Consider the following 504,682-nt stretch of genomic DNA (forward strand, 5'->3'; position numbering starts at 1 on the left):
AATTACTGAAATGTGTGCCCTAGAGCCCATGCTCTGCAACAAGAGAAGCCCCTGAAATGAGATGCCTGCTTACCTCAACTAGAGAGTAGCCTGCACAGCAACAAAGACACAATACAGCCAAAAATAAATACTTAAATAAATAAAATTATTAAAAAGAAACATGAGCTGTTATTATAGCGCCACAGTCCTTTTCAGAGTCTCATCCTCAGGGCACTCTTCTTCCCTTTACATTCAAATATTCAGCCTCTGGGCCCATTTAGGGACTCAGTCTGCCAGGGCCAACCACCACACATAGAGAGCTTCCAGCAGAAGCCCTAGATATGGCAGAGCAGAGATAAGCCATCTACTCTGTACCCTGTCTGAATTTCTGACCTGGGAAATCCATGAGCATATTAAATTATTACTTCACTGAATTTTGGGGTAATTTGTTACATGGTCGGAGAAGGCAATGGCACCCCACTCCAGTACTCTTGCCTGGAAAATCCCATGGACAGAGGAGCCTGGTAGGCTGCAGTCCATGGGGTCGCTAAGAGTTGGACACGACTGAGCGACTTCCCTTTCACTTTTCACTGTCCTGCACTGGAGAAGGAATGGCAACCCACTCCAGTGTTCTTGCCTGGTGAATCCCAGGGACAGGGGAGCCTGGTGGGCTGCCGTCAATGGGATCGCACAGAGTCGGACACGACTGAACTGACTTAGCAGTAGCAGCAGCAGTTGTTACCTGGTTACAGTAACTTTAAACACTCCTTCATTAGGATGTGAGCTCTATGAGGGCTGGAGCTTTATCTCCTTTACATCTTGGTGCCCAGTATTGATAGCATAGGAGCTAGCACAAAATAGCTGCTCCATGAACACTTGTTGAAATAGAGAAGGTATCTTTCTCAGAAATAGAGAAGGTATCTTTCTCATTATTCTCTATAAAATAACTCATACAATTTGTCCTAAGGAGTTAAGGGCTGAAGTGTCCCTTTGCAAGGGTTGTTTATATTTTAGAAGGGAAATTTTGATTCCCTGGTGTAAACCTCAAGGTGGAGATTCTGGGGCTGGGGGAGGGTGTGGCTTACCAAGAAGACCCCACACACATACATACATGCATGACTTCCAGTCTGGCTTTGGTGTTGGCAGCTGGACATGCTGATCTTACTCAGGCCACACTCACATGAGTGTGACAGGTCATCCATTCCCAGGGGCTGGGCAGTATTTGGAGTAACCCCTTATTCTCAAAGGGTAGTTTGGTTGCAGGGTCTGGTCTACAAGATGACAAAGGGGCCTTGGGGAGAAACAGGCAGAGCTGGCAGGGGACAGATGCTTGTCCTGGGAATTCTGGAACTGGATGCTGGTTCAGGGGAGAGAATGGCCACAATAGCTCCCCCAATTCACAAGCCCCTGTGCCTGCTTTTCCTATGCCTAGAAAGGCAGCACTTCTTCAACAAGGCCTGGTACCACCTACGTGTAACTCAGTTTTCAAATGAGAGGTTGTCCCCTCCAAAACTCCTTCCCTGAACCCCACAGTCTAAATGAAGACCCCTCCTTTGTGCTACACAACTGTCTGTGCTTATCTTTACCAAAGCCTTGGCTTCCTGGTCTGGAAATTGTTTACTCATCTTAAAAGTAGTATCTGCCTCATAGGGTGGTTTGGAAGATTAAATGAGAATAAAGTTCAGAGTCAGGGTTCAGTAAAAATGATGACTGTTGTTGTTGTTACTGTTGCTATCGGATTTACCCCAGGGCTTCCCTGATAGCTCAGTTGGTAAAGAATCTGCCTGCAATGCAGGAGACCCTGGTTCTATTCCTGGGTCGGGAAGATCTGCTGGAGAAGAGATAGGCTACCCACTCCAGTATTCTTGGGCTTCCCCTGTGGCTCAGCTGGTAAAGAATCTGACTGTAGTCCGGGAGACTTTGGTTCGATCCCTGGGTTGGGAAGATCCCCTGGAGAAGGGAAAGGCTATCCACTCCAGTGTTCTGGCCTGGAGAATTCTATGGACTGTATAGTCCATGGGGTTGCAGAGTTGGACACGACTGAGTGACTTTTACTTTCATAGGGTTTATCCCACAGGATTAAAACCACCTATATTTTTGTCTTGGGATTATTAATATGGTCCCAAATAAAAACCAAAATGAGCTTCCATTTCATACCTACTAGGATGGCTATTTAAAAAAAAAAGACAAACATTGGTCAGAATGTGGAGAAGTCAGAATCCTCTTACACTTCTGGTGAGAATGTAAAATGATGCAGATCTTTTGGAAAACAGTTTGTCAGTTATCCAAAACGTTCAACAGAATTTTCATATGACACATCAATTCTACTCCTAGGTATCTACCCAGAGAAATGACAACACAGGCCCACACAAAGACTTGCATGTGAATATTCATAGCAGCCTTACTTACAATAGCCAAAAAGTGGAAACAGCATTATGGTTGTCAATTAACTGATGAATGCATAAACAAAATATGGCATATCCACATAATAGGATACTATTCAGCAATAACAAGGAACAAAATATTGACACACAGTACAGCATGGATGAACTTTAAAGGCATGCTAAGTGGAACATACATTGTATATAATTTCACTTTCATGAAATGTCCAAAAAAGGCAAATCTATAGAGATAAGTAGATTACTGTTCATATAGGGCTGGGAGTAGAACTAAGGGTTGACAGTAAATGGACACTAAGTTTCTTTATGGGGTGATAAAAATATTCTAAAATTAATTTGTGGAGATGGTTGCCCAACTATAACCTATAGAGTGATGGTTGCATAACTTATAGAGTTATGGTTGTATAACTATAACTAATGTACTAAAGATCATTGACTTGTACTCTTGAAATGAGTGAATTTGATGGTATAAAAGTTATATGGCAATAAAGCTTTTTTTATAAGAAAGGAAAGGATTGCTAGTGACCAATATTTTATTGTAAGTGTGGGAAAATAAGTAAGTGCAAGAATTTTCCTGGAAAACAATCTCTCCATGTATATAAAAATCTAAAACATTCACATCATTTGACCTAACACTTTTACTTCTAGAAATTTATTCTAAGGAAATAGCTAGTTGGGCAGTTCGGTTCAGTTTAGTCACTCAGTCATGTCCGACTCTTTGCGATCCCATGGACTGCAGCAAGCCAGGCCTCTCTGTCCATCACCAACTCCTGCAGTTTACTCAAACTCATGTCCACTGAGTCGGTGATGCCATCCAACCATCTCATCCTCTGTTGTCCCCTTCTCCTCCAGCCTTCAATCTTTCCAAGCATCAGGGTCTTTTCAAATGAGTCAGTTCTTCGCATCAGGTAGCCAAAGTATTGGAGTTTCAGCTTCAGCATCAGTCCTTCCAATGAATATTCAGGACTGATTTCCTTTAGGATGAGCAGAGACAAAGATATTTCCTACAGCATTGTTTAGAATATTAAATATTTTGAAAGCAATCCAGATATCCTCTAATAGGGAATTGTTTATATAAGTATGGAAGTTTATATAGCTCTTAAAAAGCATGAAATACAGAAACCTTTTTTCATGAAGATGGTGGCGAAGGCGAAGAAGGAAGCCCCTTCTGCTTCTAAAGCCGAAGCCAAACAAAAGGCTTTGAAGGCCGAGAAAGCAGTATTCAAAGGCATCCACATCCACCAAAAGAGAAGATCCAGATGTCACCCACCTTCCTGGCATCAGCCAAACACTGTGGCTCAGGAGGCAGCCCAAATATCTTCGGAAGAGTGCCCCCGCTGCTGCTGCTGCTGCTAAGTCGCTTCAGTTGTGTCCGACTACTTGACCACTAGGCCACCATCAGATTCCCCCTCACCACCGAGTCAGCCATGAGGAAAATAGAAGACTACAACACACTGGTATTCATTGTGGATGTCAAGGCTGACAAGCACCAAATTACACAGGCTGTGAAGAAGTTCTATGACATCCATGTGGCTAAGGTCAACTCCTGATCAGGCCTGATGGAGAAAAGAAGGCATATGTTCAACTGGCTCCTGACTATGATGCTTTGAATCTTGCCAACAAAATCAGGATCATGTAAACTGAGTCCATCTGGCTAATTCCAAATATAAAAGTTTTCACTATTAAAAAAAAAAGAAAGCATGAAGTACATCTCCATATATTGACATGGAAATATGTTCATTAATACATATTTTTATGGAAAATTTTCAACATACACAAAGGTGGACAGACTAGATTACAATAAGTTCTCATATCTCCATTCAGTTCAGTTCAGCCGCTCAGTTATGTCCTTTAGGATTGACTGGTTTGATCTCCTTGCCATCCTAGGGACTCTCAAGAGTCTTCTCCGAACCACAGTTCAAAAGCATCAATTCTTCAGTGCTCAGCTTTCTTTATGGTCTAATTCTCATATCAGCTCAGTTGGTAAAGAATCCACCTGCAATGCAGGAGACCCCGTTCGATTCCTGGGTCGGGAAGATCTGCTGGAGAAGGGATAGGCTACCTATTCCAGTATTCTTGGATTTCCCTTGTGGCTCAGCTGGTAAAGAATCTACCTGCAATGTGGGACATCTGGGTTCAATCCCTGGGTTGGGAAGATCCCCTGGAGAAGTGAAAGACTTCCCACTCCAGTATTCTGGCCTGGAGAATTCCATGGACTGTATAGTCCATGGGATTGCAAAGAGTTGGACACGACTGAACAACTTTCGCTTTCACTTTCTCACATCCATACATGATTATTGGAAAATCCATAGCTTTGACTAGATGGACCTTTATCGCAAAGTAATGTCTCTGCTTTTTAATATGCTGTCTAGGTTGGTCATAGCTTTCCTTCCAAGGAGCAAGTGTCTTTTACTTTCATGGCTGCAGTCACCATCTGCAGTGATTTTGGAGCCCAAGAAAATGAGTCTGTCACTGTTTCCATTGTTTCCCCATCTATTTGCCATGAAGTGATGGGACTGGATGCCATGATCTTTGTTTTTTGAATGTTGAGTATTCAACCAGCTTTTTCACTCTCCTCTCTTTCATCAAGAGGCTCTTCAGTTCCTCTTCGCTTTCTGCCATAAAGGTGGTGTCATCTGCATATCTGAGGTTATTGATATTTCTCCCGGCAATCTTGATTCCAGCTTGTGTTTCATCCAGCCTGGCATAGCTCCATTACCCAACTTCAATAATTATTATGTCATGGGAAATCATGTTTCATTTGTACCTTCACTTGTTTATTTCCTGACTCGAGATGCCAGTCCAGGTTTGATGCACGATACTGGATGCTTGGGGCTAGTGCACTGGAACGACTAAGAGGGATGGTATGGGGAGGGAGGAGGGAGGAGGGTTCAGGATGAGGAACACATGTATACCTATGGCGGATTTGTTTTGATATTTGGCAAAACTAATACAATTATGTAAAGTTTAAAAATAAAATAAAATTAAAAAAAAAGAAAATAATAACAATCGGAAACAAAACAAAAAAATAAAACAAATCCCAGACATTATTTCATCTATAAAAATATTTCAGTATGTATCTCTGAAAGTAAAAGGCCCTATTAAAAACCATAACTATCATCCCATTGTGTGATAACCATACTGTCATCCCACTTTTAAAAATAGTAATAAATTGAAAAGCAGAGACATTACTTTGTCAACAAAGGTCCATTTAGTCAAGGCTATGGTTTTTCCAGTGGTCATGTATGGATGCAAGAGTTGGACTGTGAAGAGAGCTGAGCGCCGAGGAATTGATGCTTTTGAACTGTGGTGTTGGAGAAGACTCTTGAGAGTCCCTTGGACTGCAAGGAGATCCAACCAGTCCATTCTAAAGGAGATCAGCTCTGGGTGTTCTTTGGGAGGAATGATGCTAAAGCTGAAACTCCAGTACTTTGGCCACCTCATGCAAAGAGTTGACTCATTGGAAAGACTCTGATGCTAGGAGGGATTGGGGGCAGGAGGAGAAGGGGACGACAGAGGATGAGATGGCTGGATGGCATCACCGACTCGATGGACTTGAGTTTGAGTGAATTCCGGGGGTTGGTGATGGACAGGGAGGCCTGGCATGCTGCGATTCACTGGGTCGCAAAGAGTCGGACATGACTGAGCAACTGAACTGAACTGAACTGAATAAATTTTTTAATATCCTCAAGTATCTAGTTAGTGTTCAATTTTCCAATTGTGTCATAAATTTTATTTTTAATAATTTGAATCAGAATATAAATAGGATCCACATGTTGTGATTGATTCATATGCTTCTTAAATACTTTTTAATAGTTTTATTGATATATAATCACATACCATATAATTCATTTATTTAAAGAGTAAAATTTAACACATTTCGCTCCTTAGCCATTACCTCCCAAATTCCCCATCACCCCATATATGCTTTCTGTCTCTATGAATCTGCCTATTCTGGACATTTCACACAAGCAGAATCATACAATCTGTGGTCTTTCATGACTGGTGTATTTTGTTGAGCATATTTTCAAGTTTCATCCATGTTGTAGCATGTTTTTATTGCTGAATAATATTCTACTGCATGGGCATACCACTTCATCTGTTCATCAGCTGATAAATATTTAGGTTTTTCCATTTTTTTACTATTATGAATAATGTTGCTATGAACATTTGCACAAGTTTTTGGTGGGGATTCTTAAATATCTTTCAATTCATAAGTTTTCTCTCTGTGTGTGTGTGTCCTTACTTGCAACTTCTTGCTAAAGAAACTGTGTTGTTACTGTTCTCACAATCTGAATTTTGTGGTTGCATTTCTGAGGCAGTTTTGACCGGCTTTTCTGTCCTTTGTATTTCCTGTTACTACATAGTTGGATGTAGAGATTTGATGGCAACACTGCTTCATAGTTGGTATGGTGTACTTCTACCAGAAGGCAAATAGTGTCTGATTGTCTCTTACTAAAAAATTAGCAGCCATTTACGCTCCATGCCTAGTTCAGTTAATTCATTAGAGGTCACAAAATGCTGATACTTTCTCATTACTCCTTAAAATATTAGCTAGACTACTTTTATAAAGAAAAATTTCCCTTCATGTACTATTTTGTTAATAGGTGGCATGATCCAGTTTTAACAAATAAAAGTACATTATAGAACATCCATATTCATAGCAGCATTTTTCACAATAGCCAAAGGTAGAATCAACCCAAATGTCCATCGACAGATGAATGGATTTACATACAATGGGATTTTATTCAGCCTTAAAAAGGAAGGAAATTCTGACATGCTATATCATGGTCGACTGTTGAGGACATTATGTGAAGGGAAATAAGCCAGTCACAAAAGGATAACTACTGTATGTTCTACTTATTTGTGCTATCTAGAGTAGTCAAATTCATAGAGATAGAAAGTAGAATGGTGGTTGCCAGGGGATGGGAGAAGGAGAAATGGGAGTTATTTTTTAATGGGTACAGAGTTTTAGTTTTGCAAGATGGAGAAGATTTCTATGGATGGGTGGTAGTAGTGGCTGTATGTAAGTACATTAAGTATAATGTAAGTATACTTAGTGCCACTGAACTGTACACTTAGAATGATTACAATGGCAATTTTTGTCATGTGCACGTATTTTACTACAATTTTAAAAAAAGTTTTAAGTACATTACAGAATGGAATACTACACAGCAATAAAAAACAATGAATGTTGAGACACGTAAATGGATCTCAAGGATATTTTGCTGAGTGAAAAAAGCCAGTCTCAAAAGGTATCTCAGAACTCATACATACATACAGTATGAGTTCATTTATATATCGTTCTCGAAATGACAAAATTACAGAAACGGAAAGTAAATTAGTAACTGTCAAGGGTTAGAGATGTTGAGGTTGATGGTCGGTGGACATGGCTGTAACAGGTACTGTGAAGGAGTTTTGTAGTTTTGGAATAGTTCTGCATCTTGATTCCAGTGGTAGTCACAGAAATCTGCATATGTGATATGCATATGTGACATCACAGAAATGTGATAAAATGACATTAAACTGTATATACACACTGTGCCAACATGAGTTTCCTGGTTTTGATATTGTACTATCATTATGTGAGATGTAACTATTGGGGGAAACTGAATGAAGGGCACTGGAACTTTCTATACTATTTTGCTACTCCCTGTGAATCTGTAAGAATTTTAAAAATTCATTTGAAATTACATTTATAGAACCACAAAGGTAGTATGAATCTATGTCTACAAAATTTTTTTTTGAAATTTTAAAAAGGAGCTATTATTTATTATTATCTTCAGTTTACATTTGAGAAAACTGATGTCTGGGATAAGGCTGAATTGTCAAAGTTAGTCTGTATCTAACAGGCTAACTTTTTAGTCGTTAACCACTACATCATAGCATATGTATATTTATATATACAATATTTGCATTAAAAGATTTGGACAGACACACAGTATTTGTTATGGTAGTTATTTCTAGGAAGGTAGAATTAGGGAAGGTGGCTTTAACTTTCAGCTCTATAAGTTTCTGTATTGTTTGACAATAAATAAAACTTTAAAAATCAGACAAAATATTAAAAGGTAAAGCAGTAAAGCTACTGAGGCAGACCCTCTTCCATGCCTCACGATGGATCTGGGTTGCCCTACTAATGTCAAAATATTATTCTGAAAGCTAAAGCTTGGCAGGTGAGCCCCCAGCCTATTAGAACGTTCCCTTTCCTCGCCCTGTTCTGTGTCCATCTCTTTGATCATTCTGCTTTCTTTGAGCCCAATCATCCCTCTAAATCTGTGTGGATCCTGGATTGTAGGTAGGGCTGGATGCAGAGGAAAGACTAACCATTCGGGTTCATCCCCCGCCCCACTTGGCGGGAGGGCTGCAGCTACCCGCAGCAGAGACACTGGGACCAGGACAGAGCTGCAAGCTGTGAGGAGGCGACTGGCTGTAGATGCAGCTTTCTCACTCACGGCTGAAGATTGTTGAAACCAGTCTCGCCTCTCAGGTCTCTAGTTCCTGTTTCCCATTGGCTAAATTTTATGGGACCAAGAACCTCTCCAAAAGAATGCTTCTAGGGCATCGTCAAAAATAAGACATTTAAAAAGTGATAACGTTCACGCGGAGCTTTGCCGCCAAATCCCAGTTTTTTCCTGAGAGACGTGTTAATGTTAAAAGGTCATGAGACGGTGCCTAGCATTAAAGTTTGTCTGCTTTCTCCTTGAAACAAAAGTGACTTCAACCAAAAGTTCAGTTTCTTCAATGCAAATTAAAGGGGAAATCAGTAATACTGTCATGTGGACTGGACACAGTTTGCCTGAAGGCTTTGGACTGTTCTTACTTCATTTTCTTTATCCACTGAGAGGGAGGGAAGGCAGCAAAAATGTCCTTGAAATCAATGGAGTGATTTAGGGGACCCCATAGAAGACAAGGAATTTTATTTTTCTATTTGGTTTTAAAAACAAAAGAAAATCATCTTGTTATCTTGCCCATCCCTGAGTCTTGGGGGACCTAAGTTCCCCAGACCAGGGATGGAACCTGTGGCCTATGCAGTGAAAGCTCCAAGTCCTAACCACTGGACTGCCAGGGAATTTCCATGTTCATTATTTTAAAATGTAAATAATATAGAGCAGTATGTAAAGCAAAAAGTGCAAGTGCCTTCCCTCACTTTCTTCAAGTAATTCCCCAGGAATAATTAAGTTAAAAATTTGGTCTTCATCTGTTCAGATATTTTCCCATGCACATTCTAACACATATACAGATGTAACCAGAATTTCATAAAGATGAAAAAAAACTTCTATTCAGATATTCGTCAGGCACGTGCCTGGTGGTTCAGTGGCTAAGACTCCAGGCTTCCAGTGCAGGGGATCCAGGTTTGATCCCTGGCCAGGGAACTAGATCCCACATGCTGAAACCAAGAAAGACTCTGCATGTCACAACTAAAGACCCTACAGCTTAGACCTGGTGCAGTCAAATAAATATTTAAGGGGAAAAAAAAAGATATTCATTAGAATAAATTGTGAAAATCTCCAGTGTAAGCAGCTCCATGAGTTTTTATTGGACATTTTTAACCCACAAAAATGGAATTATATAAACTACATTTTGCTGCAGTTTTTGTTTTATACCTCAACAATATTATGATAGTTCCTCCACAGTGGGACATATGGATTTAATCATTCTTTTCATGATAGTATAGTATCCTGTAGCATTAATTTAGTACTCTAATTAACCTTTTTAAATTGGTGAATGGTTAGACTGTATCCAATTTTTGCTATTTCATGTTATAGATTTTAAAACTTCTTTTCTTTATATAAGAATAATACATGCTCAGTATAAAACTTTAAACATTTCAGAAATGTTTGACTTAGAAAGCAAAAGTCCCTCATAATCCTATCTCAGAAACCACCAAACACAGATGTTATTTTCTTCCTATAGCACATCCATTATCTATATTGTGTGATCTCTACACACTATTGGAAAAAGAAATAAGTAACAAATACTATGTAACTGTTAGGACTTCCCAGATTGCACTAGCGATAAAGATTTTGCATGCCAATGCAGGAGACACAAAAGACAAGATTCGATTCCTGGGTCAGGAAGATCCCCTGGAGTAGGAAATTTTTCTTCTACAGGTAGTAGAGGAAAAATTACATACTATGAGTAAATTTATTCTAATTAATTGGACAACTTAAATGAAATGAACAAATTCCTTGAAAAATGGACACAAGAAGAAAAAAAATCTAAATAACCCCATACATATTAAAGAAATTAACTTATTATCAAACTCCTCCTGCAAAGAAAACTCTAGGACTAGATGGCTTCACTGGTGAATTCTATCAAATATTTATTTAAGGAAGAACAAAATAACAATCCTACACAAACTCTTTCAAAACACAGAGGAAGGAACACTTTCCAACTTATTTTATGAGGCCAGGATAACCTTGATATGAAAAGTTGACAAAGATATAACAAGAAAAGAAAATTATAAATTCTTATCCCTCATGAACTTAGATGTAAAAATCTGATTAGTCTTTGACAGAGCAATTTCATTTCTAGGAATTTATACCCAAAAGCCCTCAGAGTTTTACAAAAATTAACTACAGAATATCCACTATACCAATATTTTTGTTGCTATTTAGTCACTAAGTTGTGTCTGACTCTTTTCCACCCCATGGACTGCAGCATGCCAGGCTTCCCTGTCCTTCACCATTTCCCAGAGTTTGCTCAAACTCATGTCCATTGATTCAGTGATGCCATCCCACATCTCATCCTCTGTCATCCCCTTCTCCTCTTGCCCTTGATCTTTCCCAGCATCAGAGTCAATTTTTTGGTGCTCAGCCTTCTTCCTGGTCCAACTGTGACATTCGTACATGACTCCTGGAAAAACCACAGCTTACTAAACAGACCTTTGCTGCCAAAGCGGTCTCTGCTTTTAAAAAATATATATTTTTATGTTTCAGTTCAGTCGCTCAGTTCAGTTCAGTTGCTCAGTTGTGTCCGACTCTTTGCGACCCCATGAATCACAGCACGCCAGGCCTCCCTGTCCATCACCAACTCCCGGAGTTCACCCAGACTCACGTCCATTGAGTCAGTGGTGCCATCCAGCCATCTCATCCTCTGTCGTCCCCTTCTCCTCCTGCCCCCAATTCCTCCCAGCATCAGAGTCTTTTCCAATGAGTAAACTCTTCACATGAGGTGGCCAAAGTACTGGAGTTTCAGCTTTAGCATCATTCCTTCCAAAGAAATCCCAGGGCTGATCTCCTTCAGAATGGACTGGTTGGATGTCCTTGCAGTCCAAGGGACTCTCAAGAGTCTTCTCCAACACCACAGTTCAAAAGCATCAATTCTTCGGCGCTCAGCTTTCTTCACAGTCCAACTCTCACATCCATACATGACCACAGGAAAAACCATAGCCTTGACTAGACAGACCTTTGTTGGCAAAGTAATATCTTGGTTTTGAATATGCTATCTAGGTTGGTCATAGCTTTCCTTCCAAGGAGTAAGCGTCTTTTAATTTCATGGCTGCAGTCACCATCTGCAGTGATTTTGGAGCCCCCCCAAAATAAAGTCTGACACTGTTTCCACTGTTTCCCCATCTATTTCCCATGAAGTGATGGGACCGGATGCCATGATCTTCATTTTCTGAATGTTGAGCTTTAAGCAACTTTTTCACTCTCCTCTTTCACTTTCATCAAGAGGCTTTTGAGTTCCTCTTCACTTTCTGCCATAAGGGTGGTGTCATCTGCATATCTGAGGTTATTGATATTTCTCCTGGCAATTCCAGCTTGCGCTTCTTCCAGTCCAGCGTTTCTCATGATGTACTCTGCATATAAGTTAAATAAGCAGGGTGACAATATACAGCCTTGACGTACTCCTTTTCCTATTTGGAACCAGTCTGCTGTTCCATGTCCAGTTCTAACTGTTGCTTCCTGACCTGCATACAAATTTCTCAAGAGGCAGATCAGGTGGTCTGGTATTCCCATCTCTTTCAGAATTTTCCACAGTTTATTGTGATCCATACAGTCAAAGGCTTTGGCATAGTCAATAAAGCAGAAATAGATGTTTTTCTGGAACTCTCTTGCTTTTTCCATGATCCAGCAGATGTTGGCAATTTGATCTCTGGTTCCTCTGCCTTTTCTAAAACCAGCTTGAACATCAGGAAGTTCATGGTTCACGTATTGCTGAAGCCTGGCTTGGAGAATTTTGAGCATTACTTTACTAGTGTGTGAGATGAGTGCATTGTGCGGTAGTTTGAGCATTCTTTGGCATTGCCTTTCTTTGGGATTGGAATGAAAACTGACCTTTTCCAGTCCTGTGGCCACTGCTGAGTTTTCCAAATTTGCTGGCATATTGAGTGCAGCACTTTCACAACATCATCTTTCAGGATTTGAAATAGCTCCACTGGAATTCCATCACCTCCACTAGCTTTGTTTGTAGTGATGCTTTCTAAGGCCCACTTGACTTCACATTCCAGCATGTCTGGCTCTAGGTGAGTGATCACACCATCGTGATTATCTGGGTCATGAAGATCTTTTTTGTACAGTTCTTCTGTGTATTCTTGCCACCTCTTCTTAATATCTTCTGTTTCTGTTAGGTCCATACCATTTCTGTCCTTTATCGAGCTCATCTTTGCATGAAATGTTCCCTTGGTATCTCTAATTTTCTTGAAGAGATCTCTAGTCTTTCCCATTCTGTTGTTTCCCTCTATTTCTTTGCATTGATCGCTGAGGAAGGCTTTCTTATCTCTTCTTGCTATTCTTTGGAACTCTGCATTCAGATGCTTATATCTTTCCTTTTCTCCTTTGCTTTTTGCCTCTCTTCTTTTCACAGCTATTTGTAAGGCCTCCCCAGACAGCCATTTTGCTTTTTTGCATTTCTTTTCCATGGGGATGGTCTTGATCCCTATCTCCTGTACAATGTCACGACCCCATGGACTGCAGCATGCCAGGCCTCCCTGTCCCTCAGCAACTCCCAGAGTTTACTCAAACTCATGTCCATTGAGTCCGTGATATCATCCAACCATCTCATCCTCTGTCATCCCCTTCTCCTCCTGCCTTCAATCTTTCCCAGCATCAGGGTCTTTTCTAATGAGTCAACTCTTCGCATCAGGTGGCCAAAGTATTGGAGTTTCAGCTTCAGCATCAGTCCTTCCAATGAATATTCGGGACTCATTTCCTTTAGGATGGACTGGTAGGATCTCCTTGCTGTCCAAGGGACTCTCAAGCATCTTCTCCAACACCACAGTTCAAAGGCATCAATCCTTCAGTGCTCAGCTTTCTTTATGGTCCAACTTTCACATCCATACATGACTACGGGGAAAACCATAGCCTTAACTAGATAGACCTTGATGATGCTGTGAAAGTGCTGCACTCAATATGCCCCGAAAATAAAAGCCCCCCAAAATAAAAGTCTCTGTTTCTACTGTTTCCCCATCTATTTGTCATGAAGTGATGAGACCAGATGCCATGATCTTAGTTTTCTAAATGTTGAGTTTTAAGCCAACTTTTTCACTCTCCTCTTTCACTTTCATCAACAGGCTCTTTAGTTCTTTGCTTTCTACCATAAGGGTGGTGTCATCTGCATCTGAGGTTATTGATGTCATCTGATAACAATAACAAATGGTGGTGTCATCTGAGGTTATTGCTATTTCTCCCAGCAATCTTGATTCCAGCTTGGGCTTCATCCAGCCCAGCATTTCTCATGATGTAGTCTGCATATAAATTAAATACACAGGGTGACAATATACAGCCTTGACATGCTCCTTTTCCTATTTGGAACCAGTCTGTTGTTCCATGTCCAGTTTTAAATGTTTCTTCTTAACCTGCATACAGATTTCTTAGGAGGCAGGTCAGGTGGTGTGGTTCTCCCATTTTTTAAAGAATTTTCCACAATTTGTTATGATCCACACAGTCAAAGGTTTTGGCATAGTTAATGAAGCAGATGTGTTTCTGGATCTCTCTTGCTTTTTTGATGATCCAACAGATGCTGGCAATCTGATCTCTGGTTCCTCTGCCTTTTCTAAAACCAACTTGAACATCTGGAAGTTCATGGTTCACATACTGTTGAAGCCTCGCTTGGAGAATTTTGAGCATTGCTTTACTAGCATGTGAGATGAGTGCAATTGTGCAGTAGTTTGAGCATTCTTTGGCATTGCCTTTCTTTGTGATTGGAATGAAAACTGACCTTTTCCAGTTCTGTGGCCACTGATGAGTTTTCCAAATTTGCTGGCATATTGAGTGCAGCACTTTCACAGCATCATCTTTTAGGATTTGAAATAGCTCAGCTGGAATTCCATTACCTCCACTAGCTTTGTTCGTAGTGATGCTTCCTAAGGCCCACTCGACTTCACCTTCCAGGATGTCTGGCTCTAAGTGAGTGATCACACCATCATGGTTATCTGGGTCATGAAGATCTTTTTTGTATAGTTCTATGTATTCTTGCCACCTCTTCTTAATATCTTCTGCTTGTGTTATTATTTATGGCTGTTCTGAGTCTTCATTGCTGTGTGAAGGGTTTCTCCTGTTGCTGAGAGCAGGGACTACTCTCCAGTTATGGTACATGGACTCTAGGGCATGCAGGTCATGCGGGCCCAGCTGCCTTGCAGCATACGCGACCTTCCTGGACCAGGGATCGAACCTGAGTCCCCTGCACTGGCAGATAGATCTTAACCACTGGACCACCAGGGAAGCCCTAATGCCTCTGCTTTTTAATAAGCTGTCTAGGTTTGTCATACCTTTTCTTCCAAGGAGCAAGTATTTTTTAATTTCATGGCTGCAGTCACTGTCCACAGTGATTTGGGAGCCCAAGAAAATAACATCTGTCACTGTTTCCATTTTTTCCCCATCTGTTTGCCATGAAGTGATGGGACCAGATACCATGATCTTAGGTTTTTGAGTGTTGAGTTTTAAGCCAGCTTTTTCATTCTCCTCTTTCATCTTTATTAAGACGCTCTTCAGTTCCTCTTTGGTTTCTGCCATTAGGGTGCTATCATCTGCATATCTGAAGTTGTTGATATTTCTCCCAGCAATCTCGATTTCAGCTTGTGATTCATCCACCTTGGCATTTTGCATGATGTACTCTGTATATAAGTTAAATAAGCAGGGTGACAGTATAATACAATACAACCTTGATGTACTCCTTTCCTGGTTTTGAACCAGTTAATTGTTCCATTGTTAATATTTATTTATTTATTTGATTGCATCAGTTGTTAGTTGCAGCATATGAACTCTTAGTTGTAGCATGGAAGAATCTAGTTCCTTGACCAGAAATCGAACCAGGGCCCCCCACTCTGGGATCATGGAGTCTTAGGCACTGGATCACCAGGGAAGTTCCATATAGTAATATTTTTAATAGTAAAAATATTAAAACAACTTAAATGTCCCCCAAAATGTGACAATTAAATATGGTACATTTATGATGGAATATACAACCATTAAAATATAAGAAAAATATGTCTTGACACAGGAAGATTCGCCATATATTTTTTATTTTAAAAGTAAGTTACCTGACAACCTAGAGTGGGATGGGGCAGGGGATGGGAGGGAGGTTCAGGAGGGAGGGGACATATACATACCTATGGATGATATCATGTCGATAAGTGGCAGAAACTAGCACAATATTGTATAGCAATTATCCTCCAATTAAAACAAATATTTTTTAAAAGTAAATTACCAAAATTTCAGGTGTTTTCACTACACACACACAAAATGAATAGAGAAGTTAACTGTCGTGACTGAAATCATGCCATTATGTTTACCTATATCAAATCAACATGTTGTACACCTTAAGTCCATATTTTTTTTTAAACAGGTATATGACGAAATAGTATAATGGTATGATCCTACATTTTCAAAGAAAAATATATATTTATATATAATGGGAAAACACAGAAAGGACAAAAACCAAATGTCACAAATGGTTAATTGTTGGATGATGGGAGTATAGTAGACTTTTATTTCCTTCCTTTTGCTTATCTGTATTATCTGTATTGCTTATTTCCTTATCTGTATTTCTTGCAATGAAAAATGTAAATTATTTTTTAATGCAAAGTATTGTTGAAAAAAAGTTTTAAAAATGTGACCAATGAGCATTTTTGTACCTCCCCCATTACAGTTCTTAGGAAGAAAAGATTTAGGACTTTGGAATCTTCCTCTCTACCTCCAACCTAAAACCTATCCATCCTGGGCTATTGGACATAGCTTTGCCCTTCTTTGACACTGGATCCATGGTGGCCCTGCCTTATGGGTCCAACCTGTATTTAGTAGGTTAGGCGTTAAAAGTTTTGCGGCTGACTTATGGCATGACTTTTAGAAAAATCCTTTTCCTTAGGGGCTCCAGTTTCTCCTCTCTTAATCAGTGATCTTTAAGGTGCCTTCCAGACAGAGGAAAGAACAGATTTAGAATCAGGAACCTCTGGGGGAGACTTGGGAATGTAGTCATCACTGCCCAGAAGAATATTACTTATTATTCTTTGTGTCTTCAGGGTCCTCAACCAGGTAAAAAGCATCTCCCAGACCAGGCCTTATAAAACCAGTCAGCCTTATATTTCTCTGGTCCTGGTTGCAGGGCTCCACACAGAGTAGTTGCTCAGTGAACTCACTTTTTGCCTCTATCTTTTAAAAGTAATCCCAGAATAAGTTTTCTTTTTTAAAAATTTATTTATTTTAATTGGAGGCTAATTACTTTACAATATTGTAGTGGGTTTTGCTATACATTGACATGAATCAGTCATGGGTGAACATGTGTTCCCCATTCTGAACCCCCCTCCCACCTCCCTCTCCATCCCATCCCTCAGGGTCATCCCAATGCACCAGCCCTGAGCACCCTGTCTCATGCATTGAACTTGCACTTGTGATCAGTTTCACATATGATAATTTACATGTTTCAGTGCTATCCAGAATAGGTTTTCTAAGCTTGCTTTTGATGGTGAGCTGAACGTAAAGTTGGTTTTAATTATTGGGGCACACATTGTGCAAGTTTTTTGCTGAGGTATTGAAAAAGCAAGAGAGTTCCAGAGAAACATCTATTTCTGCTTTATTGACTATGCCAAGCCTTTGACTGTGTGGATCACAATAAACTGTGGAAAATTCTGAAAGAGATAGGAATACCAGACCACCTGACCTGCCTCTTGAGAAACCTATATGCAGGTCAGGAAGCAACAATTCAAACTGGACATGGAACAACAGACTGGTTCCAAATAGGAAAAGGAGTACGTCAAGGCTGTATATTGTCACCCTGCTTATTTGACTTATATGCAGAGTACATCATGAGAAACGCTGGGCTGGATGAAGCACAAGCTGGAATCAAGATTGCCGGGAGAAATATCTATCACCTCAGATATGCAGATGACACCACCCTTATGGCAGAAAGTGAAGAGGAACTCAAAAGCCTCTTGATGAAAGTGAAAGAGGAGAGTGAAAGTTGGCTTAAAGCTCAACATTTAGAAAACAAAGATCATGGCATCTGGTCCCATCACTTCATGTCAAATAGATGGGGAAACAGTGGAAACAGTGTCAGACTATTTTTCTGGGCTCCAAAATCACTGCAGATGGTGACTGCAGCCATGAAATTAAAAGACGCTTACTCCTTGGAAGGAAAGTTATGACCAACCTAGATAGCATATTCAAAAGCAAAGATATTACTTTGCCAACAAAGGTCCGTCTAGTCAGGGCTATGGTTTTTCCAGTGGTCATGTAAGGATGTGAGAGTTGGACTGTGAAGAAGGCTGAGCGCCGAAGAATTGATGCTTTTGAACTGTGGTGTTGGAGAAGACTCTTGAGAGTCCCTTGGACTGCAAGGAGATCCAACCAGTCCATCCTAAAGGAGATCAGTCCTGGGTGTTCATTGAAGGACTGATGCTAAAGCTGAAACTTCAATACTTTGGCCACCTCATGCGAACAACTGACTCATTGGAAAAGACCCTGATGCTGGGAGGGATTGGGGGCAGGAGGAGAAGGGGACGACAGAGGATGAGATGGCTGGATGGCATCACCGACTCGATGGACTTGAGTTTGAGTGAACTCCGGGAGTTGGTGATGGACAGGGAGGCCTGGCGTGCTGCGATTCATGGGGTCGCAGAGTTGGGACACGACTGAGCGACTGAACTGAACTGAACAGCTTTATTGCTTATTTGTAACAATTCAAGTGGAGCACCTCTCCTGACAAGCCAGAGACTGGGAGACATTAAAATTGTCACTTACTTGGGGCCTTCCTGGGGAAAACCATCTCAGGGCTGCCGGCGGTGTGCATGTAGAACCATAGTCCCGCAGGTGCCCAGGCTGTTATCACGCGGCTTCCCAAGAGAGATTTGACCAGACTCTAGACTTGAGGGAAGTCCCAAGCTATGCCACTGTGGAGCTGTGTGACCTTGGACAAGTCCTTTCCTCCTATGGCCCTACGTGCTCTTCCCCGGTAGGTTTATGCTATGGGGACGGTCGAGTGATCTGGAAAACATTCGCTTTTAAACGTTTATTCATCTCATGTATCACGCGAATGAGAGCCGAGAGCCCACAGGCAAGGCGATCAAGGACCACTACTGGCAAGCCTCTGCGACCCGCGCCACAGGTCTCGCGAGATTTCTCCTCTGCGCTTCGCGGCGTCATCCTCTCGCCGTCCGCGGCAGCGACAGCGACGGCGCGTGAGGTACACAGGGGCGGCCCGTATCCCTCCGCCGCCGGCGCGGCCCGGCCCTCCCTTCCCCCGGCCCGCCAATCCCCGCTCTCCCGACCTGCCCCTCGTCCTGGGCCCACCCCGCGCTCCGGCTGCCCCACCCCGGCGGCGCCGCCCGCCCGCGCGTCTCTCGGTCCACCTGCAGCAGGCAGTCCCTCCGGCTGTCCTACCCAGAGCCGCCGGCCGAGCCCGAGGCCTGAGCTCTTGGTCCCCGGCGGAGGGATCCGCGGCGGCTGAGGAGGCGGCGCTGAGCCTAGAAGGAAGAGGCAGCTACCGCGGTGGCGGCGGCAGCGGCGGCGGCGGCGGCTCGGGCGGCAGCGCATAAAGGGGCCGCCGCCGGGTGATGCGGTGACCGCTGCGGCAGGCTCAGGAGCCGAGTTGGCCCCGGCCCTAAGTCCGTCCCGCCGGACCCGCGCTCCGGAACTCCCCATCTTCTCCGGCCCTCCCCATCTTCTCCGGCCGATCCGCAATCACCGAGGAGGCCTCGCGCCCCCTCGCCCCTTCCCCGTCCCTCCCCTGCCCCCGTCCCCGCCCCGGGGCCGCCGCCACCCACCTCCCACGATGGCTCTGAAGAGAATCCATAAGGTAAGCGGCCAGGGATCGGCTGTGTGTTCGGGCAGCTAGGCGGGTCCGCCGAGCTGGCTGCGGCCTGCACTTCCCGCCGTCTTCTCCGCCGGACTCCCGGCTTCTTCGGACCGGGCTGTTGGCGATGGCCCGGCCGGGCGGCCTTCACACCCCACTCCCAGTGATGGCGCCCGTAGAGGCCCCGGCGCGCTGCCCGCACTTAGGCCGGAGGTATGCTCGCCGGTTCAACGTTCCTTCCCGGCCTCCTTTCTAGGCCCCGCGTGGTATGGAGTCCCAGGGCCTCTCCCCGGCCTGGGACTGCTGTGCCAGAGGGCCATTGTCCGGCTGTGCCAGGAGGGGGTGCTGGAACTGGGGCGTTGGAAGGCCCCATCGACGGAGGTCGAAAGGGCTCTGTGCCCCATCTCCGCCTGTGCACCCCCTATCCCCACCTGCCTAGGTTCACTCCGCAGAACCCCTTGAGCTTGGGACCCGTATGAGGAAACCTTTTTGTCCGATCCAGAAATATTTCTTGAGTTCGCTTGCCGTTTAGCGGCCGCACGCTTCCGTCCACTCTGCTCGTCCAGAAACTAAGTAGGAAGTTGAGGAAATAAGCATGACTTTTATAAGGAAGGAGGGAGGTGGAGGGAGAAGCATTTTATTCCGTGAGGTTGCCAAATGTAGTCAGAAACATACTTCAGTTTGCAGGAGTGGATTTAATAGAAAGGGTATTGTCAAGGGTAGAGGTAGAAACCTGAACATTTGAAAACCACTGGAGAGAATTTCACAAAGTTTCCTTTTACATTCTCTTCGCAAAATGGGTTTTAACGCTTAAATTAGGTGATGTTTTCTGGGAGATCCTTTTAATGTAAAAGGGATTTTGCTAGATTTTTCCATTAGAAAAGATTTCTTTGCCCTTTAAAATGAAGGGTTATCTGTAGTTGTCTCTACGGAAGCTTTTGTAATATTGCTTCTAGATTATGGACTTCGCTTAAAATTTAGGGTTTTTTCGCTTCCTTCTAATATTATAACCTCCTATTATCTCTCACTATCTTTTTTACTTAGAGGGGGGAAGCGGCACTGATGATTTGTTTCGTGTTTGACTTGGCTACTTGGAGAGGCTGTACTAAACCTCTAGCCAGTAAGTAGTAGATCCTGGGATACATTATCTAGGATGGGATGGAGATGCAAGGGGGAAGAGAACTAATTTTCACCTTGCATTTAACTCAGTAAAAATGGAGATCTGGTCAGTTTAAACACTTGAGTTCAGCAGTTGGTCCTGGTTTTATTCTTGATCAAAGACCTTTCCTGTGGAATTAATCCCAGTGGTTATTGTAAATTAGGTTAGATCCTCACCAACTTCTTTTGACTTTGATTTCTATCAAATGAAAAAGGGCAGACTTTAGACAGTAAATCTTGTACTAAAGTGAAGCAGGTTGTTTGTTAAAAGAAGCTCATCCCTAAGTAGAGCTCTTTTGAAACTTTTTAAGGGGCAGGAGCACACTGAGGACAAGTTATGCAAGTAAATAATAGCATTTTTAAGGCTTGAAGGAGTTAATAGATTCTTGAGGACTAATTGAGAAGTTATCAACTTGAGATTATACTTGTAGAAGATTGTGCACTTTTAAAACCTGAAGAAGAATAAATATAATGTGTGATCACTTACAGATCAAGAGATATAGCCCTTAATCTCTACTCTGAGTGATATGTGTGCTGTGGAGGTTTTTTTAGAGAAGGAAATAGCACTCAAAACATGCATTTTAATCGTCTTCCTTGCCTTCTTTTGAGATAATGCATGTTTGCTAGATTTTTCTCTAAAAGATACCTTTATTAAAATTTTAGTAAGAAAAATCAAGTGTATACCATGATTATTTGAACTTTTAAAACTCAAGTTTTTTTATTAACCTTTTTTCACCTGGTTTATAATCTAGAACTGTCCTCGAAGTATGGCTCAACTTAGACTGCCAGGGATTTGAAAAATAAACTTAATTTTTGGTATACATACTAGTCAATAATATTGTGAAAATAAAATGAAGATTTTTTTCCCCCAAGCATTTTGTATAACACTAATTTTAAATTGAATACAGACTTAACCTAGCTATGGATAAGACCAGTCCTATCTCACCCTCAGCACTAGTAATGTATCTGCGGTGCAGTCCCCCAAAGACAGACTTGCCTTACATAATTGGTCTTAGTCTTGAATCTTCCCAGTTACTACTCTCTGAGAAAGTAGTTCTGTTTAAATACCTCACAACTTCGGATAGCATGAACTACTGCATCTGGGTTCTAATAAAATTTTATTAAGAACAAATACTTTTGACCAAGGCAGCTTCAGGAATTCTTTGTCTTGTGTTTCATTGACAAAGGGTAATAGTGTTGTGTGAATCTCACAGTCCTTTAAATGCCATGACTTTTTTGGAAAAAGCTCTTGATGGACTTTATTTTGATAGAAACTTTAAGGTCGTATATGCTTTAACAGAGTTTACCAAAGAGTTTTCATTTTGAACATCCATTATGGTTCCATGAAGGGTTTGGGACCCTTTGGTATGGTTTGTATCTACACCAAATGGCCCCAGCCTGCTACATTTTGAGGTTTTCTGCTGACATTATGGGTCTTCAGCTTTGATTTTGATGCTTTGAGTGTCTGCCTCTAGCAGCACCACCCCCAGCCTTTTTCCAGTTGGCTGCGTCTCATCTGTTGTGGGCTGGGAAACCAGATCACTGAGCTTATTAAAATTATGTCTAAAATAAGATCCAGTAGGCTCTGAGTGAAGAGGGCTTCATGTGTTTTGTGAACTGTGTGGTCTGTTTGACTGATCAGAGACCTTTTTTTTAAACTTGCTTCCTGTTTTTCTTCTTTACTTTTGTTATACAGTGCAGGAGGCTTTTTTGTGCTCTTACAGTGCCACAATATTGAAATACAGGGTAAATTTCTTTATTTTGAGGAGGAGTAAAAGGCTAAATATCATGAGGAATTGAAGACAGACCAAAGTTAGGATACTAAAAGCTCTTAACAATAATAGTGACTTGTACATTTTAATGATGTCCTGCTAGATATAATTAACATTTGGTATACATAGCTTTAATGCCAGGACTACCGCTTGATTTACTGTATTTCTATGATTAAAGCGTCTTAAATTTCCTGAAAACCCCAGTCAGTTAGTTAATATTCCAGTAAAATAAAATTTCAAACTCTGATGACTAGGCAGGTAACCAAAGTGAGCAAAGGGAATTGGAGGGAACTAGAAATTGCACGTGCTTTTAGAAGAGGGCAGCTGCTATTCAGCTCCCTCCAAATGTTGCTATTGCCAGGATCTGTGCCCAAAGTTACCAGATTTTTTTTTTTTTTTTTTTTTTTTTTTTTGAGGTAAGCCACAAAACCAGAGTTCTGGCAACCAATTCAAATTAAAAACAAGGACAGCAAAACCAAAAGACACCTCCACACTTTTTTTGGTAGATTGGTAGGTACCAGTTTAATGTATGAATTAAAATTAACAAAAGATTGAGGTTCAGCAAGTAACCAGGAACGTAAGGATTAAATCATTTGAACCATACTTTCTGTCTTTTTCAAAGTTTGGAAGTACTGCTTTATGTAAATAGGCACAATTAAGTAATTTTTGGGGTAAACTTTTAGTTAACTTCTTCAGTGAAGTTTTGTATGGTTATGGTTGTAGGAAAAACCAGTTTAGTAGACACATTGATCCCAGGCAGATGCTTACAACTTACTCTTCATTGTAATCTGTTTCATGTTATGAATCATCTTTCTGTAGACTACATACTTTCAAAATATCTACGATTGCCAGTTACCAAAGGATGAATTTTAAGGATATGGGAAGGGAGTTGTAATATCATAATAGTACTAGTTTCAAGATTATTTTAAAATAGAAGTGTGATATGATACATTACATTAATCTTATCAGAGGTAAGGATTCAGTTTATTCCAGTCAAAATGATGAAACAAATTAGCAAATAGTCTTGTGGAGTATTTGGAACTTTAATATAATAAGTGGTTGACAGAAGATGACTGTATTAGTTATATATTGGAAAACAGACATCCCTTCTTATTCCACAAGATAAGCTTCTTGAAATCTCTGGGAAGATTTTTTTTTTCCTTTAGAAACGATTCGTTGCTTCACAAAGGTTTGTTGAGTTGAGAAACTTTCTTTGGCTCGTTTGGGGTTGCTATTTAAATATAATTTAAACAGCCTTCATTAACTTCATAAATCTAGGGGTGTGTGGGGGTGGGGGGGTTGTGTATGTGTGTGTGTAAGTCTCCCAAAGTGGGGTGGGTGTGTGGGTGTTTAAAATCTCCCAAAGTGTATTACTGTACTGCTGACTGACAAGGAGGAAGTTTTGACAAAGTCCAATTCTGGATATTTTAGTCCAGAGAGAGAAGGCTGCTAAAATATCCTAGGCAGTTCTCAGGATAGGAATACCTGACTCATGCTTGATGCTGCCAGCAACCTTTGCAGCCTCATCCCAAAATTGAAGGCGCACACTTGTTTTTTCTGTAGAAATAAAGTTTCGGTGGTGAGGTTCCCAGGCTAACCTTCAAAACCATGTTAAAAATATTACATAGAAAAATAAAGTACCGTTTCTTCTTCAGTATACACAATCAAGTGAGATTTCAAGTAATAGAATCATAAAATTTTAGCTCTGCATCACATCTCAGAGCTACGGCCTAAAAAGGCCATGTGACTTAGTAGGGCCGGATTAAGAACCTGGATTTCTTGACTGCTCAGTGTCTTTTCTGGCAGGCACTGTACCCTTACACAGTCATTAGGGGTGTAATCCCAGGGAATGCAATTTTTTCTTTTGTTCAAACAATTGAGTATTTATGCTCTGGAACCAGAAGATTTTACCTTTGGCATCTCTTTTTATTGTTGGAGAGGTGTCTATGAATTCCCTTAAAACAATGCCATTTTTGTTTTGTTTTTCAGTGTTTTAATTCCCATAAAGCAGAAAAATAAGAAACTATGCAAATTTTGGGTGTTCTATCCTCCGTATATCTTTCATCATAGTCAAATGGGTTTTTTAATCTCTCCAAAAGACTAAGAATCACTGTCCTACCTCCTTAAACACTCTGTTTTAATCTCAGTAGGTGACCCAATTACCTATTCTGTAGAGAAAATAGAAATCTGCATGAATCCTTTCAAAATTTCCTTTGAAGACTTTAAAAAGAAAAAAGAAAAACCAGACCTCACAGCTACAATCTTCAGAGTACTCAGTGTGCATCATTCAGAATGACTGAATCTTCTGAACAACCCTGTGAGAATTCTGTTCTCAGGTTAGAAGAGAAAATGGAGGCTTGGAGAAGTAAACAAACTTGCCTGTGATTATATGGCTATGATATGAGGAGCCAGGATTCAGATGCATTCAGTCTTGACCAGGGAGCCAACCATTGCTCCAAATATATCTTGGCCATCACTCTTCTTCCCTGTTGTCTCTGGAGAAGCTCTGCTTTTCCCATTGCAAGCTAACTTTTGCTATTCATCCTATTCTTTTGCCAGGTCCTTGCTCTCTAGTAATTGTCCCTGTTCTCCTAGTTCTCTCTTCTTTGACTCCTCTCAGTATCCAAACTTATTTAAGACTTTCCTCCTTAAAAAAAAAAAAAAAGCTTTTAACCTCCTCTCCCCAACTAGAGCTGATTCCTTTCCTTCCTCTTCTTTAACGCTTCCATCTCTGACATTTCAGTGCCAAAATTCTTGACAGAATAGTGTCTATTCACTGTTTTGGAACTGTTCAGTAAGGTCACTGATGATTACTTTATTGCCAGATGCAATGGATACCTCAGTTTTTATTTAATTTCTGTAACAGTTGATGTGATTATTACTCATTTCCCTCGGCTTCTGATAAACTGTTTCCTCCTTCTGCATATCTAGTGTTCTAATAAAGTTAGTGTTTCCTAACTTTTTTAGAATAATTTTAAATTAATATTATTGATGGATACAAATAAGAGTTCATGAAATAATGTATACTTGGATTAAAATTGACAGCACACATGACCCCAGATAAATTAATATATAATATTACAAGCACAAAAATAGGGAAATTATTTACAAACAAAATACATTAAGAGGAAGTATTGTTCACTGTCATTTTGCTGTAAAGTAACAACTAAGAAGAGTATTTTAAGAAAATAAAAGGGATCATCATCAGATGCTGCATTAAATGTGTTACTCTTGAGAATTCCCTGTGGTCCAGTAATTAGGACCCCTCAATTTCACTGCTCATTTCACACCCACTTTCACCTGGGTTCAATCACTGGATAGGGACCTAAGATCCCACAAGCCACTTAGTGTGGCCAAAAAAAGATGTGTTACTCTGTGTTGTTTTCATTACAGTATACTGCGACATTTGTTTTAAACAGGTGCACTGCAGCGAAAGAAAGAATTAAAGTTGCATATTTTGCAATATTCATGCAGTTAGACTACTACCAACATTATTGTCTCATGGACAGACAGGTCACTTAATTAAAAAAAAAAGTATTTGCTTTACTTATCTTTATTTTAAAATAATCTGTTATTTTTGGGTTTAAGAAAGGACTCTGCTTTTCCTTTAAAACTTCCATATTCTAGCTATAGGCCCATAGGGAATGAATTGGTATAGTAGAAATATTAGTGTTCAATATGCTTTGATTAAATAACTTTTCAAATGTGTATTATAATCAGAATAAATCACTGAAGTTAAATAGATAATACCCATGGTTAAATGCTGTTTGTGCATCAGAGCATAGATATAATTTGCTTTGTAGTGTGCAAATTTCTTGAGGCATATTACTGCTTTATATTAGTGTAAATATGTAGTATTTCTTAAAAACATGTATTAAAGATAGGTAAAATTTAGGACAAAAATATTGCCATCTTTATCCCTGTAATACATGTTAGCATCTCATAAGAAATACTACTGTAATTGAAACAGTTCTCAGAATTATTTTCCTTTAGTCTTTGTGCTTTTCTGTATGCCTTCTCAACCCACCCCCTCCTCCTTCTGAATTCTTATTCATCCTTGGATATCCAACAGACCACTTCTCTGTGAAGCATGCCCCAGGCATGCAGGCAATAGGGTTCTACTATAGAACTGTTTCTTAGTATATAGACATGATTGATTATTACCCCCTCTAGACTGAATTCTTCTGGGCAAAGTCCCTGTCTTATTCATTATATTCCCAGTACCTGACACATAGTAGGCATTCAGTTTTTGCCAGCAGCATTTAGTGAATGTCAACAGCAAGTAGTATGGTGGAAAAACTAGTAGAATTTTGGAGCTCCATGTCTACTCAGTCATGTTCTAACCCTGTGTGTGTGGCCTTAGGCAAGTTACTTCACTGATTTTCTTTGGTCTCAGCTTTCTTGCCTATAGAATGAGGATAATGTCATATACTTTGCAAGCCTGTAAGGGATGAGTAGAAAGGAAATATGGACCACATAAAAGATAGTTGTTAATATTAATTACCACTGGCTTAATTGCCCAGTAATGTTGACCCGTGAAATTGGCAGAATCTTGAAATCTTAGATGGTGTCAGTGGTAAGTGTTTTCCATTTTACTTTGTTGCCACCCCAGTCAAAAAAGAAGGAAAAAAATGTACACCCTGATGTTGTAAAAATTATGTTTTATAATACTTCTAATCGGAAAAAGGGATTGAATTCCAAATTTTTTCTTCAATAAACTATCTATTGTAATCTTAATATATTTCCAGTACATGTGATGTTTTTGTAAGCTTAGATGTAAGAACAATTTTCTTAACAGTATCTTGTGATAGAAGTATCTGCTTCTGTCCTTTGAGCACATACCCCTCCCCGCCCCCGCCACTTGCAGAACGTCAGTACCTGTTTAAATCATAACACTCCTTCGTCAACTTTTTAAGGGCCTATATCAGATAAAAAAATTTGAAATCAAAGCTGAATTTTACAGAAGCCACAGTGATAATAGTTTAGAAATAGATTTCTTAAAATAATAGTATACTATTGGGAGTGAGTGATTTTCTTTAGATTAAATGTCCTCATGTACACCAGCTGTATCAGCTTCGTAGGGCTGCTGTAATAAATGACACAATAAATTACTGAGTAGCTTAAAACAGCAGAAATCTATTCTCTCACAGTTTTGGAGGCCAAAAATCCAAAATCAGCATACCAGCAGAGCCACACACCCTCTGGAAGCTATGTGGGAGAATCCTTCCTTCCTTCTTCCAGCTTCTGGTGACTGTAAGCATTCCTTGGTTTGTGGCCACATCACTTCAGTCTCTGCCTTGTCTTCACACTACTTTCTCTGTGTGTGGTTTCTCTTTTGTCTTTTAAAAGGATACTTAGGGCCCATCCAGGTAATCTAGGATGATCTTATCTCAAGATCCTTAATTTTAAGTATGTTTACAAAGACCCTTTTTCTAACTAAAGTAACATTTATAGGTGATAGGAATTAAGATGTGTCACATGTCATTTTGAGGAGCATTCAATGCAGTGTACCATCTAATCCCCAAATTCTAATAAATGACTGTTTTAGATTGTAGTTGCCTTTAGGCTTTTCTGTTTTTAACTTTCTAAAATTCTGAAACAGTCTCAGACCTACAGGGAGTTGCAAATACAATACCTAGAACATCTTTTTCTTTGACTATTTCAGAGTAAGGTACCAACATGATGACTCATCAACCCTGAATACTTTAATGTATGTTTCTTACAAACATGGACATCAAAATTAGGAAATTTCCATTGAAATATTACTGCAATCTAATCCTCAGACCCCGTTTAAGTTTTTCCAGTTGTTCCAATAATGTGCTTTGTAGAAAAGGATCCAGTCCATAGTTACTCGTTTAGTTTCCTTTGGTTCCTTAGTCTTTCCTTTGCTTCATGGCCTTGACACTTTTAAAGATTAGAATCCAGTTATTTTGTAGAATGTCCCTCAGTTTGTGTTTTTCTGCTATTTCCTCAAGATTAGGTTTAGGTCACGCATCTTTGATAGGAATGTCACAGAAGCATTACTCTTTCCCTCTCTGCATCCTATCTAGTGATGTGTGATTTTGGTTCATTTTTTTCATTCCATCCTGTCAGGTACTATTCAATTTTAGTTTGACCCATTATGGAGAATTTTCACTTCTGCCACTTGATTAAGGGGGTATCTACCAGGGTTTCATACTATGAAGTTACTTTTTTTCCCCTTTATAATGAGTAAATAATTTGTTCAGAGACACTTTGAATATATGTACTTCTTCTGTGTTTTTTTTTTTTTTTTAATTTATCTATTGCTGCATAAGAAAATACCCTAAAACTTAGCTGCTTAGAGCTGGGTGGTTCTGGCTCAGGGTCCCGTGGTTATTGGCAGATCTCAGTTCTTTATGGGTTGCTGGACTTAAAGATTCATCTCCTCCCCACATACATTTCTCCCCACTGAGGGCTGCCTGAGTGTACTTGAGACATAGCGCTGGGTTCCCTCAGAGTGATCTGCCAGAGATGGAGCAGCCAAGTGAAAGCTGGAGTATCTTTTATTAACTTAATCTCAGAAGCAACATACCATGACTTCTACTGTGTTCTGTTGACCTCACAGATTCCCCCCCAGGGCGGTGTGGCAGAGGAGTGAATATGGGAGTGAATACCAGGAGTTAAAGATCACTGGGAGCCAATTTGGGTACCATGCGCTTACTCAGAAGTTTTAATTTATTCATTTTAAAATTTATATTTGTGTGAACTCGTGCTTTCTTGTTTTTAATTCATGTGAGTTATACTAGATTACTATCATTTACTTTAATGCTCAACTTGTCCCCAGTTTGCTTTTTTCCCCATCAGTTGAGCACTTCTTTAAGTTCTGGCACAAAAGATGTTTCCTCCTTTTTCTTACACTTTCCCTGCTCCAGCTCTGTAATCATCTAGGTATGCTGATTGCTTTTGGAATCTCACTGTTTCCACACTTTCTCAGTGTAATTAGTGGATGTAGCTAGGGAATATGTGAATGTGTAGATTTGCTTTTCTCTCTGTGTATCAGAGACCATGAATTTACACTGATGAATCTTAATTCCAGTCCAGTACCATAGGATTCATCCTGTATTTTTTCTTTTCGATATTGACATTCCTTTTCTTACAGTGAAAAACTTGGCTTTCATTAATGTAATTACTCATTTGATCAGTTCCTCTGTGTATAATCAACTTCCCATTGCTGTGGCCCTCCTGCATAGATACTGTTCTTTGCTCCCCTCTCTCCTAGGGGTGCCCTTCTTAACTCCGTCCTTCCTGACTTGGACATCCTGCCCTGAGTTAGGCCTATCCCAGTGTGGATAGCCTCCCTATTTTTAAAAAACAAAATACAGGACTTATTTGACATAAATATTTAGATTAAAAACTTTAAAATAGTAGTGCTAATTGTTTTTTAAAACAGATATGGAAAAATCAAGTCTAGTGACTGTGACCACATAGCACTTTTCCCAGTTAGAGAATATGGCATTTTCTGTAGTCCTTTTTTTGAAAAGACTAAAACCATAATTTTAGTTTAGTGTTATTATTATGAAACAATTTTGGTAATTCCAGAAGCCTGTGTAAACTCATCTCCATTCTTAGAAATAATTGGAAACAATCATAATTTAAAATCCTGAAGCTTAATCTTTTATTATGTAAGTTTTAGATACTGGTAATGACCAACACCTAGGCGCTTACTATCCAGCTTAAGATTCAGACCTACCTAATTTAGCTTCAGTGTTAAAGTTTAGTCAGCAACCATGGGTTCTCTTGATAATTTATGAGCTTGGGGTCTTTGCATATATTTAGAAATAATCATGTTTCGATAAAAGTACATTGTTGTTAGTGATGGTTGTGCAACCTCCTCTACTTTACCCATTATATCAAGGCAGTAATATATCATCACTGAGGTTATAGTAGGTCAGTTTCCTGAGGTTACATACAACATTAATAACAAGGTTAAGAAAATTGTTCAAACTTTGAGGAACAAGTAACAATGTATTGGCATTTGAATCATGAACATGACTTGAATCTCAGAGTCTGAGGCACTCTTTTTACTTTTATAATCAGTATTTTCATTATCTTCTAGCTTCTGTTAAGTCCAAAACTATTCTGATTCGTGATCCTATATATGTTACTACTTGCCTTTCTGGAAGCTTACAGATTTTCTCTGTCCCCAGTATTGTGAAATTTCCTGATGTTTGGTGTGTAGGTCAATTTTCATTTGTTTTGCTTGACATTCAGTTGGTCTTTTTGGGTCTGTCTATATGGATTTGCTTATTATGGACATTTCATATAAATAGAATCGTACAACATATGACCTTTTGTATCTGGCTTCTTTCATTGAGGCAGTGTTTTCAACGTTATCCAAGTTGTAGCGTGTATCGGTACTTAATTCCTTTTTCTGACTAAATAATATTCCATTGTATGAATATACCATGTTTTCTTTTTCCGTTTATCAGTTGATGGGCATTTGGTTTGTTTTAATTTTTTAACTATTAAGAATAATACTGCTATGAACATTTATCTTCAGATTTTTGTGTGAACATATTTTCATTCCTCTTGGATATATACCTAGGAGTGGAATTGCTGGATCATATGGTAATTTTATTTAAAATTTTTAAAATTATTTCCTTCTAAGAGTTTTTTAGCTATAACTCTTATATTTAGATCTTTGATCTGTGTTTTCCAATTTTTAATTTTTGTAAAATACATATAAAATTTACCATTTTCACTGTTTTTAAATATACAGTTCATTGCTAGTAAATATATTTGTATTGTTGTACAACCATTGCTATCTCCCGAATTCATTTTTCAAAAGTTACCTTTCTCCCTAGCCTTTAAGAACCCACCATTGTACTTTATCTCTCTATGATTTTGACTTGGTTACTCATGGAAGTAGTATTTCTCTTTTTGTGACTGATTTTTTTCACTTAGCACAGTGTCCTCAAGATTCTTCTATAGTGTCAGAATTTCCTTCCTTTTTAAGGCTATTTAGTACTCTGTTGTGTGTTTATACCGTGTTTGCCTATCCATTTATTTGCTGTTGGACACTTGGGTTATTTACACATTTTAGCTCTTCTGAGTAATTCTGCAGTCAGCATGGGTGTATGTTTAAAAGATCCTCCTTTCAGTTATTTTGGGTATATACCAAGAAGTGGAATTGCAGGATCATATGGTGATTATTTTTTAATTTTTGAGAAACTACTGTATTGTTTTCTACAGTGGCTCTACTGTTTTACATTTAGCCCTTGCTCCCCCTCCCTGCTTGTGATACACAAGGGTTTCAATTTCTCCACATCCTCACCAGCACTTATATTTTCTGTTTTTGGTTGGTTTGTTGGCCCCCCCCCCTTTTTTTTTTTAATAGTAACCATCCTGATGGAATGGGATGGTGGTCTTTGATCCATTTTAAGTTAATGTTTATATCTAGTGTTCAGTAGGCATCTGAGTTCATTTTTGCATGTAAATATCCAGTTGTCTTAGCACCATTTGTTGAAAAGATCATTCTTTCCCGCATTGAATTGTTTTGGCAGCTGTGTCAAAAACCAATTGGCCATAAATATATGGGTTTATTTCTGGACTCTCAATTCTGTTTCATTGATCTGTATGTCTTTTTTCTTATGCCAGTACCATACTGTCTTGAATACTGTAGCTTTGTATTAGGTTTTGGAATTTGAAAGTGTGACTCCTCCAACTTTGTTCTTTTCCAAGACTGTTTTGGTTTTTTAGATCCCATGCATTCCCTATGAATTTTAGGTTCTGCTAGGTTTTTTTTAATGGCAGTTGGAATTTTGATGGAGATTGTATGGAATCTACAGGTAAATTTGGGGAGTGTTTGAGCTAGTTTTCCTATATTTTCTGTTTTCCATGTTTATCTTTTATCTGTTTTTTGGAAAGACTTTCTCAGAATGTTTGCTTGCTTGCTTGTTTTAAGGATTTTCCTCTTATTTCATAGAAGCAGTAGCTTCTCTTAGCTTTAAAGATATTCATGATAGTTTTTAACTTTTTTCTTCTCCCTGCATGGTCTTTGCTTTTTCCTGCTTTTTTTTTCTTCCCGTTGTTTTGGTCTTTATATGTTGAGTGATGTTGAAGATGGCCAGTTTCTTTCACTGTTGTTGTTTATCCTTATTTTAGAATAGGGCATTAAAAAGCTGATTAAAGGGTCTGAGCATAGGGGAGTGAGGTTTGGCAACTGATACTCTATGGTTTGCTGGCAGGGCTATTCTCCAGATGAATCACTGATGTCAGTGAGTCATATAGCTCTTTATCTTGTGCTGGTCAGTTTTTCTTGAGAAGGGTCTTTTCATCTCCTGCCTGGAATGTACAGGTCAAACTTCCCATGTTTTCAGGACATTGTGTGTATGTTTTCAGGACATTGTGTGTATGTTTTCAGGACAAAGTGTGTATGTAAACATTCACTTAACCTTCTGATTTCCATACATCATTCATGCCATTAACTATGCTCCATGTCTCTGAGTTCTGAGATCTTATGTTTTATCTTCTCTGGAGAACAAACCTTTGGTTTGCTTGGATGGGAAGGACAATCACTGGTAGAATCAGGGAAGTGATCTAGATGTCATTTTTAGTTTTTATTTTCAGCTTTTTACCCATAAACAACATATAATACTGCTTTGGATGTTGTCAATTTACATAGATGTTATGGAAATGTATACATTTTAAATAGCATGCATTTTCAATGAATATAAATATTCCAACAATATATTTAAAATTTATTCCTCCTATAATAGACATTTTGTTTCCAAGTTTTTATTAGTAAAGACGCTGAAGCTCAGTGTTGCCTTGATGCACATAGGTGAGAGTTTCTCTTTATAGTCAGTAGGAGTGTTTGGTTGTAGAAAGAGGCTCTTTATTTTTGTAAGATAATGCCAAATTAACTTTTTTCTTTAAAATTTTTCATTATTTTGACCATAACAGGCTATATAAAGGTACACAAAAATGTGAAGTCGCTCAGTCATGTCTGACTCTGTGACCCCATGAACTGTAGCCCCCCAGGCTCCTCCGTCCATAGGATTTTCCAGGCAAGAATACTGGAGTGGGTTGCCATTTCCTTCTCCAGGTATCTTCCAGACGCAGGGATCCAACCCCGGTCTCCCACATTGCAGGCATACTCTTTACCATCTGAGACACCAGGTGTCTAATAAATTTTAGTGAAAATTTCAGATATATCCAGACATTCAGTAGTCTACAACATATCACCATGTGTCCCATCACCCGTCATTTTGTGTTTATTCTTGATTACCTCTTCCACCTTTGTGGATTATTTCAAACTCAACCCCAAATGTCATATCATTTTATCTGTAAAGAATTCAGAATGTGTTACTTAGAGATAATGCATTGGTTCTCAGTAGGGATAGTTTTGCCTACCAGGTGACGTTTGGCGTTGTAGACATTTTTAACTGTCACAGATGGGAGGCTACTGGGTGCTACTGACATGTAGTAGATAGAGACCAGGGAGCTACTGAACATCCTACAGTGTGTAGGACAGGCCCCACAACAGAGATTTATCCTGCCCCAAATGTCAGTCATTTCCCAGATTGAGAAATCCTGAGATAAGGAAGTCTGAGGTACATTCAGTGGTTCTTCCTGTATATATTTCTAAACACATGCTGTTGTATTACACAAAAATTTAATTTCTGGGAATTATAACTCTAAAAGAATAAACACTTTAAAAGTCATACAAAACTCCTGTGAATCTTACTCTGTTTATGTGGCTGATAAAAGTATTGGACATTTACATATTTTTAAAATAGTTCATGAATATTATTTGGTGTTATAAAGAACCCTGGGCAATATATTGAAATGTCAATTCTGAAGGAATGTGGATCACTTGAAATAAACTACTTTTGTCATGACTTTCCACCTTTCTTGGGCCAGTAACTTTCAGTAGCAGGGTAGTTTGGGGTGGGGGTTGTGTGTGTGTTTGTTTTCCAGTATGTTGCAGAATTAGAAATTGGTATTGTTTTGCTGAGAAGTTGCTATGGTAATAATTGTTGGAAGGATCTATCATTGAGTCTTATTATTTTTAGAGGCTGCCTAGGGATATTTATCAGTTAGTTTTGCTGTATAACAAATGATTCCAAAACATAAAACAGCAGTGATTTATTTCTTAGGATTCTGGATTGACTTGAAGGTTTTGTTTCATGTGTTATCAGCCACGGTTATTCTTGGTGGCTGTGTTCAAGGTTAGAGGGTCCAAGAAGATCTCTCTCATGTGTCTGGGGCCTTGATGCTGACTTGGCTGCAGTGTGCACCACTGTCCCCCAAATGGCCTTTCCAGCAAGAAAGCCTGGACTTTCTGTGTGGTGGCTTAGAGCTGCTGTGGTGGAAAGAGCAGAAAAAAAAGCTGTCAAGTCTCAACACTAGACTTGTAACTGATGCAGTGTCATATTTGCTTAATTTTTTTTTGGTTGAACAAGATCCAAGGCCAGCTGGGATTCAGGAGGAAAGGAAATAGACTACTTCCTAATAAGAGAAGTGGTATATTCTTACAGGGAAGGAAAAATTGTTGGGATCTTTGGAGATTATTTACTGCAAGAGAAGTTGTAGTAAGCGTTGTCTTATACTGGCATATTTACTTCTTGGATAAGGTCCCTTGTTATAAATTTAATTCTGTAGTAGTAGAATTTTGCTTCTTTGGATTCATTAAAAACAGTTCTGAATGGTTGAGTAATATTAAGTTATTAATAACATTTTTTCCAGTTTTAATTCAGAGAAGTTTTTTATGAAGATTTGTTTGGCCAATCAATAGGAGGGAGGAAGGGAAGAGTAGAGGGGAAGGGAAAGGCTTGTTGGATGTGAAATGTAAAAATGTGGTTGTTTTGAGAAGAGGTATATAACCGTTTACTTGGGGGTTTGTCTTTTCCTGTCAAAATAACCTAAGTTTCTTTGTTTACCTGCTTTATTTTTAATAAAATATATAATTGATATATAACATTGTGTAAGTTTCTTATACAGTGTGAATTTGATATTTACATAGTGTAAAAAGATTACCACCATAGTGTTAGCTAACACTGCCATCATGTCCTATAATTATTTCTTTTTTTTTTGTGGTTGGGACCATTTTAAGATCTACTCTCTTAGCAAGTTTCAAATATATAATACAGTATTGTTAACTATAATTGCCGTGTGCATTAGATCCCCAGAACTTATTTATCTAATAACTAGAAGTTTGTACTCTTGTTGTAGGAACAAATAATTTTATACTACCAGTCTTATTCTTTCCAAGACTGTCACATAACTCATGATCTTGATAACATAAGGGTGACTGCTTCTGCTGCTGCTGCTAAGTCACTTCAGTCGTGTCCAACTCTGCTCGACCCCATAGACGGCAGCCCACCAGGCTCCCTGGTCCCTGGGATTCTCCAGGCAAGAAGACTGGAGTGGGTTGCCTTTTCCTTCTCCAATGCATGAAAGTGAAAAGTGAAAGTGAAGTCGCTCAGTCGTGTCTGACTCTTCATGACCCCATGGACTGCAGCCTACCAGGCTCCTCCATCATGGGATTTTCCAGGCAAGAGTACTGGAGTGGGGTGCCATTGCCTTCTTCGAAGGCTGACTAGGATATGCTGGGTTTTTTTTCTTTTCTACTTGATTCATAATGTTTTCATACTTTTCCTGTTACCATAACAAAGAACAACTTCTGCCTGTCACCTCCTCTTTGTTAAAAAGTGCTCTCAGAATCCTCAAGTAGCACCACTATAATGCCTATATAGGTTAAACATTCTCTGTAGGTTAATTGGTCAGATCTGCCATATCAAAAACTGCTTAGGAGAACTAAGCTTTGTTGTTAACATCAGGAATTTAAAATGTTTTTGAAGCAGGTAATAGTACCAAACCTTTCTCCAGCCTAACTATCGACTTGAATTTTCTATCTGGCCCTCCCCTAATCTTTGCTGCAGACAAAATGGAAATCCTTTTATACTGAGAATTTCATCATAGCAAAAAGGAAACCGTTGTTTTCTCTTACTGTCGTGATACTATAGTACCTTCCCCAAGATAGTAGTACATGTTTCTATTATTGTGTAGCATATAGTTGATTAAATGGCATATCAAGTGATTTTAATGTGGACAGAGAACTCTCCTGTCTCTAGGCTAACTTAAAATGTAACTTTGAAAAGACATTTCTTCAGATGTACCTATTCATGCTTTGGTTAATACTGTTTAGTGTCATGTTTTAGAGGTTGGACTGTTCCTGAGGGATGGACAAGTCATTTTTTTATCTGTCTTTATAGTTGTTCTAAAGTACAATCCCAAGCAAGTATGTAGCAAGTCATCTAGCAGAGTACAATTTAAGTTTACTTGAGTGTTGGTCACATCTTATAGAGATTTCAACCTGTAGGAAGACTGATTTAACTGTGGATAGATTCATCATCTTGAACAGGTGGTGCAGTGGTAAAGAATCCACCTGCCAGTGCAGTAGATACAGCAGACTTGGGTTCAGTCCCTGGGTCGGGAAGATCACCTGGAGAAGGAAATGGCAACCCACTCCAGTATTCTTGCCTGGAAAATTCTATGGACAGAGGAGATTGGTGGGCTACAGTCCATGGGATCACAAAGACTTGGACATGACTGAGCAACTGAGCACATGCTGATTCATCGTCGTGAACTCCTTGAGTTGGTGTTAGAGAACTCATGAAACAGAAGCTGTGCTTTGGAATAGTGAAGAGTAAAGTCCATGGAAAGTGTTATTTTTAAGTTTTGAGGATTTACAGTCTTATAGTGGTTTACTCACTAAGTTATGTCCAACTCTTACGACTCCATGGACTTAGGACTCCATGCAGGACTTAGGACTCCATGCAGGACTTACAACTCCTGCCAGGCTCCTCTGTCCATGGGATTCTTCAGGCAAGAATGTTGGAGTGGGTTGCCATTTCCTTCTCCAGGGGATTTTCCTGACCCAGGGATTGAACCCGGGTCTTCTGCATTGCAGGCAGACTCTTAACCAACTGAACTACAAGGGAAGCCCTAGTTAAATAGTATTTATATATTTCAAAGCATCTGAGTACCAGAACTTAACCATATGCTACTACTAAAAATAGTACACGTGAATTATTTTAGGGGCGAGTAGGGTCTCATGGTTTTATGGAGTATAATGAGAAAAAGGATGTCGTTTTTAACTCTTTTTAAGGTCCTCATTGTCCTGCCACTTTTAAGTAGCCTAGAAGCACACCAACATAGTGATAATGTCATTTGTTTATTTCCCCATTTTCTCAGACTTTGGACTGTGGTACATGGTGATTAGTGCCATAAAAGAGTTCTTTAGGTTTCTAGTTTGTTGTGTAGTTGTTAACTGAGGTGGAATCAACTGGTGTAGATTCTGGTTATTCGAATGCCAAGAACAGAGCTCTTTTCTTAGTTATTTCAGTGTTTTCTTCTGAGCTTAGTACTGAAATCTTTTGGCATATGTAATAAGCGCATAGACTCTTCCTATCTACTTGGCTATATGCCAGGCTCATTTTGGAAATAGAGTGTGGAAGAACACTGACCACTGCCTCAGTAATTAAAGGAGAGGTAATTTCAGATCCTGACAGAGACCCTGTGTGGAGTCTGACCTAACCTTACAATTTAGCTACCAGCCATCATCAGCTCCAAGAGCAAGAAGCCGCTACTTGCCTGTTTTGCTTCTGGTACCATTTGTACCTCCTTAATATTTTTGTCCCCTTAATTATTACAGAATTAGTCTTCTGGAAGACTTGTGATTTTCCTATCATAACTGTCATTTACTCAGGCACTTTCTACTTTGTCCTTGATTGCCAAAATTCTAAACTTGTTCTTTGTTAGGTATTCATAGGATCCTTTGGCTGCAGTATCAGACTATTACTGCCTTCTCAAGTGCCTTACTTCATTAAATCTAAGATGCTATCCATTGAAAGATGTAGAAGTGAAGTCACTCAATCATGTCCAACTTTTTTGTGACCCCATGGACTGTAGCCTACCAGGCTCCTCTGTCCATGGGATTTTCCAGGCAAGGATACTGGAGTGGGTTGCCATTTCCTTCTCCAGGGGATCTTCCCAACCCAGGGATCAAACCCAGGTCTACCCGCATTGTGGGCAGACGCTTTACCGTCTGAGCCACTAGGGAAGCCTTGAAGGTTGTACTACTAAGAAAAAAAGATATTGCCAATGAAGCTGACATACCATTGATTATAGTAGGCAGTTTGATGTCAGGTATATTAAAAAAAATCATACAATCAATGAAAGATAGTATTATCCTTCTCTAGGTACTTAAAGGAGAAGGAAATGGCAACCCACTCCAGTACTCTTGCCTAGAGAATTCCATGGACAGAGGAGCCTGGTGGACTGCTGTCCATGGGGTTGCACAGAGTTGGACACGACTAAAGCGATTTTGCATGCATGCATGCATTGGAGAGGGAAATGGCAATCCACTCCAGTATTCTTGCCTGGAGAATCCCAGTGACAGAGGAGCCTAGTGGGCTGCTGTCCATGGGGTTGCACAGAGTTGGACACGACTAAAGCGATTTTGCATGCATGCATGCATTGGAGAGGGAAATGGCAATCCACTCCAGTATTCTTGCCTGGAGAATCCCAGTGACAGAGGAGCCTAGTGGGCTGCCATCTATGGGGTTGCACAGAGTTGGACACGACTGAAGCGACTTAGCAGCAGCAGCAGCAGCATACGTAAAATTACTGTGTGTAATTGTAACAATCTGTTCTTCAACAGGTATTTACTGGGACTCCCTCTGTATCAGGAACTGTGCTGGATATCAAATTCCTATTTGTCATTGGGTCGAGAGACATTAAATAATCATACATATAAACTATCTTGAGTTGCTAAGGCAACTTGCACTTTTTCATCATAGTATTTAACAGAAAATGGGGGAAAGGGGCTTCTAGGAAACCTCTCAGCACATTTAAGTGAAGGCTAAAGGTGCTTGTGGTAGGAGGGTGCCTAGAGTATTCCAAGAACCCTGTTCTGGAGTCTTGAACTAGTTGAAATTTAAAAGCTAATTGACGAAGAAAAAGCTTTGAAATGAGTAAATGGTAGTTCATATAGGTAAAATAAGGTCTTGAAAAGGTTCTTGATCCTCAGTAATGAACAAAGAATATTATCTTTAATTAGAACATTTTCATCTAAGTGGTTATTGCTAAAGTGCTCAAAGAAATGAACTCCTTATTCTCTAGTGTTACCCAGTCTCACTCAAAACACCTATTCCATTCATGTTCAGTAATTAAATCTGAATATATTTTTGTCACTATAGACTTTCTATTTTCTGGCACTGTAGGTGATTAGGCTGAATTGGACTGGACTTCCTCCTGGAAGTTGTTAATGTACTTTTGTTTATCATCTCATTTGCCAGTGTTTAAACATCAGTTCGGCTTGATATTGTGCTAGACATTCATTCATCTACTCATTCAGAGATTTGAGTGTCTCTTAAGTTCCACTCTGGAAAATGCGGTAAAGATTGTATTATACCTTGTCTCTAACTCAGGGAATTTAGAATTAAGTATTCCAGGGGTAGCGTTAAGGGTACACATAAATTTTGATAGTTGTGAATAAAAAATTGATCATAAGGTATTACTATACCATATAATGCTAGATTTGTATAGTATAGTTAATAATAAGCTGCTTGGAAAAAGAAGGAAGTCTCTGGGAAATAAGATTTTTTTTTCATCCTAAAAAAAAGCAGTATATGGACAGTAATCTTTTAAAGTGAAAATATTTAGTGTTGATGTGTTTTAAAATCATAACTGTGCTATTGTGAAGATAGATGAAAGTGAACTGGGCCTAGCTTTTTTAAAACAATTTTTTAACCTCAGATTCATAATTAGGTTAATCACATGCATTGTCAGAATTTCATATTGGTTTCTCCTTTGTGTGCCAGAACAAATATGAATCCTTATGACTCAGCTGTAATTTGTTTTATAGAAATTTCAGGGAATTCACTGGTTGTATAAGCTTTCAGTATTTGCAAACTTTTAGTTTGCAACAGATAAGATTATATAAATGACTAATTTTGCTAATATCTTTATATAGCATATCATTTCCCCTTTAAAAGATATGTGCTCCCCCCCCACCCCTTTCTATACAGAAAAAGTATTTTAAGCCAGAAACACATCCGCTATATATTTGATCACTACTGGAAGCTATCAACATTGTCACACAAATAGCACTTGTAAGGATTTCCTGGAATTTGACAAAAGTAACTTCATAAACAAACAAAAAAAAACTGTCTTTAAAAATTAATAAAAACATGTGATTGCCTTAGAAAGGAAATTTATATTGTATTAACTATATCTGAAAAGCTATTCATAATGTGCTTTCTCTTACTATAAACATTTTCTTAAAACATTTTGATCACAGTGTTATTAATGTACTTTATACCACTGAACTGTATACTTAAAATGGAAAAAAAATGGATAAGATGGTAAATTTTATGTTTGTGTATTTTACCACAGACAGAAAACCACACTGAAGTAATTTATAGTCCAGATTGGGGGTGGAGGGGACAAGGTATAGATAACTTTAGGACAGTATTAGCCATGTTGGGTAGATTTCTTTATGTCATGTTTAAAAGTCTTTTATTCTACAACAAAAAAATTTCTTTAGGATAAAAAGTGTTCCTGGTTCCTTCAGACTTATTTCTGACTTTGCTGCAGACATTAGGCATTTGTGAGAATAAAATCTTGGGTGGGGAACATGGCATTGGAAGAATGGGCCACAGAAAGAAGCAAAGCCTGGTTCTGTGCCCAAACAATAGTGTTGCCTTTATTCAGAACTTGCTTAGAATCTTGAATATTCTTATAAGGATGTGGATTATAACATTTCCCAAATTGATTTAACCCTTAAACCTATAACCAAACCATGTTTTTTTAGTTTAACTTCATTGTTTTATAGATATGGGAGTTCTGATCTGGAGAAGTCGAATGACTTGCTTAAAGTTACCTAAGAGCAGAATAATAAAACATCAAGGGATGTTAAGACTTCGGAAAAACTGACTTCTGCCTGTTGCCCCTGTTGATATCAGCAGGAACATAGTTGTAGAATAACCATTATAATCCTTATGAAGCTAATTTTCATTTAACATAATTACACGATATGGTTAGTTTCCAGTATTTACAGAAGGCTTGTCAGATAGTGGTGAATGACGATTCAGATGGCAGATAGTTTCTATCATGTTCATCTCTGTGTTCTTAAATTGTTGGCAGGTGAATTAACCTCTTGGTTAAGCATGCTCTAGGAATAATTTTCCCATCTCTAGGCAATGATTGGGTTTGCAAGTTCCAGTGTGTTGAACAGTACAGTTATTTCTGCCTGGGTGTATAGGTTGAGGAAATAATTTTTTTAAACCCATATATAATCAAAGGCTTTGATACACAGTTAAAAAAGAGGAGGGGTACTTATTATTTATAGGGCTTCCCTGATGGCTCAGCGGTTAAGAATCCACCTGTAATGCAGGAGACGCCTGCTGGAGACATGGGTTCAATCCCTGTGTTGGAAAGATCCCCTGAAGAAGGAAATGGCGACCCATTCCAATATTCTTGCCTGGAAAATCCCATGGACGGAGGAGCCTGGTAGGCTACAGTCCATGGGGTCATGAAGAGTCGGACACGACTGAATGACTTCACTTTCACTTTTATGCATTGGAGAAGGAAATGGCAACCCAGTCCAGTGTTCTTGCCTGGAGAATCCCAGGGACGGGGGAGCCTGGTGGGCTGCCGTCTATGGGGTCGCACAAAGTCGGACACAACTGAAGCGACTTAGCAGCAGCAGCAGCGTTTAGATTGGGCTAAACTGAGTAAAGGTCAGTTTTCATTCCAATCCCAACGAAAGGCAATGCAAAAGAATGTTCAAACAACCGCACAACTGCAGTCATCTCACACACTAGCAAAGTAATGCTCAGAATTTGCCAAGCCAGGCTTCAACAGTACATGAACTGTGAACTTCCAGATGTTCAAGCTGGATTTAGAAAAGGCAGAGGAACTGGAGATCAAATTGCCAACATCCGCTGGATCATGGAAAAAGCAAGAGAGTTCCAGAAAAACATCTACTTTTGCTTTATTGACTATGCCAAAGCCTTTGACTGTTTAGATCACAACAAACTGTGGAAAATTCTTAAAGAGATGGGAATACCAGACCCGCTGACCTGCCTCCTGAGAAATTCGTATGCAGGTCAAGAAGCAACAGTTAGAACTGGACATGGAACAACAGACTGGTTCCAGATTGGGAAAGGAGTACGTCAAGGCTGTATATTGTCATCCTGCTTATTTAACTTATATGCAGAGTACATCATGAGAAACGCTGGGCTGGATGAAGCCCAAGCTGGAATCAGGATTGCCAGGAGAAACATCAATAACCTCAGATATGCAGATGACACCACCCTTATGGCAGAAAGTGAAGAAGAACTCAAAAGCCTCTTGATGAAAGTGAAAGAGGAGAGTGAAAAAGTTGGCTTAAAACTCAGCATTCAGAAAACTAATATCATGGCATCTGGTCCCATCACTTCATGGCAAATAGATGGGGAAACAGTGGCTGACTTTATTTTTCTGGGCTCCAAATTCACTGCAAATGGTGACTGCAGCCATGAAATTAAAAGATGCTTGCTCCTTGGAAGAAAAACTATGACCAACCTAGACAGCATATTAAAAAGCAGAGACATTACTTTACCAACAAAGGTCCGTCTAGACAAAGCTATGGTTTTTCCAGTAGTCATGTATGGATGTGAGAATTGGTCTATAAAGAAAGCTGAGCACTGAAGAATTGATGCTTTTGAACTGTGGTGTTGGAGAAAACTCTTGAGAGTCCCTGGACTGCAAGGAGATCCAACCAGTCCATCCTAAAGGAAATCAGTCCTGAATATTCATTGGAAGGACTGATGCTGAAGCTGAAACTCCAATACTTTGGCCACCTGATGCGAAGACCCTGATGCTGGGAAAGATGGAAGGCGGGAAGAGAAGGGGATGACACAGGATGAGATGGTTGGATGGAATCTCCGACTCAATGGACATGCTGCTGCTGCTGCTAAGTTGCTTCAGTTGTTTCCGACTCTGTGCGACCACATAGATGGCAGCCCACCAGGCTACCCGGTCCCTGGGATTTTCCAGGCAAGAACACTGGAGTGGGTTGCCATTTCCTTCTCCAATGCACGAAAGTGAAAAGTGAAAGTGAAGTCACTCAGTCGTGTCCAACTCCTAGTGACACCATGGACTGCAGCCTACCGGGCTCCTCCATCCATGGGATTTTCTAGGCAAGAGTCCTGGAGTGGGGTGCCATTGCCTTCTCCCAATGGACATGAGTTTGAGTAAACTCCAAGAGCTGATGATGGACAGGGAGGCCTGGTGTGCTGCAGTCCATGGGGTCACAAAGAGTTGGATACGACTGAGCGACTGAATTGAAGCTGAGTAATAGGTTTTTGCTGGGTATTTTCTATAGTCTTAGTTGACTTGAATTTTTTAAAAAGAGTACAGACATTAATCTCAAATAAAGTTACTACTTCTGCTTATACTAAGTTCAGGGAAAGATTGCTGTTGATAGATTTTTTATCAATTTGTCTTTAAAATAGAAGGTAGCATTATTAAGAGGGAAATAGAAAATATTTCAGAGTGCCAAGGGATTAAGTCTATCAGTACCAGATATAAAAGATTCTGTAATTTGCTATTTTCAGAAATCATAATTTTTTTTCAAACTGATCTAGGATAACTGAGTTACTAATATTTCCAGAGTTTTAAAAATTTGTAATTTTAAATACTCTAGCAGTTAATTTTTAAATACTAACTTCAGATATTATGCTGGACACATGAGTTAGCGTTTCTGTTGCAACCCAGGTGAGATAGGGTATGGCAGGGAGAATGCAGTACTATGGTAATGACAGACTGCTTGCCTTCACTGTGTCTTGAAAATGTGGAAAACACCCCTTTCTTGAGTTCTTCATTCTGTGCTGCCATGTTTTCCTTCAGCTTCCCTTCATTTTGAGTCTTGCTGGTAATGAGTTTTCTAGCCTTGTCTTTTGTCTTTGATTCTTAATTCGTCAAACATAAAGGCAGTCAGGATTTAGTGTACATCACAATTTCCTGGGGGACTTGTTAAAATGCATCTTGTTAGGCTTTGAAACAGCAAGAGTTTCTGATTCGGTAGGTCTGGTTGGAGCCTGAGAATTTGCATTTCTAATAAGTTTTCTTGTGATAATGATGCTGCTGTGCCAGGGTCTCATTTTTGAGAACTACTACTTATCTAGCTGTTCTTTTTTTGCTGTTCATTCATCTTAAAGGAGGTTCAGTTATAGATTCTCAGATATTCTAACTTGGACATTTCTACTATTTTAGATTCAGACTAAAGAAGCATGATATAATAGAACATATATAGTAAACCATATCCTTACTCTAATTATAAGTTTTCCTTGGATTAGCTACTTTGTATCTTTTTATATATATAAAATGGGCGATTAGTCTAGATATCTCTTCTGATGTTGAATCACAATTTCTGCTTAAATCGTCTCATATCCTGATTTTCCACCAAAGACCTTTGATTTGTACAGGAAATTTTAGAACTATTAACGCTTGACTTTGAAGCCAATTTTCTATGAAAGTAACTACAATCTCTCATTTTCCCATCTTGTTCCTTTTACCATTTGCCATAGGGTAAGACCAAAATGGTGAAACAAATCTGTGTTCCATACTATGTATATTTTGCTTCATAATTGTTAAGACTGGGGAAACAGGGTTTTTTTAAATAGCTAATATCATTAAGTTTTAGCAATTAATGACCTATTTGAGTATTTGAGGATACAAGGAAAGTCAAGTCAGCATAGCCCTTGTAGGACCCCCTCCCCACAGTTAGGAAGTCCTCTTTCTTCTTGCTATAGTGCTGTGATACAGAAATATCCCAGGCTTAGAGGCTTTAATGTTTTGTTTTCTTTAACAGTGGTCCCTTTTAAAGAAGGGTTAATCCTTTGGAAAATAGGTATTCTTAAGATAATAATATACAAGGCATTATAATCATTCCTGTGTGTCTTTATTGGAAAACATATTCCTGAGCCAAAAAAGATAGTAGTAGGAAATGTATTTAAAAGTTTGAGGACTTCCCTGGTGGTCCAGTGGTTAAGACTCCACGATCCACTGCAGAGGGCAGGAGTTCAGTTCCGGTCAAGAAACTTAAGATCCTGCATGCCACGCAACATGGACAAAAAAGTTTGTAGTGAATTAAACTTTACTTGAAAATAATTAATTGGTATAAGGTTTGAGGGCTGTTTGAACTAAATTAAACACTTGGGAAAGTTTCAGATAATCAAAATTGTCTATAACCCTTAATCTTTAAAAATAATGGTTCTGTATACCTAGAAACAAGGGGAGTGTACAGTGTCAAAGAAGAAAATCTTAATTGAGAACTCTATTAAAATCCACAGTTTATTTTTTTTTCACAGTTTATTTTGAAAATAAGACCTTTATTGTAATATTTTTTTAGATTTCAAAGGTAAGACCATAAAGTCTCTTTAGAAATTGAGGATTCTTTACCTTAACTGTCAAGCTTCCCTCCTCCCTTTTTTTCCCTAAATTTAATTATATGTACTTTGTCTATAATGGCTTCCCACGTGGCTCAAATGGTAAAAAGTCCACCTGCAATGCAGGAAACCTGGGTTCAGTCCTTGGGTTGGGAAGATCCCCTGGAGGAGGAAATGGTAATCCACTTTACTATTCTTGTCTGGAGAATTCCATGGGCAGAGAATCCTGGTGGGGTACAGTCCTTGGGGTCACAAGGAGTCAGATATGACTGAGTGACTGACATTTTCACTTTCTCTCTATTGCTCTTTCTACAGAAAAGTTTTCCAATAAACAGAAAAATTGCTTGGTTTTGGGTTTTGTCCTAGCTCTACTCTGAATCCCAGTAATGTATGATTTGCTATATGATATACAAGACAAATCTGAATACTATTTGGGGGGAAATAAAAAGTCAAGAAAATTAATGTATAGGTATAAAGCCATATGATAAAGCCAACAGCCTGATGTAATAGGGTATTTTTTTCTGCCCAGTGATTTAGATAGATGTGCCTTTAATTTCAAGATTTATCTTTATTTTGTTTTCTTTTTGCCACACCACTCGGGTTGCAAGATCTCAGTTCCCCAAGTCCATGGTAGTGAAAGCCCAAAATCCTAACCACTATACCAGTAGGGAACTCCCTTCAGTTTTTTTTCCCCCTTCAGTTTTAATCATAACGCAGGGACATCAGATTTTGTGGTTGTGGTTGTATAGTCGCTAAATTATGTGCAACTCTTGTGACCCAGTGGACTGTAGCCTACCAGGCTCCTCTGTTCCTGGGATTTCTCATGCAAGAATACTAGAGTGGGTTGCCATTTCCTTCTCCAGAGGATCTTTCCAACCCAGGGATCAAACTTGTGTCTCCTGCATTGTAGGTGGTCTTCTTCATTGCAGGTGAATTCTTTACCACTGAGCCACCAGGGAAACTTCAAATTTTGTAGCTTCTGTGTTTATTTAGTCTAACTGGGTTTTCACTATTCTGATTACTGTTCAGATAGTCACAGCTTTTTCAGAATTATTTTTCTTTTATCCAAATGTATAGTCAGAACTGGTACGTTATTTTTTAAATAGACAATAAATATACTTGTTAAAGGTATAAAAGAAATACATGTAGTTCCTATTCTTACCCCCAAAGCAAAGTTTCCTTCTGAAGGCAAATACTTTGAACTAGTTTTGTATCTATTCTTCAGAGATACTGTATGCATAATATGAAGATGAATGAATATATGCCCTTTTAGTAAACAACTTTATGGTATATACAATAAAATCAACAATTTTAAGTATACAGTTTGAGTTTTAATGAGTATAATTCACAGTTTTGCAGTCCCTACCAAAGTCATAATATAGAATATATCCATAGCCCCCCAGATTTTCCTCATGTTCCTTTGTAATCAGTCCCCTCCAACTCCCTCTAGCACCTAAAACTATTAATCTGGTTTCTATTGTTATAAATTTGCCTTTCCTAGAATGTGTATCAATGGAATCATACAGAATAATAGTCTTTTTATGTCTCATTTCACTTAGCATACTTAAGTGAGTGCCTTCAACCAAGGAAGTGTTGGAATGAGTATGTTAATTGTGAATTAGCACAAATTTGAGTTAAGGTTTTCTTTTTTTTTTTTTAATTATATAATACTGACTTATGAAGAGGACAAGGATTTTTTTTTCCTTTTAGCTTTTTGAGATGTAATTGGCATAAGTTTAAGATGTTCAGTATAATGATTTGACTTACATATATCATGAAATTATTATCATGATAATAAGTTTAGTGAACATCCATTATCTCACAGGTACAAAATAAAAGATAAAGAGAAAATTTTTTTTCCTTGGGGTGAGAACTCTTAGGATTTACTCTGTTAAACTTTTATGTATAGCGTACAGCAGTGTTAATTAACCTCTTCTTGCCTGGAAAATTCCATGGACAGAGGAGCCAGGTGGGCTACAGTCCATGTGGTTGCAAAGAGTAGGACACAACTGAGTGCATGCGTGTGTGCACACACGTGCACGCACGTGCACACACATACATATTACAGCCCTACCACTTACTTAAAAGTGTTAGTAAGTATAATTGACCTACCACACTATGTTACTGTCTCGTATACAACATAGTGGTTTGATATGTTAAAAAGTGATCACCACCTGATGAATCCTTATATTCAACTTAGATGAAGTTAGTCAAAAGAAGTGGCTTAACTTTTGTGTTTCACATCAAGCAAGCTCTCTAGTTATAGTGACCTGTATTAGAAACATTTAGGAATGTGAACTGTACAGTAGGTTTTTTGTTTTTCTCCTTGAGATGGGCAAGGAATCTCTGTTGTAGAGAAATACAAAATCCTCAAATTGAGATGTGAAAGAAAGTAAATATTATTAAATCTTTATCTCAATCCCAGCACTTAAAAAAAACTTAACAGAACTTTATTTCTATACTTTATGCTTTATGCTTTATCCTCCAAGCTTACAAATAGGATAAAACAAAATAATTGATGTAATGACTGGTTGAATAAGTTAACTCAGAAGAAGGAACTTACACAAGTATCTGTGTTGCAATTTAAAATATTTATATAACTCAATAAGGTTTGAAATACTTCTTAAATGGTAGGTTTTACCGTTGTAGTTTTAAAAGATAATTAAAACTAGTCCTTCCTCAGAGTTTGTTTTTATCTCACATACCAAGCCAAAGGGAAAGGGAATATAGTATGATTTCCTGCTTTGTGGTTTTTAAGGCATCCCCACCCAGTAACAAATCTCAAGTTTGTGGGTTCTTGTGTTAAAATAGCTAAGAAGCTGACATCTTGTAGAGCATGACTACATGTAATTCCATCTCTGATTTCAAGACTTTATGATGGGTTATATCCAACCAGCCTTTGTAATATATCCCTTTTAAAGTTTTTCCTACTACCTCTGGAAGCTTTGTAGTGGATATGAGCTGAAAAAATACCAGTATCTTGTCAGATGGTTCTGTATAATTTGGAACATTTATGACTCCTATCTGAAGTGTAACTTAATGGTTTTGAGGGACAAAAACCAGCTGTTGATCTTTATTGGAAAATAATAAGTAAAGTGTTTACTTAAAAACAGTTTTTGTGAGACTTCCCTGGCAGTCCACACTCCCAGTGTAGGTGCATGGGTTCAATACCTGGTCTGGGGACTAAGATCCTGCCACATGGTGCGGCCCAAGAAAACCCAAAGAAACAGTTTTTGTGGCTCTTTAGTATATGATCCATGTTTACTTTCCTTATATTTAATACCCATTAAACTTCAAACAAAGCAAAAATGATCTACTTTTAAAAACATACATTTATATTCAGGAATCCCAAATATTTTAAAGAATTAATCTACCTTTCTCTTCTCTGACTTTGAAGGAGTGCTGCTAAAAGCTTTACTGGTGAGACAGAGATTATTGGTAACAGTGATGGTTTTATTAATGGATAATAGTTACATTTATGTTAAATACATTTCTTTTTCTCTCCTTCTTGAAGGAATTGAATGACCTGGCACGGGACCCCCCAGCACAGTGTTCAGCAGGTCCCGTTGGAGATGATAGTAAGTATCTAAAAGGAATACTAAAACATAAAACAGCATAACAGTCTGCCTTTGGTGAACTCTGTTACTAATAAATATATATCTGCCAAGATTATTTGTATGAAGAGTTAATTATGCAATTTACCTTTATTTGCCCATAAAAGGTGCAGTTTTATGTGTATCCCATCATCTTTTGTACTGTATTTCATTTTGAATTCTTCTGCCAGATGTTGTCTGTGTAGTTGTTCTGGCTCTTCCTTCCTATCCTTTGTCCCTTCTGGGTATTTACCTAAGACAAAATATTCAAGCTTTTGTCTACAGCAAGCTATTGTTCTTTAGTTAGATAATAGTAAGTATGATTGGGGGGGGCAGTGTGTATGTGGGTCTGTGTCTTTCTTTGTATTGACTCATATTTGTGAAGACAGCTACAACTTACCTTTAATGTCCAGTTTATCTTCTTAATCCTGTTTGAAATAATTTATTGTATCTTACCATACATGTTGGATAATAATTTTGCTTTTGTTCCACTTTGTCTCAAGACAGCTTTTCCCCCTGATGCCATCTTTCAGCCTTTTAAAAATGGAGGATATTTGAGCAGGCTGTGTAACTAATTCTCACACACAAAAATGCAATATTTAGCAAATAGGGGAAAAGTGGAATATACTTGGGAGTATATTTAGAAGCATTTGTGTAAGGGAAGTGTATAGGTTAAGAAAATAAATGAGGTTATATGGACTTGTGTGTAAGATTAATTTTTTCCTCATTTTTCTTAAGATTGTTGTCTTGGTTTGCTAAATCCTTAGGAATCAAAGCAGAATCCTTGTACAAGGATTGCTTTATAGATGAAACAGATGTTATAAATTATAAGACTTAAGTACTTGTTATGAAAAAATCCCATTTATGTTATGTTTAGATCTGTCCAGTATTATTGAGTATATATAGTATTTGATATCAAACAGGACAGGCCAAGTATTTAAACACATTATCTCATTTGCCTCACAATTCTTTAAGTGATTGGAAGAGAAATTGTTAACTGTTTTAGAGAAGAATCCAGTGAGAGACTTGTGGTGGTTCTTGAAGTAGACTTATTCTCAGATTTTCTGATTCTAGTTTTGTCATTCCATGGTATCATATCCATCTGCATCAGTGTGGTCGTTCAGTTTTGAAAGAGTGTTTTTATTTCAGGTAAATTGCTCAGAGTTGAGAGAGGCTGATTTTTTTTTTTTTTTTTTTTTGAGAGACTGATTTTTAATTAAAAGTGTTTGAAGTCTGGGAATTAGATTTCACTTTTGAAGTTCAGTACTGTAGTGTGCTAAAGTAATTTGCCTTTGCTTCTACCATAGTTGGTACTACTACATTCCTTTCTCAGATTGAAAAGTGGTTACCCTGGAGAGTTAAACTGCCCTAAAGCATAAGCAATAAAAGAAAAAGAAAGATAAAGTAGACTTCATCAAAATTTAAAAATTAGGTACAGCAAATGATACTGTTAAGAAAGTGATTTTAAAGTCTTTATATTTCAACATTATTAAGATAAATAACCCAATTTTAAAGTGAACAGACGATCTGAGTAGCTTTTTCTCTAAGATATTCAAATGCAGTAAGAACATGGAAAGATGTTCAGCATCATTAATTATCAGGGAAATGCATATCAAAACCATAATGAGGTGTCATTTTACACCCACTAGGATGGGTAGAATCAAAAGGTCAAATAGTAAGTGTTGATGAAGATTTGGAGAAATTTGAACCATCATACTTTGCTGGTAGAATGCAAAATGGTACAGCCAGCTTGGAAGACAGTCTGACAGTTCCTCAAAAAGCAAAACACAGAGTTTACCGTATGAACCAGTGAGTTCATTCCTAGGTAGGTGTCCAAGAGAAATAAAAACATATATCCCTATAAAAACTCACACATGCTTGTTCATAGAAATTTTATTTATAATAACCAAAAAGTGAAACAACCCAAATGCCCACCAACTGATGAAGGGATAAATAAAATATGGTGTATCCATACAGTAGAATATTATTTGATGATTAACAGGAATGAAATATTGATACATACTACAACATGAATGAGCATAAAAACATTGTGCTGAAAAGACCTATACTCTGAACACCATAAGATGCTGGTGAAAGAAATTGAAGATGACATAAATAGATATTGTTAAAATGACCATATTGCCCCAGGCAATTTACAGATTCAGTTCAATCTCTTTTGAATAACCAATGGCATTTTTCATGGAACTAGAACAAAACAAATTTAAAATTTTGGAAACACAAAAGATCTCAAATAGCAAAAACAATCTTGAGAAAGAAGACTTCCTGACTTCAGACTGTACTACAAAGCTACAGTAATAAAAAATAGTATGGTGGTTGCACACACAGAAAAAAGCATATGGATCAGTGTAACAGGGTAGCAAGCCCAGAGGTAAACCTATGCATTTATGATCAATTAATCTACTGCAAAGGGAGCAAGAATATACAGTGGAGAAAAGTAAGTGATACTGGGAAAACTGAACAGGTGCATGTAAATGAATGAAATTAGAACATTTTTTCACACCATTTATAAAAATAAACTCAGAGATCTAAATGTAAGACCAAATACTCTAAAATTCCTAGAAGAAAACGTAGAACACTCTGGCACAAATTGCAGCAATATTTTTTGGATCCATCACCTAGTGATGGACAGACAAATGGGTCATAATTACTTAAAAGCTTTTGCATAGCAAAGGAAACTAAACAAAACAGACAACCTGTGGAATAGAATGTATTTGCAAAACGATGCAACTAACAAGGAATTAATTTCCAAAATATACAAACAGCTCATACAGCTAGTTATTAAAGAAATGCAAATCAGAACTACAATGTGGTATTATCTTACATTGGTGAGAATGGCCATCATTAAAAAGTCTAAACATAATAAATGCTGGAGAGGGTATGGAGAAAAAGGAACCCTCCTACACTGTTGGTGGAAATCTAATTGGTGCAGCCACTGTGGAGAATAGTATGGAGGCTTCTTAAAAAACTAAAAATAGAGTTGCCATATGATTAGCAGTCCCACTCCTGGCATTTATCTAGAGAAAACTCTAATTTGAAAAGATACATGCAGCCCAGTGTTCATAGCAGCACTGCTTAACAATAGCCAAGACATGGAAGCAACTTAAATGCATTCCAGAGAGAGACCTAAGTCAGTGACTCTTAAGTAGGTTTTCTTATATATAACCAGTGTGGCAGAATATGCAATTAAGATTTAAAATGGTAGGTCTCCAAATGGTTTTTGTTAATTAATATGGGGCCTTTAATAGAACCTTTGTTGAAGATACTAGGACTGATCTTAGTGACTCAAAGTAACTTTCTCCTTAGCTACTTAATCCATAAAAAAATTAGTTGGCAGAAGTTAAGAGGAATTTTTCTCAGTACTAATGGTGAGTAATCTAAAAAGGAGAGCCTCAGCAATACCTACCCTTTATTTTTAATCCCTAGTAAACAGACTGCTCTTTGTAGCTTCAGGCCCCAGTGAGGGGCAAGCCAACCATAGGGGCAGTTCTCATACAGATGATCAGAAGGAATTTAAGGGTTTGGGCTGACATCCGAGTGGATTTTTGTGTGGCTTTCTAGTCTTCACATTACCTCCTTGCATCAAGAGTTAGCTGGTTTGAGTTGCTCGTGTATAATCCCATTGACAGCTTCCTTTAGTGTGCTCAGATCCTAGTGTGAATGTTAAGTGCTTAGTAGCTTGCTTAGAAGTGAAGACTGGGTTTTTGATTTTTGTGTTGTACTTAGTGGCATCACCTTTGAAACAGAACATGCACCGTTTTTTGCTGTTTGAAGAGAAAATTTCCTTACTAAACAAGTTTATGATTTATTGGGATTATCCCTAGAGTTTGTAATCAAGCTTGGGACTTCCAGCATATGTTTTCTTTATTTATTGAGATACCAGTAATTCTAAAGATCTACACATGAGAACTGGACATTTTTTTCTCACTGGGAAAAACTAGCATTTCCTAATTTGAGTATTATCTACTTTAAGTTTACTGTTCTGCTCTATACCAGTACTATAAAAGAAGTATATTATAGATATTAGTGTTGGGGAAATGATACAATCAAAGAATTGAATCTTGTGGTTCTTTTTTACCCTTTGCGGTAAGGAAGTGCCTGTTTAAAAGTGAAACTTTCGGCCTTGTCAAGAATTTTGTCTCCCTGTCATGAATTTTTAAGACGTTTTAGCCCAAATAACTTTCTTGTTGAGCACCTTATCAGTGTTCTACACCATGCTAGTCATTTTTGTTTTCTCAGACTCCAAGTTAATTTAGATGACTCACCATGTTTCTTATGAATGAACTGAGATTACATGGGGAATAATATGTTGTTATGGTGTAGGTATACTGTTGATATTACTTCATGGTGACTTTTTGTTGTTCTTTTTTCAGTGTTCCATTGGCAAGCTACAATAATGGGGCCAGTAAGTATTCAGATTAATTTCAGAATAAATAGTTTAGGTAATTCACTCATTTTAACCCAACTTTTTTTGTTATCAACAGAATGACAGTCCCTATCAGGGTGGAGTATTTTTCTTGACAATTCATTTCCCAACAGATTACCCCTTCAAACCACCTAAGGTAACTGGAATATGCAAACTATGTTTTTTATCTACTTTCTACAATGCTAATGAAACTGTTTATAAGAAGTTTTCCTTGTTTTGATAGGTTGCATTTACAACAAGAATTTATCATCCAAATATTAACAGTAATGGCAGCATTTGTCTTGATATTCTACGGTCACAGTGGTCTCCAGCACTAACTATTTCAAAAGGTAATGGAATGGATATTTGATATCAACATAAAGCCTACTATTTTTTTGTGTGTGTTTGTGTCTTTTTTAGGTTACTTATTCTTGAAAGGGTTAGTCAAATTCTTTTTTAAGAGAATGTAGTGGTCCCCCTTATTCTTGATCTGGGGTATAGACCCACTAGAGAGAGTTGGATTTTTAAGCATACGTGTTCCTTGGTGCTGTGATTGCTCTCTGTCCATTGTTCTTGCTCTTCAGGCATAGATTAGAATATGGCCCTTGTGAATCCGTTTTTTTAAGAGCATGGTTAATGTAGAAGACAAGTAATGTCTTTCCAGCCTTGAGATCCATGAATGGAAAGGATAGATAGTGTTCAGGAATAGGAAAAAAACAGCCCTTGTAGAGGAATATTTGTACTATAATTAAAATATTAGTTTCTTGAAGGACAAAGTATAGATGAATTCATATTCACATTATTTAAAGTTTTACCTGTTCTTGTCTTTAGGTTTCTATCAAGAACAGAATCATCATCTAAGATAATCAATTTAATGTATATGTTTATGTGAGCATCTTAGTCTGTGGTATATTGGTGCATGCGTGTGTGTGTGTGTGTGTGTTTGAAAATGTGTAGAGAAAGTTAGTTACTAACTTTGTGATGAAAGATCCAGTAGTTCTTTTAAATACGACCTAATTATATGAGTAGATTGGAGATTTTTTTATATCCCTGAACTGAATATTATCTTACTTGTTGATTTGAAATTGTACAACCTTTCAACATGAAATCACGAGGATTCAGATCAGATCAGTCGCTCAGTCATGTCTGACTCTTTGCGACCCCATGAATCGCAGCACGCCAGGGCTCCCTGTCCATCACCAACTCCTGGAGTTCACTCAGACTCACGTCCATCATTAAATGTTGTCAAAATACAGTACAAGAAATAGGCTACAAGTATGATAATGGGCTGATTGGATTGGGAAGATCCCTTGAAGAGAATGGCAACCTATTCCAGTGTTGTTCTTGCCTGGAGAATTCCATGGATAAAGGAGCTTGGTGGACTACAGTCCCTGGAGTTGTGAAGAGTCCGACATGACTGAGCAACTAACACATACACACACGCACACACCTATGATAATGGGCTAGTATGTTTAACAGATATGAAGAACATATATAAATCAGTAAGAGGAAAAACCTAGATCCCAGTAGATGAATGGATAGAAAGGAACAGAATAGTCAAGGAGATAAAAATTAAAATAAGTACCCATTCTTCACCTTTTGGGGCTTCACTGGTGGCTCAGACGATAAAGAATCTGCCTACAATGTGGGAGACCTGGGTTCAGTTCCTGGGTCAGGAAGATCCCCTGGAGAAGGGAATGGCTACACACTCCAGTATTCTTGCCTGGAAAATCCCACAGACAGAGGAGCCTGGTGAACTACATACAGTCCATGGGATCACAAAGAGTCAGACATGACTGAACAACTAACATTTTCACTTCACCTTTTTAATTAACAAAGATCTTTTAAAAAGGAAACTAAACATTTTTTCTTTTCAAAAGAAAAAGTACATTGAAGTACTTCATGAAGTACATTGGAATGATTGCTTATATATGCTACAGATAGATTTGTTTAGTCTGCCTGTATGTATTAAGAGATAGGAGATTTAATCATTAATATTAACATCCTTTGACGCAGTAATTCTAGGTTCATTTGTTTGTACTAAGAAAACAAACCCAACTGCTAAAATCTACATCTGCAACAATGTTATTTCTGAAAATTAGAAATGACATATAGGTTCAACAGCAGAAAAAACACATTCGGTTCTGGCACATGCATTCAAAAGAATATTGATCCTTACAAATACTGTGGAAAATGGGAAAATACAGTGTTTGATAAAAGCAGGAAAGAGAGAAAATGTTATACACTGTAACTTGCATTGTATAGAAGGTATATTAAATAGCTAGAAAGAAATAGTTTGGGTATTTGAGGCTGAAATTTGGTACATGAAATTTTTTTTTTTCCTCTCTACTTAAATTTTATCATTTCTTTAATGCATACATTTAGACAGGAGGCAACATAGTTTCATGGTAAAGAACGTAGATTCTGGATGCAACTGCCTGTGTTAGGATCTCCGCTCCACATCTTATTGGTTGAGATTTGAGACGGATTAGCTTCTGTATTCCACAGTGTTTTCATCTATAGAGTAGGGGTGATAAAAACTATTCACTATTATTCTGGAGATTAAAAAGCAGCAAAAATGCATAGTTAACTGATTCCTTGTAAGCACCCAAATAACTGGGATAAAGGCACTATTGTAAAAAGTATTGGATATTTGTCATGTTATAATTACGGTAACACTTGTATACCCTTCCACATTAATTTTTTAAAGGCACAAAAACTCTGAGGCATTAAATTAAGATTTCTGGGGTCCTAGGCAAAAATGTGAACAAAAAAAATCAAAGGACCACATTTTAAAAAGTTGTGACTGAAACAGTTTTACAGATAAGTGGCCCCTATTGTTTTTGTAGGCCTCCATGCCATTCAGTGGTTGCTTGTGAAAGTATTCATATGCCTGTTCTTGTGATTTCCTGACCTGTTTGTTCTTATTTTACCAAGTAACTGGAGATATAAATCTAGCTATAAACGGGGCCAAGAGAGGTGGGACTCTGTGTGTGGGTGAGTTGGGTGGGTGGATGGTGGTGGGGGGAGTCTGTCTGGATAGCTGAAATTGTCATCATAGCTTTTTTTTCTTCCCTTCTGTGCCTAGTGGTGGTGTTTTTTGTTTTGTTTTGTTTTTCAGTTATTCTAAGTCATAAGGGTTGTTAATTTATTTGACTTGGTATGTTCTGTCTGGATAGCTATCTTTTAAAATAACTACAGTACCATTTTGTTGAATTTGGATTTATCAGGGTACCTAGGTTTAGTGTTATAAAGACTCTTTTGTAAATTGAAGTATGGGCAAGCATTTCTGTGAAAGACCCAAATTCTGTGTATGATATAATTATTCTTTAACATATTCTGTTTTAAAGGGCAATAATCTAGACCCAAAATGCCCTCCTCTTTGAGTATATAGGTAAGGGACCTAAATATACAGAAAACTTGAAGCAGGTTAACTCTATCGTAAAGCTACTTGGTTATATGGTTTTAGAATTGGAAGTGATTGAGTTATGACACTAATGAAATTGGTTATTTACTGAAGAAGAATATATATATATAAGTGAAAATTTAGTTACTTCAGTAAAGAGTCTCTACAAGCTGTAGAAATAGAAGTTACTCTCTTTATAGAAAAAGAAAGTATAGTATATTATAAGCCAAAATTAATTTTCTACCAATAAAGGAACTAAGTAGTGTACTAAAAATCCTTTCACTAGATCCAGATAGCCACCATCCTACCTTCCTTTCCTGGAAAGAAAGTGAAGAAGGTTATTTACTTAAAGCTTATCTTTTTAAAATGATGCAAATGAACTTATTTACAAAACAAACAGATTCACAGACAGAGAAAACAGATTTATGGTTGACATGGAAAGGGGGATGGGGAGTGATAAATCAGTAGGAGTTTGGGATTAATAGTTATACACACTACTATATATATAAAATAAACAAGGACCTACTGTATAGCACAGGAAACTATATTCAGTATCTTGTAATAACCTATAATACGAAAGGATCTGAAAATGAATGTATATGTATAAACTGAATCACTGTGCTGTATACCTGAAACTAACACAACACTGTAAATCAACTATAATTAAAAAAATATCTCTTTAAAGTTGCCTGTTTTAAATAGTTGGACAATAAGTAAAGGGAACTTATACTAATTTGGTAGTGTATCTAATTTTAGGTGAAGAGTCAGTTGTATTCTTGCCAGCTTGATAGGTCAGACAAGTTTCTTCTGTAGTCAATAATTTCATGAACAATCAAAAATCTATAACTCCCTGTTGTCATTTCCAGGAAATACATGAAATCTTTCCTAATTGCTGTTAGAATGTTCTGTGCTTGAAGAGGGCATCAGGTGATACACCTGACAATGGGAAGAGAAGATGTTTTGGGAATGCCATCTACCAGAATTGTGGGCAACAGGAATGAAGAGTCAAAAAACATCTTTCCTGATGTTTTTTATTTTCCATATACTCTTAAGGCAAGGAAATAGCTTTTTTGTTAACAACTGAATGATAAAGGGCATGTAAACTTTCTTCATCTCTCAGAAGCCCTTGATCTCTGTAGGATAGATTTGATGGGAAAATGAATAAATTCCTTTTCCTGCTGAATTGATGTTTTGGGAGTACAGTGGGCTCTGAATTATTGTCTCTTGCTACAGAACATTAGAGAGAAACAAGATAGCTGAGTTCTGTTAACATCAGAATAGGAGGATTGGAATTTATTTTGGTATGTCAGAGGCCACTGGATTTAATATAATTAGTGGCTTGGGCTTCCTCTTTGCCTTCAATAAAGGAATATGTAAGTTAACAAATTTAAACAGAGGAAATTGTACTATTGAGATTTGTCTGCCACATTTCAGGTTGTCGTTGAGGAAATGACTGAGATGAGATTTGAAATCGTTGCTGAAGATAATTTGAGACTTTTGTTTGAGATACGTCATATCATCTGTAATAAGTGTGGCCAGCTCCATTTGGGGACAAGTACTGGCCTCTGTGTTCTTAAACTAAATTGTTTTCAACTAAAAATGAAACAAATCCATTGCATCTAAATATGGTACCTGCCATCAAGAAAGCAATAATTGTTGGATTTCATAGTTGTCATTTCTTACTAAGAGCATTCAGTAGTGTGGTTGTCTTTAGAATTTTGGAAGCCATTTATCCCTGAACATGGGCTTCCAAAAATGGAAATTTATAAGCTGGGGAAAGTCTTATTGGTCTAGGATTTGAAAGACCTGTATTCTATTAATAATTCCACTCTGATTACTCACTAACCAGGGAAATGGGGCAAGACAGTTCACCAGCTTGGGCCAGCTTTCTTACTGGTTCAAGCTTAGAGAAGTCTTAGAATCTTTGTTAATTGCTATTACTGTAAACTTAGGTAGAGCTTACAAACCTGCTAACACTACAGTAAATAGGGTCTTAGAATTTTCTCGTGTGTTGGCATCTCATATTTCTTTCAGTCTTTTTGCTTTTATCCTCTACTAATTTATATGTTTTTTTCATTCTAGTACTTTTGTCCATCTGTTCTCTGTTGTGTGATCCCAATCCAGATGATCCTTTAGTGCCTGAGATTGCTCGGATCTACAAAACAGATAGAGAAAAGTAAGTATGGTCTCCAGACAGAAGAGTGTCTGATAGGGTGGAGATGTTTGTGTCTAAGGTCTGAGCATGAATCAGACACTTAAAACGAAGTCGTAATATACTCAGTTGGGGACAGGAAACAGCAGTATTTGCATCAAGTATTATAAGTAGATGATTTTATCTCCGTTTTGTATAATTCCTACTGTCTAGAAGAACTTTTCTACAATATATTTTCCAACAGCTTTATGTCTTCTTCTTGGTTTTTGACGTGCAAAGATTTTGCATCAAGAGCCCAGTTGTCTTAGGTAGGTATTTATAAATTAATGGGAAAGAGAATTGATGTTCTACCATTTGGAATAATCTAAAAAAGTAAATAAATGCTACAAGACCCCAAAACCCCAAATTTCCTTTAAAATAAAACTTGGAGAATTTGCACGTTTTAGAATTGTATTATGAATTATTGAAAAGTGGTCAGGGTATCAAAAGATATAGTAAATGAAATGTTGTAATCTTTTGTTTGTTTTGCATATTATTCAATAAGATTGTGAAGGAGATAGATGGGGAGAAAATGATTCATTTTCAAAAGTTAAAATATAAAAGATTAAATAGTTAATTGAATTATTGATAGAGAGGCATATAGATAAGATATTTTAAAAAGGAGCTGCAATGAGAATGGGGTATTCTAACAGCAGTTGGTCTTAGTTTTTTTTTTTTAATCTGAATCTACATAGTATCTATAAAAATTAAAGATCCTTTGCCCTGCTTATTTTATTACTGGAATGTTCTTCTGAAGCAATAAACCCATTCATTTTAGCAACCAAATTGTTAAAATAAGTTCTGCCAAAAAAAAAAATAAAATAAGTTCTGCCAGAACTGGTTGGTTTATTGATGCAGGAAAAGTATTATGTCAATTTGATCATTTTTATGTGATTTCAAGAACCATATAATATAGAATTATATTGAACTCCAAATAAGTAAAACAAGGGTTGAAAATCACCTCAGAAATAGGTCAGTGAAGTAGAGACTGAAGATACGCCAGCAAGTGCTGAAATTTAATTAGAATCCTATATAGCGTTTATCGGATATTTCTAACATTTATTAGAAATTTGGAGTAGGAAGATGGCTTCACTTGAAGTTCTATAAGTTCTTCCCCTCGAGTTACTAGATGGGATAATGAATGAACTCTGTTGCTTTCTGACTGACTCCTCACCTATGTTAAGCCAAGCTTCTCTTTGTGTGTACAGGTACAACAGAATAGCTCGGGAATGGACTCAGAAGTATGCGATGTAATTAAAGAAATTATTGGATAACCTCTACAAATAAAGATAGGGGAACTCTGAAAGAGAAAGTCCTTTTGATTTCCATTTGACTGCTTTCTATGAGCCCACGCCTCATCTTCCCCTGTGCACATGTTTACCTGATACAGCAGTGCTGCGTGTTGTACATACTTGGAACAACAAACTAGAAATACTGTACTTCTGTACCAACATTGCCTCCTAGCAGAGAAGTGTGTGTGTGACAAGCCAGTTCTCCAGGCATAACCTAGGTGTGAGACTAAAAGCTTTCCTTATTGACTTAAATTTGGATAACGGCAAGGTGAGGGGTGGTGGGTATGGTGTGTTCTTGGATGGGGAAGAAAAGCTCCACTGACCTGTAGGAGATTGTTTTTTAAGTGAAATACTATTAAACTCAAAACAGTTATGAAAAGCAAGGTGAAAAACGTGAAGCTGTTTCTGTATTCCTTTTATTCCGAAGGACTTACGTCTTAGGTGAAAGTTATGACCAACCAGATTAAACTCTACCCACATCCTGTATTTTAAGGTCTAAGTTTAACTGGTCAACATTTAAATGGATTGGAGCTATTAGTAAGTAACATGTGATGGGCTTTGCTCCCAACTCTTTTACATCTCCCCACCCTTCAACCTTCATCTTTCAGCCCCTCTTTCTCTCTTCCATATTCTTTGGTTTGTATGTGGTTTCTCAGTTAATACATAGCTAATAGCTCTTATTTTTCTTATGTTTTTAACTGCTTAGGTCTATCTGGATGTAAGGGTGACAATTCATTTGATGGAAATACTTGTGTATATTTAAAGACCCAGTTGCTCCTCTGGAGCTTGTACGTTCAAGAATGATTAATCTGTGTAATAAACTGATTACTACAGTCATTACATATAATTTGTGTGAATAGGCTTTTTGATTTTAAGAACTTTGTCTAGCTGAGATTAGTGGTGGATTTTCTCCCACCCCTGATATGTTTTCACTTATATTGGTTGCACTTCAAAATCATGAAACAATTCCAGTTTACACAGTAAAAAGTATATCTTGAAAGTAATTTTATTGAACAAGATAAACACATAAGCTTAAAAGAATTTCCATGAAACATATGTGCAGTATTCTAGGAACATGACTGTTACATAAGAAATTTGCTTTATTATTGAAATTAAGCTGCATCTCACCAAAACCTTGTGACATTCCTCTGATACATAGGGCATCAAACAAAGGCCTTGCTGTTTGGTAAGTTAAGCTTCTGTGATTGTGATTGTAAAAGAGCAACATTGACCAAACCTGGGAAACATGAGCACAATCTTGTATTGGAGAGTCTACATAACTACTTTGCACTAACGTCGCAGGATGTTCATCCAGTTTTAAATTGTACTGTATGTGGCTTTTTGAAGTCTTCCCTTGACGCTAGTAAAATGTAGTTTGAAACTTGTAAACAACTGTGTTTGCCAGAAACATCGTTCGTGTGAACTAGGCAAGTTACCGTTTTCCCCCCTACTTCTCCTAATCTAATTGTAAATCAGGCTAGCCTGAAAGCCATGGCTGATGCTCTTTAGCCATCAGGTTCTTTCAAATGCATCTTTACACTCTTGCACAAAAATTGAGGAATAAATGTCCACTGCTTTTGGTTTTAAACTTGTTTAAGTTGTCTTATCTCTCAGTGTCACTATATCTCAGAACTGAAGTGTGATACACCAAACCTTTTAAAATGCTGCATTTTAGCTGCTGGCTACTTATTAGTATTTCTAGTATCCTTGACTTTGCAAAGAAGGTTTGACTGTTAATAGTTGTGGGTAAAGGAGTTAGAATTGAGCTCTAACCTAGAATTACCCTCATTCTCAGTATCGTGGGTAAGTGGGAATTCAATTTTTGACTGTTGACCGTGGATTAGTTGCACAGATCCTGAAAGCCTCATTCTGTGGTCATCTTAGAGACCAGCCAGCTTATTACCATTTATTAGGCCATAACATAGATATTTTTACAAGAGTGCTTTTAAGTCAAGTGCTAAAGTAAAAGTCATTGTCCTGATGTTCAGGTGCTGAATGAACTTAAGGCCTTTGAATGCAATTGGTCTTGCTCATTTGAGGTTGGAACATATATTGTCAAGTTTGGTTGTATATTCCTTGGCCAGAATGAAGGCTCAGTGAGGGAGACCATCTTCCCTACTCACAAAAAAGGTGTGTCATTTGGAATGGGTCTCATCTGGGATCACGTTGGTTTTTATAGAACTGTCTCTAGTTTTATCACAAAAGCTTGTTTGCAGTAGATTTGATTATCTTGGTGAGGCATTGGTTACAAGGGAATGTCAAGTGTATGGGTTGCTTTGCTTATTTTTTTTTTTTTAATTGAAATATAGTTGGTTTACAATGTTGTGTTAGTTTCAGGTATACAGCAAAGTGATTCAATTGTACATATATATTTATTTTTTCAGATTGTTTTCCCTTACAGGTTATTATAAAATATTGAGTATAGTTCCCAGCGCTATATAATAGGTCCTTGTTGGTTATCTTTTTTTTAATATAGTGGTGTGTATATGTTGCTTTGCTTCTCAACAACATGGAACGCTTGATCAAGTTATGGTTGAAGCAGTCTCTTTCAGTAAAACTACATGATTTCAGATACTCACATACTCTGTTACTGGCCAGTGGCCATTGTCCGCTAGTTTCTACATTTTCGGTAATGTAAAGATTTGGAAAGAGGACTGTTGGGTAGGGGAGTGGCAGGGAGGTCTATAAGAGAGACGGATATGGTGGTCAGAGAGGAGTCCATGTTCTCTGCACTAACTTAGCAAATGAAGCACTCTTTTTCTGCTTCCAGAAACTATAGTATTCCACTTTTCCAATCATTCGTCTTTGCCTCAACAAGTTATTTTGAGCCCTATTGTGAGGAGAAATGAATTATTTCTAAACTATAGTTGGAAAGCCTATAAACTGCCCCTTGACTGCAATTAAAGTGAAACTGGCCTTGTCTCATATGCTGTACCATACCCCTTAACAAATCCAGGGGGTAGGTTTTAGTGGAAGAACTTTCTTCAGTTCCTAGGTCTTCTGAATTATGAACACATCTTTCCTTCCTTCCTACTTAGGAACAGCATCTTTGTTACCCCTGCAGAAAATTGTCAGTCATGTTAGGAACCTGTCTCCTTTTGATTCCATTTGTGAAACAGTCATTAAGTGATGTGTTATTCCAGTGAGTGTGGTGTTATATAAGAGAAAGCAGATTTTTTTTTAATGATGCAAAACACGATGCTGATTTGACATAATATTCACATTAAGCTTTTTCTCTTATATTAATAATAGATTTGTAAATCCAGGGGAACTGTTACAATCACGATATAAAACATACTATATTCACATTTAAAAAGTTTTTTCCAACCCATTTCTTCTTTATAATCTAAAACATCTTCATTATATGTAATAAGATAGAGCCACAAGAAGTTGGAGGTACCCAAGACCATTCCAACTTTCAGCCAGTCAGAGTTTGTCATGTGGTAGCTCCCAAACATAGAACTTTGAACTTGCTAAAAAGCCACTCAGGATCCTGGCTGGGCCAACAGCCTGGAGAAGTGTGGAGAAAGCAGATTTTTAATATGAGAATAACTATGAAGGTAACAGTCTATCAGAACATACATCCATATTCACCCAAGAAGAGAAATAGACTTCCTTTGGGACACTCCTAGAGCCTGTTCCCTATTTCCTTATTACTTTTGTGTGTGCTTAGATGAAAAGTGGCTCTGAGTTCTCAGTACCAAACAAAAGCCTTCCTTAAAAACTTTTTCTTAACCTTCAGTTCAGTCTCTCAGTCATGTCCGACTCTTTGCGATGCCATGAATCGCAGCACACAGGGCCTCCCTGTCCATCACCAACTCCCGGAGTTCACTCAAACTCATGTCCATCGAGTCGGTGATGCCATCCAGCCATCTCATCCTCTGTCGTCCCCTTCTCCTCCTGCCCCCAATCCCTTCCAGCATCAGGGTCTTTCCCAATGAGTCAACTCTTTGTATGAGGTGGCCAAAGTATTGGAGTTTCAGCTTTAGCATCAGTCCTTCCAGTGAACACCCAGGACTGATCTTCTTTAGGATGGACTGGTTGGATCTCCTTGCAGTCCTAACCTTAGCCCCAGCTTTTCCTAACCTAACCCCCAGCCTTCTTGATCTTCCCAACCCAGGGATTGAACCCAGGTCTCCCTCATTGCAGGTGGATTCTTTACTAGCTGAGCCACAGGGAAGCCCCCAGCTAATGTAAGTGGTTGCTGTTGAGGCCCCTCTGAGTATTTCCAGGCCAGTTCCTGGGATGGGCCTAGAAATAATGAAAAGTGGCTATGGGCTCACTTTGTTAGAGTGATCCCAAAACAAATACATTTCCCCATTGTTGCCATATTTTACCCTAATCAATATAAGCGGAAAAACTCAAAGATTGAGACTGACTATACAACTTTTAAGGCCTTTGGCTTCAGTGTAACACAGTCACCAGCCAGCTTTGCCCTTTCTCAGTGCCTGTTCCTGGGCTGGTTAAAGAAGAGGTAGAGTCGGACATTTCTGTGACAAGTGATTACTTTTCATCTTTGAATTTTTTGTGGAGCTGCATCTGAACCAGAGCAAACTTCAGATGCCTGTCTTCAAACTGCCTCTCATCAGATGAAGAATGGTATGAAGGTCTTATCACCAGAATAGCAGTTTAATAGTTTTCCGCTGCATGGGGGTTTGTTTATAACCTCCAGTGTGAGTCGTTAGTAGAATGGCCTTTTCCAGGGCTGGGGTTCCTGATAACCTGATGGTGCACACTGAAAACAAATGGTTGATCACTTTGGGAAAAGTAAAGAAAAAAGTTACTAAGTGCCCAGGTCAGGCCTCCGGTGACTGATGTCCAAAGAAGAGCAGTGCCCGCCTTAGTCAGTGTGCTGTGTTCCTTTTCAGACTTCTCCAAGGATATGAGTGGAGACAGCCGCCATTTTCCCAGGCACCTCACTTCTTGCCCTGAGCCACTTGTTCTCCTATTTGAATTTCTTCCTAAATACTTGCAAATCTTGACTCTTAAAGGATACTCCCCTACCATAAATTGTAGGGTCTATTAGAGAACAAGAGTTAATGAGTAGGGAGGGTTTGGCTAGCTCTTTCACCCTTGATTTTCCATAGGAAATGAAGGTAGCTTTGGAAGCTCCACAGCTGCTGCTGCTTAGACCATCTGACTTGGAGGTTTCTAGAAACAGTACACAAATACAACCTGACAATTGGGCTCCAGAGCCAGCTCAGGGGTGAGAGAGGTTCCATGCTTGAGTTAGCAAGTCTAGGTTAACTCCCTTGACAGCAGGGGCATGGGATCTTCCTCCAGCTAATTGAGGGGCAGTACTGGTTCTTCTGGGCAGTGTCCCCTCTACCTACATTCTACATCTCTGCCATCTTCGAATGGTGTGGCTGCTTGCAGGGTGTTGAAGTAAAAGTTGGGAGCCGGCATTTCAGAGGTGCCCAGGGACTTTCAGTCACCTGCTGCAGTGTAACAGAAGGAACCAGGGGAACAAAGGCTTTCTGAGACCTGCCAGAGAAGTTGAGCTTTCTCAAAGAATGGCTCTGGGTCATCTAAGCCTGGCCCTTCTTTGGAGGGGACAAAGAGCATAAGGCAAAGAGTAAGGGGGAGGTTCTAGTGCATTGTAAAAGGTTATGGGGTGGGTGCTGTTTTTAACTTCTAAGCTGGATAGAAAGGATACTTCAAGTTTTGGGTGTAAATTTTGGGAAGATTTGACAGAATTCCTTTGTGATTTCTCCTCTTAACACCGTCCCTGGGTTCTTCCCTGCTTATCCTGACCCCTGCCACCCTCTGACTTTAACTAATAGTTGGGTAGGTTTAAGTTTCTGTGCCCTCAGATGGAGGAGGTGACTGAAAGGGGCTTTTTGCTTGGGTAGAGAGCGAGCTGTGTCTGAGTGGATGCTAGTACCTGAGTTGCCAGCAGAGGGCAGTGGTGACCTATGTAACAATCATGAAGTGGGTGGTCAGTAAATCTGCTTGGACAGAATCTGGGAGGGGCTTTTTGTTGGGCTGGGGAGGCCTGTTTGGGCTTGGCTTTGTTTACAGATTATCCAAAACTGGGTGGCCTGGTGCCTAGCTCAGTTACGCTCCATCATAGCCTTAATCACAGGAAACAGGTTAGTATTCTAACCCAAGGTCTGCCAGAAGTATCAAGCCACCTTTTCCCCTCAGCACTAGTATAGTAGCCATGTGCATGTGTGTGGACAGGTTCGTAGGGACCAGGCCAGGGCCTTTGCCACCTAGCTTTAGGTTGCATGGGCACAAAGACCTGTCTGTTACTTCATGTGAACAAAGGGACCCCATATTTCTAGTACTTCTCTGCCTGGTGCCTACCACTAACCTTTCCCCAAAGATTAGGCAGTCCCTGTGACTAGCCAACTAGTCTTGGCTGCCTACCTACTCTGGGCAACCAGGACATGACTTCATACCTGAGGGATGGAGGCTGAGGACAGGAGGAACAGAGCTGGGAGTGGTAATAAGACCTGGGAAATGTTATTCCCTTGTCCTTTTCAATCTTATCTTGTGTTTAGGGGCCCCAGACTCCCCAGTCTTCCAGCCCAACAGCTGTGAGCCTCCAGGGCCACTACCCGGAAGCCAGCTGCCTCTTCTTGGGGAATTCTTTGAAATTCCAGGCTTGGCCATCTGGGTATGCAAATAACTCCAGATTTGCTGAGCCCGCCAAGTGGTTGCTCCCCAGGCAGAGCTGTGAGAATTTAACTGCTACTACCCCCAGATGGGGAAAACTGCTTAGGGGCTCTTGGTGCATGGAACCTATGCTTTTACCTATTGTGAGACTCTTAGAGTGGTAGAGAGAGGAGTCCTGGGGGCTCCCTAGGTCCTGCTTTAGTTACTAACTGTATAAGGGATTTTGCATCCAAAGGGTGAGTTGGGAGACCCCTGGAGTCGTCCTGGAGTGTGAAGCTCTGAGCTTCACAGCTTCCAGCTCTCAGCCCTGGAATAAGGAGGGAAGCCTTGGGTCTGATGTGGCTGAGAAGATGGGGACTATCTGCAGGGAAAGCTTCTGACTTCCTACCATGCTAGACCCAGGGAATAGAACTGGCTTAAGCAGCCCAGAGTAGGGCCAGCAGTCCGGCCCCCAGAATGCCTTGCTTTCTCCCAGGCCTCCCCCTGGGGCTGGTTATCTGGCTGTAGCAGGAGGAATGTGTGCTCTGAGTAGGGAAGGGGGGGGTGGCAGGGTCAGGGCAGAAACCTGGGAATGTGGACTTGCTGCCTGCCACTGTCCCTGTTGGAGGGAGGGAGCCATGGAGAATGTGGCTGACAGGCCCCAGGCGTGGGAGAGTGTAGGCCTGCTTGTGTCTGTTTGTGCGGGAGGGGGCTGCCCATGTGTGTAGGAACTTGTGAGAGTGTGAGAGAATTGTGAGCATGGACATTCCTTAGTGTTTATGCATATGGGTGTGAGCCTAAACTGTGTAGCCTTTGAGAAACAGAAGTCAAATCCGGATTTGAATCACAGGCCCATGACTTTTCAGTTGTATATTCTTGGGCAACAAATTTCTCTCTTGTTTGGTTTTCTCATCTAGAAAATAGGCACTTGACCTAACCTGGCCTATAGCAATGCTTGGTGGAAAATGACCTTAACATATTAAAGGGTTGGGGCTACCTGTGAATGCTCCTGGATTCAGGGAAGTTGGCCTAGGTAGTTGCACATCTTTGCTGGACTCCTATACAGGCCAGAGGATTTTGAGCAGCAGCATCTCCCAGGAAACCCAGGGACTTGGGGCATGTTTTCTGGGCCCCTTTGAGGCCTATGCCTTACTCATTTGGGCAAGGCCTGAAAAAATTTACCCAAAAAACAGATAAGCATTTAGATGGACATGCCTAGCCAGCCCGTGTGTCCCTGTACAGGGTCTGTGTCTGTTTCTTTTGGGGAACAAACAAGGGGTCCAGCTACCCTTTCTAGTGAGTAAAAGCCTGGAATGGAATGCTGGGAAGAGCAGCCTCCAGCCACCTGGGAGTGGGGATGATGTGGAAGGAGGCCAGACCTCCCCTGCAACTCTTTCTCCATCCTACCTGGAGGATGAGAATAAGGGATGAGAGGTAATTGTAGCACTGCCCACAGCCCAGGATCCTTGCTTTCCCCCATCCTAGGTCACAGGCTACCTAGTGGTTCTGCAGCTCTCTTAAAGAGTGCCTGTGTGTGTATGTGCACGCGTGCAGGAGGAAGGGAAATAGCTGTTCTGGAAGGGGAGCAGGTATTGGAATCTTGGATCAACTGGCAAGATTTGGGATCCAGGCACAGAGGTTGAGGGATTAGTCAGCTACACAGCCAGACAAGAGAATGTTTGAAGTCTTTACTGGTGGAACATTTAGGGGGCGCTCCCTGGCTGCAAGGGATTTCTGGAAGCCCCTGGGAGGGCCGAGGCCTTAACTGGAGGAAATGAGGGCTCCAGCCCAGCTAGCCCTACAACTGGAACCACAGGAGTGGCTTCTAAGGGTGTGTTGAAGGATCTTGGCCTTGTTCCTACACACATGTACCATTAGGAAATGGTGTCTCGGGGTTGAGGGGTGGATTTTTTGATCTGGGGCCAGTACTCTTTCCTGATTTAGATTTGTAATAGGGCTCTGGACCTGATGCCTCCATTTCTATATGAGAAATGAAGCAATGGAGAGACTTGATTTGCCATGGTGTTTAAGGAGTTTGTGTGGGGACCCTGTTGTAACTGAGTGTATCACTGTTAGGTGGGAGGCCCTCTGTGTTCTCAACCTTGTGAGAGAGGCAGGAAATGGGGCCAGTAACTATGTACTAGTTGAGGTGTACCTGATGAGAGATTGGAGGTGGTTTCCCCACCAAAGTCCCAGAGTGTGTGTGGCCAGTGTGGCAGTATACTAAGGGAACTGATACGTGTGACCACTATGTGAATGAGTACAGCAGTTTGTGATGCTTGGATTGTGTTTCCCAGGTGCGTGTAATGGCTGAACTAGTTTAGTTGCTGAGATGAATCAGATTTCTGGAGAGGGATGGACCTATCTGGAGAGAGTGATGTTATTAAGTAGTAATAATCATTATATTGATATGACTTAATTAGTATACAGACATTAAAAATAATCCCAGTACCCACTGTGTTTTGAATGCTTACCAGGTACTTGGCCCAGCACTAAGTGCCTAACCTGCAGTAAGTAGCTCATTGGTTCTGTAAGAGCCCTCAGAGTTAATGCTGGTTTGCCTGTGCCATAATGTTTATTTTCCCATGTTATATTCATATTGGGGGATGGGGTTCAGCTGCATCTGTTGTCTTAGTTGCTGAAATGCAACTTGTGGCAGTGTGGGGCCCTGTTGTATACCTGGGCTCTCTATCCTTTTGGGTTGCCAATATGGGGCACTGTTGTTTCTTAGTTTTAAGACCCAATTTGACACTGTTCTTTGAGGTGATGGTGTATAATTCGGCTGTGTGACTTTTTTGCTTTATTGTGTGACTTTGTTGTGCAGCCAGAGTATGTGACTCCCTTCTGTCATGTAGTTAAGACCAGCTAGTGGAATGTATGACTTTTGTGTCTTGGTGATAATTGTGGGTGTGTAGTGTAGGATCACCGGTTGTGGTGGTAGTGTGAACTGGTTGTGTGATACTGTGGCTGTATTGTTATTTTTGTGTGTCCGTGGGAACCATTTGTTTGACCCCTTGACCTCCTGCCTTAACTTGTGTCAGACACTATAGTAGTGTGCAGTAACTCCATGTGGTGAGTGTGCTTCCTTGGTGGGGGCTGTGGCCCATAGTAACCCATCCCTGTACAGATTGTGTGTCCATGTGACCCCATGTGCCGCTGAGCCGCTTTTGGGGTCTGCGTGTTATGTGACCTCAGCCGCAGATGCCCCCACCTCCGCCAGCCCCGCTGCCCCTCCCCCGCGCTGCCCGCCCGCGCCGTGCAGCGATCGATCGCCATTGATTGTCCCTGACGAGCTGCTCCACTTTCCAGCCAATGTCAGGAGGGGGGATCTCCGCCGCCCTGGCGGTGTCATTTCCACACACTCCCTGGGCTGCCGCCACTGCGGGCGCCAGTAAGAGCCGGCCTGGATCGCCCGGAGTGCGGACCGCGCCGCCCACACCACTCCAGGACGCCCGACGGCGAGGCCTGACCAGCGCCAGCGCCCCCCCACCCCCACCTCCGCCTGCCTGGCCTGCGGCCCTGCACCCAGACCCTCCTCCCTGGGTGGGTGGATGTCGATACACCAGTTTGAGCTGGCCCCGGGGAGGGTGGGGGCACGCTCCTTTAGCCAGTACGCTCGGGTTGGGGCGTGAGTGGCCGTTTCCGGCGGGCGGAGGCGCCTGCGGGCCAACTTTGCCGCGGCCCAAACAGATGCTAATGATTTTCCGGGAGGCGCCGGTTATCTCTGGCCCCAGCCAGCCAGTGCTCGGGCCTGGGCCGGGTGTAGTTCCCCACCCTCCCCTTCACCCTTCTGACCCTCGCCAAATGAACACCTGGCCCCAAGTGGACAGTGGGGGTCGCAGGCTGCCCAGGGCGCCCCCAGAGCTCTGGCTACAAGGGGATATTTACTCCTGTTCACCAAAAATGCTGCTGCATCCTCCCCTGACCCCCTTCTCAACTCGGGCCTCTGCCCCTCAGCGCCCAATCTGAACAGGGGAAACTGAGGCTCGGGAAAGCCCGATGCAAAGTCATGCTGACACAGCGCTTGCCGGGCTGAGTGGGTCATGCTCTTTCGAGGCCACCCTATCGGGGTCGGGGACTCACAGCCTTCCTGGTCCCCCTTTGCTCAGGGGCCAGAGCCAGTTTCCAGGCTCCCCCGTGGAAGTGCTGACGTGGCTTTGGGCAGCTGTCTGGGGCCTGGAAGCGGGGCAGATGTCACAGCCCAGGGGAGGAGGCGGCTCCAAGGGGAGGGCGGGCAGGGCCTCTTGCCTGGCGAGACACGCCTCCTCCCCTAGCCTGGCGTTGTCTGGGGCTGGGGCACAGCCACTGGCCAGGCTGACCCGCCTCCAAGTGTAGTTCCAGCACCTCTGTGTGGCAGCTGACAAGCGCTGTAACTTCTCTGGTCTTCTTCCTTCCCCCTGGAGGAACAGAACAGCACCTGCTTTGGATGAGTGTGAACCTCAGATGAAAGCAGAGGTGTGCAAAGCCCCCAGTCCAGTGCTCGACACACTGTTCCCGCTCAACATGTGTTATTTATTATTACTATTGTCATTATAAGTGGGACTTTGGTGCGTCCAGAAGCAAAACCGAGTCCTGAGAGTGCCAGCTGGCTTCAGAGGTCATTCCAGCGAGCCTCCTGCCTTGGTGCCCCTGGCCTTCTGCATTTCTCATGCCTGTCTAGCTTTGTTTCTTCTCATTGAAGTGTCAGCCCCCTTCAGCTCTGCCTGCTGCCAAGCTGCCCCCACCCCCTCTTATCGGTGTGGTTCCCGCCTATCTGGCCGCCACATTGGGTCCCTCGAGCAGCACAGCCCCCCTGGGAACAGCAATCGATGGGGCGGAACAGCCTCCCTGACAGATGGACCCACGGAGGCTGGGCTGCTTCAGCAGAGCTCCCTAGGAAACCAGAGACAGGAGCGGAGCCACCGTGGCTGCCTCCTAAATAGAAGTGGGAGGGGGCGGAGAGATGAGGAGGAGGCCAAAGCTTGCAGCCAGCCCCAGGCTGAGCCAGCCCCCTGGGGATGGGCCTGGAGGGGTAGGGCAACCCCTATGCTTTTCTATAGGCCCAGATCCTCTTGAGGGGAGGACTCTGTAGAGCTCCCTTGGTAGGTAGGATATGTCCAGAGTCCTGCTCTTAGGCAGGTGAAGTTTTGCCACGCACCGCGCCACCCCCCCACCCCCCCCACCCCCGCCACGGGCACTTTTACTGACAAGCCCAGAGGCTGGTGGGAAGGTGGGTAGGCAGGCAGCTTACCACATTCCTCAGGCCACAAGGAGTCTGTTGCTCTGCCTGTGGGCAGTAAGAGATGATGAAGTGTGTGTGTGTGTCTGTGTATGTGTGGAGAATGCCTCCTGTCTCCTACCAGACTCCTAGATTAGTCAGGGACTTCTTCCCAGGGTTTCTCAACCTCAGCACTAGTGACATTTTGGGCCATTTGATTCTTTGTCTTCTGCATTGTATGATGCTTAGCGGCAGGTGAGATGACCAAAAATGTCTCCAGGTATTCCCCAGTGTCTCCTGGGAGGCAAAATCAGCTCAAGTTGAGAACTGCTGGTCTAACCTGAAGACCAACCCCCTGGGTTGGAAGGTGTGGCTAGGACCTCACGGGTATGCCATATAGCCTCTTAAATATTGAGTGTAAAGGGAGGTTTCCAGAAAGGCTCTGTCCCCAGCTGCCTCAGGCCCAGGAGGGTGGGAGACACCCTCCCCGCCTCCCCATGGCCCCAACTGCTAGGTTGGAGGGAGCCGAGCTTGCCTGAGACGGCAGGGCATTTGGCGTCACTGCTCAGCTGCACCAGGCTTGGTGCCAACACCTTACTGCTGAGACTACATAGCATGGCGGTGGGGGAGTTGGGGCGTTCATGGGGATACTCAGGCTGCCTGGGAGACCTTCTGTCCAGCCAGCTTGAGATGAAGGGAGCCAACATGGATGATCAGCCTCCTCCCTTCCCCTGGTGCCCTGGCAATGTCTCTGCTGCCTCCCCTAGGCCTGTGTTGGTTTGGGAGTAGGTCTAGCAGGCCTAAGAGCCAGTGGGGGCTACTGCCTGGAGTAGGAGGATTGTGGACACAAGTCCAGCGGGCCCAGCCAGCTGGGCCACCTGAGTGCTGAGCTCTCCCCTTTAGGAAAGGGAGAGAAGAATACATTGTGGGCTGGCTAAATGGTACCTGAGTCCCCTCAACCCAAAAACCCTTGGGCCAGGGGATTGGGGAGGGGACTCCCTCTGGAGTCATTTACCTTTTCCTGCCCAAGCAGACAGGCAGACATTGAGGAAAGGGAAAATCTTCTAGAACACAGTCTCACTGCTCAGAAGTCTCTACTTATATCGAACCTACTTCCTTTCTTCCTGCAGTATCTGCCCTATCCTAGCTTGCGTGATCTAACCCCAGCAGAGTCGGGGTGCAAGATTACAGGTTCTCTGGCCAGGGTGTGCCCTTATTCCTTAGGATAAGCACCCCACAGGAGAATTTTCAGTCGGAATAAAGGTCAGTGGGTCCTGGTGTGGGTAGAGGGATGAGGGTACCTAAGTGGGCTCAGCCAAGGGATGGAGAGAGGCATCAGTGCTAGTTGACAGACCAGGGCCTACAGAGAGTAGGGGTGCCCCAAGACACATTGAACCCTAGAGCCTAGGGGGTTCTAGGGTGGGGAGGGGGAAGTGGCAGGGAGATGGGCAGTGGCTTTGTAACCAGAGATGGCAAGCCAAGCGGTCTGAGGCGGCAGCTTGGAGCTGGAGTTTAAAATAGCGCCTCGGCCTGGCCGGGATCGGATTCGGGTCACCCACAAGGCAGTGTGGCCACCACCATCCGGCTCAGGTTTCTTGCCTTCCCTGATGATTTAATGGAGGAGGTGACTACCCAGGCAGGTAGGCCTAAGAAAAGGGGTCTAGGCACTGCCACTTCAGTCCCCTAAGCAGGTTCTCGCCTGTCCTTTCTCCTCCACACCCACCCCCATGGGACAGATTGCCTTCATGCCCTCTCTCCTCTTCAGTAAATATTTGACACCAACTGGGAACCAGGTACTGGACAGAGCGTGGAGGTGAGTTAGGCCTTGCCTTTTCTAAAGCCCACAAGTTTTGGTCCCCAGGAGGGGGAAGGTGATGAGTATTCCAGAGACTCTCCATGATGTCCTAGCCTCAATCCTGAAAGTCCTAGGCATGAGGAAGCAAGGGGCAGAAGGACCCCCACAGGCTGCAAGAGAGGAGAGTTGGACCTCGAAGAAGTCTTCTGTTTCTTCCTAAGAAATGGCTGTGGCTGCGACAGAGAGGGGAGAATGTCTTCTCCAAAGCCAGTGATCATCCTTGAAAACTCCCCAGGGTGGTCTACTCCCCCAGTGTTCCCTGACCTGCCCCCTCCCCCAAGGCAGAGCCCTCAGACATAGATCTGAGAGCACATTCTGGTCCTTCTCTGTCCATATAGAGTGACCACTTCCTCAGGCCACCCCAAGGAATAGGGCAAGGGGTCAGGGGATATGAAGCAGTGAGTCCCCTCTTTAGTTTTTCGAATAAAGTAGTTCTAGCCCTGCCACATCCCATTATGCTTTTGGAAAGTGGGGAAAAGCTACTTCAGTCAATAAAAAGTTCCAACCAGGGACTTCCCTGGAGGTCCAGTGACTAAGACTCTGCTCCCAATGGAGGGAACCCAGGTTGGGAGGGAACCTGGTCAGGAAACTAGATTCCATATACTGCAACTAAGAGTTCGCATGCCGCAACTAAGACTCAGCACAGCCAAATAAATATTTTAAAAGTTCTGACCATTATCCCTCTGCTCCACTCTCCCTGCCAGAGTCTTTGGGCCCCTAGGGGCAGTGGCAACCTCTGAGCAGCAGCTCTTGGAGCCCAGCAGGTATGGTTCCTCATCACTTTGCCCTTCTTCCTCATCTATGAGTCTGAGGAGATGACACAACAGGCCCAGAGAGCTCCAGGCCAGATCTCTCTAAGTGGAGCACTAGCCAGCTGTCCTGACAGAAATCACATATATCTAAAAAAGCATCTTGTATATCTTAATGATTTCTCAACAGCCCCTGATTGAAGCATGCTCAATTTAGCCGTGCCGTAAGTAACTTTTTATATTTCCTTGGGGAATCATTTCACTTATGAATCTTTTCTGAATCTGCAATCTCGATTAAAAGTTGATTTTTTTTTCTTGTCTCTGTCTCCTCAGCTTCTGAGATGTTTCCCTAGCGAAAAGGGTGGTAGCACCATCAATCCTCTCTTGTTAGCCTGTCTGGGTCAGGAGAATTCTTCCTGAAGGGTCCTGGAAGCAGCAGTCAAGCCTCTTCTGTGATAGCACCTGGGGCTTTGTGACCTGAGGGGGAGCTGCCCTGGCCAAGGGGCTTATAGAGAGGTTGGGCGCATTGCCAGTCTCCTACCCATATACACTCCCCTACCAGCCCCCCCTACACACAGCGTTACACTGGGGGGACTGTCTAGCCCATTCTGCCTTTAGAATGTCTCCTCACTAGTAGTTTAAGAATTTAAAAAGGAGACAGAGAACCCTTTAAGGGTTCAGCTTGAGAGTACACAACAGGTTCAAATCCTGGCCCCGTTCCTGAACAACTGTCACAGCCTGGTAAGTCACGTCTCTGGGAGCCTCAGTTTCCCTATTTGCAAAATGAGAATGTGATGACTAAATAAATTGCCAAGGAGATAAAGAGTTTAGCATAATATCTTCAGAAAGGCAGCCTTTATTTCTCTTGAGGGAACCCCAGCACCAGGGAGCAGGGTTGGAACAATGCCGAGGGTCCTATCCCAGTTCTGAACAGTATCTAATTCTTTTCCCCAACCACTCATTATCTAGTCCTAGTGACACCCCTTGGGCTGAAGTGGTGGGACTGGCATAGTTATCTCCCTGAGATTAAGGGTCTGGTGGGGTTGGGACTTGCCCAGGGGCTGCCCCATGAGGCCCACCCAGAGTTTCTGACTCTCCTGAGAGACAAAGGTCAGGGCTACAGTGGGAAGGCTAGAGGGCAAACTAGGGTGAGAAGCTCTGAAGTTAGAAGGGCCTTTGCCATAGACAATGTCCCCATATACTCCCCGCCCCCCACCTCCCTCCAATCAGGGGAAGGATTTGTCCAGGTGCTGGGACCTCTGGCTGTGACCTCTAACCTCCTACTCTGGCCTCCAGTGGGCTTTCTGAGTCACAACTGGGGGTGGGGCTGGGGGACACGGCAGCACAGGCTGCTCTGGGAGTTAACAATTTACGAGGGGCCCCTTCCTGAGGCCTCCCTCCTCACAGGCCAGGCAAGGCAAGCAAGCAACCCCGTGACAGCCCAGGCGACTAGACACAGAACCAGTCCCGCCAGTTCAAAGAGCAGTTCATCCGGGGCTTACCCCCAGGCAATTGCCTGAGCACCCCATTCTCTGGAAAAACAAAGTAGGGCTTGGTAGATGAGGTCTGGTCTGGGGAAAGAGGCTGGGTCCTGTTTTAAAGTCTCAATGCTCTGCCTTCTGGGGCTAGATCTGTGAGGGGAGGCTGAGCCCCACCTCTTCCACCTCCAGTTTTCTCCCTATCATCCACCAGAGCCAGTAGATCTTGGGTAGAGCACTTTCTGGCCAGGCTGGCTTCTGGATGCCCAGGGCACACACACCCTCACCCTTTGTTCTGGTCTACAGTCTCCAGATTTGAGATGCTGTGTCCTCCCATCCCCCAAGGCCCCATTCTGTTACTTCAGGATCCCTCCCTCCCCATGATTCTGAGGGCCATGGAGCCACACAGCTTTGGCCTCTGAGTGCACCCAGTCCCTTCCCACTTCCCATAGGAGAGACAGCTGAACCAGGATTGTGCCTAGAGAAGTCGAGAGTTACTGTCACAGGCATGACACCCCCAACTGTCCCTGCCCCTCTCCCCTCGTCACATTTGGCTGAGTTCCCTATTTCCCTGGGTCTGGCAGAGTATCGGGCTACTTCTGGTTGTGTGTGGCACACGTGTAGCTGTGCTTGGGCAAGCAGAACTACAAAGTGTGTGAGGTGCATGTATTGGCCTGGTCTCTGCTCCCTCCCAGCCTCACCCCAGAGTCATTTTGTTCTGGGACTGAAGGAGTAACCCTTCTACTAGTCTTTTCCACTCTGTTTGCACAGCTCAGGGCCGGGCTGGGCCACCAAACTGACTTCTTAGGGATGGACTGGACCCTGACCTCCTAAGAAACAGACCTAGCTTTTCTGAAATTTCCTTCTAGTTTCACACTTCTCTTGTCCCTTCAGAGGTCATGGGGACAGCAGTGGTACCTAAGGGCCAATGGTCAGTATGTGAGTCCTGAGACCCCAGAGGCCTGGGCCTATGCCTAGGCAGTCAGGCATCTCTCTTCCCCTGCCATGTTTGCACCCCCAGCCCTGCTCTGGGTGAAGTGTAACCACCAGTGTGACCCCACTGAAGACTATCCTGCACCCTGCCCTGAAGCAAGACTCCAAATGCCCTGGCCCTCATTTTCTGTGGTAACAGATGAGGGAACTGGTGCTTCAGTAGAAGGGTATGCCAGGCTCTGCACTGACCATCTAAATTGGAAACCCTAACTCCCACACTCCTCTCCACACAGCCATTCCAAGCCATTGGATGTTTAATCGGTGACTGGTGGCTCAGACGGTAAAGCGTCTGCCTACAATGTGGGAGACCCAGGTTCAATCCCTGGGTTGGGAAGATCCCCTGAAGGAAATGGCAACCCACTCCAGTAGTCTTGCCTGGAAAATCCCATGCATGGAGAAGCGTGGTAGGCTACAGTCCGTGGGGTTGCAAAGAGTTGGACACGCCTGAGCCACTTCACTTAATGGAAAAGGTAGATCCCTCCTACAAGGCAGTGGTTTAAATCCTGGTTTTGCTACTCTGTAACATTAAACAGCTGTGTGAGTCCTAGGATTAAGCATATTCACTGAAAGCAATTAGTATGGTACAAGACACATAGTAAGTACTCAGAAAAATGTTGGCTACAATCCTTGTTACTGGTACCTACTTAGTGCCAGGCTTCAGGCCCAAAGCAGGAAGGGGACTCTCCCTTACTCTCAACAAATGTTTGTGGATGGTAGTAGTGAGGGGACAGGAGACAAATGAGCAAATAAAAGCTATTTCTGTGCAGTGTGGTCACTGTGGCCATAGGAGGGGACAGATGCAGGGCCCCAAAGCCAGGCCACAGACTACAATTGCTCAGTACATGCACTACAAAAAAGCCAGCTGGCAAAGGGAGCAAGGAAGACTGGAAGACAGTTCATGACCTGCTGCCAAATGGGGGTACCTATACCTGCCAAAAAGTGGTAGCTTTTTCTGATTTGCACAAAGGCTAGTGCTGGCTCTGTAGAGAGAAGCCAAACTGAGGCAGGGAATAGAAGTCAGAGAAGATTCCCAGTAGAGTGATAACATGCTCTTGGTCTTCAATGAGGACTTCAGGAGGTGAGCTTGAGTAAGACCCTTCTGGGCAGAGGGAACAATTTGTACAAAGTCATGCAAACTTGAAGGGAAGTTTTGAGGTATCTGAAAGAACCACCAGTGTTGAATGGTGTTGGTCAGCAGGGCTTAGGAACTGCAGGGAAGAACAGGACCAGTTAAGGAAGCCAGACCAAGCTGGGGCAGGAGCTTGAGCTGAGCCTGATGGGCTCTGAGGAGTCACTATAGGATGATGACCAAGGTGAATCCCAGACAGAGAAGCTTCACTAGGCCAACAAATCTCAGGGGTTAGGAAAACAACTTTGGTGCCTGTCTCATGTCAGTTTCCTCATCTGAAAATTGGGAATGCTACCACTACTGGGGATGATGTAAGGATTAAATGAGATAAGGTGCCTTAACTGTTTAGTTTAATGCCCTGTTCAAGGTGAAGGCTTTGTAAATGCCAGCTATGGATATTCTAACCAGAACCAGGAGAGCAGGATCCTACCCAGAAGACAGGGCAGGTGGCTGCATGCCTCTTCTCTCCCCAACAGGTACTGGAGACTTATGGAAATTGCTTCCTAAATCCTTAGATTGATTGAATAGCAATGTGAAATTCAAATACTTTTTGGGAGGAATAGTGAACCAGGATCCCTTTACTTCTTGTGGAAGGGGCATAGAGTGGGGATAGTCACCCCCAAGGCCAGAGACCTCCTGCCCAATCCTTCCTGGGTGTCTCCCTCTTGTTTCACTCGTTACGGTTACAGTTCTATGCAGATGGCTTGCACATGGCATTTCCTGTTCATGTTGCATTTTCCATGTGGACAGTTCTGCCAGTCTCCTCTCTGGTTCCTATCTGGGGTGGAGAGGTGAGGATCTGGGTCTCCCTCTACTTAATTTCCAGGAGAAGGGGAAGACTCCAAGATTGACTCTAAACTGGGCCAGACATATGCAAACACCCATCCCTGAAAAAGTCACCATTGGGATTACTTGACTCATCTCCATTGCAGCCTGCAGCCCCTTGGCCTTTGCCAAGTTGGGGAGGGTGGGCAGACGTCCTTGGGGAAAAAGTGGATATTTAGTAGTAATTCCCTAAGGTGGAGGTACTGTCCCCCACACCCCATGAATTTCAGCATGAAGCTTTTTTCAGGTGTGCAGGGCCTGATTCCACATTCTCCCCAGCTAGGCTGCAGTTCCCTGAGGACGAAGTTTCATTTCTTGGGTCCTAATCCTCTGAGGCCTGCTGCTGACTCCTGGGGAACAAGTCCCTCCTCACAGTCTGGGCCTGAGCTTCCTCAGAAAAGGTAGATCGTGGTGGGCTAAGTGTTTGGAGATCTCTGGTCATCTTGGCATGGGACGCTGCCTCCTTTTTCCTCATATAGTCAAGTGAGTGTCCAACACAGTACCTGACACTCAGGGTCAGCCAGAATGTCTGTCTTTAAGCAGTTTAGGGGTGATAATCTAGAGGTGTTCATTTGTCTTAAAACTATGTTCTCAGATCAAGTACCTTGCTTTCCTCATGTGGTATGTTTGGGGTGGCTTTGAGGAACATTGCTGGAGAGGAGAGGCTAAAGCCTCCCCCCCTACTTAGGAGCCATTCCTTGACACACAGTTGAGAGAACACTTCTCAGCATTTGAGGAAGGGAGGGGGTGTCCACGAGAGAGTCACTCCCTGTGGCCTTGGAGGTCAGGGCAGGTAGACAGGCAACACATTCCAGATGAACTCTGTCCTCTGACACCTCCCTCACACCCCTATCCCCTGGCTGGGTCAAAGTCCCAAAGCCAAATTTAGAAAGCTTGGACGGTGGGCATCCACAGGCTGCTCCTGTGAGACCCAGGCCCCAGGCGCTGCAACACCCAGGCAAGCAACACCAAGGAGGAGAAGAGACAGTGAGGTGGGAACTGCTTCCACTTCTTCCACTAAGACTGCTCCTGTGACTGGAGGCACCCGGGCTGCCACAGTTAACTCCCACTTATCTAGGCCCCAGGCTGTAACATTTAACCCTAGGTAGACTTCCCCAACCGCCCTGCCCCTTTCCTGCTAGGGTCTCTCCTTTGGGGGCTGTGTTTTCTCTGGCGCAGGAAGCACAAAGCCACCCCCACGAATTCCACAGAACTGAAGAAACTTTCCACTTGGGGAAAGACCCGGGGCTTGCGCTATGGGTCTCTGAAGTGGTGAGAGGTCGACATATGCAGCTTTAGGATTAGCCCAAGCTGGGCAGATGGAGGGGCCAGTGAATGACGGTGAGGATGTGCGGGTCCAAATCTGAATCCACTGGGTTTTTATTCTTTCAGCCAGTGTCTGTTGAGCATGGCGCTGTGCTAGGCACTGTTTCAGGCTCAGAGTTCACAGGCCACCGTCTCAGAACACCACTATGTGGTCTCTTTAGCTTCAGGACTCAAGTGTTCTGGTTGGGGGCGGCGTAGCAAACAAAATGTCCTTTCACGAATCAGTTTCCTCATCTGTGTAATGGGAACAGGGACGTCTGCCCCCCCTTTCTCCCTGGGAACTAGAGCCCACTGAGTATGGGAAAGCGCTCTGGGAAGAGTGAAATCTTTGAACATGCGTCTAGTTCCAAGAGTGCTCGGCTAGGAGTACCCGGCCCCACGTGCACCTGAGCTGAGGGGCGCGGCCAAACCCTCCCTACTGGTCCTTGAAGCATCGCGGCCGGCTGGCGAGAAAAGGCAGAGGGATGGCGGATTTCCCTGTAAGGTGCGTCTTCAAGCCCATGCACTCCTTACAGAACGGGTGAGGTCCTCTTATTTTTTTGTAAAGTTGCGGGAAAAGAGGTGAAGACCTGGCGCGCTGGAGAGCTGAGCCTTGGCCGACCTCGTCAGAGCGCGGGGAGCTAGAGGCGCAGTGGCTGCGGCTCCGGCCTCAGAGCCTGCGGCGTCCAAGTGGCCAGAGCTGCGTCGGGAGGGAGGCGGAGGGAGTAGGGAGGGGAGCCGAGGTGGCGCGGGGGGGGGGCGTGCAGTCCGGTCCGGGTTTTGCCGGCAGCCCCCGGGCAGCGTTCAGAGCTCCTGCCCGGGCGGGCGCGCGGCGGCGGAGCCTGAGCGGGGATGTAGAGGCGGCAGCAGAGGCGGCGGCGAGAGCAGGCGCCCGAGCCGAGAGAGAAGAGCAGCCCAACCTTGTTCCCCGAAGCCGGGCCCCGCGTCCCAGCCCTGCCCAGCCCTGCGCCCAGCCATGCGCGCCGCCTGCTGAGTCCGGGCGCCTCACGCTGCGCCCTCAGCCAGTCGCTCCGCGCTACGCTCGGGGGTGATTAGTTGCTTTTTGTTGTTTTTTAATTTGGGCCGCGGGGAGGGGGAGGAGGGGCAGGTGCTGCAGGCTCCCCCCCCCTCCCCGCCTCCGGCCAGCCGCGGCGGCGTGACTCCGGCTCCGGACCCGGGCACGGCGGGCGGCGCGACTGGAGCGGAGCGCACCGCGGTGGCGGTGCCCAGAGCGGAGCGCAGTTCCCCGCCCCGCCCCTCCCCCTCGGCCTCGCGGCGGCGGCGGCAGTGGCGGCTTGGACGACTCTGAGAGCCGGTAGGTGTCGGGCCACGGCCCTCCCCCGACCCCCCCGGAGGCCGGCCCCCTCCCCTTCCCCGCCTACCTCCCTCTCCTCCCCCGGGGCCCGGTGCGCGGCCGGGGCCGGAGTTCGCTGCAAGTCTGCGGAAAGTTTGGCGGCGCGGGCTCCCCCGAAGTTCAGGTGCGGAGAGCCAGGGACGGGAAAAGAGGGGTCCGTGTTTGGGTGTGGCGGGGGGCGCCCGTAATCTGAGCCTCGGAGCCCCGGGGGCTAGGAGCCCTAGCTCCAGTGATCGCTCAGTGGCCTCTTCTATACTCAAGCCTCCCCAAGCCGCAGTCAGCTCGGTCGCAGATCACTGAGTTCAGACAAAAAGAGGGGTTTTAGGGTCGGGGACGGCGGCTTGGGCGCCTTGGATTGGGGCCGGGGCTCTCCCTGAGGGGTACTGTCCCCTCCCCAAGTACTCGAGCTTGAGGGCACAGGGGCGGCGGGAGCCCGTGTCTTTACCTCTCGGCGCTGGGCTCGCGCTCCGTCTGCGGGGGCGGCTGATTGGAGATCTCCGGCGCGCACTCCCCCCAACAGACCCCATTCGTAGTCCTGTCTTTTGGGGGCATCACTCACTGCTCTTAATGCCCTAGACGACGCGCGGCTGAGTCTCCCCCTCCTTTTGGAGGGGGCGGTGGCCACTTCTACACTTCCCCTCAGGCTCCTCGCCCCCGCTGCCCGCGGGGTGTCTGGCGGGCAGATCAAGTTTGACCTTTTTTTTTTTTTTTTTTCGTCAAAGTATCACCCCTGACCACCACTGCTCCCCGCGGCCTCTCTCTCCCTTCCTCCCTAGCCTTAGGGAGTCTTTCAGCCTGTCTCCCGAGCCCCGCGTGGCCAAGCAGCATGCAAAGCCAGGGAGGGAAAATGGGGGTGTTCTTCTAGCTGCGGAGCTGTGGGAGGTGGGTGTCCCAGCCGCCTGCTTCGCTGCTCTGGCCCCAAATTTACCCATGAAGTTTGGCCCCGAGCCCCCCTCCCTCTTTGCTTCCCCAGAGCGAGGGGCCGAACCGCCGCGAGAAGAATGTGTTAATTTTCTTGCTGGGGGAAGTTGTCCTCGCCCGTAATGGGCTGCTTTCCGGCGGGGAGCGCGGGGTGCGCCTGGCTTTGTTTATTTGTAGGATCCACAGAAAGTGAGTGACCCCGGTTTTTAAACGGGGGGCCGCCTCCCGGGACCTGTCAGAAGAGCTGAAGCGCCCAATGAGGGAGCAAAATCGCTTTTTGGTGCCCCCCCTCAGGAATCGGAAGGGGTGCGCGGAGTTGGGCTGGTGCCACGGGCTGCAAGGAGGAACCAGCAGATTTGGGGGTTCTGTAGGGACTCTTCCGGGAAGACCTGCTCCCTGTTGTCTCCTGCGATGGCAGTCTGAAGGGTTGGCAGCCGCGCCCTACTTTGCCCCCTGGACCCTGGGTGGTCTGAGAGTCGCGTCTTCGGATAGAAGGGGCTGAAGCGGGGCGCGGGGTTCTGGCGAGCCAGCCTCTTGACCTCCGCCTTTCCCTGCGCCGCAGCCGCTGTTCCGAGCCGAGGTTTTGTGGTGGGCCGGCTGCCCCCCACCCACCCCCGCCTCCCCGCGTTTGCGCAGGAAGCGCTGGGGAGGGGGCGTGTGCGTTCGTTCGGCCCTCGCCCCCGCCGGAGCCGCCCCAGGGCGGCCGGCAAACAGAGTCCCTTTCAAGTTTTCCGCTGGGGCCGCCTGGCGGGGGCTGCGTGCGCGGTCGCTGCGGACTTGTTTGGAGCGCTATTTGAACGCCCGGCGCCACCTCAGCTGCCCCGGCCCGCGGGGGCGGGAGGCGGGGGCCGGGGGAAGGCTCTTCATGCAAGTGAGAGCATTTCAATTAGACGGTTTTAGGTGGCGTGCTGGCCGAAGCTTGCCCTAATCCCCCTCCCGAAAGACCCCCCCCCCAATCCCGTACCCTAGGTGCCTACCGTCTTAGGAAACCAGGGACTGAGACCCGAAGCCGCCTCCCAAACGCCTTTTTGAGAGCGATGCGGGGAGACTGAGGCCAGCGCTACCTACTACTGCGTAGTGTTGATTTAGCAGTTTCCCTGGATGAGACTCAAGCAAGAGCTGGCGGGGTCGGGCGGGGAGGGGCGGATAGTGGCCCGCTCTGCAGCTGTCACCCCATTCCCAGAACGGAAATTGTCCTCTCTCCTTGGGGAGGAGGGAGAGGGGGTGATTTTTGCCCTGGGAAGGGGTGGGAACAGCTGAGGGAGGTTGGCCTCGTGAGTTCTCAGTTAGGCCTGGGGCCGTTGGTAGAAGCCCACCCCTCCCCACCCCCCACCTCCAATCTTGGCAGGAACCTGGGGCTCTCCCAGGGAAGCAAGAGCTAGACTTGAGCCTCCCTCTCCCATGCCACCTCCCTTTCCAAGGTGGGGGGCAGAGTTTCCTCTGCAGAAGACAGACCCTTGGCTGACTGGCTGTCCATTGGCGCCTTATTTATGTGTGTATTTGGGCCCGGCTGTTTTCCCGGCTCAGCAGGTGACCCTGGCCGGGGCCTCCTATCTCTCCCCCGACACAGCCTGTTGACTTACCCGTGGGCCAGCGGCCTCGTCTTTATCACGTGAGGCCTGGAATGTCCACCCGGCAGGGCTGGGCTGGGTGGGGAAGGGAAGGATTCTGCATCCAGGGCCCAGGCCAGATTAAGCCTGTGTTCCATGGGTTCCTACTGTGACCCCCAACTCTTGCCTCTTTTCAGCTTCTACCCATTTGGCAAATGAGAAGCTGAGGCTCATAGGGTTGGGGGCGGGGTGCAGGTTCCATCTGGATAAAGAAACAAGTCTATGGGAATTAAATACCCTGCTTTCTTTAGGACCTCACCTACTTATTCATGGGACAGTAGAATGGAGATTGGGGGGGTCTCTCTGGGAGGGAGGGGTGTAGGCTGGGCCGGGGTCAGCTGACTTTCCAGGGTAAAGGATAGGGTGGAGGGATGCTGGGATGCTGATGAGCCAGACTCTGGCCTACTTTCTTAGATCCCATGTCTTTTGGGGTGACCATGAAGTCAAAGCCAGTTCCCCAGCTTGGTGTTCTGAAGCATGTCTCAATTGGCCAAGGATGAGGCGGGGCTCACTTATCATTACTGTTGTTATTATTGCCACCCTTTATATGTGGTTCAGTTCTTCATTCATTGGCCCACTGTATATTTATTGAGCACCTACTATGTGTCAATCCCCACCCTCTGGGCTTGCAGAAATGAATCATTGACTTCACCCTCACCCCCCTGGGCCCCTGAATGGAGCTTTCCCCTTTTTTATCTGAGGCTCTCTCTGTCTTACCCCCCCACCACCTGGTCCCATCCTAGCCTCTGTATATGGTTGTAGGGTGTGCATGTGTGTGTGTGTGTGTGTGTGTGAAGTGCCCTTGATTAAGTGTATTAATAGTTAAACTCTCACTCATAGCTGAAACTCACCAGACCACAAAAAGCCTCCCCAGTTACTCACGCGCTACTGCCCAACAAGAATATCCCACTCAAGTTTTTCTTTTTTTCTTTCTCTTACTTCCCCCTTTATTCCCCCCAACTTTGAGCCCACCTCCCAGGCTGCAGGCAATGAGAAAGGACTGCCCCCTCAAGGACCCAGGAATCTCCAACCATTCTACCTACCCCCTAAAGCCAAAGGCAGTGTCAGCTGTTCAGTGAGGCTGTGTAGGTCTAGTCTGTTGGTATGGGATGTGGGAATCTGGGCAGTGTGTGTGCTAATGACTCAAGATGGATATATCTGTGACTATGTGTGTTGAATGTGTGTCTGTTTATCTTGGGGTGTTGGGAGTTTGAGCCTGTGTATATTTGAATCAGGACATGTGTTTATGGATCTAAGAGTTGTGTTTGCATCGCATATATATATACCTGTGTGTTGTGAGCCTGAGAATCTATATCTGAAAGTTGGGTCTGTCTCTGTAAATCTAGGAATGTGTATATTCTGAGTTGTGTGGGCCTAGAATTTTGGAGAGGGTGTGTTCAGGATTTGTGTATATCTGTGTGTTTTGTATACGCTTGTAAATTTGGGACTGTATCACTCCTTGAGTGGTACTGAATTGGGAAAGAGAGTGTAACTCTGGGAGTGGGCATATCTGAGCTATGCTGACAGTGGTCTGTGTCTTTGGTAGCTGGTGTCTGTGTTCTTGCTCTTTCTGTATCTCTGTCTGCCCATCTGTTTTTCTGAGTCTCTCCCTCCCTAGTTGAGGCCCTGAGTCTGTGAACGTGTGTGGTGTTGAACCTCTCCCACCCGGTCCTTCTCCTCCCCTGCCCTCCCCAGCAGTAACTGGGCAGCCTCCCCGTCTGCCTGCCTGCTGGGAGTTTGGAAGCCATGGAGGGAGACAGGCTGGGGCCGGGGTGACAGCGCGTATCCACGGCAATGGCAGCCTGTGATTACGGGAATAAAAGGATTTTAAGGTCATGGGTGTATTTTTTTGTTTTGTTTTGTGTTCTTCCCCTCTTTGGTGGAGCCACTGGCAACAAAGGGCCATTGCTGTGTGTCTGCAGGTTGGGAGCCTGTCCCCATGCAAGTGGACATGGATCTGTGGGTCTTTCCTGGGAGCATGAACACATGTGTGTGTATATGCATGAGTGGAGCCTGTGAGAACGTGTGTTCCTCTCTGCCTGCTCCCCGTGAGAGAGTGCATAGGGCTGTTCCCTGGGGAAGAATTCTCAGGAAAACTTGATTTGGGTATTTCATGGAGCTGGAACCCTGCAATCCTGTGTGTGCTGAAGAGTGCTCTGGCCCCAGTCTTTGCCTACCTGTCTCCCTCTCCCCACCCCACTCCCCAAAGGGTGTCTCTGGCCAGAGACTGGCTCGGCCCAGTCACCTGGGCCAGGCCACATCTCAGGGTGTCAGTGCCCCTGGCCCTGCTCCAGCCCCTGTAATTGCATTCTGCCGCCTAATCCCCCGCCAGCTCAATTAGATCGCAAATTCTTCTTCATTTCCTGCCTCTGATGCTGGCCTCCCTCTGGGCTCACAGGGCCTGGGAGGGAGGGAGGGGATCTTGCCCCCTCTTCCGCCTGCACTGGGGGCTCTGGAGGTGGAGTGTGATTAGTTCCTGGCACACCGGCCCTCAGGTGCTGGTTGCAGCCCTGGGGGCTTTGCTGACTGTTTATAGACCGGCCTCAGTAGCCCTATGCTAGGGGCAGGGGCTTGTGCTATCTGGTGCCTGGGCTCTGAGTAGACCAGGATCATTCTGGCCAAGCCCCTAAACAGTGTCCCCACAGGCTCTGCCCATCTCCTTATTCCCAGAGGAGTTGCCGACCACCCCTTGGTGGTCTAGCAGTTGTGACTTTGTTTTTGACCTTTTCCTGGTGGCTGTTCCAGGTACCAATAGGATCACTGAGCTCCCCCGCTACTGGCCCCTTATAACTCCCAGCCTTGACCTCACCCAAACAGGTATATTTGACCACTGGCTCAGGAGTCAGACCTGGCTTCAAATCCTGGCCATGTCACTGCCAAGCTGGATATATGTATGACCTTTGGTCCATGTATGTTCTGTGATCCTCAGTTTCCTTATCCCTGAAATGGGAGTGTAAGAATGCCTGCCTCACAAGGCTGCTTTCACACGGACACAGGGATGGCTGTGCAGTGCCCACCATCAGTGGCTAGCCCATAGTCAGCATTCAATCAAAGTTGGCTTTTATGGTGATGAGGACTTCCTGTCCCCCACATGGCTCATGGTTAGCGTTTCTGTCTTTATTCTGCTAGTTGCCAGGTGTGTGACCTTGGGTACGTCACTCTGGCTGTCTGGGTTTCTCTTCCCCATCTGTGAGATGGGACCCACGATGGGCCTGACCTCACAGGATTACTTGCATCCTTGGCCCTAGCCCCCCTGCAGGTTTTCAAGGTGTTACTTGTACTCTTATTTCTTTTCCTCACACCAAACCTGTGGTGGGGTGGGGCTGGTGAAGGCACAGGCTCGGGGACAGGGGGACTGGCCAAGGTCATGAAGTTGATGGTGGAGCCTGGGGAGGGGGCGGCGGTGGGAGGGCTGGGGGATGACCTGCTGGCTTGCTCGACCGTTGACTGGCTGGCTCAGCTGAGCTGTGAGGCATGGCCTTCTCTCCCGCTGGTCTCTGTGGAAAGTGGTGGTGCTGTTTTTTTTTTTTTTTTTTCTGTGAAGGGGAAGCTGGATGTCTACCCCCTCCTTCCCCAGGAGGTGCCTGTGGCAGTGGCTGTGCTGACAGGCCTCCTGGCCTTCTGACTAGGGTGGCTGGCAGCTCTGGAGGGCCGGCTGTGCACAGATCAGCCGGAGGGAAGAGAGAACGGCAAAGGTCCCCTGCCCTCACTAATCCCCCGGGCCCCTCCCACCCTCAGTCCATCCTCCGTCTGGATGGAAAGACAGAAAGCAGCCATGGCGGAGGAGAGCTGGGGGAGGCTGGCTGGGCTCAGGAGGTGGTGGAGGGGGACTGGGTCCGGGGCTGGGGGGGTGGTCTGCTCCAGGGTTCCTGTATCTCCCTGGCTAGTCTCCTTATTTCTATGACCTCTGTCACTCATTGGCCTAAGGTCTTTAATATTTCATGGCCTTTGGAGCCAGCCCCCTGCCCCAGCCCACAGGCCCCCTTTGTCTGCCTGCTGCCCCCCCGGGGTATCCCTGTCACTGAATTGCTGAATTACTGACCTCAGGGCTGCCTGTGCCTCCTCCCCAGCCCTGATACCATCCATATCACTCTTAACCTGCCCCCCCACACACCTCTGTCTGTCAAAACTTGGTCTCTCCTGCGTGTCCTCTCCCCCTCTCTCACATCTCTGGCTGTCCCTCTGCCCTTTCCCTCCATTTTTCTCTTTTTGTTGGCCTCCTCCTCCCCAGCAGGACAGAAACAGCGGCAACTGGTACGCCTGGCTGCCCCCCCAACCCTGTCCACCCCTTCCTGCCCCCATCCCCCAAGCTGTGCTGGCCGTGAGAGCTGGTTTTATTTATTTTTCTGTTTGTTTGGGAAGAGGGCAGGGGCAGTTCTGGGCCCTGGCTGCTGCACTCTGCCTAGAGCAGCGGGCAGGCGGGCCGCACTGGCCTCCCAGGAATGTGGCCGGGACGCCCCGCGCTATATTTACTTCCCTCCAGCTGCTGGCCCCAGCAGGGCAGAGCCAGGCCTGCCCGGTGGCCCAGGGGGAGCCCTGTGCCCACCCTCCCCTGTCCGGCAGACCCCACATGGCCCTTGGGCCCACTGTTCCCTCCCTTCACCGTGACTTCCCCTGACCTCCTCGGACTTGGCCGGTCTGCCAGCAAGAATGCTCATGCGCCATGCCGGGACAGGCATAAAGTGCAGGCGCAGTGGCCTGACCCATGTGGGACTGCAGGCACCTGGCAGCCCCCATACCCCCACCTAGGGGCCTAGCCTAGGCCTGTAATCTGGTGGCCAGAACTATGCAAAGCATCTTTTCGGGCCTCTCCTCACTGGCCTGGTCCTTGCTCTTGCCACGGTTCCCTCAGCTCTGCTGTGATCACTGGCCAGGGTGGAGTGGGTTAGGATGGGAGGCCTGAGCCAGCGTCAGCAGTTGTGTTCCCTTCACTGCTGTTTTGCTTCCCACCTCACCTGCCGGCCCTCCCAGCTTTCCTGTGGACATGTATTCATGTGCATGGTTAAAAGCTTGCATATACATGTGCGGCACCCATAAACACATGTTGGAGTAGACCTTCCGTGGAGGCAGGGCCATGCTTCTAACCATCGAGTCCCTTGATCATCAGATGCTAATGGGAGGTTACTGGGCTTGCTCCTTGCTAGCCTTGCAACGGGATGTGGCAGTGATTCCTTCCTGTCCTCTCAGTGTCTGGCACCAGCTAAGTGTTTGAAGAGCTTTAGCTGCTCTAATCACTCGCTGTCTCCCAGTTATTACTATAATAATCATAGTAGGTCTTAACAATGGTGATGACAACGGCTAAACCGTCCCAGCCCCTGACTGAGGGCAGGTACTGTGTGGACAGCTTTCTAGCCTTCACTTTGTTCATTCCTCACAGTAGGCCAATGATGTGGGTGCCATTAGCTTCCCCATATACAGATGAGGAAACTGAGGGTGGAGCATTTGGGACTTGCCACTCCTGCAAGTGGGATTGGGTCCTGGCAGAGCCCTTGATGGGCTATGAACACCACAAGGACAGGCAGGGTTGGGCTGTGCATGGCAGTCCATACTGCCTAGCACACAGCAGGCACTCCATCAATGCCTGCAGGGTACAGGCCTTGCTCTCTTTGCTTCTTGAGTCCCCCAGACCCCTGGCAAGGGACCTGGCATTTGTGGGAAGATGGGCTGATTGGCTAGTTGGGTGAATGAAAGAATGAATTAATGAATGAGCAGGTGATTGGCTGTGGAATTGAGTGTTGTCAAGGGATACCAGGATGGGGGAGATGTACTTATGTTGGTGAGGAGACTGTTCAGGGGAGACCCACTGGCCCTGCAGAGGATTCTAGGAAGCAAGGTTGAGGGGCAGGACTGAGAGATGCATCCAGAGACCAGTAGGCTGCCAAGGCTGAGCCCTTGGGGCAGGTCATGTCGTCTTCTCCCCCGCCACCTCAGTTTTTCCATCTATCAAATGGGCTTGGGAACCTTGCCCCGGCTGGCTGGCTGCCAGCTGGCCTGGGCTGGGGCTGGCCTGGGAGCCTGAGAGGTGAGGGACTGTGGTGGGAAGGAGGAAGCAGTGGGTGGTGAAGACTGGAAGATGAAGCATGGAGCTTGGCTTGGAACCTGAGAAGCAGGGAGACCAGCCCTGACCTGACACCCCTCTTCCCTCTGAGCTCCAGGGTGGGGGCACAAGCTGACAAAGCCCCACCTACCTGCTTGCATTCTGGCGAGGTCTGGGCCTCCTGACGGCTGCAGCGTCCGTGGCTGTGTTTGCCACAAGGTGGTGGCCTGTCCTCCAGGACTAGACCAGCTTGATCCCCATAACCCCCTGCCCTGCCCCACAGCCTCACGTCCAGTTCCTGGTGACCCCGATGGGAGAGCCCAGCTCCTTTCCTGCCTGACCCACCTCCCCCAAAGCTCGATAGAAAATTGCTTAGCTGGGCCCCCAGCAGCAGGTAGGAGTGGACTTGGCCCCTCTTTCTTCTGGCGGTGTCCAGTCTCAGTGGCCTGGAATCTTAAGTCACAGGAGTCTAGAATCATAGAATGCTTGGAGCTGAGGGATTCTTGTCAGGATTCTTGTCGCATTGAGAGTCTAGAATCACAGAACCGTGGGCTTTACTGCTGGAAGGAAGCGTGAATGGTCATGTTTCAACCTTGTTCGATGCTAGGAACATTGAGAATCTGAGAGGAGGGGCTTCCCTGTGGTGCCCGCCAGTGACATGAAACCCAGTTCTGCCTCTGGTCTGCCCCTCTCTGGAAATAAATCACGCCAGCACGGGGAGTGGACTGTGTGGGCCCAGGCAGGCAGTGAGGGGACGAAGCTAGCCTACAGGCACGGGAGGGGTCCTCACGGCAGTGCCCGCCCGCCCACTGCCCACGCTTCCCCAGGCACCAGTGTGAGGAGGAAATGCAGGCTGTTGCTTCCAGCGACAGCCGGCAGGGCCGGGCGGCTTCCCAGCTCCCCCTCTGATTCACGGCCGCCTGCAGCTCCCCCCTCCCCTGGGGGCCTCTGCAGCCCCATCTGTGCAATGGGGAGAGGAGGCTTCACCCCACAGTCTAGTCACAAAGACAGTACAGTTGCAATTCTTTTAAAGCCCACCCTAACGCTTTGGGAGAGTTGGGTCAGTGGTCCTGAATAGTCAGCTGGGCATTTGGCCCCAGAGCACTGAGAAGTTCTGTTTGGAGTCACCCTGATGCCTGAGAAGCTTGGGAGGGCTGCATTGGTTCCTGGGGTAGAAAGTGTACCAGGTGGGAAACAATAGAGAAGGGCCCTTCCGCCAGGGCTGTTCTTGCCATTCAGGAAGAGCCTGGATGGGAGCTGGGCTCGCTCCTGATCTCAGTATACCCATCTGCAAAATGGAGCATGTCATTCCATGTGGCCGGCCATTCATTCATTGTCTACTCAGTGCCTGGACATGTGCTGGGTACTGGGGACGCTGAGGCAAGTGGGAGGATGGTAGGGAGAGGAGGGGTGTCCTTGGCGGTTGGGTGGGAGTATGATTTGGCTGAAGGGGTGACTCTAGGAGAAGGAATGAGGTTGGGGGGTGCAGATAAGGGTCTGACCGGCAAGGCCAGTGTCCAGCGGAAAATCCCAGCTGTTCTCAGGAAGTGTTTCGTCCACTGGTCCCCGGGGAGGGAGGTGAGGCAAGCAGGAAGGAGGAGAGTTGGGGGCAAACAAGGCCCCCAGCCAGTCCAATGGAGACGTCCCAGGCCTGGCAGCTGGGCGAGTGTACCCCTCACACTGCAGGAGGGCTGGAACGCAGCCGCCCCACGCTCCAGGGCTGGGCCTGTGGTGGGGGGCCGAGGCTCTCAGGAGGGGCTGGGCCATAGTCCAGATTTCAAAGCCTTCCCCAGGGGCCTTGCGGTGCCCTCCGCCCTGTCCTGAGCTGCCGCCGCGGGGGTGGCAGATGCTGTTTCATCGGCTGAGACGAGTGGGAGGCCTCCGGAAGGTCCTCCTGGGAGGTTCCGGGGGGCAGCGGGGGTGTCAGCAGCTGCCGCCCAGTTAGGGTTGGTTCACGGTGGCCTCCCAAATCCCTTAGTTCCCCCAGGCCTGGGGATGGGCGCTGAGACTGATTCCTCCTGCCTTCACTCCCCCTACTGCCCACCAAGCTTCTTGCTCTGGCCCCCCTCCCGTCCCTGGCTGTGTCTGCAGAGCCCCCCGGGGAAGGCAGGGGAGGAGGCGCAGCGGGCTCAGAACAGCGGGTGCCCGCGCAGCCAAGTATTTGCGCGAGCTGTCAGAGACAGACAGGCATGTAGGGAATTCGGTGCGTGTGGGGCTGGGGGAAGCAGCCGGGTGGGCAGGCAGGCAGGAGGGGGGAAGCTGGGGCTGCCTCCCCCGCCTGTTGAACCCTGCAGAGACCACCGTTCTCCCAGCCCAGGCCAGAAGGTGCATCCGGCACCTCCTTCCTGTCTGTACCAGTGCAGGGGACAAGAGGGACTGGGTGGGACCCTGGCTGATGACGGGGCTGACACTGGGGAAGGGGTGCCCTGCTGAAGGCCAGAGCCTGGGAGAGGCTGTCCGGTGGAGTGTGGAGCCGGGCAGGAATCCGGGTTGTGCCCAACTGTGGCCTCCAGGAAATAGCAGCTGTCATGCTCCCGCGTCTCCCCCCTCCCCAAGCCTGGCACAACTTGTTTCCTGGCCAGGGTCCGGCTGGGGCAGATTGGAGGAGCCTGGTATTGCCCAGCCTGGGCAAAGAACAAGCAGGATGAAGGGGACCATGTTTATAAGCCTAAAGGTACTTGGGGATGCTGGCGAGAGCTTCCCCTGGTATTCTTTTGCTGAAGCAGGCTGGAGTCATTTTGAAGGAGGGGACTTCAGCCCTTACCTCCCTGGACAAAGACCCCAATTTAGTCACTTGCATCTTCTCTCCGATAAGGCCTATTTGGCAGGTCAGGGCCTAGAGCTGAGTAATACTTAATGTTTCATAGCTGAGAGCCCAGAGAGAGGGATGCACTGGCCTAGGCTCACACAGCAGGTTCTCCAGCCTTCCCCCTACCCTCATGTGGGTGGGGTCAATGGGAAGAGGTGAACATTGGGGGTTTGCTGAGGTGGGGGGCTATATTTAGTTCAGTCCTGCAGAGCCAGGGGGCCCCTGGGAGCAGCTGTTGGGGGGGTTGCAGACAGAGGCCTCGAGCTCCATTTAGTCTGGACAGAAATATCCTCCCCCCACCCACCCACCCACTGGCTGGGCGGCCAGGCTGCGGGCTTGTCCCCTGAGGGGCAGCTTGCCTGGGCCTGGCGGCCGGCGGGACAGGCAAGATGACCCGATAGGCTTTTCCCAGCTCAGGTTTCGATGAAACAGGAACCGGAGTCGTAGCCTGGGCTGTGGGGGCCAGGGTCGCCGGAGCTTGGGGGCCAGGACTGCCTCCCTCCTGCTCCCCACTGCTCCCCACCATGCAGCCTCCCCTTCTCAGAGGCCTGGGGAAGCAGCAGGTTATTTATCAAGCGGCCTCCCTGCCGCGTCTGCCCGCGCCTGCCTCCCTCCCACCCCCCAGCCCCCAGCGCTGGCGGCCATGAGCCCAGCAGAGCAGGGTGAGCTGGGCGGGCTGGCGGCGGGATGAGCTCAGGAGATGTGAGTCACCCCATCCCCAGCAGCCCCACGAGGCCCTGCGGCCTGGCAGGCAGCGCGTACTCACGCACATCCCACGCGGCACACCCAGGGGCACACGCTTGGGACAAACAGTCACTCAGCACACATTGCTGACACTCACGGGCAGGGCCCAGTCACAGTCGTTGTGGACACTCGCTGTCACACTCACAGCCCCAGCCTCTGGCACACACACACGACACATGCTGACACAAACACACAGACGGATGGACAAACACAGTCACACATGGACCCCATACACGACTCCAGTAAGGCGCTGGTATATGTGCTCCATCCTGTCACAGGCTCAGGCCGTTGTTCTCCGGCCACAGCTCTCACCCAGATGGTGCGAAGAGCTGGGCACAGGGCACTGACCCCATGGAGCCTGGTGTGCACAGGCTCGCTCCCAACAAGGTTGGGGCTCCATTCACTGAAAGGCCCGTGTAGGCTCACACAAAGGAGACCCACCCTTGGCCGTGTAGAGTCAGCTGAATTCTGCAGGGTGGGCACGGGAGGGGAGATGTTTCCCCACCCCTGGGGAAGGAGGCCCCAGTCACAGGCATGGAAGTGTTAAACTCACTTGCCCTCCAGTATGGGGAACTCTAGCCCAGGCAGAGCCAGTTGCGGGTTGATGGGGAAGGGATGGGGCGGGGGGGGCGGGTAGCTCAGTAGAGGAGAGGCTGAAGAAGGAAAGCCACGGAGAATCGATTTTCCTGGGAGCGCCAAGTGGCCAGCTGCTCCCCCCACTCGGGGAGCAGGGTCCTTGAGAGATTGCGGGGTGCCAGAGACTGGGAAGGAATGAGACTCCCTTGATCTAGTGGGCTGAGTGCCCTCAGGAGTCTGTTAGTCCACCCTCCCTGGTCACCCTGGCCTCCTGCCTTGCAGCCAGCACCCTAAGACTCAGAATTCAGACTTAGCCCCTGATTTTTAGTCCGTGGCCTGAATACAAGGAAGGGCTGGGCTGCTGGGTTAGGGGGATGCCCTCGGGGAGCCTCTGTGCTTCTGCTGCCCATTGGGGCTGGCGCTTGCCTTCCCTGAGTGAGCAGAACTGGGGGCATAACCTATATTTCACACACAAAAAAGGTATCCTTTTTCAGATGAGAGAATTGAGTCCAATGAGGATGACTTCATTGCTCATGAAGGACTTTGGATACAGTCTCCTAACGCTCAGAGGGCAGCTCGTTCTGGTCCCACAGGATTGAGACAGCAGAAGTCAAGGGGCAGGTGAACTCTGGCCCATGTTGGCTCCCACCTCCTGGCCACATAGGTCTCCCCCATAACGGCCTGGACAGTGGCTGGGGAGAAGAGAGGACCAGGCAACCTGAAGAAAACAAACAGCAGTGGCCAGTCAGGAGAACTGGCTGTCCCTGAGCCATCAGCTCTAGAATTGCACAGGCCTGGGCTCCACACCAGGTTTGGTCACTGCCTGCTGTGTAATCATGACCTGGTTTGCCGACCTCTCTGACTTCACTTTAGCCACCTGTAAAATGGGTATGACCCTTATCTCTGTCTTAAAACTGCAAGACCTAAAGTAGATGGTGGGGTGTGGTTCGCACCATGCCTCATTTGGATCTCCAGGTGAGTCCAGCCCTCCTCTCCACCTCTTGGCTCCACCAAAGCTGGCATTTTTCTGGGAGTGGTACCCCACACCAAAGACTCCTTAATTAGAATGTCGTGGATTTAGCCTTCTCTAGGGCTGTTCTTAGATGGGAATGATGGAGTGTGGGATTGAGGAAGCTGAGCTTGGGATCACTGGGAGGGGAATGGTTGGGAATGGATGGGACCCAGGACAGAGGAACCTGGAATCCTTGGGTGCACACTCCTGGGGTTAGATACACAGAGAGCCAACCATGGTTCCCAGATTTTTTTTCTATCCCCTAACCCCCAACAGATAGCAAAGCCACAAGTTAGACTCAGGGATTTCCAGGTGGCTAATGTGGCCTTTGCAGGGTAGTGAGGGGCTTGGAATACACCTATGGAAGGGCTGTTGGGACTGTGGGAGCTTGAAGAAGCGTGGACATGGAGCAGGCCAGGCTAGGGTGGGAAGGGGACAAGGAAATAGGAAAGGTTGGTAAGAAGTAGAAGTGGGCTCTTCCTGTGGCCAGAAAAGCATGGCAGAGTACTGCCCTCGCTGTAGCCCTCAGACCCCTTTCGTATGTGTACCTCCCCGGGTTCCTGCAGGTAAGAGGGCAGGACAGGGGATGCTCTACTTGAGCCTGGGGAAACTTGAGACATAAGAGATTGGCTCAGACTCAAACAGTGGCGGAACTGGGGCCACAGCCTGGGTTACCCAACATTCTTGGCTCAAGCAGTGCTTTCACTCATTCTGGTGTTGCCTGAGGATGACCGTAAAAATAACCACACAGCGCTCATTTATTGAGCACCTATGCATGTTGGCCCTGCACTGAGAACCTCACATTCATCCTGTCTAGGACCCTGGTCGGGGTGGGGCTATCATGGTGGGCATTTCACAGATCAGAGAGTGGGCTCAGCAAGGTCAAGCCATTTGTCTGAGGTCTCCTAGCTTGAGGCTGCAGAGTGGGAGGGGAACCCTGGCTCCAAACCCCATGTAGACCTGTGCCTCAGGGGGGCTTCTACCCATGTCCCATAATTAACACAACGAAGAATATTCCTAGTTGGGCCAGCCCCCTCCCCACCTAGGCACCACCCCATGACTCTTCTAGGGCCGTCTGTTATCTTGGACCCAAGAACCTTGGGACTGCTGATCCCGTAAGCCTGGGGAGGGTAAGCCCTGTTGCCCTTGGCTTCTGCGGAGACATGATTCACTGGGTGTCGGGTAGGAGTCAAGGCGTGGCCCAGGGAGCGGATTGAGTCTCCCTAGGGTTGCAAGGATCTTCTTGCAGACAAGTTCTGGGAAGGTCAATTGCTAGGCTTGTGAGAACTGCTTAGGGGCCTGATCAGCATCATACACCTCTCCCATCCCTACCCTCCCACCTCCCTGGGGACGCCTTTCTCCTCTCTGGGGAGCCCTGCAGGGAGAAGTTAAGAAAGTGCCCTTGAGCTGGAGCTAGCCTCCTCTTCTGTACACAAGGGTGACAGTGACCACCCCACCCTGATCAGTGTACTGGTTAGCTAAAGAGAGCACCAGGCACAGCGTGGCCCTGGGGCAGGTCTCACTACAGGTCACCGAGTTGGGTTTGTTTTGCTGGAAGTTGGTGCTGGCCTGAAATGGAGGGGCAGAAAGTCTGGGTTTGGGGCCTTGTGCCATGTGGCAAGTTACTTCCCCTTTCTGGTCTCAGTTTCTGCATCTCTAAAATGACTGAGAGTCTGCCGAGCACATGCTCTGAGACAGAGGTAAGCCACAGTCAGACAGCCACACTCACAAACTCTGCAGCTGGTCTCCGGGTCCCCCAGGCCCAGGGCTCCTGCAGACCTCGTGTCAGCACGGAATTAACCGTCCACAACTTGCATGAGTTTTAACTCAGTTCTAAGCCTCAGTGTTTTCATCTGTGAAATGGGAAGGCCATGGTGCCTACCTCTTTGGGCTGCTGGGAGAATAAAAGAAGAGGGTGTGGACAGAGCACCTGGCACGGACTTCATCAGTGTGGCCCCCGCCCCCACCTCCACCAGCTGTCCTGGTTGCTGCCCCTCCCAGTCTTGGTCTCCGGGCTTCTGGGAAGACGACAGTGCCAGTCTGCTGGCTCAGCCGGCTTGGCCACTGACCTTCAGAGCACCCAGGCTGTCAAGGCCGCCTGACTGCCTGCCGGGCGGGTGGGGGGAGTGCCAGCCAGCTCCTCGCCTGACGCTACCCGCCCCTGCTCCCACTCTCCCTCTCTGCGCCTGTGTGTGAGCTAATTAATCTCAGCCCCTTTGGGAAATTAGAACGCCGCAGTCGTGGCCTCCTCAGCCTCGCAGTGCCTGTGCTGCTACTGGGCCCTGCCAAGACCCACTGTGGTTTGGGGGCACAGAGTCGGGGGTTGGGGCAGCAGGATGAGCTGGGTAGGCATAGGTGTCTCTGAGCCCTCCACCGCCTGGCTTGCAGGGGTGCAGGGCTCTGGTTTCTTGGCCCCCTCCCCTTCCATTCAGCATCCATAAGGATACCAGACCATTGTCCTGCTGGGGTTAAACCCAACCTCCAGTGTCTCTGACCTCTTCCTGGGGCCAGTATGGTCACCCCCTGGTATGGTCATATTCCATCTCATTGCGGGGTCGTCTTGCCTGCCCAGCTCAGGCTGATGGAGACAGATGTAATTATGGAATTTTGCTTGGGAAATTAATTTGAAAAAGTTAATTAATTGGCGGTTCCAGAGGTGGCGGGCTCCACGCCCAGCTGGTCCTGCTGACGTCAGTGCTGACCCACCTGAGATGGTCAGGCCGGGGAGAGGGACCCCAGAGACCTGGCTGGGCAGACCAATGTCCTGGCTCAGGGGGGACACCTGGGAAGTGGGTGTCGCCTGGACCTGCTTAGAGGCACTCTGAAGTCTGAGAACTCAGCCACTTGTTTGTATGTTTATCAAGCAGTTGTCAAGCTTCTACTATACAAGTGCCCCCAGCCAACATAGACCACCGAGTGTTTCATCCAGTTCTTCTGAATCCCTTTTCTCAAGGAAAACCTCTAAACCTGTTCCCAAAGCTTTTCCATAGAGTTTGGATCCACTGTACAGATGAAACAACTGAAGACTCAGAGGGTATGACTTGCCCAAGCCATTCAGCTATATTCTCCAGCAGAATGGAGTAGCGGATGTATAAAGGTTAGGCTTCTTCCTTTTTTCCACAGGCAGCCCCCTCCCTAGTGTGTGATAGGAGCCTTAAAGTTGACTGTACCCGAGAGAGGGCCAAAGAACATGGCCAACCCCCTCCACCCTGACATCATTGTGCTTCCTCCACACCCCTCCCCAGACATTTGTGGTACTCTGTATCTTGGGACTTTTCCCACCCAACCTTTGGGATGACCCAACTGGGCTGAGGCAGGAGGCCCCATACCCTAGGGCTCTCGGAGTATGTAGGGACCCCTGCTACCTCCTGGGCCCCCTGCAGGGCCCTTGACCACAACGGTCTGACCAAGATCTTGTGTCTGGAGGAATGCGGATTCAGTATAGTTTTTGTCTAGACAGAAGATGGGTCGGGGCTCGGGCAAGAAGTAGCTAGTCCTGGTTCAGGTCAGGGATGTGACCTCTAGGAGGCCAGCAAGGTGAGCAACGTGGTCTTTCAAGAGATTTGGGCCTGGGTTTCCTTAAGCTGTGTGGTCTTGGATGAGTCCCTTTAGCTTCTGCTCAGAGCCTCATTTTCCTCACTGGGACACAGGGACGATCACGTACGCCACTCAGAGGGCTGTGAGGAGGCACAGGGAGGAAGGAGACAGTGGGAGGTATAACCACTTGAGGCCTCGGTTTCGCTGCCTGGTGGAGGCCGGCTGGGTGGGAGAGCAGGGAGACAATGGAACTGAGCAAGTGCCAGGGCCTGAGAAGGCAGAGTTTGTGGAGGGAAATCTGGTGCAAGTGGTTGGGACAGGAGCTGGAGGACACACGAGGAGGTGGTATCTATGAGGTACCCAAGAGCCGCCAGCTAGCGGCCCAGAGCCCTGGGGCCTCTAGGGGGAGTTAGTCCATACAGCATTTACTCTGTCACTTCATTTGTGTCTGACTCTTTGCAACCCTACGGACTGTAGCTTCGCAGGCTCCTCTGTCCATGAGATTCTCCTGGGGTTGTGGGTTGCCAGGCCCTCCTGCAAGGGATCTTACCGACCCATGGATTGGACCCATGTCTTCTGCGTCTAATGCATCAAAGATGGATTCTTGACCCACTGAGCCACCAGAAAGCCCCATATAGCATCTGCTCCTGAATTTGTTGAGTGCATTTCCTTACCTCCAGGAGGTCCCTAGGGACCAAGTGGGCCTTGCAGATAATTGTGTAGACCTCACCTCTCATAGTTGTTCAGAATAAAAGTGACTGTCCTGGACAGACTAAGCTGGGCATTTTTCATCAAATATCCCTTTGATGTAGTCTGTAGTTCTGGGTTTCCTCAAGGTCTGACCTCTAGCCTAGGGTTTAAGTGGGCCACACCCATTCCTTGAGCATTCTGTGTGGGTTGTGTTAGTAGCTCAGTTGTGGCCGACTATTAGCGACCCCATGGACTTTAGCCCACCAGGGCTTCTCTGTCCATGGAATTCTCCAGGCAATTGGGTGGAGGCAATGGGTGGATTGCCATTTTCTTCTCCAGAGGATCTTCCTGACCCAGGGATCGAACCCTGGTCTCCTACATTGCTGGCGGATTCTTTACTATCTGAGCCACTGGGGAATGTGCTTAAAAGGGAGACACTTCCTCTGTCCACCTCACCCCCAAGAAGCCCTCAGCAGGTGACTGGCTGAGTGCTTGGAGTTCTCTGCACAGACTCTACTAAGCCCCTCTCTCTGTGTACATCCACATTCTTTTAGACTGGGAGCTCCCTGAGCATGGGGTCCATGACATCTCTCTGATCCCATGCCCAGCACAAGTGAGCGCTGGTGGGGGTCATAGGGCCGCTGTTTCCTATTTGACAGATGGGCCAGTTAAGGGTGTGTGAAGACATTGTTCAGTCAAGGTCACACAGCTTTGTGAGGGACGGAGCTAACCTGGCCCAGGTGGATATGGCATCACTCGACCTTTCTGGGGTCTTCTGCAGGCTTCCTTAGGACTTGGAGCTCCTAACTCACTGGCAGTGTTCCAGAAGTCCAGCCCTAAGCCCCAAGCTACTGAGACCTTGGGGAGTGAGGAGTTTGAGCATCGGAGGGGCAGAGGAGTGACCTTAAGCTCTCCAAGCCTCAGTTTCTTTAACTGCAAAATGGGGATTCTGGTACCTCTTCCTGATAATGTTTGGGGATTTAGGGTTGGTGGTTAAAAGAGATGTTGTTAACTGCGTGTCCGAAAGTTAAGTGAGAACTTTAAGTGTTCACCATCTTTATTATTACTATTGACACTTTTATTTTGTTATCATTATATTATTATTCACCCTCCCAGGGCCGCAGCAGCTGCGGTGGCTCTGGGCCTGGCTGCAGAACTGGTCTGCAGAGAAGTCACGGTTGCTAATTAGTTAGTGCCCTGAGGAGAGGGCCGGGGTTTTTTATTTTTGCTGGAGGATCCCACCTGCCTGAGGCTTCCCCAAGCCCTTCTTCAACTGGGCAAAGGTTGCAGGCCCCTCTCCAGCCTCAGGTAGGGGGCCTGGCTCCCAAATTCCCCCTGCCACTCCCTCCCCTTCCCAGACCTCCAGGGCCATGAATCATTTATGAGGCAAAAATGAAACCAATTAAGGACAAACTTTGAAAGCTTCTAATTGCTGCGCCTGGTGGCACCGAGGAATGAGGGAAGGCAGGCCTGTTCGGGGCCGGCATCTCCTCAGCCCGGGCCTTCCCAGGCCGCCCGCCCGTCCTACCGCGTCCCAGGGCGCGCGGCCTCCCGGCTCCCCGCCGCCTCCCGGCCGGGCGCAGACGTGCCTGCGCGGCTCCGGCGGCCGCGTCTGCCGCCCCGGCGCCCGCCCGGGTCCCAGGCAGACTAATTAGGCCCGGCTGCCCTCCCCGCGCCGCCGCCTCCCGCTCCAGGCCCGAGGTGATGGCGGCTGTTCCTGCCGTTCTGGGGCCTGTGCCCCAGAGCTGGCCGCCGTTCTCGGGGTGGGAGCCAGCTCTGCTGGCCTAGCTTAACCCAGCCGAGCCCAGGACGCCCTGTCCCCAAACGGGGAGCCTGGGGTTCCCCGCGCCCCCTCACCCTAGGATCCTGGCGTAGTTAGGGGCTGGGCGGTGCTGGAGTAGCTGACTTGAACAGTCCAGTTTCAACTCGGGCAGAGAGCTGCTCGTGTGTCCTCTCCCACCGCCCCCCAGCCAAGAGCGGATGGGGCCGGGGGATGACCGATGAGATAGGGAAGCTGGAGGACTACAGGGGACGGGAGGGGATTGAGTTCCTGGGGTGGCCCATTGGTGCTGTAGCTTTGCCACAAACACCATAACCTTACACGGATTCCTTAGCCTCAGTTTCCCCATTTGTCAACTATCAGGACGGGCCAGTTTTCTGTTGGATTTGGAATTTGAGGAGCTGGGCTTTACATGTCCCCCACACACCTCCACCCCTGCTCTTGGGGGCCGCTGAGGCGATAGAGGTGGGGGTCTGGACCCAGCTTACTGCTGGGAGCCTTGGGCACAGTGACCAGCCAGCCCACTGTGCTGAGGGCCAGGTAGGCCCTGGGCACTCAGGCATGTTGTTTGCTGAAACAGAATTTCTGTGCTTGTGTTTTTCCATAATTATATTAGCAGGTGGGATTTTTCCTCCGGGAAGCGGTGGGAGGGGGAGTGCCATGGCCATGTCCCCACCCGCTCTGAGCGTGAGCTCACATGGCTCTGCCCGCCCGCCTGCCGTAATGATTTTTTAATTATGTAGCCAGTGCTCAGAATTGCTAATCTGCCTCCAGCCCAACATCCCCTCCTGCAGCTTGTACCCCAGCCCCGCACTGGTGTCCCCAGAGTGGTGGCGTCCAGCCCCACGCCCATCTCTGTGCCTGGAGCACTCCTGCGGGTGAGAAAGGGGAGGCCAGGATGACCACAGGGCCACCTCTCCTCCGTCTTCTAGTGACGGAACTTGGTGGTAGCCGGGGATCAGGGTGCCTTTGGCTCTCTTTGCACCCCGCCACACCTGACCCCAGCATGGGTTGCTCCTGCCAGGACAGGTGTGGCTCTGGAAGAGGGCAGGGGAGTGATCGGTGACCCCAAGGACACACACACACATACGATCTTTGTCATACCCACACTCACAACTTGCTTCTCTTAACCACACACTCTCAGCCTCATAGCTACACAAGCACAATAGTACGCTCTACGTGTTTCTCCTACACACACAGCCACGCCTGAGGGCCAGGGTGCCCTCCGGAGACCCCACTGCTGCCTCCCATTCCCTGCAGTGGTCCTGCCCCCACTCACTCTCTTTGCCTCCATCTCCTCCCTCTATCCCCTGCCTGACTGGGTTACACTCTGAGGTCCTCCAGCTCCCACCTGGTGGGGTGGCTGCCTGCGGCTGGGGCCTGCCTGAACCTCCATCGACCCGGTCTGGGGGAGGTGGCGGGTTGTGGGGGTGCTGTTCTGCAGCACTGTGGCGGCGGCTCCTCTCCAGGCGCCCAGCTGTGGCATCTGTCAAGGTCAGATAGCGACTCCGGAACCAGCCGGCTCGGCCCCACAGCCCCTCTCGCCTCATTATTTTTGTGTTCCGGGGCTGCGGCGACACCTCCCTCCCTCCTCCTGAGCCTCCCGCCTCTTGCCTGCCTCCCCCACGCCTCTGCAGGGAGGGCCTGCGGTCTGGGGGCTTTTGTTTTCCAGTTTTCTCCTCGCTCAGGCCAGGCTCACGGTTTAGATGCTGGCCAGAGCTGTTGGATCTTGAACGGCAGACGAGGCAGGTGCCTCCCTCGAGGCTGGGACAGCTTTTTGGCTAGGGGAGCCTTGGGTTGATTTCTCAGGGGTACAGACTGAACCTGGGTGGAGCCCAATCTCCACCACAGCCCAGGTGTTCCGGTGGGCAGCTTCCTGTTTCCATAGGGGCCCCAGCACCTGGCATGAGTTCCTGTCTGTGCCATCCCCATGCCAGTTGAGCCCCAGACCCGTATCTCAGAAGCCCTCAGAGGTCCTGATAGAACTCACAGTGAGTGCATGCACACACACACACACACACACACACACATACATATGACAGGCCAGGAGAACCCACAGATATCCAGCCACCATGTAAACCACTCTACTTGGACACATGCACACTCAGTCATACACATACATCCACAGATGCAGATAGCCACACTCCACTCCTACACACAGGAGGTCACACAGAGACCTCCACCTCCACTGGTATCTAAGCCCCATTTGTATGTCAGTACTCAAAACCACAGAGTAATAACTGAGACTGTACACACACACCTGGGCATAGCCCCAGACACATTCTCATGCATGCAATGTGCACAGGTTTCTGACACACCTCCCAGGTGGACACACGCAGATATACTTGGCCCTCGTGCTGCTCCTCACCATATACACTCCAACTCGAGCATGCTCCTTGGGGTCCGGTGTTCTTGAGCAGTTGCAACACCCAAGGAGCTTTGGACCCCCGAAATGCTGAAATGAGCTTGAGGCCTTCGCTTGGATGCACGTTGTGTGTCCAGGGAGTTCCTGGAAAATAGGAAATGGTGATTGACAGATGGGTCACCCTACCCACCTGGCCAGCCTCCATGGATGTCCACCAGCCTGGGCACAAGTGCACTGAGATGGAATGGGATGGGAGAGTCCTGGATGGGTCAGGATGGGCTTGGTGACAGCTGGCAGGGAGGGCAGGCTCAGGGGGGTGGCCTCTCAGGCTCTGTCTCTGGGTCCTTTGCCCACCTCCAGCCCCTGATTAGGGTGTGTTGGGGGAATGAGATGTGGATGCACGTCAGGCCCCGGGGTCTCTGGGGTAGCCCTGGTCATCACTCACTTCCTCCTCCAGCTGCGGGCTGCTGTGACAGCCTCTAAGAGGGGGAGGTAGCTGGAGGTTTAGCAGTGGTGGGGCCCCCACCCCCCAGGAAACTCAAAACCCTGGGCCAGCCGCGGGTGGCGGGTTGGGGCAGGCACAAAGAGGGCCTCTGTGCAGGCCGGCTAGGCTGCCCACAGGATTCTGGGGGAGGAGGCAGGAGCCGGTTTCCGTCCCATTCTGCTTCCTGCGGAGGCCGCCGGAATGCCCGGAGCTCTGGCCCAGCCTGGCCCGTCCGGCCCACCCGCAGCCCCTTCCCCTGTCTTCCTGGGCCTTAGGGTACAGCTGCAGACTTCTCTGTGACAGCGTCCCAAAGTGTTTTGCTCAGAGCCTGAGAACTACCCACCTCCCCCCCAGGACCGATGAGAAACCAAGAGAGTTCCCCTAGGCAGATGGTGCCCCTGGACCTCACCCTCTAGCCAAAATGTGCCTCAGAGCTTTTGGGCAGTGCTGGAGAGCCAGGCCCTGGAGTCACAGAGATCTGGTTTCAAATCCTGACTCTTGCGCTGATTGACCTAGTGACCTTAGGCAGGTGAGTTTCATATGTAAAAGGGGTTAATAGTAGTTAAAGAGTTAGAGATTTCAGTGAGAAAATACATGTGAAATGCTTAGCACAATATGTAGCAGAGAGTAAGTGCTCATTATTGAGGTCTGCTATTATCATGTCCTCTGGGGAAGATAGGAAAGGGAGAGGGCTGGATGCTCCTAACCCCAATCAGCCTCACATCCTCTGGAGCTCGGTCCCAACCCTATGGCCTGCTCAGAACCCTTTTCTCCAAGCCTCAATTTCCCAATCTGAAAAATCTCCCTTCCTCCTGGGATTTGGAGGGTGGGTTGCTATCTGGAGTCTTTTTTCTGTATCTCTCCACCTCCTTCCCCACAGGCCCTTCTGGGCTCATGGGTTCTGCAGCTTGGGGTGAGGAGCAAGAACCAGTGATCTCTATTTTACAGATGGAAGCTGAGGCTAAAGTGGGGAAAGGTGTCAAAGTCAGTAAGAAGGGACAGGATGGAGCCACGAACCTGGACCTGCCGACTCCATGCCCTGGCCAGTCCTGTGAATACATGCCCTCTCCCATTGGGGACCAAATATCTCTGAGTTGACTTTCCCTGGCTTGTCCCATGGTGAGGCCCACCGGGAGGGAGGTCCTAAGAAAGTGTGGGCTCTGATCCCAGGCTAGTGTCAGCTCAGACATCTCCACTTTGGGAAACCTTAGTCTATGATCCAGGAGCTCCCAAACAGGGAGGCAATCATTTTCTCACAATTGCTTATCAAACTGTCTGTTCTAAATGGGGCAATCATAGTACTTCCTTCAGAAAGTGGATAGGAGGATTCTATGAGACAAGGAATGTCCACTGTCTAGCACATAGAAAGGTCCCCATACGTGTAGCTGTTATCCTCGTGGTGCCATGTTACGGATGGGGAAACTGGCTCAGAGGCCATATGCCACGGTCACACAGTAAGGAGAGTCCTCCAGCTCCTATGACCTTTCTAAAGAAGGAACCTGGCCCAAAGGAGGTGCCTGTTGAGGAAGGCCTTGTCTTTATCAGAGGTGTCCCAGGATCCTTACCTCATTCCTTAGAGCCCCATGTCAGAGCATACCTCCTGCCTGGGGCCTCAGTGTTTTTGTCCATGAAATGGGTTGATCTCCTCCAGCTCCTTTTGGGCGCTCTGTAAGGGCAGGCAGAACCCCGTATACTCCTGGGTTTTCTCAGCAGCATGTTTCAGTCCTTAGGGAAGGGGGTTGAGCCTGCCTGAGAAAAGGGGCATAAAAGGCCAGGGAGTGTGGAGTCAAGGAAATAGGACTGTAGCCTCCACCCCCATTCTGTCCTTGGCAGTTGGTCTTGGGGTGTTAGTCTTAGGGAGACCCTAGTGGCATTGAGGGTGTGGCCCGCTCCAGACCATCCGCTGGGTGCCAACAGTGGTCAGTGTGTCCTTGTATGTGTGTCCATCCACAGTTGGCTGTGTGCCCTGGTTTCTCCAGGAAGGCCTGCATTTCTCCTGGCCTCCAAGACTGGTGTCACCGTGTGTATCTCCTTAGGCCTGAGTAGGGCTTTTTTTTCCCCTCTGGAAACTCCCCAGGCTGAATCATGGAAATCAGAGATGGAAACCCCCACACATACCAGTTGCTCAGCTTAGTTCAACCACCATAGCCTGTGGTCTGGCCTGCCCACCATCAGTCTGTCTGTCCAACGCCCCCTCTCCATTGGAGACCAAGGATACCAGCCCATCAAGGTGGGTTGGAGGGATGTGAGGGGGTGTAGCATGCATGTCAGGAGTACACACCAAGTGTGGGGAAGGGTGCAATGAGCCAGGGTCTGCAAGTCTGCAACGCTGGTGGGCTCTGCCGGGCCATGCCTGGGATCCTGAAGGCCCTGATAATGCTGCCTCTTCCAGGAAGCCCTCCTTCAGCAGGCGGGACGGCTGTTCCAAGCAGCAGAGGAGTAGGAGGATAGTTGCACAACTCCATAAATTCACTAATAATGATTAAATTACATACTTTGGAATGGGTGAATTTTGTAGTATGTCAACTATACCTCAGTAAATCTGTTTAAAAAAAAATCCTGTTCTTGACTTCAAGGCCCCGCCCAGTTGAAACCCTGCCAACCTCATAGCCACACCTCGCCCCCGCTTCCCCATTTCTTGGGAACCCTTTCAAGCTTGTGTCCACGTTGGTAACCTCTCCTTATCCTTAACTCACAGGCTAAGCAGCCCCTTCCTCCAGAAAGGTCCCGGTGTCCTGCTCAATCCTTTTCCCTCCCTCCCGTTTCACGTTGGTTCATGTGCCCATCAGCCCAGCTCCTTTGTAACCCCCCAGAGCAGTGCCAGTCTGGTCTGTATCTTCCCAGGACCACAGGGCATGGGGCTGCTACTGCTACTGTGTGCAAGGTCCAGAACATCTCACCGTGGCCACCTGTGTGCAGGTCTACATGCAGACAGCTCCAGCCCACCCCACATGCCCTCCTGCCCCACCCCTGCCCATTGCTGTGTAGCCTGGAGGACCCGGGACAGAGCCCTGCTGAGGTCAGTTTGGGCTCCCCTGGCACAGAGGGTGGAGTGAGCGCTCTGCCACCACCTCTGGTGACCTCATTGCCAGCTGGCATTATGATGTCACCAGTCCAGCATTCCCTGTTCCTGCTTGGATATCTCCAAGCTCCCGGGTGGGGACACTCCCCTGGGGCCTGTGACAGCTCGTGCCCCCGACCACGTAAAGGTGACAAGCATGGTAACAACCCACAGGGAGGGGGTGAGGGCAGCCTCAGGGTGGCTGGGTCACCTTTCCCTGGTAAAGCAAAAGCAGTCACAAAGCAGGGTGACTAACACTTGGGCTCTGGGTTCAAGTTCTCCCCCTACGGGGAACCACTCTTTGACTTTGGCCCAACAGCTTGAACCTCTGTGAACCTCAATTTCTTCATCTCTGGAATTGGTTCATAGTTCCGGTTCATTGAGTTCTGGGGAGGAATCAGAAGGGAGAGAGAACATGTAGAACATGGGAGTACAGGGCCGGGGATGCAGTAGGTGCTCACTAAATGCTAGCAGATAGGGTCCCTTAGATAAGGGAGCCTGAGTGTCACTTGGCTAGAGCTGGTTAGGGAGGGGCCGTGTCCCATATTTTCTGGGGCTGGCCCGGGTCTGGGAGTAGAGGGAGGAGTGGCCCCAGCTTTGACTGTCTCTCACGTCCCAGGACAGCCAGTGAGCTCCAGCCCGTAGGAGGTGGGGCCCCACAGCTCAGCCCTGAGAGTGGGAAGCCCTGACCCCCAGCCCTCCTTCCTGTCTTTTCCTCCCAGGCCTTAGACCAGAACGGGCCAGGGCTCATCTGGTCTCCCCGACATCTGCCTCCACTTCCCTCTCCCAGGGGCATGTCCAACTGCCTTCTCTTGGTCCCCAGGCCCTCAAATATGGGATTCCCTTCAGGGTTCTGTCTCCATGTCTCTCAGATCCTCTCATCCCTGGGCTGGGCCAGGTAGCCTGTGTCTCTGAACCCAGTTGCCTTGGTCTCTGCTCCCCACGATGCTCTAACCTTGACCCTTTACTCTGTCCTCTCTCAGCCCCTTTCTCTGACCCACCCCTTGAGTTCTGTGTCTTGGATTCTCTGTCCCCACCACCTGTCTCTATTCTTCTGGCCTCGCGTCCCCCTCTGCCCCCCAGTGCTCCATGACTGGTTCCCCCCCACCCCCGCCCCCTGGGCTCTGTCCCCGCCCGTCAGCCCCTGGTCCCCGCTCCCGGCCGGCCCGGCTCCTGCATGGACAAAGGGGTCCTTTGTGGGCTGACCGCGGCTGGCGGGGCGGCGGGGCGCTGGCTCCGCATTGCTGATGAAACGGAGCCCTTTGTTGTCCCTCCTCAGGCGCAGTATTTCTTTTTGGGGGCTGGATGCGTTCCTGGCAGGGCTGATGATGGATGCGCCCGCCGCCGCCCGCCTGCCCGCCAGCTTTCCCTCCCGCTCATTCCCGCTCCGCTTCAACGCAGCCCCAGCTCCTCCCCTGCCGCCTGGGCACTGCCAGGCCCTTTCTGGCCTGGGAGAGGGTTGCTGTGTGTCTTGAAGTGGAAGCTGGGGCCTGGGAGAAGGTCTCCTCTTATGTCTTTCCCTTTCATGAGTAGAGCCCGTGAGCCCTGTGGTCAGTGGTCTGCTGGGACAAGGATGTCAGCTTTTCCCAGGGTCTGAAGGAGATGGGCCAGGTATGGGGCAGATCTGGGACAGCCTTGGTTGGGGACTAGGCCATGGGGACTAGAGGTTGGCATCTGCCCACCCTGGGGTTTCAGGACAGAGTTACCCTGTGTGTCAGTCCTCGTGTACCCCCAACTTCACTTTCTGAGGCTGACAAACCAGCATTTACTGCCTGCAGCACCTGTTCCATGACATATCACGTCCTCTGGGCCTGAGCTTAGCATGTCCCAGGACCTAGTTGGGGGGGGGGAGCTAGGCGAGGGGAGTCCCTGAGGAAGGACAGAAAATGAAAGATTGGAGAGATTCAAAGAGGGGGCCAGAGACGAACAGAACATGAGATTAGATCCCCACCAAGAGAGACTTGGTATGGAGACAAAAGCAGAGAGAGACTTAGCTTGAGCACAGGCCCGGCTGTGTGGCTGTGTCTGTGTCAGAGGGAGCTGACTTCTAATTGACCTGCCCGCCCCACACGCAGAGCCAGATCGTGGAGCTGGGAGGAGGGAGGGAGTGGAGCAAAAGCAGCGTTAATGCAGCTATCGATTTCTGCCACCAGCCTGCAGGCCTCAGAGGCGGGGGACGCACAGAGGGGCTGGGGCACAGACTGTTCCCCTCCCCACCTCTCTAGCCCGCGGTCGTCTGCCTCCTCCTATCTTTTCCCTCACCCTGCATCTGGGGCTGTGGTCCAGGGCAGGGTAGTTGAGCTCAGATGGGCAGGGGCTGGGTGACCTGGCATGATAGTCACTGGCCCTGGTCTCAGTGGTCATGGTCCCCCACACCTAGCCAGGGTCCCTGATGCCTGGAGGGGCCCTGATCTCTGATGACAAGGGCCCAACAGCCAGCCTGGGCTGGAGTCTTGGTGGGTAGAATAGAGCATAGCTATCCTGGGATGCATATGCACTCACCCTCCTTTCCTCTTACTATGACTCTGACCCCAGTGACACCCCCCGGCCCAGTCTGGACACCTTGCCAGGCCATCCTGGGTTTGTCCTAGTGGAATCTGCCAGCTTGCCCAGCTCTTCCTCACCACTCATCCGCCTTCACTACGAAGGAGCTTAGATGGGCCAGTACCTGCTGGGGAGGCAGAGTGGCTGGCTGGCTGCTGATGCCTGCCTTCTCCTCACCCTGGAGAACGGAGCTTTTCCCTTGCCAGCACTCGCTTCTCCTCGTGGCCACTCCTTAGCAGTCCTGCGCCAGGGGCCCTGCCTGCCCAGGGCCTCGATTTCCCGTTCTGTCAGTTCACAGGCTTGGGCTGGATGACCTCCCAGGACAGGCTGAGTTCTGTGACGGGGATGGTGGGGTTGCCTGGGGACAGAGATGAAGTGTGCACCACCCCCAAGCCCAGGGCGGGACAGGCCCGGCCAGATGTGCGCCTCCCCCTTGAGTCGCCAGCTGCTCGTGGCGGGGCCCCGTCCTCCCACCCCTCTCTTGGGGGTTGCTGGGCCACGGCAGGCAGATGCTAGGGAGCCAGGGCTGATGAGGAAACTACCACTCCGCTCCATCTGGAACAGTTTCTTCCAGAGCTCCAGCCAAGGAGCCTGGCTGCTCACATGCCTTAGTCTTGGGGCCTGAGCAGAACAGGCTCTGTCTTGGGAAGGGGCACCCCCACACATGGACATGGCCAAGGAACAGACTCCATTCCTGAGAGGGTCACACCTCCTCTTGGGAAAAGACTCCATTCCTGAGAGGGTCACGCCTCTGGGTCCCTTTGGCCCAGAGTCCACTCTGTGCTCTCTGCTCCCACTGGGAGCTCTCTCCAGACCCATCTGGGAGCCAGGCTGGGGCACAGCAGTGAGGCCTATCTAGAGACAAGAGTGGGTCCTGGGGTTGAGAGGGAGTGGGGAGTATGTGCTGATGGGTGCACAAGGGTGGCCCCCTACTCTTACAGGAGGAGGCTTGTCCTCTGGCACAGGGCTGCCTGCCCTCTAGCAGGAGGGTACGTGCTCCTTCAAATAAGGGCTCTGTGCTCTATTTGGCAAATTCTGTGAAGCAAAGTCACTTACCTTTACCTGCAGGACTTGACAGAGCCTTGAGATAATTAATGTGTATTAGGCATCTTGGGCTTCCCTGGTGGCTCAGATGGTATCTGCCTGCAATGCAGGAGACCTAGGTTCAATACCTGAGTTGGGAAGATCACTTGGAGAAGGAAATGGCAACCCAATCTAGTATTCTTGTCTGAAGAATCCTGTGGACAGGGGAGCCTGGCGGGCTACAGTCCACAGGGTTGCAAAGAGTCGAACACAACTGAAGGCTTAACACAAAATTAGGAATCTCTAATGAGCATCCAGAAGCAGCTTCCATACTTTGGTCTGTATTGCCAAGCTCTGTGTCCACCCCTCTTCTACATAATTGGGTCAGTGAAAGATTAGGAAGCAGAGGGTAACCTCTGAGGTTAATGGAGCTCTCCTGCTCTCTCCACCCCCACTCCCCCTACAGGAAGGACCACCTGCCTCGGTGAAGTCTTCCCAGACCCTAGCAGGGGGACCTGGCTGAGCCTCCACTGCACTGCTGAGTGGCCATGTATCTATGGGACAGTCAGTTCTTCTCCCAAACCTTGTCTTCCTCACCTTATCAGATAGGATATTCCTAGCCACTATTTGTAGGTTTTTTATGAGTCTTAACTGAGATAGTACAAATGAGAAATTCCTAACTTTGGCTGGCACTTGATGAATGCCCTGGTGAGGCTGTGGTGGTTGCCGTGGCGATGCACTTGGTGGCTGGAAGGTGTTTACCACTGCCCTGACCCTGTATCCTCTCATCCTGACAGAGTGAAAGCACTTCCACGTGGACACCCGACCATGTACCTGCGCTGAGGGGCAACTCCCACCAGGTCTCTCTGTCCTGGGCGGCAGGACCCCGGTGCTTGTCTGTGGACCCCCCGCAGTTGGCAGGCTCCCCCGGCAGCGGGGTCAGGGCCTCGGGCCCACCATGTCGAGCCTCAGCAGTGGCCCCCAGGACACCGGCGGCAGCAGCAGCAGCAGCAGCAATGGCAGCAGTGGCAGTGGCCCAAAGGCAGGAGTGGCAGACAAGAGTGCGGCGGTGGCCGCTGCTGCGCCAACCTCGGTGGCGGATGACGCCCCACCCCCCGAGCGGCGGAACAAGAGCGGCATCATCAGTGAACCCCTCAACAAGAGCCTGCGCCGCTCCCGCCCCCTCTCCCACTACTCTTCGTTTGGGGGCAGCGGCGGCAGTGGCGGTGGCAGCATGATGGGCGGGGAGTCAGCTGAAAAGGCGGCCGCAGCCGCCGCCTCCCTGTTGGCCAACGGGCACGACCTGGCGGCGGCCATGGCTGTGGACAAAAGCAACTCTACCTCAAAGCACAAAAGCAGTGCTGTGGCCAGCCTGCTGAGCAAGGCGGAGCGCGCCACGGAGCTGGCGGCCGAGGGACAGCTGACGCTGCAGCAGTTTGCGCAGTCCACGGAGATGCTGAAGCGCGTGGTGCAGGAGCACCTACCGCTGATGAGCGAAGCGGGCGCCGGCCTGCCCGACATGGAGGCTGTGGCGGGTGCGGAAGCCCTCAACGGCCAGTCCGACTTCCCCTACCTGGGCGCCTTTCCCATCAACCCGGGCCTCTTCATCATGACCCCCGCGGGCGTGTTCCTGGCTGAGAGCGCGCTGCACATGGCCGGCCTGGCTGAGTACCCCATGCAGGGAGAGCTGGCCTCCGCCATCAGCTCAGGCAAGAAGAAGCGGAAACGCTGCGGCATGTGTGCGCCCTGCCGGCGGCGCATCAACTGTGAGCAGTGCAGCAGTTGTAGGAACCGAAAGACTGGCCATCAGATTTGCAAATTCAGAAAATGTGAGGAACTCAAAAAGAAGCCTTCCGCTGCTCTGGAGGTAACGGCGCCTTAGAGGGAGGTGTGTGGGCTCTTGTGTCTGTCTGGCAGTCCAAACCCACCCCCGTCCCCATCCCCACCTTTCCTGCTTGGGCCTGTGTCAGTGATGCCCGGCTGTCCCTGGGCTCTGCAGTTTTAGGCCAGGCTCCAAGACACCAGTTCATTGCCCCGAGAGTCAGAGCCACATCCCAAGATGCCCTTAGGTTGTAGTCTGCAACCTAGGCAAGCACGTAATTCCACATGGGGGCCTAACATTCCCTCCAGACCCCAGGACTCTGAATCCCAACCCCCTACCCCCTGCCCCGCACCACCCAGAGTTCTGGGTCAGGTATTGAGATTCCCACACAGGTCCTAAGTCTCTGACTTTCAGACATGTCCTAAAGTTTCCAGTTTGTGACCCAAGATTCTGGGACTTTCCCCTGCCCCATTTGAGGGGTTCTGTCCTGTAGATCCTCTGGGTTTGAGGGATAAGCCCTCCGTTTGCCCCTTCAGAGCCTTTCCCAAGAATAGAGCAGCTCCAGTGCCAACTGCTCTGCCCTGAGTCCTGGAAGACCCTAGCTCTGGACATCTAAGTGACAGACTTGGGGTGCCTGGAGGCCCCAAGTTCAGTCTGGCTGCATAGTTAATGGCCAGGGTTCCTATGGGCTTGGGAGGTGGCTTGAGCCTGGGATGTGGGCAAAGTTTGTCCACTGTGGATTAGTTTTGAGAAGGCAGAAAGGTTCCCGTGATGCTTTCTCTCCATCCTTGTGGCAGGGCCTGTCCTCATGTCCCCAGCCATGACAGCTTCACTGTGATGCCAGGCCTGGGTATAAAAGCATCTTTTCAGCCAGCTGTCCCTGCCCTGCCTTGCCCCTCTGCAAATAGGCTTGACGCAAATGTCCAAAATGGTTGCAAAATGATAATGGCACCCCGGCGTGGCTATCCCCTTCACCTCACCCAGCTCTAAATCTCATATGTCTGCTCTCCTGCCCAGAGAACATACCTGGATGCACACAAAGGCACCCACTCTCCTCTTATGTAGAGACAGACAGATACACACACACATCCTGCCTTGTACACGGTCTTATTATAGACGCAGTGTCTTAATAAACACAGCAAGCATCCTTCCACCTCACCACAGCTCCAGACACACTACACACTGTAGCATAGCTCAAGGCACACATCCTTGTGTGCGTCCAGCGCACCTGCGTACACGCTCATTGAACAGAAACGTGAACACAGCTCCTAGAGGCACCGTGGCCACCTGGCGCTTGTGGCCTCTGGACCGGGGAAAGGGGTCTTCCTGGCCGGAAGGAGCGTTCCTGGGCACAGTGGCTCAGCTGGCCTCAGGGTGCTCCAGGCCCTCCAGTGGCCAGCGGGCCAGGCTCCTCTGGCCTGGCCAGGATGGCAGGAACTCCACGGGGTGGCTGCTTTTCCTCCATGCCCATCCCTCCGCCAGGAGGCCATCCACGGGGGAACGTCTTTGCACCAGGCCCAGCCGGACCCTGACTGAACTCTCTCCTTGTTTTTGTCTCCCGCCCCCGCCAGAAGGTGATGCTTCCGACGGGAGCCGCCTTCCGGTGGTTTCAGTGACGGCGGCGGGAACCCAAAGCTGCCCTCTCCGTGCAATGTCACTGCTCGTGTGGTCTCCGGCAAGGGATTCGGGCGAAGACAAACGGATGCACCCGTCTTTAGAACCAAAAATATTCTCTCACAGATTTCATTCCTGTTTTTATATATATATTTTTTGTTGTCGTTTTAACATCTCCACGTCCCTAGTATAAAAAAGAAAAAGAAAAGAAAAAAAATTTAACTGCTTTTTTTGGAAGAACAACAACAACAAAAAAGAGGTAAAGACGAATCTATAAAGTACCGAGACTTCCTGGGCAAAGAATGGACAATCAGTTTCCTTCCTGTGTCGATGTCGATGTTGTCTGTGCAGGAGATGCAGTTTTTGTGTAGAGAATGTAAATTTTCTGTAACCTTTTGAAATCTAGTTACTAATAAGCACTACTGTAATTTAGCACAGTTTAACTCCACCCTCATTTAAACTTCCTTTGATTCTTTCCGACCATGAAATAGTGCATAGTTTGCCTGGAGAATCCACTCATGTTTATAAAGAGAATGTTGATGGCGCCGTGTCGAAGCCCCTCTGTATCCATTCATGCGTGTGGAGCTGCCGCTAGGTGCTCACAGCGCGGGAGGGGGCAGCCCACCTACCCCCGGGGCACCCAGGGGCCCCAGAATGGGAGCCCCCCCGCAACCCTAACAGTGATGTTTTTGCAAAAATGAAAGTTCTGTTCATTTATCCATTGAGATCTGGGGAGCCCATGTCTCTATTTCTGATCCTGGCTACTTACCTTAGAGAAAATAAGTCCTTTTTTCTGGCCTCACTGATGGCAACAGAAGAAAGGACTTCTCTGCGTGGCCCCCTGCCGGTGGGGGTGGGTGCCCAGGGCCCCCCTGTGGCCTGGGCCCCCTTGCCCATGGCCAGCTTCCTGCTGATGAACATGCTGTTTGTATTGTTTTAGGAAACCAGGCTGTTTTGTGAATAAAATGAATGCATGTTTGTGTCACGAAACACCACTGGCTTCTTGCTGTCCAGGTTTGGGGCCTTGCTTGGGACTGTTGCCGGGCAGGGGTTGTCTGGGACGACCTTGGGAAGGAGGAAGGACGGCCTGGGGACACTGAGAGTGGGATTTCTCGGGAAATGAGGTCTTCACTGGATCCAGAAATGGGGCAAGCCAGAGCAGCCAGCCTGGTGGACAGGATGGAAATGCCCTTAAATCTAGAAGTGGCTGGTATTGGAGCACCTCACTGCCTGATTGTGCCCCCCGCCCCCTACTGAAACCTGGATCGCCAGGGACCATCACTTACCTGGGGCCACCTTCCCTGTTCACCTCAAGTCACCAGGTCCGATCAGTGTAGGGTAGCCAGCAGTTCTGGCTGGGGGTGGGGCTTCAGCTGCCTGTTCAGGTTCTCACTTCTTCATCCTTGCAGGGATCTAAAAAAGTGAAGCTACAGGGAGCAGTTTCAGCCCAGGTTCACAGGGACCTGGCTGTGCCCAGCACGCACACACGCACACAGACAACCCCCCCTCCACTACCCCTACACACCCCCCTTCAGAGCTGCTGGAGTAGGGCCTGGAGGTGTCCTAGGCTTTGGGCTCTTGTCCCCACCCCACCCTCCCCGCTCCCCCTAGAAAGACTTGGCACAAGGTTGTCCGGGGTCTCTGAGGCCAGGTGTCTGGGGCAGTCACCACAGCCACATGGTCTAGGCCAGGGCAGCCTGAACAGGAAGGGGTGGCAGCTGCACACCCCAGCCCTGAACGTCACAGAGGCTGGATGTGTGCAGGACGCAGCCATCATCCACTCGACCAGGAGGGCCTCTTCCCACCCAGCAGCTTTGAGTCTGGCTGACATGGAGCCAGACTCAAGGAAGAACTTCCTGACAACATTGGAGCCTGGCTTCAGGTGGGTGAGGGCTTTTCAGATGATGGAAGGGACAACTTCTGAAGCTAAGTGGGCGGTCAGCTGGGGGGAATGTCTCTGCTATTGTTCCTGGGAGGAGAGAAAGCAGCCAAGTTGGGTGGGGGCTCTGAACCCCCGACCCCTCCCCGGGTGTCACAAGCTCCCTCCGAGCACCCGGAGCTCGGCAGCCTGGCCTGGCACAGCAGGGGCAGGCGGGGTAGTGGGAGGCAGCTTTCAACTTCATCTCTGCCTGGGAAAAATTCCCTTTCATGTGGCTGCCTGTGATCTCTCCAGGCGGCTCTGCCGAAGGGGGGCGTCCAGCGGGGAGCAGGGGGAGGTGTTACAGCCCAGGGCACCCTCACCCCCTGCACAAGGCAAACGGCAGCACCTACAGAAGCTTCTGGGGACAGGGAGGGTCCTCCTCAGGGGAGTGGGGATGGGAAGCCTGGCCAGCAGGGGGCACCCAGGCAGGAGGCCCCAGCCTGCCCCCGCCTGGCTGCTGGCAGTGCATGGGCCGCAGATGGCCTCGGCCAGCCCTCGTTGGCATGCCTACAGGTGTGGGGTGGATGGCTCTGGTGCCAGCCCCAAGGGGGGTATGCCGTGACTCAGCCAGCCTGTCCCCTTTTCGCGTGCCAGCCCACAGCCCAGCTCCTGGGCTCACTCTCCATCACAGAGAAGCCTGGAGTCTGAGGCCCTGCACCTCTGCCAACTTCGTCCTCTTGAGCTGTGCTTTGTGGAGAGGGCAGGCCTAGGCAGGGGTGGGGATGACTTGTGAGGTTGAACACATGATGAGACCTCAGTTACCTCATCTGGGAAATGGGGATAATCATAGTCTCTCCCCCACCAAGTTGCCTGAGAATGAAATGATATCACTCTAGGGAAGGGCCTGGCTCCTTGTAAGCACTCTGTCAATAGTAGCTGGTGCTGTTATTTTAAAACTATTACGCACCTAAATCTAACCAAGATGTCCCCCACCTCAGGGGGTGCATCCTCCCTAAAGCCCAGCCACCCTACCTCTCATCTCTCCACAGAGTGGCCTAGCTGCTGCCCCAGCCCTGGACCCTGCTCCCGCATGTCTGCCTCTTTCTCTTTTTAATATTATCTTTGGTCGCACTGTGCAGCTTGTGGAGGTTATAGCTCCCCAACCAGGGACTGAACCCCAGCCCCAGTGGTGGAAGCACTGAGGGACCCCCAGTCCACCAGGGGATTCCCTGTCTGCCTGTTTCTATCTGGCTCTGTGTCTTGGTGGTCCTTGCCTGCTTCTGACTCCCTTTTCTGTGTTTCGTCACCTCCCCATGCACCTCAGTCTCCAAGTGTCTCTTGTGTCTCTCTCCCTGTATCTCTCACTTCTGTCTCTCTGTTGTGGGCTCACCCCTGCTGCTCTCCCATCTGACAGAGAAGTTCTTAGAGGCGGGCTCCCCTGTGGAGCTGAATGTCCAATTCCCCTCCCTGGGGGTGCCCTCAGCTCCCTTATGCGACAGTTGGGAGCCTGACCTCCTGGTAACCTGGGAGCTTTACCTCAAGTACCCTGTACCCCCGCTTGGATGGTAGGGGGTGGTTGGAGAGGCTGGAAGTGAGCGCACCTGGGGCTGGAGATAAAACCAGCCTCCATGTAGCTCTGCATGTGTATGTGTGTGTGAGAGAGAGAGAGAGAGAGAGAGAGATGCTTCAAGGCCCTGACAACCACATGAGGTCTTGCACAGCATTGTGGCTATACGTGACACTGAGACATTATGAAAATGGGTCTGTGCAGTGTGTGGTAGACTGATGTGAGACCTCGTGTGGCCATGGATTAGAATGTGATGTCCGTGGCCCCACACTTTGGGATGTCCTGTGACACTGCATGTATGATCCTGTGACATTGTTCAGTCCTGTAACAGACCCAGTGTGATACCAGGTTGTATAGCTGAACGTGTGGCACTGGATGTGCAACACATACTGTATGGTACGCGTGACCCTGAGACAATATCCTGGGTGGTTCTCTGCGGTTTGCGATGTTGTGTCTGTGTGGCCATCATGGGTGTGGCCCTGAGACTGGTACCAGGATTCTGTATGAGTGTGTGCTGCCGGCCTGTGATCGTGCTGTGACCTTGTGACACTGCCTGGGTGTGTGCTCATGGCATTGTGTGTCGGTGTGCACCTGTGCTCCCCTCGGTGATGCTCACGTTATGCACCATGTGTCTTTGTCTACAGCATTTCCTGGGTCTCTGCCCTGACAGCCGTGCCACTCTGGGGACAGAGTGAGGGCCCTGGCAGCCCCTCTTACCCCAGCCTGGCCCTGAGGCCCAGTCTGGGTGGGGGAGCTGGCGTGGGGGCAGCAGGCACGGTTCCCACGGCCACCACAGCCCCTCTCCCAGCCCCACCACCGCCGGCTTTAGCTCTGCAGAATATCCTGGCAACCCCAGCCTCTTTGTTCTCTGTGGCCGCCAAAGGCCTCTCCCCTCACCAGCCTACCCAGAGCCTGCCAGGCGCCCCCTCCCCCCCACAGCAGTGGGGTTTGGCCTGACCTAGTCCCTTGCTGCCCTTATCCCCCACTCAAACGGGGGCCCCTGTATCGTGCCCTGAACCTGACTCAGCATGCCAGATTGGGCCTCTGACCCCCTGCTGTGAGCCTACTGTCCTTGTGCAGGAAGAAGGAAGCAGGACAGCCCCTGTAATATACTGGATGACTGTGGGCCAAGAACTAGGCTCTCTGTGTGGGTACTTCTCCTTGGCCCAAGGCTAGTTGGAGGCTGTCTTCAATCTGGGATGGTTTCAATTTGTTCAATAAATTTGCTTCTTTGGCTCCAGAAAATCATCAGGATAGAGATTATCTATTTTACAGATGAGCAACTGAAGTCCAGAGAGAGTTGCGGACACACCCAAGTCACAGAGCAAGATGGTAAAGGGACCTGATTAGAACTTGGACTCCTGGCTGTCAGATGCCTGCGCCAGGCCTCTGAGAGGATCACTCGCTGCCATGGATGGGAAAGAAGGCAGGGCCTGGGAGTCTGAGTCTAGACACATTAGTTCTCCCCTCTTCTTGGTCACTATGTGTCAAAGCCACGTTCTGGGTGTGTATGTGTGTGTGTGTGTGTGCGCCCTTGTAGATGACCTTGGCTGAATGCCCTTGCCTCTCTGTTCCCAGGAAAAAAAGGGCAACATAACCAGAGACCATAGGGTGAGGCACTCGGTGGGGTGCTTTGCAGAGCAACAAGGTCACCTCATGGTTCCAAAACCCATAGCACCTCCAACAGGGACATGGGGCTTACTGGGCCTGGAGGCAGATTCTGCTGTGGGGCCCCAGCCTCTACTCCCAGAGCCAGCCCAGCTCTGCTGTTACAGAGGCGGTGGTGGTGGCCCCATGGCTCTGCTGCATTCAAGGCCACTTCGGCCTGACACGATTGCAGCCCCAGCTCCCACTCCCTCCCAGGTGCCGGAGATGGACGGATGGAGGTCACTGTTCACTTGGCCCTGGCCCCGGCCCCCCACCACCCACCCACCCGCCACCCTGTACTGACGACAGCCAAGGTGGGGGAGGAGCAGGCAGTCACCAGCATGTTATTAATACAGACCTTAACCTAGGCACCCTGCAGGCAGTTAAGCGACACAGAGAGGCCCAGCTGCCCCCCAAGCTCACACAGCCCTGCAGGGAATCCTGTCCCCCAAGGTCTACATCTCCCCCGAGGGCCCCTTGAGGGCTCTTCCTGCCACACCGAGTGGAGAACGGCTGGGGAAGACAGAGGGGGTATGGGAGGGTCCCCCGAGGGCACCGACCCAGCTGCCAGAGCGGACACTTTCATCTCTCTTCGCCTGTCGACCTGCCATCCCTCAGCGGCATTAAATTCCCCTCCTGCCAGAGAACAAGGGCTGCCTCGGATTCCAGGCAGCAGGGCATGAAGCTGGGGTGGGCCCAGGGGAGGGGCGCCAGGCCCTCCAGGGCCCCGGCCTGGGCTGGGGGCTCTGGCGGCCAGCGGCTGGTCTCCGTCCAGATGTAGTCTGTTTCTGGCAACCTTCTCCCTGACTGATGCCTTCCTCCTCTTTCAGGTGCTACCTCCTCAGGAGCTTTCTTAACCCCTGCAGGCCATGTCTAGTGTCCCAGTGCCAACCCCATCACTGCTGACCACTCTGGGTGGCATGGCCTGGCTTCAGGGCTGTGGTCTGCAGCTCAGTGAGGCATCCCTGGCACCAGAACCCTTCCGTAGACTGAATACACGCATTATCTCCTCTTTCTGGGCATGTTTTCCCTCTTGTGTGTTTCCAGCTCTAGTTGAAGTACCAGTCACAGGTGAGGGGAAATGTACCAGAAAGAGCCCCCTTTTCCCAGCCCGCTGGAAACTGCATATTCTGCATCTCTGCCCTCGGTCAGAGGTGCTGATGACATCGCCGCCTCACAAGAGGCAGAGCTTGTTGCCTGTGTGCCAGGCATTGGGCTAGTCCATTGCATTTACCAGCTCACTCAATCCTCACAACCCTGTGAGGACAGCAGTGACCAGTTATCCCATTTTCTAGATCAGAAAGTTGAGCTTCAGAGAGGTAGAAGTAGAGAGACATACACAATGTCACAAAGCCAAGTTCCTCTGCTTTCAGAAGCTGGCCTGTAAATACCTGGTGATGTCTCAGGCTTTGGCTGGAAGAACCCCCCACCCCCACCCCACATGCTGCCTGTGATCCTGCCCAGATGCAGGATTAGGGTCAGGCATTACTTACTTAAACTTTTCTGCACTTTTTGACTATTTTCTTTTTTTTTTTTTTTTTTTCCAGTAAATATGTATTGCTTTTCACATCAAAAAGCCCAATAAAGTTCTCTAACCAAACCTTCTTAGGCCCAGGAAGGTTTGGAAACAAAGAGCACAGTGTGGAGTGAGGGTAGGGGATGAGAAGGGAACCCAGGATCACAGACCCCTCCCCTGGAATGACAGGATCAGGTATAGGGGGGCCCGAAGTGGCTGCAGCCTGAATCTACAGAAGCCTCTGCCCTTCCACACACCCCCGCCCCTCCCTGACCTGTCCCCATCACCCGCCCAGCCGCTCACCCAGCTCTGAGGCTGCCCAGGAAGGGGCACCGCCTGTGACTGAGTTGGCTCGGCTGCAGTGGGATCCACAGGCAGCTGCTAGGGTCCGGGGGGAGTGACTGCGAGGGTGAGGGCAAGGGCAGTGCCCGCTGCCGTTGTTGATAAGGCGACGGAGCCCTGGGGAGCCAGGACGCAGTGAAGCCATGGAAACGAAGCTGAGGTGTGAGGCTGAGGCTGGCTCAACCACTTCCTCCAGGTGGCCACCTCCCAGGCCTGGCGGGACACGTCCACTGGCTCCCTGACCCTGGGGGCTGGGTTCTGGCAGGCTACTGGGTAGAGTTGATGTCACCTCAGCCCTCTTGCCCCAGGCCAGGCTGGGTTCAAGCCTTGGGCCTGAGTGGGGAGGGTTGGGGACAGGGGCAAGGATGCTCTGAGCCCTTGGCTCCAAATCCCCCTAACCCCTTCAGTCCCTCCCACTTTCCACCGCCCCCTCCTCCCCTATGAATCTGTGTGCATTATTTACCTTAAGCATTTTGATAAATCATAATAGGAGAGACATCTGCCGTCAAAACTGCAAACTGCATTTGGGGCTCAGCTGGCGGCTGAGGGCTAGAGGCTAGGGGGTGCACCGGCTCTGGTGGTCTGAGGGGGGTAATACGGACGCCCCTCCCCTCCCCTCATCTAGGGCTGAGCCTTGAAGGGGACACAGGCCCCATTATTTGGGACCCCTCCTCACCAGCTGCTGACCACGAAACCTTCCCAAGGAGTCTATCCACTCCCCCCGCCACCCCTGCCTGCCTCCCTCTGCCTCAGAATTAATGCAGCCGTGACAGCGGCTGAGAAGTCCCCCGAGCGGAGATTAACTCCCGGGGCAGCGCGGGCGGGGTTGACCATGGGAGGCTGAGGAGTGGGGGGCTGACGCACAGGCCTCACAAGATTAATCGCCCTGCAGCCGGCCTCATCACGAGGGTGCCCAGTTCTCCAACCCCCACCCCCAGGAGGGCGCTGGGTCCTGTGTCGGGAGCCTGCCCTGCCTCCTGCAGCCCCCGTGGCTCTGACGAGTGGGAGGATTTGAGAAGCCAAGACTGAGTTCTTTCTCATTTTCTCTTCCCTTCCTTGTGGCCTTTGGGGATCCTGAGGACCAAGCAGCAATCCTGGGGCCTCTTTCCCTCCTCTGTTCCCAGCTTGGCTCAGCAGCTGGGGGAGGCGGGGCTCTGACCCTTGCCTGTCTACCTACCACCCGCTAGACCCCACTGATCCCCAAAGCAGAGCTGAGGGGTGGGGGGGCTCAAAGAGGGGTGTAATGGATCTGTTGGTCCTAGGCCTGCTGGGCCTGTGGTCCAGCCAGCCCCTTTGACCATCTTGGTGGGTCTGTGGAGACAATGGAGGGAGGGGATCTCCAGCAGAAACAGTGAGATTGCTGGTTGATACAGTGCTCGGGGCAGGGACCTGGGTTTTGGCCTTTCTCGGCCAGTTTTCTTTCAGGGGTTGCTGCCAGTGGGACTGAGGTTAGATACGGGAGTACAGTTTCCTAAGCAGGCAGAACCTAAGGGATGCTGAGCTGTGGTTGGCATCCACCTTGACTCCGTAGGTCCAGCTGGAGAACTCTCTTCTCTGCACCCCCTGCCCTGGGTGCCCCCATCACAGCCCTGCTGAGATCAGACTGAGTGAACCCTCCTCTGTTCACTTGCTGGCTAGAAAGTGAGCTCCAAAGGGGATGGGCTTGTCTACCTGGAACATGTTAGGTACTCAATAATGTGCAATAAATAGCTGAAGTGGAGGTAGAGAACATGGGGTGCGTGCGTACGTGCGTGCCTGCTCAGTCATTTAGTCATGTCCAACTCTTTGCAAACCCTATGGACTGTAGCCCACCAGGCTCCTCTGTCCATGGGAATTTCCCAGGGAAGAATACTGGAGTGGGTTGCCATTTCCTCCTCCAAAGGATCTTCCCGACCCAGGATCAAACCTGAGTCTCCTGTGTCTCCTGCATTGGCAGGCAGATTCTTTACCACTGCACCACCCGGAAAGACCAGAGAACATGGGGTGGCCCTCTATATACAAAGAGTTGGAGAAAGGCCTGAATCTCAGCTGGAGGATCCCAACTGCAAGGTCACAGGTTGGTGACTGCCAAGATGGGGCCCCAAGAGAAAAAGGGACTTGCAGCGGAGCTGACACTCTCAGGCTGCATACCCTTCTACAAGAAGCTTCTCTTTCTTGGCTTTGCTTCCCAGAGATACTCTGAGAATCGAATGAGACATCTTGGGTGATGTCCTTGTTATCTCTCAAGCCTTGTACCCCTCAGTGAACAAGAGATCTATGTGGATGGGAAAAGACAAGAAGGCTTCTTAGAGGAGGGGTAAGTAGAACTGAGCCTTGAATGACTGTATTGCTTACCTAGGAGACTTAGAGATTCAAGCAGTGAGGAGACCACACTGCACAGAGCCCACAGGACTGTGGTGTCAACCTCAAGCTCCAGGATGAGTGAACTGTGTTTTGTCTCGAGCACAGTGGGAGCCAATGATGGTTCTGGAACCTGGATAGTCTTTGAAGGAACTTAAGTCTGCAGTGAGGTATTCAGTCAACCAGGGTTTGTAAGGCAAATTCCCAACCCCATTCTGGGCCCCCGGGGCTAGGCTGGGGAGTCAGCAAGAGAACATGATCATGCTACCTACCATGCCCCCTTCCAAAGGAAACGTGCTCTTAATTAGAAACTAGGGGGCTGCTCTTGCCAGAAGTGACCTATCTGTTCTGGGGCCTTGACCACTCATTATAGGATGGGGAACCCAGAATGGCCAGGTTGGAGAGCTTCAGGACCTGTTCACATCCTGGGGACACTGGGTCCCAACTCCTATCCCCCAAACCTTAGCCTTGAGGCAGCAGAGTCCTAGGCTGAGAGGCAGAGGGCTAGGACTTCCATCCAAGCTGTAACCTGGTAGCTGGCTTTGTGATCCCACAACCAAAGGTATAACCAGTCCCCCTGTCTAGCCTTCCCAATCGATGCAAAGGAGTCCTTTCCAGCATCAATCAGCCAAAGTTCTAGGCCTTTCCTAGGGTTTAGACATCACGAAGGAGCTATAATTTGGGGGTGCTTCAATACAGCCCCCTCTCCCACCTCCGTGCTGGGCTTCCTCCTTTGCTCTGCTCTGACATCCACACCTCCTTACCCCTGACCCTGTGGCCAGCAGCCTCAGCAGCTGTCATCCGTTGTCATGGGAATCTTGTAGCTCTGACCTGGCTGCACAGGAAGGAGCTGGCCTGGAGCTCCTAGCAGGGGAAGCTAAGGGTAGCAGGTGATGACATGGGGGTGCCTGTCCTTGCCAGCGTGGCTGGGTGGTGATGCACCCCACAGGAAGGGTGCATTGGAAGGATGACCTGGATGGGGGTGGGCTGGGGTGCAGGGTTTCAGGGCCTGATTGCTCCCAGCCCCTGGGTTCTGCTCCTTCCTAGGCTGCCCCCACTACCTAAACCTGGCTCCACACTGTGATGGTAGGGAGGGGTGGCGGGGACCTTCCCATTTCCCTCACTGCTGGTGGTTGCTCAGAGCCCTGAGCTCAGCTCATTCTCAAGGCTAAAAATACCAGGGAGGCGGCAGCGCCAGCTCCCCTGACACCCTGTCCGTCGCACCCCGCCCCCCCCACAGCCAGCAACACACATACGCCCAGCCTGGACCAGGTGCCAAGGTGCAGCTTAACTCACTATGATCCATGGAGTTTCCTAAAGTCCCACCCTTGTGCAAGACTCAAATCTGGATTCCGCTTTCCAATCTGCTATGAGATCTACAGTAGCCCTCTGGCTTTTCTGGGCCTTTCTTTCCCTTTCCATATAATGAAGGTGCTATAAGGAAGAGGAGCAACTTGAGAATGGAGTAGATGGTCAAACCCTGGCTGCCCTAACTCATTTCATTGCCATGGAGGTCCTGGCAGCACCCCAAACTAAGCACTGGGTCAGTATCTCCCTTTTCTGGATAAGCACACTGAGGCTGGAAGGTAAGTGTGGCTCAAGGGTGCTAATCAGGCCTTTGAGTTCTAGGGTGGCCCTTTCTTGTCCTGCAGTAGTAAGTGGAGCTTCTGGGACCCCAGACATCTGCTGAAAAAGAGGTATGTGCCTGTGTAGTAGGGGAGGGGCTAGCTCCCTCAAATCTCAGAGGAGTCCCTGGTTCTGTGAGCATGACTGGGATTGAGGAGGAGTCCACATGGCTCTCCACCTGCAGTCTGGCCACGCTGCCCATCTGCAGTTCTGGCCCAGGCCCAGGGGTCACACTGCCCACAAGGAGCTGAGGTCAAAGTGAGTACCCACCCCAGCCTTCTGCCCTGAGCCTATGTCTTCTCTCCACCAGCCCTGGACTCAGGCTTCGTTTTAGGTTTCATACTCTCCCTTCTCTCCTAGACACCAGATTTTTTTTTTTTTGGCCACAGCACGTGTCATGTGGTAGTTCCCTTACCAGGGATTGAACCCGTGCCCTCTAAAGTGGAATCTTAACCACTGAACCAGCAGGGAAGTTCTGGAAACCAGAATTTTTGCTCATCCACCCTGCTTTATTTATTAATGTATTCATTTTTATTTATTTATTTGGCTGCGCTGGGTCTCAGTTGCAGCCTGCAGGATCTTTGATCTTTGTTGTGGCACGCAGGATCTTTAGTTGTGGCATTCAAACTCTTAGTTGCATCATGTGGGATCTAGTTCCCTGACCAGGGCTGGAACTCGGGGTCCCTGCAATGAGAATGTGGAGCCTTAGCCACTGGACCACCAGGGAAGTCCCTACTTTGCCTTACAGAAAGCCTGGTTTCTTTCATACGGGGAGCAAAGGGGAAAAGAAAGATGGGTGCCCCTGCTAATTCCAGCACCCTACATGGAAGTCACAACCATTCGGTGCTGAGAGGCCGGGAAAGCTATACCCAGATCTCAGCAAGCCCTGGGGGTCCACGCTGTGAGACCTGTGTTATTGAGTCCTACTCTTCCCTACTCCATCCTGGCACCCAATTTCACTGACATCCTGAGAACCACAGGGCACACTTCCCCTAAGGTCTCAAAGGTTGGAGCTGGTATCTGTAGGACCAGCGCATGGGTTTTCTGAGGGGGGTCACTCAATCCTGCAGTGCAGAGAGTAGGCTTCAAGTCATAGCCCCTAAGTTTGCCATGCTGGTCCTTCCTGAGTGACCTTGGGTAGGATACTTCCTCTTCCTGGGTTTGTCCATCTGTAGAACAGGTGTTTAACAGCACCAGTCTGTAAGGGTTGGTGAAAGAATTAAATGAGATATTCCCATAAAGTGCCTGGCAGAGTAAACACTCGATAATCATCATTTCATTCTGAAGCCTGGAAAGGAAGGGGCATTTTCTGAGAGGGTTCTGGGACACCTATTTGTTAATTATTCCAGTGTCAAGAACTATGTTGGTTGCTGGGTCATAGGACCTAAGGCTCCAGCTGGAGTCCCTGGGTCTGAACTAGGGGACTCCAAAAGAGAAGTGTTGCCCATTAGTTTTGTAAACGTATTTTTAGCCCATAAATAGATGCTCTTAGGTAAAACATTAATAAACTGCATCATGTTGGTGGGGAAAATTAAATGTAAATTAGATAATTAAAAATGAAGCCTATGCCCGTTGCTTGGTGCTATTACTTCTTATTAAAAGTTATGAGAGGTAGATCTGGGTGAGGTGGGAGGCTGGTTGTGAGGTTTCAATGAGGGTACGGTCTGCAAGGGATTACCAACTGGAGCCCAGTCGGGTCCCTGAGTCAGTACCTTCCCCTCACCAAACCTTAATGTTCCCTGATTTATAAAAGAAGAACAACGGGACCTACCCTCACAGGACTGAGGCAGGGCTGATGTGAGATAACTTCTAGAAAGTAACCAGCACGTAGTAGGTGTTCATTAAATAACTGTGGTTACTAGTAATGACATCACTACCATCATGGCAATTAGGTTTCTCTCAAGCAGCAGACAGACCCCAAGCTGAGGACCTTACAGACCAAAGTTTCTGCACAGGCCACCCTGGCTAGCAAGCGGGGTGGGTACTATAATCTTACTGTATTAGATGAAGTAAGGCTCAGACAAGGGGAATAAGGGATCCAGGGTTGCATAGCCTAGGAAGTAGGTGGCATTGTTTACTATTCCAAGGTCACTGGAGGGGAAGGTTGGAGCAAGACCACTCCAGTCTCATTGCCCTGCTTCCCAAAGGTAACAGGTTACATCGACTCCTTTCTCTTTTCTGCACCTGCCCTGTGTTTCAGGCTCTTTGACAGTGGGGACCCAGAGGTGAGTGAGTCATCCCAGAGTGAGGAAAACAGCCTGAGGGGCTATGTCTCTAAGAAGCTAGTCTCTAGAGCAAGACTGGAAAGAAGAGAAAGGCCAGGGGAGGGGGTCTGAGGTCTGCCCAGGAGGTGTGATCTGGCCCAGCAATATGAGGCTGGTGGAGCCTGGAAGGCAGGCAAGGCAGGTAGCAAGACCAGCTGGAGCAAAGGCAGGGAGGCTGGGAAGCCTGCGGCCGGGCCGGCGGTGGGCTGTGGAGGGTGCACGATGAGGGGGTGGGAACACGAACACGGAGCGGGTGAGTCACCGTTTCTGGGCCAGGCAGGCGGCGGCTGCGGAGCGGGGGGCGCATTCCTGGCTGGCAGGGCGGCCGGCACTAATGTCTTTCCCACATGGCCCCGAATTCCCGGCTCCGCACGATCACACGGGCAAGACGCTCCCGCGGCCACCCCCGCCCCAGCTGCCTCCTTCCCACGGAGAGGGGAGGGGAGGGGGGGAGTGTGGTGAAGGCAGGCTGAATGGCGCCCCCGGGGCAGTGGAGGAGGGGGGTCTTCAGCTTGGCTTCCCAGAGGGCGGCGCCCAGCGCGCCTTGTGCACCTTGACAGGAGAAACACTGCGGTGTTGGTCAAAGAGCAAGGTCCAGCCTGGGAAGCAAGCGAGGGAAGGAAGGAGGTCCTAAAGGGCCATAGGTCCTTTTGGACGCATCCCTGCTTCTCTGGTCCCATTCATTCAGCCCGCCCGGTGTAAGGCCCTGGCGGAGGGGGAGCTTTATTTACTTATTTATTTTTCTTGAGCATTTGGCCTGATCCAGAGCCACCTGCCCCCACCTCTCCTTCCTGCTCCTCAGGCTCCGCAGTCTGGGGTCAGAGATTATCTGAGGCTGTGGGGCATCCAGCAAGGGACTGGAGCTGGGGTTCCTGGAAGAGGCCACACCCAGTCCCCCATTCCATAGGTTGAAGGACAGGCCCATTTCAGACTAAGGAGACTGTGAGCCACTGCTCTCCCACACAGCCCCTGTCGCTGGGCCAGGCCCTTGAGGGGAAACTAAGGCTGCAGGGGTGGCCCACGCAGAGCTCCCTGTCTGCTGGGGGAAGATGGTGGTTGTCCCTCCCATCTGGGCTCAGAGGCGCTAATGAGAGTTAAATGTGGGGCGTGAGTCACTTCAGAGAGGGGGCTGGACCCACCTCCAGATGTGGATCCTGGGTGGAATGGAGTTCTGTCCAGACGGCTCGGCCTTTCCCCCAGTCCTCTGTGCTTTGGCAAGGGGGATGGATTTCTGCCCTAGCAGATCAGGCCCTGTCACCTGAGCCAACCTCTTCCAGATGGCTGGCTCCTTAAGGGCAAGGGGCCTATGGAACCACAGGGGGATAGAGATGGGGCTCAGTTCCTCAGGACTTGGGGACAGACCAACACCTGGGGTTGTCTAGTGATTATGAACCCTGAGGTATGGTGATGTGTTTGGGATGGGGGTGGGCAAAGGACCCAGGCCACCCAGAAGGATTCCCTCACCCGGTACAGCCCATCTGGCCTCATTCAGACCACCAGGCTTTGACCACACAGGGTGACTGTCCTCCCACCCCCCAGACCTGACCTCAGGCCAGCACAGGGACTTCAGTCTGCAGTTCCGTCAGGACAGATTCTGTGTGTGTGTGTGTGTGTGTGTGCCCGCGTGCATGCTCCTGTGATTGGGTCTATTTGTGTGTATTTGTGACTGAAAGTACTTTTGTGAATATTTATGTGTGATTGGCTGTCTGTGTGGGTCACAGTATTGCAGGGAACTTGAGAGGGGATGGTGGGTTTCTGCATGTCTCTATCTGTTGTGTCCCATGTATGTCTTCATGGGTCTTTCCATGTGACTGAGTGTCTGTGTCAGGCTAGCCCCATTCACAAGTTCCCTGGCTTCTCCTTGAGCATCCTATCACCACCAGCAGGAGCCACAGGGTTAGGGGAGTAGATCAGGAAGGGAGCTCTGGCGGGGGATGCAGTGCCCACTGTTCCCAGAATGTAATGGCCTGGTTGGGTGGGCAGCACCAGGGGGTGGGCAGGGGCGTGGGCAGCCCCAGGAGAGAGAGGAAGGGGGACAGGGGAGGGCCCCTGCTCAGCAGTCCCCTCCCTTCTCCCTCTGCTCCCAGCCCAGAGCCTCCTGGCAAGAGCTTATTTGCATGGTATTTACATTTCATTTGCATCGCGTTCAATTAAAAACCTGACCAGCTCCCGCCTGCCTGGCGCTGCCTGCCCAGCCTGGTGAAATCGTTGGTTGGGCATTGCCTGCTGCCTTCCCTCCTGGCCCCCACAACCCACATGGATTGACTGATGTGGGAGGGGTCCTCTTCTCAGTGAGATCATCCAAGTCACCCATCCTAGAAGTCAGAGGGCTGGAGGTCCAAATGAAGAAACTGAGGCTCAGAAAGAGTTGGTGGGCCACCCCAGGCTAAGGTCCAGACTTGGACAGAGCTAGAAGAATATTAGCTGCCCCTTTATGGCAGAATCTGTATGAGGAGGGGTGGTAGCACCTGGATGCAATATCTCATTTGAATGAGGGCAGGCCTTCCATTATCCCCATTTTACAGATGAGAAAACCAAGACTGGAGAACGCAAGCCCAAAGTCATTCAGCTGACCCAGAATTCAGATCTTTGTTGGTATGACTTACAAGTCTGTGCTCCAAACCCCAAGCGTGAGCATGCCTGCCAAAAGTACGGTGCCTCCCTCTCTCTTCCTGGTGAAAGGAGCTCGTTACCTCCAGAGTCATTAGCTCTAAGATGAGCTATTACAGCTATCACTCTAACCTGGGGGGCTGACCCAGCTGTTCCCTGTTCTCTGGCTTCCTAACTCTGACAGTCATGTCTATCCCTTGCTACAGGGTGGAACACTCTCCCTCTAGAAGTCCTTCCTGGAACCTGGCCATAGTCTTTTCTGTTGCAAGACTGCTCTTCTTGGCAGTCAGAGCTGGTGACTTTGTGAAAGGCAATTAAAGACCGTGCTAATGAAATAAACTCTAGTGGAAACAGCCAGGCTAAGGGTGAAGGATGGATGGAGAGATCAGGCAGGCCCATGGAGAGACATCCAAGAGACATCCAGGAGCAAGCTTGGACAGGGGGAAGTCTCAAGGCCCCTCCAGCCCTAGATCAAGAGGCTTCCTGGAGCTCCTTCTTACCTGGCCAGAGCTGGATTGGTGGATGTCATCTACCCAGGTAGGACTTGGGAACAGTGGAGGTCCTCAGGCTGCCCATGGAGGAGTCATTCAGGACCCAGAATCTAGCCCTAGAAATGGGGAACCTTGGTGTTGACTGGCCCCAAATGCCTCCCCACTCTGGGACCTCCTTTACCTTCCCCCTCCACCCTTAGGGCTTTAGAGGGACTCCACCTATCCCTGGATTAGTTCAGGGTCTGGCCAATCAGATTAAATCCCAGGGCTTTGGTTGGAATTATGGGGTGGGGGTTGTCTAGTATGTTGTGGAATTTGAGGCTGCTACCCCTTGGGGACAGTTATCCATGAGTGAAGCAAGAAATGGGAAAATGATCCTTGCTCTTGAAGCCAAACACTCTTATACTTGATCCTCAAAATGAACCAATAGGTTCTAATTTTGTTTAAACCAGTGTGTGTTGGGCTTCTGTCCTGACCAGTTAATGCATGCCTTACCCAGTTCTGCCTTAAGCCTTTGCCTGTGCAGTGGTCTTCCTGGAACACCTTCCTCTTGTCCTTTCCTGACTAATCATGCCTGTGTTAGAGGTCCTCTAAAAAACTCACTTTTTTTTTCCTCTAAAAAACTCACTTTTTTTTCCCTCTAAAAAACTCACTTCCATTCTGTACCCATCTCTCCTGGCTCCACTCTTTTGGGAACATTATCTGGAACTTGTGTCCCCAGCCTGGCACTCAGCATCTATACCCAGAACTGCTGTGTTAATTCCCTTTCCCAGGGCTTGTGTCTCATTGCCCCAAAGTGGATTGTAAATTCCTAAGTGGCAGGAGCTGAGTCTCCTCCTAGGGAGAGAAGTGATATACTACAGTGGTTAGACACTAGCTTTGGCATCAGGCAGCCTCAGTGCAAATCTTAGGCCATCTGTGTGATCCAGTCCTTCCACCGCTGAGCCTCGTTTCCTATTCGTTAAAATGGGGATGCCCTGAGGATTGAATGAGTCTGCATAAAAAAAAAAATGTACTTAGCATAGTCAGTGATTAAATGTTTACTGGGCACCCACTCTGTGCCCAGAACTGAGTGCTCAGCTGTTGAAGCCCCCACAGGCATGGCAAGGTCCCTGCCCTCAGAGCGCTAAAGGTGGAGGTTGGGGCAGCAGGCCCCAGCTAGAGCAGCCAATCAGCAGACTGGGGCAGTCCTCCCCAGCTTGCTAAGGCTCTTCTCTGAAAGCTGGGGCCCTCTCCAGCCCCCTTCCTTCCAAGGCACAGGGGGCTCTTGGTGGGGGGGAGGCTTGGTCATCCCCTCCCCCTCCCTGTTGTTGTCCCTGGGAGCCGGTGCCGCTCAGAGTTAATCTCCTCGCCCGTCAGGGGGTGACAGGAGGTGTCTGTCATTCGGAGCCGAGGCCGTCAGCCTCGCTGGCTAATTGGGGCGCAGGCGCCGGGAGCACGGGAAATGGCCGGAGGGAAGGAGCAGGAATGAGGGGAGGGAGGCTGCCCTCCCCTCCTTCCCGCCAGGCTCCGGGGCTGATCCACAGGGCTCCCTAGGGGAGGAGGAAGGCCAATCAAAGGGAGAAGGGGTTGTGGGATGGGGACTCTGTGACCTTGGGCATATTGCTATTCCTCTCTGGGCTTTATATTATTATTATTATTCACAATGACAACAGCCAGCCTTTATTGAGCAATTACTGTGTAAATCAATTCCTAGTGCATGCCTGCTGAAAACCTCCAGTGATTTGCTAAGGCCCTTGGAATTCAAGACAGACTCCTTCCAAGGTCTTCGAGGACCCCCAATGCCCATGTCTCTGCCCTACCTGTTCCCCGTGCTCTAGTCATACCAGCCTCCCCACAGGGCAAGCTTTTCCTGCCTCAGGGCCTTTGCACTTGCTGTTTCTGCTCCTTGGAACACCCGTGCTCTGCCTTTTAGCATGACTGACTCCTCATTATTCAGGTCTCAGCTCAGATGACACCTCAGAGACAAAGTCCCTGACCATCTTATCGAAAACCACCCACTGCTACATCCAGTGGTCCTGTTATGTCCCCTATTACATTATCCTATTTATACTTTCACAGCATTTGTCATAATGTGAAACATATATTTGTGGTTTATATTACTCTCCCTCTCTAGAATGGAAACCCCTGAGAACTGGGGACCTTATCTCTGTGATTTACTGCTGAAATCCCAGTATGTAAAACAATGCCTGGCACATGGAAGTCACTCAAAGAGAAAATGATTAAATAAATGAAATTTAGGTCTTCTGTTAAGGACTTCACCCAACTTAATTTTTATAAGAATCTTTGAAAGTTGGCATGAGATGAGAAAACTGAGGCCCAAGGAGATTGTGTGACTGCAAGTTATGGTAGCGGAAGTTACGCCCAGGGTTGTGTGATACCAGAAGTGTAAGGGCTGTGGGGATGACTGTGAAGGTCTCAGCTGAGCATAGGCTAGTGACAGGCACATGCACAGTGAGAGGCCAGGGCTCGGGAGAGGCCACACGGGGTGGAAGCATCCTCTGGGAACTCAGCTGGAGCCTCTCCTGGGAATGGGGGCTGAGTCCACTTGGGCTGCTGTAACAAAAATACCATAGACTGGGTGGCTTAAACAATAAACATCTATTACAATTCCGGAGACTGGAAAGTTCCAGACCAAGGTGCTGGCAAATTGGGTGTTCAGTGAAGACATGCTTCCTAGTTCAAAGACATCATCTTCTCACTGTGTCATCACATGGTGGAAGGGGCAAGGGATCTCTCTGGGCTCCCTTTCATAAGGACACTAATCCCATTGATGAAAATTCCACCCTTGTGACCTAATTGCCCCCAAAGCTTCTACCTCCTTATACTACTATATTGGGGGTTAGGTTTTCAACATATGAATTTGAGGGGGACACATTCAGTCCATCACAGAGGCAGATCCCAACATACTGTGCTGGGAGGTGAGTGTATGGAAATGATGGTGCACTGGGGGCCTTACAGGCCTAGCACTTTGTGTATCCCAGGGCAGGTTAAGATGTGAACTGTAAGCCAGGGTGGCAGCCTCTTCCTTCAGTGTGCACCCACCTTTCACGTCTTCTATGGCCTGTCAAGGTGCCTGTGTCACCCCTCAGTCAGTATCCGTCTCCCAGCCCTCCAAGGACCTCATGTGAGCCCACCATTCTGAGTTCCTGTCTCTCTGGTTCCTGTTGAGCTTCCGTGTGCCTCCAACCCTAAAATCTCAACCCAGAGTAGGGGAAGGGGCATGTGTGGACTGCCAAGATGACTCTGCAAATCACAGTTCTCAACTGTTGACACCTCATGGCCCTTCAGACCCCTAGACACTCATTACAGTTATGTCTGAGTCCAATCAGGACAGGTTATCGTCCTCTGTTAACTCATGTGGGTCACACCTCATCGGCCAATCACAGCAGCTCTCCTCCTATGCCCCCGCACCGGGTCTCTTAAGAGTTCCTGATGTGTTAAGAGCCCAGGCTGAAGCCAGGCTGGGCACAGACTCTCCCTCTCTTTTCCCAGGATCGCAGAGCCACAGTTTCCTTCTTTCCATTCCTTGCTACCATCCCATCACTGGTGTCTCTATTTCTTCCTGTCCATCTCCCCATGTCCCTCCAGCCCAGGCAGCCAGAGTAGAGGGGTTTGTAGGTGTGAGGCTGGCTGTGGGGGAGGCAGACTGGCCCTGTGAGAAGAGAGGTGGGGGCGTGAGGATGCCCAGCCGTCGCCACAGCAGCAGGACCCCCTCTTTTCCCTTCTCCTCATCCTCTGTCACAGGGTGCTGAGCACCTAGACCCCAGATGTTTCCTGCCGCACTGCCTTGTGAGTGTGTCTGTGTGCGCGTGTCGCTTCTGCACAAACATTGCCTTCTGCCCCTGGTTCCCCTGCCCTGACCCAGAATTCCGCCAGGAAGGGATGTAGGGGAGGGAAGGATGAGGGTAGACAGAACTCTTCCCATCTCTGTCCACTCAGTGTTGCAAATAGATACGGTTAGGTGGACCCTAAATGAGTACTCCCCAAAACCCTCACCCCCTTGTTCTGGTCAGCAGGTTGTGATGGGGGAGTATTTCAAGAACAGGGGGGACAGGGGGACAGGGTACCAGGACCAGGCTTTTGTGTATTTTGATGTTATAAGAATAGCATGCAAAGCAGATGCAAATATTATGCAAACTAGAACTTTTCTTTTTCCAGTCAGCAGCACTGACAGGCTCTGAAATGGGATATAGGGGCCCAAGAACCCAAGGGGAGTGGTGGTAAGGGCAGGCATCAACACTGCTTTGTCAAGAGGAAGTGGCACCAGGCTGGGTTCCTGAGGGTTTAGATAAAGACTCGGGCACAGGGAAGTTGAGTGAAGTAAGGGCAAAAGCCATGACCACAGGAATTTGACTGAAGGCCTTTCAGAGATATCCTTGCATTTAATAGAATCTGAGACCAGACAGTAGAATGTTTAAATTCTCCTGTTCTGACCTCAGCCAGACCTGAGTTTGATTCTCAGCTCCACGACTTAATTGCTGTGTAATCTTGGGCAAGGCACTTCACCTCTGGAAGTTTCTGTTTATTTGCTCATAAATTAAGGCTAGTAATAGTATGGACCTCATTGGGTGGTTGTAAGGACTCAATGACATGCCTGCATGTACAGTGACTAGCTCTGGGTAAAGGCTCCATAAATGGGAGTTCTGACTGTACTAACTGCTTTCCCAACAGAGCCCCCTCCACCACCCTCTCTGGTCCTGCTCTAAGCTTCTAGAGCACAACATTCCCTAACTAACCACAGTGGAGTCAGCCCAGCATCTGCCTGAGGGCAGGGCCTGGGTTTGCTTTTCTCTGTCCCCAACTCAGCCTTGCCCAGAGGGGCACTCATCTGATTGAATGAATGATAACTGAATGCTCTCAACTCTACTGGCAGGCATGGAGGGCAGGCCCATATGGAGACCACCGAGGGGCTTGTAGGGTTACCTGGATTAGTAAACTGGGGTCCTAGATGAGGGATCCCAGCAGTCAGTTTAGTGAACAACGACTGGGTTAGTCCTTTTCCAATTAATTCCCCACCCAACTTCCTTCTAAATAAAGGTAGGGTGGGGGGAATAAGAGCAGGAGTTTCTACTCTCAACAAAAGAAAGCAAGGCCAGAGATGGGGTAGGAATGCCAGGGGATGGTCCTGATACAAAGAGGCAGGTGGTAGTGGTGGTGGTGTGGGGTGTGGGTGTGGGGGAAGTAAAGGCTCATAAAAATAGCCCAAATTTATTGAGCACCTATTTATCAGGCTTTGTGATAAACACTTTTCAGATGTTATCATATTCAAACCTTACAATGACAATCTGCTATTCTTTTTTAAATGCTTGGTGATATTGATAGAGACACTGCTCAAGGTCACTCAGCTGGAAAATATCTGTACCAGCATTTGAACCCTGGCATTCTTGCTCCATAGCTTTACCCTTCACCTCTGGGCAGCCCCTCCATGCTCCCTCCCAAAGGCTGATGTAGGTTCAAGGCCTGCCTCTTTCTCACCAGGCTTCTGTTGTTGCTTCACCTCAATCCACTTCATCAGTCAAAATATATCACTACAGCAGAGAGCCATCCCCCCTCCCCATTCCTCCCCTCCAGCCCCATCCTCCCTGCTCCTCTCTGGTCTCTCTTATCCCTCTGCCTTCCTCTGATCTATACAGTAGCCAGAGGGATCTTTAAAAATGTAAGTCAGACCATGTCACTCCCAGCTTAGAACCCACCAAAGGCTCCCACTGCACTTTTCATAAACCCTGATGCCACACCTGGTCTGCAAAGCCCTGTCCTGTCTGCTTCCCCTTTGAACCAAAAGTCACGTCCACAGTGGCATGCTCCACACCCTCTCCTTTGCTTGACTGGTTCCTTCTGGTCTTTCAGGCTTCAGTTCAGATGTCACCTCCTCAGAGAGGCCCTCCTGACTACCATAACACGTCACCTCCCTGAAATCCAGTCTCACATGGCCTGTTTTAGTATCTTATGGCTCTTTAGAATCTCCGAAATGATTCTTTTCAACTATTTGTTTACTTGATTATGGTCTGTCTCCCTGAATGAGAATGTAAGCTCTAAGAGGCTGATGTCCCCATGGTCTAAACTGCGCCTGGTACTTAGTACGCACTAGATAAACATCTGAAAGAATGTTGTGGTTGGTGTGATCTGGATCAAGAAGTCCAGCCCTTCTCTACCTCAGGTTCCTTTCTCTGTTGGGCTCTTGTCTCCTCTCTGCCTCCCAGGGAGAGCTCCGGATGAGATCAGAGATGGCAAAAGCGTTCCTCCGGGGGTGGGAGGGCTCGATGCCCGCCTGGAGATGAGGTCAGCGTGGCAGGCACCTCTCCGCTGTGCAGGAGGCAAGGAGAGTTGCAAGGATCGTTTTGACTAGACCCCAGCCCCGAATGAGAGCCTAGACGGGCTGGGGAGGGTGCGCAACCCCTTCCTCCGTTGGGAAGCTCCTCTCGGCGGGGCCTCCAGTTCCCCCCTCCCCGGGGAGGCAGGTGGAGCTGCGTCCCCATCTTTGTTCCCATCTGGAGCGCGTTTGGCGCGGCGTGGCGGGGGCGGGGCTGCGCCCCCGCGGTGCCCGGAGAGACGGGCCCGCCCGCTTATCTGATCTGCGGCTAATTGAAACTCCCTGCTTGCGAAGGTCAGCTCGGTCCCCTGACAGCTGCCGAGCCGAGCCGGGCCGGATGGAAAACCCGGGCTGTGCAGGGCCCGGCCGGGCGCGTAGGGGAGGGGTTGTGGGGGGCTGCTTCTGCGGCAAAGTAGACAAAGGCTGCCCCTCCCTCCTAGTGCGCGCTGCTGGGGGTCGCCAGAGGTAGCGGCCTTCGCCCTCACTCAGCGGGGCGCTCCGGCCGGGATCACGTGGTCTAAGGCTACAGAGGCGGGGGTGGGGGCGCGCCCTTAATCCCTACGCGCCCGCCCATCCCGCTCCCACGCCGGGGCCTGTCTAGGGTCTCTGGGAGAGTCACCCCCAACTTCCTGCCCCTACCCCGCCTCCACGCCCCGGCTCTGAGACTTCCTGCCTCCTCGGCTCCGGGTTGCTCGGGCTGTGGGAAGCTGGCTGGGCGGGGGCGGCCGGGTCCCCTCCTCCCTGCGTGCTCAGCGGGGCGCTGGGGGTCCGGGAGGAAGTGTGCGCGGTGGGGGGCACGGCCTGGCCCCGGGGCGGCCATCCGGTGGGGCAGGTGCGGCCTCAGCCCTGGGAGGGAGGGAGGGCAGGCAGGCCCGTTGCTAATAGTGCTGGGGCAGGAGGGGGGTGGGGCGCGCACTGCGGGGAGTCCCGTCTCCAGGGTTCCGGGTGCGGATGTGGCTGGCTAGGAGGTCCCGCCCGTCGCGCCCCAGGCAGGCCCAGGCTCAGCAAAGCAGGCACATGTCCCCTCAACCTCCGGCCTGAGACTAGGCTAAGATGCTGGGAAGCTCCCAAGGTGTAACTCGGCCTTTGGGCTGACCGCGCCCTTGAGCCACGCTTTTTGGGCCTCGGCTTTTGCAGTCTGTAAAAAATAACCCTAGTGACAGCTACCATTTTTCAGAACCACGTGCCAAACATAGTGTTAAACGTTTAACGTACTTTTTCTCAAGCCACGCGACAATTCCATTTTGCTGATGAGCAAGGTGAGACGCAGAGAGGTTGCGACTTGCCCGAAGTCACACAGCTAGCAAGATACCTAGGCGGGACTCCAGGTTCTTTACGGGTGGTCTTGTTTTAGCAAGAGGTCTGGAGTGGTGCACCTATATAGGTCGATCGCACAGGGCATTCACTAGTTCCGTGAGCCCCTTGGTGGCGTCTCGCTGCACGTGTTCTAGTCTTGGAGCTGGGCACGTGTATCTTGGCGCACTCCCTCGTGCCAAAGCCTGGGGACAGAGGCATAGCCTAGCGCACTGGTGCCCAGGTGCGCCCTTCCCGGTTAGGACCCGGCAGAGTCATATGGTCTGAGCCGCGGGCTGAGTGGAGCGGGGGCGGGGAACTCAGAGTAGAGTCCACGCGGGCCGAGGCGCCTGGGAGGCCGCAATCCCGGCGCCTGCAGCCGGCGAGGCTCGGGGTGACGCGAGGGGGCCCAGCTACCGTGACCTCCTCCGCGGTTTCCATGGAGACGGTGCACTATAAATAAAAAAAAAAAAAAGAGAGGAGGAATTTCAAACCCGTTTTCTACCGCGCTAGGCGAGGGGGGGGGCGGGGGGAAGCTCTCTTTGAATCGAGTTTCCCATTTCACCTTCCCAGGCGGTGGGAGCGCTTCCCCCGCAGCCTAGCCGGGAAATTGCCGCCCCTCATGCCGCGTGGCGCCCCCCGAGGAAGCTAATTAGTGCAGCCCGGGGAGCTGGGGACTGGGGACCTGGCCCCGGGGGGCCGGAGCTTGCCTCTTGAGGGGGGACAGCCTACAAATTGCCGCCCCCCCGAATCTCTCCAGGCGCGCACGCAGCCCGGCGCGGGCCGGGGCACAGGGCGCAGGCGGGAGGTCGCATCTGCAGCTTTGGCGCAATGAATCAGGCGCGGCCGCCGCCGCCGCTGCGGAGCGCGTCTGGCATCCGGAGTCTCCCGGGATCGAAAATAATTTGGGCAAAGCGGTGGGAGGTGTGTGCGCGCGCTCCGAGAGGAGGGCGGGGGAGCCGGCCGGGCCGGGTGCGCGGGGCGGGGGGAGGTGCCATCCGACAGCCCCGCTGTGGTGAGAACAGAGTTGACACTTCTTTCCTTTCCACTTACTGCGGCAAGTAACGCGAGGAAGCTTAACCCTCTCATTGCTTGGAGGATTAAAGATGCCGCGAGCGCCCTCATGAGGGCGCGCTAGTGTTGGGGGCCCAGGTGTGTGGGCTCTTTTGAGGCTGGTCATTGGGGCCTGCTGGCTTCAGCCCTTTGGCTCCTCAGACTGGTGCTCCCACCTGAACATTCTTTAAGGCATTCTTCTCGGGGCTTTTCTCCATCCCTCCTTTTACCTTTTCCAGAACAGCTAGCGTCAGTATTACGGCCTCAGTTTCCCCAGTTTTACAAGAGGGTCAGAGTCCTGTAGCAGCTTCCTAGTCTGTCTGGAGACCCAAGTTTTATGACCTGGCTGGAGCACTGGGCAGAGGCAAGAGTGGGTGGTTAGGACGGTGGATGCAGGAGTTGAAACCCCACCCTCTTTCATCTCCCGCCTGCACTGTGGGCGCCCTTCAAGAAAATGGCCGAGTTCCTGTTTTTGCCTCTGACGGCAGAAATGTCACTGCCGCTGCATTAAGCACGCTCGGTGGGAACTCGGGTTTGGATGGAGAAGCTGGCGCTCAGCTCTGCCAAGCTGCCTGCCGCAGGGGGGTGGGGATGAGCTGGCTGGCCAGTAGGCCTGGCTGGGGTCAGCTTTTGTATGTGCGGCTTCCCACCTTACTGCCTGCCACTCCAGTACCCCCAGGCTCCCCCTCCCTCAGCTATGCTGGTTGGTCCCAGCTCGCTCAAGTTTTTTTTCTTTTTTGGGGAGGAGGCATCTATTCAGACCCTTGTGCCTGTCCATCTCAGGGATGGCAAGGAGAGCTGATTAAGGGGTAGAACCCACTTCTTCCTTCTCCCCACCCCCATAATAGGTAACACCTCTAGAATTTACTGATCTCCCCATTAGATGAGGAATTGTCCTTTGGATGAGGAAGGAATGGTAAGCCAGACCCCAGAGCATCCTCAGCCTTGTGACTTGAAGTCCTTCTAGCAGGGCTTGAGTTGGCGGAGCTTTCCACTACTTTCCTTCCTGTCAAAGGATCCCACCACCCCAGAAATTCTCAAACCTTGGTGCATGATTTGGCCTTGTAAGCTTGCAGATGTGGGAAGGGAGGGGTTGCAGTATGTTGAGAGTCTGATTCAGTGGGTTTTGGTTGTCCTGTCATCTGCATGCTTCACAAGACCCTAGGGGGAGGCCCTGGCTCCCACTCTGAGGCATGATCCCCTCACCCAAGGAGTCAGAGCTGGGAGTCCCACAGAGCTAGGTGGCCATGGCCATTAGCAGCCCCACTGCATAGACTGGGAGATGGAGAGAGGAGAAGGGACCGTCTAGGGTCATTCTGTGAAGTAAGGGTTCTATGGTTAAAGTGTAACTCTTGACTCAAGCTCTCTTGACTTTGCTGTGAATCAGCTGCATGTTGAGCTAAACTGTGCCACGTTTTCCTCTATTGTAAAATGGGGATAACAGTAATAGTCCCTAACCTCACTGAAACAGTGTGTGACCTCAGTGAGACAGTGCATTGAAAGTGTGAGCATAGGTCCAGGTGTGATAAATGTGAGCCTTTATTATCATTGTTATCACTATTAGAACTAGAACTCAAGTCTGAGGTTCAGATACTAGTTTTGGGGGGCAGAGACTCTGGCTGAGCTGTTGCTGATTCCCCGAGTCTGGTCCTTCAGGACTTCACCAAGTCTTAAACAGGGAAGAGTGTGTATGGGTTAGGAGTCAGTCCACCCAGGGGGTGGTTTCATCTGTGAGTCTCCCCACCACAAGCCCTACACTTTGGTCCTTTTTCACCCTTGGAAAGTATTGGTCCTGTCACAGTTCCAACAGTTCCAGATGCCCAGTGGGCACTGGCTTAGTTAGTGCTTGAGGGCTTACCCCCACCCTAGGCCCATGTCCAGCCATGGTTCTTTGTCGTACATCAGATCCTGTGATGGTGGGAAATAGGCCAGGTAACTTAGTACCTCCTCCCTACCCAGGGAGTGTTGGTGTGGGGCCTTCTGGGGACAGGAATAGGATAGGAATAGGATACTCAAATTGGAGAGATCTTTGAGGGTGGGGAAGCCCACCTTCCTCTTTGGAAAGGCAGATCGGACCTGAATGAGGACATAGGACCAACATGTGCTTGGAACACAGGACTGATGGCTGTTTCATTTGGGAGCTTTTGGACTACTGGTTTCTGAAGTGTCACCCAGGGATTGTGGTTAGAATGCTGGAAGGACTTCCTGAAAACCAGGGGAGGGTTCTAGGGGATCGTCCCTGGGCACAAGAGCATTGAAGTCTGATGTGGGGAAGGGGTGCATCTATTCGAGACCAGCTGGCAGATGGCCGAGATGGCCTCTCAGACCTCCTTATTAGACTGTAAGTAGTGGAGCACCAGCTTTGGGCCCTAAAGTTCTCACACACGCTTGCCTAAACATCTGCCTTTGCTCACTCATCCAGACTCACACTGTGCCCATATGTTGTCATCCCCACATGTATGTACCCAAGAAGATGTGTGTATGCACATGTTAAAGCATCACACACGTGTGCAACACACACATATACTTCTGTATGAATTCACACTGGTATGCAGTTGAGTTCCCAGATGCACAGATACTAACATGCATGTGCACACAGTATCCTAATGCACTCAATGCACACATTAACACCTATGCACGCACATATGCACACATCAACACTCATGGATGCACACATGGGGACTTCCCTGGTGGTTCAGTGGTAAAGAATCGGCCTGCCGATGCAGGAGACTTGGGTTCAATCCCTGGGTCAGGAAGATCCCCTGGAGAAGGAAATGGCTACCTACTCCAGTATTCTTGCCTGGGAAATCCCACTGACAGAGGAGCCTGGTGGGCTACAGTCCACAGGGTTGCAAAAGAGTCAGATGTTGTTTAGAGCCTAAACAACAACAACAAATGCACACATGGGCAAACCCCTGACCGTTTGCTCTCCCATCAGCTAACTTGTGTGTATGTGGATTGTCTGTTTTCCATGAGGATAGTTCTATTTTCAGTCTTCTCCGTGTTTCTTGTATCATCTTCCCTCTATATGTGACTGTGTCCGAATTTCCCCTTCTTGTAAAGACATCAGTCATATTGGATTAGGGCCCACCCTAATGACCACATTTTAACCTGATTATCTCTGTAAAGGCCCTATCTCCAAGTAAGTTCACATTCTCACATACTGGGGTTAAAGACAGCAACATACGCATTTTGGGTGGAAAGTAATTCAACCCATAGTGCTACCCAAGGTCACACATCTGGGAAATAGGGGAAGCAGGGTTTGATCCTGGGTCTGGAGTGTCAGAGCCCATAGTGCCATCCTGCTGTGTGGTGCAGAGTGTGAGCACGTGTGTATGTCCTAGCAGTCACTCTCCGTGGCTCCCCTCTCCCATCAGCACGTGGGCGTCCAGTGCCTGCTTGCATGAAGGTGTTGGCCTTTTGCAGCCCGGACTCACTGGCATGCTGGTAGCTTTAATGCTCCTTTGGCTGTGATACGGGCACCTAGAACCATCCCCTGGGACCCTGGTGGCCAATGCTGCCCGACAAGTCAACATTGACAGGAGTGCCTGGAGATACACACAGGGGGCCGGGGGGCTGCCTGACTCCCTCCACCAGCTGCCAGTTTGGATTATGCAGCCTCATTTCAGAGGCTGCTGGCTTTGAAGCGCTCAGCCCAGTCAGGCGGGAAGCTGGAGCCCGAGTCAGGGAAGAAGGGGCAGTCACGAGGCTTCTCTACATCAGCTGGGGCAGCTAGGACCAGGCAGGCCCTGGGCCAACTTCTGTCCACAGCCTGAACCTCTGCTTCTGCTGCGAGGAGACAGCGGGGCTGGACCTCTCCCCTTCTTGCTCCTCTGACCTTGGCTTGGGGTGGGTCTAAAAAAGAGACCTGGCCCCCAGGCCAGTGAGGGAGACAAAGTTTGAAGAGAGAGGCATGGCCTCAATTCTATGGGGAGCCCAGACTTTGGAGACATGGCCTCTGCCTTCAGAGAGTTTTCAGTCTGGAAAGTCCTAGGTTTTCTGAGGCCCAGGAAGTGGGGATGACATTGTTGTGAAGGTTCTGGAAGTTACTATGGTAGAGGATGGGCTTCCCTGGTGGCTCAGGTGGTAAAGCATGAACCAAGCATCTGCCTCCACACTTTTGAATTTGGTCTTCACAGCAGCCCTGTGAGGTCAGCAGGGTGGGAATTATTCTTCTTTTACAGATGAGGATACTGAGGCTCAAGAGTGTTGGGGTCAGTCTTCTAAGCAAGTCAGAAGGTGGTGAGTTGTCACTCAGATTTCCTGACTCCATGTGAATATTCCTTCTGTTAGACGCAGGTAAGCATCTTCAGGTTATTTCAGAACAGAAGCCCTCCCGGTTCTCTTCCCCACCTCTGCATTGCTGGCGCTGTGATTGAGGGCAGGGACAGGTGAGGAAAGGGTGCCGATTCCCAAGAATCAACTCCCAGTAGCCACAGCAGCGTGAACAGTTGACCTGTCCTGGCCCCTCACTTTGTGATGTGCATAGTACTTCTTGTGTGGCCAGTGCGTCGGGCAGCCCTGCCAGCCGACATGAGTAGGCACAGGAATTCAGTTCCAATGAGCCTGCGTCAATGAGCACCTGCCAGACACCGAGCACTTGGCTGAGACAGAGGGTTGCAGGTGAGAAAAGGGCAATGACTAAGAGGCGGATATGAGACACCGGTGATAACTGTTAATGTTTGGGAACAGCTAGACTGTGAGGACACAGGCGCAGGTCTACCCGAGGGTCTACCTGAGGTGCTAGGAAAGGCTTCTCAGAGGAAGTAATGTCTAAGCTGAGGACTTAAGGGTTCAGGACTTAGCCAGACAAAGAAGAAAGAGTGGTAGGGAAGAGTTTTAGGCTGAGTACAGCCTAGAACCATGAGGCCTGAAAGGTGGAAGGAGAATAACGTATCCCAGGAAATTAAGGATGCTAAAGGTGCTGGAGCGGGAAGGGGTAGAGGAAGGGTGGGCCATTGACTCAGGACATGTCATGCCAGGATAAGAGGTCTGGTATTGTCTCTGTGGCATGGGGGTCCACTTATCCTGCTTCCTGTCCCCTCTTCCACTTAGATAAGTACTTTCCTATCTTCAAGACCCTCTTTCATCAAGCGGATTCGCCCAATACCTCCTAGCAGTAGGTGGAGCCAGGGTCACCATATCCACTTTACAGATGAATAAACTGAATCTCAGAGGTTATTGACTTGGTCCATTTTACCTGGCTGGTATGAGGGGCATTGGGCCTGGGCCCTAGACCTCTTCAGGCCAGTACTCAGCCTGGGCTATCTGCAGGACATCAGTGTAGATTCTGGGATGGTGGTATGCCGTGGGGTAGGGGCATAGCCCGGTGTGGGGAAGCCCTGGGGATGGAGAGAGGGTGGGGATCCCCCTCCCCAAAGCTCCAAGTTGGTGAGGACTGCTGCCGCCTCCCTCCTGCAGTCCCCAGAGGCTGGCTAAGGGTGAGTCAGCCTGGATGAAGTCACCGGCTTCCGCGCAGCCTGTGCCCCCTGACCTGGGAGGCGCCTGCCAGGGGCACCCGCCGAGCGGGAGGACAGGCCGGGCAGCTCTCCAGGTCTCTCCGTCACAGCTGATTTAGGGGGGCTGGAGGTGTCCGGAGCCATCAGAAGCAGCTGGGCGTCTGGGGCTGCGAGGCCCATAAGTCATGCTGCCACCCGCCGTTCCCTGCAGTGCTCCCCGAGAGGTCTGTGATGAATCGCCCGGGACTGGGCTCATCAAAATCAGTTTATGCCAAAGAGAAATTAATTTCTGTCTCTCTGAGATGGGGAAGGGAAGGGCAGCTCCAGAGGCAGGCCAGTGACAGCAGTGCAGGAATGGGAGGGGTCCTCGTGTGGCCATGGTAGTCCCTGGATTAAGACCCTAACCCTGTGCCTTCTACAGAAGGAGTGACTGAGGCTTGCAGGAGCCTCCTAATCTTGGGGACAAGAACCCAGATTTTGTTCTGTGTTAATTCTTTTTCCCCTCCCTCCCGGCTTTTATTTACTGAGTACCCGCTATGGGCCAGGCTCTGTCGTATGGTGGGAACACAGCGAGCAAGACAGAAATCCTGCTTTCATGGGACAGACATTCTGCCTGGGTGAGACAGACACGCTGGTAATAGGTAAATAAGAAAATACTAGACAGGCAAGCATTAAAGTCAGGTGATGTGGCCAACTTCCCCAGCATGGTCAGGCAAGACCTCTCTGAGGATACAGTTAAGCTGACACTTGAGTTTCAGAAGGGGGTAACCCTTCCGTTGTGAAGCAGATTTTCTGAAAATCTAGTGTTGTTGGGGGCTGGGGTAGGAAGAGTGCATTTTAGGGGAAGGAACCAGCAGATGTTAAGGCAGGCAACCCCCAGACAAGCATTCCCCTCATGATCCTGGGCCGCTGACTGCCATCACCTGAGCAGCTGTGCCTGGGCCTGGCTGTTTGGGTGGCTGGGGGCAGGCTAGTGAACGGCTCTGCTTCCTGTATCTTTTACTGTATATTTTACTAGGGGGGAGATCAATAATTTAATATTACGATTTAATACAGTAGAAACAAGCCTGAATTGCTTATAGGGGAATTCACAAGACTCTTCTTTAAAGATAAAACAGGAGATGTCAAAGAAACGTTGGGTGGGGCAACTCACCCTGAGTCAGTGATCTTAAAGCCGAGGGAGGGCTCCTTTGTGGTTCAGCATGAGCGGCTGGGTCAGTCCCTTCACAGCCGGGCTTGAATCCCTCTCTCAGGAGTTCCTCTGTGGCTCCCCAGTGCCTGTAACAAGAACCTTAGGTTGGGCGTGGCGCCTGTCTGAATGCTCAAGATGATGCTGTTAAACAACTATTGTTACTCCCATGTTACAGATAAGGAAACTGAGACTTGGGCAGGAAAGAGACTTTTCGAAAGTCTCAGGCTTAATTAGTGGCAAAACCAGGATTTAAACTCACAACTTGGGTCATTCCTCATCACTGCCTTCCCGGTAGCCACATCCTCACTCTTACTTTCTCTTGATCCATTTTCCATTATCCTGTGTTCCACAGATAGTGTACCTCACAGGTTCCTACCCCAGCACCTTTGTATGCGTGGTTCTCTCCGCCTGCAGCCTCCTCCCTCCTTATATCTATTTGTTGAGACTCTAACCATTCTTCTGCCTGCAATTCGGGGGACTTGGGTTTGATCCCTGGGTTGGGAAGATCACTTGGAGAAGGGAATGGCAATCCACTCTGGTATTCTTGCCTGGAGAGTTCCAAGGACAGAGGATCCTGGCAGGTTACAGTTCATGGAGTCGCCAAGAGCTGGACATGACTGACTGACTTTCACTAACCAGTCCTCATGGTTTTATTCAGCTTCTTCCTCTTCTGATATGCTTTTTCCCACAAGCAAGGGGCTGCCCTTTGTCTCTTATGCCTCATACTTCTATTTGCCCTACTCTCTGAGCCATTATCACACGTACTTTGTGTGCCCAGGGATTGCAGTGTGACAGACCAGGATTTAGGTTCACGTCTCATTTCTTTCTTTCTTTTTGTGTGTGGCTATGCTGCTGGGCCTGCAGCATCTTAGTTCCCTAACCAGTGATCGAACCCTGTCCCTCGGCAGTGAGAGCGCTGAGTCTTAACCACTGGACTGCCAGGGAAGTCCCCATGTCTGTCACATATATTGGCTCTGTGATCTTGGGAGGGCAACAACTTTTATGAACCTCAGTTTCTTCATTTGTTAAAGTGAGCCTACAGTGTGGAGCCAAGAGATGATGAATAGAAACACTCAGCATAGGGTCTGGATGTCTCTGAAAAAATGGCAACAGTTGTTACAGAGCCTTTCCTAGCCTCAGTTTCTTCATCTGTAAAATGGGATTCAATGTTCCCTTGTAGGTGGTCACAAAAGATGGCAAAGGGTGTCCGATGTGCCTGGCACACAGTGAGTCGATACTCAGCCAGAGAGGGTAAATCTAGGGCTTCCTCACATCTCTGTCCCTCACGGATCCAGCCCAGGGCTTTCTGGCTCGGAGCATATTTTTTCGGTTGAAATTGAGGTAGATTTACATTTCCAAGCAGTGTGGGTTCATTCAGTCCAGGCAGCCCTCATGGTCAGCCTGGTACAAGAGGGGGAATTGACTTGGCACCCGCAAAGTCTCCGTCATGATCATCGTAACAGTAATTAATTTTTTGGTATGGGCAATTGGCATTTTCATTTTATGTAAAGCACTTTTGGAGAATTTTGCTGTTTTTATTGATCTGTAATGTATTGTCTAAGTACAAACAGCAGCTGCACAGGCAGTTTTAAGCAAAGCCCTCAGCTCCCTTGCAAACAGACTGCTGCCTGAAGAGAAATTTGGGAGCTCCCTCTGTCCAACCATGCCCCCACTGCCACCCTCTTTTGGTTATGAAACAAATTCTCTGGAAACTGCCCTTTAGTGTCTGGGGTTAGGAGGGTCGGGGTAGGTGAGGACCCCCAGCTCCTTTCACAGAGGGAGGGCTTGTCTTCAGTCACTTTCTCAGGGGGAAGAGGTCTGAACAGCAATAACAGAAAGATGGCCTGATCCAGGGGCCGGCAGGGAACTCTGCTTTGCGGTGACGGAGGGACTGCCCCCAGAGGTCCAAAGGTGCCTCTGTCCATAAACACATGTAGCTTTTCCCACCGTCTCTTCAGGCTGATTTCAGAGTTGGGAAGACTGAGATTGACGTTCCAGTGGCTCCCATCTTGGGGCTACTTCTCTGGGCAGTGAAGTTGACTACACTTTATAAGTAAAGACACAGCCAATGCAAGGCAGGTGCTTTGTTGTGTGTCCTTTTGGGGCTGCAGCTGATGGAAACGGGGCTTCTCAGAGGAAGAGGCTCTGTCCATAGGGCAACCCTGAAGCATGCGGTGCCTGCGGTCTCGTGTGTCCCTCTCCACTGGTTGGGGTCTGAGCTTTATTTTGGCCACACTGAATGGGAGCTGGAGAAATGACCCAACAGTTTGGCAAACTGGATATAGGAAGAGAGAAATGGGGCAGCGGACCATAAGAAGGCTCTGTCTCTTTAGTTCATGGTGCCTGAGGATTTCAGGAGAACTTTGCCTGGAGGGGTGCAGAGCCCTTGGAGCAGATGGGCCTCCAGGTGTCCTGAGGGGCCTGACAGCCCCTCTACCCTCCCCAGTTTTCCACAGCCCCATATACTCAGGGACCACAGAGGTCTTACTGTGAGTGACAAAGTAGATGGTGTGTGACCTCGAGAGGGGAGAGAACTCCTTGGCCTGTCTGGACAGCCCCTACCTCCTCTCCCCTTGGGTGTTGGGAGTCCAGCCGTCCTTACTGAGCTTAAGATTATTTAGTCAACAGTGTTTCTTGAGAGTCCCCAAGGCCCAGGTTTGTGTTAGGAGCTGGACCACCAAGTCCCCTCCAGGGACTCACTGTCAAGAGAGGGGAGCCAAACTCATGGCCAGCTCATTCCATCTCAGACATTTTAACGTGGGGATGCTCATAGCAAAGGCCTTAATCTGGTCTGGTCTGAGAGGCCAGGGAAGGCTTCATGGAAATAACTTGCTGGGTTCCAGTCACAGCTCCACCACTTACTAGCTGTGTGACCTTGGAAGAGTTTTTTTTTTTAATGTTGCTGAGGATTCAGTGAATTAATACATCTAAATATGCCTGAAGACAGTGCCTGCCACACAGTACGTATTCTGTAAATGTTAAGTAAAAACTAAAAACCCCAACAATCCAGTGATTAGGACACTGTGCTTTCACTTCAGGGGTACGGGTTCAATCCCTGGTCAGGGAACTAAGATCCCACAAGTCATGCAGCCAAAAAAAAAAAACACCAAGTACCACTTGGGTGAGTAGGACTTGACAAGCATACAGGTAAGAAACAGTGTCCTCAGCAAAGAGAACAGGGATATGGATGTGGGAAAGCAGGTTCCTCCAAGGATCTCCCTTCTGTGTTACCTGGTGGGGGTGATGGTGGCTGTCCTGATCTATGATTTCGGCTGGTAACTCCTCCCTCCACCACCACAGAGTGGTCTTGGGGCATGAGATGCGACTGAGTCCCTGCTGTGCCCACTTACCTAGTCCTCTGATGGTCCTGCCAGTGTCTATGAGCCCAGTCATGGATGGGCAGTGCTGGGCATTCTCCTATGGGCATCTGGAACTCCTCATTTGGTTGGTGGGAAGCCTGGGGGTCAGGAGGGCTTCTTGAAGGAGGTGCTCTCTGAATAGTGTCCTAAAAGAAAATGAACCCTTTCCTAGACAGGGGAGGGGGGCGTTCCAGGCCCAAGGGCACAACCTATGCAAAGGTTGGAGAGATCCCAACTCTGGGAAAACAAAAAGACCTTGGGTGGAGTTTAGGCGCAGGGCCTGGGGAGCCCCACTTTGGATGGCTTTTATCAGGAGGTCTGGATTGTCCTCCCTTTGCCCTCCAGCCCCAACAGGCCTGGTGGCCTAAGAGGTTAAAGTCCAGTCTTGCTCCAGGGCCAGCCCAGGAGCTGGGGGTAGGGGCGCCAGTTGCCCCGTGCCTCCCTCCCACTCCAGAGCCGGGAGGGTTTGGCAAAGCAACAACGCAGCCTTTGTGCGTCTCTGCGGGTCTAGGCACGTCTGGCCCAGCCTAGGCGGCTGCCGGTTTCAGTGCCCTGTGATCCCAGCCAGGCGGGGCAGGGCAGGGCAGGGCGTCCTCAGTCTACACAGTGTGGCTCCTGGGGTCCCCCCGCCCCCCGGCCAGGGCTCCCCAGGTGAGGACGCCCCATGGTCTCGGTTGGAGTACCTGGACATAGGTGGGGCTGGCAGTGAAGCTATAGAGCAGGTAGACGGTGGGCGGAGGTGGGCGGGAAGGTGGGGGATGGGAGCCGGGTACATCCCAAGGCTCCCGAGTGCTGCAGCATGCGGCCTGATGGGTACCCCGGGTGAGTCTGAGTGTGCACTGGGGTGAGGACATGCTTCAGGGTGTGAGGGTCTGGGGTGGAGCACATGAGCAGCCCCCAGCCTGCTCAGAACAGAGCGCTGCTGTCTCTCCCCGTAGCGCCAACAACGAGGCCTCTCTCTCGGCACATAATGTCCCCTCTGTATTGTCTGCTGCTCAGTGGTGACGATAATTTTAAGGCTCAGATCCTTTTCGCGGGTGCTGGGGGAAGGATGGAGGCTGTCTGGGGGAGGGCCAGGGCTCCCGGGCTGAGTTTCAGCTTCGGGGGAGGTCTGTTGTATGTTTGGGGTCTCCCCCTAAATACCCACCACCCTCCCAGGGGCAGCAGAGCAAAGTCAGCCTCTGCGGGGACCCCCTACCCTCCAGTCATGTGGCCCCGCCCAGCTCCAAGCCCTCCCCCACTTAGACGTCTCACTGGGGGCCGAGACCTCTTCAAAAGAACCTGCTCTGGTAACCCCTTTTGGTCACTGCCTGTGTCTGCTGAGCTAGATGTTTCTTCATGTCTGCCTCTAGTCTTTCTTGCTGTGGAAGCGCTAGACCACCAGTTGTCAAACTTTTTGTTCTCAGGACTCCTTTTCGTTGTTCACGGCTAAGTCGTGTCTGACTCTTTGCGACCCTGTGGACTGCGGCTCGCCAGGCTCCCCTGTCCTTCACTGTCTCTGCAAGTTTGCTCAAATTCATGTCCATTGAGTAGGTGATGCTATCTAACCATCTCATCCTCTGCTGCCCCCTCTCCTTTTCCTTTAGAGGCTTGATAATTACTAAGGACCCCAAAGAGCTTTTGTTTATGTGAGTTATATTCATCAAGACTTACCATATTAGAAATTAAAACAAAATTTAAAAACATGTATTTAATCAGTCATTTAAAAAATAATAATACTAACTCTATTACAGGTTAACATAGACAATGTACTTTTATGAAAAATAACTTATTTTCTGGAACAAAGCAAAATTAGCAAGAGGAGTGGTGTTATCTATACATTTTTGCAAATCCCACTCATATCTGGCTTAATAGAGCAAAAGGCCCCCTTGGGGTTGGATTCTCACGTCTGTTTTTGCTTTCAATCTGTTGTGGTATGTTTCTGTTGTTTTGTTGAAGTGTATGAGGAAAACTTGGCCTCACACAGATTTCTGTTTGGAAAGTGATGAGTATTTCCCTCGCCTTTGCAGATAATTTGATACTACACCAAAACTTGACAAGTGATAGTTTCTTAAAGGTTAGCCGCTATGAAGAATCTGAAATCCTGTCAATGAGCCCTTTATATTCTGTTTCATTGAAGTCCATTTGTCTGTCTTGTCCTTTGAATGGCTCTTTTGCCCATGCATAATTTTATAACATTATGCATTGGTCATTTAAAAAATTTTAGTTCACTGAGTTATGCAGATCTCTCAAATGTTAATATATTTCATTATGTAATATTAAATAGTCACATTGATATCACCATCAGTTTCATCAGAAATGTACCAGCAAGATCTCAAGCTCATGGTGACCTATACAAGTATTTCCCGATTCAGATTTTCACTTAAAAAAAATAGAATTTTATCATTGGCGATAAATGCTATAGTTGTTTTTGTTGAAGTGATAGGCTCACTTGGTTATTTTTGAGAGTATATCTGCCAGATAGCCAAGTCTAAAGTTTGTCTGTCAGTCTTTATTGTCTTTTTTTCTTTCTGTCTTTCCTTCTTTCTTCCCAACCCAGGAGTTGATCTGGGGTCTTCTGCATTGCAGACTGATTCTTTACCAACTGAGCTATGAGGGAAGCCCTTAAAGTGAAGTGGTATTCCATAAAAAAGCAGCTAGTTCAGGTCATAACTCAAACAACTGCAGAACTGCTTCCCTTTGAGGTAGAAATCATACTTTGGTATGTAACAGACTGTTTTATGTGAATTTCCCAAATCATCACACACAATGTTTACTAGATGTGTATGCAAGGTTGAGATTTAATAAAATCGCTAATTTTTTACTGCTTCACTTCAACAAGGACATTCTTAAGGGAAACTAGCTGCTGCTTTTTTTTTAATGGAAGCTCCTGACAGTGATATATACAATGACTTCTAGCACAGTTTGGTGTCACTGCCTTGATTTGTGCTAAGGCACGAACAATTTTACCCACTATTATTTTTGTACCATCATTGCAAATCTCAGCACAGTAAAAAGCCTTAGTATTATTGGTAAAATAATTTTGACCTTCAGTTCAGTTCAGTTCAGTCTCTGAGTCGTGTCCGACTCTTTGCGACGCCATGAATCACAGCACGCCAGGCCTCCCTGTCCATCACCAACTCCCAGGGTTCACTCAAACTCACGTCCATCGAGTCAGTGATGCCATCCAGCCATCTCATCCTCTGTCGTCCCCTTCTCCTCCTGCCCCCAATCCCTCCCAGCATCAGAGTCTTTCCCAATGAGTCAACTCTCTGCATGAGGTAGCCAAAGTACTGGAGTTTCATTCCTTCCAAAGAACACCCAGGACTGATCTCCTTCAGAATGGACTGGTTGGATCTCCTTGCAGTCCAAGGGACTCTCAAGAGTCTTCTCCAACACCACAGTTCAAAAGCATCAATTCTTCCGTGCTCAGCTTTCTTCACAGTCCAACTCTCACATCCATACATGACTACTGAAAAAACTATAGCCTTGACTAGACGGACCTTTGTTGGCAAAGTAATGTCTCTGCTTTTGAATATGCCATCTAGGTTGGTCATAACTTTCCTTCCAAGGAGTAAGCATCTTTTAATTTCATGGCTGCAGTCACCATCTGCAGTAAGAAGGTCTTAGATACTCCCAGGTTCTATGAACCCTGCTTTGAGAACCACTGTACTAAGTTATGGACTAAGTTATAGGCTTCCCAGGTGGCTCAGTGTTAGTAAAGATTCCACCTGCCAATGCAGGAGACACAGGAGATGCAGGTTTGATCCCTGGGTTGAGAAGATCCCCTGGAGGAGGAAATGGTAACCCACTCTAGTATTCTTGCCTGGATAATCTCATGGACAGAGGAGCCTAGTGGGCTACAGTCTGTGGGGTCGCAAAGAGTTGGACACAACTGGGCAAAACTGATCACACTCATGTGTACTGAGTTATTCTGCCTCGTTCTGTTCTTGGTGGTGGTGGGCCATGTTTTACATATTTCACCGATTAGGACACTGAGCCCCAGTGGAGCCTCATATGGGTCCTCATGTCTCATTCCAGCACCAAAATGAGAATTTTTTTCCTGGCAGGAATTGGGGAGACTTCTTAGGGGAGGTGGTGTTGATTTGATGGTTGGCCAGAATGCAAAAGGTGGGGGTGGGAGCCAGGGAGTACATTCTTAGTGGAAGGAACAGCACTGGCAAAGGCCTAGGGAAAAGAACACATAATGAGGCAAGATAACTAAGGATCTTGAATGCCAGCCTCAAGGCACTAGGCACCACAGAACGATGTTGACAGGGGAAGCAATGGCTGTTGTTTAGTCACTCAGTTGTGTCCAACTCTTGTGACCCCATGGACTGTAACCCACCAGGCTTCTCTGTCCATGGGATTCTCCAGGCAAGAATACTGAAGTGGGTTGCCTTTTCCTTCTCCAGGGGGGATCTTCCCAACCCAGGAGTTGAACCTGCGTCTCCTGCGTTGGCAGGCAGATTTTTTACTGCTAAGCCACTGGGGAAGCCCAGTGATGGATGAGATGAACCCAAAGACAGACAGGGCCAGAGATGGGGCCCTGGGCCTTCACCAGGAGGCCTTTCCATGCCAGCTGGCCTCAGGACTGTGCCCTTAGAGTGGGGTGACATGTGGCTACTTAGATGGACTCATCTTTCATGACCATGACTGGCAGAGTGTGGTCTGCTGCCCAGAATCCCCTGGTGAAAAGTGTCTCCCAGGTTTCTGCACTGACAGCTTCTCTCTTCCTTTGTATCAGCTGTCGTGGTGACAGTGACCAGCCTCGCCCGGTTTCTTGTGTCATGCGTGCATGGGAGGGTGACCTGAGCAGAGGTGACAGCTGCAGAGAGAGGTTGGTCGTGGTGGCCTGTCAGTGGGTGATAAGGGCCTGAGCCCAGGAGCTGTGAAAGTGGGGGCTGCAGCACTGACCCTGAACAGGGATCGCCTCCCACCTCCACCCTGGGCCAGGCGTGCCCTTCTTCTCCTCCAGGGGCTCTGTGTTCCTGCTCCGGCGTGTCCCCCTGTGCTGCTGGGCCTCAACTGGCCAGGACTGAGATGGGGAGACAGACCTCAGTTTCTGCGTAAGATACGCCTCTCTACCCTGCTGTGCTCCTGGGTGCTGTGCACACCATATGGGTGTGCGCGGCTGTGCTGTGTGACTGTGTGGGAGTGTCCTATGCCACGTGTGTTTGTGACTGTGGCATGTGATGTGCCCTGTAGTGCAGATGCTTGTGAGCGTGTGTACCCTACCATGTTGAGTCGTGTGTGTGTGTTGTGCCTTTAGTTGGGTGGCGTGTATTTTAGTATATAGTTTTGTATATCTTTTGGGGGTGTGAGTGTCACTGTGGTGGGAGTGTGTTTTTGTGTGGTGGTTTGTCAGTGTATATCTTGGCCCAGTCCCAGAAGGCCTGCTGAGGCATTGGGGGTTGGGGGTGGGGCCGGTGCTGGGCTAGGGAGCCCACAGCCGGGAGGTCTGACTGGGAATGGACAAGTCTTCACTGGCTCAGTGAGCGTGTGTGCTCAGTCAAGTCTGACCCTATGGACTGTAGCCCACCAGGCTCCTCTGTCTATGGGATTTCCCAGGCAAAAATACTGGAGTGGGTTGCCATTTCCTCCCCCAGGGGATCTTCCCAGGGATCGAATCCGTGTCTCCTGCATCTCCTGCATTGCAGGCAGATTCTTTACAACTGAGCGATCAGGGAAGCCCCACTGGCCCACAGAGCATTACAAACCATCAAAGAACCCCTGTCCAGCTTTGACACCCCTGGCTAGTCAGGGTGGCTGGGTGGAAAGGCGCCATGAGGGAATCAAAACAGACTTGGCCCGCCGCCAGCACCTTGCTGCCACTTGAGCCTAGAGGTGGTAGCCCAGTGCCTTGGGCCTGTCTTCCTAAGGCTCCAAGCACTTTTTGTTGTGGGAATTGGGAAGGGCCAAAGGCATGGCTCAGTTTGGCTCTTGTGGTCAACTTCAGCTCGTGGTGGACCATGGAGGCAGAGCTGGGCCCACACTGTGTTGGGCTGGGGCTGCAGGTAGGACTAGCTTCACTGAGTCAGGCCTGATGCTAAGTTCATTACATGTGTCATTCACTCAACAAATGTTTATTGAGCGTGTTCGAGGCCCTGCTTTAGTTGCTGGCAGTATAGCATTTAGCCTCACTGAATCGGTGAGAGGAGAGAGGGCCTACTGCTGTGCGTGTTACAGAAGAAGAACCAGATCTTAATGGGTTAAGTGATTTGCCCAAAGTCACGACAAAGCTGAGATTGGAAACCAGGCCTGTCTTGTGCCAGAGACGCCCTCCTCCTGCCCTTGATGTTCACAATTGCAGCCTACATGCTCACTGAGCTAGGACCAGCAGGGTGAGGGGATGGGCAGACAACGCTTGGGTCCTTGTGCCCTGGGCTGTTGGCTGATGCTGGAGAGTGGGTACAGCAGCTAAATAATGAGCTCCTAGTTGCTCTGCAGGGAAGGTGAGGTGATTGGAGTGGTCCCCAGAGGCTGTGCGTAGAGGTGGTCAGGTAGAGATTCAGGTGTGCGGAGGGACTGGAGGGTGTACCTTGTGTTTCCAGGGTTCAGTAACCCAAGGGAACACTTCCTCTCTGGCTATGTGAACTGGGATGGGGCTCTGCTGAGATGAGGTTCAACTGAGATGAGGCTCACTGTGAGCCTCAGCTTCTGCATCTGTAAAGTGGGCACAGTAATTGTCCCCTCCAGCCCCAGTGGGTACAATGCTCAGGGCTTGGTGGCTGGTGCACAGTAGGGCAGCTAGGGTCTAGGGCAGAACTGGAAGTAGGTAGGGTCTCCCCCAGGGCTCTCTGCTCAGCCCCAGGAAATGGGTAGGGGGTAGGGAGGAGGAGGAGCAGATGTGCCCGCGTCTCACAAGAGCAGCCGCATTTAGCCACCGAGTTGGGATTGAAATATTCCTGAGGGAGAAGAACCCTGAGGCTTCAGGGCGGCAACAGCTCGTCAGTGGGGAGCGGGGAAGGGATGTTGTCACCATCTGCCTCGTGTCTGTCTGCGACTAAAATAATACTGGGGTGAGACTCGCCGCAGGCACGGGCCCAGCCACAAGGTTCCCCGGAAGAGGGAGGGGCCAGGGGGTGCTGCGAGGCTGGTGGGGGGATCAGTCTCATGAGTGCAGGGCCATGGGACCCCCAGACCTGCCTGGGGTCTGCTTCAGAGGGGAGACCAAGCGTGTGCTGAGATCTCAGTAAAGCAGGGGCAACAATAGAAACAAAAGCAAGAGGGACAGACAAATTGCCTGATTCAGCTTCCATGAGCAGATCCAGAATATTGAAACCAGAAAACGTAGCAAGAAGCTATTTTAATTTCAGCCAACGTATAAGTTTCGAGTCTATGGTTTACTGTGGTTTTTATTTTGAATCAAATATGGAGGATGCTCCATAATCTGCTCATAGCTCAGGGCTCTGGGGATAGAGCACCCACCTTTCTCACTGGGCACAGCAGTCACGTCCCAACTGCCTCTAAGGGTTGGTACCCCGGGATGTGGGCAGACACCCCTTCAGATGGGGACCTGGCTGGGAGCCTGATGCTTGGCCTCTGGGCAGTGAAGCAGTCATGCCTGGTCGTCTTCTGTGCGTCTCACCAGACACGAGCTGTTGGGTATTTTTGTTTTTGCAGAGAAAACAGACCCATGACCTCAGCAGTTTATTTTAACTGCAGAAGCACCCTAACTGCTGGTTGCTATGTGCTGACACGGTGCAGTGTTGTCCATTCATCAGGCAACACATGAGCACCTACTGTGTACGGGCCATGGGCGGGGCAGGCTGGACCCACTCTCAGCATACAAGGCCAGCCACCTGGGTACCAGGGAGGGTGCTGGAGAGGTCAGTGAGGGGTGCTGGATATGGCAGGAGACCATGACTGTTGTCTTGAAGGAGGTGGCAGATGCACTCAGCCTTGAAGAGGAGACATGGAAGACATTTGGCATCAGCAAGGCAGAGCAGAGAGGATGCCCCAGGCAGTGGGAACTGTGCGTACACAGACCACGACTTTGTGGCTGCCTCTTTATGGGAAATGCGTCTGCATCACAATCTAAGCTGAGAAGCAGAGCCCTTCCAGTAGGCCAGACCTTGTGTTTACTGCTTTACATGGGTTTTCCTGGTCATTCCTTACCAAGCCCCCAAGAGTTGGTACACTTTATGTCCATCTTACAGATGAGGAAACTGAAACTCAGAGATGTCTAGTAACTTGTCCTGTGTGCTACCCCGGCACAATGCCCTCATTTGGGAGGCAGCAGTTAAGCACCTACTATGTGCAGGCCCTGAGCCAGGGGGCCTCCTGGAATCAGACCCAGCAGCACACTCCAGAGTTTTGTTCTCAGATGGCTGGGGTCTCTCATCTCTATCTGGGCACAGTGACCATAGGAACCTCTTTTCAGCATGTGTGCATGTGTGCACATGGGAGAGAGATGCAGGTGCCTGCATGCAAGAGCCTTGGGAACCCCACTCTACAGTCTTGAGCAAATTTCTCTGAGTCTCAGCTTCCTTATCTGTATAATGGGACTATAGGACCTATGTGCAGGCTTCTAGTAAGGATTAAAAGTGAAAGCAGGTATGAGAAGCCCTCTGTAAATTCAGTGAGTCCCCAATCAGGACTGATTCTCCTCATCTTCACAGAACAATCCAGTCAGCAAGCTTCCCTTCAGCTGACAGCACCCCTGGCCACTGCATCAGCCACCACCCTGAATTATTCAGGACTCTCACTCCAGGCCTCTGTGGCCACTCTTCCCCTCCTCTGCAAGCCTGGCTGTCAGCACCCACTCTGAGCCTCTGTTGGGGCTCTGCTGACCTTGGTTCCCGCAAACTTCAGTCTGTTCAGGTGGGGTGGTGAGTGTGATAGGGTGAGTGTATGTGTCAGAGAGTGACCGGAAGTGTGTGAGAGCACAAGAGTGTGTGACAGTGTGTACAAGCATGTGAATGTGGGAGGGTTACCGAGTGTTTGAAGTGTGACTGTTAAAGTGTATGTGACCGTGGCAGTGTGTGTGTGTGGACACATAAGGGTGAGGATGAGTTTTTGTGTGAATGTATGTAAGTGTGAGGATGAGTGTGTGAGTGGTTGAATGTGTGTGTGAGTGTATGTGCAGGGAAGCCAGGCTCAAGAGTACAGGATGACCTGGAGTCAGATTCCAGCCTGGAGAAGGAGGGGTAGGCTCACCTCTATTTTCAGGGTCTCTTCATAACTGCATGCAGTGGGGAGAGATGGGAAGAGGCAAATGTTTGGGAAGAAGGGTATGTAGTGGTTAGTTCATGGACAGGACCTGAATCCCATGCTCTGTGGGGGCTTTAGCCCACTGCCAGACTGTTCCTGGTCTGCCTCATTTCTGGACAAACTGAGACCCTCACAGGAAAGCAATTCCCTCTCACTGGTCATTTTCCTCTCCCTGAACCGGGGTGAGCTGAGAACCCCAGTGGCTGTGACTGGGGGACTGTTCTCTTGCTTCCATAGCTAGATGGCAGCCCCCAGAGGTCTTAAGGGGGAGCTGTGGAGGGGGCAGGAATCTACTGGTACTCTTGCTGGAGGGCCTCCACCCATAGGCTGGAAGGACATAGCAGACCTCCCTCTGCTTGACCCCCACCCCAACCTGCATGCTGGTCCTGCCTGGAGCCTCACTGCCTAATGTACACAAATTTGGTGTACTGGGGTGGCCATGGGGGTAGGATTTAGGAACTGGGAGCCTGCAGTGTATGGAGGTTGGGGATGGACTGTGTGAGAGAGGCCTTTAGTATGGGAGAGGTCTCTGTACCGGTGTGAGTCTATGGGTGACCGAGTGTACATTTGTATCTGTGAATTTTTCTATGTGTATGAGCAATGTATGTGTGATTGTACTTGTGTTTATCTGCAAGTTTGTGTGTGAGTACCTGTTTGTGTGATTGGATGAGCATGTACTATCTATATTGGAGCGTGTGTTTGCAGAAGTATCTATTTGTATGAGGGGGTGAGAGATGACTGACAGAAAGGGAGTGGATGGGGGGGCCACCCTAAGCTCCATGGCTTCAGTCTTCCTTAGGCCTTGCTTGGCATGGCCTGAATCTGAGTGCAGTGGGGCCACGCTGCTGGCAGTGTGACTGCCTAGCTTTGTGGCAGAATCTCACAGCCCCATGGCAGGGGGAGCTATAGGTTGGGGTGGCAAGGCAGGGTGAAAGATTTGATTTTTGTGGGGGACAGAAAGAACTGGGGACAGAGACAGAGTTCCCAGAACCTGATGCCTTGGGTCCAAGTCCCAGTTCCTTCACTCACTTGAGTGAGCTGAATGAGTCGCTTCTCTCTGAGCCTCAGTTTCCTCATCAGAACAGTGGGGATTCTGATGGTCATGAGACCTTGGGGTACAGGACCTGCACATTAAGTATTACCCACCAAATATCCTGAGACTGGGTTTTCCTCCAGACACTGGGAAGTTGGCCATTTGAAGGCTTGGACACTGGCCTCCAGAGGCTGGGGAGATGGTACCTTTTCTCCTTTTCTGGGCCCAAAAGGCCTGATTTGTCCCTACTGTACCTCTCCCATCAGCGAATATGTGTGTACGTACATGTGGAGGGTGCAGAGGAGTATAAGTCAGCTGGTCATCCGGTCCGTCCCCCTCCATTCTGGGAGGGTCAGTCCCCAGATCAGCGAGCATTTTCCATTCTGCTCCTCCTTCCCATGGTCAGAAGCAGGAATGGAGCAAGTCCTGCCCATTTCCTCTCTGGCCTCACTTTCTCCCTCTGTTAGAGTCAGGCGGGTGGGAGGCCTGAGTGTCCCTGTTGCTAGGTCCTCAGAGCTGGCTAGCTCCCCCAGTGCCCCACACCCACTAGCCTGCAGAGCTGTGGCCCAGGCAGCTGTCCGGCTGAGCGGGTTAGCAACACAAGACAGATGGCGAGGGATTATCTCAGCTTCTCAGAGTGCAATGGCGGCAGCGGTTGGGGGGAGGGGGAGGGCCTCTCACACCCTCCCCATGTGTGTATCCACACACACAAGTACACATGCAGTTCCCCACTCCTGCCCCAGACCCAGCCCAGCCTCCTGATACTTATGAGGTAGGCAGGAAGGCAGGAGGAGAGAGGAGATTCTGAGAACTGGTGAGAACCGTGGAACTTGGCAATCTTGCTCCTGTCCCCCTGGACTCCTGGACCACAGGCTGAACCAGCTGGGCTTCTGAGAAGGCCCTCCCAGGCCCCTCTTGGACTGTGCCTCTGCTTCTAGGGTTTCTCTGCAGCTGCCCCCACTGGGAATGGTGTGTTCAGAACATGGACTTAAAGAGAAGCCTGAGGCTCAGAAATGTGTAAGCTGAGCCCAAAGTCACACAGCAAGTCTGGCGCATCAGCAGGCTGAGCCCTGGGGATTGGTAAGTGGTGGAGGGCACCAGACTATGAGGTTCCTGAGTCTTCTGCAAACAAAATGTGGTTGCCTCAGCACTTGACGCCACTGCCCAAGATCTCACAGGGATGTGTGTATGACCTGTCCTGGGAGAAGCTACATAGACACAAGAACTCAGGCACAGCCTCTTTCACATAGACTTCAGCCTGCATGCAGGCTGTTTGGAGTTGAATGACAGAGCTATGTCTCCAGGCTGTGTCACTGGGAAGGAATTGGGATGAGGTTAGAGCCCCACTAGAGTGAATTCTCCCACCTGTCCCCTAATTTGCCACAGGTGGACGGTAGAGACACTTCAGCTAGAGACTCAGCATTAGTCCCCCAACCTTGCCTTTGGACACCCTTCCCTACCCCCAGGCCTGAGTCATCAGTGCTGGGCCCCAGGGAGGGGTGTGGGCCAGGAAGTTGGGCCAGATTTGCAAATGACATCCCCAGGGGACCCTTTTCCCAGCATGGGGAGGGGGGAGGGGGCAGGCCAATGTGGAGACCTCAAGACAGAAACTTGGTCTCTAGTCATAGCCACCAAAGTCCAGACCTCTCCTCCCTCCCCTACAGTGACTCGGGGCCTGCTGGATCCAGTGATGTGGACTAGAGGCAGTGCTAGGCTGCGCAGGTGGCCTGGTTCATCTCTGCACGGAGCAAACCCACTCCTCTAAGCCCCTGAGGCTTCAGCTCCTCACTCTGCTCCTAGGGGCTCATGTGTGATTGTCTAGGACCCAAGATCAGGTTGACTGGAGAGTCAGTTGGGAAGCCAGTTGGGCCTACCCGTGAAGCTGCATTATTTGCTGGCTTGCAGAACTTGGCCAAGCATGCCGTGTCCGAGGGCATTAAGGCTGTCACCAAGTATACCAGCTCCAAGTAAATATAATATGCCTAGCCGCTGTTAACAGAGAAGGCAATGGCACCCCACTCCAGTACTCTTGCCTGGAAAATCCCATGGACTGAGGGCCTGGTGGGCTGTAGTCCATGGGGTCGCTAAGAGTCGGGCACGACTGAGCGACTTCACTTTCACTTTTCACTTTCATGCACTGGAGAAGGAAATGGCAACCCACTCCAGTGTTCTTGCCTGGAGAATCCCAGGAACGGGGGAGCCTCGTGGGCTGCCGTCTATGGGGTCGCACTGAGTCAGACATGACTCAAGCGACTTAGCAGCAGCAGCGGAACTTGGAGATACCACCCAGACTGTTCCTGACATTTTGTGCACCACAAGCTCCTCACTTGCAAGCCACATTAGCCCCTCTGTCTCCAGTCTGAAATGACCTGACTACACTTCTGGCTCTCTGGGGCAGGGTCCTGGCCAGTCTCTCTCTCTGACCCTTTGGGCTCAAGTTGCTCGTCTGCATCCTCTGTCCTGAGGGTTGGGTGAGCCCATATTTAAGCTCCCCACGTCCCCTCAGAGATGGGCCTGGGGAGGTCCTACTTGAACTTCAGGGGCCTGAGCTTTCCCCTTCTCATAAGTGAGACTTTTCTCGTTCTTTCCTTAAGGTTTCAAAGTAACATTCTAAAGAGGGACCGTGAGAGCCAATCAGAGAGCCTATGTAAATAAGGTCTCGCTGATTGGCTGTCTCCTTCACGCCCTTTACGAAACTTCAACTTCATCAACTCAGCGAAGATTTTTCCCTTTGGCCTCTTGCGCCCTAGAGGAGACGGGGCTGAGGGTCACCAGGGCCATTCCCCTGCTGTACGGTGCCTGATCCACCGAGTCGGGCCACTTTGGGTCAGGCAGGGGCGAGTGCGCCGGACCCTGGGGGTTTATTCTGGCTCAGAATCCCGGCAGGGGCGGCCGAGGGAGTGTGCCCCCTCCTCTCCTTTGTAGGACAGCTGCAGAGAGGGCTGCAGGCCGCGGGTATCGAGCTTGGCTGGGCCGGATCGATATCTGCCCACTGGACTGATGCGCCGGGGAGTCGGCTCGACAGGGGCTCCGCGGCAGAGTGATTGCCGTGCAGCTCCCCTCCCACCCGCACCCCGCCTTCCCAGGCACTCCCCGGGAAACCGAGGCGGGGGAGTGGTGTTGGGCTCGAGGGCGCGGCGTGGGGCAGGCGACAATCTCTCGTTCCGGGCTGCTGCCCTTGTGGTGGGGGCGGGGGCAGCCGGGGGCCGCACCCTGCTCCCCAACCTACGCTTGTCCCCACCCCCAACTATTGCCCGCAGGTCGAGGCTGTCCCTGCCTGTATCTCGTCCCCTCGTCCTATCCTTCGCCTTCCTCCCCACTCTCTTTGTGTGTCTCTTCCCTGGCTCTGAGGTCCTTCCCTCACTTCTGTCTCTGTGGTGTCTATCTCTACATCAGCGTCTCCATTTCTTTCTCTGCCTGTCTCTCTCTAGCTGCCCCTCGGTCTCTGCTTAGGCCTCTCATCTCCTCTTGCTCATTTTCACTTCCTCTCTTTGTCTGGCTCTCTCTTCTCTCCCTCCCTTCAGGCCCCCCCCCACCCGCACACCTCACAGCCCTGTTTACGACATCCCCAGGGCTGGCAGGTGGGCGGGGCTGCAGCAGAGAGGGGGTGAGTGAGGGAGACGCAGCCTCCCCCCCAGCTGTTAACCTTCACGCTTCAGGCCTCTGCGGATGGCAGAGGAGGGGGAAAGCCCAGCTGCCAGCTTGGCGGAGGTGACCAGGCGGAGACTGGGGGCTGCCCCTCCCTTTGGGCTTGTCTCTGGGGAGATTTGGGGCCGGAAGGAATGTGATGGAGGGCGCCTCCGGCCGAGAGAGGCTATTAGCCCCCAAAAGCTTTTGCTGGCCAGGCGGGTACCCAAAGGGGGCTCTGAGCGGCGCCGACTCTGCCCGCGGCCGGGCCGGACGTGGGGGCCGGCGTGAGAATCCCGCCCATCTGTGAGCCGGCCTCACGCCGTCAGACCCAATTTATCTCGCCGCCAAAGTTTCACAGCCATCTGCTCGAGTGGAACGGCTTCCAGCGCTGGCCCCACCGGGCCCCCCAGCCAGCGCGGGGATGTTTTCCAATACGGCAGTATCGCAGCCCCCCCACCCCAAAGCAAGGAGGGAGTGTGGTGGGGGGGAGGCGGCAGAGCGCGGTGCGTGGGGCTGGCAGGCAGCCCTCTCCCGCGAGCGAGCCGACCCTGAATTTTAAGCGATTGATCAGGAAGCGCAGGCCGTTCCCATCACTTAGAGCAGCCAAATGCGACGGCGCAGGGATTTCAAGGGGCCTTTGCGGAGGCAGTAATGAGGTCACCGTCACCGCGCCAGCAGGCGGGCAAGAGGGGGCGAAGGCCTGCGGGTACACGTGTGTGTGCACACGCTCGTGTGCAGCCATACCTGTGTCCACGTGATCCCCGGGGCCCCAGCACTGACCAGGAGAACTCGGCATTTGGGTGTGAGCCAATCACTGTTCCCCAACCCCCATCCCCCACCCCCTAGCTCTGTCTTCGTGACCTCGCTAGAACTCAGCCCCTGTCCCAACAATGATCACCTTAGCTTCAGCACAGGAACCCCAAGCTTCCTCCCCCCACCTCCATGTGCCTAAAATACAAATGTTTGGGCACCTGCCCATTGCACTTCTGAACAAGCCTGCAGGGACACATGTACCCTGGGCCTGGGTGATCACACAGGTGTGCACATTCGATTACTCACTTGACCTCAGTGCTCATGCATCCTACACTCCCACCGCACCGCCCCCCCACCACCACCGCCACAACCCCACCACAAACATGCACGCAGAAGCTCCACCGTTCTCAGCCCAGCACCAAGGAACAGAGAACCAAACAGAGACCCTCCACACCCCCTTCCCCAGGAAGCACACACATGTGCACACCGCTTCCCAAGACTCTGAGCTTGGCGCTGTGTCCGCGGGGTGGGCGCCTCCACTGCCCTCCAGCAGCGCGGGTGCAGACCTCAAAGAGAACAAAGGCCGAGCGGATGCAGGGAGGGGGGCGCTGAGCCCCCGGCCTCATCCTCCTTGGCGATGCTAGTCTGTCTCGGCTCCACGGCCACCGCATCGAGCGGCTCTGATTGCCGAGTAAATCACAGCGATGATCTGAATAATTATCGTCTCCTGAAAAGCGGAAAAAAAAAAAAAAAAAAAAAAAACCAGGGGAATAAATAAACAGAGGAGAGAGCAGCCACCTGATTTCTCGCAGCCCTGGGCTGGGGGGAATAGGTTGGGGTGGATGTCAGTGGTCTCCTGAAGATCCTAAGGCCTTCTTTTGGATGCTATGCAGGTGGGGGTGGGGTAGGCCTCAGGGCATAAAGTCCTTCCAAAGAGGGTATAATGATCTGATTCCCTTTCTTCATTCATCTCCCCAGGTTAAGTCATGCCAGTTCCCATACCCATTCCACCCCAGCAGGCCTGTCTCTGCCTCTCACACAATCAAGCCCACCTGTCCTGTAGAACTCCCTGCTGTCTCCAGTCCCATTTCGTTGTTCAAGCCCATCTGCCCCCAAGGATGCAGTCTCCTTTCTGCTCCAGCTTTGACTGACTCTCCCATCTCTGAAGGATGAACCCCAGGCTACTTCCTCTGGGAAATTCTTCCCGATTGTCCAGCCTTCCAGGATCCTCCCCTCCCAAGGGTTCAGTGTCTGATTCTACATAGCCTGACTGATTTGGGGATGTTTACCTGGTCTCCTCAGCTGGATGGAGAGCTTTGGTGGGAAAGCTATGTTCTAAACAAAATAATGATTATTACAATAATAGCAGCTCTTACCCCATCCTGAGCATTACTGATGTACAGGCCTCATGCTAAAACATCCTTTCACGTGGATCCTCCCCAGAATCCTGTGTGGGAAGTAACAGTCCAATTTTACTAATGGGGAAACTGAAGCTTAGCAAAAGTGAAGCTTGGCTCTGGCCTTTCCTCCAGGATTGAAATGCTGATCTTCTGGATCCTTTCTGGAGTCATCCCTCCCCACCCCATCCTACAGGTTGGAGGAGCTGCTGTTCCTCTCCAGGTCTCAGCCCATTCCTGCTCTTTCCACCTCCCCCACCTTCGTTTTCCTATCCTCAGGAGGGGTGCCATCCATGCTTTTTGACCCTCAGCCCCCTAAAGGGCACGACCCTTCCCCACTGCCCCAGCATCAAAGGAGGGGCAGCTCAGTCCCTTGCTTCTGCTGCCTGAAATGGTTCCAGATGTGGGGCCTGCACGAGCCTGCACAAGCTAGGGTGATGTGCAGCACATGATGAATTTCCTCCTGGAGGCTGCCCTGAGGGAGACCCATCTACCTTCCACTCCTGGCACCTGGTCAGTAAATGGGAGCAGAGCATGGTTCATGGAGGGGGGTCTCCCCGGAGGCTGAGGGAGGAGGACCCCTTATGAAGCCTGGTTGTCCAGGAAGATTCCACATACCTGTCTTGGAGCAACTAAGCCCATGAGCCACAACTACTGAGCCCTCTGGATCCTAGTTGTCTGGGGCAGGAGAGAAGCCGAACCCATTGTGGGTTTGCATTCTACCCTCCATGGAGGGTAGGGTGTTGGATCTGGGGCCTAGGTTCTCCAGGCCAGGGAGGCTCAGGACTTAGCATTTCAGATCCTCTTGCCACTTCCACAGAGAAATGCTACTGTGGGTGGGGCAAACTGAGTCAGGGGTCCCAAACTGACTCCTGGGTAGTGGTACTTGTGAAGAGCTCTCCCATGGGGGTTCTGATTCAAGGCCTCAAGTGTTCCTGGGGTCATGGGTTTTGACTCAAAGATTTGGGATAATTTGACCTCAAAGATTTTGTCTGTGGCTTGGGTAAAAAAGGGAAACGTGGTTTTGGTCTAGAGACACATGGAGGTAGTCCCGCCTGAGCATGTGGAGGAAGATAAGGTTGGGCCAGCCTGGCTCTGGGAAACCCTCACTCCCTTCTCGTCAGGCCTATGCCTGGAACAGTCATAAACATTCACACCGGGGTACACACGGGCAAGAAGACATTCACACTAACATCCACACACAGGGGGACACACAGCACCTCTCAGTACAAACAAGTACGTACAGACACACTCCATGACAAACACACAGGATATGCAAGCATGTTGCACACACAAGAATCCCCAGGCCCCTGTGCTTATCTCCACACACATGCATATGGAGAACAGACAGGCACAGACAGGTACATACAGACACGTGCACAAAGACACACAAGCACGTTTGCACAGCGATGCACAGGCACACACATAGGCACACACCAGATCACTCGCCCCCACCCCCCGCAGGGAGCTGGCTGCCCGCCAAGTGCAGTGCTTTCTGCTGGGTGTGCACAACCTTTCACAGGCTCTAATTGAGTCGAGGGTGATTTATAACTCGGCAGCGCCCCTGCCTGAGTGGGCTGCCCCCTCCTATTGCAGCCCTGTCCAGAGCCTTCCCCCACTTCTGCCCCAGCGTCCTCACAGCGGGGTCACACACACACAGGTCCCTAAGATGAAGAAGAAAGGACCTTCCCCCTTGCCACCAGCTCCTCTCTTCATTCTTGCCTTTCTCCGGGGCCAGACTTTCGGTACTGAGAGTTTTTGCCTCAACCCACTCACCACCAGCAAACCCAGCACTGCACAGTTCAGCCTCCCAGAGACTAGTCACAGCCTTTCTGACCTGCCCTGCCTAGGGACAGACAGGACTTGGATTGCACATCTCATGTGCCTCCTTTCTCTGCAGCGAGAAAAACTGAATTTAGACATGAGAAGGGACATTCTCAGTGTGTTCGGGCTGGGGGGTGGGTTCTGGTCAACAGGGACTGGGAGAACCTGGGTTTCGGGTGGTGGGAGAAGGGGAGGTCACTGGGAATCTTGTTTCCTGCCCCTCCACCCTTTGGAGTAACTGAGCTAACTGTGACCCTCCTTCCCAGCTGTCCCCATGGCCTGTGTGCCTGGGTCTGTGATTAATCGCGTTAATTAGGCTGAAGGTTTGGCTAATAAAGTCCCCTTGTCCACGTAAGACAGAGCTGCAGTAAGGGCCTTTGTCCTGGTGTGTGCACGGGGAGTATGCACCCTGACCCCTCACCTCTGATCTCAACGTGGACTAACAGCCTCAGCCATGGTCTATGAGCTCAGCCTGAGAGCAATTTCATCCTCCCAGTGGCCTCCTGTGTTAGACGCTGATGCTGTTAACCCATTGGACAGTGAAGGCAAGCCAGGTTCAAAGAGGCCAAGTCATTGACCAAGTTATATACTTGGTTCGTGGTGGGAGCTGGCATTTGAAACCAGACAGCAGAGCAAAGCAGGCCTAACCCAGACTCTGACCTCACCATGGAGTCCCATCTGGCCCCCAGATCCCCTGGTGTTCAGGGTGCTATGTTTTTTTTTTTTTTTTTTTGGAGCAGGAGAGGCTCCTTGGAGGGGCTAGCCCTCTCCATTCCCAGGACTGGGCTTAGTTTAAAGCATGAGGGACTCAGATAAGAGGGATCTTCCTGGCAGAAGGTATGTGTGTGTGTGTGTTGGAGAGAGGCCCTGTAGTCTCTGGGCTGCCCCTAAGGGAGTCCACATGGTAATGGCAGCCAACATTTAGTACCTGCTTATTGCCGATTGACTCACATAATCCCCCAGGAGAGAAGTTGAACCCTATTTCAGAGATAAAAACAACTGATACTCTGACATTTTAAAACCCATCTGCCCCAGCTTCATGGACTCAATGCAGCTGCACCCCAAGTCCTTCCCCCACTGCCGTGTTCTTTGGCCTCCGTGACCTGGTGACCCCACTTCATCTCTGCTGTGGCCTTGACCCTCCAGAATTTGCTTGAATACACTTGAGCCCATGTGAGTGAGGGTGTCAAGTGGGTGGCCTTGAGGGCATGGGGTGTGTCTCAGAGACTGCCGAGGTGTGGATTTGTGTGTGGATGCATGTGTCAGTGTGTGTGCTTTTGTGACCCAGGTCTGTTTATGTGTGGGGTATCTCTGGGAGTTGGTGTGCGTTTGTCTATAGATCTCAGCATGTATTAATTTACCTGTCTCTCTGCATGGCCTGTGCGTTTGTCAGTATCTGTGTTTTCTCCGCATTGGTCTCAGTTTGTGTGTGTGTGTGTCTTTCCTGGCTTCTGGGTGTGTCTCTAGGTGAGCATTTTTTATGCCCTGCTGCGCGCGTGCGTGAGTGCGTGCGCGCGCGCGCGTGTGTGTGTGCTCCAATGTAGCCCTGTGTCTGTTTCTGCAAGTGACTTTAGGTGTGAGAGTGTGTGCGATGGTGTGTCCATCTGCGTGTCAGGGTCTGTGTGTGTGTGATCGTGAGTGAGGCTGTCTGGAGTGTATCCGCGTGCCTGTGAGACGCCGTGTGTGTGTGTGTGTGTGTGTGTGACTGAATGGTGCTGTCTGTGACCCTGTTTCAGGGCTGCGACTACGGTGGGCACCACATTTCTCAGTAATGAGGAAAATTCTTTCCGTGTAGTCTTTTTTCAAAAATCGCAATTAATGCAAAAATGGCACGGTGGAAAAATATAAAAATAGTAAAGGCAGGATGAGGTTGTGTGCGCGTCTGCGTGACTGTGTGTGTCCCCCCTCCCGCGCCGCCAGGTGAGCCCACCCCCTCCAGTCACGCTGCGCTGGGCTGAGCCGCGGTAATTTCCGAGTCGGCGGCGGCTTTGTGTGCACCGGCCGCTGTCTTGGGGGCGGGGATGGAAGGGAGGGTTATTTCTCCCCCCTCTTCCTTTTTATTGGGTCATTAACAACGGCCCGGACTGCCGCTGCGCCCCCGCCCCCCCTCCCCTTTCATGTCTGCCGCGCCTCCCGCCATTATCTCCCTCCGCCGCGCGGCGTAATTCGATGCCAATCAGGTTTGGGGCGCTGAGGCAGCCGGATCAAAGACGGGGCTGTGGCGCTGGAGGGAGTTGGGTGGGGGAACCGGCTTGTGTCCCCCGCAAGCCCCGAGGTCGGGGCACCCACCGTGTGTCCGGCGCAAGTGCCCAGGGTCAGACTGGGAAGCCCCGCCGGACCCGGGAGGGGGCGTTCAGAAAACCACTTGCGGGGGACGACGTGGTCCGCGGCACCGGGGCGCCTCGTGAGCTAGAGCTCAGGGGTGGTTCCTTGAGGTGGGTGGTTGCGGGGGGTGCTGGCCTTCAGGCGGAACCTTGAAAGATTTTGGTAACAAAAGTGGAGCTAGCTGAGAGATGGCGTTCTAGGTAGAGGGACTGAAGCTGGGAGACAGGGATCAGCGTGTTCGGGGAACGGAGAAGAAGCTGCAGATTGTTCTCAATGGATGAATGTTTGTGCGGAATTCCGCGGCACGGAGCAGTGGAGGGTTCTTGGAGGAGCAGAGTCTCAGTTGGCCTTCAGGACAATTTATCTGATGGTGTCCTCTGCCTGCTGGAAGCCCTGCTGACTCAGTTTCCTCCTCTGGGAACTGGGGACCCTATCCCTCAATCTCCTCCGCAAGACGTTGGTAAGAGAGTGAACATTGATAAAACAAGCAAAGACAGCATAGGTCACATTTATTGAGCCCTTACTCTTTCCCAGGCTAGGTCCCTGTCTTGTTTCATCCTCACAACAGCCCTACACGGTTGAAACTCATTTTATAGATGAGCAAATAGAGGCACAGAGAGGTAAAGTGACCTGCCCAAGAATCCACAGCTGGTGAGGGCTGTGGTTGGGATTTAAACCGGGTTTCCAGACCCAGAGCACACAGAAAGAGGCTCCTCCCCTGGGAGAGTCCCTGCCCCAGCTCTCCCAGGCCACCTGGGCCTTGGGGAAGGACGGGGTAAAGGTTGGAAGCTCCTTGAGTAGGGTGGTGATTCCACAGAGCAGGCTGAGTGGGGAGTGGGACCAGTATCATCCTCCCCAGACTCACAGCTGCCTCTGTTGCTTACAACACTTGGCCTTAGATACCTCAAGGCTACCTCCACCCAGTCTGCTTCTGTAAAATGGGGTTAACATGTTTCTTTGGCTTGTCTCTGAGGAGTCAGTGAGTGAATGCAGCAAAGGGTATTGAAAGTAAGATGTAATAGAAATGGTAGTTTTTATTATTTTTGCCATCAGCCAAAGATTGGTTGAGGCGGGGTGGAGTTGTCTGCAGGACAGTCCCAGCAGGAGATGAAAAGCCCCTTTCTCCCCAGAGAAAATGCCAGCGTTTAGTCCCAATGTTTGAGGCGAGCTGTTCCCCTACCCCCGCTCCTGAGAAGGAGAGAAATAGATTTTCTCTCCCAGATAGTACTGGGTCTTCACAACTCTAAATATCTCAGACCAGAGACTGTTCTGAGCAAATCACGGTATACATAATACATATTTCTGTCCTCAACTACAAACAGGCCTCTGGACCTTGAGGGCGCCAGCCTGCAAGGGTCCCTGCCTCTGTTCTCTACCCCTAACCCTCAGGTCTGGGTTCTAGTAAGCACTGGTTGGGGAGAGTGGGGGGTAGAAGCCTCTGAGCCCTTGGCGCCTTCCAGATGGTTTCCTGAGTACCTCCTTGGGCTGGGTCTGTGTTGGCACTGAGGAGATAGGTACACAGAGAGTGCCCATCCTGGTGGGGGTGGCCAGTGAGAGCACAGTCCTGCACAAGGGGCTCTGTGCTCACATGGGCCAGGCTCCTAGTGGGCCTGGGGGACACCATCTGTGCTTGGAGGGACAAATAATTTGGATTGAGAAGAATGAAGTTTACCAGATGAGGGCTGGGGGCAGGAAACACACTTCAGAAACATGCAAAGCCTGGAGGCCTGAAAGAGTAGTGCACAGTGAATGTTTCTGGAGATGGGGGGGATGAGTGGGGTGCTGAACTGGAGAGGGCTGCTGGACTCGGGAAGGGGGGAACCTGAAGGAGGAGAGGGTGCTAGGGACCCAGGGCAGCAATGCAGCTGCAAGTCACGTACTTCAGCCTTCTCATCTGTACTATGGGCACAAGACAACCCCCCCACACCCTGCCACAGCCAGGCGGGCCTAGATGGAAGGCAAACAGAGGAGGGAAGGCGCTTGTGCTTTATAGCCCCTTCCACTCAGGGAACTAAGTCATGAGCAGAGGCTGGGGTGAGGAGGCAGGGATGCGGGACTCTGTGCACACTGTTCTCCATGCACAGGGAGACAGCTCCTGAGCCCCTCCTCCCAGATCCAGTGGCCAGGGTTTGCAGCCCCAGGTGATGTGAGCCTGTGGTTCTGGCAGTGGCTGCCGCTGGGGAAATGGGATCTTGGTTCTAGCTTTCAGCTCAGGAAAGCTCCTCTCCGCTGGGGGGCTCTGTAGGGCCTGACCTCAGGCCTGACCAGGTTCTCTTTTGCCATCTGTTGGTTCTACATCCCTTTCTTTCCCACAGAGGGTCCGTCGCCCACCCCCCACCAGCCCCCATCCCTTCCCGGGAGTCCCTGCCTGACCTGAGCTGGGTGCCCGTGTGTGTTGGGGAAGGGGGTGCCTGCGCCGCACACCGCAGATCCCAGCCGCCTTTGGACGCTGAAAAATCCAATTTTCTTCCTAATTGCCACCGCCCGCGCTCTCTCTCCCCTCACAGCCTACTTCTGCTCGGCGGCGCCCGTTCCCCCCACACTCCCCCTACTCCTGCCTCCTGCTGCCCACCCCACGGCGGACGCTGCCCCCCTTCGCGGTCACCCGTGTCGGGACGCACCATATATCATGTCCGCAGTCGGGAGGGGCTCAGGGAGAGGACAGCCCCCGCCCTGGGCTCCCTGACGAAATCGTCCTTTTCTGCGGCGGATGACAGGTTGTGGGAACAACAGCTTGAATTACGGAAAGAAGTTTCCCCACTGAGTTAATCTGCAGTGGCTGGAGGTGACCTTCTGGAGACGGCGATTAATCACGGGCCGTGGCGGGCGCCGCCACGCCGGGCCCTTTGGGGGAATACTAATTCCACTACAAGATAAATCATAATTTGACAATAATCATCTGCCCTAATCACTCCAATTCTTCCGTTTAATTATTTGTATACACTGTGTTTCTTCATCAAGCACCCTGTGTGCCCATGGGTGGGGAAGAGATGGCCACCTGGGCACAGACCCCAGTCTGGGCCCCTCAGCCTCTGGGTGCTGTGGGTGTGCCTGGGGAGGCCTGACTTAGAACTGCTTGGCGGTACACTGGGGCTCAGAGTCTTGAGATGGCATGACTGGGGAAACTGAGAGAGGCCAGGCCTGGCCCAAGGTTCCACATCAAGCGTGGGGTGAGTCAGGCTGAAAAGACTTAAGCCTGTGATGGTCAGTCCCAGGGGGCACCCACTGCACCACTTTGCTGAAGAACTGGTCTGGAGAGCCTCCCCTCCACTGACCAGTGACCGCTGCCCCAAGTCTCCTGGGTGCCCGGCCCCACTCCCCATCTGCAGGCATGCACAGGGTTGCTGGCTGCTTCCACTCTCCTCACCTGAGCCCTGGGCCTGGCTGTCCACTCAGGACGTGAGGATCAGGTTTTGTGGGCCTCTGAGCAGACATGGCCTGCCCTTGCCTACCAGGTGCTGTGTGACTGCTGGAAGATGACAAGACCTCTCCGAGCCTGTTGCCTTTACCTATAAATTGGGTGAGGCTCCCTCCCTTCCAGGGTAATAGAGACCCGGCCTGGAGCCAGATACAGGGTGCTCCCACTGCTACTTCTTGTTCTGCAGGGCCCAACTACTAGGGCGCTGCATTTTCTACCTTTACCCTCCCTCAAATCTGGCCTCTGGTGCCCCAAAGCTCAGCCCCTGGTGGGGCTGCTAGGAGAGTTCCAGAGGTTTGCCTCCTCCCCAGTCGTGTCTCCCTTGGAGGAACTGGCTAGTCTGCGCCAGTGCTATTCCCTGAAGCGGGAATCAGAATGATGCAGGGTATTTCTTCTTCCAGGCCAGCTCCTGGCACCCCATGGTGGAGGAGGGGTGGTAAAGAAGGGGTCCAGTGGGGGTTGTTGGACCCAGCAAGTCCCCCTAGATGAGCCTTGTGTGGGAACCTTGGTGTGCCTTTGTGGCAAGTGAGAGGATGCCTTCCCTAGACAACAGCCAAACGCATTGGTGAATGCTGATGGGGCTACCGCTCTAGAGAATGATATAGAATGACCATGAAAATGATGATAACAACATGAATGTTCGTTCCCAATAATGGCCTGCCTGGGGATCTCCTGGTCCCAGGGATGACCTATGGTAGGCTGATGGTAGAAACACAGTGCCTGTCCTCAGGCTGGCCTAGGCTCAGGGAAGAGATGTGGCTCCTTTGCTCAGATCTGAGAGAGGAGAAGGAAGCTGGGGAAAATACAAACCACAGTATTACTTGCCTAGCATTTGTGGAGCTCCTGCCATGTGCTGGGCCCCCTGCTTAATACTCTGTTTTTTTAACATCTCTGAGTCCTCACGATCATGAGTGAGGTATGATGTCAGCCCATTTTATAGATGGGGAAAGTAAATCGCAAAGAGGCCCAGTCACTTGCTCAGTGTCACCAAACTTGTGAGTACGAGGTTGGGATATGATCTCAGCCTCCACCTTTATTTCCTCCTGTCTCCCAGAAATCTTGACAAAGCCACTTCATCAGTGTTGTGGAATTTCTGGTCAGAAGATCTGGGGAAAGCTGAGTCAGTCTCTCCACCTCTCATGGCCTCAGTCTTCCCACCTATGAAAAGGGGTTTGGGGCAGTTGTGAGAATAGGGGTGTGAAAGGGCAGCTGGTCCATGTTTCTATCTTGTAAGTCCCTTATGGGGTCTGAATTCCCTCCCTTCTGCTGTAGTTTCCCTTCACTCATCTTCGGTGGACAGAGGGCTCCCTCCTTGGTCTTTGGCTAGACCTGTGCTCTTGCACTGCAGTTTCTCAGTGACCCCTGCCTAGAGGAGGAGATACATGTGGGACTGGCCATGTCTTGTAGTCTAGTGGCCTCCATCTGATGCCATTCCCTGACAGCTCTTGGAAGAGCAGCCAAGACTTGTGACCTGTAGGGCCTGATGCTGGCTCTGTGAGATGCGTTTTGTTCAGGCACCCTCTCTAAACATCCTGCGGTCCTCACTCTACCCATCTGACCTTTTGGGGCCAGTATTTCCACACACCAGGAGGGGCTCTTGAGGGTGGCCATGCAGGAGTTCCCCAACTGTAAAGAACCAAGGAGCGGGGGGTCATTTTGTCTTTCTGAGCCTCAGTGTCCTTATCTGCAGACCAGAGGTAATAATAATAGGCACTTAATAATTGTTATCTATTGTTAGTATAAGGATCAGACTGCATGATGAGATCACAGGAGAGTTGGCCACTTGTCACCCTCTCCTGGCCTGACCCCTGAGTTACCTATTTGGAGTGTTCAAGAGGGGAGGGGCAACCGCCTGCAGACAGCACTGGAGTCAGAAACGCCAGGCTGCGGGGGTCAGGCCCTTCCCACCTGAGCTACCTCTCTTCCAGGGAGGCGGGGTGGTGGGGGCTGGTTTGGGAAGCTGGCAGGGAGGTGGTGGAGCGGTGGCAGGAGAGACACGAGCAAAGGTTGGGAGAGATGGCCTGGGGGGAGAGCGGCTGAGTCGCTGGGGAGGAAGGGAGGGAGGCCGTCGCGCTATAAATACCTCCCAGGTAACAGGACCTGTAAATGAAGGGAGGGAATTAGTCACATTCCGCGGCGCCTCGGAGAGAGGACAGGGAGCAATGACCTGAATCCATGGAAGGGAAAAAATTAGGCTAACCTTGGCAGGGGGTGGTTAGGGCTGGATACTGTGCCTTGTCGGAGAGGTGCCCCAACGGGATCTGCTGGACGGGCCACGGAGTACCAGCTGTGGAGGAGGGGTAGCTTGTCCGCTCCGTGCCCCGGTGTGTGAGGGGCTCTTTTCTTCTCAAGGATTCCCTGGCTTCTCTCAGAAACTCAAACCCATTCCTCTGGGAAGTCCTTCCAGGGCTCTAGCCCTGGTCTTTCCTCATGTCACTCTGAAACATGTTCTCACTTGCTGCCTCCTGAAGCGCTCGCTTTCCCTGAAGCCTCCACATTATCATGCATTTCGCTCTGCGGGGTCACTCCCCGGATTCAGGCAGAAAGATTCTTCAGGCAGAAAGACTCTTGCGTGGGAAGGCAAGAAGGAGGTGTCCTGCTTCCTAACTGGACCCCACTGCCAGGGGGCTGGATCCTTGTCCCTTGTTGGGTGATGACCATAGCCTGCTCCCCAGTCTTTCAGCTTCACCCCACTCTGGACTAGCCTCCCCCCCCCACCCATGGTTGCCAGAGCAACAGTCAGTGACCCGCCCTCCCTTGCTCACACCTTGCTCCTCCTCTAGGAATGGAGTCCAGGCCCCTTGGCTTGGCATACCCAAGCCTCTCAGAGCAGCCTCCCAGCAGCTTTCTAACCACATACTCGGCCTGTGCTCTCCCTCCCACGCAGCCTGCCACTCTAAATTCACCAGGTGTTTGCTCTGGTTGTCATTTTGGCCAAGGATGCCTCCTCTTGCTCTGCCTGGTATAGATCTGCGTTTTCTCCTGGGCCTCCTAGTCTAAAATTCTCCCTGCCACCTCCACAGTTGAGTGGGGAAACACTTCTGGCAGGGGTCCTGTGGGGAAGTGGTTAGGATCCATACTATGTGGCCTTGGGTGAATAAATAAGTTCTCCTTGCCTCGGTTTCCTTATCTGTAAAAAAGGGTTCTCACAGTGCTTTCCAAGGGTCCTACAGTTTGGGTGAGATGCTGCATGAGGAGGGCTTAGCGCAGGCAGCGGGTGGCTGTTGTTGGGGTCACAGTATCGATCGCGGTGTTTCTGTGTCTGCTTCCTCTGTGGGCTGTGAGATGGGAAGGGAGGAGTGGCGGCGCTGCGTCCCCGTGTGACTCGTCGCAGCAGCCGCAGTGGCCATCTCGCGCCTGGCACTGAGACGGTCGGCAAATGTTTGCTGAATTAATGAGTAGGGGCTGCAGGGCGGGCTTGGGCTGCAGTTCCGCCTGGGCTGCTGCAGCTGGGGCGCCTGGGTACATGTGTGAGCCGTGGGAGGACGAGTGAGGGGTATCTGTGGGTGGGGGATTCGTATCCGTGTCCCAGGGGTCTGGCGGCGCCGTGGGCAGCCTGGCGCGCCCGCTCCCTGGGGTCCCCGCCGAGCGCCTGCCTGGCTGCGGGACCCCGTTGCCAGGAGCAGTCAGGATGCGGCAGCGTCTCCATGGCAACGCGGCATCTCGAGCCGCGCGCCGCCCTCCCCCGGCGCCCCGCAGTGGGCAGGAGGCCGAGCCTGGCAGCCCCTCCCGGCCCAGCAGCCAGCAAGCTGGGCCAGGAGGCCGAAGCCTGGTGGGAGGGATTGAGGAGGGGGTTCCTTATTTTTCTAGAGATGAGGGGCTGACCTGTCTTTACTTCCTTCTCCATCTGGGGGAGGTAGACAACAGGAGGGTTCTGTCCTGCGTCCATGTGCAGTATTCCCTCACCTTCCCTACTCTAGCCAGGAAATCAGGAACAGGTTCTGGTCAGAATAGGAGACACTCACGGGCCAAGGGACATCTCTGATCGAAGTCCATGCTGTGAAAATGGTACAATGATCCAGGCTCTAGAGGCTGTTTAAAGGGGGCACTGAGATACTGCTGGGGAAGTGCCATCCTGTCCAGGGTATGAGTACAAGCCCAGTGACTTCCAGTACTCACCCAGTGTCCACCAGTATCCCCAGTTCTCACCAGCAATGCACATATCCCCAGTACCCTGAAGAAACAAACTCAGTGCTTCCCACTGTGGGCTCTGGTCCCACCCAGTGTCTTTGGTACTCACCTGGTATCTTCCCAGGGTGAGTATTTCCTAGGATCCTGGCAGTAAATCCTTCCAGTATTTCCAAGTACCCACTTGACACTTCCAGTTGGTATCCATTAGCCCCCTATGTTTACTTAGTATTTTCAAATATCCATTCAGCTCCCCCTCATTGCTACCCAGTAACTATGTGGTGCCTTCCTTTCAGTTTAGTCTTGGTGCCCCTCAATATCCCCCAGGGACGACCCACTGTTCCAGGTACCTGCCTAGTGGCCCCTAGTGCCCTCCTTGTATCCAGCCAGTACCCTACAATCAGTACCTTAACAGTACTCCTATTCACCCAGTGCTAACCACCACAACCCAGTAAACTCCCACTGTGCACCACCTGCACCACTGTCTTCTTACTGCTAAATCTCCCTTTCCTCCTTATCTGCGCCCCCTCCCCACTCTATCCTCCCAGCCAAGCTCCGTCAGACTGCAGTGCTGTCGGTGGCCAGGAGGGGGCGCGCGATTGGTCAGCCAAAGACCGAAGCGCGGGGCGCGGCCCGGGTGGAGGTCGAGAGGCTGCATCCCAGGCCTTTGTCTTCCGAGCCTCAGTCCGCGCCCAGCATGGGGCTGCATTTCAGGGAATTCTTCCGGGAGTGACCGCACCCCTACCCTTATCCTCTGTTAGCTGGGTCCGCCGCCGCCGCCGTCGTGCTTATGGCTCTGGGAGGGGGCGCGTGCCCTCTGGTGGCCATGGCGCAGCACTGCTCCCTGGGCTGCTGTACGGGGACAAGGCGGTGCGTTCCTTCTCTTCATCCTTCCAATATCTTAAGTTTATTGGGTCTCTCCGGGTGCTGGCACGAGGAGGGTTGGTGGTTGGAGGGTTGGGGTTGTTGTTAATCCAGGCGCCTCTCTGGTGGCAAGGCAGAGGGATTGGAGCCTGGGATAAGGGAGAGAATTGGCTAGGGAGCTTGGGACTGGTGGTGGTGGGAGAAGTGCTGAATTGGCTAAGAAATGGATCTCTACTCAAGGATTCAGCAGTTTGGGGTTTTATCCAGGGTGCACTGTCTGCAGAAGGACTGGGGAGTGGGTGTGCTCGCGGTAGGGTGGTAGGGTGAGGCAGCTTTATTCCAGGCCTGGCAGCTCCTGCCTGGCCCTAAACCCTTAGCCATGGGATCCCCATCGACCCACCTACTTCTGAATGAAGCCATTACTGCGTCTGTCCACCTGCCAGCCCTCAGTCCCCTGCCCACCAGCCTAGACTAGTTCCCCAGTCTTTGGCAGAACCGGGGTGCCCTTTCCTTCTCCCATTTTGTGAGGTTTTCTCTCTGCTGTGTATTAGGGAAATAGATGGAGTTATAGCAGGTAGGACCCAAGTTAGATTCCTACAGTCTGTCCTTGATTTGGGTGACCTTGGTCTGTAGGACCATCTGGGATCAGATCTGTCATCTTGTAGTCTACTCTGATCTGGCATCAGGACAGCACTCAGTTAGCTACTGCTCATCTGGTGTGGGAAATGGCACCCTACTCCTGTATTTTTGCTGGGGAAATCCCATGGACAGAGGAACCTGGCAGGCTCCATGGGGTCACAAAAAGTCGGACATGACAGAGCACACATGCACACACAGGGCAGAAGAAGGAAGGATTCCCAGTGGAGGAGCTATCTAGACTGGGTGCCGAAGGATGTAAAGAGCCCCCATCAGTGTGGTTGCTAGAACCCTATAGACATGCTGGAAGGGAAGGAAGTTGGTGAGAAGCACAGTGCCAACCTCATTTTTTTTTTTTTTTTTTTTTTTTTAAACATCTTGTATCTTCCAATGGGGGCTTCCCAGGTGGCCAGTGGTAAAGAATCCGCCTGCCAAGTAGGAGATGTGGGTTCGATTCCCTGCATCAGAAAGATTCCCTGGAGGAGGAAATGACAGTGCCCTCCAGCATTCTTGCCTGAGAAATCCCGTGGACAGAGGAGCCTGGAGGGCTACAGTCTGTGGGGTCACAAAGAGTCAGACACGCAAAGCATGCACACACACAGCCTCTGCTCAATGGATTAGTGAGTGAGTTCCCTTAGATTTATAGGTCCTTAGAGACACCTTCTCCATTTTCTTCCTCCTTGTGTGGATGGGGAGACTGAGGCACCCAGCAGGTAAAGAATTATTCCAGAATCACCAAGAATGGATGGGTGGGAGGGCGGGTCCCAAGATGGCAGAGGAACAGGATGGAGAGACCACTTTCTCCTCCACAAATCCATGGAAAGATCATCTGCATGTGGAACAACTTCCACAGGAATGGAGGAGTGGGTGGCTGAGCAGTGAAGTGATGAAGACCACTGGTCTAGTCTGGGCTTAGGCTCAGTTTTGAGACTTTCTGAAGGTGCTTGGACAAGTCATTTCTTTCTTCCTAAGCCTCAGTTTCCTCACTTATAAAATGAAGATTTAAAACCTCTCTCTACTTCCCAGGATAGTTATAAGGATTAAATAGGATGATGATGATGTTGGGGAGATAATGATCAGAGGTGCTGTCAGCTGAGTGCTTTCTTTGAGCCCAATGCTGTGTCAAGTGACTCAGCACGTGAGATCCTAGAGGTTGATACACTCGGTTGACAAGGCTCTGGGCCTTCCTGAAGAGGAGCTCAGTAATGAGCAACTCACAGGCAGAGTGACGAAGCCCCTTCCAGGCCTGGCGCTCTGACTTCAGGCCTCCAGGATGCGCTTCAGGGCTCCTCTGGCTGTGCTCTGGCTGGAGGCAGAGGGAGGGACAAGATGACCTTGGGCTGTCCCCCGTGCAGAGCTCCCGTGTTCCCTAGGCCTGGATCAGATTTCCGGCCCCCGGGGAGGGCAGAGGGGGCTAGTTGATGGAGGAAGCATGTGTCCTGGCCTGGGCAGCTGGACCTGGGGGCCTTGCCCTGAGTCCTGGGGCCTTTCCTGCAAAGGGAATATCCAAGAGCAGGAAGGAAGGAAGTGGGGAGGGGGAGGAAGGGGGGGTGGAGGGAGAGAAAGGATGGGACAGGCCACAGCTGGGAGTGAGTTTTCTCTGGGGCTGGCTGAGCAAAGACATCTGGACTCGCCTGGCTGAGAGGCCGTGGGTCTGGTCACCCTGGCTGGGGCTTGGATGTGGGTGAGGAGGTGGCGGGGCAGGGGGAGGCCAGAAAGAGGATGAGTCCCACCCTGTGTCTCCTCATCTGTGTCACAGGAATGAGAATACCCTCTTCCTGGGCAGGATGGGGAGTAGAGCATGAAGTCTAAAATGCAGAGCGCCACAGGGGCCTGATAGGTGCGTTGTGCCTGTTTGGTCCTTCCTGCCTGGCCTGGCAGCCTGACCTGTGAGACTGCATAGACCAGACTGGGGCCTGGGAACTCAGCATTCATTCAATAACCATTATGAAGCACCTACTGTCTGAGGAGCACAGGGCCTGTGATGGTCCAGGGGAGGTGCCTCACTCAGGCCAGGAGGCAAGGGAAGGCTTCTTGGCAGAGGTGATATTCATGCCAAGACTCAAAGGATGAGTGTGAGTTTGCCAGAAGAAGGATACTAGGTGGAGGGAAAGAAGAGCAGGTCCTGAGCCCAGGGTTCAGGGCGAGCAGTGCTATGGCGGCAGCAGAATGCGTGGCCAGGAGCAGAGGGAGGAGGGGAGGTGGGGCCCTGGGGCTCAGCAGTAGCACTGTGGATTTTATCCTGAGGGCACTGGGGAGCCACAGAAGGTTATAGGCAAGGGTGGCACAGTCAGAGTGGAGTAAGGCCCAGTGGAGGGCACTCGGCGCCCATCCCTGTGCCCTCATCTCTCACAGGCCCTCAGAGCAACCAGGCTGGAGCCTCAGATCCCCTGAGTAACTCCTCAGGTTTTCCCACCCCATGTCTTTGTCAGGGCTTCTTCCCCACCTGGAAATTATTTCCCTGGAGAAGCTGACACCCTCCCCTGACCATGAAGATGCAGCACGGGGAGGCAGAGCAGCCCTCAGTCCCATTTCCTTTCCGGGCCTCCTTATCAGTGAGCCAACAGGAGAGAGGGTTGGTAGAATGTGTGCCAACTGAGCGAAAGAAAGACAGTTGACTTAGTTTGTGCAGTGTTCCTGCCCCTCAGGTAAGAATAAAATACACGTGCATGCACAAGCTACAAAATGCAAACTGTGTGATTCTACATCTGAGTGAAATGTCCTTATATTTGCATTTAAAACTGGCCTTGGACAAGGTAAAGGTGAATGGTAAAAGTCATGCTAGTCATTAACATTTTTAATTTTTCTTTACTTAGAATGACATTAAATAGCCAATAAAAATGATCATAACAAGTTGAGAGACCACACAGGAAAGGAAAAAGCTTTATGTATATTAATATTAGGCACTTTCTGCTTCCTTTTTGGACAAGGAAGGGGCTCTACATTTCCATTTTTTGATGGGTCCTGCTCTGGGTGAAAGACCCCCTCCATGTCTGCTTTAGGGCAAGAGCTATGAGGTGGGGCCCCGGGGCTGCCTCAGCCCTGGGCAGTCCTTCTGTGGTGCAGTCAGTGTGGTGAGTGAGGCTGTTAATTCCCTGAACCCAGGGGTGCAGGCAGGAGATGGAACCGCCTCCTTTTCCATCACGTCCCTCCCAGCTAGGGAAGACTTAGCTCTTCCTGGGGGTCCTGCTGTCTCCCTGTCAAGGGTTTGGGGCCGGGCATCAGAGGAGGCCAGCCCCCTCAGGCCTGAAGATGATGCTGTCCTTGGCCTGGGAGGACCTCTTCACTGATTATCATGCTACCATCCAGTCTGCAAGCCCCAGAGGACTCCTGGCTCCTTCCCCCTAAGACAGGGCTCCCCAAGGTCAGGACTTGCAGAGGGACCTTCGAAGCAGGCTGTTGTGAAGCTGTAGGGGCTTCTGTCTCCCCTCTCCCAGTGCCACCCCAACTGGGTGAACAAGAGAGGTGGGTTCTTTCTCCTTGGCTTGCTTTTGAGGGGCAGTGAGTGAACTCCGGGTGTTGGTGATGGACAGGGAGGCCTGGTGTGCTGCAATTCATGGGGTCGCAAAGAGTCGGACACTACGGAGCGACTGAACTGAACTGAACTGAAGGGAGGAGGAGAAGCCCTGTGGCAGGGATCAGCCAGCAACCTGGCTCCTACAGAGGCAGTGGGGGGTGGGAGTGCAGCGGGGTGGGGAGGAAGGAGCCTCCCCCGACTGGGCCTCTGAGAGCAGGTTGTCTGGGGTACTTAAGACTCCCTTGCCACTGTTTGCCTCCTGTTATAGTCTCACCAACTCACCCAAGCTCTCTGACCTTACTTCCTCCTTGATATCTCAGGATAATGACTGCACTTGCCCCAAAGACTGCTGTGAACATTCTCTGAGCTAACACACAAAGAGCATTTAGTGTGGAGCTTGGCACTTAGAAGCCAGCACTCACAGAAGCTCATGTGTTGTGGAAAAGGAGGTTGGTGACTTGGTGAGACCTCCCTCCTCTGCCTCCAAGAATGCCCTCCATCCCCTTTCCCTCCTGGGTCCGCCTCCTTTCCCCTTTCCCCTGCCTCCCCTCCTCCTCTCCCTGCTGTTCCTCTAGCATACCAGGCTCACCTCAGGGCCTTTGCACTTGCCGCTCCCTCTCTCTGCAGCTCTGGTCTCTCAAATGCTTGGAGACTGACTCTCATTTCTTGGGTCCCACATAAATGTCCCCTCCTCCGGATGGTATGCCTGGCTGTGCTAGCTACTGTCTTCCTGGTGAAGCTGCTCTTACATTTCACTTGATAGGTGATAATTTTGTTTACTTGGTTATTCAGCGTCTTTCTTTCTCCCTCTGCCAGGCGCTGAGCCTCGGGTAGGTGGGCGCCTCGTGTCACACGTTCCCCAGCCTTCAGTGACTGGCAGCACGTAACAGATGCACTACCAAGACAGAGCCCTGCTTTCCCGGAGCTCACAATTCAGTGAGTAAGGTAGGATTAAACAAGCAAATGTTTCAATGCATATTTTTATTTATTATTTTTCATAGTGGTAAGATATATATATAAATATATATAAAATGTTTGTGACCATTTTTAAGTATACAGTTCAGTGACATTGAATCTTTTCACATTGTTGTGTAACCATCACCACCATCTATCTCCAGAACTCTTTTCATTCTTCAAAACTGAACCTCTGTATCCATTAAACAGCTCCCCATTCCTTGCACCCTCTCCAGCCCTGGCAACCACCATTTTCCTTTTTATCCCCAAGAATTTGCCTACGCTATGTAGCTCAAATAAGTGGAATCATGCACTCTTTGTCTTCTTGTGACTGGGTTAGTTTGCTTAGCATAATGTCCTCAAGATTCATCCATTTTGTAGCGTGTATCAGAATTCCGTCCATTTTTATGGCTGAATAATACTCCACTGTATGTATATATTGCCCTTTGTTTATCCATTCTTGTGTCGATGAACACTTGGGTTGCTTCCACCGCTTGGCCGTTGTAAATAATGGTTCTGTGAATGTGGGTGTACACATATCTTCCCAAGACCCTGCTTTTGATTCTTTTGTGTATATACTCAGAGGTGGAATGATAGGATCATATGTTACTTCTAATTTTTTGAGGAATCATCATATTATTTATTACCTCGGTGGCTGCACCCTTTTCCATTCCCGTTAACAGTGCAAAAGGGTTCCAAATTTCTCCACATCTTCACCAACACTTGTTATATTCTGCTTAATTTTTTTAGTAGTCATCCTAATGAGTGTGAGGTGGTATCTCACTGTGGCTTTGATTTGCATTTCTCTAATGATTGGGGTACACATTTTGAAAGAATGTTTGGAGAGAATGGAGGGTAGGGAGCCTTTTAGCTTTGGTGGTCTGGATGAAGGTGGTATTTCAATTGAGGCAGAAGGGAAGGAGGCAGCCAGTGGAGGATCTGGGGGAAAAATATTTTGGGGAGAGAAAATAGTAAGTGAATGGGCTTGATGTGTGAGTGAGTGCTGTATGTTTTTGCTGGAGAAATAGTGAGTAATGGGCAGGCGGGTGGAGGTGGGAGATGTGGTCTGAAGGGTAGACTAGGTTACCCAGGACTTTAGGCCAGGGAAAGGAGTTTGTATTTGCAATTTACAGCAAGCACTGGTTTCCTTAGAGTGTGGGCAAGAGGGGGGCCAAGGGGAAACACAGGGAACAGAGGGATGGATGGATGAAAAAGGGGGCTAATTGGGGGGTGATGTCATTGTATGTGAGTGGGACAGTGTGTGCACACAGGGCTGGTGTGTGCCTGTGTGTGTATGCATGTGGCAGCTTGAGCCATGTGGGTGTTTATGTCCACGTGTGTGTATATTTGTGTGTGTGTGTGTGTGTGTGTCTGTGTGTCTGTGTACATCTCCAGAGGCCCTGAATCATTACTGATCTTTCTCAAGAAGGTGCTATGTTCCCCTACCTCCTGCCCACAATGACCGCCCCAGTCAGCAGGGTGCAGTGTTGCTTCCTGGGCTCCTCCCACCGGCCTGGAACCAGCAAGAAGGATCCAGAGCCATAGCTAGGGGTCGAGACTGACCTCTGTGCATGATGATTAGGCTTTGAAGGTTGGGAGACAAGAGGCTTGTCTGCCTGAGACCAGCAAGGCGGCTAGAGACCCCCGGCCGTACACTGGGTTAGCCGGGCAGGCTGCTGCAGTACCGAGAATGGCCACACGAGGGAAGCCGAGGACGCGGAGCGGAGGCGAGGAGGCGACGGGAGTGAGGGGTGGCCCTGGAACTGTGTGTGCTGAGGGTACAGAGACGCGCTCAGGGCTGGGGAGAACCTCCGTGGGGCTCTGTGGCTTGTTTCTGCTTCCAAGTGACTGTGTCAGTAATTAAAGGCAGCCATGAGCTCCTCGCCATGCCAGTGGCTTTCATTTCATCCTCAGCAACAAACTCTCAGGCCCAGAGAAGTGGAGCCACTTGCCCAAGGTCACTCAGACCAGGCTGGCCTGACCTCACAGCCAGTGCTCTAACCACTGCATACCCTGCATACGTTCATCTGCACATGAGTGCTGGTTTGTTGGTATCTCTTGGCCTTACCTGACCCCGACATTCCCTGTCTCAGTGAGCACGCTCCCTCTTGGTCAGGGCCTGGACAGCCTGGGGAGGGAGACTTGGACTTGAGGCTCCTCCTAGAGGCATCTGGGGAGGAGGGGTTCAGGGGCTCTGGGATGAGCTCAGGTGTATGCCCCCATCACCATGGGAAAAACAACTTATAATAACATCAGTTCCCTTTCTGACCTTTTCCTTGGCTGAGGGCTGGGGGAGCAGTGGGGATGGGAGGCAGTAATGAGAGGCTGAGCCCCTAGCCTGCCTCTGAAGCCCCTGCCCCCTTGGTTGAATCTCACCCAAGCATCAGGCCCAAGTCCCAAGGGCTGTAGGCTGGCAAACAACCAGGGTCTTCAAGAAAACCCGCCAGTGACCTCTCCCTGCATCTAAGTGTGTGACTGAAACCGTTTGGCCATCCTTGGAGAAAAAAATATGGATGGTTTTAACTGAGACCATTGAACAGAGGGGCAGACTGAGGCCCAGAGAAAAACAGGGAGTCATTGAGGGTCATGCAGTAATGCAGCAGCTGAGGCCCTGTGTGTTTTTATCTGGAAAGGGCTAGAGGACCCTAGACAGGGGAATCAGTAAGATATATACCCTCAAAGTGGAGATTGAGGGGCCAGAATGACAGTGATCTGGCCTTCTCCTCCAGAAAGTCCTCCCTGACCATCTCCTCTGCTACCAGTGTTAGAAATGGCCTCAGAGCTCTCCTGACGCTTTGTTTGGACAGGGAAGCTAAAAATGCCCTCTGAGTTACTTTAAGGGATCTCAGATTCCCTTAGTCCATTCTCTTAGTCAGCCTAGAAATCTCTCTAACTCTCCTGACAGGTGCCCATCTTGCTTGCACACCTCATGTGACAGGAAGCTCACTGCCTTAATAGGCAGCCTGTCCTATTGTAGGATAGCTCCTTCTACTGAATCCAAACTGGCCTTACTGTGCTGTCTCCTGGTTGGAACTAGCTCACCCTGTGGAGCATGGAACAGGTGCCCAACTGGCAGCAGAGAGTTCTGTGTCCTCCCACCCTAAGCCAGCCTTCTCTCCAGCTTAGGTGGTCCCGCCTCCCCATAAAAACCTTTCCAGCCCTTCATCTTCTGAGCAGATCTCTACTGGGTTACTCTGGGTGGGAGTGGCTCCTTCTGTGGTGACTACTTCTTTCTCAGTTCACAAGAAAATATGTGTTTGTTGTAGGGAAATTAGAAAATACACAAAAAGAAAAACACCCTCAATCCTGTCACCCAGAGACAACCCCTTTTAGCTCCTTAGGAATTTCCTTCTGGACTGATGCCAGTCCATGTTCATGAAGTTGGAGGTCAAATCTGGTGGTAGGAGGCCTTTTAGGGCAGAAACACAGGTTTGTTCAACTTAACACCTTGATGGGTCATTTGATTGTGAAGACAGTTCTGCTCTGGAAGATTGAGGGAAGGAACAAAGAGAAGGAAAAGATCCTGATAATAAAGAAAGAAGAATTTCCAGTTTCCAGGGGCCATGCTTGAGACGTAGGAGAGTGTTTCTGGAGCTCTGTCCCCAACCACCATTTGCTCCATCACCTTACTCCTCCCCGAGCCTGGGGCGGGCAGCATGGGAGCGGGGAAAACTGGGGTTCCACTGGCAGTAGCCCCCTTTAAAGTGGGGGAGGGAATGAAGGCTGCAATCGTGCACCTCTGGGGAAAGCCTCCCATAAAATCCAGTGAACACTCCCTTTGCCCAAGTCAGGTTGTGAGTCCAGCAGATGGCGCTGGAGTGTGACGGAATTAGGGAGTTCCCAAGCGGAGAAGGCAATGGCACCCCACTCCAGTGCTCTTGCCTGGAAAATCCCATGGACAGAGGAGCCTGATGGGCTGCAGTCCATGGGGTCTCTAGGAGTCAAACACGACTGAGCAACTTCCCTTTCACTTTTCACTTTCATGCATTGGAGAAGGAGATGGCAACCCACTCCAGTGTTCTTGCCTGGAGAATCCCAGGGACGGGGGAGCCTGGTGGGCTGCAGTCTATGGAGTCGCACAGAGTCGGACACGACTGAAGCAGCTTAGCAGCAGCAGCAAGTGGTAGGGCAGGGGAGAGAGGACCGTGCTTGCAGGAGGCAAGACGCAGATGGAAATGGAGAATTTCCTGGAAATAGGGAAACGGAACCAGCTGTGATGAGAAATTAAAACTCCCCAAGGACTCCAGGGCGGAGAAGGCAATGGCACCCCACTCCAGTACTGTTGCCTGGAAAATCCCATGGGCAGAGGAGCCTGGTAGGCTGCAGTCCATGGGGTTGCAAAGAGTTGGACACAACTGAGCGACTTCACTTTCACTTTTCACTTTCATGCACTGGAGAAGGAAATGGAAACCCACTGCAGTGTTCTTGCCTGGAGAATCCCAGGGACGGGGGAGCCTGGTAGGCTGCTGTCTATGGGGTTGCACAGAGTCAGACACGACAGAAGCAACTTAGCAGCAGCAGCAGCAAGGACTCCAGGGATTGGGATGACGTGTGGAGTATCCTGTGTCATGGGCTGGAAACTTAGTGAGGGGAAGGGTAACCCCAGAGAACTGCTTTTCCTTCTCAACTAGTATATACATAGAGAGCATGCCTTCCCACTTCACCAAATGTTTGTGATGCCCCATTTTCATTGCTGCACAATACTCCAGTGCTTAAAGATGCCATGATTTCTCTAACCCCTGCCCTGTTTTAGGATATTTAGGACTTTTTGCCATCATAATTAACGTTGCAGTGAACAATCTTGTAGCTACATCTTTGTCCCCGTCCATCTTTATTTTTTTAAGATAAATTCCTATCAGTGGAACTACAGGTTGAAGAGCAGGAACATCTTTAAGGCTTTTGATGCCACTACTGCTGCTCTTTAGTCACTAAGTCGTGTCCAAGTCTTTGGGGCACCACGGACTGTGGCCCGCCAGGCCCTTCTGTCCATGCGATTTCCCTGACAAGAACACTGGAGTGGGTTGCCATTTCCCTTTCCAGGGGATCTTCCCAACCCAGGGATCGAACCTGAGTCTCCTGCACTGCAAGTGGATGCTTTACCACTGAGCCACCTGAGAAACATTTTGATGCATGTTGACAAATTGGTTTCCAGAAGGTGGCAGCACTTTTGGCTCCTAGTGGGTAACAGCCTTGTGAATGTGTCCATTTCTCTAGACTTTGACCATCAGTTATCTTTTACCCCCAAATTTTATTATTCAGATTTTAAACATACAGAATAGTTGAAAACTTTTTTACAGCAGACACCCGTGTGGCCACCACTCAGACTTGACAATGGGCAGTAGACTGTATTTGGTCTCATCATCTATGCCTCTCTCCTCCCTCCATCAGTTCATTTGCATTTTGGGGGCGTATTTCAAAGTAAGTTGCAGGTACCAGTACATTTCACCCTCCAACCTTCAACATGCATGTCACTAATAGAGTTCAATATTTGTGTATGGTTCTATGCTTCTTTGAGATGAAACACAGATATATTATTGGTTGAGTTTTGACAAATGCATAGACTTATATGCCCTGATTCCTCCAAGATATAGAATATTCCCATCCCTCCAGAAAGTTTCCTAGCCTAGTTCTGCCCATTCTGGACCTTCTTAACAATGGAATCATATGGCTTATTTAATTCACCATGTTGTGGAGATTTGTCCATGTTATGGCATCTAGCAATAGTTTGTTCTTTTTGTTGCTGAGTAGAATTCCACTGTGGATATATAGCAATTGGTTAATCCATTTGCCTCTTGATGGACATCTGGGCTGTTTCCAGTTTGAGGCCATTATAAATAAAGCTGCTATTCTTTGCCCAGAATGAAGCAGGGCAAAGGCTAACAGAGTTTTGCCAAGAGAACACACTGGCCATAGCAAAGTTGTTGAACCCACTTTCAACAACACAAGAGAAGACTACACATGGACATCACCAGATTGTCAATGTCGAAATCAGATTGATTATATTCTTTGCAGCCAAAGATGGAGAAGCTCTATACAGTCAGCAAAAGTAAGACTGGGAGCTGACTGTGGCTCAGATCATGAACTCCTTATTGCCAAATTCAGACTTAAATTGAAGAAAGTAGGGGAAATTGTTAGACCATTCAGATATGACCTAAATCAAATCCCTTACGACTATACAGTGGAAGTAACACACAGATTCAAGGGACTAGATCTGATAGAGTGCCTGAAGAACTATGGACAGAGGTTCATGACATTGTATAGGAGTCAGTGATCAAGACCATCCCCAGGAGAAAGAAATGCAAAAAGGCAAAATGGTTGTCTGAGGTGGCCTTACAAACATCTGTGAAAAGAAGAGAAGTGAAAGGCAAAGGAGAAAAGGAAAGATATACTCATTTGAATGCAGAGTTCCAAAGAATAGCAAGGGGAGATAAGAAAGCCTTCCTCAGTGACCAATGCAAGGAAACAGAGGAAAACAATAGAAGGGGAAAGATGAGAGTCCTTTTCAAGAAAATTAGAGATACCAAGGGAACTTTTCATGAAAAGATGGGCATAATAAAGGACAGAAATGGCATGGACCTAATAGAAGCAGAAGACATTAAGAAGAGGTGGCAAGAATACACAGAAGAACTATACAAAAAAGATCTTCATGACCCAGATAAGCACGATGGTGTGATCATTCACCTAGAGCCAGACATCCTGGAATGTGAAGTCAAGTGGGTCTTAGGAAGCATCACTGCAAACAAAGCTGGTGGAGGTGATGGAATTTTGGTTGAGCTATTTCAAATCCCACAAGATGATGCTGTGAAAGTGCTGCACTCAGTATGCCAGCAAATTTGGAAAACTCAGCAGTGGCCCCAGGACTGGAAAAGGTCAGTTTTCATTCCAATCCCAAAGAAAGTCAATGCCAAACAATGCTCAAACTGTCGCACAATTGCACTCATCTCACACACTGGCAAAGTAATGCTCAAAATTCTCCAAGCCAGGGTTCAACGGTATGTGAACTATGAACTTTCAGATGTTCAAGCTGGATTTAGAAAAGGCAGAGGAGCCAGAGATCAAATTGCCAACATCCATTGGCTCATCGAAAAAGCAAGAGAGTTCCAGAAAAACATCTGCTTTATTGACTATGCCAAAGCCTTTGTGTGGATCACAACAAACTGGAAAATTCTTCAAGAGATGGGAATACCAGATCACCTGACCTGCCTCCTGAGAAATCTGTATGCAGGTCAAGAAGCAACACTTAGAACTGGACACGGAACAACAGACTGGTTCCAAATTGGGAAAGGAGCACATCAAGGCTGTATATTGTCACCCTGCTTATTTAACTTATATGCAGAGTACATCATGAGAAATACTGAATTGGATGAAGCACAGGCTAGAATCAAGACTACCGGGAGAAATATCAATAACCTCAGATATGCAGATGAAACCACCCTTATGTCAGAAAGCAAAGAAGAACTGGAGAGCCTCTTGATCAAAGTGAGAGAGGAGAGTGAAAAAGTTGGCTTAAAACTCAACATTCAGAAAACTAATATTGTGGCATCTGGTCCCATCACTTCATGGCAAATATTTGGGGAAACAGTGAGAAACTTTATTTTTTTTGGCTCCAAAATCACTGCAGATGGTGACTTGCAGCCATGAAATTAAAAGACACTTGCTCCTTGGAAGAAAAGTTATGACCAACCTAGACAGCATATTAAAAAACAGAGACATTATTTTGCCCACAAAGGTCTGTCTAGTCAAAGCTATGGTTTTTCCAGTAGTCATGTATGGATGTGAGAATTGGATTATAAAGAAAGCTGTGTGCCAAGGAATTGATGCTTTTGAACTGTGGTGTTGGAGAAGACTCTTAAGAGTCCCTTGGACAGCAAGGAGATCCAACCAGTCCATCCTAAAGGAAATCAGTCCTGACTATTCATTGGAAGGACTGATGCTGAAGCTGAAGCTCCAATATTTTGGCCACCTGATGTGAAGAACTGACTCATTGGAAAAGACCCTGATGCTGGGAAAGATTGAAGGCAGGAGGAGAAGGGGACGACAGAGGATGAGATGGCTGGATGGCATCACCGACTCAATGGACATGAGTTTGAGTAAACTCCAGGAGCTGGTGATGGACAGGGAGGCCTGGCATGCTGCAGTCCATGGGGTCGCAAAGAGTTGGACACGACTGAGTGACTCAACTGAACTGACTCTTGTATAAGTCTTTGTGTGAACATATGTTTTCATTTTTCTTGAGTACCTAGGAGTGGAATTGCTGGGTCATAGGGTAGGTGTGTATTTAGTTTTATAAGAAACCACGCAACCTTTTTACAAAGTGGTTATACCATTTTACACTCCATCCAACAAAGAATGATCTTCACCACTGAGTTCGATGCTTCAAACACAATGGGCTTGTTATCTCCTTGGTTTTGGATGCTATACCTCAGTGAATTCCACTGAAGGTCATAAGGACAGGCTTGGCTGCCATTGCCCGGGCAATCAGCTGGACACTTGGGGCTGTTTCTCATGGACAGGTGAATGGATGGGTGCCCAGCTAGGTCTTCCTGACCTTGAACTTGTACAATTGCTTTGTTGGAATTTGAACGTTGGCTTTTCCATTTGTCCTCATTAAATTTCATTTTGTTGGTTTTCACTTAACCATCCAGCTAGTCCTGATAAGGATGACGGTGGCAAACTCACACACACAATGTGCCAAAAAAAAAGTGAAAAGGGGGGATCATTCAGTCATGCTTGACTCTTTGTGACCCTATGGACTGTAGCATGTCAGCCTCCTCTGTCCATGGAATTCTCCAGGCAAGGATACTGGAGTGGGTAGCCATTCCCTTGTCTAGGGAGTCTCTCTGACCCAGGGATGGAGTCCATGTCTCCTGCTTTGCAGGCAGATTCTTTACCATTTGAGCCAGCAGGAAAGCCCCCACCACATGCCAGATGCTGAGCTAACTCATTCAGGCCTGCAAACAATCCTACTGAGGAGCTGCTGTTATCCTCATTTTGTTGTTGTAGTTTTAGTTGCTAAGTTATGTCTGACTCTTTCGACCCCATGGACTGTAGCCTGCCAGGTTCCTTTGTCCATGGGATTTCCCAGGCAAAATTACTGGAATAGGTTACCATTTCTTTCTCCAGGGGATCTTCCTGACCCAGGGATTGAACCTGTGTCTCCTGCACTGCAGGAAGATTCTTTACTGATGAGCTACCAGGGAAGCCCTATTCCCATTTTAGGCATCATGACATTGAAGCACAGGTTAAGTAACTTGTCCAAGATGACCCAGTCATAAATGCGGGGAACAGAACCACGTAGTTTGGATCCAGACATTGTGGTCTTAACCAGTCACTTTTTTGCCTCTTTTTGGCTTCAGATATCATTTCCCCCCATCTTCCACTTTCTCTTAGCACACTAATCATGCTTCTAGGTCTTCCAGATTATTGGTTAAAAAGCAAAATCAGGGAGTTCCCTGTTGGTCCAGTGTTGGTTAGGATTCTGTGCTTTCACTGCTGAGGGGCTGAGTTCGCTCTCTGGTTAGGAAACGGAGATCCCACAACCCATACAATGTGCCCAAAAAAGAAAAAAGCAAAGCCCCAAATTCTATGGACGAGATAAACCCAGGGCCCTGGACAGACCTCAGCAGCAGGCTCTAGGTCTCCTCTGCTACGCTGTGTTTCCCTTCATCTGTTGGGTTCTCAAGCTGTCTCCACCTTTCGGCTCTTATGAATAATGCTGCTGTCAAGCTTGTTAATTCTTATTTCATAATACCTTTCTCATCAGGTTCCCCTCAAGCATCCTCACTATGATGGCTCCCATCAAGGTCCTTAGTTAGGGACATCTGTTTTGCTAAATCCAGTGGTCTTTCCCATCTCATGTGATCCATCAGGAGCACCTGGCTTGGTCCATCTCCTCCTTCCTTGATATGGTTTCTTCATTTGGTGATGGGATCCCACATTCTCCTGCTTTTCCTCTGCCTCTTGGGGTGTTCCTTCCCCCCTCTTTTGGTGCTCTCCTTTCCCCCATCCACCTCTGTGTATGGAAAGCCCTCTGACATGCCCCACCTGACTCCTTGGCGGCCTTCATGACTTTTCCCGAATGCCCGTCTCTAGCCCGGACCTTTCTGACGTATCTGCCTGTCTATCTGACATCTCCACTTGGGTGGCCAACTGATGCCGCAACTCTCACCTGTCCTCCTCAAACCTTTACTTCCCCACCTTAGTTTCCGGCGACTCGATCCTTCCTGTCGTTCAGATCCTCACATTTTGTTCACTCTTGATTCCTTTTTCCTCTGATGCCCCACACCCAATCCCTCAACTCATCTTATTGGCTTTAACTTCAAAATATATCCAGAGTCTGCCCACTTTTTACCAGCTCCACTGCTATCACTCTGGTCTGGGTTCCCACCAACTCTACCGTGGAATTCTGCAGTGGCCTCACTGGTCTCCAGGCTCAGCCCTGATCCCTCCTATCTATCTCCAACATAGTGGCCAGAGGGGTCCTTTAAACATATACATCAAATCAGGTTAGTTCTTTGTCCTAAATTTTGGGCGGCTTCCTATGTCACTCAGGTTCAAAGTCCTTACAGTGGCCTCCAAGGCCCGGTGTCCCCTGGACCCTTCTCTGCCTCATCTCTACTCTCCCCTTGCTGCCTTTGCTCCTAGCTGTTCCAGAAGCATGCCCAGCACTCTAACCTCAGGGCCTTTGCACTGGCTCTTCTTGTTCCTTGGGACTCTCCTCCCCTAGATAGCTACATGACAAATTCTTTTTACCTCTTTCTTGTTTGTGCTCGAATTCACCTTCTCAGGGTGTCTAACAGCAGTTCTCCATTTAAAGTTTCAACACCCCTCACCCTGTCCACCCTCCTGACTCCTCCTGCGGTGCCCTATTTCTCCTGTAGTTCTCGTCATTGTCTATACCATTATAAATTTCACTTATTTGTTGTGTCCATTGTCTCCCCCACATTAGCAGTGCTTTTAGGGGGCAAGGGTTTCCTCCTCTTTTGTTTACTGATATCATTTGCCAGAAGTGAATATGTAATGCCCCAACAACAGTTTGTTGAATGAAGGAAGGAAGAAAGAAAGTAGGATAATTTAGGAAGGGGTCTGCAATTTAAAAATGAGTTGGAGTCAAGAAAAGGTGGGCTTTCGCCAGGGCCAGGTGTTGTGGACATCAGGGCTGTTTACTGTGTAGCAGCAGGGATCCTGTGACTCCTAACCCCTGTTACCCTTTGGAACCTTCCCCTTCCCACCATCAGTCCCTAGAGACTGCCTGGGGCTGATCCCACTCCTCACTCCAAGGCAGGCAGTGGCTCCTTAGGCTACAGTGACTAGCTCAGGGCTGGGCATATTTTGTTGGCCAGGGCAATGAGACTGAACCCTAAGACTTTTGCTTACATTCTTGGCATTGGGCAGGCTTCTTCCCTCAAAGCTAGATGGGTGCTCAGAGCTGCCTGAGCCACACTGGGCTGCAGATGTGGAAAAAGGTCACTGTTAGGGCCTGGATTTGATACTTGCTGCAGCTGGATCTACACCTGGACTTTTCATTTGAGCCCCATTTCACTGAGGCCAGTTTCTGTCACTTGCAGCCACTGACACTGTGCCTGCCTGAGCTCCTGAACTAGGAGGTGAGGAAGGGGCTGGGTAGGGTCAGCAGGGGTCCATCCCAGATGAGAAGGGTTTAGCGCATGGAGGGCACCCAATGATCAGTGCTGAAAAGGGGGAAATGGGAACAGATTTGCCTTGATCCAGCCAGAGAGGAGCTCTCAAACTGTCAGGAGAGAAGGACATGGGCACTCATGAGGTGAGAAAGACTGAGGAATCCCTTCACACAAGCTGCAAGCTAAGCTGAGATGGATTGCACCTAAGGTTGGGGAGGGAAGTGGGAAGCAGGATGTCTTCCCTAATAGAGCTCATTCCAGAGCTGCCAGTTCCCCATCACCTCCAGTGCAGGAGGAAGAGCCCAATTAAAATACACCAGGGACAAAGTGCGTACCAGGGGGTGGAGTGTGGGCTCTTTTCCATTAGAGGTATATTTTGCCCTGCTGCTGCTGCTGCTGCTGCTGCTAAGTCGCTTCAGTCGTGTCCGACTCTGTGCGACCCCATAGACAGCAGCCCACCAGGCTCCCTATCCCTGGGATTCTCCAGGCAAGAACACTGGAGTGGGTCGCCATTTCCTTCTCCAATGCATGAAAGTGAAAAGTGAAAGTGAAGTCGCTCAGTTGTGTCCGATTCTTCACGACCCCATGGACTGCAGCCTACCAGGCTCCTCCGTCCATGGGATTTTCCTAGGTCACTTATTTTTCCTAGCTTCAGTGCCTTTCTGGGTAAAATGGGCTGAATCATGTCCACCTCATAGGGTTTCCGTGTGGGTGAAATGAGATAATGTGTGAAATGAGATAATGCGAAGAACTTAGCATGAACCTGGCTCACATAACAGTCTTAATAAAAGTCATCTGCTGTAATTGTTACCCGAGGTCTCAGCCCATGGTTGTGCATGGTGGTGCAGGCGCAATCCTTATAAGCACCAGCAGATGGCGCCCCGACCTCAAAAGAACCCATTCCTGAACTGTTTTCTGAAGGGCTGCGAGAGGGGATGGGCGGGGCGGCCTCTCGTTTCTCAATCAGTTAGACTCCTGCCTTCCCGAGTGCGCTGGGGAGAAGTGACTGGCACGCCCCTCAGTTCCAAGAAAGAGGGGCCTGGATCACCATAGGATAATCAGTAGAGCCTCAGTTTTCCATCTGTATTGCGGAAGAGCATGGATTTTGGAGACGGCCTGAACCAAGTTAAGGAAATACTTAGGTTGGTGCAGGTAAAGGACTTTCAGAATGAGCAAGCATCCCAGGACCGAGGTTGGTTACAGAGGTCCTGCGACTGGACCTTGGGGGCGCAGCTGAGCCTGGTGCTGAGGCAGAGCGATGGCCCATATGACCTCTATTCGCTTCCTTTCTGGATGAGTGAGAGAGAGAGGAAACCGGCTGCCCGGCACGGAGGACCCAGAACGGTGCGTGGCCCTATGACGCGAGACGCTCTGGTAATTCTGAGTCGGGCCAGCAGAGGGAGACCGAGACCCCTTGTGGACCCCGCTCTGCTCCCCTTCTAGCCCGGAGCTCGCCCTCCCTGGACCATCCCCGTTGGCCGTGCCTCCCCGGGCAGGAGTTGACATGTCCCTTTGCTTTGAAAAAGCCTTTTCCTCTTCTTTCTGGCTGGGCTTCCTGGGGCAACGTGTGGGGTGAGGGGAAGGGTCAGATTCAACCCTAACTCTGAGTCCCAGCTGAGCCCCATCCCCTGGACCTCAGTGACTTGGATGGGATCTACTGGCCATTCTCATCCTAGCAGCCCCCACTTCCTAAGATGGGGTGTTGTGAGCTCCCCAGAGGGTAAGGATTTGGGGGAGCAGGAGATCCTTTTCCTAAGCCCCCATTAATCCAGGCCTGGATGGCCAGCTGGACCTCCGGAAGCAGGGGGCGCACCCCATCCCACCCTGGCCAGTTCCCGGCATTCTCCTTGGACTGGCTCCCAGAGGCCCACAATGGCCCTCAGACAAAGTTCTGGGCCGGGCTTTGCCTGTGCCCGGGGCCTGGGGCCGGCTGTCTCTAGGCACTGAGAGTCCCTGGCACTCCTTGTGGGGCTTTGTCCACCGGCCCTGGACCAGTACTGGCAGGGCCACATGTGCTGGGGGAGGGAGGGGGCCAGGCAGCTCTCAGAGCCTGAGTGGCCTCCCTTCCCTCCTGCACGTGGCCTTGCTGTCCTCCAGGGGACCTTCTCTCTACTTCATCTTGCTCACCCTGCCTTCTCCTCTTGGCTGTAAGCCTCCCCTTCTTCGGGGCATGCTCCTATTCTACTACTCATTTATTCATTCTACTCATTTATTCATTCATTTGTTCCCATCATTCAATACCTGTTGAGCTCCAGCTATACTCCAGGCCCCTACTAGATGCTGGGGATCCAGTAATAACAAGATACACAGTTTCTGCCCTTTTTGGAGTTCACAGTCTGGGTGAGACTGAAGGCAGGAGACTAGTAACATCCATACCTAAAATTTGTTTTCATCTTGTGATAAATGGAGAGAAGCAGATAAGTTGCCTGCCCCAGGAAGCTCCACCTACAGAGACATTTCCCCTGGGAAATCACTGCTAGGCTGTGAGCTGTGGAGGGAAGATCTTCATTCAGGCCCTGTACCCCACTCTCCCGGGCCTGGCATACAGGCACACAGTAGGTGCCCAGTAAATGTTGAATGAATGGATGAATCATTAGCTTCATAGTGGGGGGGGGTGCTGCCAAAGAGAATGGTCTTTTCACATTCCACTTCCTCCCAGTTAACCCAGGAATTGCAGGTAATGTTGGGGCTCTACAGACAAGAACCTGGGGCTCCCAGGAGTCCACCTCTGGCCACTCTGATTCCTTGCCTCTCCTCACTGCACAGCATTCCTACCTTGGGCCCTGTCAGAGTCCCATGGGCCATGCGTGTGTTTGTCCATTACCTCTCATGAATCCATTCTTGGGCTTTATCACCTTTTTGGTGGCTATCACGTGCTGGCCCTGGGCTCAGGAGGAGCTGGGGATCCAAAGAGGTGGGAGAAGCGTCCATGCCCCCCTGGACCATCCAGTCCAGACAGTAATGGCACAGTGTAGCATGTGCCATGATGAGGGAAGAGGATGGCACGGTTACAGAAGTGACAGAACAAATTTCCTGCCCTCCTGGAGCTTATGGTCCAGTGATGGTAGTGGAGGGAGACAGACAGTAACCAGAATAAGCGAGGGAACACACATGTGTGTTATGGAAGAAAGGGAAGCAGCTGAAGGGGAAGGGAGGGAGTAGGATTTTAGATAGGGTGGCTGGAGAAGGTGACATTTGAGCAGAGAGCTGAAGGGGGTCAGGGGTGAGTCATGCAGCTACCTGGGGGAGGATGTCTCAGGCACCAGGAATAGCACATGCAAATGCCCTGAGGTGAGAGTGTGCCTGGTATGTTAGAGGAACAATCAGGAGGCCAGGGTGGCTGGACAGGTATGAGATTAGAGAGGTGACTGGGGGCAGATTGTAGTAGGACCTTGCAGCAAGACTTGGCTTGAGTCTTAGTGACAAGGGAGCCATTTGAAGATTTTGAGCAGAGGAATAACATGAGCTGACTTACACTGAACACGATCCCTTCAGCTGCAGTGTTGGGAATGTTGATAGTGGGGCTGTGTGGAAGAAGGAAGGGACCAGGTAGGAGGTTACAGTAATAATCCTGGTGAGAGAGGATCGAGCCAGGCAGTGGCATTAGAGCTGATAACAAGTGGCTGCTCTGACACTGCTTTGAAAATAAATCCCATGGGATTTTTTGAGGGCTTGGATGTGGGGGCTGAGAGAAGGAGAGGCAAAGATAACTCCCAGGTCTTCTGCCTGAGCTGAGGGGGGGCTCAGCTGACATGGGCTGCGATGAGGAAGGTTTGGTTGGGTTAAGTTGGAGCTGCTCTTTGGACATCCTAGTGGACCCTTCAGACCAGCAGTTGAGTGTGTGGGTCTGACTTCAGGGGGAAAAGGTTGGAGCTTAAGAATCATGCAGTGAGAATCATCAAGGTTTAGATGGGCCTTGAAGCCAAGGTGGGCTCAGCATGGTAGTGCAAGGGGGAGAAGACAGAGGCCTGAGCCCTGGGGCACATTGGCATTTGGAGGTGGTGGGGGATGAGGAATCACCAAAGGAAAAGAAGAAGGCATAGCTGGAAAGAGGAGGAGAACCAGGGCAGTGTGGGTCCTAAAAGACAAGAGGAGAACATATTTCTGGGAGAAGGGGGTGATCAACTATGTCAAATGCTGCCAATAACCTAAGACAAGGTTTGAGAATTGACTTCTGGATTTGCATTGTACTGGTCACATAGGACCACTATCGAGTCCCTTTGGACAAATACTGGGAAGAAGGTGGCCCTTCCTGGAGACCCGGCTATGCAGGCATACAAAGGGAGACCCCTCAGTGTAAAGGGAAAGGTGTCTCTCTCTCGGTCACAGGTAACTTTGCAGCAGGCACACAGCATGGTGAGAGGGCAGCAGGCTGGATTTCAGCTCTCTCCACCGCTTTGCACCATGGGGGCCTTGTGCAGTGCCCAACCTGGACATCTGTCCCCAGCAGCTGTGCTGGTGTTGGTGGAGTGAGTGTGGATGAGAGGATGAGAGTTGGCTTGGAGTGTGCTCATGAGGGATTGGTAGAGGAATTGGAGAGTGTGCACAGCTTTTTAAGGAGCTTTGTTGTAGCAGGCTGAAGAAAAGGGGACAGTGACTGGAAGGGGCTACAGGGATGAGCGGAATCCACCAAGTGAGAGTGGGTGAAGGGGAAGACATCCAAGCCAGGGGACCCACGTATGCAAAGTGAGGTCATTAGGAGTGGTTGGGATGTAGCAGGATCCTAAATGTCACATTTGAGGTGGGAGGTATCAGGAGAGGATGCTGGACTGGTGGGCTTAAGCCTCTGTCTTGGGGGTGGGGTTGGAGCACAGCTAGGCATACAGTAGGTACTCATTGAGTGCACTGGGATTTCTCAGGGAATCCCTTCCCAGTCTCTCCTCCAGGCCTCAGTCTCCTGGCTGGCAGATGGGAGAATTGGATGTTTCAAGTGTTCTCTGAGCCAGGGCTAGACCTGAATGCCTTCCCCTAGTTAGTAGGTCTCAGGTCCTGGCCTCTTCTCCTCCCTGGATGCCACACCTTGTCCAGGCTGAGGAAGAGTAGAGGCCTCGCAGTGGCAGAGGCTGTGGTGGGCTGGGTGGGCTGGGAACTGCGTCTCCTGCCCCATCCAGCCTTTAGGAGCACCTTCCTGAGACTCCTCCTCAGGAGGAGAGGGAGAAGTTGCTGATTCTCCCTTCCTAGAGGGATGTCAGGGAATACAGAGCATTTTGGCTGCTGGTTGGGGGGACGCTGACCTTGTTCTCTTTCAAGGTAAAAGTGGCTACAAGGAATAGTAACGGTAACCCTCTGCCCATGTGCACGGCACCCAAAGCGCTCTCTCACTCAGAGCTCACCTGGGGCCTTGTGACTGTCCCTTGTAGCCCTTTGAGCTAGTCCCACTGGACATGGGAAAATGAGGCTCAGGGAGGGGATACAGCTGCCCGTGGCCACGCAGCCAGGAAGCAGCCGTGGCCAGACTAGAACCTGGGTTTCCTGTCTCTGGCCAGCTCGTGCCCCCTGCAGCAGGCCCCCAGAGTTTGGAAGGTTGGGGAGCAGATCCCGCCCAGGGACTAGGTTCTGGTACCAATCTGGCCCAGATCAAGTGCAGAGAGAGCAGGACCTTCCCTCTGTTTTCTCTTTCCACATGTAGTTATTAAGCCGTACTGCGTATGAGGTGCTGAGGGTGCACTGTGAACAAGGCAGACCTGTGTTCAAGGGGTCAGAGTCTGTTCAGGTAGAGATGAAATAATCCAATCCATGAGTTGTTGTTGTTCAGTCTCTCAGTTGTGTCTGACTCTTTGCAACCCCATGGACTGCAGCATGCCGGGCTCCCTGTCCTTCACTATCTCCTGAAAGTTTCTCACTTTCTCTTAACATCTGTTTCTTTGCATGAGAAATAGAGATAGTGATGTCTGTACTGCAAAACCACTGGGAGGGTTAGATGGGGAGTCACATAGGAAGCACCCAGCATCACAGTGCAGTGTTCCACAGACAGAGGCCAATGATACTATTGACACGCTGCTGTTCAGTCTCGAAGTCATGTCCAGCTCTTTGTGACTCCAGGAACTGCAGCATGCCAGGCTTCCCTCTTAACTGCTCAGCTGTGTCTATAGGATCAGACCTCCTGGCTTATGCTTTTGGAGTCTTAAGTTTCCTCATCTGTAAAATAGGTTGTAGGACTGTTTTGAGGGTGAACTCTAACACGTGGAAAGCATTTAGTATGGACTCTGGAACATGGGAGATGCACTGTTAATAGCAGAAGTGTCACCAGGGTGGATGAAACCCCAGCTCCAGCTGTACCCCAGATGAAGCAGGAGGAGACTGATCGCAGCTCAGACCCTGTGCCTCTAGTTGCTGGAAGCAGGGATTTGAGCATTGGGTAGGAGTTCGTTGAGCACAGCGGGATCAAGGCCTGATGGAGCAGAGGGTGGAATACTTGCAAAGACGTGGAGGTGGGAAGGAGTTGGGTGTAATGAACAGTCCTTGGGGGCTGGAGTGGAAGGAGACGGGTAGAGAGTGGCTTCCTTGTGGTAGGCTGGACTATAATCTGATCTCCCTTCTCTGTGGCACGGGGTCTGCTCACCCTCCCTGGCTTCTCACAGCTCCTGTCTCCCCAGATCCCTGTGCGGGGCGGGGGGAGGGGGCCTTTATCACCCCCCTGAGAAGTGGAATCTTGCTCTGTAGGAGGCTCACAGCCAGCATGTTCTTTTTAGTGTGTAGCCCAAGCACAATTCTGTCAACCACCTCCTCAGAGCTAGGGTCCTGGGCTGGGGGAGGGCTCCCCAGTGGTGACTAGCAGCGTCTGTGGGGCAGCACTGGGCTCCTGATTGGCACTGAGACTCTGCACTCCTCGCCCCCCCCCATCTGTCCCCCTCCTCCCTCTCTCCTGCACCCCTCCTCACTGCATTCCTTGCAGCTCTGTCTGGAGACCCCTTCTCTTCTTACCCCTATAGCCCAGGTCTGTCCGTCCCTCTGTCTGTCCCAGTAGGTCTGGAGGTAGGGAGGGAGGGCTCAGCCTCCCTGTCTCTGGGATCTTCCACCATGGTTCCTGCACTCCTCCTTCCTCTCTGTCCTTTGGGTCTCCCTGGGCATGTGTGTGTGTGTGTGTGTGTGTGTGTTGTGTGTGTGTTGGGGGATGTGGAGGGCAAGGAGTCAGACCACAGACCAGGGGGAGGGCAAGAACCCGCTCTCTCCTTCACCTCGAGGAGGGTGGATCCCGAGGGCTCAGGGTCTGGGGCCCTAGGGTCCGGCTGAGCGGGCCGGTTGGGTCTGGCCGCCTGGCCGGGGGTTGGAGGACCGCCGGAGCTGCCTGGGCTCGGAGGGGGGGCGGAACCTCGCAGCGCTCCCCTCCCCCACTTTCTTAAAGGGCCGGCGCGGGCTGGTGCGGGACGGGTCTGGCCGCCTCTTCTCAGCGGCGGGTCGGGTTGCGCGATCCGGCCCTCAGTGCAGAGAGGCGGGCAGGCGGGCGGGCGGCCTCGGTGGCCGCTGTCGCCTCGCGGATCCGTTCCTCCCGCCCCCGCCCGCAGTGCCCCCGCCCTTCCCCGCCCTTCCCGCTCCTCCCTCCCTCCTTCTCCCCTTCCTTCCCTCCCTCCTGCCTTCCGTCCCCCCCATCTCTGCTCTGCTTCTCCACAGCCGCGGCTCCGACACCTGAACGGGTAGCAGTGAGCGCGGGAGCCCCGACAGGCGGTGGCGGAGCGGGACGGCCGGTCCACGGTAGCCTCTTCATGGCCCCGCCGTGAGAGGCTGGACCCAGCGACCGGGAGCAGGAGCGGTGAGTGGGGCCGCGCGGGGCCACCTTGTCCCCAGGGCCGGCGTGTTCCCGGACCCCGCCCCTCCCGAAGCCGGGCTGGGGGCCGGGGGGGGGGCTGCTGGGGTTGGGGGGCTGCATGCTGGGTGGCGGCGCGGCCCTCCGCCCTCCGTGCCCGCCTGGGTCTGCTAACAAAGCTACATTGCGAGATCAATTCCGTGGCGGCTGGAGCATCCGAAGGATACGGTTGTCATGGAGATGGGGCCGAAAGAGGAAGCCCGGGATGGCAGAGTCTGGGCCAGGGAGAGAGGGCACCGCTAGAGAGCCCCAGGCCAGCCTGCAGGGAGGATTAGGGCTGGCAGCCCAATTGTCCCCTGATGCCCCCTCCCCATTTGTCTAATCCGAGTGTATATGTGTACCTTGATGGGGTGCCAGTGGGAGCTTGGTGGCCAGGGACCTGGGGTGTTCAGTGCCAGGCCTGCTGGCAGCCACCTTTACCACGGAGCAGCTTTGAGGATTTATTTCTCTTTCCAGTTTCCCAACTTTGACAGCCTGGCTTGGCGGCCAGGCCTCAGCGCTCCCAGCTCTGCCGCTGAGCAAGGCTTGTATGGGGGCGTGGCAGGCAGCAGCGGGTAAAGCACATAATGGCTATGGCAGCTGCAGGGAAGGAGGGGTCCTCGGAGTCGCTGGTGGGGCTGGGGTGGGGCAGGGAGTCCAGATGTGGGGACCCTCTGCCTGATACAACCCCCCACACCCAGAAGGATGTATTCTAACTCTTGCTGTCCCTGGAGGACCTGGGGGCTCCCTGAGTCAGAACTGGGGGCATTGTCTCTGCACCGGTCCAGGGGGCTGCTGCCTCAGCCCATCCCTTCATCTTAGGGCCATCGTGGGGGGCCCTGGGAGAGAACTGGGGACATCAGCCACAATGGAAGTGGGTCTGAGAATTCTTGACAAGCTCAGGATAAACCAGGCTGAACTCGATGAGCGGGTGAATGAGGAGCAAGTAGAGGGTTCAGGGCTCAGCCAGGGTCAGTGGGCAGCCTGGGCTCGGGGAGAGGCATTTGGACTTTCCTGGGTTCTCCAGCTCCTTCTTTCAGACCTTAGAAACAAGAGCTGCTTAATGGAGGATACTCAGCTCGAAGTAGAGTGGGGAAGGGGCATTGGGATCACCTCCAAGCCTAGTCTGTTGCCCTGGGCAGATATAGTCATTTTCCACCTCTTCCTTGAGAGGTTAGAAATACCGCCTCCCAACGACACTGCAAATTCTATGACCTGTGATCTCTCAATCAGCAAAATGGGCCAGAAGCCCTCTTTACTCACCTCACATCTCTCACGTCACACCCACTTTCCCTCTCAAAAGCCCCCTATCCCCAGCCTATGGTGAGAGACAGTGCCTTTTGAATGGGGCTACTGCAGAGTTTGGTCCTGGTGGAAACAGGGCAGGTCCCCAGGTCATGGCTGAACCAGAGGGTTCCACACAGTAGGATGAGTGGGTGGGTGGTGGCCCAGCTCAAGAGAGGAGGGTGACTGGAAAGCCCTTGGAAGGCCTCCCTTGCTGGTGCCTTTGAAGGGAGGGACTAAAGCCACAGTGCTTGGGTGGCTTGTGCCTTGTAGTCCCAGAAGTGCCAGGAGCCTGAGGGGCTTCTGACAAATGGAGGTCTCTAGGCAAAAGGTATGTATATATGGGTGTATATATATATATTCATACAGTGAGTGTCCACTGTATGATTAGGTGTGACAAGACAAAAAGTTACAGGGGAGGAAGGGAGTGGAGGGGGACACTCTAAAGAAGGGAGCTCAGGGCTGGGTGTGGAGGCACAGGGGGTCACAGGAAAGGGCAGTTCTCACGCAGCAGCCCGAGGGGCTTCCCTCCTGCTTGTCCTGGTCTGACAGCTACGGGTATGTGCTCCCCAGCTGATCTGACCCTGAGTGTTTCCTGAAGTGGGGGGTGGAGCAATTAGCTGGAAAGAAGGACTTGCTGCTGCTCTTGGAAGGACTGAGAGGGCTGGGGGGACATGATGTCACCCAGCTTCCATACTCATGCATGGCCACGGTGCTCAATACTCTTCTACACAGGGAAGTACGCCCATTGTTTCTGTTTAGTGGATACTTAGGCTCAGGAGGGCTTCCCAGATGGCTCAGATGGTAAAAATCTGCCTGCAGTTCAGGAGACCTGGGTTTGATCCCTGGGTTGGGAAGATCCCCTGGAGAAGGGAAAAGCCACCCACTCCAATATTCTTGCCTAGAGAATTCCATGGACAGAGTCACCTGGTGAGCTATAGTCCATGGGGTCGCAAAGAGTCAGTTCAGGAAAACTTGCTTGTTCCAAGTCACCTAGTTAGTAAGTGACAGAATCAGGATCTGCACTTGGGAGGAACTGATGGCTCAGTGGGTAGGGATTCTGCCTGCAATGCAGGAGACACATGAGACCTGGTTCGATCCCTGGATGGGGAAGTGGTACCCTACTCCAGTATTCTTACCTGGAAAATCCCATGGACAGAGGAGCCTGGCAGGCTACAGTCCATTGGGTTGTACAGAGTCAAAAATGGCTGAGCACAAGGCACACAGAACTGTTTGAAGCTGGGACTTCTGTCCCCAGTCTTCCTCTTCTTCCTTGGAGATGCAAGTTAGGAGGGTGATGGGACTGAACACCTTCTCTTCTGGAGCGAGGAGATGAATTTGGAGAAAACTGAGGCGCTCAGCTGGGGTCTTCTAGAGAGCCAGGATCGAGGCATTCCCATCCCAGACGACGTTGGCTTGCAGGAGAACGACACTGCCTCTCGCGACAGACGATGCTGTAGACATTCTGTGCCAGATGGTCTTTTCCAGGAAAATCTGTTTTGAGCGGCATCTTATGTCTGGGCTCCATATTTAGCCTGGCTCCTCACACAGGAGGATATACTCAGACTGTTGCCCCTTGGGGTTTTTTGTGGGGGGGTGGGCCTTGGCCAGACCCAGCTCCTTCCTATGGCTCAGGCAGAGGTGGGTTAGGGCCCCTGCTCCGGATAGCCTTGCCCCAGCTGAGGGCTGCCCTGCTGGTCTCCCTGGGCCCTGGTTGTTTCCCACAGGGCCTGTCCTTCTAAGCTGATGTGCCCATATGTTAGCTTGACCTCGTTTAGGGGGTGAGTCGCTCCAGGACTGTGTCTGCTTGGCCTGGGTGACTCCAGTGTCCGGGCCGGGCCCACGCCCAGTGTGCGGGCTGCTGCGTGAGAACTGCCCTTGCCTGTGACCCCTGTGCCTCCTCACCCAGCCCTGAGCTCCCCTCTTTAGAGTGTCCCCCTCCACTCCCTTCCTCCCCCTAACTTTTTGTCTTGTCACACCTAATCATACAGTGGACACTCACTGTATGAATATATATATATACACCCATGTATACATACCTTTTGCCTAGAGACCTCCATTTGTCAGTTATTGACATTTTGCCCACATTTGTTTCTCTCTCTCTGAAACTTCTGAAAGTAAGTTGCAGATATCGTAGCACTTCAGCTTGAAGTACTCAGTATAAATTTCCTGAAACGAGAACATTTTTCTACAATACATAATATTGTTGTTTAGTTGCTAAGTGGTGTCCAACTCTTGTGCAGCCCCGTTGACTGTAGTCCCCCACGATCCTCTGTCCATGGGATTTCCCAGGCAAGCATACTGGAGTGGGTTGCCATTTCCTTCTCCAGGGGATCTTTGCAACCCAGAGACTGAAGCTATGTCTCCTGCATTGGCAGGCGGATTCTTTACCTCTGAGCCACCAGGGAAGCCCAATATATAATGACTATAGTGTTAATCATATCCAAGAAATTTTAATGATGCAATCTAAACTCATATAATTCCATATTCAAATCTCTGTAGTTGTCCCTGTAATGTCCTTTATAGGTTAAAAAAAATTTTTTAATAAAGAATGGCACATTGCATTTAGTTATGTCTCTTTAGTCTCTCTTAACCTAGAACAATTGTCTGCTTTTTTTTTTCTTTTGAAGTCTCTTATGACAATGTCAGTTTTAAAGAGCCCTGGTCAGTGTTCATGTAGAATGCCCCACATTCTGGATCTGTCTTACTGCTTCCTCATGAGTAGATTCAGGTTAAGCATTTTGGGGTAAGAATATCCCATAGGTGATGTCGTGTCCTTCTCATTGCCTCTCATCAGGAGGCACTTGTCATTAGCTGCACTGTAATAGTGGTGCTAAGTTAGGTCACTCAGCTAAGGAGTCCCTTTGTTTCAATCCCTTTGCTCCCTCTTCCTTAGCTCCAGAAGCTTCATCCACCTGGTTGTCTGCATTCAGACCATACACTGGAGAAGGGTGCTTAGGCAGATGCTGATGGGGCCTTCAAGGAGTTCACAGCCTCAGGGGTGTGGATGGGATGAGCTGCAACTCAGGGCAGGTGTTGCCAGAGTGGGGAAGACGCCCCGAAAAAGCAGCAAGGGGCACAGGCTGGGGGGACAGCAGAGAGCCTGAGGGGCAAGACAGGAAGAAAGAGGGTGGGGCCTGGACCAGCGCTGGCCTAGAATGTGGGCTGACAGCTGGCCCTTTCCCCAGGGCACCACGAGCTACTGAAGGGTTTTAAAGAGTGGAACAAGGAGGCAGATGTGAGTGCTTGGAGAGGCACTTTGCAGAGGGTGGTGTGGATGGCAGGGCTGGCATGGTGATAAAGATGGGCAGGAGGCCCTGCCGTGGTCCAACACAAGATGTTGAGGCACTGATTTGAGGCTGCAGCGTGCATGGGGGGCTGTGGGGTGGGCTAGGGATTCATGTGATGGCCCTGCTGAAATGGGGACGGGGTGGAAAAGGGATGGAGTAAGGAGAGATTAAGAGGCAGAGTGATGAGCACTGGTGTTGGTCGGGGAGCAGTCACAGGATGGCTGGGGGAGGCTGTGGAGAATGCTGTTTTCAGTGTGTGGGGTCTAGGGTATTTTCCAGGTCAAAGGAACAGTGTGTGGAGAGCTCCCCAGGTCTTGGTGGCCACCTGTGACCCCCTCTTAGGAGCTTGCTTGGGATGAGGGCGGAGGGAAGGCCTCACACAGCCTGCAGCAGGGGGCGGACAGTGGGGCTCTCAGGCACCAGCAGGGGCGGGCCTTTGAGGGGAGACAGGGCCGGCTCAGAGGCAGCTGCCACTATGAAAGTCAGGATGAACACTGCCTTGCAGGCCCCCCAAGTCCCTTACTTCATTTTGCTTCTTCATACTTGTTGGCAGAGTCCCCACCCTGGTTAAATCCAGTGCCTGGTCTGCCCTCCGCCCTCTGCGCTGCTGAACGGGGCTAAGAAAATCCACTGCCCAACTGGTCTCACTTGTAGTTCAAATCCATGAACTTCAAGTGGGTCTTTAGCACTGCCGTGCAGTCCCACATGGGTCCAGGCCCACCCCCTCACTCCCTACCGTAGCTATTTCACTCTTTCTGTTCTGCCTTCAGCCCTAGCTTCTCTCCTGCAGTCCACTCTCAAAGCATAGGACTTTGCCTCCTACTTCTTTGAGAATGCAACAGCAGTCTTCGGACTGCCAGTGCTGTGTTCATCCATCCATGGGCCTCTGCACCATGGGTCTGCCTTTCCCCATCCCTGTGGGTGTAGGATCCCTGCTCCTGGTTTAGGACACCCTCTATTGTGCAAGAGATCCCATCCCCTTGTGGAATAGAGGGGGGCCTATAATGTGGGGGGCCTACACTGCTCCAGCAAATGTCCCCTCCTGCTTTACAGGTCCTCCTAGACTGGATCATTCCATCAGCAGATATCTTGTTATTGTTTCTCCTGTCTTAAAAGATGACTCCCATTTTCTTCAGCCAGCTATCCCTGCATCTCTGTGCTCCCCTTTACAGCAAAATGCCCCAGAAAGGTTGTCCATTGACTGCTGTTCTTGGGGTGACCAGTGACCTCCGTGTTGCTGTATGCAATGGCCTCAGTCCTCATCTGTATCATCTGACAACTTCAGTCTCTCTCTCTTCCCTGAAATGCATTCCTTGACCTCCAGGACGTCCATTGTCCTGTTTCCCGCTGACCTCACGGCTGCTCCTCCTCAGTCTCCTTCTCTCCCACTACCACCTTATAACATTGGCGTGCCAGGGACTCAGCCCTTGAGTGGCTGCTCTTCCTCATTTGCATTCACTCTTGAGTTGACATCAACCAGTCCTGTGGCTTTACACACTACCTATGTGCTCTCAGCTCCCAAATTTGTATCCCAAATCTTGATTTCTGTCCTGAGCTCCAATACCTCACTCAGCATCTTGGCCGCCATGTCTGCTGGACACCTCAAACTCAACTTGTCCAAAACTGAGCTCCTTTCTTCCTGATCTTCCTTCCCAAACTTGCTCCATCCAGTCTTCTCCATCTCAGGAATGGTGCCTCCATCCTTCCAGGTGCTCAGGCTCTAAACTCTGGTGTCATTCCTGACTTCTCTTTTTCTCTCCTACCCTGTGGACTGTCCATCAAGAGGTGAGGCTTATACCAGCCTCTAGGTCTCCCATCAGTGGGCTATGGCTGAATAGGAGGGTCAGTTTTAGAGATGAGGACAAGAAGGCAATTGTGCAATGGCCCAGCACAGACCCTGTGCTGAAGCCTGAAGCAGAGACAGGAGAGGGCAGGGGAAGAGCAGGGGGAGGGGAAGAGGGGACTCCACAAGGGAGGGGTTAAGTAGCGTGACATAATCAGGAGGTTGGGAGAGGGTGAGGAGGAAGGTCTCAGGACAGAAGGCAGAGAAGAGGCAGGGTAGACAGAGAACAACACGAGGTGTTGTTCTGGAGGGTGTGGGGTAAGTGCAAATTGGGCAGGGAGAAGGGAGTTTGACGTTTCTTGGTTATCTCTTCTGGCTGTTGAATCAGACTGAGGGGAAGCTGCTCAGGGTTTGAGCCCCTGGAGTCTGCCCCGACCCAGGCTTTTTAGCCAAGGCAGGACTTGTTGGGAGGACTTGCCCTTGGTCAGTTCACTGTAGCTTTTGGGGCAACTCTCAGTCTGTAGGCTCATGGCTCAAATGTGACTCAAGAAGCAGAGTGAGTCCCAGGTGCCAACTGAAGTTCCAGGAAGACAGGCAGCAGCCAACTTAACCAGAGCAACCTTGTCCTCTGTTGCTCCTCATAACTGAGGGCTCACCCTGCAGGGAAAGTTGGCTGAGGGCGGAGTCACCACCTATAAACCTGATTCAGGGTTTGACAGCAGGCGCTGTGAAGTTCATCAGTGTTGAGGGCTCTCCAGCCAGCATGCAGATGTATGCAAATACTAAACAAATGAAGGTGCCAAGTGGCTGGAGGGTACAGAGTGAAGTAAGCTGGGGGATGTCAAAGAATGACCTTTGCAGAGCTGGGCCCAGGGGCTCCTAAAGTCCCAGCAGGCTGTGGGGCACATGCAAATAAGATGCAAATGCACACCAGCCCTAGGAACCTCTGCTTGCTGACCATGGGAAAGGAGGCCTTTTAGACCCCCACGACCAAAGGCAAAGCTGGTTCCCCAGGGGCCAGGCTGAGAGGCGGAAAGCCAGGTGGTGCTGGGCTCCTGGTTAATCCCAGATTGACATTACCCGTAGGGGATGGGCACCTTTTAAGGGAGGTTCAGGCCTCTGGCCCTTGCCCAGTACCCCATGTGGCTTTTGTGCCTTGAGATGGAAAGATTGGAGGGAGCTTGGCCTGGGGACCAGGCAGGTGGGTCTTCACCTGCCTCAGGAAAGGGAGGGGCACCCTCTCTGTCCCACCCTTCTGATCCCCACAGGAGCCATTCCCCTGCTTTCACCCTCCGGCTGAGTCTCTGATGCCGCTGCCTCAGTACCTGCTCTGATAGGCTGCCCGGGGCGGATGTCTGCTGGGACCCCTGGGTGTCCTGGACTGCTCTCCTGTGCATTCCGCCCCCAGCATGGGCAGCCAGCTTGCTTCCCTGCAGACCTGAGAGATGGTTCTGCAAGAGCAGTAGCTGCTGCCCGTCACTGAGCACTTGTGCCCGACTCTGAGCTGAGCCTTGCACCCACAGCATCTCCTCTGTTTTCCCTACAACCTTGAGAGATGGATGCTGTTAGCACCCCACCACCCATGTTGCTGAGGAGGGGTCTGAGGCCCAGAGAGGTGGGCAACTGTCCCGAGGTCACACAGCTTGTGGGATTTGAAGCTAGGTCTGTCTGACTGCAGGGTTAGGGCGCTGACCCACCCTCCTGGACTGTTCCATCTGAGGCACTTGCTGCACAAGGTGGTCCAAGCTAAGAAGACCAGGTGAGTAGAGGGATTAGGGTCACTTTGGGGAGTAGAAGCAGGGCAGTTCTCAAGGCTCCTGGCTAGACATGCCTATCCTGGACGCCTATCCTGCCCTGGGCAGGCAGATCATGGAGGAAGCACACGCCCAGCTGACCTGTGCCTAGAAGTGTGCTTATAGCTTTGGGGCGACAGCAAGGTCCAGGCCTCCAGACTCATCAGCTGGCAGAAGTTATGGGGCAGCATGGTGAGCTGTGTGATCCAGGGGCCCCACCTCCCTGGTGCCTGTGCTGTCAGCGGCTCAGCAGGTTCTCTTGGAGGCCTGGAGTGTGCAGGGCTGGGCCGGCCCAGGCCCTGTGAGTGGTATGGGGTGCAGCTGGCCAAGGTCTGTTCTGAGCACTTACAACACACCTGCCCTTTTCGCTGATTACCTTACTTAACAATCCTTGTGTGTTTGTGTATGTGTGAATATTCCAGCTTATGTGCTGAAATCTGGGTGAGCTGGGTAATCAGTTAGTGTTGCACAAATTTGGGGGAAGGGCAGTGGAACCACTGGGGGTGTTCAGCTTGGGTTCCCAGGAGGCAGAGAATAGAGCTGAGAATGAAAGTTTTCCAGCTTTTTTTCCTTTTCTTGCAAGCAGCCTTCATGAAACTCTGAGTGGATGGTGTCAGAGGTGGAAGGTCCTTGGGGATTGTCCAGGTTGGGGTTCATGCCCAGTTTCTATGGATGGGCTGTAGGGGTCCATAAGACTCTCAACACACACACACAAATGTTGTGCACTGTGTGAGTCTGTCTGGAGCAAGATCCAGAGCTCCATCAGATGCTCAAGGAGGTCTCAGGGTTAGAAATGGTTGGGAATCTCTGATGCACACAGGGAAATGAGGCCAGAAAAGGGTTTCCGTTGCCCAAGCTCCCCTAGCACCCTGAAGGGCAACACCTGAGTGCCTGGCTCCCAGCCCTGCTCTCTGGGACACTGTGATCTTACTGTTGCCTCTACACTGACATTCCAGAATGATTTTCTCTGCTCCTGGTCCCTGTATATACCCTGCCTTGGACATCCCACCCACTCTTAGATTTGGCTTGTCCTGGGTAGTACTCAGCACCACAGGTCCCCTACCCCAGTTCTGCCTCATGTTCTTCCGTTTCTATTAAGTGCGCCTGTACTCCCCCATCTCCTCCCAAATCCACTCAGCTACCTGACTCCACCAGTGTGGCTGTGGTCGCTGTGGGTGCCTGTCTCCCCCACCCCCTGCTCTAGCCTGAAGCACTGGGTTGTCCCTTCCCTGCCCTGGCTTCTCCTAGAGCAGAATGGTTTCAACGCCAGCTGCCCAGTGATGTAGGTCTAACTGCCCTAGACCTTGCCCCAGGCCTGAGGACTCCTCATCCCACCTCACGTCCCACTGGGGGACCACCTTCTGAGTGGCTGCTGCCTCCCTCCGTGTGTGTTTTTGTGTCTCAGTGTGTGTGTGCATGTGTGTTTGTGCCCACCAATGCTGTACTGTATGCTTGCTCACAGACATGTGCACAGGCGCCTGCACCTTCGCATCTGCCCTCTGTCTTATAGAACATGTTGGGCCCTCCAGCCCTTTTCTTGAGCTTCCCACACTCCCTGGCTTGGGTCCCGGCATGGAAGGCACTTTATGAAGTTATCCCTTTGACAGTCCCGTGTCATTCTAAGCAGACACCAGCCTTGTCACTTTCCACCTTTGGGACCCTGAGCATGGTCCTCAACCTCTCTCAGCCTCTGCCTACAGTGGGGATGGTGGTAATCTCTAGGTTTTCATTTGCCAAATATTTAAAAAGTGACCACTGTTTCCCAGGCCCTGTTCTAGGCTCTGGGGGAGACAGCAGTGAACGTGACCTAGTCCCCACCCTCACTGAACTCACCAGCTAGTGAGGGAGACGGGCAGAAAATAAGGAAACAAATGGAAAATGGAGTTTCAGGTCTGCTAAGTGGTGCTTAGCAGACACAGTGCTCTGTGAAGAAATGTGAAAGAGTGCTGGGTAATCAGGGAGGACCTCTCTGAAGAGACAGCATTGGAGTTAGGCCCTGAGTGACAGAAGAGGCAGTCATTTAAAGATCTAGGAAAGGAGCATTCTAGGCCAAGGGTACAGCTGGTGCAAAGGCCCTGAGGTGGGAATGAGCTCAGGGAGCAGAAAGAAGGCCAGTGTGGCTGCTGGGGTGGGGGATGGGCCGAGGGCCGTGAACCAGCTCAGGCAGAGCCTTTTTAGGCCATGCTGAGGAGGCCAGATTGGCGATGGGAGCCGATGGGGTTACCAGTGAGGGAGGGGGTGTGATGTAATTTGTGTTTTCACAACTCCAGCTGCCATGGGAGAAGTGGGAAGGGGGCTGAGGTTGTTATAGGAACACCTGAGACCTGGCCCAACCACAGTTCTGTTAACCATCCTGGGTCCCATCTTGGTTGGTGCTGAAAAAGAGGCTGCTCAGCCCAAGGTTATCCCAAGGGCAGTCCATGGAGCCACCGCCTGGAGTGGGGCCTGGTTCTGGCTGAGGGAGGAGGCAGGAGATGTAGCCACTGCCAGCCTGTCATTTGCAGGCATCTCCTTGGCATGGGTGCCCTGTGGCCCAGCTGTCCCCCTGTCCCCTGCTCTTGCTGGCAGGGCTGGAAGTGGGCAGGGCCACTGCTTTGGGTAGATGCTTCTGGTGGAGGATTTGAGCCCATGATCCCATGGGAGGGTCTGGGAAATGGGGGCTCATCCTGTACTCCCAGCCCATCCCGGTGCAGAGAGAGCCTGCTCTTGAGTCTCGAGGCAGCTACTCACCCTGTGACCTCAGGCAAACCTTTTCCTGGTTCTGTGCCTCAGTCTCCCCATATGTCAAATGCGTTAGTAGAGAGAGTGGGCTGTAGCTGCCTCTCTCCTTGACCTCTGTAGTGTGTTTGTTCTTCCTTGGATCTCAACCCTCTCAGCACTCATGACCTTAAGTTCTGCCACCAGCCCTGGGGAAGGAGAGTGGAGGTGATGCCCCCCGTCTTGCAGATGGGTTCATAAAGATCATAAAGGTCAGACGGGACAGTGATGAGTCCCAGGGCACATGGTGATTCAGAGCAAGGATTTGGGGCATCATTTAACATTCTGCTTGGAAGATCCCCCTGTATGCACCCCTCCTTGGGTCTAGCAAGAGAGGGAGGGGTCCTGGCTCAGCTTTTTCTGGGCTCAGTTGGCCTTTAGCCCAGGCAGGGACTCTGGGCCCCTGCCCAAAGTGGAGCTCAATGTGCCCCTTGTCTGTCCACCCCAGAAGCTGAGGACACGGCCCCGTGCCCGGTGTTGGCAGAACCTCCATCACGCTGTCAGCTGCAGGAGGACGTGGCAGGGCAGGTAGGGCTGGAGCCAGCCTGAGGCAGCTGCTGGGCATCGGGGATGACCTGGGGCCTCCCAAGAGGTCCTTGATTTGTTCACAACCCTGGCTTTGGGGCTGGTGTAGACTGAGCACCAGGGGAAGCCACTTATGCTCTCAAATGTCAGGCTTCCCTGGGAGCTCAGGCAGAGTCCTGGCCAAAGGGGAGGCACTGTGCCCTGCTGGGCTCAGCCTCCCTGTGTGGCTATGGGAGCCTGAGGGATCCTGGTGGAATTGGGTTGATGCTCTGTGCCCCAGATCCAGTGCTCCCCCATGCCTGTGGGCTAGAAAGCAGACCAGAGGACCAGAACTCAGGCAGCAGGCCCATAGACCTCCTCGTCCCTCCTCTTTCCTTTCTAAATGCTTCCCTCCCTGCAAGGAGTCTCAGCTGAGGCGATGACCTCCTGTTCTCCCTCCTCTGAGCACACAACCTGAGGGAATGGACTGAAATAGCAACTGCAGCAAGGGATTTAGGGCAGACCAGAAAGAATCCCTCACTCAGTGCCAAGCCCCTTGGGGTCCCCAGCGTCCTAGGATCAGGGCCCAGATAGTCTGGAGCCTGGCTCGGCACTTTTTTTTAAAGTCTGTGGAAGTTTTCTTTTTTTTAGAGTAAAAATCTTCTGCTCACACAGTCTTCAGAACTCTAGGAGGCAACACTCAGGGGTGGGGGTGCTGAGGCCCCAGATCCCCCATCAGTCCTGCTCTCTTCTGCTCCATGTTTGAAAACCAAGGAGCACGTGAACCTTAAGTGGTCCTCTGGTGACAGACCTCCCTCCAATTGCTCAGGAGCCCCCAGAGTAGACTCACCTTCCTCTCCGGGCTCATCTCTATGTGGGAAGTTTCTCCTGGAGTCCAACACAGTGTCTCCCAAACTTGCCGTATGATAAGAGTAACAGGTCACTAGACCCATTCTCCGGAGACTCTGATTCAGGAGGCCTGGGGGAGGGCCTGTATTTAACAAGTTCCTCCAGGTGATGACCAGGTGAGTGTAGGAAGTGTGGGCCTCCCTTAAATCCCTGTTGCTGTACCCACAGCTTGTTCTGCTGCAGCTCAGAAGGCTGACCAGTCATTTTCCTCCTCCAGCCTTTCCTGAACCCCCAGCACCTCTTCTCCAGAGGAGAGTGGGGATGCTGGGGGAAGCTGAAGCCTGAAGAGAGGAGGAAGGGAGTTCTTGGGAGGGACTGGTCTGTGTCCTTGCTGGCAGAGGTCACTGGGGTGGTGTAGGGCAGAAATGGCCACAGACAGAGAGGGCTAAGGCTCACAGCCCATCACTCCGCCCTCCCACCTGAGATTGGGCAGGAAGCCTCTGGGAAACTGAGCTGGTTCTGATGTGTTTAAAAAGGGATGGGGTGGAGGTGGCAGGTAAAATGGGTCTCCTCATTTTACAGAGGAGAAACAGACCCGGAGCAGGCAGAGGGAAGGGGGTGTTGGCCTGGGGGGAGCAGTGAGGAGTCCCAACCTGGACCCTCACGAGGTCACACAGTGAGTTGGGCTCCCCTGGAGTGCCCCATGGCAGCCTCCTCACGAGCCCCTCTTCAAGGCTGGGTGAGCTCTGGGGGCCAAGTGTCAAAGGGAACCCCAGCTCCCCCGCCCCCTCTCCAGTTCCCTCTCGCACCGCCAGAGCGTTGGGCGCTGCTGGTGGAGGAAGCCCCGATCTCCGTTGAGTCTCCCGGGTGGCGCCGCCCCCGCTCAGCACCCTGGACAGCACCTCATTCTGCGCCTCAGGATAGCCTCCACCGGGCCTCGCTTTGGCTTCTCTGGGGTGGCCTCTGTTCTGATTGACATCCTTGCCTCCTCTCTTAACTCTCCCTGTAAAGGCAGACCCTAATCCAGAGCTCTCCATGCACACTTCTCTGGCTCCTGGAGCCAGGACGAGGGAACATGGAAAGAGGCAAAGTGGCTGCCTGCTGTCGGCCTGGGGTTTTGTTCCTTCACTCACCAGCAGGAAAGGAAGTGGTCTTGGAGGAGTCTTGGACCTTTCCCTAGTCCTGCCCAGCCCAGATCTTCCTTAAAGGTTTTGGTGACTTATGAAGGACACAGCAGAGATACATAAGAGGTCAGAGAAGGTAGGACTAGGGCACAGTGGTGGCTAGGGGTCAGGAGAGAGGTGAGTGGGGCTGGCCTGAGCAAGGCAGTGAGACTCAGACTCCTCCAAGACCCTAGCTAAGACGTCCTTGGAAGATCATCTGGGCCTACCTCTTCGTCCTCAGGCAGGCTGCCTGGTGCTGGTTCTACTGGGCATTGAACTCCCAGCACCTGTTCTTTCTGATCCACCCCGTTCTCTCTCCATCTGCTGCCAGGTCTAAAGGAGTCCCTAGAGCGGCCAGCAGGGGGAGAAGCATGGATGAGGATACGCTTCTGTCCACACTGCCTGGGGAAGATGGTGCCACCTGGGACCCCAGCCTGGAACCTGAGGAGGAACCTGGGGTCCAGAATGGAATGGCCTCCAATGAGGACCTAAACAGTAGCCACACCAGCCCAGGGCATGCAATGAGGGGCCCCCTGGCAGGCACCGAGGGGCATACAAAAGGCCTGGACATGGCCCTCCATGGCCTCAGCCTTGGCCTCTCCCTCACCAATGGCCTAGCCCTCAGGCCAGACTCAAACGTTCTGGAACATTCTACAGACCCCAGGCCCTGGAGGGCTGGTGGGCTGGCTGAGGGGGACGATGCCTCCAGGAGCCTCTGTCCAGACACTGAGGATCCTCCACTGGGGTGAGTGGGAGTCTCGGAATGGGGGTCACCACATTTGCTCCAGTGCTGCATGGCCTGGGCCTTGCCACTTAGCCTTTCTGGTTCTTCTTTTCCTCATACTTGAAATGGGAATTTGATGTCCCTGTTTTGGGAGGACAGAGCTATAAGAGAGATTTCAAAGGCCAACATGCCTGTTGTGTCCCCACTCTCAGTGCCCCTAATCACCAGCGGCTGTTTCTTTTTAAAAGTTTTAAAACTTATTTCTTTTCTTTTTCTTTTCCATTATTGCTTATTACAGATATTGACTATAGTTCTCTGTGCTATACAGTAGGATATTGTTGTTTGTCCATTCTATATATAATGATTTGCATCTGTCATCCCAAACTCCCAGCCCATCCCTTCCTCACCTCCCCTTCCACCATGGGCTGTTTCTATGTAGAGCTTGAGGGCCACACTCCCTCCATCCCAGGCTGGGCATCAGAGTTCCAAAATGCCTTGATGTGGGAGGTCATCTGGCCCATCCTTCTGCTTCCTGGAGATGAGAACTGACCTAAAGAGAGTAGGTTTTGTAGATTAATCTCTGTCAGCTATTCCTCCTTGAGTGCCATCTGGGAATTCGACAAGGAACTCCTACTTATTGGAGTAAGTCCTACTTCCTGGAGTTACAGCCCCATTTCTATTATCTCCAGCTGCAGGTGGAGAGGCTTGGCATCTTAGAGGTCCCAGTTGGACAAGGAGGGTAGGGATGGTTCAGGGGAATGTTTAGAAGCCCCCAAGGTGAGCTGAGAAAAGAAAGCATATAGAAGGTTTAGTGTGCCCTGCTGCAGGGGCTTCCCTGGTGGCACTGGTGGTAAAGAACCAGCTTGCCAGTGCAGGAGACATAAGAGACACAGGTTCGATCGCTGGGTGGGGAAGATCCCTTGGAGTAGAAGATGGCAACCCACTCCAGTATCCTTGCCTTGAGAATTCCATAGACAGAGGAGCCTGGCAGGCTATGGTCCATAGGGTTGCAAAGAGTCAGACATGACTGAATGACTGAGCAGGCATACACGCACGCATGCACCCCATGTGTACTGTGTACTGATGCATGCATGACAGTGTGTGAGCCTGTCGGTGTTCCTGGCCTGTGCATTAGGGGCACATTTGGGTGTGCACGTGGATGCATGTGTCACATGCATCCTAGCTGGAGTCACACACTCCTAGCTGGAGTGTGTCTAGGTCTCCAAGACAGAGTCAGATGCCTGCATGTACTGGGTGTGCCATATGAGTGTTTCCACCTGGGCAGGACCTAGTGTGGTGTGGGGCCTCGTGAGGTGCAGGCAGGGGGCTGCGGCTTCTTGGAGCTGCTGTTAGTGTTTAGGTGGTATAGTTTTGGAGGCTGGCTGAAGGTTGGGCAGTGGGAGTCTGCAGACTGGGCTAATGGTCTTCAAGCCCCTATCAAAACTGCCCTACAAGTGTGAAAGGGCATGAAAGGGTGGGATATGTGGGAGAACCATTCATGGTTCTGACATGGGATGAGCACCCAAGGGCAGGACTCTGTCTTATTGTTCTAGGCCCTGTACGGGCTTGGCAGAGAGAGCTGCTGGGCAGATTTGGGGTGTCTTCTCTGGCGGCCAGGGCAGTGGCCCTTCTCTTCCCTCCTGTCCTCCCAGAGGTCAGTAGAGGCAGCTTCCACCCCAGCCCCCTGCTGGGCAGCCTACTTGTGACCCAGTGTGACACTTTCCCCTACTTCCTTTTCTAAATGAGACCGCCCTCTCAACTCCTGTGGGACTGGAGTGGGTGATGGCTGTGGTCTCAGCTTTTCACTCTCAGGTCAGTATTTCTCTAGGAAGCATGCAGGAATCAAATCTCAGGCATGGTGGTGGGGGTGGTGCGGTGTCCAAGGAGTGCCTTGAGGGAGTGGAGCACTGCCTCATTCTCCAAATCCGACTCAGTCTCTGTGAGACCCCAGGGGTTGGGGGATAAGCAGGACATCCTCCAGGGGACCAGGGTGTGCTTCTTTGCAAATGGTGGGCCCTAATTTATCTGAAATGGGCCGGGCTCAGCCTGCTTCTTTCTTTTGCTGTTTCTGTTTCTCTCTCTCTGTCTCTCTTTATCTGTTACTCTCTGCCTCCCTTATTCTGTCTCTGTTTTCTGTGCTCTCTGTATTTCTTTTCTGCCTCATTCTTGTCTCTCTTATTTCTCTTCTTTTTTCTCTCTCTCTCCTTGTCTCTATTTTGATCTCTTTTAGTCCCCTTCCTCGCCTGACTTCCCTGCTCACTTGTGCGTCTCCCCAGTGGGTAAGAGGCCTCGCTTCATCTGTGTGTGTTGCTCTATTTTAGGTTCTGGGGATACATCAGTGAACAGAATATACAAAAACTCCTACTCTCATGGAGCTTATGGTCTAGTGAGGAGACATAATAAATCATAAAAATAATAGATAATTACATAGTATGTTGGAAGGGGGCAAGTACCTTGGAAAAACTGAAGTAAGAAAGAGGGATTGGGGAAGAGAGTAGGTCCCAGTTATAAGTAGGGCAGTCAGAGTGAGAAAGGGATGTGGAAGGGAGGCTCCAGTTTGAGGGAAGTGCACTCTGGGCAGAGGAAACCATTGGTGCCAGGGCCTCTCTGGGGGGCAGCACAAGGCAGGGCTTAGGCAGCAGAGTGGGCCTCCAGGCTGACAGGCATCTGCTCATTCACCCAGCGCACCATTCGGCAAGACTTAGAGGATCTCCTGTGTGCTGGGTGCTCCCTGGCCTTGTGTGTGGCGGGGGAAACAGGTGTAAATAGGGGAATAAACAGAAGGCGACAGGCTGGGAGGGGCTAGGAGGAGATAAAGGGGCACCCTGAGGATAGACACTAATGAGGGGCCACTGTGGTGGGTGGTCTGGGCCTGCCTCCCTCAGTCTCTCCAAAGAGGTGACATTAAGGCAAGGCCTGGGCAGCCAAGCTAAGAACCACCCAGTTTGTGGGGACAGCAAAACTGTGACCCAGTGAGACACTAGCTGTGATGGGGAGCCTGGAAAGAGGAGCCCCCTCCCCCTCTCCTGGGCCAGGCAGGAGCGAGAGTCACGCTCATTCATTTAGATGAATGATACCGACTGGGGGCCAAGCCTGGTGGGCACTGCGGGGGGCAGGACCATGCCTGTCCTTTCAAACTGTACCCCAGTACCCAGCCTGGCATCTGGCACCTGTGCTCAGTAAGGGTTGGCTGAGAGAATAAACAGGACACGATCCCTGCCAGGTCCCCACACCCAGGGAGCTCCCAGACATGGACTGGTGCCATCCTAGCACCTGTAAGGGGCCATCTGGCAGGACGGTGACTGGTCCGCGCATCCCACAGGCCGGGTGGCCCTGGAGAGCCAGATGTGCGAGACGGCTTCAGCGCCACGTTTGAGAAGATTGTGGAGTCGGAGCTGCTGCGGGGCACCCAGTACAGCAGCCTGGACTCCCTGGACGTGCTGAGCCTCACGGACGAGAGCGACAGCTGTGTCAGCTTCGAGGCCCCTCTCACGCCCCTCATCCAGCAGCGGGCCCGGGACAGCCCTGAGCTGGGTGCGGGCTTGGGCACTGGGGACATGGGGTCTGAGGGGGACATGGGAGCAGCCGGTGGTGGTGGGGTGCTCGGCAGCCCCCTGCGGCGCTCCATCTCCGGCAGCCGCTCCGAAAATGTCCTGAGCCGCCTGTCTCTCACGGCGGTGCCCAACGGCTTCCATGAAGACGGACCCCTGGGCCCACGTGGGGATGAGGAGGACGATGAGGAGGAGGAGGAGGAGGAGGAGGACACGGACAAGCTGCTGAACTCGGCCAGGTGAGGCAGGGCCCGGGCTGGGAGCCGAGAGAACCCAGAGGAGGCAAAACGAGTCAGGATAAGCCAGAGCCCAGAGTGAACGGCCCTCTGCACCCAGACCTCCCACCCCCTGCCTGAGGTTCCATCCTGCCCTTCCAGGTCTTTCCAGCCTGGGTGGGGTCAGGGGGCTGATTATCTAATGGTTTCCTCTGAAGGTTTTTCTGGAGGTCTAACTTGATTCTGTCCTGATGCAGTGGAGCTTCTTTCCCTGGTCTTGGGAGACCTTCCAGCCCCTGCCCAAGGGTCTCTGACCCCCTCATCCCCACCCCGCCTTCCCTCTTCAGCGACCCCAGCCTGAAGGATGGCCTGTCGGACTCGGACTCAGAGCTGAGCAGCTCAGAGGGGCTGGAGTCTGGCAGCACAGACCCACTGGCCAATGGGGGCCAGGGCGTCAGTGAGGCTGCCCGCCGGCTGGCACGCCGGCTCTACCACCTGGAGGGCTTTCAGCGCTGCGACGTGGCCCGGCAGCTGGGCAAGAAGTGAGTTGCATCTCCATCCCCCACCCCAAGCAAACCTCGTGTCAGCCCAGGGTGATGTGGTGACTTCCCTCAGGGGTGCCTAGTGCTGGGGGCTCCCAACAGTCTCCAAGAACTGCCTCTGTCCTCATTCTGGGCCTTGCCCTAAATCCATTTCCTTTCTGGGCTGCCTGGGCGAGGGCCTCTGCTCCTAGGGAGGGGAAGTAGGGTTGGGGGGCCCCTCGGGGCTGGGAGAGTGGCATGTGGCAGCAAGGACGGAGCAGCCAGGCAGGGTCTCGTGGGTGAACTAATGAGGCCAGGAACAGAGGAGCGCCTGGTCTGAACAGGGACTGCCTGGGACCCTGGAGCTGGGCAAGGGGACCCTGACCCTCACTGAGCCCCACTCACTGTCTGTTGGGACCAGCTGAAGAGGGGGACTGCCTACATACAAGCCCGGGTCTTTGGACTCAGGGAACTAGCCAGGTTGAAGTCCCGGGGGTGGGGGACATCAGCTGTGAAGTCAGTCGGTGTGTCATGAGCAGGTCTGGCCGCCAGCACGCCCGCCTCCCTTGTCTGTCTGCCTTGTCCTTCAGAGGGGCCCCCACACCCACATAAGCCTTCAGGTTGCACAGAGGCAGGCCTGGCCTCCAGCGAGGGCTGCTCCCAGGCTAAGAGAGGCAGCCCAGGCTCTAGACCCCAAGTTAGAGTTGACGGGGCCTCAGGCCACAGGAGGTCCTGAGGGCACCCCTCTTCTCCCCACTCCCACCTCTTCCACCCTCCTTAGCCCCCACAGTGCTCCTGCCTGGGCCTCCCCCCAAATCATGTTGCCCGCACCCTCGCCTCTCCCGCTGGACTACAGACCCCCAACCTAATGACATCCTCCTTCATTAAAGTTGATCCCCACCCTCCCCTGTCTTTTCAACCATTCTGTCTTCATGAGTTTTCTCATCAGCATTTAATTGTGCTTAACCGTCTCCCATCTGAAACAAAAATCCTTCCTCAAATGTACTTCCTCCCCCTGCCTCTTCACAGCCAAAATTCTGTCTTCTGCTCTGGGTGGCCTCTGTCCTCTCCCCTTCTGCACACTCAGCATCTCCAGGTTGGCTTCTTCCTGGTCCCCACTGCCCTACACAAGCCCCTCTTGCTAGAGTCAGTAGCAGCCTGGTCTCTTTGAATATGGTGGCCTCAACTCTCTCCCCTTCAACAGCCCCGACACACCTGCCACTCCTTTCTTCTTCAATTAAACTTTCAATGATGAAAATTTCAAGCACACACGAAAGCAGAGAAAGTAATACCTTAAACCTCCTTGTACCCATTATTCAGCTTCACAGTTATCAACATTTTTCTATTCTTGTTTGATCTCTTCCCACCACAGCTTCCCCTCACATTTGCTGGAATATTTTAAACCATATTTCAGACTCTATCATATGATCCATAAATGTTTAGTATGTGTCTCTAACTGACTAGGATTTTTTTTTAGATAGTCATAATTTCTGACAAAATTCCTTAGTATCTCTAACATTCAGTCAATGTTTAATTTACTCTGGTTGTCTGAAAAATGTTTGTTCAAATCAGCACACAAATAAGGTCTTTGATTACATTTGGCCAGTATGTTTCTTAGGTCCCTTGTAGCCAACAGCAGTTGCCAGGCCCCCCCCTTTTGGTAATGCCATGTATTTGTTGAGGAAACAGGAGGGAGAGCTTGGGGCTTGATTGGACTGAGGTAGAATTATGTTCTCTCTCTTGGCGAGAATGCATCACCCGGTCTTGACATTCTCTTCCTTGGCTTCCAGGACACCACACCCTACGGCTGTGGCTCCTGTCTGTCTCCTGCACGAGGTTTCTGTCTCTTCAGCTCACCCTGAGAGGGGCTCTCCTCAGGTCTCTGAACTGGGTCTGCTGGCCTGTCTGAGCCCTTCCTACAGGCTTGTCCCCCTTCCTACTCTTACCAGTTAGGGTCAGACAACTCTCATGTAGGTGCTTCTAGACCCACTTGTTGTCCTGGGCTCTGGGCACCACCCTAGGGGCTACTTGGTCATGTCCCACACCCACTCCATCCCTCCCCGTGTCTTGTTGGATTCTGCCTCAGAAACATCCCTCCTCCCACCCTTTCCGTCTCTCTCGTGGACAGCTCCTGCCAGCTCTCAGTAGGTCTCCACTCTGCAGGCAGTGTTCCAAATACAGATCTGACCCTCTCATTCACCTCCTGCTTCAAACTCTTCCAAATCAAGTCTCAATCCTTGCCTTGGCCCAGGCCCAGATCCCTGCCTCATCTCCTGCTGCCCCCATTCCTGCTTTCCAGCTCCTGCCACATGGCCCTGCTGCTATCTTTCTGGATAGTGTGCTCTACTGGGGACACTGTATATCATCCCACACCCTACTCCCTTCACCTGGCTGGCTCTTACTTTCCTGAAGGTATTTGATGAGACATCAGCTCCTCCAGGAAGCCTTATTGACCCTCTCACACCCTGGCCCGCTGGAGAAGGAAATGGAAACCTAATCTAGCGTTCTTACCTGGAAAACCCCATGGACAGAGGAACCTGGCGGGCTATAGTCCATGCAGTTGCAAAGAGTTGGATGCGATTGAGGGACTGAGCACACCCTGGCCCAAGGTTGAACTGTCAGAGTCCAGTTGGCCAGCAAGGGAGGCAGCAGAGGGATGGATGGACAGGTCTGAGTGGGTGGGTCAGGGTCCCCAGGGGCCCACTGCCCACGTGCCCCCACTGTTTGCTGTGCCCTGCTTCTAATGGACACCCCCTGCTCTCCTGGCAGCAACGAGTTCAGCAGGCTGGTGGCTGGGGAGTACCTCAGCTTTTTTGACTTCTCGGGCCTGACTCTGGATCGAGCGCTCAGGTCAGTGCGGCTGGGCTGGGTGGTGCCCACAGGCGATACATCTGGATCCTCCTGCCAGCTCTAGTGTGGACTTGCCGTGCAGCCTTGGGCAAGCCCTCTTGAGCCCTCTGGGGAGGCTGTGGGGAAGGGCCCAAGAGAGCAGCACAGTGCAGAGACTCGCTGAGTGCTGGCTCATGGGGGGCACTGCCAAGGTGAAGGAGTGCAGAGGTGACCCTTCAGGAGGCATAGCCTCGACACACCCTGCTGACGGCACCTTAGTGACACCCCTGTGAGGTGGGTGGTACTCTCCCATTTATAAACGGAGAAAGTATGGGCCAGTTCCCGAAATCACTGAGGGAGATATGGTCAAAATGACATTGGACATGGTCAGTTTGATCTCATGTCCTGTTGATGTTTGGACCCGGAGAGTAGCCCTCAGGAAGGGCAAGTGCAGGCCTAGGGAGCAGAGGGCAGGCAATGGGAAGATGAAGCCTGGTGCCAGGGACCTGAGCCCAGGCCAGAGCCCTCGCAGGTAGGGATGGCGGACTCTGAGCCGAGCGAGGGGTGGTCCATGTGTGTTATACCTGTTTACCTCCCGTGTGTCTTTCATATTTTTAGAAACTGTATTTTCCCTTTATTTTCTCTGTTTCCATTGGGATATTTTCTACTGACCTGCTTCCAATTCACTTATTCTTCCTCTGTGTCTCATATACTGCTAAACCCATTTATTGAGTTTTTACTTTCTTTTTTTTAAATTTAAATTTATTTATTTTAATTGGAGGCTAATTACTTTACAATATTGTATTGGTTTTGCCATACATCAACATGAATCCGCCACGGGTGTACATGTGTTCCCAATCCTGAACCCCCCTCCCACCTCCCTCCCCAGAGTTTTTACTTTCTATTGTTTTATTTTTTCAGATCTAGAGCTTATATTTTGTTAAAAAACTTTTTTGGTAGGTTCTAAATCACTGCCTTATCGTTGGTGAAGGGACTTGCATAACTCGATGAAGCTATGAGCCATGCCTTGCAGGGCCACCCAAGAAGGACGGGTCATAGTGGAGAGTTCTGACAAAACGTGATCCATTGGAGGAAGGAATGGCAAGCCATTCCAGTGTTCTTGCCTCGAGAACCCTCGAGAACTGTATAAAAAGGCAAAAAGATATGACACCATCACCGATTCAATGGACATGAAGTTGGGCAAACTCCAGGAGTTGGTGAGGGACAGAGACCTGGCATGCTGCGGTCCATGGGGTCACAAAGAATCGGACACCGCTTAGTGACTGAACAACTGCAACAATTCTCTGGGGGGAGAAGTCCTCATCTTTTCATTTATTTTTACTTACTTTCTCCATCTTTCCCTCTCTTTTTGGGAACGTATTAGTCACAGTTATTATTTGAAAGTCCTTGTCTGCTTATCACAGTATCTGTGTCATCTGATTCATCTGTATCTGGTTCGATTGTTTTTCTCTTGGTTTTCCATCATCCATCCTATTTCTCTGTGTGCTTAGTAATTTTTTATTAGATCCTGTACATTGTACATAAAATTACAGTAGCTCTAGATCATTATGTGTTCCTCCGGGGGGTGTACCTTCTGCTTGTCCAGGCAGCTAGAGGAGAACAGGGCGGGTACAGTCCCAGTCTATCCAGGGCTGAGCTGGGGAGCAGCCGCTCTGAAGTGTGGTAAGGCTCAGAGTTCAACCCGATCACAGGGCAAGGGCTGCAGGGCTTTCCACTGGGATCCTGGTGTGTTCACTGGGGCCTCTCCCTTTGGTGGGTCCTAAATTACAATTTTGTCTCCTCAATGCGGCAAGCCTGTGCAAAAACCAAATCCATATGCTTCTCAGAGAGGCAGAAAGCTTAGCTTTTCAGCGTACGGCCCCTTCCATCTTTAGACTCTGGCAAATATCTCACAGGGAAAACTGGCCACATGTTTATAGCCCCTGAAGTCTCTCCAGCTCCGTGAAGCCACCGAATGTTCTGCCTCAGCCCTGTGTCCGTAATCGGCAGTGTCCCCGGGGAGAACTGCAGATCGGCCTACCTCCCTGAGGTCTCTACCCCCTGGGATCTTGGTCCCATTGGTGTCTGTTGCATCAGCGGTTTTCTGATAGCTTAAGAGAGATGTATTCTGTCTGGCATTTTTCACTGTTCTCAGTGGAAGTGTCTGTCAGCTCGAAAGCTGCTCTATCCTGAGCTGAGTCAGGTTCACACTGGATGATCCAGCAGGGAAGGTGTTTGGTGGGTCAGCTTGCGATCAGAGGCCTGGGTGCTGGGCTGGAGGACCTTGAATATACAGCCCAATAGATTGAGACTCAACTGCACAGGCCCTGGGGAGCCACAGCAGGTGCTGGGTGTAAAGCAGGGTTTGGGGAGGCAGTGGTGGCAACACTGTGTTGGTGGCCTTTGATCCAGAGTCTCCTGAGGAGGATCAAGTAGGAGAGGATGAGGCCTGAAGTTGGGCCACAGGGCTCGAGGAATGATTGGTGTGAGAAGTGCAGAGGATAGAGCAGAAGGGCTGGTGATGCCAAGATACAGAGAGAGAAGGGGGTGGCCATCTGTGAGGCTGATCCTGGGGATAGCCTGAGAGTTTGGTTGGAGCTTGGTGAAGACCCCCAAGGAAGGGGTGTTTGGGCTGGCGAGCCCCACCTGGGATGCATGGCTCATAGGTAGGACAGGCTATGGTTGGGATGGGGGATGGTGTTAGTGGAGTGTGAGGAGAAGAGGGAGGGGCCGGATGCAAGGAAGAGAACAGGAAACAGGAGAGACAGAGAAAGGAGGACCAGAAGGTGGATGGAATGTTTTTGTATAGCTGTTGACTGACTGGGATTGAATCGGAGAGTGGTCTGCAGTTTTCCATGCTTTGGGAAACCTCCGAAGGTAAAGACTGGCCAAAATGGGGTTCATGGGTCCCAGGGTGTCTTAGAAGTAGTTTGAGGGAGGATAGTGGGCATAACAGAAGCCAAGGGAACCACAGCAAAATTGGGAACAAGCTAGTTTTATGAACCCAGGACAGATAGAGGACCAAACTGTCTCAGCCTCCTGTTTCCCCTCCCAAGGAGGGGTGTGCCTAGGCGCCAGGTGATGGACCCCAGGCCCATCTCCCGGCCCCTCTGGTTTTGGTATTCTCTGCTAGGGACCCCTGAGTGCTGGTGACCTTTGACTTTTGGCCTTGAGGGGAACTCAGAGCTCTCCAGCAGAGGAGGCTCAGACTTGAGGTGGGGGAGTAGAAGGGGCCCAGGTGGTTGGGCCTGGGGCCATCACGTGAGGGGTATCGCATCTGGGAGGGGTGGGAAGGGCTGAGGGAGAGCGCTCCGGGGGAGCGGTGTGGGTGGCCTGGGCCCAGCCGCGGAGGAGGGAGTGAGGAGTGGGGCGGAGGCTGGCACTGGGCTGTTGGTCAGCCTCTGTTCTTCACAATCTGCCCCCGTCTCCTTCCAAAAGGGCCCTGAAGGGTGATGAGGGTTGAAACTCCACACTCCAGAGGCTGTCAGGGGGCTCAGGGTTTCCTCCTGGGTCCAGATGCTGGGGCTCTGGGGCCTCAGCCTCCTCAGGCAGGCTTGGGTGGTATGTGTGTGGGGTGGGGGCTCCTACCTAGAGTGAGGATTCGGACGACTCAGGGGTCTGGGAGGCCCTCAGCACCCTTGCATCGCCCTCCAGAACTTTCCTGAAGGCATTCCCGCTGATGGGGGAGACGCAGGAGCGTGAGCGGGTCCTGACGCACTTCTCCCGCCGGTACTGCCAGTGTAACCCTGATGACAGTACTTCGGAAGGTACGCCTCACCTTGCGCCCCTTACACCTCACCCTGCACCCCTGACGCCTCACCCCGCGCCCCTGATGCCTCACCTCACGCCCCTGATGCCTCACCCTGTGCCCCTGATGCCTCACCTCGCGCCCCTGACACCTCACCTGGTGCCCCTCACACCTCACCCTGTGCCCCTAATGCCTCACCCCACACCCCTGACGCCTCACACCACACCCCTCACACCTCACCCCGTGCCCCTTACGCCTCACCCCACACCCCTGATGCTTCACCCCGCACCCCTGATGCCTCACCCCGTGCCCCTGACGCCTCACCCTGTGCTCCTGACGCCTCACCCCACGCCCCTGCCCCCCAGTTGGGCCCTGGCTTCCTCCTACCCTTGATCCACCTGCCACTTCTGTCCTGCTTGAGAAACATCGGTGAAGGCACGATGGCGTGTGGCAGGGGGCCTGTCTGCTGGAAAAGGCACCTCCCACTGTCGGGCCTGTTGCCACTCCCTGTGCCTGAAAGTCCTCTGGGTCCTCTGTGCCCTGGAGTCAGTCCTCTGTGCCCTCCTTCTCTGTGGTTCCCTGTCACAGTGCTGATCGATAGTGTGGCAGGAGTCCTGGGTCCAGCACCCTCTTGTCCCATGGGTGGACCTGAGTCCCAGGAACTGGGGGGCTAGGCTGGTTATTAGAGGAGACATGGGCCTTGGAAGGGGTATAGCCTGGGACCCAGAGCCTTTCCTGGGTATGAGATTCAAGGTGAGTTTGGCCATAGGAGGCAGGAATCTGGGCTAGAACAGGCCCAGGGTGGTCGGGTCCCCCACTAAGGGAAGAGAGTTTCCTGACCTGGGTCAGGGGAGTGGCTCTGATGCTGTAGAGGGGTGGGGCAGGGAGCATCATGCAGGCCCTGGGCCCTGACATGCAGTTGGCAGGTGGCTGGCCTCTTCTAAGGCCTGAAGGCTGGCTCTGGCAGGAGATGAGTGGGTGGCTGCAGTTGAGAAAGAGCTGGATGCTTACACTGAGGGTGCCTCTATCTCTGATTTAGATGGGATCCACACGCTTACCTGTGCCCTGATGCTGCTCAACACGGACCTGCACGGACATGTGAGTTGGGGAGGCCGAACCGGGGTATGTTCTCTCACTGACTTATCCCAGGTTGTCCAAGGGCCAGCCCTTTCTCCAGCCTCCTTCCTGAGACCTCTCGCTTGCTGGCCTATGTTTATTTAGCAGACCTGGGAGTCAGGCCACTTGGCTTCTAGACTTGGCCTTACTCTAGTTGTATCCACTTGAGACCTGCCTGGGTCCTCACCCCCAAGCAGGGCCATAAGAACAACTGAAGTACAGGAATTTAGGATGTGCTAAATAAGATATGTGCCCCTAGCCGTGTCCACGCCAGACGCTGCTAAAAGATCACCTGCTCTTCCTACCCCTCGTGCTATAAGCCTGACTGCAGCCCTGCTGAAGGGCCATGCCCCAGGCACCCCCTTCCCCTCAAACGGTAGGTTGCCATCAAGAGGCATTTTCATCATCTCCATCCTCCACTAGGCAAACAGAGAAGTGATGGGGGGTACCCTAGGCTGTGAGCCTGTGCCTCTTCTGGGCCCTGGGCATCTCAGTGCTGCTTGTGGCTCAATAACTCCTTCTTCTTTCCTCTGTCTGCTCCGGGGACCCCCTCTCTGGGCTCTCTTGCCCTCCCTCAGGTGGTAAGTGTAGCTGGTGGTCTGCATGTCCTGTGAGCTTAGACCCCCCCATCTCCATCCTCCCCTTCTGTGTCCCCCATCACCCCGTCTGGCCTCACTGATCACTGTGCCATCATTGCTCACCCTGGGATGGTCAGAGCACCTCTGCTGGATTGGGGATATTTCAGTGACTCATGGGAGTAATAGGCCCATGTGAACGGTTCCAGAGGTAACCAGGTTCCGGTTCCATCTCTTCTGGAGGTAACCAGGAAAGTCTAGGACACTCAGGGTGGAAGAAGGAGCTGGGAGAGACCCAACTTCCGATTCCACTCTTGCCTCCAGGTGGCACCTCTGTGACCCAGGGCAAGACTCCAGCACTCTGAGTCTCGGGTTCTACACCTGTGAGGTGTGAATGGTGATTTCCCCATAGTGTCCTGGGGAGACCTGGGAGAGGTACCACCAAGTGTCAGGGTCTGGCACTTAGTAAAGTATTTATTATGAATAATATTATTACATAATCATCACCATCATATTCATCATTAATATTAAAATTTAAATGATGGAGAGTCTGAAGGCCGAGCCTGCAGATCCCTGGAGGATCAAGAATATGAAGGACCTGCCCTGATGGCAGCCTGAGCAGGCGTGGGCACGCTGGGTGCCTGGCCTGGGGTGAGTGAGAGCTTCGATGGCCTTGACACGAAAATTAGTTGTGTGACAGCTTTGGTTTTGTCTGCCAGGGCTGTCAGCCTGAGTGTGGAACAGGAGAGATGTGTGGATTCCATGGGAATGTCACCAGAGTTAATGCTCACTAATGGGCTGATGCTCCCCCAAGACTGCTTACTGTTTGCAGAGAGCAGGTGTTGCTGGCGTACCCTAAAAGGAGCTTTAAGCACACATTCCTCTTCCTATCCCTATGCTCAGCAGGGCCAAGGGCCATCTCAGGACCCAGTCACTGCTGTGTTAAGCCCTGGGTGCCTCTTCCCCTGGTTGAGAGCTGCTAACAAGGGCAGCAGTCAGTAAAGCCCAGGTCGAGAATATTCTTGAGCTTGGTGGGCCTTAGCTGCCCATGGCACCACCTTCTGCCTAAAGTTGAAGAGAAACATTACTACCTTCATACGTTAGACGTGGGTGCAGTAGGATTGTTCATACTCACAGCCAACAGACATTGAAGATCCGTTTCTTTCTTAAGGCAGTATTGCAAAACACCAAAAGCAGGAGGTCTGAGTTGTAATCCTCTTTATTTTTCACACGATAGTGTGTGACCTGAGGTGAGTTACTGACTTCCCTGAACCTCAGTTTCTCCATCAGAAAGTCCCTGTGAGATTTAAGGAGACAGCAGTTGTAGAGCGTTTAGCCCAGAATCGGGCCATTGGCATCACTGGGAGCTTTCCTGAAAGTGGCAATGCCTGCTTTGTGCTCACCCCATCCCTCCCTCTTCTCATGCTGCCGTTGTTCCACAGAGACTCAGTGCCTGGGGGAAGATGGGGATCTCAGGAATGTGGGGCCTGCTAGGGCCCCCAGAAGTGGCTCTGGTCAGAGCGGGAGCCAGTATGGGGACTGGCAGAGGGAGTTGGTGCACACTCCCAGATGGGCACAGCCTAGTGGAGGAATTGGGGAGGCTTCCTGTAGGAGGGGCATTTGGACTGTAGGGGCCGACACCTTCTGCGTTCCATAAATGAAAAGGAAAGAGAACCCCTGCCTCAGGGTGCCTACCTTCTAGTTAAAGGAGATGAAAATAAACAAGTCAACAGGTGATTGCAAATAGTGATAGGTCTCTGAAGGGAATCAACAGGCGGGTGTGATGGTGGCTGGACTGGGGGTCAGGGAATGCCTTTCAGAGGAGGCACAATTGGGGCAGAGACCTGCAGGAGCCAGTCACGGAAGGACCAGGGACAAAGTCTTCTAGGCAGAGGGGCCAGTGGACTGGTTTTCATCTTTTGGCTATTGTGAACAGCGCTATGAACACTGGTATAAAGGTTTTTAAAATTTTTTTAATTATTTTTAAACTGAATGAAAGATTGTTTAAATTCATATAGTGCTTACAATTTCCAGAAGTTTCCCATGCATGACTTCATGTAATCCCATAATAACCCTTTTGTCTTCCTACCCCTCTATTGCCCTCCCCCTTCTTGGTAACCACTAGTTTGTTCTGTGAGTCTGCTTCTTTTTCTGTTTTATTCACTGGCTTGTTATATTTTTTAGGTTCCACATCTAAGTGATATCATATAGCATTTGTCTTTCTCTTTCTGACTTGTTTTACTTCGCATAAGTTCTTGTTTGAGAAGCTGCTCTCAATTCTTTTGAGTGTATACCTAGGAATGGATTGCTGGGTCCAGTGGTATTTTTGCATTTAACTTTTGGAGGACGGGAAAACTGTTTCATAGTGGCTGTTGAGTCCAGGAGGGAGGTGATGGTAGCTTGGGCTGACAGGGCAGTGAACAAGGGTAGAAGGGACAGATGAGCGAGATCAGTAGAGGATGAGCCTGACGGGACTTGCTGATGGGCTGATCAGGGAGAGGAGGAAGAATGGCTTCAACATCTGGCTCGATGGGGGTGCTTTTTCCTGAGATGAGAAGGGAAATTCTGTGGGTGGGTGGAAGGTGTGGTGAGTGGGAGAGCTGGGGCTCCAGTCCCATTTTTGACATATTGTGTTTGAGATGCCTATTGGACATGAACATGGGTGTTGCCAAGGAGGTGGTGGGATAAATGAATCTGGGATGCCAGAGAGTGATGGGGTGACGAGGTCGCTGTCATCTTGATGGAATGAAAGCCATGGGACTGGCTGAGTGCCTCAGGGAGAGCGGCAGGTTGGTGACCTTGTTGTGGGTCATGGCATTATTTAGAGGTCAAGAACTTTTCACTTTCATGCATTGGAGAAGGGAATGGCAACCCACTCCAGTGTTCTTGCCTGGAGAATCCCAGGGATGGTGGAGCCTGGTGCATTGCCGTCTATGGGGGTCACACAGAGTCGAACACGACTGAAGTGACTTAGGAGTAACAGCAGCAACAAGCAGAGCAGAAGGAGACATTTTGAAGCAGCCATGGAGATGGGAGGAAAACCAGGAGTGTGTGGTGTCTCAGAAGCCAAGAGAAGAAAGTGTTTCAAGGAGAAAGAAGTGGCCAACTATATAAAAGGCTGTCATGAGGTCAAGAAAGACAATAACAGAAAAACAGCCTTTGGGATTGGAATGGCCATTGGTGGGTCATTGTCATTGGATGGTCAAGGTCATTGGAGCCCTTTACAAAAGTACTTTAGGTGGAGGGGCCAAATGCCAGGATGGAGTAGGTGGAGGTGAGGATAGGAGGTGAGGAAGTAGAGGCTGTGGAGAATTCTTTTGCAGTATTTGGCTTTGAATGGGATCCTGAAGTGAGCCACTGGCTGGAGGGGTCTAGCAGGGACTTTTTTTTTTTAAGTTGGAGTATAATTTCTTTACAATGTTGTGTTAGTTTCTGCTGTATAATGAAGTGAATCAGCCATATGTATATATATATATCCTTTCCCTCTTGGTCCTCCCTCCAACCTCCCATCGCCATCCTACCCATCAAGGTCATCACAGAATACTGAGCTGAGCTCCCTGTGTTCTATAGCAGATTCCCAGCAGCTATCTGTTTTACACATAGTAGTGTGTGTTAATACACTAGTTCAGTTCAGTTCAGTCGCTCAGTCGTGTCCGACTCTTTGCAACCCCATGAACTGCAGCACGCCAGGCCTCCCTGTCCATCACCAACTCCTGGAGTTTACTCAAACTCACGTCCATCGAGTCAGTGATGCCATCCAGCCATCTCATCCTCTGTCGTCCCCTTCTCCTCCTGTCCCCAATCCCTCCCAGCATCAGAGTCTTTTCCAATGAGTCAACTCTTTGCATGAGGTGGCCAAAGTACTGGAGTTTCAGCTTCAGCATCAGTCCTTCCAATGAACACCCAGGACTGATCTCCCTTAGGATGGACTGGTTGGATCTCCTTGCAGTCCAAGGGACTCTCAAGAGTCTTCTCCAACACCACAGTTCAAAAGCATCAATTCTTCGGTGCTCAGTTTTCTTTATAGTCCAACTCTCACATCCATACACGACCACTGGAAAAACCATAGCCTTGACTAGATGGACCTTTGTTGGCAAAGTAATATCTCTGCTTTTCAATATGCTATCTAGGTTGGTCATAATATGTCAATCCTAATCTCCCAACTCATCCCAACCTTTCCTTCCCTCTCTGTGTACACATTTTGTTCTCTGTGTCTCTGTTCCTGCCCTGCAAACAGGTTCATCTGTACCATTTTTTTAGATGCCACATAATATGCGTTAAAATACAATATTTGTTTTTAGGAGAGACTGTTTTAAATCTGACTAGGGTGTTGTGTATATGCCACTAGGATCTACTAGGCAGGCAAGGAGAAACTGATGATGCAGGAGAGAGAAGGGAAAATTGAAGCTTTCCTTGAGATGAACAGCAGGGCATAGATGGAGAATGGACTTAGCTGGGAGTAGGGAATGCTCATTCCTCATGACAGGGTGAATTGGAAGGGAAGGATGTCAGAGGAGGGTGAGCTTAGCCTCCAGACAAGAGAGAATGGGGGCTTGGGTTAGACTTGGAGATGGAGACAAGGAGAGAGATTATAAATGTACTGTGGATGTGCAGTCACTAGCACTGGTTGATGGAGTCAATGTTGAGGTGAGAGCAGAAGTCTCTAGGATGAGACCAGGAGAGGCGGGAGGAGATGGTGGGAGAAGCTGCGCTATGAACCTCCAAGCTGAAACAAAGATAAGTTGTTTTGCAAGAAAAGCTTAATTTCTCTCACACTTGGGCTGCTTGAGGTTTAGCAGTGGGAGTGCTGGGGAGGTGTGTTGGGGCCAGATGGTGGAGGACTTGAGGGACAAATGCACGGGTCAGCATACTATTCTGAAGACTGGCAGTGGCAGGGAGGCCCTGCCCATTCTTAGATGGTGAACAAGCCTCATATATTAGAACTTGGAAGGAGCACCAAGTGCAACTCAGGTTTAGTCTAGATTTGCAAATAGTGATGAGGGTTTTCCTGTCCAAAAGACTTTTGACTGGTCCCTTCCCTTGCTCTGAAGGATGACATCTACTTTCTTTCTGCTTGGCCTGTTTCATTCTGCTTTGAGAAGGGGAAGACTTAAAGACAGGCTGGGATTGTTCTGACCTCAGGTAGGTCACACTAGACCTGCAGAGAAGGCCTTGGAATGGGGCTGTGGCCCGCCCAATCATAATTCTTTTCTGATTGGAGACAGAGGCTGTGGGAACAGATTTTTGGGTCAAGGGCAGGCTTGGAGGCCCTTTTGATCCAAATGTTGGTGGGAGGAAGGGAGGAACTGAGAACTTGGAGGTCCCAAATAACTCCAAAGCCAAAACAGCTTGGCTTTGGAGTGTTCTGGGCATGTCTCTCTTTCTCTCCATCTTTCTTCCTGTCCTCCCTCCTTCCCTCCTTTCCTCCCTTTCTTTCCCTCTCCCCTCCCATTCCCTTCCCTTCTCTTCCGTCTCTCTTTTCCTTTTCTGGTATATATCTTTTGGCCTGGTGGCTGTTGTTCATTTACCCAGTATGATTTGACTTCTTTGCAACTGACCGTCTTACTTTCTCATCCAGAGAGAGATTGATCTTAGTAGCTGTTTTGCATGGACTTGAAAGTGTATTCTGCAGTTGTTTGTTGTAATGTTCTATATGTGTTGAGAAGGTCAAGCTTTTTAACTATGCTGTAAAACTCTTTTATATCCTTAATGATTTTTTTTATTGTGGTAAAATGTATAAGACATAAATTTACCATTTTAACCAGTTTAAGTTGTGCACTTCAGTGGAGTTAAGTACATTCACACAGTGTGCAACCATCACCGTTCTCTGGTTTCAGAACTTTTCATCACCCCAAAAGGAGACCTTGTACCCATTAGCAGTCACTTCCCATTCTCTCCTTCTGCCAGCCCCTGCCTCTTCTGGATATTTAATGTGAGTGGAATCATACAGTACATAGCCTTTCATATCTGGCTTCTTTCACTTAGTGTAATGTTTACAAGGCTCATCCATATTATAGCATGTGCCATAATTTCATTTGTTTTTATGGCCAAATAATATTCCATTGAATTGATATGCCACATTTCGTGTATCCATTTGTCCTTTAACGAATATGTGTATTATTTCCACCTTTTGGATACTGTGAATAGTGTTACTCTGAACATTTGTGTACAAGTTTTTGTTTGAGCACTGTTTTCAATTCCTCGGAGAAGACCAGCTGCATCATATGGTAATTCTGTGTTTAACTTTTGGACAAACTGTGACACTTCCTTAGTGGCTGAACCATTTAGAAATCCCACTAGTCATGTATAAGGGTTTCAATTTCTTCACCTCCTTGCCAACACCTCTTTTCATCCTTTTCTTTTTTAGTGACAGCTGTTCTAGTCAGTATGAAGTGGTAACTCATTTTGGTTTTAATCTGCATCTCCCTAATGACTAATGACATTGAGCATATTTTCATGTGCTTATGGCCATTTGTATATCTTCTCTGGTGAAATATCTATGCAAGTACTTTGCCCACTTTGAGGGGGATATATAATTATTATTTAAAATTGGGGTAAAAATATTAAAAATCATGGTAAAATATGCATAATATGAAATTTACCATCACTGCCATTTTTATGTATAGTTTACTAGTATTAAATCTATTTACATTGTTGTGCAATGAATCTCTAGAACTTTTTCATTTTCTTAAAAAGATTTAACTCTTTTCTTTTTAATTTATTTTTTTATTGACGGATAATTGCTTTACAGAATTTTGTTGTTTTCTGTCAAACCTCAACATGAATAAGCCATAGGTATACATATATCCCCTCCCTTTTGAACCTCCCTCCCATCTCCCGCTCATTCCCATCCCTCTAGGTTGATACAGAGCACCTGTTTGAGTTTCCTGAGCCCTACAGCAAATTCCCATTGGCTATCTATTTTACATATGGTAATATGAGTTTCCATGTTACTCTTTCCATACATCTCACCCTCTCCTCTCCTCTCCCTGTGTCCATAAGTCTATTCTCTACGTCTGTTTCTCCATTGCTACCCTGTAAATAAGTTCTTCAGAACCATTTTTCTAGATTCTGTATATAAATACAATATTTATCTTTCTCTTTCTGACTCACTTCACTCTGTATAATAGATTCTAGGTTCATCCACCTCATCAGAACTGACTCACATATGTTCCTTCTTACGGCTGAGTAATATTCCATTGTGTATATGTACCACAACTTCTTTATCCTTTCATCTGTCGATGGACATCTAGGTTGCTTCCATGTTCTAGCTGTTGTAAATAGTGCTGCAGTGAGCAATGGGGTACATGTGTCTTTTTCAATTTTGGTTTCCTCAGGGTATATGCCTAGGAGGGGGATTTCTGGTCATATGGTGGTTTTATTCCTAGGTTTTTTTTAAGGAATCTCCAAATTGTCTTCCATAGTGGCTGTATCAATTTACATTCCCACCAGCAGTGCAAGAGCATCCCCTTTTCTCCACACCCTCTCCAGCATTTATTGTTTGTAGACTTTTTGATGATGGCCATTCTGACCGGTGTCTTTTGCTTTTCTTTAATTGGTCTGTTTGTGTTTTTGTTGTTGAGTTGTAAAGGTTCTCTATTCTAGATACTATACTCTTATCAGATATATGGTTAGAAAAAGTTTTCCCTTTTTGCAGGGATCATGTGTTTTCTTCCTGTCTTCCTTCTATTAATGTGGTGTATTATGTTAATAGATTTTTATATGTTGAACTACTCTTGTTCTTCTGGGATACATTCCACTTGATCATGGTATATAATCCTTTTACTATGCTGCTATTTTGCTAGTATTTCATTGAGAGTTTTTATATTTATATTTATAGGGGATACTGTTCTATAGTTTTATTTTCTTGTGAATTGTTTGTCTGGTTTTTGTATCAGAGTAATGCTGGCTTTATAGAATGAGTGAGGAAGTATTCTCTCTTTTTCAGTTTTTGGATAAAGCTTAAGAAGTATTGTGTGCTCAGTTGCTCAGTCGTGTCTGACTCTCTGCGATCCCATGGACTGTAGCCTGCCAGGCTCCTCTGTTCATGGAGTCCTTCAGGCAAGAATATGGGAGTGGGTCACCATTTCTTCCTCCAGGGAATCTTCCTGACTCAGGCACTGAACTTGCATCTCTTGTGTCTCCTGCATTGGCAGGTGGAATCTTTACCACTGTACCACCTGGGAAGCCCCAAGAAGTATTAATGTTAAACACAAGTTGCTCAGTCATGTCTGACTCTATGACTCCATGAACTGTAACCCGCCAGGCTCCTATGTCCATGGAGTTCTCCAGACAAGAATACTGCAGTGAGTTGCCATTCCCTTTTCTAGGGAATCTTCCCAACTCAGGGATCAAACCTGGGTCTCCTGGATTGCAGACAGATTCTTTACCATCTGAGCCACCAGGGAAGTCCCAAGTATTAGTGTTAATTTTTTTTTAATGTTTGGTAAGCTTCACTAGTGAAGCCATCTGGTCTTGGGCTTTTCTTTTGTGAGGTTTTTGATTGCTGAGTGAATGTCTACTTCTTTTTAGGTTTATTTAGGTTTCCTGTTTATACTTGAGCCAGTTTTAGTAGTTTGTGTGTTTTTAGGAATTTGCTTATTTTATCTAGGTTATATAATTGGTTAGCATTAATTGATTGATATTAGCAAATTAATTCGGAGAAGGCAATGGCACCCCATTCCAGTACTCTTGCCTGGAAAATCCCATGGATGGAGGAGCCTGGGAGGCTGCAGTCCATGTGGTCGCTGAGGGTCGGACATGACTGAATAACTTCACTTTCACTTTTCACTTTCATGCATTGGAGACGGAAATGGCAACCCACTCCGGTGTTCTTGCCTGGAGAACCCCGGGGACGGGGGAGCCTGGTGAGCTGCCGTCCGTTGGGTCGCACAGAGTCGGACACGACTGGGGCAACTTAGCAGCAGCAGCAGCAGCAGCAAATTAATTGCTTAGGATTCTTGTTCTTCTTGTTACCAAGAAAGCAGTGTTAAAATCTCTAACCAAGACTGTGAGTGTCTTTCTCTTTTTAGTTCAATTTTTGTCTTTTACTTTTTGAAACTATGTTATTAGGTACATACAAATTTAGAATGTTTATATCTTCTGGTAGATTGACCCTTTCATTATTATGAAATGTCTCTGTAGTAATGCTGCTTGCCTTCAAGTCTATTTTGTCAGTTATTAGTGTAGTTATACTGGAGTTCTTTTGCTAGTATTTGCATGCGTATCTTTTCTGTCCTTTTCCCAAGATTTCTGCCTCCTTATATTTAAGAGATGTCTATTAATCTTTGCCTTTTAATTTGACCATTTAATAAATTACTAATATATTTGAATTCAAACATATCAGGTTACTCTTCATTTTCTCTTTGACTCATCTGGTCTATATTGCTTATTATTTTTTCTCCTTTCTTGCCTGCTTTTGGATTATTTAAGTATTTCTTTAGAATACCGTTTTCCCCTGTTAGCTTGTTAGTTGTGAATTCTTTTAGAATTCTTTTTGTAGTTTGCAATATATATCTCTCACTTATTAAAGTACTTTAACCATGTCCTAGCAAATGAAATAACCTTAAAAGGCCTTAATTTATTTGTCTTCTCAACTTACATACTACTGTTATCATCCTTTTAACTGTTTGTATCTCTTTCTATATTTTATTCCCCAGAAAACTTTATTATTTTTTATTTTTCACAGTCAGCAATCATTTAGATTTAGCTATCCTTTTTGTTGCTCTTCATTCCTTTCTGCTTTGCCATCTGGGATAACTTTCCTTGTGTCTGAAGAATTTCCTTCCTTTCTTAATTTCAAGTTTTGAAGTGTGACTGGCGTGTTTCCCAGTGCCTCTTGTCCTCGGTGGGCCCTGAGTTCCAATTTTCGTTTTCTAGTCCTTTTGACCACTCAGTTGCTCACTCTTTTGTCCACTGCTTGAGAACTGACAGATGCTTTGAAGAGGAAGACTGCTCCTTGTCGGCCTCCCCTCTCCATGTTTCTCTTCTTTGTAAGACCTTTGCCCTTGAAGTCTTCATTGCTCTTATAGTTCTCCAATGTTTTATCAATATTTTGACCAGCAGCTGTTTCTGATGGGAAGGTTGATTTGCAACAAGAGAGTCTGTCATTACTAGGATTATAACTCTTGCCTGGTAATTTTTTGATTTTGCACCCACCCCTTACTGATGGCTTGGGAATGTTCAGTGTGTATGTGTGAAACTCAGACAGTATGATCAACATTGCCCTCATGTTCCTCAATTATGACTGTACACATAAATGACTATATACATACATACATACATACATGGATGTACATGTAAAATATATACATAGACATATGAAACACATATTAAGGCATTTGTAGGATCATTTCTCCTTAGTCCTTTGGAAAAGGTGTAGAAAATTCTTGTTTTTCAGCTACTTATAAAACTTTATATCATTGTTTTCTGAATTATTTCCTGTGGTGTGTGAATGTCCCACATGGTGTTAATAGAATCGTTGTTAAAATGGAGCAATTGAGAAACTGCATCGAATCCTCTCCTTGGAGACCCTCACTACCACAGAAGCACACTGAAAGCTCTGAAACATATAAACTTATTTGATTATGAAATCCTTCAGGGGGAATTCCTATTCTCATTTGTAGGTGAATTTTGGGAAACACTGCCTTATAGCAAACCTAAATCCACCAAATCCTACACCAATAAATATCTAGTGTTCAAGGGACTTTGTCTTCTCAATGGTGAAGTGCCATCAGTGTTTCCTCAAGCATGGACACTGCAGAGAGTCTGAAAGTATGCACATCAGATATTGGGTTTGGGGGGCTGGAGCCCCCCTTCTAATCATTGGTAAAAAAGGCAGAAATATGGGGTACAGTCATTCCAGCCCTTTGTCTGTTTGTGCCTCCTGGAGTGAAACCATCTGCTCAGGTTCCCTTGGTCCCAGAGCAGCTTGGCATGGGGTACCCATGTGTGTTGGTGGAAATTGATTTTTGATTCTCTTAAGACCAAACTCTCCCTCACTTCACCTACCTCTTGGAGGTCTTGCCGCCCCTCTGTACAGGTGAGAGGGTGAGACAGTTGTGACGGAATACACAGAGCTTCTGCTCAGGAGTCAAGAGGCCTGGGTTCAAGTCCTGGTGCTGTGACCTTGGGAGAGTTAACCATGGAGTAGCGGGTGAGAGCACGGGCTTTGGTGTCAGACACACTCAGCCCTTCTACTTCCTTGCTGTGTGATCATGCGCACGTCACTTCACCTTCCTGCACCTCAATTTCCTTACCTTCAAATGGGGATAATAATAACACCCACCTGACCTTCTCTTTGTTGTGAGAAGGAAATAAATAATGCATGTCAAGTACAATACCTGGAACGTGCTGGGCACCTGGCAAATGTCAGCTGTTATTTCATCTAACCTGACTCCTTCATCTGGGTTTGAGGAGAACCCCAACCTCTTGTGATGCTTGAGGATCAAATAGAATCTTGAATGTGAAAGAGTTTTGTAAACTCTTGGAGTGACAAAGGGAAATTCAGGCAGTCTTTTCTCATTACTGCCCTTGATGCTGCCTCATCCCCTCTGGCCGGGCAGGGCAGGGTGTGGAGACCATACCAGGCTCCATCCCTACTCTCAGGCAGAACCATTCCTCCATTACAGAACATTGGCAAGAAGATGTCCTGCCAGCAATTCATTGCCAACTTGGACCAGCTGAATGATGGCCAAGACTTTGCCAAAGACCTGCTGAAGGTATAACTTGCTAAGGGTCCCCATGCTCCCAGCTGTGTTCAGGGTGGGTGGGGAGGAGAGAGGTTTCTGCTCCACTAAATTCTGATGGTCCAAGTTCTTCATTCTGGGGTCAGGGTAATGATGGCTTTGGGACAGAGGTAGAGACCATCCAGCTCAACACATGACTAGTATGTGTTCCCTGAGTTAGGCAGAGGGTAGGCTTTGTGAGGTTTGTTTTTAGTGCTCCACTATCATTATTTCTGTCAAGATAGTGCTCAACACTGCCACCCATTGTCACAGCTGTCACCACCATCACCCTCACCTGATCACCCTTATCACCACCACCACCTTCACCACAACCATCAGTATCATCACCACAGGAAAAAGCCCACTCATTCCTTAAACATCACAAGGAATCTAGTTTTCTTTTGAATACTTTTGAAAAGTTTCTTTTGAAAAACTCTGGCTTTTCAAGTTTGGTCAGCTCTCCACCTTGGAGGAATAGGAGCATGTTTTGGGGGATAGGTGATGAGTTCAGTTTTAGAGGATGAGTTAGAGGGAACTAATGATATCAGGTGGGCAATTGGATAGTGAGTCTGGAGGACAGAACATGAACATTGCTTTCATCACTCTTCTTACCATAATTATGTTCTTCACTGTCAGGAAGAACTAGTTAAAAGTGTATTTGTAAGTACAATAAAATGATCCCAGTCCCTTCACCCACCCACTCCCCATCTACTCATCCACCCAAATGCCCATCCTCCCATATATCCATCCTTCCATCCACATACCCACCCTGCAACTCAATCATTCACCTGTCCCTACACCTATCCATTCATCCATCACCCACACATACTCTCCTACACAGCCCTCTATACACACTCACCCACCTATTTCTTGGCCCATTGACATAGTTAGCAGCTCATCTACCTACTCATCCTCAGTCTATCCAGTCATCTAAACAATACTCACCTACCCCATTCATTCACCTGTCCAATAAATAAGTGTGAAGCAAACACCTACTTTGCTCCACTGACTGAAAAGGTACTCCCTCACTGCATCCACATCGCTAGAGGTAGATGGACTCTGACTCTTCTTTGAACTCCTCTCTTTCCCCCTCTCCTAGACCCTTTACAACTCCATCAAGAATGAAAAACTGGAATGGGCCATGTGAGTAGTGCCCATGAGCACAAATATGGGGAGAGAATTACCGGGAACGGGGCGAGGGAGTGGCTGATGGTACAGGGAAGTCATGCTGGTTACTCTCCATGGTGCTGATTTCTCCTACCCAGGGCCCTGGTGACCCCTGACCAGCTGGCCAGCTCCTGCTGTTGAGTTCCCCTTTGGATTCATTTTGTCTTGATAAATAGTGTGCAGTTTTACAGCTATGGAATAGATTAAACTGACAGTTTCATGATGTTCACAACAGTTTTTCTGTTCAGGGGATATTGCCACTATTTTCAATGATGATATTATCTCTTTCCCCTTGGGGAGGTAGGCATGAGCTCTGAGTCCCTTTACAACGCTAGTAATATGACCAAAGTGAAGTGGTGACTGCTCTTGGCAATGGGGAGATGTGACTGCCCCCTAACTTATTCCCCTGAGAGGGCAGTGAGACCTGGAGGTACCCAGCCATCTGGAAAGAGGTGTGGTGACCTTGCTGATTGGGAAGACTATATATAAGAGGCTTCTGGGGAAAGTTTCCACCCCACTCTGCTGTACTCCCCAGGGCAGCCTGGGTCTTGGGGTCCATGTGAAGGTCCCAGGCAGGGATCGTTAGGAAACCCAACCAAACTGGGGAGAACTGGCATTTTTCTACCAGGGCTCCAGTGGGGAACCTAGACTTTAGGGGCCTAACCTACTGATCTTCTGTCCCTCACCATGTCCCTGGGACTTGGGCAGTCTGCCCATGGGTTACTTCTCCCTGGGGCTTGGCTTTCAGAGAGGTGAGAGAAGACCAGGGGGTAAGTCCGAAGGTGGTAAGGTCTCCAACTTTGTGATCAAAGGTGAAGATTGGAGCTTGGAGGCCAAAAATCAAATTTCAGAGGACAAAGGTCAGAATTGGAGACTCAGGTCAAAGGTCTGGATCTATGGTTGGAATTGAAACCCCCTTATCTCTGTTCCTCACCTCTAACTGGCTTCCAGAGGAGTGTTTGGTGGGGAGAGGGCATGTTGGCATGGGGATGAGGGCTCTGTGGAGGTGGTACTCAAGCCTAGTACTTTCCTAGTGATGAAGATGAGCTGAGGAAATCACTGTCTGAGCTGGTGGATGACAAGTTTGGGACAGGCACAAAGAAGGTGACACGGATCCTGGATGGTAGCAACCCCTTCCTGGATGTCCCGCAAGCTCTCAGCGCTACCACCTACAAGCATGGTGTGCTGACCCGGAAGACTCACGCCGACATGGATGGCAAGAGGAGTGGGTGTCAGGCGGGGAAGGGGCATAGGGAGGGATGCTAGTCCAGAGAGGGTATGCACCCCCTTGGCTGCTCCTCTGGGAATGCACATGCCAGCAGACATGTAGGGGGACACGGGGAAGGAGATACTGGGATGGGTGTTATGGCCACACTACCCATGGCCCCCTCTCCCTAGCGCCCCGTGGGAGGCGTGGCTGGAAGAAATTCTACGCGGTGCTCAAAGGGACCATTCTGTACCTGCAGAAGGTGAGAGATTCCCCCAGAATCTTTACCCAGGAAGGGCCAACTCAGCCCCTGCCTTCTGGTGCCTAGAGGGTCCTGGGAAGGGCCTAGGCCTTAGGCAGATCTTGGATCCTCCCACATCAAGGACCTGACTTTGGCTCACCGAGGGCTTTGATGGTTTCAGAGAAGGGCCTTTTAAAGGGGGTTTCAGAGGAGTAAGGCCTGTTCAAGCTTCTGGGGCCAACTGGGTGCTGGGAGTGTGTGGTGATTCTTGTTGGGGCAGCTGAAAGATGGTGGGATGTGTAGGGACAGAGAGAAGGAGAATGACCGGGAGGGACAGTGAGGGTGGAGGTACGGGTCAGCAGACCAGAGCCTGGTGATGACAGAGGCTTGCCCACCCCTGACCTGGCCTGTCCAGGATGAGTACAGGCCTGACAAAGCCCTGTCCGAGGGTGACTTGAAGAATGCCATCCGTGTGCACCACGCTCTGGCCACCAGGGCCTCTGACTACAGCAAGAAGTCCAACGTGCTCAAGCTAAAGACAGCTGACTGGAGGGTCTTCCTCTTCCAGGCACCGTAAGTAGGAGTGGGCACCCCCTCGCTCCCACACTGGGCTCAGTACCTGCCCCACACCCTTGCCTCATCTACCTCAGGGGAGGTGCCCTTAGCTTCCCTGGCACAGCAGCCATGAGAGCAAGTGTAATTGCTTGGCACAAAGAAACAGCTCAGGTCCCTCCTGACAGCAGTGTTTCTCAAGCGTGATCCCTCAGTATCTCCTGGAAAACTTGTTAGAGGGACTTCCCTGGTGGTCAAATGGTTAAGACTCTGCTCCCAATGCAGGGGGCACAGGTTCAATCCCTTGTTGGGGAACTAAGATCCTGCATGCTGCCCAGTGTGGTCAAAAATAACCCTCAAACTCATTAGAAATGCAGTTTCTGTGGTCCCACATTAGACCTCCTGAATCAGAAACACTGGAGGTAGGCCAGCAGTTGTGTTTTAATAAGACCTCAGGGTGATTCTTATGTGCACTGAAGTCTTTAAATACAAGGCAGATGGACTCTTTCTAAATCATCCTGCACTTAAAGTTGGGGTGATGGGCACGGAAAACTCACCCTGTGGTTTCTCCATAAGGCCTTCTTTCTATGCTCCTGTACCTCATCCTTCTGTGACTTGAAATTCAGGTTTCATGTGTCAGATGAACTTAAAAGGGGGGAGACTGGCAGGTGAACTCTGAGGATAGGAGTGGAGGTGCCGAACCAGGCAGCAGGGCAGGACCGAGAGGGCGGAGTCAGGGTGACCAGTTGCCCAGCTGCCTCTGACCTCCCCTGCTGGTCTTAAGACTCACTAGCTCCAAGCCGTTAGCTCTGGACCTGGCTGGGCAGCTTCATGTTCACATGGAAATCCAGGTCTTGTCTGGGAGCTGGAACAGAAGGGAGCTCCCTACGCAGACATGACCAGGCTCATCAGCTCCCATCCTGCCACCCTCCCTCACCCCTTTGCCTGCCTACATGGAGGTCTTTGTGGCCTCTCTGTGCCTGGCTGTGCTGGGTGCTGGGTGGGGGATAGGGAGTCCTGCTGTGAGAAGCCAGTGCGCCCTCCCCTCCCCTCCGGTCCCCAGGAGCAAAGAGGAAATGCTGTCCTGGATCCTGAGGATCAACCTGGTGGCTGCCATCTTCTCAGCGCCCTCCTTCCCTGCTGCCGTTAGCTCCATGAAGAAGTTCTGTCGGCCTCTGCTGCCCTCCTGCACTACTCGCCTCTGCCAGGTACAAGCTCCTGGGCTCACGACATCACCTCCCCCAGCCCCTCATTCAGCAGTGCTTACCCGGTGCTTGGTCCTAGGGTGAGAGACAAGCCGAAGGAGCAGACATTCTCCATCCCCCCGCCCACACCCCCACTTACACACGGAGGGACTGAGGTCATACCCCGCACAGTGGTGTGGGTGTGCCGATGGCGGTGTGTTCAGTGGATGTGGTGTGGTCTGTGGGTGTCCTGTGTGTCTGGGCATGAATGGTTGTGAGTGTGTGTGTCCTGAGGAGCGAGTGACAGGCAAGACTTGGAGAACCCTTCATCCAGCTGCTTCCCTCATCTACCCTTACATGTTTCTTTGTAATCCTTAAAAATCTCCTGGGCTTCCCAGGTGGCTCAGTGGTAAAGAATCTGCCTGCCTGTGCAGGAGCCACAGGAGACATGGTTTTGATCCCTGGGTTGGGAAGATCCCCTGGAGAAGGGAATGGCAACCGACTCCAGTAGTCTTGCCTGGAAAATCCCATGGGCAGAGGAACCTGGTGGGCTACAGTCCATGGGGTTACATAGAGCTGGACACAACTGAGTGCACATGTGCACACACACACATCAATACTCCATTTTTCAGGGGTTTTTTTTGAGAGGAGAGGATAAATGCTGGGCTACTACTTGCATGGTGGAGAGTGGGTTAACACCATGTTTTCCATCCTGTCAGGGCCCTTTCCTGATGAGCCAGTGTCCTGGGTCTTCTCTGTGGAGCCCCTGGGGCTGCTGTCCACAGCTGTGCCAGCACTCTCGGTGCTCCCACACAGGCACACTTACCATTCAAGTACACGCACGTTTGTGTGTATATACACATACACACACACATACACATATGCAGCCCAGTGCCCATAAGGCACAAAGGGGTCTGGCTGGCCTGTGGCGGGTGGGGTGTACTGTTCACTTGTCTGGTAGTGACAGTGTCTCTGTCTTTGGGTGTGATCCTGGATCTGTGGCCTTCAGATGTGTCTGGACATGAGTATGAGAGGCTGTGTGCTTCGTATGAAGCCTGGGGCGCCGGGCTGAGTCTCGGTGATTGTGTGTCTATGTCAAGGAGTGTGCATACACGAGAGTGAGGGCCTCGCATCTCCTGAGCCTGCTGCGGAGGCTCCGGGGGGAGCTGATGCCGATGGTGGGAGGGGACGAAGGAAGGTGGCGGAGGTACACTCGTTCAGGCACAGACCTGGCTCTGCCCCTGCGTGTTGGATGGCCCTGGCAAGGCCTCGGTTTCCCCTTGGGGAAGCAGCTGTCCTTTGGATGAGACCCACCCATACGACCCCCTGAGGGTGGGACCTCACTGTCCACGACTGATCTTTGCAGGAGGAGCAGCTGCGCTCTCATGAGAATAAGCTGAGGCAGGTGACTGCAGAGCTGGCTGAACACAAGTGTCACCCGGTCGAGCGGGGCATCAAGTCCAAGGAGGCTGAGGAGAACCGGCTGAAGGAGCATTATCTCACATTTGAGGTGGGCCAATCACAGGAGGATTTGGAAGGACAGGGCTGGGGCAGGAGGAAGAGGCCAGCTTCTCCTTCCACATCTTTCCACAGCCAGGGACTCCTTCTTTGGGAGCACTCCACTTTGGGGGCTCCCCTGAGGTCATGAACTGCAGTCACCTGTGAGCCAGTCTCTGCACAGCCCAGCTGCACAGACAACTCACTTGTGTATCTACCAGAGACCTCCCTGACCTTCTGCAGCCTTCTTCAAGCCCCTGCCTCACGTCCAATTTCTGCATAGGCCCAGCTTTTCGGGAAGCTTCTACAACCAAACCACAGAGTTCACAAGCCCTCTCCATGTGACTTTCCCCCCCTCACATCTCAGTGCCCCTCTCAGTGGGTTTATCAAGCAGAGCACCTTGGTCTCTCCTTCTGAGCTCTCCCTTTCTTCTGTTTTGTCTCTGCCCCTACCCTGCTTCTGTCCTGCAGTGCTCTGCCTTCACTGTATGAAGGATGAGGGTAGACTGAGGGGAGGAAGGCAGGAACCACTTGTCCATTTTGGACTGACCTGCACATGGGGGTGGACAGATACAAGAGAGCCCGAAACCAAGCCAGGAAGTCCCTGGAGCAGAGGGGCAGGGAATCGCCCATCTCAGTCTCTAGATTTCCATGCTGACTTTCTGTTGTGGTGTAGAGGAGAGAGGATAGATAAATCCTGCCTTTTGGAAAAACATGATGTTTTATAACTTTTGGAAGCCTCCTCAGATCCACTCTCTCTGCAAGGTAAAAAATAACCATGCTGATTGCCAGGCATGATTCTCTTCACTTCGCTTATGTTGACTGATTTAATCCTCATATCAACTGTATGATGTGGGTTTGTTATCCCCATTTTACAGATGGGGAAATTGAGGCTTGGAAAGGTTGGACCATGTGCCTGAGGCAACACAGTTAAGTCCAGGAGCCAGGATCCTAACCAGGCAACTGACTGTGCCTCCAAAACCCTGGTCTTTCTCACCCTCAGCCTGACTTAACTGGGGGGTGAAGAGGCAGGGCAGATGGACAGTAGGGGAGGTAGAGCCCAGAATGAAGAGCTTTTCAGTTTCTGTGGCAGAGCTGGGTGAGAACAGAATCTTATGACCCTTAGTCCCTGCCTCTCCCGCGACAGTGGTGAGGGCCTGAAGCTCTGAGTCAAGACCTCAGACACTGCCAAACCTCCCTTCTAATTGTTTACCAATTTACATCCCCTTTAATAGCTCATGAACACACCTGTCTCTCCATACTCTCACCAACACTGGACGTAGTCTTCGTTAATCTGATAGGTTTAGCAAGTGGTATCTTATTGATGTTTTAACTTGGTTTAAATTTTTTATTTATTTATTTATTTTTATTTTATTTTATTGGCTGCACTGCAGGGCATGTGAGACTTTAGTTCCCCTACCAAGGATGGAACCCATGCCCCTCGCACTGGAAATGCAGAGTGTTAACCATTGGACCACCAGAGAAGTCCCTCACCATTTTGATTTTTAAAAAGATTAGCTGTGAACCCAGAGAAGGCAATGGCACCCCACTCCAGTATTCTTGTCTGGAAAATCCCATGAACGGAGGAGCCTCGTAGGCTGCAGTCCATGGGGTCGTTAAGAGTCAGACACGACTGAGCGACTTCACTTTCACTTTTCACTTTCATGCATTGGAGAAGGAAATGGCAACCCACTCCAGTGTTCTTGCCTGGAGAATCCCAGGGATGGGGGAGCCTGGTGGGCTGCCGTCTATGGGGTCGCACAGAGTCGAACACGACTGAAGTGACTTAGCAGCAGCAGCAGCAACAGCAGCTGTGAACCACCCATATTTGGTTCAGATATTTTTTCTTAAATGAATAGAATATTCTATTATGATTGAAGTCCTTCTTTGTGCCTCTTTTAACATTTTCTTCTCTCCTCCTCAGAAATAATTATGATTCTGAAGTTGTTTTGGGCCCTTCTCATCTATATCTTTATACTTTTATTGCAATTATAGCTGTCCACAAACAATAGTTAGCATTGTTGTGTGTTTCATTTGCATGTTTTTAACATTTGTGTAAATGGTTAAAACAATTGTGATTTAAAAAGCATAGCGTAAGATTGATCATGGTTAAGGTTAAGGAATCAATGGTTAAGGAACCATTTTAAGTATTATAGTTCAGTAATGTTAAGTCAGAGAAGGCAATGGCATCCCACTCCAGTACTCTTGCTCGGAAAATCCCATGGACGGAGGAGCCTGGTAGGCTGCAGTCCATGGGGTCGCTAAGAGTTGGACACGACTGAGTGACTTCACTTTCACTTTTCACTTTCATGCACTGGAGAAGGAAATGGCAACCCACTCCAGTGTTCTTGCCTGGAGAATCCCAGGGACGAGGGAGCCTGGTGGGCTGCCGTCTATGGGGTCGCACAGAGTCAGACACGACTGAAGCAACTTAGCAGCAGCAGCAGCAGCAATGTTAAGTCTTTTCATATTCTTGGGCAACTAATCTCCAGAACTTTTTCATCTTCCAAACTGAAACTCTATAACTATTAAACAACATACTCCTAAGCACCTTCCTCCTGGCCCTAGTCCTTAACTACCACAGTTCTACTATCTGTCTCTATGAACGTGACTACTACTCTTAAGTGCTTCATACAAGTGGAACCACAGAATTTATACTTTTGTGACTGGCCTGTGTCACATGACATAAGGCTTTCAGGCTTCATCCCTACTGTAGCGTGTATCAGAATTCCTTTCTTTTTGCTTTTCTGTTGTATTTGGACACCACGTTTTGTCTGTCCTTTCATCAGCTGATGCACATTTGGGTTGGCTGCTGTTAATAATGCTGCCATGAACATGGGTGTGCAAATGTTTCTTTGAGATCCTACTTTCACTCCTGCTTTTATGTCCAGAAGTGGAATTGCTAAACTGTATGGTAATGTTATTTTCACTTTTCGAGGAATAACCACACTGTTTTCCATAGTAGCTGTATCAATTTACATTCCCACCAATAGTGTACTTGGATTCTAATTCTTCCACATCTTTGTCAACACGCTTGTTACTTTATGTTTTTTTTTTTGTTTGGGTAGTGGTTATCTTAATGCATGTGAGGTGATAATCTCATTGTGGTTTCAATCTGTATTTTCCTGATGGATAATGGTGTTGATGGAGAAGCTCTATATAGTCAGCAATAACAAACCCTGGTGCTGACAGAGGCTCAGATCATGAGCTCCTTATTGCAAAGTTCAGGCTTAAACTGAAGAAAGTAGGGAAAACTACCAGGACATTCAGGTATGATCTAAATCAAATCCCTTATGATTATACAGTGGAGGTGACAAATAGATTCAAGGGATAAGATCTGGTACACAGAGTGCTTGAAGAACTATTGACAGAGGTGCATAACACTGTACAGGAGGTGGTGACCAAAGCCATCCCCGCAAAAAAGAAATGTGAGAAGGCAAAGTGATTGTCTGAGGAGGCCTTACAAAGAGCTGAGGAAAGATAAGTGAAAGGCAAGGGAGAAAAGGAAAGATACACCCAACTGAGTGCAGAGTTCCAGAGAGTAGCAAGGAGAGATAAGAAGGCCCTCTTAAGTGAACAATGCAAAGAAATAGAGGAGAATAATAGAATGGGATAGACTAGGGATCTCTTCAAGAAAATTAGAGATACCAAGGGAACATTTCATGCATGTTGTGACATGACATTTCATGCAAAGATGGGCATAATAAAGGACAGAAATTGTAAGGACCTAACAGAAACAGAAGAGATTAAGAAGAGGTGGCAAGAATACACAGAAGAACTATACAAGAAAGGTCTTAATGAGCTGGATAACCATGGTGGTATGATCACTCACCTAGAGCCAGACATCCTGGAGTGTGAAGTCAAGTGTGCCTTAGGAAGCATTACTGTGAAAAAAGCTAGTGGAGATGACAGAATTCCAGCTGAGCTATTTCAAATCCTAAAAGATGATGTTGTTAAGGTGCTGCACTCAATATGTCAGCATATTTGGAAAACTCAGCAGTAACCACAAGACTGGAAAATGTCATTTTTCATTCCAGTTCCAAAGAAGGGTAATGCCAAAAGATGTTCAAACTGCCATACAGTTGCACTCATTTCACATGCTAGCAAGGTTATCCTCTAAATCCTGTAGGCTAGGCTTCAACAGTATGTGAACTGAGAATTTCCAGATTTACAAGCTGGGTTTTGAAGAGGCAGAGGAACCAGAGATCAAATTGCCAACATTTGCTGGATCATGGAGAAAGCAAGGGAGTTCCAGAAAAACATCTACTTCTGCTTCATTGACCATGCTAAAGCCTTAGACTGTGTTCAGTTCACTTCAGTCACTCAGTCGTGTCTGACTCTTTGCAACCCTATGAACTGCAGGACGCCAGGCCTCCCTGTCCATCACCAACTCCTGGAGTTTACCCAAACTTATGTCCACTGAGTTGGTGATGCCATCTAACCATCTCATCCTCTGTCGTCCCCTTCTCCTCCTTTCTTCAATCTTCCCCAACATCAGGGTCTTTTCAAATGAGTCAGCTCTTTGCATCAGGTGGCCAAAATATTGGAGTTTCAGCTTCAACATCAGTCCTTCCAATGAACACCCAGGACTGATTTCCTTTAGGATGGACTGGTTGGATTTCCTTGCAGGCCAAGGGACTCTCAAGAGTCTTCTCCATCACCACAGTTCAAAAGTATCAATTCTTCGGTGCTCAGCTTTCTTTATAGTCCAACTCTCACATCCATACATGACTACTGGAAAAACCATAGCCTTGACTAGATGGACCTTTGTTAAACTGTGTGGATCACAACAAACTGTGGAAAATTCTTAAAGAGAAAATTCTTACCTATCTCCTTAGAAACTGTATTCCAGTCAAGAAGATACAGTTAGAACCAGGGAAAGGAGTATGTCAAGGCTGTATATTGTCACCCTGCTTATTTAACTTATATGCAGAGTACATCATGTAAAATGCCAGGCTGGGTGAATCACAAGGTGGAATCAAGAATTCCAGGAGAAATATCAACCACCTCAGATATTGGCATATATACATATACCTCAGATATTCTACCACTCTAATGGCAGAAAATGAAGAGGAACTAAAGAGCTTCTTGAGGAGAATGAAAGGGGAGAGTCAAAAAGCTGGCTTGAAACTCAACATTTAAAACACTAAGGTCATGGCATTCAATTGCATCACTTCATGGCAAATAGAAGGGGAAAAAGTGGAAGCAGTGACAGATTTTATTTTCTTGGGTTCTAAAGTCACTGAAGATGTTGGCTACAGCCATGAGAAACCTAGACAGCATATTAAAAAGCAGAGACATCACTCTGCTGACAAAAGTCCATATAATCAAAGCTATGGTTTTTCCGATAGTCATGTATGGACGTGAGAGTTGGACCATAAAGAAAGCTGAGTGCTGAAGAATTGATGCTTTTGACTTGTAGTGCTGGAGAAGACTCTTGGAAATCCCTCGAACTGCAAGATTGAACTGCAAGTCAATCTTAAAGGAAATCAACCCCAGATATTCACTGGAAGGACTGTTGCTGAAGCTGAAGCTCCAATACTTTGGCCACCAGATATGAAGGGCTGACTCATTGAAAAAGACTCTGATGCTGGGAAAGATGGAAGGCTAAAGGAGAAGGGGGTGGCAGAGGATGAGATGGTTAGATAGCATCATTGATTCAGTGAACATGAATTTGGCTAAACTCCAGGAGTTAGTAGAGGACAGAAGAGCCTGGTGTGCTGCAGTCCATGGGTTACAAAAATTGGACATTACTTAGCAACTGAACAACAGCAGCAAAATGATGCTGAGCATCCTTTTTTGTGCTTATTGGTCATTAGTGTATCTTCTGTAGTGAAATGTCTATTCAAGTTCTTTATACATCTTGAAATTGGGCTGTGTTTTGTTGTTGAGTTCTAGGAGTTTTTCCCCCCTTTTAATATTCTGGATACTAGACCCTTACTAGATTAATGATTTGCAAGTATTTTTCCCGTTCTGTATATTGCATTTTCATTCTGTTGATTGTGTTCTTTGATACAGAGGTGTTTTAAATTTTGATAAAATCCCATTTGTCTGTTTTCACTCTCATGCCTATGCTTTTGCTATCATATCCAATAAGTCATTGCCAATTAACTTTGATTTTTAAAATTATGAGTTAAATTTCTGTGTGTGCCCTTTGCCTATTTTAAAAATTGTTTATCTCCTTTTATTGGTTGGTGAGAACTCTCTAAATATCAAGGAGAGAGTCTTTTGTCATATAAGGTATAAATGTTTTTTTTGCAGTTTGTTATCTTTTGACTTTGTTTTTGGCCCTTCTCTGCTCTTTTCCCAGAAAAGCCGTTATGAGACCTATATCCACCTCCTGGCTGTGAAGATCAAAGTGGGCTCTGATGACCTGGAGCGGATTGAGGCCCGATTGGCCACCCTGGAGGGGGATGACCCTTCACTCCGCAAGACACACTCGAGCCCTGCCCTCAGCCAGGGCCATGGAACTGTGACTGGCAGCAAAGCCATGAGGGATACCACTGGGCCTGATACTTAGCTGGCAAGGATGGGCAGGCCTCAGAGGCAGGCAGTGCCCCTGGAGGGGCCAGTGAGCACAATTCCAGCTAGGGGCCACTCAGACAAGCTGCAGACAGTTGTTAGGCAGCCAGAGGGGTGTGGAGAGCCTTGCGGGCTGAGGAGATGGAGATGCTATTCATGGTGTCGATCTTGCATCCTAGGGCTGCTCTGGGCCTTAGAGTCTGTCGCCAGCCCTCACCTCCCTCTCCACTCTGGAGCCTCAGTTTGTAGGCCAGTTGTGTGCATGCTCTAGACACCATCTCACTGGAGGAGCAGGAAGGGTGGTTGGCTTCCCAGGCTCTCCTCTTCTCACAGTTCCTCCCCTCATCTCCCTTGTTTCTGAGGGCAGGTCTCAACCCCAGGTCTCAGTTTGGACTCCCACCCCTTCTCCTCCTCCTTCCTCTGAGTTGACCAGCAGCAGGTCTGCAGACCACCAGCACTGTCCAATTCTCCCTCCACTCAGCAGCGCTGGGAACTGCACCCTGTTCTCCTGCCTTGCCCAGCAATAACCCAGCTCTCAGGCCTGTCCCTCAGTGCCAAGCTCACCTTCCATCCATCAAGACCACTCCTGCTTTCTTTTATAATGACATAAATGTATATATATAAGAATTATATACATATATAAACTACCCCTTTAGAGATGGTTTTGGAACTGATATCAGAGGATGAAATGAGGTATGGAAAAACCTATCTCAGATACACTTGTTAGTGAGGAGGGCTGCTCTTTGGCCCCTGGAGGCTCTGACTCTCTGGAAGAGAAGATAGAGATAGTGTGTCCTCCTCGCTCCCTGTTTCCCCTCTTCCGGCTGACCTGTGATTTAAACTGCTCTTACAGTTAATGCTTTGGAATAAATAGTGTGTGTGCGTGCTGCCCCGTCTGTCCCACAGGTGTCCTGGGGTGTGAGTGGGATGGGACTGCGGCCCTGCTTATATTTTGGTCTTTGTGTTGGTGCTGCCAGGTCTCTTGGGCCCAGAGGTGACCTCTTGTACAGATCTACTGCTACAGGAATAAAAGACACTCTGCCTTGCAAATAGCCACTTGTCAACAAACCCAAAGATGTTTGGTGGGAGAAGCCTATGGAAGCCATTAATTCTTGGTCTTGGGGAAATGTGGAATGACAAGTTGTTGATTGTTAGGCTGGTATTTCTTACACTCTTTGAGTGACTCAGAAATGCTAGTTAAGGACATGTCTGGAAAGGACAATTTGCCACATGATGGTTGCAGACTAGCATCTTTTAAACCCTGCATTCCTCAGACTGACAAGTGGTGGGGGTGATGGCACCCTCAATGCAACTGTGATGAGTAAATCCTTTCTATTTTTTAAACAGATTACTGTAGTTTGGCCAGCAGTTTGACCTCAGTGGTAATATATTTAGATAATAAGATAAGCCAACCTTGCAACTAAGTACCCGACATTTACAAGCCCACTCACATTTGATGCAAGGGACCTGTGAATCTGTGGAGAGATGTAGTGATTTAAATACAGATTATTTAATTTGGATCAGCTGAGTGTATTTTATAACCAAACCATCTGGCACCTTCATTTTGCTGAGGGGAAGTTAATGTTCATTTAAGTGAAATTGAAAGAGCAATGTGGCAACATAAAAAGCTCTGTGTACTTTTTCTCTGTGCTGTCTCAAAGATCCTTTGAGTTTGGGGTCTGCTTCCCACCCTCTACCTCTTGAGGGTGGGTGAGTGAAAGCAGAGGAGCAGGCTCCATCCGCTGCAGACAGGTGTGCTTCCCTGAACACTAGTTGTGCCTCCCATCAGTTAAAAAAAACTTTTAGTTCACTTTCTTAATTGTATAATTATTTATTGTAAATTATATACATGTACTACTGTACTAAAATATTATGTACATTATAAAACATACACAAAATAGAAATTTTAAAAAGATGAGATGAAAATAAATCTAAAGCAAAGTTCTAATATTTTTTTTCTGCATTCCAATGGACCACATGTTCCCTCTGCCCCTAATATGTCCATTTTCCAGGACTGTCCAAATCCAGAGCCTTGGAGGACAGCAGGTGAGATGCAATAAGTGGTTTGCGCCACCTGGTGGTCCTGGGAAGTGGCTGCAGGCTCAGGGACCCCTGGGGGCTGACCCTTGAGGACAGCCTCTCTGGAGCCTCCATACACTCATTCATTGAGATGAACAGCGCTGCACATTGTGCTGGGTGCTGGGGATACTATTGTGAGAAAAGGATTGACCAGATCCCTGTCCACACGGGGCTCACAGTCTAATGGGGAGGGAGATGGTCAGTCACCATTCCCATCTGGGACTCTGGAAAGGCTGGGGAGACAAGACAAAAATGACCTGGCCGAGAAAAATTGGAGTGGGGAAGACTGACTCAGGAAGCCGCCTGAATGTCCTAAGTGCTCCTGGGGGACAGGATAGTAGTAGTAAGGCCCTTCTTAGGGCTATACTTCTTCCTGGTAGGCAATACTAAAGATGCCCCAGAGCGAAACTGGAGAGGCAGAGTGAAAATGGGGCCTCTCTGGCCACCCCAGCTCCTAGGTTCCATTCACACCTGTGAATGAACAGGTGGCTGATGAAGAGTCAAGGAAACTGATTAGATTCTGGCCTTAGACTCTCAGCAGGTATCTTAGAATTCAGATAATAAAGGTACCTAGTGGGATCATGTGAGGGTCAATGAGTTTATCAAGAGGTTATTCAGAATTAATTGGGGTGACATAGAGATAGATGGATTTACTGCAATCATGGAGGTGGTTTCTGACTAAAAATTTACAAGGTAAAAACTTAGGGCCCTCAGAAGGGTCAAGCGAGTGTACTAAGCTGGGTCATGGAAAGGGCAATGGGTTCACTGAGGGGTCAGTCACAATTAGTTGAGGTCACAGAGAGGTCAGTGGGTTCACCAAGAGGTCGTTCACAATTACTTGGGGTCATAGGTCAGTGTGCTCAGAGTTCTGAGTCAAAATTTAGAAGGGAGGTAACTTGGGCCCTCAGAAAGGTCAAATGAGGACAAGAAGCTGGGTCATGAACAGGGCAATGGGTTCACTGAGGGGTCAGTCACAATTAGTTGGGTCATAGAGAGGTCAATGGGTTCACTGAGAGGGCATTCATAATTACTTGGGGTCATAAAGAGGTCAGTGGGCTAATTTGAGTCAGGAAAGTGGTTTCTGAGTCAAAATTTAGAAGGGAGGTAACTTGGGCCCTCAGAAAGGTCAAATGAGGACATGAAGCTGGGTCATGAACAGGGCAATGGGTTCACTGAGAGGTCAGTCACAATTAGTTGGGGTCATAGAGAGGTCATTCATAATTACTTGGGGTCATTAAGAGGTCAGTGTGCCCACTGGAGTCAGGAAAGTGGTTTCTGGGTGAAATTTTAGAAGGTAGGTAACTCAGGCCCTCAGAAGGGTCAAATAAGGACATAAAACTGGGTCATGAAAAGGGCAATGGGCTCACCAAGAGGTTCATTCAGAATTAATTCTGGGTTTTCATATAGATCATAAATCACACAGAGGTATTACTGGCTCTCAGAAAATTTTAAAGCCAACAGCAAACTCAGAGCTAGCACAATGATCTGGATGAGATCATCAGATAGGGGCTGGAGAAGTCAATGATTTGCAGCTTTGTGTAGCACTTAGTTCATTAATTTTCTTTGTTTCTTTGTAACAGGTTCTCCCCCCACCCCCGCCCCATGTCCCCACATAAATACATGTCTAGTTGTTTACTTTTCTATATCATCTCCCCTTCATCCAGTTTTTGCCACTCTCTGTGTGACTCAAGAATGCAAAGCACAGGATATGGTCATCACCATCATCAAATTTGCCACTAACAGGCATTTATCACATGCCAGAAGCAATCCTGGGTGCTTTAGATAATCTCTACAGCAATGCTTTGAGGTAGGTATTAGCATCACCATTTCCCAGCTGGGGAAAGTGCAGCCTAGAGAAGTCACACAGCAGAGCTGGAATTTGTGAATTCAGGCCCTCTTGATACCCAAGCCGTTTCAACCCTAGGCCTCTTCATCCTTCTTATCGGTAGGTCTCTGAACTGACCACACAAGTTCTGGGCTCATTGTGTGTACCCTCACACACAAAAAGCTGACTCCTTTGTGTCTGGCTTGAATCTAATGGTTCCTAGTGCTGGGTACTGACTTAGTAGCATTAATCAATGAGGAAAAAGGCTCACCCTGGACCTCCATCTGCCTTCTCCATGCCTGAGATCATGTACTCTCCATCAGAGACTGCAAGTTTAGACAGGCCCTGGCTTTGAGGGGGTATAAAAAACCCCAGCACCTCCTGGCAGCTGAGGGTACCCATTATGCCATTTTCATGTCCAGACTTTGCCTGTGACATGCCTGAGGCCCCAAGGGTCATCTTGCCTCAGCTGCTCCAGTGCCAACCTTACAACCCTTCCCTTCTCACCCACCTAGGCCCGGAAACTCTTGCCTCATTCTGCCCCCTGGAGCTCCAAGGCAGGAACTGGGCCAGCGTTCTTAGGCTGAGCTCAAAGCAGAGTAATCTGCATCAGCCCCTTGGCCAGGTTCCCCAGCAGCTATGGGGTGGTAGGGGAGAGGTGCTGGGGGACACGTGCTGGGGGACACCTGGTGAATGTTCTCAGAACAGGGAGGAGGGTTGGATCCCATTCTGGGAGTTGGAGCCAGGGAGGGTCTCTTTCCCGCTAACTGCTTCAGACAGTAAAGAATCTGCCTGCAATGCTGGACACCAGGGTTCAATCCCTGGGTCTGGAAGATCCCCTGGAGAAGAGAATGGCTACCCACTCCAGTATTCTTGCCTAGAGAATCCCATGCACAGAGGAGCCTGGCAGGCTACAGTCCATGGGGTTGCAAAGAGACACGACTGAGTGACTAACACACTTCCTCCCAGGAACTGGTCTTGCTCTCTCCAACCTCCACACCAACATCCATCCATCTCTATCACAGGTATTCATCCTCTGTCTTCCCTCCTCACCTAGGGGCTAGGCACACACAGTCAAACATGAGTTATTTCTGATTTTATTTATAATATAAAAATGTTCAAGTGTCAACAGTCAGGTGTTTGGACATTTCAAGGGGCAGGGTTCCCATTTGTTTAGGGTTTTTTGTTGTTGTTTTTTTAAACAATTACCTTTTTGACAAATTAGCAGTGGACCCAGTTTTGTGGGGTGGGGAGGTCAGGGCTGGAGAGGAAGTGGAAGTCATAGGTGGGGTGGGGGATGGGAGTCCGGCTGTGAGAAGGAAATGGTGTTACTTTATTGCTAAAAGGGGAATCAAATACACTGTTGAGTGGCTCTTCTCGGTCCCAGTGTGACCATGCATCCAATCTAAAGAATCTGAAATGCAAAGGACATGCAGGCGTAAAATAGAAAAGACGACCTGTAAACGAAGGTGCTGCAGAGGACGGAGGGGCGTCCTGGAGGCCACAGGGGAGGAGCCGCGAACACTGGGGCCCTGGCAGAGCTGCTCCCTCCCCCGCAGAGGCTGTTGCGAAGACCTCTTTCTCAGAGCCCCCTTCCTTAGCAGCTGTGAGGAGCGGGGAGGCCCCCTCCCCATTCTGGTTGCTGTCGCTGGGCCTTAGTCTCCCCCTGGACTTTACCTGACCCCAACTCTAGTTCCAAGCCTAGGATCCCCACCCACAGCTAAGGGGGACCAGAACTCCAGATCTTACGAGGGGGCAAAAGCTACTCCGGACCTCACTTTCTTTCTTGCGACCCTCCTACCCACGCCCCCACCGGAACCCAAACAACATGGCCTCTTTTCTCTGGTTCCTCTTCACCGCCCCCCACCCCTGCCCTCCGCCAGCTTGGGATCCTACATTCCCCCAACCCCACAACCCACACTTCTCTCCAGGAGCTCCAGATTAGCGTACAGCAAAAGGCACCACAATATAGGTTTCTATTAAAGAGTCAAAAAATTGGCCCATCTCTTTTTTTTGTTGTTTCTTTTTTTTTTCCGAAGCTGTAAATCAGGATGTTACATATAAATAGTTTCCCTATAAAAACGTCTTTGCCGTTAGCTAGTATTATAAGACAATTTTTGCTAAAATGAAAATAAAACATTTTGTTATACCTTTTTCCTTTTATAGAAAATAAAAATATTTTTATTTCTTTTTTTCCTCCTTTCTCTCTCCAGTCGGCGGTCTCTGTTCTCCTTAAAGACAGTGGGGCAGGCGAGGCGGAGGGGGCGGCGGGGGCCCTAGAGGGGCCCCGAGTCCTGCTTGCCCCGTGGGAGCGGCCCGCGGCTGTGTCTGCTGCTGGCCCGCGTGCTGTGACTGTCCAGGGAGTAGTAAGTCCTGCTGTCGGCCGCCGGGCACAGCGGCGGCGAGTCCGAGCGCAGCGCGTCCTGCGCCGCGCGCAGGCCGAGGAAAGGCGTGCTCTCGGCAGCCAGCGCCCCGTCCGCGTCGTCAGCGTCGTCGTCCGAGGCCGAGGCCGAACCGCCTCCCGAGCCGCTGCTCAGCGACAGCGAGTCCCGCGCCGCGCGTGCGCGTTGAGCCGCCAGCCCGTTGAGGCGCGAGCGGCGCCAGCGCCGAGGCCCCGCCGATGTCCTTCGGGACGCGCCGCGGGCGCGCGGCCGCGGCGGTGGCGGGGGCGCGCACTCCTGCGTGGTCTCGTACTCGTCGTCCTCCGGGATGCGGAAGGGGCTGGCGGGCAGGCTTCCCAGGCTGCCGCCCAGCGCGCAGGCCCCTCGCCGCGGCCCCGGCCCTGCTGCGGGGTAGTAGTAGCTGTCGTAGCTGCGCTGCATGTCCGCGCTGGGCCCAGGCCCCGGTCCCGGGCCAGGGGGCGCCGGTTGCCGCAGGAGCGGCTGTTGCTCCGCCAGGCGATAATTGATGGGCGCGGCGGGAGGCAGCGACACGGCGTGCGCCGAGTTGGGGGACGTGATCTCAAAAGTCGGCACCTGCGTAGCCAGCGAGTAATGGAAGTCCACGGGAGAGAGGCGCGCAGGCGTAGTTAGGGCAGACACGTACCTGCGGGGAGAGGCAGAGACATGGGCTGGTGGCCAGGGGATGGGGAAGACCTGATGCAAAGCAGTAGTCTAGCCTAGGATCCCTCCCGCAGGAGCCATGCTGGTATTCCTGTGACCCTAAGCAATTTCCTGTTTCTCTGAGCCTCGGTTTACTTATCTGTGAATCAGGAATAAACACAGTGGTCATTCCATAGCATTGTTGGGTGATTCCATACACATATCAGTGGTCCTTGGTTGTGGGGATGTTCACAGTCACCAGTGTTCCTGAATGGTTACTTTGGATCAGGCTTAGGCTGGGGCATTTTACGTGTACCAGTTCATCTAATACAGTAAATCTGTAAGAGGCGTCTGTTAATGCCATACAGACTCAAAAGATTTAAGTGACTTACTCAAGGTTCACACAGCCAGGAAGTGGTCAAGCTGGGATGTGAACCCAGGCCATTCAGGTATGACCTAAATCAAACCCCTTATGATTGTACAGTGGAAGTAACAAACAGATTCAAGGGATTAGATCTGATAGAGTGCCAAAGAATATGGACAGAGGTTCGTAACACTGTACAAGAAGTGGTGACCATAACCATCCTCAAGAAAAAGAAATGCAAGAAGGCAAACTGGTTGTCTGAGGAGGCCTTACAAATAGCTGAGAAAAGAAGTGAAAAGGAAACAAGAAAGGGAAAGATACACCTAACTGAAGGCAGAGTTCCAAAGAATCAGTTCAGTTGAGTCGCTCAGTCATGTCCGACTCTTTGCGACCCCATGAATCGCAGCATGCCAGGCCTCCCTGTCCATCACCAACTCCCGGAGTCCACCCAGACTCACATCCATCGAGTCAGTGATGCCATCCAGCCATCTCATCCTCTGTCGTCCCCTTCTCCTCCTGCCCCCAATCCCTCCCAGCATCAGAGTCTTTTCCAATGAGTCAACTCTTCGCATGAGGTGGCCAAAGTACTGGAGTTTCAGCTTTATCATCATTCCTTCCAAAGAAATCCCAGGGCTGATCTCCTTCAGAATGGACTGGTTGGATCTCCTTGCAGTCCAAAGAATAGCAAGGAGATACAAGAAAGCCTTCTTAAGTGAACAATGCAAAGAAATAGAGAAGAATGGGTAAGACTAGAGATCTCTTCAAGAAAATTAGAGGTATCAAGGGAACAATTTCACACAAAGATGGGCACAATAAAGAACAGAAATGGTAAGGACCTAACAGAAGTAGAAGAGATTAAGAAGAGGTGGCAAGAATACACAGAAGAACTGTATAAAAAAGGTTTCAGTGACCTGGATAACCATAATGGTGTGATCACTCACCATCACTCAGCCAGACATCCTGGAATGTGAAGTCAAGTGGGCCTTAGGAAGTATTACTATGAACAAAGCTAGCTGAGGTGATGGAATTCCAGCTGAGCTATTTCAAATCCTAAAAGATGATGCTATTAAAGTGCTGCACTCATTATGCCAGCAAATTTGGGAAACTCAGCAGTGGCCACAGGACTGGAAAAGATCAGTTTTCATTCTAATCTCAAAGAAGGGCAAAAGCCAGAGTATTCAAACTACTGCACAGTTGTGCTCATTTCATGTGCTAGCAAAGTAATGCTCAAAATCCTTCAAGCTAGGCTCCAACAGTAGGTGAACCGAGAACTTCCAGATACACAAGCTGGATTTAGAAAAGGCAGAGGAGCCAGAGATCAAATTGCCAACATTTGTTGGATCACAGAAAAAGCAAGAGAATTCCAGAAAAACTCTAGTCCTGTTTTATTGACTTGACTGGGGATGGCAACAAACTGTGGAAAATTCTTCAAGAGATGGGAATACCAGACCATCTGACTTGCCTCCTGAGAAACCTGTATGCAGGACAAGAAGCAACAGTTAGAACCAGACATGGAACAATGGACTGGTTCCAAATTGGGAAAGCAGTACATCATGGCTGTATATTGTCACCCTGCTTATTCAACTTATATGCAGAGTACATCATGCAAAATGCTGGGCTGGATGAATCACAAGCTGGAATCGAAATTTCTGGGAGAAATATCAGTAACCTCAGATATGCAGATGATACCACCCTAATGGCAGAAAAGTGAAGAGGAACTAAAGAATCTCTTGATGAAAGTGAAAGAGGAGAATGAAAAAGCTGGCTTAAAAGTCAACATTTAAAAAACTAAGATCGTGTGATCTGGTCCCATCACTTCATGGCAAATAGATGGGAAAACAATGGAAACAGTGACAGACTTTATTTTCTTAGGATCCAAAATCACTGCAGGCGGTGACTGCAGCCATGAAAAATAAAAGATGCTTGCTCCTTGGGAGAACAGCTATGACAAACCTAGACAGAGAATTAAAAAGCAGAGACATTATTTTGCTAACAAAGGTCCATCTAGTCAAAGCTATGATTTTTCCAGTAGTCATGTATGGATGTGAGAATTGAATCATAAAGAAGGCTGGGCACCAAAGAATTGATGCTTTCAAACTGTGGTGCTGGAGAAGACTCTCTAGAGTCCCTTGGACAGCAAGGAGATCAAACCAGGCAATTGTAAAGGAAATCAGTCCTGAATATTCATTGGAAGGACTGATCCTGAAGCTCCAGTTTACTTCAGCCATCTGATTCGAAGAGCAGACTCTGAAAAAGACCCTGATGCTGGGAAAGAGTGAGGGCAGGAAGAGAAGGGGGAGACAGAAGATGAGTTGGTTGCAGGGCATCATCGACTCAATGGAAATGAGTTTGCAGAAACTTCGGGAGATAGTGAAGGACAGGGAAGCCTGGTGTGTTGCAGTTCATAGGATTGCAGAGTTGGACACAGTTGAGTGACTGAACAACAACAGGCAGAAACCAGGACTCATACTGCCCAATTACTCATTCTAGTCCCTGCATTCAGCCACCCCTGTGACTTGGTCTCCCCTTCCCTCAGGGACAGTTATCCCTTGGCTGATGGCTACAGTGGGGAACTATTCCCTTTTAAGGTGAAGCTAAAATCTGCCTCAGGGAAGTGACTGCTCCCACCTCAAGTAGGAGCTCAGCCCAGAGCACAGATACCAAGACCACACTTAAGCATCTCTGCTTGGAGCTAAAGAGCACCAGTTCCTTCAAAAGTTTGCCCTTCCAAGTATCTCCCAGTGTGGGTCCCAGGCACCAGTCCCTGTTCTTTCTCCACATTTCCCTTTCTGGGTAAACCAGCCTCTTGCCCAGCCATTGTCTATCTCAGGACAGGGACTCCCATCTCCTTGCCTCTCTTTCAAATGGTAGAGCTGGGCACCTCACTGCTTGCTCAAGTCCCTATACTGTCTTTCTGAATCATCTGACTCCCCTGTCTTCCCTCTTACACATTTTCCACATGTACATCCATCAAGTCTTACCCATTCATTCCCTTTCTCCTGGATCATACCTTCCACCCTGCTCTACTCCATCCTGGGACTGGATGTTCACTCTGGTCATGCCCCACCCCAGGATCTTTCCTTCTTCGGCCTATGCACTTCCCAGAACAATCTTTTGAAGTCACATCTCTGCTTTAGGAGGCCCTTCCTGCTTACCCACCCAGGGCTGTCTATCTAGCCCCAGCTTGCCTGCTTACGCCCAGCTCCCCTCTCCCCATACCTCGAGGCACCTCACTCACCAGCTCTGTCCTCAGTGCCTCTGCTGGAACTGCTCATGGTGTTCCCCTCGCCCAGAAGTCCCTCCCAACCTTTCTACCTCCACCCATCAAGGAGTTCTATTGCTCTTGTTACTGTTGATAACCACAGCTCCACCTAGTAAGCACCAGCTCCATGTCAGGTATCAGACAAAGAGCTTTGCGCTTGATCTTAGGTAGCCTTCATAAAAGCCACAAGACAGGTATAATGTTCACTGTTCTACAGCCGAGGAAACCAAAGCACAGAGGTGATCAACGTGCCCCAAGTCACACAGGTGGTGGAACTGGGCTTGGAAAGGTTAGTATTAGAAAAACCTAGTCGCTTCTCAGAGCCTGTGGTCAGACTGGCTTTCTCTGATCTAGTGGGGTGTTCTATGTTTAGCACTTTTCATGGGCAGCTGGGAGCTTCAGTGGTTTGTGCCCGTGGCTGGCATGGAATAGGCTGAGTTGAGCCTTCTCCACCCTAGCCTGGAGTTCCTTGTGAAAATGGAAGTGTTAGTCACTCAGTTGTATCTGACTCTTTGCAACCCCATGGACTGTAGCCCTCCAGGTTTCTCTATCCATGGAATTCTCCAGGCAAGAATATAGCGCAGGTAGCCATTCCCTTCTCCAGGGGATCTCTCCTACCCAGGGATCACACCCAGGTTGTCTGCATTGCAGGCAGACTCTCTACCATCTAAGGAGTTCCTAGTCCATTCCCCTTTTTCTGCTCTCCTCCCAGAGATCCTACTTGCCAAGGGGCCATGTAAGGGCTGAGCAAGAGGCAGCCTGGCCCCTGTGACTCCTGCCTGTGAGTCAGGGAAGAAGGGGATTTCCTGGTTCTCACTGCATTCATTGCTTGGGAACCCAATGGCATCTTGATCCATGGGGGCCTAGTCGCTGATGCTTCCAGGGCCTCAGGAATTCTTGGCTCATTCCCATCCTGCACTGATCAGTTTCCTCACAGACAGCCTCTCTTCCCACTCTCTCATCTGTTTGATCTTGGTGTCTGTTTCTCCTGGGACATGGGGCCTCTAGGTGACACCAGCGTAGGGCAACCATATGTTCTGGTTTGTCCAGGACAGCCCCTGTTTGTTCCTGATGTTCCAGTGTGATTATTACTAACATTCTCTTCTACTCTGAAAAGTGTCCTAGTAGGACAATTAAATTAAATAGTCATAACACATAACACTCTAGTCTACTGGCTAGAGTCCCAGCCTGTCATTAACATGTTAATGACCCTGAGCAGAACATTGAACTTTTCAGGGACCTTGCTTGCCCATCTGAAAAACAGGGATGAGGCTCTTTGGAGTGTTTCTGAAGTGACCACAGGATCGGCCCCAGGTCAGTGGTGCCAGCTCTCTGGCTGAGGTGGGCGCAGGTCACGGAGACTGACCTCTCACTGTGTGGGGAGTCACGCAGGGAGTCTATGGAGTCGTGGTAAGGTGGCACGGCAGCCCTGCGCCGCTCCTCCAGGCTGTAGGCTGCCGCCCGCCGTGCCCGGGCCTCCACACACGCTGGGCTGTTGCACTTGCTGGTGCCCACTGATGACAGCACGATGCCCGACTGGGAGTCAGAGGTCAGGCTCTCAGAACGGTCCAGGCTCCATGTGTGGCTCTCATGCCTGGAGAAGTCAGGTGGGAGTGACATGAGGGGACAGGAAGGGGTAGGGCAGCCCAGCACGTGTGGTCCCAGGCCCACCCCTGCCCTGGTTCTTCACTCCTTCTCAGTCTCCCTCAGCTCACTGCCCTCCACTCTGGGCTGATGTGTAATGTCGTAAATGCTAAATCCCAATCTGGGGAGGAGGCGAGCTGACAGCCTGTGGGTGAGTGGGCTGCAGTGCATACAGCCCTCTTCCTTTCCTCCCTGCAGCAACCTCCCCTTGGTCTCCTCGGCTGTGACCCCTCCACTCCCGTGGTCCCGGGATACCTGCCGCAACCACCCAGACCCAGTGGCCAATATACAGGGACCCTACTCCCCAGGGAAGAAAGGGGTCAACCATGTTCTCTTTAGAGCTGTATGACTTTGTGCTTGTGTAGACAGGCTTCCCTACCTCTGGAGAGGCTAAGGTGGATTAGGTTCACGTGGAAACCTCAGGAGAGGACACTGAATAGCTGTGGGTACTTGAGGTACCAGGCACTTTTTGCCAGAGGAAGTGGTGCTAATGACGTCCAAACAGAACTAAATGTTAGGTGGGAGCACAGTGACGCTGTTGCTCCTCTGGGGCTGGTTTAGACTAGAAACGGGAATCCTGTTTCTTGACCTGGATGGACGTTTGGTGATGGGTTCTGGTTTGAAGCCTCCCCACCTCCATCCTCTGGCTCACTAGGACCCTTAATACAGAGCCCAGCCTGGCCAGGGAGTTTTGTGTGTGTCCCCAGGCAGGTGTGTGATGCGCATGTGCACGCCCTGTGGGTGTGCACACAGGAGTCTGCCAGGATCTGTGGGCCTGGGTGGTGCCCACCTGTGGCTGGAGGTGGGCGTGGCTGTGGAGCAGTGGTGAGAAGGAGAACAGGAGTGGCTCCCGGAGAAGGTGGTCTCCGTTTCCCTCCGGATGACATGGTCTGTGGCGGGTACATTCTTGGAGATATACTGCAACAGAGAGTTTGAGGGGGCAGTTAGTGACAGATGACCAAGTTGGCCCTCCTTCCTGGTGGGCTCGGGGAAATGAGACAGTAAGCTTCACGCGGTGGGGAGGATGGTCCACTGGATATGTAACTCGGTGTTAGGGCAGGAGTGGCCCCTGGAAGTCCAGCCCCTGACCTCCCTTGAGGAAGTGGGCCAAGTGAGGCTGAGTCATCCTGGGGAGGCGAGGCCAGGCTAGTAGGCAAGGCTGAGCCCAGGATGGGTCGCTGCCTCCCTGGCGCATTCTTGCAGGGGGCATGAGAAGGCCGTCTCTACTGCGAGGGGTCAGAGTCCAGGGATCACCACTCACATCTGCCATCTGGATCTCCTCAGGGTCCAGTCGGGGGTGGCTGGGCCCGTTGGCCAAGCTCCGGTTCTGGTGGGCAGGGCACATGTTCTGTCGGAGGTGGTTATGCATCTGCTTCCGCTGTTTCCTGCAGGAGAAGGTGCATTAGCCTGGCACCCCCATACCCCACGACACACACAAAGCATGAACTCCCCTAGCTGTCACTCCAGGGAACTGGGCTACCTGTGCCCTGGACTGCCATGGCATCTCCTGCTACTGCTCTTGCTGGGCTCAGGCTGCCCTCAGCCAGGACCCCTTCAATCGACCCCTACATCATCACTACCAGCCTGCATTCAGCAGTACCTGAGTGTAGTGGTAATGAGCTTTGGCTCTGCTGAGACAGTAGAACTCTACTTTCTAGCTGTGTAACTCTGGGCAAGTTACTTAAACTCTCCATGCTCCACTTTCCTTATCTGTAAAATGGACTGATCATCTATCCATTTCCAAGACCACTGAGTATGAAGAGTAGATAAGATATTCAATACAGTGCTGACCCACTTGCTCATTCATTCATTTATTTGGTATTGATTGGGTTTTTACTATGTGCCAGAACTTGCCTGCCAATTCAGTAGACGCAGGTTTGATCCCTGGGTCGGGAAGATCCCCTGGAGGAGGAAATGGCATTCCACTCCAGTATTCTTGCCTGGGAAATCCCAAGGACAGAGGAGCCTGGCAGGCTGCAGTCCATGGGGTCGCAAGGAGTCAGATGTGATTTAGTGACTGAACAAAGCAAAGATGCAGTTTTGGAGCAGAGGAGACAGATATAGTTTCTGCCCTCATGGAGCTTGCAGGCCAGTAGGAGAGGCAGATGATAAACACATCATCTGCCTCTCCTAATAATAATAAAATAAATAAAAAATAATAAAAATAAATAAACAAGTACTTTCAGCAAAGTGCTATGAAGAAAATAAAACAGGATGCTGTGGTCAGGGAAACAAGACCTGTGGGGCCTCTTTCCTTTGGCACATGTTAAGAGCTCAGTACATCTGTTTTGTAATCGACAAGTCTAATCATGTCACTCCCCTGCTACAAACCCTTCATGGGTCTTCAGCATCCTGTCCCTCTCCCTAGCACTCTCTCTCCACACCCCCACTCACTTCATCCTTGGAGGGCGTGTTTCTGATCCGACACTGTGCCTCTCTGGCCTCTGGGCCTTTGCATCTAATTGCAGCACATTCCGTGCCCCTTCACCTGCTAACTTCTGCTCGACTCAGGCCCAGCTACAATGCACCTTTTTTCAGGGAAATCCTTCCTGCCCTCCAGCTGAAGTTAGGCACCCCCGAAATACATCCCATGATCCCACACCTCTTGCTTAGAGCCCTGGCCATTTGCCTGGTGCAGGGCCTGGTGTCTGTTCAGCAGGTGTTGAATGAAAATTTGTTGAAATGAGTAAATGTATTATAGGTTAGAACATGGTGCTTGCTTCCCCGCCCCAGTTTTGGGCCTCAGTTTTCCTATGTGGGCTCAGTCTCCTCTCTGGGCTCCCTGGGCCCTAAATCTCAAGGTTGGCAAGGCCTTTGATCTCATATATGGGGGCAGCAGTAACCAAGACCCCAGGGCTCAGCCCCCAAATGGTGGTCATGCCCAGATTCCTGCTTTCTAGATAAGAACAGATGTGACAATCCTCTCTCTGCACTACATCACTTTACAACCTGCAATGGCTTCCTACCATCTGTAGGATAAACCCAGTCTCCCTAGCTTGACATTCAAGTCCCTATGGTGCCATGCAGGCTCCAGCTGTTCTTTTAGACTCATGCACCTTGTTTTCTTGACCCCCATCCTTTGCTCCAACTAGCCTGGGCTGCTCAAACTCCATGAACACAGTCAATACTCCCTGGCATTTGTCTTTTAGCTTGCTTTGTTTTGCTGGAATTGTCCAGCCCCGTTTCTGCCCCTTGCTCCAAGGTTCTGATGTCACCTTTCCTCTACTCAGGGGGGCCCCAACTCCACCTTCTCTGTGTTGGAAGGTGTCTTGCCTGGACTGCTCCTGGGTGGGGCCAGGCAACTCCCTTTGAGCTCTCTTTTTTCCCTGAGAAGGGGCCTCCCTCTCTGTGCTTCCCCACCTCCGACACTGCCCCAGTGTCTGCCTACTTGACAGGGCAGATGCTCCCTGCAGGATGCTCTGAGGTACAATACTAGGATCATGCCCATTTTACAGATGAGGACTCAGAGAGGTTCATCAATTTCCTTAGGGTTACAGGAAATGGCAGAGTTGGATTTGAACCCAGATCTGTCTTCTTTCGATGCCTGTGCTTATGACCAGTCTTGTTCAGTCCTCTGGGGTCTGTCTCTCCCCACTCTGTTCCTGCTTCTTGGCCTGGCCCTTTGGCCCGACACCAGCTGCCCCTAAGGGGCAGAGGAGAAGAGCAAGGGGGGCGCCAGGCCAGGCATGGTGGACTGGAGAGGAGAGCCTGTCCCCACAGAAGCAGCCCCTGGTTGGCCTGAGTGCCGACAACTCACTTGGTCTTGCAGTAGGCGACCACGCAGACGATGCCCACCACCAGCAGAGCCACACAAATCCCAGTGATGGTCAGGACCCTCTTCTGGTACAGTTCCTCAGCTTCTGCAGGGGTAGAGGGTGTGAGGGGGCAGGCAGGGGGCAGATCCACAGAGGCAGGGGTGCAGACCCTCCCCTACCCCTCGTACCTTGGGCTCCCATCCATCTCTTCCCTCCCTAGGCAGTTCTCTCCCTCCTGCTCTCCCAAATGCCACCCACCCATGGATCTGGTCACAAGTGACTACACCTGAGTTCACTTTCCCAAACCCTGTGCTCTACCTGATGAGTGGAAAATGCAGGGGGATGGAGGAGGTGGGATGAAGGTGAAGGTCCCGAGGTCATAGGGGAGGGTAACCCACTATGGCCTAGTGGCTGCCAAGAGCCTTGATAGGCTGGGGAAAACTAGTCTTCACAGCGGTGGTCATGCAGGCCCTGGGCAGAGACCTGGCCACTTTGGCTTCCTGAGGAAGGTGGAACGTGGCTTGTTCAGGGCTAGAGAACAAGCTTGTTCTTGGGCTTGTTCTTGTTCTAGACACCAGGTCCAGAGCCTAGCCTTAGGAGGGGTGCCAGGATCAGGGACAGAGTGGGCCAGGCCTGCAGAGGTGGGCATGGGGAAAAAGGCTTTGGTTTATCCCTACAGCCTGGTCAGAGTGTGGCCCTGGCCCACTCTGGCCCCCCGTCTCTGCCTGTGGGGAGCCCACAAGTGACAGCACAGCTCCCTAGGACAGCCGTGTGCTCAGGAGTGACCTCTACTCTTCTGAAGGAGCTGAGCTAGGCTGGGCCTCAGAGCCTTAAGAAAGACTTGACCATCCCCTCTACCCCCGCTTTTTGTTGGGGCAGCCTTCTAGAACAGAGAAAGCCTAGAGGAAGAGAAGGAAAAAGGGGATAGCACACAACATGGTCACCCTCACTCCCACTTGCACCTGCTGGCCGGCCCTTCCACATTGCTCCCTCCCAGCAGACTGGGATAAGTGGGCACCAGATCCAACACTTTGGTGGAACCCTGGGCAATGTGCCTAGGCCCCCAGGCTTGCAGTGCCTCCTGTGGCAAAGGTACACCCAGCAGCACAGACAGGGTACAGACGCCCAGACACACATACCTGGAGGACTACGCCTGGCTGACACACAGATCCTTGACAGGGATACAGGGATACACTCACGCACATCCGCCGTGCACGTGATCAGGTCAAAGGACACACAGTCGTGCAGAGCCGTAAAACAAACAGCCCTTTACCCAAGATCCCCACCTCTGGGCTCTGTGGTCCTCGTTTGGCCTGTGGTTCTCCTCCCTGGCCACCACTCAGTCCTCCAGTCAGGCCTCTGTCTCCGTCACTCCTTTGAGACCACTCTGGTCATGGTCACCAACAACCCCCTGCTGCCAAGCCTCTGGTCCATTCACGTCCCGCTCAGCAGACTCCCCCAGCTGGGCTCACTTCCCCGGCTGGCCTTCTCTCCTGGATTTCCTCCTCCTGCACTGGCTCATCTCTGTCTCAGTTGCTGCTCCCCGCTCTTCCATGTGGGCTTCAGGGTAGAAAGGCCCAGAGCTCTCAGGTGTCTTCCTCTCCCTACCTGCCCTCTCTCCCTCCATCATCTCACTCAGACTCAGACTGGAAATACCATCTGTATGCCGCTGAATCTCACATTTCTCTCTTGTAGCAACTTCTCCCCTAGCTCCAGATTCCTACAGCCAAGGGCCACAGCCAGGCAGATGCACTGACCCCCTCTGCCCACCCTGCCACCTGCCCTCTTCCCTTCCCATCTCCACGGCAGCAGCATCACTTTTCCTGCTGCACAGGCTCCAAGCCTCAGCATCGTTCGTTCCTGATTTCCCCACCCACTCTGGTACCTGATCCATCAGCAGGTCCTCTCAGCTCTACCTCCCAAATAGATCCCAGATCTGACCACTTCTTACCTCTTCCGGGGCTTCCAGCTTTGTCCAAGATGATGTCATCTTTCCCTGGACAGCTGTCCACCTTCTGACTGGATTCTCTGCTTCTATTCCTCCACATCCTGTCCCCTCACCCAGTCTATTCTCTGCCCCAAAGCCACATTGATTTCCAGTCATAAAGCAGATCATTTTACTCCTCATAAAGATCATAAAGCAGATCATTTTAAGAATGCTTAACAACCCACACTGGCATCCCCCTGCAATTCAAATACAACCTAAAAGCCTTACCGTGGCCCACAAGACCCAGAGTCACGCGGTCCCTTCCTTTAGATCCCATCTGTGGTCCTCTCCCCCATATCTGCTGTGTTTCAGAGTCACTGGCAGTCCTGCCCACCGAACAAGGCGGGCCCATCCACGTCATCCCTAACTTGCTGTATCCCCACCATAAACACTCTACCCCCACCTACTGTTTGCAGGGCTGGCTACTTTCTGTCAAGTTTTAGCCCAAACGTCACCTCACTGGACAAGCCTTCTCTGATCACTTAGTTAGAGTCAGTCCTCACCCTGGCTAGGTACTGTCCCATTCCCTTATATTGGGCTGGCCAAAAAGTTCATTTGGGTTTTTCTATTACATCTTATGGAAAAATCTGAACAACCTTTTTGGCCAACCCAGTATTTTATGTATAATGCTTACCACCACCTGATATCTTTCTTGTTTGCTTGTTCTGCCAGGAGCGCAGCAACTCTGAGTGCTAGATCCCCAGGGTCTGGCCAACTCTGGGGCTCAGGAGATGTTTTTGAGTCGGTGAGTGAATGAATATACAGACCACCTTTACAGACAGTCACATTACAGATGCTCACACTTGCCTCCACACCCACTGCTCATGCTCAGCTCTTAACAACAAAGATTGCACCCACTGCACCCCTCCGTGTGCTCACACCCTGCACTGAGAGATCCAACAAGGTGTAAACACATCAGCACCCCCATGACAACACAGACACACACACCTACAGATTCACCCCTGTGTCCCCTGGCAGGATCACACGGACACCACAGACTTGACCCCTCTCCTCCCCACCCCATCACAGCAGATAGACAGACAGACATACTCTTACACATAGACTCTCAGCTCCATCTTCTGAGAACAGCTGACGGTGGTTAGGTGGCAGGGGAACTAGGGCCTCCCCCAACCTGCCACATGAACAGCTTTTTCATAACTGCCAGCTCCACACACATCTGAGGTCTGACTGCATCGAAGCCTCAACCCCTCTTGAGCTCCTGCTTCTCTTCAGCTATATAACATGCATGGACCAGGGTGGACGCTCCCAGCACAAGGCCAGAGAGCTGGAAAGATGGACTTCAGAGTCCCTTCCTGCCCAGGGCATCTTCCAGGGGCCAGAGGGCAGTCACAGGAGGGAGGTAAGGTTCTGAGCTGGGAGGCAGGAGGTACCAGCCCACCCTAGACCCTCGCTGGTGCTGCCCATAGACAAACACATGTGCCCTCATGGAGAGAGATCATGATAGGAGTAACAGCCTCAAGCAGATGGCAAAGCCTGGCAGACAAACATGAGGCAGGGGGCAGAGACAAATAGGTGTTATCAGCTGCCAGCCTGGTGCAGAATGAAAAGCAATGGAAATGGAAATGGGAAAAGGAAGGAGGATTAAAGTCAAATGGAAAGGGCTGCCTCTCTGCACAGTTCTCCGAAGCAAGATTCCGTGGCTTCTGGACACCAACTCTTCGAGGGACCTGGCTTTTTGGCCAACCCACTGGGCTGCATACAGCTCACAGGGCCTGTTCCCCTGAGTACCATGGTGATCAGCCCCAGGCAAGGGGGCACTGCTGTACACTGGGCACAGTCTGAACCCCAGGGCACCCTGCCGTGCATAAGCTTTTCTCGTCTCCCCCACATCCACGTAGTTTACTACAGAACATCCTGGCAGGGACAGGGGGATTTCTGAAATCCTCCCTTTTCCATTTTGGGGAAAAGGAAACTCAACATCCAGCACACATGGTGTCAGAGGCTGAGGAGAGGGGCTGTGTGGATGGTGCTGACCCATACATAGAGGCTCCGTACCCTTTAGTTCAAATCCAAGGTGCTCTGGCAGTGCAGGAGAGAGGAGGGTCAGAGGGGGAAAGGATGGAGGGAGAGATACAGACAGAGATGGGGGAAGGGCAGGAGAGAGAGAGAGAGAAACGTTGGTCAGGACTCTTCAGACACCAGCAGCAGCCTGTGAGGTGAAGGCAGGTTAGTAGGGTCCCCTCCCGGCCTCCTGAGCCCCTTCCCTGGCACCCAGCCCCCAAGAGCCCTTGCTGGGGGGTAGGGAGAAGAAGGGTTAGGCTCAGCAGGCAGGGCGGGTTCTTTAGAGATGAGCTGTGGGGTTAGTACCTGGTGGGGAGGGGCAGAAGTCAGTTGGCAGATGTCCCCGGGGAGGAAAGTGAGTGGGGGGCAGGGGTCAGAGGCATCCCCGTACTCCCCTTCCCAGCTCCAGAGCCAGCCCCTCCTGGAGACAGCCTGCTCTGCTTGAGCTCATTCACGGGGCCCTTTTTTCTGTTCAGAACGAGCGCAGAGGGTACTCACACTGGCCCCTTGTCCCTGTCCTGTCCCCTCGGGCCTCACTGGCCTGCCTACCTACTAGGAGCCTGGCATAGAGGCTCAGAGTCTGTGGGGAGCAGGAGTGGGGAGGGGAGCAGGTCACTTCTCCACCTGACACCCCCAACATCCTAGAAACTTGCAGGGGTGAGGCCTTGGGGTGTCAGCCTACTTTCACTAGTTAGGAAAGCAAACTTCAACTTGGAGAAAGAGACAGGCGTGCCACCTGTAGAACACCTGTGCCCCCTGCATGGCAGCCAGTTGTGCTCTTTGAAGTGGGATCATGTTGTGAGTGTGCAATCTCATGGCCCTTCGAGGTAGATGCCCAGGATATCGAAGGCTCGGATAAGAGGGCCCACCCAGGAATCAGCTCTGGCACTGACCTGCTGTGCGACCCCAGAGTTCCCTGCCTGTCTGGCTCTCAGTCTCTCATCTGCTGAGTGGGGATCAGGCCTGGCTACGGGATCCCTGAAAGGTCTGCAACCCCTCTGTGCTTCAGAATCATCCAGGCCAACGGAACTGGGCTCTGGGGTGGGAGCCCAGAAATCTCTCCAATGCTTTTGAAAAGTACACCTAGCGTTCTAAGGTAGCAGCCAGCATCTGAGTGTGGGCTTCAAGTCTCTGTTTTGTCCCGTTTGCTGTGTGCATGTGGGCGAGTCACAGTCTCTGTTTCCTCATGTGTCAAAGGTGCCCGGAGCCAGGGAGAAGAAGAGGGCAAGGTGGTGGGCCAGGCCCTCTCCATGGCCTCCCCATGTGCAGAGCAAGCTCCCCCAGAGCACAGGAGGAGGTGGAGTTGTGTTCTGAGGTTCTCATCTCCTGTGGAGGGAGGCGAGCATGGGCATGTGTGTCCAGCCCTGGATTTCTCCTTTGCTCCATGACAGGGAGTCCAGAGGGCTCTGCCATTGGAAAAGGGCAGGCGAGCAGGACAGCTTTGACTGAAAGAGCCTTGAGGAAGATTCTGGGGCTCTGATCCCCCGATTCCATGCAGCAACCACACCCCTGAAGCATGATCCCCAGCTCTTCCAAACATGAACACTCCTGGGAACTCCTGTTAAATTTGACTTTGAGGGTGATCTCTTTGTGGTCTTACATGTACTGCTGGGAGGTAGGAATTCTTAACAAAGCGAGTCCTCTCCCCTCCTGGGACCTCCCTGGGCTGGCCAGCTGTGCTAAGCAAGCAGCACAAACTTGACAGACTCAAGGGATCCTCAGGGGCAGCTCTCACTGAGCAGCTAATCCTGTAGCCCCGGGGACCCTCCAGGCAGCTCGAGAGAGCTCACAGCATTTGGATATGCACCCAGGCTCCCAGGAGAGAAGAGCCCACTTGGCCACGGCACCCCAGAGGCTGACAGAACTACTTGTGGTGGTGTTTGTATTAGATGAGGCAGCTGAGGGCCAGTGGTGCCCCAAGGTCACACAGCAAATTTGGAGGCAGAAAGGAGGCTAGAGGCCAGGTCTGTGATCTCTTGGGCCTAAGCCATGGCTATTCCTGCCCAATGAGTCCCTGGGCAGGCCTGACTGGCTAGTCCTCAGGACAACGACCACCTGGAGAAGTGAGCAGGGCTCCCAAAGTCATTTAAGAGTTTTCTCCTGTATCACTCCTCTGGGAACCAAGCAGTATAGCAGCAGCTTTGGGGGCTCCTGACTGGCCTTCCCTTTGAGCCAAAGGCCAGTGCTGGTTATGTGACTGAGGGCTCGGCCAGCCCCTAGAAGGCAGCCCTGCTTCCCTTGCCCCATGGGTGGATTCTGAGGGGCCTGCAGCTATGTCAGCCCCAGCAAAACAAAAACCAAACAAAAAACCAAACAGTCTTCTGCTCATCATATTCACTGATTGCCACTCAGCCAGCATAGAGTGACACCACCAAGTCACAGACAGGTCCTACTGGACAGAAATTTGCATACTGACCAGTAACCATGGTCACCTGCTGCTGAACTCCCAGCAGGGCTGGCTGATCAGACAACAGGCAAAGTCTCCATCCTGGACAGGCCCTGAGACACACAGTCTCAGGCTCCTGGATGAGGAGGTCCTGATGTGGACCCTAGAGCATGTGCTCGTGTGTGTGTGCCTGTGTGAGCAGGTGTCAGCACACGTGTGTGTTGGCGTGTGAGTGCAGGCATGTGCTCGTGTGTTTGTGAGTGTGTGTGCAGATTTGTGCTCTTGTATGTGAGGGGTATCCAGGTGCACAGGTTTTGATTCTTGGGAAGTGGAGGGGCTGTCAGGGGAAGAAGGGGAAGTTACTGTGGCTGCAGGTCTAGAGGCTGTCTGGACAGAGCGGGAAGGTCAGACACTTTGCTCAGGATGTGCTGAGAGTCAGCCTCTGGGGGGCCCTCACCCCCAGGCCAGCAGTAGCTGGGAGAAGAGCTTGGCTTTGTTCAAGCAACAACTGCAGGTCCTCGACTAAGCCTGTCATGTGTCTCCCTTCGTTTCATCCTCACAGCAAGCCTAAGGGCATAGATGCCATTATCCCCATTTTACAGATGAGAAAATCAGAGAGGTTAAACGAGGCCCCCAGAACAGTAAGCTTAGCTGCTGGCAATATTATTCAGGTCCCTCTGAATCCAAGCCTGAACACTTAAGTTAGCATTTTACACTCCCTTCTCAATAATTATCTGATAGAGCAGTGCATGAAGTACTCCGGGCGAAGTGCTTGAAGACTATAAATCCTTTACCAAAAGGTGCCAGCAAGAATCTCAATAACACTAGGCAGAAAGGCTGCATTTCCAGAGTCTTTCCTGGGCTCCTGGAGCCCGGCTGACCCTCCCGGGAGATCTGAGCTGAAAGCTGAAGACGCCCAGCTGGCAGGAAAGCTTGGACGGCGGCCGAGTTCTGGAGGCTCCACTGCTCTGATTCAGGATGCACTGGGACTCCCTGTCCAGAACAGTCCCGTAAGCTAGGGAGGCTCTGGGCCGAAGGGGGAGAAGGAAAAGGCCCTCCACTGTCTCTCTCCTGGTCCTCAGCCCTGACTGGCTGCTCTACCCTCCTGACTTGCAGTCCTCCAATAGGGCTGATCTGACTCTGCAGTTGGTCCTGGAGCCTGGGCTCAGGAGAATTCTGTTGGGCCGCATGCCCACAGGTTCAGTTCCTATCCCCACGGCCTTCCTCCCTGGCCTTGAATGGGAGGGGACTGGGGAGAGAGCTGCCCCCAACACTCTATTAAGATAGTTGATCATCTGGGCTGACCAGCCCCCACCTCCCTGGCGCCTCCACTCTCCTCTTCAAATCTTGGCTTCCAGGTTCCTGTCAGGGGGAACATCTAGCCTTTCACGCTACGGTCTGAGAAGGGTGGGGAGGCTCCTTTCTCTATCCTGAGCCCCAAATCTCTTTTTTCCAAGGGCTGCCTAAGCGACCCCCTGGGTCCTGCCCTCAGCCCCTTCATGCCAGGCACCATCAATCCAGTTCGAATTCCTCAGGGGATCCATCTGTCCTCCCTGGAGAGGAGGAGGTGGGTGGTAGGTTGATCAGGGGCCTAGGGTGCTCTGGAGGATGGGGGCCATGGACCATTGGGCCCCAGATGGAGTCCACGGCCAGTCCGTGGCTTTCTGCTCTGCTCCACCGCCACTTGACAGTGCTCGGAGGAACTGCTCCCAGCCCCAGATAAAACCCGCCACAGTCATGGCCTCATCCCCCAGCTCCAGGGCTCACACTAGTCTCAACACACTGCAAACCAGAAAGTTCCACTTTCAGAAGCGGAAGAGAGGAAGGGAATGAAGTCCTGGATGGGGACTCAGACCAGAGATGACCTGGAGAGAGTCGCCAGTTACCCCTCTGTTTCTTATTCCCTCTGAGTTTTAACAATCTTTGTTGTTTAGTTGCTACGTCATGTCCAGCTCTTTGCGACCCCATGGACTGTAGCCCGCCAGGCTCCTCTGTCCTTGAGATTTCCCAGGCAAGAATACTGGAGTGGGTTGCCATTTCCTTCTCCAGTGGATCTTCCCGACCCAGGGATCGAACCCAAGGCTCCTGCATTACAGGTGGATTCTTTACTGCTGAGCCACTAGGGAAGTCCATGTTGAGCAACAAATAATAACCTCCTCCTCCACCAACATTTAGCCACATAGATGTCTCTAGTCTCCATGGAAACCCCTGCCCTGGGGCCTGTATTCCCTCAATCCTCCTTTCCAATTCTCCCCATCTCCCCAAATCAAACCAAAACAAACTCTGGCCAGATCCCAGATCCAAAGGCAGGCTTTCTGAGAACTTGTTTCTCTCTCAAACACACAGGCACACACTCACTGCCTAGCCCTGCGCCCCACAGCCCCCCAACAGCCTGACATCTTCAAACAGGCTCTCAGAGGCAGGTGAGGGCTCTGCAAATGCTTCTTCCCATCCTGGCCAGGCTGCCTGACCCCTGGTGAGGAAGAGACCTGAGCCTGGCTCTGCCCAGCTGCAAAGAGAATCCAGTGTGACTGTGCCCAAGCAGAGGAGGCAGGCGCTGTATCAGTCTCCTCTGCATGAAACTGAGCAGGGCCCTGTAGGTCCTTCCCCAGGAATGACTCCCCAGTCACCCCTGCCTCTTGTTTGTAGAAAGGCTTTAGCCTCCTAGGGCTTTCTCATCGAGTTCCAAAGAGCACATTTAATCAGAGAAGTGAGAAAGTGCAGAAACCAAGGAAAACAATCAAACAAGACAAAATAATACGAGTTTAGCCATAAAACAAAGTCTGGGACCTCTGGTATACCCTTGAGTTGTTTTTCAGATACTAAAACCCCCAGCAGGTGATGACCACCCCTACGCAGGCCCAGGCTGAGTGGAGCCAGAAGGTTGATGACTGAGATTCCTGAAGCATCACCCTGTTCCCTTGCCACCAGCCAGTCAGAGACTGAGCACGAGCTGAACACATACCTCATGACCCCATCCGCCCACAGTCTTTCAAATCCCTTCCCTGGAGTCCTCTGCTTGTCGCCCTTGCAACAGGCGCTATTCTTTCTTTCCCCTCAACCTGGTTTGGTAGGTTAGCTTTGCTGCATGTTGGGCAAGCAGACCCAAGTTTGGTTCGGTAAGACGCACAGGTGTCTGATGAGGACTGAGAGGACACCCCCGCATTCCCCTCCCCCAGTCTCTGAAAGCAAGGCCCCCATCCTTCCCACGGGGTGGGGGGTGGGGGTGGGGAAGAACTGTCAGTTAGCAGGGAAGGAAAGAAATAGAAGAAAGAGACATACTGGAGAAGTTGACCATTGCGAACTGCTGACACCTGTCCCCGGTGTATCCCACAGGACACCTACCAAAAGAAAGAAAACCAGAAAGAGAGAGCCAGGATAGCAAGACACAGGCATTGCAACACCCCGGCACAGGCTCCTGCCAATGCCAGTTGGGTTCCTTGCCACTGTTAACCATTTGTACCGGCCTCACCACTCTGCCCCTTACCTGCAGCCCTGAACTTTAAACCCAAGGATTAGGCCAAAAATGAAAAAGCAAAACAAAAGAACTAACAAACCAAAAATACAAAAAGGAAACCAAAAACAGCCAAAGATCAAAACAACCAGCACCCCTGGCCCTATGTCCTACAATGAGGGGGGAGTGGGGGGGACTGCACCCAGAAGCTTTCTAAGGAGCAGGGACTTGTGTTTGTATCTTCAAACATACTTTGCTTAGGATCTGGCATGTACAATCGCAAAGGCAGTTTCTCCAAACATCTCTGTCCGAAGAATCCGTTTGGACATCTGGAGAAGGAAAAGGGGAAAAATCACAGAACAAACTGGCATCATCCGCGAGGCTTAGGTTAGAAATCAAAGTGCACAGTGATGAATGAGAAAACCAAGTCGAGCGCTGGGGCACACTCGTTGCTGGAGGGGCTGGAGTCGGGGCTGGGTGGAGGGCTCAGAAGTCTCCTTCAAAATCTTTCTAATAGATGCAGCTCCAGGTGGTGGGGAAGCAGGGGTGGGGGTAGGGAAAAGATGGTTTGGGGAAGCTGGGTGGGGGAAATTGGGAACTTACTGCCTAAAGGTCCTAATGGTCCTTGAGACTTCCCTTCTGAAGTCTCATGCCTGGGGCCCCATGAAGCCAGACTTGTAGCCCCTTGGTGCCAGACAGTCAGCAGGTGGGGTGTGGGGTGGGGAGGGTTGGGAGGCTGGGAGCTTTCTGGAATACCAAGTTCTGGGGAGCCATTCCTTCCAGGCCCTACCAAAGGGTTCTCGCCAGGGCCCTGGGTGGGATTTCTCATCCATGCAGCAGCCTCCAGAAAGCTCAAAGGAGAATGGGAATGCTGTTCCTAGACTGTGTGCCCACAACAAAAGGGGCCTTGGAGATGTCTCATCTGTTCTCTCGAAGAGGGGTTCTGTGGCCAAACAAGTTGAGGAATCCATTGCCTGGTTTCCTGGTAGAATTGCGGTGCACGTTAGTATATGAAAGGCCGTAAGGAATTATTTAGGAGGAAAGAGCTGAACTTTCCAGTTTGTTCAAAACTTATCTGACCTTGGAAGTCATTTTTCTGAGGAATCATTGTGAACATGCAGTTTGGGGAAGGCTTCTCTGGAGCAGTATATATGGGGAAAGCTTAGTGGGGGACAAGTGAGGGTGGAGAGAAGCCTGAATTACCAGCATCCCAAAGCTGGTGGGCCCAGGGTTGGTGTGGGGCATCTGGTCTCGGATGGCCAGAATCATGATGCTGGGGGACTAAAGCAGGCTCCCTGGAGACCCCAAAGCCTCTTCCACATCAGGGGGCCAACTGGCTGCGTGGGACGCCTGCCCTCTCCCCATGACCTGCTCCTCTGTCACTGCCTGGCTCTGGGGGGAGTTCATTCTCCCTGGTTGCCTCCTACATAGAACCACCCACTCCCATCTCCCTGACCTTGTCCTTACCCCCAAGGTCCACTTCCTTCTGCTCCCTAGCTGCCTTTCTCCCTCCAAGTGATTTCCTGTCTTGCAGATTTCTGGGAGACATGCCCAGCCCTGTATGCTCTTCTGAACCCCAGCAAGGCCAGGTACTTAAGGGAAGCTTACAGACAGGGCCAGACTGACCCCCCCGCCCCTAGCCCCCTACTCAAAGATGGCTCTATGCTCTTCTGCCTCTTTAATTTAGGAAATTAGGTAAGCCCATCACCAGTGTCCCCTTAGTAACAGGTCAATACGGTTCATCAGTAAACTTCCCCAAGAGGTGAATGTACTATATACCTCTTAGCATTTTAGTGTATACCAACCATCAGTAGCCCCTTGAACTTACAGGGGGTGATGGCCATTGGCTGTAAAGTCCCTTACAAAAACCCTGTGGCCTCCAATCTAGCCTGGAGGATGGGAAGCGGTTGATGAGCAGACAGCTGGAGTCTCTGTGGGCCTTAGGGTATCTCCCTCAGGTGAGGCAGGAGGCTGGTCCTTGTAGTAGGGCAGTGTGTATGTAGGTATGTCTGGCCAAAGAGCGGTAGTAGAGGAGGGGGTGTCTGGAGAAGGGAGGAGGGGAGCCTACCAGGGAAGCTGATGCATCCTCATCCTGTTGAACAGGGTGCTTTGGAAGAGGAAGCTACAACTTTGTCAGTATATCCTTTTCTGACCCCCTTGCCCTCGTTCCCAATCATCCCAACCCAGGAGAATGGAGGCAGTGGCTAAGGCTTTCCATTCAGCTTGCTTCAGGCTCAGCTTTCCTTTCTCAACTCTCAGAAACTGATTCCACTTGGGAATGGGAGGAGAGGTGTAGAAGTGATTTTTTCCCAAAGTGGAAGCACCTTTGGGGGTGGAAGATATAGACCCAGGAAGCTGCCAAAATGACTCTTGGAATCCTTAAAGGAATAAGAGAGAGGCTTGACTGTGTCCAACGTCTGAGATTAGCCCGGCTCTGGAGACAGGGGAAACCTGTATATGTGTGTGTGTGTGTGTGCACATCTGTGTAAGAGAGAGAATGGGGAGTGCAGGAGCAGGAGGGGACAGAGGGGAATTTATTCCCATTGCGGAGAGCCAGGATGCTTTCCTGTGGCTCTTGGACATGGAGGATAATTTGGTACATCCCTGTGTTCCTGGCCCCATACCCAGCCTGGACTACCCCGACCGTATCCTATTTTTCATGGCCACAGAGTTGCACAACTCCAGGTGGTACCGTGGACACTGTCTACAACACAGAAAAGCCCTCTGTAGTTGTGCAATGTAGTCCTACCCTTCCTGCCCTGGGAGTGTGTTCCCTGCTGGCTGAACAAAGGAGAAGGCGGTGGGAGGTGGGCACCTCACGGGGTAGTGCCCTGGCTCCTTTCATTAGCCTTATTTGTTGAGGATGAGCCACATCCGGGAGGCTGGGGGCATCCCTGGAGAAGGCTCTGGGGGTGGCCAACAGCCTTGCCACCCTGCTCCCAGGACCTGGTAACAGGGAACAGGCTACATTAGCCTGTCAACCAGGAGCAGGGGCTGAACTTGGCATGGCTGGCTGGTAGTGGGTAAGTTCCCACTCAGACAGGGATCGACTCCCTGAATTTCAGGGACATGGGGTACAGGCTTCCCGGCCCTTAGCCCCACGCCATTATCCTTGACTACGGGAAGGTTTGTGCTCAGGGCTGGAGAAGAGCAGGGGTGAGAGAGGGGCAGAGAGGAGAGCCCACGGGCTGCGCCTGGGATGGGTGCAGAGAGGTTGGGACTCTGCCTCCCTGGTTCCCACCCCACCTCCCGGGCCTCAGTTTCTCCTTTTGGTAGCCTGGGGATAATGCCATGTGTGCTGCCCTCACCCAGGGGAAGGGGAGGATGAGGGATGAGGGTGTGCCCTGGGCACTGGAGGGAGTGAAGCGTCTCTGGCCTCATGGGGGCGGGGCAGGGGGGTGGAGGTGGAGAGGATGAGCAGGCAGATGGGGGTGGGATGAGGGATCACCTGGACGCGGGTGTGGGGGATGGGGGGATGGGTGGATGGCGAGGGGAGGCATGCCACTGGTATGTGCACAGGGCTGGAAAGAGAGTCTTGTTCTGTCATCATCCCCTGAACCAGTCCCCAAGAGTCACGCACCAACCGTGCTCTATAAAAACACGGAGAGAAGAGGAGAAAGCAGCAAGAGGAAGTGCGGAGGCCCCTGTCTGGCCCAGACAGGAGGCAGTCACCGTGATTTGGACCCCCATTTTCAAATCCCCCTAAGTTTTCCTTTTTAAAACAAAATTCAGTATCAGTGACACTGTTTCTTTTGGCTCTGAATTCTAGAAAAACAGGAGGGATGGAGTGTGCCCGCTTTTCAACACTCCCCGCGGGGCTTGGAACCAATACACAACAACAAGTGTCAGAAAACCAGGAAGGAAAACTGATTTTTGTCGAAACTGGAATGAAACTGACCAGTTTAGTTTCATTATCCAAGCTAAGCGGAAATGCAAAAAAATCAAAATAAAAAAGTAAACAAACAGCACAAATGGTACGACGTGAGTTCCGTTTCCTAAGTTCTCTCCTTTTTATTCCATCCATTCCATTCAGGGTGTCATCAGGAACCCCAGAAGGCCTGCCCCCATTCCCTCCCGGCTCACCCACCCTCAGAATGGCCTCTGGGTTCTGCCCTGCCCCCCTCCCCCCTGCCCTTCTCCAGCACAGCTCTGAGGACCTGCCCTCCTGATTGCCATCCCCACCAGTGGTTCCCCTCTCCTGGGGGTCCAGGGAGTCAGGGAAATTGGTTCCAAGAGCCCTGGCTGGGGTTAAGGTGGGGAGGTGGCAGTTCTGGGTACCGAGCTCAGGTTCTAAGCAGTGAACCCCAGCTGTCCTGGTTGAGGGGTGATAGGACAGCATCTTCACAATGGCTCAGGCTCCTGCACTCTGCTCCTCTCAGATTCAGCTGGGTGGGACCCAGAGGGTCCTACAGCCTTGCTGGCAGGGGTCCCCAGGAACCCTATAGCTCGCTGTTCTCTTTTCCACACTAAGCTCTGGCACTGCAGTCCTGGGTTCCACAGCCCTCCCCAGCCCCAGCACCTGCCCTGGTTGGCTGCAACCTTTCCTGTCAGGAGCCAGGGCTGATCAGTGACAATGCTGGGTCCTTTCAAGGGTCTGGGGATCCAAGGGGCTAGAGAAGATGAGAGGCCTGGCGTGTGTGTGTTGTAGGGGATAAGAGGAGGGGGTCCAGGGCTGGGCCATCTCTGTAAGGTATTCCAGAACTCTTACACATTTCTTTAGATCTATTCCTAAGTGCTCAGAGCATTTTCAAGGCTAGAATGTTCCCAGGGTCTGTGACACTGTCCTAGAGGCAGAAAGAGAGGATGAGGGGCTGAGTCTGGACCAAGAACTTCCCAGGGGACCTGCTGTTTCTTTGGGGACTGTCCCTTGAGATCCAGGATGGGGGATGCTGGAAGGCAGATGGCAGCAGGTAGAAGGTGGACCAAGACGAATGCCGGCAGAGGAGGCCAGCTGGAGCCCAGGGAGTGCATGGCTGTCCACTGAGGGGAGAGCGTGAAGGAGGCGTGGCCCCCGTTATCACGCTGTGAGGTGGGGGCACCTTTGGCCAAGGTCATAACCAGGAGGGAGCTGGAGGCCAGAGGCAGGAGAGCTGGGAGCACTGACTGGACCTTGTCTGTGGGGCTGGTAAACGCCTCCCCCTGAATTTTCATCAATGCCCTGCTGGCCTGTGCCCAGATGCCATGGGGAACGGGGCATTGATGAAAATTCACCTCACTAGAGCCCAAGGCTGCTTTGAAACCCGGAGTTGCTAACTAGGCCTCCCTCCCTCTGCTCCTCTGGCTCGGAAGGTAAAGAATCTGCCTGCAATGCAGGAGACCTGGGTTCAGTCCCTGGGTTGGAAAGATCCCCTGGAGGAGGGCATGGCAACCCACTCCAGTTCTCTTCTTGTCTGGAGAATCCTCACGGATAGAGGAGCCCGGAGGGCTACAGTCCATGCAGTCGCAAAGAGTCGGACATGACTGAGCGACTAAGCACAGCACCCTCTGCTCCTCAGATCAGGCCAGAACCTGTGCTGCCCTCACAAGCTCTCCTACCTGTTCCTGGCTTGCCCACCAGAGGATCTGTCAAGGGGCAGCAGGCACCAGCTCCCAGAAGACCTGGCTGGGCCCCAACAAGCCCTCCCTGATCACTGTGCTCCCACCAGCCCTACTGGCTAAGGGTGGGAGCAGGGGTCCTCAGCTCCTGGGAGGTCCTACAAGGCAGCCCTTGGGGAGGCAGAGTCCCAACATGAGGTTTATCCTCAACCCTGACCTCGCCCACTTGGCTACACCCAAGTGATGTCCTTGCTGGTGGCCCTTCACACCCCAGAGAGGGACTAGGGACTTAAGTGGCATGGACAGCAGCCAGGGCGTATTTGGGCACTGGCTTCCTGCTGGCAGGGAGAACAGAGCAGAGCTCAGCTAGCATGGGCTCTGGGACGTGTACCCCGCCTGACCCTGCCAGGAGAGGAAAGGCTTCTCACTGCTGGGAAGATGCGACCCGGGCAGTGTTCATCAGAATAAAGTTTGGAAAGTTGCTGAGAGATGGGAAGGGAAAAAAGAGAGAGAGAGAGAATCCAGTGCCCACTGCCCAGGGCAGAGACTGGTCTCTCCATCTCCCTAGAAGGTGTCGGTGAAAGCGGGGACACTGGAAAATTGGGTGGGTAGGGGCCTGGTATACTGGGACTGCAGAAGCCCTGAGCCCTTTGGAGTTTACATCTCCCTGTATTCCAGGAAAGGGCTAGGAAGTGGGGCAAACCTCCCTGACTATACCCGCCTTGGAGACCCCTTATCAGTGGCTTGAAGCCCACTTTTTCCTAGAGCCCTCCACTTCCGCCCCGGCCTCTCTCCCCCTGCTCCTGCCCCCACGCCCACCTCCACTGGTCACTTACTTGCAGGAGAGCTGATTGATGCCCTCGATGTAGTAGCAGACACCTCCGTTGACACAGTAGGACTTGGCTGTCTCGTTGCACTTCCGAGCGTGCCCCGACCAGGATGATAGAGTGGTGCTCACTGGAGGTATGAGAGACATGTGCTGGTGACCCAAGGAGACCACTGCTGGGCCCCAGGAATCACCTTCTTCATGGTCCTTCATGGCCCATCTCAGAGCTGGATGATTGGAGACTTTAGGAATGGCTGGGAGTCTCCTTCAAGTCACCAAACAAGGCCAAGGGGAGGCCACTGTTAGCTCTGATCATCTATCCAGCACCACAGTGCACTCACGCTCCGGGCAAACCTCCAAAGGCTGGGAAGATTTTCTTTTTTGAAGGGGAGGAGAGGCTGGCAGAAACTACTCTGTTTTCTGAAATAAGGGTCCACCTCCACTGCTTCCTTGCATGCCTGCCTTTCTGGGGGCGCCCCTGCAGGTGGGATGAGGCACCATGTCTTATGTGGGGGGCAAGTCACAGGGTGCAGAGAGGAGACAGGTACATCCATCTGTACCACTGGGGCTCTCATGGACCAGGATGTGAATGGAGGAAACTGGGCTTTGCAGAGAGTGGCACCTTTTTGGACACTAATTTTCTAAGATCTTGGGAGATGTGAGGAGATCCCTAGCTCCCCTCTCTTCTTCCTTTGTCCCAGGGTGGGGACAAGCCTCCCAGAAATGCTACAAAGGCCACTATATCTCTAGAAGCATCCAGGGCCTTCATGTACACTCTTGCCAGGCAGCTCCCCCACTTCTGCCCCCTGGGGGAGCCCCCAGGCCTTGGATAGCCTGGGCTATAAATCAGGGCTTTACGTCGTTGGGAATAGGGCTAGGGGACAGCTGGGATGTGGAAACTAGGTGAGAACAAGCCTGGGTTCAAAGCTGCTAACCCAGACTGCACATCTCTGATGGATCAGATTTATCTGATAAATGAAAATCCCAAAAGCAGGGCTCCTCAGTGGGATGGCACCCAGAAGCCTGGTTTCAAGTGGAAATTCTTGCCCCCAATTTCAGTCTTTATCTGCTAGCTAACCCCTCAGACTGTGTATCCATACTGGCCATCAATGGATTCCTGCTCCCCCCACAGTCTCTGGGGCTGGGAGGGCCTCTCCTGCCCGCCCAGCAGCAGCCTCCTGACAGGTGGCCCATTCTACCTTGGCCAGTTCTGTCTCCTCAGGGGTACTGAGTCTCCACCATCCCCCGCAGTAAGTGGGGGGACAAGAGGAGGAGGAGGAGGCAAGCACTTGGCGCCCTGAGTGTTTAGACGTGTCGAGAGACAGATGGAGCGCGGGAACGGGAGTGTATACACAGCTCTGCCTCTGTATATGTCTGAGGAGTTCGCTGATAAAACCCAGCGGGCAGGGCCAACTCCCACCTTCCCAGCACACCGTGCCTGCTGCTGGTCTGGCATTCTTGAGCCCCACCCCTGCTGACGTCTCCCACCTCTGTACAACCCCACACCCGTCTGGGACCCACATGCTTCTGGGTCAGTGAGACCCAGGGAATAGAGAAAGGGACAGAGAAGAGAAACAGCTGAGATGACCACGCCTGTGAGCTGTAAAATCTCATTGCTGGGAGGACCCTAAAGGTTGTCCTGCCCTTTGATTGCATTGCCAAGGGAAGAATGAGGAAAGAGAGCAGAGAAGAGCCTTCCAGAGTCCAGGGTGTGTTGTAACAAAGCCTCAGGGCTCCTAATATCTGGCTGCATATTCTCACCAGGCACCTGGTCCATCCTGGAAGAACATGTCAGCACCAAGGCTTGACAGATGGATGCAAACACGATGTGGACCACAGGCCCAGGTCCTTTACAGGGTCCTGCCCAAGCCAGGGAAACCTCAGGCCATCTTGATGCCCTCTGCGGTCAGGGGTGGCAGAACCTGCCTGATGCTGGGCAAGAGCGCACATGGTGGTGGGACCACAGCCGTACACTTGGGTCTGCCCCTATGCACGTCTGCACACACCCAGGACTTGAAAGGCAGTGGGTGACTCCTGAAAGAAGGAAGATGGGGCCCTGGCTGGGATCTATGGCTTGGGGCTTCCAGAACTGTGTCACAGTGGGGACTAGGCTGGGGCCCTGGAAAGGCAAAAAGGGAGGGCAGTGGGGGAGCTGGTTGAAGAAGGTGCAGGGGAAAGGCCTTTGCACCTCAGAAAGTAGTACCTGGAGGCCAGCCCTATAACGGCAGGGTCCTCCCAAGTCACCAACTGTGTTGGTGGTGGAGGTTCATGCCAGGAAGATTTCCACACGGAAGATGTGCAGTCATGCTCTTCCAGCATACTTGGGCTCCGAGGGCAATGTCTCACACTCCCTTCATATTTCTTCACTGTGTTCTCCCATGTTTGGGGAGGTGAAGATGACCAATGACCTCCAAGTGAGAGAATCTGGCCGCTCTTTAGACACCACCCTGGGGATGGTGCTAGGCTACCCCAAACGCAGCTCCCATTCCTGTGCCCTGCCATTTGCTCCTCTACCCTTGCTCACCTCTGTGACTAAACAGCATGAACCAAAGGCTTGGAGGGAGTCTCTGATTTTTGGTCCCCCAGCTGTCTCTTGCTGAGGCCTGCCTCCATACCTCCTGGGGCTCTGCCACGTCTTACTACTGCCTCCCTTCCACCCCTCAGGTCTCTGTGGTCTCTTTCTTGGATGGCCACAGTCTCCTCCTCATAGGTCTTCCTGTCCTCACTCTTGCCTTCATCTCTAATCTTTCTGCTTTGTAGCTGCTGCCAGAGAGGTCTTTAAAATATGTAAATTGATCAGTTACTTCCAGTATCAAAACCCTCCAATGGTTTTGTACTCAGCCCTCCCCAAGTCTAATCTGGGCCTCACCACCTGTCCCGCTTCTTGTCTTGTCCCCGTCTTGCAGTATATTCAGACTCCACTGGCTTCGTTCAGCTCCTCTAAGAGGCCAAGTGACTCCTGGTCCAGGACTTTCAAAATATCAGTGTCTCAGAGAAGCTGCTCAGGTCTCCTCCCTTACTCTTTTTCTTAGTTTTGTAACTTAAACTTATAGTATTTATTCTAACAATTAAAAGACTAGTTGTGCAATTACTAGCTGTCTAAAGCCTGAAAGTGAAAGTTGCTCAGTCGTGTCTGACTCTTTGTAACCCCATGGCCTATATAGTCCATGGAATTCTCCAGGCCAGAATACTGTAGTGGATTCCCATCCCATCCCTTTTCCAGGGGATCTTCCCATCCCAGGGACCGAATCCAGGTCTTCTGCATAGCAGGCGGATTCTTTACCAGCTGAGCCAAAAGGGAAGCCCAAGAATACTGGAGTGGGTAACCTATCCCTTCTCCAGCAGATCTTCCTGACCCAGGAATCACCAGGGTCTCCTGCACTGCAGGTGGATTCTTTACCAACTGAGTTACCTCCAACAGAAGGTAAGCTCCATCTGGGCAGAGGCTGTCTGCTTCACTGGTGAACGAACTCCAGGGTCTAGCACAGCACTTGGCATGTAATAGCTGCTTAACAAATACTGACAAATATCTCTACCAAGCAATTAAAGACATCCGATTCTTTAGAGAAAGGTACATTCCACTACCATCCCAGGGTCTAGTCTGGTCTCCTTGGCTGCTGCTGATATCAGCATTAAAGCATTAATTCAAGCATTGTCTCTTAGAAAATACAAATACTCATGAAAAATCATTAAGGAAATGAAAATAAAAACCACAGAGGTACCACTTCACACCCCCTCAGATGGCTGTACTAAAAAAGGATGGATAATAACAAGTGGTGGTGAAGATGTGGGGAAATGGGAACCCCCCTACTTTGCTGGTGGAAATGCTAAATGGTGCAGCCACTTTGAAACACAGCTGGTAGTCCCTCAAAAAATTAAACATAGTTACCATATGACCAAGCAAGTCAACTCCTAGGCATATACCCAAGAGAACTGAAATATAAGTTCACACAAAAACTTGGACACAAATGTTATAGCAGCATTGTTCCTAACAGCCCAAATGTGGAAACGACTAGAATGACACAACAACCCCAGTTGATATATATATAATGTGTATATAATGCATATATAAATGCATATATAAACAAAATGCAATGGAATCTGATTCAGCCATGAAAATGAAAGAAGCACTGATACATGCTACAACATGGATGAACCTTGAAAACATTATTTTAAGTGGAAAAGCCAGTCTTGAAAGGCCACGTATTCTATGATTTCACATATTTCTGTGAAATGTCCAGAATAGGTGAATCCACAGAAACAGAAAGTAAATTCTGGTTGCCAGGGGCTGGGGGGATTTAAAGAAAACACCTGGGAAGGTAAACCCAGGAGATCTCTATTAGGGCTCAGTGTCTTGGGGTCAGTGAGTTACTGGGGTCCTGAGGAGGCAAGGGCCAGGAGGGAGCTCATGCTGTGGAGATCTTTTCCCCACCGCCAGCTACTGTAACTGCTGCCCTCCTATCCCTTGCCATGGACAAAACTTCTCATCTTTCAAGGCTGTGTCAATGCCCCTTGAGCAGCCGCTGCTCCCTGACGGCCTTCCCATGCCCTCTTCTGGCGGCCCCACCCCTGTAGCCCTGGCTTCCCTGGGGCCCAGGCGGGCCCAGTCAACCCTGGAATGAGTCAGAGGTGGGCAGGCACAGTTGCCTGCTACCCGCCCTCCACCCCCTCCTCAGGGTGGGGCTGCTCCAAGTCTTCCGGGCTCCACGGGTAAACAAGAGCTGAGCATCTCTACCCGGGTTAACGTTCCCCACAGGACCTCCTGGCCCCCTCCAGTGGCTCTGTCCACCTCCCCACATGAAGGGTAGCCTCTTGCCTGCCTGGACTGAAGGGCAGCTGAAGAGACGTGGTATGAGGGTGTACATGTGTGGTGGTGGCGGTGGCTAGGTGCACAGGATGTCAGCCTCAACACAAAAAGCCCTGAGAATCCCAGAGTTTTAGGGAGAAGGGGCTTAGAGATCACCTGGCTCAAACTCAGATGGGAAAACTGAAGACTCGGGAGGTGAAGCGACTCACTCAAGGTTGTACGACAGAACTGGAATGAGACCAAAACTCGGGACTCTGTCCATAGCTCAGCTGCCCCACCGTCCTGCCTGCTGGAGGGATAAGAGGCACAGAGCCCTAAGGGCCCAGCCCACAGCTCCACTGTCTGATCCTTGACTGACCAGAACCCAGGCTACTGGGGGCTCACAGAAGCCCACAGGCGGGGTGGGGCTGCATCTTATCTGAAGGATCTTACAACAGAACCCCGCCCGAGGCCCCAAGCCCTGTGCAGGAGAGAGGACATTACTGCGGTTTCCTTCATGGCATGGCAGCCTTTCTTCTTCCTCCACACCCCACACCCCACCTCCGATATAGTTCTAGCAGGGATGTCACTCATGGGACTGTGCCCCTCAGGACCCCTTTGCACACACACGTGGGCCTGCCAGGATGGCATCGCACCCCGAGTGCATGACTGGGCCGAGCGGGGCACAGAACAAGAATCCATCCCTGTGACAACGTAAATGGAGACAGACAGACCAAGCTATCTCTTTTCCCTGGGTGGTGCTGCGATGATGTAAACCTGGAGCTGTCTGAGGCCATGGCCTCCTCTTCTCAATCCTTTCCCTAAACATGGGGGAAGCCCATTTTACAGGAGGAGAAAAAGAGGCCAACACATTGTGGGAGGGAGCACCCCGACCCCTGCTCTGAGGTCCAGGACTCTGTTGGGTCTAAGGTCAGTCCTACCTCTGGACTTCTCAGTTTTAAAAACCAATAAATTCCTCAACATAGTTTCATGTTGGGTTCTTATCAGTTCTAACCAAGAAAGTCTTAAAATGTAAAACAGGAAACCTCAAATCCCCAGTGAATCTGAGAATGCCTGCCCACTCTGGCTGCAGGGGACGATGCCAGGCCCCAGCGTGGTCCACTTTCCCAGGCTTGAGACAGGCTGGGAGTGGCAGGAGGGCGCGGGTGCCCCCACTGCCATCATGCCCAGGCTGGGCCACGGGGAGTCAGGAGAGGCCCTGAAGCAGGTCTGTGGTCCTTCTGTGTTTACCAGGTGCTGACCCAAGCCTGGTGCTATGGTGGGCCCCAGGGCTGGAGGGGTAAACAGGCTAGACATGGCCCCATGAAGCATGGGGGGCTCTGTGTTTGCCAACATCTTTCACATCATGTAGGTCTACCTGCTTGACTCTGGGGAGAATATGTAACCTCTCTCAGCTTCAATCTCCTAATCCATGAACTACACCATGGGGTTGAGTCAGGGCTCCAGAGGGAATATGGAGAGACCATTTGGGTCAGATTTGTGTAAGCTGGGCTGTGGGGCCAAGTTCTTGTTCTGTGGCTCCAAGGGTGGGGGCATGATGGAGTTAAAGCGCCTTCAGGGGCCATTGCTCTGGCCCAGGTGAGCAGGGCTGAAACCTGGGCCAGAGGTGCCCTCGAGGTGGGGTTGGAATGAAAAGAAAAGATGTGAGCGAGACATCCAGAAAGAAGACTGACAGGGACTTGAAGACTCAGATCTATGAGATCCACTGGCAAGTGGAGGAGCAGAGAGGCTGGCAAGAGAGGGGGATCCCTCAGAACACAGGGCAGACCGGGTCTGAGCCAGGTTCTCCTCTGAAGGTGCAAGGCCAGGGTTGTTGTTAGACTGTACCGGGTGTGGGGAGTACCAGAAGGCTGTGTGGTAGAAACACAGGTGATGCACACAGATGGAGGATTGGACTCTGTGACGGGCAGGACTGGAAGCAAACCCAGCAACCAGGTAACAAGTGGTACCTACAGGCCGGGTGTCAGGAGGAGGAATGAGAGCTGTGGGGCTCAGAGGAGGGGTGAGAGTGGAGGGGGCGCGACCTGAGGACAGATAGGCATGGTGACTTCCCAGTCAAGGGCAACAACCAGAGGATGGCCCAGCAGGGGGGCTGCCTCTGTGGCAAGAGGCAGCTAAGGGTGCCATGGGCTCCTGACCTTGTACATTTCCCAGGGAGGGGATGACCAGTGGGAGAGGGGCCGGCCACCCCTGAGCAGAGGCTGCCCCCAGGGGTCCAGGGCACTCAGGCCTCCCCACTGTGGCACCGCAGAGCGGGCTGCCTCCACTCGGGCACCCAGCAAAGCCGTGGGCAGGCGGCTCACACACACCCTGGGTCTGCCTCTCTCTGGAGCCCCACTCCTGGCAGCCCAGCCTCCCATAATTGCCTTCTAAAAATATCCTTCTCCCACCCCCTACCTCTTGATTTCAAAATATTTAGTTTTCAGGGTATTTAAAATGAGAGCTGGCGGCTCTTCCAGGTCCAGATAACAAAGCTAAACATTTATGCTTCGACTGCGTTTCCCTGAATCGGCTCAGATCTCGGGCCTTGATATGGCAGCAGAGGGAGGGAGGGGAGTCAAGTGCAAGATGAATCATGTGTGGGCCTCTTCTCCAGGGCTGCGGGCAGGGTGACAGGCTCCCCCCATAGGACCCCTCTAGGACCCTTCCCTTGGTTGGGGGACCACCTACCGCTGTTGACAAAGAGCCGGCCCCTGACAGTGTCCTTCCCGAGGATGTTCTCAGCCTCACAGACGTACTCCCCAGCGTCCTCCAACTTCACCTTGTTGAACTGGAGTCGTGAGTTCTTTCTGGTTAGGGAGGGGATAAGAGGGGGTTAGCATGAGCTCCCCAGCTGTCACCCAGCGGTCACCTCTCCCTGCATGGTCACAGTGTCTGCGCAGGTGGATGGGAAGTAGACTTCTGCAGACCAGCCAGTGCTGGGGTCTGGGTGGAATGCACAGAGTCCGGAGCTGGAGGGAGACCTGCACGCTCAGGAGAAACACAAGTTCTAAGTCTATGGATCCTCACATCCATCCCTTTTCCAGAAGTGGACCTTCTTTGTAACCGCTTTTCCAGGGCAGGAAACTGGCATCCTTTGGGAGTCACAAGGACTTTAGCGCCCTTCTCCCAAGCCCACCGTGTCTCCCCCACCCCCTTCCAGCAGAGCAGCCACTATCTCACAGCCACCTCAGCCTTCCCTTAGAAGCAGCAGCCCCACCACTCTGGATAGATAAGGCCTGTCCCAGGAACCCAGGAAGGCCAATGAGCTATCAGGTTTCCATGGCAACTGCACCAGCCTCCCAGTCCTCACCTGTGGCTCTTCCCTGCCTTGATATTAGCCCTGCCACTAAGGGGCACTCTGTGGCCTCTTCAAAAAGTTTCCCTTCATTTACTCAACAGATGTTTATTGAGTGCCCTCTGTGTGCTGGGGGCTTGCATATCTCAGGGAACAAAAAAATCTTATCTTCAAAGCCTGACTTGACTCTCATGGCTAATCTGGAGGAGGACCAGGCAGGACTGATGGGAAAACTGAGTCCTCGAGGGGTTTCTGGACTTGTCTAAGAATGCCTGCCAACAAAGCAAAGGCAGAGGTGAACGAGGAGCTACAGCTGGTGAGGACATGAGCCCCAGGCAGCTCATGGGCTGTCTCCTGGAGCTTGATGCTTAGGCTAACACCTCTGTGGAGGGCTTCACACCCAGCCTTGCATGCCCAGAGCCGTGGGGCCAGGCCTGGGCAGGGATTCCAGTGCTGTGTGTGACTCCAGGGCACCTAGCCTGGCCTGTCCTCTTCTTTCTGAAGACCATGCCAAACCTTCCTTCCTTCCATCGGCTTCCCTGCACTTGCCCGCAGGAGCCTGGGCTCTGCAGGATCTGTTCATACCTCTCACCCCTCCCTCTGCCCCAGTGCTCTTTGGGGCCAGTCTAAGCTCTGGATAAAACCCCAGGGGACCCCAGGGGGGAACAAGAAGTAGCATGAAAATTTCTTAACATGATGTAACTTCCTCCTCTTAGTCCTGAGTTTAAAAAAATCAGATTCCCAGAACATGCCTAGTGGGCTAGGGAGTGGTGGAATGGGAGCCAGGGTAGCAGAGCTATAATGGCCCTGAATCCAGGGCTGGAGAAACAGAGCCATGAAGCTCATGGGGAAGGAGGGCAGTGAGCAGAGAGGCTGTGCCAGGGATGGAGGAAGACGGCAAAATGACCCATATCTCTCCCTGCGCTGTGCTTTGGGGACCAGTCTCTTGAGCGCCTCCTCAGCCCCTGATGCTGGGCTCTTCCCAGATCTCCTAACTCTGGGATCCCCCAAACCAGCCTCCACGAGCCTGTCTAGTCAAAAGGCCTCATTTCTGTGATGATATCCATACCGATGATACGGTGACAGCTGCCCGACTCCCTTCCATCCCTCCCGGCTCATGCCGGTCTCTGTCTCCTTGGCCTGTGTTTGCTTACAACCCTCTTCTGTCAATCTGAGTTTCTTCTCTTCATTAAACAGACCCCTGGAGGCCCCTGTGGCTACGCCAGCATCTCCTCTCTGGCTCCTGCCTAATTAGATGCCAGGGAGCCCAGCTGCCCCAGGACCAGGCTTCTCCAGCTTCCTGGCCACCAGCTCTTCCTTAACACTAGACAAGCAGGGCAGGGGCTCACCTGGGGGTCTCAGGGTCAAGGAGGCATAGGGGAGAAGACGTGCAGAAATGGCACCTCGCAGGAAGAAAGAAAAGAAGGAAAAACAGGTCATCAGCCTCGGCCCTCAGGTGGCTGAAGGAGAAAACATGTTTGGTGTGCCACATCTTTGCACCCTTCAGTGATACTTCTGTCCACATCACGGATCTTTCTGGCCAGGAAGCCATCTGCTGTGTAACTGAGGGGAGGAAGATGAAGGCTGACCGAGGTGAGCTCTTTCCATAGGCTGCCATGTTGGCTGCCCCGAATGTAGCCTAGAGATGCAAGGAGCTGGGCATCACTGCCCTTCACATCAAATTCCAGGTCACAGGAGGAAACAGGACAAGCCTTCAGAACCCTTGCCCCAGGGATGAAAATTGGGCCAACTGAGCAAGTCACCCTCACCCCCTCCAATAGCACCCACAGGAAGCGGGTTCACCATCTGTGAATAGGACTCCTCAGATTATTGCGTTAATAAATTGCCTTGATGTAAAAAAAAAAAAAAGGTATAGGGGACACAGAGATGGACCCTCCTTGTCACCCACTCACAGTGAATTCAAAGAAGCGTCCCTTACACCACCTCAAATGCAGGAGAATAAGATGGAGCCAGGTTCACAGTTACCTGAAAGGATGGAAGCTAAAACCAGAAGGAAGGGCTTCCTGCATGGAGGAGTGTGAGGTCTGTGAAAAGGCCGGGGTGCAGGGAGAGCCCCTCCCCTTTGAGGAATCAGAAAGAGGCTAGGGGACAGAAACCAGGGCCCCAGGTTTGCTGAGTGCAGGCATCTTGGTTTACCAGCTGTGTGATGATCGCCCCAGTTCCAGGAAGGTGGCCCCAGCCTGGCACAAAAGGTTCTGGGGTCAGAGCTGAAGGGCGGGGCTCTGCAGCTGAGGAGCGGGGCCACCACATTCTCCTACCTCCCTGAGAAGCCCCAGGTGCTCAGGGCCCCCTCCCACCTCCCTGGCAGGCCCTCTGTCCCCTTGCTGGGCTGACCCAGCTGCCCCGTGACAGGCGCCCTCCTCGCCTTTCTCAGTCAGCTTTCTGCTGGCAGGGACCAGGGATCTGGGCAGCTGCCTCCTCCACCCACCCGCACGTTTTCCCCAGCGCCTACCTCCTGCTGCCTGCCTGAGGGGCCTGTTCCAGCCTGCCCCTCATAAACAGGGGAACACATGGTTCCGCCGGGGAAGGGCTCCGTGCCCAGGGCTGGGGAAGGGGGCGGTCTTCTCCGGGCACAGGAAGGCTAGGCTGAGACACCTCAGCGGGGCTGCCCCAGAGACAGGCGGCGCCCAGTGGGAGGGGCGTCTCCATAGACCCAGAGTGACATTAAGACAGTGTGGCCTGGGCAGAATGGAGCACTTGGAGGGCTAGAGTGTGCACTGCAGTGTGGGCAGAGGAAAGATGATTTTGCCAGAAAGGAGACTCCTGCCCCAGCCCCAGCCCCCACGCCAGGTGAAGTGTATGTGTAAAGGTGGCGGTTCTCCGAGTCACAGTGAGGGAATGGGAAATGACAGGGAGTGAGGCGCTCTCCACCACAGCCCACTCCTCCAGCCCATCGACTCACTGCAGGGAGCAGCCCTGGGGCAGGATGGGTGGAGCCAGGCAGTTTGAAATGTGGCCATCGGGACAGGATCCTGACAGGAAGGGGGGAGGGGGCACACTCAGGCTGTCTGGAGGCCTTAGTACCCCCAGGAGACCCAGGGGATACATCCAGGCCTTGTGTGGGGGCTGGGTGCCCCATCTGTCTGCTGACACCAGGGCCTGACCAGGACAGTCACTTGTTCGAAGGCAAGGTCAATGCAACAGGTGTCCTGCCCAATCCTACGCCCCCTGCACCCAGGAGAGGTGAGCAGATCCTGCAAGATCCTTGTCAGTTCACACGGAAAGCAGATGACCTCCGCCAGGCTACACAGGAGACAGGGTGTGTCTGGAGGTGGTCTCAGAGGTTCTCACGCTGGGAGAAACAGCCTCCCACCATGCCGTGAAGCTGTGTCTGAGGCACCATGGGAGGAGGTGTGAGAGCTTGCTGGGGGAGCTCAGGAGGGTAACCCAGAGGGTGTGACATTTAAGCTAGGCCTTGGAGATTTTTGCAAAGGACAAGGTGAGGGGAGCGGGTACTGCCAGCACAGGGAACAGTCTGGGCCCAAGCCTAGGAGTCAGGAGCACTGAGGGGGAGAACAGCGAGATGGTGAGTTATAGGCCAGGAAGGGGAGCATTAGAAGAGCACCACAGCCTAGGCTGTCCCTGGCATACGGCAGACTCTCAAGATCTGCCAAGTAAATGAATGAATGATCAGATATGTGCCCTGTTAGAAAAACCATCCCCTGTCAGAGCCACCGGGGTCAGTGAACCTGTGGACCTCTCGAACTGCAAACAAAACCAGGCATACGTTTTATGAAGAAAGGGTCTTTACCAGACCCTCCGCTAAAGCTAGACGAGAAACTGTGAAGATGGGGCCACGCCTGCTCCACCGCTGGTGCATTCCCAGCCTTGGGTAGAGTCCCCGGCACACAACTGACGCTCAGCACACATACGCGCAAAACAGAAGTGAATTCACAAAGGGGCCTGTGGCCTAGAAAAGGTGGGGAATGCCCAAGAGTAAGCCGGTGGAGGACAAGAGGCTGGAGGCAGGGAGAGCAGAAGTGGGCGGGGAGAAGGAGGCCTCCTTTCTGAGACGTGGTGTCCGCCTGGAGGGGACGGCATGAGGGCAGGCACTGGGCAGCGGGCAGTCTGGTTTCGTCACAGCCGAGAGGGAAGTGCAGTGGGGCAAGGCAGGGCCAGAGAGGACGGGGGAGAGGCAAGACTAGGGCGTTCTGGATTAGAGATGTCTGGGGCTTTTCCAGTAAGCAGCGGAGGTGACCTCTAAAAATAGTTTGCATTCATTTGACCCAGAAATTCCCACAAAATTGTGTAAATCAAGAAGTTCCAATGTTTGTGTTCATTTTCAGAACACTCGTGAAGCCACGCAGGCCATTAAGTATATGCATATCCGAGAAGCCACCAAGTATCAGAAGGATGTCATTTTAAAGAAGCTATGTGTGCCATTTCATTGTTACAGTGGTGGAGTGGTAGGTGTGCACAGGCCAAACAGCAGGGCTGGGCGCAGGGTCAGTGGCCCAAAATGAGCCCTGAATTTTTACTGCACGTGCTCAAAACCGCAGAGAGTAGTGCTGAACTTAAGGGCTTAGATGTAGATTCTCTGCTCATTGAGCACATCCAGATGAACAAAACCTCCAGCCTGTGGGGCAGGACTTAGAGAGCTCAACGTCAGATCAACCCGTACATGAGCTCTCCCTGCCTCATGGAGATGGTCCTCACTGGAAAAGAACAGATTGTTCCTAAACCAGAAGAAAAGGTTGCATGGAAGAAAAAGATATCCCAGAAGAAACTGAAGAAACAAAAACGTATGGCCCAGGAATACACACTGCCAAAACAAAAAAAGCAAACAAAAGTGAAAAAAAAAAGATAAGCACGGGGAACCTCAGGGGTGGTATCTAGATGGCAGTATGGATTTGGAACTCAGGAAAGGGAAAAAAAGCCATCAGACTAGAGATGGAGGCTTGGGGTCATCAGATATGAGAGGGTGAATTCACCCATGGGTGGAGAGCTCTGGGTGAAGAGCGAAGCCCCAGACACAGAAAAGTTCCAGCATTCATGATGCCTGAGAGAAGGGGCTCAGAGGCACAAGAGGATGAGGAGGCGGCACACAGGGGCAAGGAAGCAAGTGGCACACGTGCCAATGGCTGCTGAGGGGCCTGGCAGCCAGAGGGCCCCGGGAGGGGCCTGAGGTCACCGGATCTGTCAAGAGCTGCAGCCACAGAGAGTATTGGGGTTGTGTTTACAGGGCAGGTTCCTGTAGAGCAGAGGTATGGAGGATGAGTCAGTGAGGAGTCAGTGGGCAAGAAACTTCCTCCACGTGGTGGTGAAGGGCAGGAGCGAGATGGGCAAGAGTCGGGGGAGGAGGAACAGGAGACGGCAACACAAAGAGAGAGCTTTTGGAGGAGAGGCGGTGTTAGTGGTTTGTTGGGAGAGAGAGGGAGAATTCACCAAAGAGAGGAGTTTGTTGGTGGCCCAAGGGCTCTGAGGGTGCGTGTGCAGGAGGGTGTGGGTGAGTGTGAGGGTTACGTGTGGATCAGGAACGGGGGTGAAGACTGGCCACGTTGTGGACTATTTGAGCATAATGTGGGCAGCAAGGAGCACCCCCACTCCTGACTTCTGCTGTCTCAGGGCAGTGAGGGGAGGCCACCTTCCAGAAAAACAGAACAGGAGGGAGACAGGCCCCAACAGCCTGGGAAGCCAGTCTACTCTTCTCTCCAGCTTGGAGCCAGGCATGGCGGGACAGCGGGAAGGGGTGAGGGGGTCTCAGAAGGTGACTTGATGGGCAATCTGAATTTCTTGCTAACACCATTGACTGGTGACATCCCAGAAACCCTCCTCCCAATTTCCCTCAGAAAGCAGTGTTTTTTTTAGCTGTAAACCTTTGATCTGAACTGAAACCTTCTTAAATCACTTTCTATTTTCTGCCTGGACCACTTTCCAGGATGACAGGTCCTGTCTTTGCTCCCTGCTCATGGAAAGAGGGTCAGAAAACTGCAAGCATCGCCCAGACCCTGACCCCTTCCCTTCACAGGTTCAGACACTAAGGCCAGAGGGCAGGATGTATACATCCAGGGCCTCCCAGCAAACCAGGAGCAGCCTGAGCCCAGACATTTTCCCATTGCTTTTGGCTGTGGGGCAGGTTGGAGGGTCCTCTAAAATCATTTGCATTTTGGGGGGTGAGGAGGGAATGACAGCCCCTGGGGAGGAGCAGGAAAGGCTGGGGTGCCCCTCAGCCAGAGAGGGAAGCCTACTGTACCCTCAGAATCTGCAGAGTGGAGGTCAAGCTTGTTCTGCCTTCTGACAGCCCCTCAGGGGCCGTGAGAGGCAGGAGAGAGGTGAGGGACTGCCCTTGGATCCTTGGCTTCTCTTGCCTGCAGACCCTGTCTGACCAAGATGGAAAAGAGACCACCTTCCACAGCCCAGAGACCCTAGACCTTCTGATTCTCTTCCCTGGAGCTTTGACTCAAAGACTTAAGACAATCTCCAAGTCACAGGCGAGCTGTCTGAGATTCCTCTGACACCAGTCAAAGCCATGGGCCCCTCCCCTCACCTGGCTCCCTGCCCAGTGACAGCTTGCTGAGCTGAGGAACTGGTGCATCATCACCCATGACCTCCTAGACACATTATAGATCAGAGTCCTTTACCAAAGACTGCCCAGTGGTGGGCTTCAGACCCTGTGAGTCCTTTGAAAAGTTTTATGGACAAGATGGGACTTCACAGTTAAAGCTGACTTTGACATTCAAATGGCCTTCATCCATCCAGTGATGTTAATTAAGGGGCTACCATCTGCAAGACACTGGGGCAGCATGCCAGAGCTGGAAGGAGAAACTGGGAGCCACAAAAAAGGGAGATGGGAACTGGTTCCGTGCAGGAAGGAGGCAGGGCGGCTGGCAGACGGAGGGAGGGATGTTGCTCACCTGCCATTGCCATACTTGATGCGGATGTCCCGACTGCGGTTGAGCTCCTTGCCGTCCTTGAACCAGCGGTAGGAGGGCAGAGGGTTACCCGCTGCTGCCTCGCACTTCAGCGATTGCTTCTCACCCACCTGTCCCGTCTGGCTCTTCATCTTCTTCAGCTTGGGCCGAGTGGCTGTGGGGGTACAAGGCAGGAGGTGAGTGTGGAGGTGCTGAGACAGCACCAAGCATGCACAGTGGGGACAGGGCCACTGTTCTAGGGGAGGTGGGGTTTGATCCTGGGGAACCACCCTTCCTGGTGCCGTTTCCTAGTTCAAATCAACAAGCCTTCACCAAGGGTCTGTGATGCTGTCAGTGTGAGTACCACCGATGGAGAGTTTTCCTTCATGCCTGGAATGGTCTTCAGAGCTTTATACACATTAACTGATGAAAATAACCCTGTGAGTTCACTGCAAGGATGAAATCCACTTACAGATGGGGAAAACTGAGGCTCAGAGTGAAGTCACTTCCCCAAGGGGATGAAGCTGGAATTCAAACCCAGGTCTCCTGGACTTCAGTGCTTATGATCTAATTCTCGTCCCAGACCCGCAGGCCCATGGTGGACCTAGAGGAGACAGGTGGACCAGAATGACAGATACAGCTCCTGCCCTCAGGAAATCCAGTCTGGCAGAGGAGCTGGAACCTAGCATCATAGCAGTCATGGAGGCTTTGGGGTGCTGAAGCCCAGAGGTGTGACCCCAGTGGAGGCTGGGGAACAGCTAACTCAGCTCAAAATCAAAGGATGGGGGAGCTGGAAGGGAGGGAGGTGGTCTAAGCTGTGGTTTATCAGAATCGCAATGGTCAGTGATGTGAGCTGACCTGCATGTGTGAGGTGGCATGGCTGTGTGTGGGGTGGGGCCGGGGGACATGGGCCCAACCAGAGCTGCAGGGCTGCAAATGTCAAGCTAAAAGGCTTCTCCTCTTTGTCTTGAACACCATTCTATTTCCACATGCCCCAGTCTCCCATGTTTCATCTCCTTGCTCCCCTCCCTCTACCAACCTATTAAAAAAAGAAAAGAAAAAAGTACTCTGTTCTTAGGAAGGTGATGGCAAGCCCATGTTCCCTGCTGAGTGTGTAATAATTCCACTGGGACAGCCCTTGACAGGACACCAATGCCTTTGTGTGTGCCCTCATTTGGTCACTGAGCTCTGTAAGGCAAGCGGCATGCTGACTCAAAGGGTGATGATGACATTCAGGTTAAGAAACTTGGCCAAGGTCACATAGCCAGGCAGCCCAGAGCTGGGACCAAAGCCCAGGTGCCTGGATGTGCAATGTATCAGGGTTGTACCCGGCTGGTGTCTGATTCTGTAGCCTCATTATCTCTATTTGAGGAACCTGGTTGAAGGTAGGGTCTGCTGGGGCCAGAGAGCTGTCTAGTGACAGCAGACCCCATTTGGCCATTGGTCCATCCCCTACCACCTCAGGCCAGAGCTTGAGCTGGCCCTGGATAAAGACAGATGAGAGGGCCTGGCTATAGATGGGGGCCTCTCAGTGAACCTAACCCTGGGCTGCTGCTTTCAGTAGGGAGTAGATGAGAGTGGGGGCTTTCCTGGTGGCTCAGCAAGTGAAGAATCTGCCTGCAATGCAGGAGACACAGGAGACGTGGTTTCGATCCCTGGGTTGGGAAGATTCCCTGAAGGAGGGCATGGCAACCCACTGCAGTATTTTTGCTTGGAGAATCTCATGGACAGATGAGTCTGCCAGACTACAGTCCCTGGGGTTGCAAAAAGTCGGACATGACTGAAGCTACTGAGCACGCCGCACATACAGAGAATGAGGTGCATGGAAAGAAAGGGATCCCAAAGCCTTAAAAAATACAGTACATAGACTCAAAAAATGGTGCTTGTGAAATGGTTTTGTTCATTTTTGAAAATTAAAAAATACAAATGGATAAAAGAAGAAACTAAAATCATCCATTATCCTAGAACTCATAAGCAAAACACACATATACCACACCTACACATCTATTTTTAAACAAAGTGGGACCAGTGCCAGTAACATGTTTCTTTCATTTAATGAAACACTGTAAGCCTTTCACCTTGGCATTAATTATTAATAACAAATAATTCCCAAATAATAACAAATAATTCCCAAATTATAAGGCAGTCATCTCCAGAGAGAGGATAAGAGACATTAACTAAGAAAATGGTTCCATGAGCAACTCAGTTTGGGAAACCTGCAAGTACGCATTAAAGAAGTCTCTTCATCAGCTTCAATATGATTCCCCAAGTAAGAGTCCTGGAGCTTTTGGGGGAACCCTTAATAGCATTTCAAGGAAGTAAAGTTATGTGGAATAAGTTCTAGAACCTAACTTGTGTGTGTGTGTATTTATAGGTATTTAAATATTTTAATAAATATTACATTCACATGATTTAAAATTCAACAAGTGAAAAATGGTATATGACTTACACAAGTCTCCTGATTTCTGACCATGGCCACACAGTTGCCTTTCTAGGAGGCAATCAATTCTATCAGCTCCTTTTATGTCCTTTCAGAGATCTTTCAAGCACAAACAAAACCCCCTAGGATTCACACACAGTTTTTTCTGTAGCACCATTTTCAAGGTTACATAATATTCCTATATGGGTACACCATAATGTAACCAGTTCCTATTGTGGGGGAATTTAACATACAGTCTCCCCTGCCTCACTACACCTCATCACAAACAAGCCCAGAGGAATATTCTTGCAGCTCTATCCAGTGTATATATTCAGTGCACATCATCCTTTGTATTGATACATATCCAGTGTATTCTGCTGTACGGGCAGTGAGGCTCCTGACTCACACTGCCTGGAGTCAAATCCAGGCGTTGCAACTTGTTAGTTCTATATACTCTGTTGTTGTTGTTTAGTTGCTAAGTCGGGTCCGACTCTTTTGTGACCCCATGGACTATAGCCTGCCAGGCTCCTTTGTCCATGGGATTTCCCAGGCAAGAATACTGGAGTGGGTTGCCATTTCCTTCTCCAGGGGATCTTCTGGACTGAAGGATGGAACCTGCATCTCTTGCATTAGCAGGCGAGTTCTTTGCCATCTGAGCTACTAGAAGTCCTCAGGCCATTGTCTTAATCCTTTTGGGCCTCAGTTTCCTCAGAAGTGATAAAAACAGCTCCTACCTCATGGGATGATGACTGGGAGGATTATATGAGATAAGGTATGTAAAGCCTGGCCTGCACAGAGCATTTAAGAAAGGTTGGCTATTATTGTTATTATTATCCACCATTATTTCCTAAGGCAATCTTCCTAAAAGTGGAATTGCTGCGTCAGAAAGGGGTGGGATCTTCCTCAGTTTTACATGTTGCCAAATTGTGTTCTGGAAAGGCTGCACCAGTCTGCCCTCCCACCAGTGAATGATGGTGCCTGTTTTTTCCACACCCTCACCAACACTAGGTATTATCATGTATTTAATCTCTGCCAATTAGCTAGGCAAAAGATGATGCCTCTTTGTTGTTTGATTTGCATTTTTTTGATTCCCCCTGGTGAAGCTGACTGCTTTTCCTAAGTGTACTGGCTCATTGTATTTCTTCTCTTTGAATTGCCTGTTCTTGTCTGTACTCTGTTTTTCTATCAGGTGCTCATCTTCTTACTAATCTGTAAGAGTTCTTTATAAATATTAAGGTTGTTCACCTTTTGCTACAATATTTTCCTCTCGTTATCTGCTCCTTACATTTTAAAATGCTAGTTTATTGTTTGTTTGTTTGTTTTTGAGGTTTTGTGTGGGGTTTTTTTTTGTGAGGTTTTATGTGTTTCAATCTGTGGGACTTTCTGGAACTTCGTTATTCTAATGTGACTGAAGCCCTGCCTCAGCACCCTTCCCCCTTGCCTACACCCCACCATCCTCCTACTGCTTGTTCTGGGGACCCCAGTCACTCTTTATCAATAATTGTCAACCCTAGATGCTAATGAGAACCAAATGGTAGTAGTAGTAGTGAAAGTCGCTCAGTCGTGTTCGACTCTTTGCGACCCCATGGACTGTATGGTCCATGGAATTCTCCAGGCCAGAACACTGGAGTGGGTACCCTTTCCCTTCTCCAGGGGATCTTCCCAACCCAGGGATCGAACCCAGATCTCCCGCATTGCAGGCGGATTCTTTACCAGCTGAGCTATAAGGGAAGCCCAAGAATACTGATGTGGGTAGCCCATCCCTTCTCCAGCAGATCTTCCCGACCCAGGAATCGAACCGGGATTTCCTGCATTGCAGGCGGATTCTTTACTAACTGAGCTATCAAGAATCAACTAGGAAGCTAGTATGTTGGTGCCTGGGACGTCTTCTTGGACATTCTGAAGCAGGACCTGTGAGAGGGGGTCCAGGTATGCAGGTTTTAAAAGCACATAATAAATATGTAACATACTGTAAGCAAAAGCACATAAATGTGGAGCTCAGTGTCTGGCTGCAAGATGAACACATCTTTAGAGGTGGCTTGACTCCAAGGCTGGGTTGGCACCTAGTGGTCTAACCTCTTGGTCACCTGGTGACCTGGTCACCTACAACTAGGCTCCACCCCCTCCTCACGAACTGAGGACACAGAGAGCTCTTCTCAGGTTCTAAGGTGCCTCCTTTCCTTGCTTGGAGAGTGTTGATATTCCCTGCAGTTCTGAGATGAGGGAAGCCCCTGACCCTACCCTCCCGACCCAGGCCCCCTTCCTCCGAGTGAGCCAGGGTGGGGATGGGGGGTTATCTGGTGGGAAGAGGCGGTGCTTCCTGACAGGAGTCCTGGTGCAGTACTGAGCCCTGAGCCCGTGCCTACTGCTTCCCAGTCGCAGTGATGGCGGCACAGAGACTGATCCAGAGACAGCAGGCATGACCGCAACTCAGAGGACCCGGGATCAGGGGGCTTCAAGGTTGTTCCATGCCACCGTGGGAAACCCAGATCGTAAGGAGCCACCCCATCTGGTGAAACTCTTCTGTCATTCAGCTACTTCTTGACAGTCTTCTTACTTTAGAGCAACCCCATCTGGTTCGCTTGTTCCCCATTCATTCATTCATTCATTTACCCTATTATATGCCAGGCACTGTCCTGGGTCCTGAGTGTATAGTAGTGAACAAGGCAGATAAACGTCCTGCTCTTAGGGAGCCTACATTAGAGGGAGGAGAATATATAATAGCAAACAATCTCAGGAAACATGAGGCCAGAAGGAGCTCCCAGATAAAGGCCTTGAGCGGGGAATGAGCTTAGTGAATTTAAGGGATAATAGAGGCCTAGGTGGCTAAAAGATTATGGAAGACAGGGGAGCCTTGAGAGAAGGCCCCGTGGCTGACATGAAGCTGTGTGAGTGAGGATGTGAAGTCTGAGTTTGTTTTGCCTCCCCACCCCCGACTTCCTATGTGCCTACTAGAAATTTTTAAATTACCTATGTAGATCGTATTATATTCCTATTAGCACTGTTCTAAAGGATGACAAAATAAAAACAACCACACATTTGAATCATGCTGTGTTCTTTATGAAGAATCTTCTTTTATGTCTCTTAACGATTCCCCACAAGCATCCTCTGAAAACTATGTATCCTGCTCTAGCAGAGTCCAGTCCTGGTTCTCAGACATTTTAGTTCATGGCTCTTTGAAAGTCAAGGATGGGTGTTTTGAAAGGAAGAGGACCATAAGAACAGGCTGTACTTTTTTGCTTCAGGCAAGACCCTTGGAGAGCCGGGCGGCAGCTCAGGGAGCACACTCTGCAGGTGGTACTGGGAACAATGCCCAGGGAACCCCTGCACCCTCACTCCTGGGCCTGGAGCCCTGTCAGGCTTTCTGCCATGAGGAGTGTGGACAACCTGGCCAATATGGCCCTGGAGCTTTGTAGATGTGATGGAAAGTATCAGAACTTACAGGCTGGGGAATGACATGGTCTTCCTTTCCTTTCTGCATTTTAAGCTTGTTCTAATCCTGAGCTGCCATTGCTTCTCCCACTGCATCCCATGGATTCAGTACCAGATGCTGGGGACACCTGGGACAAGGCTAAGAGGCTGTGGACACAGCAGATCTTTGAAGGGCTGAAGATGGAGCTTACGGGGCATCAGACATGAGGGGGCCAGCTCCAGCCTTGGCCTGGGCACCCTCTCTGAGTGGGGTCTGGTATTGTTTGGATGTCTTTTATGGCCCAGGGCCCAAAGGGCAATGCTAGTTTGCCACATGGGGACCACGGCTCTGTGTCCCTAGAGTGTCTTGGGGTCAGAGCTGAACCAAGCAAAGAAACAGACTTCCTGGGGTGGATTGGATCTCTCAGGACAAAAGCTGAGGCAACCCAACTGTGTTCATGGAGTGCTGTGTGCCAGACAGAAATGACCCAGCCTCTTGTGGAGTATCCGCTCCCACCCACCAAGGAGCTTAGCTTGTCCCTTTCTGGTACTGTTTTGTTACATAAGAGATACATTTTTGTCGTAGAAAAATTACACAATACAAGGAAAAAGAAAAGCACATTTCGATCCATTCAGTTACCATCAGAGAGAAAACCACTGACAACATTTTCAAATAACTCCTGCAAGATTTTTCTCTTGAAAACATTTTATATCCTTGTTTTCTTGGTTAGCATATTATAAAGGCATCTCCCCAAATCTAGAAATATAGATCTAAATTATTTTTAAGGTTGCATAATATTTCATTGTTCAGATGAATCTGTTTGTCTCCAACGTTCTGCTGATATTAACAATACTGCCATAAACTTCTCTATAAATTCAGCTTTGCGGCCAAAGGGAGGGGGTGTCAGAGTCCTGAGAGTTTGTGAGTATTTCCCCACAAAGAGAGGGGATCCTCAAAGGCCCAGCACGCAGGAAAATGGACAGATGAGAGGCATTAGGCGGAAGAAGAGGAAAATCTGTGCTTGAAAGAAGGGAGTGGAGATTCCCAACACCCTGCTTCCCTGGGGCCGTGCCTTCCTCACAGGGGAGGGGCAGGCAGCATGCTGATGATCCTTGGGTGTTGGTCAGCCTGCCCTTCATGCCCCTAATGTCTCCTCCACAGACCAAGCCCTGAGCTCCCATCCTCCTTGAGGGGTCACTTTGTTCACTTCGTAGTCCTGCCACTTATGGACCACCTGAACAGCAGGACTTGGGCTTCCCAGGTGGCTCAGTGGTAAAGAATCTGCCTGTCAATACAGGAGACACTGGTTCGATCCCTGAGTCAAGGAGATCCCCTGCACAAGGGCATGGCAACCCACTCCAGTATTTTTGCCTGGAGAATCCCATGGACAGAGGACCCTGGCAGGCTACAGTCAATGGGCTGGAAAGAGTCAGATACAACTTAGCAACTGAACAACAACCAAACAGCAGGACTAGGGCTCTCAGGGTGTCGGGGTACGGGGAAAGCTCCTCTGGCAGTTTTCTAACAAGAAGAAAGTCTCTCAAGAATGACCCATGGGTACATGATAAGCCGCTTCAGTTGTGTCTGACTCTTTGCAACACTATGGACTGTTGCCTGCCAGTCCTCTGTCCATGGGATTCTCCAGGCAAGAATTTTGGAGTGGGTTGCCATGCCCTCCTCCAGGGGATCTTCCCGACCCAGGGATCTAACTCATGTCTCCTGCATTGGCAGGCTGGTTCTTTACCAGCCTGCCAATGCTGGTCATACCCCAAGGATGACCCAGGTCTCCACAAAAAGACCTCCCTTGAGGAGGGATCCTGTAAAACCTTCAGGCACAGCTCAGCTGCCACAGTTGGGTCATGGTTATTTGGGGGCTTCTGCTTTCTCACCACCTGATGCCAAGCCAGGGCATCTGGCCCACATCTGTGTGACAGGGAGTCCCCAGAAAGAACCTCACTGAAGATAACAACACCGGTAAGGACTACCAGGGGTGCTCCCTTCCCACATCCCAGCCCCGAGGCCAGGAGGTACCGCTGCTGCCAGCAGCTTGACCTCATTCCTCTCGGCAGTGGGCGGTGGGTGCGGAGCCTGCAGAGATCTGAGAGCAAGACAGACGCCCGGGATAGGGCCAGGCAGCCCAGCCAGGAGGACCTGGCCTGGCCTTCCTCCTGACAACCAGGGGGCAGGGGCAGCGGGCTCTTAAAAGGGTTAATGATCCTCACCTCATGACTAAGGCTGAGCAGTCCCCTTTGCGGGGCAACACCTAGAGACAATGCGACCAGCCTGCCTGGCATCAAAGTCTCCCACTGGCCTGCTGCTGGCGGACTGTGGGCCAGCCCCCCCACCCCTCTCCCACCCAAAGAGTGACTGTGACCTATGGGAGGTTAATTACAGACTCCAAGTTCAAATGAGGAAGAAAGAAGAAACAACAACAACTAAAAACACAGCTGGCTTAAGGGAGCACAGAGGGCCTGCCCTGAAACAGGCCGTCAGGTATGTCTCCCCGGGGCCGGTGGCAGAGCCATTTGGTATCCACAGGCCAGGCTTCACAAGGGGAATGCGACTTGCTGGGCCTCTTGGCTTTCCCTGAGCCATCTTTCCTCAGCCAACCATGCCCAGCTTGGTGCCTGGGCTTGGCTTGCCCTCTTCTCACACCATTCAACAAATGTCCACCTCAGTCCCTGTGATGTACCAGGCACCAGGGACACGGTGCTGAGCAAGGTAACGTGGCTGCTGCTGTCGGGCACCATTGAAGCTGGAAGGGGGCAGAGCCTCCCTGGGTACGCCTGTGAAAGCCAGACCAGACCCAATGGGCTGTTAGCTTGGCAGGCCAGGGGCCTGGCACCTCAGCTATAAGGCAAAGAAGAGGGGCCAGGGCTGGCTGGGGATGGAGCTAGAGCGGGGAGGCAGATGCTGGTCCATGAGTGAGGGTAAGAAGGGGAGGACATGAGGCTTGGCAGCTCCAAGACCAACAGGATGGTTCCTTCCTTAAACATGGGATGGCTCCTTCCTGCCCATACAGAAGTACCCACCCATTGATACCCAACCTGACAGTGTGACGGCAGGGTGAGAACAGGCCCGGCCCAACCGCCAGGGCTGACACTGTGTCCATCCCGTCCCCCAGCCCCCTCTGCCAGAAGCCTGGCGGCCTCACAGGAACGCCACCTCCTGAGGACCCTCCCAAGACAGGGATGCCTAGCCCTGGGAGTCAGGCTGGTATACCCTGCAGTTCCTCACCTAGGCCCAGGGCTGAGACATGGGGACACGAGCAGCAGAGATGGAGGGCTGCGGGGGACGTCGCCTATGTCTGGGGAGACTGCACACGTTCACAGAGCAGAGGTGCCATTTCCTGGGGTTGCATCAGCGTGGATGCACAGAGTCCCTGGTTCTTACCAGTGCTTGGGGCACAGGCCAGACACCTAGAGTTGGCAAGAGGAGGCTGTGCTAACAGAGGAGAGAGTGTCAACCCAAGACACCACACATCTCCCAATTTTCTAGCTGTCTGCCTGTAAATAAGTTGTTTAGTCTTTCTGGGTCTCAGTTAACTCATCTATAAACCATACTCTGCCTGTTTTAGAGGCTGGGGTAAGAGAACACTATGCTGCTGCTGCTAAGTCACATCAGTCGTGTCCGACTCTGTGTGACTCCATAGACGGCAGCCCACCAGGCTCCCCCGTCCCTGGGATTCTCCAGGCAAGAACACTGGAGTGGGTTGTCATTTCCTTCTCCAGGGCACGAAAGTGAAAAGTGAAAGTGAAGTCGTTCAGTTCTATCAGACTCTTTGCGACCCATGAACTGCAGCCTACCAGGCTCCTCCGTCCATGAGATTTACCAGGCAAGAGTACTAGAGTGGGGTGCCATTGCCTTCTCCGAATGCTCTCTATGGAGGGATGGAAGAGACTATCATCTCTCTGGCTTCTGGTGGCAGAGGGAGGGACAAAGCAGAGATGACAGTGTGGGGAGGACTTTATCAATTGCCCAACTCTGTTTAATCTCCTCACTGGAAAAGGATGGGCCCTGGCCTCAGGGAACACTGTGGAGAAGGCCTGCTGCTAAGGGACTAGGCCATCCCTTGCTTGAGGAAGCCAGAGAGAGAGAGAGAGAGTTGAGGAAGGGATCCCAGAGCCCTGTTCCCCTCTGGGACAGGTCTGCACTTCCCACCTCATCAGCCTGGCTGCAGAAAGTTGTTCCTGAGGCTCCAAGTCAGGGGAAAATGAAGTGCGGGTGGAAAAAAGGGAGTTACTTTATACACCAGACAAGACTGGCTTCTCAAACTGGGTTGCAATGCAAAGCCGCACGATGACCTCAGGGCTTCTTTCTGAAGGGTTTGCCAAGCTCATTAGTAAGGAAAAGCAGCATCTTTGTATTAAAACAAACAGACCTATGATGGAGTACAATGTCAAGTTCATGTGGATTCTTAAGATAAAATAAAAATACAGGAAATCAGAGAAATGTTGGGTTTTAGGGGAAAGGTCTTAGTTAGCCTTATACAGGTAACGCCTACGTGTGCACCAAATGCAGATGCCTCAGTGGGTGTAGGGGGTCCACGATGCCAAAGGCCTGGCCACCCTCCCTGCAAGTTATCCTTGGAGAGTCTTGGCCTCTGGGAGTCTGGGAGAGCTGAGATGCACTCCTTGTGGTCCAGATTAGTGAGACAGAGCGGGGCTGGAAAGAACTTACCCTAAAACACATGCTGCCTGGATCTTCATCACTAGCTCATGCACAGCGTGTGGAAAACCAGTTTCTCCATTTTTTTTTTTCTCCAGAGATGGTTCTTTATCCTCGGTTCCCTCTTTCAATCACCTTGTCATCTGTGACAACTCTGTGTTTCTCTTGACCTTCCCCAATGGTGGAGATCAATCACCTTCCACCAAGCCTCACACTCATAACCCTCCATTGTCTGGGGTTCAGGTTACACTGCTCCTCATCCCCCCGCACCACTCCACTAGCAGTGGACATGGGGAATATTCACCTCTGCGTGCCTCTCCAACACTCAAGAAACCTTCTTTGGCTCCTTGATGTCTGTAGAAGGGAGGCTGCTGGTCTGCCTTGGCTGGAAGCCAGGGCCTTCAGAGGGAGCTTGCTCGGTCAGTGAATGGACCCCTTCCCATACACCTCTGTGCTTCCCCCAACCCATCCCTGTAGGAATTGTATATTCCAGGCTGATCCCCAAAAGAACTTGCTCTGGATTCTGCCTGCCCCCATGCCCCCTGTGCATGCCCTCCTACCATGGCCTTCCCCACAGAAGCACAGCTGAGAGTGTCAGAGGCTGGGGGTCAGACTGGTTTCGGCTTACATTCTGGTCTGCCCAGTGTCCTGTATAACTAGACAAGTTACTTAACGTCTCTAAGACTTTAGTTCCTTGTCTGTAAAACAGAGATAATCTCACCCACCTCTTAAGATTGTGGTGTGAATTGAATGGGGATAATGAATGTCAAGAACTTAGCACAGTGCCTGGAAAAGAGAGACAGCTCAACTGGCAGTTCTTAATCTAAATCCCTTGAGATCACCTCAGATGCCACTGCCTTCTCTAATCAACCCAGCCAGGCACAGCCTCCGCCTCGCACAGATTCTCTGCCCTACAGGGTGGCTTTCTACCTTGGAGGGACCTGGGTTCTCATCTTTCTAGACTATGGGGCCCTTGGGAAGGGGACATGTGGGAACATAGCTAGATTCCTGGTGTCTGGCACCAAGTAGGTACTCGCTCACTCATCACTGGCTCAACAGATGAATTAATGATGTAAGGCTGGGCTGTGACAGATGAGGCCTCACAGTGGTCCAGATCAAGACTGCCGCCAGTACTCGGGAGGGTGGAGTCCTTCGATGGCTAATCCCAGAGCCCTTTCCCACCTGATGCTCCTCCACAACTCGGTCCTTGCCTTCCTCCTCGGCCAAAACAGGGATCTGCCCTAGGACCACAGAGAAGATGGTGCAATCGGGGCCTCCCTGAAAGACTCTGCACTCAGCCCACCAGGCTGCTTGAGCGCTGAGGGGCTCGTGGCCATGGGCAGGGGGCTCAGTCAGGGCAGCCTCTTCCCATGAGACTGTTCCTCCTCAAATTGAGAAGGTGCCAGACGTGTGCATCTACAGGGGTGAAAGAGCTTGTTAACAGCCTCCTTCACGGGTTCACTCAACCATGTACCAGGTACTCACTTCGGGAGCTGAGGGTCATGTAACACAGTCTCCCTGGTGGAGATTCTAGCTGAGTGGGGGCACTGTGATGGGGGGGGCACTGGGGGCCATGGGGACACAGACATACACCTCCCTCTTCACCCTGAGGGCCAGGAAGGGCTCTGCAGAGGAAACAAAGCCTGTGCTGGGCCTGAAGGGCGACCGAGAGGAGGGAGACAGTGTTCCAGGCAAACGGTTCAAAGGCTGGCCAGGGCAGGAGACCACGTGGCCCTCGGGGAACTGAGACACGGGGCATGGTGGGCAAGAGAAGGGGCCAAGTCTTAGGAGCTGTTGTTCTTTCTCTGGCCTGTCTGTGTCTGTGCTCAGTTGCTCAGTCGTGTCCAACTTGTGATCCCATGGACTGTAGCCTGCCAGGATCCTCTGTCCATGGAATTCTCCAGGCAAGAATACTGGAGTGGATTGCCATGTCCTCCTCCAGGGAATCTTCCCATCCCAGAGATGGAACCCAAGTCTCCTGAATTGCAGGCAGATTCTTTACTGTCTGAGCCAACAAAGAAGTTCTCTGGCCTTGTAGCTGCCAAACTCTTTACCTCATTGGTTTGTGAACTTCTCTGGGCCTCAGTTTCCCCATTTGCACAGGGAAGGGACTAGCCCATGAGCCCAGATCCAGCCTTGCCAGCTGCGCCAGAAGTCACAGACCTCTGGCAAGGCCCAAACTCCAGCCAGAATCCTTCTAGACTGCTGCCAGCTGGTGAGCTGTCCAGAGGCAAAGCCTGCATGCCCTCCACCCACCATCACCAAGCCCATGTCCCGACTGATTGGCTGGGAAGTGGAAAGAGCCCTGGGTGTCCCCTCTCCTTGCCACTCCTTCTACAAACTGGTGGTGGCTGACATGCCTCAAGAGCAGCTCTGGGAGACTAGGTCGGTCTCCTGCTCAGAACTCTTCACTCCATGTGGTTTCAGAGAAGTCTGAACTCACAAGCCTGACACTCAGAAAACCTGTTTGACTCTGTGGGTCTCTCTCTCTTACACACCATTTAGCAGTGTATCTTTGGGATTGCACTGTATTTCCCAAATACCCTCTGTTGCCCCCTTCTTTAAAATTATTTATTGCTTTGGCTATGCCAGGTCTTAGCTGTGGCATGTGGACTCTAGTTCCGCAACCAGGGATCAAACCCCGGGCCCCTGCCTTGGGAGTGCAGAGTCTTAGCCACTGGACCACCAGGGAAGTCCCTGTTGCTCCCTTCTCAGCCCACAAGGTGGCGACCCCATTCCCCATTCCCCTGGCAGCCCCCCAGCATGATGCCTGGCACAGGCGCTGTGGGGCTGGCTCTGGCCTGGGAGGCTGGGCCACAGCTTAACCAGCAGTTCTCATGCTTCAGCATGCATCACAGTCAACCAGAGGGCTTGCTGAAACACACATGCTGGCCCCCATCCCCACTGTTTTGATTTAGAAGGTCAGGGGGTGGGGCCCATGAACTTGCATTATTAGCAAGTTCTAAGTTTATGCTTTCCACCAGGTCCCCACCGACTAAGACATTCATCTTTTGCACAGGGGGTGCCAAAAAAAAAAAAAAAAAAAAAAAGGACCTGAAAACTGCCCAGACTGATGCTAGATCCCACTGGGCTCTCTGGACCCTGAGCTTGGTTTATGGCTGGACTACTCAACATTAATACCCTCAGGCTTCCCAAGAGCTCCTGACTGTTGGTGCCACCTCAGGGCCCTGCGCTGCCCCTTGGGTCAGTGCTCCCCTGTTCCCGCTCACACTTTGCTGCCACAGTCACACTGCAAGCTCCCTGTAAAGGCAGGGACTCAACCTGCTCATCTCTGCATCTTTCAACCCCGCCCCAGAACCCAGGAAGTAAATATTTGACCAGCTGTTTGATAGGAAGGACCTGCTCCAACAAGTGGACCAACAAACAGAGCCACCCATGCCCCTCACTGGTTCTTCTTGGGGGGCCAGACTGTGGAAGAGCCTGGAGTCAGGTGGACTGTGCAGGGCAAGGCAGGGCAGGGGGCAGACCTGAGCCTATAACCCCATGCTGCCACTTAGTCATGCTGGATCACAGGCAAGTCATGGACTCTCTCTCTGCTTCAGTTTTCTCATCTGTAAAGTGGGGATGATAAAATAGTACCTAAACTTCATAGAATCAGGACTGACACATAGTAAGTGCTCAGTAAATGACAGCTGCCTCCTTTCTCCCTGCTCCTCTCCCACCATCCAGCTGTAAGCAAGTTGGGCATGAAATGTTCCTACCTCTTGGAAGGCCCTTTCTCACCCTGGTGAATTCCGGCTCACCATCCAGGCTCAGCTCAAACGTCACTTTCTCTGTGAAGCCCTCCCTACACCCTCCCTCCCTTTCCTCATTATACACCGCATGTATCTCTGGCTTTACACTTGGTTCCAATCACAGGCATTTGTGTAAAGCTCTGTCTGAGCTTCTTGAGGGCAGGGGCTCTGGTTTACTCACATGGGAGGAACTCCGTGAATGTTTGCAGAACTGAACACACTACAGGAATGAGAGCACATGCCATTTGTATAGTTCCCGCGTGGCCAGGACCTAGAGGTATTGGTGAATGGATGGGTGGCAGGGCCAGGCCTGGGCTGGAGGAAGACGGAGAGCATATGCTTCACTCGCCTCTGCAAAGTTATAAATGCTGTGCTGCAGGCTCAGACACAGTGGGAAAACATAACGGCCATAGTTCTGATGGGCCCCAGGTCTCAAGTTTTGGCAGTGCTTTGCCAGCATTAAAAAAAAACAAACAACAATAACAAAACAAATCTCTTCCCTATACCAACTATCCATCAGACCAGCCTTGTGGGCCTGAATGCAGAGCAGACTCGGAAGACTGAGTGGGGCTAGGACCAGGCCTGGTAGCCCCACTGGAGACCCCACCCTCAAGGCCAGGGCGAGGGCCTGCCCATGCTGGGCCACCACTTTTTCCTCCATATATCCTCACTCTGACACCACCCTAAGGTCAGCCAGCCCTGAAGCACCCAGCACCAAGGGCAGAAGTGGGGATCACTTAGGGATCCTCATCAATATCCAAGTCCAAGGGCTTCTATTCCCAAGAAGTTGCTGTTTCTTTTCCAGCAGCTCACAGAGCACACAGACCAGAGGGCCTGAGAGAAAGAAGGGCCCAGCTCATAGTCTCTTAAGGAGACTCTCCCCTTTGTTTGCAGCCTGAAGCCCTCAGTCCAGTTTTACTTCTATCCCAGACCTACTGGCCACCTGATTTCCCACCATAGATGACTCCCTGTTTGCTCCCAGCCCCACTGCTGTCCCGTCTGGAAAAGCTAGGGCTCTCCGTCCCATCGCCCCCATCACTGGGTGCCTGGGACCTGGGCTGAGGATGATGAGTCTTGGTGTGTGAACTGCTTTGAGCTCTCAGGATGAAAGCCTGCTGGGCAGTACAAAGTCACTCTCTGCTTGTTGTTCTTGTTCCTAATGAACCTCGAGGTGCCAGGGAGCCGGAGCAGAGCGTGAGGCACAGGCTGAGCCCCAGAGGGCCGGGAGGACCGCTCCAGGTGCCCGGCACAGCGGGGTCAGCCAGGGGCCAAGGCCAGAGGTGGCAGCTGCCAGAAACAACTGCCAGATGTGGCTTAGCCACGTGCACTCAGGCAGGCACATGACCACCTCTGACCTGACCCTGGACAGTCTAAAGACAGGAGTTTATCCTAGGAGTCTGGGTGCTATCTTCACCAAAGGCAGGAGATAGAAAAGATGAAAGAGAATGACCTTGCAAGGATTTCTTTGCGCCCACTCAAATGATCCGTGTCCAGAGTGCTCAGCTAGTGATGCTAATCCACCTTCATACTCCTCTGAAGACCAAAGCCTGCCCCCTGCCCTGCTGTGGGCAGACACAGAGTCCAGTTCACACGGGAGCTCCAACAGAGGGATGCTTTCCATCAAACCCTGACTGGCCTTCCAGGGGGCACACGAAAAAGGCCAGTGACTTAGAATCAAATTCCAAAGTCACTCTTCAAAACAACACAGCACTTTCAGGGGTTATCAGTGTCTTTGGGGCCAGCTTTCCCCCTTCTCTTATCCTAATCCACAGCTCTCCCCCTCTCGGGATTCTCAGGGACACAGGGCCTGAGAGCTGAGGTTCTGTCCTGGAGAACTTGAAAGCTGAGAGCATAGCACATCTCCTGAGGCTCAGAGACAGCAGCTCCTGGGACACACAGAGGCTGGACCCCAGGGACCAGAGTGAATTTATTATCCACCCCTCCCCACAAACACTGCTGCCATGGCTGGCAAGGCTAACCAGCCACTCCTACCCCAGTCCCTGGGGATCAGGGAAGATGGGAGGTGAGGGGAGCCCAGTTCCAGGTAGGGACACCAGACGTCAGCCCCACCATCTCTCAATGAGTCCTGGAGCAGAGCTCATACCTGCAGTTCAGCCCCGCCCGTGCTCCTGAGTTGAGACAGAGGAAAAGTCCATTTCCCCACGCTGACCTGGGTCTGTTGAATACAGGGGAACCCCTTCTGCTATTTGCCAAGGAGCAGATGGGGGCTACTGGACGTGTGGTTAGGGACAGGGGAATCAATTAATTAATGTTCCCTCCTTTTTCCCTCCCACTCTCCAGATATCCTCCCCTGTCTAAGCTGAAGATTTTAATGGATAACTTGCTCACACTCTCCATATCTTTACCTTCCAATCTTTCAACCAAATGTGGCCCCACCCTGGTTAAGACCCCTCTCCAGCTGCCCAGTGTCTGTTCTCCCTGGCGGGGGTGCTCTAAACATGAAAGAGGAGGACCCTGCAGTCTCAGATGAGCCTGGAGGGCAGTTGTGAGGGAGGCCGCCAGCTCTGAACACCACTGTTGACTTAAGCACTCATCCTCCGCAGTTGGAAGTTAGACCCCCGCCCTCCCCAGTGACATAGCAAGGATTTAAGACGGTTGCTTCTTGCCAACATGGTTTCTTCTGATATCTTGTTTCAGAGCATGACCCTCCCCCAAGATCTCCCCGTTTCAGAGTGTCCTAGGTCTCCAAAATTCCTCTAGCTCAGGCCTTGGGTCTGTTTGGTATCTGCTGACCAGCCAATTTCTTGAAAGAAGCCTTCTTAAAAACTACCCACCGGGAAGCAGGAAACAAGAGAAGAAAAGATAGCAGGAGAGATTACAGTTAGACATCAAGAAAGACTTTCTCATGAGAGTAGAGGATGCTGGAAGAGATCATTGAGAGGCTTGTGACAGCTCCTGTTGATAGCCCTCTGCCACCTCTGCCCCAATGCTTGGTCCATGCTTGCATGCTCCACACTCTGCAGCTGCTTGGCTTCTGGCACTACTGATTCCCACCTGCTGAAGCCCATGTGGCTTGCTACCAGCTCAGCTCCTGCAACCCCGACATTGCCCTTATGTAGCCAGCCTTCCAAGGTGCCCACACTAGGATGTGCATGATAGGGTGGGGAGAAGCAGGGTGGCTCAGTGAGTCAAATACATGAATTCTGATCCTGACAATAGGCACCCTGAATTCCTTCAGATCTCAGATGGGAGCTCATCCCACATGACATGAACCTAGCTTAAGCTGCCTCACATTAGTACCATCAGGGCAGATCCACAATGTCCATTACCTTACGGAGGACTCCCAGACACAACTGTCCAGCAGAAATGGGCCAAGAGGCTTTGTTCAAGAAGAGAACACAGACTGGGCTTTAACTTCTCTTAGTTTCTTCTCTCTACTGGGCTGAAGGCAGTATTTAACTCCTAGTCCCGTCTCCCTCATAACACAGAAATTCAGAAAAGGAAAGTAATTTGGCCAAATTCTCAACCACAGTTGAAGCTTCCCATCTCCCAATCCAGTGCTCTTTTGATGACATTTTTATGTTGCAGCTCTGGCAGGAACCCCAGTGAGGGACAGAGATCCAGTAAAATGGGCATCATTGTTCAGGAATGCTGATTTGAAGCCCAAGACCTTTCTCTGGAACTTACTTTGTGACTTCAAACTCAGTAAGCCTCAGTTGCTCCCTCTGTACAATGGGGCTAGGATTGCCCACCCCAAGGCTCATTATGAGGAGTCAATGGAGACGAAATATTTGAATATGCCTGGCCTGCTGACTAGTACAACATAGGCATTAATAAAATGCTGGTCTGAAGAATCAAAAAAAGAAGCAAGAATCTGAGGTTTCCCAACAGCGCCCCAATAATGCAAGCCTAGTCCTGGAGGGGAGGACGTGCACATCTTAAGCCCAGCCCTGAGAAGCCCAAGACCAGTCACTGAATGGGAACCCCTCCTTCACCCTGCAGCTGCCCAGGGAGGCCATCAACGTCGCCTCACAGGCTCTGCTGAGAGCACCCTCTCACCTTCCAGAAACCAAGGCAGTCACCCTCCTGAAGGCCAAAGGGGGACAACTGCCTGATGCCTGATCCAAATCTAAAGGAAATGCCTGTCACAGAAGCAGTGGCTCTTTATTCCCTGGGGCTCTGCTGGACAGGGCATCCCTTCTCAAGAGCTGGCAGGCGCAGCTGCTCCTGCTCCAATGGCTGAGCAGAACTCCTGGAGGTGTGGCACATGGGTGGGAGCTAGCCCTGAGCACACTTTGAGGACGGGAAGGCAGTGACAGCTCCCTGAGCGCTGCAGCCGGGCCAGCCCCCTCAGCGTCTGCCAGTCCGTGGTCTTTCGGCCATCGCTCCCAGCCCCACTTTGCTAGCTGCGGGTTTCTCCCCTGCAGGCCGGTCCGCTCAAGTCGCGCCTCTTTCCCGCCCCCTCCATCAAGACGCGGTGGCCGGCGGACAGGCGCTCCCAGGCACCGACCGGTTCCGGTGCTCAGTCCCTTGCGTGCCTAGCCGCAGAGACCCGCTTGCACGGGGGCAGGGTGCCTGTCACCTCAGTGGCCACTCGTCCAGTCCCGGACTCACCCGCGCGGCGCTGGGGGCGGGTGAGCGGGCGGCAGGTTTCTCCCAGGGAAACGGGGTGTCTGGGCGCGCCGAGGTAGTGCCCTACCTTCCTCCCCGGGTAGGAGTTCCTGCTTGCGCTCCCGCTTCCTCCCCTCTCGGTGCTTAGGGTCTCGGCCTCGGCCCCTCCTCTTGGACTCCGACATTCTGCCCCGGGGTCCCGGCCGGTGGGACCGATGCGAGGCGTGCGAAGCGCCGGAGGCAGGGACTGCCTGAGCTCTCAAGCTCTCCGCAGCCGAGCTGCGCCCCCGCCGCCTGCAGCCCCAGTGCCGAGCGCGGCGCCTTTCTTATAGGCGGTCACACCCTCCGGGGGAGGGGAGCGGCGAGCCTTAACTCTTCCCCTCCCGCGCCCAACGCCCTTACCCGCCCCGGCTGCGGGGGGCTGTGGGCGGCCGGGTCTGGCCCAGGACCCCTCCCGGGGCCCACGGTGGGAGGCAGGACCGGCGCCCAAACGAAGCACCACGACCTCCTCCAGGAGAGAGGGCTGGAGCTGGGCTGGGGGCCTGAGCCAGGATTGAGGAGGGGGAGTAGAGATCCCCCAGCGAGGGCCAGGCTGAGGACAGCATGGGGGTGGGGAGACAGCGAGAGCAGGGCCCAGGAAGGGACCGAAATGAAGCCCGCTGGCCAGCCCCGCGGAGTCGGAAGAGCTCCTGCTTTTTGCAGTCTGTCTCCACTGCTTTAGTGCACCCCACCGGCCCGCTCGCCCACCCTACCTGATGGGCAGTTTGCCTGTGCCTCCCCATCCCTGAAGGTCTAGTTGTAACCGCCTAGGACACCACCAATGTGGGGGAAGACCTTTTATGGAGCTACCATTTGGGCCTGGCTGCAGGAGTCTGTGGCCCAGGAGCCTCCCAGCCAGGGCAGGCTGCAGTCAGAGAAACCTGGGTGTCCCAGGTGGCTAGTAGCGTCCCCTCCCACACACACTGACAGCCCAGGCTGCCGGCACCAGCTGGCTCTTTTTTTTCCAAGGCCAGAGACAGTGAATTCAGACACTGGAATCCCCCCTCTCTAGCAGCACACCTCTCCCAAGTCAAAGGGCAAGGGCTGTCAGAAAGGACAGCGTCCTGCCTCCTGCCTGGGCGTGGTGCTGAAAGGGTTACATAGCAGAGGCTCTCCCTCTTCTGGCTCCCAGAAAGCCTGAGCCTGCGGTTTGCCTGGCTCTGCCTGAGGTGTCCCCTTACAGCCATCCCAACTGGAATCCGAGTCAAAGATCATCTCAGCCAGTCCTCTGCCTCCTCAGGAGAGGGTCCCAAAGCTTCCCTGGACGGTGTCCTCCTTAGGAGAGCCTGGAGCAGGCTAGAACTCTGGGTCAAGGCCAGAGACTCTGAGGCTCCAGGGCTGCCTGGGGGCCTGACCGGACCTTGAGGCCAAATGGGGAGGGGGGCAGTGTTGGGGGACTGGGAGGGGGTGGACATAGAAAGAGAGAAGATGCAGGCAGTACCCACGCAGGTGGCTGATGTCCTAGGGCTCTTGGGACCTCAAGCCTGTCCCATCGGGGGCCAGCTCTAGGAAGACCAAGTGTATGAGATCTCCCTTCTTCCACATCCCAGCTGAGGTGCAGGGAACACTCATTTCAATTCAGGGAGCACTGCTCTCTAAGAGGTGGGCAGCCAGGGGTCTGGGGCAGAGCCAGAGTCCAGGTCTCACTCCTGCTCTAAACCCTGACCCAGTCATTCAGCTTCCAAGGTGGCATTCACACCCATCCCTCCCCAGCCACCTGGTCACTGACTCAGTTTACTCTCTCCTCCTGTCCCACAGACTCTGGTCTCTTTTCTCAAAGTCTTGCCCTTTCAGTTCTGACCTCCTCAAGGCCATCAGAGTGAGCCTACTAAAACACAAACCAGATCACTTCGCTTTCTATTGCCTCTGGGTTAAACCTAAGCTCATGATTGATATCCAAAGCCCAGTTCCATTGGGCCACAGCTCAAAGCCTTCTAGCCTCTAATCCTGCACCCCAGCCACATTTACTTACAAGTCAAACACACCATATTGTCTCCTCTCCATATCTTTGCACAGACTAATCTCTCTTCCAAGAATGGCCTTCCCCCCTTCCTCCCTGCCTGCCCTGGCCTGGCCAACTCCTCTGTTCAATCATTTAGCAAATATGTAGTAAGGCTTATTGTGTTTCAGGCCCAGGGTGCTTGAGATTGGATGTGAGCAACCCAAACATGGGCCTACCTACATGAAGATTACCGTCTTGGTGAGGATGGACAAACAACTAATTACACAAATAATGAATTAATTAAAATTTGTGTTAAATACTGAGGAGACACTGGGTCAACAAATATTTCTACATGTTGACCTACTGGTTGATAGAGGAAACAGATTGTAGGGAGGGAAGTCTTTCCCTAGGAAATATTTAAACTGGGATTCAAGGAATGAGTGGAGTTGGCTGGACTAAAGGAAGGTGGGAAAGAGCATTCCTGGCAGAAGCAGCAGTATATCCACTGGTTCTGGAGCAGGAAGGAGCTTTTGTGCCTTTGTGAAACCAAGAGACAGTCAGTGTGCTGAGGGGTGTGTATGAGTGTGTATATGGGTGTATGCATTGGAGTGTGTGCATAGGGTGTGTGTATCTGCATGTAAGGCAAGTGTGTGTGCACACAGGGAGTGTGGGGGTGACATACGTGTAGCAGGGGCCTGGGGAGGAGGCAAGCAGGGCTCAGATCGAACAGGGTACTGCAGACCCAGTAATGGCACTGGGGTTTATCCTAAGAGCAATGGTCCATTTCCAAAAGATTTTAAGCACAGTTTGTGAGGGGTGGGAGAGGGCAATCATTTGATTCTCTGCTTCCTAGTGCTTTCTATGTATCTCTGGAAGAACACATCACTTTGCGTTGTTTTCAGTTTCTACCTGTCTCCCCGGCTAGAGTCGGGCTCCTTTAGGGCTGGGAGCCCAGCACCTAGTACATGGGAAGAGGTGGGTACCTTCCTGGGGGTCAGATGAGTGACCCCCTCCCATTAGTGAACAAAGGCAAAACAATGTGGCTCCAAGTGGGAGCCTGCAGCCAGAGCGCTCATGGCTCAGTATGGATGCATGAGAGAGTCAGCAGTGCCATGGCAACTGCAAGAGGCATAAGCACTCTTCACAGGCTGGGGTATCCATGTGTGCTGCTGAGGGAAGTGGGGTTTGAAGAAGGTCTTCCAAGGTGGGGAGATTTCAATGGGGTGCAGGTGAGGGGTTCCAATGGGTGAGATACGGCAAAGACCTAAGGGAAGCAGTCTCTAAGGGAAGTTCCTAAAGGAAGTTCTCTAAGTTCCTAAGGGAAGCATTGTGACCAGACCAGGTTGATGTGAGGAAATTATGGGAGCTACGAGTCATGAATACAGCAAACACTGAGCACCTAGTGTATACCAGAGCTCACAGCGCTCAGTACGTTATACACGTTATTTCTTGTAATCTCCACAACGCTCCCAGTGAGTTAGCTTCGGTCATTATCCCTGCTTTACAGTAGAGAGAACAAAGACCAGGAATGATGAGATTACTCATTCCAAGTCATGTGACTGGGACGCTGCAAAGCAAGGACTCACAGCCCCTTTCACAGGGGCCTGTGCTCCTCCCCATTCCACTACCCTGCTTGTGCTGGGGCCAGAGATGCGCCCTGACTGCCAGGCTGAAGTTTTTGTAAATAAGAGGAATTCACTGACAATTTTTTGAGACAGATTTTTTTTTTTGAGATAGTGTGAATTAGAGAAATTAATCTGAATGGAGTGTGAAGGATGGATGGACAGGGGAAGGGAATGGAGGAGACAAGGGAACCTGTTAAGCAGGTCAACCATTAACTACCTTTATTACATAGAGCCAGCTAGACTAGGTGTCAGGCTCTAAATATTGTGAGGGTTAAGTAAGGGGGGCAGGGCTTGACCCAGGGGGCAAAGGCAGTGAAAGGAGTAGTAGTAAAGAATAGCTAAATTTATAGTACCAACTCACTTAATCCTTCACAACAACACTATGAAATAAGTCTATCATTATCTCCATTTTGCAGAGGAACACCACTCCCTGCCACCTTCTGTCTGGACCAGGGCTCCTGCCAGAAGCCTGAAAATGACCCTGGGAGCCAGACCTGTTGCCATGGGAACTCCTTCCTCTTACTGCGGGTTGTGCAATGCCCAGATCAACCTCATGCGGGAGCGAGCCGAACCTGGGGATGGGCCGAGAGGCCAATCACCCAGAGAAGAAGCCTTTCCCCTACCCTGGTTTCACAATGGGACACTAATAGTAACATAACAAGTTAATTCAATTCCTTTAAGGAGCAACAACACAATGTTTAACTGGCTTACAAACTTTTTTTTGCTTTTTAACATTTTCCCCTCCACTTTGAGGCTGTGCCATGGGCAAACTTTGAAGTTCAGCAAAGTTTAGACTTGTTTGAGTCATGTGCAAAAATGCCTTTGAGTGAAAAGGGGGAAAAAAATACTACCCCTTCCTCCACCTGAGACTTTGGGGCTCCAAAAGAATTACCGGTAGCGATCTCTTGAAGTGGGGTCTCAGTGGGGACTGAGACCCCTCCCCTTGGACTCACTGCTTGGCAGGTTGTCCAGTGATCTCAGGCCAGGGAGAGCCTGCTGCACTTCTTTAGGGCCACCTCCAGCCCTAGAAAGGGCACCCCTGAGCCAGCCCTGAGCTTGCATGGGAGTTAAAAGTCCTTGGAGAAGTTGAAGCTACCCTTACTCTCAGCCACCCCCATGTTAGTGCCTCAAAGTCCCAAGGCTCCTCTCATTCACTCCCCACCCAGTGAGGCTGCCAGAGGAGGAAACAGATCAATATGCCACTGCCTGCAGGACCGGAGAGTTTCCCAGTCACCCTGGAGATGATCCCGTTACCCCATGACTCTGGGAGACAGTGGGATCCTGGCTGGAGCCAGGCGTGCCCTGAGAAACGCCGGGGGCCCAGTCCCAGCCCACCAAGCCCAGCAAGTGCCTCTCTCAGAAGCTGCGCTGGGCCTGCAGCTTCAGCATCTCTGTAAACCACAATCGATTTCTTCTCTCACACACAAGCTCACTCATGCCTCCACCTCTCTAACAGCCTGCAGAGAACTAGATAGCCAAAGAGAAGGGAGCTGCATGGTCTGGACAAAAGGGCCTGGATTAGAAGTTAGGACACCTGGACTTGGGCTCAGTTTTGCCCCTGAAATTAGGTTCCTCTGAGCAGGTCAGTTTCCAGATCACCAGGGACTCAGGCTACAAAATGGGGAGAAGTGCCCCCAGATCTCACCACCATACCCCTACTCCCAGTCTGGGAAAACCACTAGAATCTGAGAGATGGAAGGATTAAGAAACCCCCAAAAAGTGCAGAAAAGCACTCCATTGCCAGGTAAGAATGCCCCTGGAGCCACACACAGCCCTGTAAACCCTGGCTATTCCCCTCTGAATTGTGCCTGCCCACTCAGCACACTGGGGCTTCCCTGGTGGCTCAGTGGTAAAGAATCCACCTGCCAATGCAGGAGATGTGAGTTTGACCTCTGGGTTGGGAAGATCCCCAGAGTAGGAAATGGCAACCCACTCAAGTATTCTTGTTTGGGAAAGCCCATGGGCAGAGAAGCCAGGCAGGCCAGAGTTCATGGGGTCGCAAAGAGTGACTAAACCACAACTCAGCACACACACTTATATCTACACCAACGTACATGAACTCCCCTGAGCCCTGGTACTGCAGAGAGATTGAAATCAGTCATCCATCCCACCCAGGCGCCAAACCAGTCCTCTTACACTGTGATGTTCTGAACAAGAGTTGGTTTCTGCTCAGAAAAAAAAAAAAAGGCCCACAGGCTTTTCTCACAGAGATTCCACTAAGTGGAGGAGGAAATTCATTTCTGACCTAGAAATGAGGACATTAGTAAAGGGCCCAGCCTTTCCACAGCTCCCTAGGCTCAAAGGCCGGCGCCAATGGTGCCAAGGTACAAGGCCACACCTCCCACCATGCCCTCGTGACCTGTCCCCTTGCCCTCAGCCCCTGGGGGGACCACAGGTCAGCTGTTCCAGAGCCTGAGCTGGGCCTGGCTGTGGGGGCTTCTGGGTGGGCACCTCTGCTTCTACTCCCATCATTTAGAAGCCGCTTCCTGCCTCAGCCCACCCAGTCCCAAAGCCAGGAGAGACTTCATGCTCCCTGCCCAGGAGTTCATCCTTCCTTTCAACACCTCTTGAGAGAGGAGGCAGAAGGAAAGGGGCAAGCCCAACTCAGGAGGAGCCCCAGGACAAGCTGGGAGGGCCCAGGAGAGGGAAGAAAGCACTGGCCAAAGAGAGGGTGGGGAGACTCCCCTGGCTCCAGGAGCCGGGAGAAGAAAGACAAGGCAGCAATGGGAGAGTAAACCAGGGGAGAGGTGAGGTGACAGGCAGGCCTGGGCAGGGCTCGGAGCAGGATGGAGAGAGGAAGTAAGAAACTGGAGCAGCCCAGTGATGGGGGGGTAGCAGGGGGAGGGTGACCAAGACGATGAAGAAGCATGGGGCTGCAGGGAGGCCAGCCAGCTGCCACTTCCAGTGTCCCCTGGGGACCTGCTGGGGTGCCCCTGGGCAGGTCTCTTTCCCTCTCTGGCCTGTCTTCCCATCTGGAAAGCAGGAGATTGGACTAGATGGTCTTGAGAGGTCTCTCGTGTGAGGAACCTAAGGGTTCCATGCTTGCCAGCAAGAGGGGAGCGGCTGGGAGCAGACAGGTGAGTGGCACCAGTCTGATGATGGGGAAGGGAGGTAACTGGTCCACAGGCCCTCCTCCCAATTGCACGCTGTCCCTCAGCCCTTTCCTTCTGTGTCCTCTTGGCCTGGCAGAAGCCCTGAGTTGTTACCTATAGCCCCTCTGTTCTGCTGCAGGGAGGGAGTCGGGGGCGGGCACAAAGCCTGGGGTATGGGTGTCAGGCCCCACGGCAGGAGGTCAGGAGGTCCTGGATTCCTACTGTCAGCCTCTTCCAGGGCACAGCCTGGGGGCAAATTACCTGTTTGCCTGGAAACACCTGGGAGATTCTGGTGCTTCATCTCATGTGACCCAGAGCCACACTTCTCCCAGGGGTGAGATGGGGGAGCTTGTCTACCATTCCCAGGGTGTGTGTGTGAGGAATGATTCAGTCCTTCCGCTTGCCTCCTTCTTCAAGCTAACTGTGTAATTACACAGCAATAATAATAACTGGCACTTACACACCGAGACCTGTGAATGTACATAGTTTATTTATATAACGACATAATGGTTCGCTTGCTGGCCTGGGGACCATGGAGACCACGCACAAGGGCTTAGCTGCTGTCTACACCATCTGGGGGACACAATGACTGCATGGATCAGCAACCCATGAGAGTAAGTGCCCCCAGAAGTAACTGTCCCGACCCTGAAGATCCTGTTCTGGTGCAGCATGGGTCATGAACAAGGAACCAGCCTTCTCAGATAGAATAGGCTCACGTATCTCTGTCCCCTCTGGGAGGTCAGGCTGGAGGAGCCAGAGTCTATTCCCAGTCCTCTGAGGACTGAGAGGGCTCATCTAGAAAGTTGCAGTCTCTTTCTAGGTTGAGGGAGACAATTTGAGCCAGGCTGGTAAATTTGGAGAGGCTCCTGATCACCACCCAAGGAAACAAGAGGCCTTGCCCAATATAGGCATTTATGAGCCTGGAGGCAAAAAATTCTCTCCTCTCTCTTAGCCCTGCCTAGCCCTAGCCCTGCCCGGCCCAGCCCTGCCACCCCAAACCTAGCTGCTGTTGGGACCACAGCCCAGCCTCCCTGCTTTGGTCTGGGTGCTGGCTTGCATGTCAGACTCAGCCCTCTTGGGGACTCCCAAAGGACAGCTTCACAGACACTAATTTCACAGTGGCCGTGGTGGGTCTCAAGGATCCTGAAAACCCAACACTGGCCCTGTCCTCTTTCTTCTTCCTATCCCAAATCATCCCTTTCCTTCTCCTCAGAGCCCCTGTTCACAGCTTATGGAAGTCCTCACACTAACCATAAAAACTATGAAAACTTCTAGGCTCTTTTTGACTCTTGGAGCACCTTGGAACTGTGAATACCATAATTCACTCAGAAGCAAGGTCTTACAAATTCCAGATACGATGTCAAGAGAAGGCCAGGAAACCTGAGTTCTCCTTTCAGCATGACTAGTTTTCTTCCTGGTGGCCCCTGGGAAAGCCATATTTTCCTTTTGGGCCTCAATGTCTGCTTGTCTGTGGAAGGGAAGCCGAAATGCTCTCCAAGGGCCATTCTAGCAATAAACCTTCAGAGAAGAGCTAAGTCTCCAGATATGTTCCCATCTCTGGGAACTTCATTCCTTGCCCCTACAGCAGCCTCCCTCCTATCTTCAGAAGATCAACCGTTGGCTGCTGGAAAATTCTACTCTTGTAAGCCCAGCCCATGGGTGTATATAGAGATCCCCATGGGAACCAGTGCGCACCTGCATGGCCTCAGGAGCGCTGAGCACCTGCCCTGGCCATTGGATGCCGCCGAATTCCTTGCAGTCTTCCTAAGACTGCAGACCACAGCACTGACTCACCCTCATCCTCCCAACTCCATGACAGAATGACAACCATGAGAAGGAAGATATCAATGATAACTTCAGTGGCCCTCTTGCACCCATCCTCACCCCCGAATCTCTTTCTGACACCCTGTCCCAGTCACACCCAGGCTTCTGATGAATCTGACTCCTTCTCCCACCATCTCTGAGGCGGTGGCTTCTGAAAACTGGTCAGTGAAGTGCCTACCGCAAGCCTTTGTCTAATTACCTACATTGTTCTGGGTTCTGAATGATGTACAGCCAAGAGCTTCCTTTATGTCATTTTATACACAGTCTGCCCCCCAAATCAGTCTAGCACCACCCACTCAGCCTCTAGTCTCTGGGGTTCACCTTGTGGCCAGTGGCTTCAATAGCTTGGCTGCCTAAGGGGGTCTCCATCAGAGCCTTTGTGTCTCCGCTGCTTTGCATCTGTCTGTTCCCTGGAGTCAGACATTGCTTGTTTAGCACCTGCTCTGTGACAGGCATGGTGCTGGGCACCATTGGACACAAAGGACCTGGCTTTAGGGGTTTGCAGTCTAGAGGGAAGATAACACTTTCACAGACAGACAAAAATCGCAGTGTAGGACAGCAGCATGGATAGTCTCCTACGAGAGGATCAGACAAATTCCTGGAATTTCCTTGGGGAGAGTCAGTGTGACCTGGGGTGGTTAGTCAAAGCGGGCACTTCCGATAAAGGAAGGGGAAGATTCCAATTAGCAGAAAGATTGGAAGTGGGATGTGAGCAGGGGATAGGAGGATAGTTGCTGATGTATAAAGGAAGCCAGGATACTTCACACCCTCCACCCCCCTTCCTGGACCCTCTTGCCATTTCCCTGTCCCTACCACTTCAGGATCAGGGACCCCGCACATGTGGAGTGGTCTTGAGGCCACCGTGGGCCTGGAACTCCACCCCACTTAGAGCCTTCTTCTAGCTGCCTTCCAGGGATCCACAGAGAATGATGCCCCCTCCCCAAAACACACATGTCCACAGACGCACACCCACCCTAAAGCAGCTTCATGAGCTTTTCTGTCAAATCCCCTGGGATCCTCCCATGGATTCATCCTCCATCTCTCTTCCTCATTCACTCCATTCCGTGTACATTACACCTCGCAGCCTCACCCCTCCTCACACAGTCCTCCCATCATTACATAACTCTGTTTGGGATTATTTTTGCCCAGAGGTATGAGTTGCATTTCTGCATATTTAAGCTGTCCTTGATTCATTCCTGCCCATTCCTTAGTTCTGTTTGCCCAGGTGCCCGCCCCACCCACAGGCTCTGAGGCCCCTGGGAACATGCCCACGTCGGGCTCAGCTTGCTGCTCAGCCGCTGCTCCACTCTGGCCCATGACAGCGGACCCCACGGCAGAGCCATCCAGGGCAGCACTTAGGTGGGTGCTAGGTCAGGGTAGGTCTTGGAGCTGTTATACCAGTCACAAAGACTCTGATACCTTTCATCGCTCTCCCTGCCTCCCTCCTAGCGAGTCTTGGTCCTTGTATCTCCTAATGTTTTCCACCCCCATGGGTATCACTCCCAGTCTCTGGCCCCAGGGCGAGGCCCCAATAACTCAAGGGGAAAGGGACAGTGGGAGGAAAGACAAAATGCTAATTAATGGTTTGTTTCCTATTAGCTTCTCACAAATAGAATGGCTTAATGTAATTACTGAAATGGTTACAAGGGGGCTCTTGTTGCACTGTGAAATAATTATCTGACAATCATTTTATTTTTAAGAGCTCATTACCAAATAGACTGGAACTCACTCTCCAGCCTTCTCTCTCCTGCTGTGGGATGAGGTGATTGGGTGGACAATAGGGTGGGGGGACTTTTTGCTCAAGGTCACCAGTTGAGATGAGGATTCAACCCTGCAGTTTCCAGCTATTGGGAGTAGCTGATGCCAGCTGAGCTGCCAAGGCTTGTTGGGCTTGGTGATGGCCAGGAACCCCCCAGGTCCTATCCATATGACAGTGACTCCTGCATGCCCCTGATGGCTGGGTCACCAGGGAGGACACTGAACTCCTCAGGAGAGTCTGCCACCTGAAGTTTGCTCCTCACAGGCAAACTTGCCTCCAGACCTGTATCCTATGCTTGGGGGCTCTGCTCCAACGCTCCCTGCCTGGTGGCTTTGCTCCTCCCACATGCCAGGCTGCGCTGATGGATCTGCACGGGTCCCTCATAACACTTTGAGTGTCGTTATCTGATTGACAGGCAGCAGAAGGACATAGCCTAAAAGTTTGTGAAAGTTTATGTGGTGAATTTCAGATGATTGGCCAGTTAAAGAAAGACTCATGGTAATGCTTGTACTGCAAAGATGTGATGGAAGTATAGGAAAGACTTTTCTGGAACATGAGACAGCCTGGACAGAGGCACCGAGCAGGAACTGGCAGAATGGGTTCAGAGAATGATGACCATTCCAATGTGGCTGACATCAAAGACACAGATGGGGAGTCAGGAGAGAAGGCTGGGAAAAGTGGGTGGGGACCAGGCAGCCCAGAGCTATTGGAGCGCATGCCAAGGGAATGGGAGAACATAGAGGGTTTCTGAGCAAGGAGGTGACCCAACCTCAGTGCTCCTTTTAGAGGCTCATCTGGCAGCAATGTGCAGGGCAGAATGGAGCAGGAGGAGTCTGGAGGCAGCAGGATTACAGCAACACTTTTACACAATGGGCTGTGGCCACCTGCTACAAACTCCCTGGGGTGCTTCCTACAAACTGAAGTACTGATCCCATCCAATACATTCTGAATTACAGTCTCGGGGGTGGAGCCAGGCTTGGTATTTGTAGCTATTCTGATGCAGGTGGCATATGAAACACACTTTGAGAAAACTGGCCCTAGAGAATCCAGTCACCACTCCTCAGCTTGGCATTTAGAGTTTTCTGCAACCTGTCCCCACCATTGATATTTTTCCTTCCAACTATATTTTTAAAAGTTAATTGGGGGATTTCCACATTGGCTCAGTGGTAAAGAATTCGCTTGCTAATGCAGGAAACATAGGTTCAAACCCTAGTCCGGGCAGATTCCACATGCTGAGGAGCAACTAAGCCCACACGCCACAACTACTGAGCCTGTGCTCCAGAGCCTGTGAACTGCACTTACTGAGGCCCGCATGCTCTGGAGCCCAGGCACTGAGACTGGATAGGGGCCTGTGCAGCAATGAAGATACAGCACAGCCAAAAAGAAGTAAATAAACAATTTTTTAAAAAAAGTTAATCGAGACAATTCACATACCATACAAACGACCCATTTAAAGTACAAATTTCACTGTTTGTGGTGTGTGTGGGGGGTGTATATTCACAGAATTGTGTAACCATCACTACAATTAGTATCAGAGCACTTTCATTACCCCCAAAAGAAACCCTGTACTCTTTAGCACCCCTATTCCCCATCCTCTGAAACCCTCTGAAGCCCAGGCAATCACTGATCAACTTTCTATTCTAGACATTTCATATAAATGGAATTATACATGTGGTCTTTTGTAGCTGGCTTCTTTCACCTAGTATATTGTTTTTCAAGGCTCATACATGTTGTAGCATGTATCCATACTTCATTCTTTTTTTATGATTGAATAATATTCCACTGTATAAATATACTACACTTTTTAATGTATTCATTGATGAAGGAATGATGGTCATTTGGGGGTGTTTCTACTTTCTGGCTATTGTGAATAGTATTTCTATGAACATTTGTGTATATGCTTTTGTGTGAATGTATGTTTTAATTTCTCTTGGGTATCTGGGAGTGGGACTGCTGGGACATATGGTAGCTCTGTCTAACTTTTTGAGGAAATACCAGACTGTTTTCCAAAGCATCTTTACCATTGTACATGCTCACCAGCATTTATGAAATTTCCAATTTCTCTATCTTTGTCAACACTTGCTATTATCTGACATTTTGATGTTAGCTATCCTAGTAGGTGTGAAGCTGTATCTCAGTATGTATTTTTTTTAAGTAGCTTCATTGAGATATAATTCATATATCTTACAACTCACCTACTTATACATTTCAATGGGAACATTACATTATTTCATTGTGGTTTTGATTTGCATTTCCCTGATGCATAATGATATTGAGCATCTTTTCTGGTGCTTATTGGCCATTTGTTTAACTTCTTTGGAGAAATGTCTATTCAGATTCTGTGCTCATTTTTAATTGGGTCATTTATCTTTTTATAATTGAGTTGTAAGAGTTCTTTATATATTACAGATATGCATCCCTTATCAGATACATGACTTGCAAAAATTTTCTCCTAACAGTGGGTTGTCTTTCACTTTCTTGATGGTGTCTTTGAAGTACAAAGTTGTAATTTTGATGAATTCCAATGTATCATTTTTTCTTTGGTTGTTTGTGCTTTGGGTACCCCCCCACTTTTTTTTTTTAAAGAAACCATTACTTAATTCAAGGTTACAAAGATTTATGCTTATTTTTTCTTGTAAGAGTTTTGTATTTTTAGCTCTTACATTTTTATCTTTGATCCATGCTAAATTTTGTATATGGTATAAGGTATTCTCCCCAGTTGGAGAAGAAAATGGCAACCCACTCCAGTATTCTTGCCTAGTAAATCCCATGGAGAGAGGAGTTTGGTGGGTTATAGTCCATGGGGTCGCCAAGAGTTGGACATGACTGAGTGACTAAGCACATACATTCTTTCCCATGTGGATAGCCAGTTGTCCCAGTGCCCTTGTTAGAGGGACTATAATTGCACTTTTCATCATTTCCTCTCAGTGATTCTTAAGTGGGCTGCATGCAGTCTGAGTACCACTGAATGAAACAACACAGACCTAGGCTAGGTGATGGGTGACAGGGTTTAAACTTTGGTGGTCATATTAAGAACTGAGATAAAAGGATGGGGGAGAGATACAGAGATGAAGGAAGTGGTAACACAAGGGGACAGAGTGACTGTAGTGACGCACAAAAAGCTGGAGATGACAACACTATGATTACACCTCTTCTCTGTACTCTTACAGCTTGAAGCACGTTCCCACAAACATTGTTTTATCCTGTCCTCTAAGTGAGGTAGAGAGGGCATTACCACCTCCAGAAAACAGGTGAGGAAACTGAAGGTCCAAGATGGGCTTAGTGAGCAGCGAAGACAAACCCCGAGATTATGAACATCGGTGACTATCATGCTGATGGAAGTGGGGAAACACGGCAAGAGCTGCTTGATCTGCTTAGACAGGTTGGATTTAGTCTGCCAGCAGGACATGCCTAGCAGACATCCGAAAACACAGCGCCAGAGTGGGCTCAAGAGGTCAGCTCTGAAGATAGAGTTTGAGGAGTCACTGTTGAAAAGTATCGTTAAAGCAACAGGGGCAGGCAAGCCTTCTAAGGAGAAAGTGTAGACAGAAAAGAGGAAGCCTGAAGTAGGCACTTGTGAGAAGAGACCTATATTTAGAGGCTGGAAAGAAATCACCAATGTAAGAGGCCATAAAGGATCAAAATAGTGGATGGGAAAAGAGCGAGGAGAAAAATTTCCTGAGAATAAGAGAATAGGAGGGTGGGTCAACCAGTAGTAAACACTGAATAAATAGCTAGAAGGGAAAAAAGAAAACTTACAAAAGGCAAGTTGGGGGAGGGATGGAGGGGACTGGAGGAAGTGTCACAGATCATTGTTTTGAAGAGTTGGCCAATGAATCACATACTTCAGTGCTTGATGGGACTTTGTTACTGGAAGGAAATGCTTTGTGAATCATTTTGTAAAGCAAATAATCAATCTAACCAACCAATGTCTGCCAGCTTATCTATCTCAGAGAATTTTCACATAAAAGTTTTGCTTAAAGTTAGCTATTTCTGCCTGTGGAAGGGATCACAATGTGTTTCTGAAATGATTACCTTTCAGGGGCAGAGGAGCCAGGCCAGGTTTCTACAGGATGAGTACAAATTAAGCAAGCAGTTCTGTGTTTCGAGCTTGTATTCGAAGTCATGTACAGGGAAGAGAAATGGCAGGCATGGGGCCACTAACCCTCCCTTCCCCAAACCCCCCTGATCAACCACATGGCCCTGTGTTACTAAGAGCAAGAAGCACTTGCTAGGACCTGGTCCTTATGTTTAGCTTGTATGCATTAGCTAGATGCCTGGGAAAATGGTCTTCAAGGTTCCCTGAATCTCTGTAACTAAGTGATACTCTGGAGAGAGGAGGGACCACAGGAGGTGACAAGATAAGAGATGCAATGTTAGAGACATCAAGCATCTGGAGAAGGGTACTGGATACTCTCTTGTTCCACGTCTTAGCCCTTATGGGTTTAGTTTGTATCAGGGTAGAGGTGGGCGGTGAGTTACATGGCTAAATGCCTGGCTTCGTGATAGTTGGATTCAACTGAGCAGGGCATCTAGTACAAGCAAGCTAAGCACAGTGGGGAAGACAGTGATACTGAAGACAAGCTGGTCTCAGGAGTTCACAACTACCACAATGACAGACAAGAGATGTGGTCTCTTGCACATACTTGACATGCAAATATTTGTGAAAACAAAATTGAATTAAAGTATACAATGAAAGTGAAAGTGAAGTTGCTCAGTCGTGTCTGACTTTTTGCGATCTCATGAACTGTAGCCCACCAGGCTTCTCCATCCATGGAATTCTCCAGGCAAGAGTACTGGAGTGGGTTGCCATTTCCTTCTCCAGGGGATCTTCCCAACCCAGGGATCAAACCTAGGTCTCCCATATTGTAGGCAGACGCTTTACTATCTGAGCCACCAGGGAAGTCCCAAAATATACAATACAGGGCTCTAAAAAAGAAGCAATGAATATATACCATAGAATACTTGGTAACCATTTCAATGACAAATATGTTGGCTATGTCAATGTACAAAGATTGTAAATAAAATATAGCAATTGAACAGGGCAGAGACCACATCAGAGACATCTATGCAAGGCTCTCAACCAAAATCAGAGAGACCACAGAGGGCAGTAAGGATTTACCTGTCTAGTGTTCCATAAGTTTTCTTCCTATAAACTGTCTTCGGTTCATAATAAAAATGAGTGGTCTGGAAAACAAGTGCTATAGAACTGTGGAGGATGGAGTGGTCATGGAAGAATGAGACTACAGCTGGGCTTGATGGATGGGTAAAGTTCCCCAAGTCAAAGAGGGTAGGGAACATTCTGAACAAGAAGAACAACATTAGCAAGGGTTCAGAGGCAAGAACATCCATATTGTAACAAGGCATATTGAACAAACCAGCTTAGTTTGGAAAAGCAGATGTAGACCCCAGTGTTGAAAGTTTACATGCCAACCTAAGGTATCTGGATTCTATTTTATAGGCTGAGGAGAGTTCCTGAGGGTATTGGGAACTAATTCTCAACCTTCACATTTGTGAGGATTAAATGAGTTAATCTAGGTAACCTCCTTATATCAGAGCTAAATGCTTGTTTATTATTATTATCATTTTTGTGGTTTGTCTTCCAAGCAAACTGTAAGTCTCTGAGGGCAGGGATTCTATCTTCCACAGAAGGAGGGAGGTGGGGGGAAGGCTGATGAGCTAACCCAGGCTCATAGGGTCAGAGAAGGCTTCCCAGCATAAAACATGGCTTCCCTGGGACCTTGAAGACATTAATCAGGTATGAAGGAAGGTACACCTGGAGTGGAGACTGAAGGGAAAGAAAGGAGATTGTTTTGGATGAGGAAACAGCATATGGGAAACTCCAAAGAAGAGAAAGTACATGAAACTAAAAAAAGTTTAGCTACCATCCTCTGAGAAGGTTTCTGCTTTAAAAGCAAACGACAAGTTATAGCATAGTTGTAGGATTCAAGGTTAATATACAAAAGTCAGTCACTTTCTTATGTACCAGCAATGAACAAGGGGAATTTGGAATAAAAAATGCAATACCATTTACATAAGCATCCCCCTTAAATGAAATACATAGATATAAATCTAACAAAATGTGTACAAAATGTATAAAACTCTGATGAAAGATATCAAAGAAGAACTAAGTAAATGGAGAGAGACTCCATGTTCATGGTTAGGAAGGATTCAATGTTGTCAGGATGTCAGTTCTTCCCAATTTGATCTTCATGTTTAACGCAATCCAATCAGAAACCTAGCAACTTATTTTGTGGATACTGACAGACTAATTCTAAAGTTTATATGGAGAGGCAAAAGACCCAGAATAGCCAATTCAACATTGAAAAAAAAGAACAAAGTTAGAGGATCAAGATGACTCAACTTCAAGATTTATTGTAAAGCTACAGTAATCAAGACAGTGTGGTATTGCAAAAGAATAGGCAAACAGATCAGTGAAAGAGAGCCCACATGAACACTATCAGCTGATCTGAAAAAAAGAACAAAGACAATACAACAGAGCAGAGATGGTTTTCTCAATAAACGGTGCTGGAAAAACTGAACATCCACATGCAAAAAAAATCAATTACATCCTTCACGACAATTAACTCCAAATAAATTAGAGGTCTAAATGTAAAATGCAAAACTATAGAATTCCTAGAAGATAATGTAGGAGAAAATCCAGACAACCTTGGGTTTGGCAATGATTTTCAAGATACATACCAAAGGCACAAGCCTTGAAATAAATAACTGATAAACCAGACTTCCATTAAAATTGAAAATCTCTGAATGTTCCCACCATAAAAAAGAAATGATAATTATGTGATGTGGTAGAGGTGTGAGCTAAAACTACGGTGGTGATTATATCATAAATGTGTCAAAGCAACACTGCTGAATTTCTTAAACTTACACAATCTTGTATGTCAATTATATCTTAATTTAAAAAACGACAACTAAAAACTTTTGCTCTGTGAAAGACAATGTCAAGAGAATGAGAAGACAAGCCACAGACTGGGAGAAAATATTTGTGAAAGACACATCTGGTAAAGTACTATCATCCAAAATAAACACAGAACTATTAAAACTCAACAATTTGAAAACAATCACCTTGATTTTAAAAATAGGCAAAAGACATGAACAGATAATTTACCCAAGAAGTTACACAGATGGCAAGCAAGTATGTGAAAAGATATTCAATATCATATATCATTAAGGAATTGCAAATTAAAACAATGAGGTACCACTCCACACCTATGGCCAAAGTGGCCAAAATCTAGAACCTGACAACAACAAATACTAGTAAGGATATGGAGCAACAGGAACTCTCTTATTTATTGCTGATGGAAATGCAAAGTGGTACAGCCACTTTGGAAGACGATTCAGCAGTTTCTTATAAAACAAAACATACTCTTTCCATATGACCCAGAAATTATGTTTCTTAGCCAAGTAAACCGAATACCTGTGTCCACAAAAAAATCTGCACAAGGATATTTATAGCAGCTTTATCATAATAGACAAAACTTGGAAGCAACCAAGAAGTCCTTCAGTAGATGAATGGATAAATAAACTGTGATACATCCAGATAATGGAATATTGTTCAGTGTTAAATAGAAATGACCTACCAAATCATGGAAAAACATGGAAGAACCTTAAATTCATTATTACTAAGTGAAAGAAGTCAATCTGAAAAGGCTACTTACTGTATTATTCCAACTATATGACATTCTGAAAAGGCAAAACTACAGAGACAGCAAAAAAGATCAGTGGTTGTCAGGGGATATGGGGAAGGAAGGGATGAATAGACAGACTACATAGGATTTGGGGGCAGAGAAACTACTCTTTATGATGCTACAATGAGGGATACATGTCCTTACACACTTGTCAAAACCCGCAAAGTGAACAACAATAATGAAGCCTTGTGTAAACTATGGACTTTGGGTGACAGTAGTGTGTCAGTGTAGGTTCACTGCAACAAGTAGACCGTAGTGGTGGGACATGTCTGTCGATACTGAGGGAGGCTGTGGGTGTGTGGATGAGGGTATAAGGGAACTCTATACTTCCTGCTTAATTTTGCTGTGCACCTAAAACTGCTCTAAAAAAATGTATTAACAACAACAAAGCAAATGACAATTATGAAACAATTTGTGCCACATGATCTCCCAGTAGAATGAATCTGTGTTCTTCAGAGGTCTCCTAGGTGTGTCTGTGGTAGACAGCCATGAAATAGAAAGAGCACAGGGAATATAGTGTGGAAGTGAGCTCTGAGGACTTGCTAAGAAACCTTGGTCTCTGTCCTGTTCAGCGACTAGTTCGCTCTGTGGCCTCAGATGGGTCTCAGGCTCTCCCTCTTTCTAGGGTCCAGTCTCCTCCTCTCCAACAAGGAGTTTAGGTGGACTACCCCCTCGGCGAGGTCTCTTCCAGCTCTAGTGTCCTGTGTCTGTGCCAAAGAACTTGGGAGCTCTGGTTCTCTGGTTCTTAACTAAAGAAAAAGCCCTTAGGAATCAACCTCCAAGGGCTCAGCCAAACCCAGAGTCCCAGTTGTAATTCATAAACTCTGAGCGTTGATGGGATCCATTTGGCCTCCCAGGGACAGCCACGCATGGGACCTCTAAGCTCCCTGAAAGTGGACAGCGGCTCAGATACGTGAGCTCCACACAAACTAGTGGTTCCCAGGCCTCTGTGACCAGCTCTCTGTGCTCCAGCGGCCGTCCTGTTGATCATTTCCCTCTCACGCAGGCTGCCCACAGGCTCGCCAAAAAGATGGGCACTGACAGGTCCAGGGAGCATGTCTTGGGTCCAGTACTCCCAACTTCAGGATGGCCAGGGAAAGCAGAGAATAGAAAGATGGTGAGCACCCCGGGTCTGATCCAGCCCTGCCAGGATCACTGGGATGGATGGGTGAGCCTTGTCCCATCTCTGCTGCCACCTCCCAAAGCTCTGCAGGTTACGCACTGAAAGCATCTTTGAGGGGCCTCTCATCTTGGATGGGGGAATGGCCCTGGCTGCCTGGGCTCCAGCATCCCCATTGCTGTGGATCTCCATGTCTCCTAATCGCCCTGGTGCTAAATCAATTAGGTTTTGACAAGAATACATCTTTTTGGTTTGCAAGACAATATCAAAAGTGCAGAATTTCTGGTAAACGAGAAAAAGAAAAAAACCCTGAATATTTTTTCTTGAGGGCGATGAATTATGCCTTCCTTGTTGTGTCCTACAGAAGGAATTACTCAACCAGTTTGTTCTGTTTTAATTAACCCAGCTAATAACTTCCCTGCTGGACTCCCTTGTTCATAACTTCTTGGTTTCACATAATAACGTGTTTGTTTCTTCCTTTGTGTTCTAATGAAATGATAATAACCTTCCCTGGCATTCATTTCATCCTTAATATCCGGAGATTTCATTAATATAAACCCTCTTTCCATCTGCTCCTGCTCCCTTTTAAAGGAAATATTTCTGTGTTCTCTTTACTTGTCTTCTTTGGGGAGGCTCAGCTAATCTCCTCTTTCCTCCAGAAAGAATCTTTCCGTAAGGCTTCCCTGGGCCGATGGGGCTTGGCACAGACTCCATCGGCCACCTCCCTTTCCAGGGCCTCACTGATGTCTCTTTACTGCTGCTTCTGGGACAGAGACAGTGGCTCACTTGGAGTCAGTGCTTGGAGGAAGGCAATGGCACCGGGTTGCTAACATCTTTGGGGGCAGGGTAGAGGTAAAAGAGTAAAAATGACCTGAGAAGAGGTGGTGACCAGTGCCCCAGGGCTCGCCTGAATCTCGGGTCCCTGGACAGTAGGAGATGTCAGGACTAGGAGCAGCCCATAGGGAGGACACAGGGAGGCAAGAAACAAGAAGAGAGCCCAAGGTCAAGGAAGGTGTGAGTTTAACCAAGGTATTGGGATAAGGTAGGGATGGCATAATCTGTTGGTTCATCATCAATGACTTCCGCTGTCTGATTGTCCATCTCCTTTCTTGTTTTCTTGCTCAGGAGCTAAATCCTGACTACAAACTAGTGTCAAGGTAGAAAAATCCCTATAGAATGAAAGTCCTGTGTTTGTGATGCCACACTGAAGAACCTACTGGGTGACCACCTGTACTGCACAGACTCGGCTCTTCTTTGTACGAGGGCTTCTCCTGCTGTTGCCTCTGTGCTGGGCTGGGGGAACCCACCTCTGTCCTCAGTAGTTTCTATGCTGGTGGGAAACTGAGTTGAAGATCCCCAAAGCACTAGCAATCCCAGGTCTGAGGGGCTGGGCGTGGGGCCTGTGCCCACCCTGAAGTTTACTGGAAGGGAAACCTGAAGACAATCAGCCAGGCAAGGCCTCTTCTCGTTCTTGGTGACTTTTTCCTGATTGCTGCTCCAATGCAGACTAGCCACCTCTCCAGAGGTCCTCCTACTCTGTAGGTCGTTTGGACTCCTGGAGTGGGGGGTGCAACTGGGAGTTGAGGCCTGTGAGCCAACCCATGAGGGGAAAGGCCTAGGCCCTGCAGCTAATCCAAGCCGTAGACGGCGCGCTGGCAGAGACTGCGGGCAGTAAAGCTCCTGAGGCCTGGAGAGGGCTCTGCGGTGGCCAAGAGCTTGAGGGATGAGGAAGGGCATGGTTCTGGTACCATCTTTCCTCAGCTGTCTGGGCCTCAGAGCCCAGCAGGCCCCACCAGTGCATCCACTCCACGGGGTCCTCTCAGCGGCCACCTGTGGGTACAGGAGGCTGCAGCCGCCTGCTGGTAGGGCCCATCCTTGCTGCCCGAGGCACCTTCACCTTGTTCCTTCCACCTCAGCCCCCGTCACGCACACCCAGCAGGCGCAGCAAATGTGGCATTGTGGCCCCTGAGTCATCCCATCACCCCTAACCTAACATGGCAGCAGGGGGTAGGGACAGCCAGAGTTTTATTCTGGCTGAAGAGTTTAGAGAAGAACCTTGACCATCCACAACAGAGTGACTTCTCTGGGTCCCAGGTGACAATGTGCCATGTCACACATGCTCTGGCTGCCCTGCTGGGATCAGTATGCACTGGTATGGGCACGTTGGCTTTCTGTATTTAACAGTTGCTTCTGCTCAGATGATAAAGAATCTGCCTGCAACACAGGAGGCTCAGGTTTGATCTCTGGGTCAGGAAGATTCCCTGGAGAAGGGAATGGCTACCCACTCCAGGATTCTTGCCTGTGAAATCCCATGGACAGAGGAGCCTGGAGGGCTACAGGGTCACAAGAGAGTCGGGTACAACTGAGAGACTATTTTATTTTCCTGCACTTTCTGAGCTGGGCATAGGTGCCCACCAGGGATGACACTACAGAGGCAGCACTAGGGCATGAGTCCTCTGCAGGGAGCAGTGCACACAGGACCGGAGTGGTCATGCTGAGTCACATATGATTGTACAAGCCTGGCTCTCAATGAGCTTCCGAAGTAGCTTCCCCTGTCTGATTTCCTCCTGCTTCCCAGACCCCAGGTTGGTTGTGACAAGTGATGGTGCTGGGCTTTCGGCCTTAGCAGACTGCTGCCTGCCTGTGCAGTCTGTCCAGAGGACAGGGCCATGGCTTCCATCAAGTGTACCACTGGGCAGGAATGAGCATGGCTCCTGTGCAGAAGTATGTCTAGGGAGGAAGACCATCTAACTGTGTTTCTTCCTTACTTCATTAGCCTAGAACTGGTCAGCCTCCAGGTTCTGGGCTCAGGCAAGGATGCCTCCAGCCCAAAGGTGATAAGTGAATGCTCAGTAAGTCCCTCCAGGGATGGAACTCTCTCTCCATCTTCCTTGGCAGGTCTGATCAAAGTGGAAGCAGTGGGCCCCATCCATGACATCACCTGAGCTCACCTGCCAAGCATGTTCCATCCAGAACTTTCTCCAGGCAATTGGACACAGCATCCTCTGTGACCGTGGAAGGAAAAAAAGCTTCCTGGCTCCTGAGAGGATGGAGCTCAGGGTCTGGGCTGGCCCCCTCTACCACGACTCCATGTTAGCATGTCCCCAGCCTTTGTGTCTTGCACAGTCAAGATTCTCACACAGCCCTGTTCTAAGAAGCCAAGGAGAGCCTAATAAAGAGAAGGGGTACCTGGCAAGGGTCACAGCTGCCTATCCAGGAGACCGTACTGGGAGAGCTTGCAAGTGAGGGTAGTGGCCTCTCCTCCTGTCCCCTCCCCGCCCTGGTTATTCTTGGTTCACTCTGGGCTCAGGCGCTTCACCCCTGCCCTGTTGTCCCATCTTATTCGGAGCCTTCACTGCAGGGAGTTCCAGGTAGCTACTCTCTCCCTCCCTCCTCTCATCCCACTTTTACCCTCCCTTCTGTACCTGAAGCCCTCAAGATTCCTGCTTAGAGGCTGTGGGTTTGTTCCTTAAAGAAAACAGCAGACGGGAAAATAAAAGTTATAGAAAAGAAATCTGGGAAAACCTACAGGACAAGTTTGGAATATTCTCTGGCCTCACTCTCCCCTATCTCACATCCAAAGAAAACCATCCCTAGAATTACTCCACCAACCTTTGAAGGAAGGGATGGACACCAGCTCACAGCTTTGTCCACCCTCTCTCTGGGAGGTCAAGAAGTGGTCTTCACAAAGATGGGCTGCTATGTCCCTATCCTGCCCCTTGCCCTAGGAAAAGCCATCTCAATCCTCATATTGTCACCCCACTGCATGCTCTGTAGTCTCCACCACTAGCCAAAGGCAAGAGACAAAGAGGAACTCCCTCGCCATCACTCACCCCCCAATATTCCTGTGACTGGAGCAGGCATCATAACGAAACAGGGAAGATAACAAGATGGGCATGAATGTCTGGGCCCTGAGTCCTGTCACAGCATGAGTTATGGGACTTGCCCAGTTCATAATGATGTAGCCAGCTGTCTTGACAGCTTCCCGGGATCTCCATTTTTTGCAACAATGAATACTGTGGGTCTTCTCCTTCCTGAAGGTCTCCCCTTCTTCCTTTCTCAGGGCTCCTCTCTCTCCTGGTTCTCCCAGGTCTCTGAAGGCTGTTTCTCCCTCTCCTTCAATGACAAGCCATTCTTTTTTCTCTCACTCAGTACATATGAGTACTTCTCAGGATTCTGTCCCTGTCTCATTCATCTATTCATTTATTTCTCTCTTCCACAAAGATATGAGAGCTGCTCTGGGCCAGGTATCAGGCTGGGCATTGGCCATTTACTTCTCACTCGCCTCCCAAGGACTTCCACAACCCTCACAGCAATAACTGTGGCTTCTCAGAGGACAACCCAGGTGTGTTTTCAATGCTGGCTCTTCTGATGTGTCAAGCCTGTGTTCTTAACTTCAGCTGCATACTGGAAGATGAAGTCCAGACACTGCAATGGGACTTAATATCTCCTTCCTCAGCCTGCTCCTCCTTCCTCTGACTCTGACTTCTATTACCTGACTCCAAATTTTCTTGGCTACTGGCGCTGACCTCCGGGAGTTGTCTCTAACTCGCATTCAGTCACTGGCTGTATCTGGCTAATTCTGCCAGCACAATGTTTGCCTAACCCCTCTGCCCCTTCTTCTCTACCCTTTCTCATCACTAGCACCACAGTCTAGCCTTTCACAGTCCCCCAGCCTCTCTTCTTCATCCTGACTCTTCAGTCCACTCCCTCCCTCCAAAAAAGTCCCACATAAAGTTGCTGGATGAATCCTTCCAAATAGCTTTTATCTTGTCACCCCTCTGTTCAAAGGCCTTTGAGTTCTCCATCAACTCTTAGTAGTGTCCAAATCCTCCATCCATATTGTGTCTTTTCTCATCGCTCTGGTCACCTGGTTCTCAAACACACCCTGCTCCTTCCCAAGAATGCTTACTCTGGCTCCTAGAGTCTTTATGCCAACTCTTATTTCTAAATCCACCATCCCTAAAGAACCAGATCAGATATTGCTTCTCTCCAGTGAAACAGGCCATGCCTTCTACCACAATGATTCCTGTAGCCTCACTGGCCTCACTTGACCATCATCTTCAGCTCACAGGGACCTTTTCTCCTTCTTCACTGACATCCCAGTCCCTAACACAGTGTGTGTTCCTAGTGCTTGTCGGATGAATGAAAATTTAATTCTTGCTTCCTGGGGAATAAATGGAGAATAAATGGAGATCAGGTTGGGCTAGGAGTTCCTCAGAAGGAAGGTGTGAATTATGGTCACATCTACCAGTAGGTCTGCCAAGGAGAGAAGCCACACTTCCATCTGAGTACCAAGGAAATGGCACCCCTGGGAGGCTACTTGTAGATTTTTCTTGAAATACTTTTAACTGCAGGATTGCTTCTCCTCTTTACCAAAACATTAGATACTATAACTTCTCAAGGGCCCCTCCAGCTCTCAGACTCCTTCTTCTGACAGGGCTTGGCATCTCATAAGTCCCTCATACAACAACCCTCCCTCCCATTAGCTGCTGGGTAATTCTGTTAGTGAAAGAATAGCCTCCATATTCCAGTCAATTATGATTCTACCTTGAGGACAAAGGCAAAAAACCACCAACAGGGACACATTCATTTTGTTTGAATACATGATGGCACTCAGTATGAGCCATTTCAACGTAGTTAACCCAAGACACCCCCTTCAGCTTCAGAGAGGGTTTCTGTACCAACACGTAAACATGGTTATTTGTGGGACAAACCAGGATTAGAATATTCTCCCATACCATCCTCCCCTCTTTCCAAAAATTTTCCCACTCCGAGTCAGAACTGAATTTATTCCCTCTCAGACCTAATCAAAGAACCAGCTTAAAGCAAAATTGGATTCTTTCTATAAATTCACTGTTCCACACCTTCCCTGGGGAAAGGGAAGTAAATGAATCTTAAAAAAAAGTTTTCACTTCCAGTTTGTGGATCTTGGGGTAAACCAAAGGACTTGACTTGGCAGTGCAGAGGTGACCATGTCTATAAGGCACTGAAAGCAAGATGTTTCATAAAGAATCCCTGCAAAGAGATGGCTTGTGTTTGATCTGTTTTTGCCACGTATAGGGTATGTTTGAAAAAGGTTTCAACAAAGAGAACTAAACCCCTCCAGGTCTCAGAGACAGAAAAGGAGCAAGAGTTAAGTTCAAACTTTTACACAGGTTCCCTTTGGTTTGTGTTTCTTCTCCTGGCAGGAGGTCTGCTTTCCATCTCTACAGAACACACTCCTGCTTCTGATGATGAAGTGCATGCTTCACTGGCTTCCATATACTCACTGTCTGCTGCTGGCCTTGTTCAGGGCCCCACCTGGCAAAGATGGCTAGGGTAAACCCATTAGGGGACAACAAAGGCCATGTGGGCTACCAAGTAGAGATTCCAGGAGTGGCAGCCCATGGGTGGATCCTGATAAAAAAGGGTAGCCTATGCTACAGCAGACAAGCAGGCCATGGGCTTCTATCTACAGTAACAAGAGGTTTACAGAGAATGATGAGCCACCAGATACCATCCAAAGAACAAACAGATTTATCTGGGTCTGTTTCATATGGTGACAGTTGGACTAGTGGCCAGCAAAAAGAAAGAGATTACAAGTTCAACTAGAATAAAAAAGCTGAGGGTACATGGGCTTTGAGTCAGATGGATCTAAGTTTGAATGCCAGCCTAGTGATTCAGTCTCATTAGCTGATACCTTGCTGAACCTTGTTTCCTCATGAGGAAAATAATACCTACCCTTATAAGGCTGTTGTAAAGATGAGATGAAATGATCATATAAAATGCCCAAGATAAGACCCGACATGCCAAAGGAACTCAATTTGCTGATATTATAGAGGGGGAAAGATAATCCTAATCCTGAAGGAGTTTTTAATCTAGTTAGTAATACAAATTATATGAACATTAGCAAACAAACAGGATATGATTAAGCATTAGATTGTGGGGGTACAACTATGTAATGTTATATATGTTAATGTAGCTGTTCAGAGATTAATAAGATCTCTGAGGGCCACAGTCAACAGGGAAATCAATCTGGAGAAGAAGGGATGAGAGTAGGTCCTTGAGAATAGGGTATGAAGGAAAGAAGTAGAGAAGTGGCCTTCCCCTATTCCCATGCCATAGGGGAAATACTGGAGCCAAGTTTAAAGAATGAAGTCCAAAGGGCCAAGTATGAGTAAGTCATTTTGAAGATTGACAAGGTAGGGGAAGACAATGTTTATGGCCTTGTGTCAAGTGCTGGGAGTACAGTGATGAATGATGATTCTTGTGCATGAAGCAAGCCATGTAATAGGTGCTATGATAGCTTTCATAAATTGCTGGTGAAATGTAAATTGTTGCTTGATTGCTAAGCCATGTCTGACTCTTGTGACCACATGGATTCTAGCCCACCAGGCTTCTCTGTCCCTGGGATTTTCCAGGCAAGAATACTGGAGTAGGTTGCCATTCCCTTCTCCAGGGGATCTTCCTGACCCAGGGATCAAACCCAGGCCTCCTGTATTGAAGGCATTGGCAAAGCAGATTCTTCACTGCTGAGCCACCAGGGAAGCGACCTATATAGAGGGACATTTGGTTAAATCAAAAATTTAAATACACATAACCTTTGATGAGGGCTTCCCACGTGGCCATAGTGGTAAAGAACCTTCTTGCCAATGCAGGAGACACAGGCGATGTGGGTTCGATCCCTGGGTCAGGAAGATACCCTGGAAGAGGGCATGGCAACTCACTCCAGTATTCTTGCCCGGAGAATCCCATGGACAAAGCAGCTTGGTGGGCTACAGTCCACAGGGTCACAAAGAGTTGGACACAATGGAAGCAACTTAGCACACACAAACTTTGATGAAGCAATTTTCATTTATAGGAATTAATAATATTTTAACAGCAAAACATTGGAAATAACTATCCACTAGAACAAAACCAAAATACTCCTAATTAACATTCATGGAACACTCCAGTGAACAACAACAGATTGCATGCTAGGCCACAAAACAAGTCTAAATAAATTTAAGAATATTGAAATTATATCAAGCATCTTTTCTGATCACAACAGTATGAGACTAGAAATCAATTATAAGAAAAAAATCCCTGAAGTAAAAGAAAGCAAATCAGTGATCACCAGGGGCATGAGGAAACTTTTTGAGGTAATGGAAATATTCTATGAGAGTGTCAGCATTTTACATGGCTACATACATTTGTCAAAACTCATAGACTTGTACCCTTAAAATTAGGAATTTTATTAGTATGTAAATTATGTAATTTATTAGTATGTAAATTCTATCCCAAGTTTTAAAAAAGCATGAGGCAACTCTACCTAATACATATGGAATAAACTCTAAAGTTTCCACTTCAATGAAGGTGGGGGGAAAACAAAACAAAACTAGGTACAGAACTATGTATATAGTATGCTATCATTTGTGGGAGGGGGAACATATATGTGTATCTCATACAGGCAGAAAATATCTCTAGAAGATACCCAAGAAAATGTAATAGCAATAGCCTCTAGAAAGAAGAATTGGCAGATGTCATTATCTATCATGCATTCCTGGACTTTCTGCCATGCACATTTTTAAAAAGATTACTGATATAGGAGAGTTAAAGGATGCTGTGGAATTTCACAGAAGGGATAGCTAACTTACGTTGGTGAGGGGTGTTGGAAAACACTTCCTTTAAAAAGTTATACCTAAGCTAAGACTGAAGTACAATGAGGAGTTAGTCAATGGAAGTGGGGAAGAAGAGGAAAAGCATTCCATGCAGAAGGAATGGCATGTGCAAAGGTCCCAAGAAAAGAAAGAATGTGAATTAGGTAAACAGATAAAAGCCAGGTTTTTATCATATAACCTAGAGGTCAGGAAACTTTTTCCATAGAGAGCCAGATAGTAAATATTTTATTTGTGAACCAAGAGGCAAAATCCAGGATATATGGTAGGTACTTATATGATGAGGGAAAAAATAATATCCACAATTTTATTGATAAAATTCAAAATATAATAATTGAGGACAACATTTTGTAAAACAGGTCTACTAATCAAAGTAATGGAAATTTTTCAGCAGGGGGAGGAATAACATTTCACTTAATTGGGATGCAAAGTTAGTGTTCCCAATAACATTTCACTTAATTGGGATGCAAAGTTAGAAATTGATTGCAAATGTTCACCTATTAATACTGATCTGCAATGAGATTATATGTATTTCATCTTTGAAAACGTCTTTTCACAAGCGTAAGTACTAACAAATACTGCTAGCAGTTCATGAGCACGTGATTTTAATTGAGTATATTCATCACTTGGAAGATATTTATAGAATTCTATCAGATTCTTCTCTTGATATTTGCCTTTTAGACTGTCATTACATTGCAGATTAATCACTTTCAATTGAAAGTTAGGTGGAAGCTCCTCAACTGCACATTTAAATTAATTTTGAAATATGGAAATTTCCTTTACACTTGCATCAATGTTGGAAAAAACATGATGGAACTATAGTTTGAGCTCAAAAAATACTTCACTGCAAATGTCTGTGGGAATGGAGATCCTGTTTCTTGTTTCAACTTCTGACAGTGTGGGAAGTATATAAAGCAGCTTGACATTACTTGTGATTCAAACAACATAAGTTGTAGTTGAGATTATTTTACCACCATATAAATTTCAAAAATAAGCATTATTTTTGCCTTGTAATCTTAGGTTTAATTCATTAATAAATATCAAGTCTGCAGCAAAAGTTAAATTCTAAAGCTATCCAGGGTTTGAATAGTAGAGAACAGTTTTTCTTATCCAGAAAAATTTCTGTCTCAGCTCTGAGCTCAAAAAATCACAATAAAACTTTATTACTATTAAGCCATCAAAGTGCTATATAGTAGGAGAAGTTAATATATTCAGCTCTTATATCTGACAAAAAGTTACAGAAATATCAATAGTTGAGTTTCCAAGGATGTATGTATCATAGCTAGATCTATATCTCCATAAATAGAAATACAAACTTCACTGTTGTCACTACTGGTTGAACAACATATGGTAGATTAAAATATTTTTCTCAAAGTATCTGCCAACAAATAATGCAAAGAAAAACGATACGCTTTAAACACCTTATACGTTTTTAAAAGTTTTGTACGTTTGTCCAAGTAAGGTTTTTTCTGTTTTACATGTATTTTTGCCATCATTAGTTATATTCATAACACATCTTAGCAGATTCCACTTTAGGTTGTACTAAATTAGTGTTTTCTCAACTATTCTCACCTATAGTTGCTCTATGCAGACTATACTTAGAGGCTAATTTTCAGTCACTTCAAACTTGGCATCCATTCCTTGAATAAACAATAACTGGCCAGTATCATTAACATCTGTCAACTCATCCAGAGCCAAGGAAAACCACTTGAAATCATTTGCCTTGTCTTTTAGTTTACAATTTACATTGCTCCTAAGGTCCTCAGCTCTCTGAATGACTGTTTTTGCCTAAAGGCTAATAGTCTTTGAGTGAGTTTATTTTCTCTGGACACATTCTTCAGTTGCTACAATCAAATCCAATTTAATTAACTCACCATTTGTAAACAGCTTTCCTTGTTTTGCTAACACATGAACCACTTGGAAACTTACTTTGGTTGATTTTCATTTTTTATTTTTGTGAAGAATTCTGTAATGAGATATTCCATTTAAAATTTTCTAATTTGTCTAACCATTGCTCTCCTGTGAATTGAAAACACTGCAATGAAAAGTTGTTTGGTAATATTGATGTATATTGTATTCTTTTAGCCTGGCTATAATGTTGCACAAAAAATAATTTGTTATTTAATCTGATAACAAAATAATCCACAGTATACTGTGGCCTTAGAAGTCTGACATTCAAAGTTCACTTTTCTGTTCTTTTCTCTTTTTGACCCAGATGTGCACTGGTAGTAAAAAGGAACATGTCACAGGACAGTGATACACATGTCACTTGAAACACTGACAAGCTATAAGTGAATCCTGATTTACAATGGATCAAAGTGATGGCAGCATCATATATGGTCTTTATTGCAGTTACTCAACTCTGCCATTGAAGTGTAATAACTGCTATATGTAAACAAATGGGCATGGCCATATATTCCAAAGAAACTTTATGGGCATTAAAATTTGAATTTCATAAAATTTTCACATGTAACAAATACTTTTCTTTTATTTTTTTCAGCAAATATGTAGATAAGAAAATTAAATAAAAGCCATCCAGATTGGAAAGGAAGTAGTAAACTATATTTATAGATGACATTATCCTATATGTAGAAAATCCTAAGGAATCCACTAAAAAATCCAAAACTATTAGAATAAACAAGTTTAGCAAAGTTACATTATACAAGAAATATATATTTTATATTTGCAAGAATAATGAAATATATATCATATTGTAATCAACATTCTATGTCATATATTATAAAATACAGTGGAAGTGAGAAATAGATTTAAGGGTCTAGATCTGATAGAGTGCCTGATGAACTACGGAATGAGGTTCATGACATTGTACAGGAGACAGGGATCAAGACCATCCCCATGGAAAAGAAATGCAAAAAAGCAAAATGGCTGTCTGGGGAGGCCTCACAAATAGCTGTGAAAAGAAGAGAAGTGAAAAGCAAAGGAGAAAAGGAAAGATATAAACATCTGAATGCAGAGTTCTAAAGAATAGCAAGAAGAGATAAGAAAGCCTTCCTCAGTGATTAATGCAAAAAAATAGAGGAAAACAACAGAATGGGAAAGACTAGAGATCTCTTCAAGAAAATTAGAGATACCAAGGGAACATTTCATGCAAAGATGGGCTCAATAAAGGACAGAAATGGTATGGACCTAACAGAAGCAGAAGATATCAAGAAGTGGTGGCAAGAATACACAGAAGAATTGTACAAAAAAGATCTTCACGACCCAGATAATCACGATGGTGTGATTACTGACCTAGAGCCAGACATCCTGGAATGTGAAGTCAAGTGGGCCTTAGAAAGTATCACTACGAACAAAGCTAGTGGAGGTGATGGAATTCCAGTGGAGCTATTTCAAATCCTGAAAGATAATGCTGTGAAAGTGCTGCACTCAATATGCCAGCAAATCTGGAAAACTCAGCAGTGGCCACAGGACTGGAAAAGGTCCGTTTTCATTCCAATCCCAAAGAAAGGCAACGCCAAAGAATGCTCAAACTACTGCACAATTGCACTCATCTCACATGCTAGTAAAGTAATGCTCAAAATTCTTCAAGTCAGGCTTCAGCAGTATGTGAACCGTGAACTTCCTGATGTTCAAGCTGGTTTTAGAAAAGGCAGAGGAACCAGAGATCAAATAGCTAACATCCGCTGGATCATGGAAAAAGCAAGAGAGTTCCAGAAAAACATCTATTTCTGCTTTATTGACTATGCCAAAGCCTTTGACTCTGTGGATCACAATAAACTGTGGAAAATTCTGAAAGAGATGGGAATACCAGACCACCTGATCTGCCTCTTGAGAAATCTGTATGCAGGTCAAGAAGCAACAGTTAGAACTAGACATGGAACGACAGACTGGTTCCAAATAGGAAAAGGAGTACGTCAAGGCTGTATATTGTCACCCTGCTTATTTAACTTATATGCAGAGTACATCATGAGAAACGCTGGACTGGAAGAAGCACAAGCTGGAATCAAGATTGCCGGGAGAAATATCAATAACCTCAGATATGCAGATGACACTACCCTTATGGCAGAAAGTGAAGAGGAACTAAAAAGCCTCTTGATGAAAGTGAAAGCAAAGAGTGAAAAAGTTGGCTTAAAGCTCAACATTCAGAAAACGAAGATCATGGCATCCGGTCCCATCACTTCATGGGAAATAGATGGGGAAACAGTGTCAGACTTTATTTTTTGGGGCTCCAAAATCACTGCAGATGGTGACTGCAGCCATGAAATTAAAAGACGCTTACTCCTTGGTAGGAAAGTTATGACCAACCTAGATAGCATATTCAAAAGCAGAGACATCACTTTGCCAGCAAAGGTCCATCTAGTCAAGGCTATGGCTTTTCCTGTGGTCATGTATGGATGTGAGAGTTGGACTGTGAAGAAGGCTGAGCGCCGAAGAATTGATGCTTTTGAACTGTGGTGATGGAGAAGACTCTTGAGAGTCCCTTGGACATTCTGAAGGAGATCAGCCCTGGGATTTCTTTGGAAGGAATGATGCTAAAGCTGAAACTCCAGTACTTTGGCCACCTCATGCGAAGAGTTGACTCATTGGAAAAGACTCTGACGCTGGGAGGGATTGGGGGCAGGAGGAAAAGGGGACGACAGAGGATGAGATGGCTGGATGGCATCACCGACTTCATGGATGTGAGTCTGGGTGAACTCCAGGAGTTGGTGATGGACAGGGAGGCCTGGCATGCTGCGATTCATGGGGTCACAAAGAGTTGGACACGACTGAACGACTGAACTGAACTGATATAGTATTTCTAGACATTTGAATGAATGATCAAAAATGAAATTAAGAAAACAATTTCATTTATAATAATATCAAAAAAAATGTAAGGAAAATTTAACAAATGAAGTGCAAAACTTAAACTCTCAAAATTATAAAATACTTTGTTGAAATAAAGTAAGGAAGATCTAAATAAAACAAAATACATCTTATGCTCAGAAATCAAGATGCTTAATATTGTCAAGATGACAATACTCCCCAAATACATAAAGAATGCTTACAATTCAATAACTAAAAAAAAAAAAACCAACTATTTTTAAATGGGCAAAGGACAACTCAACAACAACAAAAAGCAATCTAATTTAAAAATAGGCAAAACCAATTAAAATTTGTTTAAATGGGCAAAAGATTTGAATAGCCATTTTGCCAAAGAAGATATACAAATTGCCAGTAAGCAAGTGAAGAGACGGTCAACATCATTAGCCATTGTTAATTGCTCAGTCGTGTCCAACTCTTTGCAACCCCATGTACTGTATGTAGCCCGTCAGGCTGCTCTGTCAAGGGATTATCCCGGCAAGAATACTGGAATGGGTTGCCATTTCCTCCTCCAGGAGATCTTCCCAACCCAGGGATCAAACCTGGGCTTCTTTCATTGAAGGCGGATTCTTGACTATCCAAGCCACCAGGGAAGCCCTTAAGGATATGCAAATCCTCAGCCATTAAGGCAATGCAAATCAGAATCATGAGATGCCTGGTATGACATAGGCAACAAAAACAAAAATAGACAAACAGGACTACACCAAACTTTAAAACTTCTGAGCATCTAAGGACGTAGTTAATAAAATAAAAAGGCAAGCTACGGAATAGGAGAAAATACTTGCAAATCATATATTGATAAAAAATTAATATCCAGAATATTCAAAGAGCTCTTACAACCCAACAGCAAAAAAAAAAAAAAAAAAAAAAATCAAATATGGACAAAGAAATTGAATGAGCATTTCTCCAAAGATGATACACATGTTGGCCAACAAGCATATGAAAAGATGCCCAGCATCACTAATAATCAGAGAAAGGCAAATCAAAATCACAATGACATATCACCTCACACCATTACAATGAGTACGATTCAAGAAAACAACACAGAAAATAACAAGTGTTGGTAAAATGGTGCAACCACCATGGAAAACAGTATGATGGTTCCTCAAAAAATTGAAACTAGAACTACCATTTGATCCAACAATCTTACTTCTGGTGGTATTTGCATACCCGTGTTCAGAGCAGCACTTTTCACAATAACCAAGGGGTGGAAGCAGCCCAAATATCCATCAATGGGTTAATGGATAAATAAAAATGTGGTATATACATACAATAGAATATTATTTGGCCTTAAAAAGGAAGGAAATTCTGACACATGCTATAACATAGATACCCTGAGGACATTCTGCTAAGCAAAATGAGCCAATCACAACAAAACCAATACTGTATGATTCTACTTATTGGGTACCTAGAGTGGTCTAATTCATAGAAACAAAGTGGAACAGTGGAGGTAGTTGGGGAATGAAACTTGTTTAATGTGTATAGAGTTTTTGGATCTGCAAGATGAAAATGTTCTGTTTCACAAGAGACCTGTGTAAATCTATTTATAGTTACACCATACACTTAAAAATGATTAAGATGGTAAGTTTTGTTTTTAGTCACGATTTTTTTTTAGAAAAAGTCATCACTGACAAGTGACAAGACAGCTTAAAATGGGGAAGGATGAATGTGAATTTGAGTTTCAAAGAAGCAGAATCCAACTACAGGTACATCAGGGAAAGTTAAAGAGACTTTTGGAATATCAATACCAAACCTTTATTTACATGTGACAGCCTCTGCTGTCCTTGTGGACTTCTGAGGCGTAAGACTAAAGTCCTGAAGTAACAAAGTCCATGTGTATGTTCTAGGGAGGAGTTTTGATGCTAAGAGGCTCAATGTTAAAGTTTAAATTTAGCAGTGATTGATACTAGTCAAGAATTAATGCCATGTATCCAAGTGTTTATTTCTTGAAATCTTGCATTATTACAGATCACAAATTTAAATGTAATGAGTTATAATTTATGTTAATACTTGTGTCAAGTTAATCTGATAAAGAGCTCTACATTAAAAAAACAAACAAACATAAGACACTACTTCACATCCACTAGGATGGTTAGAATAGAAGACAGGTAATAACGAATGTTGGTGAAGATACAGAGAAATTGGAATTCTCATACTGCTGCTGGGAAAGTAAAATGGTATAACTGCTTTAGAAAACAGTACAGCAGTTCCTCAAAAGGTTAAACTCAGAGTTACCATATGGCCCAGCAATGTCTCTCCCAGGTGTATAAATATACACTCAAGAGAAATAAAAACATCTGTCCATACAAAACTTATACACAAATGTTCATTGAAGTATTGTTCATAACAACCAAAAGTAGAAATAACCCAAATATCCTTCAACTGATTAATGGATAAATAAAATGTGGTATATATACATATGGGCTTCCCTGGTGGCTCAGACAGTAAAGAATCTGCCTGCAATGCAGGAGACCTGAGTTCGATCCCTGGGTTGGGAAGATCCCCTGGAGAAGGGAATGGCTGCCCACTCTAGTATTCTTGCCTGGATAATTCCATGGACAGAGGAGCCTGGCAGGCTACTACAGTCCATGGGTTCACAAAGAACTTACACACAATGGAATATTATTAGGTAATAAAATGTAATGAACTATTGACATAGTTACAACATGGATAAACTTTGAGAACATTAAGCTAAGTGAAAAAAAGTTCATAAAAGACCACATAATGTGTACTTCCATATATACCATGTGTATGAAACGTCCAGAAAAGGCAAATCTATAGTAACAGAAGGCTGATTTGTAATTGACTATGGCAATGGCAACCCACTCCAGTGTTCTTGCCTGGAGAATCCCAGGGACGGGGGAGCCTGGTGGGCTGCCATCTATGGGGTCACACAGAGTCGGACACGACTGAAGTGACTTAGCAGCAGGGGGTGGTAAGTGGCTAAAGAGTATGGGGACTTTTTTCTGGAGTGATAACAATGCTCTAAAATTGACAGCAGTGATGGTTGTACAACTCCATGAATATATTAAAAACCATTGAGGGACTTCCTTGGTGGTCTAGGGGTTAAGAATCTTGCAATGCAGGGGTCACAGATTTGATCCCTGGTCAGGGAACTAAGATCCCACGTGCTGAGGAGCAACTAAGCCCGCACCACGCCTAGAGTCCGTGTACCACAGTGGAAGATCCTGTGTGCTGCAACTAAGACTCGACACAGCCAAACACATTTTTAAAAAATTAAACAAACAAACAAACATCGAACTGTATACTTTACATGACTGAATTGTGTGGTATGTAAATTACATCTCAATAAAACTTAACCACCCTCTTATTCCACCCAATGTACAAAATCTAGTTTACTGGACCATACCAAAACAGGCAGCAGGCTCCTTTCCTGGGGGAATTGAACAACCTGAATTGAACCAGGGCCCACACAATCTCATTTCACATGACAGCTGCTCACACCCAACCACACGTATCCCACCTACAGAGCCCTTTCATTCCAGTGGTGGGAGAGAGGTTCAGCTGTGGGCTTCCTAAGAGAACTAACCTAAATGTACCATACTTGTCTCCAAAACAGGTCCACTTCACAAATCCTTGTTACCATCACTTTGATTTTCACTGCCACCATTATGGTCCATCATCTCAGCCCCTATGCAGCCAGTATCATAGTTGCATTCCAGCTACTAGCATAGCCAGTATCCTGGCCATTGCTGCCAGTAGGAGCTCCCATTTATTGGGTACCTCGTATGCTGTCCCTAATCCTCATTGCAAATCTGCATACCAAGAAGATTCTGGACTTTATCCTGAGTGCTGTGGGAAGCTACTGGATGGTTTTCAACAGTATAATAATAAGGTCATAGTTGCGTGTTAAATGGCCATTTACTCTGGCCAAAGCCTGAAGAATAGATGAAACACTGGATGTTAGACCAGGTAGCAGGCTGTTGTAGTAATTCCAGGTAAGAAAGGATAGTGACTGTGAGGACGAAGAGAACTGGTATGATTGAGAGATTCTTAAGAGAGAGAATTTCTAGAATGTAATTGCAGGTTGGACAAGAGGGATAAGACAGAGGCTAGAGTCAAGATTCCCTGAACACAGATAAGCTCAGCAATCAAGGGTAGCCATTTCCCATTAACTATCAAAGTCTTGGAGTCTCAATGACCCTGAGGCTCCCAAGACCAGTCAAATTTCTATCAACAGGGTTCCCCAAAGAGTTGGACATGACTCAGCAACTGAACAACACAACAGAGATATTACAAACATGTTAGCCTATGTCTTACTAGGCTCTTATGGTATCTCTTTTTTCTCTGTCTTATCTTAACTAGGGAATTGACATTTTACATAAGAAGGATGTCTTAGGCTAAGGATTGACCCCAGTATAGCTGCTATATGGGGCAAAGAACTTTCCTCAAGGCCTCAAAGGTCACATCTCTCAGGTTTTCACATAGGTGGTTACTTCCGTATGAGACCCTGCCAGGTATCTTGCCAGGGATCAGTTCAGTTCAGTCGCTCAGTCATGTCTGACTCTTTGCGACCCCATGGACTGCAGCACACCAGGTTTCCCTGTCCATCACCAAGTCCCAGAGCTTGCTCAAACTCATGTCCATTGAGTTGGTGATGCCATCCAACCATCTCTTCCTCTGTCGTCCCCTTCTCCTCTGGCCTTCAATCTTTCCCAGCATCAGGGGCTTTTCAAGTGAGTCAGTTTTTCATATCAGGTGGCCAAAGTATTGGAGCTTCAGCTTTAGCATGAGTCCTTCCAATGAATATTCAGGACTGATTTCTTTTAGGATTGACTGGTTTGATCTCCTTGCAGTCCAAGGGACTCTCAAGAGTCTTCTCCAACATCACAGTTCAAAACATCAATTCTTTGGTGCTCATCTTTCTTTATGGTCCAACTCTCACATCCATACATGACTACTGGAAAAACCATAACTTTGACTATACAGACCTTTGTCAGTAATGTCTCTGCTTTTTAATATGCTGTCTCGGTTTGTCATAGCTTTTCTCCCAAGGAGCAAGCGTCTTTTAATTTCATGGCTGCTCACCATCTGCAGTGATTTTGGAGCCCAAGAAAATAAAGTATGTCACTGTTTCCATTGTTTCCCCATCTATTTGCCATGAAGTGATGGGACCAGATCACACAATCTTAGTTTTTTAAATGTTGACTTTTATGCCAGCTTTTTCATTCTCCTCTTTCACTTTCATCAAGAGGCTCTTTAGTTCCTTTTTGCTTTCTGCCATAAGGGTGGTGTCATCTGTATATCTGAATTTATAGATATTTTTCCTTGCAATCTTGATTCCAGCTTGTGCTTCATCTAGTCCGGCATTTTGCATGATGCACTCTGCATATAAGTTAAATAAGCAAGGTGACAATATACAGCCTTGACATACTCCTTTCTCAATTTGGAACCAGTCCATTGTTCCATGTCTGGTTCTAACTGTTGCTTCTTGACCTGCATACAGATTTCTCAGGAGGCAAGTAAGGTGGTCTGGTATTTCCATCTCTTGAAGAATTTCCCACTGTTTGTTGTGATCCACACAGTCAAAGGCTTTAGTAAAGTCAATGAAACAGAAGTAGATGTTTTTCTGAAATGTCTTTGTTGTATGATCCAGTAAATGTTGGCAATTTGATCTCTGGTCCCTCTGCCTTTGCTAAATCCAGTTTGAACATCTGGAAGTGCTCAGTTCATGTACTGTTGAAGCCTAGCTTGGAGAATTTTGAGCATTACTTTGCTAGAATGTGAGATGAGTGCAATTTCGCAGTAGTCTGAACGTTCTTTGGCATTGCGTTCCTTTGGGATTGGAATGAAAACTACCTTTTCCAGTCCTGTGGTCACTGCTGAGTTTTCCAAATTTGCTGGCATAGTGAGTGCAACCCTTTAACAACATCATCTTTTAGGATTTGAAATAGCTCAATGGGAATTCTATCACCTCCACTAGCTTTGTTTGTAGTGATGTTTCCTAAGGCCCACTTGACTTCGCACTCCAGGATGTCTGGCTCTAGGTGAGTGATCACACCATCGTGGTTATCTGGATCATTAAGATCTTTCTCGTACAGTTCTTCTGTGTATTCGTGCCAGGGTAGGTGTTCATATTCACCAGCTCCCTCTATACAAGCCCTGTCCACCATGGTTTTGGAGACTAAGGAAAGGGAAGTAAGAGATAACTTCAAAGGCAGGTTAGGGGGTGAGGTCTCCCAGAGGGCAGCTAGAATTGCTACATTCTCTGCATGGCTCCTGTCCCTGTCTAAATGGCAAATTGCTGCTAGAACAGGCCTGTCTATAACAAAGAGACCAGTGAAAATGTGTTAAGAGAGTGGTGTCGCAGACTCTTCCTAGAGGAAACCTGATTAAAAGGATTATTTCAAAGGCTTATTAGTAGAAAAAGAATTTCTGGCTCCCCAGGGTAAAGCTGCTTTGAGTCAGGCTGTTTCAACACTTCTAACTTGCTCCTCGAAAGGTCAGCTGGAGTGAGCCACACAGCAGAGAAAAGATCCCAATGCCAGGGACACAGATGGTTCACACCAGCTCATCCCCAACTGGTTGGACCTTCCTGACCCACCCCAGGGGAGAGCTGAAGGGTCTGCCCATCCCCGAGGAACTGCAAAGCAGCACTAGAAGTTCTAAGACTTGCCCCACAGTTCAGTTCAGTTCAGTCGCTCAGTCGTGTCCGACTCTTTGCGACCCCATGAACTGCAGCACGCCAGGCCTCCCTGTCCATCACCAACTCCCGGAGTTTACCCAAACTCATGTCCATCAAGTCGGTGATGCCATCCAGCCATCTCATCCTCTGTCGTCCCCTTCTCCTCCTGCCTCCAATCCCTCCCAACATCAGAGTCTTCCAATGAGTCAACTCTTCGCATGAGGTGGCCAAGGTACTGGAGTTTCAGCTTTAGCATCATTCCTTCCAAAGAAGGAATGATCTTGTCCCACACCCTGGGGTACAATGTGCCATCTGGAGAACACTTAGCTTCTTCCAAAGTAGACCTCTCCTGATGCCGAGAGAGCTGAAGTCTGTCCTTGCACTGAAATCTAAGAGCACCTTCCCAGTCCACCTCTTTGAAAAGGTGCTAGTGCTAAGGCTGTGTGGTGACCTGCTCTTTCCCAGGGAACCAGGGAAGACGTGGTTTAGGCCATTCCCAGGCTGACGTTCTTTCTGCAGAGGCCTAGACTCACAGCTGACTCCTTCCCTCGGGAAAAGCTCTCCACAGCCAGAACTAAACCAGGTCTACACTGTCTCACTGCACCTGACATCTTATCATATCACATTCAACCCCAGGGCTCTCACATATAGAGTCCTTTTTTCCAACACAGGTAAAGAAGTTCCTCTTTGGACTTCCCGAGAGACTTAACCTGAATGCACCACTTTTGTCCCCCAAACAGAGGTTCCCTTCACAAATCATTGTTACTATCGCTTTGATGATCATTGCCACCATTCCAGCCCAGCATCTCAGCCCCTATGCCAGCCAGCATTCTAGCTGCATTCCACCTACTAGCATAGACAGTATCCCAGCCACTGATGCCAGTTGTTTTTGTTGTTTAGTTACTCAATTGTGTCTGACTCTTTTGTGGTCCTGGACTGTAGCCTGCCAGTCTCTTCTGTCCATGGGATTTCTGAGGCAAGAATACTGGAGTGCATTGCCATTTCTTATTCCAGGGGATCTTCCTGACCCAGGGATTGAACCCGCGTCTCCTGCATTGGCAGGTGGATTCTTTCCCACTGAGCCTTGAAGGAAGCCCTTTGCTGCCAGTAGCAGCTCCCATTTGCTGGACACCTGCTACATTGTCTTTAATCCTCACTGTGAACTTAGAAGTTCACTGAAGAGGAAACTGTGGCTTCAGGAGGTCGAGTCACAGCACAGAGAAGAGGCACTGCTGGATTTTCAATCTAGTCTGGATGATTCCCCCAACTGGTACTGTTCCCACTGTCCCGTGCTGCCTCACTATGGCAGGCCGAGCTCGGGATGCACACTGAGAAGGAAAACATACACATGTGCCAGCTATGTGATTCTGGACAGGTCACTCACCCTCTTGGTGCCTTAGTTTCATCTCTGCAGTGACCGTTTTATACGGGGGTATAGATATGGAACAGCGTTTGTGAGTGTCTGTGGGTAGAAAAGGAGCTGGTTGTGTGTGTCTATGGCTATGTACTGGGATCAGGTGAGGTGAGGTTGAGGCCATTGTTCCTGCTCTTTAAGCCCAGGGAGGCCAAGTATGTACTAGAACTGCCATGGGGACCTAGTCGGTCATGACCAGGCTGGAGGGTGCCTGTCCACCCCCTTGCTGCCTCTCAAGGATGCCACACCCTGTGGTCAGGAAGAGGGGTTCCAGGAGGGCCACTAGAATGTGCCATCTGCTGGGAGTCCTTGGAGAGCTGATGGATAATAAGGCAACAATAGCAGCCTGGGTTCTACGGCTCCCGTCTCTCCCTCTTATGAGGCTCCTTCTGCCCTGTAGCCATGGAAAGCTCCCAAGTTCCCCCCAGATGCCTCCTTGGCCTATCTGCCTGCCTTTCATCCTATGCCACCCAGTTCTCCCAACTTTTAATTCTGTTTCTGAGGCCTTAGTGGCTGTGCCCTTGACCAACCATGCAGAAAAGCCACTAGTTACAACACTGCAACTTCAGCCCAGCACCCCCCTCTCTGTGCCCCCTACCCCTCCCTGGCTTACCCCAGCAGTCCTGCCTGGCCTGGCAGGGAGGCCAAAGCTCACAGCCTCCGGGTCTCGGCTCTGGAAGATCCAGAGAATACAGTGGCCAGGAAGGAGGACCTGCGGATGCGTACAGGCACTCACCAGCTAAGTTGCCAGGGAGACAGCACGGCATAAGGGCATACAATTTGTAGTCAAACAGACAAGGTTTAGAATTCTGGCTCTGCCTCTTCCAGGCCATGTGACCTTGGGCAAGAGATTTAACCTTTCTGAGCCATGCTTTCCTCATGTGTAAAACAAAGATAATAATAGCTACCTTGCAGGGTGGATGCAAGGATTAACCAAGATAATATATTCAAAGCACCTAGCTCAGTACCTGACACATATTTGGCACCCAATAAATGCCAGTGTCCTTTCCCTCCCCGATCCCCCCGCTTGGTCTCTGCCAACACCAATGGGCAAACAAAGTTGGCAGGCCACCTCTCAATTATTTGAGGGTCCAGAGCTCAGCCTCTGCACCTTTCACACTCCACAAGCCGTGGATTACCAAAGGCAGGAAAGAGGAAGACGAGACAAGGTGGGAAGGAGGTGGGTGGGTGGGTGGCCGAAGAGAGGGTGCAGAGGGAAGTCTTTGCATGAGACGGGAGAGTTTAAGACCTGGAGCATCTCAAAATAAGTGCACAAGAAACTTGTTAAGAGCAGCTGGCCCCTGGGGAGGGTGGGGGTCGGCTCCAAACTCAGAGCCTGGTTTCTAGCAGGTCCTTCCCACCAGCCTGTCTGGGCTGGAAGCGGGGAACCTGATATGTACATACCTCTGCAGATGTGTCCCAACAGCCTGCCTGCCCTACCACGGAGCAGCAGGAATGATCCACCAAGGCCGAGAGCTCCAAGCTCCCCGAAGAGAGCCGGATGACCTCAGTGCTTCAGTTCTCCAAACAGAGGGGGTGGGCTGCGGTGTGCATGCGTGTGTCTGTGTGTGTGCGCGCGGCTCTAGCCCTTAGCAGACGAGGCTGCAGGCCGGGGTTCACGGGGATGCAACATCTGGCCAGCTGTGAGCCTGAGCCAGATGCACGCTGGCCAGATGTAGGGCAAGCTCCCCTGGGTGGGGGCTGCACAGGAGGGAGTCATAACCTCATTGTGCGGCCTAATCCTGAACATATTACTCTGGAATATGTGCACCATCAACGGTATCGCCATAAAAAAAAAAAGGCCTCAATAAAGAGAGAAGAAGAAAGAGCAAGGCCTCAAGAGTCCCAGAGGCCTCTGACACACTTTCTGGGGGAGGGGACAAGCGCGGAGAGAGTCTGGGCTGCACTTACCCCTGGGCCCCAGCAGTGCAGGAGCTGGGGAGGAGTGGAGGGTTGAGCCAGGAGGTATATCTCCCACCCTGCGGTGAGAGCTACTGAAAGCTCAAGGACACAAAGAGCCTTTGCAACTGAGGTTTAAGGGTTAATGGATCTGGGGGAAGGGGGCGCCTGAGTCTGGGAAGTGCTGGAAGAAGTGAGCCAGAGAACAGCTCTGGGCCTCTTTCCCTGGCCTTCCTGAAACTAGGTATTCTGGATGCTTCCAGCAGGGAAAGCACTAGAATGAATGCCTGCTCCTCCCCTCTCCATGGTCCCCACTCCCATCTGTACTCCACCCCCTCACCCTCCACCCCCCCAACCTGAGTGAACCAGCCAGACAAGCCACAAAAGACACAAAGCCAGGATATCAGGGCTGGGCTGCCTTGCCACCTGGGGGCATTGGGCCTGGGCCCAGCCAGCTTGTTCTGGAACAATGACAAGGTGGGGTGGTCACAGCAGGCTTCCTGGAGGATGCAGGGTCTCAAAAGATAAGAGGGATTTGGCTAGATGATGAGATGAGGACACAACGTGTCCTGTGCAGCTAAGGAGGGCCTCAGGGCCCTGAAAAGCTGAGGTGGGGATGGAAACACCGAGAAAGGAAGAGTGTAAGAGAAAAATCATGTGAGAACCAGGAGGAACTCAGTGCTCCTGTGGCTCCAGCTCTTTACCGGACAACAGGGAGAAAAAGAAGGAAGAGGCATAGAGAGTAGGAGTAGGCTATGAGAGGGGTCTTTAGCCATGGGCTTGCAGGCCCTTGGGGAACTTTTACCCTAGGCAGCTTTCCTGCCCTGGAAACCCCAAGAGAGCCAGAAAGAATGGGCAGAGTTGAGGGCAGGTAAGTCTACCTGGACAGTGGTCCAACAGGCTGTTAGGGGAGGTGGTGGTTGGAAGCTGATGAGGGAGAAGACCCAGGGAGGGTGGGAGTCATACAAGAGCCAGTGAAGGGCCTCCCCGGGCTCGCTCTACCTCCTACGTGTTTGAGGCAAGCACAACTGCTTCTCATTAGCAAAAGTGACTGTGGAGAAGTCCAGCCCATCCCAGGTCACGGTCACAGCCCTGAGCAGCCAGCTTCAGTCAAGCCAGAGTGGAACAGGCAGGGGCCCAGGGGACCTGCAGCTGCTGTCCAGCCCTGGGGTCCCCAGGCCACCATGTCAGTGCTGTGTGGGCAGCTATGAGAGGGAAGAATGAAAACGGCTGGAGGAGCAGGGAGGGAGGGGGAGTTATGCCAACACCCTCCTTCTGGCCGTTTTGCCTGTTTTCTTCCTCCTAATTCATTCATCAACATCAAGGCCAAATCTGACCCCACCAATCTCCCGCTGAGAAAGCGGCAATGGCTTCCCAACGCCTGAATCAAGACGAACTTCTGAGCCCAGATATAAAAATTCTCAGATTTGGCTCCCCTCATCAATCCTCACTCCCATGCTCCTGAACCAAGCTCTCCAGTCCAGCTACTCTTCGAAAAGGTCCCCTCGTGTCTCCTGCCAAGTCCTTCTATATCTTTACTCTCGCAGTTTTCTTAGCAGCAAATGCCTTTTTGTTTGTACCAATTCATTATTATTCTCCTTTTACATTCCACTCATCTGTAAAATTGGGAGAGCAATAATGCCCACCTCACAGGGTTTTTGTAAGGATAAAATTAGAAAGTGCTTGGAACAGAGCCTGGCGCAAAGTAAACGTTTGCTACTCATATTGTTCTATTCATTCCCCTTCCAGTCCAGACTCCAAGTTCAACCTTCTCTACTGAGCACCACCTCCCTGACCTGCCCACCTGTCATTGTTATCACCCTCCTTCTTGCATTTACCAGCTCAACTCACTTCTGTTCAAAGAATGTGTTGGGCACCCTACCCCATGGTAGGCAGCAGGGATGAAATGGGGACAAAGATAGTTATTGTCCTGCCCTCAAAGAGCTTACAGCCTGGAGGGAACCAAATAAGCAAAAGGCTGTTAAAAGAGGCATGCATTTGCGAGTGGTGGACTACCTACTCACACAGCACTGTGGGAGGCCAGAGGCAAGACTAGCACTGAAGATCAGGGAAGGCTCCTCAGAGGAGGTGATGAATGGGCATCTGTAAGCCGAATAGGAGTTAGCAGGGGAGAGGGAGGAAGAAGTGTTGCAAACAGTAGGAACAGCGTGAGAGGAGGAAGAGGGTGATGAATTTGGAAAGGGCAGTGAGCTCAGTAGGGTTAAGCATGGACCGTGAGGAGGAACGGTGAAAGCTGAGGCTAGAGAAGTTTGGCAGGATCGAGATCTGGAAAGGCTGTGCGAGCTGAACTAGGACGCTGGGGCCGAGGCCTGTGGGCAAGGGGGAATCATGGGAGGGGCTGTGCTGCTCACTTTGGCCCTTACCATATGTGCCTGAAACTATGTTAACTGTTTCATGTCTGTCAGAATTGTCTCCCAGGAGGTTACAACCTGGCACCTTTGCACATGCCTTTTTTTGGAATTCGCCAGGCAAGAATATTGCAGTGGGTAGCCATTCCCTTCTCCAGGGGCTCTTCCCAACCCAGGGATCAAACCCAGGTCTCCTGCATTGCAGGCAGATTCTTTACCATCTGAGCCACCAGGGAAGAATTAAGAACAAGAAACAAATGTGTGCCTCTCAGCAACTTTCCCACCCCATCCATGTTGCTCTCTCTGTCCACTTCTCTCTCTCTCCAGCTTGTGGGAATCACTGTTGACCTAGAAGCTGCCTAGTTGCCCTCCCCCAATACATCATGCAGTACCTGGGGACCTGAAGCAGGTTAGCCAGTTCTGGGCTGTCCCTGTCCTGACCAGTTTTCACCTCCTCCAGGAAGCCTTCCCTGACTCCCAACTCACAGTACTCCCTCTCTTCTCTGGCTTTCTGCACTTCCAGACAGCACCATTCATGAAGTTCGTGACTGAGAATTCCTTCTAAGGGTTATCAGACCTCACGGGCTCCTCCCACTCTCAAGATTCTAAGCTCCTTGAGGGCAGGATCCAGCTGCTGCCTCTCCAGCATCTCCATGGTCCTCAGCATGGGCTTCCCAAAGATGTTGGGTTGCTGGTTCCTGCTCCTTCCTTTCTGAAGCAGAGGAAAAGAATCTGAGGGTCCGGATGGTCCAGAGCTGGGTCCCAGGGATGGAGAAGGGGAGAAAAGTGGCCTCTCCTGATGTACATCCCCTCCGCTTTCACCAGGCGAGGGCCATCAGCAGGCAGCAACAGTCATGTAACTGTCAGATGGAAAAGCTAAAGCAGCTGAGCAATAAGTGTCGAAATCCCAATCGGCAGGACATGAAAGTTCCAGAAGACATGGTGATGGGGCAAGGTGGGGAGGCCAACAGCTGCCCAGCAAGAAATTTAAATGCACTGTGAACTCCAGTGGGGGACCCTGGGTTTAAGGCAAGGCCCTCCAGGCAGCTGCCTCCAACCCCTCCCCAGCTTCACAGTCCAGTGGGTATGTCCAGGGAAGCTCAGCTGAAAAGTGGGCTGCCATCTGGAGAAGATGACAAGGTCTGGAAGACAGTGTCACCAAAAGGCCTTCTCCCTGAGGCAATCAGGGCAGGCCTCATCAGCTCTTTGCAATGAGCATCTGGCTGGATCCAGATGTGGAACCAGATGGGAGAAAATGACATCCTGGCACTGACTGGTAGGGAAGTTCAGGGCCCATCCTCCATCCTCTCAGCTGGCAGGGCCTTCTCAAGGTCTTTCTGCCCATGCCCCTGCCTGCATACCTTCCTTGGTCTCATATCGCCTGGGCTGCAAGAGTCTCATGGTTGTTCAAGTGGCCCATGTCTGGCTTTGGTCTGCCCCATAATCAATTTATTGTCTTGTTCCATGGGGATGAGAACTAGCTGGTCACCATCCCCCAGCCAAAAATATGGTGTGTGTGTGTGCGCACGTGTGTGCACATGTAAATATGCACGTGTGTGCACATTCACATAAAGAATCCTGAGAACACAAGGTCAAGTCAGATCCCTGGCCATGAAAGGGGCATGGGAGAAGATGTAGCCTGTGCCCTTGTTATTCAGGTAAGGAAGCCAAAAAGAAGGAAGGTCTGCCATGTAGGAAGAGGGAGTGGATCTAGTAGACTTAGAGCTTAGGCATCAGTTTCCACAAGTCTCTCTGCACTGACACCTCCCCGCTCCCCCCGCAATCCACCCTGTAAACAGGTTCAGCTCCAATCGCTATCTTGATCTGCAGAGTGAAGAGGGCCTATTTCCTGGGGTTGAGGCTCTCACTGCCAACAGCTGCCAGTGTTGACGTGCAAATGTCAGAGGGAGAAGGAGCAATCGAAGGATGAAATGTCCTCTGCCAGGTTCAAACAAGTGGGATTAAGAAGAGCTTGAAAGAAGCCAAGATGGATTTGGGAGAGGGGGCAGATGACAGAAGAGAGCCCGTGGACAATGGTTTCTGAGGGATGAAGCTCAGGGAGTGTAGCCTGAGAGGGGAGGGTTCCCTTGTTAAGCCAAAGGAGAGCCCCTCATCTCTTCTGGATGCTTCACCATATCTATGCAGACCCCTGGTGGGTCCTGGGACTCCAGATTCAGTGACTGCTGTAGACTATAAAGTGTCTCCTGGAAGTTTCCTGGGACAAGGACCTCAAACATAAGTTTTCCAAAGATGGGATCACTTCACCTTACAAAGCAGTGTAAGGCCTGACTCCAACTTTGCTCAGGCTCAGCCTCTCAGGCTGCGAACTAGGCAAAGACCACCCAGGGTGGGAAAGGAAACAGCATCTTTAGGCAGAAGGCATGGCCACCTCACTCCTGAATCACCTGACGTGAGCTACAGTTTGAGACTGGGGGTCTACCCTGGCTTTCTTGGGAGGGGGCTGCTGTGGAGGGGTGAGGGGCCAGCAAGCAGGAAAAGAATGCAGAGCTTTTTCAAGCATCAATGACTTTCTGAATTTGAAACTTTTTTCCAAAGTTTGCAGAGCACATACTGTACAGTCCCCTTCATTAAGGATTAATTACTAGCCAAGTCTGAAGTCTTTGGAGTTGTTTGGGAGTTATTTGAGCTGAAAAAGAAAACATAACTATGTTGTTGTTTCTTCTAAATGGAAAAAGAATATTTTTTGGTGGCTGTTTGCAATGCTTACAAACAGCTGAAGGGGTTTTTACTCTATCTTTCCAAAAATCCTTGCTCCAGGCCATGACCAAATATGGAAAAATGACCAAAAAAAAAAAAAAATCCCCAAATCATGAACTTTTCAGAAAGTTACAAATAGCTGAATAGAAGCATGTAATAGAAAAGGCCAATGGCTTTGCCTAGCACAATTTCCCAGTATTTCCCGGCCACCCTCTTATCCTCACCCACTCACTCGCCTGTTAAGTCTGAGAAGTACCCAGGCATCTCTCAAGAGACTTTCCCTTCTAGGCATCCAAGATCCAAGAAGTCAGGAGCACAACTGAGTGCTGGGGAAGATCTCAGCACTGGGTTAACACTCCCATTTCACAGGTGAGGAAACTGAAGCCCATCAAAGGACAGAAGTGACTTGGCTTAGGCCCCACAGCAAGCTACAGCAGAGCCAGATTGCCAATGTGACTTTTCCCTGGCTGTCACCCCAGCCATGTTGCAGGGCAGACCAGGGCAGGGTCTCTGGTCCTTGGGGAAGCCAGGACAAGGAGCCATCTGTGGTTGCGCTTGGGCCCTGCACGTCTCTGAGAGTAAGGTGGGCATTGTAGAGGAGAGAGTGTGGGGACAGAGACGTCTTTCCTGTCTTAGAAATGGGGATGGTAGGCTCTCATGAAGAATACACTGATTGTGCTAGCCACTGTCCCAGGTAGCTCCAGATCCCCGACCCCACCCCCTCCCGAGCTCCTGGAGACAACTGGCATAGAGGAAACAGTGAGGAGGGGTTGGTGATGTGGTGCCCCTTTCCCTGGATCCCAGGCTCTGATTCACTAGAAATTATTCCAAATCAGACATCTCTCCACAGCACCCTCTAACCAAGGCCCAGGCCAAGGCTCTGTCATTCCCCAGACTTATTTCCTTCAAGGAGGAAGAGAGGGGCCAGGGCTTCTCCTCTCCTTCGGACTGAGGGTGGAGTTCTGACTTGGCACAAAGGGTCTGCCCTAGGTAGAATCCAGAATGGTAATCAAATTTTGAGGTTGAAACTCTGGCACCAGACTACTGGGTTTTAAAGCCTGACACGGTCACTTTCCCACTGCCTGAACCTGAAAGCTGCCCAACTTCTCCATGATTCAGTTTCCTCATCTGTAAAGGAAAATAATTCTAGCACCTCCATCCTTTGGTTCCCAGTACAGGCTAGGGAAGTTGTAGCTAGTATTATTGTTGTTCTCTGCTCAGTATCAGCCACTTATGGGAGAGAGAATAAACAAGTGGATCCTTAAGAACCCAAACCCATTTCCTAGAGGGACAGAACCTGCCCCTTCCCAGCTCCTCCACAAACCCGGAAAAAGTTGCTAGGCTCGTCTGGGCCTTGGTTTCTCCATTAGTAATTTGGGGATAATAGAGCCCTTTGCTCTTCTCTCAAGTTCTTTGAGAGGCTTGGATAAAAGGCATCTGCATCGGGGTGAGATGCTGCTATTACAGCTAATGACAGAACCAACACGCTCATAAGCTGCTGCCCAGCTCTGACTCAGGCTGTTTACGGTTCTGGGTCTTGCTTGTGGGGGAGCCAAGTGGGTCTGTGGTTGGGGGTGATAAGGTGGGGGGGGCCCTGGCTGGTGCCCTCATCTGCCCTACTGTATTAGTGCATCTGCTGTGATCTAGCTTCCTGCAGGCTTCCTCTCCCTGGGTTGAACCTCTCCTGTCTAGTCTCCCTGAGAATCCCAGCAGTCCTAACCCCATCGCCCGTTCCCTCCCCTCCTGCCAGGACTCAGGCTCCTGCCCTGCGTGTGACACATCGCTCCAAAGGACAATCAAGCCTGTTTAGAAACATGTGGAAGCCATGGTCTTAGGCTGCTGGAGCCAGAAGAATAAGACATTCCCCAAGGCCAGGCCCTCCCTCTCCCACCAGCCCAGGGACAGTGAGTGACCCAGAAGGGGATGCTTAGCATAGAGCTGGACTCCCTCTGTGACCTCCACATCTGGTCAGATTCTGCAGGTCCCTCCCTCCCCCGGGAAGCTTCTAATGGGAGGCTGACCGGGGAAGGGAGGTTTTTGTAAATAAGACCCCCTCCAGAAGGCCCTGCCGAGCACTCCTGTTACACATCACCAGTTTAGTTTCTAGAATGCCAGAGGGCCCCCTGGTGCCTTCTGAGAACTGGAACTGAAAGGCGGCTTGGTAAAGCCATAGAGAGCAGATACCAGGCCATCTCCAGCCCCTAAAAGAAGAGCAGCAGCCCAACACAGTCCAGGAAACCTGTACAATAGCCTCTGTCCTAAAATGAGCACTGCTCTGAGGACAGGCAAACTCAGCCCACAGGGACCCCAGGGTAACGGGGGGTCAAGGCAGCCCTGAACAAACCTACCTTGGCTGTCCAAAGTGTGTGCTCCTCACCAAAACTCTTGCTTTCCTGACGAATCCAAAAAAGCAACATGTCACTCTTCCAATTGAGCTATCTCTCTGGCCCCAAGAACTAGTCCTTGAACCCCTAGCATCCTTTCCACTTCACCACTCTCCCTCAGGCTCCTGTTACTCCCAAGACTAGCCCCTGATAGTCCTCCCTTCCACCGATGCTGCTAAGCCCCAGTGGTAGACCATGTGTGGCAGACACGGAGTTGGGGCTATGCCAAGCCAGCATCGAAAGAGGAACGTCATGCTGGAGGCAAGCTCTGCAGGATGGAGAAGGGAGGAAACTGAACTTCCAATTGGAGAAGGGCTGATCAGAAACCAGCAGGCTGAAACAGTCAGAACAGAATGGGATCCACTGGGAGAAAACTGGGGAGAGGATTCTAAGCAGGGGTAATGGCGCCAGCAAGAAATTGGGTGGGTGGGGGGAAAGTCACTTGGGATCTCCAGGAGAATCATCTCCTACAGGGCACACAGTTTGGGGGGAAATAGAGAGTGACCCCCGGATTATGCTTTGGGGATCCTGGGCAGTGAAGGAAGCGTATGGACTGGGGGGGGTGGGGGGTGTAGCCAGGAAAGTCAGCTCAGACTATCTCCACAGAAACTCCCTGGAATTAAAAGATAGGGATCTCTTCTTCGGAAATCAAAGCAATGTTATGGAAGTGGGCTCCTCTCCCTGCCCAAGCCTCGGAAGGCAGGGAGGAGCCATAAAGAAACACTCCTGTCACAGTTTAACAGAGAGGGAAACTGAGGTTCATTAGTGCTGAGTCATCTGCCCAAGGTCTTAGAGTAAGTCAGCATCCAAGCCAGTGGAATATTCTAGACGCCTGGGTATGGATGGGTCCTCAAGAGGTCACCTACTCCACCACTCGCCCCAGGCAGGCCGGATACCAACAAATGGGGCTTCTGACCATGCTTAACCATGTCAGGAAGCCTTTTTAATTTTTTTAACATCAGTGCCAAGTATTTGTTGAATTCAAATCTAGCCTGAATCCTTCCTGCTGAGGTTTTCAATGTACACCTTCTCTGGTTCAGGCAAGATGGAGCTCTCGCTGGACTTGAAGGTTATATTTGGGCTTCACCTCAGTTTTCTCTTGTCCAGAGTCAATATCAACGTTTTTCTTTCTCTCTGGGCCCAAGCCTCCCATAAGTGACGTGACATACACGCTACATGTTCAGTAACTATTAAATAATTGGATGGTGAGTAAATGAACAAACAAACCAATAATTTCCAGATAAGCACAAGGACCTGCATGAAATAGATCTCCTAACACCCCTAAATTCGCTTAAGAACCTGACACAGTACATGTACAGCCACTCCCAGGGTAGTCTGGAGATATTCTTAGGCCATATTCTTACCTTAAAAACAGCAGGGGGAATAAATCAGGAATTTGGGATCAACAGATACACATTAATATATATAACATAGGCAAACAACAAGAACCTACTGTATAGCATAGGGAATTCTACCCAATATCTTGTATAACCTGTACAACCTGTATTACCATATATATATGCTTATATGTGTGTGTGTGTGTGTATGTATATATGTGTATATATATATATATATATATATAACTGAATCTTTGCTCTACACCAGAAACTACACAATATTGTAAATTAATTATACTCTGATTAAAAATTTTTTAAACTAAGTTAAATAAAAACATGGGTCCCTTCCATCCTTATCTACCATAGTGCTTTTCCACTTTCAGAGCCTTTGCTGGGCTGGGGCAGCACATTTTCTCATTGCCTTCTAAGCCCCACAACACATGCACACATACATACACAAGTGCTTGTGTGCATGAATAAAGCATAGGCACCACCCCTGTGGGAAAATCCATCCCTATTTTAACTAGGTTGGCATCTCTGCTGGGGGTCTTTTGATACAGAGGGTTACCTCTGCAGACAGCCAAGACCTACGTGGGCTTCCAAGGTGGCTCAGTGGTAAAGAACCCATCTGCCAATGCAGGAGATGTGGGTTCAATCCCTAAGCTGGGAAGATCCTCTGGAGGAGGAAATGACAGTCGAGTGCTCTTGCCTAGAAAACTCCACAGATAGCAGAGCCTGGCAGACTGCAGTCCATGGGGTCAAAAAGAGTTGGACATGACTGAGCACAGATGCTAGACCTGTATCCCTACAAATCCCCCTTATCTTCACCCTCAGGATGCTGACACACAGAAAAAACCAAGTCCTATGCCTATAAGTGCCATTTACGCTCATCACTGCCAGGCACTGTGCCCAGCACTGTGTATACATTTTATCACGTGGTTCCCAAACCACCATATAGATTATAGAAGAGGAAATGGAGACCCAGAGAGGTGAAGTTTGAATAGTAAATAACAGAGGCAGGCTTGGACGCTGGTCTGCCTGACTCCAGAGCCCTCTCATACCTCATTTGCTGTCCTGCCTCCACCCAGGCCTGGTGGTGAAGGGGAACTTGGATGTCCCCCGTTGCGCCCTGCCCTACCCCCACCCCAGCACGCAGAACCACATCTAGGTAAGAACACTGCATCGCAACAGGGGAGGGGGGAGGTGGGGGGAGTTTTCACGTCCAGTCACTTGTCTTTGTTCAAACTGGTTCCTTTTCTGGTTGTTTCCTTTTCTCCTAATCTCAGATTGAAGACCTATTATTTTCAAGCCAGGAAAAAAGAACAAGGGGAAAAAAAAGGGACCTCTGTTCCAGGAACTGTAACATCTCTGTGCTCTGCCCAGTTTCTCACTTGTCTGACTCTCGGACAAGCCCAGCCATGCCTGGCCCCCAAGTCTGGCAGGACCACTGGTCACAAAGCCTTTTCAGGGTCCTCTCTTCCCCCAGAAACCTCCAGGACAGGACTAGGGTGAGAGAACAGGAAGGAGAGCAAGGAAAGGGACTGGAAAGTAAGACGTTCTAGCTCCCAGCTGGGCCTTGTGACATGTATCCTACTCTCTTGGAGCTCTACTCTGTACCCCATTCCTGGCCTAGAGAAGTAGCTCTAGAGAGGATGTGTGGTTAGTCATACACATGCACACACGCACGTGGATGCCCACACCAGAATGGCAGACTATTATAAACACGCATCCCAGCCTGGTCTTATTCACAGAGGCACTCAGAGCCTCAAGAGACCCAAGTCTCCCTGAGGCTAAGACACATAATCGTGAGCACATGCGCTCCCAGTCACATGTTTCCAGCACTGCCATAAACACAGCCTTTTTCTTAAGCACAAACATTGTATCATGCACGCTCAGGGAGTGCAGACCAGGTCTCTCAGCACAGGCCTTTGTGGACAGGCCCAAAGAACACAGGAGGCTGGAGCTAGACCCTTGAATCAGAGGGGTTCCCAAAGTTCATGGGCCTCTCTTTCTCGGCCCACCAGCCAACTCCATTCATCTCTGAAGTTCATGGATTGGCTGGGTCTCATCCAACCCAGGGGGTGGGGAGGGTCTTTTCCAACTCTCCCCATGGCCCCCACCCCAAAGCATGGCCCATCTACCCTGAGCTAATAGAGGCCAGGCTTCTCCTAGGAGGGATTGCTTGTGGCTGAATGTCAAGAGATGCTACTGTGTCTCCCTGGGAGAGCAGAGCTGCTGGCCTCGGGCCACCAGGAACCTCTAACCTGCAGCTGGAATCCACACTCCCAGCTGAAGGAGAAACAAAGGTTTCTCCCTGATGCAAGGGTGCCATGACACTAGACACCACAAATCAGCGCCGCCTGGGGCAGGAAGCTGCCAGCACCCTGTTAACCCCGCAGAGTCAGGTGGGCTCTCCAGCCTCCCCACCCAGCTCCACAAAGCCATCCCCTCTTGCTCTGGATACCAGTTGGCAACATTCCCCTCTAGGACCTCCAGGAGCCAATATGAGTGACCCAGAGGGGAGATGGGTGGGGCAGACAGGAACATCTAGACAGCTTCCTATGTTCCAGGTTGGGTCAGGGCAGGGTACCCCAGAGGGACACCCCAACTCTTTCAACATGAGGTCAGCCAGAACACAGCCTTTCAAGATGGCAAACAGCTATTCAGAGGAGAAAGCAGCCCAGGCCAGCGCAGCTGCCAAGAGAGCTGGAGGCAGTGCATTGTCCAGACCAGGTCAAGGAGCAGAGTGATACAGTCTTCATAGTCAGCGCGTGCGCCCGCCATGGAAAGAGATGGCTTCCACACCACCCACACAAGTCCCGCTGACGTGCCAGTGCATTACCAGGAAGTGAACATTTCCTGCCACCAGACCTCAGATAGAAGGAGTCTGCCACTCCTGTTGAGGAATCTGGGCCCTCTTGAAGGCCTCCCCAGCTGCAGAAAGCCAGGGGCTGCCCTTTCTGCTCAGACACATCTTTCCCACCCTGGAGATCCCTCCATTCCAGATGTAGTCAGCACTAGAACGGGAAGTTCCCAGGGGCACTTATCAGGATGACTTTTACTGAGAATGTGACTCTGAAGTAAATCCAGCAGAGGAGGGAATGTGGGGCTTAAGGTCTCTGCAGAGAAAGCACGTGTTACCCCAGTGGGAAAGAGGATGGTATGGGCACAGCCACTCCTTTCATTCTGTCATAGCACCCACATCAACCCATCCGCTTCCTTTCTAGGACAGATCACACTATGTGATGGTGTTATTTTCATATTTGCTTCCTTACTCTTGGTTTCCTCCACCAGGATATAAGCTCCGTGAGGTTAGGGATCATGTTGTCTGTCTTATTCACTGTTGCATTCCAGTGTTGGCCCAGTGCTGGGCACACAGGAGGGACTCAGGAATATTTATTGAATGAATAAGTGGTCTCTGCCCACAGAATCTCTGCCCACTGAGTTCCATCACCCAGAAACACAGGAGTGAAGTATGTAAAAACTCAGAGAATCCAGATCAGAAATGGCAGGAAGTGCTTCAAAGAAGGTCCTCCTGCTCCTCCCATTCACCCCATCAGCTTAGCCTCAAAATTTGGCAGGACCCGATCTATTCCAAGCACCTTATTATATGACAGTGGGAGCTGAGGACACTCCATGGAATTAAAAAATAGAAACAACACCTCAAGAAACCTGGCCCCTTCCCTTGAGGAGAAATTGCCACCTTGGTAAGGAAGGCTGATCAGGAAAAAACAACTCAGTTTGACAGGGGCCATCAGAGAGATAAGAACAGAGGCCCTAGCCCAGTCTTTGGGAGCTGGAAGGTTTCCTGGAGGAGAGACATCTAAGATGAGCTCTAAGGAGTGGTATGAATTAGCCAGCAACACTTGGGGTTGGGGAGGAAGAGGAATTCATAAAAAGTGATTGGTATGTGCAAGAGTCCAGAAGAGACAGAGAGTGTGGTTTAAACAGAGAGAGAAGGGAGTTCCGTGTGGCCAGTGATGGTGAGGAAATGCCAAGAGAGGGGGCCGACAAGATCCTGGAGGGTCTGGAAAATGGTGGGGAAGCTGCTGAAGCACTGTAAGCAGGAAAGGAAAAGAGTCTAAGCTTGCAGTGTAGATAATTCCCTAAGTCGTCAGAAAGGGAAGCACAGAGCATGTTGGCCAGGCAAATAGTGGGTGGTGCTCCCTCCAGCCTTAATGGATGGTCAGGAAAGTATGAGACTTGGAGGAGACAAGGCCGTGCAGGGTGTCCAGCCTCCCCCAGCAGCTCAGTCAGTAGATCCTCCCTTGCACCTGCTTCAAGAGGTAACCCCTGGGGGACAGCAGGAGACCAGAAATGCCAGTCATGTGGGAACCATGTGTGAGGGGGCCCTGCTGTATGGTCCATGGGAGCAGGTTGAAAGGAAGAGCTTGGAGAGGAAGAAGGGCCACGGACCATGGCAGTCACATGAGCTATTGAGAGTCAGACTCCTCCCTAGATCCCATGTACCTTCAGAGACCAGTGCCACCCAGTCTCACAATCTGCTCAGCCTCAGGCTCGAAGCAGAGGCCCACGAAGTGTTTCTTGTGGGCAGAGGAAGAGAAAACCCACTCAGGCATTCTCAGGATACATCACTCCCTCCCCTGAGAGTCCTGCTCCTGAGGAACCAGCCCCTGCCCTTCCTTCTACCTCCCACAGCCCACAAAGGCCACAAGTGGTCAAATGCACCCTCCCACAGGTCAGAGCAAAAGCTGAGGAAGATGCCATTGCCGTTTATGAGGTGGGCCTGGAAGAAGAGAGTTGGTAACCCAGTGTGGAGAGAAGCAGAAACACATATAACGAGAGGCTGATAACTCAAGGCCTCATCAGAGACGTAGAAGGCCTGACTCTAGTCAGAGATCAGTCACCGACCTGTGGTGTAACTCTGGAAATATTTTCAACCCTGAGCCTCAATTTTCTTACTGATAAAAGGAGAGCTGGATCACGTGATCCCTCAAGTCCTTCCAGTACCTTGATCGAGGGGAGAAGAGGCTGTGTGGATCCCCGAGGCTGAGGGAAATGCCTGTGGTTTCCTAGTGGGCAGGGCAGCCTCCTGTCAGGCCTTTCTACCTCGATGCAATATCAGGGCGGGGCCCCTAATCATCATGTCTACTGTGTGAGAAGGGGTTAGAACGGAGGATATGAAAGCAAGAAGCAGCTGTTGACAGAATACAAAAAGAAAGGGACACTATTGGCCTGGGCCCTCAGCTGAGAGGGGCTGGGTGAGTGGGAGCTGGGGTCTGGAGCCTCGGTAGTTGAGGAGCAGGCCCAGGATTTGAACGGGGTTTCCCAAGTGGTTCAGTGGTAAAAGACTCTGCCTGCCAATGCAGGAGACACAGGAGATGTGGATTCCATCCCTGGGTGGGGAAGATCTCTTGGAGGGGGAAATGGTAACCTACTCCAGTATTCTTGTCTGTAAAACCCCACGGACAGAGAAGCCTGGCAGGCTACAGTCCATAGGGTCGCAAAGAGTTGGACATGACCGAGCGACTGAGCACGCAGGCATCAGGATTTGAACAACCTACCCACAGAGAAGAGGCCATAGAACACATACCTTAGCCAGTTCTGCAAGCCATCCCCAGGCCTGGCTGGTCTCCTAGTTGTGTGAAAGGAGGAACATGGTAGATCATCAGAGAAGGGGGAGGAGGGGCAGTGAGACAACAGCAGCTTCGCCCCAGCACCTGCAAGGGACTTGGAAGGGAGGAAGGAAGGCTGGAAAGGGCAGGAGAGGGGCTCCTGAGCTGGAGCGTCCATCAACCGTCTACCTGGGAATCTCCATCCCACTGAGTGCACTGAGGACCTGATCTTGGCAGGCTGCGTCCTAGACACCACTCCGGTGAGCCTCAAGGTAACTTCCCTCCTGGGGAAGTCCCTGCAGGACTCAGGCAGCAGGGCCACCAAGGGCCGGGTTCCACCACCCCCATGTGGCAGCAGAGGCATTGCCAGCCCTAGCAGGGGAGGGAAGCTGGAGACCTCCAGGAGCACCTACCGCCAGGTTAGGCTCTCCAGGTAGCCTTGGCCCAGGAGAAGGCCCCCCCTCCAGAGGGCAGTGCAGCGTCTGAGACAGCCTGCCCCGCCACCTGGTGGAGAGAAGAGGAAGGTGCTGGAGACGGCGCTCAGACAGGTAGTGCCCTGCCACCTGGTGGAAAGCTGGGAGGGCTCCGGGGCTCCCAAAATGGGCCAGCGGCTGACCACCTCGAACCACTCAGCCCTGTAGAAACCTGCGGTGCCAGGCTAGAGGAGGAAGGACGCAGCCTTCTGGGGCGTGACCCTGGCCCTTACGTCATTTGGGAAGAGGCAGAGCTCATTTACGTGAAAGATTAGACAGTATCATTATATACGCTCAATCTTTCAGTTCAGCTCATTCACCCATCTAATTGCCTATTCATCTATCTAGACAGTCAAATACTTTAGAATCTCTTACTAGATGTAAGGTACTGTGGCGATTATGCAGGGGAATAAATTACTAGACTTGATTCCGACCCTCAGGGAGCTTAAGCTCTATTATCCTTATCCAAACAAGGCTTTTTTTTCTCTCTCTCTAGGACTTTTTCCCCAAAGACTTTCACATATGTCATCTCCCTTAATCTTTGCAAAACCCAGAGAGATAGATATTTTTAGTCCCATCTTACACATGAAAACACTCAAGTTCCAAGGAATTAAATGATTTGTTCAAAGTTTCACAACTGTTAGGTGGCAGATCCTAAATAGAAACTCAGGGTTTTTCATTTTTTAAACAAACATTCCTCCAGTGCCTGATATATGGCAGGCACTGTGACAACAAAAATGATTGAGGAATGGCCCTTCCTCAAGGGGTACTCACAGTCTGGTGAATGACAACAAAAGACACCAAGAAAAACACACAGGGTTTGGGCAGGGCTAAAACAGAATTTAATACAGAATTCTCTCTACAGCATGAGCAAGAAAAGTTAACAGTTTTAATAAGGATAACAACAGCTAACATTTATTTAGTGATCACTATATGTGAGGCACTGTGGTCAGTGCTTTATATGAAGTAACTCATTTAAGCCCCTACGAGTTGGAGCAAAGGGTATTAATCCTGCTTTGCAAGTGAGGAAACTGACAGAGAGAAAGGTTAAATAACTGACAGAGGCTAAGGTGTAAACCCAGGCATTCTGCCTGCAGAGCCTGCACCCTCGACCATTGTGCTATACAGCCCCAAGGTGACCGTTGCAAATGATCAGCACATGCTGCTGGACTGATCCAGGGGAGGAGGAGGGGAACTTGCCAGAGCTCAGAGGCTGTGTCACAGGCTTCTGACCCCAGCAGCAGACTCTGGCTCTGAGGCAGTGGTGGGAAAGGACCATTCTGATTTAACCCTCCAAGATCAGGACTAACATGCTTGACTTTTAATGACCTGTGAAGGCTCTGACACAGCCTCCTACAGCTGTTCGGAAGTGAGTTCTGGATCTGGCAGAGGAAGTAAGGAATGAGAGCTATCTTCAAAGGGACAGACATAAGACTAGAGGGTGGAAGTTAAGGGGAATAGGCACGGCAGGATCACTGGCTGATGGAGATGCTAGAAGGGGATGTTAGTGTCGCTTCCAATGCTGAGATGTCATGCTGCCTTCTCCCTCTCTCTCCCTTTCTTTATAAACATGCATTGATTCAATCCTATGGAGATTTCAGAGGTGACACAACACTTGCCTTCAAAAATTTTAGAGTTTAGTCTAATGAGCCTCTAGACCCATCCCAAATGACATACGATGACCTTTAGCTTCCCACATTTACCTCTCTAACAGGAAGGGAGAGGGACATATGTGCCCTTTCTATCCTTCTTGGGACAACTGTATACCTTTGATTAACATGTGAAATTAAATAATACTGAAAATCAAGTATGCTATCATGACCTAAGAATAGTGGTATAAATAACAACATTAAAAACAACTGACATCATTTTACTGTGTACAAGGCAGTGCACACCTCCCTTAAGAAGTATCATTTTTACTTAGTTGTGCTGGCTAAAGTTCAAAGGAAAACTTAATAATCCTTCAATATCCTAAAGGGCTCTACTAAAAAAGAGTGTCTGCCTGTTTTCCACATTCTTTAAGTTATTTGACGGGATAATGGTTTTTTGCAAGGCTGGTCTAACGGTAAAATAGAACATTCTGGGAACAAGATAGCCCAAAACACTGGAATAAAATATCAACCAAGGCAGCGGTGTTTCCTTCTTTGGAAGACTTGTAAAAGTACATGGATTTCCATCTAGTTCTGGTGGTAAAAGGACAGGAATAGAGGGAATGACCTGGTTTGGATAAGGTCTGAGCACATGGCCAAACCTTTAAGACCTGGTTGATAAAAGTCTACATAATAAGGAGGTGGCCTTCATAGGACCACCAAGTCTAGAGCAATGTCCCCACCTTGACTGGAAGGACACTCAGAGCGAGGCACCAGACAACGCAGGCAAGGCTTGTTTGGGTCCTGCCCTGAATAAGCCCAACCATGGAGTCCTAAGCTCCCAGTCCCATTCCAGCCCGCCATGTTCATATCCATGCCCATGGCCCCCTGCTCCCCCTCCATCCGTGTCTCTCCCTGACTGTTCCAGCCCTGTTTCCCTCTGCTAGGCTAATCTTTTCTGGCATACTTCCGGGGCCATCTTCTCCTCCAGCTTTCAACCCCAGCAGGGAGCAAGGAAAAGCGGGGATGGTGTGGCAGGGAATGGTGGAAAGGTGGAAGGGTTGGGAGGTTGTGCATCACTGGGAAGCAGCCCTAAGTGCTAAAATGCAAAGAGAAACTGCAGAGTGAATCTGTTCATTCAACCAAAGTAGACTGAGCAAAACCCGATGTGACTCCTTAGTCTCCATGGGACTCCTACTTTCCATGACATCTTTTCAAATGTGTTTGCTTCGGACTTAACAGTGAGCCCAGTTTCCATAACTAGTTTTTATTTTTTGGCCCTGGAGTTTTGAAGGTTAATGTATCTCTCTCTTCCTTAGAAGGAGCACACAGCCACAACACCACCATCCTGAGATCTGTCTGACCCCAGTTTCTCTAACATGGGGAGAAAAGAAGTTGATCCAGCCCTGTCTTGGGGCCACAGTAAGGACAACCCCAGATGCCTTCAGCCACCGCAGACACCAAGCGTATGGCATGTATACAGCTTCCTGAGAGCTCCCAGGGGTGGCACCAAATTTAATCTAAACACGCTACATCCCCCATGATCTCTCCGCCTGCCTCCCTGGATGGTAAGTTTCCCAGCATCCAAATTTCTGGGCCTGGAGTAGGAAAAGAGCTAGGAAGGCATCTGTTCCACAACACATCCATCCTTAGGAGGCAGCTGACAGGGAGCAGACTGTGCCTGCCATTCCTTCCCCAATCCCCATGCTACCGCCACCGGGGATGGCAGGGAGGAGCTATGGCCCCAATCCAGAAGGAAATTAAATAGCCTCAAATTAGGTCAAACATGTTTTGGCACCAAATGAAAAACTGAAAGATAGCATGTTTCCCTTCTAGTTATAAAACCAATGTATAAAAATCAAGTGCTTTCCTGTATATGAACAAAACATGACTAGAAAATACAGCAACAAAAAAATCCCATTAACAATGTCCATGAAAACATAAAACGATAGGAATAAAGTCAGTAAAAACATACAAGATCTACCAATAGAAAGCTATACTCTAATTATACCAAAAGAAAGAAAGAAACAAACCAAAAGATACAAACGTATAGAAAAGTGCAGTACTTTACAATATAAATCTTCCCAAGTTAATCTCTAAATTTAATACTCTTCCAATCAAAATCCCAAGAGCATAGCTGATTCTCAAATTCATCTGAAAGAATAAATACAAGCATAGACAAGAAAAATACCAATACAGAAAAAAGAACCAAAAAGGAACTTGTATTGTCAGATATTAAAATGTACTATAAAGCTACAATAATTTAAAATCTGTGGATCAGGCATCAGAATAGACTGATCCATAGAACATATTATAAAGGTGAGAAACAATTGCAATGCCTAACAAAAGCTTCATGAAGGGTGCCAGTGCTTATATAAAATGTAATATTATAAATACATGAAGGATGAAAGTGACATTTCATATTGTCTAGTAACTCTGCTGGGATAGCAAGTTAACTAAAATTTTAAAATACCATGTTTATAATACATAAAAATAAGTTGTGGATGGTTAAAAGATTTAAATGTTAAATAAAACACTAGAACATTTACGTGGATGTTTATGTAACATAGGAGTAGAAAAGTCTTTCTAAGCTTCATCAAAAGGCAGTCCAAAAATAAATACTGATATGCTTACATTAAAAAATGTAAATCTTCTGCATCAAAGATGTCACAAAACTAAAGGCAAATAATAAAGTAGAAAACTATATGCAATGTTTATCAAATAAAATAAAGGTAATATTCTTGATATAAAAAGAACTTTGTAAAAAGATAAATACCTCAACAGAAGACTTGGAAAAGACATAAATGAAACACAAAATGCTAATATACATATTAAAGTGTTCAGCCTTTAGGAAGCAAAGTAAAATAACGTTCTTTCATTGTATGACATCCCTTATATGTGGAGCTTGAAATGATACAAAAGAACTTATTTATAAAACAGAAACAGACTCACAGACTTAGAGGAAGAGTTTGTGCTTACCAGGGGAAAGGAACAGTTAGGGACTCTGGGATCAATGTGTGCACACTAAGGTGGATAACCAACAGGGAACTCTGCATATGTGGCAACCGGGATGGGAGGGGAGTTTGGAGGAGAATGGATACATGTATATGTATGGCTGAGTCACCCTGCTGTACAACGAAACTATCACAACATTGTTAATTGGCTGTACTCCAATATAAAATAAAAAGTTAAAACAAAAAAATTCCAAGTATCAATATGGAAAAAGCACATTGGTGAGGACATGCAGAAATGGGCTGGTAATTTCTGGTGGTAAAGGTAAACTGATATCATCTTTTTCAATTATAATTTTGTAAGAGGTATCAAAAGCCTTAAAATGTACATAACTTTAGTCCCTACAGTTTCATCCTAAAACTTTAAAGTTCAAGCTTTATCAAGAAGCACAAATATAAAATAAAAAACTGAAAGCAAAGTTAATTTCTAATTATAAATAAGTGATAAAATAAATTACAGTTGTATTTAGAAAATGAAACATGATGTGACCTTTTAAAATGGCACAAAAATACAACTATTGCCACGGAAAGATGTGTCTAATATACTTTTAACTTTAGAAAAAGGAAAATTATGAAACAACAGGTAGAATATGATCCCATTTTTAGAACAATTTTTTATACATAGCATAAGGTCTGGAGAAATTTACTCCAAAATGTTTGGTTTTGTTGGTATTGGTGAGATTTTGAGTATTTGTTTTTATTTTCTTCTTTTGGCACTTTCTGTGTAATTTTTAAATAAAAAAAAAAAAGAAAGAAAAATTAGGAGCCCCTGGCAATTCCTAGATATCCAGCACTCTGGGAGATAAAAAGGCTTCATTAAGGAGAAAGATGCCATGGCTCAGAAATATATGCCTCCCATCCCGAATCGCTTCATACCAATTCCTCACTTGGGTTCCTTCACATCAGAAGAACTGTCGCAAAGGTTATAACACAAGGACTCAGCCTTTCCCCGTTATCTCTGCCCCTCCCCCGAATTCCCAAAGTAGGGACATGCTCATCTTTGGGTCCTCTGAGAGGCATGAACCACATGGGTCATTCCACAAGAGAGGAAGGGGAGGAGACCCTGGGCCAGCAAAGAAGGGCTCTGGGTTTGGTTGGCAGCACACAAATCTGAGGGTCATGAGCGGCCACCTTGACCATAAAACAGCACATGGGGAGGTAGCAGAGATCAGGGCTCCCTAAGGGCTGGGGACAGAAGCAAGGCAATCCCACACTCAGCTTGCGTCATAATCATATATTTTTCATAGAGTGATTTACCAATAACTTTTTGCTATCAGTAAGAGCCTAAATTAAACATTTCACAATCCAGCCTCCTCCTCTTCCCCAGCTGTCACCAACCCCGACTTCTCTTCTCCACATCAGTCTCAGAAATGGCCTAATCCTTGGTCCAGACCTCAGGACCAACCATTCTCAGCACCACGGCTGGGGACAGCGGCTCTCTGAATGAGCCCTCACTGAGGGCTCCTCCCCTTAGAGGGCCTGGGCTGCCAGGCCACAAGTCCAGGCCTCTTCCTGCCTAAAGCCGGAGGGGGCAGGCCCACGGAACGACTCCTCAGATGCGGTTAGTGTTCCCTGGATGTGGAAAACCCATTTCCTGGTCTATATGTGGGCTAAGGGCCTCCTAAGTGGGCTGGCAGCCAACTCACCTCTGGAAAAAAGGTTTCTTGATTGCAGATACACCAGCGCCTCACACGTGTGTTACACATGTCTATTCATCATGTGTACCACCTAGGTATGGACGTCCTGGCCACCCTGTATGTCAGTAATATCCGTGAACCTCCCCATTCTTAAATCTCTTGGCGTCACTCAGCCAATTCTAACTCCAGGCAACAGTGGGCTTGGAATCCAAATCAAGTCCAGCTTCTCTGAGGCTATGCCTTCCAGTAAGGCGGGGCGGGGTGGGGGGAAGTAAGGGGGGAAATAAAAGGACCTGGTCTAAACACCTTCCCCAGCACTGCAAGAACTCACAAAGCTCCCTGTCTCTATTCTGCTAGGGAGAGGCCCAGATGGGAGCCTCCTGCCAGAGGAGTTGACCCATCTGTGTGGCACAGCTAGGCCTCTCCTTCTGCTCTGCTCCTACTCTCATGGAGGGCCTGCTGTCAATCACCCTGGTAAGCCTGGTATCCAGGACCCCAAGCTGGTACACAGCACTCAAGTTTGTGGAGAGCCAAAGAGGCCCACATAGAGCCAGGTGCCAGTTCTAGGAGGTGCCCTGCAGGGGAGCCCTGTAGGTGGTCCTCCTTATCTCACTACCCAGGGGAGGGGCCCCTCCAGAGCCCAAGGGCCATCTGGGGCTGGAGCAGTCAGGGCTGAGCTAGGTTTGTCCTGCCAAAGCTACAGGATTCCTTTGCAGCTGGTGGAGAAGGAACTAGATGGACAAGCTCAACACACTCCTACCTCAACCTCAACACGTTAGAGCAAAGTCCTCCATCTCCTAGGGCTGCCCTGCTTCTCAGTAATGGGTACCTTCCAGCTACTTGGAACTCCAACAGGGCAACACACCTCAGAGTCAAAGAAAGAATCATTTTTAAGCTGGAATTACAGTTGGTCTACTATTCAAACAAATCCTAAAAATAACTACCATTTGCTAAGCATTTTTTGGGGTTTAATGTTTACATAAATTATTACATTTCATCCTCAGAACAACTCCATGAGGTAGCTATCCTTCTATTTTCCCCATGTTACAAATGTGGAAATGGAGACACAGAGAAACTAAGAGACCTGTCCAAGGTCACCAGCTCATAAGAGGCAGGTCAGGTCTATATGACAGTCGAGCCCATGTTCTTCCCCACTTGGAGACACTGCCTCTGGGGTCACTGCCTCTGACAAGCCGCCATGTCTATGAACAAATTCTTGGTGCAGTGCTTGTCCTCCTCAAAGAGTAGATGACTTTTATGTTTCAGAAAAAAATCTTACGCAGAGTAACTACCCTAGAGGCCTTATTCCTTAAGGTCCTGGACCAGTTAAGGGCAATGACATCAAACACAAAGCCCTGGGCTCTTCACTTCATGGACAGCCAGGTGGCTGGGTTTTATACAGTGATGGATCTGTCACACCCACTGATGCCGTTGGCATTCCGTGCTTGGGAAGTAGAACCCACCTCCTTCCCAACTTTCCCACCAGCAGCCCTCAGATCTTCTGGACAAGAGCTCTGGGATAGAGGCACAGGGTTACTAAAAGTCAAAGACACAGGGTCATTAATCTAACCCCTGTCAGCCCACAGAGGAGAAAGCTGCGACTAAAGGAAGAGTTACCGAAACACAGTCTCCTGGTATCCTCTTATCTTCCCCGTAAACTTAAGCCCTACAAACAGGGCCAGATGTTCATGCTTACGTGTATAATTCCCTTCCTAGAAGCAGGAATCAGAGGATGAGAGAGAGGAAGAGACACATAAATAGTTGAGGGCATGACATAGGGGTGAGGGAGACCACAGTTCAAATGTTTACTTGGCTTCTGTACAGCTCTGTGATCTTGTCAAGCTACTTAATCTCTGTGACTCACTTTCCTCTTCTGTCAAAAAAAAAAAAAAAAGAGAGAATAATAGTGCCAACCTCATAGCATTGGTCTGAGAATTAATTAAAATAATGTATAGTCCAGTGCCTGACTCAATTAAATAGGAGTATTAAGGAATTCTGAATAAAAGGTAGACTTCAGTTAACGATAATGTATCAATATTGGTTCATTAATTGTAACAAATGTACCACACTAATATAAGAACTTCAGTTCAGTTCAGTTCAGTCACTCAGTCGTGTCCGACTCTTTGCGACCCCATGAAATGCAGCATGCCAGGCCTCCCTGTCTATCATGAACTCCTGGAGTTCACCCAAACTCATGTGCATCGAGTCGGTGATGCCATCCAGCCATTTCATCCTCTGTTGTCCCCTTCTCCTCCTGCCCCCAATCCCTCCCAGCATCAGGGTCTTTTCCAATGATTCAACTCTTCGCATGAGATGGCCAAAGTATTGGAGTTTCAGCTTGAGCATCAGTCCTTCCAATGGACACCCAGGACTGGTCTCCTTTAGGATGGACTGGTTGTATCTCCTTGCAGTCCAAGGGACTCACAAGAGTCTTCTCCAGCACCACAGTTCAAAAGCATCAATTATTCGGTGCTCAGCTTTCTTCACAGTCCAACTCTTACATCCATACATGACCACTGGAAAAACCACATCTAGCCACCATCTAGCCTTGACTAGATGGACAGTAATAGGGAAAACTGGGTTAGGATATATGGAAACTCTCTGGCCTATCTTAGGGTTTCCCTCCTAGCTGAGTTGGTAAAGAATTTGCCTGCAATGCAGGAGACCTGGGTTCGATGCCTGGGTTGGGAAGTTCCCCTGGAGAAGGAAATAGTAACCCACTCCAGTATTCTGGCCTGGAGAATCCCCATGGATAGAGATGCCTGGTGGGCTACAGTCCCTGGGGTCACAAAGAGTCGGACACAACTGAGTGACTAAACACACTGGCCTATCTTTACAACTTTTCTGTAAACCTAAAACTTCTAAAGATTTACTTAAAACAATAAAGAGTACAGTAGAAGTTGTGCTTGTTATAGAAGAGAATGATGGTGAGCTATGTCCCTGAGAATCTGCAAACAACCAGAAAGAATCAAGCAGGAAATCTACCAGCATCAAAGCCCCTAATACCCAGTCAACTCAAGTCTGCTCCAGCTCGTAACTGTGGGCAGTGGGTTTGACAGGCATCTAGGCAACAGAGAAACACACTAGATCTGAAACCAGATGAACACCAAGATTCAAATTCTAATCTACCACTCGGTACCTCTGTGATCCTGGGCAGATGCCGTCCCTCTCTAGAGCTCCTTTTCCTGCTGACTTGTGGGCTATTTCTCCTTGTTGAGAGCATGGAGTGATTGTAAGGCTGAAATGAAAGACGCAACAGCCAGCTTCTACTAATCCCCACCTTCTGGTATTCATGCTCTTGTGTGATATTCTCTCCTTGGGTGTTGGCTGGATTTACTGACCCACCTCTAACAAACAATAGCAAATGACAGGATGTTGTATCTGAGATGAGGGTATGAAAACACTATGGCTTCCCTCTTGGATCGTGTGTCCTGGGGAAAGCGGGCTGCCATGCTGTAAGGGAGCCCCGTGAAGAGGCTCCTATGAGGGAGCTAGGAAGCAGGTCTTCTGAAACCTGCCAGTAACATGTGAATGAGCTGAGAAGAAGATCCTTTGGCCCCAGTTGGACCTTGAGATAAAAGCAGTCCTGGATGACAGCTGCACTGCAATCTCAGGAGGTGCCTTGAGCCAGAAGCATGCAGCTAAGTCACACCTGGATTCTCAAAACACAGAAACTGAGAGATAACAAATGTTTGTTGTTTTAAACCACTGAGTTTTAAGGCTATTTTTTTTTTTTATGGAGGTATAGATAACTAACAGAGGGACTATCTGTGAAAATATTTTGTTGGAAACTAAGAAATTTGGTAAAGCCAGAAACAAAACAAAACCCTAAGGCCCATCAGATTCTGAGGATGTTCCCTCCATATGGTCGCATTCACGGCATTTCTGAGGATCACTGTCTCTTTGTTCCCCTCCCTCCCCAAACATCTGGAGGCAGATGAATTTGGTGATGACAGCCCATGAGATTGTCTCAGCCATTCTGTAGGCCAGGAACCTCAGGTGAGGCAGCCCAGCTTTCCCCTGACTCCAGGCAGGTGCTCCACCTCAGATCAAGACAAATGATTGTCCCAAAGTTATTCATCCCTACTTTTCCAGGGGATTCCTCTTGTTAATTCACAGGATATTCAGTGCATCACCAAAATACCCAAATTCTCCCTTCTACCTTGTTTTGCACCCTTTAAGGCTGTCCTTAGGATAAAGAGCCTAACCCTTCGACGCGTAAGAATGTCTAGGCAAAGGAGCTCAAATCCGCTCCCAGTGCACATCTGTTTCAGGGTGTCTTCTCTGGGACAGACACCCTACTCCTATGCCCACGCTTCCCAGGCAGATGTCCTTAAAAGATGAGGAACAGGCAGATCATCTGCCTTCCAAGGAGAGTCCAAGCCCTCCAGAGGCTCTTTAGTGCCCCACCTCCACTGAGCTCTGGGGAAAGAATAGCCTGGAAAGGATGGGGGCCTCTCTGGAGAGATCCATTTGTTCAGATGTGATGGACTCCACCTGACACCAACCCCACTCTCCATAATCGTTTGGCTCCAGTACAGAATCCATCCCCAGTCTCTTTCTCTGTCCCTTCCCTCTACCACTCCAAATCCAGCCCCAATCCCAAACCAGGCATCTCTTTTTCCCTAGGGAATCTCCCTCCTATTTTTGTTTCCCAAGTGGCTGAAATCTATGCATCTCTTACTTGATTACCCCCTATGAGGAGCCTGGTTGTGCAAAGAGGTTTCTGCAGAGGCTTCTCCGTGGGTGCAGGAGTGGCACGGAGACTAAGTCACAGCTCCCCGGGTGCAGCTGTGGCTGCAAAGAGCTGGCAAGAGCATCAACAGTGGCAGCAGCTTCCCACCGTGGGGCACAGAAGGGCTTCCTGTGGTGTGTCTGATCTAGAAACGAGAGCCCGGAATAGAGGCAGCAGGATTCAGGCGGGGCTCCCCACAGGCGCTGTGGCCTGAGAGAGCGTGCTGCCCATGGGGCCAGTCTGAACTTGGCCCCCGCCCCACCCCCAACTGTCCTGTTCCTCCAACAGCCCCCTTTCCCAGAAGGGGGCCTGAGTCATTTTTCCCACATCAACAGCTAGAGTTCAAGGCAAGTAAATGTAGTCTACCCACCTACAGAGCCATGAGAGAGGGGGCCAGCATTTCCAGCAGCTGCTTCCCTCCTTGCTCAGCCTCTCCCTTGTGTGAGCTTTAGCACACCATGCTGGCCAGGGTCAGCATGCCTGCCGCTGTGCCTCTGCGGCCCTCCCCCTTCCCTGAACACAGGGAGACCAATCCAGAGAGTCTGGGAGCTGGTAGAGCCTGGCTGAAGTTCTGCTTCTAAACCACATCCCTCAAGAATAAGGAGGTTAAGAATTGAAAAAGACACGTGTACCCCAATATCCATCGCAGCTCTGTTTACAATAGCTAGGACATGGAAGTAACCTAGATGTCCATCAGCAGATGAATGGATAAGAAAGCTGTGGTACATATACACAATGGAATATTACTCAGCCATTAAAAAGAATGCATTTGAATCAGTTCTAATGAAGTGGATGAAACTGAAGCCTATTATACAGAGTGAAGTAAGTCAGAAAGAAAAACACCAATACAGTATACTAACGCATATATATGGAATTTAGAAAGATGGTAACAATGACCCTATATGTGAAACAGCAAAAGAGACAAAGATGTATAGAACAGTCTTTTGGACTCTGTGGGAGAAGGTGAGGGTGGGATGATTTGAGAGAGTAGCATTGAAACATGTATATTATCATATGTAAACAGATCGCCAGTCCAGGTTTGATGCATGAGACAGGGTGCTCAGGCCTGGTGCACTGGGATGACCCTGAGGGATGGGATGGGGAGGGAGGTGGGAGGGGGGTTCAGGATGGGGAACACATGTACACCCATGGCTGATTCATGTCAATGTGTGGCAAAAACCACTACAATATTGTAAAGTAATTAGCCTCCAATTAAAATAAATTTATTTATTTTAAAAAAAGAATAAGGAGGTTAAAAAATATAAAAAAGAATAAGGAAGTAGTGGAACATCCCTAGTTGTCCACTACTTCTCTGTTTCCATTGCAGGGGGCACAGGTTCGATCCCTGGTCAGGGAACTAAGATCTCACATTTGGCACGGTGGGGCCGAAAAGTTTAAAAACAAAAGAATAAGGAAGTCGTAAAGGGGCAGGTCCCAGAACTTCCAGAACTTCACCTAGAATGTCCTGGTTCCAGGATGCTGTCTTCCTTACAGCTCCGAAGGCTTCAGGAAGCCTAAAGGGAAGCTCATCAAGCTCTGCATGAGGCTGGGTCCTGTTTATGTCTGCTCAGCATAGAGCTGAGCTCCAAGCAAGCACCTAATACGTCTGCCCTCCCTTCTGCCCCCGATGCTGACAAACCTTAGCCTGCCAACCTCGAGCCAGGAGTGCAGGAAAGAGTTCAGGGAGCCACCTATAGAGGTGCTGCTAGAGAAAGAGGGGCTTGCGGCCACCCTCAAGGCCATGCAAGCCTAGTACAGCTCGGCTCTCAGAAGATGCTTCCATGGCTTGGGGGAGCTGGGAAGCCTCGAGGAGGGCAAAATGAATTACTTCCGTGGGAGTAATCAGCAAGGCATGGCTTTCTACACTTCCTCACAATAGGGATACTTCCTACTCTCTATTTGCTATAAAGCGAAGACTAAACTCCTCTGCCTAGAATTCAAAGCAATCTACAATCTGGCTGCCTCCCCCACCCTCCCACTGCTCCCCAACCCCAAGCGTCCCCACACAAGCCTGGGTACCAGGCGGACTGGCCTCATCAGCTTCATCGCTATCCGGGGATGCTCTCATCTTCACTAACACTGCTCCCTTCTTCCTCCCTCCCTCTTTACAACAGATCTGAACCTTCAAGCATTGGGCCCTGGCCCTGCTCTCTCTGAAGCCTGTTTTGATCCCTTCAGCCCACGCAGATCTTTGCCTTTTCTGAACTCCTACAGCACTCCTAGCCTGCACCACATGACTGAGTGCATTTATAGTGTCTCCAGTTGCTCATTAGATGCTTTTCCAGAAATTGTAGTCAGCCAGCACAGAGAAGTGGCACAATGACCAGCAGATGACTGCCAAGACTGGGGAGCCAGGTTAAAGCTATTTGAGGGTTGGGACCGTGTGCTTCCGTGTCTCTCCCAGCTCAGGATGGGCTCAGTGAATTCCGGTAATTCTTTCCAGTTCATAGGTTCTACCTTCCTCCCACCTCCCTACAAGGTGCCTGCTTTCCCCCAGGACAGAGAGCTGGGAGGACAGACTTTGAAGACCAGCCCTTCTGTCTACGGATTCTCAGCTGGCTAAGAAGCAGCCACACCCAGGGATGACTTTTATGAGCTGCCTTAACAGGGGTACATACCATCCACTCCGTATCCATGTCCTCCCATGGCTCCCCTTCATCAGGCTTTATCAGCCTCATTCCCATCTCTGCCAGGCCAGGCCCTGACGTCTGGGGGATTAACTGGCCCAACTGCTCAGTACCACTGCCTCTGTTTATGACACTCGGTATCTGGCTGATGAGGGTGGGGAGTGTTGCACATTCCTGTGGACAGGGAGGAACCACCTCACCCAAGATATTCTGGGATGATTCTCTCAGATTCTGTGCTTGAGGTAAGCAGATGGATCAGAGTGGCCTCCCTGCCCCATTCCCACAGCCCAGGACCCAGCCTATCTTAAGATTTGAAAGAGAAGGTGGCTGTGAGTTTGACCAGACAAGCCACTAAAACTGCCTTACAGAGGGTGGAACCCCAAGGCACCGAGGGACAAATGAGGAGGGTCCCTGTTTCTTGTGATGCATCAGCGCTTTAAGCTGGGAGTGGTTCCCCAGGGCAGAGCTGACCCAGGGCAAGGCCCAGCCTAAAGGGGGCCCTGGCCCGTCCGGGTGCTGCTCCTTCTCAGGGCAATCCTATGCCGGGCCTCGATCATGCTCCCTGTGAGGCTTTCCAGCCTCACTGCCCCCTCAGTCCCTCAGAAACTGGCCTTCTTTGCCTCTGTTTCTTTGTTGTTTCTCCTCCTCCCACCAGCCCATCATCTCGTTATAAAAGATGGTGAAATAACCTTTCCTACACTGTGACACCTTCGGTGAGTTCACACAATTTCATGACATCTTCACAACATTCCTTCATACCAGATAGGTTTTGTCTCCCCAAGCCCCAGAAATAATGTGACCTGCTCGTGTTATGAACAATTTATGTAGGGTGTGGACTGGAACCCACAGTTTCAAACACAGGCGAGAGCTTGTTTGTTCATTCCTTTTTTAATGATGCTTTGCCTAAACTCCCTGCCCTCTCATACTACAGTTTCTTACCATAAATGATTTGTTTTTCTGGCATAAGACAACTCTAAAAAAGAAAGAGAAATAGGCACTAGTTCTATTGCAAAATTCTACCCCTACCCCTATCTCCCCACCAGGATCATGGAAATATTCACTTCATATATACAAAAATGCCTATTGCAATGGGTGTATAAGGCTATACATTCATGATGAATGTATTCATCCATTCTCATCAATGCCTTGCAGATGTATCATTACATATATAAATATATATATATATATAATATCTAAGAATTTACTGTAAAGAGAGAGAGATGAATCAATGATTTAACTATAAGATTGTTCAACGCAGCATTTTGTTGTTGTTGCTTGTTTGTTTTCATTTTTTTTTGGCTACACCATGCATCTTGTAGGGTCTCAGTTCCCTGACCAGGAATTGAACCCAAACCACAGCAGCAAAAGCCCAGAATCATAACCACTAGGCCACCAGGGAACTCCCAACATGGCATTCTTTATAATAATGAAATATTTAGAAGCAGTTTATAAGTGGCCTATACTTGGGGATTTGTTCAATAAAGTTTTGACTCTTTCAGATGATGAAACATCAGCCTTTAAAAAATCAGGTTTCTGAAGAATAATTAATGATTTGGGTAAATAAGCACATTGTGATAATGGGGGAGAAAAGCAGTATATAAAAGTATATGAACATTAAGATCTAATAAGGAAGAAAAATATATATACATGGAAAAATGACTTGGAAGGAAGATTACTAAGGCTTCATAAGAGGATGTATTTCAGCATGGTGAAATTGTGAATGAGTTTTCTTTTTTTCATGACATGTTTCTGAGTTTTCCATATTTCCTACCATGAGCATATATTAGCTTTAAAATGAGAAAACACAACAAATGCTAATTTATATTAAATTCCCTTTCATTTTTCAAAACAGCCACTGTCAGTATCAGGGCAGAGGAAGTTAGCCTTTATTTTTTTTTTGGCTATGTGGCATGTGGGATCTTAATTCCCTGACCAGGGATTGAACCTGTGCCTCATTGGAGGTACAGCATCTTAACTGCTGGACTGCCAGGGAAGTCCCCAAGTTAGCCCATTTTATAGACGGCATAATAAACACAGAGAAGCTAAGTGACAACCAATGTCACAACGTGACTGATTTAAGGTCGATATCAGAATTAGGACCCAGGTGCCCTCAGCCAGCCTAACAGCCTTTCCGCTTCCCCAAATGGCTTCCTCAGATGACTGTTTTCACGGCGCGTGCACTCCTGCCTTATCTTCTGGGGTGTGCACACATAGATAAAATCCTCATTTGGGGCCAAACATCTGGGAGAAGCAGACCTTAGGGGTAGGAGATGAGAGATGAAAACGAGCCACAAAGTATTTCAGCTCCACCCCAGGGGCCTGACGGTGCTGGGTCATTGGTACAGACTCATGAAATACTTGCTGGCCAGGCCCTTCTGCATGGGTTGTTCTCAGAGCTTCACTCAGCAGAGCTGCCCCCTGAGCTCTGGGGAAGCCTGGTCCTCACTGTTCCTCCCTAGGCAGGAAGGGCAGCTCCTTCCCTCAGCACCCAGTAAGGCCAAGCAGCCAGACCTCCGAAGGCTGTAATTTAGAACCTCCTGACGGTTAGCTTAACTCACTGAGAATATGATGAAAATATGGACCCTCCACAGAAAAATGCATGCACACTTGTACCCGCATACTCTCGTTCATAATTCAAGGAAGTGTACAGACCTTCTGAAGCTAACAGATCCCAGGCTTCCAGACCTAAGCAGAGAGCTCTCCTGGGTAGTGTGATCACTGGGCCCCTCCTCTGAGCCCTCACTAGATCCGCTCCTTCTGTCATCCTTTCAGCCTGCCACCTCTCTGCCTCAATAAGCCCTAATTATCTCTTCTCTGGGAGGTGACTCAGGGCCATGGTCCTCCCCCCACTCCTGATGGCCCATTAGGAGGAGAGGGGAAGTGACTTACACAGTCATATCATGAGTCAGCGTACAAGCCAAGACTCGAATGTGGCATTCGGGGCTCCCAGGCCTATATTTAGGCCATTGGGAAGGGCTGCTTCTTATAGAGGAGTTTGGACATATGCAGGGTATGGACATGGGCAGAGGACATGGTGCACAACTCTAGGGCGGTAAAAAGATAGAACCTGGAGCTTCATCATCCCTAAGCACTCCTTTCTTGCATCTTAGGATGCAGCTTCATCCCCATCCTGCACAGGAAGAAACTGAGGTAACAGAAAGGAATGAATTTCTGGCTCCAGTCCAACATTCGTCCTTAGGACCAGTGCAAACCGTGGAGAAACCTCAGGCTGTTTGCACATCAGGCACAGCCCCCATGGGATTTCCCTTCTAGGACTTTGCACTGGAGGCAAAGGGCTTTGGCTTGGTTTGGTCAATGTCGTGAACTGGTCATCAAGGTTTTTCTTATAAAATACACATAATCACAGGTCTTAAGACATAACAGTAGTAGAATTGGAGTCCCTTGTTCAGGGCCAGTGAGGAAAAGGTAAAAAGAACCTAGATGTGATGAGAACCTATTTCTGGATCAGCAAAGAGAAACCTAGCAAGTCATATTGGTTGATACCAATAACTTTCACCCACTCTCACTGACCATCCCAACCCTGCACCTAAAAGGACTGCTGGGAATATTTCCTGAGTAACCCAGCTTCAGCAGTGCCAGCCAATAGAACTTAGTGTGGCTATGGAAATGTTCCATGTTTGTGTTGTCCAGTATGGTGGTCATAGCCACATGTGGCTACTGAGCACTTGAAATGTGATCAGTGTAACTGAGACTCTGAATGTAAAGTTTTATTTATTTTTAAGTATTTAAAATTCCAATTTAAATTGCATCTAATGGCTACTGCATTGGACAGCACAGCTCCAGAGGCTCTGGGGGTACATGAATTTTAGTCATTGATTGATTACTTATCTCACATGCCTGCTTAAGCTTTACCTGAGTGAGTCAGAAAAACTCCTAAATTTGTTAGAAATCCTCAAGGGTCTTGAAGGGTTGGGGATGGGCAGAGTCTGAGTGGAAGACTCTTGCAGAAAAGAAGGGAAGGGATCTCTCTGAGCCACATGTTATGAGCCTTTCCCAAGGAGAGGGAGATGAAGTCATCTCATGTCCTGGACTGCATGCTCCAGAGAAGGACCCCTTGCAGGAGTTCAAAGCTCTAAGGATGTCCGCTGCAGGAAGCAGGGAATGCTCTCTGAATGTTAAGGATCCTGGCCAAAGGGAGACCAAACAAACACACAAAAATTATCCCTGGGGAAATTACTAGGAAGATACACATGCCTTTAGCTGCAGTGAGACCATTCTGAGCACAGAGCGCTTGAAGGAGAAAAGGATGGAACAACCCTCCCTGGTGGGTAGCGGTTCATACTGCTAGCAGGAGCTACAAGAGCACAACCTTTCAGGAAGGTAATTCGGCAACAGGTATCAAAAGCCTTATTAAATATCCTTTGGTATAACAATTTCACATATCCTTTGGTATAACAATTTCACTTCTGGAAGCTGAATTTAAGAAATTAATTCAAGATAAAAAAGAAATTAATTCAAGATGTATGAAGATTAAGTTATAAGAATGTTCATTTTAGACATGTTTGGGGGCAAAAAAAATTGTAAACCATCTAGACTATATGAGCAGATTGTTAAATAAATGATGGAGCTTCATGGAATAGATTATGCCTTACTTCCCACATCTAAGCCAGTAGAGCAAGTCCCCCCTTACCTCCCAAATGTGTTCTGATTCCGTCCATTATTTTCAAACACACCTGCCACTATCTGAGTTCAAAGCAGCCCCTTCCCCCAGACTACTCTGCAGCCTCCTAACTGGTCACCTTGCTCCTACTTTTACCCCCTTCAACCACACAGCAGCCAGGGCTGGCTAGCTTGATGACTGGCTACCTAGGTAACTGTTTTTGTTTTAACATAATAAGCACTCATAAACCCACCACCTAATGTAAAAGCTAGGATCTTGACAACCACCGGCATCGAACCATTTGGCTCCCACCCATCCTATCTCCTTCTCCCATACCAGACAGCTATCATCCTGAATCCTCATTCCCTTTTTAAATTTTGTATATATTGTTATTGCATCTATGAAATTCCTAAATATGTATATTTTATTAAAGTTATTTTTTATTTAATGAAAAAAACATGTGACATGTATTATCTTTTGAATGTCACTATAGTTCATTCATTTAAACTGCTGCCTAATATTCCATTGTGTTTATAGACCTAGTCTCTCATTAATGGACATTTAGGGGGTTTTCCTAAATTATTATTATTGTAAATAATGCTGCCATGAACATTCTGGTCCACTTATTGTATATATGCAAGAGTTTCTCTTAGATATATATCTAGGAGCAGAATGTTGGCATTTTAGGGTATATGAATGTTAAACTTTAATTGTTTTCCAAATTGTTCACTAATTTACACTCCCATCAGCAGTTTTGAAGAGACTGTGGATCTGCCTCCTTTCTGACACTTAATATCACAAAACTTAAAAAATTTTACCAATCAAATAGGTACCAAAAATTATCTAATTGCAGTCTTAATTTGCACTTCTCTGATCACTGATGACATTGAACATCTCTTCATATTTGTATGGATCTTAAGTGCTTCCTGTTCTGTGAAATGCTTTACATCATTCATCCATTTTTTTTCGCTTTTCTTCATTTGGGTTGTTAGTGTTTTTCGTACTTTCTAGGAATTGTTTTTATATATTTCTTATTCATTTATTTGGCTGTGCCGGGTCTTAGTTGCAGCATGTGGGATCTAGTTCCCTGATCAGAGATCAAACCTGGGCCCCCTGCGTTGGGAGTATGGAGTCTTAGCCACTGGACCACCATGTAAGCCCCTGTTTTTATGTATTTCTAACACTAACCTTTTGCTGATTGTGTGTGGTGCAAAAATCTATTCCCAGTCTGTAAATTATCTTTTCATGTTCTTTAAAATGTTTTTTGATGTATAAAAATTCTTAATAGTAATATGGTCACATGTATCTATTTTTCTTTTGTAGTTGGCATTTTTGTGTTTTATTTAAAAATCTTTCCCTACTCAAATTCTAAAAGACAATCACCTATATTTTCTACTAATAGTTTTAAAGTTGTAGGTTTTTGGTTTTTTTTTACATTTCAATCCTTAAACCATCTGGAGTTAATGGTTTTTATATGGTGTGAGGAAGGGATCCAATTTTACCTTTTAGTATACGATTATTTTCAACCTCCATTTATTATATGTTTCTTTACTTCCCTGCTGATTTGGCACTCTACTTCTACCATAATCCAAAGTTCCGTATCTATTTGAGCCTGTTTCTGAACTCCATTGTTTTGGTCAATTTGTGTACCCTCGTGCCCATACCACACACTGTCTTAGTTAGCTTAGTTTCATAATAAGCCCTGATATCTGCCAGGGCAAGTCTTCCCTCCCACTTTTCTTTTTTGGGAATTTCAGAAACCCTATCAGGTAACATGAAAAATCCTGTTGGGGTTTTAATTTGAATCTGCAGATCAAATAGAGAAGAACTGGAGGATTGACATCTTTATGATATTAAAATTTCCTATCTATAAGTATGATATCTCCCTCTACTTATTTAGTTCTTCTTTTAATCCCTCTTAATGAAACTGCAACTTTTTTTTTCCTGTAGAAGACTTGTACACCTTTTGTTAGATTAATTCTTACGTATTTCATTTTGTCTCATCACATTTTAAATTCTCCTCTTTTGTAGCTCGTTTTTAGTGTATGAAACAAATAAGTTTTCCATATTAATCTTATATCAAGCTAACTGGCTAAATTCTATTATTTCTAATCATTTGTATACTGTTTGGGATTTTCTGTACAAATGAAACATAATGCACATAATGACTATTTCATTTCTCCCTTTCTAATTTGTATGCTTCTCACTTCTTTTTCTTATATTTTTGCACTACTGATAAAGGGAACCTTTGTTTCTTTCCTGATTTTAAAGTGAATACTTCTAACATTTCCCCACTTAAATTGTTAAGGCTTTCCTGGTGGCTCAGTGGTAAAGAATCTGCCTGCCAATGCAGGAGACACAGGTTCAATCCCTGATCCAGGAAGATCCCACATCCCTTGGGACAACTAAGCCTGTGTGTCACAACTACTGAGCCTGTGCTCTAGAGCCCACGTGCTACAACCACCGAAGCTCTCAAGCCCTAGAGTTCATGCTCCACAGCGAGAGAAGCCACCACAATGAGAAACCTGCTCACCATAACTAAAGAGTAGCCCCTGCTTGTTGCATCTAGAGAAAAGCCCATGCAGCAGTGAAGACCCAGCACAGCCACAACTAACTAATTAACTAAATAAAACTGCAAACCCCTACCATTAAAAGAAAAAATAAACTGTTTGCTCTAGTATTTTTATAGTCACTCTTGTCTGGTGAGGAAATTCCCTTTCATTCTATTTTATCAAGATTGGTTATTGAATTTTTAGAACTTTTTTTAACAGCTAAAATAACACAAATGTAGAAAACAGTACAAAACAAATATACAGTTTAATTATTATAAGACTAGCATTTCAGCAAAGTCTTTCCTTGATTCTGAAACAGAGAGAGCAAGCAAGACACTAACAGCTCTGTAAACAACCTCCATGAAAGAAGACAAAGCCAGCCACCCCAGAAGCCTCACTTGGGTCCATTCCCTTATAAGCCCCTTCTTCCTCTTACCTAAGAGTAACTGTTCTGTTGACTTTTTGGTAATCACCTCCTTATTTTGGGAGGTAGTTTTATCACCCAAAAATGAATCTCTAAACACTATGGTTTCAGATCAGATCAGATCAGTCACTCAGTTGTGTCTGACTCTTTGCAACCCCATGAATCGCAGCATGCCAGGTTTAGTATTGCCTAATTTGTCTTTTAAAAAAAATAATTAAGACTCCTTTTAAAAAATTATACAAATGAACCTATTTACAGAATAGACTCAGGGACTTAGAAAACAAACTTGTGGTTGCCAGTGGGGAAGGGTGGGGAGGAGGGATAGTTTGCGAGTTTGGCATTGACATGTACACACTGCTGTATTTAAAATAGATAACCAGCAAAGACCTACTGTAGAGCGCAGGAAACTCTGCTCAATATTTTTATAACACCTAAATGGGAAAAGAGTTTGAAAAAGAATAGATACACGTATATGTATAACTGAATCACTTTGCTGTATATCTGAAACTAACGCAGCATTGTTCATCAACTATACTCCAATGTAAAATAAAATTTTTTTTCAGTTTAAAGTAATAGAAGTATTTTTTAAAAAAAAAAAAAACTTTTTTTCAAAGAGCTTTTTAGATTCACAGCAAAATTGAGGGGAAGTTACAGAGATTTCCCATATACCCTGCCCCCACATATGTATGACATCCCCCAATATTATCAACCCCCACAAGAGCGGTACATTTGTTACAACTGATGGATATGTTGCCATATCATAATATTTTGACACATCATAATAAGCCAAAGTCCACAGTTTACATTATAGCTGACTCTTGGTGTTGTACATTCTATGGGTTTGAACAAATATACCAAAATAATGACAGTATCCATTGCTGTGGTGTCGTACAGAGAATTTTAATTGCTCTAGAAATCCTCCATGCTCTCCCTATTCATTCTTCTCTCTGCTCCAGCCCCTAGCAAACAATGATCTTTCTACTGTCTCCATTGTTTCACCTTTTCCAGAATGTCATATAGTTGGATTCTTGCAATCAATATGGAGATTTTTCAGATTGACTTCTTTCACTTAGTGATAAGCATTTACTTAATTCTTAAATATGCCTTTTGAATCTTTTTCCCCCTCTTGTAATCTACTTGGTGAAGACAACAGATTGTTGTGTGGTGTTTTCCTCTTTTGGGTGTTGATTTTTATCAAAGTTTTCTCTGAATCTAATGAGATAATGAGGTGGGGATTTCGTCTCTCTTTAATCTGTTAATGAGATGAATTACATTTATGGAGCACAATCTTCTTGAAACAAATCTAATCATCCCAGTTTCCTCCAACAGCTTCTCACTGACCTTAGAATAAAATCCAAAGTCTTGACCAGGTCTTACAAGGCCCAATAGGACCCTATAAAAAGTCTTATCTATACCCACCTCTGACTTAATACACAATTTCCCCCTCTTCTCACTCTCTTTTAGCCACAGTGACCTTCTCATAGTTCCTCAAACATGCCAAGCTTATTCCCAAGCTTTGGTCCTTTATTAGCTGCTCTTTTTTTCTGAAATGTTCTTCCCCCTGATCTCTATATGGTAGCTTCTCAGCATCATTAAGATCTCAGTCCAACATTTCCTTCTTCAGAGAGACTTTCCTGGACCATCTGATCTAAAGTAGTGCCCCAGACAGCCTTACATCACTTGTTCTTAATAACTCTTGTTAATATATGGAATTATTCTGTTCATTCATTCATTTTATTAGCATCTCCTCTAACCCCAACCCTTAATGTAACCTTCAAGAAAGCTTTCTTCATTGTTTATTCTTAACATCTAAATGGGTGCCTGCCACAGTGCTGTTGTCGTTTAGTTGCTATGTCGTGTTCGACTCTTTTGTGATTCCATGGACTGTAGCCCACCAGGCTCCTCTGTCCATGGGATTTCCCAGGCAAGAATACTGGAGTAGGATGCACTTCCTTCTCTAGGGAATCTTCCTGACCTAGGGATTGAATCCACATTTCCTGCATTGGAAGGCAGATTCTTTACCACTGAGCCACCAGGGAAGCCCCTGCCACAGTATAGGTCTTTAATAAACATTTGCTGTATCAAAACTATATTATAGAAATTTGTCTGTTGACAGGTAAAGATATTTAAACCATACTACACTAATAAAAGGACTACGTATCCATGATAGGATTTTACTTTTGTTTAAAAATGCATCGGTATATATGTCCAAGTCTGAAGAGTCAAATATCTGGAAGGACAGAGCACAGAGTGAACAGCAGTTACTCTGGGTGAGTGAGACTACATTAATTACTGGTATGCATGTTCCTTTGCTTGTCTGTATTTTCTGCTCTGCTTTCTTATTTCTTTGACAAGCACACACTGTGTTTATTATAAAACAAAATAATAAGAGTAACCTTGTTATGAAGAAAGAATAGACAAGGTTCTTTCTTTTAAAATAATTCACAGTCTAGTAGGAGCACAAAAAGACCTCTCAAATAGCTCAAGAACACATTTACATCAGCACATGCAATTACCGAATAACACATGGTAAGTGGATGCCTAGCTTTATCCTGAGTGTCATAGGGAGGCCAGGGACTAAATCTATTTAGTATTTGTTTAGTATTCTGCCTTGCTCCAAACAGAAATTGTTGTGGTTCATAGGAAGAGGCCTCCCAGATCATCTATTTAAGGAGATGAGATATACAAAAATGACACAGAAACTCTTCTTCCACAACAATTGTGAACGCTTTGTGTTTGACGGCTGTGTCTCTTCTAGCTTCGGATTGCCCTAGACCCTACTGAGGACTTACCTGGAACACTGGAGCTCACTGAATGCTACTTCAAATAAATGGTTCAACATTTATGATATCACAACAGGATCCTTGATAAAATGCCAAATAAAGCAAAATGGGGTATAGAGTTTCAGTTTTGCAAGATGAAAAACTCTAGAGATCTGTAACACAACAATGTGAGTGAACTTAGCACTCCTGAGCTGCACACTTAAAAATGGTTAATATGGTGGGACTTCCCTGGTGGTCCAGTGATTAAGACTTCACCTTCTAACACAGGAGGTGCAGGTTCTATCCCCGGTTGGGGAGCTAAGATCCCACATGTCTCGTGGCCAAAAAAACAAAACATAAGATAGAAGCAACACTGTACCAAGTTCAATACAGACTTTAAAAATGGAGCACGCACACACACACACACACACAAAAACCTTTTTAAAAATGGTTAAGGTGGTAATTTTTCTGTTGTATGGTTTTTACCCCAGTTTTTAAAAATGCCAAATAGAGTAGTACAGACAGTAAAGCATTTAGCCCAGGAGGGATCACTGTAGGAAAGAGCTGAGCTGGCCTGGGAAAGAAGAGTAAAACTGACAAGAAGAGGGCAATTCAGAGAAGAGGGACACACAGGAGTCTGCATGCAAACGTATTGGGGGCCAGAAAATGAACAGAAGGGCTCTGATGAACTGCAAAGGGTTAAAGGAGGCCAGTAGTGGGAATAAGGGTGTGGAGCAAGGGTAGGTTAGAATGTGGAAGGCCTTAGATGCCAGGCTGGGGAGTCTGGACTCGAGCCTAGAGGCAATGAGGAGAGACGGAAGGTTTTAGATTTGGGAAATGATGTGATAAAAGGGGTATTTTTAAAATACTAATTAGCATTCAAATTAGGATACTGTACACATTAATCTCAAACCTGTTGGAAGGGAAGAAAATGCAAGCACCCAAATCTCCAAATGTGACATTCATAGGACAGCCACTGCAGACACAGCATCCAGACCAAACAGGTTATCCGAATGAGCTTTTCAGGGAACAGAGATGCTATCTCCCACCTCTACTGCCAAAAGATGGATTCTATCCCCCCTGGTCTTGTAAGCTCAGAGGTTTGGAATCTCAAAAGCACCTTTTTATTCCCAGCACTGTAATTAGCTAGACAGTGGGCAGCACTGATGCCCTGACTAGAATACAAAGTATGAAGAAGACTGGATTGAAAACACAGGGCTCCCACATACGCCAACAGGAGCCACTCAGCTCCAGTTGCCGCACGCTGGGGGAATATGTAGGTTCCCACAACTGGAAGGAGCACTTAGAGGCTTTCTCTCAGGCACTGCTCTCTGGCCCAGAAATGAGCAGGCTACCCAGTGCCTCCCATCTCCGCCAGACAACTTATCTTTTCAGGAACCAAAGACCAGAGTGAACTAAGGGCAATCATCTCCACAGAATAAGGGATAGGTGACTCCACTGGACCAGTCCACCCAAAATTGTTACAGAACATTCCAATTCTTTTGTTGAAACAGAGGGGAAACATCAGAAATTATTTACTGAATAGTCAATGGACATGCAGCAAAAACAGAAAATGGATAAGCCAAAAAATTAACAAAACCATCATGTTCTAGCATGTTACCATGTTAACAAATACAAATTTGTATTTGTCCTACTGGACATAGTATTTTGAAACCTGATATATTTTTTGTCACTGACTAATCTATTGTGAATATTTTTTAATGTCAATTAGTGAATTTCTGCAAAAATGATGTGTGATGGTTGCAAGGTTGTTTCACAATATGGTGACTATGGGAGGCCATAAGCTAGTGAACTCATGCCTCATTGATGGATATTTAGGTTGTCTCCAATCTTTGGCATTATAAACAATGCTCTGATGAACACCTAGAAACTAAACAACCTCATGCCTAGGATTCTTACATTGGTGATGATGAACGTGTTAAAAAAATGTGCAATAAAGACTTATTCCGAAGGGACACTGCTGTAACACCTACTGTAAGAAAATCTCATGCCCTTCAGGAACCTGACTCAAATCTCATTTCTTCCACGAAGGCTTCTCTTGACCAGATCTATCCATAGTGCTTTCTCTCCCTCCTGAGAACTCCAATATGCTTAGCAGGCATGCCCTTCCTTTGGCACGAAAAACCTGCCTGGCCTGGCCTCTGCCATGTGTGCCCTGTCTCTCCAATTATAACAGAAGCTGCCTGAAGACAGAGATCACTCTGAGACTGCTTTGAAGTCCCAAAATAATGGCACATGTGATTAGCACCCAATAAATATTTGCTACATAATCTCATTTAAAAGCCCAAGGGGAAACTGTAGGAAAACCCTCAAATTTTAATTTGAGGAATGAAGAACATAAAAATGACCCCCCCTTTCCTTTGCCCCTCCAAAGGCACTGCTAGAGCTCAGTCCCTGCCTTTGACTTGTTTCAACTCCCTAGCTCTAAACATTCAAAGTTCTGACAACTCAAAGAACAGAGGGAATAAATGGAATGATCTTCTAAAGATCATCAGACACATGGTCTAGCAACACTGCTCTGAGGGGTTATGCAGTGAGCTGACTCAGTCTCCAAACAGCACTTCCCAGGCTCTTTGGTGAAGGAGATGGGAGAGCAAAGGTCAACAAAACAGACCCGCTGCAGAAGTTAAGGGAAGGTACCACTCACTCTCTAATCCCTGGTGAAGGACAGACACAGCAGAGCTACTCGGCCACATGGGGCAGCGTCTGCCACAGAGCAGAAATAGATGAAGGCAGCCCCTAGAGTACAGGCTTAGTGGTCCTAAAGAAGATGCCCTCCCTCAGCCAGAAACCAGCCCTAGGATGGAGCAAATTTCCAGGAAAAGTAAGCAGATAAACTTTCCTTATGAAGAACAGCCAAGCCTGCCGCCTGCAGGCCAAGGTCTGCCACACAGAAACACAGGTCCGCTCTGAAGGGGCCGGGGTCCCACCTGTGGAGGGGCCGAAGTTAATCCTTCCTGGCACTCAGCTACTCTGAGCATTGTCCCTCCAGGGAAACCAGGACACTTTCGCTGAACATCTCTGCCTAGACCTGAGCTAAAAGTGGTGAGGGACGTGGGGAAGAAAGCCTGGGCCCTCTCTGTATAGTGCTACAACCTGGCTAGAGGTCTGAAGTTAGAGATAGAACAAGACAGGTGTGGGGGCAGGGGAGGGGTGTGGATATTGTTTCTGTGTCCTTTGGCTGATGGGGGGCGATGCAAGGTGGAAAGTCAGGAACTGGAAGTCAGAAGTCAGGAGGCCTGGCTTTAGCACCCTCTGCCACCAGTGACAAGTGACACAGCTATGAATGAGTCACTTAACCTCTCTAAGCCTCTAATTTCTACACTAGAAAAATGAGAGACCAATCCTAATACAGCCTCCAAAAACTTACACGTCAGAATACTGTTCTGAAAAAAACCACAGAGGTCACAGAAAGGCCTTTAGCGTGGTCAATGCTTACATATTTAGACCAAACCAGAAGCCCTGGCGGACCACCTATGGCTCCATCTCAGGCACACACAGGTAAGCCTGTGCTGGGGTCTCCTGGTAGACCAAGCCCAGACCAGAGCCCCACCAGATCACCTCTACATCCGAATCAGAACCCTACCCAGTCAGGGGGCTGCAGCTCAAGAGAACCTGCCTCTCCTCTTCTCAACCCTGTCATCTTTGAGTCTATCTCAACCAGTGATGCAGCAAGAAGTGCAGAACTCAAAATCACATGAGGTAGACAATCTTGCTTCTCAAGAGGCCCGATGCTTGCTCCTGAGCAGGCTAAAATCACAATTTTGAGCTAAAGGTTTCAGAATTGGGGAGTTGGCTGAAAACAAACAACACCTACCATCCAGAGTCAAAGAAACATACTGTCACTCAAAATATGGGATAAGAGCAGAGAATTGTAGGAATAGGGGAAGAGAGGAGGAGGAGTCAAGACAGGGGAAAGAGTTTGCTCAAATCGGCAACACCAAGAAGGGTTCTAAAATGTGCAAGTCCTAGCATAACCTCTGTCTAATGCCCCACATCACTTTCCCTGGCCCACCTGATATTACTGCACAGCTGTTCTGTGTGAGCTCAGGCCCATCCTTGCAGACAGGGTCACACCTCAAGCCTACAGCCCCATGGGGCCATTTCTGACATGTGAGGATGCTGCTTAGTCAATGGGGAGTGGGAGCAAGTGGATAAAAGCTCCAGGCTCGCATCTTGCCAGCAGACAATCCCACAGGGCACTCTGTGCAGTTCTCAGGAAGTCCTGGTAGAAATGAGTCCCCACTGTCCACAGTAGGCACCTTAATGCTACCCTCATGTATTAGCTCCCCCTCCTCCCCTGCCTCACTCCCATGCACGCTGTTTCCTCATTTCTGCCTCATGGGATTTCTTCTCAAATAAACTGTACCCATCTCCTCATATCAGATTCTTTCAGGTGAACCCAAACCAAAAACATCAGCAGAGAATCTGCACCTTACAAGCTGGTTAGAGAGGCCTATGGTGACTTGGTATCTTTCTTCAAGAGATGCCCATTACTCTGAAAAGCTTTCTTGGTAATGCCCACAGCTCTCTGCTCATCCACCATGGCTGCGTACTCAGCTCGAGGGCAAGTCTAGCTTGTCTTGCCCCATCCAGCAATGCTCACGGAGAAAGGGAAGGGACTGAAAGTTCTCTCCTGGTACCCTGTGGCTCTTTGGAATCGAATTGTTCAGGGGGCAAGATTATTATAGCATTGCAATTTCTCCTTCTCCACTGCACACTGTCCCCTGCTGAGTTTCTCCGAACATCACCCCATCCTAAAAAAATTAGCAGTCTTTTTACAAGAAGCGTGATTTCATTTTTGAAAGAGGAGAGTCGTAGGAGGGAAACCACCCAGACTATATGGGAAATACACTCTGAGTGAGAACACTTTGAAGTGGAGGGAGTATGCAGCGCTGTTCTAAACCCACCCAGAGGGAGGGAGCCTGGGCAAAGATGACATGCATGCACACACACAAGCCTATGCACACCCTGAAAAATATACACATACATGAGCAGAAAAAAACAACAACAATATCAATGTATTGGCCAGAGTTCCCTTTGAATAATGGGATTATTCTATTCTTCTCATTATACTCCTGTGTATTTTCTACAATGAATGTATAATACTCAGGTTTTTCATTTTAGAAGAATGACACTTGTCCCTTCCACATGATATCTGCAGGGCCTTAAACATGAACTATAAATGCCCACAAATTTAGCTAGGACAACAGCAGATCTTGTGTCCAGAGGTTCTTAGATGAGATGTGGAAACACAAAATATTATCATTAGCAGGCATTTTCTCCCTCGGTAATTTGGTCTTTCAGAGGAAGTGAAGCACAGAAACACAAGTCAATTGCCTACACACCTCTGTGCCCGAACTCTGACACTTCCTATCACCACCTCTCTTTGCTTCCAGGTTCTGTACCATCCTTTCAGCTTCCTCTGTTGAAGAGCCATGCAGGGAGCCAGCCTAGCAACCTGGCCACTCTGCTGAACATTGAGGGGACCTAAAGGCAGCACTCAGTGAGCTCGGGAGCCCCTGAACCCAGCCAGTTGTTAAGTAGGCGTGAGAATCCATCAGCTGGAAACACTGAAGGCGGGCGGACAGGCGGAATGATTCTGGGTGAAGGAACATTGTAAATGTTGTCACCCAAAATAGAGCTGAGCTGAACTTGGCTCCCAGGCACTGCAAGCCTCCTTTCTGCTTCCTGTTGGCTCCCCTCTGGGCCCTTGGAGATGTCCTCAGGCACCACACCTCCTCCTCCTCCTTACTGCTGGGATTGGCCTGGTCTGCACTGTTCCTTGACGCTGTAGGTAGTGGGCAGAGGAGCAGCTGTGACTTGAAGCTCCAGGAGTCAGCCCTGGGGACAGGCTCAACACCTCCTGGCCCTGCCACTATTCATATTCTATAGGCGGACATCAGGGAACTCAGTGAGGTCAAGGGCAGACCTACCAGGGTAATTTCCAGGCAAGGATAAATGCTATGGACAGAGGAGCCTGGTGGGTTACAGTCCATGGAGTAGCAAAGTGTCAGACACAACTGAGTGACTTCACTTTCACCAGGGTACTAACAGGAACCACCTATCTCTGCCATCACCTCTACCCTCCCTGCGTCTGCCACTCAACTCAGGCCACATTCTCCTTTCTCTGTTCTATGAACCATCCAGTCACCCAAGTCGGAAACCACAGCGTTATCTTCACCAAACCCTCCTCTTCTACCCTCAGAGTAATTACTCACCTTGATGCACTGACTCTCCCTTCAAACTCTCTCCAGTCCATCACCTTCTTTCCCTTTTCATAGCTCCTGTTATACTTCAGGCCTTTCTCATCTTTCACCTGAATTAGTATAGGAACTTCCTAACCACTCTGTGACGTCAGTCCTTCCTGACCTATCATCAGGTCTAAGCTAACATCACACATGATCACTTCAATCCACTCTTCAGAAGCTTTTCAGGGGGCTCTTCCCCACCTACAGAATGCAGTTCAAACTCTTCAATAGGACTGAAGGGCCTTCACCAGCTCTCTGTGATCCACTTTGCCAGCCTCATCTTCCCTCTTCCCTACCCTCACACCCCATGTTCTAGCCACACCAGACCTCTCTGAGTTCCCTGGGTTTTCCAGACCCAGGTGTTAAGGTGAACCCTGCCACCTCTGGCCTCTCTGATGAACCCCTCCCACCTGATCTCCCATCAGCATCTGTACCAATTATTGGGCACTTGCTCATCCAGTTGAGTATAGCTTGTTTTCCTTTATGTCATCACAATTAGCCTAGAAGAACTTGAAAGAAGGAACTGTACTTTCATATTCATTTGTCCCTAGTACCTGCCACTGTGCCCTCTATGTGACAAATTTTAATATACCTTGCACCTTATAGTGATGGAACCATTAGTTATCTTCTCACATGGGTACCTTTTACCAACCAAATTATAAGCAACTTAAAGATATGCGCCACATCTTAAATTTCTTTTTATCTGCCTAAACACAGTGCCTTGTATACCTCATCAAGCAATTGATAAACACACAGCTCAATGATAAAAGCACAAACTCATTCATTTCACGAATATTTCTTGAGCATCTGCTATTTCCAGGCACTATTTTAAATACAAGATATGTGACAGAGAACAAAAAAGACAAAAATCCTTGTCTTCATGGAATCTATAATTCTAGTGGAGGAAGACAGACAACATTTATAAGTCAGTCAAATATACTGTTAGGTAATAATAAGCAGTGAGGTAAGAAATAGAATGGCAAGAGGAATAAGAAGGAATGGGAGTTGCAATTTTAGATAGGATGGCCCAAGAAGTCCTCCCTGAGGTCACAGCGAGGAGGGAACATTGATGAGGTAAAGGCACTGAGGGAACGAGCTGTGCAGAGTTACAGGTGACGCGTATTCCAAACATTAAACAGAACAAACTATAGCTACAAAGGTCCAAAGGCAGGAACACAGCTGGCAGTTTCAGAAGATGGCAAGGACCAGGAGGGGTAAAATGGGGGGAGATGGTAGGAGCTGGGGTCAGAGGTAAAGGAAGAGAACATACAGGGAGGCCTTCAGTCATCTCACGCTGGGTGAGGAAGAAGGCCAGATGCCTTCTTTGTGCAGAAGAACCACACGGGCTAACTTAGCTTTCACTTTGGGTTAATCTGGCTGCTGTGTTCACAATGGATTGAAGAGGGGTGAGTGTGGAAGCAGAGAGACCAATCTGAAGGCTATTAAAACAAGAGATAATGGTGGCTTGGATCAAGTGGATAATTGTGAAGGTGATGAAAAAAGAGGAGTTTCTCAGTTAATGGATAAAACTGCCTGGCTATCTCTGGTAATCATTCCCAACCTCCACAATGGCAAGGCCAGCTGTTCAGGTCAAAAATTGTGGAGCCATCCTGCACTCCCCCTCTCCTCTCTCAATCCACATCCAATCCTTTTACAAATTCAGTACATGCTACTTTCAAAATATATCCAAAACCCAACCACTTCTCATCACCTCCCCAATTATCCACTTGACCCAAGCTACCATTATCTCTTGCCTAGTTATTTTTATAGCTGGCATATAAACTAGGTAATTTCCTACTTTTGATAATAATACCATGGTTATGTAACATGTTACTATTAGGGGAGGCTGGGTAAAGGGTGTATGGAAACCTTTTGTATTATTTTTGCAAGTTTTCTGTGAGCACAAATAGGACTAATAGAGGCCTAAGGAGATACATATATCATATTTTATAAAGAGTTACTGCTCTCAAATAAAAAGAGAATAATAGAAAATAAGGAATAATATATTTCATCAAGATTATGTCTCTACATAGATGAAGAGAACAAACATATGGACACTAAGGGGATGGGAAAATTGGGAGGTTGGGATTGACATATATACACTACTTTGTGGAAAACATAACTAATGAGAACGTACTGTATAGCACAGGGGGAAAAAGATGGCACAATCTGTTTGTAGGACATATGATAAGTTAACATTAAAAATGCATTCCAATATATAGTTGTTGTTTAGTCACTAAGTTGTGTCCAATCTTTGTGACCCCATGGACTATTGATCACCAGGCTCCTCTGTCCATGAGATTTCCCAAGCAAGAATAGTGGATTGGGTTGCCATTTCCTCCTCCAGATGATCTTTCCAACCGTGTCTCCTGCTTGGCCAGCAGATTCTTCACCACTGAGCCACCTGGAAAGCCCCCAGATATATACAGTAGGTGCAGACAGATACTGTTTGACTCCACTTATTCCAGGTACCTAGAATAGTCAAATTCATAGAGTCAGAAAGTATGTTGGTATTAATAGATGCCTGGGGCCAGGGGATGGGGAAGGGGAATAGAGACATAGTCTTTAACGAGGACAGAGTTTCAATTTAGGAAAGTGAAAAACTTGAGAAATGGATGATGGTGAGAGTTTCACAACAATGTGAATGTACTTAGTGCCACTGAACTGTACAGTTAAATATGGTTAAAATAGTATGCTTTATATTATGTGACTTTTAAACAATAAAGCACATTAGAAAAAGATTATGTCTGTAACCCTACCTTACATTAGATACAAAATAATATTCTACAATTAGTAAATGCAAAAAGAACAGAGGAAATAGAAACCATCAGGCATACATGGCAAACAATTGTTGCCAATAGAATCCACCAATGGATGCTAGGACTAGTGGTCAAGTCAGAAGAGAAAAAGTTTACATAGTTTCAAAGTATATATTCCAAGATATTTGTTAATTACAAAGAGAGAGATAGTAACTTTACAATGGAACAGTTGGGCAGACACCCAGGGGATCAAGGTTTATCACCAGGAAGATGGAGTAGGAAGGAGACAACCTCATTTCTGTGGAAATTTTGTCAAAAAGGCACAATCGCATTTCAATAATGAGAAAGCATTAGACAAATCCAAACTGTGGTTCATTCTTCAAAACAACTGATCAAAACTCTTCAAAAGTGTCAAGATCATGAAAGACAAGGAAAGACTGAAAAACTGTTACAGATTATAGAGGGAATGGAAGAGGACTAACAAAATACAATGTGGGATCCTAGGTACCTGGTGGATCAGAAATGGGACATGAGTAGGAAACTGCTGAAATTCAAATAAGGTCTATAGTTTAGTTAATAGTACTGCGCTGGTGTTAATTTCCTAGTCTTGATGATTTTACTATGGTTACGCAAGATGTTAATATTAGAGGAAGTTGGGTGAGAGGGATGCAGGAACTCTGTCCTATTTTTGTAGATTTTCCGAGACTAAAATTACTTCAAAATTAAAAATTGAAAAAGAAAGATTATGTCTCTAGATTAAACATCACCCCACAACTCCAGTCACCTTTTCCTCAATTCTACCTGTAAAATAAGATGAACCTGCTATCCTCTAGGAACTGGATCATTGAGTGGGTCTCTCTGAAAAAGTATCTATCAGGCTTTGAGCTCTGTAGGGTCAAAATCAAGGATTTGAAAGGAAAGATTCCCAAAGCTTTACTTTTTTTTTCCCCCAAAGCTTTAAATACCTCTCTTTGATGTATAAGAAGTCCTCCTGTGAACATCAAAGGACCTGACGACATAATCTGAAATTGATGAGCACCAGTTAGCAGTTCACCAGAGATCTCTACCCTCAGTTCCACTGGCCAGAGAAAGGTGGTCAGGGACTAGAAGCTGGTGCTCCCCTAGACACAGGCACCGCAGTGGCACAGCAGGGCCAACACTGCCCCCATTTGGTTGTCTCATACACTGCTGACATGAAATGGCACAACCATTCTGAAAAATAACTAAATAACATGTATCCAAAGTCTTAAAAGTGTTCCCACCCTTTGACCCAGCAATTCCACTTCTAGAAATTGTCCGAAAGAAATCAAAGTTGCACACAAAAGTTGCCATCCCAGTATCAACTCCAGCAGTAACAAACTGGCTACAGTAAACACTGCACAACCCAAAGTTGATTAAATAAAATACAGGACATCCATAAGATGGTCTTCTGTGTCCATTTCTTAAAAATCACCTTTTTCAAGAACAGTTTGCTGTATATGGGCTTCCCTGGTGGCTCAGAGGGTAAAGAGTCTGCCTGCAATGTGGGACACCCAGGTTCGACCCCTGGGTCGGGAAGATTCCCTGGAGAAGGAAATGGCAACCCACTCCAGTATTCTTGCCTGGGGAATCCCCATGGACAGAAGAGTCTGGTGGGCTACAGTACATAGGGTCGCAAAGAGTTGGACACAACTGAGCAACTTCACTTTTTCAAGAACAGTTTGCTGTATATTATGACATGATCCTGACTTGGTGTGTTTGTGGTATGGGAGAGCACAGGTATGCAAATTTAAAATGCAGGGGGAAAATATGTCTTAATTAATAGCAGTTATCTCTAGGTGGTGCTGGATGCTGACAAACCTTTAAATTTTCTTCTTTATACTTTTCTGTTGCTTCTAAATTTTATCCAACAAACATATTACTATTCTAATAAGGAAAACAGCCCCTCCGCATCTTGCAGGTGAATAAACGGAGTTACAGAGAACCTCATTAACTTGCCCTGGGTTCTTCAGTGAGTCAGAAGTGAAACCAAAAATAAAGACTCTGGTTCTCAAAAGCCTCGCTCATCTCACAAGCTGTCAGCATGTGTGCAGCGGTAGTTTGGGGACAGTGGTTCTTAACTGGGACGACTTTGCCCCCTAGGGGACAGCTGGCATGTCTAGAGACATTTTTGTTTGTTGTAACTCAGGGAGGGGCACTACCACTGCTAAGCATCTTCCATCACACAAGGATAACAGGGTAACATTTGGCTCAAAACACCAAGAGGGCTACTGGTAGAAGCCCTGTTCTAGGAGAAGGCAGCCACAAATGTATACCCCCCGCCCCCCTCCTCCCCACATTGGACTTTGGAAGAGCTCAGGCAGCTCAAAAGTACATCAGGAACCTCCACCTGCTTCACATCCTGTGCGAGCTGTGGTACCTTCTGTTTCAAAGAGGATCTGACTTGGCAGTTAACAGGCCCCAGGGTGTAAGCACCAAGGACTTTATTACTCACATTAAGCAACCTTCCTCTTCCAACTGGAGAAAAATAAATTGTTCATTTCACACAAGAGCCGTAACAGACACAAAGAGAACACAGCTTCAGATGGAGTTCAACTACCAGAGTTGGGCCAATGCAGGGAGAAGGAGAGGCATCCTGATGGCATGAGGCCAGTCAGACCGAGGGGCAGGAGGCCTGTCTGCACGTGTTTCCCCTGCATTTTCACCTCTGAGACCTCAGGAGTCCTGGGTGACCATGCCAGGCTTACCTTCCTTCCAAGTATCTTTAGGGAAGGAGAAAAGGAAACAGCCCCAACCAAACCCTGAGAGAGGTGCTTTCCCCTCTCAGGAAACTCTCTCCTCTATCCAAGGGGCCACCCGCTTAGACTTCTCCATGGGTTTCAAGGGGACAGGGACATCATGCCAGCGTTTCCTGTGCCCTTGAGTCCAACTTAAAATTCCCATACTCAGGAGCTGGCAAGACTGCAGATATTAAGAAAACAAACTCATGGCTGTTAGGGGTATCAAGGGGTGGAGGGATAAATTGGGAGACTGGGGTTTACATATGCACACTGCTATAAACAAAACAGACAACTAATGAGCACAGGAAACTCTACTTATACTCTGTAAATACTCTTCCCTTACAGGAAAAGAATCTTTAAAAAGAGTGGATATATGTATATGTATAACTGATTCACTTTGCTGTACACCTGAAATTGATACAACTTTGTAAATCTACTCTAGTAAAAATTTATTTTTAAAAAAAGAGCTGGAAAAAATGTTTGCCAATGCACCCCCTCCCTTTCTAGATCAGGCAACAAGGCCCAGAGGATCTATGGATCAAGCCCAAGTCACACAGCTATGACAGAGTCAACTCCTGATCCCAGACCTCCCCTTCTCTCTCCTTTAATAGCGTCTCAGCCACCAAGAAGTCCAGTGCTGTAGGACCACAGACACCAGCCCTGTCAGAGGAAGCATCACTCACTCCTGGCATTTCACACGAGAGGTCCCATAACAGGTGTGAATCTCTAGTGCTGCTACTGCCATATCCTTCAAATATCCTGATTTTAGCCAAAACAATAGGGTTCTGTTCCCACTGGGGTTGTCGCTGGCCGCTTTCACTTGATAATTGACTATACAACTGTTGGCTTTGTCTATTCAACAAATATTTATTGAGCACCTAATTTATGCTGGAAACCAAGCCATTTGGGTCTGATCTAGTCTCTCTAAGGTCCAGTTCAGGTCAGGCCCTATTCATGGATTGCTTTGCAATCCCAAACTCCTCCTAGGGTAAGCTCATCTTTACCTGAACTAGCTTTGGAGAATCTAACTCTGGCTTGTGACCAAAGAACACAACTAAAACCAAATGAAAGGTACATATACTGCAATGAATCCCATATGGGTCAGCACTTAAATGCCAACTTAAAACCTAGAAGGAAAAAGAAAAGCCTATTTACCCCAGCAGTGGAGGGAAAACAATCTTCTGACAAATGAATATGTTCAGAGACAAGAGTAATGGGCTCAAAAAATTAATAAATAAAGCATGAAGACAGGGGAGGGGGCTAATATGGTTAGAATACAGGCTCTGAAGTCAGACAGGCCTGCCTCTACTTCTAACTAACCGTGTGTGTGTGTGTGTGTGTGTGTGTGTGTGTGTGTGTGTGTCGCTCAGTCATGTCTGACTCTTTGTGACCGCATGGACTGTAGCCCACCAGGCTCCTCTGTCCATGGAATTCTCCAGGCAAGAATACTGGAGTGGGTTGCCATTTCCTTCTCCTTCAGCATATCACTTAACCTCTCTGAGTCTCACTTTCCCATATGAAAATGGGATAATATGGCAATAGGACCACCTTCCTAGGGTTATTGTGAGGACTAAGTGAGATAACAATGTGCCAAACTATAACACGACACTATTCAGTAGCCATTATTTCTGGTTCTTAGGAGCAACTTCGCTCTCACATCCAGAGGCAACTTAGATGGCGCCACAAACCTCCCTGGGCCGTGTGGCTCACTGCCCTGTGGATTAGTGCCACCGTGTCTCTCCGCCCTTTCAGGAGCCAAATGTCAACTTAGAACCCAGAATCCTTTTGGGTTAAACTGGACTGATCCACAAGTCCCGGGAGGCTGGTCTGGAAAGTGGTAAGGGGAGGAGGAAAACCTTTGCCTCACCAACACGAGTGGAAGCTCAGAGGCCTGGCTACACCGTGAGGATTCACCACTCGTCAAAGACCCGTGGAGAAATCAATATCTCAGAGTGCCGCTGCTGTGGCAGGGCGGGGGCACATGAAGCACTGCACCTTCCCTGCCTCACAGTGCCAGTGTCCTCAGAGTGCCAGTGGCCTAAATCTAAACCAGATTTCTTTCCCAGAACTAGGCTGAAGGTTCTTCAAGAGTAAGTAGAGTCTTGTACTCTGAATTTCCCATAACACTCTAAATAGGATTCTATGCACAGGAGGCACTTTTAAAAATGCTCTGAACTAAAAACTCCCTTACTGTTATCAAACAGAACCAGGAATGTGTTCCTAAGTTCACAGGTGAAGGCCAAGTATGCCAGGGCTGTTTCCTTCTCCCATTCACAAGAAGCAGTTGAAGCCAGCACCCTCAGTGTTCTAGGTGGAGAACTCCTAAAGCATCCGATAGATGGGTGCTCTCCCAGGAGGTTCTCCAAGACTTGTTAATTATTGTCTCGATATCCTTGGAACCTGGCCCCACTTCACAAGGCCCACTGCCACTGCCTTGGTTCAGGCCCTTCTATCCACTGGAGGGTGCTCTCTGTCACCAACTCCCCCCCTCCATTCCCATTTGTCCCACACACAGCCATCAGAGACCAAAAACTAATCAGGTCACTTTCCTATACAAAAGCCTTCAAGGGACTTTTCTCTTGGGACAAAGAGCAAAGACCAAACTTCTCAGAGTAGCATATAAGACCCTTTCCAGTGAGCCACAGTCTATATCTTAGCAGCAGTATCTTCCACCACTCTGGACATAGTGCACTGCAGGCCTTCACATCATTGCCCATGTTACTTCCTTGTCCTTAAAGTTCTTCTGTACCATCTTCTCCTAGTCAGTCATTCCTCATTTCTTCTGGCAAACTCCTTAGTCTCCTTCAGGACTGCAGGAAGCAAGCAGCATCTGAATTGGTTCCTAAAGATCTTGCCTCCTAATTTCCCGGCTCCTAAGCAATATCTTCCCTTTGAGTGTGGACTGGGCCTAAAGACTCACTTCTGATAAATATAATCCAGCAAAAGAGATGAGATGTCACTTCTGTGGCTGAGTTACAGAAAGACTGTGTCTTCAATCTTGTTTGCTCCCTCTTACTCTCTTCCTTGCTTGCTTGAGGGTAAGTCAGTTGCCATGTCATGAACCACCCTATGGTGAGATCCATGTGGTCAGGAATTGATGTCTCTGGACAATAGCCAGTGAGTACCTGAAGCCTGTCAATGACCATGTGAGTGAGCTTGGAAACCCCTTGTTGAGTCTTGAGAGGACTGCAGCTCTGGCCTGGCTGACTCTTAGTTGTAACCTGATGAAAGTCTCTAGGCCTGAGGACTTCATCAAGTCCCATCTGGATTCCTGACCCACAAAAAATAGAAAGCTTGTTGTGAGAAAATAGAAGTCTTGTTTTAAGCCACTAAATTTTGGAGTAATTTGTTACATAGTCATAGAGAGCTGATATAAGGGCCAACTCAAATGTCACTCATTTATTAAGCATTCCTAACACACTCTTCCGGAGAAGGCAATGGCACCCCACTCCAGTACTCTTGCCTGGAAAATCCCATGGATGGAGGAGGCTGGTGGGCTGTAGTCCATGGGGTTGCTGAGAGTCGGACGCAACTGAGCGACTTCACTTTCACTTTTCACTTTCATGCATTGGAGAAGGAAATGGCAATCCACTCCAGTGTTCTTGCCTGGAGAATCCCAGGGACGGGGGAGCCTGGTGGGCTGCCGTCTATAGGGTCACACAGAGTTGGACACGACTGAAGCGACTCAGCAACAATTACCCCCTAGTCCATCTCCACCTCTCTCATTGCTCATGGGATTGATCCAAACTTCTTAATATAGCCCTCAAGGCCCTACATAATGATTCAATTCAACCCACCTTGCCAAACTTATCTTTCATCACTACACAGGGCACCTGGGGTAAATGATCTTCTTTAAACTGCTCCAACATACCCCAGTCTCAACTTTATCCCTTTGCACATACTATTCCCACTCTCTGGAATACTTCTTCCATCTCCCTTTGCCTAGTTCATTTACATTTGTTCTTTGAAGTCCCAGCTCATATCTTTTTCCTCCAGGAAGAAACAACTTTCAAGGCTGGGTTTAGGTATCTTCCATTTGTGCCAATGCCTTTCCCTGTGCTTTTCTACTTAGAGCACTTACCACTTTGTGCTGTCAGGACCTTTAACTCAATCTTCTGGCCTGGACTGCAAGCTCTTTGAGGGCAAGACACCTTTCTGTCATTCATTCATGTGTGTATGCTAGTCCTGTCTTAACTTGTAGTTAGCTAAATACACTTGCACCTATGCAATTGAATGTAGCTGGAAAAAGGCACACAGCCACGTACTCTGGTCTCACTTTAATTCATGACCATGGACCAAAGATAGGCCCTTAAAGATCCCTGACAATACTGTCCCTCCCTGGTTTATTCTATTCACTCACCTACTCTCCTTATGACTGCTTCACACCTTTCTTCTTAAACCTCTCACACTCCACCCCCACACTCTCAGCTGATGACTTTGTTTTCTACTTCACTGAGAAAACTCAAATCAGAAGAGGATTTCCAGACTCCCACCACATTTATGTACCTATCATCATCCATCCACACTAACTCTGCCTTTCCTGCTGTTACTAAAGATGAACTATCCATGGTCCCAGAGCCAAAACTTCTATTTGTGAACCAGACCTCACCTCTCCCCTACTCTAGAAAATCATTCCAACAATCTCGCCTCACACTCCAACAGCATTCCTTTCCCTCTCTCACCCAGATTGTTCCCACCAGCATGTAAACATACTGTTACTTCTCTCATATTAAAGAAAAACAATAGAGTTTCAGTTTGAGAAGATGAAGTCCTGGAGATGGATGGTGTTGATGGTTACACGTGAATATAATTTATGCCACTAAGTGTACTCTGAAAAATGATTAAAATGATAATTTTTATGTGGCTTTTGGCACAATAAAATAAGAAAATAAACACCCTCCTGATTCCACTCCCCCTACCAGCTACCTCCCTGTTGCAGTTTCCCTCTGCACTGAACTTGCAATAAATTCCTTCTCTTTCATTTTCTGTTAAAGCCACTCAAATAAAGCTCTAACCTCCATTACGACCCTGAAACTGCTGGTCAAGATCCTCGTTGACATGCACATTGCCAAACCCCATGGTGAATTCTCACTCCTCATCTTCCTTGACTGATCAGTAGCATTAAAACCAATCCATCTCTCCCCACCAACATGCTGCATTTTCCTCTCTTGGCTTCAGGATCACCACACCCACTTGGCTTTTTTCCTGTCTCACTGGTCACATCTTCTCAGTCTTCTTTGCTGACTCCTTCCTTCCCCATCACTTTTTTTTTTTTTTGCCACACTACATGGTATATGGGATCTTAGTTCCCAACCAGGGATCAAACCCACATTGTCTGCAGTGGAAGCTGCTGCTGCTGCTAAATCACTTCAGTCATGTCCGACTCTGTGTGACCCCAGAGATGGCAGCCCACCAGGCTCCCCTGTCCCTGGGATTCTCCAGGCAAGAACACTGGGAGTGGATTGCCATTTCCTTCTCCAATGCATGAAAGTGAAAAGTGAAAGGGAAGTCACTCAGTCGTGTCTGACCCTTAGCGACCCCATGGACTGCAGCCTATCAGGCTCCTCCATCCATGGGATTTTCCAGGCAAGAGTACTAGAGTGGGGTGTCATTGCCTTAGCACACAGTCTTAACCACTGGACCGCCAGGGAAGCCCCTCCTCCTAACCTCTTACCACAGTAGTGTTCAGGACTCACTTTGGTCCTTGCCCTTCCTTTCTGCTCTACCCATATTCACTCCTCTGTGATCTCATTGGGAAAGACTAGAGATCTCTTCAAGAAAACTAGAGATACTAAGGGAACATTTCATGTAGAGATGGGCAAAATAAAGGACAGAAGTGGTAAAACAGAAGCAGAAGATATTAAGAAGAGGTGGCAAAAATCCATAGAAGAACTATACAAAAAAGATCTTAATGACCCAGATAACCATGATGGTTGATCACTCACCTAGAGTCAGACATCCTGGAATGTGAAGTCAAGTGGGCCTTAGGAAGCATCTCTACAAACTAAGCTAGTGAAGGTGATGGAATTACAGCTGAGCTATTTCAAATCCTAAAAGATGATGATGTAAAAGTGCTGCACTCAATATGTCAGCAAATTTGGAAAACTCAGCAATGGCCACAAGACTAGAAAAGGTCAATTTTCATTCCAATCCCAAAGAAAGACAATGCACAATTGCACTCATCTCACACGCCAGCAAAGTAATGCTCCAAGTTAGGCTTCAACAGTACGTGAACTGAGAACTTCCAGATGTTCAAGCTGGATTTAGAAAAGGCAGAGGAACCAGAGATTAAATTGCCAACATCCGTTGGATCACAGAAAAAGCAAGAGAATTCCAGAAAAACATTTACTTCTTCTTTATTGACTCTGCTAAAGCATTTGACTGTGTGGATTTACAACAAACTGTGGGAAATTCTTAAAGTGATGGGAATACCAAACCACTTTACCTGCCTCTTGAGAAATCTGTATGCAGGAAAAGAAGCAACAGTTAGAACTGGACATGGAACAACAATGGACTGGTTCTAAATTGGGAAAGAAGTACGTCAAGGCTACATATTGTCACCCTGCTTATTTAACTTATATGCAGAGTACATCATGCAAAATGCTGGACTGGATGAAGCACAAGCTGGAATCAAGATTTTTAGGAGAAATAACAGTAACCTCAGATATACAGATGACACCATCTTTATGGCAGAAAGTGAACAGGAATTAAAGAGTCTCTTGATGAAAGTGAAAGAGGAGAGTGAAAAAGCTGGCTTAAAACTCAACACTCAAAAAACTAAAATCATGGCACCCGGTCACATCACTTCATGGCAAATAGATGGGGAAACAATGGAAACAGTGACAAACTATCTTTTCTTGGGCTCCAAAATCACTGCAGATGGTGACTGCAGCCATGAAATTCAAAGATGCTTGCTCCTTGTAAGAAAAGCTATGACCAACCTAGACAACATATTTAAAAACAGAGACATTACTTTGCCAACAAAGATCTGTCTAGTCAAAGCTATGGTTTTTCCAGTAGTCATGTACGGATGTGAGTGTTGGACCATAAAGAAAGCCAAGTGCTGAAGAATAGACGCTTTTGAACTGTGGTGTTGGAGAAGACCCTTGAGAGTTCCTTGGACTGCAAGGAGATCCAACCAGTCCATCCTAAAGGAAATCAGTCCTGAATATTCTTTGGAAGGACTGATGCTGAAGCTGAAGCTCCGATACTTTGGCCACCTGATGTGAAGAACTGCCTCACTGGAAAGTCCCTAATGCTGGGAAAGATTGAAGGCAGGAGAAAAGGGGATGACAGAGGATGAGATGGTTGGATGGCATCACTGACTCAATGGACATGAGTTTGAGTAAGCTCCGGGAGTTGGTGATGGACAGGGGAGCCTGGTGTGCTGCAGTCCATGGGGTTGCAAGAATTGGACATGACTGAGCGACTCATCTGAACCAAAATAATACTACCTGTATAATTAGATGATTCCCATAGTTATTATTCCTGCCCAAATCTGACTCTCCACTTAACACATGAAGAAGATCTAAAACCTTATCTCCTCCTAAAGGTTGATCCACCCAGTCTTCTCCAACTCAATAGCAATATCACATTTCCAGTTGCTCAGGTTAAAAGCTTAGAATCATTTTTCACTTCTCTTTTTCTCTCCCACTCTATATGCTATCCATCAGGAAATCCTTTGGGCTCTGTCTTTTTAAAATATCCAGAATCCAGCCTTTTCTCACTCCCTCCTTTACCTCTGCAATACTTCAAGCCACCAGTATCTCTTACCTAGTCTGTAATGGCCTCCTTGTTCATGTCTCTCGTCACCCTGGCTCCTGCAAATCTATTCTCAACACAACAGACTTTGTGATCCCTTTCAAATATAAGTCATATAACAACATCCCTCTACTCAAAACCCTTCAGTAGATCCTTTTTTTCACAGAAAGAAAAAGCCAAATCTTCACAATGGCCTACAAGGCCCTACATTGCTTCTCTAACCCATTGCTTCTCTAACCTCAGTTCATTCCATTTCAGACATATGGGCCTTTTTGCTGTTCCCCAAACATGCCAGGCACGCATCCACCTGAGGTGGAATTCCCTCTGTGTGAAATTCCTCTCCCCAGGCTATCCATATGTTTAACTTCCTCACCTCCTTAAGTCTCTGCTCTTACATCACTTTGTAAATTAGGTCTGTCAAAACCACCCTGTATAAATTGCAAACCACATCCCCCTGTACCCCTTTCACCCCTTTCCATCCTTTTTTTTCTTTTTCATAGTATTTACCACTTCAAAACACTACTTAATTTACTTATTTTTTATGTACATTCCATTTTATTAGTCTCAACCAATAGAAAGCTAATTCCACAAGGGCACAGACTTTTGTTTGTTCAATATTGCAAGCACCTAGAGGTCTTGACATACAGGGGGAAGTCTGATATTGTTGAAGTAATAAATGAATAAGCCCAGCACAATACCTAGAGCATAATAGATGACTACCAAATATTCAATAAATGAGTGAATGAATAAATGAATGGTCCATCTATCACTAAGCTGTGAGCTTTTCATGGGCAGAGAAATGACTTATCTTTGTTTCCTCATTACCCAGGACAGTAATGGAGATTCAGGAAATGTTGGTTAAATAAAAGAAAAAAAAACACCTGAACACAAATGAGGTGAGACTGGAAATGTGAGGTGCCAGCATGCTGAGGTTCATATACTAAGTATCCTCTTTCTTCCATGGCCACTCCCAGGTTGGCGTGTTCCACTTCTGGATCTTTCAGGACATAATTCTCAATGACTAGGATGCAGAGATCAGGTAAATGTGATAGAGGAAGGGCCACCTTACTGAAGAGGGCTTTCCTGTAGGTCCTAACTAAGGCATCACCATCGGACCACTCATGCAGGTTGGGCGCACTGTGAGTCCATAAGTAATGGATGCAAACCAGGCTCCTTTGATGTCAGGCTTCCAGGTCCCAAATTCTGATAATCTAGAAACTGGAAAATCAAGTTACTTCAACAAACACATGCCTTGTATTCCTCCTTTCAAGGCTCACATCTCAATGGGGAAGGCTGGCATTGGCTCAGATACCTTTGCAACCCATCATTCATTTCTAACACGGGGAGGAGGAGGGTGAAATGACTCCTTATATACCATCGTAGGGTCGGCTGCTCCTACCTGCCACACCCTCCAGTCAAGAAGGAAGCAATCGACCTTCCAGAGCCCTGCTTGCTCTGGAGAACATAGAGGTAGAGGAGGCAGGAAGGGGGTGGTGCTGAAGGTGAGCTGGTGCCAACCTGGAAGTCAGGCGGGAGGAGTGAGGATTCTGCTCCTGCCTCATTCCGTGACCTTGGGTGAGTGAGTTCACTCTCTGGGCCTTGCTGCTGCTGCTGCTAAGTTGCTTCAGTTGTGTCCGACTCTGTGCGACCCCATAGATGGCAGCCCCCTAGGCTCCGTCGTCCCTGGGATTCTCCAGGCAAGAATACTGGAGTGGGTACATTTCTTTCTCTGAGCCTTAGTTTCCTCATATTTAAAACTAAAAATTTAAGCCAGATAATCTAACTATTTGCTTGTTATAAAAATTTAAACTATTATTAACCACTCTAATTTGACCATTTGACAGGACAACATTGTCTGCATATACCTCTCAGCAAATTCATCTTAATCTCCTCATCCTCAGCTCAGCTGTCATTTACTCATAAAACTAAACAATCCTGGTGCCAACTATATGCCAGGCATTGTGCTAGGCCTGGGTGTACAGCTGTGAATATGACAGACACAGTCTCTGCCCTCAAGAGTCTATGGCCTAGCAGGGAGTAGATATTTGACCTCCAACGATGTTTCAGTCACTGCCATGAATAAAGTTGAGAGAGAGTGGAAGTGACTATGGTGGTGCTAGAGATGGAGCAGAGTTATGCCTAGTCTGGGGTTTCAGAAAATCTTCCTGAAGGAAGTAACTTCTGAGCTGAGCTCAAGACAGACGGGAATGAACTGGAGGAAAAGAAAGGGCATTTGAGAGACAGAAAAGAGTGCACACAAGTGCCCTGAGCAAGGAGTCGTATCTTGTCAAGGCCAGTGTTGCGCAAGAGCAGAGTGAGGACCAGATGGGCAGAGAAATGGACTAGAAGAAGTCTTGATATACAGGAGGAGCTCCAATATTGTTGATGGAATGAATGAGCCCAGCACAATGGGCCACATAGGCAAAAGTAAGCCCACATAAGGCCTTCAAGAGAAATGTGGCTTTTAATGACTTTTAAAAAAACTCATTATTATCATTGTTTTTTTGCCATATGGTACAGCATGCAGGATCTTAGTTCCCTGACCAGGGATCAAATCTGCATCCCTTGCATTGAAAGTGTGGAGTCTTAACCACTGGATAACCAGGGAAGTTCTAGATGTTGTCTTAAAATATGTTAAAGTTAGTGAAAGAGGCTGGAGCAGAGTAGGGGCAGCAGAGTGAAATGTGATCAGACAAATGGAGAGAGCAGCATGGAAACATACACCACCATATATAAAATAAATAGCCAGTGGGAATTTGCTCTGTGACTTAGGGAGCTCAAACCAGTGCTCTGTGATAACCTAGAGGGGTGGAATAGGGTGGAAGGTGGGAGGGAGGGCCACGAGGGAGGGGACATATGTATACCTATGGCTGATTCATGTTGATGTATAGCAGAAACCAACACATTATTATAAAGCAATTATCCTTCAATTAAAAATAAATGATTTTTTTTAAAAAGTTTGCTATGTGGAGAATGAATTCAAAGGGGCACAGGTTAACACAAAAGAGCCAGTAATGAAGCAACTGCAGTGAAACAGGTAGAAAATGATCAGTATTTGATATGGGTGATATCAGTGGAAAAACAGATAAATTCAGGAGAGATTTAGGAGGAAAAAGTGATAAGATGAGAGGAGCTGTGAGGGGCAAGTGATAAAGAAGAAAGTACCAAAATGCAACCTAAGTGGTTAAGTTAGGAAACTTAACCAGAGGACCAGAAACTCAGAGGACCAAGTTTGGGAAGGGGGTGATACTATTAGTTCAATTTGGGACATCCTGAGTTTAGGACTGCTGTGAGATACCAAGTAGAGAAGATGAGTAAGAAGGTAAATATATAAATCTGGAGCTCAAAGGTCTCCAACTACAAAATTGAAGGTGTGAATTTGAGAGTCCTCATAGACACAATAAGTAAAGCCATAAAAACAGCATATGAAGACAGTGTAAGAGACATAAAGAAATAAGGGCTTCCCTGGTGGCCCAGTGGTTAAGAATCTGCCTTGCAGTGAGGGGACAGTGGTTCAATCCCTGGTCCAGGAGGATCCCACATGCTGCAAGGCAACTAAGCCTGTGTGCCACAACTATTAAGCCCACGCTCTACAGCCCATGAGCTGCAACTGCTGAAGCCTTTACCCCCTAGAGCCTGTGCTCCACAACAAGAGAAGCCATTGCAGTGAGAAGCCTGTGCGCCACAACTGGAGAATAGCCCCCATTCATCCCGAGTAGAGGAAGCCAGCACATAGCAACAGAGACCAGCACAGCACCCCACCCCAAGAAAAGGAAAGAAAGAGAACCAAGGATGGAGACTTGAGAAAACCTCACATTTAAAACCCGAATAGAGAAGAAAGAGCTAAAACATAAGAAATAAAAGAGAGAGAGAGAATACAAATGAATGGCCAGAGACAGGAGCAAAAGTAAGATTTGACATCATGGTAGCCAAGGGAACAACATATTTCAAGAAGCCAGGATTAGTTAATCCTATTAAAGTGCTGAGAGATGAACTTAGAACATTTTTGATGGAGGGGGAATTGGGGAAGAAGCCAAAGGGTTGTGAGAGGAGAGGTCATGAAATAGAGACAAGATATTAATATATAGACTGTTCTTGCCTCTGTGAAAGAGGAGAGAATGATAGGCTGTAGTTGAAGAGGGGAGATATTTGAATATATTGAGAAATGGATAGAAATGATTCAGCAAAGAAAAAGACAGAGGAGTGACAGTGGAGAGAAAGAAAAATAACAGTATCAGGAGCCTGAGAAGGTGACAAGGGCTAGACTATAGGGCAGAGCTGGAGGACTGGCCTCAGATGACGAGACAGCTCCTCTGTGCATCAGAATGGAGGGGGACAATGTTCACAGCTGCATTACTTACAATTGGCAAGGTATGAAGCAACACAGGTGTCCATCAGCAGGTAAATGGATAAAGAAGATGTGGTGTGTGTGTGTGTGTGTATATATATATATATAATGGAATACTAGATATATAGACATATAGATATATATAATGGAATACTACTCGAGCATAAAAAAGAATAAAATTTTGCCATTTGTAGCAACATGGATGGACCTGAAGGGCATAATGCTACGTGAAATAAGTCAGATAGAGAAAGACAAATACTCTGTTATATCACTTATATGTGGAATCTAAAAAATAAAACAAAAAAGAATCAGACTCACAGATACAGAGAACAAACTATTGGTTACCAGTGGGGAGAGGGAAGGGGAAGAGGGGCAATACAAGGATAGAGAGGAAAGGGTTATTATAGGATTCTATGAAATCATGTGTGTGAAACTTTTGAAAATTGTAAAGCACTATAGAATTCAAAGAATCATTCAATTAATAAAAGAAGGAGGAGGGAGGGGGAGAGGAAAAGAGCATGAAGGTCAGTGTATACTCATCCCTCCAAACACACAGTCATAAGGTCAGTTCTGCTAATGTTTTCCAGAGAAAACCTCCAAGTCTACAGGCCCTCATCCTCTCGGTGAGCGGTGTGGATCACAGGAAGCAAAGAATCCCTGTCGGCCCTGTCTTGACACCTCATACAAATCACACTGCCTCCTCTGCCCTGCTCACGAGTCCGAACAAGGCCAAATGGGAGCTGCTTCCAGCCCTGAGGTCCACGGATAATGTGACAGGATCTCTGCAAGAAGGCCCAAGTGTAACCAGATCAAACCTGGGGACATGACTGAAAACAGCAGTGAAGGACAAGAGACCTCACAAAGTGCCAGCCATATCGACAAGGGATCAGATGGGTGTGTCGAGAGGGAAAAACAGCCCCGTTCTTTCACGCAGAGACTTCGGAAGGGGCAGAGGCTGCCCAGCTGCCTAGCAGACTAAGCTCTTATTTTGCACCCTGTGGTCCTTAGGGAGCTGCCTCCCATGTCACTGCCCAGGCACCTAACCTACCATTTCCCCAAGCCTGGAATCTAGAGGAGTTTCTCCAGCTCACTGTCCCATAACCATAACTGTGACTCTAGGACAAGAATTCAATCAGCATCTTTTAGCCCAAAGTGCAGAAACAGCACTAGGACACAAAGCTTTAAGAAGACCAGTGCTTACCAAGGTCACAGGAAGGAGAAGTCCAACACACAGAGGCTGCCAAATTCCTGGTCAGCACTTGACCCCTACAGATCAAAACCAATACTCCCCACCTTCTGCCATCCAGGCCCTGCTCCCCCAGTCTGCTGTCTTTCCAACCCTTTGGACACTCCTTCCATGAACCGTAGAGAGAATACTTGCTTACAGTGCCAGTGCTTCTAACAAAAGCTCATTCCTCAGTGAAAATCAACACAAAAGCTTAATTCCACACAAAGAACTGTAGCAGGAACCTGTTTAAGAATGCTGCCTCTTAAGTCCCTGTCACCCAGAGTTTCCAAAGCACTGGGGGAAAAGACAGAAGGAGAAGAAAAGGCAGGGAATCACGGGGAGGTGATAACTGACACTTAGCCAACTGTCTATAATAAGCAAATGACATAATAGAAATATACACAGCTTTGGGGAGAGATGCTGCAAACATGGCCCTAGCAGGTCCAGGGGCTCCGGGGAGTCACGCTGGGCTAGAAACCCGGTTATTTCTAGGGCACCAAGCAGCATCTGACCTGAATCAGGAGCCTCTGGAAGCAGGGCCAGAGGGCCAATCAGAGGCTGAGAAATACAGCACAGCTCCAGCCAGGAGGCTTGGTCACCGGCCTACATCCAAGGTTGTGCATGCGTGCTCAGTTGTGTCTGACTCTTCATGACCCCACGGACTGTAGCCTGCCAGGCTCTTCTGTCCATGGAATTTTCCAGGCAAGAACACTGGAGTGGGTTGCCATTTCCTTCTTCGGGGGATCTTCCCAACCCAAGGATCAAACCTGACTTTCCTGCATTGGCAGGTGGATTCTTTACCACTGTGCTACCTACGAAGCCCTTTTCCCAACCCAGGGATCAAACCCAGGTCTCCTGCATTGCAGGTGGATTCTTCACTAGCTGAGCCACAAGGGAAGCCCAAGAATTCTGGAGTGGGTAGCCTATCCCTTCTCCAGCGGATCTTCCCAATCCAGGAATCGAACTGGGGTCTCCTGCATTGCAGGCAGATTCTTTACCAACTGAGCTATTAGGGAAGCCCCAAGTTTGGGCAGGGGAAAAAAAAAACAACAGAATTCTTCAAAGACCTCCATCCAGTGATGTCTTGAGTCTCCTCATCAGCCAGGGAGAAATGCCCAGGTAATCAGTAAAAGTAAGTAATCCCCTTATCGTTCCTCTTTGTTTCCAAACTGACTCTGCCTAGAAAGCATGGTTCAGACGAGCATCATCACTTAGAACCCAGTGCGGCCAGCTTGGAACACACCTCAGCTAGTGTTTCATTCCTAGCTGTAGCGTAGGGAAGGGAAAGTCCACTTTTGTAGGTTGTTGTGAGAGTCAGATGAAGTCATATCTGCTTGGAAAATGTTAATGCCTCTTCCTTACCCCTCTTTACCTGAGGATTTACATTCATAACCACACATTCTCAGTCTACATTCCCTGAACCTACAGCAGAGGACAAGGCTGAGGGGGGCTGGGGGTGGGGGAAGTGGCTCAGAAGGCTCTTTGCCATTCAACTTAAAAGATGGAAAGTCCAGGAACTTCCCTGGTGGTCCAGTGGTTAAGACTCAAGCTTCCACTGCAGGGGGTGCAGGTTTGATCCCTGGTTGGGGAACTAAGATCCCACATGCTGCACCACGGTAGCCAAGAAAAAAAAGGGTGGAAAGTCCACACTCAGATGCTCAAGAAGATATTGAAGTAAGAACTGGTATTAATAAAGAAGCTCAGAATTTGCAATTGTGTCCAAAGAGCTTTCAAAAGGTGAAAGAAAACAAGAATAGAATTTATTCTAAATAGAACCTTTACAGACAGTATATTGGTAGTCCTGTCACTTAGAGGGTTTATGTTAGAGGTTTACAAGACAGGGATAGGAGACCCAGCTTCCCACCTTCTAACACCCCAGGGCCCAAGACAGTCAAATCCAGGGTAATATAAAGTATCCATGAACCAAAACACATCTCACCTTCCACTTCTAGGTAGAAGCAGAAAATGACAACAAAATTGTCACTAGAGATTTTTTCTTTAATCAACAGGCAGGATAGGTCCTAAGATCAGGACATATATATTCAAACCAAACTTTTGCTTGCAGAGATCTGTGCAATGAGAAAAGATGATGACACATGACAAGATATTCAAGGACAGAAGCATTCTATAATTACTGAGACAGCAAAATGTCCCAATGTATTTTAGCAAGATCTTCTCTAGTAAAGGTTGAGAGAAAATAGTGTTTCATGTAGAAAAAAATTTGTGTAAGTGGTCCACCTAGTTCCCAGAAAAGAATTAGCTGGTTTCATCACATCTACTATGCTGTCAGTTGTAAGGCATGGCCAAATTTCAGAGGTGTTAATGTATGGAGTCGGGGGAAGTGCATCAGAGAGCCAATGAAACAGGATATACCTGCCGGAGGAAATAGTCTATGTTGCGAATCATATTCCCACTCTGTGGCCTTGCCCTGTAAGTCCTTGGCAGAGGGACCATGAAGAGGTTATGCAAAAGGCTCTCCCAGAGCATTAATCTTTAAGAGTTAGCAAACTGGTTAGTCATTGTAATAATAACAGCACACTCTGATACGGCACCTTGCAACCTCAAAGCACTTTCACAGACGTTATTTCCTGTAAGCCTCACAATATCCCTGCTAGGAAAGAAAAGCAAATATCACTAACCTTCTTTTTCAGTTAAAAATAAAACAGATGCCCAAAGTTCAGTTGTCCTAAGGTCACAGATCTAGTAAGTGGCAAACTGAAGTTTAAAGCGACATCTCTCTCCTAGGACTGTGCTCTGTGTTATGAGACACAGTCTGAGGTTAGGACCATTCCTGCATGTCCACTGAAAAAGTCAAAGAGTTAATATCTGACCTCTGTACTTTTAAGTTCCATCTCTACTCAACACTTGTCCTAAGAATGATGCTTAAAGGCCTAAGAGGGGGCTTCCCTGGTGGTCCAGTGGTTAAGAATCCATCTTGCAATGCAGGGGACACCAGTTCAATTCCTGTTACAGGAAGATCCCATATGCTGCAGAGCAACTAAGGCCATGTGCCAGAACTACCGGGCTCTACAGCCTGCGAGCTGCAACTACTGAGCCCACATGCCTAGAACCCATGCTTTGCAACGAAAAGTCACCTCAATGAGAAGTCTGAGCACCACAACAAAGAGTAGTCCCTGTTCACCTCAACTAGAGAAAGCCTGCACAAAGCAGTAAAGACCCAGTGCAGTCAAAAATACATTTAAAAAAAAATTTAAAGGCCTAAGGGGTATGGAATACTAGAATGGACCATGCTTTGACTCTCCACTGGGGGTCACCATCTATGATGTCTTGATCTAAGAGAGCAATCTCCACCACTCAGGTATCCCGTCACACAGGGATTCCCTGAGATAATCATCTCTGCATCCATAACAGGAGTGTGGTCTCGTGTCTTGTCAATTTCTCCTTTAGTCCAGGCAGAAGGGTCCCAGGACTACTGTCTTTATCTACTTAGGGAACAAAGACCATAAGAACTTTATTTACCCCTGCCCAGGGTATGGTAGCAGAGGGGCATGGGGCTGGGAGACCCTTGAGCAAAGTCAGAATGGTCTCCCCATCTAGGAGAGGAACGACCACAGCCCACAAGCCAACAGGCCTTATTTTAGGAAATATTTAGGTTGATCCCCAAGTAAGAATAGCCTAGATGTATGTATACATAAAACAAACGGGCTCTCTCCTCAGCCCTCCAGCCCTTCCTTCCTACAGCCTTCCATCCAAGAGTCCTCTACTCTTCCAACATCAGCTATGCACCCCTCAGCCATGGACCTGGGATTCAATGTCTCCAGTCTGATCCTCCCCAGACCTCCACCAAGGAAATGTCAGCCTTCTCTGGTACTATTTCTCCAACTCATGCTTTATGTTGCAACCTAACGAACCACTTCCCATCCTAGTTCAAGTCAAACAATTACTGAGCTACATCCTATGCTATGTGCTGATCCCAAAAGATGTTTTGAATTTTCTTTCTTCCAAAACTTTATCCAAGCTTTTGTCTGTACCAGGAACAACCTTCCTTCCCCTACCACCAACAACCAAAGTCCAACCCATCTCCCAAGCTCCTTCTCCTTTTCTCATGTCTCTAACCAGACGTGTCTCTAATAAATGTGGATTTATGATACATGTATTTATCTTCCCTATTATTTATGTGCTGCCTTCTCCTGTAGCACAGAATCTAGTATTCTTAACAACAATTTGACCATCTGCCATTCCCTCACTAGAACTTTACAAGCTCTCTGATGGTATATCCATGTCACACTCATTTTTACTTTTCCTGCAAAGACTTCTGCACTAAGAAAGCACCCAATAAATGTTTGGCTTTCTATTGTCTATTGTATTTTCTAGTTGGGTGTCCCATAAACTGGAGGAAGCCTAGAATAATGGTCTGGACTCAAAATCCTGGCTCTGCCATTTATTTATAGCTTCATGACCTTGGGCAAGTTAGTTCAGCTCTCTTTATGCTTGCATTTTCCCCTTTGTAATAAAGAGGATAATAACAGTATTTATTTCATACTGTTATTATGAGAACTAAATGAGTTAACATTTATAAAATGGTTAGCACAGTGCCAAGTACATCATAAGTGTCAAATAAGTGTTCATTAAGTAAATAAAATCACTACCAGACTCATTTTCCTCCATAAAATTACTTTTCCTCACAAGTTCTCCATTTTTGCTAATGGCACTATGATTTTCCCCAGCTTTCCAAGATTAAACCTTGACCCCTTTTATGCCTGCTACCCAGTCCCTCACCACATCTCACAGAGTCTGGGAGGAAACAGGATAATTTACCTGCCTCTTCTCCCAGGTTCCCTGCTTCAAAGACTATAATTCTCTCCTTGATCTCTCAAGCATCTGTCTCTCCCCAGATCCAGTCCACTCTGAATTGTGTAGACAAAGTATTTGCAAACATTCCTCTCTTCATATCATATCTCTGCACCAGTACCTACAATGGCGCCATATCACCTCCAGACCCAAGTCCAGACTCCTCAGCCAGTCTCTGGAGACCCTCCTTAATCCAGTCCTGCCCTAATCTTATCTCTCCTATGTCTCTACCCCACATTAATCTCCTCATGGTTCTGGAAAGACTTCTTGCTTGTCTCTGCCTCTGCTCATATTGTTCTTTTGGCCTAGAAGCTTTTCCCTTATCCTTCTAAATCCCCCAAACCTATTCATTCTTCAAAACTAACCTTTAACCCTGTACTTCCCTGATGGTACAGTGGATAAGAGTCTGCTTGCCAATGCAGGGGACATGGGTTTGATTCCTGGTCTGGGAAGATTCCACATGCCATGGAACAACTAAGCCTGAGCACCACAAATACTGATCTCACGTGCAGCAACTACTGAAGCCTACGCCTAGAGCCTGTGCTCTGCAACAAGAGAAGTCACCGCAATGAGAAGCCTGGGTACCACAACGAAGAGCAGCCCCCCACTCACCACAACTAAAGAAAGCCTGCACAAAGTGAGGAAGACCTAGTGGCCAAAAATAAATAAAATAAAATGCTGATTAAAAAAAAATAACCTTTAGATCCAACACTATCCTAGAAAATTTCAGCCCTCATAGATCTGATTGAATCATCTTTGAATTCTACAATCTATTTTCCCTTTTGTAATTATTATATACCTTTTGCTTTACATCACTTGTTATTGATTCATGTAAATCTGATATTTCCCAACTAGACTGTAAACCTCTCCAGAACAAGATACATGACTAATAGACATTCCCTGGCATCCTTCAAAGAAAAGAACAATGGAGAGCTAAAAATACAGATCTATTAGCCAACATTTGATGATGAACTTGCCTCTCCCTTTCTTTGGGAGGCAGGGAAAGGGAAAGAATGGGACCGCTTACCCATCCAGCTGATCCTATATGCTGTGTTCACAGATGGTGTGGGCAACCCTACCTGGGGAATTTGCTATAGCCAAAAAGCCTGCTCTCTCTGTTGACAAACGCCAACAATCACTGTAATCTAGGCTGCCATATGGTTCACCCAGCCCTGTAGCAAAATCGGTTTCTCGGGGATATGAAGAGACCAAGCAGGCTAGCTCTCTGATCTATGGCAAGGAGGGAGGTCGCCTTGAGCCAGCCCCGCCACAAACAGGAAAGCACAGAGTGTCCAGGGCAATCAAAGCTCGAGAAGATGCAAAACCCGCATTCCTGAGACTCCTGGCCTGGAATCCTGCAAGCTGAGCCCAACAACCCCCCTCTCTCAAGACTCTTGTGACTCCCCAAGAGAAATCCACAGGTGGCCAAGGGCAGACAGAAGATGTGGCCCTGCTCCCACTGTCTAGAGAGAGTGGCCCAAAGTTGTCATTTAATTTCTGTTTTCCTAGCATGTGGTCCTGAGGGCCATTAACAGAGTAAGACAATTTCATCCCTGAGCCAGCTGTCTTAATTTAGGAGGGACACTCCCCATTTTTTGATCAACTATTCATCATTTTTCCCATTCTCCCTCCTATGTGGATTTCAAAGGCAGGAAGAGGTCAGGCCTCATCATCTTCCTAAATTGCCCTAACCCCTCCCATCTAATTATCACAATCATAGACTTGGGGAGGCTGTTTGCATTTGATACTCAGAATGGAATATAGGGCAAGTCCAGCTTTAAGAAAGAAATTTCGCACTCCAGGCATCCATACGGTCCCTCAGCCCAGGATTTGCTAGAATTTTCAAAGTGAAACTATAAACCAAGACAGGCTCTATTTTGAGGGCATGACTTACCCAGTTGGCTTGAAACAACACTCTCTCCACCCCACTTCTCACAGCTGAAGAAGAAAGCCTCATTTGTCAGCTTAAAACAAAGCCCAGGGTATAAGAACAGCCTGCACAAGGTCATATAGAAAGCTGTGGGCTGAGACTGAACCGGGAGGCTGATTTCAAGGAAGGATGCTCATCATTTGAAAACAAAACAACAAAAACACCTGACAAAGCCTGAATAGTCTCCTCTTCCTTAACTAGGGACACCGCCCAGATTCTCCTCCTGGCCACCTAAAAGCAGCTCCTGTCACTTTTGACTGCTTGATTCAGATTGCAATTCTGCCCCCCACTTGTCCCTAGTCATCCTGTCTACATCCTAAAATCCTAATAGTTCCTACTCTTCTGTGGCAAAGCAGAAAGCTCTGGGTACAAAGAGGACCCTGGATAAATGACTTGCCTTCTCTTAACTTGAGCTAATTTTGAACCAGCTCTCCTGGCCATGCTCCTTAGGTATAGCACATGTAGGTACCTAAAATCACATAGGAGTAGAAAGCATTTCTTCACTTATTTCCCCCTCAATTCATATTTATTGAGCTCCTATAGCATGCCACAGAAAACTAGTCAATCTAATCACACTAGGACCACAGCCTTGTCTAACTCAATGAAACTAAGCCATACCCGTGGGGCAACCCAAGACGGGCGGGTCATGGTGGAGAGATCTGACAGAATGTGGTCCACTGGAGAAGGGAATGGCAAACCACTTCAGTATTCTTGCCTTGAGAACCCCATGAACAGTATGAAAAGGCAAAATGATAGGATACTGAAAGAGAAACTCCCCAGGTCAGTAGGTGCCCAATATGCTACTGGAGATCAGTGGAGAAATAACTCCAGAAAGAATGAAGGGATGGAGCCAAAGCAAAAAGAATACCCAGCTGTGGATGTGACTGGTGATAGAAGCAAGGTCCGATGCTATAAAGAGCAATATTGCATAGGAACCTGGAATGTCAGGTCCATGAATCAAGGCAAATTTGAAGTGGTCAAACAAAAGATGGCAAGAGAGAATGTCGACATTCTAGGAATCAGCGAACTGAAATGGACTGGAATGGGTGAATTTAACTCAGATGACCATTATATCTACTACTGCGGGCAGGAATCCCTCAGAAGAAATGGAGTGGCCATCATGGTCAACAAAAGAGTATGAAATGCAGTACTTGGATGCAATCTCAAAAACGACAGAATGAGCTCTGTTCATTTCCAAGGCAAACCATTCAATACCACAGTAATCCAAGTCTATGCCCCAACCAGTAACGCTGAAGAAGCTGAAGTTGAACGGTTCTATGAAGACCTACAAGACCTTTTAGAACTAACACCCAAAAAAGATGTCCTTTTCATTATAGGGGACTTGAATGCAAAAGTAGGAAGTCAAAAAACACCTGGAGTAACAGGCAAATTTGGCCCTGGAATACAGAATGAAGCAGGGCAAAGACTAAGGGCATTTGCCAAGAAAATGCACCGGTCATAACAAACACTCTCTTCCAACAACACAAGAGAAGACTCTATACATGGACATCACCAGATGGTCAACACTGAAATCAGATGGATTATATTCTTTGCAGCCAAAGATGGAGAAGCTCTATACATTCAGCAAAAACAAGACCAGGAGCTGACTGTGGCTCAGACCATGAACTCCTTATTGCAAAATTCAGACTTAAATTGAAGAAAGTAGGGAAAACCACTAGACCATTCAGGTATGACCTAAATCAAATCCTTATGATTATACAGTGGAAATGAGAAATAGATTTAAGGGCCTAGATCTGATAGATAGAGTGCCTGATGAGCTATGGAATGAGGTTCGTGACATTGTACAGGAGACAGGGATCAAGACCATTCCCATGAAAAAGAAATGCAAAAAAGCAAAATGGCTGTCTGGGGAGGCCTTACAAATAGCTGTGAAAAGAAGAGAAGTGAAAAGCAAAGGAGAAAAGGAAAGATATAAACATCTGAATGCAGAGTTCCAAAGAATAGCAAGAAGAGATAAGAAAGCCTTCTTCAGTGATCAATGCAAAGAAATAGAGGGAAACAACAGAATGGGAAAGACTAGAGATCTCTTCAAGAAAATCAGAGATACCAAAGGAACATTTCATGCAAAGATGGCTCGATAAAGGACAGAAAGGGTATGGACCTAACAGAAGCAGAAGATATTAAGAAGAGATGGCAAGAATACACAGAAGAACTGTACAAAAAAGATCTTCATGACCCAGATAATCATGATGGTGTGATCACCGACCTAGAGCCAGACATCCTGGAATGTGAAGTCAAGTGGGCCTTAGAAAGCATCACTACGAACAAAGCTAGTGGAGGTGATGGAATTCCAGTTGAGCTATTCCAAATCCTGAAAGATGATGCTGTGAAAGTGCTGCACTCAATATGCCAGCAAATTTGGAAAACTCAGCAGTGGCCACAGGACTGGAAAAGGTCAGTTTTCATTCCAATCCCAAAGAAAGGCAATGCCAAAGAATGCTCAAACTACTGCACAATTGCACTCATCTCACACACTAGTAAAGTAATGCTCAAAATTCTCTAAGCCAGGCTTCAGTAATATGTGAACCGTGAACTTCCTGATGTGCAAGCTGGTTTTAGAAAAGGCAGAGGAACCAGAGATCAAATTGCCAACATCTGCTGGATCATCTAAAAAGCAAGAGAGTTCCAGAAAAACATCTATTTCTGCTTTATTGACTATGCCAAAGCCTTTGACTGTGTGGATCACAATAAACTGTGGAAAATTCTGAAAGAGATGGGAATACCAGACCACCTGATCTGCCTCTTGAGAAATCTGTATGCAGGTCAGGAAGCAACAGTTAGAACTGGACATGGAACAACAGACTGGTTCCAAATAGGAAAAGGAGTTCGTCAAGGCTGTATATTGTCACCCTGTTTATTTAACTTATATGCAGAGTACATCATGAGAAACGCTGGACTGGAGGAAGCACAAGCTGGAGTCAAGACTGCTGGGAGAAATATCAATAACCTCAGATATGCAGATGACACCACCCTTATGGCAGAAAGTGAAGAGGAACTCAAAAGCCTCTTGATGAAAGTGAAAGCGGAGAGTGAAAAAGTTGGCTTAAAGCTCAACATTCAGAAAACAAAGATCATGGCATCCAGTCCCATCACTTCATGGGAAATAGATGGGGAAACAGTGGAAACAGTGTCAGACTTTATTTTTTGGGGCTCCAAAATCACTGCAGATGGTGACTGCAGCCATGAAATTAAAAGATGCTTACTCCTTGGAAGGAAAGTTATGACCAACCTAGATAGCATATTCAAAAGCAGAGACATTACTTTGCCAACAAAGGTCCGTCTAGTCAAGGCTATGGTTTTTCCTGTGGTCATATATGGATGTGAGAGTTGGACTGTGAAGAAGGCTGAGCGCCGAAGAATTGATGCTTTTGAACTGTGGTGTTGGAGGAGACTCTTGAGAGTCCCTTGGACTGCAAGGAGATCCAACCAGTCCATTTTGAAGGAGATCAGCCCTGGGATTTCTTTGGAAGGAATGATGCTAAAGCTGAAACTCCAGTACTTTGGCCACCTCATGCAAAGAGTTGACTCATTGGAAAAGACTCTGATGCTGAGAGGGATTGGGGGCAGGAGGAGAAGGGGACGACGGAGGATGAGATGGCTGGATGGCATCACTGACTCGATGGATGTGAGTCTGGGTGAACTCCGAGAATTGGTGATGGACAGGGAGGCCTGGCATGCTGCGATTCATGGGGTCGCAAAGAGTCAGACACGACTGAGCAGCTGATCTGATCTGATAGCATGCCAAGAACCATGAAGGTGATAAGGAAACAGTGATACACAAAACAGTCAAATTCTTCTATCCCTGGATAATCTTCCTGAGATACTTCCCATAGAGGTTAATAAAACCCAGACTCCAATCCACACATCAGAAATTTGGTATTTTTTGTTATAAACAGCAGCAACGATGATGGTGTAAAAATCCAATGTAGCACTTTGTAACTAAACCAGGACTCCCATTATCATCTGAAGTGGCTGCCTCAGTTTACCACCTTCATACCTCTACCAACATATTACACACCTAGACCAATCTCCTTCCATGCACCAGATGTTTATTCCCAATTGCCAGTTCTAATCCCAAGGTAAGATCCATTCTCTTAAGTCACCAAGCAGTTATTAGTCAGTAACTTATATAAGTCACCAAAAACTAAGTGAGATAGAGCCTTTGCTACAGTTCCATATTGTACTCAAGAAGCTCACCATCTAGAGGACCTTACACACATACCCTTTCCCTACTTACACATACCCTTTCCCCAACCAATTACGCTAAGCAGTAGGATAGACCATTACGACCACAGAAGGAGTGGTCCATGAACTGCTGCGGAAACATGCCATGGTCCGTTTGGACTGAGGGGATCAGAAAAAGTGCTGAGGAGAAATGAGACCTGAGCTCAACCTTGAAGAAGCAGGAGGTTAGCAACTGACAAGAGAAGGAAAGGAAGAGCGTACCACACCAGAAAACATAATGTGCAAAAGCACCTCTTAATGTGTAAGAGGTGTTCAAAATTTCCAAAATAGTACATTTTGGCTATAGCAAAGAGTAAGTGTGGAAAAGTGGGCTAAAGGCTTAATGGCAGGTAGAGGTTAATTGTGGAAGGAGTTTTCTCTTTATTCTATAGATAATAAAAAGCTATTGAAGATTTCTGGGTCGGACAGTGAGAATTACTTTGTTTTAGAAAGCAAATTCCATCAATAGATGGAAGAGAGCAGAGATTCTGAAAATTGGAAATTCCATTTAGCAGCCACTGTGGCAGCCTAAGTGAGATTTAAGTACCCAACTAGAGCCTCCTGAATGAAAAGAATTAGATTGAAGATACCTGCAATAGTAAAAATTGTCACCACTTGACAGTGTATTATATACAGAGGATGGAAAGGAACCAAAGATGATTTTGCGGATTCTTTTTCAGACTTTTTTTACGAGGACAATTTTTAAAGTCCTTATTGAATATGTTATAATATTGCTTCTGTTTTATATTTTGGTTTTGTGGCTATGGGTGCATATGGGACGTCAGCTTCCTGACCAGGGACCAAACCCACACCCTCTGCATTGAAAGGTGAAGTATTAACCACTGGACCGCCAGGGAAGTCCCAAGTTTGCAATTTCTAATGACTTGGAAAAGTAGATGGATTGTTGTTATCTAAGACAGGAGTGTCCTAGACAGAACAGGATATAGTAAGGAGACTATACTGAGCTTAATTTGAGATGTGAATTGTATCCTTTGTTTAGACCTCAGAAAGGTCAAAGGCAACGCCTCAAATAATCTCTGGGACTTGTTTCTGAGACCAGTCCCTTTCCATTAAAGAACAGTGACTCCTTTAGCCTGAAGAAGAGTGTCCCGCAGCAGCCTACAGGAAGCTCACAGTAGAGAAGAGCTTCTCTTGATAAGATTTGTAGGTATGGCTTTTGTCTAATGTAAGGAACCTTGATAAGATTCATAAGCAAACCACAGATTTTTAAAAAGAAGTATACTATAGGAACACTACCAGCTTAGACTAAAAGGGACCAAACAGAGCAAAATGAAAAGCCTTTGGGCCCCAAAATATCTACAAGTAGGAATCAAGCTGAGTGTACTGTTCAAATTTTCTATGTATTATGATGTTTTGACATCTTAAAAAACCATGTCTGGCTGGAGAGGGATTGCCCCTTCTAGGGCTACCCAATTCTTAGAAACAGCAAAGGACTCAGCCAGGAGCATGCCTTTGATGTGTAAACTAACCAGTCCAGAGCCCTGCCTCCTCCATCTGCCCTTTAATCATCCCAGGGCCAGGTACCAGGAAACCAGGGACCACCTCTATAACTTAGAGCCCACCAAAATCATTCAGACTAGCCAATGCTAATCTATTCACCCCACCCTGACTTCCACTCTCCAAGGAAACTCCAATAAATTTCAACCTAATGTTTTGCTCTCGTTCCAGTCTTCTGCCACCTGACCAAAACTTGGTACTCCCCCTGTGACCCTGTGTGGCATGCAGGGACCCCCATCTCTAGGAGCAATGAGTACAGTAAACTTGTTCTTTTGTGTGCCTCTCCTAAGTCTCCTCCTCTTGTGGACACATTTGACTAGATACCACCTAAAAGAATACAGAACTGAGAAAACTGCTTAGCTGCAAACACAGACTACATTTTATGGAAAAGGAAGGATAATTAGAGGGCAACACCATGAGCCCATTGGGTAAATCCAAGAGCAGTGGACACTTATCCCCAGGCAACAGGACTGAGCCCTACTTGTGTGCCAGGCTGGATTTCAGAACTGCTATGGACCACGACTGCTGGCTCTTCTCTTTCTAAACGAGAACATCTACCCAGATAGAAGACTAAGGAGATATAACAACTAAATGTGATATGGGATCCTAGACTGGATCCTGTGTCAAGTAAAGGCCATTGATAAGACAACTGGCAAATTTTCAACAAGATCTAGAAATGAGTTAATAACATTATATCAATAGGATTAATTTCGTGGTTTTGATCATTTTATAGCTGTCTAATTTGGGGAAGCTGAAGAAAGAGGATCCTTTATATTTTTGTAACTTTCTTATAGATTAATTTACTTAAAATTTCAAAATTTTAAGTAAAAAATAAAGTCATTTAAAAACATTCAAGTATTACTAGTTTTTAAAAGGAGGCATCTGTAGCAGTTATCCTGTGTCTATACCACCATTGTATTGGAGGGCAAATGATTTATCTCTTTAGTTGACAGTCTTCAGGTCAAGAGGAACAGCATTAGAATTGCTGTCCCCAAAGAACCTCATGAAAGGAGTCTCATCTGCACCCGGATCTAATTTGGATGATGAGACCCTGGCTCTTGAGCCTGAACTTGATGCCATACAGATGAGACTTTTTGAGGGAGGAGGGTCTCGGTGAGGATGAGTTTTGTTTTGTTTTAATAAGTAAGTATACTACTACAATGGACTGTGAATGCAATGGCCAGGATGAGCATATTTTTCATGTGCAAGGAATATAAATAATTTGTGACCAGAGGGCAGACAGCAATGGTTTCAAAACATGTCCACAAATTCTTTGACAACCCTTCCATCAAGAGGTAAAGTCTAATTCTCCTCCCTTTGTATCTGGTCAAGCCTTGGTAAACTCTCTTCCAAGAAACAGAATGTGGTAGAGGTGATACTAGTCACCTCTGAGGCTAGATCATAAAAGACAATACAGCTTTTGCCTGGCAATCTCGTGGGATGCTCACTTATGCACCTTGCCACTATGTTGTGAGGAAACCCAGGCGAGGTTGGTCCCCAGCCTTCATTCCCAGCTAAGCTCCCAGATGAGAACCAGCCAGCATCAGTTGCTAGACATGTCAGAGAGGAAAATGGGAAATGACCCAGTCTCACCTACTGTTTGACTGCTCAGCTACCATCTGACCAAAAAATACATGAAAGACACTAAACTTCCTAGCTGAGCCCAGTCAATTCCCAGAACTATGAATAACAATAATGAATAAAGATTGCTATTTGAAGCCACTATATTTTAGGTTGGTTTGTTATGCTGCAATGGATAACTGAAACAACATGCCATAGGCAGTTGGAAACTGGAACTCAGCAAAATTAAGGGACTTTTTCCAAGTTCACATTGCTGGGAAGGAAGAGTCAGGATTTTAAGAAAATATCAGTCTGAATCCAAAGCCATTCTCTCTCAACTAACAATAAACATGACAATAATAGTAATTGTAGCTTGTCTGGATTGAATGTTTTCAATCTAAGCAGCCACCAATCTAAGCACTTTACATAAAGCAAACTTTAAAGTAAAAGTAACTCACTGAATCCTTATCACAATACTATGAGATAGGTATTACAATCAGCCCCACTGTACAGTTGAGGAACCTGAGACACAAAATGGTCAATCAACTTGCCTAAGGTTATTTGCAGGTCAGATGGTAAAGAATCCACCTGCAATGCGGGAGACCTGGGTTCGATCCCTGGGTTAGGAAGATCCCCTGGAGGAGGGCATGGCAACCCACTGCAGTATTCTAGCTGGAGAATCTTCATGGACAGAGGAGCCTGGCGGGGCTAATAGGCGACAGTCCATGGGGTCACAAAGAGTCGGACACAATTGAGTGACTAAGCACACACACATATATAGCTAATAAGTCACAGAGACAAGATTCACTCTTCACAGTTGGCTCCAGAACATTCGGCCTTAGCTACTACACTATACGGAGCTGAAATTTCAAAATGGATTAGGTAAATTGAGAAGAGAACCAAGGACGATCTGTTAGGAAACATAACCTTTACAAAATTCTGAAAAGAAAAAGAGTCAGTGATGGAAGGATCTGAGAAGGAAGGAGGAGAGGAGAGAACCAAACATTATATCTCCAAAATACTGGAGCAACCACAGCAGGATCCACAAACCAGCTTCAGTCTTTATGGTTGAACAGTCAGACACAAATGGGCATGCACGCATGTAGACAGCAGCACTACTAGCCCTTTCTACTCTTTCTCTGTCAGTGGCAATGCTCACCCCTACTCTGGAATTATGAGGCTGTTATTTAACTTAAGAGATGAGAAAAGTAAACTCTTATACTTTCTTTAAAAAACATGGTTCATGACCTTGGCCCAGTGAAGACCATCAAACCCACTGGACATGTGTGCATGTGTGCTAAGTCACTAAGTTGTGTCTGACTCTTTGTGACCCCATGGACTGTACCCTGCCAGGCTCCTCTATCCACGGAATTTTCCAGGGAAGAAACTAGAGTGAGTTGCCATTTCCTACTCCAGGGGATCTTCCCAACCCGGGTATTTTACCCCATCTCCTACATTGGCAGGTGGATCCATCAACAGGAAAGTCCAAACCCATTGGGAACCTTTATCAGCTTGATGTTTTCTTCCAGATACAGCACAAGTGATCCCTTCACAGAAGTAATGTAAAACCAAATGCTTTAATTCTTACTTCTGTACAACAAGCTCTGGCCTGGTGCAGACCCTTCACCAGAGGCCCTGAGGCGGTGACACCACAAAAGAGAAGCACAAAGTCCATCTTCTGTGTGGGCAAAGGTAGAAGCTGGGGTAAAACTGGCCAAGGTGAAAACAGTATCCCAAGGGAAACAGACTCAGCTCCAGCTCCCAGATGCCCTCTCAGTTAGCTGAGTGCAAACCACGAACAGTGGAAACCTACTAAGAAACAAAGACGGCAAACTCCCAATCTGAGGGCCACCCATGTGCCTCTCTTCACCCTACAAATTACATTCTTTCCCAGCAGCAAGGAGTGTCTCTCAGAGCTGGTTAAATCTTGCTCTGTCCGAAGTACTTTACGAGGCTCCATATCCTAGGATTTTCCCAGTATTGACCAGAATCACTTGGGCCAAGCCCCAGCGGTGCCATCTGAAAGGGTTTATTGTCAGTACTTGGCCAAGACAATTTAATCTAAATGTTACTAAGAGGCCAGTGAACGCTACTAGCCTTTTTGGAGAGAGCATTTTCTTTTGAAAATGAGACCTAAAAATATGGGGGAAGTTTTTCTTGGAAAAGCCCCATATTTTGTCTAAAAGAACTGGACTTAATAGAAATTTAGGCCAAGTTGTTAGGTACAGTTTTACCTGCATAGGTACCTATCTCTTGCCTTGTTCCTATTTTCCCACTAGGTCCATCAGACATAAAGTCCAAGGAAAGACTGGGAACTTTGTACTAGAAATTTCTGGAAACTTCTCTGCTTCTTGGCTGAGGGATGGCTGTTACATTTATGAGATAGCAAGTATGACAACAGGCCTACGTAGAAAGGCTGGAGCAAGATGGGATATGGTGGGGGGATAGAGTGCCAGGTAAGAGGGTCTCAGAAGTGAAACCCATCTAACAGACTGAAAAGGAAACCCTTTATGAGTGAGCAGTCAGACAGACTGCCTTTGGAAGCCCCAGTGTCCTTTGAAAGAAACTCTTCATTTGTGATCCTTGGTTTCACTCTGTAATAAATGAGTCATGTCATGGTGTGAGACTCCATTCTTCCTTTTAAAAACATTATTCTCTTTCAAATTATTATTATTTTTCTCTGAAATACAATCAACCAATGACATTGTTGGGAAAGCTGCAATGGACGCGGCCCTGCTGTTACTTTATTTCTCACTCAGAAACAGGAATTCAGACACAGCAGACCATCTACTTAATCCACCTGTTCTTTCCTGACTGCTAAATAAACTCTCTTCTCTAAAGCCATATAAAATTACTCCAGAGAAGAGCCATCAACTGGGTAGTGCTTGTGAAATTCATTAGTGGCTTAAGCAATATGGTGAGGAGCTATACTGAGATTATGTGTACGGCCACAGGCACTAGTGAAAAGGACTCTGACTTGAGGAAGCTGAGGGCCACAGCCTGCGACAAAGTGATGACTGAGAGCTCTTAGGAGCCCTGAGCTGGAAAAGAACTTGCTCTAGAGAGGACCCTCCCACCCCCCCCCCCAGTAATTTAGCCAAGCAGATATGGCAGAAAATGCCTCGTTTTAAGGAAATGGCGAAAGAATGAACATACTAAAAGAGAGATATGAAGAAACACTGGGCTTCTACTCCATACACTTTCAGAAAAAAAGAATGATCCAAGAACCTGTACTGGCCTCCGGAAGCCCCCAAGCTGCCTAAAGGCAAAGAGGTACAACCACTCCCAATTTGCGATCTCAGTTTACCTCAGTAAGATGCCTCTTACTTCTTTAAGGTATTCAGCCTAAAGCATGAACCAGCCAGAGTAACGGAATCCAACTGGCCATTCCAGTGAGAGACCAGGAGAGGGAATATCCAAAAAGCTCACATGGCAAGTAAGACTGAAGAATTTTGCAGAATGCAAACGAACTAAAAGACAGGAATGAAACACAAGCAAAAATATTGACATGTATGAGGAAAACCATCTAGAGATAGTTCTAAAACTCAAGAACAGAATTACTCACAAGAAAAAGAAGAAACTATAGACTATCAAGGGAAAAAACAAAACAAAACCCTGAAACATAACAAAGCAGCAAAATTCTGCCTTTTATCCAAATGTCTGAAGATGTTTTCCATAGTTAGTCTAGTCCCTTAGCCTGAGCTGACATTTGAGGAATCTCAAAATCTATCTGGAACAAAGTGATCTTACTTTGTGATCTAAAGCAAAGGTCTAACTGCTCCCTTACTTAGCAATGGCCAGTAATCAAATACTTACAAAACCATATCTTAAGTTTCAGGCCCCAAAGATCTTATAATCAGGAGAAGGAGCTAAGACACTGACCCTAGCAAGATAATTAGCAGTCCATGGCATTAAATGATGTGTCATACAAGTGATATAGGCCATAAACACTAAAAGTCCAAGAATAAGAAAAAACAATACTTCTTGAGGTCAAGAATGTGTGGCCAGTCTAGGATCTGAGGGGTAATAATACCCAGCAGATATTTAGAGGATGCAGAGTCTTTGTTCTAAAACATTTAAGAAGCAAAGCTTCATACTTCCAATGGGTTCCAATGGGTGCCACACATCAATTAATTAATTAAAATTAAACCCCACAAGCTCCCCAAATGCCACCTCTTACATGCCACCACCTGTACCCTCTCTGACCCAAGACAGCCACCAGACCCAGCCCAGCCCAGTGTAGAAACAAGGAAAGAAAGAGTATGAATGATTCAGTGTAAACCCATCCCCAACTCTGGAAACCCCCAAATCAAATCAGGATGAATCAGGAACCTGCTTTCTTTGAAAGAAAAAAGGACGCTTTCAGCCATTTTCCAGGGACTTTCAGCAACTCCTCCTAACAATACAATTTAAGATAAGACCTGTCAAAGTAAAAGAGCAGCCTGGCAGGACTCCTGAATGTGAACCCTTGGTTGACCCCACAAGCATGATGAAATTTTGAAAGGGTCAATTTGGAGTCTGAGTCTTAGTCCTCCCATTGGTGAAACAGAGAAAAGCAGTTTCTATCCATGGGCTTCTCAAAAAATTGACTACATAGACCCATGGACACATTAAAATTTGTAGTCTAGTTGGGACCTCCATAGGCCCAGCATTCATATCCTGGAGTCTCATGGGCTTCCCTACAATGAGACCACAGATATAATACAGTTGTCACTAAAAATTTCTCCCCTTGTCTGCCTCCAGTCCTCCAGAACTTAGTATTTTCACTTACTAGTTGCTCACGTTGGTCTAAGTTAAGAAGATTTTGTTGATAACACTTATTGAGCAAGTGCTGTATTAATTATTTTACATGCATTATCTCATTTAATACTCATAGCAATCCTATTATGAGCAATCACTATCACCATTTATAGAAAACTGAGATACAGAATGTAATATGCCCAACATCACCTAGTCACAAAATGTACAAGATGGTTTCTGAACTCAGGTTCACTTGGCTGTACAGCACAAACTCTCAGTCATTACACTATAGTTAGCAGACTTTTTCTTTTTAAAAGAAGAAAAACCTTCAGCTAACATCCTTAATAGTGAAAGTCTATAAATGTTTTCCCCCAAAGAATAGGACAAGGATGTTCATTTTCATTACACTTATTCAACATTATACTTGGCAGTTCCAGCCAGTGGAATAAGGCAAGAAAAAGAAATAAAGGCAAACAGATTAGAAAGGAAAAAGCAAAGCTGTCTCTTATTCACTGACAATATAGTCATGTACATAGAAAAAAATCCTTAGTAACTCTACCCCCCTAAAAGGGTTATTCAAGTGAATAAGTGAATTTATTAAGGTCACAGGATACAAAGTCAATATTTTAAAAATTGTTTTTCTATATGCTAGCAATGAATTTAAAAAAAACAATTTTTTTCTATATGCTAGCAATGAATAGGAGAAGGCAATGGCACCCCACTCCAGTACTCTTGCCTGGAAAATCCCATGGACAGAGAAGCCTGGTAGGCTGCAGTCCATGGGGTCGCTAAGAGTTAGACACGACTGAGCGACTTCACTTTCACTTTTCACTTTCACGCATTGGAGGAGGACATGGCAACCCACTCCAGTGTTCTTGCCTGGAGAATCCCAGGGATGGCGGGGCCTAGTGGGCTGCCATCTATGGGGTCGCACAGAGTCAGACATGACTGAAGCGACTTAACAGCAGTAGCAGCAGCAGCAGAAATGAATAAGTGGAAAACAAAATTAAACAAAAATGCCATTTACAAAAGCATCCAGAAAACGTGAAGTACTAAGAAAAAATATGTAAAAGACTCATTTACTGAAAACTACAACACATTATTGAGCTGCTTTTAACCTAAGCCTTCAAGTACTACTTCCATAATTACAAATAAACTCATCAGTCTAGCACTCAAGGTGGGTGGAAATATCATTCTAATTTACCTCTCTAGATCCTGTGCCCATTTGTCCCTTTCTTCCTGGTTATTTTGTATACTACATACATGCCCCTCTGCTACTGAGAATGCTATTCTGCTTATAGGAATTGATTTAATCAATTAGTTCATCTCTATCCATAAACCACCTCCACCTCATCTATCTGACTCTTAAAATCCCATCTCAAACTACTTATCAAAGAAACTTTAATCCTCTAACCAAATCTTTCTTTTATGACTCTTGCCCTCCTTCCAAAAGCACTACATTGGTATATCTTATGGCATTTACCATATGCTAGATTGAATTACTGTTACATCTTTGTACTTTTAGATTATAAGCTCCTTGGTGACAGGGACTGTGTCTGATGTAGCTCCCCTAAAGTATCTAGTTCTTTACACAGAGCATACATTCCAATACTTGTTGAAGCAAACACTTGAAAGATGGAAATGAAAGGAAGTTCTTTTAGTAATAATACAACCTCTAGGATACCAAATTGCATCACTGTCACAAATTAATAATGTCCTGACTTTCCCATGGGCTGGACCAGGTATTTAGCCATGTGGTAACCTTACTCTCATTCAATCCTAAGTAATGTTAGTTCAGCTTGGCTTCTGTTTGGACCAACATCAAGATCAAGACCAAGTAAAACATCCTAGCCTAGAGGACAGACAGATCCTCAATCTGTACAAACAGACGAGTGAGGGAAAGAGGTGGGGAAGCCAAAGTCCTCAGTACAAGGCAGGAAACAAAGGAAAAAGAGAACCATTAGAGACTCTGTTTCAGAAGAGAGAATACAAAGAAACCTGAACATCACATCTTGGGGGTCTGTGGTGCTAATGGATAAGGAAACTCTCTAGGATACCTGTGTCTCTGCTACTCTGGAAACATCGGCAAGGGCAAATGGAATGTTAACTGCCCCCAGCCCCACCCCAGGAGGCAAGCAGCACAATCAGGTTCTGAGCTGAGGCACAGACAAGAGCTACAGGCTCTGTCCCAGAGAAGGTCCCTGGAGAGGCTGTTTGGATCTCACTGCATGTACAGAGCAGGAAGGGAATGTTACTGTAGAATGGAGCTTGCATGCCACATTCTGCCAGCAGCAACTAGCCAGAGCAAGAAGGCTCCTTAACTCAACCTCATTTCATAATTACCAAAAACATCACAGCTGATTAGCACCAAAAGCTCTCAGTCAGTGTGACTCTCTGTCTTCTGATCCCAGGCTGGCAAAAGCTTCCCAGCTCTTGATGTGGGTACAGCACATCCTCTTTCATGTCATACTAAAGCCTTTTAATCATCCTCCAGGCTTGCTTCAGTTCCTACAGGCTTGCTTGAAACGCTGCTCACCAAGATCATCCATGTGTACTGTTGTTTTTAAAGGAGTCTACTTGAATTTCACATGACAGTCATTTTTCCAAACTTGTCATAATGCCCAATGTTCAATTCATTTACTGTCCCAATTTTCTAAAGAGTTCCCTATATCATCTCTTGAAATTCAATGTACATATTCCAATAAGTAAGTGGGAAGGATTAATTCACAGGAAACAAGTAAGACAAAAATCCCCATTTCACACACATCCTTCCAAACTCAAAATTTGGAGGGAAATTACTTTTACTTTTGGCGTAAATTATACTAACAACACCTCAGATCCTGAAAAGAAAGTTCTAAGAACAAGTGTCAAAGACTACACAGGGGAAAATTCACTGATACTGAGATCATCATTCCTTTTCCAAGTCAGTGTTCTGTGCCACTAACTGCCGTGTGCCACTAAGCCAACAGGCTTTAGAGGGTTAAGAATACCCAATGTTTAGGTTTGCATATTTGCTTTAAACCCTACTTTTCCAAATGGCAATTCTTTGATCCTCTGAAAATTTAACACTACATTCAAGTCAGCTACCTTAAACGTACTTCAAGATTGTATTCGAGTGGCCCATTCACTGTGGATTCCTACCAGCTTTACACGAATATGGTCAAAATCAAATTCTTTCTCAGCAACTGGGGTCTTTGGCTTCTAAATGAGAATTAAAGCAATCAGGCACTGTGGAGTTTTCTCTACCCATATATGGGATCATGTGATTTCCCACACGGACACTATTGTGAGATGACCTACCAAGAGTGCAAACAGCAGCAACTGCTATGTGAGTAGAGCTGCTGCCCTAAAGCTCAGTGACAAACCTCTGCATCTTCCTTTGAGCATCTCAATTAAGACTCACTCACAAAATGCACTGTCATGGAAAACCTCTTAATGGCAAAGTATCTGAAAAATAAGTTGGTATTTTTATTCCTTACCTTAGGGTTATATTTGTAAGGCAGGATACTGGTTGAGATCTTGAATTAGGTTTAAAAAAAAGTTATATATATACTACTGGGGAAGAATTTACCATAACATTGACTTAATGGAAAAATTAACATTCTCCATCTGTTAAGAAAAAATACAAGATTACTTTGAAAAATATTTTGCTTTTAGGGAAATACACATTTCAAGATACGTAATAATTGCCTAAGATCTGGGTGGCTGAGGACAGGGGAAAAGAAGGAAACTTTTCGCTGTATATTCTTGTGTGCTTTCTAAATTTTGAGCCATATGAAGGTTTTACATATTCAAACTATATATAAATCTTATAAGAGAAAAGTTAATGACATGTTTGCTATTAGAAAATGAAATTAAAATATCCCAGATAATAAAAGATAGTTAAGAGCACTGGGACCAAGAAGAAGTTAGTCACCTACTTAGTTAATATACCACCCCCTCTAGCTCCCAGATCTTTTGTTAATTCAAGCTGATAGTTATTTCTGTTCAGACATGGGAGTTGGGGGAGGTGATAAACTGCCCTCTAAAAAAAAGGGGGAGTCTTCTCCAACAAGATGTAGATTCTCCACAAATCCCATTAACACTAATCAGCATAATGATTAAGCACATTGTGGTTAAGTACTCTAGTTGATAACAACTCCTTAAGAAAAAAAGGTTCCCATAGCGACAGGTATGGGCTTATCATCAAACTCAGCTTTTCAGCACCAGACTTGGTGTCACAGATAGGAGAAATAAGACTGGTTCAGTATTAATCTGGAGGCCTGCTTTTTGAACTTCACTTGACTTCACCCATTCAAAAGACACTTATGAGAATCCCTCTGTAAACCAGGGGCAGTACCAAATATTGAAGGGCAGGAAAGGAGAAAGACCTCAAAGATAAGATATGGTTCCTGCCCCAAGAATCCCTATCGGCTGAGAAACACAGCCACTGAAAGAAATAATGACATTATAATGATAATTCTACCCTTAAATCTATAACCAAGCCTGTCCTCACTACTAGGACCGGTCAGTTTCTAATCTACTTTCACTTTCCCATCTTCTAGCTGCAGCACAGCTGGGTTTCCAGCTGGCTGGGGAAGAAAAGATTCTTTAAATAAACAGCATTTTAAAAATATGCAGTTGCTTTTGCTATACTGAATGTTGTGGACCACCTTGCTCTAATATGTGAATCTGAGTGCCACATTAATTTAAACTATTCTAAAGAACATAAAGATCCCTAGGAATACACCTTTTCTATCTTTAACAACAAAGTACACTATATGTTGGAAGAAAAGGCCAATTCAGAAAGCCCCAAAGGAAGAATGATTTTTCTTTAAAAAAAAAATTATATTTATTGCATCTATTTAATAATGAAACAATTTAAAAGCCATATACATATAGGAGAGCAACAAGAAAGGGTGTGATTAAGCCAAAATATATGCAACCATCATTAAAAATGCAGGACTATTTGCAGAACAGGATGCTTTCATAGCATTGTACAGAATTTCTAACCCCTGAGAGTCCTTTTCGAATCTTTTTCCTGTCCTTCCCTCAGAAGGTGCAGAAAACACATCCCTGTATGTAGTCTTCTGAGAAATGCAAAGATTTTACTCCACTCTTTACCACCAGAGGTAGTAATTTGGGATGAATGATACACATTAGATCTATAAAAAAGGCCTCTGGCAAATACTGCTATTCCAGGAGGATTTCACAGGCTTCAAGTCAACATTTCATACTTGTGGTAAAATTACTCACTTGTGAAGACCTTCATCTCTCCATAGGGTACCTTGTCCCCAGATCCTGGCCCACCAAAATACAGCTTTCTGAAATATCTCCCTAGGAACCATACCTCCCAGAACCCAGACAGTTCAGAGCTGAAACTGACTAAACAAAGTAACAATTCAACCACAGTTGCTCAATATAATGGCCATGATGACAGTTTCCAGGTGCCAGTTTCCCTATTTTGCAATGGGCAGATCTGCTCCAAGGAGAAAATGTTCCCAATGACCCTTTGGCCCAGAGGGTTTTCTTTAGACATAGAAAACAGAAAATGAATTTGTTAGTTATTTCCTGCTGAACACAAGGAAGGTGTTGTGGTTAGTTAAAAGGATTTGCTTCCTTATTTAATATACCATTACTAGTGCATGTTTTCTTTAAAAACATTGTAGAAAATAAGAAAATGCAGTTTATGCTCTTCTGTCATATTATCACCAGTTCCACACGTTTTCTCCAGAAAATGTCCTTTAATTTCTAATCTCCTTACCTAAAGCTCCCCCCAACCTGATGAGTATCTATTTACCATCAATTCAAAGCAAAAATTTTTGTATTCTAAAATGTTTACTCCCATACATGTTCCTGTCCCTTGATAATCTGTGATGTGAGGGCCTTCTCATGAGCAGTGCTTGCAGCCCTAAATTTACCTTTCTGAGAACTACATTACACATGCTATGTTTACGAGATGATCGCAACCTAAAAGTGGACTATATTTCTGACCCCGAGGTCTTTCATGATCTCCACATTCAACTATTAAGCTATTAAACACTCACTAAAACAAACAAGGTATAACTGAAGGAAGAAGGGGGAACAGAGGAGCAAGACAGGGGATGATGACCACTGGGGCTTGGTGCACCAGCTGGGGATTAGGTGGTGATGTACACAGTGCTCACTCAGGAGCAACTCACTGAAAACCCAAACAGAAGCTGTCCTTGGACAAGGTTCAATAAATGTTTTTACTATCTATTTCTCGCTGCATAATACAGTTCCACAGCTCCCCCAAGGAATCTCAGGGGGAAAAAAAAAATCACTTAACAGAATAAAAAATTAGAAATTCTTAACTGGTCTCAACTTATCATAAAATGTTTCAGAGCATAAAACCAACATTAAAGAGCAGTCAACAATATTCCTCAGAACAATGTCAGAGACAGAAACTGTTGTTATCACCAAAAGTTTCTTTCTTCCTTAAGACACTGCAAGATTCTTCTGATTAAAGTGATCACAGTTTAACATAATACCTAGATATAGTCCCACCACAAATTAAAATTTGTCTTCTGAAGGACAGGGGCAGGGAGGGGGCGGGGGACATGCGGTAGAAAAGAAGCTTCCAAAAGTCAAAGGCATTGATCTAGAAAGATGAGGGCAGCAAAACTTCCTCTGAGCTGTTACACATTCTTTGCTACTCAGTCTTATTTACACTACTCAGAAGCAGTTGGTAAACTAGTAAATATACCAATTTCTATGACAGACCAGGGTATCTATCACAATTCAGTGACTGCACAGCTCAGACGCACACTGCAAACATCAAATTCAGCTTCAGTTGGGACGAAATGAAACCCCAATATGAATAAGCACAAGACAGGCTAACACCAAACACTCCAGTCCAGCCACAGTTTGGTTTGAAATAGCTTCCTGAGAAGTAATTACTGGATTCAGGGACAAAGAGGAAAAGATCTTAAACTGACATTTCTTTGACTCTTGACATGGGAGACTCCATTCCCAGCTGCACATATCGACAGACTTCAGTGTTGTTTCTCATCACCTGCATTCCTGTGCAGCACCCAACATCATAAAGATGAGATATGCAGTCAACACATCCTGCGCGGTAAGATGTCAGAGCTGAACTTCCCAGCATTCAGGAGAAGTTACTCTATTTCACCCGTCATCACAAGCAACTGACCTAGGAAGATCTCGCAGAAACAGCCAAAACAGCTGTCTGCTCACTAGTACTGGAGGTTAAGAGAGGGCTGTGCAACCAGCTCAGCAAAGACAAGCAATCACGACGGAGGAAAACAAAACAAAACAAAACCCTGAACCACATGGGGGACAGAAAACAGTAGCAGAAAAAGTCCAACTCTGCCTGCGCCAGCCAGCGGTGTGGATGAGCTGAGCCCGAAGCCCAGGAGAGGAAGGAGGGGGCGGGGGCCATCATTCCCTAGGAGAACTTGTAAGCGGAGGCCTTCACAGCCTGGGAGTCTGCCCAGCTGCTCCTGCAGACCCTGCCAGCCTGGGCAAGGCAGGCCCTTGGGAGCAGAGCGGGCAAGGCCTCCGAGGGTCACTCCTGACTCACTGAGCTTCGGGCCAGCAACACGCGGACCTCTCCGTTTTTCCTGCCGCTACTGGGCTATGATGGCAGCTTTCCAGCCCCACATGCCATACATCAGCCGCAGATCCCTGCTGGCACAGGCCAGCGCGTCCCCCCGCCCCCCAGCCCTGGCACACTTCGAGCCTAATCTTCTTTCTCCCCAATACCAACCCCGTCACCCACCATTCCAAAAGCCCTGCTCAGGGGCAGCCCCACCACCAGTTCTCCCGCCACCCCCCACCCCCACCCCTCACCAGCGGCCCCGGGCGCTGCCAGGCCCGGGCACCTGCAGATACCTCCCGCCCCACCCCCATCTTCCACCACCTCGCCCCTCCCCCCTTTCTCCAGCAGAGAGAGGGGGCAACTCACCGCAGTCAGTGCACAGGATCTTGCCCACCTCTTTCTTGAGGTTTTTGCCGTTGGTGTTGAGAGGGGCAAAGGCTGTCTTAAAGACCAAGGGCTGCTCCGTGGGCTCCAGGAAAAAGATATAGCGCTGGTTCCTTTCGAGCGGCGCACAGGAGCCCACGCTGATCACCTGCTCGCGCTGCAGTCCCCCGCTCCGGAGCGGCCACTTGTCCAGCACCTTCACCAGCGCCACCCGACCCGAGGCGGGCGGCTCGCGGGTGCTGTTGGAGCTGGAGCCGCCGCCGGCCGGGGCCAGCCCCTGTACCTTGCCCTCCACCACCACGGGCGCCTTGTACGCCTGGTCCTGCACCGACTTGAGGCTAGGCGAGTAGCAGGCGAGTGACACACCGAAGAGCAGCATAGAGAAGCCGGGGGCCGGGTCGCGCCTCATGCCTCCGGCGGCTGCGGCTCGCGAGCGGGCGGCGGCTCTCCGGGCTGCGGGGCTGCGGAGCTGCGGCTGTTGCGGCGGCCGCGGCTTTGGGGGCGCAGCGGGACGAGAGATGCTGCTGCTGTTGATGTGGCTGCTGCTGCTCCTGCCGCTCTCGCCGCTGCTGCCGCTGCTGCTGCTGCTCCTCTCGCTGCTGCTGTCGCTGTAGCTGCTGCACCGAGCCTTCTCCACTGGCGGCGGCGGCGGCAGCGCTAAGCAGCAAACCTGCCGCATCTGGCCAGGCCATTTGGGGGGCTCCGCCGCTCCGCCGCCGCCGCCGCCGCCTTGGGAGGGGAAACCAGAGCCCGCTGGAAAACCGGAAACAGCGTAACGTTAGCGCCCAGTAGCCCTCCACCGGCGGCCCGGGGAGGTGGCCCAGCTAGGGCATGGGGGCAGGCGGCGAGCGGGCCGAGATGCGCAGCGCGGAGCGGCGCAGCGCTCCCACCCTGCGCGCCGGGACCGGGAGGAGGATGCGGAGGATGGGACGTCCTCCCACTTGCTCTCTCGCGCCCCCTCTACCCCCGAACCGAGTAGGGAGCGCGGCTTCTGCAGGGGAAGCTTGGGACTGCACTGCTTTAGTGCCCAGCTTCAGGCCCCGCAGGGAAGCGGGAGGAATCGTGCTACCCTGTGCTTTGGGGATTTATGGGCAAGACAGTGGGGGTAGTGCGTGAGCAGAGGGCGGGGTAGAGGTAGCAGATTCTGGTACCGTCCTATGAAGGTGGGAGTAGGACACAGGGTGTACCCTACCTTTGGACATCGGCTGTGGGAGCCAGGGAGATGCCACGGCCCGGGTGACTGACCTGCCTCCTGGGTTGTATATTCCCTTCCCCGGCAGGACCCTAGGGGCCAGTCCCTAATTGAGCCCACGGGCTTGGCCCTCCACCGCCTGCTGAGTGGCTGGAGATTCGAGTCAGCTGGGGAGGATCCCAGCCCCGTCATTTGGGGGAAGAGTTGAGGCTATATGGAGTCTTGGCTAGGCGTTGGGGCCACCCAACCAGGGGTGGTGGTTAACAGAGGGTCCAGCCTCTAAGTCTCTGGGCTTTCTCCAGCAGCCAGGCAGAACCAGGCTGCATGCTACACAACCTCATTACCTTCTTCTTTTTTTCCCCCTTAAAGCCACTCCCTAAGGAGGTGGGGGCTTCTTGGGAGCCAACCTGAGAGCCAGAGACGGTCAGGGCCAGAGCTACCCCCACAGGAAATGGTTTCTTTCTCAAAGATCGATGCTTGCAAGAGGCAGGAGAGTTTGCTTCACTGAAGCCAGCATCTGATTTTAAAAAGCAAGTTAAGGATCCTTTCTCACTCTATCATTAAGGATCCAGAGAGTTTTTAATACCCAGCTATGTCCTTGAAGGATACGGGAGCTCAGGAATTCCAGTAAGGTCTTAGAGAATCTTATCCTCGACTGAGGACTGCAGGAAACCAGCCGGAGGACGGAGGACGTCTAACTTGAGCTGGGAATGCTATTCTGGAAAGGGAGGAGGGAGCTAGAGCTTTCCCTCCTAGCTAAGAGACATTCCAAACTTAACATACTCAAAGCCAACATCATTATTTCTCCCACTCAACTCCAAATTCCATGTAATTATTAAGGGAACCATTTTATACTTGGCCAGCCAACCCAGCACAGTAAGACCCTCAGTCTCATTTTATTATCCCTTATCCAACCAACCTTTAAGTCCTTCGCCTCTACCTTTTTAAAAAAAATCCCTACCTTTTAAAAAGCCCCTACCTTAAAAAAAAAAAAAACAAAAAAAAACATTTATCTAGTTCCTTTGCAACTCTGTGTGAATACCTGAGGTGCAGGTGTTCCTCATCTCTTCCCTGACCACCGCAAAGCCTTCTAACCGGTTTCTACACTTTTCACCTCATCACTCTCCTCCAGTTCTACCACTGCCAGAGTGATCTTCTAAAAATAAAATATAAATATGATTTGGCCATGCCACTGCCCTCAGGAGTAAAGTCCAAACTCTCCAGCATGGCTCTTCATGGGTTCCTTCTACATAGTCAGTTCAATCCTCTGGGAGCCAAGCCTCTGCCCTAGCAATCCTCAGCACTTTGTGCTGGTTCTGGGTGTGCTCTGGCCGTGATGTCTCTTGTATCCAAGAAGTCACAGCTCTGCCTTGTCCACTTGGAAAACTATTCTAGCTCTAAGGCCCAGCTCAGCAGTATGCCTCATCCCTCCCTGGCTATGTGTGTACCACCATCCCCACCACCAGACACACACAAGAGAGGAAGCTAAGCCCTTCCTCTTCTGCACTACCAAGGGCCATGTACGTATTACTATTATGGCAAAGACCTGTACTGTACTTCAAGCAGCTATTAATAGGTCTGCTTTAGACCCATCAGGCCGAGCACCTTAATGGCAGGGACTTATCCTATTAGTCTTTGGATGCCAAAGGGGCCCCCAACACAGTGCCTGGCATAGAGTAAAGATCAGCAAATCCTCAGAAGGAAGGAAGGTAGGAATTATTGAATGGAAACTCAGCTCTCTTAAAGGCATCAAGCCCATCTTATTGACCCCTTCAGTGTCTCCTTTTCTGTTTTCAGCCATCATAGCTATAAGGAAGATTACTAACTCCACCTTCTCATTTTTTTCAATGGAAGAGACAATCCCAGGGAGGAAAAGGAGATTACTCAAGATCACACACAGCCAAGATTGTACTCAATCTTCTGTTTCTGAGACCAGAGTAGTCAGAGTACCAGTGGAGAGCTTGCATTCTAGGGTCAAGAAGTGCTGGGTTTCATACCAATTTTGTACATTATTAATTTGGGCTTGACTCTATTTCCCTCTCTAGGGCTTAGCTTCTTTATTCATATCATAGGGATCATACTGAGGTCTACCTCACAAACTGTTTTTTGCTCATTATGTACTTAGTTCAATAAATATCTGGCTGAGTGTCTCTTCTGTGCCAGGCACCAAAGCCTAGGACTCAGTGGAAATACTGCAGTGAGCCGAACTGACACTGTCCCCACCCCCAAAGCTCTTACTCCATCTGGGGAGACAACAGCAAACAAGCAGGTGAATAGGTAACTGTCCTGATGGAAAAAAAACACAAACAAACCAGGATGAGATAATAGGAAATGATGGGAAAAGGGGAGAGGATAGGTCTTCTTGGATAAGGGAAGGTTTCTCTGAGGAGATAACATTTAAACTAGGATTAGAAGGATTTGAAGGATGTGGATTATGTGAGATAATAAGTGTAAAGTGCTTAGAACAATGTCTGGTGTAGAGTAAGGGCCAAAATTAATGCTGAATGTTATTGATATTTTACTTATACCAGTGTGTAAGTAATCTCAGAGCTGAGACTCTCTATGTGGTATGTAGTTATTGCACACTAGGACTTTCTGTATATTAAAAATGCAATGAAATTTTGCAATACTAGATGCCAGTGTAATGAATAAAAATACATATTCTATCTCTTTTTTTTCACATATCCATTTTCAAGTATAACATGACATGGTTAAGTATGCAGAAGCGTGCAACAGGTGAAGAAAAGTGGCAAGATATGCTATCATTTGATCTTTTCTTAAAGGACAAATAATTGAAAAAACATTAATAAAAGATAAATACATAAATATTTGTAGATTCTAGATTACCTTTGAGTGGACACAGCAGAAATGGAAACAATAGTATTTTTCTGGAGAAGGGCAATAGAGGAATGGTGTGCAAGAATACTTTTCATGATGTTCCCTTTTGTACCTTGTGAATTTTTTATCACATTCATATAACATCTATTTAAAAAAATGTTAGATCTTCTAATCATTTTTAGTGGTGCTTATTTTTTTGTCATGCATTTTCTAAATCAAAAGCTACTGAAAGTAGAACTATTATTTTATGGAATTTCTTGAAAATTTTTTTAACTTTAAAATAAGATTCTGGTGCTAAAAAAAGGGGGTTGAGAATTATTGCACTATAATCTTATCTTCTTTAGAATACAAAAATGTTTTGAGATCCCAACAGTCCACTAGAAATCCTGCGGCCACAGAGGGTGGAGACTTAGGCAGAGATTTCTAAAATGAAGAGATGTCCTTGTCCAGATTTCCCCAAGGTGTGGTGTGTGTGAGCTTTCAGAGTTAACATCAGCCATTTAGTAAAGGAGATCAGGGTGTCTGGTTTGCTAGGACAGTTCGATTCTCTTCTGGCTTTTCCTTAGGGATCAAAGTGAATTGGTACACAGTCTTCAAAAGTAAAGCTTGATATTCTGAACATGCTAGCTCTTCAGTGTAATTCAATAATTGCTTGTCAAAATAATAATAGCTACCATATTTAAATGCCCCCTGTGGGACTTCCCTGGTGGTCCAGTGGCTAAGACTCTGAGCTCCCAATGCAGGGGGTCCAGGTTCCATCCCTGGTCAGGGAACTAGATTCCATGTGCCACAACTAAGAAATGGTGCAGCCAAATAAATGATCTTTTAATAACAAAAATTGTTTTAATTTAAATGGCCCCCTGTATGTTAGGAATTTCGTGTTTCCTAAAGCCATGCCCCCAACGACTTTGCATTTCAGAAACTGAAGAGATTTACAGAGGTTTCATAACTTGCCCAAGCAAGCAGTGTTGGGATGCCCGTTCAGGCTTGCTTTGTGTTCAACACCACCATGTCTCTTTGAGGAAAGGAGTCTTACAGCCTCCCTTTCACTGTCATCTGAGAGGTCGCCAGTCTCTCTAAAATACTTCCACCAATGTCAGACTATCTGAAATCTATGACACTGGAGAGCAGATGGTTTAAGCATCAGTTAAAAAAAAAAAAATGAGGAAAACTGAGACTCTGAGAGAACCTGTGACTGTCCCAGGATCACAAGCTACGGATAGGGCCAAGGTTTCTCACAAATCCAAGCTCACATTTTGAGGCCTTTTTTTTTTTTTTTTGCGGGGGGGTTCTTTTTTTTTTCTGTACTTATTTTTCTTTATTGATATAATATAATTAACCAAGTTGTCATATATTTAAAGTATACAATATGATACTATGATACCTGTATACATTGTGAAAGGATTCCTGCAATTGAGTTAATATTAGCATTTCCATCACCTTTTATATTCCCCCCCTTTTTTAATGAGAACATTAAGTTCTACTGTCTTAGCAAATTTCAACTATAGAATAATTATTAACCATGGTATACATTATATTCTAAGAGCACATTCATGTTATAACTGAAAGTTTATACTCTTTCCTACCAACCTCTCCCCGTTTCCCCTCACTCCTCAGCCCCTGGCAGCCACCATTTTATTCTCTGTTTCTATGGTTTTTTTTTGTTTGTTTGTTCTAGATTTTAAATATAAATGATACCATGTAGTATTTGTCTTTCTCTGCCTGGCTTATTTTACTTAGCATAGTACCCTCCATGTTCATCCATGTTGTCACAAATGGCAGGATTTCTTTCTTTTCTTTCAGGCTGAATAATATTCCATTTTATATATATATATTATATGATATATATTTATCACATTTATCCATTCATCCATTGATGGACACTTCAGTTGTTTCTGTACCTTGGCTACTGTGAATAATGCTGCAATGAACATGGGAGTTCAGGTATCTTTTGGAGAGAATGATTTGTTTCCTATGGATCAAATTAATACTTTTGGATAGAACCAGACAGAGAAATGGAAGGCAGACCTGTTCACTATACAGGCTCCCCACAGACTTGTGAAAAAACTGGTTCATGGTAGCAGTGGGCTGTGTCACTACATAATAATCACTAAGAACAAAAACAGAAGTAGACAGAATGGTATAGACATACTGAATCCAAGATAGAACACCCACATGAAAAATTTGGCTTCTTCTCCCAGATCCCTCCCACACGAGATGGATTTCTTCCAGCTTTAGCCGATTCAGTGGCCAGAAAGGGCCACTGAACCAGGTTACATGACTTATTACATCCAAGAGAACTGGGCTGTCAAGGTGATGAGTACAGCCTGTCTGGGGTCACTGGGGCTCACAAATAAAGCCAAATAATTTGCAGGACAGTCTCATTTTCTAAATAAAGATATTTTGTAAACTTTTTTTTTCTCCTTTTGAGATCTGTTTTCTAAATTTGGCTTCCAGAGTCACTTTCAGGTTCTGTGTGGTTCATATCTTTTCCTCCAAGGATTTTCTAAACAAGGGACTAAATAGAAAACAGATATTGAAAATCTGAGGATATTAGCATTGAGAAGGAATCAATGTCAGGTAGCCTGATGGCCTCCTTTCACAGAGGAAGACATAGAGACCATGGGGACTCTTTGATTTGCTCAAGGTCACACAGCCCAGTCAGTGGCAGAAACAGCCCTAAAACCCTATTGCAAAATCCTGGCTCCACCTATACTTGGGAGCTTGGGCAAGTCACTTCACCTTTCTATTCCTTCTGTCCGCCCCAAATAAAATCAGGATAATAATACCTCTAGGGGTTTTGTGAGGATTCAGTGACATGGTGCATGCAAAATGCTTCAAGCATCTGGCACAGTACCTGAAGCTCCAATACTTCGGCCACCTGATGCGAAGAGCTGACTCATTGGAAAAGACTGTGATGCTGGGAAAGATTGAAGCCAAAAGGAGAAGAGGGCAACAGAGGGTGAGATGGTTAGATAGTATCACTGACTCAATGGATATGAGTCTGAGCAAACTGTGGGAAACAGTGAAGGACAGGGAAGCCTGGCATGCTGCAGTCTGTGGGTCGCAAAGAGTCGGACATGACTTAGCGACTGAACGACAACAACCTGGCAGACAGTAACTGGCTAACTGCATGGGCAGTGGACTCAGGCTGCCTACATTCAAGTCCCAGCCCTGCCACTTCCTTTTCTTTCTTTTTAAATTAATTTTTGCCTGTGCTGGGTCTTCATTGCTGCACACTCAGGCTTTCTCTAGTTGCGGCTCACAAGCCCTAGGGTTGCAGGCTCGGTAGTTGTGGTACACAGGCTTAGTTGCCCCACAGTATCTGGGGTCTTAGCTCCCAGACCAGGGATCGAACCCATATCCCCTACATTGGCAGGGGGATTTTTAACCACTGGACCACCAGGGAAATCTCATGCCACTTACTTAACTGACATGTTGATCTAGTCAGTTGGTAAATGCCTAAAGTGATAATAGTTCCTACCTCATTAAAAGTGCTGTGAGTCTTATAGTCAAAAAAATTATATAGCAAATTTAAACATGGCTAAGAAAGTAAATCTGAACAGTTCTCATCATAAGAAAAAATGTTTTGTAACTTTGTGTGGTGACAGATGGTAACTAGACATTGTGGTGATCATTTCTCAATGTATACAAATGTCGAATTACAGTGTACACCTGAAACTAATATAATGTCACATGTCAATTATACTTTAATTAAGAAATTGTTGTAAGTATTAAATAAAAGTATATATAGCACACTTAGAATAATGCTTGCATGCTAAGTTGCTTCAGTTGAGTCCAACTCTTTGTGACTCCATGGGCTGTAGCCCGCCAGGGTCCTCCATCCATAGGCTTCTCCATCCATGGACTTCTCCAAGGAAGAATACTGGAGTGGGTGGCCATGACTTCCTCCAGAGGATCTGCCCAAACCAGGGATTGAACCCACATTCTCCTGCATTAGCCGGGTAGGTTCTTTACCACTTGTGCTCCCTGGGAAGCCTCAGAATAATGCTTAGCACACATTAACTAGTATTGGTCAGACTAGAATAACCATTTTCTTACTTTCAGTAGCTATATTTTACCCCCAATTCAACAGTTTTAAAACCACTCATTTTCATATATTTGAACGCATGCTAAAATTCTTAAACATAGAGCCTGATATTCTACTACATTTATTTATTTATTTAAAAGTCACATCATTGGTAGTCCCAGCTTCCAATCAAGAGAGGACATGATTCAGTAATTTATAGCCTAGGGCTGCATCAGGAGTCCAAGGGTTTATACTCTCCAGTTTGCTGAAGAGGTCAGCAGCCCCTCTGTCTGCATTGTTCCATCTGGGATAATAATACTTATTTCTTTGCAAAGTGCTTTGAGACCTTTGAGTGAAAAGCGCTGTGTGAGCACAAATTATTATCTCTTTTCCAGATATCAATTTTAGATTCAAATCCAGAAGCTCCCTAAAATAGACCACAGCACAAGCACAATCTGGACACAGATATGTCTATCCTGTATCTTTGTGATCAGATAATACGCTCGTGATTCACACCAGCATTTGTTTTCTTTTCTGCATCATAGCCTTTCTAATTTTGATTGAGAAAAAGTGAGATGTCTTTCAAACTGAATGTTTTTGCTGTTTAACAATCAAAGATTTTCCTCTCTGTTTTCCTGATTTGTGTATTTGGAGTTCTCTCCTGAGGTCAACAGGAACTCAGGTTGATTCAACTCTGGGGGCGTGAAGCAGGATGAGAAAAAATTAGCCTCTTACTCCCAAATCCTCAGGCTAGTGTACCTTTGAGTGTTCAGTTCAACCTTGTTTCTACCTCATAATTTCTAGTTCATGTGCATTCTTCATTTGCTTCCCAGACTCTTCCAATATCATCCAAGGTCAGAAATTTTAAGACTTCACTGTTCCTGAGTTTTCTTTAAAATTCACAAATTTATTTATTCTACCAAAAAGTATTTATGGAAAACTGACTATGCATACTGACCTAGATGCAAAGAAATAATACCCATTGTTGCTGCTAGAGTTAAAATCTGGGCAATATTAGAATTAGGATCTATTATCTGTTGAACTAGCACCTACCTAGGCCTCCCCCAGACCCCTGTACTTCTCTTCTTTAATGTCGTCCCTTTGCCTCTCAGGCTCAGTGTTCCACTGTTCACTCAGCTCTCCCAGTTCTGAGGGCATAGAGAGTAGGCTTTGCAAATGCTAGGTCTTCAATATATTCTGAACATGAAAAACTCAATCACACTAAAGGATTAATACCTACTAAGACCCAAGGAATAGCTCCTTAAGTTATGCCTTAGTTTCTAAATCATTCCATATTATTTACCCCAAAATGAATCTTTTTATTCCCCCCAGATAGTTTTGTTAATTCATTCTTTTCAAAAATCTATTTGATTAAATATTAATTTTTCAATATATCACTCGAAACTATTTTTCGTGTCTACTCTGGACCAAGCTTCATACCAGATGCTGAGAATGCAGATACAAATAAGACCCATGAGGTTCCTGCTCTTAAAGAGCTTATACTCTTCAAAGGAGAGCGACACTAGAAAGGAAACAAATATAGAAAATATTTAAGAGAAAAAAAAGAGGAAGGAAGAAAGAGAGTATGTGGTATGCTTAGATTGAAAGTGACTAGGACAGAATACTACTTGCAAGGATGGTCTGTCTAAGCAGGCAATATTTGAGCTGAGAACTTTAGGATGGAGAGAAGTTAGACACACAAAATTCTGGGATTAGAGCATCTGAGGAAGGGCTTGAGGCAATAGCCAACTTGACATCATCAAAGTCTGGAAGGAAGGCCAATGAGGTTGGAGATTACTATAAGAAGGGGAAACAGTAGCATGGAATAAGGTTAGAGAGATAAGTAAGGATCAGACTTATACTGGGCTTTGCCAGCTATGGTAGGTTGGATTTTACCCTAAGTACAATAAGAAGTCATGAACAATTTAAGCAGAGACATTACTTTGCCAACAAAGGTCCGGTTTTTCCAGTGGTCATGTATGGATGTGAGAGTTGGACTGAAGAAAGCTGAGCACTGAAGAATTGATGCTTTTGAACTGTGATGTTGGAGAAGACTCTGTAGAGTCCCTTGGACTGCAAAGAGATCCAACCAGTCCATTCGGAAGGAGATCAGCCCTGGGATTTCTTTGGAAGGAATGATGCTAAAGCTGAAACTCCAGTACTTTGGCCACCTCATGCGAAGAGTTGACTCATTGGAAAAGACTCTGATGCTGGGAGAGATTGAGGGCAGAAGGAGAAGGGGACGACAGAGGATGAGATGGCTGGATGGCATCACTGACTCGATGGACGTAAGTCTGGGTGAACTCCGGGAGTTGGTGATGGACGGGGAGGCCTGGCATGCTGTGATTCATGGGGTCGCACAGAGTCAGACACGACTGAGTGACTGAATTGAACTGAACTGAACAATAAGAAGTCATGAAAAACTTAAGTAGAGGTATGTCATGATCTGATTTACATTTAAAAGAGATCATTCTGAGATATGAAGCAGAGACTGTATTGGGGAAACAGTGGAACAAATTAGAGCAGTTATGAAGCTGTTACAGTGGTCTGGGTGGGAGATGACAGTGGTTTACACTGGGGTAGCAGCAGTAAAGATGAATGGATGGAATTCAAAACTTATTTGAAGGTGGAACCAGAAAGACTTGTTGGAAGATTAGATGAAGTAGGTACACAAAATAGAGTGATCAAAGATGACTCAATTTTTGGTTTGAACAACTGGACAGATGGTGGCACCATTGATTGAGACACGAACCAGCAGGGAATATAATAGGGCTGGAGAAAAGAGAAAATTTCATTTTTGACATATTAATATTGAGATCCCTTTAGACAGTCAAATGGAAATTCAATATTCAGCTGATATGTAAGTCTGGACTTCAAATGAGAGGTTAGAGTTAGAAGTCTAAATTTGGGAGTCAACATAGAGATGGAATTTAAAGCTATGGCACTAGATAAGATGAAAAGAGGAAGTTGATAGGGAAAGAGGATCTAGAAGAGCATGGCCCAATAAAATATATGTGAGCCACATATGTAATTTTTGAGTTTTCTAGTAGCCACATTAAAAAAGTAAAAAGAAACAGATAAAATTAATTTTATTAAGTCCAATATATCTAAAATATTATTTCAACATGCACTAATATAAAAATTATTAGATATTTTACATATATTTTCATGCCAAATCTTTGAAACTTAGAGGGTATTTTATGCTTACAGCATGTCTCATTTCACACTAGTCACATTTCAGGTACTCAACAGCCACATATGCATAGAGCAAGTTTAGAACTTAGCCCTGGGGCAACTCAACATTTAGAGGTTGAACAGAAGAGGAGACAGGAAAGAAGATTGAGATAATGGTGCCGTGGAAGTCAAGAGAAGAAAGTTGTTTTTTTCTTTTTTAAGAGACTGGTTAACTGTGTCCAATGTTTATAAGAGTCTGAGTAAGATGAGAAAGAGCCAAAGAATTCAACAACATGGAGGTCACTGATGACCTTGACTAAAGCTGTTTCAGTGGAGTGATGGCTTCCTGGAAGGAAGCCAGAATGGAGTCAGTGAAAGGTAAGGAAGTGGTGACAGCCAGTATAAACAACTTTTTCAAAAAGTTCTGCTGTGCAGACAAGCAGAAAAAATGAAGCACTAGTTGGAGGAGGATGTAGAGTCCAGGGAGGGTTTTTCTAAACCAGGAGATGCTAGAGCATACTTGTAAGCTAACAGGAATGTTCCAATAAGAAGGAAGAAATTGTTGTGGGGGAAGAGGGGGTAACTGAAGAGGGAAGCCAAAAGAAGACAAAAGAGGATGAACATAACAGCATAAGAAGAGGGGCTGCTCTTGGACAGAAAAAGTGATTGTTCAATTATAACGGACGTGAGTTAGAGCAACCTCCAGGAGATAGTAAAAGACAGGCAAGCCTGGCATGCTGCAGTCCATGGGGTTGCAAAGAGTCAGACACGACTTAGTGACTAAACAGGAACAACAAGAAAAGCTATTACAATAGGAAGGAAGTTAGAATATGGATAACATATCAGAGTCGAGACATATATATTTTTTAATAGATCTGGGTAATAGGCAACTTCATTTTAATACAGAGCTGAAGCCATAAGCAAAAAAAAGATACATATATGCAAAATGCTAGCCAGTAAGAAAAAAGATAGTAGAAGTGGAAAGGTGCGTAACTGTATTCTTTTTCTTTTCATGATTAATATAAGCGAAGACTCTACTTTTCTCAGGGTCTGGATTATTGGTTGTCCACCCTCCAGAGTATCCTTTTCTCTGGATCAAGTTATCTGGGAAATCAGTTCAGTGATCACAAGGTCTCTTGATAATCAGAGTCGCAGGGCAAAGGTAATGGATAATCCTAGGTCATTTCATTCAAACTGTAAAAAGAGTTTGAGGAACCATCTCTGAACATGTAACACAGTACGCACATTTGTCACATTCAGAGTTTCTCTATCCAGAATAATCTTGGAAACAAAGGATAAAATCTCCTGATCCAATTTGCAGGACAGTCTGCCTGAGGCCTATTTAATCCTATCCCTATTTGAAAGTCCAGGCCTCTTCCATGCCTTTAAGAGTTCTGAAAGACTTTTAAAGGGGAAATGTATCAGGCAGGGTCCCAAGCAAGAAATAACATTCTATTCAAAAGAGTTCATTGAAAATAATTTTTAAAAAGGCCTATTTAAAAAAAAAAAAAAGGCCTATTTACAAAGATGTGGGCAGTTCAGGATATAGCAAGTATGTGGAGGCAACGTGGGATGAGCAAGAGTTTGCTAAAACCTTCCCCTGCCTAGACATGCAGGGACAAGGTAGAGAAAGTGTTTTGGGAGCCCAGTGAATGCTGGAGCCATGTAGGAGAGGCTGTCAGGCAGCTACTGCAAGAACATAGCACCAAAGGAGGGAGAAAGAGGAGAGAAGAAATGTCCTGATCTCTCTTTCTTCCTCTCTTATTCCCACTCCTGTGCCAAGCTTCTGCTCAACCCATTTGAAGCCAGAGGGTAGGGGAATCCAGGTGATGTAACCCATAGAGGTCAGTGCTATATCATTCAAGCCAGGATAGGGAAGGATGGAGAATGAATCTAGGAATGGGAATGGGTCTGAGGCAAGCAGAGTGCAACTAGCACAGGAATATAAGATATCCTTACCTGAAACAATTAAAAAAACAACTGTTAGAAAAATATATCAACATTAGGAATATCAACTAAATAGGACTACCTGGTGGTGGTAGTTTAGTCACTAAGACTCTTGAGACCATATGGAGCCTGGAGGGCTCCTCTGTCCATGAAATTTCCTGGCAAGAATACCGGAGTGGGTTGCCATTTCCTTCTCCAGGGATCTTCCCAACCCAGGGATCAAACACACATCTCCTGCATTGCAGGTGCATTTTTTTTTTTACCACTAAGCCACCAAGAAAGCCCAAATAGGACCATAGAGCACAAGATGGGGAAATAGATAGAGCACGAGATGGGGAAATAGATGGGGAAACAATGGAAACAGTGACAGACTTTATTTTGGGGGGTTTCAAAATCACTGCAGATGATGACCACAGCCATGAAATTAAAAGACGCTTGCTCCTTGGAAGAGAAGTTATGACCAACCTAGATAGCATATTCAAAATCAGAGACATTACTTTGCTAACAAAGATCCATCTAGTCAAAGCTATGGTTTTTCCAGTAGTCATGTATGGATGTGAGAGTTGGACTATAAAGAAAGCTGAATGGTGAAGAATTGATGCTTCTGAACTGTGGTGTTGGAGAAGACTCTTGAGAGTCCCTTGGACTGCAAGGAGATTCAACCAGTCCATCCTAAAGGAAATCAGTCCTGAATATTCCTTGGAGGACTGATGCTGAAACTCCAGCACTTTGGCCACCTGATGTGAAGAACTGATTCATTTGTAAAGACCCTGATGTTGGGAAAGATTGAAGGTGGGAGGAGAAAGGGATGGCAGAGGATTAAATGGTTGGATGGCATCACCGACTCACTGGACATGACTTTGAGTAAGCTCCGGGAGTTGGTGATGGACAGGGAGGCCCGGCATGCTGTTGTCCATGGGGTCGCAAAGAGTCAGACACGACTGAGAGACTGAACTGAACTGAGCTAATAGAGCACTAAATATGTGATAGAGATGAAGGGAGGGGAGAGGGAAAGCTGAATAAAACTAGTTAATTCACAAAAAGACAATAGTAACTTAGCTTCCATTAATCTTTCTTACCAGACCAGAGGTTTGGAGAAGGAGGGGGGAGGATTGATTATTTTGTATTTTGTTTTATCAAAGAAAAGGCTTTATTTTCCCTTTATTATGTACAAGGCAGAAAATCTTAGAGGCAGAAATATTTGTTTGGCTTTTGGAGAAAAGGGATCCTGTGTAGATTTTCATATCCTCTTATCCCAGTCTCTCTACACCTGCACCACTGGAAAGAGACCTAAACCTCCAGGAGACGGTGGCTTACTGAAGCTTAAATGTAGACAAGAGCCTGATGCAGACATCTGAGTCATTAAGCTTCTGTCACCAGATGGACACAATCAAACAGAAAGCAATACAGCATTGTGATTAAGAAGGTAAGCTCTGAAGTCAGATTGCTTAGATTTAATGCTTGCTCTACTACTTACTAGCTATATGGCCTTGAGCAAGGTACTCCTCTTTTCCTCCATGCCATCTGTAAAATGGGAATAATAATAGTATTTATTCCACAGAGTCATTTTATGAAAATAATATAAAACACTTCACAAAAGCACTTAGGATACTGTCTGGCATTTAGTGAGTATTTTAGGTTGGTGCAAACGTAATTGTGGTTTCTGACTGTGAATTTTAAATCATTATAACTAGGCTCAAACACATCCTATTAATCAAAACAGGAACCATTGAAATCACCATATTATTGCCAATGAGAAATGTTTGTTTATTCTTGTAGCATAAAACTCTGTGCTTTAGGATTTGACAAACTCTTGGAAAGCATTTTCTGCCTTCTGCTGGTTGTGGAAGTGTTCCTTACAAAAAGTTGTCAAGATGCTTGAAGAAGCAGTAGTAGACTGGTGAGAGGTCAGGTGAATATGGCGGAGGAGCCAAAACTTTGTAGCCCAATTTCTTCAACTTTTGAACCATTGGTTGTGTGATACGCAGTTGAGCATTGTCATGGAGAGGAATTGGACCCTTTCTGTTGATCAACGCCAGCTGCAGGCATTGCTGTTTTTCGGTGCATCTCATCTATTTACTGAGTGTACTTCTCAGATGTAATGGTTTTGCCGGGATTCAGAAAACTGTAGTGGATCAGATGGGCAGCAGACCACCAAACAGTAACCTTGATTTTTTTGGTGCTTTCTTTTGGAACTTCTTCTCAGGCCAGCCACTGAGCTGATCATTGCTGCTTGTCAATATAAAATCCACTTTTCATTGCACATCACAATTCTATGGAGAAATGGTTTGTTGTTGTAAAAGATAAGAGAAGATTACACTTCAAGACCATGATTTTTTTTGATTTTTGGTCAGCTCATGAGGCACGCACTTATTGAGCTTTTTCACGTTTCCAATTTACTTCAAATGCTGAATGACCAGAGAATGGTCAATGTTGAGATATTCAGCAACTTCTCATGTAGTTGTAAGAGAATTGGCTTCAATGATTCTCTTGGTTAGTCATTGTCAACTTCCGAAGGCCAGTCACTATGCTTCTCATCTTCAAGGCTCTCGTCTCCTTTGCAAAACTTCTTGAACCACCACTGCACTGTACGATTATTAGCAGTTCCTGGGCCAAATGCGTTGTTGATGTTGTGAGTCGTCTCCCCTGCTTTACGACCCATTTTAAATTCAAGTAAGAAAATCTCTTGAATTTGCTTTTTGTCTAACATCATTTCCATGGTCTCAAATAACTATAAAATAAGCAGCAAGGAATGTCATTAGCAAAAAAACATAAAGCAGGAAATGTGCATTAAAATGATGTATAACATAGCCACATTATTTAAGAATGTATTCCCATATCAAATAGCAAACCTCAACAATGCAAAACTGCAGTTACATTTGCACCAACCTAATACTGAAGAATATTATTATTAATAAAGTCAATTTTCTGATTATAGAGTATTTTGCAATCAATTTTATTTCTCTTGAATAACCTGGTCTTGGTACCCTCGCCACATCTTTAGATTTGTCTCTGGAAACCTCTCTGTCTCTCTCTCTGTCTCACTCTTTTAAGCACACACATGCACACACACACAGTAAGTAGATAGTGGAGTCCTCATTTATACAAAAGGTTAGTATACTTTGTAATTCATTCATGTGCTCATACATTTAACTGAGCACCTATTATGTTCTAGGTACTGGACTAGCAAGGAGATCAAACCAGTCAATCCTAAAGGAAATCAACCCTGAATATTCACTGGAAGGACTGTTGCAGAAGCTGAAGCTCCAATAATTTGGCCACCTGATGCAAAGAGCTGACTCATTGGAAAAGACCCTGGTGCTGGGAAAGATTGAAGGCAGGTGGAGAAGGAGGCAACAGAGGATGAGATGGTTGGATGACATCTCCAACTCGATGAACGTGAGTTTGATCTAGCTCTGGGAATAGGTGATGGACAGGGAAGCCTGGCATGCTGCACTCCACGGGGTCGCAAGAGTCGGACACAACTAAGCAACTGAACAACAATAACAACTGGACTAGGTGCTGAGCACAACATAAAAGTGAGAAAAAAACAAACACAGGCCCTTGCCCTGACGAGTTTGTGATCTGATGAAGGATACAGACACTAATCAAATTACAAGTAAACACTGAAAGATAGGTCAATGATAGGATCATTAGCAAATCATGATATTACAGCTTGATTTTTTCAGTTTCTAGAGAAAAGGAGGTGAGATTTTGTGCTGTGCTATCCAGCAGGGGGGCCACTACCTACATGTGGCGGTCTACATTTTCATTGTAAGCAACGAAAATTAATAAATAAATTAAAAAATCTGTCCCTCATTTGTCCTTGCCACATTTCAAGTGCTCAAGTACCATAAGTGACTAGAGGCTACTATATTAAACAGTGAAAATACAGAAGATTTCCTGTAGAAAAAATGTGCAAAATGCATGAATAGGCAATTCACAAAGAGATATATCGTTTTTAAACATATAAAAACCTATCCAACTTCATTCATGATAAGAGCAAAGTCAACTATTAAAGCATATTGAGATATCATTTTTTGTTCGAGTCACAAAACAATCAAAAGCTTGACAGTGCACTCTGCTGGGTGCAATAAAACAGATACTCTCATACATTGCTGTAGGGAATATGGCAAAACTACATGCAAATTAACCCTTTAACATAGCAATCCCATTTGCAGAAATTTATCCTGAAGTCACACCTCTGATAAAAACACACATGAACAAGATTATACATTATAGAATTATTTGTAATTTCAAGGTATTGGAAACTCCTTAAATATCTAAGTGAAGGAACTTGTTTGAATAAACAATAGTGCACCCATGCAATGCAGCTGTAAAGAATGAGCAAGATCTACAGAAGAACTGGTATGAAATGATTTCCAGGAGATATTAAATGAAAAAAGCAAAATGCAAAAGAGCACATATAATATGCTATGTTTTGTGTAAGAAAAAAGGGAAAAACAAGAAAATATGTATTATCATCACAAAAAGAAACATATGAAAAATAAACCAAAAAACAACAAAATGTGTTTCCTATAAGGAATAAGGCTGAGGGAAATAAATGGAAAGGAGTCACCCTTCTCTGAGAGTAAATTTTTATATAGCTTTGACTTTTGAAAGCAAGTTAATAGCCTACATACTCAAAAATAAATCAATGAGAGGGGAGGAAAAACTAAAACCAAAAGCCAGGCAAACAAATGAACACAATTTATTTCAAATGAATACCTCAATAACACTAAATGGGAATAAAATTAAAAAAATAACTAATCCAAGGAACTTATGGACACAGTATATCCTAAGCTTTGAAGAGGGGGGGAGAGAGAAAAGTGCAAACAAATCTTGAATTCTTTTTAGTAGGATTGTTAATTATAGTGGTATAGGCAAAGCAATTCTGAAATTATTTTAGATGTAACCTAAGATCGAACAAATTGTTGGGAACCAAGTTTCTCACTGTGGAAGAAGGGATATGTAAGTATAGAATAGGGAAGGCAAGAATCTTGTGGAGATAGGTTAGAATTAGAGAAACTGGTGTGAACTCATTATTACAAACATGAATATGTGTGTATACATGTTTATGTCTGTTCCCTGGATACACACACACACATATACGGGTGAGTATATGTGCGTGCGTACATGCTCAGTTGTGTCCGATTCTTTGCAACCCTATGGACTGTAGCCTGCCAGGCTTTTCTGGAGGTAATTCTCAGGATTTCTCAGGAAGTCCACAGGATTTCCCAGGAAGAGTACTTGAGTGGGTTCGCCATGCCCTTCTCCACGGAATCTTCCCGACCCAGGGATCCAATCCATTAGGTGGATCGAACCCACCCAGCACCAAACTAAGTAAACACAATAATGCAGGATCAAGCCCTGCATTAGTAGGTGGATTCTTTACCATTGAGCACTTGGGAAGCCCTGTGTGTATCTATACATGCCTATATTTCCTAGCTCTGGCTGTTCAAAGGGAAAAATAGCCAAAGAAACAAATACAACCAAATAGAAACAAACATGTCTGGTTACCAGACTTTGGCTTCTAATACCATTCCTCACTGAAAGGAACCTGAACTCCTTTGAGAAATGACTGATTCCAGGGCTGGGACAATGTAGGTATTAATATAATTGGAGCATCTTGTTATGCCAGATAGTAAGTGCTAGAAGGTTATGGGAACACTTTGCAAGGACATGGTGGCCAACTTGAAGAGGCTCCCATGGACCAAATTTGGGACAATTTGAGGACCAAACTAAGTAAAAACAATAATGAACTATATAGATCACTGAAAAAAATAGCAATCCATGAGTCCACAATCATGGATAGATGATAGATATCAACAGACAGATAGATAGGAGAGTGTGCTAAGTCACTTCAGTCGTGTCCAACTCTTGGCAACCCCATGGACTGAAGCCCACCAGGCTCCTCTGTTTATGGGATCTTCCCGGCAAAAATACTGGAGTGAGATGCCATTTCCTACTCCAGGATATCTTCCTGACCCAGGGATCGAACTTGGAGATAGATAAATAAATGGGGGAGGAGGGAAATCTCTTGCTTAGAGCAAACTACTGAGGGTCCAAAGTCAACTTATCCATTAGACAAGTGTCTAAATCCCATCATACTTTTAAAGGCCGTTTTTTGTTTCTTTTAAAAGAAACCAAAAGAAAAATAAATGTAATGACAAATCCAGCTTGGATCATATTTTTATACCAACACAGTAGTAAAATATATGAAATTAAATTTTTATGGAGTGAGGGACCCATGAAGGTGAAAGAGCATAGGGCTCATGAAAGTCGTAATGCAGCCCTGTGGGAGACAAGTGGTAAATGTGGATAGGGTGCTAGATGGAAAATCATTTGGCAACGTTCATGGTAGATTCAAGCAAGATTCATCAATAGATGCTAAATCCAAGAGAAATTTTTGGTGAAGAATAGGATATTTGCATGGTCTTAAATTATCTCCACCCTCTACTTTTTATTAGTTGCAAGGCAAAAAAATTAAAAGATAATTATACAGTGGAGAAAGTGGGTACCACCTTGACTTCATGGTCAAAATTAATGCGGTATTACCTGTGAGGGACAGATGGACATCATGTGCCTCCAGCTGTAGTATCCCGAGAAGGTTACAACATCATCTATGCGGGATCCCTACTACAAGTATATAATAATCATGAGGAAACATCAGACAAACAGAAAACAAAAGGCATTCTATTTTTTTTTAAATGGAGGCATGGACAAGTTATATTCTTGAAAAATGTCAATGTCAAAAAAGACAAAGAAAAGCTGGGAAATGTTCCAGATTTAAGGCAGCTGAAGAGACATGGCAGCTAAATACTGTTGCATAAAAACTGACCCTAAAATTGAACCTGTCCTAGGAGGAGAAAAACCTATAAAGAACAGTATTAGATTAATTTTAAAATGTGAAACATAGACCATAAATTAGATAAAAGTATTCCATCAATGTAAATTTATGAAGTTATTATCTATAGAGCAAAGCCTTATTTTGCAGAAATATATGCTGAAGTATTTAAGGGTAAAAACTATGATGTATGTAACTTACCTCAAATGGCTCAGGAAAAAAATTGTCTCCTTAGACAGTAAGGAGATCAAACCAGTCCCTCCTACAGGAAATCAACCTTGAATATCCATTGGAAGGACTGATGCTGAAGCTGAAGCTTCTGAAGAGCCGACTCACCAGAAAAGACCCTGATGCTGGGAAAGGTTGAAGGCAAAAGGAGAAGAGGGCGGCAGAGAATGAGATGGTTGGATAGCATCACTGACTCAATAGAAATGAACTTGGACAAACTCTGGGAGATAGTGAGGGACAGGGAGGCCTGGCGTGTTGCAATCCATAGGACTGCAGAGTCAGACACAACTTAGCGAGTGAACAACAACAACAACATGTGTGTGTGTGGAGAGAATAAATGACAAAGCAAAGGAGATAAAATTACAATAGGTGACTCTTTGTGTAAAGAGTATATGAATGTTCCTTGTAATACTTTAAATTTTGTAACTTCTTATAAGTTTGAAATTATTTCCAAATAAGTTTTTTAAAACTTATAAAATAAAAAACATATAGAGTGTCACATATAGATGTATAACTCATACTGTATGCATAACATTGGCTGGACTTTTCACATTATAGTTTCCCATGTTATTACATAACCTTTTAATCTATCTTTTTAAATGTCTGCATAACATTCTATCAAACTGACACTCTACAGTATACTGGGCCATTTCCTTATTGTTAAACATTTAGACTATATTCAATTTTTCCTGGTTTAAACCATGTTAATAATGGTTAAGCTGAAGAGCTGTAGAACTGTATTACCTATATCCAAGTCTCAGCTCTGTGCTTTACTAGCCATGTAGCTTTTGAGTAAATTACTTATCCTTCTATCCCTCAATTCCCTCAAGTCAGACATAACAGTATTTACATAGATGCTGTGAATATTAGATGATATGCTCATGTAAAGAACTTACAGTGGTGCCTAACATATAATAAGCACTCAACAGATATTAGCTTTTGTGTAATTTTTGTGTATTCAGCTTTTTTTGTTTGGGGAGAAATCTTTTGCAATATTAATAGTTTAATATAAAGGCAATACTGATACTTTGGGATATGGAAAAAGATGCATAATATAGACATGATAATGGCAATATTGTGAACAACACAACCAATCCTTGCTTTCTTTTTTTTTTAAGTGTAAGTGAGTTCATCTAATAAACAAAATCACATCTTTTGCTAATCCTAAAGTATACCACTAGATGGCAGTATAACCAATTAATTGACAGTATTAATTGAAGTACATTTCAAACTCAAATTTACAAATTCCCAAAATAGAAACAGGTTCTTTGAAAAGAAGTGTGGTCAAAGCAGACACATTAAATCTATGGCTGGTGAATCAGTTGAGGTACATCTGTCCCAATACCTCACTAGGTGTTAGGTTGGCCAGACATCTCTGAACTGATTTCATCTTTCCTCTGACCCATTTCCACTCAGCTTAAAAACATTTTCCTCTTTCAGGCTTTCCCATCTCAGTAATGGCACTATTACCATCTATCTATGTGCTTAAGGCAGAAACTAAAAGTCACTCTATTTTGGGGTGTGGGACTTTTTGTTATTGATTTTCTAGTTTTGTTATAGTAAAAAAAGAATGTAGTCCATATGATGTCAGTTATTTTGCTATTTCTCTGCAGAAATGGCAGAGACTGGCTTTGCAGTTAAATGTTGTAAGTTTTCCATGTGTACTTAAAAAGAACATGTAATATCTGTTAGGTAAAGGATTCTGACTACATCCATGAAATAAATCTTGCTAGGTGTTGTTCATGTCCTCTGTATCCTTATTAATATGTTGTCTGCTACTTCTGTTCTGTAGGAAATGTAGTTTAAAAAAACAACTTTCCCACTGTAATTTAAAATTTACTTCTTAAAATTCTGTCAATGATATTTTTGCTTTATATCTGTTGAAGATAAATTGTAAGTTCACATATAGATTCAGAATTGCTATATCTCCTTGGTAAGTTATTTTTTATTACTTTTTAAATCAGTTTATTCTTAACAATACTTTCTACCTTAAGGTCTGTTCTGTCTGGCATTAGTATCACTGCACTAGCATTCTTTTGGGAAATATCTGCCCATCATGTATTTTTTCCACTCATTGGCTTTCAACATTTCTATGCCTTTATGTATTCGATGGCTGGATGGCATCACCGACTCGATGCACTTGAGTCTGAGTGAACTCCGGGAATTAGTGATGGACAGGGAGGCCTGGCGTGCTGCGATTCACGGGGTCGCAAAGAGTCGCACACGACTGAGCGACTGAACGGAACTGAACTGAATGGTAAATACGTACAGCCAAATTTTTTTCCTTGTTATCTAATATAAGTAGTTATGATTTTAACTGACAAGATTAATGTATATATGAACTGAACTTAAATTATTGACATATTTGGACTCATTTCTACAATTCTGTGGTGTGTTTTTTATTTATAATGCATTTTAACTCTTTTTGCTCCTTGCATGCCTTTTATTGGATAATTTCAGTTTTATTTATTCCTCTTTCTTTACCTTTATTGATTTACAGCCTTTATATTTCTATCCTTTTGGTAATTATTCTCACATTTTTAACAGGAACATTAGAAAGTCTAAAGTTAATTTATTAAAACTTTATCTCCAATGACTTTTCCTCCTATTCTGCTCACTGTTGCTATCTAGTATTTTAGTTGTAACATCTTCTCAATCTAGACTTTAACATCATGGTTAATGTCATTTACGATAAATGCTTATTTAGATATGTTCACATGTTTAACAATTTTCTTGCTTACCATAACTTCTCGATAAAAACTCTTCAGTAGCTTCACATTAGAAGGAATAATATCCAAATCCTTTGCCAACACTTCACATGATCTGGTCCCTGCCTGCTTCCCTAACCTCCTATCTGTCACTCCTCCCCCTTGCTCACTGCCCTCCAGCTATAATCATCTTTTCTCAGTTTCCAAACATGCTATCATTGAACTCCAATTTTTTCCCATACCTCAAATCCTATGCATGTTCTTCTCCTTCAGTTCAGTATGGTCTCCTTTCTATTCTCCCTATTGCTGGCTCTCTCTCTCATTTTTCTTGGCTTAAATGTTATCTTCTCAAAGAAGTGCTCTTTTGCCACTCTACATGGATTAGGTCCTCCTCATCCCATAATTCTCTGTAACATCCCTGTTTATGTTTCCTCTATGTACTTATCTCAGGTCATAATTACATATTTGAATATATGTTTTCTTGTTTGGTATCTACCTCTCTGATTATATTTGACTGTATAAGAATAGCAGTGGGAGTTTAAAAAAATGTAAATGTGAATGAGAATTATTTCAAAAGAAGGACTGAACATTTTTCAGATCAAATTAGATGAGAGGGCAAATAGAAGGAGATGTTAAATGTAATTAGGTTTCCCTTTTGGAAGACTATAAGATAGAGATACCACTTGACAGAAATAGAATAATTGGGAGAATAATTCAATTTGAATGAAATTGAGGAGGGAGAAAATTACTTCTGCTTAGAAATATATATTAAGGCTAAAACAACAGTGGGGCATCTCTGTGAAGATATCACATAGACAATCTGAATTATGGTAGTAGAACATAGGTATGAGGTCAGAAATGGAGACATAGTTTTGGGAGTAACTTACATCTTTTTCATCACTTATCAATTTAGTATTCAATTTCTCCTTGAGCCATTCTAAACCTTCTGCTTTATATTATTCAATAAGCATTTTTCCTGGCTCTGTGCTAAATATAAGGACACAATAATTAACTAAGATGGATGCTATTTCTGCTGTCAGAGTCTACAGCACAAAAGGGGAGAAACGATTAAATAAGCAATTGCAATAGAGTATGATACACTACATGCCACAGGGATTCGATAAGCATGTTATTAGGAACTCATAACAGGAAAAGTTAACCTAGTCTTGGGGTCAGGGAAGGTTTTCTGGGGGCGGGGAAGTGATGCTTTACTGAAATGCAAAGGAGAATAAGGAGTTACTCAGGAAAAAAAGGAAAGAGGGAGGCTCCGTATGTGAAGGAAACATGTATGCAAATCTTGAAAGCAAGAAAAACCGTGCAGCTCAAGTATTCCTACTTTCGCCCAGAAACTATTCTCTACCCAGCCATTTAAATTTGTTTTTCAAGTTCATTGAGATATAATTTATATATAGTAAAATTCATCCTTTTGTGATACAAGGTTCTATGAATTTTGGCAAACTTGTGCTGTCATGTAACAATTGTGACAATCAAGATATATCATATTTCTATCACCCTAAAAAGTTCTGTCACACTTCTTTGTACCTCCCCTACCTCAGCCCCCTTGCCACTGCTGATTGCATTTCGATCCCTATAGTTTCCCTTTTCCCAAACGTTGTATAAATGGAATCATACAATATGTAGTCTTTCGAATCTGGCTTCTTTCTCTGAGTGTAATAATGGTGCTGCATGTATCAGTAGTTTGTTCCTTTCTTATTACTGAACTGAATCCATTGTAGAGGTGTACCACAATCTGTTTCATCTTAATGGACATTTGGCATGTTTCCAGCTTTTGTAAACTATGGACAAAATTGCTATAAACATCTCCTTAGAGGTTTTTTAATGAAGTATAATTGGTTTACAATATTGTGTTAGTTTCAGGTATATAGAAAAGTGATTCAGCTATATATATATTATATATATATATATTTCAGATTCCCATAGAGTTTTTTCTGTGGATGTAAGTTTTCATTTGTTTTGAATAAATACCTCGGAATGGGACTGTTATAACATAGAATATATGCATGTTTATCTTTATAGGAAATTACCAGAGTGGCTGCACCATTTTGCATTCCCAAAACCAATGTACGAGAGTTCCAGTTATTTTGCATCCCTACCAGCATTTGACATCAGTTGTTCATTTATTTTTTAAGCCATTCTACTAGGTATGTAGTGATGTCTCATTGTCATTTTAGTTTGCAGTTTCCTAATGACTAATTGTCTCGAGCATCTTTTCAGGTACTTGTTTGCCATCTGTGTATCTTCTCCTGTAAAGTGTCTGTTTAAATCTGCTGCCCATTTTTTTTCTTTTTTGGATTGTTTTCTTATTATTGAGTTTAGTGAGTCTTTTACGTATTCAGTTTACCAATACTTTATCAGATCTGCAATTTGCAAATGCTTCTTCCTACTGTGTGCCTTGTCTTCTCGTTTTCTTAGACTGTCTTTTAAAGAGCAGAATTTTGTCTCTCTTATAAAGTCTAATTTATTAATTCCCTCATTTCTACCCAGTATTTTAATCCCATTCCTTTCTAGAACAATCTTTTTCTGCCTACCATCATGCAGAAGTCTCCCACTTTTTGCAAAAATCTCCATTTACTTCCCTGGTGGTTCAGACGGTAAAGTGTCTGCCTACAATGCGGGAGACCTGGGTTCAGTCCCTGGGTCTGGAAGATCTCCTGGAGAAGGAAATGGCAAAGCACTCCAGTATTCTTGCCTGGAAAATCCCATGGATGGAGGAGCCTGGGAAGCTACAGTCCATGGGGTCACAAAGAGTTGGACACGACTGAGCGACTTCACTTCACTTCCCATTATCGTCCATCCCCCATCATCACTATCCTTTTTCTCCTTCATTCCCCTGCCAAATATTTGGGATGTATGTTCTCTACAATGCTCCATTTACTTACCACTTAGTCATTCCTGAAAATCCCTGAAAATTTGCTTCCATCCACACCACACTACCAGAGCTAACCTCTGGATGTCACCAAAAAGCCTCTTACATGTCGATTCCAATTTCTAGACCCTAATTCTCTACTTTCTTTTAGCTTAACCCTTCCTTCCAAAAATTAATTTTTAACCTCTTACTTTCAACATTCCCAAAAAGTCAATCTAAGTTTGTATAGTAGAGGGCTTCCCATGTGGCTCAGCTGGTGAAGAATCTTCCTGCAAAGCGGGAAACCTGGGTTCGATCCCTGGCTTGGGGAGATCCCTTGGAGAAGGGAAAGGTTACCCACTTCAGTATTCTGGCCTGGAGAATTCCATGGACTGTATAGTCCATGGGGTCACAAAGAGTCGGATATGACTAAGCAACTTTCACAATCACTTTTCATAGTAGCCCCTTAGGGGTTAATTCAGTTGTGGAATGCCATATAAACAAGAATTTCTTTACTGAATAAATTCAACTTTTTTTTGTCCTGAATTCAGACAGAAGCAGTAAATATACAATAGGTGTTACATTATTTACAGGTAATTAATTCTCTTAAATGAGTTGACAATCACCACTTGTGTTTTTCAATGACTTCATTGTTTTTTTAAAAATCTATACTCCCAATAACATAAATTTCAGCACAACCTATGACTGATTTTTTTAAAATAAATTCTGAATTTAGAGTCCACATGAGTGAAATTTGACTCTAGCTATTTTGTTATATTATAATATATATGTTCATTTATATTCTGTATTTGGAAGAAATACAATCCAGGAACAATCTCCAAGCACAGGGAGAGAAGTAGTTATAAAATTGTAAAGTTTGTTTCCAATATTTATTAGGTAGACAAGCTGAAATACAGTAAAATAATTTCCCCCCCAAAGTCAAGTCATAAACAGGCAGTGCAAAGAAGTTTCGGTTTTGGTTTTACCTCATTGGAACCATAAATAGCAATCAGTTTATTTCTCTCAGGTATTCCCCTAACCACCATTCTTTTCCTTTCCATTTGCCTTCTCTTCCTTTTTTATTTCCTCTAATTAGCATAATGACGAGACAATATGACTAAATTAAGTCATTCCATTTCTCTCCACTCTAGGTCAAGGTAACTACTTCTGGTTACCCTATTTTCTGCTGGCTTCCTTTTACCTGCTGAACAGTCTGCTTTCAGATGGACAGCTCCTGCTTTATTCTTGGACAGAGCAAAGGCTGAAATTTTCCTGAAGCTGATTTGTGTCATAAGGCCAGGCTCAGGAAATCAGTGGTCTGAGGTCTTGTATGTGAGAATATCAATATCAATATCAATATCAATATCAATACACTCTGAGCATACTGGGCGGGAGCATCATATAGTGGACACAACTTTGGTGTTAGAAAGATCTCAATTCAAATTAATCTTGACTGGTCAATAAAGTCAATAGATCCTCTGGAGCGTATTTCTTCATCTCTGAAAGACAGATTAATAATATTCACTTTAACTTCCTGTTAAAGAATCTGATACTTAGTAAGCACTCAATACAATTTGGTTCCTTCTTTTCCTCTTCAAGTTCTTTTAATTGAAAATGACTTTTTAAAATGTCATCCTTTCATGGTCCATTGATGCAAGGCCAATCCTTTGGCCCTTTCCATAGGATACACTGACGTGATAGGGAGATGAGGGGATATACTGTCTCCTGAATAGATTTGTGTTTTAAGGACTTTCAGGAAAGGAATTTTGATGTAGCAAGGGCAGTGCTAGTGGCAATTTCAATGTTATGTTCTGGGAAATCTAAAAGTTCTATGAGGTTCTCTGAAAACATGAAAATAGGAAACATTTCATTTCTGCCTGCTCTATGATCTATAAACACCACCTAACAATATACATTGGTCATCAGCATTCAATTGTACTACTTGACATAGAAAGAGCTTAACAGGTTTCTATGAAGATCGCATAGGAAATACAAGTCTATAAAGTTCAAAGCACCTTATAGATCTTTATTTTGTCCTGAAATATTGTGCATTTATTATATGAAATAAAATACACACTAACATTAATTTGAAATTCTTTTTTGTCATATTAAGAGTACACATGATCTTTGACTTGAGCGACTTCACTTTGATCTTTCAATTAATTATACTTCTAGGAATCTCTCCTAGAATATACTCATATGTGTGTACAAATATGCATGCAGAACCATATTTACTGCAGAGTGTTTGTACCAACAAAGAGTAGTAAGAATTGCTTAAGTATTATAGAATAGTCATATAATAGAATACTATGAATCCATTAAATGATAAACAATTATTAATCAGATAGCAACTACATGCTCAGAACCTTATTGAATGCTGAAGGAGAATAAAAAGAACTATATGTCATGATTTTTATCCTGGAGGAGTTTATGACTTGGTTGAGAAGGGTCCAAGATGCACAGATCCCCAGCTTAAAATTGTATGTCTTCGTGCTCACTTCAGCAGCATATATACTAAAATTGAAAGGCTACAGAGATTAGCATGGCCCCCCGGGCAAGGATGGCATACAAATTCATGAAGTGTTCCATATTTTTTAAAAAATAGAAGAATAAAATGAAAAAAAAAATGTCTGCCACATGAGTCAACTTTTTGGTTTGTGTTCTTGAAGAAGAATCTTCTGGACCAGAGGATGGCAAACTACAGCCCATCAGCCAAATCCAACTCCTTGCCTATTTTTGTAAATAAAATTTCATTAGAACACAGACATGCCCATTCATTTATCTATTGTCTAGTTTACTTTCCTTTTTTAAAAAAATGCTTATTTATTTATCTGGGTGCAGCGAAGTGCCGGGTCTTAGTTTTGGCACTGGGGATCTTGAATCTTTGTTGCAGCACGAGGGATTTTGAGTGGTGGCATGTGAACTCTTAATTGTGGCATGTGGGATCTAGTTCTCCAACCAGAGATGGAACCCAGGCCCCCTGCATCGGGAGCGTGGAGTCTTAGCCACTGGACCACCAGAGAAAGTCCGTAGGCTACTTTCCTTATACAGAGCTGAACAGTTGTAACAAAGATCTTATACCCCACAAAGCCAAAAATATTTACTAACTGGTCCTTTACAGGAAAAGTTTAATCCTCTTGTAGGCCTTAAAAAAAACACAACTCCTTAAAAAAGGGGTTGGTGGTGCCCTGTGACTACCTAGAGGGATGGGGGGTAATTGGAGATAGGTTCAAGAGGGAGGGGACATATGTGTACTTATAGTTGATTCACGTTATTGTATGGCAGAAACCAACGCAACACTGTAAAGCAATTATCCTCCAATTAAAAATTTTAAAAAAAGTCCAAGATTCACAGGAAAAAAAATGGATTGGAATTAAGGATGGTGGTTTGAAAATATGTCCTTAAATTCTTTTATATGTTTTCCTTTACTAGATGAAGCTGAATCCCTGGGGCACCCATGTGTGGGCAATTTGTGCTTGCTGGTGGTGGCCACGTTGCTTTCTGATAGAGGTGTGGAATTGGTGGCTGTGGCCTCTGGCTGGAATGAACCACAGTCTCTGAGGAAGCAGGGGAGCTGAGCTGGAACTATGGCCAATATAGTGGTAGCAGTTAGACTGACCATTGTGCAGGTAGTTATGTTTTGCAAGCCGTGAGGCATATGGACTCTCAAGTAAAACAGATTTTTCACAGTCTATCCAAGTCTGCCTTTACTAGTGACCATTACAGAGATGAGTTTGAATGCAAAGTGACAAAATGGGAAGCAGCATTAATACTAGGTTTAAGTCCTACTGCCAATAAAGAAAAAATAAGAGATGCTCATCGATGAATTGTGCATTTAAATCACCCAGACAAGACAGGATCTCCTTAGATAGCAGTCAAAATCAATGAAGCTAAAGATTTACTAGAAACTCAAGCTAGAAAATGAAGTAAATGTATGATGAATTTTAAGTTCTTATTCATTTGTGTACATGGGTACCAGCTTTTTATCATAAAATACCTCAAAGCTCCAAAAAATAAATAACTAAAAATAAAAGATGAAGCTTAATTTTCTTCTGAGTATGGACTGAACTTAGTAACTTCCTTCTAATAAATAGAATAATATGCAAATAAGGGTGTGTGAATCCTGACACTAGATCATAAAAGATGTTACAGTCTTCTCCTTGCCCTCAGATCACTTGCTGGAAGAAAGTTGATTGCTATGTTGTGAGGACACTCAAGTAACCCTGTGCAGAGGTCCACGTGGTAAGGAACTGATACCTCCTGCCAGCAACTAGCAAGGAACCGGGCCTTCTACTAATGGCCACGTGAGGAAACCCTCTTGGAAGCTCCAGCCTTCGGCTCCAGTCAAGCCTTCAGATTGCTGGAGTCTTGGCTGATGTCTTAACTGCAACTTCATGAGAAACCCTGACTCAGAACCACCCTGTTAAAGCCACTCCTGTATTCTTGACCCACAGATAACTGGGAAATAATATCTCTTGCCTTAACCTGCTGAATTTTGGGGTAATTTGTTATTTGACAATAAATAATTAATACAAACTGAAGGCTATAGATGCTCTAGAGCAGCAGGTCTGCAAACTCTCTGGAAGGGCGAGACAGTCAATATTTTAGGCTTTTGAACCATCTGGTCTCCATGGCAACTACCCCACTCTGCTGTTATAGCAGGAGGGCAGCCACACACAATAGGTAAACAAATGTGCGTGGCTGTGTTCCAATAAAACTTTATTTACAAACACAGGCATCAGGGTTGTGGGCCATAGTATGCCAGCCTCTGCTCTAGAGAATCAAATTTTAATGACATTAAGCAATGATTAGAAAGGAGTTGTAGAAGCTGGGGAATTTCTCAGCTGAAGGCTGCAAAACCAACTACCAAGGAAACCCCTGATTAGAAAAGGGTATGTGCACAATATGGTCACAATTCTTTTTTTATCTTACCCTGTAAGTTTTTGCCAAGAGAAGAAAAATAAAATAATCGGAAGGGTGATGAGATTTTTTTTTCCCCCCTAAGAAATTCTAGAATGAGGACTGAGCACCCACTAGGGAAGAGAATAAGAAAACTGAAAATAGGAGGAAACTGCTCTTATGGTCTTTTTGCCAAGCTGCTAAGACCTGTGAGCACCAGTGCCAAGGCTAGTGTTTTAAACACCCAAAGCAAGTTTGTTAATGATGGAAGATTATCTTTCATTAACACCTGGAAATAGGACAAGGAACTAAAATGTAATTACTGTTAAAAGGGACCCAGACTTTACTTAAGTTTATTTTATACCATTTTGCTCCAAGTATATCACATTTTCTTCGTGGTCCTTAGGACAGGTCTGTAAACTTAGCAAACATAATATTATGAAAAAAAAAAACAACTCATAACTTACTGGAATGATATGCTACCACATTTCTGTTAGAAGAAAGCCTGACTGGATCTTACCACCATAGTCAGAAGTCACAATTTTTAGTGGCAACTCCTCAAACTGCAGGGTCACCATGCAGTCATGCAATCCCAAACTATTATCATCACAGCTAAGATTTACTGAATTCCTACTAAACACCAGGTACTGGGCAAAGCACATTATCTGCATTATTTCATTTAATCCTTTCAATAACCCTAAGGGGTTAGGTTTAGCATTATCCTCATGTTACAGATGAGAGAAAAAAAACAACTGAGTGCAGTAACTTACACAAAGTCACTCAGTAATAAGTGGCAGAGTTAGAGTTTGAACCTGGCAAGTCAACCTATGGAGCCCACAGCCTTGATCTACCTCTGCTGCAAACCCTGAGGAGAAAAGTTTAAGTGCAATATTGTGTGATAACTATGACCTCACATTTTCTTTCAAAGATGATCAGTTTGATTGGGTAAAGAGAATTCAAATGAGTTAAACAATTGAAAAACACTCTGACAAAACACAATAGTAATAATCATTCATTGCTTTTGGTAGAATAGACTCTAATGGGGGGTTGGTTTCTAAATCAACAAGTAAGGAAAAAACTAAACATAGACAAACTACTCCAAAATGCCTTAAAATTGCTCATGAAGTACATTTCGATAGACACAGCTTTGTAAGGAAATGATAGATTCACCTCTCCCTTCCCGTGCTCCCTCTGGGGCGTATCCACATTTAGAATGGCTGAGCTTTACCTTCAAAATGTAAATTTTCTCTCCTCTCTCTTCTTTCCTCCTTTCTTTCATTGTGTGTATTTTAATGTACATAATTTTAAAATATGTATGATGTTACTCCAGGCTTCCCAGATGGCTCTAGTAGTAAAGAACCCATCTGTCAATGCAGGAGACATAAGAGATACGAGTTCAATCCCTTTGTTGGGAAGATCCCCTGGAGGAGGGCATGGCAACCCACTCTAGTATTCTTGCCTGAAGAATCCCATGGACAGAGGAGCTCGGCAGGCTACATAGAGTCCACAGGATTATAAAGATTCGGACACAACTGAAGCGACTTAGCTTCAGTTACTCTATTGTAATTAGAGTATGATGTCAGTCTATTGTACAAACCTAGAATGGAATATAAATGTGAAGGCCACCCGAAGTAAAGAAAAGTAATAATTTTTCTTTTATAAACACAGTATCTCAAGGATAGTCTAACATGCCGGTGTCATGGCATATACACACTGTCCACTCTTCTAAAGAAAATCATCTTAGTCTACCCTGGGCATGGACATGATTCAAGCACAAGCAAATTTCTCACAAGCAGAGCATATTTCTCTTTCATCCTAGTTGTCTAAAATTAGTACAAGAATTGAGGTGCTTTTTGAGATGACAGAACTTGGAAAGCTGAGACCAAGAAATTTAGGAGATGGTACTTGGAAAAAGAAACATGAAGCAAACAAGAGGAGAGAAAAGGACAATCAAGAATGCTCTGCCAGGGAACTCATTTCAAAGAAAGAAGGCAAAGAGGGTAGGTAGAGTGAGAAAAAGCTCTCTGCAAAATCCAGCACATCCTGCATATTCCCAGGTCTCATTATATTGAGCCAAGTCCAGAAAGGAGCTTATTCGCAAACAATTGTCATAAAGTTTAAAAAGAAGAGGAGGGATTGAAACAAGGCTATAACTAGAGCAGGGTGAGTGATACTAAAAGATGATGCTGTGAAAGTGCTGCACTCAATATGCCAGCAAATTTGGAAAACTCAGCAGTGACCACAGGACTGGAAAAGGTCAGTTTTCATTCCAATCCCAAAGAAAGGCAATGCCAAAGAATGCTCCAACTGCCGCACAATTGCACTCATCTCACACACTAGTAAAGTAATGCTCAAAATTCTCCAATTCAGGCTTCACCAGTATGTGAACTGTGAACTTCCAGATGTTCAAGCTGAGTTTAGAAAAGGCAGAGGAACCAGAGATAAAATTGCCAACATCCGTTGGATCATTGAAAAAGCAAGGGAGTTCCAGAAAAACATCTATTTCTGCTTTATTGACTATGCCAAAGCCTTTGATTGTGTGGACCACAACAAACAGTGGAAAATTTTGAAGAGATGGGAATACCAGACCACCTGACCTGCCTCTTGAGAAATCTGTATGCAGATCAGAAAGAACAATGGACTGGTTCCAAATAGGAAAAGGAGTGTGTCAAGGCTGTATATTGTCATCCTGCTTATTTAACTTATATGCAGAGTACATCATGAGAAATTCTGGGTGGATGAAGCACAAGCTGGAATCAAGATTGCCAGGAGAAATATCAATAACCTCAGATATGCAGATGACACCACCCTTATGGCAGAAAGTGAAGAACTAAAGAGCCTCTTGATAAAAGTGAAAGAGGAGAGTGAAAAAGTTGGCTTAAAGCTCAACATTCAGAAAACTAAGATCATGGCATCTGGTCCCATCACTTCATGGCAAATAGATCAGGAAACAGTGGAAACAGTGAGGGACTTTATTTTGGGGGAGCTCCAAAATCACTGCAGATGGTGACTGCAGCCATGAAATTAAAAGATGCTTGCTCCTTGGAAGAAAAGTTATGACCAACCTAGACAGCATATTCAAAATCAGAGACATTACTTTGCAACAAAGGTCCATCTGGTCAAAGCTATGGTTTTTCCAGTAGTCATGTATGGATGTGAGAGTTGGACGATAAGGAAAGCTGAGGGCTGAAGAATTGATGCTTTTGAACTCTGGTGTTGGAGAAGACTCTTGAGAGTCCCTTGGACTGCAAGGAGTCCACCCTAAAGGAAATCAATCCTGAATATTCATTGTAAGGACTGATGCTGAAGCTGAAACTCCAATACTTTGGCCACCTGATGTGAAGAACTGACTCATTTGAAAAGACCCTGTTGCTGGGAAAGATAGAAGGCAGGAGAAGAAGGAGACAACAGAGGATGAGATGGTTGGATGGCATCACTGACTCAGTAGACATGAGTTTGAGTAAACTCTGGTAGTTGGCGATAGACAGGGACGCCTGGCGTACTGCAGTCCATGGGGTCGCAAACAGTCAGACACGACTGAGCAACTGAACTGACTGACTGACACTTGCCTTGAGCACCAGATTTAAGAGGTGCCAAAAAACTCAATCATGAAGATAAATAATACTTTAATTCAATAGTCTAAAAAATCAAATTGGCAAGCTACAACTAGACACCTGCTTTGCCAATAAAGTTTTATTGGAACCAAGGTCAGTTTCAGGGTGATGTTATTCAGTTACTCACCCATGTCTGATTCTTTGTGACCCAATGGACTACAGCACACCAGGCTTCCTTGTCCTTCACTATCTTGTGGAGTTTTCTCAGATTCATGTCCACTGAGTCAGTAATGCTATCTAACCATCTCATCCTCTTCTCCTTTTGCCAGCATCAGGGTCTTTTCCAATGAGTCAGTTCTTCGCATCAGGTGGCCAAAATATTGGAGTTTTCAGCTTCAGCATCAGTCCTCCCAATACATATTCAGGGTTTATTTCCTTTAGGATTGACTGGGTTGATCTCCTTTCCATCCAAGGGACTCTCAAGAGTCTTCTCTAGCACCATGATTCAAAAGCATCAATTCTTTGGCGCTCAGCCTTCTTTATCATCCAACTCTCACTTACATACATGACTACTGGATAAACTGTAGCTTTGACTATATGGACTTTGTCAGCAAAGTGATGTCTCTGCTTTTTAATACACTGTCTAGGTTTTTCATAGCTTTTCTTCTGAAGAGCAAGCATCTTTTGATTTCATGACTATAGTCACAGTCCACAGTGATTTTGGAGCCTGTTTCCCCTTCTATTTGCCATGAAGTGATGGGACTAGATGCCATGATCTTAGTTTTTGAATGTTGAGCTTTAAGCCAGCTTTTTTACTCCCCTTTTTCATCCTCATGAAGGGGCTCTTTAGTTCCTATTAACTTTCTGCCGTTCAGTTCAGTTCAGTTCAATTACTCAGTCGTGTCCGACTCTTTGCAATCCCATGAATCGCAGCACGCCAGGCCTCCTTGTCCATCACCAACTCCTGGAGTTCACTCAGACTCACGTCCATTGAGTCAGTGATGCCATCCAGCCATCTCATCCTCTGTCGTCCCCTTCTCCTCCTGCCCCCAATCCCTCCCAGCATCAGAGTCTTTTCCAATGAGTCAACTCTTCACATGAGGTGGCCAAAGTACTGGAGTTTCAGCTTTAGCATCATTCCTTCCAAAGAAATCCCAGGGCTGATCTCCTTCAGAATGGACTGGTTGGATCTCCTTGCAGTCCAAGGGACTCTCAAGAGTCTTCTCCAACACCACAGTTTGAAAGCATCAATTCTTCGGCGCTCAGTTTTCTTCACAGTCCAACTCTCATTGGTATCATCTGCATATCTGAGGTTGTTGGTATTTCTCCTGGCAGTCCTGATTCCATCTTGTGATTCATCCAGCCCGGCATTTTGCATGATGTACTCTTAACTCAGTTGGTAAAGAATCTGCCTGCAATGCAGGAGACCCCAGTTCGATTCCTGGGTCAGGAAGATCTGCTGGAGAAGGGATAGGCTACCCACTCCAGTATTCTTGCACTTCTTTTGTGGCTCAGCTGGTAAAGAATCTGCCTGCAGCACGGGAGACCTGGGTTTAATCCCTGGGTTGGGAAGATCCCCTGGAGAAGGGAAAGGCTACCCAGTCCAGTATTCTGGCCAAGAGAATTTCATGGACTGTATAGTCCATGGGGTTGCAGAGAGTCGGACATGACTGAGCAACTTTCACTTTCACTTTCACTCTGTATATAAGTTAAATAAACAGGGTGACCATATACAGCCTTGACATACTCCTTTCCCAATTTTGAACCAGTCTGTTGTTTCATGTCCAGTTCTAAATGTTGTTTCTTGACCCGCATACATGTTTCTCAGGAGACAGGTAAGGTGGTCTGGTGTTCCCATCTCTTGAAGAATTTTCTAGTTTGTTGTGATTCATAGTCAAAGGCTTCAGCATAGTTGATGAAGCAGAAGTAGATTTTTTCTGGAAATCCCTTGGTTTCTCTCTGATTCAATGAATGTTGACAACTTGATCTCTGGTTCCTCTGCCTTTTCTAAATCCAGCTTGAACATCTGGAAGTTCATGTACTGCTGAAGCCTAGCTTGAATGATTTTGAGCATTACCTTACTAGCATGCAAAATGAGCAGATTTATCCGGTAGTTTGAACATTCTTTGGCACTGCCCTTCTTTGGGATTGGAATTAAAACTGATCTTTTTCAGTCCTGTGGCCACTGCTGAGTTTCCCAAATTTGCTGACATATTGAGTGCAGCACTTTCACAGCATCATCTTTTAGGATTTGAAATAACTCAGCTGGAATCCCATTACCTCTGCTAGCTTTATTAGTAGGTAGTAAAGCTTCTTAAGGACCACTTGACTTCACACTCCAGGATATCTGGCTCTATGTAAGTGATTACACATCATGGTTTTCCCAGTCATTGAGACCTTTTTTATACAGTTCTTCTGTGTGTTCTTGCCACTTCTTAATCTCTTCTGCCTCTGTTCAGTTCAGTTCAGTCACTCGGTCGTGTCCAACTCCTTAAGACCCCATGGACTGCAGCTCAGCAGGCTTCCCTGTCCATCACCAACCCCCGAAGCTTGCTCAAACTCATGTCCATCAAGTCGGTGAAGCCATCCAACCATCTTATCCTCTGTCATCCCCTTCTCATCCCACCTTCAATCTTTCCCAGCATCAGGATCTTTTCCAATGAGTCGGCTCCTCACACCTGATGTGAAGAGCAGGTGGCCAAAGGATTGGAGCATCAGCTTTAGCATCAGTCTTTCCAATGAATATTCAGGATTGATTTCCTTTAGGATTGACTGGTTGGATCTCCTTGCAGTCCAAGGGACTCTCAAGAGTCTTCTTCAAACCACAGTTCAAAAGCATCAATTCTTCTGTGCTCAGCTTTCTTTATGGTCCAACTCTGACATTTATACATGACTACTGGAAAAACCATAGCTTTGACTAGACAGACCTTTGTCGGCAAAGTAATATCTCTGCTTTTTAATGTTCTGTCTAGGTTTGTCATAGTTTTTCTTCCAAGGAGCAATCGCCTTTTAATTTCATGACTGCAGTCACCATCTGCAGTGATTTTGGAGCCCAAGAAAAGAAAGTCTGTCACTGTTTCCATTGTTTCCCCATCTATTTGCCATGAAGTGATGGGACCGGATGTTAGGTCTGCCTCTGTTAGGTCTTATGTTTCTGTCCTTTATCATGCCCATCAGGATGATTGAGGCAAGGTCACAAAACTGCTCAATAGCATTCTGTCTTCATTTAAAAACTGGAATTTTGTTCAACATAGATATTTTGCATTAATTTTGAATTTTAAAAAATACTACACTAAAACATTGTTTATTTTGATTACTGATTTTGGGGACTCCTCTTATATGTTTTGCCTTACTGCACCCTAGTCTTGGCTTGGGTTTAAAAAGAGAGAGGAAGGAGGCAGTAAGAGATAGTCAGTGGTTTAAAGACATATGCAGGGATTTGGGGTCAAGACTTAAAGCAGAAAAGTTGGAGACTCCATTTTATCCTGCTGTGTGCATTCTGTGCCTTGGGCGCCCTCACGCCAGTGAAGGCCGTTCTTTCATTGAGCTCCTTCTCTTGCCTTGGCAGCTGCACTCACTTTTATATGCAGGTTCTGGAATGCTGGGAGCTGTATGGCAGCCAACATCTCTCCTCTCTCTTCTCAAACATGACGTTCTCTGTAATTCTCTTACAGACACCTCTTTCCTTAGCCCTTCTCACCCAGGGAGCCTGATCAAGGAATCTAAGAACTAAGCCTCATTTGCCTTCTCTGGGTATGCAAGTGAATTTGCATATATCTTGTGTCCATTTGCATTCCCCTCACATGGGGCATTTAGAATAAAAACAACATTCATGAATCAAAATGAAGCTTGTTCCATTCTTTCTCTGTCAAAGTATGGCGTAAGTAAAAGGATACTGCAGTGTGAGAAAAGGGCTGAAATTATATTTGCCAGGGTTATGTGTAGTTTTAAAAGCAATTCAATTTGGTGGCATTTACCACCATAAAATTGGGGTTTAATATTTATAGGTTTAGCCCAGGAGAATACAATCATTCAAGACCGAAATGGCCACCCTCTTCCTCTACCATTCTTGTAGAAATTTGAGCTAAAGGCCCCTAAAAGCTGAAACTGCCCTCTTTTCCTCCCCCTGGTCACTGCTTAATGGGTGGGAAGCCTGATGGTTCCAGTCGGTTGACTTCTTCATTTGAGATGAAATGTATGAAGACCAACTAAAAAGGAGAAAAGGAAGAAGGAGTGATGCTCCTTTATCTTTCCTCAGCCTCTTTGGAAACTTAAAGAACTAGGGAAAGGAAAAAAGTAGCTTGATATGAACACTGCACAGAATTTCATCTAAAGAAACAAACCAGTGAACAGAGGGCTACTGGTCTCAAAATGAGAGGGAACCCCAAATAGTGAAAACTGACATGATAAACAAGGATAAATTCATTACAGAGTTGTTGTTAGAACTGTTAAGTAAGAATATGTCAACGAGCTTTCAGCACTAAGAGTAAAAGCACCTAGCTAAATGGTGGAGTTTTGCAATCAGTGTGACAGATAGATAGTTCAGTCAAGAAGGATGACTCAAACCTTCACAGCTCAAGAAAAATCCACTTAGTGCATTTCACCTCCTTATTGTATAATACTCAGTTTTTGAAGCAACTTTCTGGTCATTGGATGATTCATAACCAAGAGAAGGGGTATTTTGGAGAATGGATTTCTAGTTTCAAACAGATATACCTCTTACTATAACTTTCCAAATTGGCATCCTAGTTTGTAATTCAGAGTTTTATAAATTTTGTTGTGTATGAATTAATGTGTAATTCAACTCTTGACTGAATTGAAAAAATCAGGCTTCTTAACAAACCTGTCAACAAGTCTTATCGCTTCTGCCTTTAAAATATCATGTGCATCTGGAGAAATACTATGATAAGCATGCAGATATATATGAACAGAGGAGCTCCATTACCATTGTTCTGCTGCTGCTAAGCTGCTAAGTAGCTTCAGTCCTGTCTGATTCTGTGCGACTCTATAGACTCTATAGGCTCCCTGGTCCCTGGGATTCTCCAGGCAGGAACACTGGAGTGGGTTGCCATTTCTTTCTCCAATGCGTTAAAGTGAAAAGTGAAAGGGAAGTCGCTCAGTCGTGTCTGACTCTTAGCGACCCCATGGACTGCAGTCTACCAGGCTCCTCCGCCCATGGGATTTTCCAGGCAAGAACACTGGAGTGGGTTGCCATTTCCTTCTCCAATGCATGAAACTGAAAAGTGAAAAGTGAAAGTGAAGTCGCTCAGTCGTGTCTGACTCTTCGGGACCCCATGGACTGCAGTCTACCAGGCTCCTCTGTCCATGGGACTTTCCAGGCAAGAGTACTGGAAAGTTGCCATTGCCTTCTCCGACCATTGTTCTAATAGCCATTAAAAAAAAAATCTTGGAAGTAACCAAATGTCCATCATAACAAGACTGGTTAAATATATTATGGTAAATTCATACAATGTGGAACACTACCATATGTAAAAATAGATAGCCAATGAGAATTTGCTGTATGACTCAGGGAATTCACACCGGGACTCTATAACAATCTAGAGGGGTGGGAAGGGGTGGGAGGTGGGAGGGAGGTTCAAAACGGAGGGTACATATGTATACCTATGGCTGATTCATGCTGATGTATGGCAGAAAGCAATATGATATTGTAAAGCAATTATCCTTCAATTAAAAATAAATAAATTTAAAAAATTTACACAGTGTAGAACTCTGACAACTATTAAAAAGAATAAGATAGATTTATATATAATGTATATATGATATTTATGATCAAAATTTTCTGGAATGATATCAATGTTGGTAATTGTTTAGAGTAGGATTGGAGAAAGACTAGGGAACAGTAGACTTTTATAAAGTACTTCAATAACCATTAAAATTTTTACAATGGTCATATAGTTCTTTTATATAAAATATTAATTTATAGTTATTGATATGTAGTAACTAAAGTAATTAACATACTCTATAACTATATGGATTTACTAATTCATATATATCACATACACACAGAGTGAGTGTGAAAGTAAGCACTAGCACATGCAAAAGAAAACATGCTAATTATAAAATTTCTCATTAAGTAATGGGATACTAGATTTTTATTTTCTTCTTTAAAAAGTTTTTTTCAGATTTTTATAAGGATGTTGGTATAGTTTTCTTGCTGTAAATAGCACTCATTTATTCTTTCAAGTTACAAAAATTATCCATTTTCAGAGTAGAAAACTTAGAAAATACACACAAAAATAAAAGAACACTATCAAAATTTACCTGTAACTTCAATACCCAAAGTAACTATTGTTAACCTTTTGGTTTATAACTTTCTGGTCCTTTTGCAGTGTTTTTCTTACTAAAAAGATGATCCTTGTATTTGCTCTGTGATCTGTGTTTTTGTTTGTTTCACATATTATCCAGAATATTTCTCCATGTCTATAAAGTATTCTCCAATATGATTTTTATAACTGCATAATATTCCATAATAGGATATGTTATAATTTACTAAGCCAACACTCTACTTCTGGATGGTCCCACTTTTTTTAACATTGTAAATAACTCACCACTGAGCACTCTTTTGACTGTATCTTCATATCCATCCCATTGTTTCTTCTGGGTAGATTCCTAAAATTGAAATTTCTGGACCAAAGAGTAAGGCATTACATTTTTATTGTGGTAAAATACAAACAACATTCAATTTACAATTTTAATCATTTAAAGTTTACAATTTAATGCCATCAATTACATTTACAATGTTGTGTAAACATCATGACCATCTAGTTTTTCATCATCCCAAACAAAAATCTCATCCCCTTTAAGCAGTAATTTCCTGGTCCCTTCTTCCCTCAGCTCCTGGCAACCACTAAGCTGCTTTCTAACTCTTTTGGACCATACAGACTGATATATCTCAGTATTCAGATTTTCCTGTTCTAGATATTTCATATAAATAGAAATATTTGGCCCTTTGTACTTAGCTTCCTTCACTTAGCATAATATTCTTAAGCTTATCTATTTGTAATATATATTATTACTTAATCCTTTTATATGACTGAATATTATTCCTTTCTATGGCTAATGCTAAGTCACTTCAGTCCTGTCTGACTCTTTGCAACCTATGAACTGTAGCCCTCCAGACTCCTCTGTCTATAGGATTTTCCGGGCAAGAATACTGGAGTGGGTTGTCATTTCCTTCTCCAGGGTAGCTTCCCAACCCAGGGATTGAACCCAACTCTCTTATGTCTCCTACATTGACAAGAGGGTTCTTTATCACTAGCGCCACCTGGGAGGCCCCAACACATTTAGTTAATTAAGTCATTCGTTGGTGCACATTTGGGTTGTTTCCACTTTTAGGCTGCTATGGACATTTTGGTACAAGTTTTTGCTGGAACATCTGTTTTCAATTCTTTTGGACATACAATTGACCCTTGAATAACACAGACAGGTGAAGATTCACATATATCTTTACAGTCCCTCCATATCCATGATTACACACCCTCAGATTCAACCGATCTTGGTTCCTGTTCTGTTGTAATACATATTTATTGGAGGGAAAATCCATGTATAAGTGGACCATGGCAGCTTAAACCTGTGTTGTTCAAAGGTCCACCGTGTATCCAGGGGTGCAATTATCAGATCATGTGGCAATTCTGTATTTAATTTCTTGAGGAAATGCCAAACTGTTTTCTACAGTGGGCTATACCATTTTGCATTCCCATCAGCAATGTATACAGTTCAAATCTCTCCCCATTCTTATCAACATTTGTTATTTTCTATTGTTTTCATTGTTGTTAAAATGACCATTCTAGTACATATGAAGTGGTATCTCATTTCGGTTTTGATTTTCATTTCCCTAATGACTAATGCCAAATGATTCCTTTTTGCCAAATTCAGACTGAAATTGAAGAAAGTAGGGAAAACCACTAGACCATTCAAGTATGACATAAATCAAATCCCTTACGGTTATACATTGGAAGTGACTAATGGATGCAAGGGGTTAGATTTGATAGATGGATTGCCTGAAGAACTATGGATGGAGGTTTGGAACATTGTACAGGATGTGGTGATCAAGACCATCCCCAAGAAAAAGAAATGCAAAAAGGCAAAATGGTTGCCTGAGGAGGCCTTACAAATAGCTGAGAAAAGAAGAGAAGCAAAAGGCAAAAGAGAAAAGGAAAGATGTATTCATCTGAATTCAGAGTTCCAAAGAATAGCAAGGAGAGATAAGAAAGACTTCCTAAGTGATCAATGCAAAGAAATTGAGGAAAACAATAGAAGGGGAAAGATTAGAGATCTCTTCGAGAAAATTAGAGATACCAATGGAACATTTCATACAAAGATGGGCACAATAAAGAACAGAAATTGTAGTGACCTAACACAAGCAGAAGACATTAAGAAGAGGTGGCAAGAATACACAGAACAGCTATACAAAAAAGATAGTAATGACCCAGATAACCACGACAGTGTGACTACTCACCTAGAGCCAGATATCCTGGAATTCGAAGTCAAGTGGGTCTTAGGAAGCTTCACTGTGAACAAAGCTAGTGGAGGTGATGGAATTCCAGTTGAGCTATTTCAAATCCTAAAAGATGATTCTGTGAAAGTGCTACATTCAATATGCCAGCAAATTTGGAAAACTCTGCAGTGGCCACAGGACTGGAAAGGTCAGTTTTCATCCCAATCCCAAAGAAAGGCAACGCCAAAGAACATTCAGACTACTGCACAATTTCAATCATATCACATGCTGGCAAAGTAATGCTCAAAATTTTCCAAGCTAGGCTTCCACAGTACATGAACCGAGAACTTCCAGATGTTCAAGCTGGATTTAGAAAAGGCAGAGGAACCAGAGATCAAATTGCCAACATTCACTGGATCATAGAAAAAGCAAGAGAGTTCCAGAAAACCATCTACTTCTGCTTTATTGACAACGCCAAAGCCACTCACTGTGTGGATCACAGCAAACTGTGGAAAATTCTTAAAGACATGGGAATACTAGACCACCTTATCTGCCTCCTGAGAAATCTGTATGCAGGTTAAGAAGCAACAGTTAGAACTGGACATGGAACAACGGACTGAAGGCTTCCCAGGTGGCACTAGTGGTAAAGAACCTGCCTACCAGTGTAGGAGATGTAAGAGAAGATGTTGGGAAGATCCCCTGGAAAATGAAATGGCTACCCACTCCAGTATTCTTGTCTAGAGAATTCCATGGACAGAGGAGCCTGGGAGGCTACATCCCATGGGGTCACAAAGAGTCAAACATGACTGAAGCGACTTAGCACAGCACAGCACATGCAAGGCTGCATATTGTCACCCTGCTTATTTAGCTTTTATAAAGGGTTCAGTTCAGTTTAGTTCAGTTCAGTCACTCAGTCGTGTCCAAATCTTTTCGACCCCATGAATTGCAGCATGCCAGGCCTCCCTGTCCATCACCAACTCCTGGAGTTCACCCAGACTCACGTCGGTGATGCCATCTAGCCATCTCATCCTCTGTCATCCCCTTTCCCTCCTGCCCCCAATCCCTCCCAGCATCAGAGTCTTTTCTCTTCACATAAGGTGGCCAAAGTACTGGAGTTTCAGCTTTAGCATCAATCCTTCCAAAGAACACCCAGGACTGATCTCCTTCAGAATGGACTGGTTGGATCTCCTTGCAGTCCAAGGGACTCTCAAGAGTCTTCTCCAACATCACAGTTCAAAAGCATCAATTCTTTGGTGTTCAGCTTTCTTCACAGTCCAACTCTCACATCCCTATATGACTTCTGGAAAAACCATAGCCTTGACTAGACGGACCTTTGTTGGCAAAGTAATGTCTCTGCTTTTGAATATGCTATCTAGGTTGGTCATAACTTTCCTCCCAAGGAGTAAGCATCTTTTAACTTCATGGCTGCAGTCACCATCCGCAGTGATACTGGAGCCCAAAAAAATAAAGTCTGATACTGTTTCCACTGTTTCCCCATCTATTTTCCATGAAGTGATGGGACCAGATGCCATGATCTCAGTTTTCTGAATGTTGAGTTTTAAGCCAACTTTTTCACTCTCCTCTTTCACTTTCATCAAGAGGCTTTTTAGTTCCTCTTCACTTTCTGCCATAAGGGTGGTGTCATCTGCATATCTGAAGTTAGTGATATTTCTCCCGGCAACCTTGATTCCAGCTTGTGCTTCTTCCAGCCCAGCGTTTCTCATGATGTACTCTGCATATAAGTTAAATAAGCAAGGTGACAATATACAGCCTTGACGTACTCCTTTTACTATTTGGAACCAGTCTGTTGTTCCATGTCCAGTTCTAACTGTTGCTCCTATATACAGGGTACATCATGCAAGATTTCTGGGAGAAATATCAGTAACCTCAGATACGCAGATGACACCATCCTTAAGGCAGAAAACGAACAGGAATTTAAAAGCCTCTTGATGAAGGTGAAAGAGGAAAGTGAAAACCTGGCCTAAAACTCAACATTCAAAAAACTAAGATCATGGCATCCAGTCCCATCACTTCATGGCAAATAGATGGGGAAACAATAGAAACAGTGACAGACTTTCTTTTCTTGGGCTCCAAAATCACTGCAGATGGTGACTGCAGCCATGAAATTAAAAGACGCTTACTCCTTAGAAAAAAAAGCAATGACCAACCTAGACAGCATATTAAAAAGCAGAGACATTACTTGGCTGACAAAGGTCTGTCTAGTCAAAGCTTTGGTTTTTCCAGTAGTCATGTATGGATGTGAGAGTTGGGCCATAAAGAAAGCTGAGCACCAAAAATTGATGCTTCTGAACTGTGGTTTGGAGAAGACTCTTGAGAGTCCCTTGAACTGCAAGATCAAACCAGTCAACCCTAAAGGAAATCAGTCCTGAATATTCATTGGAAGGACATGCTGAAGCTGACACTCCAACCCCTTGGCTACCTGATGCAAAGAGCTGACTCATTGGAAAAGACTCTGATGCTGGGAACGATTGAAGGCAGGAGGAGAAGGGGATGATAGAGGATGAGGTAGTTAAGATGGCTTCACTGACTCGACAGACATGAGTTTGAACAAGCTCTGGGAGTTGGTGATGGACAGGGGAGCCTGGCGTGCTGCAGTCCACAGGGTCGCAAAGGGTCAGACATGACTGAGTGACTGAACGGAACTGAATGACTAATGATGCTGAGCATCTTGTTGTGTTCTTGTTGACCATTTGAATATATTCTTTGGAGAAATGTCTATTCAAATTCTTGGTCCATTTTTAAATTGAGTTGTCTTTTTATTGTTGATTTGTAAGAGTTCTTTATATATTCTGGATACTAATCCTTATCAGTCCTGGGTGTTCTTTGGAAGGAATGATGCTGAAGCTGAAACTCCAGTACTTTGGCCACCTCATTCGAAGAGTTGACTCATTGGAAAAGACTCTGATGCTGGGAGGGATTGGGGGCAGAAGGAGAAGGGGACGACAGAAGATGAGATGGCTGGATGGCATCACAGACTCGATGGACGTGAGTTTGAGTGAACTCTGGGAGTTGGTGATGGACAGGGAGGCCTGGCGTGCTGCAATTCATGGGGTCGCAAAGAGTCGGACACGACTGAGCGAACTGAACTGAACTGAATCCTTATCAGATATATGATTTACAAATATTTTTCCCCTTCTGTGGGTTGTCTTTTCACTCTTCTGATAACGTCCTTTGATGCACAAAAGATTTTCATTCTTATGAAGCCTAATTGTCTATTTTTTTCTTATATTACTTGTGCTTCTGATGTCATAATTAAGAAACAACTGCCACATCCAAAGTCATGAAGGCTTGACATTTTTTCCTCAAAAAGTTTCAGTTTTAGCTCTTATTAAATATAATGATCCCTATATTTGATTCATTTTGAATTAATTTTTGTATATGCTGTGAGCTAGGGGTCTAACTTTATTCCTTTGCATGTGGATATCCAGTTGTTCCATTATAATTTACCAAAAAGATTATTTCTTCCCCATTGAATAGTCTTGGAACTCTTGTTTAAAATCAAAGTATTGCTTTGAGATCAGAAAACAAAATCAAAGTAATACGAATGTATATACGGAATATGTTTCCTCTTTTCTTCTCTATCACTTCTATTACCTTTCATCAGGTCTTCTGCCCTCATACTCAGATTAATGAAAGAGTCTTCTAATTATACCACCTCAGTGACAGAGCAATATCTCTTTACTGCTACCGTGTTATTTCGTTGCTCAGGAATGGGTCAGGTTGCTACTGTCTAAATATCAGTTGGTGACTAGACCTCAGAGTATAGTTACCTCATCAAAGTATAGTCAACGGTGTCTCTTAGCCTAAAATAACCAGCCAGACTTACCCATTGCTTATACTATAAATGGATTTTAAGGAAAATCAAGTTAAAATATGTTCAAGACTGAAGGAGTAAGGAGATATATTCTTTTTAGCAGGTTATAAAAGTAGTATTTTGATCTCAAATTTTGTCATTTATTCTTTCCATCAGCATTAACTGGACACCTACTACATCTCAAGATTACAAAAAGGAAGACAATTCAGATGTTGTGCTCTGACTACCCAGAGTTTAGGAGACAGTTATTTAAAAAGATAAATTATAATCTAACATTGTAAGTGCAATAATGAAAGTGTGAATGAAACATTATGGGAACACCAAAGTGCAGCAAGTTTAATAATAGGAAGATTTCTTTTTTTCCTTAATAGATCTGTTAAATTGCCACTATAATTATCTAGAACTATTTTTTGTAGTATTTCCCATCATGAATTTGTCTTTTAATTCATTCATTTACAAATATTTATTAACTGCCTGTTCAATGCAGACAAAAGCACAAAGAAATTCCTAATCTGGTTGGGACTGAGATATGACATGTGAAAAGCTAAAAAGCAATATAGGTGTGAATTTTTCAGTAATATTTTCCAATTTTGTGATATGTTTTAAAATCATATTAAATGCATACATTAGAAAAATAATACAGTATGAGTGAAAGGCTCAGACTTAGGAAAAACCAGGTAAGTAGTAGAAATTAGCAGTTCTTAACTATGATGCCTCAGAACAGCGATGTGTTACTATACCTTGTGTAGCATGTCAGACTAATGTGTATGCATAATCAAGTTCCATAACTTAACCATTATCAGCTTGCACCTTATTTCACACACACACATACACACACACAGAACTGAAGATTATTCTTATGATAACATCATTCTGATTTATTTGCATCCTGATATACTTACTTCGGAGAAGGTAATGGCACCCCACTCCAGTGCTCTTGCCTGGAAAATCCCATGGATGGAGGAGCCTGGTAGGCTGCAGTCCACAGGGTCGCTAAGAGTCGGACACGACTGAGTGACTTCTTTCACTTTTCACTTTCATGCATTGGAGAAGGAAATGGCAACCCACTCCAGTGTTCTTGCCTGGAGAATCCCAGGGACGGGAGAGCCTGGTGGGCTGCTGTCTATGGGGTCACACAGAGTCAGACACGACTGAAGCGACTTAGCAGCAGCAGCTTACTTACTTGGGCTTCACAGGTAGCGCTAGTGGTAAAGAACCCACCTGCCAATTCAGGAGACATGAGAGATGCAGGTTCAATCCCTGGGTCAGGAATATCCCCTGGGGAAGGAAATGGCAACCCACTCCAGTATTCTTGCCTGGAGAATCCCATGGACAGAGGAGCCTGGCAGGCTATGGTCCGTAGGGTCACAAGAGTCAGACGCAACTGAAATCATTTAGCACACATGCATGTATACTTACTTGAGTAGTCTAGCTATGAATTCTCAAGAGGAAAAGATTGACAGATCCACGAGAGACTCTGTGATAAATTTTAAAAATGAGTGGTACTTAGAGATAAATTGGAGGAGATCATAACCCTCTGCGTGGAAAAGATGAGAATGTGTATGATGTATCAGGAGAAATAAATAGACTGACCTAGATGAGCAGAGATTTATAGAGGGAAATACGGCAACAAATAAGTTAGGAAGTCTTAGAGAAGACAACTGTTTTTGCTGCTCTGCATCCCTTTAAACTTCTTCTGGTATTATGACCCTAATTTCCTCTTGCAAATCACTCTCTCCCTCTTTTCTGTCTAGATGAATTTTGCGTAGCAACCCACTCCAGTAGTCTTGCCTGGAAAATTCCATGAACAGAGGAACCTGGAGGGCTACAGTCCATGGGGTCGCAAAGAGTCAGCCACAACTGAGCGCATCAGCACGGCACAGTTCAGGAGTGAATATGTGACTTAGAACTAGTCACGTGTTAAGTGAATGTCATAGTTCTCAAATTGTAGAGATGACTCAGGAATAGGCAATAAGACACAATAAACCTTTACTAAGGGAGCCACACGGTCTGGTCTTTTCTTCTGAAATTGCTAATAGTAACAATGCTATGAACTTGGAGCTGCTGAAAGGAGCACTTTGTGACAGGACATGATTCAATATAGCAGAAGAAAGAACTGAGAGATGAAGAGAAGGAATAAGTCCCATTGATACTACCCAGTCCCTGGATCAAAGCATGACTGAAACCAATGGACCCATAGTCTTTGCAGTTATGTTAGCCAATAGGTTTCCATAACATGAGCCATTTTAAGTTACGTTTTCTGTCATATGCAACAAAAGAATCCTATATTATTTAGGTCTATTGGGGCCAGTTACTAATGATCCTATGTGACAAGGTTAGAAATTAAGATTTTCCCTATGATGGGCCACTGGGGAAAAACAGTTTTTAAAGCAGATGTGGGACAGGATGAAAGTAATTTAGTGAATGTCACTTTTTTTCATATCAAGGGAGCACATTACCACTGAGAATAATTTGTTTGAGCATATGGGAGTAGAAATGAGATTACAATCAGACATCTTAGACTATGGACCTAAACTGCTTGCCCTCTTAAGTGTTTCTGTTGTAGCTAGAACTTAGTACTTCTCAAATGTGTAATCCTATCTTTTACTTAGTTCAAGTTAGACATAGAAATCAATTAGGCTTCGATCAAGTGAATTTCTTAGAGTATGGTCCATCTTCATAATATGTTCGAAATACTCTGGGCTTTCAATGAACACAGTAGTGATAAAGTTGTCTACCTTAACAGCCAATGAAATGTAGCAGAAATATAGAGTCATATGTATGATGCATCTCAAACTGTTCCCCCAAATATGTAATCCATGCTTCCAATGCTTATCAATAATAATATAATACCAATAACTGATCTGTAAAAAAGAAGGAGGTGAAGGGGAACTAAGAGATTTGAGCCTTACTCGAGGTTCTTTGACAATTTTGTATGGGCTTCCCATGTGGCTCAGCAGCAAAGAATCCCCATGTCATTGCAAGAGACACAGGAGATGCGGGATCGATCCCTGGGTTGGGAGATCCCCTGGAGGAGGAAATGGCAACCCATTCCAGAATTCTTGCCTGGAAAATTCCATGGACAGAGGAGCCTTGTGTCCTACAGCCCATGGGGTTGCAAAGAGTCAGACATGACTGACCAACTGAACACATGTGGTCCCCTGACAGTTCTGTATGACTGAATAAATCACATTTCCTTCTATATGATTCAGTTACCTTACTTAAAAGATAGGAAAATAATAATATTGAACTTAAAATACAGGAAGATTTAAATATGGCCTTGACCATCTTCATCTATGTTCATTGGAGAGTTGAAGATATATAGTAATAAAAATAAAAGTTAAAATTGAGTACTTACTATGTTCTGGGCACAATTCTAAATGTTTTGCATGTATTAAACATTTTATGCCTTACCTCTTAGAGTCCCATGAGGTAAATATTATTATTATCCCCATTTTGTTCAGGCTTACAAAAGTTATGATTGTCCAAAGCCCAAATCTAGCCATGATTTGAACCCAGGCAATTCTATACTATCTTTCTACTTATCTAATAGTGTGGTAAGATAATATAGAAATAAATATGCTGAATATCACTCATAATAGAAAAGTGCAAATTAAAACTTCAACAAAATGCCACTTTCCATCCATAGCATTAGCAAAGATTATTCACAAAGTCATTGGCAGGTCTCAGTTTCTCACTGGCTGTTGGCTGGAAACCTCATAAGCCTTTCCACAGGTAGAGCATCTGAGTGTCTTCAAGACTTAGCTACTGGCTTCCTCCAGAACAAGTGATAGAAGACAGAGAAAGTCCATGAGAGAAGGTGCAGGTTTTTTTTAAAAACAACTTTTTGTTGTTGTTCAGTTGCTCAGTCGTGTCTGACTCTTTGCGATCCCATAGACTGCAGCAGGTCAGGTTTCCCTGTCTTTCACCATCTTCTGAAGTTTGTTCAAATTCAAGTCCATTGAGTTGGTGATGCCTTCCAACCATCTCATCCTCTGCCATCCCCTTCTTCTCCTGCCTTCAATCTTTCCCAGCTTCAGGGTCTTTTCCAGTGAGTCAGCTTTTCGAATCAGGTGGCCAAAGGATTGGAGTTTCAGCTTAAGCATCAGTCCTTCCAATGAATATTCAGGACTGATTTCCTTTAGGATTGACGGTTTCAATTTCCTTGCAGTCCAAGGGACTCTCAAGCATCTTCTCCAGCACCACAGTTCAAACGCATCATTTCTTCAACACTTAGCCTTTTTTATTGTCCAGCTCTTACAACGTACATGACTACTGGAAAAACCATAGCTTTAACTAGACAGACATTTGTTGGCAAAGTAGTATCTCTGCTTTTTAATACTCTATCCAGGTTTGTCATTGCTTTTCTTCCAAGGAGAAAGGAGCGTCTTTCAATTTCATGGCTGCAGTCACCATCTGCAGTGATTTTGGAGCCCAAGAAAAGAAAGTCTGTCACTGTTTCCATTGTTTCCCCATCTATTTTCCATGAAGTGATGGGACTAGATGCCATGATCTTAGTTTTTTGAATGTTGAGTTTTAAGCCAGGTTTTCACTTTCCTCTTTCACCTTCATCAAGAGGGTTTTTAATTGCTGTTCACTTTCTGCCATAAGGGTGGTGTCATCTGCATATCTGAGGTTACTGATATTTCTCCTGGCAATCTTGATTCCAGCTTGTGGTTCATCCAGCCTGGCATTTTGTATGATGTACTCTGCACATAAGTTAAATAAGCAGAGTGACAATATACAGCCTTGACACACTCCTTTCCCAATTTTGAACCAGTCCATTGTTCCATGTCCAGTTCTAACTGTTGCTTCTTAACCTGCATACAGGTTTCTCGGGAGGCAGGTGAGGTAGTCTGGTACTCCCATCTCTCTAAGAATTTTCCAGTTTGTTGTGATGTACACAGTCAAAGTCTTTAGCATAGTCAATGAAGCAGAAGTAGATATTTTTCTGGAATTCTCTTGCTTTTTCTATGATCCAACAGATGTTGGCAATTGGATCTCTGGTTCCTCTGCCTTCTAAATCCAGCTTGCACATCTGGAAGTTCACAGTTCACATACTGCTAAAGCCTAGC

The 504,682-nt window shown here is 47.7% G+C and overlaps 4 protein-coding genes, 1 long non-coding RNA gene, 1 other non-coding gene and 2 pseudogenes across 12 annotated transcripts; 6 read left to right on the forward strand and 2 right to left on the reverse strand.

Annotated features, from left to right (window-relative positions):
• The first annotated feature begins 19,069 nt into the window (after positions 1 to 19,069).
• Positions 19,070 to 61,754, forward strand: UBE2D2 (ubiquitin conjugating enzyme E2 D2). 2 transcript variants are annotated; one of them, XM_070374444.1, is made up of 8 exons: positions 19,070 to 19,610; positions 49,517 to 49,580; positions 53,987 to 54,018; positions 54,098 to 54,175; positions 54,263 to 54,368; positions 59,507 to 59,600; positions 59,821 to 59,884; positions 60,824 to 61,754. In XM_070374444.1, exons 1-7 carry the CDS (start codon positions 19,587 to 19,589, stop codon positions 59,882 to 59,884), a joined length of 462 nt encoding a protein of 153 aa, XP_070230545.1. In that variant the 5' UTR covers positions 19,070 to 19,586; the 3' UTR covers positions 60,824 to 61,754. The 2 variants fall into 2 exon arrangements, with proteins under 2 accessions (XP_070230545.1, XP_005900243.2); XM_005900181.2 differs by lacking the exons at positions 19,070 to 19,610; positions 59,821 to 59,884 and having other exon boundaries at positions 49,466 to 49,580.
• Positions 61,755 to 81,838: 20,084 nt separating this feature from the next.
• On the forward strand, positions 81,839 to 116,013 carry CXXC5 (CXXC finger protein 5). 4 transcript variants are annotated; one of them, XM_070374441.1, is made up of 4 exons: positions 81,842 to 82,353; positions 99,081 to 99,198; positions 112,383 to 113,452; positions 114,979 to 116,013. In XM_070374441.1, the coding sequence occupies exons 3-4, from the start codon at positions 112,544 to 112,546 to the stop codon at positions 115,021 to 115,023; spliced, it is 954 nt and encodes a 317-aa protein (XP_070230542.1). In that variant the 5' UTR covers positions 81,842 to 82,353; positions 99,081 to 99,198; positions 112,383 to 112,543; the 3' UTR covers positions 115,024 to 116,013. The 4 variants fall into 4 exon arrangements, with proteins under 4 accessions (XP_070230543.1, XP_070230542.1, XP_070230541.1 ...); XM_070374442.1 differs by lacking the exon at positions 99,081 to 99,198 and having other exon boundaries at positions 81,839 to 82,353; positions 112,383 to 113,473; XM_070374440.1 differs by lacking the exon at positions 99,081 to 99,198.
• LOC138988555 (uncharacterized) lies at positions 115,065 to 122,097 on the reverse strand. Its single transcript, XR_011464826.1, has 3 exons — positions 121,916 to 122,097; positions 116,308 to 116,448; positions 115,065 to 115,205 (listed from the first exon to the last, which is right to left on the reverse strand). It is a non-coding gene; the product is annotated as an uncharacterized lncRNA (long non-coding RNA).
• A 61,392-nt stretch (positions 122,098 to 183,489) lies between these two features.
• On the forward strand, positions 183,490 to 258,724 carry PSD2 (pleckstrin and Sec7 domain containing 2). Its single transcript, XM_070374448.1, has 16 exons — positions 183,490 to 183,619; positions 202,879 to 203,017; positions 216,805 to 217,218; positions 220,520 to 220,987; positions 221,311 to 221,505; positions 224,254 to 224,334; positions 227,968 to 228,080; positions 229,101 to 229,159; positions 241,383 to 241,472; positions 242,578 to 242,621; positions 243,680 to 243,870; positions 244,044 to 244,114; positions 244,509 to 244,666; positions 245,709 to 245,853; positions 247,196 to 247,339; positions 253,637 to 258,724. Exons 3-16 carry the CDS (start codon positions 216,845 to 216,847, stop codon positions 253,844 to 253,846), a joined length of 2,343 nt encoding a protein of 780 aa, XP_070230549.1. The 5' UTR covers positions 183,490 to 183,619; positions 202,879 to 203,017; positions 216,805 to 216,844; the 3' UTR covers positions 253,847 to 258,724.
• A 109-nt stretch (positions 258,725 to 258,833) lies between these two features.
• Positions 258,834 to 454,002, reverse strand: NRG2 (neuregulin 2). Of its 3 annotated transcripts, none has more exons than XM_070374447.1 (10): positions 453,014 to 454,002; positions 300,988 to 301,159; positions 293,506 to 293,624; positions 286,039 to 286,159; positions 279,496 to 279,554; positions 269,821 to 269,923; positions 267,325 to 267,448; positions 266,854 to 266,981; positions 265,786 to 266,013; positions 258,834 to 260,797 (listed from the first exon to the last, which is right to left on the reverse strand). In XM_070374447.1, exons 1-10 carry the CDS (start codon positions 453,708 to 453,710, stop codon positions 260,029 to 260,031), a joined length of 2,520 nt encoding a protein of 839 aa, XP_070230548.1. In that variant the 5' UTR covers positions 453,711 to 454,002; the 3' UTR covers positions 258,834 to 260,028. The 3 variants fall into 3 exon arrangements, with proteins under 3 accessions (XP_070230548.1, XP_070230546.1, XP_070230547.1); XM_070374445.1 differs by lacking the exon at positions 279,496 to 279,554 and adding an exon at positions 279,920 to 279,996 and having other exon boundaries at positions 453,014 to 453,991; XM_070374446.1 differs by lacking the exons at positions 279,496 to 279,554; positions 453,014 to 454,002 and adding exons at positions 279,920 to 279,996; positions 319,899 to 320,094.
• Positions 295,509 to 295,924, forward strand: LOC138988465 (small ribosomal subunit protein uS11-like; annotated as a pseudogene).
• Positions 454,003 to 481,351: 27,349 nt separating the features above from the next.
• LOC138988664 (U6 spliceosomal RNA) lies at positions 481,352 to 481,456 on the forward strand. Its single transcript, XR_011464936.1, has one exon. It is a non-coding gene; the product is annotated as a U6 spliceosomal RNA (small nuclear RNA).
• Positions 481,457 to 482,448: 992 nt separating this feature from the next.
• On the forward strand, positions 482,449 to 482,786 carry LOC102281918 (mitochondrial import inner membrane translocase subunit TIM14 pseudogene; annotated as a pseudogene).
• The last annotated feature ends 21,896 nt before the right edge of the window (positions 482,787 to 504,682 follow it).

The sequence above is a fragment of the Bos mutus genome, chromosome 7 (assembly GCF_027580195.1).
Source record: "Bos mutus isolate GX-2022 chromosome 7, NWIPB_WYAK_1.1, whole genome shotgun sequence".
Taxonomy (NCBI): Eukaryota; Metazoa; Chordata; class Mammalia; order Artiodactyla; family Bovidae; genus Bos; species Bos mutus.

What these genes read in the sequence shown, in the direction of transcription:
- UBE2D2 (XM_070374444.1), top strand. Translation starts at nt 19,587, where the DNA reads ATGGCTCTGAAGAGAATCCATAAG. An exon ending in ACCCCTTCAAACCACCTAAG is followed by an intron (nt 54,176 to 54,262) that starts GTAACTGGAATA and finishes TTGTTTTGATAG; the next exon opens with GTTGCATTTACAACAAGAAT. An exon ending in AGCACTAACTATTTCAAAAG is followed by an intron (nt 54,369 to 59,506) that starts GTAATGGAATGG and finishes TTTTCATTCTAG; the next exon opens with TACTTTTGTCCATCTGTTCT.
- CXXC5 (XM_070374441.1), top strand. Translation starts at nt 112,544, where the DNA reads ATGTCGAGCCTCAGCAGTGGCCCCCAGGACACCGGCGGCAGCAGCAGC. An exon ending in AGCCTTCCGCTGCTCTGGAG is followed by an intron (nt 113,453 to 114,978) that starts GTAACGGCGCCT and finishes CGCCCCCGCCAG; the next exon opens with AAGGTGATGCTTCCGACGGG.
- PSD2 (XM_070374448.1), top strand. Translation starts at nt 216,845, where the DNA reads ATGGATGAGGATACGCTTCTGTCCACACTGCCTGGGGAAGATGGTGCC. An exon ending in TGATGACAGTACTTCGGAAG is followed by an intron (nt 228,081 to 229,100) that starts GTACGCCTCACC and finishes TCTCTGATTTAG; the next exon opens with ATGGGATCCACACGCTTACC. An exon ending in CGACATGGATGGCAAGAGGA is followed by an intron (nt 243,871 to 244,043) that starts GTGGGTGTCAGG and finishes CCCTCTCCCTAG; the next exon opens with CGCCCCGTGGGAGGCGTGGC.
- NRG2 (XM_070374445.1), bottom strand. Translation starts at nt 453,710, where the DNA reads ATGCGGCAGGTTTGCTGCTTAGCGCTGCCGCCGCCGCCGCCAGTGGAG. An exon ending in ATCAAGTATGGCAATGGCAG is followed by an intron (nt 293,625 to 300,987) that starts GTGAGCAACATC and finishes CTCCCTAACCAG; the next exon opens with AAAGAACTCACGACTCCAGT. An exon ending in ATCAATCAGCTCTCCTGCAA is followed by an intron (nt 279,997 to 286,038) that starts GTAAGTGACCAG and finishes TTCCTTCTCCAG; the next exon opens with ATGTCCAAACGGATTCTTCG.